Source organism: Carettochelys insculpta, chromosome 21 (genome assembly GCF_033958435.1).
Source record: "Carettochelys insculpta isolate YL-2023 chromosome 21, ASM3395843v1, whole genome shotgun sequence".
Classification (NCBI taxonomy): domain Eukaryota; kingdom Metazoa; phylum Chordata; order Testudines; family Carettochelyidae; genus Carettochelys; species Carettochelys insculpta.
The window spans coordinates 2,391,665-2,871,078 of record NC_134157.1 but is presented as its reverse complement, the minus strand read 5'-3'; the positions used below and the strand labels follow the sequence as shown (position 1 = coordinate 2,871,078).

General features: G+C 51.7%; 15 protein-coding genes and 1 non-coding gene across 39 annotated transcripts; 6 read left to right on the top strand and 10 right to left on the bottom strand.

Annotated features, from left to right (window-relative positions):
* Positions 1-8,284: 8,284 nt before the first annotated feature.
* Positions 8,285-13,087, bottom strand: RPL12 (ribosomal protein L12). The gene is made up of 7 exons (XM_075015350.1): positions 12,959-13,087; positions 12,631-12,704; positions 11,389-11,487; positions 10,413-10,494; positions 9,615-9,701; positions 8,454-8,566; positions 8,285-8,367 (listed from the first exon to the last, which is right to left on the bottom strand). The coding sequence occupies exons 1-7, from the start codon at positions 12,993-12,995 to the stop codon at positions 8,362-8,364; spliced, it is 498 nt and encodes a 165-aa protein (XP_074871451.1). The 5' UTR covers positions 12,996-13,087; the 3' UTR covers positions 8,285-8,361.
* Positions 9,852-9,979, bottom strand: LOC142024143 (small nucleolar RNA SNORA65). The gene has a single exon (XR_012648422.1). It is a non-coding gene; the product is annotated as a small nucleolar RNA SNORA65 (small nucleolar RNA).
* A 460-nt stretch (positions 13,088-13,547) lies between the features above and the next one.
* LRSAM1 (leucine rich repeat and sterile alpha motif containing 1) lies at positions 13,548-64,938 on the top strand. 4 transcript variants are annotated; one of them, XM_075015489.1, is made up of 25 exons: positions 13,548-13,608; positions 18,977-19,170; positions 22,743-22,799; positions 24,077-24,121; positions 31,241-31,318; positions 32,073-32,141; positions 35,162-35,246; positions 38,648-38,772; positions 39,185-39,275; positions 40,820-40,950; positions 42,706-42,735; positions 44,043-44,165; positions 44,707-44,846; positions 47,011-47,055; positions 47,811-47,881; positions 48,419-48,518; positions 53,071-53,158; positions 53,786-53,860; positions 55,955-56,035; positions 58,441-58,536; positions 59,146-59,244; positions 60,095-60,226; positions 60,765-60,846; positions 61,061-61,197; positions 61,808-64,938. In XM_075015489.1, the coding sequence occupies exons 2-25, from the start codon at positions 19,099-19,101 to the stop codon at positions 61,931-61,933; spliced, it is 2,178 nt and encodes a 725-aa protein (XP_074871590.1). In that variant the 5' UTR covers positions 13,548-13,608; positions 18,977-19,098; the 3' UTR covers positions 61,934-64,938. The 4 variants fall into 4 exon arrangements, with proteins under 4 accessions (XP_074871590.1, XP_074871589.1, XP_074871592.1 ...); XM_075015488.1 differs by lacking the exon at positions 13,548-13,608 and adding an exon at positions 13,681-14,022; XM_075015491.1 differs by lacking the exon at positions 13,548-13,608 and adding an exon at positions 17,008-17,098.
* A 2,552-nt stretch (positions 64,939-67,490) lies between these two features.
* Positions 67,491-70,871, bottom strand: LOC142023934 (uncharacterized). The gene has a single exon (XM_075015399.1). It carries the CDS (start codon positions 68,665-68,667, stop codon positions 67,993-67,995), a length of 675 nt encoding a protein of 224 aa, XP_074871500.1. The 5' UTR covers positions 68,668-70,871; the 3' UTR covers positions 67,491-67,992.
* An 848-nt stretch (positions 70,872-71,719) lies between these two features.
* FKBP15 (FKBP prolyl isomerase family member 15) lies at positions 71,720-131,101 on the bottom strand. Of its 7 annotated transcripts, none has more exons than XM_075015763.1 (29): positions 130,760-131,101; positions 124,763-124,872; positions 122,515-122,605; positions 120,948-121,017; positions 116,097-116,171; positions 114,164-114,262; positions 113,113-113,262; positions 111,501-111,569; positions 111,072-111,215; positions 110,497-110,639; positions 109,467-109,515; positions 107,881-108,000; positions 107,428-107,530; positions 104,883-104,986; positions 100,753-100,843; positions 98,769-98,878; positions 98,030-98,140; positions 97,745-97,839; positions 94,570-94,672; positions 89,168-89,339; positions 87,149-87,285; positions 86,730-86,885; positions 84,519-84,671; positions 81,591-81,683; positions 81,209-81,334; positions 79,948-80,055; positions 77,221-77,939; positions 75,948-76,047; positions 71,720-74,051 (listed from the first exon to the last, which is right to left on the bottom strand). In XM_075015763.1, the coding sequence occupies exons 1-29, from the start codon at positions 130,813-130,815 to the stop codon at positions 73,977-73,979; spliced, it is 3,732 nt and encodes a 1,243-aa protein (XP_074871864.1). In that variant the 5' UTR covers positions 130,816-131,101; the 3' UTR covers positions 71,720-73,976. The 7 variants fall into 7 exon arrangements, with proteins under 7 accessions (XP_074871864.1, XP_074871867.1, XP_074871863.1 ...); XM_075015766.1 differs by having other exon boundaries at positions 122,515-122,602; XM_075015762.1 differs by having other exon boundaries at positions 124,763-124,875; positions 130,760-130,856.
* A 28-nt stretch (positions 131,102-131,129) lies between these two features.
* On the top strand, positions 131,130-170,003 carry SLC31A1 (solute carrier family 31 member 1). 2 transcript variants are annotated; one of them, XM_075015761.1, is made up of 7 exons: positions 131,132-131,183; positions 158,223-158,283; positions 159,099-159,221; positions 162,850-163,029; positions 164,341-164,413; positions 164,779-164,947; positions 166,165-170,003. In XM_075015761.1, the coding sequence occupies exons 4-7, from the start codon at positions 162,895-162,897 to the stop codon at positions 166,364-166,366; spliced, it is 579 nt and encodes a 192-aa protein (XP_074871862.1). In that variant the 5' UTR covers positions 131,132-131,183; positions 158,223-158,283; positions 159,099-159,221; positions 162,850-162,894; the 3' UTR covers positions 166,367-170,003. The 2 variants fall into 2 exon arrangements, with proteins under 2 accessions (XP_074871861.1, XP_074871862.1); XM_075015760.1 differs by lacking the exons at positions 158,223-158,283; positions 159,099-159,221 and having other exon boundaries at positions 131,130-131,183.
* Positions 170,004-170,130: 127 nt separating this feature from the next.
* CDC26 (cell division cycle 26) lies at positions 170,131-176,355 on the bottom strand. 2 transcript variants are annotated; one of them, XM_075015302.1, is made up of 3 exons: positions 176,302-176,355; positions 175,692-175,800; positions 170,131-172,208 (listed from the first exon to the last, which is right to left on the bottom strand). In XM_075015302.1, exons 2-3 carry the CDS (start codon positions 175,770-175,772, stop codon positions 172,032-172,034), a joined length of 258 nt encoding a protein of 85 aa, XP_074871403.1. In that variant the 5' UTR covers positions 175,773-175,800; positions 176,302-176,355; the 3' UTR covers positions 170,131-172,031. The 2 variants fall into 2 exon arrangements, with proteins under 2 accessions (XP_074871403.1, XP_074871402.1); XM_075015301.1 differs by lacking the exon at positions 176,302-176,355 and having other exon boundaries at positions 170,132-172,208; positions 175,692-176,284.
* Positions 176,356-176,462: 107 nt separating this feature from the next.
* On the top strand, positions 176,463-192,542 carry PRPF4 (pre-mRNA splicing tri-snRNP complex factor PRPF4). The gene is made up of 14 exons (XM_075015145.1): positions 176,463-176,592; positions 179,860-180,037; positions 181,300-181,486; positions 181,709-181,796; positions 182,685-182,764; positions 183,057-183,150; positions 184,105-184,199; positions 185,973-186,031; positions 187,071-187,194; positions 188,775-188,864; positions 190,168-190,290; positions 190,427-190,534; positions 190,625-190,743; positions 190,939-192,542. Exons 1-14 carry the CDS (start codon positions 176,509-176,511, stop codon positions 191,130-191,132), a joined length of 1,623 nt encoding a protein of 540 aa, XP_074871246.1. The 5' UTR covers positions 176,463-176,508; the 3' UTR covers positions 191,133-192,542.
* A 1,836-nt stretch (positions 192,543-194,378) lies between these two features.
* Positions 194,379-194,954, bottom strand: RNF183 (ring finger protein 183). Its single transcript, XM_075015838.1, has one exon. It carries the CDS (start codon positions 194,952-194,954, stop codon positions 194,379-194,381), a length of 576 nt encoding a protein of 191 aa, XP_074871939.1.
* A 3,902-nt stretch (positions 194,955-198,856) lies between these two features.
* WDR31 (WD repeat domain 31) lies at positions 198,857-230,505 on the bottom strand. The gene is made up of 11 exons (XM_075015423.1): positions 230,441-230,505; positions 222,020-222,124; positions 221,409-221,555; positions 218,450-218,576; positions 209,519-209,593; positions 207,586-207,730; positions 207,406-207,506; positions 206,038-206,105; positions 203,248-203,389; positions 202,146-202,308; positions 198,857-200,476 (listed from the first exon to the last, which is right to left on the bottom strand). Exons 3-11 carry the CDS (start codon positions 221,498-221,500, stop codon positions 200,316-200,318), a joined length of 1,074 nt encoding a protein of 357 aa, XP_074871524.1. The 5' UTR covers positions 221,501-221,555; positions 222,020-222,124; positions 230,441-230,505; the 3' UTR covers positions 198,857-200,315.
* A 3,623-nt stretch (positions 230,506-234,128) lies between these two features.
* On the top strand, positions 234,129-247,125 carry BSPRY (B-box and SPRY domain containing). Its single transcript, XM_075015293.1, has 6 exons — positions 234,129-234,411; positions 235,807-235,905; positions 237,525-237,755; positions 240,626-240,651; positions 242,872-242,996; positions 244,736-247,125. Exons 1-6 carry the CDS (start codon positions 234,184-234,186, stop codon positions 245,260-245,262), a joined length of 1,236 nt encoding a protein of 411 aa, XP_074871394.1. The 5' UTR covers positions 234,129-234,183; the 3' UTR covers positions 245,263-247,125.
* Positions 247,126-248,727: 1,602 nt separating this feature from the next.
* Positions 248,728-251,997, bottom strand: HDHD3 (haloacid dehalogenase like hydrolase domain containing 3). 2 transcript variants are annotated; one of them, XM_075015296.1, is made up of 2 exons: positions 251,953-251,997; positions 248,728-249,664 (listed from the first exon to the last, which is right to left on the bottom strand). In XM_075015296.1, exon 2 carries the CDS (start codon positions 249,631-249,633, stop codon positions 248,911-248,913), a length of 723 nt encoding a protein of 240 aa, XP_074871397.1. In that variant the 5' UTR covers positions 249,634-249,664; positions 251,953-251,997; the 3' UTR covers positions 248,728-248,910. The 2 variants fall into 2 exon arrangements, with proteins under 2 accessions (XP_074871397.1, XP_074871396.1); XM_075015295.1 differs by lacking the exon at positions 251,953-251,997 and adding an exon at positions 251,438-251,929.
* A 1,604-nt stretch (positions 251,998-253,601) lies between these two features.
* ALAD (aminolevulinate dehydratase) lies at positions 253,602-269,152 on the bottom strand. 2 transcript variants are annotated; one of them, XM_075015346.1, is made up of 12 exons: positions 269,046-269,152; positions 265,602-265,749; positions 264,251-264,301; positions 262,736-262,832; positions 262,030-262,165; positions 261,354-261,437; positions 260,944-261,032; positions 260,567-260,622; positions 258,805-258,892; positions 257,689-257,778; positions 257,014-257,143; positions 253,602-256,334 (listed from the first exon to the last, which is right to left on the bottom strand). In XM_075015346.1, the coding sequence occupies exons 2-12, from the start codon at positions 265,712-265,714 to the stop codon at positions 256,267-256,269; spliced, it is 1,002 nt and encodes a 333-aa protein (XP_074871447.1). In that variant the 5' UTR covers positions 265,715-265,749; positions 269,046-269,152; the 3' UTR covers positions 253,602-256,266. The 2 variants fall into 2 exon arrangements, with proteins under 2 accessions (XP_074871447.1, XP_074871449.1); XM_075015348.1 differs by having other exon boundaries at positions 253,603-256,334; positions 257,689-257,775.
* Positions 269,153-275,535: 6,383 nt separating this feature from the next.
* POLE3 (DNA polymerase epsilon 3, accessory subunit) lies at positions 275,536-280,396 on the bottom strand. Of its 3 annotated transcripts, none has more exons than XM_075015532.1 (5): positions 280,360-280,396; positions 279,728-279,809; positions 277,773-277,858; positions 276,257-276,375; positions 275,536-275,768 (listed from the first exon to the last, which is right to left on the bottom strand). In XM_075015532.1, the coding sequence occupies exons 2-5, from the start codon at positions 279,791-279,793 to the stop codon at positions 275,605-275,607; spliced, it is 435 nt and encodes a 144-aa protein (XP_074871633.1). In that variant the 5' UTR covers positions 279,794-279,809; positions 280,360-280,396; the 3' UTR covers positions 275,536-275,604. The 3 variants fall into 3 exon arrangements, with proteins under 3 accessions (XP_074871633.1, XP_074871634.1, XP_074871635.1); XM_075015533.1 differs by lacking the exon at positions 280,360-280,396 and adding an exon at positions 280,007-280,208; XM_075015534.1 differs by lacking the exon at positions 280,360-280,396 and adding an exon at positions 280,047-280,203.
* Positions 280,160-320,858, top strand: C21H9orf43 (chromosome 21 C9orf43 homolog). The gene is made up of 13 exons (XM_075015850.1): positions 280,160-280,228; positions 280,422-280,565; positions 282,217-282,442; positions 292,549-292,723; positions 295,143-295,242; positions 300,697-300,830; positions 308,459-308,555; positions 310,438-310,562; positions 312,884-313,067; positions 315,519-315,594; positions 317,561-317,718; positions 318,927-319,050; positions 320,196-320,858. Exons 1-13 carry the CDS (start codon positions 280,160-280,162, stop codon positions 320,516-320,518), a joined length of 1,935 nt encoding a protein of 644 aa, XP_074871951.1. The 3' UTR covers positions 320,519-320,858.
* A 3,081-nt stretch (positions 320,859-323,939) lies between these two features.
* RGS3 (regulator of G protein signaling 3) lies at positions 323,940-465,053 on the top strand. 9 transcript variants are annotated; one of them, XM_075015579.1, is made up of 25 exons: positions 323,967-323,992; positions 336,608-336,714; positions 337,138-337,286; positions 348,490-348,540; positions 352,191-352,249; positions 353,201-353,295; positions 355,047-355,115; positions 356,492-356,552; positions 359,666-359,756; positions 364,176-364,222; positions 369,806-369,887; positions 373,914-374,019; positions 374,599-374,938; positions 376,038-376,077; positions 383,205-383,395; positions 388,335-388,418; positions 395,646-395,757; positions 406,550-406,593; positions 430,855-430,977; positions 450,590-451,225; positions 455,193-455,266; positions 460,358-460,459; positions 461,609-461,670; positions 462,894-463,060; positions 463,801-465,053. In XM_075015579.1, the coding sequence occupies exons 2-25, from the start codon at positions 336,653-336,655 to the stop codon at positions 463,984-463,986; spliced, it is 3,033 nt and encodes a 1,010-aa protein (XP_074871680.1). In that variant the 5' UTR covers positions 323,967-323,992; positions 336,608-336,652; the 3' UTR covers positions 463,987-465,053. The 9 variants fall into 9 exon arrangements, with proteins under 9 accessions (XP_074871682.1, XP_074871680.1, XP_074871679.1 ...); XM_075015578.1 differs by having other exon boundaries at positions 450,587-451,225; XM_075015581.1 differs by lacking the exon at positions 336,608-336,714 and having other exon boundaries at positions 323,940-323,992; positions 450,587-451,225.
* The last annotated feature ends 14,361 nt before the right edge of the window (positions 465,054-479,414 follow it).

Genomic DNA, 479,414 nt, shown 5'->3' with positions numbered 1-479,414 from the left:
GTGGTGGATGCTGGCTTCAGCACCATACCTAAATACACACCTTGCCCATGCTGTGCGTCACAGGGCAGCTTCCCCAGGGAGGGCTCAGCACTGCCCAGCCCTGTGGGGAGAGACTCAGGCTCAGCGCATTCCTTGTTTGCAGGGGTCGCCAGAACAGAGGAGGCAGCACGCTTCTGTTCCCACACATCAAAGGCCTGAAGGGCAACAGTAAGTACAAGTGGCTCCGCCAGCCTGGCTCAGCTCGGGGAATTCTGCCGGGAGTGGGGCTGGGAATCCTCTGCAGCATGTGCTTTCCCAGGAGTCCCTCCAGTGAAAAGCTTTACACTCGGGCCAGCAACCCCACATTTGTATTTATTAACCAGTGGTGGTAGCAGGAAAGCAGGCGCCTCCTTGCCCTCAGCCAAGCCAACAAAAGCCCCCATCCAGCAGGTTCCCACTGAGGAGCAGCACTTGGTAGTGCACAGGAGCAAGGGAGAGAGGGAGGCAGCATTGCAGCCAGGCTCCTCATTTGCATGCTTGTTTCTGAGGCCTTGGTCCCAGGAAGAAGCCCAGCTAGCTTCCTAATGCCTGGTCAGATGAGCCAGTTCATGTGTGGAGAGGAGCTCCCCAGGTGGGCCCAAGGCAATGGCCTCCCAGCTGCAGGCTGGGGCTCATCCACAGTCACACACCACAGAAGAGTTCCTGTTGAGCACAGGACCCACACCCCAGAGAGGAAAAGAGTCAGAATGGGGCAGGCCCCAGTGGTTTGGGTCCCAGGCCCAGTGGCCTAGCTCAGCAGGCAGCACTTACCTCAGGTGACCCCTGGTTGGTGGTGCAACTGGGCTAGGAGAAGCTCCCTGGCTTCACATGGCTCCCAGAAGTGACCAGCATGTCTGATTCCTAGGCAGAGGGACCAAACTGCCCATGCCCCCTGCACTGTCCCCACAGCTCCCATTGACCATGGTTCCTGACCAATGGGAGCTGCAGAGCCAGTGCTGGGGGCAAGAGCAGTGCAGGATTTCACTGATCGCCCCTAGAGCTAGGGGCAGCAGGGACGTGTCAGCCACTTTGGACTTTTAATAACCAGGTCAGCACTGTTACCAAGTTCCCTTTTCAGCTGGGCTTGGGCCTTAGGGATTCCTTGCTAGGCTGTTCCAGCCTCTCTCTTCCTGGCCCAGCTCCTGCTGTTCTTCATGACCTGTCCAGCTTCCTCTCCTCACAGAGACCCTCTTCTCACTGAACCTCCTCCCACGCCTCTCTCCTCTTCTGTCCTCCTACACTGTGCTCCAAAAGCTTTCTGCTCTCACTCTCTTCCCCACTCCACTGGGACAGGTTGTAGTTCTGGATATCTACCAGCCAGTGGGATCCAAGTTCTCCAAGACAGTGGCAGGACTGGCCTCCTCTTTTCCAACCCAACGGAGCACTGCTCCCAAGTCCAGTAGAGAGGCAGCTGGCAGTGGAGGGGCTCTGGGGCTCCTGTGTAGGCATAGCCAGGAGCAGTTTTATTGACACAGGAAGACACTGCGATGTAACTGATGTGCCAGGGCACTGGTTTGGGCAAAAACAGCCCAGGGGCCTGACTGCTAGAATCAGGGACTGTACAAAGCAACTGCACATCCCCTGAAAGCCCAGCCAGGTCCACAGTAGCCTGAAAACATATAACTCATGGGCAAAGCATGGACCACGCAGCCTGCCCTTTACCACGAGTCTGGCTCCTTCACTGTGTCACGCTGTTTGCCTAGGCTACAGAGAGGCAATGGAGAGCCGGCCCCCACTGGTCTTCAACGTGGATAGCCCTGGGCCAGCTGCCTACTCGCCCCCCACCGTGAGCTACAGGGAGAGCAGTGCTCCAGCCTACACCTTTGGGAGGAAGACGCCCCCTCGAGGTATTCAGTAGCACAACCTGCTTTCAGTCACTGAGCAGCATCTCCCATCCAACGTGGCCTGCAGCTGCCATTTCTGGAGCTGCCCGACACACAGCAGTTTCAAAGGCTGCTCTGCAGAAAGCAGTGTTAACTCATTTCTACAGGACGGGTCTTGGGAGCGGAATAACTAAGATGATCCCTTTGTTAACACACTGGTTTCGTCCACCACCCTTCTGCCCTCCTTGGGCCCCTCCTCTCCTGCTAGCTGAGAACTGGCTTGGATCCCCAGTGGAGCACATCACCCCCATCCTGTCTCTGCCAAAAGGGATGCTCCTTTCTTCTCCCATAGTACTTTTACCCCATTGCACTAAAGCCACAACTAGAATGACCACCTGTGCTGCACTTCGAAGACATCTGCTATGAGATACCCAGTGAGCCAGAGCCAGTCAGAAACTCAGGTTCCGATGAGAGTCTGCGTCTAAGAAGTCATTTATGCACGCCCTCCCTGTGAGAGACACCTGCAGGAGTGTGGGGTGTCCCTGGTGGTTGTCCTTTATTGCCTCTCCCACTGTAAGCGAGGCTAGCACATCAGGGCAGCAGCTGTAGCTTTGTTTTGTGTGAGGCAGCACCTAGCACAATTGTGTTCTAGTCCAGAACTGGGCCTCCCAGGCCCTACTCCAATATCAGAAACAGTGGCAAATTTAACTTTGCACAGTGGGGGTGAGAGCAGTGAATTATTCAGCTGTGGCATTTCAGGAGGCTGTTGGGGTAGGTTTGTTATTTCATTCAGCTCTCTCACACCCCTACCAAGCACCCACACAGCTGGAGCAAAGGGCTGCTAGGCCCAGGCAACTTACTCCTTGCCATGTTTTCTCCAGAGGGTGGAGGCCGCAGATCCTGGCAGAAATCCTGGTTCCAGAGCAAAAGTCCCTTCACCAGGAAGGCAGATTTTAACACTGAGAGTAACGTAGGTGATGCTCCTTTCTTTCTCCGGGGTTGAATCTTTACACACTCCTCCTGCTCCCACAGCTTACAGTGGGGGGGAAAAAAGTTATTTTTCCAAGCGCTGCTCTCCATCAGCTCTGTCCAACTGGGATGTTAGAACAAGCCTCTGTTCCTCAGCCCCTGGGTGCAAAGTCCCCGTTGTGGGGAAAAGAGGCAATGTGAGGGTATTTTATTGCTGTGATTACACTGTCTCTGCCATTTACTCCCCAAGCTATTCTCCCCTGCCGTGCCTGTCACGCTGTGTACGACCCCACTTACCTTTGCTGACCCAGCTGGATTGAGCCCACCCACTGCCCTGCACCTTGGGCAGCCATTCACCGCAGATGCTGTGCAAAATGCTTGCCCTTGGCAGCTGGTAGTTTTTTATACCCACTCAGCCTGTTCCACACTCCTATGAACGGCTGCCCAAGGTGCAGAGAATGGATGGACTGGGCCGACTCTTGCTGAGCCTGTGGACACACAGCATGACACAGGCACATAGGGAGGCCATCTCAAGCACTGTGGGGAGCAGATGGGAGACACAATGCAGTCACAGCATGCGACGGCTACATAACCAAGCAGAATTGGAGCCACCTGGAGCCTCAGCTTAAGAACATCAGCGGAGCTCTGGAGGCTGCTGCCCCTCTGCACATCTACCCCGGTTGTACTTCAGCCGCTCAAGTGTGCCTGTTCTGGAAACACAGGGGTAATCGAGCATTTTAAAGCCTTTTTCCCCTGCAGCCCTAGTGAGACTTCTGCATTGTGAGGCTCCTGCTGTTGGAGCTGCCCTGCACAGTAACCTCTCACTTTACTTAGCTCTGTTTTGTAAGACTAACTCTTTTCTGGTAGTGGCCGTCTCCGTTCCACTACCAGCTGCCCTCGACGCTGGGCCCCCAGCAGGTCAGCAGACCAGGGTACCCAAGCTACAGCATTGGGAGAAAGGGGAATTTCAGCTTGGTCAGCAAAGGTAAGTGCTCTGCTCCCAGCCCAGAGCAGGGTGGGGTAAGCAGGACAGCCACACAGTAGGCTGCACAGACATGCTCATCCATGCTGGGTGCTAAAATGCCTAGTTACAGCTCTAACACCAACTACTCCATCCAAGTTCCAGGTGGTCTGTTAGCTCAGACCATCTGCCTCAGCACAGCTCTCTGGGCTACTGTCAGACTCAGGTGTACTCATTCTCATGGCAGCCAAAGGCCCACACTTCACTGCTAGGGGCCCCTTTCTTCTGGCTCAATTGATCTCAGTGCAACTCAGCCTAGAGTAGCCAGTTGTTCAAGTTTCCTTCTCATTACTGTCCTCTAATAATGTATACCCTGTATCAGAGAGTAGCTGAGTTAGTCTGTCTTTAAAAACAAGAAGTCCTGTGGCACCTTATAGACTAACATATTTTGGAGCAGATGCTTTGGTGCGCAAAGACCTGCTTCATCAGGTGCATCAGTGGGAGGTTCCAAAAGGTTTAAATATAGGGGCTTATGAAAAGGAGGGAGCCTCAGTGAAGGGAAGGGCCGGAGTTGACAAGGTCTGTTCAGTCACAGAGGACATGGCCCATTAACAGCACTTAATGGGGAGTTCTGATCACATCTACCCCATAATTCTCTAGCTATCCCCCCTGCACCCTGAGCTGAGCAGGCATTCCTCTCATAAAAGGAAATGATCAAAATACTCGTCATTGTTGCTCAGCTTTGTAAAATTTTGCCCAGAGCTAAAGGCACGGCTCAACCAGGCAGGTAACAGACCCAAAACTCCACTTGCTCTACCCCTTTGTAGCTTTGGGGGGGCGTCGGCCACACGGCAGGAAATGTCACACATGAGCTAAAGAGCAAAGCATACCCTTGCTTCTTTGCAATTTCTCCAGGTTGTGTATTAGGCCAGAGTTTGGGGTTATACTTCTCCCCCTTTTCCAGATGCTCCAGTTGATCCTGCACCAAATAAATATGACACAATCCCAGCCTATTTCCAGGTGTTGCAGACGTCACCATCTTATTCTATAAGAAACCGTCCCCGAGAGACTCACCAGGGCAGCACAGGTAAAAAAAAAAAAAAAAAGTCCTGTGAAATTAAATCTATTGATCTCTGGCTGCATACACACTTCACCATGCAAGCTGAGAAGCAATTCGATAGAGCACCTACACTCACTCCCTGCATTACTGCAGTTCTCTCCCCTATTCTTCTTGCCATACGTCATTTCTCTTCTCCCCTGGGATGTCGCAAGGGAAGAGATGGTTGCCCACTTGAGGTTAAAGGCAGTTGCCAGCTCAAAAAGTCTGAGAAACACTTGCTCAGTCTATACTTTGATGTATTATCAGTGTCTGCCCAGAACCACCCAAAACCAGAAGTCCTTCTCTCCATGGGCATTAGAATAGTGGCAAATGTCAAGTATTGATCTGGCCTTGGCTAGATTCAGAAACTGAATTTCCAGGTTTCTCTCCTCTTACCTCTGATTAGTCAGGTTTTTAGGATCACTCTTGGAAAAGTCATGACAGCAGCAGCCAAGATGGGAAGGAAGCAGGAGGGATAGCTCAGTGGTTTAAACATTGGCCTGCTAAACCCCAGGATGTGAGTTCAATTGGGGGGGGCATTTATGGATCTAGGGCAAATAATTAAAAAGGGGGGGGGGGCTCCTACCAAGAGGGCAGGGGACTAGACAATGACCTCCTGAGGTCCCTTCCAGCAGGGGGTGTGTGTGTATCTATCTCCCCATATTTAATTTCTCTCCTCAAAGTGGAACTGGACAAGAAAGGAAATAGGGACTGCTCTTTCCTACCCCCAGCTGTCAGCACCCAGGTTAAATAAATCACATGACCTCTGGCTCAATTTCCCCTTCTGAACTAGGAAGGTGAGCCCAGATGCACCAGTAACAGCTGCAAAGCATTTTGAACGTGAACAGCAAGACAGTGGACTATTCATATTTAGGACATGCATAGCACTGCACACAAGACAGTAACTCTGGCCTTCTGCCTATAGACTGTTTCAGCTCACTCATTACCCAGAAAAGGCTGGGCTTTTAATTTACACGTTGTAGCCTGGCTCAGACTACAGAACAGCCCTGATTGGAGTGGATGATACACAAGAGGAAACCAGGACAAAGACTAGGGGCAGAATCTAGTTTACACAGGGCTGAATTAGATGTTAGGAATAACACTCGTTTTCATGAATCTGGCACTGCCCAGCATGAGAACAACCCTCTGTTAAGTTGCAGTTGCACCATGCACATGCTCCTCTGCTATTCTTGAATTTGGCTATCGGCCTGAGCCATTACCTAGGGGAGCTCATGATGGCGATAGTAAGCTCTTCTGAGATTCAGCCCATGGAGTGCTCACTGTTAACATTTCTTTTCAGTGCATGGGCTCCTGGCCAAGACATCTTCATAGCTAAAATATTCACAAGCTACTGCAGCTGAACCTCGGGGGGGGCGGGGGGAGAGCTGTCCAAGTCTGAACAACCCTATCATGACATCACACATGGCAGCAGCCATGGAAATGGTTTTATTAAAGCCATAGGCAAAACCCTCAAGTCCACAGGCACCCTGTCACAGGTTAGTAACTAATTCATGGACACAGTACTGAAAAAACACCAGGGGGAGAGGAGGGGGCACACAGCACACCACTAACATCCAGCCCATGATATGCTGAGCAGATTCCTAGAGGGAGCCTTTTAATATCACACAAGGGCAGCTAATTTACAGGCTGCGGGATTCTCTTCCTTTCAGGGCACACACCAGGACCTGGCACATATGATGTTGAAAAGGGGTACACAGCTCATCTGCCCAGCTCCCCAAGTGTCATCATTCAGGGCATCAGGAGACCTAAGAGACACGAAACCGGGCCCTTCTCCACTCTCTGAAGAGGGGCTACAGAGAGCTGCTCAACTTCCCTCTGCTTGAGAGCAGCCGACATAGCACATTCATCTAGCCCCTCAACAGTTAACAGCTTAAGATTCATAGGGCCATGTATGCTCTTACCAAGTTACCTCTTGCACTGATTCTGATCTGAAATAACCTGTTTAAGAAACAGCAGAACAAGGCCAGTGCACCTCTGAAGACTGGAGCTGTACTGTAACAACAAGGAGCTTTTACTGCTAGCAATGGAGGGTAGTACCATTCTCTAGCCACTTTTACTATTAAAGGCCTGAAGATTGAATTCAACTAGGTGCATATTACCCATTATACCCGAGGAAGCGCATCACAGGAGCTCAGGCTGAGGAGTGCTCTCAGACTAACACAGCTACCTCTGGCACTTTTTAACCTGTTTTTGTCTGTATATTTAACACGGCTGGGCATTCAGCAGTAACTCTTCTAATTCAAGAAGGCAGAATCATGCTGTATCCATCACTACCACAGGTGAAAAATGCATAATTTAAAACAATGACACTTAAGCTTGCCACCCAAACAGCCTGCCTGCGGAGTGCATTACATTTTAAACCAAATCTGCCCTTCTCCATAGTCTACACAGGAAAACTTAGCAGCTGGAGGGCCTAAGGGTGATAGGTACACAAAGCAGCAAGCATAAGATATTCAGAACAATAAATATGTGCAAGCCTCCTACTGCTGGCATAGCAAATTGATTATGGTCTGTCATGTGGTACATGGGACCACGCTTAACCAATGCTAGCAAGAGCACAGCAAGGCTATGTTCCACATAGCACTAGTCACTATTACAATTGGAGGCAATTTCCACTTTTGCTTTCTGTAGCATTGCTTTAGCATCTTTTTCTCCATTCCAAAAGTCAGGGACTGGCAAACCACCAGTTACTGAACTAAATGCTATTAGCTGCACTACTTGATGAGGGGAGGGGGAAAAAAAAAAAAATCTAATCAGATTGCCTAGAACCACATTGAGTCTGTGTGACCCTGCAGCCAAAACAGCCAATGACATATAGGGATGAATTAGGAAAAGCATTTCCAGAAGATCTAGCTAAGTTATTATTCCCCTCTACTCAGCACTGATGAGACCTCATCTGGACTGCAGTATCCAGTTCTGGGCCCCTCAATATAGGAAGGGAATGGATGCATTGGAGAGTTCATCAGAGGGTGACAAAAATGATTAAGGGGCTGGAACACATGACTTGTGAGGAGAGGCTGAGGCATTTGGGTTTGTTTAGTTTGCAGAACAGAAAACTGAGGGGTGATTTCATAGCAACCTTCAACTTCCCAGAAGAGCTCTAAAGAGGATGGAGAGGTATAGGTTGGATAGTAGGAAAAACTATTTAACCTAGAGCGTAGTGAAGCCCTGGAACATGTTACTGAAAGAGGTGATGGAATCTCCACCCTTAGAGATTTAAGTCCCAGCTTGGATGATTTAGTTGGGGTTGATCATGCTTTAGGTACCAGGCTGGATTTAACCTCCTTGTGCTCCCTTCTGGCTCTGGGATTCTGTGAAATCATGTGTTCAGATTCCAGCATTTTGCACCTTCACAGGACAACCTGGATCCTGTATTTAAAAATACCAGACCACTCAGACAAATGTAGGTTTTAATTATTACAAAAGATCGTAACCAGCTTTTGTTTTGAGTGTTGTTCTTGCCTTCCATCTTAACTCTGTTGGAAAAAAAAAAACAAGCCTCCCATTAGTAACAATTATTCTGACCAACACTAGTCAATTTCAACTAAAGCTTGAGACTTACAGCTGGGCATTCTATTGCACCACTGTTGATGTCCTCGATGACATCATGAGGATGTCTGCCATCAATATTGCAGCCAACTGACTGAGCAGTCCCAAGAATCTCCTTTATGGTTCCTGTAACAGAGACATTGCATCTTAAAACCATCCATGACACAGACAAACCAGACTTGCTGCTAGAGTGTAGCTTTTTTCCATTAGTAGGGACACTCTTCTATGTATTCTAGTAGCAGTGATGTGCATGCCGTTGTAAGTCTCCCTCCTGGTGGAAAGCTGTTAAATACTGAGTGGTGGAAAGAGGACTAAAACATTTCAAACAGATGTACAGGAGCCTTTAGAAATCTAGCTGTATTATAAAGAATCTCAGAGACCTGAAAATTACAGGCTAAAAACCATTGCCCTATGCATTTTTCTATCTATAAGCATCATAACCTCCATCCCTAGAGGACTGCAATGTCCTTTAGTGGGATTCACAGCTGAGGACACGATGGGCACATCCTGGAAGTTAGGTCTCCTGCACAAATGCAGAGAATAAACATACCCACAACACAGAAAGGTCCCTGATGTTTCAGGACAGAGGGTAAGTAGTGGATGTCCTGAAAGGTCACACATACAAGTTCTCAGTATATAGTGCCTTCACTAAACTCCTCTGTATGACAGGCTTGTTACTAAGTGGATCTAGCTTGAAACTACTCAAGAATTTAGACAATGGGTGGGCAAAGTTTTTGGCTTAATAGCCACATTGACATAGGGAAATTATAGTGGGCCATGAAGGGATGGGGGAGGGGCTCAGGCTTCAGCTGAGCAGTATTTACCCCAGCAGCTCCTGGTCAGCAGCTAAGGCATCCCTTGTCCCCGTCTTGGCCCCTTGTCACCCCCAGCTGCAGCCAGCAGCCACTGCTGGCGACAGGGGCAGGCAGCTTTGAGAGCTGTCTGCAACTGCAGGGCATTGCCCCTCTTGGGAAATACCTTAAGTGGGAATATACAACATAGGCTAAGGCATTTGGCACAGAGAACAAAGCTGCACTCTAGGCCACCTTGTGGGTAAACAGGCAGAATGAGGGGGTCTGCAGCTGTTTGAGTACAGATGGGGATCTGGCTCAGGCACTCAAGACCAGCCTATGGCAGTCACATTAGTAGCCCCATAACAGCATACTCCTCTTACCAGAGAGCTCCCGGGCCAAGGACCTGTGCCTCATCTGGCGTGCAATGTTTATGATCTCATCAAAGCTGACGCTGCCACTGTGTTTAACTGTGAACAAAATCAAGCCACAAGTGAGTCCTCCGAAGACCATTAACCAAATCAGTTCAACATCTCAGCCACAGAATGCAGAAGGTAAACAGAGGAAGTAAGGGGCACTAAAGCAGCACAAACTTCTTTACAACACCTTGTTTCATCACCTCATGTTCCCAGACTTCGGCACAGAGTTATCCACAGAGAGAATAACCCTGTTTCCTAAGTTGGAGTTTGCTATCAGCTCACCACTGGATTGTACCAGTCATTTTATACTAGACAGGTACAGTGGCAGGTGGCTGCACTTTTAGACAAGACAGACATCCAGTTAGTCCAGGGTTCTCAAACCAAGGGTCATGACCCCTTGAGATCACAAGCAGTCAGTCCAAAACCCCATTTTTATCCCCAGCATTCGTAACAGTCTTATAAATTAAAGATTCATATTTAAGACTGAGTTACACTCAGAGGCTTGGTGTGTGAAAGGGTCACCACCACAAAAAAGCTTGAGAACCACTGAGCTACCTGTTTAAATACAATGAGCCCCACGCAGATGCAGGTTTGGAATCTTGAAATACTTCACAACATTAATGAAAGACGTATAAGGTTAGTAAATATTCCCCATTTTGCAGGAGTACCCTAGTGGCAGTGAGGTTAAATGGCAGCCAGCCAGGTTGGACTGCCCCAATTAGCAGCAGCAGTGATCAACTGAAGTTAAAGAGGGAAGCTTACTGTTCTTCTGCTTCTTCCTGTCACGAGGAGGCTCCTTGAGGGCTTTGATGATCAGGGCAGAGGCAGAAGGGACAACCTCGATCTGAATCGGGGGAAGAGACATGCTTTGTGTAGGAGATACTGAAGCCACAAAGAAAATCCAGAATCCTTGACAGACAAACCAGTCAGTCACAAAGTTAACTAAACATTCTCCCCATCTCAAGCACACAGAATTGTATTTAACAAAGGTATTGTATTCTCTGTGCATCTTTGACATGCCCGCCATTCTTCTCCATGGGAAGAGATGTGTGACCCCAAGTTCCCAGATTTTCTGCACAGAGCTCTCCACAATCAAAACAGCCCTGCTTCCTAAGCCTGAAATTCCTCTTAGCTCACCATGGGTGTAGTCACTTCTGCACAAAACAGGCATGGTGGTGTATAGCTACAAATAGACTAAAGACCAGTTGAAATATTACTATTTAAACAGTGTTCCCTTGATCTCAAAAGATCCCACATCTTAGAACCACGACACCACAATATGAGGTCACGCCTGCGAGACTGGTGAACCCATTTGTTCATCTTGGCTTTGTTATTTGTCTTGACAACCACATTAATGTGTGGTCCTGACTCAGACTCCATTAATCTCAGAATATAATTAAGCACACAGCACCCTCACAGGCCTGCATAGCCGTAAACTGTGCAACGAAATGCAGTGCCTCTGAACAGCTGGCTCAAAGCCACTCTGGCCTTGGATCTGCCCCAGCTCTTCTCAAGCATGCCAGAGGCTCTTCGGAGCCTACAAAGATGAGGACTTTGTTTTTAAGGTCTCATCCAGAAGACCCCCACGCAGTAAACTGCATGGAACTCATTTTATCTACCTCGGAAGGATGAAGGGCTGAGTCGACCCTGCCGGGATTGACACTTGGGGTTCCAGCAAACCCAGGTGTTTCAAACCTGGTGCTTCCACCACCAAGCCATCCCTTGCGGCATTTAGTACCTGAGCTTGCCTGTTCTGGATGGTGAGTTTCACTGTGATCCTCAGCCCCTTCCAGTCACCTGTTGCCTTGGCAATGTCATCACCAACCTTTTTGGGAGACTGAAGACAAAGAAAACACATTTATTTGTTTTCCCTTCCCCTTCTTCACAGTGACATTTTCCAACACACACACACTTTTCATGACCTACACCTAAGATTACTCTTATTGCTGAATTCCCTTATACAAGCAGCTATAAACCTCTCAGTGTTCCCCTGGAATCTGCCAGAGCGAGAAAGCAAGCCACTAAACACAGAAGCAGTGGCAGTGAGGACTGCAGGACACCCAAGGTAACTTTCTGTAGTACCTATCTGCACTCACCAACCATTTGCTCCAATCCACTCCCATCCTCAGTCATCTCTCATCCCCTATATGGGGCTTCATTTTGCTAATCCCCCCACCCTCCAAAATCAAATTTCAGTACCACAGCCCTGCCTCACACCCAAGGAGAAGAGCTAGGCACTACCACAGCCACACACCACACTCAATGAAATGTTCTTGTGACTTAAACAGATAAATGAGAAAGGGGACATGGCAAGGGACACCTATTTTAGCAGATCACCTGGTAATTATCATGAATGCAATTATGTAAAAATGCTAAATTCAATGTCTTGCCTATTTGCTCTCTGCCCAGCCAAAACTAAGTAGCAAACTCCTACCTAGGAAAAGCCCTCCACCATTTTACAAGAACCAGCTGTTTATAGTGAGCAATTTCCATGGCCAGAAACTAACTGAACACGCTATATATAAGCTATGAAGGCTGCAGACAGAGCCTCCAGCTAAAATGGACACAGTTAACACTGAACTGCTCTCATTAAAGAGGCAGCTGACTTCAGTACGCCTTAGGACTAATACACCATAGGGGGTGAAGGGCCGTTCCAGTCATTTGAGGACAAAAAGCACTATCTAGACCAGGGATCCACAAAAATAAGCTTCAAATAAATTGCAAAGTTGCAATCAATTACTTTAAATTCACTATCTTCTAATAATGTTATTAATTACTCTCCAAAAAGCCAGGTTTCCCTCTTCCCTTAATGAGGTGTACGTAGGTGCTAAAATGGGCTCTGATGGGGGTCCGCACTAGTCTAAGGATTGGGACCCACTACACTGAAGTGACTTAGAGGTCCCCCTGGGCTGGGGCCGGGCCGGGCCGACGGACGGCACCGGGCGCGGGACATGGAAAGCCCCGTCGCAGCAGCACTTACCAGTCCCAGCGGGCCGATCTTGGGCGCCAGAGCGGAAGTGGCGCCGACCTCCCCGCCGGTGCATCTCAGGAACACTGAGACGAAAGCGAACACGTCAGGCCGGTCACAGTCCCCGTCCCCCGCCGCACCCACTGGCCACCGCTCAAGCCCCGGCCGGCTCTGCTCCCAGAGACTACAACACAGCCGGGCCCAGGAGGGCGCTGCCAGAAGCGACGCCCGCCGCGCGGGCCGGACACCCGCCGCGGGAGCGCGCTCAGCTGCGGCCCCAAGCCCCCGGTCAGCCTATCCCCTCACGGACCGCCCCGGCGCCGCTCCCCCGCCCACGTACCGACTTTGATCTCATTGGGGTCGAACTTGGGCGGCATGGCGCGGGCGGCGGCGGCAGCCCCGAGGCGGATGGAGACAGATTCAGGCCGCAAAACGAAGGCAGCGCGGCAAGAGACCAGAACCGCCTTCGCTCGCGCAATTTATAGTCCCAGATCTCGCGAGACGTGTGCAAGCCACACCCCGGCTGCCATGTCAACTGTGGGCAAAGAGCTCCAAGGCGGGAGAGGACCGGCCGCCATGGTAGGTGTGGTCAAGAGCCCCAGGAGGACGAATCGGGGAAGACGGGATGAGGCCCCGACCACCATGTTAAATGTGGGCAAGACATCAGAGGAGGGAGCGCCCTACACGCCATGTTAGGTGTGGGCAAAGAGCTCCGGGGTCGCGCAGCTGGGCCCTAGTCTCGTTCCTGCCCTGAGTTTAGGCGCCGACTCTCCTCCGGACACTTGCAGATCATGTGTCCCCACCCCTGGGAATGCGGCTTGCCACGCGAGCACAGCCCTCAGCCGGCGGCCGGCGCGTGGGACGCTCTAGCTTCCCCTGTGACTCGTCTCTGGTGGCGCGGAAGTCACGTGACCCACCGGCGAGGGGGCGGGGACCCGGACGTGGGTTTCTGACAGCGCAGAGCGAGGGAGAGAGCTCGGGGCGCGGCGGGTGAGTGGGGGCCGGGCCGGGGGGCTGCCAAGGGGCGTTCCGCCGCCGCGCGGCTCCGGTGACCAGTCCGGCCCCGCTGTGCGGCCTGAGGGGAGGGAGTGGCCGGTGACCTGGGCATCGCCCCGCTGCAAACTGCCCGCCCGCCTCCCCTGTGCGTGCCGGGGGCCGGTGCACAGCCGAGCCGAGCGCCTGGCTCCGGCCGCGCGGGGTCTTCAGAGCCCGGCTGTCTCCGACAGGCCCGTCTGCACGCCCAGGTGCGCGGCAGAAGTGCCTCCCGAGGCTGCGCGTCGCAGCACGTCTCGCGGGGAGCCCTGCCCGTCTGTATCTGCAACGCGCCCAGGAGACCTGGGGCACCTCACGGCCTGGCAGCTTTGTTTGGGCACAAGCTTCCCTGGGTAACACCCACTTAGTCAGGTGCGTTGGAGTGGAAATTTGTGGTAATTCCCACGTTAGTGCATCTAACTTAGCATGGGCACAGGTGTGCTGTGCCCAAAGACACAGGAAAGGGTTACAGGCACATTATTAAGGTCGAGGAGCTCATGCAGGATGCAAACTTAGCACATGCTGTGTTCACACGGGAGATAAGGTGTAGGTGTCTGACAGTGAAAGTAGCTAATCATCAGAGGGTTTGCCAAGGGCTGCGGGGGATTCCTCGCTGATCATTTTGGAAAGAGGAGTGGCTATGTTTCTGAAAGATCTGCCGTAGGGGTAATTTTGGGGCAGATTATTGTTTGTAAACACAGTGATCCCCTCTGGTCTTGGAATGCTTGTGCACCCTTAATTCAGCCTCTTTGCATGGATCTTGATACAATCTATACTTAAATGGTCCATAGGCCCCAACTTCCTCTCTAGGCATGAAGGTGCTTGGCAACCCTTCTTGCAGATCCTGGCCCCACTTTCCCCATACTTCCTGCCCCTGCCCCACTCTTGCCACCATTCCACCCCTTACCGCCTAGTTCCCCCTGCCCCCCAGTTCAACCCATGCCCCCTTCTTCCTGGATTATGCTGTGTGCAGCAAAATAGTTGCTTGTGGCAAGTGGGAGATGCTGGGAGGGAGGGGGATGGAGAGGAGTTGGTCAGTGGTGTCACCAGTGGGCAGGCAGTGCTGGAAGGAAGGAAGGAGCTTGGCAGCTGGTGGGTGCTGAGCACCGAGTAACTTTTTTCCATGTATGCACCAGCCCTGGAGCCTATGGAGTTGACGTCTATGACATGGTTATATCCTCTTTGACATATTGATACCCACGTGTGTCATTGGCATAGTTGGAACCTTTAGCTCCACCACACAGAGCTTTGCCACTTGAGCTAATGGAGTAACTGATAGCATGTTGTGCACTGGAGGGAAATAAGAGTGTAAAAAGGCCATATTAAGTCAGATGAATGATCTGCATAGCCCAGTATCCTCTCTTCCAACAGTGGCCAATGCCAGGTGCTTCAGAGGGAATGGCTAGGCAATCACTGAGTGATCCATCCTTTTAGCTGAGTCTAGGAACACTCAGCACATAGGGTTACCTCCCTGACAATCCTGGCTAACAGCCATTGATTGACCTACACTCCATGAACTTACCGAATTATTTTTTTGAACCCTGTAGTAGTTTTGGTCTTCACGCCATCTTGGGCAACAAATTCCACTAGTTGACTGTGTGGTGCATGACATATTTTATTTTGTTTGTTTTAAATCTGCCACATGTTAATTTCATTGGCTGACCCCTGGTTCTTATGTGAAGGAGTAAGTAAGACTTTCCTCACACCAGTCAAGATTTTACAGACCTCTATTATATCCCCATTAGTCTCTTTTTTTCAAGATGAAAAGTCACAGTCTTTAATTTCTCTCAAATGGAAGCTGTGCCATATCCCCTACTTATTTTTCTTGGACTTCTCTATGCCCTTTGCCAATTCTAATATATTTTTTTCTGAGATGGGGCAACCAAATCTACCTACAGTATTCAGGATGTAAGCACACCATGGATTTGTATAGAGGCATTTTGATAGCTTTGGCTAATGCTTTTTTGTGCCAGCACCTCAGCAGCCCCAGCTGTGGGATTGGATCTGGGGAGGGGCAGGGAGCCAGCTGAGTACCAGCTCCTCTCTTTTTTTTTTTTTTCCCCCCCAAAAAAGGCACTGGTTTCTGCCTTTTCTCTCCTTTGCTAGTGATTCTTAACATTCTGTTTTGCTTTCTTGACTGCCGCTGCATATTGCAAGGACATTTTCAGAGAATTGTCCAAGTGACGCCAAGAGCTTTCTTGAATGGTAACAGCTAATTGAGACCCCATTATTTTGCATGGATTATGTTTTTTAATGTGAATAATTTTGCATTTATCAAACTGAATTTCATCTACCGTTTTGTTGCCAAGTCATTCAGTTCTGTGTGGTACCTTTGTAACTCTTCATAGTTGACTTTGGACTCAAATATCCTTGGTGATTTTGTATTGTCTGAAAATTTTCCTACGTTATTGTACATACCTTTTTCCAGATAATTTCTGAATATGTTGAACAGCAGTGGTCCTGGTACAGGCCTCTGGGGAATCCTGATAAATCCTGTTATTTACCGCTCTCTGTAGTAAAAAGTGGTCATTTATTCCTACCCTTTGTTTCCTATTTTTTAACCAGTTACTGATCCCAGAGAGGACTTTCCCACAACAGCTTCCTTTGCATAAGAGCCTTTGATGAGGGACTTTATCAAGGGCTTTCTGAAAGCCCAAATACACACTATCCACTAGATCATCCAAAGAATTCTGATAGATTGGTAAAGCGTGATTTCCTTTTATAAATGCACAATGACTGTTCCCCAACAAGCTGTATTCATCTGTGTGTGTGATCATTGTGTTCTTTACTGTAGTTTCAACCAATCTGCCTGGTACGGAGTTAGATTACTGGCCTGTAATTGCAGGGATTGCTTCTGGATCTTTTTTTTAAATTGGCCTCACATTGCTATTTGGTCCAGAGGCTGATTTCAGTGGTAGGTTAACACAGTTAGTGGTTCTCATGCAATCTGAGTGTTTCACTCTCCCCGCCAACTGGCTCCCAACTGTCTCACCCTGTTTTCTTCACTGACTCTCAGTTCCATTTTCCCGTCAATCCCCTGGCTCCCAGAGCCTGTCTCCTTGTGCACCCAGTTCAGCCTGCCCTCCTCTTCCTGGCTGGGCTCCTTACCCAACAAGCTTCCCTGCCCAACCAGTCCTAATCTCCCCTCCCTTCCTGATGCTCTGTCTAGCTCCTGGCCCAGCCAGTTCTAGGCTCGCCTTAACTATCTGTCACATCTGTTACCCACCCATCCCCAATCTCACCAGACTTCTTGCTCTTGTTGATTCCTTTTCCACTGTCATGATCCAGCTTTTGTCCCTTCCGTATTTGGATCAGGCAGTTTCCTCCTCCAAGTGGCCTGGGTGGCAGCAGGGAAGGGGCAAAGAGTCTGAGACACCATAGGAGAGAGAGGCTCCCTGCTCTCAGTTCCAGTGACGTGTTGCAGCCCAGTCTGGAGCAGTAATTACAGGTAAAGCCCCCACTTTTTGCAGGTAGCACTGAATTGGCATATGCTCAGTCACTTTATGAGGCTTGTCTAAGGGCAGTCTGGTCACACCTAGAGCATACCTGGCCTATGTGTACTGATATATTTCCAAAAGCTTATAACTCAGCCATGTTTGGGTGGGTTTTCATGCAGAAAGCAAAATGCCTTTGGGTCAGCAATGCGCCACCTTGGGTCGAGTGTCACCAGCTCCAAAGCACAAGGGCGCTAGAGCATGTTAAAAGAGCATCAATTTCAGAAGAAAACACCATGGAACAGAGATGTATTTTCCCTACCCGTGTCTTGGAAATGGCTGGAGCACTTTGGCTAAAATTTTCCAAAATAATTCAGTCTGAGGCAGACACCTGGCATGGAGAACTTGACCTTAAATGGTTAAATCTGCCAAAATTAAAAGCTGTTGAAAATACAGTGGAGTGTGTTCTGGCAACCTTAATAGGTAGTTAGGCTGGACAGACTAGAGCGGGGTGGCCAACCTTTTTTCGTGGGGGGCACATGGCAATCTTTTACATGTTCTGGGGGCCAAGCACAAAATACCCCCAAACCTTCCCCCCAGCAATCCTCAGGTTGAACCTCTCTCAGTTCCAAACTACCCCAAACTGACCCTCACCAAGCTTAACCCCTCTCGGCTCCAAATGACCCCCAACCCCAGGTTTAAACCCCTCTTAGCCCCAAACTGTTCCCCCATCCATAGGCTTAACCTTTCTCAGCTCCAACCACCCCCTCGCCGCTAGGCTTAACCCTTCTCAGCTTCCAACCATCCCCCCACCCCCAGGTTTAACCCCTCTCAGCCCCAAACGACCCCCAACCCCGGGTTTAAACCCCTCTCAGCCCCAAACCGCCTTCAGGCTTAGTCCCACTCAGCCCCAAACCGTTGCCCCACCCTCAGGCTTAACCCTTTTTAGCCCCCAACCCACTCCCCCATCACCAGGCTTAACCTTTCTCAGACCCCAACCATCCCCCCACACCCAGACTTAACCCCTCTCAGCCCCAAACTGCTCCCATACTTAACTCCTCTTAGCCCCAAGCTGACCCCCCAACCCCCAATTTTAACTCCTCATAGCCCCAAACCCAGGATTAATTTACCTCACACAGGAACTCCACATGAGGCCACCCCCTGCTGCACCTTCTCCAGGCTGCTGTCTCCTCCTCACCACAGCTCTGTGGCTCCCCTCAGCCCTCCTACTCCCTTCTCCCACATACAGTGCATGCGGCTCTCTGCCCTTCTGCACTGAAGTAACGGGACTTGATGTAATTGATTTAACGGTCGGATCCCTCCTGCCGGCCGTTAAACCGATTAAATTGAGTTCTACTCTTTCAGCAAGGCAGGGCAGGGAGCTGGAGGAGGAGTGAGTGGTGGCAGCGTCCAGTGCTGCAAATGACTCCTTAAAGAGCCACATGTGGCTCAGAGCCATGCAGCCGGCTTTCAGAATGGTGCTGCTACTGGCTCCACAGGCCAAATGAAAAGGCTTTGCAAGCCAGATTCTGGCCCACTGCTTGTGTGTTGGCCACCTCTGGATTAGAGCCATTAATGAATTTTTATGAGCCCTTATGTGCATATAGCATGTTTGTGATGTGATTTGTTATTGTTATTTTTAAATGAAAAATTTAGTATTTTATTGATGATTTCAAAAAATCCCAAAAATCCAATTTAAATTTAAAAAAACAATCAATTTTTAATCCACCCTGCTATAGTGACAGGCCCTGCCTAGATCCAGAATAAGACTCTATTGGACACTTGGATCCTTGTGCCTATATGGAGCCCCACTGACTTCAGGAGATTGTCTGCCAGAATCAGGGCCTAAATGAGAACAAATACAGAGATAATTTTCTCTTCTATTTACTTAGAGTACAATTCTGCAACCTGGCCTCCTGATCAACATCTGTTACATATGCTCTCTGCCTCTGCTGCCTTTGTTTACATTGATTGGTTTCTGCCACTGAGACGGATCTGGAGTGAAAAGTGAAAGATGCTGCTGTTCTTCCGTAAAAAGAAACCCAGTGAGGAGGCTCGCAAACGCCTTGAGTACCAAATGTGTCTGGTAAGTTTTGAGGTGCTGCTTCTCCCTTTTCTGTTTTCAGCTAGGGATGCTGATGCAGGTGGGGAGCGCTCCAGCACAGCCAAAGCAGCCCCAGTCCCTGGCATGCCGCGGCCAGGGATGCTCCAGAGGGGTAGAGCAGCTCTGGTCTCCAGCCTTTTGTGAGCCGGGGGGCACTCCACCCTTGCTGGAGCAGCCCCTGTCCACAGTAGGAGGGCCATTCCAACCACCACCCCTGTCCAGCCACCCTACCCCGCACCCCCAGCCATTGTGGATGGGAACCACTTCGTCCAGGCTGGAGCAACCCACAGCAAGCGAGGCTGCTGCAGCCCTTACTGGTTAATTATAACCAGTAAGCCTCATCTGTTTAGGTTAACCGGTTAACCATGAGCATACCTACAATCAGCTAATTGGGCTGACTTGGCAGTTACTGTTCTCTGTCCAGTTCCCCATAACAACGCCTTTATTCCTTTAACTTCATGTAAGATGCCTTTACTTCAGTAACAGAGAGGTAGCCGTGTTAGTCTGTACGCCAACAAAACAAGAGAAATGTAGCACTTTAAAGACTAACAAAATTATTTATTTGGGATGGGCTTTTGTGGGACAAACCCACTTCATCAGATCAATCTTTTTTCCAATACAGACTGACATTTACAAGCACAGAGGACCAAAAAAAAATTGCAACAGAAACAGACACAGGGGGATGAGGGGTGGGAGGATGTTAATTGTCCTGCCTGAGATAATTACCAACATCAAAGGAAGGGAAGCAGTCCTTGTAATGTGTGAGGTAATTGATGTCTCTGTTTATACCATGTGTTAATGTGTTGAATTTGAATGTGAATTCCAACTCATAAATTTCTCGCTCTAATCTGTTTTTAAATTCATTTTGCTCCAGGACACAAATTCTCAGGTCTTTAACAGAATGGCCCACTCTATTGAAGTGTTCACTGACCCACTTACATGTATTGATTTTCTTGATGTCTGCTGTGTGTCCATTTATTCTTTGGCGAAGGTTTTGCCCAGTCTGTCCAATGTACATAGTGGCAGGGCATTGCTGGCACATAATGGCATATATAATGTTGCTGGAAGTGCACAAGAATGTGCCTTTGGTATGTGCCTTTGGTCTTGTAACTAACATGGTTAGGTCCAGTTATGGTATCCCCAGAATAAATATGTGGACAAAGTTGGTAGCGAGGTTTGTTGCAAAGAAAAGTTCCAGGATTAGTATTACTGTGGTGTAGCCTGTGATCGCTGGTTTCTCAGGTTAGGAGGTTGCCTATAGGAAAGGACAGGCCTGTCACCTAGGGCCTTCTGGAGTATAGCATCGTGATCCAGAATAGGTTGTAGGTTTTTAATGATGTATTGCAGGGGCTTGAGTTGGGAGCTATAGGTGATGACAAGTGGTGTTCTGTTATTGATCTTTCAGGGTCTGTATTGAAGTAGTTGGTTTCTGGATATTCATCTGGCCCTGCCAATTTGTTTGTTTACGTCTCCTGATGCGTAATTAAGTTTTATGAATGCTTGGCAGAGGTCTTGTAGTTTTCAGTCTCTGTCAGTAGGATCAGAGCAGATGCGATTGTATCTAAGGGCTTGACTAGAAATGATGGATCGTGTGTTGTGTGCTGAATGGAAGCTGGAGGCACGCAGGTAAGTGTAGCAGTCCGTGGTTTCCAGTAGAGAATGGTGTCGATGTGGCCATCAGTGATTTGTACTGTGGTATCCAGGAAATGTATTTCTCGTGTGGAATAGTCAAGACTGAGGTTCATGGTAGGGTGCAGGTTGTTAAACTCTCTGTGGAATTCTTCCAGAGTCTCTTTACCATGGGTCCAAATGATAAAGATGTCATCAATGTAGCGTAGGTAAAGGAGAAGTAACAGGGCATAAGAGCTAAGGAATCATTGTTCTAAGTCAGCCATTAAAACGTTCTCATACTATGGGGTCACGTGAGTGTCCACAGTAGTGTTGCTAATTTGGAGGTATAAGTTGTCCCCAAATTGGACATAATTGTGGGTGAAAACAAAGTTACATATGTCAGCCACCAGATTTGCTGTGGTAACATCAGGGATGGTATTCCTGGTAGCTTGTAGTCCATCTTCATGGGAATATTGGTGTAGAGAGCCTCCACATCTATGGTGGCGAGGATGGAATTGTCAGGAAGGTTTCCAATGTTTTGTAATTTCCTCCGGAAGTCAGTGGTATCTCAGAGATAGCTAGGAGTGCTGGTGGCATAGGGTGTGAGGAGGGAGTCTACATAGGTGGACAGTCCAGTGGTAAGGGTGCCAATACCTGAAATGATAGGGCATCCTGGGTTTCCAGGTTTATAGATTTTAGGCAGTAAATAGAATAATTCAGGTCGAGGCTCAGGTGGTGTGTCTGAATGAATTTAGCCTTGAGTAGAGGCAGGGAGTTCTTTAAGTAAATGATGTAGTTTCTTTTGGAATTCCACAGTGGGATCTGAGGAAAGAGGTCTGTAAAATGTGGTGTTGAATAGTTGTCTACCTGCCTCACTTGTAGAATCTCATTATTGTTTTTAGTGATAGCAACAGATTTACACAAGGGCTACCAACTGGAACATAATAACTGCTTTATGGGAGACAATGAACTTTGGCTGCTCCTCTTGCAGCTGAGTTAGGCCTGTTGCAAGAGTAGAAAGCAGCAGCAATTACTTTTGTTCCCATAGATAATGGATCAGACTCTGAATGCATAAAGGGAGGAATGCACGAAAGGACAGTAGTCCCTTTCCAGTGTTGTAGAGCCTCACTCTCGTTGATGGTGTGATCTCTCTCTCTCTAGAGCTGATAATTATATGCGCTAAAACACTTCTGTATGCTTTCTGTGAAAATCTTCTTGCACAAGTAAATGATGGCTCTGTTGTTGATGCAGAAATTCTTTTTGCTACACAGTGTTTGTATTGTAGAATATAGTGTGTCAGGTTCAGGCCAGAGGGCTCCAGCAGAATAGGAAAAAAACAGCCCACAAGGGAGAAAGACCTTCTAAATATAAGCAGGGGCCAGCAGGGCAATTTCAAGCAGCTGGGAAGGGAGCTGACTAAGGCCGATTGGGGCCAGCAGACTCCACCGCTGGCTGGATGAAGGCCTTTAAAAGCCTTCCACAGTTGGAAGGTCGGGAGAGAGAGAGTGTGGATGGGAGAAGAGTTTTAGGAGAGAGAGAGCAAAAGCGTGAGAGGGAGTCAGACCAACTCCAGCTCAAGCCCAGGAGGGGAGTAAGTCCAAAGAAGAGTAGCTGGGCTTCCTACAACGGGGACACCTTGCAAAATCACAGCCCCTGGGGGAAAGGGGCAAGAGACTGATTGAATGGAGGCCTGAGGAAGAGGGGTCCTTGCCACCATAGTTTCTTGGTTGCATGAGCAATGCTGCAGGTATGGTTGTGGAATACACTTTGCATCTCCTGCAGATCCTTGATTGTGGTGACCAGAGCAAACGGCGGTGATTAAATTTCTAAAGAGACATCAGCAAGGTAGCTTAGCTAACTTGCAGCAAGGGGCCATTTGTCTCTGTTGGCATTCTAAAGCTGCAGCACAAATTTCATTGTCTCTCTCCCTCCTCTCTCTCTAGGCAAAAGAAGCTGGTGCTGATGACATTCTAGATATATCTAAATGTGAACTCTCGGAGGTATGTTCTCTATATGATTTGCAGAGTGAAAAGACCTATCCTCCTGTCTCATTTCTCACCTACTACTAAATTCTGGAGTTGTCATGACTCTTGAGTCTAGAGGCAGAGAGGAACCTTGTAATATCCATGCTACCCCTAATCCAGGCAGAATCATTCCTTCTTGGTTCAGTCTGGTACATCTCTTGAAGTATGAGGCTTCTGCCCCTTTCTTGGGAAGTCTTTTCTGAGGCCTAAGCCAGTAGTTTTACAACTTCCAGCAACATATATACGGGGACCACAGCAAGTTGGGAAGGGCAAGCTGGTCAAAACTCCTCAACACCTTGTTGTGAACCAAAGTTAAAAAGCCGTGGCTACATGTATCTCATTGTCAGGATATGTATTTGTGAAATGCTGAAGGTTGCTTTTGTTAACTTCATCCCTTTAGTGCTAGCCCTAGGAATCTTGCCACCAGCACTTATTTACTTATACAGGTAAGAATCCCTGGTTTCAATACACCTAGGCTGCTGCTTTAAGAGGAGAGAGAACCATAAGCCTGAGCAAGGCCCCTCTCCTAACTGTTTCTCCAAATCTAAGCTGACACACAAACTTGGAACAACCAGACGTCGAAAAGCAAGGACAGTGATAGTGAGTGAGGAATGGCCGGGCCCTTCAGAGAGACACATCTTTATGTTCTGCCTCCTGCCAGTCTGTGAGATGCAGACCCACTGATGTTTCACCTCTGTGTGAAAAGGACAGGTCAAAGCATGAGTGGTTCCATTCCCTGCAGCACTACACTGCACAACTGTGCCATGATGCTTGGTACGGGCTAGATGTGCATGCTGATCTCCATTTTCAGACTGTCCGCTACGTACAGTTGCCAACCTACATAAAGGCATCTATCTTTTCCCATTCAGTGTGGGTGTATGCCAAGGGCTACATAGACATGTCAGGCTCTGCATTTGTGTAGTGACTCATTTAGAATGTGCCTGGGCTTCGGAGGGACCTGCGTGCTGTCTCTTAAGCCACCAAAGTCCTGGCCTACTGCCCAGACTGAACAGTCTGTTCCCCTGTCGTGCTGCCCAGAGCCACTGGTTGCTGTTCACAGCAGTGCTGGCCATGCTGGGACCAGCTATTGCATTATGACAGAGACCTGTAAACTTCATATCATTAGAGCTTTTAATGAAAGCTGATTGTCCAGTCCTGTGGATGCATACTTCTGAGGAGCTTAGGAAGGTAATGGCATGACCATTGTTGTGACACCTTTATAATGTATTGGGCTACTTTGTGTTTGATTTTAGATTCCTTACGGGGCTTTTGCTACATGTAAAGTTTTGCAAAAAAAGGTAAGAGGAGACTACATACTAAGTATTATTACAGTTTCTGAAGGGCCTATGTAGCGTATATGGGCATTGACAAGGTGTTCCAAAGGAAGGCGAAATCTTTGTCCTTAATGTACCCCTGGGCCAAATGTGCAGTGCTATACATCGACAGTATTGTGATGCTCTTCTGGGGCATTCAGCATTCTGTTATTTTGTTACTCCCCTGCCTCACTGCATCTACACTATGAGATAAAATCGAATGTCAAGGCATTAGGTCGATATTAAAACGTGACTGTCTTCACACTTACTACTGTTAACTCAGTTTATTGAGCCGTAATACTGATTACAAAATATTGATATTACGGGGTGGGTATAGCGTCAAATTTGAATTTAAAATCCTGAATTAAGGCTAGTGTGGAAGCACCATGTCCTTAATTCGAATTTATTAGCCTCCAGAAGTGTCCTGTATGTATCCCACAAAGCTACGCGGTGACCCTCCAAGTATGGCCGCTTTGTTGTGTGCTGCTCTCAGGTGTGCAGGAAGAAGGTCAAAGTAAGCCTGCAAAGTTCTGATTGACTTTGAAGTGGAATTTGAACTGGAATTCAGCAGCGCCCAGCCCTGCCAATATAAAGGGTGTCCATTATGAGAAAATTCCTTTGCCCGTCGCGTCGCACTGCATAGGCAGCAATTTTCGGTAGCCCTGTGCTGTAATTATGAGCTTTCAGGCTAGTGCTCTGACTAGCACTTCTCAGGCTTGCAAGAGAGCCCCAACTTGGACCCACCAGGAGATTCTTGATCTTATTGCCATTTGGGGAGAGCAATCGGTGGTGAAGAGACTTCAGGTGGCCAAGAGAAACGTGGCAGTGTATGATCAGATGGCGTGCGAGGTGACCACCTGAGGTTATTCCCAGGACTCCGTACAATGCCAGGTGAAGGTGAAAGAACTCTGGCAGGCCTATCAAAAAGTCCGGGAAGACAAGCAGCGCTCAGGGGCGACTCCACGGACCTGCTGCTGTTATCAACAGCTGCACATGTTTATGGGGAGCGACCTCACCACGGAGCTCTGTTTGAATTATGACACTTGTGGAGGCCCAGGTATGGAATTTGGGCTGATCCCAGAGAAGCAGGGTGGCCCTGGAGGAAGAGAGCAGCGGAGAGGAGGAAAGGGGCAATGAGCAGGGGATAGAGGAAGTTGTTCCAGGCAGCCCGGAGCTCTTCAGCGTAGACATGGAACTGCTCCCTTCTACGGCAGGCCCCGAGTCCCCTGAAGCAAGCGGTTTGGGTGAGTATTTATTCTGCATGCTAGAAGCGGCTTGGGGCTGGGTATAGCTATAGGGCTCTGCATGGGTACACGTTTGCTAGCTATGGCTCTGTGCCCCTCAGAACAGCACATTAATGTTTCTTGGGCAGAGCACCTCTCCTTTTTGGAGATCTCCTTGACGGCCTCATCCAGCATTCTTATATTGTTTTCACGAGGTTCTTGGGAAGGCCTGACTTGTTGCGGCTTCCACACTAACACACCTTGCCACGCCAGGCAACCAGATAGTGATCTGGTGTCATGGCTCCATACAGCATTTTAGCAAATTTTCTAGGCTTTCAGTCACACAGCATGAGCAGGTCATCTTTGTCCATATCTCCTAGTTTTAGGAGGGTGATGTCTTCTTTGGCAACCTGCAGAAGCAGGGGAATTCGCATCTGTTTTTTAACATGCTTTCTACCCCATGGGTGCAGGTCTCTGCCGGGCTTTTCCCTTCCCATGTCCCTTTCCCCCAACGCTTCTTTTCCAGCATTTCTTTGCATATTTCAGGACTCCCCCACACCCTGCAGCTGCCAGGCTCTGCTGGCATTTCTCTTCCCGTGTCCCTTTCCCCCAGCACTTCATTTTCAGGACTCCCCCACAGCTGCCAGGCTCTGCTGGGCATTTCCCCTCCCATGTCCCTTTCCCTAGCATTTCTTTTGATTTTTTCCAGGACTCCCCAGCTCCACATGGCTTCCATGCTCTGCTGTGCATTTTCCCTCCCATGTCCCTTTCCAAGCACCATTTGTTTTCAGGAATCCCCTGCATCCCGCAGAGGCTTCCTCTGCTGTGCTTTTCTCCTCCCATGTCCCTTCACATCCAGCCTTTCTTTGGATTATTTTTTTTAACTTTCTTTACTTTTATTGTACATCAGCCCCCGCCCCATTCAGCCATCCACATCCATTTTTCACTGCCACAGGACACCCAGCCAGGACACCTGGTGGCTTCCCCTGCTTTGCAGACCTCCCGTTCCCCACAAAAGAGGAGAATTGCTTATAGCTTACCATGTCCACAAAGCAATGTGGTGGATAAGTGATGGCAAATGAGGTATTGTGAAATGCACGCTTACTATTCCACCCTTAATAATCCATGAGTGTCCTTCAAAAGTATACTTTCACTGATATTACACACAAACACCCATTCATTGCACTTCAGTGCACATTATGTGAATTGTATCTTAATTTTGACCTTAATTTTCCAGACCTAATGTCCACTGTTCCAGTGAAAAAACAGAGACACAAGAAATGCAAACAAGATTTGTCCTGCAGTATATGGAAAAGACTGAGACAGAGCACACCAAGCTGACAAAGGATGCTGCTCAGTGGCGTCACAGTCAAGCGAAGTTTAACGAGAGAATTCATGACCTCCAACAGCACCAAGTGGCAATGATGAGTGAGGTCGCGGCAAAGCTCGTAACGACCGTTACTGAGCAAACAGAGGTACTGCACTCCCTGCTGCAGCTGCAGAGGGACTCTGAACCCAGCAGTGCAGCAGCTGATACCTGCTGGCTGGAATCCCCTGAGGAGAGGCTGCCCACCTGCTGTTGTGGCTGTCCCCACCTGCAGGGTGGGCAAGGCTACCCCACCGCTCCAGCCCCAAGGGCCACTGCAAAAGGCTATTCAGGCACCCTTGGGAAGCCTTCTTTTCCCGGCCACTTAAATCTCTCCTCCCCCCCAAAATAAAATCATTCCTTTGAGCTCGGTGTGATTTCTTGTCATGCAGGAGTGACAGGGGGAAACACAAATCAAACTGGTTGGGTTGGGGGAGAGGGGCTGAAGGCACAGCTGCCCAGTGATGCTCCCTGGTCTGCAGCAGATGCACGGCTGAGGAACCAGGTGGGTTGGCGTGTGGGGCGCTGAAGGCACAGCAGGCTAGTGCTACTGGCTGGTCCTCAGCAGACATCTGGATGAGGGAACTGAGCAGGTTGTTGGTGGGGGGATGTGCTGAAGGCACAGCTGCCCAGTGATACTCCCTGGTCCACAGCAGACGCACAACTGAGGGAACCAGGTGGGTTTGAGGGGGGTGGGGCAGAAGGCACAGGTGCCCACCACATGAATTCTACTTACTGCAACTTCACTCCCTCCTACCATGTTAAAGCATTCATTCATTATGGCACAGTATGATGCATTAGCATTATAGCAGAGAAGTACATCAGTAGCATGTGTGTTACAGATCAGTCATGAAGCTGTTTTTCAAAGCATCCCTTATTGCTGCTGCCTGAGCGTGGCTCCTGGTGGATGGTTGTGTAGGCAGTTGTGAGTAAGCCCTGCCTATGGCCTCCGCTCCAGAATTCCAGATTGCTGGGAAAGTCTCATGCCTTGATTCACATATGTTGTGCAGAATAGCGCATGCTGTAATAACAGTGGGGACATTACCTTCAGAAAGGTCCAAACGTGTCAATAAACATCTGAACCTCGCTTTTAATGTCCAAAGGCACATTCCACCACCATTCTGCACCTGCTGAGTCTATGATTAACGTTTTCCTTGCTGGGGTCCAGGGCTCCTGTGTAGGGTTTCATAAGGCGGGGAAGCAGAGGGTAAGCAAGGTCACCCAATATAACAATGGGCATTTCCACATCACCAATCTTGATTTTCCAAACAGAGGAAAAAGTCCCATCCAGGAGCTTTCAGTGCAGTCCTGAATTTTGGAATATGTGCGTGTCATGAACCCTCCCTGACCACCCAACACTGATGTCAGTAAAACAGTCTTTGTGATCTACCAACCCCTGCGTCACCATGGAGAAGTACCTCTTTTGATTTAAATACTCCGACGCCAGATGGTCTGGGCCCATGATGGGGTATGCGTGTCATCTATTGCCCCACCACAGTTAGGAAAGCCCTGTGCAGCAAAGCCATCCACTATGGCCTGTACATCTCCCAGGGTCACAGTCTTCCTGAGGCGACAACGATAGATTGCATGGGCCACCTCCATCACCATGGACCTCTCCGTAGATCTGCCCACCCTGAACTGATTTGTCATTGACCAGTAACTTGGGCATTGCAAACTTCCACAGTGCACTTGCCACTTGCTTCTGAACCATTAAAGCTGGTCTCATTTTGAGGTTGCTGTGCTTCAGGGCAGACACCAGCACATCACAAAGTTCCATAAAAGTGGACTTGTGCATATGAAAATTCTGCACCCACTGCTGGTCATCCCAGGACTCCAAAAGGATGTGGTCCCCCTGGTGTGTGCTGGTCTCATGAGTCCAAAACTGCTGCTCCACTGCCAGCAATGCATTCATGGCAGCTGAGAGTTCTGGGGCTGCTTTTGGGAGATTGCTCTTCCAAACCGTCCTCATAATCATCATCAGTGGCACCATTTAAATAGCCAACCATCACTGAGCTTTGGAACTGAAGGACAAATTGTGCGACAGCCGCTGCGGTTGCCAGAATGATCTGTGCTGTGAGTTGGAGCGTTTGTGGATCCATGCTTGTGCTGGAATGCCGCAGCAGGAAATGGCATGATCTCCAGTTCTTTTTTGCGCAGTCACTGATGCTTGGAATTCTGGGATTCCAACATGAAACACCCACAAGCAGCTGGTGCTATGGCACTGTGGGATAGGTACCCACAATGCAGTGTGCATGCCGTCGAACTTGCATGGGGCGATGGGGATACAGCGGTTCAACATGGAAAAAAGGTGGGTCGAATTTCAAGTTTTGTAGATGCGTTATTCGAATTTATAATATTGAGGTTAAATATTCAAATTTAAATTTCAAATTTATCTCGTAGTGTAGATGCAGCCTCAGTACAAAAGAGACTTGCTGGTGCTAAATGTGGTATCAGCTGCCTGTCCTCTACTCTGGTAGCCACACAAACAATCCCATCAGAAGCTCTGCCAGCTTTGCTTTGCTTTGACTGTTAACTTCAGGTGCACTCCAGTCCCACTTCAAGGAGTTCCCTCTAGCAGTGTTCAGCTCCAATTCTTTCACTGGACACACGCAGAAATGACCAATTTCTCCATCTCCAGAGCGAGAGCGCACCTAACAGCCTGTTTGATTCAACTAAGGATTCACCCTGTGCTTAATGTTACAGCATGGAGATGTGCTTGTAATAAAACCAAGAGAAGTTTACTAACAACGATAGATTTAAGTGACATAAACATAACAGAATAGGTTAAAAATAAAATCAAAGTATAGCACATTCTAGACTAAACATCACTTTAGCTGGCTATAGTCCTTTGGCAAAAACAGTTTTTTTCACCGCCAAAGTTTGTCTACAGAGCTTGCTGGTTTTCAGACAAAACCACTTTCTTTAATGGTCATGAATCACTCCCCAATGCCCGATGTGTTCCTCAAAGACATGGAAAATAAAATGTCATTTTGCTTCTCTTTATATTTCCCTCAAAGGCCATGTCTACACTGGCCCAAATCTTCAAAATGGGCATGCAAATGGCCATTTCTAAGATTACTAATGAGGCACTGAAATACATATTCAGTGCCTCATTAGCATGCCACCGGCTGCAGGTCTTCGAAATTGCCACATTACACTGCCGTGGGCTCATCCAGACAGGGCAGCAGATAGGAATAAGGGGATTTTGAAGTTGACGGGGTCCTTTTGAAAAAGACCCCCGTCTGGACGAGCCGCATGGCAGCGAAACGTGGCAATTTCAAAGAGCGGCAGCCAGAGGCATGCTAATGAGGCACTGAATATGTATTTTACTGCCTCATTAGTAATCTTTGAAATGGCCATTTGCATGATTTGGGCTTGTGTAGACATAGCCAAAGTGTTGTTTTGATCCCAGAGACAAGACAACCGCCCATGATTTTAGTCTCTGGTTTTTTCTCAAGCTGAGTTCACCCTCCTTGCTTCCCCAGCGTGACTTTTCCTGTTGAATTTTGGCTGGGATAACTTAGTTGGGGTTGATCCTGCTTGAAACAGGGGGCTGGACTAGATAGCCTCCTGAGGTCCCTTCCAGCCCCATGATTCTGTAATTTTAAGTGCAGCTCCCATCAGGTTGACTTTTGCATTGCTTGAACTTTCCTGCTGAGGTCTCTGATGTGAACCACAATTCCTGGGTCTGGGACAATGTGTTCATCAGCCCCGCCTGGTTACGTGGTCGGAACAAATTTCTAGTACATGCATACCGATACATACATCTTGTGACACTTCTGATGACTTAATATAAGCTAGAGGTCTCCAGTGTATTGGGTGAACCCCTCTTGGAGAGGCAAGATGGGCCTCAGGCCAGCTCCCTTGGGGACAGGGAAGAAATGCTCCCCAGCTCCTCCCCACCCCTGCCTGTGCTCTGGTCCTGCTCACAGCTGTATCCTTGGTTCCCAGCGTTGCACCTGACCTGTCCCTGGCTTCAGCTCTGCTCCTGGCTCTGCACTAGACCCTAGCCTTGGCTGCTGGCTCTGGCTCCATTCCTGGCCCAAGGAGGAGGCAGGAGACAAGCTTGGAAGCAGAGGCACATCTGGCTGTGAGCCTGGCTACTGGTTCCCACCACAGCCTGGCTGTGGCTCTGCTCCTGCCCCCAGTTTTGGTCTCTGGCTTTGGCACCACTCCTGGTCCCAGGCTCACCCCCCAGGTGTGGCCCCAGCTCAGCCCTCTTACCCCATCCACGTGCCTCCTCCCAAGCTGTATCCCCACTGCTGCCCACTTTGGGGTCTCGCTGCCATAAGCTTTATCATCTCACGTGATTTTCTTTACAGACAAATACTACGACAGCAATATTTTAGGTGTGGTGAGTTTCTCAGGCCTGATAGCAGTTGCTGAGAGAAAGTAGTGAACCACCACTGGGCCTCTGTGTCACAAGAGAATTTGTGTAAGAATCCTTACTGAGCCTCGCTGGGAATTAACTTCTACTGAATCGTATCTCCTGCTGTCTTATTTTATTCTCTCCAGGTGCTGATTGTTCATACAAATAATCTAACATCTCTGGTTCCCAAGTCCTGCAGTCTCCTGAATCTCATAACTGTGAAGGTAACCTGTGACCCTGGAACGGTGTCCCTGTTCTGCATTTAGTCGGGGTAAATTGCAGAGTAAACCAATTAAATGCCCCCCATCAAACTGATTCTCACCCAGGGGACTGGCAATGAAATGGAAAGGCTTCCCTGAGCTCACTTTTTCATTGCCATCCATGGGTGGCGGTGCCAGAAGTCTGACAGCTTGGAGTTGTTGAGCTCCTGTCACCGGCACTCCCATGAATCCATTTGTTTGCAGAGGCTGGGCTTTTCTCAGAGTCATAGAAATGCAGAGCTGGAAGGGATTGGGAGAGTTCATCTAGTCCAGCCTCTTGCACTCAGGCAGGGCCCAATGTACCTTGGCCATCCTTTGTAGCTTTTTGTCCAGCCTGTTCTTAAAGGCCTCGAGTGATAAGGGGTCCCCTCAAGACTCCTGGGTGACCAGTTCCCGTGATTATCTGTAGAGTTAAGAAGCTTTTCCTCATGGCTAATGTAAATCTCTCTTGGTCCCATGTGAGTCCATTACTAATTGTCCTTCTTCTGCTGGACATACAAGACATTGAATCCCTGACAGGAGTTAGGTGCCCAGCTCCCAGGGGAGTCAAGAGGAGTTGGATGCACGATGTTCCTAAGGCCCTTGGAAGGTTGCAGACTGGTTTTCACTGCTGGGTAGCTCCTCTACTTGTGTGCTCGGGATGTGACACTTCTTCACAGGAGGACAGCATTCTGTGATCAAGCCTGGTTGCTAACAGAATCTTCTCCACTTGTCCAAGGTGTTAGATCTTCATGACAACCAGCTGACATCACTTCCTGATGATATTGGCCAGCTGACACATCTCCAGGTAAAGGGATGCAGCGTGTGTCGTGGGGGCCTGCTTTTAAGATCTTTTCTGGGACAGCATAATTGATTTGTATTGCTATTAAGTAGCTACTTAGTATTTTACATAATAGTTATCAGTGACTTGGAACCTCCTCACTGACTTGACTTTCCCCAAGAGCCAAGTTAAAAACAGTGGAACATTGCAGTGTGGGGCACAGCTGGTGCGTAGCATTCTTGGGCCCAAGTTTAACACTGCTCACTTGTAACTGGCCTTCAGGCTAGAGCAATGACTGGCAAACTGGCCAGCCACCAAGCACATGTCAGAGGCAGAGAGAGGCTGGAGTTGCCATCCTATTGCCTTTCTGAAGTACTCAGCTTCTGCAGCACCCGTTGATGTGAATGTGTTGTGAGCGAGTGTCCCAGTGCGCCACTTGTAACTCGGACGTCCAGCCGCCTCTGGAGAAAGAGAAGTGTTCTCCTCCCCGCTCACTGTCGCTCTAGGAAGTTACCAGACATTCCACGCTGGGAATCTGCTGGTGCACAGGGACCTTGTCTCCTGCGAATGAGAAGGAGCATTATAAGGGTTAAAGTATGTGTGTATTGTGTGTAATATGGATGTACTACTCGTGAGTGAGTGACCGCCAAGAGAGAGAGACATAATATGGAAGGGACAGGTGTCCTATGCAGCCTGTGAGAGTTCTGCCTTTAGCAATGGCTTTGGGAGCCCTGTTCCATAGACCCTGGGAAGCTGTGTGTTGTGGGGGAGGGCGATGGAATTCATGAGAAGGGCAGGATTGGACCATTATGTGAACAAACAAACTGAGGCCTCAGCAGCATGCACTGATCAGGTTATATGCTCTGTTGGGAAGGTGATGCTGGTGCGATGGAGGCTAGGAAAAAAATACATTACAGGTGGGGGAGTAATAAATCAGCACGTGCCAGTCTGAAGGGGTGGGGCTTTGTTCCATGTTTTGTAGTGGGGGGAAGGGGCCTAGATAAGAGCCTGCCCTAGTAAACACTGAGATCCCACAGCAGTCTCTGGCAGGAAATAATGAAAGCAATGTCTCCTGAAAGAAAGACTAAACCATGCCTAATTAATCTGTACATGTTAATGATGATAGACTGGAAGTTCTCAGCCTGGTATGTGGGATTAGTTCCATTATTGTGAGAGGCCAGATAAAATCTGACTAAACCAGTGCAATTAATTCTGATTACAACAGCTTTGGGTTTCATGCTCCTAGACCGGTGTAGTCAATAGGAGACCAGGGGCCAAATCCACACAATTTTCAGTGGACTGTAAAGGTCAAATGGGCCGGAGCCAGTAAGAGCATTATGTCTTCCCTCCAGCCAGAGAGGACCCAGTCAGCTAGGCCAGGCCTGCACTAGCCACCCTTCCACCGTGACAGGGAGCAACACTGCCTCTGCCCTTCGGAGCGAGGACCCTGGTGTCTTCTTCAGCAACCCCCAAATACCTCCTCCCATCACATGGACCCTCCAGAGACCCCTGCAGCACCCAGCATTCACACCCCTCTGCACTCCCACAAACCTGTTCCTAGTACACACACTCCAGCAACCCCAAATATCCCCTCCATTCACACACCCCCACACTTACCCCCCATCCACATCCAGCTGAACCCCCAGTTCCTGCTCCCCTTCCTCCAAAAAGAGAACACTGCATGGGAACTTGAAATATGGTAACATTAAGCTGGGTGGGGTCAATCGAGGGGTTGGGGAAGGGGCTGGATAAGGGGCAAGTGGGGTTCTAGGCCTATAATGATTTTATTAACAAAATAAGCAGTACAGGCCCTGGGGGTTTTACACACTTTGCGTTTGTTGAACAAGGGTACTTGTGCGAAAATGTTTCCCTGGCGTCCGGATGCTCCTGAGGGAATTCTGCACTGTTGTGTGCACACTGAAGTCATGTTCATGGAGAATGTTCTCCCCCTGCGGAAGTGCTGCAGTTCCAGCTTTCCTCCATGAGAGGCTGCTTGAAGGCAGGAACAGCTAGGGCAGAGCTCCCCGAGGAGCCTGGGACAGCCATGGGCAAAACAAAACAGCAGTTACGTAGCACGTTAGACTAACACAATGCAGCACTACAGCAGTGCTGATTTGTTTTGTTAGAATACAGACTAACACGGCTCCTCTGTTACTGTTCAGCCACAGGCAGTTAGGCTGAGGTCCCAGGAATCCCTGTACATCAGTATAGAGCAGCCATCTGATCATATTAGTGACACCACCTCCCCTCGGATTTGGGTGTGACTTCAGCTCTAAGATGTTATGTTTAGTTGGCTTGTTTTCTGGGCAAACACAGGGAAAAGATGGGCATTGGCCCCCAGCAGGAGGTCAGCCTGTTTGCTGCTTGCTGCACCTGGCCTCAGTTCTGTGTTCTGCTTTCCCCAATACATGGGAATCCCCATTGTTCTAAGTGACTGGACGTCCTCTGGATTGTGCTAGTAAAGCACAACTCTGCAGGGTCTCTTATTAGCAAAGCTGGACACTTAGGCGATGTCTACACTATAGCCTGTGTCAGCAAAATTTGTCACTCCAGAGTGTGAATATTCCACATGCCCCCTAGCAACATGAATTACCCTGACATGAGCTTGTGTGTGTGCAGTGCTCTCTCAATGAGAGCTTCTCCCAACCACAGAGCTTATGAAGCTAGTGGGAGTGATTTTATTTGCCAACGGGAGACCTCTCTCCCGTCATTGTAGAGTATCTTCACTGCAGCAGTACGGCTGCACCACTTCTCTGCCGTAGGTGTAGACATGGCTTTAGGGACTGCGAATTGACAAACCCTCTTAAAGTGACTCAGTAATGACTTTTCCCACTTAGGCCAAAACTCTGCTCTTGTCTTCTGGTCAGCTGCAGATTACGAGGCTTCCTGAGTGATTGGCCATTGGTTCTTTCCAAGAGCTTTGTTACCCGAACAGCAGTTCCTAAACCCATTGGACTTGTGGGCCCAACGGCACAGCATAAACAAGCATGGATTCTGAGGGTTATGGAATGAATTACTTGAATATATTCTCTGTCTTAACCTCCTAGGTCCTAAACATTGAAAGAAATCTCTTAAAATCTCTTCCACGGTCTATAGGAGATCTCGCCCAGCTCCAGACCCTCAATGTGAAAGGTAGGGTAAGCTTTCCCAAGGCTGGCCACCAGGAGAGCTGCAGTAACGATTTCTCAACAGCCTGAAGGCCATTCCTAATTTGCATGTAACTTATGTATTTAACAAAAACAAATAGAACTCACACCTACAATTCTTTCTTACATCTTCCTCCTTGGATGACCAGAATCTGTTGCTTGTCCAAGGTCTTCAGCAATTAAAAAAAAAATCATGGTCCTGTGCCTGCTCAGGCCAGTAGTAGTTAGCAATGGGTAACTGCATTTTAGACCTCCTAGGTCCGTATTTTGCCCTGAGGCTGCACTTCGGGCACTCTGGTTTAGATTATACAAGTCTCGAGTCTCCTGCGCATAGCAGGGAGGAGATCAGGGCAGCCTGCATCAGTGGAAGTACAGCCAGAGAACGAAAGGAGCTCTTTGTGCATGGAGACTTTGCCTGCTGCAGATGCCAGCAGAGCTGAGCCAGGGGAGAAGGTCCAGAGGGCAGGGGAGTGAGAATGTGGTATCTGCCGGGAGATGGACTATTGAGCGGTTGGAGGTAGTGTGGATCTCATGAGCTGTTTGTCTCCTGAACTGGTGTTTGCCTAGATTTTATGGGCTTGTTACTTACGTACAGAGCCCGTTAACACCGTATCTCTTTGTTAACGTTTGTGTAGAAGTTTCCTTTGAATAAACTCTGCTAAACAGTTGAATTTGGGAGAGCATGTAGTGACTGACACAGATGCCTGAGGTAACACAAGAAGTCAGGCACACAGATGATGACTTAAATATTTGTGTGCTGGGGTTGTTTCTCAAACAGGTTGATGCACCTCTTGTCCTTGATCGCCTGTGGTACCCCCCCCGTGCTGCACAAGGACAGTTTAGTTTTCTACTAGCCTGGTAGAGGGGGCAAGGAAGTAGGACTGGCAGATATGAAATACAACTCAGCTAAACTGGGGGTGACATTGCTGTTGGTGGTGTGTTGTGGGGGATGGGAAGAGCAGGATTCTGTGCTCTGAGATTGGTTCCTGGGAACAAGAGATGTGCAGGGCTGTTAACACAGAAGGCTCTCAGAAAACCTGTCTCCCACATTTCCTGTAGCACAGCATGAAGTGAGGGTAGGCAGCTGCGGAGGGAAGTCAGGACTTGTGACAAGCAGAAGCAGTAGTCTAGGCCTATGCTAGCCAAGCTCTAAGGTTGGCCCACTGGAATGCAGCAGCCAGAGAATCCTCCTGGATTTTCCAGGCCCCTATCTGAGCTTTGGTATTCTGCAGCCAGCCCTCCCTCCCTACAGGGCAGCATCCACTTAGGAGAACCCCTGAGAACACTCTGCTAAGGGGAACATTGCAAAGCAGGCAAGGGACTGGCGGATAGGAAAAGCTCAGGAGTTTCTGCATTGAGTTGAAACTCTGGTCTCTTGCCCCATAATCAGTATTGTTACCTCCTATCCTGCACCTTTCCGGTGGAGCTAAGATATTTCAGCCCTGTGTAGAGTCCTCTTAGGGTACATCTACAGAGCAGCCCCTGTACCTGGCAGTACCCAGGTCCCTCAACTTAGGCTGATGCTGCAGGGCTAAAGCTGACAGTGCAGATGTTCCCTCCTGGGCTGGAGATCCTCCCCTGTCCCCAGATGTCCCCACTGGCTCTGTCTCAGTAAGAGCAACTGAGGAAGGAGGTTCTGCATGTGCTGAACTGCCCTGCATTTTGGAGTGTTTAGAAATAGCTGATTTTGGTAAGTCTCAGGCACTTGGGACTGGCCCGCATGACCAGCTAAGGCGCATAACAAAGCACTAGCCATACCAGAGTGTGTGGGCAGTTTGTGCAGTTTAAAAAACAGGCTGGAACCAAGAGGCATGTGAGCTCAAAGACTCAGTCCCATCATGAACGAGACATCTGGAGGGTCACCCCTAGCGATTTGCTCAGATGGCCAAGAGCAGCAGTTTAGCTGTGCTAAAGGTCGTCTTCTCTCCCATCACAGCTCTTGGCAAGTCCTGGTGGCTATCCACAGTCTGTGCCCCAGCCTCTCCCCTGCTGTTACCCATGTGGTGACATTCTCTGTGCTCCAGCTCTTCCTCTGGCACCTCTGCATTCTGGACACTGCTGCCAAAATCCTTCCCCTGCCCCTGGCTGCTCAGCCCTGGGCACGTCCCCCTTCGGAATGCTTCAGCTAGCTTCCACTGCCCTGTTCTCCGCACCTGCCAGGCCCTGACCAGCTCCAGCCATTCCTCCAGCTCCCCTTTTGCCTCCTGACTTCCCTTTATGGGGTTTCACTTTTGTACCCTTCTTTTTTGTGCCTACCCTCAAGGCTGTGCTTGGGTATCAAACCCTGCCTCTCCACACAGCCCCTCCTGCTCAGTCTGCTAAGCCCTTCCTTAACCAAGAACAGCAGAGGTCTGGGTTTTAGCTCATCAGCTTCTCTGGCCAGGGGCAATCCTCCAATGTTTTTGTAAGGGGCTGGCTGGTCACATGGTGCCAGATTGCAGTTAGCCATTCCACTGGTAGCTTCCTAGGAAAGTGGCTGTTGCCGGGATGCCAGGGGTGGTAGGTGGTGCTGCTGGTGAGCAGTCTTGGCTGGGAGGGATGTGTCTATATGATGATATTTGTTCACTCATGCCAAGACTGCACCAAGTGTTGAGATTCCCGCATGTGCGGTATTGTGACAAGGTGCAACTCACCACTGCAGCGTCTCCTGCTGGCCAGATTCGTTCTGCTAGCCAATGCGCCCTCTTCTCAGGGCACCTTTCCACAGTCACTTGTGCTCCAGGACACACGTCACTCCAAGGGGGCAGCATCCTCTTTGGGACACAGACCAATGGCTGTGCTCTGTGCTCACCCCTGCTGAAGATAGTATTGCAGTCTGTTCTCCAGCTACTTTCCTCAGTGGTTATGCCCATCTGGCCACTTCTTCAATGGCAAGGTGGGCTGGGACTCAGGCCCACCCACTGCTCCAGGTCCCAGCTCATGGACCCCTGTAGATAGCAGCCATATGCTGCATCTCCCCACACCTCTCATTACCTGGGCTATTTCCCCCACAGCCTCAGCCTGCCAATCAACCTGGAGCTGTCTGTAGCACTGCTCTGTCCATGGTACTAGCATTCCTCCATTGCCTGATCTTCCTTCCTACAGCTCCCAGGAGCTACTGATCTCTGCTCTGCCCTGCCACCTTTCTTATGTAAGCCCACTAGGCCATGATTGGCTGATCATCTCAACCCCTTTCTTATTGGCTGCCTCTGGGCCAGCCTCCTTAAGCCTGCTTTTAACCCCTTTTCTGCCAGTGAGATAGATAACGAAGTGATTTTCACACACACACTAGCATAAACTTAAGTCAGTGTGTTGAAAATAGCTACCTAGCTGACAGCTGAGGCTGGGGCTTGCAGTTCAGAGGGATGAATTTGGGGGTGTACTAATCGGCATCCCTTTTCTCCCTAGCTAATAAGCTGAAGGAGCTGTCTGCTACCCTGGGTGGCTTGCGCAGCTTGCGCACCCTTGACATCAGTGAGAACCTGCAGCTGCGGGAGTTGCCCCAGGGTCTGGCTCACATCCGCACGCTGGAGGTATGCCACTCCCGCACACGTACCCATGGCAGCCTCAGGCCCTTGCCAGAAGCCCTGAGGCAGCGAAGAGGCCCCTGGTGTGGTGACTCAGTCACTTGTCCCCACTGACAAACACAGTTGCAGTGTAGCTGGAATACTTCCTAGCGGTGTGGATGGAGCCATTTTACTCCACAGAATGGCACCCCCCGTGCACAGTGCCCAGGAGATCCTGCTGGCTGGGGGTGATACTGCGCATGCAGAAATACTCCACCATTCAGTTACACTGGGGTGCAATGCAAGTCTGGCAGGTAAATCCCCAGGGTGAACCCCCCTCTCTGCCCCCTTTTTGCTCCCTTTGCCCCCAGCCAGCCTGTCTCTGCATCGTTAGTTTGGGAATGAAACCTGGAGCCCTGTGTGTTCTTTTGTTTTGGAGACTCTGACCCTGGATGCTTCGACCATGACGTACCCACCCTCTGGGGTTTGCAGTGCTGGCACAGAGTCTATCCAGCGGTTCCTATGCCAAGGTAAATGAGGGGGAGCAGCCAGGGATGGGGCAAGAGGTCAAAAGTACACGGGGCTAAAACAGTCAGGGCTGGGCCCAAGTTGCAGGAGGGTATCTGGGAAGGCGTGGTGTTCCAAAGGGGGTTGCTCTGGTTCATGGGACAGATCCATGGGAGCTGTAGCTGGCAGGCACACGGGTACAAAGCACCTGCTGGGTATTGGCACCTTACTGACTTCCTGAAAGTGACAACCAGTTTCTGAAGGGGACAAGAATTGCTTGGGATTAAAGCAAGGGAGAGGGAGTGGGATGCTGGGGTAGGTGGAGCCCACACTGGCCAGAAAAGGGTGAATGAGCATCTGTGGGTCCAGTCGGTCCTGCCCTGCTCCCGTAGGTGTCAGTCTTGAAGGAGAGTTGCCAGGGGACAAGCACAGCTCAGTGGAGCCTGACTGGGACAGAGACTAACCTTCCCACCCTCATGTGCCTGGACTGCTTGAGAGCTGGCTGGCTGCCAGGGCTTCCAGGGGAAGGTGGCCTGATGTGGAGCTGTTCTGATTTACTACTGGTGGATCCCCTGCAGTTGCAGAAGCAGGTGGCTGCAGATACTGCCCCACCCGAAGGGTGTGACAGCCCAATAAAACCCTTTTGGTTTTTACGCCTGCCCAAGGACTCTAGAGAGTTGTCCTGCGCTCAGGAAGGACCCAGGTATGGGGAGTCAGGAGAGCTGTTCCCAGCTGTGTCCCGGGCAAGCCCCAGGACTGTAACCATGGGCAGGCCAGGTCACCCCTCTGCACATTGGTGTTTCATCCAGAAAATGGGGACAATCTGATCTCTCTTCCCCACGGGAGGCTGTCAGGCTGATTTCACAAAGGGCTTGGAAGCCTTGGGAGGAGGACAAGGGGCTGGTATTACAACACAAATACAAAACCCTGCAAAAGGGGCAGGGCAGGGAGTGCTAATTGTGCCTGTAAGCTGTATCATCAGTGTGGGGGAGGGGCTGAAATGGAGGTATTGGGTCATCTCTGAAGCAGCCCCCCCAGCCACAACCAAGCACAGCTCTGAGTGAGAGCTGGAAGCCTGTTCTCTGTTGTTCAGGACCTGCTGAGCTCAGCTTGGCCCCTGGTAACTCTCAGCCAAACTGCCTGCAGTAAGAGCAATCAGAGTGAGAGTCGGGACAGTGATGCTACTGTAATTCCCTGAGAAATCACCCCTCAGCTGCTCCCCATGCAGCCCATCCAAGTGCATGCACCAGGAGAAGGAAGAATCTCTCCCCACAGAGCTTTCTTCATCCATAAGGAGAAGGTGCAAATGCACATCCCGGCCCAATGCTTGAGGCTGTGCCTCACAGCCACCATCCTTCTGGGTGAGAAGACAGCGCCAGCACTCCCTTCAGAGCCTGCCACTGCCAACCCCTGGCAGGCTCTGGGGAGCAACGTGCTCCTTCAGGCACTCATCTAGGGTAGGAGGGAGTGACCATGACTGTAAGCAGTCTCCCTGGGCCAGCCCTGCCCCACGTGTTGTGTAACAGGATGGCTCTGTGTGATTTGCCTTGGGTCTGGTGTCTTCCAGAGTCTGGGATCCAATACTGCCCTCCCTCCCAGTATCTGCTTCCGGTGCTGGAAAGTGATGGGGGAGAGACATCAGTGGACGGGGTCAACAGGGTCGTGCACAAATACGTGGAAGAAGAAAGCAAGTGGCAGGTGAGTATCTCGGCCACGCCCAGTGCGGAAATACCAGCACTTTGCACTTCTTCAGCGCTCGCTTACGAACCTTCTGAGCTCCCACCCTGGGAAGTATGGAGGGATCATCCTTCTGCCGTTGCCAAAGCAGTGTCCCCCGGGGAACAGCAAGTCAGTGGTGGAACCCTGATGCCCAGCCCACCAATCTGAGCCATGGAACACAGCCCCGGCTCTGCTGTGCAGAGGGTTCAAGCGCCCTGGAAGCCAGTTTCCCAGAGCACATTAGAGGTATTCATATCAGCATTTTCCTGTACTGCATTCATTTTAGGTCAGTATCTTACAAGCAAGGAGGCAGGATAGCTAATGGGCTGCACAGAGTGTAAAGAGCGCACAGTGCCAGGGAATTCTGAGTTATCCCCCAGCACATCAGTGGGAGCATTAAGGCTCCAGATGGGTACTTGTCCCGTTTGAGTTTGGACGTTAGAATGGAAAGTACAGCAGCTCTGCCCAGGAGGCATGGAGTCAGTTCCGGTAGGTCTCAGTCTGACACTGATTAGCTCCCAATGCCGCACGAGTGTGCTGAGTCAGTTGAGAATCCTTCTCCCATTAGCTGCACTCTGGTTTAGTGAACCCTTTCCTCACCTGGGACATTGTGTGCAAACCAGCACATCCTGCTGCTTGCTTGCACCTGAGGCCAGTGTGCCTAATTAAACTTCATTGACTTTCACCTAAATCTAGAATTACAACTTGTGACCAACAGATTCATGAGAGCAGAATCTGACCCATCGATGTCTGTCTGTAACATCTCAAACCCTTCCATGGGAACTAATTGGCACTGGCTTTAGATGGGTCACAGTACTGCAGCCAAGGACCCAGATTTCTACACAAGGTATAATAAGGCATTCAGGGTCCACCCTGTACAGGGCTGTGTGCAGAAGAGCTTTTCCATTGACCCAGCTTTAGCTATTCATATAGGGCTAGATAACTCTTCAGTTACAGGTTCTCTCTGGGAGCTTAGCTGGGAAACCTACTGTGTGAAAGCAGGAAGACCCCCCTTTGGGTTTATTTGTGTGTAAGAAATGACGTGATTTGGTTGTATCTGGGTTTTCCCTGACAACGTCTGCAATCCCAACATGGCATCCCTGTCCTAAGGCGCGAGAACCTGCGGGTGACTGGAAAGCCAGCTGAGTGCTCCACTGCAGGCTGTGCGCGTTGCTGTGGTGCCAAGCTCCCGCCTGTCCCCCTTGGGTTACGGTGCTCTTTGCAAAGTGGGTGAGCCTCCTTATCCCCAGTTTGGAGGTGAGGAGCTCTGCGTGTTCAAAGCCCCTGCCCACCCTTTCCATGGAGTAGGGCTGCTCTGGGGGACAGGGGCTGGGTTTCCTCCTTTGCACCACGTGGGACTGCTTACATGGCAGTGGAGTTACTCCTGACGTACATGAGGATGAGCAGAGAACCTGGCCCAGCTGTGCCAATGCAGCTATGCCACTACAAAATCTCCAGTGTAGCCACTGTCACGAATCCACCACCAAGCGGTGCTAGTGCTGTCAGTGAGAGAAGCCCTCCTGCCAACCTAGTCCTGTCCATACCTCGGTGTCACTAATGTCACTTGGGGGAGGGGTTACTCCCCCCACGAGAGGCGTATATTATGCTGCTGTAAGTGGTAGTGTAGACATAGCCTCAGCTGGGGAAAAGGGAACAGAGTGGCCTAATGTTACCTAGAGCATGTGGTTCCCCTGATTAAATACCTCCTGCCTAATGGTTTCATTTACTTTTCAGAACAAATTCTTGGACTACGAGAGGAGGAAGGTAAGGAGCAGGCCCGGCAGAGGTGTTTTTGGAGAGGCCTGAGTGTGCTCGCTTCTCTTTCTGTCTGGCTGAGAAAATCAGCCTGAATAGCTTGAAACTTGGAACTTTGCCAGCTCCTGCCCCCACAAGTGAGAGGGACATCAGGCCGCACCTGACTCCAGGAAGTACCTGAAAGGCATCTGACCAAGCGGGTCTTTGCCCATGAAAGCTCATGCTCCCAAATATCTGTTAGTCTATAAGGTGCCCCAGAACTTCTTGTTGGCTTTGGTAGGCATTAGCTGCTTTCCTTTCAAGTCAGTTTGTTTTGGCAACTCTGGAATGTTTTTACGTGGGAAGTCCCAGCTCAAGTTATACACATGTCCATGGCCAAGTGGAGGAAGCAAGACTGTTGTTAGTGCTTTCACATTCTTCCCTGGCACCCTGTAGCCCCTTTGGTCACATCTCAAAGCTTCAGGAGTTCTTGTCCCTCACTAGATGCAAACACAGCATATAAATATATCAGTGCCCAGCTCTGACTTGCTACTCACTTCCTGAGACCACTCTGCCGAGGTACCTCAGCACTGCCCCACATGGCTGATATTTCTGACCCTTCCCTCCCATTGTACAGCCCTTCGGGGGCGCCTCCAAGCTAGACCTGCTGCTGCAGTGAGAACTCTTGCTGTTGTACACCGAGACAGAGCGTCAGGGATCTTTTCTGCAAGCAGAATGTGATTTGCTGTCAGTGGTCACCGCAGGAGTCAGACTGGCATTACTGCCCCTCTGATTGAGTCTCTGGCTCTGGGACTCTTTCTCCTCAAGGCATGGACTGGCTGTATTTTCCCAGCCCCTCTCTCTAATCCCTGCCCATCCTTGCTGCTAAGCCATTCCATGACTGGTGTGTCAGCACCACTGACCTCTGACAGTTGTTCACGCTGTGTCCCCCTCAGCTCAGGCGCTGACTGGCTGGCTCTGCTGCAGGGTTTCTCTGCTGGCTTTCTGGACCTTCTGGGGATTTCCCTTGCCTTCAGCGGCTAACATTACCGGCAGCATCTCTCTATTCCCTGCAGTGAGACGTGGGGCCAGGGGAGTAGGGGGTTCACTGGGAGTGAAACGACTTCCTGCCCTTGCCGAAATGTCCAGGGTACAGCAGGTTTTGCTGATGCTATTCGGATTCCTGTGTAGGTCTCACTCCAGGCTGGTCTAGCCTGGACATACCATTGGGATTTCATTGCACTGATGCTGCTTTATCAGTCTGGGCCTTGGTTGGAACGGGACCAGCCTGCAGGCTGCAGATCCTGACCTTCGCTCTGGTCTCGCTCCTCTGCCAGGAAGAGAAGATGCTGGAGAAGCTGGAGTTCGAGCGTCGCCTGGACCTGGGGCAGAGGGAGCACGCACAGCTGGTGCAGCAGAGCAGCAGTCAGAAGGAGGAGATTTTGCAGACTGTGAAGAAGGTCCGTCAGACCTTGCTGCCCGGCCAGTGGCTGAGGAGTGCCTTTGGTCAGGGTTCTTCATCTGTCCTGCTCCGGATGGACTTGACCCTTGCCCACCTGCTCCCTTTCAGAACAGGCATTTCCTGTTTTGACATGTGGGCCCCACTCATGCAGAGGGGGCCCCAGAGGCAGCACTGACGGGTTTCTCCTCTCAGCTCTCTGCCATTTTTATGTCCCCTTTCTCCTCTCCTGGGTCCCTCAGGGACTGTGGGAACAGTCTGGCTCTGGCCTCTTGCGCTGCAGTAGAGCTAGTGAGAGACCCAGCTTCAGAGCTAGCGAGAGACCCAGCTTCAGAGCATTTCTCTGCTCTCTCTGGTGTCTCTGGCTTTCCTGGGATGCTCTGAGTGTCGGTGTAAGCTCTGGGTGGGCTCCCTGTCCACCCTCTTGGAACTGTTCAGCTCCTTGTAATGAAACAGCACCCTTGTTGAGTTTCCCTGTCTGTGGGCACGGCCCAGTGGAGGCGTTGTCACTTCTCTCTCCTGCTCGTTTCCCTGCGCCGCAGGAGCACGTGAGGCTGGAGAAGGGGCTGACGATGCACCAGCGCAACCTGGAGGGAGAGCGCCTGAAGCTGCTAGAGCAGCTGAAGCAAACGGAGCAGGGCATTGCCAGCCGAATCCAGAAGCTGCTGGAGGAGAATCAGAGGTTGGCCTCCCCCCGGATGCCTTGTATTCTGCTCTGGGCTCTTGTATGTCTGCTGAACGTGACCCCTCCGTTTCTCTGAGGTTCTCCCATAGTCAGACTCCCAAAGCAGCACAGAAATGTCCTGGCGGTGAGGGTGAATCCCTCTAATGCGATGGTATGGCAGGGTCAGCCTGGGGGGTAATTGCACAGTGAATCCCTGTTTTCAGGCGTCTTCCACCCCACAGCGTTCCTCACAGAGACTGTGGGTAAAACTGTCCAACGTGCCTAAGGCACAGCCGAGTTGTCTCAAGCCCATTGTGTGGCCAGTTACATAGATACCACTGTGCTGTGGACCCAGAGAGCTGCTTTGGGCTTAAGACACCCACTGGAGGGGAGCTGACCTTTGGGTTCGCTTCTCCCCAGGCCTTTGTGAAGTTTTTGGAGGTCAGGCTGGGTGATGGCAATGGCCCCGCCAGCTCACCTCTGAACTCAGTGAGTCCTGCCAGGGGTGACTCAGGCGCAGGCTGTGGTTGCCACCGGAGGGCAGTGGGAGCGCACAGGTGTAGCCAGGGTGGCACGAGACATTTTGCAAAACCTAAACTTTCAACCCACAGGTCTCAGCATGTCCCTTGTAACAAAACTGACTTGGACCAGAAGACTTTGGGCCCTGATGGGAGGTGCTGCACCCTGGGGTGTCGGGGGCTGTCAGCTTTCTAGTGGCACAAAATAGAGTACCCCTGCTTCCCCTCGGCCCTGCCCCGCTCTGCCCCATTTCCAGTGTCACACCACTGCTCACTTCGCTCCACCGCTGCATCACTCATTCTCCCCCACCTTCACACCCATTCACTGGACTAGGGCAGGGGACTGGGGGTGGGCGCTGGGATGTGGTGGGTGATCGGGGCTTGGGGGACAGGAGGGCTCTGGGCTGGGCTGGGGTGTTGGGACATGGGGAGAGGGGACTGAGCTCCTGCTGGAAGTAGGGGTCTGGGTGGAGCTGGGGATAAGTGTTCGGAGTCCAGGAGGGGACAGGCGTACAGGCTCTGCGCTGGGGCGTGTCTCTGGGCAGTGCCGGAAATGAGGGGTTCAGGGGGTTGCTCTGGGCTGGGGTAGGGTGCGTGGCAGTGGGGTTTTGGCTGGGGCTGCAGGCTCTGGGAATGAGGTGTTGGGGGTGCAGGAGGGGACTCAGGGCTGGGGATTGGGACTGGGGTGCAAGGTGTAGGGTCTGGGAGGGAGTTTGGATGTGGGAGGGGAACCCAGGCTGGGGCAGGGGGTTGGGGTATGGGAAGGGGTGGGGGTGTAGGGCCCTGGCAACAGTTACTACAGCACCCAGGATGTGGCGACCTGGAGCCTGTAACCCCAGCCATATGGTGGGTGGCCAGGGATGTTCCATACACTGCCCTCACATCTGCAGGCACTGCCCCTGCAGCTCCCATTGGTTGCAGTTCCCAGCCAGTGGGAGCCATGGGGGCATTACCCGAGGGCATGAGGCCAGTGTGTGGATCCTCCCTGGTTGCCCCTCCCTGGCTGCAGGAATCTGACGGACACTTCTGGGGACTGTGTGGAGCCAGAGCAGGAGGGAACCTGCCTTAGTGCCGGCCCCCTCTGTGCCACCCACCAGACTTGACGGTCTGCTTGGCAGCGTCAGCCAGAGCCGCCAGGCATTCTTTTCAGCCAGGGATTCGGGTTGAAAGCCACATGCCTGCCAATCCTCTGGGGATCTGCGCTTCCACTGTTGGCCAGAGCTGCTTGTAGCACACACTGTATGCCAGGAGCCATGTGGCCTCTTGCTTTGCCGGAGAGGGGGGCGCCAGTGTCTGTCTGTCTGTCTGTCTCTGCAACAAGGCTGCCAAGCTCCTCCACGCTCCCAGGAGTAAATCCTTGGGCCAGTGCCCAGCCCCATCAGATGGTGCAAGGAAGGCATCCCGTGCCCCTCCCCTCTCTCCCATCAGTGCTCTGCTTGGGGGCTGAGGATGGGAAGCTCTGCCAAGAGGCAGCGTCCCCACCCCTGGCCTTTTCCACTCCGGCTGCTGCTCCCGCACGTAATGGAACTGTGGCTAACTGGAGGCAGGGAGTGCCGGGGCGGGGTAATTGGCATGGGGCTTGCACAAGAAGGGCTCTGCTCCCTGGGGAGAAGGGTGCCCTGCTCTGCTGGAACACTTTCTGATCTTCTGCTTGGTTTTCCTAGGCAGAAACAAAGCTCAGAAATTTTGAAGTCCCTGGAGAATGAGAGGTAAGTGCCCTGCCTCGGGCAGGCTCCCCCAGGAGAGTGCAAGTGGTGGGAGGGAGGGCTGGGCTCCTTCACCTGTAAGTCCTGCCTCAGCATCCAGCTCAGGGCAGCAGGGACAAAAGCCGTTTGCATACGGCAGCCGGTGGGTGGCCTGTGTGCGGTGAGTTTGCAAGATCTCGGCTGGTTCCTGGTGCATCAGGAGTCCGCGCCACAAGCCCCAGCTCTGCAGTCAGCAGGAAATGGTCTGGCCACAGGCAGGCTCGGCAGAGCTCAGGGACACAGCGTGCTATGGACGGTGCTGCGGATAAGCAGCGCACCCCAGTTACCGCTAACAGCATGGGAAGGGAGAGGAAACGGAGTCAGGATCAGACCTATTGTAGGGCCTGATTATCCTCTGAGGCTCTGGGTGCTGCCAGAGACCAGATACCAGCTGGTCCTGCTTGATCCAGTCCTCTTCCTATGGGAGCTCTGTCCTTTCCTCTCCCCACTGGAAAGTTGTCGCCTGCAGTCTCCTGAAGCTCTGGCATTTGGCTCAGGGGTCTCCATTCAGAGGACCCAGCTACATCCCCTGGCTGCTGCAGGGCAGAGGGTTTCCAGGAAGGTGCCACACTGCTGGGTTGGGCACTTTGGGGCCATTGATCGCCACCAGCCTGTTGTTTATGCAGCACCACTGATGTGTGTAGTGTCTGGCTGGTGGGGTGTGTGTGAAATGTGCCTCTGATGGAAGCGCTGGCTGAATGGACCTGCTTCTGTCCTAGGATAAGGGTGGATCAGTTGATGGCGATAACCCAGGAAGAGACAGAGCAGCTCCGCAGAAGGGAGGTGGCCTGTAAGTCCAAGGGAAGGAGGCTGTGGTGGTCATCGGGGGGCTGACAGGGCCGTATCCCCTGGAGGTGGGGGGCCGAGAGATCTCTGTGCTGAAGTTGCCTCCGTCCCTATTTGTAGGTATTTCACACCTTCCGCAGTGACTTAAACCTGCCTTAGTGGGATGGCAAAGTTTTCACCCATCTCTCTATTTGCTGTCCTTCAGCAGCTAGGTGGAGACCCCAGGCTGCAGTGGGGAGCTCAGACTTGCAGCCTCTCCGACACTCCACCCCAGTTCACGCCGGTGGGGCTATAGCTCGGGGTGCTCCACAGAGACGGAGAGTGTGTTATTTGTGTGAGGCAGACTGCAGGGCTGCTTTGGGATGGCCTGTTGGGAGGGTGCAGCTGTCTGACACTTCACATGGAAACAGGGATGGACTGAAAATTGGAGAGAGGACCCCAGTACGAGTGAGCTCTTGTGGCTGAGCAGGGAGCAGGAGTGCTGCTTGACAGGGAGTTAACCTGCTGCTAAGCACTAACAGCTCCTCTTTGTGTCCCCCAGCTGCCATGCAGGAAATGCTGGCTGAGAGCTACAAGAACAAGATCCTTCACATGACCTATGAATCTCGTCGGCAAGACCTCGTCAACCAGGCCTGCTCCAGGTACTACTCCTGCCAAAGGGTTCCAGAACAGTTCTGAGACAGACATGCAGGGTACCTGCAGCTTCTCCTAGAGCAGCACACAGCAGCTATTCAGTAGCACACAGCAGTCCTAAAGACAGAATGCTCATGTTTAAACTTGACTAACCCTAGTCCCAGAGAGGTAGCTGTGTTAGTCTGTCTCGTCACAAAATGAAAAGCAGTCCTGTAGCACTTTAAAGCCTGTTTAATAAATCCCTTTGTTAGTCTTTATAGTGCTATAGGGCTGATTTTTTGTTTTGACTAATCTTAGTATTCCTAACGCTGTGGATTAGTAAAAACTGAAAGAATCATAGAACACGAGATCTGGACGTGACCTTGAGAGGCCTTCAAGTCTAGCCCCCTGCCCTCACAGTGGCTACGTCTACACGTGAAGCCAACATCGAAATAGCTTATTTCGACGTAGCAACATCGAAATAGGCTATTTCGATGAGTAACGTCTACACGTCCTCCAGGGCTGGCAACGTCGATGTTCAACTTCAATGTTGCGCGGCACCACATCGAAATAGGCGCTGCGAGGGAACGTCTACACGCCAAAGTAGCACACATCGAAATAAGGGTGCCAGGCACAGCTGCAGACAAGGTCACAGGGCGGACTCAACAGCAAGCCGCTCCCTTAAAGGGCCCCTTCCAGACACAGTTGCCCTAAACAACACAAGATACACAGAGCCGACAACTGGTTGCAGACCCCATGCCTGCAGCATGGATCCCCAGCTGCCGCAGCAGCAGCCAGAAGCCCTGGGCTAAGGGCTGCTGCCCACGGTGATCATAGAGCCCCGCAGGGGCTGGAGAGAGAGCATCTCTCAACCCCCCAGCTGATGGCTGCCATGGAGGACCCGGCAATTTCGACGTTGCGGGACGCGGATCGTCTACACGGTCCCTACTTCGACGTTGAACGTTGAAGTAGGGCGCTATTCCGATCCCCTCATGAGGTTAGCGACTTCGACGTCTTGCCGCCTAACGTCGAAGTTAACTTCGAAATAGTGCCTGACGCGTGTAGCCACGACGGGCGCTATTTCGAAGTTAGTGCCGCTACTTCGAAGTAGCGTGCACGTGTAGACACAGCTAGTAGGACCAAGCACCATGTAGAGACCATTCCTAACAGGTGTCCGTCTAACCTGCTCTTAAATATGTCCAGTGATGGAGATTCCACAGCCTCACCGGGCAATTTATTCCAGCGTTTAACCACCCTGACAGTTAGGAACTTTTTCCTCATGTCCAACCTAAACCTCCCTTGCTGCAGTTTAAGCCCATTGCTCCTTGTCCTGTCCTCAGAGGCCAAGGAGAACAATTTTTCTCCCTCCTCCTTGTTAACCCTCTTTTAGGTACTTGAAAACCACTATCATGTCCCCTCTCAGCCTTCTCTTTTCTAAACCAAACCAGCCCAGTTCTTTCAGTCTTCCCTCTTAGCTCATGTTCTCTAGACCATTCATCATTCTTGCTTTTCTCTGGACCTTCTCCAGTTTCTCCACGGCTTTCTTGAAATGTGCCCAGAACGGGACACAGTACTCCAACTGAGACCTAATTCGCGCTGAGTAGAGCAGAAGAATGACTTCTCGTGTCTCACCCTCAACGCTCCTGTTAATGTATCCCAGAATCATGTTTGCTTTTTTTCGCAACAGCGTCACACTGTTGACTCCTGTTTAGCTTGTGGTCCACTATGACCCTAAATCCCTTTCTGCCATGCTCCTTCTTAGACAGTCTCTTCCCATTCTGTATGGCCGTGTCTACACTAACCCAAAACTTCAAAATGGCCATGCAAATGACCATTTCAAAGTTTATTAAAGAAGCACTGAAATACATATTCAGCGCCTCATGAGCATGCCAGCAGCCACGGCACTTCGAAATTGCTGCGGCTCGCCACCACGCGGCTCCTTTTCGAAAGGACCCTGGCAACTTCGAAATCCCCTTATTCCTAACAGCAGTTAGGAATAAGGGGATTTCAAAGTTGCTGGGGTCCTTTCAAGAAGGAGCCCCGTTTGGATGAGCCGAGCGGCAGTGAGCTGCAGCAATTTCAAAGTGCCACAGCTGCCGGCATGCTCATGAGGCGCTGAATATGTATTTCAGCGCTTCATTAGTAAACTTTGAAATGGCCATTTGCATGGCCGTTTCAAAGTTTTGGGCTAGTGTAGACACAGCCAATGCATGAAAGTGATTGTTCCTTCCTACGTGGAGTACTTTGCATTTGTCCTTATTAAATGTCACCCTATTTACTGCAGACCGTTTCTCCACATGGCACATACCTGATTTATTCTTCACTGTTTACACAGATTTATTTTATTTTATTTTATTTCTTACATTTCCCTCGGCCGGAGGGTGAAATTAAGCCAGTCATTGTCACTTACATGCAACCCTACAGTGCTCTTTGGGATCCTCCACTACATGGGACACGTATGGGGCACTTTGAGGAGCGGAAAGGGATCAAAATGTTGGTTCTTGTCTCTTGAAGCAGCCAGAGCAGGTCTCTCATTGATCTTCACTGGGTTGCATATGGAGTGCAGTTCTGCTCTGGATCAGGGCAGCTGACTGAAGATCAGTGAGAGAACTGATCAATCGGTGACACTACAGATGATCTGCTGGATGTCTTGAGAACTGAGACCATTTCCTCTGCAATCCCTGGGGCAATACACTTCACTGGGCCAGCTGGACAAAGTCCCTGCTTTACACCCAGGGAATACAGTTCCCAGGCTTTGACTTTTTATGTTTGCTGGGCTTGGACACAGGGTCACTCGTGGCAGGTGTGCCAGTCAGTTTTGTGCCTGGCTTGGTTTCATTCCCCAGCCAGAGTTGGTTGGTGGGAAGGAGTTTGCATGCCTGCTGAGTGCCGGGCAGTGCCAGAGTGTGAGAGTTCTGGTTGGCCATGCTCAGTGATAAACTCTCCCGAGAATACTCAAGGAGCTGATAGAGGAGGTATCTGAGCCTTTATCTGTGATCTTTGGAAAATCATGGGAGACAGGAGAGATTCCAGAAGACTGGAAAAGGGCAAATATAGTGCCCATCTATAAAAAGGGGAATAAGAATAACCCAGGAAACTACAGGCCAGTCAGCTTAACTTCAGTGCCAGGAAAGATAATGGAGCAGGTAATTAAAGAAATCATCTGCAAGCACTTGGAAGGTGGTAAGGTGATAGGGAACAGCTAGCATGGGTTTGTAAGGAACAACTCATGTCAAACTAATCTGATAGCTTTCTTTGATAGGATAATGAGCCATGTGGATAGGGGAGAAGCAGTAGATGTGATATACCTAGACTCTAGTAAAGTATTTGATACGGTCTCGCATGATATTCTTCTCAGAAAACTAGGCAAATACAATTTAGATAAGGCTACTAGAAGGTGGGTGCATAACTGGCTGGATAACCGTACCCAGAGAGTAGTTCTTAATGGTTCTCAATCCTGCTGGAAAAGTATAACAAGTGGGGTTCCACAGTCGTCAGTGTTAGGACCGGTTCTGTTCAATATCTTCATTAACGATTTAGATATTGACATAGAAAGTACACTTATTAAGTTTGCAGATGATACCAAGCTGGGAGGGGTTGCAACTGCTTTGGAGAATAGGGTCATAATTCAGAATGATCTGGATAAATTGGAGAAATGGTCTGAGGTAAACAGGATGAAGTTTAATAAGGACAAATGCAAAGTGCTCCACTTGGGAAGGAATAATCCATTTCAAACATACAGAATGGGGAGAGACTGTCTAGGAATGACTACAGCAGAAAGGGATCTAGGGATTATAGTGGACTCCAAGCTAAATATGAGTCAACAGTGTGATGCTGTTGCAAAAAAAGCAAACATGATTCTGGGATGCATTAACAGGTGTGTTGTGAACAAGACACGAGAAGTCATTCTTCCGCTCTACTCTGCGCTGGTTAGGCCTCAGCTGGAGTATTGTGTCCAGTTCTGGGCTCCGCAGTTCAAGAAAGACGTGGAGAAACTAGAGAGGGTCCAGAAAAGAGCGACAAGAACGATTAAAGGTCTAGAGAATGTGATCTATGAAGAAAGGCTGAAAGAATTGGGCTTGTTTAGCTTGGAAAAGAGAAGACTGAGGGGGGGACATGACAGAGGTTTTCAGGTATGTAAAAGGGTGTCATAAGAAGGAGGGAGAAAACTTGCTCTTCTTGGCCTCTGAGGACAGAACAAGAGGCAATGGGCTTAAACTGCAGCAAGGGAGGTTTAGGTTGGACATTAGGAGAAAGTTCCTAACTGTCAGTGTGGTCAAACACTGGAATAAATTGCCCAGGGAGGTTGTGGAATCTCCATCACTGGAGATATTTAAGAACAGGTAGATAGATGTCTGTCAGGGATGGTTTAGATAGTACTTGGTCCTGCCATTGGGGCAGGGGGCTGGACTCTATGGCCTCTCAAGGTCCCTTCCAGTCCTAGTGTTCTATGATTCTATGATTTTAGGAAATCGCCATTCCTGGATTCTCTCCGGCTTCCTTTCCACGACCAGCTCGCCCTCGTACATGCATTGTAGTCTGAGATCTTCTCCTAATCCTCTGGCCACCTGTTTCTTGCAGCCTAGCAGAGATGGATCAGAAGTTCCAGCAAATCCTGGCATGGCAGCAGCTGGATCAGAACAAAGCCACTAGCCGGATCCTGCAGGAGGTAGGCTTGTGACCAGGGACGTGAAGTGCGTGTTGGTGGAGGAGGGGAGCAGAGTGGCCATGACAAGCACATGGACTGCTCGAAAGCCCTGTTCCAACTGGTCTGAAATCTCTGGGAAGCTGGAGAGTGGCACTGGCTAAAGAAAAGCTACGTAATGACTTCTTCTGTACCGAGAGAGCCAGCAGGAAACTGAGGCAGCTGTGAGAGGAGAGCAGGCGGTGGAGATCGTGGGGAGTATAGACAGGTGACCAAGGCAGGAGACCTGCCTTTGGGACTGGGGGACCTAGAATGAGCCAGAGGCCAGAGTTTGCAAGGATCCCACTAGCTCTGGGTGCTGGGTGAGATGGACCTGTCTTTCAGACGTGCTGAGCACAAATTGAGACGGGTGAGCTTACGTGCACAAAATCAAACCCTGGGTGTTGCTTTGAAAATGTATGATAATTCTCTGGGCCTTGGTTTACCAGCTGCAAAATGTGTCACTTGTGAGTTACCTTTTGGGATTGCAAGGAAGGATATGGATCCTGCAGGGTGAGTGCCCGGGAAGGGTTTGTAAATCAAATCGTTTCAGTGCGGTGAGATCTATGGGGCCTGGTTCCTGCGCCAAGCACAGCATGATCTGTTTTGCAGAGCGAAATGCAGAAGGCGGCCTTCGAAGCCCTTCAGGTGAAGAAGGATCTCTGGCACAGGCAGATCAGGAACCAGGTGAGCTGGCACCAGAAGAGCAGAAGCTACCAAAGATACAGCTTGTTCATCTGAGTGGTGAGACCACCGCCATGGAAGTTGTGGTGCTGCATACGCAGAACAGGGGCAAAGGAAAAGCAGACTCCCTCCTGCTCCTGTAGGGCAGTGTAACATGGAATCACGCTGCGCTGATTCAGCAGTCTGCCCTCAGAGCACTGCGCGACAATGATGTCTAATAAGTCCAAGGGAAAGGGTGGAATGAGTCATTTAACACTGGACTGGCCCAAGCCTGAGCGCCTGGGTTATACAGGGCAATCCAGCACTGGCTTCTCTGGACGAGCCAGAGGGAACCAGGCTGCACAGGGCGGGGTGCTGTCTCCACACAAATCCATTGCATCTCCATCCAGACCATTAGACTTGCACCTTGCCGCATGAGCTCTTTATTGTTTGTTTCTGTTGCCAGCCTGCTGTTTGAGCTCCATTGGGTTGAAGATGAAGCGTGTTAGTGTGGGTGGGTGGCAGAGACCATTCAGGAGAGCACAGCAACAGGACACCCCTCTGGTTAAAGGACAGAGGCCCTGGCCAGTTTCCCAGCAGAGTGCTCCAGACACCCCGCCGGCCCTGCCAGGAGATGGGGAGGAGAAGCTGAACAGTTTTGCTTTGGGATAACAAGTTAAATGAGGCCAGTCTTTGCAACTTTGGGGAAAGTCCACAGACTGCATCTGATCTGCGCGTACACAGGGCCGTCCTTAGCCATACACGCAATACGCAGCTGCATAGGGCACCCAGGAATGTGGGGCACCGCTGGGTCCCAATGTCCCTCCATCTGCCCCTTCCTATCCCTGTTCTGGGGCTCAGCTTCCTCCAGAGAGGATCTAGTTCACAGTGAGCAAAGCCTGCCAGACCCATCAGCGGAACACTGAGCCAGGGAAAGAGACAGTTAAGTGGTAGTGAAGCCATTTAACAGGCCTTTGCCAACCCCAGGGAGTTACCATGTTTCTGAATTTCCTGGGTTAGTCTACAGCACCGTTGTGTGAAATGGGCTCTGCAGCTATTTCATTAGCGCATTGCGGATGATTAGAAAATCACAGCTTGAAAAGCTCATCATCCCCATCCTGACCGCCATAGTAACCGTACTGCGTAGGGGCCCCTGCAGCCCAAGGACAGCCCTGCACATACCTATGGCCCTCAGCAGGGATCAGATCTCACCCTTGGGCTTTTTGCTTGAAGTTGTACCTTCCCTGCAAGGTTTTGGAGTTCACCAGTAACCAGAACCTTGCGCTTGATCAATTTGCTTTTCCTTGGTCTACAGCGCTGGGGAGACACGGGGACATGTCTGGTCCTCAGGCCTCGTAGCTGGGTGCCCCTCTATGAAACGCTTTGCTACTGGGCCTCCACTTCCCCTGCATTCCACTGGCATGCTCGGCACCCAAGGGAGGGGTTGGGTGCCCCTGGAGCATGCCAAGGGTGTCCTGCCTGGCTTGCCGTCGGGTTTGAGTACCAGCCTGAGCCACAGGCGATCTGAGCTATGTTCTTGGCTTTGCTGCTTACTTGCTGTTGGATTTTGGGCAAGTCACTTTGCCTCTCCGTGCCTCAGTTTCCCCATCTGGAAGAGCAGCTGTCATTTGTATTGCAGCAGCCCCTGGAAGCCAAGTGTTGGGTACATTCTACAGATGTGTCACAAAGAGCTGGGCCCTGCCCCGCCCCTCTTACACCTAAGGAGCTGCGTTAAGACAGTTCATGTGTCCCTGCTTTCCCTGCTGGCCAAGAGGCTTGGATGGACTGACTGCAAAACACTTCCAGACCATTGGGTGGCAGGTGCTTAGAGAAGGGCATGGAGAGCTCCTTCTGTCTGGGGGAGGGTATGGAAATTCATCGGCTACGTGTCAGGCCAGAGATTCAGCAGGAGTAGCTAGCAGCGCAGTCGTGCAGGCAGAGCAGGCAGCTTGGGGGTTGATTACTCAGCTCTGGAGAGCTGGCAGAACGAAGGGAGAAGCCAGGTTTCCTAAGGGCAGTCCAGCCCCTGTCTCCCCGAGGCAGTTAGGGCCAGCGCTACAGCAGCTAAAGAAAAGTCATTTCAAATGTCGGTAAAAAACTGTTTCGTCTTCTGTTTAGATTAAGTTAATAGAGACAGAGTTATTGCAGCTGACACAGCTGGAGTTAAAGAGGCAAGAACTGGACACAGAGGCACTGCAGGTATGTAGGGCTATGGAGCTGCCCCCCTTCACCCTGTACCTTTGCTCTGGGTCTCTGAGGCTCTGCTCCCTTCCTGTGCTCTTTCCAGCTTTGAGGTGGTTTCATGCTTAGTCAGAAGGGGGTGTTCCCCAAACTCCCCCGGCCGCCTGCTTCCTGCAAACATTGCTGCTGCTCTGGAAGCGCTTGAGTAATTTCCAGTTTGAAAAAGTAGCAGAAGCAGGCAGCTCCTTGGCTCATTGGGTGGGACAGGAGCTGCGCAGGGACTAGGACTTACGCATCCTCCAAGCATCTCATACTTTCTCGCATTGTTTTGTTTTGTTTTAATTTGAATTTGTTTAACTCTCCGCTGGGAACGAGCCACCCCGTCTCACCTTCCTTTCTAAGCTGTGTCGCCCAGGCCATGACAGCATCCCCTCTGCCAGGGCAGCCTCTCAGCCCAAGGCCCCTTTTCCTCCAGCTGCAGAGGGAGCTCAGCTTGGGTCAAAGCCGCCTAGCTCTGGTTTGCAGGAATTGTCTTCCTAGGTGAATTACCCCCCAGGGTGTGGCAGTTCAGGTCCCTGGTCCAGTCAGCCTGGGGCCCATCACCAGTAGCTGACGAGTCAGAGGAATATCATTTGCTTGGGGCTGCTGCAAGGGGTCGTGGGGAGTCGCATCACGGGCCCTGCACTTGCAGTTGACCCCCTGAGAGGAGATTCCATCGCCCCTTGCGATGAGTGTGGGACTGTAAATGCCGTTAGTGAGAAAACCACCCAGTAACTGAGCTCTGGCGGCAGGGAACCCTCCATGCTGGTTACACCTGGAGGAAGCAAGCCAGTTGTACATCTTCTCTGCAGGGTGGCTGCCAGAGGGCTCAGAGCGGCTTGTAAGAGCTGGATGCATAGCTGTGCGCCCTGGTACATGGACTGTGGATCGGGTGCAGCTAACTGGGTGGGAGCTAGAAGGATGGGCGGTTCTGGGGTCTAGCAGCCGAGCCAGGACTAGGCTGCCGGCGAGCTGTGGCAATGCCAGGAATGGCGGTAAAGGGCAGAGACGGTGTCTGGACCCTGATCGGGCAGCTGCTGTTGGCACTGCCTGCTTAGAAACTAGAAGGGAGTGATCCGCTGTCCCCTGGGTGTAACCCATTGGCCAGCCCACAGTGCAGCAGTTTCATGCGTCGACTTGAAGCCTTAAGGTGAGTCAGTGCTCAAAGGGGGCTGCGGCAGGCGCTCGCCTGCAGCCCGAGCGTTGCACCTGATGTGCGTGCAGGGGAGACAAAAGAAACCGAGAGTTACGAACAACCAGGAACCCAACAGTTCTGCGCCAGGGCAGCGTCTCCCCCCGGTGAGATCAGCCCCAGAATGGGGAGCTTTGTGGCTGGAGCCCAGCGCCCCTGCTTTAGGCCAGAGGAAATGGCGTATTTCACAGACCTTGGACATGCAGGACAGTCATCACCTGCCCACCTTTGCTCTGCAGTTTCCTGCTGCACCATCCAGGGTTAAGCGGCTGTCGTTAAATTCTCTGCTGAGAAATAACCCTCCAGAGTTACACGAGACAGCCTGGAGCGGAGCCTGCTCCTGGCCCTGCCTCAGGCGCGTGTCAGCAGCAATGCGGGCTGAACCCTGGGACGGCCACGGGCAGTGAGGGCGTCTCTCTGCTCCCCGGCCCTCTTCTAATAGCATCACTGGCCTCGGCGGCCCAGATTCAGTGCTCTGTTGGTTTCGCAATACGCCATGTTCCTCCGAGCTCGCGCAGCCGCCCTGTCGTGGCCTGCAGGAGGCGCTGTGCTTTGGAACATCCCGGGGTGTTCCGGCTTTTCAATGGCTGTCATCACTGAACCTTGATGACAGCAGATTACTGTGCTGACTGCACCTCTGTGGTATCCTCCCGTGCCAGGCCCAAGCTCCAGGCACCATACACTAGAACAAAGACAAAACCCCAGCCCCAGGATGGGCTGCTCCATCAAACCAAATAAGCCTGTTCCGGGGAGCCGGCTCTGACCTGGTACTCATGAGATCCCACAGAGGAGCTGTTGCCTAGGCCAGCCCACCCAGCTGGGTACCCGCAGGCTTGCCGAGCTCGCCCTGAGGAAGCAGAGAGCAGGCGTTGCAGTGGGCTGTGGGCAGAGGACTGCCTCGGTGAGCTTGGGCACTGCGCAGTGTGCGGCAGGACTGGGAGTTGGTGCTTGGGGGTAATGGGTGGGTGCAGGGCAGAGACTCCTGGCCCCCGGCAGAGATCGCCCCAAGAGTGGGCGTGGGCATCTGCCCAGCTTTGCCCTGGCTCAGAAATTTGGGGTGTTTCTTTGGGCAAAACAAGGGCCCTGCTCACCGGTGGGCCTGGCTGTGGCTGAGGGCCAGAGCTCTGCAGCTGCCCCGCTGCCGGAGCCTCCCACGTGGCGTGGAGACAGCGTGCTTCTCATTGCATTGCAGGAGGAGATCGCAGAGCAGCGCCGCGCCCTGAGCTACATGCTGCAGCAGCTGCTCAAGGAGAAGAAGCAAAGGGAGGAGGAACTACAACAACTCCTGGTACGCAGTGGGACTGGCCAACGGCTCTGTGGAGCCTGGAGCAGCAGGCAGCGCGGGGGGTGGCCCTTGACACGCTTGGCTACAGGGAGGAAAAGGCGCCGAGACGAGAGGGGTGACCTGCTGGGAGGGCCCGTTGGCCGGAGCTTTTTAGGTCCCTTAGGAGGGCTCTGCTCCAGGTTCTTCTGCCCCTTCTCCCCGCAGCCCCGGCCCAGTGTGGGGCTATGCTTGCCCGAGGCTGGCACATGTCCTCTGGCCTGCCAGAAGGTGGCAACCCTGGCGGTGGCTGTTTCAAGAGAAGAGATGGGGCAGGAGGGGAGCAAGGCCCTAGGGATAATATGCAGTATCCATGGCCTGTCATCATGTTTCGTCTTCTCAAGCCGGAGCCGCTGGCAGCCCCTTAGCACTGGGGACCCCAGTGTATGTGACCAGGGTGGAGAGGGAGATGGAGAATCCTGGCCCAAGAGGCTGTTTAGTTCGGACTGTGCCCAGGCCGGGCACTGCCATTGCTGGCTCTGAGCTTGGTTCCTGCTGCCAGGGTGGAGGGCTTCTCCTTTGTCTCTAATTCAAACTACCCTGGAGGGCAGGTTCCAAATCTCTTTTTTGTTGCAGCTGGAGATGGAGGCAAAAAGTGAAACAAAGCAGGAAAATTACTGGCTGATCCAGTACCAGCGTCTGCTGAACCAGAAGCCCCTCTCGCTGAAGCTCCAGGTCAGTGCTGGGTGATGCTGGGATTGCCGTTGTGCCCGGGGCCCGAGGTAGTAGGCGCTGCCCCAGATCTAAGCTGGTAACAAGCCCCATCCTTTGTCCTGCCCATGGGTTCAGCTGGACCTAGGGCTGGAGAGCCCCTGAAGTGCTGCCAGGTCTGCTTTTCTCTGATCCCCTCGCTCTAGTCCTCCTGGCCCTCCGCAGTGGTGTGGCTACGCAGCACCCAGCCAAAATCCCAGCTGCAGGAGGAGATGCTCTTCCCTTTGCGTCTGCAGGGAGCCAGTGGCTCCCCCTGCCATGGGGAGCACCGTGCTGCCGGAGGTACAGGCCTGAGCCTGAGGTCTTAGCACCTGCGGTTACTCTGGCTGTGTTTTAAGTACAGGACTTCTGGTCTTTGCCAAGCTGTTGCTAAGGTGGCTGCAATCAGCTTCCCACAATCCCCTACAATGTCAGTTGAATGCAGAAGTCTTACAGCTTTTGCACTGTGCTGTGCTCGGTGCCGTGGCTGCTGGAGTCGTCCAGGGTCAGTCTTGGCTGACTCGATCCTCTTGGCTGGCATGTCCACTGGGTCTGTAAAGCACTGGGAGGGCAGGGCCTGCCAGGCTGGGAGCTGTCCAACCCTGTGTTTCGCTTTTCCAGAAATGCACGCTTGGGTCGTAGCGTGTAAAATAGCAAAGGCGCAAAGCCTGCTTGGAGCAAACGTTCCCCTGCAGAGGCTTCTAGCCGCCTAGAGCAGAGGCTTGGTCTAGAGAGCCATTTGGGGGAAGCGGTACCTGTTCCCCTCACTCCAGCCTGGGCTGACCCTGCATGCCTCCTGCCTGGGCATGGTTGGGATTTGCCTTGTCTTTTGCAGGAGGAAGGCTTGGAAAAGCAGCTGATGAACCTGCTGATCGAGCTGTCGGCTGAACAGTACCTGCCGATCTTTGCCCATCATCGGCTGTCTCTGGAAGTGCTCAGCACCATGACCCATGGGGACCTGGAAAAGGTCTGACAGCAAACACCCCTGCTGTGCCACCCCCGCCTCTGCCCTGCATTTGGGGGGATCCTGCGTGGCCCTGGCGCTGGCCCTGGAAGCATGGGGAGGGACCCTGTTGGGTTTTGTGCCTACTGCTGTGCATGGGGGGCTGGAAGGAGTGCCTCATGCAGCCCTGTGTGCCTGCTCCACTTGGGTGCTCTTCCAAGGCCCATGTCCTGAGGCTGCTGCTGCACAGAAGCCAGCCCCATCAGCATGCACTGGGAGGAATCGGTACGGCTGACCTGGGCCCTTGTCTTCCCATGAGTGTGCTCTGGGCTTTGCTGGCCTCGCAGAGAACCGCTTGGCCATTGCTCCAGGGCCCAACTTAGTGGAGACACAGGAAGGTATCACGTGCTTCCCAGGCTTGGCAGCATGACGCTGGCAAGCTTGGCCCTGGCTTTGTGGCTGGGCTGGCTGTACCCTACTGGGGCTTCTCTCACTTTGCCTCCCTGGTGGCTCTGGTCTCAGTTGCCCCCCGAGAGCTAACTGGCCTCTCCTTGTGCTGCAGATGGGAATCACAGAAGCTGGCCTGCAGCGTGCGATCCTCAGGCGAGCCCAGGAGATCCTGGCTGTGGATAAATCAATTCCAGGTACCACCAGTTTGTTCCTCTCCTTGACTGCTGGCCAGGGGGACTCTAACCTGGACAGCTCAGGTGGCGAAAGGGGATGTGCAGGGGGAGGAGGAATGAGGCAGGCCAGGGAAGAGCTGCAGAGCCCGTTCAGATGGCAGAGCACCAGGCAGTGCTGCTTGGCCTGGGGGCCGAGATTAGGGCCAGCCCTCATGCTTTCTCCTGCTGACTGCAGAGCTGCTGACGAGTGCTGAAATCCAGGGCCCTGCCACCCGAGAGCCAAGCACCCCCCCAGAAGAAATCCTGCCTTCTGCCCCCTGGCAAGGGCTGGCGGAGAGGAAGTCGGAGTGCGTGGTCTGCATGGACCGGGAGGTGAGAGCCCAGAGCCGGCGAAGGGGTGGTTGGGTGGCGTACAGCAGGTAGCTCCCAGAGGCTGACCTGCTGTGGGCCAGCTGCCTAGCCTGGGGCTGGGCTCTCTCCTGCAAGGCACAGGGCACCCACCTACCAGCTCAACCCCGGCAGCTATAAAGAGCTACTGCTGTGGATCTGTGGCCCTTACATCCTCTTCAGGCCTGCAAGCCCAACGCTGGGCTGTGGAGGGGCAGGCTGGCTCCCCTGGGCACTGGCTCCTGCTGGTATCCCCAGGGGGCACCAACCAGCCGGGGGCAAGAGCAGGCCCAGTCACCTGGCAGGTGGGGAGTGGTTTGAATTTTCACCTAGGTTTGTCCCTGCTTCGAGGAAGGGCCCAGAGCTCAGGACGCCTGAGTTCTTGTCCCAGTTCTGCTGTGGACTCAGTAGGTGAGCTTGGGCCTGTCACAGCCCTGCTCTGCGCCTCAGTCTCCCGCTGAAAGAGGAGCAGGGCTGCTCCTCTGCCTGGAGGCTGCTCTCAGTGAGGCCTGGCGGGCCGCTGTGCACCAGGCTTTGCCCAACAGCCGGTGCAGGAGCAGCACGTCCCCATTTCCACTCTGCCTCCTTTCCGCAGGCCCAGATGATCTTCCTGACCTGTGGCCACGTGTGCTGCTGCCAGCCGTGCTGCGAGGCCCTGCACACCTGCCCCCTGTGCCGCAAGGACATTGTGCAGCGTGTCCGCATCTTCCACAGCAGCTAGCCCGGGGGGCGCTGCTGGGCCCCCGGTGCTGTGAGCGGGGAGGGCCTGCTGGCCGAGGCTCCGCAGAGGTCTGCTCGTCCCCACGTCACAGCCTGACAGCGCTCAGAGCCTGTGACTGAGAGGCTGCCTTGGGGAGGGCTGTGCTGAATGTGCGCCCCAGCTCCTGTAGGCATGGCTAGGACCACCCCACCCGTCACCCCAGCGCTGTGCAGGGACGGACTCTGGGCCGTCTCACCAGGATTTCTGCCTCCCTTGCCTTTGTGTGCGCCCAGGGCGTCGGGGCTGCAAGGCTGTCCCCACCTGGCTACCGTATTTATCAGCCTTCAGCCAGGTGACCTCCCTACGGTGTTCCCTGCGAGCCAGAGGAGACTGGTTCACTCAGTAGCTTCCGGTGGTGCTCTGCGTGGCTGCACAGCCCCGGCCCCTGGGAGACAGGGCTCCGTGGTGGGATGCTGTTGCTAGGAAAGGACGAGCACTTGGCAGCGAGCATGTGAGTCTCTGGGAACCCTGCCTGCCCCTCCCCCCTCGACTGCGCTGAGCTCTCACCTCTGCACCACGCACTGGAGGGTCTGACCCTGAGCAGGAGAGCCGGGATCCCTCCCCCACACACGCACACTGTAACCCAGCTCCCGAGGCAGCAGGGGCCAGCGGCTCTGCTGACAAGGAGCTGCCAGGTGGAATCTGCCATCTGCATGTGGAGGCGGCTGGTTCTGGATGTGAACAGTTGCTCAGCTCGGGCTGCAGCTGGCTAGGGTCAGGGCCCACGGCCATTGCTGGGACAAACCAGGCAGCATGTGGCAGGGCGGTAGGTGGGGAGCTTGCAGCTGAGCCTGCAGGGTGGGGCCCCCAGCTGCTCTGCCTGGGCCGACCTGCTGGAATTGAGGAGTCATTTGTGCAGCCCTGCCAGGGATCCCAGAGCTGAGGCTCTGATTGGCTCCTGAGCACCACGGACACCCCAAGCCAGTGAGGCTGGGCAGAGGAGCTGGCCAGGCATGGCGGCGGGGGGCGTCCCTGGTGGCAGCTTTGTGGAGGTAGCCAGGCACTTGGTTAATTACTTCTCCAGTGTAATTAGTAACAAGGTCAGAAAGTCCCCACTGGCTAGACCTTACCCTCCAAGCTGAGCCAGCCAGTCTCAGCCCCTTGTGACACTGGCCCTGGACACAGCTGATTTGCGCCAGTCACTGTTAAGACATGTTCTCTGGAGACCTGTGCGGGCCATTGCAGGCTGATTCGGGGAGTGCCGGCCTTTTGCCTCTGCAGGCCGAGATTCAAAGCCCACCTGGGTCCCCAGTGGCAGTGGGACTGCTGGGATCTCACTGGTATCCTTGACTGCCTTCAATGGTGAGGCCCAGCTCCTCCGGGCTGGAGCTGACCCCCTCCCTCCCAGACAGCAGAGGGGGGCGCCGCGGGCAGTGGCCATGCTGGGCGGGGGAAGGTGGGACATGGACTGGCATAGGAGGCTGCAGGACTCAGGTGCAGGGGATGGAAGATCTGCTGATGCCAGACCTGGCTCTCCAGAGCAACACTAGGCTGTTGCCTCCCTGGCCTGACCAGTGGGCCTGGCCATGGGCCTGCTTCTCAGGCCAGGCCTGGGCAGCGACAGGAAGCCGATAGGTGGGCGTGCCTGGGGCAGCAGCGTGAGCTCTGGGTGCCACAGCCAGCTGCTGTCACCAGCCTCCCTGTCGGAGGGGTCATTTCCTATCAGGAGGACCCCGCAGGGTTGGAAGAAGGGCTGTGTCAGCGGGTCCCAGGGGATTTTTTGAACACCAGGGGAACACGACCACCCACGGGCATGGAGAGCTACCTAATTAACGGACAGAAAGGGGGCAGAGGCTGGGGGGGGGTGGGGGCATCTCTCCCACCCACGTGTCCCATCCTCAGGGACTTTACTGCTGGGTCCTGATGCTTTTGCTGTCTGAGCCACCTTCGCCCCCATGGCCGCCAGTGCAGGTGGAGCAGCAGGATCAGGCCCTCCCTTCCTGACACAGGCTCAGCACAGGAAGAGCGGGTACGTGCTGGTGCGTCCTTTGGCTTCGTCCCCAGATGTCCAGTTCTCCCGAGGCTCCAGGCCCAGCATGGGAGGGGACGGTTCTAGGCTGGAGCTCTGAAGAGGTGGGGGCGGTTCTAGGCTGGAGCGCTGAAGAGGTGGGGGAGGTTCTAGGCTGGAGCTCTGAAGAGGTGGGGGAGGTTCTAGGCTGGAGCCCTGAAGAAGTGGGGGCGGTTCTAGGCTGGAGCGCTGAAGAGGAGGGGGCGGTTCTAGGCTGGAACGCTGAAGAGGTCCATCGTGGGACATCCATCCCTGGGGAAGGAGGTTTTGGCCATTCTCCAGGGCTCCCACTCCCAGAACCTTTGCTGTGTGGTGCAGGCGTCCAACGGGGCGGACAAGATCATGGCAACAGCACCTCACACGGCCTGGCGTGGGGGTGGGGGGGGGGCAGCGCTCTGTTCCCAGTGAGCTGGAGACTGTGCCCCACAATCCCCAGCCCCCGGGGGCTGACCCGGACGCCATGGTGGAGCCTGCGGGGGCGGGGGGGCGGTGGCAATGGTCCTGGGCCTTGTGAGTGCAGTAGATGGGTGCCCAGCCCCTGCATTAGCTGATTCCAGACTCATCCACCCCAGAAAGGCTTTTCCGTCCACACTCAGCCCAGGCTGCGAGCTGGGCCTTGCGTGAGCCACCCCACCCCATTCCCAGATGCACTGAGATGCCCAAAGCCCTTGGGAAGGCTAAGAGCACAGCATGGCTGTTGGATGGGTGTATTCGCTATGCAGCCTGTATGTGAATAAATGCTTTGAAGGGCAGAGCCTGGCGAGGGCTGGCTTGAATTTCCTGTCCCAGGCACTGAGGCACAGGAGGAAAGCAACTCTCTGACTCTCATGGGGTGGGGCTCTCGCAGGCTGTGAACTGGGCCAGGTAGGGCGGCTTCCAGTGAAGAGACGGGTCACCCAAACCCTCCTGGTCAGCCGTTGGTTGGCGACATGGCGGTGGCTGTAGGTGCTGCTCAGTGCTGTTGGGACAGGCCCATCTTCCATTGTGTTAGCCCCACGGCTGGGAAAGACACAGACAGGGCAAAGCCTGGCACATGGCACCGTGGCACTCCAGGTGTCCTAGTAATGCCAGACATGGTAACGAATGACCCACCCAAGCAGCAAGGTCCACAGTCTGCCCATAAATAAGCCCCCCCCACCCCAAGTGACAGGGGCTGGGAAAATACAGAGCCAGAAGGACCTTCCAGCCCCTGGTTGTAGCTGGGGGTAGTGCTGCTGGTGTGATCTGGCCAGGGTGGGGCGAGTGCTGGTGGTTCAGCTGTGTGTGTGTGGGGGGGGGGGGGGGGGGGGGCGGGCGGCGCCTGTCTTTTGTCAAAGACAAGATGGGCTCGTGGCACTGATGCGAAAGCAGCTGCTCTGCTAGCGCCCCCCGCGTCAGCTAAGCTGAGCCACTGATGCCCAACCTATGGCAATCCCATTCGGGGGACCCCTGGGCAGGGCTTGGCCGACCCATTCCCCTGCCCATTCCCAAAGGGCAACGCCCTCGCTGCAGTGCAGCCAGGTGAGCTGCAGTGGCCAGGGTGGGCTCCTGCAGGCCATGCCCCATGCACATACCCCTACTCTTGGTGTGCCCTGGTGGTAGCCCACAGAGCTGCACTGGGTGTGCTCGCCGCGGTCTTTCTGCAGGGCCTTCCTGCTGCCCTCATAGCACCAATGGTGGCTGTGGACACAGAGGGGGTGGCTGCAGAACCTGGCCTCATGAGAGGGGTTCCCATTTGGCTGTGCCGCCTGCCTGAGCTGACAAACCCTGGCTTGGGGGTGGGGGGCAGCCAGAGGGGGGGGGGGGCTCAGCGCTCAGGCTCGGAATGAGGCGCCGCCACCAGCCCTGTCCTTGCAATGCTGTTACAGTTACCCGCTATTATCAAGGGGGGGGGGGGGCAATGTGCCCCTTTAGAACACCCTCTTTTCAGTGCTGTAAATTTGCAACACCAGCGTTGGGGGGGCTGTTTCCTGTTTGCACGTGGTGGTGTGATGCTGAAGTCACAAGTACCTGTGACGCACGGCTGGTGCATGAGCAGCTGCCTAGCAAACGTGCAGGGGCTCAGATTCAACGGACTAGGGAGCGGTCTGCGAGCAAGTGAGAGCTGCAGCTGGTGCTTACAGCCCAGAGGAGGGGCAAGGCAGCCCCAGCACCTCCACTGGGCCTGTTGCAGATTTCCGACTGCTCAACTGGGCCCTCCCAGGGCCTTGGGCAGCAGCTGCTTGAAGCTGCCCAGTCCCTGGGGCACGGACGCTGAATTGTCCCAGCACCGCTGGCAGCTTGGCTGCAATGACTGATGAAGATGGTTCGGCACAGCCATTAACTCCGGGGGTAAGCTGAGGCCTGGGAGCGCCATGCTGGCCCCCTAGCCCAAGCCCTGTACGAGCTGCCACACGGATGGGTCATTGCAGACAAGCCTTAGGCGAAGAGCCCAGCTAGCAACAGCCTCCTGTCCATAGCTGCCAGGGAGGTGACTGGTGGGCGCAAACAGAGCCAGCAACCGTGTTTGCCCTCTGCAGCTCCTCAGCCAGGCAGAGGGGTGGGGGCATCACCCCGTGTCAGGGCCAGCCTGGGCAGACAGCTGGGGCATAATGCTCTGACTGCAGCTGTGGTGTGGGAGGGGGCCCCTTATGGCAGGCGTGATGCCTTCCAGTCTGTGTGACAGCACCTGCTGGGGTGGGTGCCTTGCTGAGCCCTGAGGCACTGGGGGGCAGGGCAGCACAGGGCTCCTGCAGGAGCTGAGCGGGGAAGGTGGAACGGGCCCAGCAGCTGCTTTGGGGCAATCCGAGTGTGAGCAGCTCCTCCTAGTGCTGCCCTGTGGCTCTGCCCTTTGTGCCAAGCATAGAAATGGGGAGGGGGGGGTACAGGGCTGCAGCTCAGGGCAGCACAGCCAGTGACAACCCCCCCACCCCCAGCACCAGGAAGCTGCTTCCTCTGCCCCTTGCTGCTGGCTGGGCTGAGTCTGTTCAGCAGCTGGGCACTGCAGGAAGGGCAGAGGCAGAAACAGGGCCCTGCCCCCCCACCCCCAACAGTGGGGACCTTGGCCTGTAGGTTCAGGGCTTCTGAGGTCTCCCAGCTGCCTGCATGTTCTGAGTGGGGGCAGAGGGACAGGACCTTGCAGCTCAGGCTGGGCCTGGAGAGCGGAACCAGCCCTGGGGCAGAACTGGTGCCTGGGGGGTTTCATGGAGGAGGCTGTGGGTTATGCCCCCCCCAGTGAAGGGGGAGGCAGCAGCCCAGGAAGCGGGGCGGGGAATCACCCTGGAGTTGATTGACTGGCTGTTTGCTCCACAGCTGTGCTTCTCTCAGCAATGGGGCCTTCACCCATCTCTGGCCACATCCTCTCAAGCTTTTCCCCTCATGGGTCCTGCCCCAGGGCCCTGCACCCAGGCAGGGAAGTGGGCAGCTTTCAGGCTGGGCCCAGGCTTTGCCGCTCCAGCTTCCTCTGCCCCAGTGGCTGGCCTGGCCTGGGCTCTTGGCTCCACCGTGGATCCCGTCCCAGGCACTGGCACTCCCAGAGACCAAGCAGGGGGGCAGGGTACACAGCTTTTATTCTTTGTGCAGACATCTCCCTTGCACTCCATGTACACAATCCCCATGCTGGGGCCCTGGGCAGTTTGCTGCAGGCCTGGGTGTCTCCCAGTGCCGACCTGACCCCACACTACACAGGGGCAGTGCTGGCCCCAGCCCCTCACTCCCAGGCATAGTCCTGCTGGGTGGCTGTAGTGGATCCCCAACTGCCACCCATCTCCCCTCCGCTGCTCACCCCAACCCATCCCACCTACACCATATCTCATGCCACTGCCGGCTGCCTTATGCCTGCTCCTCCACCAGCCTGTCGGCCCTGCTCTGCGCCCACAGCCCCCGTCCCTTGGGCCCCCCAAAGGGAAGATGCATTTGCTCTGGCTGCATAGGGCACCAGGAATGAGGCCCCTGTCCTAGGGGCAGCCTGGCCCTGAGGCCCACAGCTCCTGCGTCCAGTTCCATCCGCAGCCAGATCTGGCTGCCCTCAGGCTGCTCCCCCCCAGGTCCTGGCCTACTTCAGGAAGAGCAGCAGGAAGAAGATGGAGATGATGAGGATGAGAATGCCCATGGCGAAGCACAGGCGCAGGTTCTCCACGGAGGTGATGGGTGGCTGAACCTCGGGGGGTGCTGCTCGGCCCGGAAGCCCCACAACGAAGGCGTTTTGCACCTCTTGCATGTGAAGCCCGCCCCAGGGCCGGGGGCTCCCTGAGACGGACAAGCCGTAGGGGGCCACCATGCTGCTGATGGTGAAGATGGATGAATGGGTCACGTAGTTAAACTCCACATCCAGGGAGAGCGACGAGTCATGGGAAGAGCCCTCCACAGTGCTGGAGGCTGCTGCTGCTGCCGCCGCCACCGCCTCCTCCTCCTCCTCTCCCCCTGGGGCTGAGCCAGCCCCCGCCAGGCTGCTCTGGGCTGACGATTCCCGCAGAACATCTTCGTCATCCTGCAGGGCCTGCAGCCCCTGCTCGGGCACCAGGGTCACCATCCGGCAGAAGGGGCAGACCACAAAGGAGATGTCCTGGGTCTGGCACACCAGCTTCCTGAGGCAGGCAAGGCACAGCGAGTGGTGGCACAGCAGCAGCTTAGGCACTCGCCACGTGGAAGCAGCTTTGTAGGCTTCATAGCAGATCCCACACTCCCTGGTGCACACATCCACCAGGACATCAGGAGGAGTCTGCGCCATGTGGCCCAGGTGGGGTGGGGGCTGCTGCCTGGTGGCTTGGCCTGGGGACTCACGAGCTCCAGCTGTTACTGAGGGCCCAGCTGCAGGGCTGCAGCAGCAGGACTGGCTTTGGCCCCACCCCAGGGGTGAAATCAGCCAGTAAGAGTCCTGTCCTGGTGCCTGTCCTCAGCGCTTGTGCTGAGCTGGGCCTGGGCCTGGGCCTGGGCCTGGGCTGTGGTCAAGAGCCCTAGAGGCAAGCGGCACACGCAGCCTGAGCAGAACACAGCAAGTCTGCCTCTGTTCCTTGCTGTGACCCACCTGTGCTGTCCAGGGCCCTGGGCACCAGCAGCATCAAGCACAGAGTGGGGAAGACCTGCTTGGAGAAGCCCCAGAGCGCTCTGAGCCCAGCCAAAGAGCACAGCTGCTTTTGTAGCCTTCAGCTCTCCTAGTCACTGAGTAACAGGCGGCACTGAGGCGTGGGAGTCCCCAGGCAGAGCACTGTTTGCACTGAGATAAAGGCTGGGACAGAGTGGATGGTCACTGGCTCAGCCTGGCTGAACTTTAATCGCTAAGGGCTGATACACTAAAGGGCACGAGCTGGCATGTTCGGCTGGTCTCCCCTCCTTAGCAGGGCTCGGAAGGGCACAGCCAGGCCCAGCAGCACTCCAGAAGCAGGCACTGGTCAAACAAAAGTAATTAAATCAGCAGCCCGGGCAGTCAGGGCGCGGGTCCCAGTGGTAACACCCAGCAGCTGGGCTATTCCTCTCTCGAAAGGTCCTTCGCTCCAGTCAGGTCCTGCCCCAGTCTCAGAGCAAGAGGTATTTACCAGTAAGGTCTGTCCTTCCCCACTGCAGCTCCCCAAAGGCTGAGTCAGCACAAGGCCCAGGAATTCACGGTGCCCATAGTTAAAGAACAGGGCAGCCCCTGAGGATTCCTGCTCAGCCAGCAACTGCAAAGCAAAAGCGTTTGGGTAACTTCTCCTGTGCTGGGTAGAGGGGAGGCAGTAGCCATGGCTCTGCTGTGACAGGGGGCTGCTGCTCCCCGTGTGCCCCCAGTGGAGGAGGGGCAGAGTCTGGATGCAGAAGGGAGCATGGCACGGCCAGCATGTCCAGGACTGGGTTACAGGAGGGGGTGCGGGGTTTGGGAGGAGGAAGGGTAGGAATCTGGGGTGGTGGGCGTGCAGGATTGGGGGGGGGTTTGTGACCCGGGGCAGGGTCTGGGGGGAGGTAGGGTGCAGGGGGAGAGGTGCCAGAGGGCCCTTACCTGGATGGCTAATAGGCAGCAGTCCTGCCCCAAAGGTGCTCAGCCAGGCTCCCTGCAGAGCCGTCAGCCCCAGGCATGGGCAGCACTGAAGCTGCAAGCCCAGGGGCGGGAACAGAGGGGCTACTTTGCAGTGCTCGTCCTGCAAGCAGGCAGCTCCCCTGGGCTGGGGCGGGGGCAGTGCTCGCACACGCATGTGGCGTTGCACAGGACTCCTCCCAACAGCACACGGGGCAGAGGCTCTTGCTGCGCTGTTGGCCAGAGCGGGCAGCTTGATGAGCCACATCCAGCCCCCAGGCCATATTCTGCCTGCCCATTGTGGGAAAGCATCGAGTCTTAATGTAGACATTGCCGCTGGTGGAGAATCCACAGCTCTTGGGAAAGCGGGGGCGGGGGCGGGACGCCTGGGAAGGAGTAAGATTTGCATGGAACGTGAACCCCAAAACATGGCACAGGGAGGCCACAGTACTTCTGTGCCTGGAACGGGGGTCTAATCCCTGGAATGCTGGGGCCAGCTCTGCTCTCGGCCCTTTGAAGAAGCTCGAAAGGTTCAGAGAATAGCTGCGTAAAGGGTTAAAGACTTAGAAAACACCCTTCTGACGAACTAACAACAAAAAGGCAATAGGGATTTGACCAGAGTCTGAGCACTGACATGAGGACAATGTGCTCTTCCCTCTAGCAAAGATCTAACACAACCTGTGGCTGGACAGTTAAAGCTGGATGGACTCAGGTGGGGTAAGTAGCCCCTGGAACAGCTTACCTGGGGCTGCAGCAGATCCTCCATCCCTGGCAATGTTTAAAACCCAAGACTGGGTTTTCAGAAACATGCCAAGGTTCAGGTCGGCATTAGTTCAGGACAGGGCTTGGGCCTCGGTCACACAGGTCAGACGAGACAATTACAGGGGTCCCTCCTGACCTGGTGATTTATACCCCTGAGGTTATGTCCACCCCACAGAGGCAGGCTTGGTGCTGCAGCTATCTTCCTGTCCGTGATGCTGACTGTCCAGGGCTGGAGCACCCACAGGGAGAGGAAAAGAAAAGTCAGTGGGTGCTTAGCAGCGTTCCCTCTAACTTCTTCCCCAGCCATAGGAAGAATAAAGTTTGTTCTGTGCACCAAAGCACGTGCAGATGTGCACCACCATAGAAACAGGCTGCCAACTATGCGCACTCTGGCACTCGGCTGACCAGCACCTGAATCTCTCCTGGGCAGCCACCCAAGCGCTCCACTTATAGGGAACCCTGGTGCCTAGCACTCGGTGGTCAAGCTTCCTTCAGCACCCTGGATCAACTCCCCACCATTCCTTCCCAGCACCTCGGCTTGCAGAAGGCGCTGGAGAGGAGGGAGCAGGAAGAGGTGGGGTGGGACCAGGGTTCTGTGGGAAAGGGTGAAGGGGGTGGGGTCCAACCACCTCCCAGCTAAAAGGAAGTCTGTGCCTATGGTTAGACACTTGTTCCAGACATGGAAGTCGTCCCCCTTTGGTAACCCACTCTCTGGAACGGCGGCAGCCAGTTCAATGGAAGCTTTAACTTGGACTGTCAAGACAGGCAGCAGTTAAGCTGATCTCTGTGGAACTGTAATGCATGTTGTAGAAACAGAATTCTTTCCCGGTTCTGGGACTAAACTGCACGGGCTCTAGGCGCACTCTGGAGAGACCACCTGAAACCTGGGATCACCTCCACAGGAGCCCAGTTCCCCTTTCTGATCGGAACTGCAGGGAAATTAGACAGAATAAATACAATGAGGTGTTTGGATTTACAACTAGCTGAGTGAGCTCTGCAGGCAGGTCCATGAAAAGGCCCAGTGAGCCAGAAACAGATTTGTTTAATTGCACTTTTATTTTTCAGGTTCTCTCAAAACTGTCTGGGAGACGAGACGTGGCATGTGTTACACAGGTAGTGGACTTCCCAGTGGGGGACAGTTCCCCCACGCTGCAAAGCGCAGCCTTACACGACAGAGCCATGGACGCCATCGCAACAAAGGGGGCTCCTGGGAATCACTTTGCTCTGACACATTTATCCCCCACTTTGACTTCACACGGTTTCTGCTTGGGAGCAGAAGTGCTCCACCGCACGTGTTTGCACGTCGGCACACTGGCTGATTCGCGGCTGTTCTCTCCTCTTCTCTTCACTTCGGTTAAATTTGGCTATTTATCCCATTTTCATTCGACAGAGCAAAGCAGCCCTGGGTACAAGTCACTGCTGTCAATCAGGTCTGTACTTGGCACGGCACAAACTGAAACATGTTGGTCTGTGTTTAACGGGCCACTTTCCAATGGGGTAAAAGTGTTCCAGGACCTAGGACACATCATGCAAGTCTCCACCAGGCCGTTATAACTGATGGGGAAACGTTTATTTTTTTCAAAACAATTTGTTCCTTCCCCTCGTGTGCAGTATTTGCAACTCAAACACCGCACACTTATGCGAGAGAGCGCCTGGAAGTGACATGACTAGAAAATGAACAGAATACAATTGGAGTTTCCCCACTGAGTGAAAAACAGATGGAAGCCGAGCACAAAGAATGAAAATTTGATTGAAAAGTCCTGCTCCAGTGCAATGCCGGTAAGATATAAGCACCCTCAGTGATAGTGTAACTGTGGCCCTTTAATCAGAAGAGTTCTAGTTTATACTGTGACCCTGCCATTGTTAGCAGCAAAGAAGAAAGGCACAGTAGATTGGCCAGTGACTCCCCCCAAGTAACTCCCCTTCCTTGGTCTGGGCAGGGAGCCCCAGCACACCTTGTCTGGAGTGCTGTTATTGTGGGGTTCTTATTGCTAATGGCAAGGTGCAGTCTCCCAGGACCCAACCTGCCGCAGAGGTGGACCTATGGGATGTGAACTAAGTGAGGACATGGGCGTAAGCAGACTGTGCAGCGACACAGGTGGGGAGCACAGACACCGTAATTCGACCCTGTCAGACTGCAGTGAATGGAAGTGTTGTGCTGCAGGCGTTTATCTTACCAGAGCTGCAAAGTTAGGCAATGGTGGCTGCTAGTTTCTCGCCCTGTTTGCTGGGACCTGTGCTCTCAGGAAGGGATGGGCTGCCTCTTCTGCAGGCTAGGGGAACAGCTCGACGTAAGGGGGTGAAGGATCCCAATACAGACAGCTAGGAGAGAGGCAACTGGTCTCGCGCTTCGTCTGCCATGCGGCGAGCATGCTGCCTCCATTGGCAGGGATTGTGGCTGGTGCACATGACGAACATCATGGACACCTGTGAAGATACCGAAACCCTTCAGGCCGACTCGTTTGTAGAGAGGAGGTAAAAGGGATTTAACATCTCACAATGGGAAACACCAGAGGAGTCTTTGATAAAGCGCTTAGTAGAAGCCACACGTCTATAGTCAAGAGAGGACTCCTCTTCCTGGTGCCCTGGCCTCAGCCTGTCTGAACGCCACGGAGCTGTGGTACCTTCACAGCCTGTGCAGAGCAGCCCAGGGAGCACCATTTGTTTCTACACTCAGCCTACAATACCTCAACTTCTGTATCCGTAAGGTGTGGGCAGAAAAGACTCGAGTAGCAGACTTCCTAATAATGCATTTCATGTACTTTCCATTGGCACCTAGCTGCTTGGTGAGCACTCTTGGCTGGCTGCAAAGCCCCTACAAGCAGGCCCAGAAGTGGCTGTAATGGAGGGTCTCATCTTGCATCCCAGTGCTTTGAAATTCCACAGCTGTGAGTTTAGCAATGGCCTCAGCCCTGGTTTCGTCCCCGTGGCTGCCGCAGAACCCTGCCAGACTTACTGATTCCAGGGCGGCTTCCCAAGTTCCTACCTACGTATCCCAGCAGTTCCGATGAACAGAGCAGTGGCTCACACAGAAGGACGGTGACAGGAACATGCAGAACCAGTGGCCAGGTGCTTAAATGTGCCCACAAGCTGGGCGAGCTGACCAGGCCAGTGAGACTGGTTCCAACTGCCCAGCAGTGCAGCCACTTGCTTACAGCCTCAGTCAGCTTGGAGAGTCCCAAGTCGCTTCCATTTCCACCCCAAGGAAATGCAGCTGCTCAGTGTACAACAGGTGTGAGACGGGGCCAGGTGCCCAAAGGCGAGGCTCACAGGCTTGATCTTCCAGCTCTTCATCCCAGCCAATCCAGGTCATCGTCGTCGTCATCCCCAAAGAGAGGGGTCGGGGGAGGGTGCCCTTTCATGCTCTGAAAGCCCAATCAGAAAGCCAGGGGAGGGTATTAGAGTTCAGTCTCTGCACAGTCTGGAGGGGCACCGCACCAGGAAACCTCCCAGCTGACTGTCTTCCTCAGCCTAGAAAGGGGGCTCCAGCCTTGTAAATCAGGCCCAGCCGATGGCTATGGAGTCTGAACACACCTACACACCTCTTGTGTCATCACGGCAGCACATCTGCACTAACCCTGGGGACGTCTCCGCTTTCCTGCTTGTTGCCAGACCGGTGTTACTGGACACCGCCCCGTCATTCCCCGCAGCGAGGTCTCCCGGGTTCACCCGACAGCCTCTGGTTCCCACAAGCCCACCTCACGCGGGCTAACGGAGATGCCGGGTGCGTCAGCAGGGATGACATGAAGCTACTGGATGTCAGGCAAGAAGCGCCCCCACCTCTCAGGTTATTCCACAGCAAACTGTGGCTTGATGTCTCCATCACTTCCGAGGTGGCAAAGGCTGGCGAGGCCCCCGAAGGGACGGAGGTGTTGTCATGCTGAGGGGTCAGCACCTGCCCTTTGGAGAAAAACCCCCAGGAACACGGACCCACAAAGCTCAGCCAAGCTCTCCCGGGCCCTGTGCGACAACTGGGGGGAGAGGCACCTCAGAGCACAATCCACAGCAGTCAATGCACTAAGTGCGGGTGACTGATGCTAACTAAGAGATACTAAGCAGAGGGGTGGGTGCTGGCCCCAACCTCCGCTGCTGGTGACCCACGTATGGGACACCCCAGTGGGGACTCTGGGGGCTGAGGCTCTTTAGCTGCTGCTTGCAATGCGGAGGTGGGTGCTGCTCCACCTGCAGTGGTACTACCCACCTTGCCATTTGAGCCTGCTGGCTGCAGCACTGACCCAGGGTGTGGGAGATGCAGCTGCAGGTACCTGTCTGTCTGAGGGGCCTCTCCTTCTCCCCTTCAGGCCGGGACCTGCAGCTCCCTCAGCTTAGGACAGTGCTGTGACCACTGGGCTCTGGGATAACCGAATTCTAAGACCTGTCTCCTCTGCTGAAGCTGTTCCACTGGGAATAACTGATGAAAACAGCGATTGGAGCAGGGGGACTGGACCCAGGGTCTCCCACCTCCCAAGCTGGCGTCCTAATCACTGGACCCCCTGTACTGCCCACTGAGAACAGGCCATGAGAGACTGCGGTCCAGCAGTCAGTCCCATGAGGGACGAAGGCTGTTCCAGTTTCAGTCACTCCAGCCAGCACTGAGGGGTCCCACACAATGCAACCCACAGCTCACTGCTGAGAGCCCCCTCCTAGAGGCGGGGGTCCCTGGCCAAGCTGAGCCTCTGAGCATGCCTGCCGTAAGAGGCCTCAGGCCTGACTGAGGCAGCCAAACACTCATCTTCTCCAGCTTCAGTCAGGCAGCTGGATGCCAGAGCACACCGTGTGTCTAGCCAATGTCTCCAGTGGAAAGTCAGGTACCCCCGATATCAGGCAACAGCCAAGCAGGAGTCTCCCTTAACTTTTAGGCCCAACCTGATGGGAGCCCCAGAGGGTCAAGCTGTTCTCAAGCCAGACCCACCACTTAACCTGTTGGTCCCACGGCAGAGCCTTCCGCCTGCTGTGCCTCCTGCAACATGAGCAGCAACTTTCTTTGGCGTGCTACATGTCACGGTGTGCACAGCACAAGGCGAAGGGCAGGGGGGTCAGGGTTTGGGGCTGCCCTCACCCAGCCCCGCCACGTCGCCTCGCCCCAGGAGAGCCCGGCTGCTTTTGCACAGCCCAGACCTGACTGCCTAGTCACACCCGACTGGGCTGGGGTTGGAGTCTGGCTTTGTGGACTGCAGTGGTGCTGCGCACAGACACTTATGGGCCTAACTCTGGAGCTGAGGTTTCCCAGGTGCTTTGCGGATCACACCCTGAGTTCTTACCACCTCTTCCTCCTCCTCCTCGTCAGGCGGAACTGCCAGCGGCTTCAGTGCTTTACGGGTCCCAACTTTAAACAAGTCTCTGTCCTCCTCCTCAGCCAGGCTAGAAAAGGGCAGAATTAGCCTGGGCTCATTCTCGGAGGGGAAAGAAGGCAGGAGCCGCCTGCTGCCCTTTGGGAAGACGTGCTAGTCCCACCCCCTGGGGCTGTCCGGCAGTAACACATTGCTCACCGAGGTGTGACACTAGCTGGGCTTACACGGTAAATAAATAGCACAACTCCCCATCAGGCAGCCTGACGAGATCACAGGCCAGAATGGAACTTTACAGCAGCTGGCTCTTGGCCACTGCTCTGCAATGGAATCTACTGATTCAGCTAGAAACAAGGGACACTGACCCTCTGACTGCCCCGTTAGCAGAGCAGCGCTGCAGTCACTGGGGGACTTGCTCTGGGTCAGGACCACTGCCCCACAGATAAAGTCACTTGGGGCCACATGCAAGTGACACACAGCAAACCCCCAAACCTTTCACTGACCTGGCCCTCAAGTGAGGCAGAGCAGGGGTGAGGAACCAACACTCCTCCCGCAACTCCCTTTGTGCGCCTGCCCCATGAGCGGCTACTGAAGCGCAGGGCTTCCCCAGGGCCAGAGTAACTCTTCTGGGAGCCCCCAGGCTTTGGGGTGGGACCAAAAATGAGGGGGCTGCTGGTGGGGGTGCAAGATGGAGTGCGGGAGCAGGCGAGGAGTGTGAGGATTGGGGCACACACCTAGAACAGCTCTGTGCTTGCAGGCACCACCCCCACCACTCCTATTGGCTGAGTCCCAGACAATGGGAGTGGCAGGGGAAGAACTGGCTTCCCCACACTCATCTTTTCCCAGCCAGCTAGAGGGGGAATAGCAGCACGGAGCTGCCTGCTCCCCTGCCAGGCAGCACCGGCTACACACAGGCTTCTGCGCCAGCTACCCACTGCTTCCTCTGCCTCGTGGGTGGGATGAAGGGAGCTGGGCCCAGATCTGACCAGAGGCCAGAGGCTGCCCAGCCCCAACGTGCACTAGGTCCCAGCCACATGAGCCCTGCTTGACACTGGACACCTGCAGTGGCGGCTGAAAGGTTAGAAGCTGCAGAACTGGCCAGCAGCTCACTGAGCATGGTGCCCTGAACCAGCGGGGTAGGCACCAGCTGCCAGATGGCCGTCCCACACTACCCACCACCAGTGGCGGGGCAGCTGCACCTCAGTGGGAAATTGCACAGCCACAGCACTCTGCCCTCACCACTGACCTGGAAGCCTTCTGCTGGGGGCTAGCTGCCAGTGCTGCGGCCTCTGCAGGCTTGTCGGTGGCTGGACCCTTCTCTGCCATCTCAGATGTTAGGTCACAAATGCTGGAATCCGTTCCACAGCTGGGTGTATGCACAATTCCCAAATAAGTCCCCCCCTCTGCACTGTCTGGGGGCTCCAGTCCTGCAGTCTCCTCAGTCTTGTGCTCGGTGGCTGGGGTTTCTGAAGCTCTGGCCTCTTCCACTGCGCCCAGCTTCATGTCTACACCAGACGGCTCCAGAGCTCTGGCCTCAGCAGGTGCCGTTTTTGGTGAGCTGCCTTCACAGTGAGCAATCCCACTGGGAGCACTTGCCTGCCTTTGCTCAGCCTGTACACAGTCTACGTCCTCCACAGGGTTCACCAGCCCTTGGGCTGCCTTTCCCTCCTGACCCAGTTCGCAGAAGGTACGTCCTTCATGTAGCTCCTGGATCAGATTCACTTCTGCTGCTGCGGCATTCCCGGTGCTCTGCCCTTCCACCCGGGATGGGGGAGGTGTAGCAATACCAGCCGACTCAGTTGCTGGCTCAGTTGGGCACACAGCGCTTGGTGCTGGCCCGTGCTGGACATCACCTGTATGGGTCTCTGCCTTTGGTGGGCCCTCTTGGTTTTGATCTCCAGTTCCAGCTTCCTCCTCCTCCTCACTGTTGCTCTCTTGCCTGCTGAGCAGCTGCAGAGTCACAGTCTGGAAAACAAATGCCAAGAAGAAGGGAAGGGAGCGTTAACCGCTGGAGATACACAGAGCCACACCTGCTTGTACCAGCTACAGCAGCGGCAGCACTGGAGGAAGGGAAGTTTCTTGATGCTTCAGTATCAAAGCAGACATCCAGCCTGGGATGCCTGAAGGGTCATGGGATTAGCTGGGCCTTTGAGGCACTCCCAGATCAGACCTTCAGGTCCTTTAGTAGGCAACTATCTAGGGCAGAAATGCTCCTGCGCTTGGACTCAGATGATGGCACCGAACACCAGACAGGCATCAGGCAGCCCTGCTGCCCACAGAGGCAGCCACTCATGACCTGCAAAGGGGAACACCAAGCCCAGGCAGGCGGGACACAGGAAGACACTGATCCTGGACGTGAGGAAAGAGGAAATTAAAACTTCTTTCCTAACTGCCAGTGGGATGTTTCTAGCCAAGAGGAAACACCGTGTCCAGTTACAGCACAGGCTGCAGCACACAGTCCTCCCTGCCGCCCATGGGACTTGAAACCAACCCAGCTGCGCACGCTGGGGAGAGGAGACTGTCGAGCCTGCTGACAAAGCAGCTACAGAGTTGACGTGTCTGCCACCCACCTCCCACTACTCAAGCCCACCTGGGGACATGTTTGGGACCCTGGAGGTCAAAGGTTAGTTCTAAGTCAGGGCACCGGACGCACTTGTCCAGCTCACTTGCGGCTATATACAAGTTCCATTGCAGCCCCAAATCTAAGCTCACAATCTTCTGGCTGCCATGGGATTTTGGACAAAGTCTAATTAATAGAGAAAGCTGTTTCTGCCTTAACTGTTGAAATGAGGCTGCAGCTGTGAACTAAGCCCTACTCAGAGACTCTCTGGCTGAAGAAGCCTAAAACAAATCTAATCTAATCCCTGTCAGGGTGACCTGGAGGGAAGGAGCAAGTACAGGTGGCCGCTGGGGCTTGGGGAGGGCCACGGGTACTTTCTAAAGTGGCCTGGGAAGGGCAAGAGCAAACTTCTTAGATTCAAGTCAGCAAAACGCCCAGCAGGGACTCAGTCCCCTGGGCTGGGTACCCCACCTCCAGCGCCTACTTCCCCAACGGCACAAAGCTGAGCACGGCTGCACTGGAAAGTTTCTTCAGTGGCAAAAACCACCGAGTCTCATGCCCAGTTTTCCAAAATATTAAAATCAAACACAACTGCCCTTGGCTCATTCTGCCTGCCTCAAACAGCCCTCTTGCCCTATCCTCTATTGCAGGGACGGGGAACCCATGCCACGGCTTGCCTGGACCCGGCCCACAAGGCTTGTCCCCCCTGCTGCAGGGGGATGAGGCAAGGGGAGAGTCCCGAGCCTCAGAGGCTGGATCCAGGCAGGAGGGAAGTGGCAGCTCTGTCCCTGCACTCACTTGCAGGCTCCACCCCCTTGCTCCCACAGGCCAGGAATCATGGCCAATAGCAGCAGCTGGGGAGAGGCCTGCAAGTGCAGGGCCATGGACAGCCACCTGCACCATCCCCCGACTGCCCTGGGGCTGTGCCATGTAGGTGGCCCATCTCCAGCCCAGCCCACGCCCCCTCAGCCTGCTCCTGCATCCTACGTCCCCACCCAGACCCTGCACAACAACCCCAGCCTGCTGCTGGCAGCCTGCTCATTCTTCACCCCACCCAGAAGAGTTAATCCTCTGCAGCATCCCCATCCAGCTCCAAGGGAATAACGTGACTGTCTTCTTTGCCCGTCCTCAGTTGGGGGCCACGTCACTAAGGGTTTTTCTTGCGCTTGCTTCTCACCTGTGTGGGGTCCCCAATTGATTCTTCTGTGGGTCAGTGGAACCCTGACAAGCCAAGAAGGGTTCCTGACCCTGATCTATTGTTTTGGAAAGCTCAGCAAAGACACAACACGCGCCCCGCCCACGGTAGCTGATCACAGCTTCACTCTGTTCCAGGCCCAGACTAGAGGCAGGTGTGTTCTTTTGGTCCAACTCTCCTCCCCACCTTTGCTTGTTTGAAGCCCAGCAGTACCGTACCTTGATGGTGTTCATGACAACATGAAGAACTGTTCTGCCACTGTACGACTCCTCCAGCTCAAATTCCCCCCTCAGTGACTGAAATACCCCATTCATGATCTTCTTCACCTGAGAATGATGGAAAGAAGCACATAAATATGGCAACTGTGTAATCTGCAACATCAGAAGAAGAATCAGCCACCAGACCAACAGCACAAGAGTCACTCCAAGAGGGGCCACCGTTATGTTGATGAGAATGCACCTTTCCCCTCCAGCACTGCACGACTGAAGACCTCCAGAGCTGCACTGAATATGACGGATCACAGCACTGGCACTGCCAGGGCACATCACAAGTGGCTACTGGCACTTTCATTTTTTAAGAAGTGGAATTTGTATGGAGGGGTCAGACTTCACAGTAAGAATCACACTGCATCCTCCTCCAAGGTGCTCTAGGGAGACACATTGTAGAAAGGAATCTAGGCTTTATAGTGGACCACAAGCTGAGCATGTGTGATGCTGTTGCTAAAAAAGGAAACAGATTCTGGGATGCATTAATAGGAGCGCTGTAAGCAAGACACGAGGTCATTCTTCTGCTTACACTGATTAGGCCTCAACTGGAGTACTGTGTCTAGGTCTGGGCCCCACATTGTGGGAAAGATGGAGAAAGTCCAGAGAGAAGAGCAACTAAAATGATAAAAAGTCTGGAAAATATGACTTATGAGAGATTATAAAAACTGAGTTTGTTTTGTTTGGAAAAGAGAAAGCTGAGAGTGGACACGAACAGCTTTCAAGTACCTAAAAGGGTGTTACCAGGAGGAGGGAGAAAAATTATTCTCCTTAACCTTTGAAAGCAGGACAAGAAGCAATGGGCTTAAATTGCAGCAAGGAAGATTTAGAACAGACATTAGGAAACGCTTCCTGTCAGGGTGGTTAATTACTGGAATAAATTACCGAGGGTGGAACAGAATCTCCATCACTGGAGGTATTTAAGAACAGGTTAGATAAATATCTAACAGGGATGACACAGATGGTGCTTGGTCCTGCCATGAGGGCAGGGGACTGGACTTCATGACCTCTTGAGGACCCTTCCAGTTTTTCTATTATTTGATTCTATAGGAGCAGTAGAATTCACAGGAACAAGCTTCCCCCAGAGGAAAGGGCATGGTCAGGGTGTTTAATAAACGACTCTCCACCACCAAAGGGAATATTTCAGGGCAGACAGGGAGCAGATATGAGCTCTCCGATGAGGGTAAACCAGACTACATTGGTTGGGTTGTCTCACCTCTTCCGTTGAGTCCGCAGGTGGAGATCTTGCCTGATTCTCCAGCAGAGAGCCCCTCTCCAGCTCTCTGATGTGCTTCTCATAGCTAGCCTTCAGGGCAGCAACATGGGACTGCAGGGCTGAATACTGTCAAGGGAACACAGGAAGTCAGAGCAGCTCAACAGGTCTTCAGTGACATTTCACACCTTGCTCCTGGCTGGGCCAAGTTCAGGTTAGTGGCAGCAGCACATTTGTTCCCAGTGCCATAAAACTGCCCTTCCCTGTGCCCAGATCAGCCACTGAAAGCAGCACAAAGTTTTTCCCTTCTGCCAGATGACTAACAGCGGTGGCCTGAGGCAAGATAGAGTATCAGTGAGGGTTGGCCTCAGGGTTCACCCTTTACCTTCTCACGAATGGGTCCCAGTTGTTCCAGCTGCTCCTGAAACACAACGAGTTTTTGCTCCTCAGCACTTCTAGCGGATTTCAGAGCGGCGAGCTGAAAAAATGGAATCACAACCATGGCCATAAGGGGTCAGACTAACGGTCTACCTGGCTCAGTATCCTACCTTCCAACAGTGACCAGGGCCACATGCTTCAGAGGGACGGAACAGACCAGGTAATCAAGTGATCCATCCCCCCTCACACCATCCCTGCACATCTTGGCTTACAGCCATTGACGGACCTGGCGCTCAATGGATTTCTCTAGTTCTTTTTTGAACCATTATAGTCTTGGCCTTCACAGAATCCTCTGGTGAGGAATTCCCCAGGTTGACTGAGCACTGCGTGAAGAAACACATCCTTTTGTTTGTTTTAAGCATGTTTATTAATTTCATTTGGTGACCCTCTGGCTCTTGCGTTAAGAGATGGAGTAAATAACAGTTTCCCTATTTACTCTCTCTTCTACAACATTCCTGATTTTATAGGTCTCCATCATATCCCCACTACTCATCTCTTTTAGAAGCTGAAAAGTAACAGTCTTGTTAATGTCTCCTTAAAAGGGAAGCTGTTGCACCCCCCTACTCATTTTTGTTGTCCTTTTCTGAACCTTTCCCAATTCCAATAAACCTTTTTTGTGATGGGGAAACCACATTTGCATGTAGTATTCAAGATGTGGGAATACCAGGGATTTATATAGAGAGAGATGACATTTTCTGTCTTATTATCTATCCCTCTCAACAACCCCCAACGTTCTGTTTGCATTTTTGTATGCTGTTGCACATTGTGTGGATGTTTTCAGAGAACTTTCCACAACGATTCCAGTTCTCTTTTTTGAGTGGTGGAAATTAATTTAGACTCCATCACATTGTAGGTATAGTTAGGTCTTCCAACATACATTACTTTGCATTTATGAACACTGACCTTCATCTGCCATTTTGTTGCTCAGCCATGTAATTTTGAGAGATCCTTTTGTAGCTCTTTCCAGTCCGCCTGGAACTTAATTATCTTGATTAGCTTTGCATCATCCGCAAATGTTGCCACTCAGGCTGCACCAACACTACAGCAATCTTTTGAAAGAAGTCCTGCTGGAAGACCTCTTCCAAAAGAGCGAGTCCACACACAAAAAAGTGGATCAAAAGGGTGATCTGCTCTTTGAAAGACCAGTTAAGGGATTGGAAAAAGTCAGATGCCGTGAGGACTGCTCTTCCAAAACAAGGGCCTGTGGAGCATCTACATGCTTTTTCTTTGGGAAGAAGCTTTTCAAAGAAGGGCTCTTCCTGAAATGGGAGCAGAAGAGCATTTTCGAGAGCAGCGCCGCAGTTTATTTAATTTCAAAAGTATGTTTTTTGCGTGTAGATGCTCCACAGGATATTCAAACGAACTTGCTAGTGTAGAGCAGCCTCAATGTTTAACCCTTTCTCCAGATCATTCATGAATATACTTAATAGCACTGGTCCCAGAAGTGCCACTGAGGGACACAGCTATTTACTTCTTTCCTTTCTGAAAACTGACCATTTATGCCTACACCCTTTATTTCCTATCTTTAACCAGTTACTGACCCAGGAAAGGACCTTCCCTCTTATCCCATGACAGCTTACTTTACTTAAGAGCCTTTGGCAAGGGACTTTGTTAAAGTTTTTCTGCAAATCCAAGTACACTATAACCCCTGGATCAACCATGTCCTCATGCTTGTTGGCCCCATCAAACAATTCTTCTACAGTGTGAGGCATGATTGCCCTTTACAAAAGCCTTGTTGACTTTTCCCAAGAAATGCTGCTCATCTACATGGCTGATAATTCTGTTCCTTATATTTTCAACTGTTTTGCCTGGTACTGCAGATAGGCTTACCAGGCTGTAATTGATAGGATCGCCTCTGGAGCCTTTTTTAAAAAAAGTTTGTATCACAATAGCTATCCTTCAGCCCTAGGTACAGAATCTGACTTAAGTGATAGGTTACATACCACAATTCGCAGTTCTGCAATTTCACATTTGAGTTCCTTCAGAACTACGCGGTTCTGGTGACTGATTGGCATTTTGTTCATCAGTTTGTTGCAAAACCTCCTCTAACCAAACCTCAACCTAACACAGTTCTTCAGATTTGTCACCGAAGAAGAATGGATTAAGTTTGGCAATCCCCCTCACAATCTCAGCTGGGAAAACGGATGCAAAGAATTCATTACGTTTTTCTGCAAAGGCCTTATTTTTCAGTGCTCCTTTAGCATGTCTATCATCCAGTGGCTGCCTCGTTGTTTATCATACGTTCTGCTTTTAACGTCCTTAGAAGTTTTTTTTGCTATTACTTTGACTATCTGTTCAAATTCCTTGTTGGCCTTCTCCTCACTATATTTTTATACTTCCCTTGCTAGAGTTTATGCTCCTTTCTATTTTCCTCAATAGGATTTAACTTGCACTTTTTAAAGGATGAATTTTCTCTCTTTCTGCTTTTTTATTTTCTTATTTAGCCATGGAGGCATTTTTCGGGGTCTCTAGGCTTTTACATTTAATCAGCAGTGAGATGCATTTTAATATTTCCTTTCCACCACACCTTTCACTTAAAGGCTGACATGCTCAGCAGACACCAGCAGCAGCATCTCCTGTTCTTAGGTCAGTGCACCCCTTAACTGTCCCACACAGAACCCCTGCGGATACAAGAATTAATCCCGACCAACCAGGAGTTAGTGGGAGCTACATCCAGACATATCCTACAGCCAAGAGGGGCACTGTGATCTCCTCTGAAAAGTCACAATATTGAGACCACAAAGCACATCCAGGCAGCAGAGCACTGAGTGCAAGGGGCCCCACCACACCCCTCCCATTTGCTTACAACAGCATGCGGGACGAAGGTGGGGAAAGGAGTGCCGAGACAACTGGTTTGCAAGGGAGGGCTGTCTACCTTCTCCTCCAGCTGGGTGATGCGCTGCTGTTGGGAGTCCCTCTGCTCACACACATCCTGGTACTGCCGCAACTGCTGCTCCTTGGCAGAGGCCAGCATGCGCTCGCATTTTGCTTCCCACTGGGAGTCCAGCTCTGCCTGGATGAGCGACAGCTGCCCATGAAGTAACAGAAGTTATCAGCAAGAACTGCCCGTACCTGACAATTACAGCCATGCTCCAAGCAGAGAATTCTGGGGCAGGGCCTGAGTGAGGGAAACTCTTCCACTTTGTTCTGCCAGCTTGGGGTTGGTGCTCTAGTCCTGCAGCAAAGCATGATTCTATCTTCCCGGGGAGGAAATCTCTCTAATGCTGGCTCAGGTTGCAACCCTTTGCTTTACCAGTTGCTGTTGCTATTTGAAGAGTTCCTAATTGTGATGGAGCTGTTCACCCTCCCCTCTACCAACAACTCTACTGTTCCCTAACCCCACTCTGACTCCTTAAAAGCCAGCAACGTTCCTCGGCCATATACATTGGCCAAACTGGACAGTCTCTGTGTAAAAGAATAAATGGACACAAATCAGGTATCATCAATGGTAACATACAAAAACCTGTAGAACACTTCAATCTCCCTCGACATTCAGTGACAGATTTCAAAGTAGCTAGCCTGAAATAAACACACTTCAAAAACAGACTCCAAAGAGAAACTGCAGAGCTGCAATTCAATTGCATATTTCACACAAACAATCAAGGGCTGAATGGAGATGGAGTGACTGGCCAACTCCTCTCTTTGTGTTCACACCTCCACATTAACTGCTGGAAGTGGGCCACATCCTCCTTGACTGAACTGACGTTGTCAGCTCTGGCCTTCCTCTAGATTGGGACTCCCTCCCTTCTGTGAGCCTATATATTTAGAACTGCCTCTAGGATCTCCACTACATTGCATTTGACGAAGCGGGTCTTTGCCCACGAAAGCTTATGCTCCAAAATATCTGTGAGTCTATAAGGCGCCACAGGACTTCTCGTTGTTTTTGCAGATACAGACTAACACGGCGACCCAACTGACATTGTTCTCCTCCTGCTCTGCCGGCACCAGGGCAGACTCCCCCTGGTTACCTGCTGAACACTAAACCACTTGCTCTGCAAGAGTAAGCGGACAAGATGTGCACAAGATCGAGGCTGCTCCTGTTGCCTTAAAGCCACACGAGAGCTGGCTAGAGATCAAATTCAATTCATAGCCTGTTGTTTTGAGTTAAAAGCCTTTCTGTCTCCCCATCAGCATTCCCTCTCGCTTTTCCCCACCCCTTCAGGGAATGAATTTTGTACACGTAACACATTGCCCTCATATTGGTGCATGGAACAAAATTCACGTCACAGGGTGGAGGCCAAGGGGTTCCGAATGCAGCAGGGCTCAGGGCTGGATCACAGGGTTGGGGTGCAAGGGCTTCAGGCTGTGGCAGGGGGACTCTGGATTAGAGAGGCCTGGGCTGTGGTTGCATTGTGGCCAGGGGAGAGGTGCTGGGTTCAGGCCATCCCTTCCCTGACTCAGCAGGCTGGAGACCAGGCGCGGCTGGGTGGAGGCAGCCCTCCTCCCCAGCTTGGGCCAGTGCCTTGAGCACCTGTGTGGTGCTAACTAGGCTGCTGTGCAGCTGCACACCTCACAGGGACCGCAGCTCTCCAGCTGCCTGGGTCACTGCTTTCTTTGGAGTCATCAGTAAGAACCCGGCAGCTGGAGATAAGGCAAAGCAGAGGAGCAGCAGCACTGGAAACGTGGCCAGTTCTTCATTCTCTCACTCAGGCAACTGATGCAGCTTTATCCCATGTACATTTGGGCTGTGGCCACACTACCCGCTCCTGTCAGAGGGGGTATCCTAGTGAGGTGCTCCATGAATATGCAGTGCCTCATTAGCATAAAGGCTGATGGATGCGCTTCGAAAGTGCCAGATTCTTCCCATTTAGTTTTGGGAAAAAGGGGCTTTCAGAGTCAACGGGGGTTGTTTCAAAAGGCCCCTGGCTATATAGGCAGCGTGCGTTTCAAAACCGGCTCTTTTGAAGCGCTTGCGGCTGCTATTATGCTAATGAGGCACTGCATATTCACGGCAGTGCCTCATTAGCATCTGCTGAAGTGGCTCATTAGCATGTCCCCTCCAAAAGGAGCTGGTAGTGTGGCCACAGCTGTCTAGAATCCAGCTGGAACCCACACAAACCTCTCCAGCTGGAGGAGCTCCCCATACCTGCTCTGCTGCTGCTTGATCTGTTGAAGTCCGAGCCTTCTTCAGGAGCTGTCGAAGTTTGTCCAGTTCTTCTTGGTAGGACCGGCGAATCTCATCCATCTCCTCCTCAGCCTGGCTTCTCTCCAAAAGGGATTTCTTCTTCCTCTCAGCGAGGTTCTGGAGCACAGAGGGCAGGAAGTCTGAGCACAGGACCGGACTGAATCTCGTTCCCTAGGGCAGTGTGGGCAAGCTCATTTTCACTGCTATTCTATACTGCTATTAATGCACAAGGCACTTAAACTTCAGAAAGTGCAGGCCTGAACCAATGCTCCCAAAGGGCCTTGTCTGCGGAGAAAGAATTGCTAATCCGAAACCTGGCACAAGTGCAACATGCAGCTGGAATTGAGCATCAACCCTGAAATGCAGATGCCTGGGCCTACCTTTTCCAGATTCTCCTTCTCCACTTTCAGGTCCGCTACCTCTTCTTCCAGCGCCGTCACCTTCAGGTCCAGTTGCCTGCGGTTCTGCTTCTCAGCTCGGAATTTAGCTTGAGCATCTTCTGAGGATTGCTGGAGCTCTGCAAGAACACAGCTCTCTCTGGGTTTGCACACTTCGTATTTCAAATTAATCCGAGCGAGAGAAAACTTGCAGCCCGGAGCAAGATTGGAACACAGTGGTGTGTGACTTCAGCGGGGTCTGGGATCTGTGACATGTTATCAAAGCTCATATGTGGGTGTTACTGTCAAAAATCTAAACCGGGCCACCTGCTCTTCTCCCCTTCCATGGAAAGGCCTCAGCGCCAGCGATTACACTGACACCACTGTAAACGCTCTGTCCTTTTCCAAGAAGGCTCAAAAGATACAAGGCTGTGAAAAGCTGTCCTATGTTCTCCTCTTCAGCTGGCTTTTATGAAGGTGTCTGTCTGTCTGTCTTGGGATTGGGCCTGTTGACAGAGAGAGGCAAAGGGGGCAAATGCCCGAGGTCCTGAGCAATTTACAAGGGTCTTCTGCAGTGTCTGGGAGACGTGGTCCCTTTTAAAGTGCCTGGGCAGTCTGCAGGACTCCTGAAGTCCCAGGCACGTGCTCCCAAGTCTTGGTGCCTGCAGTGGACTGCAGAGACACTCCACTGGGCAGGTGGTGCCAGGGCAGGGTGGGCCCTGGGCAGCCAGACGGGGAGATGGGACAGCAGCTCCTGGCCACGCTGGGAAGGCAGAGCCAGCAGGAGGAGCTGGTCTGGCTGCGACAACAATCACCACAAGTTTGTAACCACGGAAGTGAGTGGGGAGGGTAGAGGCTGCTGGGAATGGAGGGAGGGAGCCAGGCTCCAGGGTAGAGCTGGGTACAGGGCTTGGGTGAGCAAGAAGCGGTGGAAGAACTGGGCTGGGAAGGGAAAAAAGAGTGGGGTGGGGGAGGGGGAGGTAGGGAGGAACAGATGGGAGAAAGAAGCCCAGTGTGTGGGGGGAAGGAGGGCCCCAGGACCACTGGGGCACAGAGGAGAAGGAGCTGGCAGGCAGAGGGAGAAGGAGCAGAGCTGGGCAAGGGACTGCTGGGGCCAGAGCTGGGCTGCAGAGGGTTAGAGGAAGAAGGAGCCGAGCTGGGCACAGGACCACTGGGGGCAGACTTGAGAATGGACTCAGGATGCAGCTTCTGCAGCAAAAAGTCACAGACAGCGCCTTCTGGGCGCCAGCTTGGTCGGGGGTCCACCAGGGAGAACGGCAGGGTGGGGGGTGCTGCTGACAGCACTGGCCTGGCAGGCAGGCTGTGTTAGAGGAGATGTTTATGTGGACTGGTGACTCTTTTCTGGGGCCATGTGGCTAATCTCAGGAGGGGATCACTGCTGGTGTTCAGGGCTGGTTTGGTGGGGAGGTGGGCTGGCACTGTACAGAGGGAACAGAGATGGAGTCTCACCAGAGAATGGGTTGTTACACCCTAGTTTCATTATGACTAACTGCTACCCCTGTGCTTATTTACTGACTTCTCTTCCACCATGGTTGTGTCCCACACGAGGGCTGATGCCAGGAATCTCTGAGATGGTGCTACAGGAAGAGGGATTAGTTGACCCAACTGCAATAGGGTCTTAGATACATGACCATTAAGGACTTCCATATTTTCTGGCACAGCCACCACCAGTCGGTGAAGCGGAACCACTATTGTATCAGTTCAAATTAGTCCAGCTCAGTAGAGACCAGACGCAGTCAGCTGATATCTAACAGGCTGGTATTCACAAAGGCCCTCCTAACAGGCTCTTTTGCTGGCAGTCTCCACAGGGAGGCTAGGCAAGAAGCAGAGCTTCCTCCAGCTCAAAGCTAAGACACGTTATGCTACACAGGCCCTTTTTAGCAATGATGGTGGCTGCCACTGAAGTACGAAGTTGAGTTCACCAAAACAGCTGACCTCGAGTTAGCAGAGAACTAGACCATGACCGAGGCAGTAGAGCTCACCCCCTGAATGACCCCTTACCTGATAGCTGTGCTTGCAGCTTGCTGAGATGGGCCCCATGCAGCTCTGCCTCCTGCAGGGCTGTGGTCAGCTGCGTGCGCAGGTCCATCTCCTTCTTCTGGTGAGCAGTCAGCTCCAACTGGAGACGGGAGACATGTGCTGTAGCAGCTGCCAGCTCCTCTGCAACTTTGACCTGTAGCACAAAACAGGGGGAAATATCAGAACTCCTCAGTACTCAGGTAGGGTTTCCAGAAGTTGGCTCACAGGCAATGCCAGAAGCCTGATTCCATGCTTGCTTTGCATGATGAGATGACAGACACCCTCCTCCATTAGAGAAAAAGCTTGGTGAAAGTTGCAGACCAAATATGATCCAGTGTATGCTGAGCTGAGGGGCCTGCTGCAGCAGAGCATGCTGGGATGGACCTCATCTCCCTACTAAAAATAAGGGTGTCTTTGGGGGCACACTGCAGAGCACTATGGGCTCTATTTAACCACACCCTCCATCTTAATTTACTCTAGCGGCTGGCAACCTCCTCATGTCCAGGACAGATCACATACATAAATTTTCCTGGAACAAAAAAAACTTTGAATAAGAAATTTGTTTCCTCGGTGGACTGTGCCATTCAGCCCTTTGGGACCACCAGCTGACCAGCATCAATGCCTAATCGCCCGCAAAAAGCCCAGCATGTTTGAGATGACAATGCTGCCCCAACCTTCTAGACTTGTCAAATGATTAGAAGTGATTGGATGATGTGTTCATGGGAAGTGTGTCATGTTTGGGCCGAGCAGGTGTCAGATGGGAGAGGACATGCAAACTATTTTCAGGCGAGTACCAGGGTCAGTTCGTAAAGACTAGCTGTGGAGAGGGAATTTCAGAGCAGGACGTGCACTCTGCATTCTCAAAACGGTTTGAGAGACACTAGTTTGCTGAGGTATTTTTCTGGCTTGCCAACTTTTAAGTGCACATATGTTATGCTTATAACAGTGATCCCTGTTCTATTGAGCTGTTACATTTGGATGTATTCAAGTCGGTGATTCACAAGAAGCTAGATACTAATAGGGGTTCTCACACACAACTTGTTAATGACATCTTATTAATAAAGAACTGAAAAGCACAAAGCTTCTCAAGGAAAAGGATACAAACTAGATCCAGCTCTAAGCCTTTCAGGACAGGGTCAAAATTCACGAAGAATATACTGTCAAGACAAGCTGCATTGTAACAGTGGGTACTTGAACAGCTCCTATTGTAGTTAAAACAGCAAGAAGCCTGGTGGGCACCTTAATGATAAACTTATTAAGGCCTAAGCTGTCCTGAGATACAACTCACGTCCTGAGCTGCTTGAAGTGAAAGGCAGGAATACAGAGATGGGAGTGTGACATCAACGCTAATTCAATCAGGGCAGATGTGACTCACCACCAGCAGCGTTGAGAAGGTTAGGGCACCTGAAGGGGAAATTACTTACTGTAATGAGAACCATTCTAGGCCTCTGTTCAGACCCAGTATGATGGGGTCTAATTTGCACATTAATTCCAGGTCAGCTGTTTCTTGTTGCAGTCACTTTTGACGTTCTTTCGCCCAAGAATGGCAACTTGCAACTCAGTATCTGTGTGTCCCGAGAGGTCAAAATGCTCTCTTCCCCCTGGGTTTTGTATGTTACCATTCTCTACATCCAATTTGTGCCCATGTATTCTTTTGCATAGACAGTCTGGTTTGTCCAATGTAAATGGCAAATGAGCACTGCTGGCACGTGATGGTATATACCATTTTAGTAGGTGTACATGTGTACAAGCCTTTGATGGTAGATCTGATGTTGTTTGGTCCTATGATGGTTTCACTAGGGTAGATGTGTAGACATAACAGCATTGGAGAAGGACAGAGTGGGATCAGATTAGAGATAGTGCACCAGCTGCACGATGGTCAGCCACACAGTGCAGGGCACCGGTCTGGCTCGATGTGGGACAGGGAGCTGCCTGATGAAAGAAGAGTAGAGGCCTGGGCTTTGGACACTGCTGCTGTAAGATGACCTGCAGCAGAAAGCTCTTGGAAAGATATGAAAAAAGGGGTGGCATGTGAGAGTCAACTGGAGAGGCATTGGATGAGGAAAGGGATGAGGTCACCCTTCCACTAAGTGGGGGAAGAGCCAGCGTGCTTCAGAGGAGTTCTGGGAACTACAAACTGTGGCCTGTTGAGAGAACTTCCTGGTCCCTGCCCAGATGTACTCTCTGCCTCCCACAGGGTTTCAGCAGCACACAGGCCGTGAGCTGAGAGGCAGCTGTGACCCATAACCTTATTCTATGCTCTTTACAGGTAGGCCCAAAAGACAGGCTTAGAGAGCACCCTGAGAGGGGTTTAACTGATACAAAGGGAGAACAGGGGCTTGTTTGCTGTGGGGTTTAGTTATTGTGGGAGTCAGAACATGTTTGGAAGTAGGGTTGAGTTATACAACGTAACATTTGCTCTCAGCGGGAGTCTCAGCACTGACTGCATGTAGGCCGCAGGCAGATTGGAGGCTGCTCGACTTTAATCCTTCCCTATGCTCTTGACAGATGAAATCCTGTTCCCGATGGTTGGACTGAGGGGGTCTGGTGTGAGGTGAACACACAGCTATGCAATGCAGAGCACACAACGGGGCCTCAGGCCTCGTCTCCCAAAGTTGTTTTTAAAAAAACCACAAGGCTTCTCGTCTGTTGCATAACCTCTGGGCTAGTGAGCAAGAGAGCTGCATTTTCAACACAGGACCCAAGCATCCAACTATGCCATCGGGGCTGATCCACCTCCACATCCACTAATATGATATATGTCATGTGCCAGCAAAGCCTCTCTGCCACAGACACTGGACAAACTGGCTACTTCTCTGACACTTGAGAGCCTTCTCCAAAAGTACTAGGCTGCCAATCACCCTTCTCCATGGGAGAAATTGTGTGATCAGTTCACTAATTAAACAACAAATTACAGCAAGTGTGAATGAGCATTCCTTGTGGAAGGGAAAATAAACAGTAAATTGAGTGTGTAAGTTGCAGGGCTTTTAATCTCAAGAGAGGCTGCCTCCAAAGGAGGTTCCATAAACTCAAAAGGAAAATAGAGATCCATTTCTTTTACCAAATCAGCCTGTGTCAAACAGTGGGGGGTTGTTTGTTTTCCCCCCATTAACTTCCGTATTCTATGCCATAGTATCTGAACTCCTTGGGTTGGTTTCATGCACTCAGTTGAAACAGTGCAAAGGATTGTCCTCACAATTCCTCCTACCCAGCTGCCTGTCAAGTAGTGCTGGTGGTGGTCTGTAAAGATGAATGAGGATCTTCAGTTCAGGAAAAGACATCATCAAAGCTAGAGGCACATGTGAACAGTAGGCTATGGGAGAGAAACCCCAAGGCTCTAGGAAGTCAGGGACACATTGTCTCACCTGGTCCCAGCCCCGATCCACTCGTAGCATGTGCTGGGAAAAGAAAGCAGTGACAGGAAACAGGAAGAGTTAAGAACACCAAGTAGAAAGGCAAAAGCATTAATGATTTAGAACAGCAGTTAAGTGTGGCACTGTAGGGGCCTGAAAGGTGACAAAAGACACATTCAACCTGTTCCTCCTCTGACACCTTCAAAAGCTCAAAGATAAAAAGAACAGCAGTGAAGCCATGTTTAAAAAGCAAGGGGCAAAAACGTCTCAAATGTTACTGTACGGAATCTGGATGGTCAAATGGACTATGCACTCAATGGGAAGTCAGGATTCCCTGCATTCTAATCTCTGTACTGCCAGTGACAGCAAATCATTTCACCATTCTGGAGAGGGCTGATACCACCAAGCTTGTAAGTACATGGCAAAGCTAAGTTACAGATCCATTGCTTCTCGCTGCCCTGGGTCCTGATACCTCGGCCACGCCAGGATAGCAAGCTACCCCCAGTTTGCATACCTAAGAGCAGAGATTCTCTCAGTCCTCCCTGGTTCTTTATTACTAAAGCTGTGTACATCAGGAATTTGCTTCTCCTGCAACAAGTGACATAGCTACACCAGAGCAAAATGCCAGAGATAGACGAGAAAAGCCAGAGAGTTTGCAGTGATACAGCTGACTGTTTGAAGCCAGGGTAAGCATCTTCAGCACAAATCATGGCTTTTCTAAGCTACAGGAATAAATGAGCCACCACATTTGACTGCTGGAGTTGGGTTAAGTTTCAGCACGCACAGGGCACAAGGATGGATACGATCTTACAAAGAAAATATTTTGAATGGTACTTTTCACATAAGTAAATTGCCGTGGTTGCCCCAGTGATGCTGTGTGCTCAGACACGAATGGAGGGTAATCACTGAACAGTTACCGCCTCTGTAATTTACCAAGGGCTGTTGCTGGAGAACATGCCCCAGCAAAGCACTTCTTGCCTCATGGTCTAGCAGCACCCACCATACATTCAGCCCCTCGCTGCTCTGTCACTTAACCAAGCAGGAAAGGCCGCTATTGTATCTTAGAAGGAACTGTGGTCTCCACCTCTGTAAAGTCCACCAATTCACTGTTCTCAAATGAGGAAGCAGAAGAAACACAAGCACTTGTGATTAATGGCAAACAGGAAATGTGGGGCATACCCCACACAGTAAGGGCAGCAGAGCAAGGTTCATACATTATTCTGGCAAGCACAAAAAGGGGCAGCAATTGGTAGCAGTACCTCCAAAGCCTTCTCTCATTAGTACATTAGAGTGTGCTACACTCTTCCCACTGCATCTGCACAGTCCCAACAAGCAACGCAGGGCTGTATTTACCAGGGCTTACACATAAGTAACTAAAGGCAGCAGGATGAAAAGAAACATCTGGCTCCTAATTGCCTTTTTCACGTGAAACTGACAGGCTACTCGAGAGACAAGGGGGGGGGCGCAATAAATGGTCCAATAAAAGATACTACAGTAGCTGAAAGCTGAGGTGTCACTGATTTTTCAAATTAAGGCATCTTAGCAGAGACTCCAACCAAGCAGGTAAGAAGATCATTATAAGGGTGTTTGGCTGTGTCCAAGTTCTACCAGCCATTTCACAGTGGGAGAGGAGCATTTCTGGGAATCTGACAGTATAGTAAAATATGCAAAAATGCATTTTGAAATAGTTATTAGGTTCTGCTAAGCCACACAGTAGCTTAGCCACAATTTGGCTATGAAAACAAAGTTAAGAGTAACTTTTGCACCCCAAATACCAATTGAAACAATGTCCAAGCTCAGACATCTTTAAGCTTCATGAAACAGAAGCGGAGGTACTGCAGTGCTGGGGCCTTGCAAACACCTAGACAGACAGCAAGGAAGATGAAGCTAATGGAGTTGGAAGCCATGACTGACAAACACAGGATCCTCATTTGGAGTTAGAATCTCCAGGGTCCGTCAGATACAAACTGCAAACCCCCTCTAGCCTCAGTCAGAGCTTTGTGCTGGTAGCCACTGCTCAGCTAGTTTTACCTTCTCCTGCTCTGCATGCAACACCCTGGCCTGAGTGTGTTCATTTGTTGTTTGCAAGGAGTTGTTTCTCTGCTCCATCAGCAGGTTGCTCTGTTCAACATACCTAGGAAAGGAGGGGAAGCACAGAGAGTGACTTGAGTGCAAACACCGAAGGGCACTTGAACAGCATTCCCATTAATATTTTCCACCCTTTTGTGCTGCTCATGTGCAACACCAATATTGAGGATGTGTACGGAGCTGCACCACCTGCACAAACAAAAAAATACAGACACAAATATTTTTAAATATTTCATAGGCACGGAAGAAGAAATAGTAAAACAAGGGATCATTAACAAGGAGAAATGCTTAAGAAGTTTATTTAAGATGCAATAAGAAAATTAAGTCTACCCTTCAAGTACATATATTAATCACACTAACAACCCAAGCTAGTAAACACACCAAAATGGGGCACCATGAGAACAGCGTGCCCCCCCGTATGTATGTATGTGTGTATACACACACACACACACACACACGACATGACTATTAAGTAAAAGCATAAAAACATGCACCAGAACCCCAATTTAACACCCTCCTCCCACAGATCACTAAAGCATCACACTAAATCTTCAGAATCTCTGCTAACACTGCTCTCAAAAAATTAAGCATCTGCCAAAACACCACCATGCTACAGATGTTGGCAGTTCATAAAACTATCCCTCCTGCATGCTTATTATCTGCACATAGCTCACCTTTAAGATGCTGAACAAACCTATGAGTCAACTAGAAATAGTCATGCTCTCCTTGCAAATGTTACTATGATATTTACTGACACGGGAAAGGAGAGTAAAAGACATTCACTCAGGCTTATACAGTTTCTCTGGGATGTCAACTGTGAATCTGATTAACAGAGCACAAACAGAACAGTGAAAATAAGTAATAAAACAACGCAGACAGCAAACAAAGCCACGAACAACTGAAAGCACTGAAAATATAAAGGGAAGTAAAACAACAGGTGGCTGGTCATGGGTATTTTAAATGAATGTTTGCAATCCACCCTATGCCAGTGAAACAGAGAGCTGTAAAAACAGATAAAAGTTCTCCTGGTTTGAAACCCTCACACTGCATGTGTCACCAACTCAAAGAACAGGAGCCCCAGAGCACATTAACACCTGGTTTCCAAGTTTGCAGACAGATCCTTGCTTCAAAGAACTTGCAAATAAGGTCTTCATCTTACAAAACACCTATCATCATACTTTGACCCGCTCTGATCTTCTGGTTTTGTTTCACGCATAGGGCTTTCTGGGGTCAACACTGACAGGGGAACTCCTTGAAGCAGTGAGGATTAAGGAAGGCCAAGGGGACCTTCTTCTGTGAGGACAGCCCGAGCAGTCAACTACTGATAAGTTGATTTTAGCTATGCAATTGGTGTAGCTAAAATTACATATCAGTGGTCAATTATTATGTCTAATATAGACATCGCCTAAGTGCTTGCTACTTCAGAGTACACCCATTGACCCATAAGAACCAGAAACATACCAGAGGAGGTAGCTGTGTAGTCTGTATCTTCACAAAACTAAGCAAGCAGTCCTGTAGCACCTTACAGGACTAAATTTTATTTATTAACTAATGAGCTGTCATGGAAAAGACCCACTCCAGAATCTGAAGAAGTGGGTCTTTCCCACAAAAGCTCATTACCTAATAAACAAAATTGTTAGTCTTTAAAGGTGCTACAGGACTGCTTGCTTAGTTTTGCAGAACTAAAGGCCCGATCTTTGCTATCTGCTAAATTAGGTTTCCAATACCCTTAGTAACACAGGATTTTAAAAGAAAAAAAAAAAAAGTTATACCAGAGATATCAGATAGCTATAACACCCCAAAAGAATTTTGTTAAAAGAATCCTCTTCTTTCTCACCTTAAGCCACTAACAGCTATGTAAGCTTGTTTGATGTGTAATGATGCAAGTGTCAGGACCTAGGCTTCTCTACATGCTTTCGCTTCAGTATTCATTCACTAAAGCCTGCATCCTTATCTACAAAAGCAGCCTAAATTCTTGATAATAAGAAAACACCAATAAAAGTGCAGTCTGATCCTCTAGTAAGATCTGCTAATGCAGAATCTCTCTGCCATCTTTACCACTCTGCTCTGGATCTGTCTCCCTCTGGTCAAAATAAATTTTAGCCCAGACTGTCTAACACCGCCACACAGACGGTCACCCACAACAAACTCACCAAACGCCAAAAGTAAGTTCTATCTTTCCCTGCTGATAATAGATGAAAAACATATTGGTCTAGAACTGCAGCGGGTTCACTGTTTTGTGTTTGCTCTTCAAGTCTAACAGTGGCAAATGGCAGTGTGCTATTATTCTGTCTCCCATCATATTTTTCCACACATAGTTCAAATGCTGTGATCATGTCACCAATCAGTTGATAATTAATACCAGTTCCTCCTCACTCCAGCCTCAACAAGAAAGGGGAAGATAGACCAAGCTCCCTCTGCTACATTAATGGGACAACAGAGTTTCTCCCACATACCCATATACCTACTATGCCCCAGCATAACCCACCTGAAACTTAGGCCTCCTGCCTCCCCCACTGGCCCCTATGCAGCCTGCTTGCCTTCCCTTCCCGACCCATGGAGAGAGTCCTGTGTCTCCCCCTCTGCACCAGCAGCTGCAGCCCAGCCAGGGCGCTATGCTGAGTGCAAGAGGGTCCAACTCTTGCAGCAGCCCAGATGGGAGTCAAGACGCCCCAAACAAACTCCTTACCTGCACCTCACTGGCCCCCAGCCCCTAATTTCCCACCTGACCCATGCAATCAGTCTTCCCACCCAGCTCAGCTTATGTCAGCAGGAGAGAGCACTGTGTTTCTCACAGGCAGCAGCAGATGCAGCCAAATCCAGCTGCTGTGATCAGAGATTAGATCTCTCCCCCTTCCCGGCTGCCGTCACAGCCTGAGATGCGCATTGAAGCACGTGCAGATTTCCACTACCTGAAGACACACAGGCTGCTGGCTGTGGCCACCTGAGATCTCTCCTGGGTGGCCACCCAAGTGCTCAGCTTACAAGGAACATTGGTCCTCTCCCTCTGAGGTCAGTGATCTTTGCTCCACTCTGCCGTGAAACGAAGACCACCTCACCAGGTAAAAGAAAAGTGCAGCTAAGTAGCCAGAAGATGGCTGTACCTCCCATTCCTCACCGTTGATTCCGCTCAATCAATTCGCTGATCTTCTCATTCTGTTCTTCAATCCGGCTGCTCTTCTCAAATATCTCCTGCTTCAACCTCTCATTCTCCTAAGGTGTAACCACAGGATATGAGCAGAGTCACCCTTTTTGGGGTGATAAGGAATGCCACCTACAGCTGATTTCATCATCAGAAGAAATGTAATAGTAATGCTGCTACTGCCGAGGCAGCTACAGAACACAATAGTAGCTTCCTCATTAAGCAGCCAACAAGGCTACCCAAGCACACAGTCACCCTCACCTGAATGATGCGCTGGATGTTGCTCATGAGCATGGTAGGCTCCATGGTAACTGAAGAGATGCCAGGTAACAGCAAATTGCTGCTGGTGTTTTGTTTCTGTAATTCCTCCACCTGTAAGGAGCAAACCATGGAAGCCAGACTTCAATAAGCTGCTCATGCGAACATTTAGCAGTGAACAGAAGTCAAGACTATACAAAGCTTCCATTCAAGCTGTCATAACTTCACCTGACACACACAAAGTAAGTGTAATAGTATCTTTTCTTGGACCAACTTTTGCTGGTGGATGATACAAGAGGCATGCAAATGAGGAAATTGAAAATTCAAATAAGATGCAGATTTATATATTTGGCACCTCAATTGCCTATTCTTTCAAAAGGGCTTCTTTTGAAAGAAGAAAAAGCAGTGTAAATGTGGCTCTTTCGAAAGTCAGCCCCATCTATGAAAGAACCCTTCCTCCCCCACTTTTTTTTTTTTGAGGGGGAAGAAGGGTTCTTTTGAAGATGGGGTTTACTTTCGAAAGAGTCGCATCTACACAGCTTTTCTCCTTTTGAAAAAATATGCAAATGAGACACAAGATACGTAAATATGTACCTCATTTGCATGCCTCTTTTGGAAGAGGAATGCTAGTCTAGACACAGCCTATATGTTTGATAAGGGCAAGAGGATTTATCCCCTTCAGAAAAGCCCCTCCCTCCCCTCATTAGGTCTCCCTCTTCTACCACCACCTCTATGTCTTTACCTTGGCAGCTAGGTGATCTACTTTATCGCCTACTTTGCTAACAGCCATTCGGATTTCAGTGTTATGTTGTCGAGCTTCCATCATCAGGAATGAAGTAACGTCACCAGGTCCTAGAATGGGAAGGAGAGAAATGACCACTGAGGCAAAAAGACCATCTCAGAAGCAGCAGTATTAGCACTGATCCGTATTCAAAGCGTGGCAGCTGTGGGGGCCACCATTAAAGGTGAGGTATGTTATTGCTTTAACTATAAGAAACCAAGTCTATGGTTCAAGAAATCAATGGATGTATTCACAGCAATTCATATATTTCAAGGCCAGAAGGATAATGTAGTCTAGGCAGTTGGGAGAGGAGGGGAGGGAATAGGGACAACACCTGCAAGCCACATCCCGCTCATGGGACCCTTCAGTCCAGTTCCTGACTCCCACTGGGCAGTGAGTCTGAGACAGCTTTGCCAGGAGTACCAACCCTAATCCCCTAAGCACCAGTCTCCTTGCTGTTCAGCCAGTCATCAGAGCTGGACCCTCCCAGTCTCCTATGGCCCCAGCCGCAGGACAGAGCCTTGAAACTGCCCTTATAAAACTCCCCTCCTGCTGCCTACCCCTTTCCAGGCTACAGCCCCCTAGGTAACATTCACATTCATGGCCCTCCATACAAGTTCCGCACCCAGATGTGGCCCTCAGGCCAAGAATTTTGTCTACCCCTGGTCTAGCCTGACCCCCCTATGCAACTCAGGCCAGAGAACTGCCCCAAACTAATCCCTGGAGCAGGGGTTCCCAACCTTCTTCTTTCTGAGCCTCTCGCCCACACCCACATGCTATAAAAGCTCCACAGCACACCTGTGCCATAACTTTTTTTCTGCCTATAAGAGCCAGAGCCTGCGTTAGATGGTAGCAAGCAAGGCACCTGTCTGAGGCCTCATAAGGCAGGAGGCCCCGCAATGCTAAGTTGATCAGGCTTCATCCTTAGTCCCGAGGGCCAGAGCTCAGACTCCAGACTTCAGCCACATGCAGCGCAGCTTCAACTTTCTGCCTTTGGACTCAGCAAGTCTAGGGTCAGCCCCGCTTGGCAGCCCCCTGAAACCTCTGCATGGCCCTGGAAACCTGTGTGAGAACCACTGGCCCTAAAGTATTTATCGGAAAACATCCAGTCTGTCATTTAGCAAAGTTTAAATGAAAAGAACCATGAGAGCCTTGGTAAATCATTCCAATGGTTAATTATTCTCACTGCTAAAACCATATGGCATTAGTTCCAATCTGAAATGATGTGGTGTTAGCTGCCAACTATTGGGACCATTACCCCAGTTTGTTAGATTGAAGAGCTCTTTGTAAATACTTGTCCCCCATGTAGGGATTTAAACATTTGGCAGCAACACTGATGATCTACAGATATACAGAACAGGAAAACCTATGCAGTGGCGTAATGAACAATTAATTTATAATGAAATTTAACAAGTGGCTATGTTAATGTTACTAGCTACGTGCACACTTGGGAACACGCCTGGGGACTTTTGTACTAAATGTAGTCTCTCCTCTGAGTGTGTGTTTGTGGGTAGGGGCAGAATTGGAATGATTAAGAATCATTTTGCTCTTATGAGTCATGAAAAAAATACATTTCCACCTTGCTGAATAGACCTTGTCAGCTCTGGCCCTCCCTTTTTCTGGGACCCCATTCTTTAAATACCCCATAAACCATGCCCCCCTCCACTCATGCATATGATGAAGTGGGTCTTTGCTCACGAAAACTTATGCTCCAAATCTGTGTTAGTCTATAAAGTGCCACAAGATTTCTTGTTGTTCTAAAAAAATAAAGTAGCACAACATAAAACTGGGCTGACAGATGGAAATACAGGGGCCAGCTCATGCTCTGAACAGGATGGGCATATGTCTGCTTCCAGTCCTGTGTGGATATTTATTACAAAACATAATTCACAATGCAACAGTGCCACTGAGAGATGGTATATGGCGCATAATTTACTTGATATACCTTGGAAAGGTGCCGGATACGTCTGCCCTACAGGCTGGAGCTGGGAAGCAGCAGCAGTTTGCGAATAGGGATATGCCATTCCTGCATACGGCTAAGGGAAGAAGACAACACTTCATTTCAACAGTTTCAGTGACATGCTACTCCCTATACTGCTGCGGATGAAGTTGGAGGAACAAGGTCAGAGTGGAACATCTGTACATTAAATAGTCTCAAAACAGCTGTTAAGAGAGCCAATGTCACTGCAGCCATTTTTAAAGCAGAACAAAACCCAGTCACTTCTGTCTTACCAAAGATGACCACCACAAAAATCTATGTTTTTCTCCCGACAAGCTTCCTTCACTCAAGGTATATGAACTGAAGCATTTGGGGGTCAAAAATGCTCTTAACTCAAAGAGTTTCCATTTAATACTAAACTACCAGGCTTGGCATTGGCTCAAAAGTAAATTATTTTTAGAAAGCCTGAGTAAAGGTCTGCTCAGCAGTGTCTGAAGTGGTTGAGAAACTTTTCCTGCCATAACCAAATATGACTCTTTACATGAAGTAATGAAGAACAGTTGAAATCTGGGAGGTGGAACTTTTCACATATTTAGTTCCGATTGTGGAACATTCTCCTGGCAAAGGAGACGTTGTTTGTGCCTGTGGAAGTTACAAAGAGATGTGTTTCGGTAAGTAGGCATGCTTAATAGATGTGTTTGTGTGCTGGGGCTTCACTGTGGAATTTTTCAAGTGAAACATTTTGACCTGGGTTTCATAGCCCCACAGTTGTAGCAAATGCAATTGCTCTAATTTATTTTCTCTAAGTAAAACAGAATCAGGGAAATTATACTCAAAATCAAGACCTGTGTTAAGTTTAAAAATTTAAAACATCCAAGTCAGAAAAATGACATTTTCTTCTGGTCACTTAGGACTAGATTTGCATACAAGGTAACAACATGAACCAAGTAGTCCAGTAGCACTTTAAAGACTAGCAAAATAATTTATTGGGTGAGTTTTCGTGGGAAAGACCCACTTTTTCAGACCATAGCCATACAAAACCAGACTCAATATTTAAGGTACAGAGAACCAAAAATAGTTATCAAGGCTGACAAATCAGAAGACAAGAGGGACAGCAGGAGCGGGGGGGCGGGGGGGGGGGGGGGAGAGGAAGAGAGAGTATCAAGAGTCAGATAAAACAAAGTATGAAAAAGAGTCCATATAATGGCCCAGGTAATTGGCATCCCAGTTCAAACCATGTGTTAACATATCGAATTTGAATGTAAGAGAGAGCTCGGCACTCTCTATTTGCAGGCGACTCTCAAAGTTCCTTTTCAGTAAAACACAGGTCATTAACAGAATGGCCCACTCCATTCAAGTGCTGGCTGACAGGCTTGTGAATTTTAACCAAGACACCAATTACCTGGGCCATTATATGGACTCTTCACATACTTTGTTTTATCTGACTCTTGACTTCTCACCTTCCTACTGCCCCTCTTCTCCACTGATTTGCCCACCTTGATTACAATTTTTCTGATTTGTCAACCTTGATAACTATTTTTGGTTCTCTGTACCTAAAATATGGAGTCTGTTCTGGTATGGCTATGATCGGAAGAAGTGGCTCTATCCCACGAAAGCTCAATGCCTAATAAAGTTATTTTGTTAATCTTTAAAGTGCTGCTGGACTGCTTGTTTGTTTTGATAGTATATAGACTAACACGGCCCTTTCTGTCACCATTCAACGTGAACCAAGGGTTCAAAAGAGCTCTTGAAAATTCTCCCCTTACGTGAGTGTCAGGTTACAATCCATTTCTGTGGAAAGGACTCTAGTACTGTGAACCCTCAAAATATGCAGCTTCACGTTGTGTGCAACTTGCTTTAATGTGAATTAAAAAGTAACAGAGAGGGAGCCGTGTTGTTCTGGTCTGGCTATGGTCTGAAGAAGTGGGTCTGTCCCCCAAAAGCTCACCTAATAAACTATTTTGCTAGTCTTCGAAGTGCTACTTGACTGCTTTTTGTTTTAATGTGAATTAAGTGCAACTTGAAGCTGCTCTGCAGCTGCAGGCAGCTAGGGAGGCTAAAAGCCCCTTCTCCCTGCATTCCCCCAGCAGTGCTGCTGAGCAAGGCAGGGAGAAGCAGCCAGGAAACTGTCCAGCTGGATCTGGCAAGCAGCAGGGAGCTGGGAAACAAGTCCCTGCCTGGCTCCCCTCCCCTTTCAGAGCTACAAAACTGACCAGGTAAGCAGCCCTTGTCACTTTCCTGGCTCCAGCCAGTGGAGGGTAGGGAACCAGGGGCAGCCTGGCTCCCCTCCACTCCTTGGAGCCAGAAAACTGACCAGGGTTGCTGCCCTGGTCAGTTTCCCAGCTCTTCATGGAAAGGGGAGCCAGGCTGCTGCTCATGTCTCTCTCCAAGTCCCCCTAGTTCCTGGCTCCCCACCACTTTGGGATCCAAGAAACTGACAAGCCCTGGTGGGCAGGTCAGTTTCCCAGCTCCTGCAGGCCCAGGGGAGCTGGGAACCAAGCTGCAGTCTGGTTCCCGTTTCCCCAGTCTTGCACAAAAATCTGAGTTACACTGCAGTTGCAGGAACTTGAGGGTTTACTGTACTGGAGATTTTAAAAAGTTCTGTCAGTGTTCCAGGGTTAATTAATTATTATTAAAAATGTGTGCCTTATTTCCAGAATGAATTTGTCTAGCTTTAGCAACCACCATTGGATTATTTTATACCATTCTCTGCTTGAAGAATACATTAGTAAATATTTGTTCCCCATGTAGAGTCTTATGACTGTATAATGACAAAGCAATTTACACCTTACCCATCTCTTTGTTAAACTGAAGTAATTCAATCTGTCTAGTTTATCAGAAGGCACATTTCCTAATTCTAGAAAACAAGGGAGTTATCTTGGTGAAGGAGCAATGAACACATGACCCTTGGCATGAGTTTGTTGTGTGCTTGCTCACTTGCAGTGTGCCTGGTCAAGGGAAGTTGATAGTGTGTTTTGTTGGGAGGGTGGAGGAAGGGAGGCTCTGTGATGGGTCTAGAAGCTTCCCAGGAAAGGCAGACAACTTCCTAAGAAGGATCAAGCTGATCATCCTTTGATCCCTAATCCTTTCAGGATACCTTGATAAGAGGTCAGGGATAACTAGGATTTTAAAAGCCAGTTGTAAGTGATCAGAGGCGCTAGTGAGCAGAAGCAGCAAACAGAAGCTGTACAAGCAAGATACATCTAGTGATGGTCTCTAAACAAATTAACCACACCCCACAAGCATAAACAGAGAACCCTGCAAGAATGCAAATAATGCAGGCACAAGCCCAGCACCAGAGCAGAGACTATCTAATTTATTGCACTGAATGCAGTATGTATTATTACCTGCCTTGTGCGCAGGTGGCATATAGCACTCAGAGCAAGGGCAGACTTGTGAGACTAGAGTGGTGGAATTGCAAGAGCTAAGGGAGACAGAGCATAGAGATGAGACTTTCGGGACACAGTACAGCAGTCCCATTCCCTATCTGACAGCCTCTGTGCTGCTGAGAAAGAAGGAAGTCTTTGGGAAGGAGAACCTCAAGGGAGAGTCAGGGGAACAACTGCGCAGTCAGAATCCTCCTTCCAGAGCATGTTATGGTGTCCTCCCACACACAGGACACCTCTCGGAGTGGGGGTGGAGAAAACCCATGTTCTCTCTTACCCTGTGACCACTTACACAGCTTAAGAGACGACCGGGGCAGGGGTGGGGGAAATAAGAGGTCTATAAAATCCCTATTCATGTCAACACACCATCTGAAAAAAGTGTTGCTTACCCCTTCACATAACACAAGGATCAGGAGTCACCCAATGAAGTTGATGGGCAGACACAGGAGCTAGGATGGGTGACAGCAGTCAGAGCATTTGCTGATTGCCTCTTCTGGGGAAACGGTGACAAGCACGTAGTACTGTGCACAGTGGGAATATACTGGGCTCCAGTGACCATTTGTCTAACCCGCAGCCATTCTTACGCTCTAATTATTTTTTGGGACTTTCCTCTGAACCCCATGCTTTTCCAACAGCCTTTTCTGGGTGGCTCCTCTGTTCTTGCTAAGGATCCCCTCTTGCCCACAATGAAGAAGAGCACATATCTAAACAAACACTGCCACCAGAGACCTCACGGTCTGACTGCAATACCTGAAAGCATTGCGCACTTCCAGGGAGAGTTGAATGGGGCTGGAGGGTTGCAGGCACTAGAGCAGCAGAGGGCGCTTGGAGTCCAGAAGCAGATGGCTGAGGTACTGAAAAGGAACCAGAGAAGACACCCAACACATCCTTTGCTGTTGACAGTCATTTTCAGTTGCCTAAATTATTTCACTTAAGTGTATAGGACCCTGCACAAGTCACATAACTACAGTCACTGATTAGACCAAGATTAATAGGACAAAATCCACAAATCTGCCTAAAAGAATCTGTTTGAGGAAGATCAAGGGGCTGTGCTCATTGTAAAGTAAGCAAGAGTTTGGTCCTAGCTTGGGTGCCCTCCACACACAAATACTTAAATGCACGTGGTTGTGCTTGAACTCAAATTGTCTGGCCTGCCCGGAGGTAAAGGTTAGAGCTTCAGTGAATGTAACTCAGCTGCTGTCACCACTCTGGCAGCATGGAAGCCAGCTAGCTCCACTTGAATGCTATGAGTCTGCCAATACCTTGCCACAATTCCCCTTCTCTCCTTCATGTACATGGCAAGGACAGAGACATTCTCCCACAATCTGCTGGGAAATAATTCCTAGAGAAGCTCAGCAAGCCACAGGATGTGTCCCCAGCAGTCTTAGTGACACAAACAAGTGCAATGCCAGCATGGACAAAAGCTGCTCAAATGTTACTTTGCAGATGCTTCCATTCAAGCTAGACTAACTCATGAGAGAACAAAGCAGCAGAAATGTAGCACTTTAAAGACTTACAAAATGATTTTTTCGGTTATGAGCTTTCATGGGACAGACCCACTTCATCAGATCAATTTCATTTCTAATACAGACTGACATTTATAAGTACAGAGGACCAAAAAATTGCAATGAAAACTGACAAATCAAATAGGATTGAAAAAGGGGGTGAGGTGGAGGGATGTTAATTGTTCTGTTTGAGATAATTATGAGCATCAAAGGAAAGTAAGCAGCCCTTGTAATGCGTGAGGTAGTTGATAACACAGGCGACACCACACTAATATTAATCCTGAAAATCTTCCTTGCAACAAACTCCACTGCCAACTTTGTCCACATATTTATTCTGGGGATACCATCACTGGACCTAACCATGGCCGCGTCTACAAGTGCACACTACTTCGAAGTAGCGGCGCCAACTTCGAAATAGCACCCGTCACGGCTACACGTATTGGGCGCTATTTCGAAGTTGAAATCGACATTAGGCGGCGAGACATCGAAGTCGCTAACACCATGAGGGGATGGGAATAGCGCCCTACTTCGAAGTTGAACATCAAAGTAGGGCACGTGTAGATGATCCGCGTCCCGCAACATCGAAATAGCGGGGTCCGCCATGGCGGCCATCAGCTGAGGGGTTGAGAGACGCTCTCTCTCCAGCCCCTGTGGGGCTCTATGGTCACCGTGTGCAGCAGCCCTTAGCTCAGGGCTTCTGGCTGCTGCTGCTGCAGCTGGGGAGCCATGCTGCATGCACAGGGTCTGCAACCAGTTGTCGGCTCTGTGGATCTTGTGTTGTTTAGTGCAACTGTGTCTGGGAGGGGCCCGTTAAGGGAGCAGCTTGTTGTTGAGTCCACCCTGTGACCCTGTCTGCAGCTGTTCCTGGCACCCTTATTTTGATGTGTGCTACTTTGGCGTGTAGACGTTCCCTCGCAGCGCCTATTTCGATGTGCTGCTGCGCAACATCGAAGTTGAACGTCGACGTTGCCAGCCCTGGAGGACGTGTAGACATTATTCATCGAAATCGCTACATCGAAATAAGCTATTTCGATGTAGCGTGCACGTGTAGACGTAGCCCATGTTAGTTACAAGATCAAAGGCACATTCTCGTGCACTTCCACCAACATTATATATACTATTATGTGCCAACAAAGCCATGCCACTATGTACATTGGACAGCCTGGGCAAAACCTTCGCCAAAGAATAAATGGACACAGAGCAGACATCAAGAAAATCAATACATATAAGTGGGTCAGTGAACACTTCAATAGAGTGGGCCATTCTGTTAAAGACCTAAGAATGTGTGTCCTAGAACACAAAGAATTTAACAACAGATTAGGGCAAGAGATTTGTGAATTAGAGTACATATTCAAATTTGACACATTAACAGGTGGTATGAACAGAGACATGAAATGAAGTTGATCTGAAGTGGGTCTGTCCCATGAAAGCTCATCACCGAATAAATCATTCTGTTAGTCTTTAAGGTGGTACATTTCTGCTGCTTTGTTCTGATGGAGTACACAGACTAACACGGCTACCTCTCTGTTACTATATAACTCATGAGAAGTAACTGCAGCGCAGATAACTAGAACTGACTCTGCAGTGAGCACATACCCTAAGTAACTCAGCCTCATTCATACAAGAAATAGTCCATCTGGACTGCTGCATGATGCAAGGGTCACTCACAAGTCACTTCCTCTTTTCAGCTCCTTATAAGAGCACACCATTCGTGCAGCAGGAAGTGCTTAAACACGCCAGTCCATGAGTGCAGTTTCTACTTATCAAACCCAGGCAAACTAATTCATTACCTTGTGTTGTCAACTGCGGCAATACTGCATGAGCTGGCTGTGAGAAAGGTCTCTTGGGGGATGAAGAGACAGGCTGTGCTGTTCCTCGTAATATATTTGGGTCCTAAAACATGCACAGGTTTCAGTCAGTATTAGTGAGCTAACAACTTAGCCAAAAGTTTGGATGCAAAGCCATTCCCAAGACCAGTTATTATTAACAGTAGTGAACCCATATACAGACATGGAATTTAAGTTTGACAGGAATGCTAGCCTCACATGGAACTGAACATCAAACAGCTCCAAGTTATACAAGGTATCCCAATGAGCTTCAAAAAGGTGAAAGCAAGACACTAACAGAGTAGTCACCATGCAGGAAGGTTGAGCAGACCCTGTGCACTCAGCAATAGGTCCCACATGGCCTGAAATTTATATCAAACCCTACATTTTAAGGACAATGAGTGTGTGGCGACATACCTCTATTTCTGAGTCACTGGAATCAAGCTGAGCGCCTGCTGTCCCTGCAAGGAAAGGTAGCATAGGCTGTCCCATTTTAGCCATCCGAGAAATGAGCTTTGCTTTTGCTACATCAGGATTCTGGAAGAAACATTTGCAATCTCTTAACCCATTTTGCAGTGTTGTCTTGATGCTAACCCCAACTACTGTGGCACTGTACCACCCTCCCCCACCCCCCAGAATCACACACAGACTTCATTGCACAAGCTTTGCTCAGTCTTTTTCCAGGTATCCAAAGAAGACAGTTTCTGTATTTAGAGAATTCCCGAGACCTTTAGGCCTTTTAGATAATACCTGAACAACAGAGAAGTAAGGAGTTAATATTCTGTTTTTACAGCCAGGAGTACTGTGTGGCTATTGATGGTATGAAAACATTAACAAGACAAAAAGACATATGGGCTAAGGTAAAAACTTTTATTGAACCAACTTCTGTTGATGGCTAGGACAAACTTCAGAGCTCCTCTCAAGGTCTGATTAAGGAAACCAAAACATCCAAGCTAAATACAAGCTGCAGTTCCCTGGTTCATCACTCTCTGGTCTGGCAGCATCAGGACCATGGATACTGCTGGACCAGAGAGGCCCAGAGTCCTGCCAGTGAGCTGGTGGCACGGAGCCCCACCAGAGGCAAGAAGATCGATGGGCTTGGCTCTGACTGGCTTGCACCTATTATTCTGGTCTTTGTGGCAGAAAGGTTCCTGCCTTGGGCATGACTAGTGCTTCCATTGCTGCTTCTGAGTCTTGAAAGGCCTTCCTTGGGTAGCCAGCATGTGCATCCCAAGACAGATTTCATGGTAGTCCTTGAGTCTGTCCGATCCAAGAACAAACCCATTCCCTTCAATGGGAGATCCTGCAAGGTGTCTGGGACCGGAAGAGGGTATCCAGAGGCCTGCAGCCTTGTGGATTGCTATGTAACCATCCCTGCAGTGAGGCTGCATGCAGCTGAGTCAGCTGAATCCAAAGAGGCTGGGAGCAGTCTTGGCCACTGCTTTTCCCCTCAAAGGAGGGTAGGAAGACACTCCTCACCATTAACGCGATGACAGATGCAACCTTTTTAAAACAATATGCCAAATGAGCAGGCAAAGGGAAGTGAAGGAGGTGTTTCCCTTTCCAAAGATCAGTAATGACAAAGCCTCTGAACACAGGGAATACAGTTGTTTCAGGCTCCTGTGCAGTTATTGGCTGTTCTAAAGAAATTATGAAAAAGCAGGGAGCTTGTATATTACAGACAGACAATGTTATCCAACTGGCTTTTTAACTATCATTTCAGCCTGAATACAAACACATATTCCATTAACAATCCAGGAAGCTTAGTTTTAAGTATAAAACTCCTGCTGTTAGCTCAAAAAACAAAGTTTCAGTTCTGAATGGACAGCACTCAGCCAAACAAGGCTTTGATCCCAAGTGAGGCTTCTGGGTAATAAAATAAGTAGTAACAAAAGAGTGCCTTGACTGCATACACTTCAGATACACCTCAGCATTATTTTAACAAGGTGGGAAAGCCTTAAACATTCCCGTATAAGTTTCAAATTAGCTAAAGCAACACTTACTGCTAGTTGTTCACTTATAGAGTTCGACTTGGCTCGAACAGCTGGCTCACTGCAGAAGAAACAGATACAAGCTGGGATTAACGTTAGGGGGGAAAAAAAACTCTGAAGAACTGAAGAATATACAAATCATTGAACACAGCTGTCAACTGCAGTCCCCTGAACAAAACGTCACTTTGCCATGATATTTTAACCCTTCATGTTTGGAAAGCTAATAGTAACCATACATAACAGCCTAGATTCTGGACCACTACTTTGTAACAAATTCCATGACTGTGGAACTTATGTGCTCAAATGAATACCCACTGTATAGATATACACCTCCAGACTTACATTTACTAACCTATTATGTTGTACTAAGAATTTGTACTTCTAAGACTTGGGCTGTTTCTCCAATAATGAGAAAATGTGATCTGTTAGAAATCTCTTACTGGTATTTATTACATGAACTAGACAGCTATTTTTGTGATGCAAACTGAACACTGCTTCACCACCGTCTGATGCTAACAGATGACCAGATCCCAATCTGAAACAGTCTTTCCTCAAAGAAAGTTACAACAGGAACAAAGCTGTTTTTCCAAACTTTGCATAACCACAGACACAAGTGGCTTCCATTTGGTGTGACAATAAACTGATCAAGAACTACAACACTGGTCATGTCAGACCTCAGTTGCATGCTGCAGGGCAAAGACTGATTTCATTGATCTTCTTCTCAGAGTCTGTCAAGTCCCAAGGCAAACCTTGTCCAAACGGCAGAAAGTGTTAACTTTTTTGAATAGCAAATGTTTATCTGTGGTACTGATCCTGCCAGGAGCTCAGCATGCAAGTCAGGGCCTAGGTTTGCCAAATACGGCATAGATTTATACAATTTTAGTAAATGTTCATCAGGTTTTAATGTAGCAACAAGCAGGGAGGATTCTTGCGTTACTTTTGATATCATGGGAATGCTGCCCTCAGTTTGGGTCTTATTGAGACTTTCACAAATATTAAGTTATTGGAGCTCAGAACTCATACTGCTTCCTTATTTTCTTACCCAGGCTTTGGAGGTATTGTAGAAGGAGGCACTCCAACAGTGTCTGTGGTGAAGCTGTCTGAATTGGGTACTGGGGAAGATACAGAAGAATCCCTAGAACCAATACTCTGCCCATCAGAGCCAGACTCCTTCACCAGCTTCACCTAAGAAAACCATGATGAAGATATTACACACAGATCTGTTTTTCTGGGTCCAGAAACAATAATTTAATGTTCTGCTTCATTCTGGCCAACATTTTGTTCACCACACTACCATTTGCACCAGAGTAAAAATTTGCATCTATTTAAGAATTATAGGTTTGGCGTTTCCCTTACCATCTCACTCTTCATAACTTAACAAAGGCTAGTGTTTTTCCGGAACATCTTACATACAACAGAAAGGTCTCTCAAATCAAAATGTAGCTTATTAACGCAGCTATATTTTCTGTACTTATCCCAATATTGTATTGGGTATATAGAAGCTTTTAACTGATGCAGAGGAGGGGGTGTTATTTCATAGGCAGAAGTTTCTAGAAGTGTTGCCGACCAACTACCCAAATCAGTTGTACAAAAATAAATTTGAAAGGAGATACTCACCCGCTTAACTTCCACCTCAAAAACCAATGTGGAATCGGGAGGAATGCGATTGGGTACTCCTTGGGACCCATAACCCCATGCTGGAGGAACAATGAGAAGTCGTCTTCCTCCTTTCTTCATCCCAATCATCCCTTCTTCCCAACCCTTTACATTTCAGAAACACACAAGAAAGCTGATTTGTAAGCAGCAGTCTGACTCAGTGACATTAAAGGATCTACAATCATTCTCATAAGGCTGTTCTAGGCCAGGCTAAAGGGCACAGTAGCCAACACTTGGACACCGCAAAAAGTAGCCTCTGGCAGTTTGTTCTGTATCAAATACAGTATAATTGATTATGGTTTGTTTGAATCCAGGCAGAACTTTCAGAAGTTCTTCAAGATCTATGAGATTTTAGTAGAGAAATGAAGGTAAAAAGGTCAGAAGTTCTACCTTAATGACTTTTCCAGAACCCAGCTTCAGACGCAACAGCTTGTCCTTGTTGACATTGGACTCAAACACCTATGGAATTGAAGGTTAAATGGTACAATCACTAGGCTTGCCTACCATGGAACTGATGAAGTTTGCGACTGTAAAGCTAGTAAACAATGTAAAATACAAAGACCCCAATGTCCTTTCATTTCATATTTAGTACTACTTATGTCTCCCGCAACTCTCAGAAAACCATCATCCAGCAGAATCCATCAAGCTTTCACATGGAACCCACAAAAGAGGAAGACCTCAGACAATGTGGATAAGGTCAACTGAGACAAAAGGACAACTGGGGCACTCCTGAAGCCACCTAGAAGTTTTGTCCCAAGACAGAGTGAGGTGGAGGAGACTTGTAGATGACCTATGCTCCATGCGGAGTACAAGGGTGAAGTAGTAGTAGTAGTAGTAGCAGCAGCACCACCACCTATGTCTCCCCCCATGTGGTAACCTTAAAAACAACACTAAGTGGGGACAGCAGAAGAGTGACACAGTATGTATAGAGTTTCTAACCACCTGTCAATTGACAGTCTGTAGGGATGCAGTAACCAGAGACTCAGGCTTAAAAAGCAACTTTAAGTTCGATAGCTTTGGGGAGAATGAATCACATTAAATGGGAATGTTGCATTATGCTGACATCCTAATGACTTGCTTCCCAAAGAATAAAAGAAGTCGCCTTATTGATTACGTACAAGGACTAACATTCTTCCGTCTTAGCACAAGGAGCTGGCTGAGAATAGGACACATGGAAGAGGCTGCCCTGTGTGTTTTATGGAGCTGACACACAGCTACAAGAACAGGTTTTTGTAGCAATACGATGCTCCCCATCTCCCTCAAAGCTTTCCTGTCCAACTAAGTACTAAATCAAGCACAACTTCAGACATTCCTAAGATTCAAGAGAAGAGAGGCTTTGATGGCAGAAGTTAAGTAATACCTGATGCCTGGTCAAGCCGCTTCAAAGCCAGGATGATTAGCTCTGTTTTCATGGATCTGTTTAATAACTATGTTGGATATTAAAAGTAAGTCAAAAACATTTTGATCATCTTTTCCCGAGTGCTTATGGAACCTATTATCATCTCCACTGCTCAATACTAAAAGGAATTTAGTCTTTCAAAAAAACCCTCACACAAATATCTTGTGTGTGCCTCAGTTCCTCCTATATTTAGCATTGCTGCCCTGTGGGAAGTGGGGGAAAAGGGGTATAAACCTGCTCTCTGGGCAGACTAAGATGTAAGTGCCTCTGAGGCTAGGTCCACACTACCTTACGTTGACCTGTGTCACACAATTCTACCTACATCAATAACAAGGAAAGTCAACTTATCGTGATGTCTACCTTATGCTTCAAGAGATCTGCTAAATCAAGCTCCAGTGGATCAACTACTGCAGCACTGATCTGCTGTTGGAGACAAGCCCTCAGTCACCAATCCTGTAGATCTGGGACACCCCATCACAGGGTAAGTTGTGATGGAAAGAATACTTTGCACATCCAATGATTTTGAGATTACAAGTCTCTTCCAACGCCTCAATTTGAGAATGTGTAATATTAACCCATTACTAGCAGTACAAGCCCTTTTACCTGTCCAAGCCCATGGTTCTGGAACAGCCAACCAGTATAGGCAATCTCCAGAGAGTCTCCTACTTCCAATCCCTGCCCCTCTCCAACAATGAGATCCTGGTACAGCGTCGAGTCCAGTGAAGCACTACTGTTGAATTTGGCAATGCAAAACTGTGAAGAAATTCTGAACATTAGCATCTTTTGTCTGTGGCCAGCTGCCGCAGCATAACAAACTCCTCAGACCAGGGGTTATCAAACTTCATTGCACCACAACCCACTGCTGACAATAAACATTATTACATGACCCTAGGATGGGGGAGAAGGGAAGAGACACAAAGGCCTGCCTTGGATAGGGGGCTAAAGCCAAAGCCCTTGGGCTTCATCTCCAGGCAAGGGACCACTGATCTGAGCCCCAGCACTCAGGGTGTAAGGTGAAGCATGAACCCTGGGTGGTGGGACTCTGGCTTTGGCCCTGAGTTCTGGCAAGTGCACTGCCAGCTTGGGCACCTCTGTTAAAAAAGTTGCAACTTGCTTCAGGATCCCACGCACAGTTTAAGAACCACTAACTTAAAACAGAAGACAAGCAATATCTAATTTTTTTCTCACTGTACCAGCAAGACACCAAGTGTTACAGACACACTTCATACATGAGGACATCACTCATGATTCAACTCCTTTTGCAGCACTTTCCTGACATGTCAAATGAGAATATCACTTACCTCACTACAGAGTGCTGACTGGTTTAACTAACATTTTAAAACACTAATATCTTTGGATGAAAGGGCTACAGAAGTCTGAAGTATAACAATCTGAGGCACGCTAAACTGTACTCAAGGGAGTCAAACAGAATGCCATTTCATCATAACTAAGCCAGAACTCAGCACATTCACAAATTTGCAACTTGCATTTTATGTTTCCGGTAGTGGGGAGAGGAGACTGAACTGGGCTTTGATTATGTATAAAGGTTAGCAAGCTGGGGGCAAACATGACTTATGTTTGATGGTCTGAACCCTACTCAACAACTTTGGTAGGGTTAGTGCAAGAGTGCAGCCTGCTGACTTGCAAAGATTACCTGTTTACTGAAATCCACGGCTGCCTTTTCTGACTCAAACATGATTGACCAGTTTTGCCTCTGATCATCATAAAATGTATTGTAGTTATTGGGCTGAACCTATGGAAAAGGAAATCAGTCACATATCAAAATTAGAAGGAGGTCTTCAGTTCAAGCACTCAGGTTTTAATTATGATAAAAATATACTGAAATGGAGATAGAGGAGTTTTATTGCTTAAAAACTAGCCAGGTTCAGGTACCAAAAGTTAGTCATCATTCCTCTGATCAGTAATGTGAAGAAAAATGCCTTAGAAATTTCTTAAATATACGATTTAAACAGTTCTTCACACAGGCCACAAATTCCTATAAAAGATGCCTAAAGTTAGGTTAGGAAATCCATATTTAGGCAGTTGAGTACAAGTGGCCTGATCTTCAGAGATGCAGAACATGTTTGGCTGCCAATCACTGGGACCTGGTCATCACTCAGCACTTATGAAAAATTTGCCCTTCATTGTGGGTCCATAACCATAAATGTAGGAGTCTAATTTTAGGAACCCAGGCATGACAGTTGGATTTAAAAAAAAAAAAAGAATCCTATCTGTTCTCCAGTCATACTTTGCATTGCTACCCAGTAAGGGTGAAAGTGTTACATGTGCTCTGAGAACAGAATAAGGTGTGCACAACACGTCTATAAAGCCAAGCTGGCTGAATGAATTGAATGGGTTGAAACTGACCCAACCCAAAAGGGTCCCAGGATGACAAAGAGACATGCAACCCACCTACCCCGACAACACTGGGTACATTAAAAGGGATGACTCCCAAGAGACTGGTTACAGGCTACAGCCTGTGGATTCGAGAGACCAGGTTTAGAAGTTTTGTCCACAGTTAATCAATGTTAAAAATAGGTCAGAATTTGGGCTAGAATTTCTGAGATTCCCATACCACCAGCATTCACAAAACATTTTCGCAAGATCATTGCTATGACTTTACGCTTATTTATAAGCGTCCGACTCTACCCAGAAGCTGAAACTGCTCTCTAGCAAAAACCCGATGAAAATGTATTATAGAACTAAAGGGCAAGAGGAGTTATTTTTAGATCAAATAAGGGGACAGAGGTGATAGCCATCAATAACTAGTGGCTAAAGATGACATTTTTCCTGCCTGTTCAGGATGCTGGTTTTCTCTGAAATTGGAGGAAAAGTGGAATGGAAACTTTCAGAAAGGCTGAAAATAACTTAGCAAAGTTTTACTGAGAAAGAAACCCACCACCAAATTTCATACAGAGCTTAGGCATTTTCTTGCCCTCTTACTCAAACGCCCTGCTTTCTTCCCTTCCTATGATCACTGAAGTACAGGCAAGGGCATATATGAATCTGTGTTTGTTTGATCCCATTGTAAGTGTACAAGAAAAGCAAAGTTGTCATCTGCTCTGTAAAATGGGGATGATATTCATCTCTACTGTACTGTGCTTTGAGTTCTACTGTTGAAAACCTGTAGAAGAAAGGATATACAATATTTACGGTGCATGAGTAAGCCACATGCCTTGTCTCAAAGGCTTCATAATCTGTAGTTAAGAGACCTAGGATAACATTTCAGAAGAGGGAAGGTCATAAGTCTTTGCTACGCAGAATACAGTGTACAAAATGTTTAGGGGTAGGTCTCCATTCAAAACACTGCAGTGACTTCAGTGAAGCTACTACTATGCAGTGGAAGATCTTCTCCTATTGGTGTAATTAATCCACCTCTTTGAGAGATGGTAGCTAGATTGATGGGCAAAGCCTATGTGTCAAGATACAATGAGGTGTAGGCCATGCTAACTGCTGCTCAGAGGTATGATTTTTCACACCCCTGAGCTACACAGTTATGTCAATATAAATCTGAAGCACAGACCAGGCATAAACAAAGACAGTACATCTGGCTACTGAAAAATAAAGATTTCTGAATGCATTCTTACCGTGAGCACAGATCCTGGATGGATCCTGGCAACTGTGACCTGCTGCTGCTGACTGATATAAAGAAGGATCTTGTACTTGATTCCACAAGGAGGACGGGAGGAGGGGAAAACAAAGAAGAAAAAGGCAAAACAAAACAAAAACACAAGAACAAAATTAACCTCCAGTCTGTGAAATTCTACAGTGCACTGTGAGAGAAACAGGAGCATCAGGGCCATCACTTGGCTGCTAAATGCACCAGGAGTATGTGTGCTTAAAACCATGACATTGGAGCTGCTGAAATGTAAACAACAGTTCGCACTGCACTCAGCATGAACCTATGCACTTCTGCACTACATCTTGTGTAGAATGTGTGTATACTGTCAACACCTTTCCATATAAACCAACTTGGCTTGAAGGCTCATGTCACAGCTTTTAAATATTCATGTGTTGAAACACCTTGCTTTGATTACTCCAAAGCAACTGTGAGTCTAATTCCACCACGAAGCCTCTAGGGGGAGTCCATGCCAGTCCCAAGCCTGGATAAAGGAGGAGGGTTGGTTAGATGAGCATCTAATGAGTGTTGATGTACTTAACGTGGAAACAATACGAATGAAATCTGATGTCAGTATGACTAATTAATAAAAGATACCAGCTCAGACATTGCCCTAATAAACAAGGTCTGTGGCACCAATCAAAAGATAGGGGCTGGATCGATAAGTTGGCTACCAAAAGAAAGTTACAAACACATATACCATCAATTGGAACATGGAATGTCTGAACAGTGTGGGCAATTGGAAAATTAGACCTGTTTGGGAAGGAGCTGGAGAGATACCCAGGCAATATATTTGGACTGGCAGAGATGGGTTGGATGGCATCGGGACAGATGTGTGGTTGCCATTTGGTCAAGGAATGAAATGAAGAATGAGGCAGGAGTCGGATTCCTTCTTAGCAAAAGAGCTAGAGAAGCATTGTTAGGATACCAACTAGTGAGTGCAAGAGTGATGGCAGCAAGATTTGAAGCAAAAGCATTCAACGTCTCGGTCATTCATGTGTATGCCTCCACATCGGACAGTATGGAGGAAAAGACTCAGCTATTCTATAAAGACTTGACAAAGACAATGGAGGAGATGCCGAAGAGAGATGCACTGATCATTGAAGGAGATTGGATTGTGAAGGTTGGGAGAGAGTCATGGTAAGGCTGGATATGGAGCAAGAAACTAATGAGGCGAGAAACTACTAGAGCACGAGATGGTGATCTGTAACATGACATTCCAACAAAAGGACTGTAGGAAGTGGACACGGCAATCGAATGACAGGAAGTCTAACAACATGACGGATGTGATCTAGATAAGAAGATGGGTAACATCAGTACAATAGTGCTGAACTTTCCAAGGAGAGGACATAGACTTGGACCACAGTCTAGTGATCACGACCATCAAGATGATTCCCAAGAGAAAGTGTAAGACGCAATTTAAGAAAAGAAGAGAGATGGAAAGGCTAGGTGAGGTGAGAAAGAAATAGGGAATGCATACAGAGCAGCACTCGAAGAGAAGATTAGGAATGAAGCCACAAAGAAAGACCTAGATAAGAGAGAGTCAAGGGATAGCCACAGCGATAGAAGAGGCAATTGAGCAGACGGCTCTGGAAGAAGAGAAAAATCAATAAGAAGAGAATTACACAGGAGACACTGAAGTTGGTCCAAAAAAAGAGAGTGTTGAAGATCAGAAGGGATGTCTCCAACAGGGCAGAAAAGCAATACAAGAGTGAAATGCAATGAGGTAAGGAAAGCGGCCAGAAAGGATAAGGCAAAGCGGTTAGAGGAGCACTGTGAAGATATTGCAGTGAGTGTAAGACTTGGGAGACGTATAGAAGAACATCTTATGGACAAGCAAGTGGGGTTCAGAAAGGTAGAAGTACCATATAGCAGATGTTGGCACTAAGTTTGATAGTGGAGAAAGGCTTAAGAACAAGAACATCGACACTTGCTTCGTCGATTTTCAGAAGACATTTGACAGCATAGATCAGGAAGTGATTTGGGCGGTTTTGGACTTGTATGGAGTGGATAGCAGACTGACACGGTTGTTGAATTTCAACAACAATGCAGAGGCACTGGTGAAAATGTGCAGAGAGTTAGGAAGCTGGTTTAAAACAAGTAGAGGTACAAGACAAGGAAATCGATATCGGCGAGTATCTTCATCATGCACCTACGAAGGACAAGGTAAAGAAGAGGTAGAAGGAATATCTGTGGATGAGAGGAGAGTGAACAACTTGAGGTTTGCGGATGATATAGATGTCATTGAAGAAGATGAAGAGAAGTTAGTGAGAACAGTGCAGGTGCTAAGTGAGGAAGGGAAGTTGTACAGACTGATTATGAACATCGATAAAACAATAACACTGGTATTTGGAAATAAGGAAATAGGAAGGAAGATCAGTGTAGACAGGATCAGACTAGATACCATAGAGAAGTTCCCGTATCTGGGAAGCAACATAACATGTGCTAGACTGTAAGAAGGAAATAGAGACTAAGAACAGCAAAAGTAAGAGTGAATTTGAAGGCGATGAAAAAGACCTAGAAAAGCAAAGCTATTAGCTTAGGAATGAAGCTGAGCATCTTGAAAATGTGTGTATTCAGCAGCATGTTGTATGGATGTGAGACACAGGTGATAATGAAAGATTCGAAGAGAAGAATCTTGGCATTCGAGAGTTTTTACAGAAAGATCCTGACAATAAAATGGATGCAGAAGCTCACCAATGACAAATTATATAGGAAGATACAGACGAAAGACAACCTCCTGCAGAAGGTTATACAAATGGAAGTTACAGCTATTCAGGCATATCTGCAGAATGAACGATGAATGAAAAATCAAGACCCTGGTATTTGGCATAATGGGAGCTTCGAATAGGAACAGCAGACCCTGCAGAGAATGGGCAGATGATATAGTAGATTGATGCAGAGCTAGTCTACAGAAACTAAGCCACTCTGCACGGGACAGGGAAAGATGTAAAGAAATAGTGAGGGAGGCATTCGACATCAGTGGGCATGGAGCCCATGATTGCTGTTGATAACAATGATGAACTTTGATTCTGGTTCTGTATTCTGTTTCCTCTTACCATACAGCTGTCGGGTGTCTGAGCAGTCTAAGGAGCTGTGTTCAGGAGACAATCTCCCTAGATATTATGCAACCTAGTAGATAGAGCACTGGAATGGAATTTAGGAGATCTGGGTTCTATTCCCAAGCCTATCACTGACCTGCTGTATGGCCATAGGCAAGTGATTTCACCTTCAGAAGTCAGACTAGATCAGGGTAATTATTTTTGTCAAGGTCCAAATTTCTTGGTCAAGGTATAGTCCAGGCTCAGACTCCAGAGAAAGGAAAAAGAAAAGTAAAGAAGATTTTGGGGTCCATTCACAAGTGTGTGGCAATCCAGATTTGGTCTGTAATCTGCTACTGACCATCCCTGGACAAGATGATCTCTGTATTCCCATCTGGCCTTAGAACATATGAACCCTTCATCACATCAGATTACTGCAATGCATATATGCAAGGGATACAGTAATGGAGAGGCATTTAACTCTAACTTTTAGATTTCTTGACTTCTGAAAGTTTAACCATGAAGCCATAGTTTAGTGTTAAGTCGGATATTAAATTTCCCGAGGTTTAGTTCACCGAAAGATGAAAAGATCTCAGTTCTCTGACAGATGACGTAGCAAAGGCCAGGAGCTATCTAGCAAGATTAAATATACAAGTCACCAGTTTACTAATCTAACAAAGATTAACAAGTGCAGACATAAGGCGTAGCTGTGCACATAAACTCCTTTATAAAGGCACAACTTAAAAGAGCCTTAAAGGTAATGGAAGCAGCTTCCATCAATACTTGGCCACCCTTACACTTCCCTGTTCACCCCAGATGTTTTTTTTTGCGGGGGCGGGAGCAGCAGCAGGGGTTTAAAAAACAAAATCCCAATGGTCTCAATCATTCTACTGTAAGGAGTACTTTAGGGAGACAACAGAAGCAGGGAGGCTGCATGTCAGTGGAATAGTTCATGGTAAGAGGCAGCAGATCAAGAGCAGATTGGATTTAGGTTATTTCTTTTAATACAGATTTCAAACACTACCCCCCCCCGGCAACTTCAAAGCATGAAACTTCAAAGTGCCAGCTTGCATGAGGAGTAAAGAGACTTAGAAGGGGTGCAGGCTCTTCGAAGTACTGGTGGCTGATCCACAACTACACGCAAGCCGGTGCTCCCAAGTTTCACACTTTGAAGTTGCCATGGGGGGAGATTTAGCCTAATGAAGTGCTGCATATGCCCTGTAGCACTTCAACAGTAATCTCCCCCCACTCTAATTACCATGCCCCCTTCGAAGTTGAGGGCTAGTCTAGACACAGCCTTAGAGTGGCAGATTGTTGGAAGTGTAGAACCACAATCAAGAACTGATTTTTTGTATAAAAAGATCAAAATAGAACATAATTAATATCAATTGGTTCATATGATCTCAATAATAAGGGAGATGCACATGTATTTGCTAGTGGACCTGAAATCAGGTTCACAATTTGACCCTCCAAATGAATACCAAAATAGCTTAATGCCAACTAGCTTAAATCCAAAAAAATAAAAAACAGGCATACCACCTTTTCTAATGCGCTTCAGTCTCAGGTGGGAAAATACCTTTACAATACTCTTGCTGAACGCTCAGAGAACTGGTGCAGCTGTAAAAGTAGCTAGTGGCTCAGCAAATAAACTGCAAGAGACCTAGCAGGGCTAGAAATCACCAAACAAGAATGACACTAAAAATAACTACAAAAAAGGCTTTGCAAAAGATTTGCTTTCAGTACAGGTATATGTTAAAGAGAAATGGAGCTTCTCTCACCTCTTTGGTAGAATGGTTCCCCACCACAGCTGCTCCATACTTGCCTTGCTTCACATACTGCCCATTTGTACTAAAAGGCAAAGTAAGACAGTCAGTTGCAAATCTATTCCTTCTTCACATTTCTTTGGTGTTCATTAGGAGCGTGTCACCTTAGTATCCAAGGGCCACTTCCTATAGGCTTCTGAGTTTGACTAACTTAGTAGAAGTAAATCTTTTTAGCTTGATGAAAGGCAATAGGGAACTTAAATTCTGGTTTTAAACTTGAGTGACCTGTCCACAGCAGAACACAGGCATTGTACATACAGAAAACCCAAACATACGCGCAACTGAGTCACCCGTGTCTCAGGTTAACATGATGGCTGCCCATGACTGGAGCAGTCTCCTGCTCCTGTCAGGGGTATCACCCACTCCTGTCAGTGGAAGAAGCGACAGTCAGGCTACCATCCCTGAAACGAGTGGGGAAACTGCTTCTGTCAGGGGTGGCAGCCTGACTCATGACTGCTGTCCCTGACAGCAGTGGTTTCCTGGTCCCAGGAGTAGCGGGGAGCTGGGAACCAGTTGGCGACCCAGCTCCCAGCTCCCCTCCACCTGCAGAGATGGGAAACTGACCAGGGCAGCAGCCCTGGATGGTTTCCTAGCTCCAAGGAATGGAGGCAACCCAGGAACTGGGAGCTGCTGACCTGGTCATCTTCCCACCTCTGCAAAGGAATGGGAGACAGGCTGCCGCCTGGTTCCCAGCTCTCCATTGCTTGCAAGACCTGGGAAACTGACCAGCTCATGGCAGGTCAAGATAAAAAGCTCATGGCTGTGTCAGTTTCCTGAGTTCTCCCCAAGTGGCGTGGAGCTGGGAAACAAGCAGCAGCCTGGGTCTTGGCTGTCCCCAGCTGTCAGGAACCAGGAAAGTGACCAGCCATGACCACATAGCTGGTCAATTTCCCAAGTCCCACAGTGGCACAGAGACAGGAACTAGGCTGTTCCCTGGTTCCTGGCTCCCTGCCACTCTGGAAGCCAGGAAACTGACCAGCCCTGGTTTCTGTCTCCTCCCTGACTTGCACGAAAATTTGAGTTACACGGGGGTTGCAGGAATGCAACCCCCCCCATGCAATTTGATGTTTTACTATAGTTTTGGTACTAGTTCCCTGCTCCTTTCTTCCAGGGTGTGAATTTAGCATTGATAAAGAGGATCTGACAGAGCTGGTCAGAAAACAGTAAGAGTGAAAAACCAGAATTGCCTTAGCAACGAAGGGTCCTGTGAATTGCCTTGTTACTCATCAATCAAAACATGCAACACCTTCCATTGTTCAAGTCCTGGACTGCTCAAACACATCTGACAGTAGACCACATTGTCCTATCTACACAGACCACACAGGCGTCCCATTCATAGGCTTTCTTGTCCCAAGAATTGTATCAAATTGTATGACATTTGTGTAATGTGAACACCATAAGAATCCCTTTCCTCCCCCAAAAATATCTCCTTCTTGTGACAAAATCTTACAATTGGAGTCTGAGTCGCTACCAATGAAAGGTCATTGCAGGACCCATTAGTTATGCCTACTATGGTACTTACTATCGAAAGGCATGAACTGCTGTAGCAATAAATACTGATGAGACTGATGAAGCCGCTGTTGTCGTAGGCATCTTCTGGGCTGGCTGACCTGCTTAAGAGTCAGATTGGGAAGTAACAGAGGAACTTTTTTCACAATTGGAATTAACCAACATGCTTCAAATACAGCAGCCTTAACTGCAATACTCCAAGTAATGAGTATTATGTACAATTTCCTAAATTAATAAAAATCAAGTTATGTAAAAAACTTTAAAAAAGCATACTCTCAGAGATGTTATAAACTGCTCTACTGAGCTGTAAATTAACATGTTTTATTGATCAGTTTTGCATAATTGTCTGAAGACATATGAACTATCACTGGGAAATCTGGTTTAAAATCAACAATTTTTGGGGAATATAAGTTGCCTTGTTTTATATGAATCCACTGAGATTTTAGTTCACTGGTTTCTGGCTCCACACCTTTCTGTCTTCCTACCTAGCATGAGTTTAACATAACTGAACTTTTTGTTTGGACTAATTCAGTCTCCTTTTCCCATCAATATCACTTCCCTCAGTTTATTGTGACCTTATGAAATCCTCCGTACAATTAAACTTGTAATTAGGATAAACCTGTGGGCCCAATTTCAGTGCTTAGATCCCACTGAAATCAACAGGAGTTACATATGTTTACATAACTGGCCCTTAGTATACTAATGGATGTTGGGACCAAATGTAAGTAATTTAAAACAAGAACATGCACTAATGAAAAACAGACCAGCTCCTCTACCATATTTCTGGTGGTCAGCCCACCAAACTGATGTGCTTGCGCACTGTATGCTCTACATTGGGATGGGCAATAAACAGCTCTCGGGCCAGATGCAGGTCACCAGAGTTGGCTCAAGCAGGCCACCAAACACTTAAATTTATCTGAGCGTCACAGCTCCCATTGGTCATGGGTTGTAAATATAGCACCTGGCAGGCCAATAGGAGCTAAGAATGGTGAACCACATTTGGCACGTGGGCCATTTATTGCCTATGCTTGCTCTAACGGTTCAACTGATCAGTGCTGAGTATTGAAATGTACCAGGAGGGAGTTTTCTGGACCTCAAAGAGAGGACCTCAGTTCAATACCCAGCCTAGTCAAAAGAACAAACATGACCTTCAGCATGTTCAGCACAAAGGCACATGTCTAGTAAAACAGGTGTACCTTTAATAACTGGACTATTTCAGGCACTTTTAACACCTCAAAATAGTCTACATTTTTACTAGCAGCTAGCCAGCAAACACAGGTAAACTAACAGAAACGGAGCTATCCACATTTGCTATTTGGTCCAGGAACAGTATATCCCAACAGCAAACTAACCAGAACTACAGATGCCTTTGTAAGGGAGGGTTTCCAATGGAGAATGTGACACAAAGGCTGGGTCTACACTTACCTTGAATATCAACAGTTGCTACACAAATTTTAGGTACGCCAATTGCATACCAAAAAAATCGATTTTGCAGCTGTCGATATTCGCACCCCTGTCTCACTGGAGAATGTCAATGGGAGAGCCTCTCCCATTCGCATTCCTTAATCCTTGTGGATCGCAAGGAGTTCCAGGGTCAACACTGACCCCAGAACATGCCGCTTCATGAAAGCGCCCCAGAAGATCAAAACAAAAGCATTCGATCTTCCGCGGCAAGTGCAGACGCAGCCAGAGTCAGAGTGCTGCACAGAGCCATGGACTCAGATCTAGGCCATTCTTAAGTAGCTCATTATCATCAGCTGACAGCAGCAATCGTAGATATTAGGTAGCATGAAGACAGTTCTCTGGCCTAGGCCTTCAATCTGCAGCAAGCAGACTTATATATGGACAATTCAGAACCATGCCACTTTGTCAAGAGAAGGTGCTGAAGTTTTTGGCTGTTACTATTTTTGGGACCTGAGGCAGTTCACGAGAAATACACAGATAAGGCTTGAATCTTGAAATGCAAGACTGTTTTCTCTAGCTCAACGCCTCTGCTGAACTTTCCTGAGAGCAAAGGCACATGGTAAATCTCCTTCCTTAGAGATGTCAGCTGCCTGGTGTGAATGTTTTGCACATTGGGGTTTCCATGGTATATTCTGGATTGTCCAGTCACACACGTAGACTTTATTTGGTTTGCTAACACCTCTTCCCTTCCCTCCACATGCACAGCATAGCACTGCAAAGCCCAGAGGCAAATCGAAGCACGCATGAGAATAATAAAATTTCCTAAAATTCCCACATTCTTCAAAACAGTTACTTACTCGCTGTCGCTTGGCCTTTTTTAGGCTGTTTTGGTGCTGTATATTGGAAGAACTCATTTCCATGGCCTGATACTGTCTGATCCAGTCCAAAGAGAGAGGCCAGTCTGGCACTGCTAAGAGAAAATAAATCATTAATTCTGTTTATTGGACAGATCTTTCCTGTTTTGTAAAGAATAGGGAAGTTGCCAACTTTAACTTGTACCAAGACGAAGCATCCCTTGTGGCTGTAGAGGCACAAAGTTGTACTGGAAATAGTCACTAGTACTGACTACTGATAACTAAATTTGGAAAAAAAAAGGAGGTGAAGCACAGCTCATTTTAACTATTTGAAGTATAGATTTTTATGCCTCTAACATACACACTCAAAAGTGCGTATTTGCCCATGAAAGCTTATGCTCCAAAATATCTGTTAGTCCATAAGGTGCCACAGGATTTGCTGTTGTTTTTGAAGATACAGAATAACTTGGCTACCCCTCTGATATTTAACAAAACTAATTGCTCCACACTAGCAAGGAGACACACTGGTATAACCCAAGGTTTCCAACTGCATGTTTACGGACAATGAAGATTCAGGAGTTAAGGATGTAAAGACTTTTTTAAATGCAAGTTCTTAAAGAAAGCAGAAAAGAATTAAGAACATTCCATTTGTTTGCTATAAACCCTAAGCGCAGCAAATTGGATCAAGTCACAAGCCTAGTTTAATTGTTTAAGTGGAGTGAAACAAAATGCCACAAGAGAAGAAATTAAATTAGACCTCATGTTTAGTTTTATTAGCTATCATTTTTAATTGTGTAGTATTTGTATCTTCTCAGTGTCCTTCTAGAAGGAGTCTCCAGAAAAACAAAAAAAACCTGGAAAAGAAAAGCCATTTGGTCACCAGCACAGATCACTGCCACAGATACCTGGCAGCTTTCAGTAGAGTATCTCTAAGACAAGAGTGACAGAAATGAATAGCCCCATTTTCATGTTAACGAAAGCCTACTTCCAAACAAAACTGGTGTGCAAGAAATACCTCCTTTACAATTAGATTTAATTAACATTAAAAAAAATTGTTTTTTCTTGATTGCATTACCACCATGGCTAGAGCCATCCTGCCCATAGGGCACACTGGTGTGGCTGCCCTAGGCCCTGGGTTTTTGAGGGCCCAGCAGCAGCCACCCCAAGAATCTTATGGATAGGAGGGGAGGGGCTTACCTGGGTCAGAAGGTTAGGTGGCAAAGACTGCAGGGTTGGGTTACCTTCCCTCCCATCTCACCACATGCCTGCCACATACCTTGCCAGGCCGCACCATCCTCCCAGCTCTCTGCGCCTCAGGGGTTCCCGCTGCCTTCTGCAAAGTGAGATGCAGCAAACCGGAAGGGTGGCATGGTGCAGCAGTGTGGAGCAGGCTACTGCTCCCACCATCTGCAGGTGGAGTGGTGGAGGGGAGAGGAAGGGGTAGAGACCCCTGCTGCCTCCGCCTTCTGACCCTCATACCCAGGTAACGCCTCCCTTGCCTGTACCCTGCTGATTGCGGGAGGTGGGCAAGGCCGAAGTGGGAGAGGAGCTGGGTCTGTAGCTTGGAAAGGTTGCCTCTGGGCCCGCATCCAGGCACTGGGGCAAGGGAAGGGTGATGCTTCAGGCCCTGCCTCCCACCCTTAAGGACAGCCCTGACCCCTCCCTTAGGGAATTAAGGATGCAAGAATGTGGAAGGAATTTACTTTGTATCTTTCATTCTAAGGGTTTACTTTCAAGTTTGCAACAGAACTGCTCTAGTCAGTTTCAGTACTACTTCTCTTCCACAATGCTGCTGAGGTTCAGGCTTGCAATGCTTCCTCCTATCAACCCCCAGCAGCTTTCACTAAGGCGATAGATAGATTGCTGAAGACTGTGGGCAAAAGATATGCACATGAGGCCAAAGGCAGGAAACTCCCCCTTCTGCTAAGACATCCCTTTGTCATTAAATGAGGATGACCAGGATGTTGGCAGAATGCTCCCGAAGCTGCAGAAGCTCCCAATAGAAGCCTTCAGACATAGCCTTAAAGGTTAACATCAGACATCTCCGTTATCTGAATGAAAGCCTTACATGTGTTAAAGCTGAATTCTTCCAGGAGAAGGCAACAGTCAAAGCAAAAAACACAGAAAGATGCTTACAGACTGCAAAAAGCTTTCTACTTATTAAGCTAAAACAAACTGAGAACTTGTGTATTACCAAGTCAAAAAGATTTGGATGACACTGTAACTTCATTTCATACTGAATTTTAGAAAGAAAATATATTGCTAGATTGCCTTCATTTTATTGAACTTCCATATGTTAAACAGAGAATACAAAGAAAGAGCTAATTAGCTTCTTATGAGCTGAGACACTCAAAATTTTCCTACTGACCAGCATCTGACAAAATGTCCTATTATGGCTGTGCTTCAGTTATAAGTACAGACTGTGAGATGTTAGCTACGACTACAAGAAGGACTATTAAATCAAACTACCTCTAGGGAACCATACTCACAGATTTCCTGCCAAAGATATGTCATGCTCCTGACAACATGCTCTGAAAACTCCTGTTTAGAACAGTAGTTTTCTAGCATTATTACAAATTTTGATAAGTACCAGAGAGATAGCCGTGTTAGTCTGTAGCTTCGAGAACAACAAGAAGTCTTGTGGCACCTTATAGACTAACAGGTAATAAGTTTTGATGTGAGTCATAGCTTTACTGAAGCTCTCTCTGAAATGTAGCACCTTAGCACACTTCCCCACAGGAACAGCAGCAGCAAAAACTGTTTTTAAACAGCACTCTTCCCTGTAGCAGTGATTTTCTGAAAGCACCTATGACCTTGTAAGCAGACTATTATAAACATCTGATTGCCATTTGTGCTTGAGGAGTTTGTGGAAAAAGGTGATTAGTGATCAGCTTTTCTTTTATTTCTGCTTTTTTTAAATCTACAAAAACTAAAAAGCAGAAGAGAAATTTAGATGAGTTACAGTCAACTTGTTGTTTGCAGACTCTCAATTAACCCTCATCACAAGATCATGAGTGTGTGACTCCATTTCCTTTTGAAAATAAGGAACCAGGAGCAAGTCTTCCAATATTTAAAAAAAAAAAAAAAAAACACGCACAGCAAGCACTGCAGATCCACCCCATGTAAGGGCTTCTACAGGACACAGGGAGAAGATTGTACCCCCAAAGAAAAGTAAATTATAAGACAGACTCAAATGACCTTTTGAATTAAAGAGACATGTGAGTGGCTACACATTTGTGAAATAAGATCATCAACCAGATTGTATTTGCTTTTGAGAGATCTATTACTAATCTCCCCTCCCCCTAGCCCCAGGAGCCAGTGCACTTTGGAATAAAAATAGATGTCATGATAGATGGAAATTCCCTTCCTCAGTCTAGTGTGTCTCTATTATACTTGTGTGGCTCTACCACTGTAATAATGGAGAACCTCAGTCATTTAGTGTTATTACCCTTACCTGCACCCATGTCTGTGAGATGAGAATAGTAGCACTCTCCTAGCTGACAGACTGGGAATAGAGACACACAGAAACTGAGCATATGACCATGCTGCAGTTGGGAGCACTCCTCCGTACCAGGTAGACAGACTCTCACTAGCGCCTCTTGCACTAGTGTGCTAAAATAGTGCAGTGGACATTATGGCATGGGCAATGGCTCAGGCTAGCCACACAAACCCAAGTGAACACATCCCAGCCTACCCACTGACCTCAAGTGGCTTGTCCAAGCCACCATCTGGAGCAGTGTTAGTGGAAATCTACCTGGGCTGGGGGCATGTTCCCAGCTGCAGAACTGAAGAAAACAAGGGGCAGCATAAAAGTCATAGCCACGTTGTCTCTCTGATATCCTGGGATCAATGTTGGTCAGGAAATGTCTTTTATTGGACCAAGTGCTGTTGATGAGAGAAGCTGTACACAGACCTGTAGAAAAACTCTGCATGGCTCCAAAGCTTGTATCTCTCACTAACACAAGGTGGTCCAGTGAAAGATACTATCTCACCTACCTTGCTCTCTACCTTTCAGCTGACAATTATTCTAAGCCACTGCCCATTTCTAACAGAAAGGGCCACTGCAGGTAATGAGATTTCTCTAGCATGGGATTTGAAATAAGAAAAGTATTTCACAAAGGCTTGGTCTACACTAGACTGGTAAGTCGATTTCAGATATGCAATTCGAGCCACAGCAACTGGGTGGCTAGAATCCATGTATCCAAAATTGACTTACTTGACTGATCTCACTGAGAATAGCAAGGAATACAGCGGTTGACAGATCCATTTCCTGTGTCTCCACCAGACACGCACAATCAAACTCCAGAGGACTGACCTTGACCGAGTCGATCTTCCTGGAAGTGTAGACATAGCCAAAGTCACGTTTGCAACTAGTTCTCTCTGCTCTGGAACAGTACTTGAATGATCCCTTCTGGCAACATCTGAGCCGACTTCCCACCAGCCCAGGTTAGACAAAGATCTAGCAGCATCAGCTCTCTTTGCTTCCTTTACATCCCTACTTATTAAATGTGGCCTTTCAGTAATGAGCCAGGGGGAGAACCCTGTTTTTATTTATTAACACACCCACTCTCTGAAGAGCACTTTTCCACTTAAAAAAGAAAACTCCAGGTAAAATTTTGTAATTTGCAATTTTATGTTAAACTCGGAACAACAAGTTACAGAAGTCTTAACTTATAGGCTTAAGGCCCTAATGCTCCTTGCAGATTTTAAAAAGCAGGGCATCACTACTACTGTTAGTTATATGTGCACTATCGCCATTCAGAACTACTATGAAGCAATATGGAAAGTCTTGGACTTTTTCAAGCAAAGATAAATGACTCCAGCGTGACTGCTAAAAGTATTAAGCTTCATGTTTGTTTGTTTTTTTAAAAAAGACAATGAAATCTTTTAAGTTTCTAAAAACAGGATTCTGCTACTCAGGTTTTTCTCTAGCACATTTTAAGAGATTTCTAGACAACAGCAGCCATAAACATGAGGCTGAAACAGATTACCACTTAAGAAACAACATAATGGATTTAATCAGCCACTTAAACAATTTTCTAGGTCAGTTGCTTAGCTGTAGTTTCAATTTTAAGAACTTTATAAAGGCCAGCACGAGCTGTCATTTCCTCCCCCAAATCAGGAATGTTAAAAGGTAACCGTCCAAAATACTCTTTCGATTACAGTATCTAGACTCGCATCTCCCTGGGAAACACAGTGGAACTGGCCAACAGCCTTTCACTCTGAAAACGTTTATAGTGAAGTCAAAAGTGAAACTGTCTTAACATTTCAAAGCACTGAAGCAGCGTGCATTGTACAATTTCATTTACAGCAAGCTTTCACTCAGGGCCTGCCTACGGTAGTCATTTCAGCTGGACTGTGGCTCTCCCTCATCAGTGTATTTGCAAGAAAGCTTAAAGAACAAAGATTTGTAAGCCCTCACTTCATTGTAAAAATTATCTCTGCCACCCTACCAAACACACGGCCAGTTCCCGGCCCCAAATTCACCCCTTCCTTCACTCCAATTTCAGGAGTCCTCCCACAGATTTTGGGTCCTTCAGGTCCCCGCCAGGCTTGTACCAGCGACTCATATCTGACAGCAGAGAACCAGGACCTGCATCCCTAACGGTGGCGAGGAGCCTTGAGAGTCCCGTCTGGCGCGGCCACGGGGCTGGTTTGACGGGCAGGCGCGGCAGCAGCCCCCGCGAAGGCCGAGAGCGACGCAGCGGCCAGCGCCAGAGCGCCCCGGGGCGGTGGAGCTGCCAGAGGAGGCCCGGCCGAGAGGCCCGCGAGGAGCTGCCAGGGCCGCGGAGCTGTCCCGCCGCCGTTCCACAGACAAAGGGAGGCGGGCGGCGGCCGCTGCGCGGGGAAGAGCCGGGCCGGGCCGGGCGGGGCCGGGCCAGCTCGCCCGGTGTGAGACGGAGAACCCAGCACAGCCCGCGGGTCACCTCAGGCCGGCCCGCCGGGGACGGAGCCCAGGAGCCGGGGCGGGCGCGAGCAGCCTGAGCCAGGGGCGCTCACCCGCCGGTGGGGGACAGGAAATCCGCGTCATCCTCCTCCGCCGCCGGCCCGAACATGCTGGCTCAGGCGGTCGCTGCAGCTGCTGTGCCGGGCTCCGCCCGCGCCGGAAGACGGACAGCGGCCAGGAGGGCTCCAGCTGCGGACGCGTCGCAAAACTGTCGCCCAGCAACCCGCCAAGACCGACTTACTTTCCAGCGGGGCCTGCGGGCGGAGGGAAGGCGCGTGACGCGCGGGCGGGACTTAGAAGCGCTTGACCAATAGCAGTCGGTCCTCCCGGGAACGGGCGTCGTTATCCAATGGAGCAGCTGCTTACCTGCAGGGGGCGTGTCGGAGCGCCGAGGCCACACCCCTGGGGGGGCGGGGCCGGCACTCTGACCAGGCCGGGGGAGACGGACGAGTCGGAGCCCGTGGCGGGTCCGGAGCGGTGAGTGGCGGGGGCCGGGCTGGGCAGCGCTTCCGGCGGAGGCTTTACCCGCCGTGTTTCCGGAGCGGCTGAAGCTCGCGGCGGCCCGTTCCCGAGCTGCCGGCGGGCGGCAGCGGCAGCGGCGGGGCCCGGGGCGGGCGGTGCGCGGGCGGGACGGCGGAGGCTGCCCTCACCCTGCCGTTGGCGTGGGGGCGGCCTGTGCCGCGCTTGGCGTCTGGCGGGACCTGGGCTGCTCCCTGGTAGGAGACACGCCCCTCCCCGCGGCTCTTCTTACACCCCGCAGCTCCCGGGCCCCGCGGGAGGGAGGCGACCCCCGGTCAGCTGCCGGCCTCGCGTCCCGCGGCGCTGCAGCACTTCCTACCTCTGCAGCGACCCGGCCGGTCCTTCCTCGCGGAGGGGTGCGGGTGAGCGGCACAGGCTGGAGGGGGCTGTGGGAGTTCGCGGGGTGCGACCCGTCACTAGTGCTCATCGGAACCCGGCTGCTGGCAGGCGTAGTAGTGTGTGCAAGTCGAGCTTTGCCGCTGGTAGTAGCATCTCTCCGTGCAGCCCCTCTGTGCAGAGGCTAGAGGGAGCCTGTGTGCAGGAGAGAAAGTGAATAAAGCATTGACACAGAATTCCAGCTCAGGCTTGGCTTCTCTTCTGAGCTATGCCGTCCCCTCCTGCCCCTTCCCGCTGAGCTGTCTAGCCTTGGAATCGGAGGTCAGGACTGTTGCAAGAAAGCTGCATGCTTTTTTTTTTTTGTGAAGAGATGGCAGTGGAGGCTTGAACTGCACAGACGACAACACACTTCTAAGTCTGTACTTTAATCCTGGTAATTGCAGCGTGAGTTTAGAGCTGATTCCTTTTGGAAGGTCAGCCACTCCTGTAGACCTCACCCTTGCAATTGATAGTGATTAAAAACCCAGTCCCCGTGAGAAGATTATTTACAATAAACTCTCCTTTACCCAGTATTCATTCAACCGGAACTTTCAGATAACCCACAAAAATGTGCCGTTTTCTGATCTAAGAGCAAAATTGATCATGGATGTAACACTTTGCTACAGGGCTGGCAGAGTTCCCCCCTGGGTCATCACTGCCAGTTTCCCTAGTCCCAACTCGCTCCCTGGGGTGGGCATTTCCCCTGCACTGGAGCTACTGGCGTTCTCCTGGCCCTGGAGCAGCTCCCTGGCCCCAGAACCGTGGGTGTTTCCCTGGTCTAGACTGGCTTCTTGGCCCTGGAGCTGTGGGGAATTGTGTGGCTTTGTCTCTCCCTAGCTGCCTGTGCCTCTCTGTTAACTGGTATATTTGCATATCTGGCAACCTCCTGGTCCCAGGGTTGCCAGATATGAAAGAGTTTAACTGTATGTTCCAGAGCGTATGTTTGACATTTTCTCTCCAAGTGCCCCTGCGTTCCTCCCTGGTAGTTGCCAGTCTACTCCATCCTCTGCTTAGGAAGGTCAGAGAGCAGTGTGTTCTCAAGGGATTTGGCATCTAGCACCATGTGTCAATAGGGCGCCAGTGATGTGGGGAATTTAAATGCTCTGTTCTCAAGCTGGCAGAAGCTGCATTGCTGCTTGGACTCTTGTGGAGACCAGCTTAGCTGATGAATTTCAAGGAGTTTGCAAATAAAGGTCCGTGTCCAATGAGGTTTGACTGACTGGGCAACATCCAAAGCAAATACCCTTCAAATTCCTAATAGAGGTGGCTCTGACATTCTTTCCACATGCTATGCAAGAGGAAGTGAGGGGTCTGTAAGACTTGTTTTTGCAAGGGCTTATAGTGCTCTCAAAACATGGTGCTGCGATGGCTGAATTATGGTACCAGCATACCTCATCGCCATGAAAGTGTGTGGTGATATGGGGGTTGCACAATGTCTCTCTCATGTGTTCAGGTCTCCACAGCTCTGAAGAGTGAATTATGCAGATCTTCCTAAGCCGTGGTGTTAAAAGATTTCTCACCTCGCATTCCATCTTGTTTGTGCATCTTATATTTGCATTGAGGACAGTTTTAGTTTTTGCCCTTTGCAAGTGTAGCAGTTTTTCTTCAGTTGTTTTTTCCTTTGGCCCAGCTGAGCTTGTTTATCTTCAAAAGCAAAATTAAGTGAATGTTTATAACAGCTGGAAATCTATTGTATTCCAGGGCTTGCAATATAAATGGAGTAGGAGAGAACTGTGTGAGCATGCATATGAAAATTAGATCTAGGCCTCAGTGCTCCCCTCTCCAAAAGCTTATATTCCCTTCCAAAAACTTGTGTTGTCACGTGGAAGCTGGAGTCTTGCTTTCAAGGAAACGGGGTTATAGCAGCAGTTTCCAGTCAAATACAGGTGCCTCTACCTGGTACTTGGGCATGGGAACATGCTGGCAATGTGCTGCTCCCTCCCTTCAGGGCTCCTCACCTCTGTGCTCACCATGTCTACAAGTGGAGGGGAAAAGGGTATCTCTGAGCTGTGACCCTTCCTCTCTGGCCACCTCACAGGCTGGTCCCCTGCTCTGTCTTAGTCCCTATTATATTTTCAAAGCCTGAGCTACTCATGCAGCTGGGAAGAAACACCTATGAACATACTAATGATGGGAGTTGTCAGAACTGTGCTGCTTCTGGAAGCATAGCATGCACCTGGAAAAGGGGTGACGGACCCCCACAAGGAGCGAAGAGGAGCCTCGTTCCAGCGGTCTTGCCTGCTTCATTGCCCACAGAGCTTCTGCTTTCACATGGCTGGCTAGGTCTGCAGTAGGCTGCCTCCTTGGAACCATTTCCGGGCCAGTAATAACAATGGCTCTTACACAGTACAAAGTCTTTGTTCCTTTTTCATTGAAAACATCAACGTTTTGTGGGAGGGATTATTTGATTCAGGATGGAATGGTGCTGAATCCCTCCTCTGTCCAGCCCTTACCATGATACCACACACCCAAAATATGCTGATAGTACCCTGTTCTCTCTGAATTTACTGGGACTAAATGTACCTGGTTTAGGATAGGCTGGAGTTAAAAGCACTAAGATGGCAGTAAAAGTGCTGAGAGTAGGAAAAGGTAGTAGTTAATTCTGAGCAGTAGTTAATAATTAGTCAAAGGGAGAGATAATAGATTTGGGTCTTGCTTGTCAGCAGTATGTGCAATTGCCCTTTTAAAACCCAATCTATCTCAGGAGTGTTGTGCTGGGGAAAACCAGTCTGGTGAGGACCGTGAATGGGGAAACCGGCTCTGGGAAAGTAAGTATCCAGCACAGCGTCTCTGGTCATGACTCTGGCTTCCTTTGGAGTATGTGAGGGATATTCCAAGCCTGTGCTGGATAATTCTCGTTTAGACCATGGAGGAAAGTGCTTTCTTGGTTTCTTGTTGCCCTTTATCCAGTGCTGTATATACCAATGATCAAGTGACTTGTTATAATATTCAAACTGTCTTACCTATCTACAGCACCTTTGCAAAAGGCATTTATTTCTTCCAGAGAGCTTTGTCATCTTCTTTTACCCCTCCCCTCCCCAGTCCTCACACAGGAGAAAATTGCTCTCTTGGTGAGTTGATGAAGATGGTAGGTTTTTGAGGAAGGTGTTAAAGATTCCATAAAGGCAAAAATATCGTAATGGTTTTGGCACACTCAGATGCACTGGATTGTGGGGAAGCACTCCCAGGTATCCTCCTGGCTCTCACCCATTGAATGGAAACAGGTTGTTTGTTGTACTTCCGTTGCCTTTTAATAAGGACAGATGGATGAGTCCAGTTGTGGTCTGTAGGTCAGCTGGTAAGAGCAGAAAAGTGCCTCTGGACATTGGGGGCCTTTAATGGCTTTACCTCTACTAGTCTGGCCTTACTTCTCTCTTTGAAACCAGCTTCGCACAAGTAGACCTCATGGCGTGCACCTGGTTGATGGGCATGCGTGCGTGAGAGTGGTTTCTGGCAATGCACCAAGGAACGGCTCAATTTTCAAGTGGCTGTGTTGCTCTCAGGTGGTGATTAGTCATGGAGGGGAAAGGTGGGGGTAAATGTTTGTTGGACCAGCATGCTGGAAGTTTAAAATCTGATGCAGTTTGTGACCACAAACTGCTGTCACATTAAAGGCTTTGCACGGGGTAAAGGTCTCAATCCATCTTCTTCTGACTGCATCCTTGGCATAGAAACTCCAAATTCCCACTTAAAGCTGGATGTTGTGGTATTGGCAGTGGAGAGGCCAAAGTCTGGCTAGCAGCCGTGTCTGTAGATTGACCCTGGGTGCTGAAACAGTCTCTTCCAAAAGACGATTGGAGGTGGAGGAAGAAGGGTGGAATACTATTTAGGATTGTTAGGCACATGAACCCTTTTTGAAAGTCTTACCTTCAGGAGCCTGTCACTTGGAGGCTATGAAAGTGTTATCCAACAGTGCTTGAGGGCAGCTGTGTGATGTGCACTGGGAATTTTGACAGTCGAGGTCCAGACATCCTAAGGGAACATCAGTGAGTTTGAGTGCTAAAGAATTCATTTGACTATATCATAAAAACATGTCAACTAAGGACTTCCAGATATGTAATGTTCTAATCGTAACCCTTTTGAGAGAGATGCTGGCTATGGATATGGATTTGTGTACTTGTGTATATTGAACAAGATGCTTGTTAAACTTTTGCTCCATTTGCATTAGGACAAATCAATCAGGGAGAGGCACCCCAGGGAGAAACAAAGATGGGCCATGAGAGCTAATGGAAAGACATTGAGACAGTTGAATAGTAACAGAGAGAAAGCCGTGCTAGTCTATATACTATCAAAACAAAAACGCAGTGAAGTAGCACTTTAAAGACTAACACAATAATTTATTAAGTGAGCTTTCGTGGGACAGACCCACTTCTTCAGACCATAGCCATACCAGAACAGACTCAATATTTAAGGCACAGAGAACTAAAAACAGTAATCAAGGTGGACAACTCAGGAAAAGAAAATTATCAAGGTGAGCAAATCAGAGAGTAGAGCAGCAGAAGGAGGTGGCGGGGGGATCAAGACTTAGATTAAGCCAAGTATGCAAACGAGCCCCTATAGTGACACAGAAAATTCCAATCTCGGTGTTGGCACATGATGGCATATGTGATGTTAGTTGAGGCACATTCTCATGTTCCTCAACTAACATCATATATGCCATCATGTGCCAAAAATGCCCAGATGCTTTGTATATTGGACAGACTTCAAACTCTCATAGACAAAGAGTTAATGGACGCAAAAAAGACATAAAAACACTCCTGATCCACAAACCTGTTAGTCGGCATTTTAATGGAGTGGGCCATTCTGTTAATGACTTATGAGTTTGTGTGTTACTGAAGAGAAATTTCACAACACCCTTCAATGAGAGGCTGCTGAACTCTTTTTTTTTTTTTATATTCACATTAGACACATTAACACGTGGTTTGAACCGTGATTGGAATTTTCTGGGTCACCATAGGGGCTCATTTGCATATTTGGCTTAATCTAATTCTTGACTCTTCCCCCCCCCCCCCCCCCCCCCCCCCCACTTCTGCCCTTCTACTCTCTGATTTGCTCACCTTGATTTTTTTTTTTCTGTTTTGTCCACCTTGATTACTGTTTTTGGGTCTCTGTGCCTTAAATATTGAGTCTGTTCTGGTATGGCTATGGTCTGAAGAAGTGGGTCTGTCCCACGAAAGCTCACCACCTAACAAATTATTTTGTTAGTCTTTGAAGTGCTACTTGACTGCTTTTTTGTTTTGAGAAAGTTGAGGATTTTCCTGCTTTGAATACCTATGGAGTTTGAAGTGAAAGGCCTCTAGAAACAGGGACAGCTTCTTGCAGACAGCTGTCTGGGGAACCCTTCAAAAGCCATAGGTAACTTGGATTAAAAAAGGGAACTTCTTTAACTTGACATGAGGTTGGGTATCTCGTTATTTCTGTGTAACTTGCATATCTTTGCCCTCCTGTACCAGTTCATCTTTGATTCATTGGTTTTTCTATTGAATAAATCCCTGGTCTCTGTGAAAAACTATGTGGAGTGTATGTGCCAATGTGATAACCAGTGGGGGTGGGGAGGCTGGTTTTACATATTCCTGGGGACTAAGCGGAGGGGGAAACAGTCTCTGCTAATTTAAAACTCTGGGTTGGTGGATTTGGGAAGCTCTGGGAGTGGGAAGGGCTGTTCGTTGTCACCCTTTAAGGAATAACAAGGCCAGTGGAAGCTTGGCTGAGATCTCATGCTTGTGGGAAGGCTCCTTGTGTCAGAGAGCTGAACCCTAACAGCATTGCATTATAAGGCACCCCAAGTTCAGAGGGTAGGTGGTGACAGAACCCCTTACTTGCATGGTGATTCCCAAAAGTCTCAGAGATGTGGTCAATGCGGGAGCTGTATCCCAATCCATGAACCTGGCCTCACTGATGGTAAACGCTTGCTAAATACACATTAGGAGATGGGAGGGGTGGGGTGAAGGAGCAAAGAACAAGAGTCTAGTTGATTATTTTTATTTAGTTTTGATTAAGGAAAACATAACAAGGAAAGGGGATGATGAACTGGTTAGTGTTTGGCCATTATGCTCAAAGGCGGCTTGGGAGCATATGTTTTTGAAATAAGATTTATCCCATAAAGTGAAATCACGGGGATAGAGAAAAATGCTCTATTTGCCTCAGGCTTCACAGGCAAGGTCTACTCCCAGACTGCTGCAATGGGCAGCACAGTGTGGGCAGGAGGTGGGCAGCCATCAGTAGTGAAAGAACAGATGAAGAACTACTTAAAAAAGATGGATGTGCACAAGTCCATAGGGCCAGATCAAATGCATCCAAGGATGCTGAGGGAGTTGGCTGGTGTGACTGCAGAGCCGTTGGCCATTATCTTTGAAAACTCCCGGTGATTGGAAGAGGTCCCACACAGTTGAAAAAAGACACATGTAATGCCCATCTTGCTAAAAATGGTAAGAAGGAGAATCCAGGGGATTACAGGGTGCTCAGCCTCATCTCAGTCCGTGGGGAAAAAATCATGGACCATGTCCTTGAGGAATCCATTGTGAAGCACTTGGAGGAGAGGAAGGTGATCAGAAACAGTCAGCTTGAATTCATCAAGAGCAAGTCATGTCTGACCAACCTAATTGCCTCCGACCAATGAGATTACTGGATCTGTGGATATCAGATAAAGTGGTGGAGGTGATATACCTTGGCTTTACAGAAGCTTATGGTCTCCTAAATACCACATTCTACAAGCCTCTGTCTGAGGATCCCACTGACGAATACACAAATAAACTACAGCATCTGCTCAAGATCCTCCCTATAAAAACACAAGAACAAATTTACACTGACACACCCCTTGAATCCAAACCAGGTTTATACCTGCTACCCAAGATCCATAAGCTTGGGAATCCCAGACGCCCCATCATCTCAGGCATTGGCACCCCCACCACAGGATTGTCTGGATATGTGGACTCTCTACTTAGACCCTATGCTACCAGCACCCCCAGCTTTCTTCGAGATACCACCGACTTCCTCAGGAAACTACAATCCATTGGTGACCTTCCTGAAAACACCATCCTGGCCACTATGGATGTAGAGGCCTTTTACACCAATATCCCACATGAAGATGGACTCCAAGCTGTTAGGAATACTATCCCTGATGACACTGTGGCAAAAATGGTGGCGGAGCTTTGTGACTTTGTCCTCACCCACAACTATTTCAGATTTGTGGACGAATTATATGTTCAAATCAGTGGCACTGCTGTGGGCACCCACGTGGCCCCACAATATGCCAACATTTTTGTGGCTGACCTGGAAGAATGCTTTCTCAGTTCTCGTCCCCTAGCGCCCCTCCTCTACCTGCGCTACAGTGATGACATCTTCATCATCAGGACCCATGGGAAGGAGGCTCTTGAAGAGTTCCACCGTGATTTCAACAGTTTCCACCCCACCGTCAACCTTAGCCTGGACCAGTCCACACAAGAGATCCACTTCCTAGATGCTACTGTGCAGATAAGCAATGGTCACATAAATACCACCCTATACTGAAAAACCATTAAGCTTATCTACACGCCTCCAGCTTCCATCCAGGGCACACTACACGATCCATTGTATACAGCCAGGCACCAAGGTACAACTGTATTTGCTCTGATCTGTCAGGCAGAGACAAACATCTACATGACCTTTACCGAGCTTTCCTCAAACTACAATACCCACCTAAGGAAGTGAGGAAACAGATTGATAGAGCCAGATGGGTACCCAGAAGCCACCTGCGACAAGACAGGCCTTGCAAGGAAAACAAGAGAACACCACTGACCATCACATACAGCCCCCACCTAAGGCCTCTCCAATGCATCATCAGCGATCTGCAACCCATCCTGAACAGTGATCTTTCAGTCCCGCAGACCTTGGGAGGCAGGCCTGTCTTCACCTACAGACAGCCTGCCAACCTCGAACAAATCCTCATCAGCCACTGGAGATCACAAAACAGTAACTCTAAGCCTGGAATCAATCCCTGCAACAAACCCCGCTGCCAACTCTGCTCACATATCTACACCGGTGATATCATCACAGGACCTAACATCAACCAGACTATCAGGGGCTCCTTACCTGCACACCTACTAATATAATATATGCCATCATGTGCAAGCAATGCCCCAGTGCAGTTTACATTGGCCATACTGGAGGGTCTCTATGTAAAAGAATAAATGGACATAAATCAGACATCAGGAACGGTAATGTACAGAAGCCTGTGGGAGAGCACTTCAATATCCCTGGACACTCAGTAGCACATTTAAGGGTGGCAGTCCTGAAACAAAGAAATTTCAAAAATCAAATGGAGAGAGAAATCTCCGTGCTGCAATTTATTTGCAAATTTGACTCCATTAACCAAGGATTAAACAGACTGGGAGTGGCTCACACCTGACAAAAGGAAGCGGTGCTAGTCTATACACTATCAAAACAAAAAGCAATCAAGTAGCACTTTAAAGACTAGCAAAATAGTTCCCTAATAAACTATTTTGCTAGTCTTTAAAGTGCTACTTGACTGCTTTTAGTTCTTACAAAAGGAGCTTCTCTGCCCTAGGTGTTAACATCTCCACATTAGACTGACAATGGGCCGTATTATCTGACCTGTTTTTTCCTCTCTTGATACATACTACTGATAATGGGCCTTTTCCACCCTGACTGAATAGACCTTGTCAGTTCTGGCCCTCCCTTTTACTGGGACCCCCCTCTTTTTAAATACCCTGATGAAACCCCCCCCGGCCCAACTCATGCATCTGAAGCGGGTCTTTGCCCACGAAATCTTATGCTCCAAAATATCTGATAGTCTATAAGGTACCACAGGATTTCTTGCTGTTCTCAAAGATACAGACTAACACGGCTCCCTCTCTTATACAGCATTCTGGTTATTGCCTAGATTGCCCACCCCAGTGGCCAGCAGAGACCAATGTCTAAACAAGAAGACAAGTGGCTTTCTAAGACTTCGTTCAGAAGGACTGTTGACGCCTCTGGAATGCTGTTTGTGTTGCGTAGATTCTCAAAATGTTTTGAATTACATTTTGGATGCTTCCTGCAATCCAAGTGGCGCGTTGTTTTGTGCCGTCTCCCTAAGTGAGAGTTGTATGAATGCTGAGTCCTCCCGGAAGGCACTCTGTGCCAAGAGACCCAAGGCTGAGATCGGAAAAGTAGGAACCTAATTCTAGACTCCTAAATCTATATTTTCATACCTAAACAACTGGCCTGATTATCAAAGGTGCTGAGCAGTCAGCGGTCCCCACTGATCTCTAGAAAGCACTGTGTGTTGCTTGGTACCTATGAAATTACAAGGCCATTTAGGTACTTGTTGTTGGGCTTCTGTTTCTGAAAGTCTTGAGCTCAGCTTTGATGAGAACCACTACTCAGCTGCCTCTGCTTCTCCGGGATCAGTTGGTGGAGAGGCTCTGTGTTTGGCTTCTCTTCAAAGCAGTAAGCTGATGAGCTATGTTGTCCTCACTTTCACTTGCTTCTCATTTTGTGATTTCTGGATGAGACTTGCTCCTCAACATAAGAGCTGGGTTATTGTTATCTCACTAGGGAGTGAGCTATTCCAGGCCAGCTACCATATGCAGGAGGGTATGATCAGTTACCTTAAGTTTTCTGCAAGTGGAAAGACTTTCTCCTCATTAATATGTTAGGGATAAATTGGCTGAATTTTCATTTAATTAGGCTGCTGCCTTACATTTTTTTCCCCTCAAAGCGTGATGGGAAATAGTCTGTGATGGAGTATTTATCAGGGGTCACACTTCTGATTTATTTTCATTTAGTCAAAAGCCTGAAATAATTCAACATAGTAGGCAGGAGGCAAATAGTGGATGCTTCCTGGAGGCTAGCCAAGCAAAGCACAGGATTTCTATAGCGAATGAGGTAAACATTCACCTTCTAAGGAACCTGTCCTCTGAGGGATTGAGGATAGCTGGCAGAACTTGCTGCTAGGGCTCACAGTGCTGGGTTTGGCTGGATCAGCTGTGGGAAAGTATTCCAGGGCCTGAATGAATAGTGCTGAGAGCGGAACCCTTCCACCCCTTTTCCCCACATTGGTGCATTGGTTAAGGCTTTAGCAAAGATGCTTAAACTCTCAAGCTGTGTCTATATTACAAAGTTTTGTCAACAGAAGAGGCCTTCTGTCAACAAAACTAGGGAGTGTCCATACTGCAAATATCAGAGAGGTAGCCCTGTTAGTCTGTAGCTTTGGAAACAACAAGAAGTCTTGTGGCACCTTACAGACTAACAGATATTTTGGAGCATAAGCTTTCGTGGGCAAAGACCCACTTCATCAGATGCATGGGGGGGCGTTCAGAGAGGTATGTAAAGAGTGGGGTTCCAGAAAAAGGGGCGGACCAGAGCTGACAAGGTCTATTCAGCAAGGGGGAAATGGCCCATTATCAATATTGATGAAGCGGTTCTTTGTCCATGAAAACTTGTGCTCCAAAATATCTGTTAGTCTATAAGGTGCCACAAGACTTCTTGTTGTTCTCATACTGCAAATGTGTTCTGTCGACAGAATGCAGCAGTTTTCTCAGCGGAGTTCAGTCTTGAAAGTTTGAGGCATAGCGCCTTTCTCGACAGAGTCTGTTGAAAAAAATTTTGGAGCCAGTGCTGGTCGTCCCGCTTGCCAGTCACCAGCTTGTCCCACCAGTCTGAGCTGGTGGTGTAGCGCTAGACATGCCCGCTGACACGGGGGCATGGGCGCCATCGCACCAAGGCAGCAGCGACAATGGCTTCCTTCTCAAGGGAGGGGTCAGGCTTGTCCCTTCTCTGGAGGAGGAGGAGGATGGCAGGGATGACAAGATGCAGAAGTGCAGTAACCATGAGTGTGGCCAGCACAACCCCCAGGCGCTGCTCTGGCAGCATAGCTAACTGGAAAGTGCTGAGTCTCTTTCAGTAAGCCTGGGAGCCCTGCACTATCTTTGCTCTCCCTCCAAGAAGCATGCAAGCCTCAGCATGGGCAGGGAACATGGGCTGGGCGAGGCCCTTTAAGGGCGAGCTGGGCTGTTGGTCCAGGAAGGGCTCAGCATCCATGCAATCCTGACCTCTGGGTCGTCAGAACCCACTCTGTTGACAGAGCAGTCAGGGTGTGTGGATGCCCTCTGTCGACAGAGGGAGCCTCTATTAGGTGTCAAGTATCAGAGGGGTAGTCGAGTTAGTCTGTATCTTCAAAAATAACAAGAAGTCTTGTGGCACCTTATAGGCTAACAGATATTTTGGAGCATAAGCTTATGCTGCAAAATATCTGTCAGCCTATAAGGTGCCACAGGGCTGCTTGTTGTATTAGGTGTGGACATGTTCTGTAGACAGAGGCCCTGTCAGGTGATATCTGTCAACGGTGACTTCTGTCGACAGAACTCTGTAGTGTAGACAGGTTCACAGTGTGGCTTGCATCTAACAAACAACATAAGAACAGCCACAGTGGGTCCCTCTAGCCCAGTGTCCTATCTTCTGCCAGAAGCTTCAGAGGGAATGTTCAGAATGTGTGATTATCAAGTGTCTGGCAGTTGGAGATTTAGGGACATGCAGAGCATCAGGTGGCACCCTGGCCAGCTTGGCTAATAGTTAAAGATGGATCCATTCTCTGTAATAACTCCAAAATGCTCTGAACACAAAGTAGCTTGTGACCTATCATTTTTAATGGTCTAACCTGCTGGATCTATAAAGCCTATTTTTGTGCATGTATCATTTTTGTTGTTGAAGTTACGAGTATTGTCTACATATTTGTGTTCCAAATGTTTGTCTCTGAAGCCCTCAAAAGGAGATGTGGCTACCTTATTGTGAGAGATGGGCTTGTGAAGGGATTGCAGTACTTAGCCACTTAGGAAGGTGTCAATCCACATCCCAGGAACTTGTCCCTGAATGTGCAATCCAGCGGACAGGCCATGGCTGATTGCCCAAAAGAATTTGGAGCCTGTCACATGAACAGGTCACCCATTCATCTTGGCATGTGTATATATACACAATGGGAACAATGGAATCCCTCCACAGGGCAAAGTAGTAAAGGGACCTTGAGCTTTCTCCATCTTTTGTCATCAGCTTGCCTTGGAAATTGACTGACATCCCTAAGGAAGTCAGAGACCTTTACTGGAGACCTAGGTCAGGATAAGATCATTTCTGACCTGAAGATTTCACCTGATACAAAAGCAACTGCTTAGGGTAAACTCTCACAAGTGACTACGTTTTTAGAGGAATAGAATTAGCTGTGTATTTTTCCCTCTCTTATTTGATTTGGTGACTCACTTTGATATGCTTGTCCTTATCTATAACCCTTAAACCCTACTGTTTATAGGAGAGAACTCTTTTTTGTTTATAATCACACTCAGTGTAAATGGTTAGGCACAGTGGGAGACCTCCCCAGGCAATATCTCCCTTTCATTGACAAAGCAGGATTACCTAATGAGCCCTCCCTTTGCAAATCTGTTGCATAGAGAGGGACAGATTTATCTGGGGTTTGATGGCTTCTGGAGGTTGATTACTGGATGCTGCGTGGTTAAACTGCATCAACCCAGAGCTGTGGTTAAAGTGTCTGCATTGCTCTGTGGGGAGCAGTAATGCCAACTCTAGGGGAGACCAGAGGATCTGGCTCAGCAGGACGGGATGGGTGGGGTGAGCACATCCAGGAGCATTCCAAGGGGTCCTCTGTGACTGGGCCCATCACACCCACATTCTTACTTTTAATTACACAACATCTCTGAGGCAACTGTAGCAGTTGTGGCTGTGGCTGAGTAACGTTGGGAAAGAGCTATTTTTCAACACCATTTGTCGTTTGTGGGAAGTTAATTACATGACTAGGAGGAAGAGGAGATTGTTGGCTGGCTGTCCTCCTCCAGTGGTGACAGGAGGTAGCCAGTCACTTTTGATTGACCAGCTCTCCCCACTTGGCCAGTGAGTGCTCTGTGGCTGTGAGCTGAAAGATCTGCAGAGACCCCCTTGGACTAGAAGCTTTGGGCACTCTTGCCCAGTAACAAAACCAGCTTTAATTAACTTGGATCTAAAACCAAGTTGGTGAATGTGAAGGGTGAGTGCAAGCCCAAAGGCTGATCGGCAGTCCAAGGACCACTGCTGCAGCAGGTTGCTGAAAGTATGAGCGTTGTTAGGGCCAAAGAGGCTTTCAGAGAATCTGACCTGACTTCAACACCAGCTCCGTGTTTGAAGACTTCTGCTGGAATTGCCATCTCATGTCTAAGTTTGAAGAGGGTATAAGCCCTGACCCACAGAAGCCCCTAGTGTAGACGCAGCTGTAAAACTGCACATGTACCAGTATAATTTATTTCACTTCAGCAGCATTGTTTCACTGCAGCGTGCAGGAGTGTGCTCCTTCACCAGTATAATAGCTGCTGTGCTCAAAGTGCTCTGCTGATGATATAGATCAAACTCTTGCAATGTCTTGAAGACTAACCAATAATCAACAAAAGACTCATGAAACTCCTCAAATAACAGGCAGATGGTCCTGTAGCACCTTAAAGGCTAACAAATGTATTAGCTTTTACAGATAAGACCTGAGCCTCTTTGTTAGTCTTTAAGGTGCTACAGGACTGCTTGTTTTTTGGGAAGCTACAGACTACCATGGCTTCCCCTCTGAGGCTAGGTCTACACTAGCCACAGAAGATCCAACACTTAGGTTCAGCCTTTCAGGAAACGATGCATTCCGGGATCAATGTCGAACCCAGAACTCCTTGCAAGCCTCAAGGACTAAGGAATGTCAGTGGGAGGAGCTCTCCTGTCGGCATTCTGCAGTGAGGATGGGGACCAATGTCAATGGCTGCAAAATCGATTTTAGGTACGCAACTGGCATACCTAAAATTGTGTAGCAGCCATTGACGCACCCAGTGAGTGTAAACGTAGCCCGAGTCATGAAACTTCTGTTATGCCGAAATAAGTTGCAATTTGCTACCATTATCAGTGTACTTGTGCCTGCCTTACTGTGCCCTGATGATGCTAGGGGGACAGTTCTATTGTGATCTCAGCTCCCTCAAGTCAACACCACAAAGTGACAAACTAATCATCTTTGGAGATTTCGGTGCCAGAGTAGGTAAAGCTTACTGCAACTGGCAAGATGCCATTGGGGACAATGGCAAAATGGTCTCCTACTCCTAAGCACGTCTGGGGAGCATAGCCTGATAATTACAAAGACCATTTCGGACAGGCAGACAAATACAAAACTGCATGGATACTTCTCAGATCCAGATCCAAAGAGTGGCATCTACTTGTCCAACAATGTGACAGAAGGGATGTCAGGCCATGCATGGAACAGAATGTTGGACAGATCATAGAATTATACTGAACCTACACATTGTACCCAACTGCCTGAAACTAATGCTTTTTTATGGGGGTGGGGGGAATGGGGCGTCGGGGGGTGTTTAAATCATTGATTTAAGTTGCCTTGACTTAAATCGATAGGCGCTGGATCCTGGTACAACAAAGAAATGACACAAGACTTCAAAAATGTCATTTAGTCCTTTATTTAAAAATAAAGACAGCGAAATGGTTTGTGATAACTGCCCTGGCAGCTCTCTTATCTGTCACTGGAAAAAAAAATCTTTGTGTCCTAAACCAAATGATTTCAGTCAGTCTCTGACGTCAATGTGCCTGAGTCTCTGTGGTTTCAAACCTGGTCATAGCATCATAGATCTGATTTTCAGTATCAGGCAAATACAAGAAAAATGTATTTAACAAAATATGGATCAGTTTAGTGTCCTCATTGAGCTGACAAAAGCATTTGATACAGGGAGCAGGGAAGGATTAGTGATGATCCTCAGCAAGCCTGTGTATGCACCAAAACCGGTGAAGACCGTTCATTTATTTCATGGGGAGGTGCAAGGTCAGGTATTCTTTTAATGGAGATCTCATTGATTCCTTTCCCATATCAAATGAAGTCGAATAAGGCTGCATCCTAGTTCCAGTGCCATTCAGCTTCTTCATCCAAGTTGTCAACTGTGCTACAAATGTGCTAAGGGGGAGGCTTATATGTCAGATACAGACACGATAGCTCAGTCTTCAATCTTCTGAGTCTTAAAGTAAAAACAGTAGTAACAGAATTACTAATATGGGAAGTACTCTTAGTGGGCGATTGTGTTCTCCTAGTGCTCACATAGACGGGGAGATGTCCTGTGCTTCACGGATTGCTTCACTGCTGCATCAAAATTGTTTGGCCTTATAATCAGGCTGGAAAAGTGCTCTTTGTTCACCCTGTGTCATATCCCCCAGCACCTCCCTCAGAGGAATCCACTAAAGCAAATGGACGAGTTTACCTATGTCGGAAGTAATACCACCCCGATGGATTTCTCTGCAAGATATCACAAACCTGGTACAGTAGGTTTCAGTCATTAGGAAAGCTGCATAACAAAGTCCTGAGATCCCACAAACTCATTTGAAAGTGGAAGGCGACTTGGGTGAAAGTGATTATCTACTGGGAGGGTTCATGATTCTGAGAACTAGGCGGGATGGATGTCAAGATGGCAGACTTTAACAAACTCAGGGAGTTGATAGAGTTGCCTCCTATGGGAGCTTACCTAAGAGGAAAGACAATTGAAGACAGTTGTCAGTTTTACTCAGATACATTAAGAGCAATCTTATTCCATTGTGTAGGAAAGATGGGCAGTACGGCAAGAGACTACCTTGCTTAACCAGTCTCAGAGGGGTAGCCGTGTTAGTCTGTAGCTTCACAAGTAACAGGCAGGCCTGTAACACCTTGAAGACTAACCAATCTATTAGGTCATGAGCTTTTGTGGGTAAGAGCCACTTTTTCAGATTTATGACCAGGAAATCTTGAATGTTCTAAAAATGAGAAAACAATTCTACAAAAGTGGGAACTAGGTCAAATTACAAAGGATGAATATAAACAACACAAGTATGTGGGGTCAAAGTTAGAAAGGCAGAGGCACAAAATTAGCTCAATCTAGCTAGAGACATAAAGAACAAGAAAACATTCTACAAATATATTAGAAGCAAGATGGAGGGACATGATCCATTTTCAAGTATCTAAATGGTTGTTACAAGGAGGGTGAAAAATTATTCTCCTTAACCTCTGATCTTAGGAAAAGAAGCAATGAGCTTCAACTGCAGCAAGGAAAGTTTAGGTTGGACATTAGGAAGCTCTTCCAAACCATCAGGGTGGTTAAGCAATGGAATAAATTGCCTAGTTAGGTTGTGGAGATTTTAGAGCTTGTTAGACAAATGCCTGTCAGGGATCTAGATGGTGCTTCGCCTTGCCATGCGGTCAAGTATTTGGACTTGATGTCCTCGAGAAGTTCCTTCCACCTTTGTGATTCTTATGCAAACTCCAGCCTCTCTAACAAGGCACGCTTGAGCTGATTGAAGTGACGACAAATGAAAACTTACAAACAGTGCAAAGGTCATAATTTTAGTTCACAGAAAGCTCAGGCCCATGCTGTTTCAGTGACTGTTAGCTTAATCCTTTTCTAATGGCAAATACCTTTAGAAGCTTTCAGATTATTAGGGACAGCTGTCAAACCAGTACAAGAGCAAAATGTGTGAGAACAGTTCATGGAAAAGGCTAACTCAGTAGTGTGCAGTTGGAGGAAAAACAGAATGAAACTGTTTTTCCTCTTAAGTAAGCTCCCATGGGAGGCAACTCTGTCAACTTTCTGAGTTCGTTAAAGTCTGCCTTCTTGAAATCCATTGTCTTTATTTTGCTATCTTCCCACCTAGTTCTTAGAATCATGAGCCCTCGCATTAGATAATCACTTTCACCCAAGCCGCCTTCCACTTTCAAATGAGGTTGTGGGATCTCAAGACTTTTTGCCCCAGAAAAGTTGCATTTGCTGTGTCCATGATTTAAGTGTTCCTGTGCCCAAGCAAGAGTAAAGGGAAAGTGTTCAATGACCAGACAGATCGCCAGCAGAGAATCTAACTTGGCACAAGGATTAGACTGATTGTCAGTGCTTAAACATCTCTGCTGTCCATACACAATGAAGAGTCTTCCTTCTCTGAAGAGCATCTCCTCTTAGGCTATGTCTACACTAGCCCCTGTCTTAGTGTCACAGGGATGCAGATGTTTGAAGACCATTGACATAGGAGCATGAGAAGCTAGAGAGCCAGTCTGATGCCTCCTAAAAGTATAGTGCCAGTGAGAAGAAGCAGAAGGAGGAGAATTCTAGAATGAGCCTATGCATGCCCTTGAGATTTGCCCTTCTCGGATGCAGGCAGATGCCTTTCCTCTGGGGCGCTCGCTGTTCTGTTTTAGCTGGGAACATCGCACATTTGTGGGTGCAGAGCTCACTGCATCTCCCCTCGTGCTTTCTCTTCATTTTATAGCGTGTTTCAGCACACAGCAGAGGTGCAGTTGAAAGGCTCTCATCAGACCCAGACTGTTAAAGGTGTCCTTCATGCATGCAGGGGCCATCACAAAGGATCTTCTAACTGGTGCCTGAGATCCATTCTGTTTGGGAACACATTAACTTCTACTTTTAATGGCATGTTATTGCTGAAGCTATCTTTAAATGGCTTGTTGGAGGTGTAAAATGCCTGGCATGGTCTAGTGGAGTACTTTACTCATTAAAATATCTTTAGTGACTAGTGGCAGAGTTGACAGTGAGTTCTCTAAGTCTGCTTAACATCTGTCTTTTTTATTTTTCCCCAGATATAGATGGGAGTTTAACACACCATTGCAGACAAACGGCTCCAGGTTGAAAGGATAATTGTTTCTTTCAAACGTGTTGTCTTGTCCAAATTGTTTTTCAGTCTCTCTATAAGTGCCCAAGACAGGTAGGGCCTAAGCTCCAATCTGATCACGACCAGGCTGCTCACTGCATTAATAAAATGTCTGCTATTGATCAGACAACTTTTATAAGCAAGCTGCTCCTAATTTTAATTCCCTACCAAGCTTATGATCACTCTGGCAAGTGGTAGATTCTTAAGGAAATAGATCTTATCAAATTGTCCCTGTGCCTCACCCTGCTGAGACAAAACCCTGTGCAATGCAAGAGTTGAGTAATACGCCTTTTGCTAGCAGTAACTCTGGCCTTGCTACTGATCCGCACCCACTGGTGGGGCTGCTGTGCGCCCACTGCATCTTTTGGGGTACGTTCTTCTTGAGGACCAGAGTCCAGATAAGAGTATATCCAAATCATTCATTTCAGGGGCCTCCTGATGGGGCCAGTGACTTTCTTTTGGAAACATTTTTCCTTTAAAATACATTAGCTGTGGTCAGGAGTAGGGTTTCTCAATCATTGGGTTGGGACCCAATTTTGGGTCACCAGAGTATTTCCGTAGGTTATGTGACATATCCTATGGCTCCTGTTTCACAGGACTGGCTGTGGTCACCTCCTGGCTCCAGGCACCAAGAAGGTTTGGCCCAGCCAGCATGATGATGGGAAGCCTGTGCAGGCCAAATTTGAGTGAGTGGCCCTGTGACTCCATGAACAAGCTCAGAGCTCCACTCTAATGGATCTGATCCAGGTTTGGGTGCGGAGACCCAATCCAGTGTGGAGAATCAGACCCAGCCAGCCTCACAGCACAGGAGCTGCCACTGTGGGCTGGTGCTGGGCAGGACCTCCCTGAAACCACCCAAGCTGGGTTGTGACAGGCCATAAATCTCTACAGATGGGTCTTTAGTCCAAAAAGATTAAGAACTGCTGGTTGAGGGCTTCATACTGACCTGTGGAGGGTGTGTATCTGTCACTGGCCTCTGCTGGATGGAAGCAGACCTCGTGTGTACAAGGTGCTGTGATGTTCAGGGAGAATCTCCTTTAGTTCAGGTGAGACAGGTTTCTGGTTCTGCAGCAGCAGGACCTGGGTTGTCTTTCAGTTTTTACATAGCACAAGGGAGTGAAATGGGGAAGAAAAACGTGCATCCTGCATGCCCCATCCCCCAGCACCACCTGTCCTGCCTTGGAAGGTGCCTCGGATGAGTTGTATGTGTGCACAGAGGAAAGTGTGGAGGTGGGATGAAGAATGTGGTGTATAGAATGAATGAGGAATGAGAGGGCAGTACAAGAGAGGAAGGGTGTAATGGAATGTAACCCTGTGCCCACACCCAGCACTATCAAAATAACCTGTATACGAAGTATGCCCCGTGACATATATCTTGAAAACTCATAATTTTTGGTCATTTTTATCTTTGTAAAATGTGCATCACGCTATTGCACGTGACGTTATAAGAATGCACTGAATGGTGTTTGCGCATGTTCCAAACCACAGCCCTACCCAAGCAGAAGCTGGCAAACGGGGCTGTCCCAAAGAATAATCTGCATGTGAGCACTAAACAGGATCGGCAAGCAGGAAGGGCAACAAAGGGCGTGCTAATAGAAAAGGAGAAAGCATCTGGAAATATGCTTCTGTATTGACTCTGTGTTGCCCAAGTCTCAGCTCAGTTTTTCAAGAGGGGAACGATACTATAAAAGGAAGGGACACACACACACACACACACACACACACACACACACACACACACACACACACACACACACACACACACACACACACACACACACACACACATTGGCATTCACAGCACCTGAAGCATCAAGACCAAAAAAGTGCTCATTGGATTCTAGGATGAAGAGGTCCTGATTTAAGTAGTGAAGCCAGTAAAGCTGCTGAGAGTAGGTGGTGCACAACTTTTGCTTGAAGTTTGGCATAGTTTGGTAAGTTAGGCACCAGGGGTGTTTTATCTTTTTTTTTTCTTGTAGCCATTTCTAACTTTTCCCCCCCCTCATAGCTTGTGGTCACTTAAAATCTCTCTTTGTAGTTAAACCTTTTTCTGTAATCCAGTATGTTCAAATGAAGTTTCCTAGACAATGCAATTTAGGGTGGCGAGTTATGTGCTTTAATAGAAATAAAGTGCAATGACAGACAATAAGCTTGTACACATTGCTTGGAGAAAATCTAAGAGTAGGGTTGTGTTGGAGCACCCATCAGCCGAACCAAGGATGCTAAGAGCCAGTGTTCCGTTGGCTGGAGCACATATTGCATTTCTGAGGATCTTGCATGCTGGAGGCTGTTTGTGAGCAGTCCAGACTGGCGGCTACAGCACCAAAGCCACATTCAGGGCACCCCAGGTCGGAGGCCAGGGTGACAGTTCTACTCGTTAGTCTGGATTGTATCCTGATAAATCACTGAGGGGATTAGGTGGCAGAGGCTGCATTATTACGTTAAACTGATCTTGGCCAGTCCTTCATCCCTCACTCACAAAAAAACAAAAGCCAGCCCTTTGGTCCTACTGCTCCAACCTCTGCCTTCACTGTGTATTCCTGTTAGGATTGCTAATCCTGGCTGGATGAAATCCTGGCGGCTGCATCACAAGACATAATCTTTAGTTGAAGATTAATTTCTGGAGCCTCCAAGAGTGGCAACCCTACGTTCCATGCAGCTCCTGGACTGCAGCAGTTTGTTGCACATCTAACTCTGGTAAAAGGAGGTCCTCACTCATGGGCACAACTCAGCTGGAGGCAGAACATTGATTCATGGGGCGCCTACACTTATGATGAGGGCTGTCTTGGCAGCTTGCCGGGAGCCTCAGAACTGCATCTAATTTGCATTTAAATTGATACTGCTCCTCCCTGCCATGTTGTTTGCTAAACTCCCCTGTGCACTCAGTGAGTGTCTGATTATCCTCTCGTTCCTGGAGCAGTGACAAGAGCCAAGTCATTGCCGGAGTTCCCCAGCACAAACAGCCACTAACACTCAGTCAGCCTGCTTGGTCCTGGCCCTGCACCTGTCATCCACAAACCAGCCCAGTTCTAAGGGGGAGAAGGATACGGGGCTTACTGGTGAAGGGGCTCTTATGGCTGGAAGCCTACAGGTGCACAGGGAGCAGCTGGCCTGAAAGTGGGCGTGTGGGAGTGGCTCCTGATTCGCTGCAGGGAGGCATGTGCCAAAGAGGCAACTGTGGAACCTGTACCTCTGATTCCAGGCCCTTCACACATGGTTTAGGTTTTTAGGGGAACTGCGTATCTAATTTCCTGGAGGGGAGCAGCCACGTTGGCTTTGTGGGAACAGAGTAGGGTGACAGAGAGGACCCCACCAGTCCAGGACACACCATTGCCAAATGTGGTTACTACCGCCCTGTAAAAAGTAGTGCACAGCCCTGTCGTTAAATATGTTCACCTGCAAGGAAGGGGTTTCGCTCTGCCGTCAGGAGAGCACTCCTGCTGATGAACAGCGTTCACCCATGCACTTGCCACGGCAAAATCTTATCTTTCACAGGGGATGGAGGGCACCAGCACTGCTGAGAAGGGTCTGGGACTGGTTCACAGCAACCTGAGCGTGAGTCAGCAATATGATGCAGTTGTAGGTTGCATTAGCAGAGCTCTAACGTGCAAGCCATGGGAGGTGATAGTATGGTATACTTGGCCCTGGGTAGATAGGCCTCAGCTGGAGTGGTGTGACCAGTACTGGTCACTGCTGCATAGAAAGGATGTAGTGAAACTGGAAAGGATCCAGAGGTGAGTGACAAAGATAATCAAAGGGGTGGAATGCAGCTACGTGGGCAAAGGCTGAAGGAACAGGGTACGTTTAGTTTGGAAATGAGGAGATTAAGGGCGGAGATGACAGCAGTGGTCAAATACTTGAAAGGCTGCCATAAAAAAGATGGAGATAAATTATTGTCACTGCTGAGGGCAGGTCAAGAGACAATGGGAGCAAATTACAGCAGAGCAATTTTAGATTAACTCTTGGGAAAAACTTCTGAACTGTAAGAACAGCCGCACAGTGGAACAGCCTGGAAACCTTCAGTGGAGGTTTTCAAAGGAGGCTGAATAGCCAACTCTTTAGCCACAACAGATCCTACATCTTGGTAGGGGGTTGGACTAGCTGATCCCTGTTACAAACCTATGATTGTTTCTTGGCCTCCCTGTACTTCCTCCTTGTCAAAGTATATCAACACCCTTTCCTGTGCCTCTCTGTTTCCCTTCCCCATGCTTGGTTCAGGGTGGAATGCTTTTGTCTGCTATCCAGTGTTGCACTCTGCTGTCCTGCTCCTAGTAAACTGTGCTCCGTGGCATAGTTGTAGGAAGGTAACATCCTTAATTCCCTATTTTGTCTCCGCTTGTTGAAAATGCTGAATTGTCCCCAAGTAATCAGAACAGGCTGGAAGATTAGGACTCGCCATTTATAGGGGAAGTAGATCAATTGAACCTTTTTTTTGGTATGTTATGGAAATAATCTTCATGAAGGAACGTGATCCTAATCATGTTAAGAGGAAGAGGGGCGGCCTTTCCTCCAGTGGTCAGGAGGCGGGATGAGAGCTAAGTTAGCTTCAGGGAGTGTCCAATAAAAGCCTGTTGGCAGCTCTGTCTCAGGGACAGAGGCAGAAAGTGGATGGTATAAATACGAGTTAAAGAAATAAAGCAGCAGAGGCCCTAAAAAGAGGAGATGCCCGCTGGCTGGTGTCAAATGTAAAAGGCAACATCACAACTACCCTGGTACCTACTGCATGTGGCCAGACACTCTGCAGATCTCTGTACACGCTGCCCAGTGACCCCTGGGGGCAAATCCTCCAGTCCCAGTGACTGCTGGCAGGGAGAGCGGACAGGTGCCGAAGGAGAGTGGAATCCTAAACTCCACCCTACAAACTGCATTTAAAAATGGAGGTGGGCCCATAGTTGGAAATCTCCGTTTCAGATGAGGGGGGTGATCTGTGCATGCTGCAGTTGGGGGAGGCAGGGTGAGCTCAGTGGCTTCAGCAGTGTTACTGATCATGCTCAGCACAAGCCCAGCAACAAATTGGAGGGGGGGTGGGTTTACCCTGCCCACTTTCTTCTCCCCCCCACCCCCACATACATCACTGCTTTCCAGGGGTTTCAAGACACTTGAAAACTCCTTTTGGCAGGTGACTTTGTAATTAGTTGGCAGGAGCTCTGCATCCTATATAAAAGAAAATGCAATAAACGTTAGACCTGCTCAGCCCTCCAACACTAACTTATTCTGACATATCAAAACAAAAAGCAGTCAAGCAGCACTTTAAAGACTAGCAAAATAGTTTATTAGGTGAGCTTTCGTGGGACAGACCCACTTCTTCAGACCAGAACAGACTCAATATTTAAGACACAGAGAACCAAAAACAGTAAGCAAGGAGGACAAATCAGCTCATACTTGGCTCAATATAATTCTTGACCTTCCCCCCCACCCCTCCACTCTCTGATTTGCTCACCTTGATTATCTTTTTCTGATTTGTCCTCCTTGCTTACTGTTTTTGGTTCTCTGTGTCTTAAATATTGAGTCTGTTCTGGTCTGGCTATGGTCTGAAGAAGTGGGTCTGTCCCACAAAAGCTCACCTAATAAACTATTTTGCTAGTCTTTAAAGTGCTACTTGACTGCTTTTTGTTTTGATAGTGTATAGACTAGCACGGCTTCCTCTCTGTTACTATTCTGACATCTTGAGCCCAGTCACTTAGGGACACTGGTTAGGCTTCAAATTTTAATGTATATTCCTTACTTCATTGCTCACTGCAGGGGGCGGGCGATGAGCAAGCCCAGGAGTCTTAACAGTCCATCTCAGCTTTGGGAGGGGAGTAGAGCCTCATGGGTTACATCAGGGGACAGATCCATCTGGGTTCCACATACGAATGTCAGACTGGCCATACCGGGCGCATGTAGCACAGCGTTCTGTCTTCCAACAGTGGCCAGTGCCAGGTGGTTCAGAGTAATGAACATAATTTGCGATCATTAAATGACCCCATCCCCTGTCGCCCATTCTCAGCTTCTGGCAAACAGAGGCCCAGAACACAAACTGTGCCCATCCTGGCTAATAGGCTTATCTTCCTTCAACTTACTGAATTCTTATTGGAGCCCTGTTATAGCTGGGTCCTTTCCACCACCCTTGGCAAAGAGTTCTACAAGTTGACCATGAAGAAATAATTTGGTTTAAATTTGCTGCCTGTCTATTTAATGGGTGACCCTGTGTTATATTAGTGAAGGAGTAAGTAACACTTCCTTATTCTGTTCTTTCCCCCCACATTCATGGTTTTCCAGATCAATGTGTCTTAAACTATGTTCCGCGGACACTGGTGTTCTATGAACAAGTTGCAGGTATGCTGCGAGCATCTGGCACTGTTTTAGTATGATACATGGAGGGTCTGTGTGTTCTGTTCTTAAAACCAAATACAATGTTACTTCTTCATTGCTGAGATATCTGATTAAATTACTTCATTTTGTTTTTACTGGATATATGTCTGTTTTTGTGGGTCGGGGGGGTGGGGGCGGTGTTGATGTTAGGCTTTGTTTTTGTTTTGTCTGACAACTCCTGCCTTGCCACTCTGTCATCTCCCTGCTAAACAGTCATCGGAGCTGCACTCTTCTCCTTTGAAATCCTGGAGACCCAGGGGGGAAGGATAGCTCAGTGGTTTAAGCGTTGGCCTGCTAAACCCAGGGTTGTGAGCTCAGTCCTTGAGTGATCCTAACTTGAGAGTTGCTGTGCAGAGTCTAGGCCTAGAATGAGCTTCCTCTGCTCAGCTGGAAACCCAAGAAATACAGCTTTAGAACCCAGGCTTAAGAAATACCAGTAGGTAGACTACGCAGTCAGTTTTGGAGTGTACCTTCAACTATCTCCTGGGGTTCCACAACGCCCACGAGACAAGCTCTCATTTTGGAGAGTAAGCAGTGGAAGCTGGTGAGGGTGTCAGGAAATGGAATTAACTTGGAGGCAGCTCTCTGGTCTCATGATGACTAGCTCTGACCATTCACTGCAGACCAGAGGTTGAGTGTGTACACAATACTGCAGTGTCTATGGACTCTCTCCTCCCCCTCCTGCTTCTGGTTGGCGAGTCTTCCTTTGAAAAGCTCTGTGCTCTACGGTAGCTGCTCAGAGAGACTCAGGAAGCTTGGGGAGTGCTGGCTGCCAGCTGAACTGCTGTAAGTAGACTGATGAGAACTGCCATATATTTCTTGTATGTATCACTTCTTAGCGTCATGCAGGACTGGCAGGGTTGCAGCTTGGGAATGGCACAGAATTGGTGTCTTTTGTGCTTGTGACTTCTGGACAGTTTAATTTCTTTCTCTAGGTTTGCTTTTGGGGTTTTCAGTGCAGTTTGGCAGCAGCTTTAAATCCTGAAACTTTCACTACCTGCTCAGGGGAACGTGGGGATTAGCTGTCTTGGTCTGTGGAACTCAAAAGGCTGTCCTTGCTATGAAATCAGCCCTGTCGGGAGACCCATTCACCAGACAGCAATCCCCCACCCCAGGAACACAAGATGTAACCACCTGGGGACTGATCGGGTAACTGCCCCCTTCCAACATGGCTAATCGCGTATTGTCACTAGAACCTCTGACAAAGAGAGTAAATAATCTTTGTACCATAGAAACCTGATAGGTGTTTTGCAACCTCACCCCATTCTTCTGGAGAGGGAAAGCTTTTATTTCTCTGAATAGCTGGTGTGTGAAAAGCAACACAACCCTACTGTGTTGGGGGTGTTTAAGTGCAGTGGGAGTTGGCTATTTTGGTTAGGGGTATTAATTTCACAGTGGGGCTCAGAGTGCTGGATTCCACTTAGATGTCTGCCTTGGCAGGTGGGGCTCCATTTGCTCACTAGGAGTCTTGGGGTTTGTCTGTGCTGCAGTTGGAGTGGTGATTGCAGGCGTGTAGACACTCCCCATCCAGCACTGGTACCAAGAGCAGTGAGATGTGGGCTGGACGGGCCTGCCAGGGATCCTTCAGTGGTTGGTCTGGGCTGAAGTCCTTGTGACTAGAGCTTCACTGCCCTTGGTGCTTGCACTAGCTAGGTCCAAGCGAGCTGTGTGCATCTGCATGGGCTGCAGTCACACATTTAGCGCTTAAGTGTAAGCAGACCCTTAGAGCAGGCTGGATACTGCTTCCTCTTCAGCATTTGTCTGGACGCCTCCTGCAGTCACAACCTGTAGCATCTCTCTGGGATGCATGAAGGATGGGGTGTCACCAGAGAGCTTAGCCCAGAAGGTCTGTGCAGGGCCTACCTGTTTCCAGGGAAGAGCACCAATAGAATGTCCTCTCCTTAGCATGTTGCCTCCTCAAAGCTCCTTTTTTTTCCCATATCTGGCCCTTGCAGATCCCCTTGAAAGCTGGGAGCATTAGCAGCCCTGTGGTACAACCAGTGCTTATCTCAGAGCAAGGTGAGAGGTGGCCACTTGCCCTGCAGTCACTCTCCATCATTCCCCATGAAATTCTGCTACTTTTGCCTCTTCTAGACTAAATGCTTGTTTGTCACTGGTGCCAGCTCAAGGCCTCCACAGAGGGGGGACCCCACCTGCACTTGCATTGTCTGAATATCCTGAGGATCAGTTCTGCTCATGGATGGGTGGACAGGAACGAGGGGTGTCTGGCCCAAAGTGATAGCAGGAGTTGGTGTCCAGAGTTGGGATTAGCACTTGAGATCTGGTTCCCATATCTTAGTCTGGTGTGTAAGTGCTGGTTTTCTCTGCTTCTCTTAGTGCCCTCCAAACAGAGGGCATTGTCCCTGTGTAGAGAACTTGTCTCAGAACTGATCTCTGATGTGAAGGGGGTGGGAAACAGGTGCTGAGGAAGTTTACCCCATAACCTATTCTGCCCTTCTCCATTTTTCTTCCTCACTCGCTAGTGTACTGTTGAGCACATTGGTGACCCCGTTACATGCCCTAGAAGCTCTGTGTAGTCTAGTGAACCTGCCCAGGTCTCTCATGATAGTCACTGTGGAATTTTATCACCCCCTCTGAATGCAGGAACAAGTGCTAGAGCCAGCAGCAGGGCAGTCCAGAGGGAGAACCTCCCATTCGCATGAAAGTACGTGCTGCGTAGTGCTTGGGCATGAGCTTGGCACGGAACCTATTTAAAGCTTTTACTGTAATAGGAGCTAGCGTCTCGTCCCATTTAGCCTCTGACTTTCTAAAAGCTGTAACCCTTGCAGAATACATAGCACCTCACCTGGCAGCTAGGTTGTTACTCTGGATTGCGCTTGCTGCCTTAAGACTTGTTGGAGACCCACACACCCACTAATTTTCTAGAGCAGCTACACCTAACCATATGTTCCCATTCTGAGCTGGAGAGAAAAAACATCCTTGATTGCAACTTCAGACAACTATTGCCCAGCACTCACTGTGCGGGGAGGCGATCCCTGTTCTCGAGGGGGGTGACTCTGATTTCCCCAGGTATTGATTCACTTTGCACAATAGCTTGGGCTGTCTTATCCACTCACATCATTACCTTGCTCTAAGGGCTGATAACATACCTTACTACACTTGGCAAATAGCTGTAGAGCTCTTAGGGGCCTGTGTGAAGCAGAGCTGTGGTCCTTGTTCCTTTGGCTTTGTGTGACCTTCACCCAGGGCAGTACTAACCTACACAGGTTTGGAAAAAACCAAAACCAAAAAAACCCTGCACAACACAACCACACCCCACCATCTGCTCCAGTACACAATTGTCGTGTTTTTAAGGTGGTTCACTTTTTATGAATCATCTTCTCACTGCTGACAGTCACCTGCATCCCAATCACCCTAGGCCACGGTTTCCTGAACTGGGGGGCATGTGCCCCCTCTGGGGGCGCATGAAGTAATTCCAGGGGGGATGACCCAGCCCCCCCCCATTCCCTCCATTCCAAGAAAGAGACGTCCCTCGCTTCTGACTCTCAGCCCCTGCCATTTCACATGGGCGACCCAGCGCAGCCACTATAAAAAGCCGGCAGCCGGGGAAGGCCCACGTGGAGCTACCTGCCTCCTGCAAAGGTGAGTGAGTGTGGTCTGGGGGGAGGTGGAGGATGGGGTTAGATGGGCAGCTGGGGGTGCCTGGCTTTTGGGGAGGGGCTTGGGCGGATGGCTCATGGGCAGCTGGCCCGTGGCTTGGGCAGGCGGCCCTGGCAGTGCGGGGCTCTGGCAGGCAGCCAGCTTGGGCTGCACCAGGCACCCAAAAGGTGGGACCTGTGCCATTAGCCTGGATGGTCCATAGCTTGTCTCCTAGGATTTCCCAACGTATGAAGAAAATGCAGTGTCATCTTTCACATTAAATACATTTGTTTCTGCTGTTTCTCATATTAAATTACGCTTTTATTAAATTTTTGGGCCAAGAAAAACTATTTGTGCTTATTTTTAATTTTAAATAACATTTTTATAACAAGATTTTGTTTATTTTAAATTACGAATTCAATTTTTCTTAAAAGCGGGGTTGGATGATGGCAAAGAAGAAGTGGGAGGGCAAGAGGGTTTCTCAAAAATCAAAAGGGGAACAAGATGCCGACAAATTTGGGAATCACTGCCCTAGGCTGAGACAGTAAATCATTATAGTGTAAAAAGGAATCCCTACCCCACACACAGCTGTTACCTGCAAAGGAATAAGCACAGAGACTCCCTGGAGTCTGCTATGTACTTGCTGCTGATTTTACAGGGTCCCGTATGCTAGAGAGATGGGTGGCAGTTTAAAGCCCTGAGATAAAACAAACAGTAGTTTAAGTTGGGTACATCCAGGGCTGAAGCCGTTAAAGACGTCAGTGGGGGAATGAAGAATTTTCTTTGGGTTCTTCTATATTATTCTGCAGTGGGGAGGCAGAATGCACAAAATCCCCGAACTCTGGAAATGTCACTGAATAATTTAGCTTAAGCCCTGAGCTCATGTCCCTAACTTCTGGGATAGCCGCGTTGTTTCCTGAACACCATTGTTCTGATACTGAGGACCTTTCCCCAGCTTTTCTGTACCAGTCTCTCCCTTCCCATTGTTTCCTGTATCTTGTGGCTTTCGGAGAGCTGAGGAGGGTTTTCATTTAGTTGGTTTGGATCATTTTGTTACTAGAATCCTGGGTGATCGTAAAGGACCACAGCTCTGTCTGTTGTATCGAGTACGGCTCCCTAGCGTATCTGTGTGTATGTGAGCAATGCTTTTCAGCTTGGTGAGACACTGTGAAAGCCTTCATGGCTGGGGCCAAGTGACTTAACCCAGGCTATGCAGCATGTTAGTGGCAGACCTGAGGAAAGTGCTTGCGTCTCCTGAGTCCTGATCTGTTTGAAGCACCTGTCTTCTGCTTAAGGCCCTGGTGGCTCTGTGGTGGCCATGCAGTGTGTGTCTCTTGCATGACCTGATACAGGGGGCTGTGGAGTTGTTTGCCCCTTTGCTTGGGCAGGAGAGATTTGAGACGTGAGGTTGTGTGGATGTGTCTTTGGGTGTTTCCTCCATTCTGATGCTTTGGCCTTGACTCACTGAAGATTTAACGGTTGCATGTGCATCTAGATGAGGCAATGAACGCACTTCCCATGCACTGAATAAATAACCCTCTTGGCCCACCTATAATGTGTGCTTGGACACCCAGCTCCGAGAGTGCTGAGGACACATTAGTGACTTGCTTTTGCTCTCTGCTATGGCCCTTAATATTCCCTTAATTTGCTCACATTCTGATCATACCTTTGTGGCCTCTGCACTCCCCTTGCCAAACCCTTGAGTTGAGCAGTAAACCGCAGGCAGGAATAGGGACAGACAGTCCCTTTCTCCTCCTCCCCTGCAGTCATTTACATTAGCTGTAACATTTGTGCCAGTGTTTGACATGGGGTATAAATTGTCCCCACCTGTGATGGTCTGGCTTCCCCAGATTCCCCTGCCTCTCCAGCACTCCAGCTCCTTTCTAAGGGCTTGTCTACACATTTTTTTCCCTCCAGAAAACCCCTTTTATCCAAGGGTGGGGAACCCACCTTGTATTCACACTGCAAAGCTGCTTGTTCTGGAATAACAGGACATTTAGCTTGAAATAGTAACTCCATCAAAACAAACAACTTTCGCCAACTCACCCCCCGCCCATATTCAGTTTCCAAATGTACTTGCCGTGTACTAAGCAGAGGTAACTGAGACTGAATTGGCTTGCAGGGTGGCATCCCATCTTTGCTCTTATTTCAAAAATTGGGTTCTCTGATGCAAACACTCAGTTTCAGCTTTAAACTGCCACCCACTCTTGCAGTGTGAATGCTTTTTTTCAGAAATACGTTATTTCGATGTTAGCATGGTGAAATAAGTTATTTCTGGAAAACCCTGCAGTGTAGACCTGCAGTGTAGCCTAAATCTCCTCTGAACCCCCCATCCCTTTCTGCCTTTGCTCTTTTACTCTGCAGAGCATTTTGAGACCAGCTCCTGTGACAAAAACAAGAAGTCCTGTGGCACCTTATAGACTAACAGATATTTTGGAGCATAAGCTTTCGTGGGCAAAGACCCACAAGAGCTTATGCTCCAAAATGTTAGTCTATAAGGTGCCACAGGACTTGTTGTTTTTGAAGATACAGACTAACACGGCTACCTCTCGGATACTCCTTTGACAGACACCTCACCCCTGGGAGGGGGAGAAACCCTGACAACCATTAACCAGTTATTTGCTCTCCCCTGGTTCCAGTGATTATCCAGGCCCCTTGCTTTGCAGTAAGCAGATTAAATGGGTTTGGACTTGCAGTCTTTTTGTCTGTTTCTCTCTCTCATTACATCTAAAGTAGCTAGAGGGGAAAGGTGACCAATGAAGGTTTGTGGAAATGAGCCTGGATTGCCTGGGGCTGCTTCAGACCTTTCCATCAGCAGTAGCTCTTGTCCCACACTAATGTGATTTTTGGATAGACCTGGTCCCAGTTAAATGCATGGCTGCCAATTAAGAGAATTATCCTGAGTCTGACCCTTTGGCAGATGCAAGTAAAAGGGGCTTGGGAGTAATTAGATTCTGAAGCAGCATATTTGCCTGTTTGATGTCTGGTGTTAAGAGGAGACTTTTTCACCTAATGAATTGAAAACTATCCTTTCTTCCCAACTGCCTGTTTTCTCAATTGCATTGCCAGCTCTTCAGGGTGGTGACTTTATGTGCCTATTGCCTGCTACAGAGTTGCAAATATATTAAAAACATTAACCTAAGGGAAACAAGAAGCAATGGGCTTAAATTGCAGAAAGGAAGGTTTAGATTGGACATCAGGAAATATTTCCTGTCAGGGTGGTTAATTACTGAGATAAATTGCCTAGGGAGGTTGTACCATCTCCGTCACTGGAGATAATTAAGAACAGGTTAGATAAATATCTAGCAGAGATGATATAGGTGATGCTTGGTCCTGCTGTAAGGGCAGGGGACTGGACTTGATCGTGTCTTGAGGTCCCTTCCAGTTCTAGTATTCAATGAAACACAGCTCATTGAAAACACAGAGTTTACTTTGAGCTCCATGTGGGCAACTTGAGGGAGATGGTGTGTCTCGGGTTGCAAGCCACATCGATAGGGCAGCGGTTCTCAGGGTCCGGCTTGTTGGAGGCCTGACTTCTTTGTAGACAATAGAAACTGCTCTCTCTTTGGGGGCGGGGGGTGTCTTTCCTGTGACTCTTGCCCTAACTCCCATTATTGCATCTTTCTTCAAGGTTCCCACTGTCCTGTGTGCCCTCACCGATACTTCTGCAGCAAAGATGTCTCACAATCACCAGGCACACCAAATGATGAACAGCTCCATGGCACCCACCTTTGAGCACCATAATCTGACCTCAGAACATCAACATGCTACAACATCGCCAGGGCACAATCATGCAGAAGGGATGATGATGGTAAGTGAAGTCTAGAAGAGTATGCATTGTCCAGAGCTTAATCTGAACTTGGTTCCTGAACTCCAGAAACTTTTGCCTTCTCAAGCAGCAAAGAGCCAGAATCATTTTTCAGAAATGCTTATTTATTAACATTTAACTGCCAGGAGGACGTGCCTTAATAGCACTAAGTCCATGCACCCGATAGCTGAGCGCACATCTTCAGGGGTCTTTTGCTGCTCTTTAAACCCTCTTAAGATTGCTGGTTGGCCCCAGTGTGCTGTTCTGTCTCCAATCCCAAGTGCTAACAGAAATGAAGATCTGTCCTGCCTTGGTTTGCGTGTCTGAGCTGGGAGAGGCAACAGAGGCGGGTTCCCCAGAAAACATTCTGCCCTATGAAATGTGTTCGAGAGTTGGGCTAGTTTTATTGCAAATGGTGCTCCCCTTGCAGAAAGCCAGGAAGCCTGCAGCTTGGTCCCATGTGGCCAGTTTTGGGCCCCACATTTTAGGAAAGATGTGGACAAATTGGAAAGGGTCCAGAGAAGAGCAACTAAAATGATGAAAGGTCTAGAAAGTATTACCTATGAGAGAAGATGAAAAAAATAGGGTTTGTTTAGTTTAGAAAAGAGAAGGCTGAGAGGGGACGTGATATTAGCTTTTAAGTACCTAAATGGGTGTTACAAGGAGGGAAAAAATTATCCTCCTTAGCCTTTCAAAAGAGGACAAGAAACAATAGGCTTAAACTGTAGGAAGAACAGTTTAGACAGAACAATAGGGAAAATTTTCTAACTGTTAGGGTAGTTAAACACTGGAATAAATTGCCTAGGATGGTTGTAGAGTCTCCATCATTGGAGATATTTAAGAACAGGTTAGATAAATATCTAACAGGGATGATCTAGATAGTGCTTGTTTCTGCCATGAGGGCAGGGAACTAGACTTGATGACCTCTTGAGGTCCCTTCCAGTTCTAATATTCTGTGATTGAAATTTACACATAGGCAAAATAATCAAATGCTGCTTAAGAAACGTTTAGATTAAAATCCAGTGACTTTTTAATTAAAATTGTTACCAATGGGCTAGCAAATAGTTCCAGCTGTAACTGTAATGTCCACAGCAATACCTTGCCAGTCTGTGTTCCTGCTACTCTAGCTTTGCTGTATAATGTTATTTCAACTATGTACTTAGTCACTGACCAGAATGGACTTTCTCCGAGGCTAATTCTAGTTAGAGCAGCATAAAGTCCTTGTGTTTAACTTCCTTAAAACCTGTCTGTGTGGTCTGTGAAGCTCTGTCTCCCTCTCTTGCTGAGGTTTCAAATGATCTTTCTCTTCATCAGGACATGACTTTCCACTTCAGCTACAAGAATGTGCCACTGCTGTTCTCGGGGCTGGTGATCAATACACCTGGAGGTTAGTAAAGCTGTGTTAGCAAAGCAGCTGGCTTGCTGCTCTCACTCGAACCCAAACCAATGGCTTAATACTGAGCAGTCTTATTTGAATGATCCCATTTCATGAGGTCAGATGTGCTGAGAGTGACAGGTGAGAGATGGTTAAAACGTTGGAAATTGGGCCCAGAGGCTGAGAGCAACTGAATGACATTCATGTCATGAGTGAAGCATCTGACGCATTTCACAGTTGGGGTTGGATGTCAACTCCCCGTGGCCAGTGCAGTGGGAGCTTCTTGTTGGGTGGGTAGGTGCTTTTCTCTATGTGCTTGAATGAGATGAGTGTGCAGAGTCCATAACCTTGTACTATTGTCCCTTCCTGTCTATCAGAAATGGCAGGTGCTTTTGTGGCAGTCTTCTTGCTAGCCATGTTTTATGAGGGCCTCAAAATAGCCCGGGAGAGTCTGCTCCGTAAATCACAGGTCAGCATTCGCTACAACTCCATGCCTGTCCCAGGACCAAATGGCACCACTTTGATGGAGACACACAAAACAGTGGGGTAAGAATCCACTTTCCTTCTAACTCGGACACTGCTCATCTCAGCAGAGAACAATGGGAAGACTGGAACGTAGCCAATTCTAGGCAGATCAAATACAGGTTAAAACTCCCAAATCTGGCATTCTAGTCCAGCAACAACAGACCACAGATCTTCCAGGACCAGAGAGTCCTGGGGCTGGGAGGAGGTGGGGCCAGCTATACCACCAGCAGGAGGCCAGGGCAGGACAGTCACAGCTAGGCTGGTGGCAAGGGGGGTGCCAACAGAAGCCAGGGAGCTCTGGCCAGGAGCGGCAGGAAGAGGACCTCATCCCAGGACCAGTGACCAGGGCTGAGAAGCTGGCAGCCCAACGTGGGAACAGGTAACTGGGGAGGGGTGGCTGGGGCCAGGAGCCAGTGACTACGGAGCCTGCAGTGGGGAAGGGAGGTGGTCAGGAAGCTGTGGGTGACATCAGGGAGGGAAGCCCAGGAGAAGGGGCTGAAGGCCAGCAGGTGGGCATTGGCCTCCCCTGATCTGGCAAGATCCCTGATCTAGCATCACTCAGTCCCCAAAGGTGCTGGAACCAGGGCGTTTGAACCTGTAATTCTCTGCAGTAAAACTAACTTGATGCTTGTACATGCTTCATCCTAAAGGAGCTTAAGGAATGAGCTATAAATACAGGGAATTGCACTTCTGTTTTGGGGAGGAAGGGAAGACAGCAGCTGCTCTGCACCAGCCATATGAGGAGGCCCTCCTAAAGAAAGGGAGACAAAACACAAAAGCAGGGGAAGCTGGTAGGGTGATGGGACACTGGTTTCAGATTGGAATTTGGCCAGCATGCTCGACTCTGTTGATTCTTGCAGAAAGCACCGAAGGATCTTTCTGCCACACGAGTGGTCGAGGCATCTGTTTGCAAACAGGAGAATCTGCTGCGTGTAGCTGACAGGGAGGGCCGGGTAGTGAAACGAGCAGGAAGGATTTTGAGCCTCAAACCTTTGCAGTTGTGATCACCCAGTGAATGTAATTATTCCTGACCCTGGTTCCTGATTCATAGAGGAAGCTGCAGTCACCTGTGACAAACACACACGACAGGAGATCTCAGCTCTTTCCTCTTCCCATCTCTTGGTGTTTCACAGCCCCCTTGGCATTCCCAGCCCACAGGTTATGTTCTCTCGGCAGGGATCCTGCATTCCCTGCCCTGTGGCCTTTGCTCACTGATTGGTCCTCCTCTCATTCCTCAGACAGCAGATGCTGAGTTTCCCTCACCTCCTACAGACAGTGCTGCATATCATACAGGTGGTGGTCAGCTACTTCCTCATGCTGATCTTTATGACTTACAATGCGTACCTCTGCATAGCTGTGGCAGCAGGCGCAGGCACCGGCTACTTCCTCTTCAGCTGGAAAAAGGCAGTCGTCGTGGATATCACGGAGCACTGCCATTAATGCTGGACACAGGGCGAGACCCTCTCTCTGCAGTCACCAAGAGGGTGGGGATTATTCCCAGTGGACTGAGAACCAAACTAAGATTAGTGTGTGTTCTAGTTGAGACAATGCCTGAGCAGCTCATGGGGATTCCTGTTGCCGGGGATTTCCCACCAAGCAGCCTGGCATCCATGCAAGACGGACCAGCTCCGGAGGTCACGCTGACCAGAGCCACCCTTGACCATGATGTCTGTTATATTTGTAGGTTGTACCCTGATGGAAATGATGTAGCAAGTAGAAATTTACAAGATTACTGAAATGTCCTTTTAAAATAATGTTGTTTTTAAAGAGAGAATAAATGCTCAGATCTGGAGATTTTATGAATGGTCAGTAAAGGCACCAGTATGTGACAATGGCTGTTTTAACTTTCTAAAAAATCTCTGCTCAGTGTATCAGCTGGGAGAAGGGGACCTGGCCTCAGAGGCAGCAGCAGTGCAACACACTGCTTGTAGAAATCTCTGTCCACAGCATTTGGTGTGCTGCTGGTAAATTGCTAGTGGCTGCATGGGCTCGGTTCTGCTCTGAGGAGCGTGCACTGTGTTGTGTGGTACATTGCTGGTTTTCTGCTGTCTCTTTGCTCTGCTCAGCTCTGAACAGCAGGAACACTTCCAACTGACCACGTTGTCGTACTTACCATGAAAGTGTATTTGCCAAGTGCAAATCAACAATCGCACTCTTAAGCTGCAGAAAGAGACTTTAAACAAACCATGGAAGCCCCATTCATTTCATCTCCATCTTCAGCCATTGCTCCTAGAGACTCAGATTTTTCATTCAGGAAGAATTGTCAGCAGGCAGCTCTGTTGGTCTGATGGTCAACAGTATTGTTCTGTCTATGTTCTTTGCTGGTAAACCAGGTGATCCCAAGAAAGCTGGTAATGGTTGATGTTTCTGTAGAGGGGAGTCCTGGGCTGGGAGGGAGGAAGACGTAGGAGTCGTAAAACTGTCTCCTCTTCTACAAGGGTTGGGAGATGAGAGAGTGTAGGGTCAGTAGAAAAAACTTCCAGCCCTATTATCACCAAATCTGCAACTTCTCCACATGGCTGTGCTGGAGTGCCAATGCCAGACCTGCCAGAGCAGTGCCAATGCCAGAGCTGGCTAGCAGCCTGTCAAGAGCATCCCGCCCTCTGGCCTGCTACCCTGGGCTATGAGCCCCACAGATTTCATGAGCAAGGCAGGGTGAAGTTCTGCGGGGACCTCAGCAGCAGTGAGGTGCTGTGGTCAGCAGGGCTCCCCCTTGGGACTGCAGGGCTCCCCCTGTCCTAGCCAGGGTCCCCACAGCTATGGAGCTATCGTTAGGGTTCCATGCCCCAGCCAGCTCCCTTCTGCAGGGCTGCTTTGGCCAGGATTCCCCTGGCTGCAGGGCTACAAGCCACAGCTGGGTTCTCCACTGGCTTCCCATCATGAGGCCTCATGGCAGGGTGCCTGACTGGGGCTGAGCTGCCCAGAGTGAGGCTCCCCAACCCCAGCCGGACTTCAGTAGTGGGGCTCCTTGACCTGGCTCCCTGCCACCAGCAGAGCTCTGCTGCACCCCACACAGTTGAAGCTGACTGGTCCAGGTGCTCTCTGATCCAGCAACATCCATTGTCCTGCCGGATGAGGGATGTTGCCAGACCAGAGAGTTTGAACCTGTAGCTACATCCCCTGAAGTCTGTGTAACTTCTGTGCTTTTTGGAGAAAACTAGAACAGCTGGTAATGGGGTCGGGTTTTTTATCCTCCTCCACATTGACCTCTGAGTTCAGTAGCATCGGCGCCTTCCACAGTTTAACTCCATGTGCCCCAGTCTCCTTCTATCAGTCTAGAGATGTTCATTTCTCTTGAAGTCCCTTGGTCTCTTCTGGGACTTGGTGCCTAGGAGGTTTGCGTGCTTTCCCGCAGTCTTGCGCATTCTGGCTCCTTCCAAACTTGACAACCCCGGCTGCTTAATCTTTTCTCCCCGTTACTATTCTAGGCACATTTGTGGCCCTCAGTTTCAGATTAGCAAAATAACCTGTGTCCATGAGGTTTCTAATCAACGTGTCATCCAGACATTGTGATACTTTCTGTGTAAGCCTGTGCTTGTTCTGATAGTTTTCTATCTGGGACATAGGTAAAATATCCAGGCAGAACAATCTCTTGTATACGTAAGCCCGTCATCGCTGCATGCCTCTCAACATACTGTTGACCAGGACCGTGCTGCTATCCCCACTTTACAGCTGGGGAACTCAGGCCTAGATCTGCAATGGTGTATACACTCCTAACTTCCACTGGAATCTGTAGAAGTTAGAAGCACAGAAACCTTTTTGAATTTGGGCCTGCGGAACTTGCTGAAGGTCACACATCTATGGCAGAATCAGATACTACTGACCTCACATCTCTGGTATCTCAAGCTAGTGCCCAGATCACTGGCCCGTTCTTTCTCTCACTATTTATGGAAAGGGTACCTTTGGAAGCCAGCTAGTTGAGTGCATAGTACATGGAAACTGGTTCCCCGTTAAGTCCCTGAGCACTGATCAAGATACAACTCCTGGGCTAAGGCTCCTTATTCTCATTCCTCCTCGGACTGCTCACTGAGTGAACTCAAAACTACTACTCTCTTTCCCTGTAGATGAACAGTGCCTCTGTGCCCTTTGCTGGCTGCAGCATCCTCAATGGGGTCTTGGCTTGAGGAGACCCTGGCTCTGTCTCCATACAGCCTGAGTCATAGCAAACTTGGGAAATGGTGAATAGTAACAGAGAGAAAGCCGTGTTAGTCTATATTCTATCAAAACAAAAAAGCAGTCCAGTAGCACTTAAGACTTAAAATAATTTATTAGGTGATGAGTTTTCATGGGACAGACCCACTTCTTCTAACCAGCCTGGTCTGGTCTTTGAAGTGCTACTGGACTGCTTTTTTGTTTTGGGAAAGAGTGAGTGGCCTGAGCCATATATTAGTCTTGAGACCCCTTCAACAGCGCCTGCCCGTTATCTCTAGGACCTTCATATGAGCCTTCAGGCTAGGGTCCAGCTTGGCTCTTTGGGGTTGACAATCCAGGGGTGTGTCTGTGGCCAGAGCAACATCCCATACCGTTACAATCTCCATATAAATCAATCTGAATTTCCCTGGACCGGGTTGGTCGATTTGCCAGCCTCGTGGAGTGCAGCTTCTGGTAGCACCTCTTTTTCTGCCTGCAGTCTTTTGGGGGATAGTTTATGGTAGACCACCTGCTGCTAATACTAGACTTCTGCTGAAAGAAAGCCCTCCTCCACTAACCACTGTTCTTAAACGATGCATGTAGGTTAATGTGGTTAAAGATAGTGTGTGATGAACTGTGTGCACGTGTTTTCATACAGCGCTTGCAACTCGGATGAATTACACTGTTCACTCATCTGCTAGGTGTCTTTCGTTCCTTTTTTTTTTTTTTATCTAAGTGCCTTTCGGAAGTAAGTGGGGGTAGTGCCTTTTCACTGAGCTAGAGCTAGTCCCAGCTATATCACAGGTCCCTGGTGTTGGGTATAGACCATGACTGTTTGAAATCTATTGTTCTGCAAACAACTTGTTTGAAATGTAAAGAGACTTGCTCCTGTACTGAATGAGTTAATAAAATGATTGCATTTTGCTGAGATGGAAGTGTCTTGGAAGGTACCTCCAACATGCACAAGGTAAAGCTGGGCCCTGAGCCAGAGCACATAGCGCCTGTCTCTGCAAGGAGCGACTGCCCAGCTGTGGGTGGCCTCTGGTGCCAGCACTGGCTTCCTCGACGTGGCCTTTGCCCCAGTCCCTCTCCAGCCAACCCACCTGCACAGGAAAAGTATGCAGCACAGGCTTGGACTTGCTGGGCTTTAGAATGGAAAGGAACAGCATCTGCTCGGGCACTTGAGTACGAATACAAGCATGTGAAAAGTCTCCAGAGTTTTTGCGATAGTCACAGGAGCTCACTGATGCATGACCTGCAGGGATAATTCTTCTTTCATTTCTGCTTAATAGTGAGGGGAGGAAGTTACATAAAGTAACAGTAGTTAAAACCATCTCCTCTGCATATCTGTTTTCCAAACACATCCTGGGCAGAGGCACCATAAAGCTCCAACTGTTTGAAGTAGGTGACCCAATATGCTGGAGAGGAGTTGAGTGTGATAAATGAGCTTCAAATTAGGAGTACCAGGACCAAATTAAGAAAGGGAGGATCTTCCCCTGGATCATACTTTGTCTCCCTCAGAAAAGGATGGTCACTATCACTTGGGCTACTTGGAACAAAAGTGGCCAATGCATCAACAAATGGTGCGGAAACAATCTTGGACAGAGAGAGTGACAAAGAATGTGGAAGGTAGAGCTGGAAAAACAGAGATGCTAACTCAGTCATCCATTCTGGGGGGCCTATTTCCTGCCTTCCTGTCCTCAGGCTCAGCCTGTTTGTCCGGGTGTTTGTCCAGCCTTGGTTGTGTGACTTAGTGCTCTTTTAGTCACTTACTTGTGGCTTGCACTCCATCCCTTCCACTACCCACGACCTCACTCAGGTCAAGGTGCTGGCCATGCAGCCAGTTAACCAGTGTACTGTTAACCTTTATCTCAAACCTGTGTATTTTATATCAGCCTCTGCCAGAAAACAATCCACACAGCGTATATTTTGCCTGTGACCTTACGGCAAGCAGCTGTGATTGGTTGCCTTTGCGCTCTACAGCCAACATCCCTCAGCATTCTAAAACTCCCTTCCAAGCAGCTCCCACCTGGTCCTTCTGCCCGAAATTTAATTATTTGCCATTTCTATTGTCCAAGCCAAACTTACGGACTGGAAACCACAGCAAATGAGTCATGCTTCAGAGCGCCCCATTTATGCTATTGCACAGGTTGAAGTGTTTGGAGGCTACTGGAGTTGGAAAGGGGTTTGCACCTTTCAGCTCTAAGGCACCAGCTCAGCTTGACAGTGGCTGTCTGACTGCAGCAACGAAATCATGTCTGTGAAATGCATTGAAGCCCGGTCCATTTCCTAGTAACCAAGCAATCCATAAACCAGCCACTGTACTTGGCTCCCTTTGCAGCACACTCGAGAGGCCAAGGAGTGGACAACTTGGAAGTCACCAGTAAAGCACTTGAGCTAATGCAGTGTCTAGGGAAGCTTGTCCTTCCTCACTCTTGTGTGGAGAAACTGAGGCTTTCAGGCACCAGTGCCCACAGTCCAGAATAACTCTGAGTGACACGCTTCTGAATTACTCCCTTGGGCTCAAATACCTGCATTGTTTGAGCTGGGCTTTCACACACACAGGATTGTTCTATGGGGACAGTGGCCGTGGTTGATTCCTGTTTCTCTCTCACACAAGCCAATGTTGCTGTTAATGTTTTCCATTCAGCTTTCGCTGCCCCCATGCAGTTTGATACATTAAGAGTTTTTCCCATTTTTTAAAAAAATATTTATTTAAAACAAAGGGGCTGGACACAGATGTCTCTGGAAGTACAGTAACAAGACAGGTTAAAAACACATCCTGCAAGGCTTCGGGAAAGGCAAACTTTCCCCTGTTGGAGCCCCAGACTCATTGGCAAACACAGGCCAGTCCTAGCCAACTCTCGAGCTACACGAACGACCTTTGAACATCTCTGCCTGGACTGTCTGGGATGAACATCATCAGACTCCAATACTCGGTTGCCCACAGAAGGTAGCAGAAGCCATCCAATCTCTAGAATTCAAAGCTTCCAAACTGGGAGGACCGGTTGTTGGGTTTGGGTTGAGGTTTGTAACCAATTCGATCATTTATCATTTGTTCTCGGCTCTTGTGGTCATTGCTCAGAGCGATGGCTCCTTCTCCTTCACTGGCTCTCACTCCATCCACCTCTTCACGCTGCTTCTTACGACTCTGGAAAAAAAGAGTGATAATTAAAATGAGAACAATGGAAAACGAATTCTTCCGTGGAAGGAAAGTTAGCACTGTCAAGGAGTCATCAATTTCAGCTCTAACCACTAACCTCAGGGACAGCCCTCAAACTGGGATGGCAGGAAAAACATTAACTAAGCTGATTTCATTCCAGGGAAACTGCTTATAGACTGAATAAAGTCACTGGATATTTTGGATAGCCACAGAGAAGAACGTAAGTTGTCCCATAAGAGTTAATATGCAAGTCACAGCATTGAGCTGCCACGCAAATGACTATCAAGTTGCAGAGGTGCATGGCAGTGTTGCTACAAATTAAGGGACTCAGTCAAGCCAAGTCTTACACTCTACTATAATGGAAACAAATGCTCAGGATCAGTGCTCCCAATAAGCTGTGGGCTTAGGGTGCCACCCAGGGCAATTCAGATGCTGTTCAGCGCATTAGCGGAGTGCCCACAGGCGGCAGCGTGCTTTTCAAATGGTGGTGCACATAAAATTTATTCTGCCAATAGGCAGGAAAAAATACAGCTTGAGATGTGTTTAGAGATAAAGTAACTCTAAAGAGGGGTGGAGAGGTTGGATGTGTGACAGGTTACCCCCCTTTAAGATGCCACTTGATGCACTGGGATACCAATGAGTCTGCCTATTCCGCAAGCCTGGGCACCTTCCATTTTGGTGGTGCTCAGCCAGGCTCTTAAAGCTCCTCCAGCAGCTGCAGAAAGACACACACTCTAAGATCAGTTTTAGGAAGACTCAGCTCAAGGAACTTGCCCCAGCACTCAGGCACCCACCTCCCTTGAAGTGTGGAGCCAAAGGTATGTAAGAAATCTACGCTCCCTCACTGTGGAGGAAGGTGTGCACTGCCTCTTACCCCTGGCCACCCATTGTGAATTGCACAAACTGGGTTTCAGAATGAAAAAAAACCAGGTTTATTAACCAGAAAGAGTAGCTTTTAAGTGACTGTGGCTATGTCTACACTAGCCCCAAACTTCAAAATGGCCACACAAATGGCCATTTTGAAGTTTACTAATGAAGCGCTGAAATGCATATTCAGTGCTTCATTAGCATGCGGGTGGCGCAGCACTTAGAAATTGGCGCGGCTCGTCCCAATGGGGCTCCTTTTCAAAAGGACCCCGCCTACTTCGAAGTCCCCTTATTCAAAAAGGAGCCCCATTGGGACGAGCTGCAAGGCGCGTCAATTTCAAAGTGCCGCGGCCGCCCGCATGCTAATGAACCGCTGAATATGCATTTCAGCGCTTCATTAGTAAACTTCGAAATGGCCATTTGCGTGGCCACTTTGAAGTTCGGGGCTAGTGTAGAGACAGCCCATAAGGGATAGCAAAGAGAACAAAAATTACCATGCAAATAAAACACAGACTAAACTCAACACACTAAAGAAAGTGGCCACAAATAGAATTCCTCACCCTAAATGTTGTTTCAGGCAGATTGCAAAGATTCTTGAAAGCCAGTTATAGCTTGAATCTTCAGGTACTATTACTCACAGGCTAGTCACCCTTCCAGCCTGGGCTCTGTTCTTCTCCCCCAAGGTTAGTCCTTGTGTCCAAGTATCTCTCGGGGTCTCGTTGGGCAGGGAGGCAGAGGAGAACCACAGTGATATCCCTCCCTGCCTTATTTAGCTTTTGTTTGTGACAGGAACCCTTTGTCTTGCAATGGAGAAACACTGGCACTCCAAGGTGATGTCCAGTACCAGGTGACTTATTGACATATCTCTGCACGGTCCTACCAGCCATTACTCACAGGCTGGTTGAAGCATCCACAGGAAAACTAAGCTTTTCCACAGTCCATTGTCTCTGGTGATGGCCCATCAACCCTGTCTGACTCTTCACTGTTGTACAAGAGGGGTGGGTGTCACTCAGAGTAACACATTTGAAATACAGCTACATGCATACACACTAGATTATTATATCCAGTAGATCTCACATGAACAACACTGTTTCTCTGGTCTTTCTTCTAGGGCACTTTTTCCTGTGAGTCCTGTTCCTTGCTTAACTGCAATTCCTGGCAAGCAGAAACCTGGACAGTCTTCCTACTGTCAGGCAAAACATTCCCATCCCCTGAGAGACTGGCCACTGGAGAGGAGCTGGTTTAAACCACTACCACACGTGGTAGTAACCTGCATTGCACAGCTTCAGAGAAATTAGAGAGACACTCCCATTTCCTTAGCAATTTCTGTAGGTTTAGTCTTTCCCACGGGGGCTTCAACATAAGAGTCTTCCTTACTCTTAACAGACCTCTGGATAGCCTGAACCACACCGAAACTGTCAATACCCACAAGAATTTGTGTAGGATTATGATGGACAACTACAACTCTGCTTGCAAACCCTCAGTTTCTAAGTGCACTTTAGCCAAAGGCACAAGGATTTCGTGACCTATTAACTAAAGCTCTGCTGTCTGCCCTGGCAGGATGTCTCCTCCTTTACCAGGTCACTCCTGACCACAGAAATTTCTGCACTGCATCTCCCCAGGCAAAGAGTATTTTGCCAATTACTTTACCAATTTTCATGTGCTTCTTTCCAGCGCTGCAGTGGCAAACTTTACGCACCCATTGTGATAAGTGGCAATTGCCTGAGATGCTTTGTGCTCTGGGTAGCACCATTTCCATGAGTTGCCTGTTGTCTCTTCCCACTCAACATAGGACATTTAGTGCTTAGATGCTCAGAAGAATTACAGCAAAGCACCTCCAGAACAGAGTTGGGAGGAGAACTGGATGAATGAACTTGGGTGGGTGAGCGTCCAGCCTCCCATCCACTTTCCTTCTTCCCCGGGGCAAAAAGGGTAGCCTGTAATGTAAATATTGCACTTGTCCTAATGGCTGCAGGTGCATAAATACAAATATAGTTCACACAGCGATAAACCTACATTAACACCAATGCTCCTCTGCACCCCCAACCCTACCAAAAATGGATGTAGGCCCTCTCCACTCATCCATCCCCTCAGAAGTAGCCTGAGCAGACAGGCAGACATTGCAAGATGTCCTGGGGATCACACCATTAGGGTCCCAAGGAAACAAGTTCCAACATTAATGCTCTCCACTAACAATGACAGGATCCCAGAGATACCAATTTAGGGACTGCCAAATCAGGACTCCAAGCTTCACTTGACTGTTTAGGGGAGGAGAAAAGCAGATGTTTAAGATAAATAGCCGAACCATCAAACACTTGAACTGCAGCCTGATGTTAGCTGGAGACTGCACAGACCATAGAGCAGAGACATAAGACAGTTTGTATGTGAACCGTCATTAAAGGAAAAGTCTGCTGCTCTACACTAGCCGAAGTTTCCTATCAGTTTTGAGAGGTACCTGCGTACTGGTACGCTACTACAGTGACTGGACTAAAGGCTGCAAAACAACGCTTGATTTTCAGAGAAGCTCCGTTGTGCACAAGTCAATTAACAGGGGTTCAATCGCCTGGATTCCATACGGGGCATCTCCAGAAGTTTAACTCTCACCTCAAGATCCTTTCTAATGCTCTCAAACTCTTCTATATCATCGAGTTTCAGCTCCAGGCGGGTTGGTTTCCGACGCAGCATGTCGAATGCTTCTCAGCCCACCTGGTTCCTGTTTGAAGTTTTAAACAGAGTCAGTGGGCTGTCCCTCAGCCCAGCAGAACCTGGCAGTCTCGCCCCAGACAAATGCCTGGAGGCCGCCAATTAGCCAGGGACGAAGCGCGCTGCAGCAGAGTCCTCGGCTCGTTGGGCTGGTCAGTGCAGGCTGGGTGAGTAGGCTGGAGTGCTGCACGACGGGCGAGCGAGTAAGGAGGTCTGAGAGCAGGGCCGGGGGAGGCAGGGCGGGCGCGCAATCGGCCCCTGCCGCAATTTACTACTGAGCCTTTGCAACCTGGCAGCGCCCGGCAGCTGCGCTCCGGCCAGGCCCGTGCGCCCGGCGGGGACCACGGGAGACGGACTGCAGAGCCGGGCGGGCTGTACGGCCTGTGCCTGCGGTTTCCCCCACAGGGCTGCCCCCCGAGGCCTTCAGCTTGGCCCCGCCTCTGGCCAGGCGCCCCGAGCACAGCCGCGCCCGCGCCCGCGCCCGCGCCCGGCAGCCCGCCAAGCCCCTGACCTGACCAGCGTCGCCGGCGCGCGCGAGCGAGCCCCCACCTCCCAGCATGCCCCGCGCCACCCGGCGCACCGGTCGGCACCGCCCAGCTCACCTCGTGACCCGGAAGCACAAGCGCACACGCTCCGCCTTGCGACCCGGAAGTGGAAGTGAAGACTCAGCCCGGTCCGTCTGTTGCGCTGGCCGGGTATCCCGCCCCTCAGGAGCGGCATGGCTGCCTCGCGAGCTCCTGCCGGGCGCGCCGCCCCGGGGCGGGCGGTGCTTGCGCAGCCGGGCCCGGCTCCATCCCCGCGGGTAGGGTCGGGGTGGGGATGGGGGCGCTCCCGGCGCGCTGTGTTGGGCCTCCCGGCCATAGCGCTGAGGTGCCCGCCCGCCGAGCGGCAGCGGGGCCGTCCCGGGGCCAAGCGCTCGGAGGCCAGGCTGTGGGAGCCGCTGGGGCCGGCCGTTTGCGCGTAGCGGGCGGGCCCCGGGCGAGCCTGTGCGGTGTCGGGGTCTCGGGCAGGGTTAGGGTTAAGGTTAAGGCGTTTCTCTCATTTGTGTTCTCCCTGGTTTCCAGAAGGGCGAGTCTTTTGGAGGGAACCCGCCAGAACCAGCAGCCTCGCGTCTCCGTCAGGGAGGGTCCTGGGCAGTGCGCGTGTTACTGTGTGAGCAGGGAGAGAAACTTGGTGTTCGGAGTTAGTGATCTGTTCGGACGTTGTGGGTAACGTAGATGGGCCGTTGAGACGGGGCTTTGGCTGGGTAACCGCGATCGTTCCTGGCGCTTGTGTTATGTTTTCCGTCAGCAATTTCAAAGTAATTTAGCCTCCTTGTGCAAATGGGAGAACTGAGGCTTAGAGGGCTGGGAGCTTTTGAAGGGATTCTACGTATTCATGTGCAGCATTGGAGACTCAGAGGTGTGGAGAGTCCCTTTGAGCTCGCTGTGATGATTGCCCCATAGAGATGTATAGAGAACATAGAAACAGTCACAGTGCATAAGATTAAAGGTCCATGTAGACCTAGATCCTGTCTCCTGATAGTGACCAGTGCCATTTGTCCAAGAGACAATGGACAGAACAGGTAATCACCAAGTGACCCATCCCCGGTGCTCATTTGCAACCTGCAACAATAGCTCTGAAATTGCAAACTGCTCCCTTCCACTGAGGCAATGGTTCTCAACTGGCAATGCAGTCTAATTAGCATGCAGCTCTGGCTCGGTTCAACTGTGGGCTTAAAGCTGTCCCTTCACTGTGAGAGTTCACAGCTCTTCACCTCATCTCAGCAATGTGTTCTTTGTGCATGTTCCCAGCATGCCTTTGCTCATTTTCCCACCTAGAAGTGCAGTGCATCACTAGATGCCAGCTCACATGGAGGGCGGGAAGAGAGGCTCGGAGTCCTTCAGAGTGAAGAAAGCACGTCAGATCCCAGCTGTCATGGTTAGAGCAGGGTGAGGGGGCATGGGCTCAGACATCCCCAAAGAAGTGGGGTGGGGCCCCCAATCCCTGCACGCATAAGAGGAAAGAAAATGGGACTGACAAGCTATCCACTGTCCTAGTCTCTTCCTCACTTTTCCATATCATCCATCCCTTATGACCCATGCCCATTTGTTCCCCTGCACTTAATCCTTTCCGCCTTTGGGCCAGTTCTAAACCCCTTGCCTCCACTGCTACTCTATCCCATGAGGCACTTGTTTGTTTTACTTGTTTTCTTTTAAAAAATAGTATGAGCAACTTCTGTATTTTCTGCTGTGCTCAGATTGGATTTCCACAAAATGGAAAAACAAAACAGCCCTTGACATAGACAGCTTGTACCCACATTCTTCCATTTCATTTTCAGCTTTCTACACATGGTTGGGTTTGAATTTCCAGTGCCTGGGAGCTGCTCAGGTTCAATGGCTATAATATTTCCTCTTGACTCACTCAGATCCTGCAATTACTGGTTGGTTAGCAAACCCTTTAGGCACATACTCAGCATTATCCATTCAGTGTGTGTTAGTCTCTTGCCCATTTGTAGGCTTCTAATGCTTTCAAAAAACATTTTCAGTTTTGTTCCACCACAGTCTTAATGACAGCCGTACAATAACCGGGTAAAATACCAAGTAATTCAGACCACTTAGTGCACTCTTCTTCTAGAATAAGAGCAGCCATACATGCAGTTATGTGAGAGATGTTATAACATCATTGGAAATGGAGTCTTTGTATAAAGAACAGGATGTTATAATGTGGTTCAGAAAACTCTCGAGATATGCATAACTGAGTTGCATGTGTCTTGGTTTAAAGCGACTGCTGCCCTGACAGGAGTGGGGAAACTGCTTCTGTCAGGGATGGTAGTTGGACTCTTGGCTCCCGTCACTGACAGGAGTGGTTTCCTGGTTCTTGGAGTGGTGGGGAGCTGGGAACCAGGTAGCAGCCCAGCTCCTCTCCCCTTGCAGAGCCAGGAAACTCACCAGGGCAGCAGCCTTGCTCAGTTTCCTGGCTCCATGTAGTGGAGGGGAGCCAGGAGCCAGGCTGCCCCTAATTCCCCTCCTCTCCACTGGCTGGAGCCAGGAAACTGACCAAGGCTGCTGTCCTGGTCAGTTTCCCAGATTTGTGAGGGGAGCCAGGCTGCTGCCTAGTTCCCAGTTTGCTGCCGAAGCTGGGCTGGGAAGCTGACCATCTCCCCAGGTCCAAGCACTGGGGAGCTGAGAACCAAGCGGTAGCCTAGTTCCCAGCTTCCCTGTGCTAGTGGGAACTGGAAAACTGACCAGCCATGAGCTGGTCAGTTTCCTGGGTCCTGGAAGCAGAGGGGGAATGGGGAAGGCGAGGTGGGAACCAGGCTGCCCCCTGGTTCTCCACTTTGGGAGCCAGGTAACTGACCAGCCCTAGTGGGTCAGTTTCCCAGCGCCTGCAACCCCAGGGGAGCATCTCCCCTCCACTTGCTCAAAAATTTTAGTTACTCAGTGGTGTACTGTAACTGGGTGGCTTGACCTTTTAGAAAATTTTTGGAAAAACTGGGGAGTGTAGTAGGGTAGGGTGTCAGTGAAATAGGTTATGGAGTGGGTGGAATTTGCTGAATCTCTTGGCTTCACAGCCAAGAGTCTGGGTCCTTCTGGTCTTAATTATTGGTAAGGAGTGTGATTTTTTGTTATGTATTTTAGCTGGACTTCATGGAAGAAAGTTGTCAGTCTTAATGGTGATCTGCATACAGGCTTGTGCCCTTTTTGATTTTGTCCAATGGATAAAAAGGGGTAGAAAGGGTGGGATTCTAAGTTTTTTTTCCTGCTTGTTTTTGACATGAGAAACAGAGACTGTCTAGACTAGAAGATTCTCTGATGCAGAACTTGTGAAAGTGCTGGTGTGATCGATGACATAAGATCAAAGAAAATTGAGCTGTTAAATGGAGAGGGGATTACTGTTTAAAAGTTTTACATTTAGTAAAAACCTATTTAGCTTTGAAAGGCTAAGTAATGTTTTGAATAGTGAAATTGCTTGTGAAAGATTCGGATCCTTTCTCCTTTCAGTGAGTGTTAAGAACTTGCCGAATGGCTGTTTTGAAGCCAAATAAATATCAAACGAGTCTTTTGAAAATCCTGCCTTTATTCTCCAGGCAACAAAAACCAAGCAGTCAGAGGATGGCGATGCCCCCCTACCCAAGAGATCCCATATCTTCTATGGCAGTTTGGAGGAGAAGGAAAGAGAGCGTCTAGCCAAAGGCGAACTGGGGCTGCTGGGAAAAGACAGAGTGAAAGCTGCTTTTGAGGCAGGCAATATTAATATAACTAGTGGTAAGTGTGCACTCTGCATAACGCCCTCGTCTTGTGTAGGGCCCTGTGAAGTCTGTGTTAACGACAACGTGAACAGAATCTAAACATTAACGTGGAATCCTGTTTTCCGTGGCACTAGGGCTGCAGCAGCAAGTGGTCAGGGAGGGCTGCACAGCAAAGTTAAGTGCAGCTACAGTTAAGAGAGTCAAGCTGCTCCTAATTGGGAGCCTCCTGATTTGCTGTGTTGTGTATGCAGGTGGGGGTGGGGTACAACAGGTTATACCCTTCTCCCTGCTGGTGTACCCAGTCCAGCTTGGGGGCTGAGGGGGAACGCAATGGACAGAAGAGTATCTGTCTTGCACCAGCCTCTTATTAAGCTGGCTACTGTGTGAACAAGTTTCAGACTGGTGAGTGTGCTGCTTAAAAAAGCAGCATACAGACGTATTCCCCCAACACATACATGTTCTTGTTCATGTCTCGAACACGCACACGCATACCTGCTTACTTCTTTCTGTGGACTTACATTACTCTTCAGCAATGCCAGTTTGCTCATACTACCAAGTGCTACTTTAAGAGTGATGTAAAATGTGTCATTTTTACCATGTACGGTATATTTGCACAATGTTTTGTGTAAACTGTAGGAATTTCTTTCTGTAAAATCTGTTTTTCCTATTGTAATCTGCTTAATATTTTTATAGTGAAGCTACTTAATTATTGACAGTGCATCTGATAGTTTTGATTAAGCATATCTCCGCAGACACTGACTTAGAGATGTTTATAAGGATAATGAGTCTTTGGTTAGGTTTGAATATTGGCCAAGTAGGTGCACACGTCTGGCCCAAATGAAAGGCATAGAGTGCCAATGAGACCACAGAGGGAATTGTCACATTCCGTCTTGCTCCCTGACCATGGCCCCAAGGCTGGAGAAGAATTAATTCATTTTTTAAAAATAAATTCCCAAATCCACCAAAAAAAAAAAATCGTATAACCTTAGGCTTGCTGACAGGCTGCCAGAAGCCTGAGAGCTGCGCTAGATCGGCTGCTGTACTTTAATAGAGAGGTAGGGGCTGCAGAGACTTCAGTTCCTCATCCAGTGCTCCATCTTGTTAGCACGGTGTCTGGGGAAACATGGCTGCTGTTGTCACCAGATACCCCTGCCTTAAAGGGTCGTGAGATTCATTTTTTCTTTATGCATAGCATTTAATGGTAAGAATTGTAAAAGTTCTTGATGCTTTACTTTCATTTGTTCTTCCTTAAATCTGATGGCTCTGTTTCTGGTGTAGGTGAGGTTTTTGATCTTGAAGATCACATAAGTGAGCGTCAGGCAGAAGTTTTGGCTGAGTTTGAGCGCAGGAAGCGTGCCAGGCAGATCAATGTTTCCACTGATGACTCTGAAGTCAAGGCTTGCCTACGAGCACTTGGGGAGCCCATCACGCTCTTTGGAGAGGGGCCTGCAGAACGGCGAGAAAGGTGCTGTGCCTAGCTCTCGGTGTGACTGATAGTGGTAACTACCTCCACCCTTCTCATATTTTCTATCAGATTCCTGAGATGCTGAGTCCAGCAAATATTGTTGCCCACATGGGGATGGAGGAGGTGCTGAGGGGAGGAGACAGTGGAAGAAGCTCTCTCTCTCTCCTGGCCATCTCTCGGTCAAGATAATTTATTTATTACCTTGGATGCATCTCGTTACAGATTGAGAAATATTCTCTCGGTGGTTGGCACAGATGCTCTAAAAAAGACCAAGAAAGATGATGAAAAATCTAAGAAATCGAAAGAAGAGGTAAAATCTCCCATTTCTGGTGTGTCTGACTTTTAATGCGGAGAGGAAGAGGTTGCTTGACAAACTTCATTTGGCAGCCTCTATTGTTTCCAGGCCTCTTGTTTCAATAGAGGGTCTGATGCTACGAATTGACTGAATACATACCCTGTCATTGCTGCCTATCTGGAAAAGTCTGCTGCTTCTACTTTTATAACCTATTTCTGAAATTGGGGTGTCAAGCTCATTGTGCAGTGAAGACTGCATTCTACTTCTTGCCCATGTGCTAGAAGTGTGTGTATATGTGCCTCTGTCCTTCCCCAGCAGAACACCCACTGCTGGCAATGAGAGGACTGCATGAAATGCTGTTAATCTTTTAGTTACAGCCACATTCAGTGTTTCTTAGTGGGCCAGTATCCCCTTGTCCCTCCTGCTTTAAGCCACCACACTGCTGTTTCTGCCTTCGCCACCCACTTTCTTTCCATCTCATTTTGTTTTGCTTTGTTCTTCTTTCTGCCTTTTCTTCCTTGTAGTAACTCTGACTTCCCATCCTCTGGACTTCTTTCTTCCTCCTTCGACCTGCTACGATAATCAGCAATCCAGTGTTTAAATGAAAAGCTGAGGCTGTGATCTAAACACGGCCTCTGCACTGTGTAAACGTATCAGACAAACCAAATCTGATCCATGAGACACGTGTGACACATGTGCCTTAAACTCTCTTCCAGGGATAGTAAAGTCACACCCATCTGCACTCTTTGCAAACCCCCTGAAAAGAGTGCTTCCCATTCTCAGCATAGATTTGCCAGCAGGTGCTGCAGTGGCATTCTGGTGCCATGGTGATGGATGCAGTGTAGGGCGCCAAATAAGATAGCGACCCCACTCAAATTGCTTCTGGGCTTGTTTGTTTTTCAGTATCAGCAAACTTGGTACCATGAAGGGCCCAACAGCCTGAAAACCGCTAGGTTGTGGATCGCCAACTATTCACTCCCCAGGTAAGGAACCAGGTTAGAAACTGAGAACAGGAGAGAAGAAGTGAGCTGTTTGAAGGAGGAGCAGACTTGTTAAAGCTAAGGATTGTCCTGTGGTAGGCAGAGCTGGTGGCTTGAGAACAGGGAGCTTGCAGCTGTGGTTGGAGCCAAGCAGAAGGGACTCCTGGGTGGTATTCTTAATGACTAGCATTGGCAACCAACCAATTTGGGATGAGGAAGGAAATCACAGGACCTGTGCCAGCCCTTAGGCAGGGGAATGCGAGGTGTAATCACTCTAAATTTGCTTGTGCCACAGGGCAACAAAGCGGCTGGAAGAAGCCCGTCTTTATAAAGAAATTCCAGAGGCAACAAGGACATCCCAGAAGCAAGAACTGCACAAATCCTTGAGGGTAAGGTATGGCTTTAACTCTGTTCAGTGGTGATCAGCAGGCTTTACTCTGGAAGAGCCACGTCTCTCAGGCCTAGAGTGACTTCCCAGCTTCATGTTACTTTCCAGCCCTGCCTAGCTTGCTCTGCCCCTTCTCTGATTATGTGCCCAGGCTGGGCCTTGGACCTAAAATAACCCTATCACATCAGCAAGTCAGAGAGCAAAGCTTGGTTTTAGTCCTTGATCTGCAGAACAAAGGGATGGAGACGTATGTGTGCGTTTCTACATGAGTACCCTACGGTGATAAAGAAACTGACGGGGATTGTCACTGGCTTATTCAGTAGGGAAGAGGGATCATGTTTGTTTAACGATTGTTCTCTCACCTGCTTCCTTGGCACCTGGGAGTCTTAAACTTATTGAAAAAAACAAGACAGTAACAGTTGTTTCTGAGTCAACGAATCCCCCTCTTTCCTGGTATTAAAATGGAGCCAAAGTAAGTTGCTACTGTGTTGATTTAATAATTCCACTGCTGTGAGAGGCCTCGTGTGTAGGTCAGTGTAATTAGTGATCCAAAGTCCATGTACACACTGTTGCTTACATCACCCGTTGGCACTCAGTCCTGCCCTGCACAGGACTCTCAGCTGTCAGCCCCCCCAGATGTCTGAGTGGAAGTGCTCATGGTGAAGACATACAGCCCCAACGAAAGGAGCCGTGTGGATGTGAAACACCCCTTTATTATGCAGTGGCTGTAGAGCTACATAAGTCGACTTCATTATGTAATCTAGACCTGCCCTTAGAGTAGAATGGGTCTGCTACATGGCGGCAGCCTGGAGCTTGGGGCAGTTCACCTCTTTGCAGAGTGACTTGGTGAAGGCCTCTGCTCTCTTTGCTTGGGAGAATCACTTGAGTGACCTCAGGAAGAGGCTCTTGCTGCGTCGTGCTGTTATAAGTCAGAGTTATCTTTTTGTCTTTGCAGTCCTTGAATAATTTCTGCAGTCAGATTGGGGATGACCGCCCGATATCTTACTGCCATTTCAGTCCCAATTCCAAACTCCTGGCTACAGCCTGCTGGTCAGTTTCCTTTTCTTATCCTTTAGGCGCGGACGGTAAGGGTGAGATGTGGCAAAGTCGTGGGGAATTCTGTGCCAAAAATATTAAATATTCTGTTTGTAATGTTTTAAAATTCTGCATTGTTCTGCAGATTTTATTTGTTAAAATAACATAGTATAATCAAGCCATTTTCAATTATTTTGGTTATTTTAAAATACCTATCAGTGTCTATAACAATACAGGCAACCAAAAAGATTCAGAACATGTGTTTTGATAACTAGTAGGCATATTAGTAAAGAACTTTGATTCCTATAAACTTTCAATGTGGAAGCATACTTTCCACGCTTTCAATAGCAGTTCAGAGGCTTGGAGGAGTCGGGGGTAAGCAAAACTGAGCGAGAGAAGTAATTGCTGGGAAGCAGCTTGGGTGTGAACCTGGAGAGTAGGTGGGTATTGATGGAAGAAGTAGAGGGCAGGATTTTTGGTAGGAGGAAGGGGACAGGAAGCAGAGGGTGTTGAAGAGCAACAGGCAGACCTTGGCTGACCCCCAGCATCTCCCATTCAATCAAGTACATCTGCCGTACTCCCCTTTGTCCATTCACACCAACTTTCCATTCACCCCCCGTATCTGCACATGTCCCTATATGGCCCTGCAGCTTCACTTAGCCAGCCATAGCTGCCCCTCTTCCCATGAGTTCTTGCACCCCCACTCCCTATTCAGCCAAGCGTAGCTTCTCCTACCCTGCGAGCCTCTCCACTCTTCTACTTCCTGTACCCCAGCTCAGTCCCTGCCTAAATGTCACCCCTCTACCACCTGTGCCCTGGCCCACTCTGCCTTCTCCATTAGCCCTTCTGATCCCCATTGGGTGTGACTCCCTCAGCAGCCCCATGAGCCTTGCTCTCTCTTTTCCCCACATCTCATGCAGGGTAGGGCACTGTGAGGAAGGTAGCGTCTGCTGACTCCCCGCTCCTGTGACTGGCTGTTCCAGCCAGTGAGTCTATTGCCCTCTATTCTGTGAGCACATCAGCCCCTGATGGGTGAAAAGTTAACTGCAGTGGGACCCCTCTCAGCTTCCCCTCAACACCTCATCAGAGTCACTTATTCCCTGCAGGGGACATTAATTCTGTGCTTTCACAGTGGTGCAAAATTCCCTCGGGAGCAGGGATTTGAGAGCTCAGTAAAGCTTCTGCCTGCTTTTCTAAAGCCTGCCTTCCCCGCATTCTGGTTCTTAGCAAGGGTTTGGAGCATCACTTCCCCTTACAGCAAGGTCACAAAGCATTCCCAGCAACTTCACTTTACCTTTTTACCCTCCAAGCTCTCTCCCCTCTGTCCAGATCTTCAGTGTGTGGCTTGGGGGATCAGGCCATGCTCTAGTGGCTGTACCACAAAGAGGCTCTGAGCCGCCAGTTTAGACACAGACACGCACCCCACTGAGTGCCACGTTCCAGTTTGGTATTGGAGGTGTCTCTTCTTGCAGTGACTAAAAGGTGCTGCAGAGCAGCAGGAAATGTCCCCCCTTCTAGTGGTTGAGCCGTTCATATGCAATCACTCCTGAAGGGAGGAGACTTCTCCTGTTCAGTGGGCAGCCTGCCAAAACCCCCTCAAGCCCTTCAGAGATCAGTCTTGTTGGAGTGAGGTCAGCGTTTACCAGTTTTTTAGTCACGGCAGTAGCTCCACATGCTGTTTTCCTAGTTGGTTTTTGAGCTGTGCTCTTGGAGTTTACACTCCTTCCTGTGCTGTGTTTACACTCCTTCCTACACTGAGACTCTAACCCTGTTTCTTGTGTTCAACAGGAGTGGCCTGTGCAAACTCTGGTCTGTGCCTGACTGCAATCTTGTTCATACTTTACGAGGTAGAGCCGCTTTTGCTGAAGCATGTTCTTTAAGTGCCCTTGTTCTCTTGGGGGTCTTGTTGCAATGTTAACCATTGGTATTTGGCTAAAGATGCTCTGGGAACAGGATTCTTTGTGGGTGACTCTCTACAGAGTACACTTACAGAGCTGGTGGATGGGAGAGTTTGCAAGTGCTTTGGAGGATCAGATTATAATTCAAAATGATCTGGATAAACTGGAGAAATGATCTGAGGTAAATAGGATGAAATTCGACACGGACAAATGCAAAGAACTCCACTTAGGAAAGCACGTACAGTTTCACACATGCAAAATGGGAAGTGGCTGTCAAGGTAGCGGTACTGCAGAAAGGGAGCTAGGGGTCAGAGTGGACTACAAGTGAAATATGAGTCAACAGTGTGACACTGTGGCAAAAAAAACCCAAACAAACATCATTCAAGGATATATGAATAGGTGTGTTGTAAGCAAGAGACAAGAAGTCCTCCTTAATAAGGCCTCAGCTGCGGTATTGTGTCCAGTTCTGGGTGCTCCATTTCAGGAAGGGTGTGAACAAATTCTAGAAGGTCCAAAGAACAACAAAAATTATTAAAATCCTAGAAAATATAGTCTATGAGAGATGATTGAAAGAATTAAGTTTGTTTAATCTGAAAAAGGGAAGACGGGGCCGTAATAGCTTTCAAGTACCTGAAAGGCCATTACAATGAGGAGGGATAAAAATTATTCTCCTAAACCTCTGATGATAGTATAGGAAGCAATGGGCTTAAATTACAGCAAGGGAGGTTTAGGTTGGATATTAGGAAGAACTTCCCAATTTTCAGGGTGGTAAAGCCCTAATAAACTTCCTAGAGGGATTGTAGACTCAATACCACTGAGGATTTCTAAGAGCATTTTGAAGAAACATCTGTCAGGTGCTTGGTCCTGCCATGACTACAGGGGACTGGATTTGATGACCTCTTGAGGTCTGTTCCAGTTCTCTGATTCTGTGGTCACCCAGCAGACACACTGTTTGTTAACCTTCTCTCTCGTTCCCACTCCTGCCAAGGGCACAACACTAATGTAGGAGCAATAGTGTTCCATCCCCAAGCCACTGTCTCCCTGGACAAGAAGGACGTCAACCTGGCCTCTTGTGCAGCTGATGGCTCTGTCAAGCTCTGGAGTCTGGAAAGGTCAGAGTGATGCTGGACAGTAGCAATATTGTTGATTTTGCTGTGTTGGGTACTTAGCACCTTTCTGCCAACGTGTCCTGGTCTTCCTCGTGCTTGGCAGCTGGATATGAGTAATTCAGCAGTGTCCATGGAATCTCTTTTGTTGTCCTGCCCCACACCTTTCAGTGGGGCCGACAGCCCGTGGACCCCAGTGCAAAGTGTAAGGTGGGGGGTTGGCTCTGCACCCCTAGAAGGGGAAGAACCAGAAGAATCAGTCCTCAGTCCACCCTGATGGCAGCGACCTCCTCCACCCCTGCGCTCAGAGCTGCATGGGTCGCCCAGCACAGCACTCCAACAATTCAGCTGCGATTCGATGAGGCCTGGGGCTCTGGCCACTGCCGTGGTAGCAGTGGCTGGGAGTTGTGGGTCCCTTTGCCTCCCCTCATTGGTGGCCCTGCTCCCACTTGTCTTGGTATGACCTGGGGCATGGCAGGGGAATCCTCTGCTAAGGATCAGAAAAGTCTGTCCGCTAGCTTGCTGCTCGACAGGAGCCCAGCTGTGGGCGATAGACTGTTCTAAGGTCTTTTGAGGTTGGAAATCCCTGAGGGAGTTAAGTGTTTGACTGTAGCCTTCTGCCAGGAGCCAGCTCCCTCCCACAGGTGCTAAGGGTTACATTTTTCACATTGCTTGGGCTCTCAGCACCAGGATCCAGAGAGGGAGGGGCCAAACATAGCACCTTGCTACCAAAGAGGCATTTGCCAAGGTCTGGAACAGCAGCTGAACACCATTGCGTGGAGTTAGCTGCTCTCTGGCTTGTTTCTCTGCAAGAGGAGGTGGATTTGAGGCCCCCAGCTTCTTCTCATTAGCTCTGAGGGATTGTTTTTAATTGCCTCTGGCCTGGTAGCAGTAAATATGTGCCAGGGGAGATTGGCTTGTTCGTCCCTGGTGGACACGGAGACGGTTCTCTCCCTAATTGTCCTGTTTGGATGTTTTTCTTTGATATTCTTTCAAATCTCTTAGCGGTTGCTGGGCTGAGGTGTGTAGTTCTGCACTCAGCCCATTCCCGACCACCATGTGGCCCCTCCTGCCTGGCTGGTGTCATGTTGTCCCCGCACTGTGCTTGTTCTGGGTGACTGGGCTGGGAAGAACTGCTGCTCCCTTCTGCTGTGTCCAGGTTTTGTGTCCACTCTTTATTATTCTGTGTGCCGCTGTAGCATCTAGGAGCCCAGCCCTGGCCCAGGCCCCTGGGTTCCTGGGCCTGTACAGTCCCAGACAGAAGATAGTCCCTGTTCCAGGGAGCTCAGTCCTTAACAGTGTTGTTTATGTTGCTGCTATTTTAATTACGAAACGCCTGAAAAAAATAGGAGTGTCTAATTAATTCTCCCGCGGGCAAGCCGCCTGTTGGGCGTTCCCAGCCCCGGACATGCGGCCATGTGCATATATGTTGTTCTCTAGTTGGAAGCTTTATCCGTGTGAAAGAGGGGCAGGAGCTGGGAGCCCCAATTTTCCTGTCAGGCCTGTGTATTAATAGCTGCAACAGTGCAGGTGGGGCCTGTCCTCCCTGGAGAGCACAAGTGACAGGGTTGGTTTGTTTCTTACAGTGATGAGCCAGTGGCAGATATCGAAGGCCACACCATGAGAGTGGCGCGAGTGACGTGGCATCCCTCCGGGAGGTTCCTTGGGACCACCTGGTATGTAGCTTTGATTTAACAAGCTTTAGCTGATACATCAGCTCCTATTCCTTCATATAATGCATGCTTGCAGAGTGGGGTTGGCAAACTGATTGTCAAAGAAAGGTGGCACATCTCACCTCAGATGTCCAACAGGGTCACACCCAGCCATCTCTGGCAATAAAAGCCACAGGCCGCAGGCAGACCTGTGAGCAGGCCTTCCACGGAGACCCCATTGGACTCCAAGTGAATATGAAATACAAGCAGTCAGAACAATATTTATCCCTGTGGAAATACTGACTAGTGGAGTAACCACTTCCAGCCCTTTGGGTCAGGCCAGCCGCTAAAGTCTTGTTGTAAGGCCATGGCTTCACTGCCTGCTCACTGCTGCCCATGGTCAATGCCAATTTTGGTGATTAGCAAACTCAGCAAATAAGCATGGGAATGGAAGTTCTCCTGCTTAATGGGCTTCGAATAGGAAGTGGATTCTGGAACAGATCCTTGAGTCATTGTCAAGACTTGGCTCCTCATCAGGGCAGAAGGTCTGATCTACCTTGGAACACGGTACCGCATGTACTGTCTGAATATATCTGACATGCTGGCTCCAGAAGGCACAGACCCTGCTGCACAGTGAAAGCTCTGAGAGATACCCCCAGGGAGTTCCAGGGCTTCTCCAGCCTCCTTTCTGTGCTGTATGCCTTGCATGTGTCACTGGTAGGGTACAACATCATTTCCTGGGTCCTTAACTGCTTCCTTGACTCTGTGTTATTGTGGGGGCTCACCCTCCCCAGCCCTCCAGCTGTGCACAGGTGTCGCTCTCCCAACACCCTCTGCTGATCTTCCCAGAGTATTGGGTGCCAAAGCTCTGTGGGAGTCTGCTAGTCCGTTCTTCCTGGGACAAAAAGGAAGCGACCTGGCAGCCGGTCCCTCTGGCTGACCTAGAGAGAGACATTTTCACTCGGGTGTCATCACTTTCATTTTAGAGCCCCCTGCTAGGAGATGGGCAGGAGAGCGACTGACAGCAGGGGGCCAATGCAGGTCTCCACGTGTGGCCTGTGAACATGCGCCGTGGCTCATGCCTCTTCCCCAGCCCATTGCAGGTTACAGTGCAGGACTTCTCAGGGTCAGCAGAGAGGGGAAGATCCTCAGTGTCCCATGCTGTGCAGCAAAATGAGTTTCTGGCTGGTGAGCAGTGGTGTGGTGACAAAGCAGTTTACACGTGTGTGTTCCTAACGGGATCTGAACCCCGCATATGCTGCAGTCTGGGCCAGGGTTAGACATGTGAAAAATACATTGAACTGGGTATGTGGCTTTGTGTCTCCAGCTACGATCACTCCTGGCGCCTGTGGGACCTGCAAGCTCAAGAGGAGATTCTCCATCAGGAGGGACACAGCAAGGGGGTCTACGACATTGCTTTCCACATTGACGGTTCTCTCGCCGGGACTGGGTAAGGTTGACATTGAATGCCACCGAGGTCATTGCTCAGGATCAGGTCCGCTCTTGCTGGGTGGGGTGTGCTGCCGAGGGGCTGGGGACGGCTCTTGTGTGTTTAAAGGGTGTGACTAATGAGCTCTCTTCCCTAGTGGCATGGATGCCTTTGGTCGGGTGTGGGATCTGCGAACCGGGCGCTGTATCATGTTCCTGGAGGGCCACCTGAAGGAAATCTATGGGATTAACTTTTCCCCCAATGGGTAAGAAGTCACCAGCCACGGTGCAGCTGGGGGTTCAGGGAGCATGAACTCCAGCTGAGACCAGCATGCTCTTCCTTCTCCCCATGGCAGGTATCACATAGCCACGGGCAGCGGGGACAACACATGCAAGGTGTGGGACCTCCGCCAGAGGAAGTGCATCTACACCATCCCTGCCCACCAGAACCTGGTGACTGGAGTGAAGTATGAACGTAAGTCTGTCCCCTCCCACACCCTGGTTTGCTGCACACTTCCCTCGGTGGCTGGGCTTGGGGTGGCTGAAAGTGCAGCAAAACTGCAGAACGGTCTGTGCTGTCAGCAGCCAGAAATCCCAAAGCTCAGCTGGCTCCTGTCTAGAATCATCCGTTCGCCATGTGAACCTCACCTCTTACGCTCTTTTGCTGCAGCGACACATGGTAATTTCCTGCTCACCGGTGCTTATGACAATACAGCCAAGATCTGGACTCACCCAGGCTGGTCCCCTCTGAAAACGCTGGCTGGCCACGAGGGGAAAGTAATGGGACTGGATATCTCCTTGGATGGGCAGCTAATAGCAACCTGCTCATATGACCGGACCTTCAAGCTGTGGATGGCAGAGTAGCTCCCAGCTGCCAGTAACCTGGGATTCGGAATACCACAGACTGGGCTGTCCTGGCATTTTTGTATTAAAAAAAAATCAACTGTTTCACCAACTGGCGATGGGGCTGGAGTTGCTGTTTGGTCCTGAGTGCGCCCTGGGTGCCAGAGCTGGCCAGTCAGACTTGAGCTGAACTGCTGGAGTGACTCTGCAACCTCACCTTGTATGATTTGCTTTGTATAACCTCTATCCCTAGCCTCGGGGGAGAAATCCCAGTGTGAGCCCTCTGCTCCACCTCCCCTCCCCTCCCCTCCCCTCCCCTGCTGTCCCTCCTGGGCTTTGCTCTTTCTCACAGGCCTCCGTAGATCCACATGCCCGTCAGATGCCCTGGGCTGGAACGCTCATCGGATGGTAACACTATGAGCTAGTTTTGTGAGAGCCTTTCTCCAGCTCTGGATCCTGAATGAGCTTTGTTACTGTTGGGCATCTGCTGTGGGTGAATTTTAACAGGGGGAGCTCGGGGGTTTCTCCTCCTCATGCAAAGTCAGGCCTGCATTTTGTTTGCTGCACTAACCAGATCCTCATGCCGAAGGCGATAGAGGGTTTCGGACACATACAAATAGCCATGCAGCATGGACCAGCTGATCTCCTTGGGCAGCTGTCTCTGAAAAGTGCCCCCAGCAAGGTAGAAGCAGCTTCATCTCCCATTCCCCTCAAGGATAGCTGTGTCTGTCTCCAGCAGAGGCTCCTTCCCACCAGCCATCCCCTGGGGGCAGGGGGAGGGATCACGGATAAAGGAAAAGAATGGAAGGGGCCCCTGCTGGCTGAGGAAGTGGGTGTCCTCCTGGCCTCTCCTGCTGCCTGTACACAGAACATCTGGTCTCACCTGCTTTTTGCCCCATCACCTCAGTTCATTGGTGGGAGGCTTTGCACTGTGGAAGCAGCGGCAGCTGACCAGTGGGTATTCTGCTAGGAGTGGCCATCTTTCCACCGCAGCAGTTTACGCCAAAAGTGTAGCACAGCCTTCACGTATAGGCCCCAAACAAACCCTGCGAAAAATCCCAGCCTCTACAGAGACCTGCACTAGAGACCCCACCTCCAGCCTCTCCTGTTCTGCAGACACCACTTAGTGTGCTCTGAGCTATCCAGTGCAAATTACTTGCTCTTTTAAGATTGATATCTACTAAGCAAGCACAGTTTGGTCTTCTGGAGAGTACTGTAAGCCAGGGCCCACGGTATCTTACAGGCAAATAAAAATCACTCGATTGAGCATGGCAGCAATACATCATTTGGCTGAGTTCCTTGCAGCTGCCCAGCTCTGTGCCCCCATTTTGGGTTGCACAAGCTGCAGTGACCTTGGCAGAGGCAGAAGAGACAGCAGAACAAGCAGGGGCCTGGCTGGACTCTCATTTAGCAGCACTTGCTTAAATAAACAGGTGTAGCCACTTGTCTGCTGAGGGTCTGGGATTTATTGCACAGAAGCCCATGACAGCTCTGACAACTGGATCCAGAGCAGCAGCAATCTCCAGTGAGACGCGTCTGAACCCATCAAATTTCCTTCATGCCTCCAGGTTGCCCCATTGTCCCCTCCTCCTCCTGGCCTCAGCCCATCCATCGAGCTGTCCTTCCCAGGCTGCAGCAGAAGGGAAGTGGGGTTAATCTGCTCAGAGGAGTGATGGGTCCCATCACCATTACCTGCCCATGGTCTCACTAGCAGGAAGTGCCTATTGTGAAGGAGACTTGAGCCACCAATGGGGCTCCTCAGGAGAAAGGAAGCTACACCCTCTGCTCCATGACGGTGCCTGTGGCCTTTTCTGATGGCTGAACAAATTCTGCTAACAGAGTCCCTTTCCCCGTCCGGCTGTGGCAGTTGAATTCCAGCATTGCTGTAAATGTGTCTGCCTCTTGGATTGCTGCTCCTGCTACTCAAATGCAGCCAGCTCTGGGGTGAAACACACCTGCACAACAGCCCCAGTAGCTCTCCCCTGCAGCCTGGGGAAGGACGTGAGGCCAAACTTAAAACATGGCCAGTGGCTGCCACCCTACCTGCTCTTTACAGCCTGCCTGAGGCTGAGGTGCAGACGGCATCCTCAGAACACTGGTTGCATCCTGCTGCAAAGGGAAGAAACCCCTGACTGGCTCATGGCTATTGCTTCCTTGGAGGTCTCCATCCCCCTGGGTGCTCAGGGCACAGCTTCCGATGGGCTGACAGAGCAAGTGTTGATGAAACCAGGTGGCTTGGGCTGCAGAGCTGCTGAGCACTCCTGGGTCTAACACAGATTTCTCCCACTGAGCGCACCAGGCCCCACCTGCCAGCCAGAGCCATGGCAGGAAATGCCCATTGCAACTGGCCTGTCTTGGTGCACAGCAGGCTGGGCCATGGAAAAGCCTTGGCAGTACGACCTTGGGCAGTTAGAAGAGCTGGCCCCATGCTGCCCCTTCAGTGCAGCTGCTGCTTTCTGAGCCCACGGACCTGATCCAGAGGCAGGGCAAACACTGGTGCTTTCTGTTAGGAACAGGTGGTCCCCATCTGCCCTGGAATGGGCACTGTCTGATTGTTCTTGCCTCTGGGAAAGACGGGGGCGGGGGTGAGAGCAGAGCTCCTGCGAGGGGCTGATTGGGTTTGAGTGTAAACAGGGCAAAAATGTCCAACAGTGAGTTCAAAGACAGAGATGAAATTGCTTCCAGGTCGTCGGTGAGTCAGAGTGCTGCTTGAGCAGCAGAGGGACCCAGCACCGCCCCAGGGAGCTTTGGCCCAACAGCCGGTGTCTGTCTGTGGTGTGTGTGTGTGCACGCTCCTCCTTGGCACCCAGGGCCATGGCATTATCCCAGGGGAGCCAAGCGGCAGCGCTGAGCTGCTGGAAATCTTCACTGCTGACCCTAAGGTTCTAGTTCATTCCTCCTGGCCTGGGCGTTGCAGCATCGCCGCCTCTTGGGTCACAGCCAGCCAGCATAAAGGCCTTGTCGCCTGCTAGTGTCACGGGTATTACCATAGCGTCTTGGAGCTCCTGGTGGGACCCCCAGCCGGGCAGTAGAGAGCTTTGGCTGATGGGGCAGCTCCAGCCCCCTGACCACGCTGTGCTGCAGGTGGTGACAATGCCCAGCTTAAGAGGCTGGCTGTGCCACTGAGATGCGACCAGGAACAAGCTCATTGGCCAGAGACTGCAGGCGTAGGCAGGAGGGGCCAAGGGCTCTCCCCTCCCAGAGCAGATGCCAAGTGGCTGCAGTGGATGCCCAAGAAGATGCTGAGCTCTGGTGCCCAGCAGGCCCTCAGCCTACGCCCCATGGGAACTGCTTGGCCCAAAAGAGGGAGAACAACAGCAGCAGCAGCATGCCGAGGATGACACCCATGAGGTAGGCGAAGACGCGGACCTGGGGGTTGCGGAGGCGCTGCTGGAGGGCCGACCGGCTGGGGTCCGAGCTCGGCCTGGAGGGAGCCTGGGAGCTGCTCAGCTCCGTTCCCAGGTTGAGGGTGTAAACCCTGGGCTGGCGCAGGCAGTACCGGGCTTTCCGCTCGTGCTTTAGGTACAGCTGCCGCCCCTCCAGGATGATGTGGTTGGGCTCCAGTTTGAGCCAGCGCAGGACAGCCGTGTTGGTGGGCAGCTCCGTGACAGGCTTGCTGGAGGGCAGGACGGTGGGGTGGCGGCAGAGTGGGCATTGCAGCCGGTTGCGGGTGGGGGACACCAGGCTGAGGTGCGCCAAGCACTCGATGCAGAAGGAGTGGCGGCACTCCAGCAGCTTAGGGGTGCGGAAGGTGTTGTTGAAGGGGTTCCAGCACACCGGGCAGTCTGCCTCGGGCTGCCTGCTCCGCCTGTCTGCCAGGGGCTCAGTGGGACATTGTGCCATCTGCTGCTGGGGAGGTTGCAGGGAAGGTGATCTCACCACCTGCCTGGAACAACACACAAGGCCTGTGACAATGCATCCCTTTGCACCTCAGTGAGCTGCAGATCTCCCCAAGCGCAGGATGGGACAGCTGCACCGGGCAGTAACTGATCCAGCTGCACGCTGCTAGAGCCCTGGAAGTGGGAGCTTCAGTGCCATGACCAGGTCAGTCCTACCAGCAGCCAAGTCCCTGGAGAGGAGGAACCGTCACCCTGGCAGGGTGGGTGGGACAGAGACCAGCCACGAAACCCAGGCTCCTCTAGGTCTGGTACAAGAGGCAGCAGAGGGAGGGGTGCTGCCTTGCAGATCTGCTGGGCTTTTGGGCTGCCAGGAGCAGAGCGTTCCCCCGGCCTTCCTCCCAGTGACTTCAGCAAATCCCTGGTGCCTGTAACGCTGATCCCTGGCCAGTCCGGGTGGCATTACAGCTGCCTCTGCAGAGGGGCCTTACGGGGGGCCTGCAGCTGCCCCTGCTCCAGAACGTGCTGGGGACCCCTGAGTGCCGGCCTGATGCGTTCAATCACCCTGGGCCAGCGCAGCCCGGGCGCTCGGTGGTGTGTGCAGAGGCCAGGCAGGAGCATGCTCAAGCAGTCTACCCCAGGAACAGCAGCACCAGGCAGGCTCAGACCCTGTGCAAAGAGACCAGGTCTGACCTGACCCCAAAGAGCTACTGCCCTCACGCCAGAGCAACACCCCCACCCTGGAGCCAGTTCAAGGCTGGCCCGTTGCACAGCAGCTTGGTGGAGAAGGCAGCGGGAGGCGCTGGTCAGCAGCTCACCACCCATGCAGGTCAGGGTCATGCCCTGGGCCCTTCCCATGGCAGGAGAGGCTCAGGCAGGAGGCCTGAGGCTGCAGTTCTGCCTGATAGACCCTTGGAGGCGGCTCCCCAGGTCTGGTCAGTGCACCTAGCTAGAGGCTGAGGACAGTGCAGAAGGCAGCCCTGGGAGCAGCACAAAGCCTGCTGCGATGGGGCCCTGCCTGCCAAGATGCAGCACCCCCCTCCGTGCCCCCTGGCACTGCAAGGAGCTGCACCTGCCTGCCCTAAGGAGCTGCAGGCTGCTGGGGATGCTCACGGTCCCAAAGGGGGCCTGGTACCAGTGCTGCCAGTGTGGCGGAGCAGCAGCAGCAGCCCCTGGCAGGGTGTCCCTTAAACACAGCTGGGGCAATGAGCCTTGTCCTTCATCCCCCAGGCAGTGCCAGTGCCTGGCTCCCAGCCACACCCAGCCTTAGCAGGGGGCAGCCCCAGCAGTGGCCTCTGCAAGCGGGGAGGGGGCGGCCGCAGGGCCAGGAGCGAGCTGCTGACCTGTGAGGGTCCCAAGCCAGTCGGAACACGGCACCTCTCCCTGCCGGCTGCGTCTCTGGGAGTGGCTACAGGCGCTGAGCTCCCAGGGCTGGCAGCGGCTGCTGTTTACATAGCGCACCTGGCACCAGAGAGCGGCTGGGGCAGGGGAGGGGATAAAAATACCAACAGGTGCGAACTAGGCCTTGTACATCAGCTCTCCCCCCGACCTCCAATGCCAGCTCACAGGCAGCTCTATGGATGGCAGCTTGCGGGGGCTGTAAGCCCTCGGGCCAGCTCCCAGTGTGTGGGGGGGCACTGAGAGGCCAGTGCAAACGTGGGTGTGATTGGGGGGGCTCAGTGCTGGTAAGCGTGTTTAAAAGCACACACCCACCCGTGCCTCATGCAGGAAGCCTGCAGCAGCCCCAGCGTCACAGGGAGGCCAGGAGCAGCGCAGGGTGTAGTAAGTGTCACCCCCTTCTTCCTCCCTGGGTGCCAGGCCTGGGTTGCCGGCACTGGGCTCCCTGGCTACTTCAAGCCTCAGCTCTCAGTTCCATTGCCTAGGGAACACCCAGGGCCAGGCCAGGGCTCAGTGTTTCCCTGGGGTAGGAGCTGCCTGTAAGGGGCCCAGGAGGGTTTGCCACTGGGCCTAGCAGCCACCGCAGGACAGGTGCCCCTGAGCAGCTAAGCCACCTGTTAGCTCCTCAGAGGGGGGCTGAGCACGTCTGTCCCACCCCCCGTTGCTCTGCATGTCCATGGCTGCCTCCCTCCCTCTGCTGTGTCCGAGCCAGCTGGCCGTGTGTGTGCAGAGCCACGTTGCTATGTGGGGAGGGGGCTGCCCTGACCCTGGTGCAGCACACGTTAGCGCTTGATGGTGGTTACTAAGCAAAGGAGCTCACACCGGCTGGGCTCTGCAGCCGGCGCAGCACTGGCCTTTTGCATGTTGGGGTGGGCGCATGAGCCACAGATCCAGCCCAGGACACGCAGCAAAACACAGCACGCTAGCAGGAAGCACTTCGCTTGTGGGTGAGGGCACTGATGAAACATACCTGGCTCTGCTGCCCTGAGAATCCGCCTTCGGGTTAGACAGCACCGGGCTGCTGCCACTGAGGACAGACTCTGGTTATGGCCCATTGCCCTAACCAGCCTTAGCCACAAGCTGCCCGACCAGACCATCGTCTTCCGGAGGCCCTGAGGGCTGTGCACACACCCCTTCTGCCTGGCACGGCTCTGCAGCTGCGTGACCAGCCCAGACCTTCCCCGCCCCTCTCTGCAGGACCCTGGTGCTCGTCCCGGATGGAAGGATCCCCAGACGCCCACCCAACATGGACGTGGTGTCCTGGTTCCCTTGCTGGCTGCAGCCCCTGCAGGATGGCTGGATCGACAGACGCCAGCTGTGCTGGATCAAGCAGCCAGCCTGACCCGGTCAAGTGAGTGCCAGGGAAGGAGTCTAGAGATGCTGGTTACAGGGGGGGTTATTCTACAACCCCCACCCGTCCACGTGCAGGGCGCTTTGGCAGGTCCCATGGGTGCAGCGGCTGGCTGTGCTCTGGAGCGCTGTCTTGCTGCTGGTCGTCTTCACCTTACCCAGCCTCTTTGCGTTGTACCTGAGCCAGGCTCCAGCAGGGCAGCACCACCCTGGGGCCCTGCCCACAGCTGAGGCCCCAGGCAGCAGCTGTGCAGATCCCAGAGCTGGACGGCCATGGGAGCGAGCGAGCGCCTGCTGCAGCTCTGCTCCTCCCTGGGGCGAGGGCGGATGGAGAGCGCCAGGGCTGGGGCTGGCCCATTGCTATGGGCCCAGCCTGGACAGGCCTGGCCTCAGCTGCTGTGTGCCAGAGGGCCTTGCTCTGGTCCAGCTTGGGAAGGTTTCCAAGGCTCTAATCTAGGCCTCCTGTAAACAGGGCGGATGCTCTTCTGGGGCGGAGCACGGTGCCAAGCCTGGGTCTGTGCTGGGGTAAGGGTAGGCTCGGCCCGTGCAGATCAGCCCCGTGGCTCAAGGGAGGCCGGGACAGGGTGCTTAGAGAACAGGGGCCTGGTCGGTTCTGGGCAGGGTGGGGGAAGAGCTGCAGCCAGGCCACTAGCAAGAGCCTTTAATGGAGATTTCGAGCCGCTGCCGGCCGTGCCCCTTGCCTCTGCCAAATGCAACAGGTGATGCCACCTGCCCAGGCCCTGAGCCTGCCCTCGCAGCATGACCAGCTGCACCAGCCCACTACTGAAATGCCCGTGGAGAGGCCAGGCAGCCTGCTGGCTTTCCAGAGGGGTCATGCAGCAGCTGCCAACCCCACCCCCTCCAAAATAAGCAGCAACTGCTTCTATTTGATGGGGGCAGCTGGTACCAAAATCCAGGCAGAGTGGCTGCTGGAAGATTGCTAGTAGAGAGCAGAGGGCATGAGCATGGCTAAAGCAGAGCTGGGAGTCAGGATCTGGGTTCTTGGTTTGGCTGTGCCATGGCCTGCCTGAGACTGCCACGTGCCAAGCCCACAGCCCAACCTCTGGGGCGGGGGGTTATAGTCACACACAACCCTCCTTTCAGGTGAGACTAAGCGGTATCATGGCAGATGCCACACTCCCTGCTAGGCACATTTATTAGCCTGATGGCCGATGAGCATCATCTCCATCCCAGACACAGTCTGGCCTTTGGGAAACAGGTCAAAAAAGAGCAGGCCCAAGCACAGCGCAGCAGCACCTTGTCCTTTACAAACCAGCTCAGCAGACTGCAGCCACTTTTCCCTTCTGTGCAGCCCCCCTAGAAGCCACACACACAAGTGAGGAAATGTGTCTTCCGCCTGAGTCAAACACCCATGCTAGTTCAGCGCACAGGGGTGGAGGTTGGCAAACATCCCTAGACAGACTCGGCTCCCCATCCGAGGCTCCCAGGAAGCATAACACAGGGAAGTGGCACGTACCAAAGCTAGAGAGACAATAAAGCTGAGCTCAACAGGCACTGAGTGCCAACAGCCAGGACAGGCACTCCAGCTCCAGAGGCAGCACATGCAACGTGCCCTTCCTCACGGGGTGCCGGTGCAGGGCTGGAGCTCGGCAAGCACCCTGGGGGGCTAATGCAGGAAGGACGCCAGGAGCTCCCAGAGCTAGAACACAGGGTGGGCAGACCCCAGCGCAAAGCTGTTGCCTCGGAGAGCACAGCGCTCAGCAGCCCAGAATGCTCTGCCCACCCCCCCAGGTGCACATACAGCCGCTCTGCCACAGAACAGGCATCTGTTCCCCTCCCCTCCACGCTGACCCTGGGCCGAGCTCCTCTGACCCAGCCCCTTGGCACTGCTGTCCAGTCAGTCCCCAGTCCCTGGGTGTTCCAGAACATGCCGCTCGTTCCAAAGGCCGGGGGCTTCAAGGAGGTTTGCTTCACGGCACAGCATTCGGCTTCTCCCCAGAGGTAACAGAAAAGTCCCCTTTGTTTCTCAGCAGGGTAACCTGGGCTGCTCGGTGAGCCAGCTCTGCTCTGGTGGCAGGCCCTCGGCCTTAACAAGGGAACAGTGGGCAGGGGAGAGGTACAAGGAGTCACAGTTTTCCCTTATTCCTGCTGAGGAGCAACCAGGCTTTTGTGTGTGCTCGCAGGAAGAAAAGCTGCAGCAAAGGAAAGACTAGAGCTTGCCTGTGACAGGCTGGAGGTCCCCAACCACTGTCAGCAGGTTGCTTCCAGAAACACCCTTCCTCCACTGGCTGCCTGCTTCAGTGGAGGCTCTGCTTACCCGTCCCATCTGAGCGAGCCTCAGTCAAAACTATTTTGCTTGTGATTCTGTGCATCAAATGGACAAGGCTCATTTCAAGCTAAAATTTGGCCTAAATGCATCTCTGACTTGGCAGCAGAAGAGGATGCAGCTAGTTTCCATAACCATAACCTCAGACAACGAAGCTGACAATGCTGCTGGTGCTGTACCTGTGCTTTGGGACTAGGGATGTTACAGGTTCCTGGCCATGGAACCGAGTCAGCTGGGAAACGAGTCCCAGCAACTGGAGGCCTCTGGGAGCAGAGGGGCACCTCCAGCTTGAATTTTGCCCCAGCAGTCTGGGGGAGAGAGCGCCACTGAGAGTCAGAACATGGCCACCTCCTGCAGCTCCAGCCCTTTCATGCTCTTGACCCTGAGTATGTGAATTCCCGAGTTGAAGCTGGCACAGAGAAGCGTGGAGCTGTCACCGACAGCCAGGGAAGCCAGGGGTCCGGCTCCACCAAGGCACAGGGTGGCCAGGCAAGCTGTGGAGAGAGCAGGGAAGTGGTCCGTTAGGGGAGTTCTTCCTCTCTGCAGTCCAGTGTGTCTCGCTGTCATCGTCACAACCAACCTACGCAAGACGGGGCTTTTCGAGGTGGGGGCAGTTTCCACTGCTCCACAGCCCCATGACAGACCGTCCCCATGTCCCCCGCTTTGTCCTCCCACTCCCTGTGCTATGGCAGGCATGAGCAGGGAGTAAGGGCGAGAACAAGCAGCTACAGACCTAGCCTCAGATGCCAACATAGCCCTAAGAAACCCACACGCTGGGCCCCAGAGTCAGCCCTAACAGGCCCAGATGCCGGACGGAGACAGGAATGGGGCAGGCACAGTTTGAGACGGTTCTGAGGGCCCCATAACACAAGGGTGGTGAGGAACTATACGTGCTCCTCCTCACAGGTGACTCCAGCTGCGCTGTGCTGCTGGTGGTGGCAGCAGGGCACCAAGGCCGTTTTAAATTGCCCAAGGGTGGCTGATGGGGCTGGGGGAGAGAGTCAGCCCAGACCTTTGGTGGTGCCAGGCCCCTGCACCAGAAATATTCCTGGGCCCATAAACCAACATGATGGAGGTTTCTATTTTCAACAGAGACGAGAACATCCGACATTTGAGCCTACCCCTGGAGACACACAGTCACTCATCCACTCGGCCTTCGTCGGAGCTCCTCCCAGACCTGGGCCACCGGCAGAGACTGGCACAGGGCATTTGCAAAATGCAAAAACAGAATCAAAGTCTCCCAGGGTCTGTTTGTATTTGCACGGCCCATGGCTGCTGGCTCCCAGACTGGGGCTGTTAGCCTCTCCCGTAACACAAATCGATCGTGCGTATTTACAGTTCAGCTGCGATTATGGCACCTGCAGATGCTGACGGCTGGTTGAGACGGAGGCTGATGAACCAGGAAGGCCATTCAATGCCCTGCCTCATGCAGCAGGACGAAGGCCGCTTAGTGGTGCGTAACTAACGTCACGCTGGCTTAGGCGCCCAGAACAGCACGTAGAATACAGCTAAAATCCCAGCAGTGGTTCTGGCTTTCACAGGCCACAGAAGAGCCATTTCTGTCAGAGACCCACAGGCTGGATCGGGGTCAGTGACCCCCGGGATAAAACAGAGGTCCCCAAACAGTGGAGCATGTCCCTCGAGGGCGGTGTGGAGGAAGGCCCAGGGGCTGCAGCAGGTCCAGGCTAGTCCCCATGGGAAGTGGGGAGGGAGTGCCACCCAGCCCCTACCTGCTCGTGGCTCCAGGCCCCACACTGAGCCCTGTCCCAAGGCCCAGCCCAGCTTTACATCCTGCTGGCCCCCTTCATGGCCCAGCCTCGTTCTGGCCACGGCTTCATTCCTGCCTCAGGCCAAAGCTGGGAACAGAGCTGCACCTGGCCAAGGGCTCTGCTGCCAGCTTCCACCACAGCCCTGCTCCTGGCACCAGACCCATGCCCCGCTGTGGCCACAGCCTCAGCCCCCTTAGCCCTGTGTGCCCCCATCTCCGCTGCCAGCCCCAAGGAGAGAAGGGGCGGCCAGGAGCAGGACTGCGACCCTCCACAGGTTGGAGCCCACTGGAGTAACAACTCAGCAGCCCCTCACGAACTGCCAGAGAGGAGCAAAGAGGAAAGTTTTCAGACCCTGTCAAGAGGCCGTTCCCCCTGTGTCACTGCTAGGCCATACCTCCACTGTCCTGGTTCCAGACCTTCACCATGCTGTCATGTGAGGAAGTGGCAATGCTGGGGGTCTGAGCCAGCCCTGCAGGGAGGAAGACACAGGAGGCAATGGTCTGGAAATGTCCTTTGTACTCCCGCACTCGGCTTCTCGTCTGCCGGAGGTCCCACAGCTGCAAGGGAACAGAGACAGCGCACAGCCTGAAGGCCACCTCACCACTGGTCACTCTCCCTTCGCCACGTCTGGCTGCTTTACAAGGACAAACCCATCATCACGTCTCCCAGGAACCTCCCTGCCTTCCTCACTCAGCACCTGCCACCAGGCTGATGTGGCCAGGTGATGCGGGATGGCATGTGCCACGTTCCCAGAGCTGCAGGGGTACAGCCATGCAACCCCCAGGGCAGTGCAGGAAGCCGGCCCCAGGCAGGTTTGGTGTAAATGGGGTCAGACTCTAGACTGACCGAACACCACGGGAGTTCGGCAGCAGGCTTTGGCAGGGGCCAGCATTTGGTCCTTGAGGAGTCAGGCCCCAGCAGGATGACTTGTCTCCTTGTTAATCAGCATCTCGAGCATTAGGCAGGTTTAACACAGGCACTACAATCACTGCATCTGGTCCAGCAGCCAGGTAATTCTCCGTGTCCCCTCGTTGCTCTTTCCTGGCATCTCTTAACAGCCAAACGTCTTGCAAAAGCCAATGGTCAGGCCTCTGTCCTGCAAGACCTTACACACGCCGCGTCCCACGGGGGCCCGGGGGTTACACAGGTGCAGTGACATGCACACCAAAGAGGTGGTGGGCACTTAGATTGTAAATTCCCCGGGGCAGAGAGCTTGCATTTTCTGTAAGCACCTTGCAGGCATCTGCACTGCACAGGAGCTGCGATCCCAGGGCTGTGAGGAAGGCAGAGCATTCGTTGTCACAAACGGAAGCTTTTTAAAAGCCTTAAAGAGATGTGGGGAGTGAGCACAGCAGTAACACCAAGGCTAATGCCAATCCAACATGCAGGCTGCACTTCCTGGTACCGAGCCCTGCTGCCCACGAGACAGGCCTGGAGGTAACGATTTCTGCAGGGGACTAGGGCAAACAGCACTTTGTGTCCAGCTGGTAACTCACTGTGGCTTCACAGCCCTCCCCACCAAAGCCATTGCTGCTGCTGATGCAGTACCGCCCGTCCTGGCTCACATCACAGTAGGTCTGAATATACTGCTTTGCTGGGAACATATGGGCCACCTGCAGCTCCCGGCTATCCCAGATCCTGGCAGGCAAGAGAGAGGAGAGCAAGCAAAGCAGAGTTAACAGAGCCATCAGATCCCAGGGGCATCAGGCAAGGGACGGGAGAGATGCTGCCAAAGAGAGCACCAAGCAGCCAGTCTGATTCATACTCGTGGCAAGTCCAGCCTGGGTCTCTGCTCCTCCACTTCAAGGGCAGCTGAGCTCCATGACACTGGGCTGTGCTCTGGCCCAGACCTGTCCATTCTCTAGTCCAGGGAAAAACCAGGAGCAGTCCTGTGGCACCTTCCAGACTACAGGATATTTTGGAGCATGAGCTTTCGTGGGCAAAGACCGGCTTTGCCAGATGCAATATCACGAAAGCTCATGCTCCAAAACGTCGGTTAGTCTATGAGTTGGCACAGGACTTCTCCTTGTTTCTGCGGATACAAACTAATACAGCTCCTCTCTGATTCTAGTCCAGGGGTCTCACGCTCACGGCCCGGGGGCCACCAGCAGCCTGAGCTGCTCCACCTCCGGCCCGCACACAGCTGTTGGCACCCAAGTCCCTATGGCCCCATCATTCTGCTTCACTGCGAGGGGTGGGGTGAGAGATGGCTGCTGAGTGGAGCAGGCTGCCAGGCCCACCCAGGGCCCACAGGCTCTCCTGGGGGCGGGGACAGACACACCCCATCTATAAGGCAGTTGTAGCAGCTAACGTGGGACCCCCAAAGCACAAGGCCCAGAGCGGATGCACTGAACTGTGCTAAGGACGGGACGGCTCTGCACAGACTTCCCAAGCCACAGGGAGCTGCTGGCAGTTGCACAGAGCTACCGGCCAAAGCCGCTCTAGCCCTGCTGCGCCACCAGTGGGGGGGGGCAGGGGCCCCTGGAGGGGGTGTTAAATTGCCTGGGGGCAGCAGGTGGGGCCAGGGTCACACAGGGAGGAGCGTGTGGGCCAGCAGGCAGGGCTGGGGGACACATGGGGTGGAGGGGTGAGCTTACAGGCTGGCAGCAGGGCAGGGGATGCACAGGGAGCGGGGGCACATGGACACCCCTCCAGAGCCCTGCTGGATGGGGTGCCCGCTGGCCTGCTAGGAGGATTTGGGGTCTGTCGTTGGCCACAAGATAACCTGAGTGGAGATCTCTGCTGTAGTCCCTGGAGCTGGAAGTCTCCTTCCCTCCGCCCAAGCTAGAGCTCCCTGGAGCTCCAGGCTCCAGGCCTGCAAGCGCCGGGGGCCCAGGTGACAGTGCCTCGCTCAACAGGCCCTTGCCCTGCCTGGCGGTGAGGAGACACCACCACAACGCTCATGTTACACAAGAGCAAAGCTCCCTGCTCCCTCCAGCCCCATCCGCGTAGCTCAGCTGCAGGGGAATCCGCACCTTGGCCACTCTGAAGTGCCGGCGCACTTGGGTGCAGCCCTCCAGCAAGACGCCAGATGGTGGGGCGCCGGGCTGGAGGGAGAGGAGTGGGGCGCTCCCAGCCTGGCTCCTGGCTTCCTGCAGCCAGGCAGGTTCAAGGGGCTGGCTGGGGGTGCCCCCTGGGACTCCCCCCTGCCATTTCAGGGGAGTGGGGGCTGCAGCCGCACACACCTGTCCTGTGTTGCTTCCTGTTTGCTGCAAGGAGGCAACGAGGGAAAACTTAGGGCAGCCATAAGGGGGAGGAACACCCGGGCGTCTTCCCTTTCACCTCCCCTCCTCACAGCAAACGGGACCTGTATGTGTGGCTGTGGCCTGACCCCGACCCTGAGCCGTTCTCCTACACCTGCCCTGGGCCCCTCCTAAACCCCAGACCTGGGACTTCTGCATCCCTGTCCCCAGTCCTCACTCTGCACCTCTCCGCACCCCTCAACCTCTGCGCTAAGCCCCCCCGCACACTACGCCACACTTGAATTTCTTACAGGTACTCTTGTATCCCCACCCCCTTTGGGTTGTAATAGAGCGGTACCTGTAAAAAATGTGAGTTATTTCACCCCTGCTGGCAGTCCCTTCTGCCAGGGACAGGGCTGGGCAGCCCTGGACAGTTCCTCCCTCAGCTCGTCCCACCCTTCTCTGCTGTGTGCCACACACGCTGCCTGCAACCTTTTCTGCAGCAACGGTAACAACCCCGAGTGGAGAAGACAAAGCCGTGCCAAGTCCAGTGGCAAGCGGTTTTCTCACAGCCCTGGGTGTGCCCTCCCCGGCTGGAGATGGACCTCTTGGAGAGGACAAAGGGTCGCACAATGTTCGAGCAACAGAGCCTGGGAGACAACATCACCAGCATGCAAAGCTGCTCCCTGCCACAGCCCTTCAGACGCCCAACAAGACGTCTCCCTATCGGCCCAGGTCGAGTGGTGGTACCAGAATAACTGGGGAAGTTCTCCCTGGACGGGGCTACTTCCCCAGCAGGACCGGAGGTTCCTGGCCTGCAGAAAGACAGGAGGGGGAAGAACAGCTGCCACTGCTGCCCACCCAATGAAGGAGAAAGGCACCAGACAGCCACAGTGTGCTGGTCTGGAGGTGCCTGGGCACCCTGCCTGGACTACAGTGAGCAGCTCTGCAGTCCAATGCCATTAGCAAATGCTAGCCTGCCCACAGGCCTAAGCACCCCGCACTGTCCCTGGGCTGGGTTACAAAGCTCTGGGACCTTTCGTTGGGGTTCTACTATGCACACCAAGTCTCACCTCTGCAACTGGTCCCCACACTAGGCTTTACCTGATCGTTTTATCCTCCGATGTTTGAATGACATACGGCTCTGCAGGAACCCAGCACAGGTGTGTTACCTGTTGAAGGGAAAAAAGTACCAGAAACCTACCACTAACAGCACACACGTACACCGTCTCAGCACCCAGCCGCTGGAGTCAGCAGGGCTGGGAGCAGCTATCTCTGGATCCCACCAGTGCGGTCTCTTCCCTAGCTGGAGTTCCACCTGCCGTGCAATGGAGGAGGAGGGGCACTAGTTCAGTAGGTCTGTGGTTTTCAAACAGCTATGCTGTGACAGTGCTGTGCCAGGAGAACTGTCTAAGTGTGCCCTGAAATTTCATCCATTTCCCCCATCAGGGCTCTTTGCGGAGCTACTGCGAGGGGGAACTGAGGACCCCGTGCTAGCTGGGGCTCAATCAGCAAGGCTGCCTGAGTCCCAGCTGGGGAGAGGTTTGTCAATTTCCTGCACGGAGCCACCAGGGCCAGAAATTGACAACACCGCGCCAGCCAGGGCTCCGGCAGCAAAGTTCTTTGCAGAGCTGCCACAAGGGGAAACGAGGACCCCGAAGAGGCCCGGTCGCACCTGGAGGCAGCTGAAACTTTGCTACTCGGCCCAAACGGGCAGTTGGGGAGGGAAGTCTGCTCTCTGGGGCTGCCTCTTCCCCCCCGCCCTTCCCCCTTCAGGAAGTAACTGAGTAACTGCTGACATTTTCAGCATCTACTTGAATACTCAACATGCTTAGCATGGCACGCGTTCACTTGCCCGCCTTTTCTGACCCATCGAAAACACTGTATTCTGTGGGGATTTGAAACCTGAATACGTTTGATCCTTGTTTCACTCATTGGATGTACTACTATGTCGCACACCTCTGTAGTAAGACCGTAACCATAGTAAACGTAAGTAAACGGGATGTTCACGAGCAATCTTTTCATCTGTAAAAAGCGGGTGTGCCGTGGAATCGTTTGTTTCATTGAAACGTGCCCTGGTACTGAAAAGGTTGGGAACTGCTGCTGTAGGGTTCTGGCCCCAGCGTTATCTGGAGGGGCAAAGGATGCGCCCACACATCACCGGCCTCCTTGCAGAGATTGCAAGACTGCTTTCAAATATGCCAATCAGTGCAAACGGCCCCACCGCTCACTCACCAGGGTCCCCGAAAAGCCATCCATTAACAACTATTGCCCTGGCCTGCCTGAGCTCAGGGCATTAAGGAAACATGCAAATGCAGTTTGGCAGGGGAGGGCAAGTCGTTCTCAAGCCTGACTCCCGACACGCCCAAAGAGAGCAGCAGCAATAGTTTCCTCTTTGCACAGACTCATGTGCACAGGAGCCAGTGCAGAGGGAACTGCCATTCCAAAGCTGGCTGGGCCTTCTGCTCCTACCAGATTCCTGGAGATCGCCGCTCTGCGCAGACACTCCCCGGTCGCTATGTCCCACTGGCATACGGTGTTGTCCCGTGAACCTGTGCACAGCTGTGAAGAGTCTACGAACACAATGACTTTTGGTAAGAAAGGGCAAAGAAAGCAGCATTACTGCAGCCACCAGCATCAGCTGGGCCTCACCTGGGCTCACTGCCAGTCCAGTTACAACCAAGTCATGCCCTGGGAAGTGCTGGCTTGGCTCCGAGTCCCGGTGTAGCTCCCACATCATGACTGTCTTATCACGGGAGGCACTGAAAAAACGGTTTGATTCAAAGGCACAGGCCACCTGCACAGCACAAAACGAGAGACACAAGATCCATTTCTCAGCTCAGGTAAAACCCAGCAAATCTGCAATCTCTTCTGAGCCCTGCTCTCTGCTGCAGCCACTGTCCTACCCGCCAGGCCCAGGAAACACAGCACTGACAGGTATCAGAGCGAGCCGTGTTAGTCTCGATCTTCGAGAACAACAACTCAGATCACTGCAACGAATTATTAAAGACCTACAACCTATCCTTAATCAGGATGCTACACTCCAGAAGGCCCTGGGTGACATGCCTGTTCTCTCCTACAGACAACCTCCCAACCTCATGAGGATCCTCACTAACAGCCACAGTCTATACCCCAGGAACACCAGTCCTGGAACCTTTCCCTGCAACAAAGCCCACTGCCAGCTTTGTCCACATATCTTCTCTGGAAATACCATCACTGGACCTAACCAGGTTACTCACAGAATCACGGGCACTTTCTCATGCTCCTCTACTAACATCATAAATGCCATCATGTGCCAACAATGCCCAGATGCTTTGTATATTGGACCGACTTCTAACTCCCTTAGACAAAGGGTCAATGGGCACAAAACAGACATCAAAACACTCCAGATCCACAAACCAGTTAGTCAACATTTTAATGGCATGGGGCATTCTGTCAATGACCTAAAGGTATGTGTGTTACTGAAGAAGAATTATCGCACCGTTCTGGAAAGGGAAGCAGCTGAGCTGGCTTTTATATTCAAATTCGACACATTGACACATGGTTTAAATCGTGATGGGAACTTTCTGAGTCACTATAGGGGCTTGTCTGCATACTTGGCTCAGTCTAATTCTTGACCTTCCCACCCACCCCTCCGCTCTCTGATTTGGTCACCTTGATTATCTTTTTCTGATTTGTCCTCCTTGCTTACTGTTTTTGGTTCTCTCTGTCTTAAATATTGAGTCTGTTCTGGTCTGGCTATGGTCTGAAGAAGTGGGTCTGTCCCACGAAAGCTCATCACCTAATAAACTATTTTGCTAGTCTTTAAAGTGCTACTTGACTGCCTTTTGTTTTGATAGTGTATAGACTAGCACGGCTTCCTCTCTGTTACTATTCAACAAGAAGCCTTGTGGCACTTTATATTGCATCTGACGAAGCGGGCCTTTGCCCATGAAAGCTCATGCTCCAAAATATCTGTTAGTCTCTAAGGTGCCACAGGACTTCATGTTGTTCTTTGAGCGCTAACAGGGGTATTTTGAGTTACAAATTCCACTTTGTACTCACAGGAAGATAATTCCACGCCCCGCAATTCCACATCGGGGCAATTACTGCTGCTCAGTGAATTCATGTGGCTGGCTGCAGAGCCTTACAGCGCCCCTCATAGTTAAACTAGTCCACAGACACACTTCCCTAAACTTCTGTGGAAGATGCAATGCCTACCCCATGCTTTAAGAGAACTGGTTTATGAATACAAATATGCATAACTCAAAGATACTTTAAAAAAATACCTTGGGTAACCCATCAATGGTAACGCTACCATCTGCTGAATCGGTTTTTCAGGCTGGACGCAGCCAGTGCTGTTTGGGTGATGTCATTTGTGTATTGCCTCTAGGGAGCAGAAACTCACTCTTTCGAGTCATGAAAAATCAACGTGCATTGTGCAGCAAGGGGCTCTCTCATAAGGCATCGTACAGGTTCTGGGGCCTGCTGCGTGCCTTCCTTAAAGTCACACAGGCTGTGGATGCTGACCAGCCACTGCCCCTTGCTACAACTGTCAGGATCCGTGTAAGACTCACCCTGCACTTTCCTCAAGTCTGATATTTACCTTAGTCACTTCTCGCTGATGTCCCGTGAACTTCTTCAGCATCGCTCCTGATCGCCAGTTATAGACGACCGCAGTCTGAGGAGAGAAATGTGCCTGTGAATTCAGCCTGCACATCCGGGCGCGAGAACTGATGTCACCCAGACTTGTCTGTGGGCTGGCAAAGTCTATTTTTTTTCCAAATAGTTTTTCCTGTTCTAGAGGGGAGGGCTGTGGTAACACGCTTTTGGCAAGAACATGCACCAAGTAAGAGCATCAGGAAGCCATAGTCCTTGTTACATGGAAACCTAAACGTCTATTGAAATAAAAGAAACATCTTCTAGAGCAAAAAGCCCTGACCTGCACACCACTTCTGTCAGGGTGGACAACACAAACCATGTCAATGAGCACAACAAGGAATCCTGGGGCACCTTGTCAGGGATTCTCCCCCACTCTGACACTCCGAGTGCGGAAAGTGAGGTCCTGCAAAATCCTTAAAGCACCCTTCCTATAGAGGGGCTTTACTTTAAAACTTCCCAGGGTCACAGATCCCCTGGACCCTGGAGGATATTGCTGCCACCACCCCAGTCCTTGGAGACCCCTTTAACTCAGGCAGGCACACTGGAATTCTCCTTCTGGGGAAAACTCCAGCCCCGTTCTCCCCTTCTGTGAGCCAATGCCCAGGTGCCAGCTAAAGGTCTGGTGGGGCAAAGGGGGTGATGCCGCACCAGCAGCTACGCTAAGCAGCCAGGGCAGGCTGGGTTCTTTGTTTTGCGTTTAGTTCGGGTACAGCAGCAAGAGGAAAATTACACTTATTAGAGGGTTTAACAATTACCTTTTATTTATACAAAGATAGAAACAATTTAACTTAAGAAAAGTTTTAGACAAACTAGCTAGCTTAAACTAATACAAGTAATGTGTACACAAGAAAGGCACGTTGCAGGTGTGATTTTCACCCCTGCCTCTTAAACCTGGTGGAACCAGAGTCTTTCCCTCAATTCCTATAGGAAAGAAGTGTAATACAGGTGTAATTCTTACCCCTGCCTCATAGATCCGGTGTGATCCAGAATCTCTCTCTCTCAATCCCTCGGGAAGAAGTAGATACAAGCCAGGCGTCCCCAGTCTCGGGAGTCAATACTGGACCTGGCCAGCAGGTGTAGGTGATCGGAGCTCAAAGGGGGTGCTGCCAAACCCCTCTTTATACCCCTTTGGTCACATAGGCTTCTTCCTGGTCTCAAGTGGCCAATCGGGGAGGAATGTGTTTGAACCCCAGGTTTCCCAGGGAAGGTGCAAGGCTCAATTTGCACCTGTGAATTGTGGACAATTGGGCACCTTTGGAGGTGATGGGTGGGGGTTCCCCATTCTTCCTAGGGCAGTGGTCAGGCGTGTCAATTACTGATATCAGCCAGAAGGGCGGCCATTAGCTAGCCCATTCACTGTCTGGTTTCTGTGTATGGTAGAGAGTCTGGGTGAGACAGCACACCTGTGTTCCCAGGGCATCAAAGGCTGCCTGTCTCCCTCTCTGTCTCCCTCTCTGTCTCTCCCAGTTGGGGGGAGAAGAAAAGGCCAAATGGGGGGTTCATGTCTGGCTACACCTTCCCTGAGGGCTTGATAGCTATATGGCTGATGGACACAGACCGACGTTTCTTAGGACATGGGATCAGCTCAATTGCTTGAAAACAGTGATTTATTCACAAAACAAGAGGAAAGTAAAGCAGGGGTTGCACACAGAGGAAGATATTTCCAGGGGTTCATCTTAAAAGTTACAGGGGGAAAATCTCAAGTCAAACAATGACACAAAAGAGAAGAATAGAGTAGCCAGTCCAACCAAATTCAAAATAACCATAACCTCATCGCATCTAACTATACATTTCCCTTTCAGTTACACCTCGATGGCTGGTTTGGAGACATCTTCTCCCACCTGACTTTCTCTCTGCTGTTCCACAGACAAAAGCCGACAAAAGCTGCAACTCTTCTCAGTTTAAACAAAGTTACTTCACTCCCATTGGCTCCCCTGTACTCAAGTTACATCAGGAGAGATTAACCCCTTCCCTGCACTCATTCATGACGTGCTCCTCAAATTACAATAGCGGGAAGGCATCCACTGGTTGTAATTTCTTTCAGGAGGCATAGGAAAGCATAATTAATGAGATACATGCACACTTGGACATTACTATGAATTACATGAAGAACCCACAAAACACTTACATTTGTGTAGTGGCAATGCCTGTTATACAGAAGGTGGTCTAAGTAGCTGAATTTGGAAACCCCTCATGAGACAGCGCATCAGCTACTTTGTTAGAAGCTCCTGAAATGTGTTCAGTGTCAAAGCTGAAGTCTTGGAGAGCCAAACTCCATCAAAGGAGCTTTTTGTTAGACTCTTTGGCTGCATGAAGCCACTTTAGTGCAGCATAGTCGGTCTGTAGATGGAAGCGTCATCCCCACGTATATGGTCGTACTTTCTCTCGCACATACACAATAACATAACATTCCTTCTCAGTGATAGACCAGTGGCTCTCCGTCTCAGAGAGGTTTTGCTATGTAGCCTAATAGGGTGAAATTGTTGATCTGGACCTTTATATATTAGAACTGCCCCCACACCACGCTCCAACATGTCTGTGGTGATGACAAAAGGCTTGCCATAGTCTGGGGCCCTTAGCACAGGGTCGGACGTCAGGACAGCCTTAAGCTGCTGAAAGCTTTCTGGCACCGGTCAGTCCACTTGACTGCATTTTTCTTTTTGGTCAGGTCAGTTAGTGGAGCAGTGATCTGACTGTAGTGGGGGACAAACCACCTGTAGTACCTGGCCAAGCCTAGGAAGGATCAGACCAGTTTCTTTGATTTTGGTATCCCTGTAGAGGGTTGATAGTTCTTTGACCCACCTGGAGTCCAAGGTAAGTCTCCCTGTTGAGGCCAATTTGACATTTTTAAGCCTTCACCATCAGCCCTGCCTCCTTTATGCACTGAAGACAGCTTGGAGATGCTCTGGGTGTTCTGCCCATGAGTCAGAGAACACAGCCACATCATCCAAATAGGCTATGGCAAATTCACCAAATCCCACGAGCAGACTGCCTACAAGTCTTTGGAAGGTTGTTGAGCATTGCATAGCCCAAAAGAAAGAACATTGAATCCATACAGCCCTGCGTGGGTAATGAAGGCTGATTCATCCAGAGGTACTTGCCAGTATCCCTTAGTTAAGTCTAAGATGCAGGTGAACTGGGCATGTCCCAGTTTCTCCAATAGCTCATCTGTACATGGCATTGGATAATTGTCTGGGTGAGTTATAGCATTCAGCATATGGTAATCCACCCACAAGCGGATTTCCCCATTTGGTTTGGGAACTAGAACTACTGAAGATGCCCAGGCATTGTCAGAGGGGCAGATTACACCCATCCCTAGCATATCCTTGATATCCATCTTTATAGCCGCTTTGTCTGCAAGTGCCATTCAGTAGGTCTGGGCTCTGACTGGGTGAGCATCATCGGTGTTAATGGAGTAAACCACACTTTCTGTTCTTCCCAGGGTGGCTGAGAACATCAGGGTGTACCTGGTGCACAGTTCCACGATCTGCCATCTCTGCTCTGGGCAAAGGTTCATGGAAAAGGTTACTTCTTCTGCTCCACCCTTGTTCTTCCCATTGTAGTGGGTTCCTTCCAGTTGTTCAGCAAGATCCCTGTCCTGGGTGGTGAACCGAAGAACCTTGACTTCTTGGGAATAAAAGGACTTCAGAGAGTTAACATATGTATCTCAGGTTTAAGATTAGGATCAGGGAAAGTGATGAGGTAATTAACTACACTTTGGTGGCTCTTGGACTGTGAACGGCCCATCCCAGGAGGCTTCCATCTTGTTGGTCTCATGCCTTCAAGACCACAACCTATTCCCCTACTCTGAAGGATGGCTCCCTGGCATGTCAATCATATCATGCCTTTTGCTCTTGCTGACCCTTCTGCAAATTTTCATGAACCAGCTTTAGAGAGCCTCTGAGGGTATTTTGAACATGGTTACAAAATCCAAAATGAGCAGCCCCCTCCCAGACTGGAATGTGGGACGTCTCTATAGGCAAACAGTAGCTGTTGTGACCCATAGTCCCAATCATTGGAGCATTCAGTCACAAATTTACATATCATGGCTCACAACATTCCACTGGATCTCTGCACCAGGCCATTGGTTTGATGGTGGTAGGGAGCGGCAACAAGGTGTTTCACCTCATGAGCTTCCCAGAGACACTTCATAGCCTCGGCTAGGAAATTAGTCCTGGAATCCACGAGGCTCTCTGAGGGCCAACCTGCCCTGGCAAAAATATCGGTGAGTGCCTGGCACACATTCTTGGCCATAATGCTCCCTAAAGTGACTGCTTCAGGCCATCGTATGGCAAAATCCACAAGAGTCAGTATGAACTGTTTCCCTCTTGAGGTCTTTTTAGGGAAAGGACCCATAATATCCACAGCGACATGCTGAAATGGGACCTCTATGATGGGGAGTGGCTGGAGAGGTGCCTTCACCTGGTCTTGGGGCTTCCCCATCCGCTGGCCCACCTCACAAAGACCGGACATAGCTGGACACATCCTTGCCCATCCCCTCCCAGTGGAACAACTTTCCCAGTTGTTCTTGTTCTGTTTCCCAGTTGAACTTGCTTCTGTTCACCCCAGCATGGCCACTAGGGTGATCGTTGGCTAAGCTCAAGAGCTTTTCCCTTTACTTAGTTGGAACTACCAACTGTGTCTGAGGATACCAGTGCCCACCAGAAAGTCTCCTTGTATAGAAGCCCTCTTTCTATCACAAACCTGCACCTGTTAGAAGAGCTGAGTGGCAGTGGGTTGCTCCGAGCTGCCGCCCAAGCTCCCTTCAGGCTCTCATCAGCTTTCTGTTCTGCCTGAAACTGCTCTTGTTGCCGGACATTTCAGCTCCCCATTGAGTTGTGGGCTTGAGCTGGACCCCTCTGGAAGCGATGCAGGTGAGGTAGGTACCTTGAGTAGTTGGGAACCACTTTTCGCTGGTGCGCTGGAGTTCCTTGCAGGTTCCAGTGGGGCCTCCTCCACAGGTTCAGTTGCTGCTGAAGGCTCCCTGGTGCCCTCTGCTGCCAACTCCAATGCTGGCATGAGCTGGTTCACCGACTCCAGATCTGGACTTTGTTCCTTCTGGATTTCAGGAACTGGAGTCGTTGTAGTTGGAGGTTCTGGTCTGGTGTCCAGTTCTGTCACCTCTGCCTGGGTCTCTGATCCCAGGGTGTCTGGGGACACAGACTGGTCCCTAGTAGGAGGCTCGGGAACTGGGTGAGGTGTGGAGGCCTGCTTAGCCCTGCTACGGGTGACCACTTCTGCCCTCTGGGCTTGTATCACATGGTTCACTAGGTCTCCTAGCAACATAGGAATTAGACGGTCATCACAGACTGCAAAAGTCCAAGCTCCTGACCAGGCCTCGTATTTAACTGGCCACTTTGCTCTAGATAAGTCAAAAGAATCCGCCTTGGAAGGTCCAACAGTTGCTTGAGCCTAGGGGTCAATGAGTTCAGGATACACTAGGTACTGGTGGATCGCAGACAACAGTGCTCCTGTGTCTCTCCACGCAACAATCTTCCTCCCGCCCACACTCACAGTTTCTCTCTGCTCTGGGGAATATTTGGGAGGCATCTGGGCCTGAGGACTCTGGGTGTGACCCCGGTGCAACAAACTGCACTCTGTTGGTGTTCTTGGAACAGTTGGCCTTCGCATGCCCTGGCTCACAACGCCCAACTGGCAAATCACTGGAACAAGGTGGGGGGTTGGAGGATGGAGGGGCAGGATGAGAGAGCGGCTGTGGCGTCCCTTGGGGTGGGCAGGGTCCTTCCTTGTGAGGTGGGTTCCTGGATTGCCCCCCTAAACTGCTAGGAACTTTGTTTGGATGGTGTATTTCCACCCAGTTGGTGCCAGTTTCCCGCTTCATCTATGGCTAGGGATCTTTGTCTAGGATGTACATTTGGATCTCAGAAGGAACACCCTCTAACAGCTGTTCCATTGTCACCAGGAAAAATAGCTCTTCCCAAGTGATAGCCTTTGCTCCTTTTACCAAGGCCTCTGTGGTTGTGTCGATATCGTAGGCATGTTGGGCAAAGGGCAGGTCTGCTCTCTATTTTAGGGCTCTGAACTGGAGAACAGCCTCATTGGGGTTGAGCCCCATTCAAATTTTGGCCTCCTATTTAAAGAGATTATAATCGTTCATGCTTCCGCTAGACATTTTAGTGGCTACTCCCTTTAAGGGCCCAGTGGTTTGGGATCTTATCTGGAACACATACTGGGCAGGGAAATATCATGCTCTTGATAGGTCTCTCAAAATTCATGAGGAATTCATATATATTCTCTCCCACCTGGTACCTGGGGAGTTTTCTAGGGTGTTGAACCATAATAGGAGTTGAGGCAAGTGGTGTACCTGGAGCATTCTGTACCTTAGGATTTTCCAGTTCAATTTCTGCCTGCCTCACTTTGAGTTCCAGCTCTGCACCCTTCACACACTTCTCCTCTGTCTCTACTTGGGTGCAATTAATCTCTGCTTCTGCTCGCCTCATCTCTAGGAAGAGCTCTGTGTCCTCCTTAGTGAGCTGACAGCCTGTCTGCAAGGCAGCCTCCCATCCTGAGGCCCCTGGTGAGCCAGGGGTAGGGTAGTTCCCCCTGTTCTCTGCCTCCATTAGGCTACTTCCCACTGCCCCTTCCGAGCCAAAGCCCAGTCCGTCCTTCCTGGATTGGGACATTTGCCTCAGTGTCTGGTTGGTGGTCGGTTTCAAGTGGAGTGTCCCAAGGATCAGTTCTAGGGCTAGTACTGTTCAATATTTTTATTAATGACCTGCATGAGGGGATGGATTGTATCCTCAGCAAATCTGCAACTGTCACTAAGCTAGGGGAGAGGCAGCTATATTGGAGGGTAGGGACAGGGTCCAGAGTGACCTAGACAAATTGGAGGATTGGGACAAAAGAAATTTGATGAGATTCAACAAGGAGAAGTGCAGAGTCCTGCACTTGGGACAGAAGAATCCCAAGTACTGTTATGGGCTGGGGACTGACTGGCTAAGTAGCAGTGCAGCAGAAAAGGACCTGGGGATTGTGGTGGATGAGAGGCTGGATAGGAGTCAACAGTGTGTCCTTGTAGCCAAGAAGGCTAACGGCATATTGGGGTGCATTAGGAGGAATATTTCCAGCAGATCTAGAGAAGTTATTAGTCCCCTCTACTCAGTACTGGTGAGGCCATATCTGGAGTATTGCATCCAGTTTTGACCCCCACCCCCCAGTATAGAAAGGGTGCGGATGCATTAGAGAGGGTTCAGCGGAGGGCAATGAAAATGACGAGGGGCTGGAGCACATGACCTGTCTATCAGGAGAGGCAGAGGTCTCTGGGCATGTTTAGTTTGCAGAAGAGAAGAGTGAGGGGCAATTTGATAGCAGCGTTCAACTTCCTGAAGGGGGCTCTAAAGAGGATGGAGAGAAACTGTTCTCAGAAGTGACGATGGCAGAACAAGGAGCAATGGCCTGATGTTACAGAGGGGGAGGGGTAGGTTGGATATTAGGAAAAACTACTTCCCGGGGAGGACGGTGAAGCACTGGAATGCGTTACCAAGATAGGTGGTGGAATCTCCATCCCTAGAGGTTTTTAAGTCCCAGCTTGAGAAAGTCCTGGCTGGGCTGGTTTAGTCGGGGTTGATCCTGCTTTAGGCAGGGGGCTGGACTAGATGACCCCTTGAGGTCCCTTCCAGCCCTAGAATTCTGCGATTCTATATCCGGGATTGTTCTTGCCTTTGGGAAGATCAGTTGCTCTAGGGCTATTTTGCCCAAATCCGAATGCATGCACCAGGCTGTTTCCTGCCCTATTCTACCCTAGCTGTCCCGTTGCTCCAGCAGCTAGGGGGGAAAAAAAAAGCTGTTTGCTATGTACTCTCTGGCCTTGCAGCTGAGACCTCTATGTGCCTCTTCCCCCTTAGGCAACAACAGAAAACAAAGAAAGGGAGGGAAAAAAAGAAAAAAAATTCCAAAGCTTCCAAACAGCAAAAGGAATAGAAAACCAAAAACCTGTCCTTTTAAAATCCTGAGGTCTGTGTTCCTGGTTCAAAAATGATCCCACCACTCTGCCCCACGTCAGGGATCCTCCCCTACTCTGGCATTCCAAGAGCAGAAAGCGAGGTCCCGCAAAATCTTTAAAACACCTTGCCTATATACAGGCTTTACTTTAACCCTTCTCAGGGTCATGGATCCCCTGGAGGGTATCGCTGCCACCACCCCAGGCCTTGGAGACCCCTTTAACCCAGGCATGCACACTGGGGAATTCCCCCTGTGGGAAAAACTCCAGCCCCATTCTCCCCTTCCCTGAGGGCTTGATAGCTATATGGCTGATGGATGCAGAGAGACCTTTCTTAGGACACGGGATCAGATCAATTGCTTAAAACCAGTGATTTATTCACAAAACAAGAGGAAAGTAAAGCAGGGGTTGCACACAGAGAAAGATATTCCCTGGGATTCAGTTTACAAGTTACAGGGGGAAAATCTCAAGTCTAACTACGACATAAAAGAGAAAAACAGAGCAGCCAGTCCAACCAAATTCAAAATAACCATAACCTGATTGCATCTAACTATACATTTCCCTTGTGCTTACACCTCGATGGCTGATTGGGAGACATCTTCGACCCCTCGCCCCAGACTTGCTCTCTGCTGTTCCACAGACAAAAGCCCCCAAAAGCTGCAACTCTTCTCAGTTTAAACAAAGTTACTTCACTCCTACTGGCTCATCTGTACTCAAGTTGCATCAGGAGAGATTAACCCCTTCCCTGCACTCATTCATGACGCACCTTAAAGACTAAGAGATTTATTTGAGCACAACTCCTGTTGTTTGAATCTTACCAGCTCATTTGCCCTTCTCTCTGGCAGGGAATTCCAGACACGCTCGATTCTCTTGTACCCATTTTCATTTTGTTCCTGTGCACTTAACCCGCCCTACCTTGTCCTTCCCTCCTGACACAGAGAGCTCTGGCGTGAGAGCAGCCACAGAAGTCACGGCATCAGTGTGAGCGCGGCTGTACTGCTGAACAGCTTGCACAGGACTGGTCTCTTCTACATACTCATGCCTGCCAAAGAGGGGGAGACACACAGTAGCAGGAACATCAGTGCACATTACAGAGAAGTCATCGTACGCCATAGATCACTCCTCCCACTTCTCAAACCACCTGGCGTCAGCTCCAATTAGACAACATTAAGGGCAGCAGCACCTTGTTTTAAGATGAAATGCTGCAAGTTGAGATGCTGGAGAAAAGCAAGCCAATGCACCTGCTCTGCTCAATGCAGAGATCAGCTCTCCGGGGATGTAAATGTGTTTACTAGATGTGACGTAATGGCTATGTCTACACGAGCCAAAACCTTCGAAATGGCCATGCAAATGGCCATTTCAAAGTTTACTAATGAAGAGCTGAAATACATACTCAGTGCCTCATTAGCATGCGGGCAGCCGCGGCACTTCGAAATTGACACAGCTCACCGCCGCGCGGCTCGTCCAGATGGGGCTCCTTTTCGAAAGGACCCCGGCTACTTCAAAGTCCCCTTATTCCTATCTGCTCATGGGAATAGGGGGACTTCGAAGTAGGCAGGGTCCTTTCAAAAAGGAGCCCCGTCTGGACGAGCCGCATCAATTTCGAAGTGCAGCGGCCGCCCGCATGCTAATGAGGCATTGAATATGTATTTCAGCGCTTCATTAGTAAACTTTGAAATGGCCATTGGCATGGCGATTTCAAAGTTTCTGGCTAGTGTAGACATGGCCAATAGGTCTTTTCCACCTACAGGACAGTTACGCACAGCCACTATGGTGCACAGGACTGACCTCAACAGAGGTTCACCAGATTGTGTCCGACTCACCTGTTGTACCAACAGTTCAGACAGTTTTTCCTCTCTCAAATCTATCTTCCCCGCTTCCATCCTGTTGTAGGTTTCAAAGGACTGGCTACACTGCGCTTCTCTGTGTAGGATCTGAGTTATACATTTAGCTTGTAATTAGAACAAAATAAGTTCAAGGAACATAGGTCCATCAGTGGCTATTAGCAGGGATGGGCAGGGATGCTGTCCCTAGCCTCTGTTTGCTGGAAGCTGGGAATGACCAACAGAGGGATGGATCATGACAATTGCCTCTTCTGCCGATTCCTTTGGGAGCACCTGGCATTGGCCGCTGATAGAAGACAGGATAACCAGCTAGCTGGGCCATTGGTCTGACCTCGGGTGGCTGTTTTGATATTATTATATAGAACCTAAATGTATCTGCCTCTCTGATGTAACCCACGAGACCCTAGTCCCCTCCCAGAGCTGAGATAGAGCCCAGGCGTCCTAACAGTCTCCCTCTCGCAGAGTTAGTAACAAAGTAAGGATATATATTAAAATCTCGACAAGTATCAGGGGGTAGCTGTGTTAGCCTGTATCCGCAAAAACAGCAAGTCCTGTGGCACCTTATAGACTAACAGATATTTTGGAGCATAAGCTTTCGTATGCAAAGACCCACTTTGTCAGTTGCAATGTAGTGGAGATTCCAGAGGTCTAATTATACAGGCTCATGAAAAGGAGGGAGTCCAGAGCTGATGAGGTCAATTCGGTCAGGGAGGATCTGGCCCACTTCCAGCAGCTAATGTGGATGTGTGACCACCAAGAAAGGTGCTAACGTCTGGTAGCCTATAAGGTGCCACAGAACTTCTCGTTTTTATTAAAATCTTAAGGCTAACTAGTGCCCCTTAAGTGACTGGCTGCAAGATGTCAGAGTTATTATTAGAGCTGAGGCGGTTTAATGTTTATTTAATTCTCTTTCTTTTATACGGGCATTAGAACTAGACAAACACAGGGCTCCTGTCAGCTAATTGCTAAGCTACCTGCCAAAACCCACGAGTTTGCCAGTGCCTCAGTAGCGCCTGGAAAGAGGTGATGTGCCCCCACTCCCATGGGGCTGCCCCTCCCCCCCAGTTTGCTTGATGCTAGGTTTGTAGTGAGCATGCTCAGTAACACTGCTGAAGCCCCTGTACTCAATTTGCCCCCCAGGTCCTCCTACCCCACCCCACCACACTCTGAAATGGCACCCCTGGATGGCCCAGGGCGCAGGCCTAGCAGAACAATATCCCCCTTTGTGAAGGGGAGCTATTTTCCACCCAGGCCCTTGCACCCTTGGCTAAGAACTGTCCAGCTGGGTGTCCACGTATGACTCTGGAGGGAGTCTAGATTCAACTGAGTTTTCTGCCAAGGTACTTCTGAATGGTCCATGCTACAAGCAAATGTTGAGTGGGGTCTGGTTGCATTTAGCCGCAGCGTCACGGCCATGCTGAGATCTAGGCCAGACAGAGACAGGTATTTTAGATCAGTGTTTCTTAAACTTTTTGAGACCACAGAACACCAAACAAAAATATTTTTTTCTGCAGAACACCTATGAAAATATTCTTGAAAAAGCTGCTGTCGGACCAACAAAATCCCCAAACAGCATGCACTGCACGTCATTGCTTGTTGCTATGCTGCCATACAGACAGGAGAAGATTAGAGCAGTGGGGAGGTTAGCACAACGTTCACCAACCTGGCTGTGTTGACAGACTACCACCACTCTTGTGAGCTGTAGAAATAAAATGATGTTTCAGTATTTTCCATTCCTGTTATCATCATAACGTGGTTATTTGTTGTACAACCTTGCATTATTTTTCCAAACGCTCCCAGCACACCTGTGAGTTGTTAAGGGAACACCAGTGCTTGCCGGAACATAGTTTAAGAAACCCTGCTTAAGACCACTGAGAAGTTAAGCAACCTTTAGAATCAATAAGCAAAAGGAAAAGTTGCAGTTCATAAAGCCCAGATGATTACATATGATCTCACTCACCTCCCTGCCATAGCTGGGGGAGAAGGATAGTAACTCGCCATGGGGCTGGCAGTCCCAGGACATGGCTTACCTGCATTTGGACGTGCTGAACTTGATTTTACTTTGCAGTTTCCCCATGATTTTGCACATGAGCCAAGGTGAGCAGCTCTGTCTACACAGCATGTGGCACACAGCATTGAAACCTCAGCCTCTCAGGCAGCCTCTGGGAGGAGGGGAGCTGGGGGATTAGGAGAGAGAGAACACATTACGGGGTATTTATAAATCATTGATGATCTTTATACCCGTTGGATCCAATGCTGGTAAAGCAGCACTTTCATTACAGCCCCAGTCATTAACGTCCCTGCATTTCCCTTGCTCCTCTTTCCCCCCACCCACACCCAGCACTTCTGACAACATATGCTGGCTACTGCTTACTGGAGGCGTGGCTTGGGGATGCTGCTTCATGGGCAACTCCACCGGCACCTTATTAGGAAACAGCCCAGGGGAGAAGGCCTGTAGCACTCTCTGAAAGGAGAGTGCCTTTTCCTGCATCTGTTGCCTGGTGTTTGCTATTGTTGTGTTGTTGTTCTTTGTGACTGGCTGTTGTAATGAACTAATGTTGTGCTGGAGCCAGGCTGACAGATCCCTCCAGCCACAGAACAGGTGGTGCACAGGAAGCGTCCCCCACAATCTCAGCCTTACCCAGTCGATATGGCCACTCAGTGTTTGATCTTCATGATGCCCATTTCTGGCAGGTCTTACGATGTGGACAACCATCAACTCACGGGTCTGAAGCTCTTCAGCTGCCTATGTGAAGGACAGTGGGAGAGAGATAGCCATCAGTCTGTATTCCATCAAACAAAAAAGCAGTCATGCAGCACTTTAAAGACTAACATACTAACTAACTATTCAACATGCAAGGCACTACATTCAGCCGTTTGGAGTGGAGATCCATCAGCTACGTGAAAAAACTCACCCAGATCCAGACAGACATCATCTTTCTCTCCAAATGCAAGAAAATGGACATCGTACCCAAGGGACTGACAGTGAAAACCCCATTACAATCAATGTACTACACTGAGTACAGCAAGAATCTGTGCCACACACTCTCTAAGAAACTGAGGAACCACTTGATCAAAATCCTTTACAATGAACAAAAGATGATTAAAAATGAATTCTCTGAACTTGAAACTCTCTTCAGTAATCAGGCATCCACGCAAGACCCCACAGAACGAGACTTTACCTATACTAGACAAGAAATCTTTATTTTGTTAGCCTTTGAAGTGTTACATGACTGCTTTTTCACATTAAGGATGACACTGGGCACTGCAAGACTAGAGATAAGCCAAAGACTACGTCTCTGTGTCCCATCACCAGGCCCTACAGAGCACCACACTAACACCCAGAGGGTCCAACTCATGCTGAGACCACCTGGCCCTGTGTCATCCAGCACCCCCGGACAGCACCAGCAGTGCAGGGAAAGGCTATGCTGATGTGCACATACTAAGCCATTCGCGAGTAAAATCTCCAGTCACTCCACTGCCTCACCAGCACTAAATCATTAACAGCATTAAATCTGTCTGGAAATGAGAAGCGCAGCTGTCCACAGGGTGGTTTCAATGGCAGTGAATTACCAGGTACAGTAATCACATTCTTCATAGCTGGGAGTGCTCTAACTGGATTGACTTCAGTCTCACCTAGCTGTACATTAAAGCTCCTGTCTTCTGGGTTAGTAGGAGGTGGCTGAAAATTCGCCAGCAGCATTTACCTGTTTGTCTCAACAAACCAATCAAGATGAGCCCAGAAGCCTGAAGCACATATGCAGCAGGTCAGTAAGCAGTTTTCTGGCAGACAATCCTGTTCTAATTTTACCCTGCTGTCCTTTGCAATTAGCACTTTGTAAGACCTAGTTAAGCTCTGCTTGTTCAATCCAGATGTTAATGCAGCCAAGAGGTTTAAAAGGTAACCAATCTCACAGGTCAGGGAGTGTATTATTTGGGTAACTGACTTGCAGTCAGAACAAGACTGAGTGTGCAAACTATTTCAATGTCCTGGGAATAGAGTGGGTTTTTCTTTTGTTCTGTGGCACCAGGAAGAAACTGGAAACTGTCTACAAAATAAAATAGAGAATTTAACTTTGATTATTTACTTGCTTTTTAATGGAACTGATGTTGCAAATATTAAACATTAATTGCATGAAAAGTTGAGGTGGCAGAGAAACAGCAAAATGACAACAGCGCTCTTCCTGGGTTTGGGGCTTTGATTGCATCTGCAAAATTCTTTGAAGATGAGTAGAGTTATGTGTCCATTATAATACCTATTACAATGATTCCCGAGTTGGTGTTAAAAAAAATATAATGGTAATAGTGCTAAGTGTTGCTAATAAAGAGACTGGGAAGTCCAGCATATTTATAAGATGTACAGTAACAAACTCGCTAGCAATCTACTAGTAACAGACATTCACACCCACTTTGCAGACCAGTTATCCAGAGGAGCTAGTTAATTTTTTCTCATTGATAATTATTCCTCATTACATGCAAACAAGACAATTTTTCCATTCATAAACACCTTCCAATTTTTATTTGCACTGAAAAAGCAAAGCAGATAGCGCTCTGAAGAAAGGAAGACTCAAGAAATAAAAATACAAATTGCCAGTGGTTTTTTTGTGCCAGTACTGAGAACCGACACCTTGGAAACCCTAGCTGTGGGATTGTCTGAAGCGGCAGGGAGTCGGCTGAGTAATGGCTCTTTTTCTTTTACACAAAAAGCACTGCAAATTGCATTTTGTGTCTTGAGAATGCTTCCCTGAAATTGAATCACTACAGCAAAAATCTGCAGTGCTCTCCGCAACTTTCAACATTTAATAAAAATGCCAACTACCAGCATCTTGTTGCATTTTGAGCAAGTCCTCTGACAAGATGTCACTATTTGGCAGACTTTACAAAGTAAATGTATCACCCTCCTGCATGCACACCAGTCATTATTGTGACTGTTAGACTGAAGTTCTATTCTCAGGGTTCCCATGGTGTGGCATTACGTGATGATAATATGACCAAAGAAACCACTGTTGATACCACTGTGTTAACAGTTGCTACAAATCTTGTGCCACATAGGCCACAGGGCCAGAAAGGTTTAAAAAATCCCAGGCCAAATGACCCAGCGTTGACATGTAGAGAGGCCTTGTGAAAAAATATGTAAAAGGTACTTAATCTGTATTGTTGAAAATTGTAGTTTATATGAATTATATGTGTTAACTTACACCTTACAGATGCTACCCATGTAGAGAGACAGATTCTGTCACTGCAACTGTTGATTCAGAGAATAAAAAGGAATATTAATATTGAGATAACTCTGTGGCAAAATAATGTCATTGTCAAGATGTCCCTCTAAAGTTTGTGATAAACTGTAAATCACTTTAGGTTATGATATTTGGCAAACAGGAGGGTACATGAAAAGCAGTTATTTGCCCAGAACTATCTAAAAGGTCCTTGTGTCCTGATCCTGTTGGTCTCCAACATGCTGGAAGTTTCTTTCAGGGGAAACCTAAGCCATCAGGATTGAGATCCCAGTCATTAGCTGGAATCACCCCAAATATGGACATTGGACTATAGCTTATGGACTGTTTCCAAAAGATGTCTTCGCAATTACAAGATCACCATATCTATGATGTATCTAAACCTCAAGAACTGAACTCATGTCAGTCTGCATATGGACCTTTTAACCAACACTTGCTCGCTTTCCTTTTAAATAAACGTTAGCCTGGTTAGAAAGAATTGGCTATAAGTGTGTACTTGAGATAAGGTCTGAAATACTTATTGCCCTGGAAGGTAATGTGCCCAGTCCTTTGGGACTGGTAGAACTGAATCTGAGTTGGGTGGGTAAGTGGAAGCCTAAAGCTGGATGCTCTGCAGGAATTGGACATCTGATTAGCTAATAAGGAGATACAGAAGGTGTTTTGTGCTGGCTTGGTAACCTAGTGACAGATGATGTAAGAAAAGCTGAAGTACTCAATGTTTTTTTTTTTTTGCCTCAGTCTTCATGGACAAAGTTAACTCCCACACTGTGGTCCTAGACAATTCAGTATGGGAAGGTGGAGGGCAGCCATTTGAGGGGAAGGAACAAGTTCTGAGCTATCTAGAAAAACTAGATGTACACAAATCCATGCCACTGCCAAAACTTTGGCCATTATCTCTGAAGACTCTTGGAGGTTGGGAGATCCCAGATGACTAGAAAAAGGCAAACATAGTGCCCATCTTCAAAAAAGGAAAGAAGGACAATCCAGGGAACTACAGACCAGTCAGCCTTACCTCAATCCCTGGGAAAATAATGGAGGGGATCCTCAAGGAATCCATTTTGGACCACTTGGAAGAGGGCATGGAAAGTGATCAAAAGTAGCCAACATGGATGCACCAGGGGCAAGTCCTGCCTGACCAATTTGGTTAGCTTCTATGATGAGGTAACAGGCTGTGTGGACATGAAGAAGTCAATGGATGTGATATACCTTGACTTCAGCAAAGCTTTTGATACACTCTCCCACAGCATTCTTGCCCATAAATTAAGGAAATATGATTGGATCCTTGGACTATAAGATGGATAGAAAGCTGGCTTGATGGTCAGGCCCAACGGGTAACGGTCAATGGCTCAATATCTGGATGGCGGTCAGTTTTAAGTGGCGTGCCGCAAGGCTCGGTTCTGGGGCCGGTTTTATTCAACATCTTTATTGATGACCTGGATGAGGGACTGGATTGCATCCACAGCAAGTCTGCAGATGACACAAAACTAGGGGGAGAGGTAGATACATTGGAGGGTAGAGAGAGAATCCACAGTGACCTGGATAAATTGGAGGACTGGGCCAAAAGAAATCTGATGTGGTTCAACAAGGAGAAGTGTAGAGTCCTGCACCTGGGCCGGAAGAATCTCAAGCATTGTTACAGGCTGGGGACTGACCGGCTAAGCAGCAGTACAGCAGAAAGGGACTTAGGGGTTGTGGTGGATGAAAGGCTGGGTATGAGTCAACAGTGTGCCCTTGTAGCCAAGAAGGCTAACAGCATACTAGGGTGCATTAGGAGGAGCATTTCAAACAGATCTAGAGAAGTGGTTGCTCCCCTCTATTCAGCACTGGTGAGGCCACATCTGGAACATTGTGTCCAGTTTTGGGCCCCCCAGTATAAAAAGGATGTGGATTTGCTGGAGCAGGTTCAGCAGAGGGCAACAAAAATGATTAAGAGGCTGGAGCACAAGACCGATGAGGAGAGGCTGAGGGATTTGGGCTTGCTTAGTTTACAGAAGAGAAGACTTAGGGGTGATTTAATAGCAGCCTTCAACTTCCTGGAGGGGAGCTCTAAAGAGGAAGGTGAGAAACTGTTCTCAGTGGTGACAGATGGCAGAACAAGGAGCAACGATCTGAAGTTACAGAGGGAGAGGAGTAGGTTGGATATTAGGAAAAACTACTTCCCCAGGATGGAGGTGAAGCATTGGAATGTGTTGCCTAGAAAGTTGGTGGAATCTCCATTCCTAGAGGTTTTTAAGTGCCATCTTGACAAAGTCCTGTCTGGGATGACTTAGATGGGGTTGATCCTGCTTGAAGCAGGGGGCTGGCCTACATGACCACCTGAGGTCCCTTCCAGCCCTATGATTCTATGATTGGTAAACACAAATATTGGAATAACCACCAGTTTTGGGGACTGGCTACCCCATTTCTTGCACTGCACCTTAATTGAGTTACCCTCAGCTGGCTCCTGGGGGACCCCTGGTTATCACACCTGATCACTGTATGACACCTAGGCTATGGTTTAAAACAAGTGCAATTCATTGTCGGTATGGATTTTCTAAAAACGTGCATTGCTTTTTAGCAACCTAGTCCCAGCAGCAGAAAGCAGTTGCATCAGGGCCAGCCCTAGGGCAGTGCAGGGCCTGGGGCAACCCCCTTACCCTCCACCTCTTCCAGCACTTGCTTCACATCCACTCCACCCCTTGTCCAAGACCTACCCCTGCTCCAACTCTCCCTGCCCCAGGTCCTCCTGCCCCCTTGTACTCCTTTCCCGAAGGCACCTCCCCAGAGCTCCATAACACATAGGCTGGGGAAAGGTGGGGCCAGGGCACCCTGCTTCCTGCCACTGTGATGGAGTGGAGTGACGAAGCTGGGAGATTGTAGCAGAGTGGCTGGGCTTTCACTGCCATAGTGCCTGTGAGGGGGCCAACCCCTGCTGCAGCCCTGTGCCAGCCTGTCTCCCTCCAGCCCAGGAACACCATGGCAGACTATCAATGTTCCTTTGGGCAGCCACCCACAAGAGAATCAGCTGGCGACATTTGAATAGCAGAGCACCCACAGCCGGCACCATGTGTGTCTGTTGGTGGTGCACTTCTGCACACACCTTGGTGCTCCTCACAAAATTTATTCTGTGCACACATGGAAAAATTAGAGGGAACATTGGAGGCCATCCTGGCCATAGGATGGTTCAGCCAGCTGCTGCAGAGCCCCCCAAAGCACAAAGTCTGGGGTGGCGTCCCTGAACTGTCCTATGGATGGGATGGCTCTGATTTGCATTTAAACAAGCTTTAATTGCCTCAGCCTATTGTGATGCAGCAGTGAGCTCCCCATGATGGCTTTGGGAGCAAAAGCAATATCCCTAATAGCCCACAGTGACTGTATAAAACACAGATGTGAAACCAACAGCCAGGATCAAATCCAAAAATTTGATTGCCAGGTTCTGATCCTGCAGTCACCACAGCAGCCACAACCACCTCCAGCCACGTACTAAGCAATGACTAGTATCTGTCAGCTGCAACTCTTCCCAAGGAGAGCTTTTCCCCCAGTGGGGTGTTTTGATGGGTTTGCTGGGGTGAGGTTTTAATACCCGTATGCACTGAGGTTACGGTTACACTGTGGTTTCTATTCTGGGATACACCTGTACCCGAAATAGAAACCCTGTGGCTAAACACCACGCTCGAAAGAGCAGGGATATTTCAAATGCAGCATTTCCTTTCCACTACCCCTTGTAATGAGATGTCTGGAGATATGGCTACAGGGTAGCCCTAGCCTGAGTATGCTAGGTCAGGTGAGACAAGGTGCTGGGCCATTGAGATCTCTTTGCGGTTTATTTCCAAACACTGTTGATGGGACTTACCTATGATTATGAAGGGGATTTTAAACAAAAAATAAAGAGAATCCTGCATGTGACTGAAAGAAAAGACACTCTGTATAAGCTAATAAATAGGGTTTTGCTTTCCTCTCTCTAGGCAGAGCCCTAGCACCCTTTACAAAGCCAATAAATTATCTGAAGATTTGGGGAAACCCCCAAGTCAGTTCTCTGGGATTCTGAAAGGGCACCTTTGACTCATTTTACAATGTTCCTGGTTAGCAGAACCCAGGATTTTGCTATGTCCCAGCAAACGCACTGCACTATTAAAGCCTTGTTAACATATTACAGCATTTTAAGACATCCAACCGGGCACTTTAAAGACATTGTCAGTGGTTCCATACATTATTTAGACACAGAAGATTGGGATTTTTCAAATACCCCTGAAATCTGGGCACTGACCCTTCTCGAAGCACTTGGGAAACTCCAGCAAAATTAAAAGCCTCTGTGTTGAAGTTAAGTCACATTGGTTTGGCATTTCCCCTTAAGCAGCTAGGTCGAAGTCTCCACTGCAACAAAAGGGGCTTTTTAGCTATGGCACAGTAAGATCCTAGAGGACATAAGACAGTGTCACTTTTATTGCAAGATAAGCAAGGTCAATCCCATGAGAAAGCACAGTGCTGATCTTGCCTAGCTACCTCGTAACAAACAAAATCACGGAGATTTTGCCACAGGAGAACAAACACACATTCATTATCTCCTGGTAAAGACACACTGGTTTCAAAGACTAAAACAAAGCCTAGAAGTTTGATTCCTGCTTTTTTCTTTTCAGTCCTTGTTTTATTATCACGGTCTTCCCTTGACACCCTGCGAAAGCATACGGGGGATTGTGAATGGTGCTACCTAGGTATTAGCCACTTGTTACTTAGCTGACCTTAGTTTTGTTAAAGGGAATGTTACCTCTGCTCAGATACACATTGTTTTCCAGAAAAGTGGACAATATATTCCCCTAGCCTCCAATCCAGATGCTCCATATCAATAACCTTTGCAGAGGAGCAACTACGCTATCAAATACAGGGCCACAATTCACCCTTTCCAGGTACCTTATGCAGCTGATTCACCAAACTGAGCCCATGTGAAATACCAGCCTGGCAGAATTGTACTACTTTGCACAAGTGCCAAACACTCCCCCACATACACGGCAGCAGTCGGGTCTTGTCTACCCATGTGGTGCTGCGACAGCATTTAGTGAAGCCAGGAGGGACCCTCCCAGCCACGTGGGAACCGCCCTGAGCCACAGAGTGGTACGGGTGTCCCTGGGAGAGGCTCTCTTGGCGCCGAGCACTGTCTGTACCCCGGCATTGCTTAGGGTGTATTTCCACACAGCTGCAAGTCTGAAGCCCACCCAGCTGCACTCAGGTGGATAACTGTGCTGAGAGCAGCATCTCTCGGGGTTGGAGAGTGGGCTCCAGACCCAGGCAGACTGGCCAGGATATCACAACCAGCGCCCCAGGCTCACTCTGGGCCCGTACCACACACCAGGCACACCACCAGGCACCCTCTCTCCCCCACAGCTCAGGCTCATGAATCTTCAGAGCCAGGACTACTGGGCACTGGTATTGCCCTGCAGGGCCTTATTCCCCACCTGTGCCCCGTTGGGGGGGAGGGGGTCAGATGCTATTTTGGGGGCAGGGGGCACCGGCTCTATTCCGGAGGCAGGGGCAGAAGGAGAGTCGGGCTCTATTCCATGGGAGGAAGAGCGATGGGCTCTGCTGGGAGGGAAGCCAGGATCTGTTCTGGGGGGAGCTGGTAGGGAGCCAGGCTCTATTCAGGGAGCGGGAGAGAAGAGAGCCAGGCTCTATGGGGAGGGGAGCCGGGCAGGTAGATTCTATGGGGGAGGCAGGTTGTGTGGGGGTGGGGGAGCCAGGCTTTACTCCGGGGGGTGGGATAGAAGAGGGCTGTCTCTGGGGCGGGGGGAGCCCGGTTCTGTTGGGGGTCGGCCGTGCCGGGTGCTAAGCAGCTGCCTGAGCCCCGCCCCACTCACCTGCACCGCCGCCCTGCCCGCCCCACTCCGCAGCCACCAGCGCCGGAGTCAGGGGCGGGGCCGCGCCAGCCGCCAGCTCCGCCCTTGATCCCGATTGGGCAGCTCCGGCCACGCCCCTCCCGGGTGGCTCCGCCCCCAAGACCGCTCCCGGTGCGGCTCCACTCCTGCTCCCCAATTGCCTCCCGCCCCCCCTGCACTGCTCCCCCCGCTATTGCCAGCTTGGCACCCCGCGCCGCCCCTTGACCTCAGCACCCTGCTGTGCAGGGCAGCGTCTTCCCTGCCCCCCCCTGCCCCGGCTTCACCCCGCTGCTCCCACCCACGGGCACTTCTCCCGCAGCCCTCAGTGCAGCCCCGTCCTGCCCCTGCTTCCGCCCCCTCCTCCCCAGCCCCTCCCCCACACTGTGTGTCTGCACCCTTGCTGCTCTCTTCAATCAGACGGCACTTCTCTGGGTCTCCGCCTGGGGCTGAGCGTTGTGTTGGGACCCCAGCATGGGGCCCTACCAAGGTCAAGGTCCATTGTAGTGAATTTCATGGTCACTGGATCTTGCAAATATAAATTTCGTGACTTCAGCTATTTAAATCTGAAATTATAAATGGAGGGGTCCTGACCCAGAAAGGCTTCTGCCGGGGAGGTCCTTCCGCACTGCTGCTGGCTGGGAGCCCAGCTCTGAGGGCAGAGCTGCCACCAGCAGCAGCAGCAGCAGCAGCAGAAGTAAGGATAGCTTGGTGTGGCATTGCCACCTTTATTGCTGTGCTGCTGCCTGCAGAGCTTGTTCCCAACTAACAGCCCCTGCTTTCCAGCTGCCCAGGTCCAGGGAAAGTACAGAAGTAAGGGAGGCTGAACTACCAACCCCTAAAATACACTTGTGACTCCACACAGCTCTCTTGGGTCAGGATCAGTGTTCTTTGTAAGTTGTGTACTCAGACGGCCACACAGGAAAGCTCAAATGCCACCCAGCTGACTAGCAGAGCACCTACAGGTGTGCACAGCCAGCAGCCTGTGTTTTACTGGTGGTGAACATCTGCACATGGCTTGATGCACATAAAATTTATTTCACACATGCATGGAAAAACTGAGAGGGTACCCCTGGTCAGGATCACCATCTGAGAGCTGTTGGGCTTCCCCCATGAGATCTGCCTAGCAAGAGGCCAAAACTCACAAACCCCCAGATTTCAGAGAAGACCAGACTTCACCATGGATTATGGTTTTGTGATGCAAGACCAGGGCAAGTGGGAGCCCCTACCCACCCCTTCTACCTGCAGTCCACCCCTGCTTCCCTCAGCATGCCTGCGCTCTGCCCCCCACCCCGCCACTCCTGCTGGGGAGTGGGACTGGGGAGTATGGGCTTGCCCCACTCCATCTACCGCTCCTGGGCATGTGCTAGGGTGCAGAGTGCCCATTTTCCAGGTCTGGCCAGAACTGGCCCACACCCTTGGGCACAGGCTCCTTTGGCTCAATGGCAAATCCACCACTGGGCTGCCACTCCCACAGCTGAGCCTTACAGCTCAGTAGCAGGTGCAGGAAGATGAAGTTCACTGCTTGTAGAACAGGGAGCACAGTAATTTATTGTGTGTGTGATCACCATAGCAACAGGCATGTTTATGAAATGTCGCTGTATGTCTATGTCAAAATACGTTCCCAAAGCTTTTAGGTGGAAGGACGGGTTTTACCCCTAAGTAAGGCATTGATTTTGGTGGAGGGCACTGTTACAACTAGTTCACCAAATAGAAGCAAAGGAAGGGAAACTCATTTGTCCAGCTCTTGGGAAGCAAAGGGGGGTTGTCCCTTTAGGAACGATAAGAAGTCCCGTGGCACTTTATAGACTAACAGATATTTTGAAACATAAGCTTTTGTGGACTACTGATAATGGGCCACATCCCCCCTGACTGAACCGACTTGATTCCTCCTCTCCTGATGTTCAAAACTCCCCATTAACTGCTGCTAATGGGCCACATCCACCCTAACTGAATAGACTTTGTCACCTCTAGCCCTCCCCTGGACTGAGACTCCCTCTTTAAACCCTCCTCTGAAACCCCACTACCCATGCACCTGATGAAGCAGATCTCTGCCCATGAAAGCTTATGCTCTGTTAGTCTATAAGGTGCCTCGTTGTTTCTGAAGATACAGACTAATTTGGCTACTTCTCTGATACCTGTCCCTTTCAGGGTTCTCTTCAATGTGGGGGTGAAGGAGGGAAGGTGATGGTAGTAAGGACAGGAAGACAGTGGGTTCCGGTTAACCAGTAGGTTGGAGCCTGGTGTGGGGAGGGGATTGTTCCAGCCCCACAGGGCTGCTGAAAGTGTGGGGCTCTCCAGCATGGCTGGAGCAGCCCCCCTGCTGTGGATGAGAGCTTCTCTGGCCAGGCTGGAGCACCCCTGCCTGCAGCACACTGGGCTTTGGGACTGTTCTGTTCTCCTCCACTCATGGCACACGGAGGGTACCAGGAACCAGGGATGCTCTGGACCGGATGGAGCATCCCTCCCCATGGCATGCTGGGGACCGGGGCTGCTCCAGCCATGCTGAAGTGTCCCCCACCTACAGCAGTGCCACAGGAAGGGTAGCTCCAGCGGGGCCAGAGCAGCCCTGATCCCTGGTGCACTGTGGATGTGTGTGTCGTGGGGGGAGCTGGGAGGCTACTCCAGCAGCCTCCCCAGCCACCCCCCTTAATTGGCTAACTGGTTAAATGTCAGGTTTCACCCCCCTTTAATTGGTTAACCAGTTAAATGGCAGATTTAACCTGCTGTTTAAGGGGTACAGGTGAGGGGCCTGCTAATTGCAGGGACAAAAACTGGGGCCCAATATAAAAAGTTTGCTCATCCCTGTTCTAGACTAAAGTCATCTGTAACCCAACAGCAGTCAAAGCTGATCACTGGGCGTTACCCCATACCTATCTGCCAGATATGCAGAGTAGCATGGTTCGTGTCAATACAGGTTATGCCTTAAGTTTCTCCCCTCTCCAATGGATAAGAACACAGCTCTGAGTACAGGTGGTGCCCGGCTGGGACAGCTCACAGGGAAGCCAGAGAAGAGTGAAAGGAACCAGCTGAGTCTGCCTAGGGCCCTGGTTCTCAAAGGTGGGCTGCCAGGACTACTTGAATAGGGACGTGCAGGCTTGGACTCTCTGGCTATTTGGCAAAGGCTGGCCGGCCTCTTGGCAGACTGCCAAAGCTCTGTGGGCACCTAACCATGCAGGGAAGTCCCTCTGAAAATTCCACCGGGCATCTCTCATGCATCTTTGAAAATCTGGCCCTCGGGTACTTAGGAGGCTAAGGCTTATTGAAAGTCCATGGGGATTAGGTTTTCAAGTGCCTAAATCACTTTTGACTATGGGACTTGTGTGTACAAGGGGATCTGTGTGTACAGGGCCGTGAGTGCAGCTGTCCATGCCTAGGGGTAGGTCTGCAGAGCGTTGTGTGTCGGCGTGTGCAGGAAGCTGTGTGTGTGTGGCAGTGTTTGTGTGCAGCCTGTGTGCTCACGCTGGGCCATGAGAGCCAGTAGGTACGTAGGGCAGAGAGTGTGTGCACACGGGGCAGTGAAAGTGAGTGCGTGTGCAGAGCAGGCGTGTACCTGTCCGCAGGGCAGCGTGCACGTGGGTGCGGTGTCTGCCAGCAGGGCTGTGCGCGTGCCCGGCAGTGAGCGCGCGGGTTCGCTCGGACTTTACCTTGCTCCGCCCACCTGCCACTTGCTCGCACCTGAGACAGGTGCCGCCCGCTCCCAGCCTGCCCGGCGGCGAGCGCGGCCCATGGCGCAGGTGGGGACTGGGCTGCCGCCCTCGGGCGCGGAGCAAGGAAGCCGGAGCCAGGCGGGGGCTGAGCCCGGGCCGGCTGGGGAGCGCTGCCCGGAGCACGGGCTGGAACTGGGCTGGTTCTGCGCCACGCACGACCGGCTGGTCTGCGCCCAGTGCGCCCGGCTGGGCGGCTGCCGCGGGCACCCCCTGACGGCGCTGGAGGAGAAGGCGGCGGAGCTGCGGGTAGGCGCGGGGCCGGGAGGCCGGGGACTGGACCAGGCTGCCTGGGGGAGTGGGGGCGCCCCACGCCACAATCGCCCCGGGCCCGGAGCCCTGGGGGAGCCTCCCCTGCCTCCAGCCAGGCCGCGCCGCTCATCCGGAGAGACCGGCGGTGGCCTGAGCACATCGGCGCCGCAGGGGTCTCAATGGAGACACCGCCCAGCCCGGCCCTGGCTGCTGGTGCGTCTCACTGCGGCGCAGAGCCCCCGGCTGAGCCCAGGCCGGTGTGTGCCCGGCGCTGCGCACCGCCCGGTTCCTGCGAGCTCGGCACTGCTGCGTGGGCCGGGCCGGCTGGTGCACGGCCCCCGCCCCGCGGAGCGCACCCTCCTGGTGCGGTGCCGGCCCTGCTCGGCGCCCCCCCGGCCCGCCTGAGATCCGGGAAGAGGCTGGGTGCCCCCGTCTTGTTTAAAAAACTTTCAGCCGTCCAATCAGAGAGCGGGAACAGTATTGCGTCACGTCGGTGACCAATCACACGGCTGCCCGAGTGAGCTGGTGGCGGGAAGGGCGCTGGCAAGGGCCCGGGCTGGTCCTGCTGCCAGGGCCAGGCGCCTCCCAGAGCCCAGCGCACGGGGCTGTCAGCTGGGCCGGGCTCCGGAGGGAGCTCTTCGCAGTGTCCCGGTAATGCTGGGTCAGGGTAATACCCGGCAGGAGTAAATGGCTCCTAGTTCCTGTGTGTCAGCGGGGTTTTCCCTGGAACCTAACTCACAGATCTAGGCCCCGCTGAGCGTGCAGGAATCCCCCTATTGCCAAGGGAGAGGACAGACTGCAAAGGCAAAACTATGGTTCAGTCTGTTCTGGCTGAACTGTGCTCATTGCAGGAGGGGGCCCAGGCTGCAGAATGCTCCAGAGCTGGGCTGTGCAGGAACTGCATACGTTAGAGCAGCCCAAAGACTGCTCCAAGTTATGATTTACTGCAGCAGCTCTGCCTGGGGGATAGTAGCGGGGGATATTTCCACTGAGGTCATCACAATGGCATAAAGGAAACAGAATGCGAGGGAGATTCTGGCCCAGGTGCTCCTGAGTGCAGATTCTAGTGCTGGTGATCAGGAGTCCAGGACAGGCCTCACCCAGGTGGATGATTAACGCACACCAGCTTGTGGCCCCCTTTGGTCCTGTGTCCAAGGAGGATCAAGTTTTATTACAGCTTAGGGGTTTACTTCTTCATGTAAAGCTGGGGAGTGTTTGCCAATAATTGCAAAGGGACTGAGAGCTGGAAGCTCCCTGGGGCCTCGTGGAGCCCTTGCTCTAGTGAAAGGCTGCTGGGTGACAAGCTACCAAAAGATGAGTACCCGCAGTGTCAGCGGGCGGAGGTTGCCCTATGACAGTCCGAGTATGTGGAGCTCGGCTTCTGTATTTCAGAATAAGCTGGTGGATCAGTGTGAGAAGCTCCAGTTGCAGAGCGCTGCCATCACCAGATACGTGGCTGAGGTGCTGCCAGGGAAGAACCAAAGGGCTCTGGTAATTCTGTTTTCTTTCCCTGGCATGGCAGCATGGGCCTGGGCTTGGGAGAGCAGCTGGCAGCTCACAGGCCAGCATCCCCCACAAGCAGGGTTCTGCTGGCTGTCCTGGGCTGTGAGAGGGATTTTCTCTTAGGCCACTGACATTTTAGGCCCCCTCTCTCACCCCCCACCCCCAGAACAACACACAGGTTTGCTTGGTCTCCTGCAGTATTAACCCAGACTTCTCCACACGGCAGACAGCTGAGTGTAAGCCCTGTACACAGTGCTCTGCGCCCTTTCACTGCCCCATTCTCACGGAGATGGCCTAGGCTTGGCTTCCAGTGGTGGGCTCTGGAGTCAGACCCTGCCATTTGCTCTTGAATTAGCTCCTCTCTCCTACTGCTCCCCATACCTCCCACAGGCGGCATTTGCCAGTAAAGCGACCGTGTCAAGATACCACTACCAGGCCTACATCTCTCTAGCACCGAGGCCATGTTACACCACTTTGGCAGCATCCGTTTCACCCTACACTGATTTTAAAGCCCCTTTGCACTTGAGAGCAGGGGACAGTGGCTGTAATATAGGGGAGAATCAGGCCAGCTATTTCTGGGTAATACTCAGCGGCTACAGCTCTGCCTGTAATGCTACAGTGTAGTTATTAATACCTGTGCTAGCAGGAGGGCTTCTCCCATTGGCCTGGGTTATGCACCTGCCCATGAATTCTTCCAGCGACCCAACATTGAGTACACAGCACGCCCCTCGGGGGTGGATTTTTCAGACCTCGGAGTGATGTAGTTATGCTCGCCTAATTTTCTAGCGTAGGTCAGGCCCATGTTATAGCAAACTTGGCTGGGAACACTTCAGTGATCCTAGAATCACAAAATCCCAGGGCTGGAAGAGACCTCAGGAGGTCATTGAGTCCAGGCCCCTGCCCAAAGCAGGACCAATCCTTTCTAAACCATCCCCGCCAGGACTTCTCAAGCTGGGACATAAAGACCCCAAGGGATGGAGATTCCACACCTCTCTAGGTAAAAGTTAGATCATAACTTCTCCTGGTTCCCTCCTGGTGCCTGAGATTCCATAAAAGGCTAGTGAGTTTAATTTTTGTTTCTAGTCCGTTTCCAACTTCTTCTGCCCTCCTGCAGTGGCTGGGATGCAACCACTGCCCAGAAGTGCATCTGTCGGACAGTTGCTAGTGAACAGGAACAGTGGGGGTCAGCAGCTGCCGGGTCTAATTCTGCAAGACATTTGTAGTAGGAGTTGGCTCCAGTGGGACTGCTGCAGGGAGCCAGGGCTGCTTTCCAGTGCCAGAGATTGCAGGCAGGGCCTTGGCTCGCCTGCGTGGCCTCGTTTCTCTACTCTTAGATGGAGTAAAGCTCATTTTTATACAAAGCTGAAATGTTGGGGCTTCCTGAGTCTTAAGTTGGCATGTAGTATCCATGGCAACACCACAAGGGGTTATAGAAACACAGTAGCTGGGTAGGTGGAGCAAGTGGCGTCTGCTGTCTCGCTGGCTGACGCCACTTTGCTCCCAGTGATTTCAGAGGGGTTAGCTCGGTGGTGGGGAGCACTGAAAGCCAGCTGCTGAGCCCAGACAGGGTCACCTGCCCCCTCCCTCCCATGTCATTGCTGTGGCAGAGTGCGGCCAGCGGGGCCCGCGAAGCGGTGGTCCAGAGACTGACCTTTGTGAGAAGTGTGTGCGAGAACGAAGAGCAGCGACTGCTGGAGAAGGTCCATGTGGAAGAGGAACGGGCTCACCACAGCATCCTGACCCAGCGAGTTTACTGGACTGAGTCCCTGCAGAGACTGGATGCCCTCCGGACCTACCTGGTGGACCAGATCACCAACCTGGATGACCATGGCCTGGTGGTAGGTACCATAGTCCTGTGCCTAGGCACTGGTCTTGCCTGCAGTCAGGTTTCTCTTGCTGTTGCTCGAGTGCAGCATTGGCAGCCTACTGCACTGATACCAATGCCAGAGGTCAAGAGGGACTCGTTTGCATTCCTGGATCAGCCAAGTGCCCCCACTGCTCCTGAGGAGCAGCTGTGGCTAACCAGGGAGTCCCCTAGCAGGGAACTTGGCTATTTACTCTGAGCTCACAACAGATGAGGGAGCTTCTGAAGTGTTGCTGCTGGTCTCCCATGTACTGTGGGCACCAGGAGACTATCAGAAGTGTCTCCCAAGCCCAGAGGTGCACCATTGTTGGGATGCTGGACTAGCGCATGGGTGGAATAAACTTTGCGGACCAAGGAATGTGCACATGTGCACCGCCAGCAGAAATGCAAGCTGCCAGCCGTGGGCACTCTGCTCATCAGCTGGGCAGCCCCTGAGCCTCTTCTGCGCAGCTGCCCAAGTGCTCACCTACCAGGAAATGCTGGGGGAGGGATTCTTAGCTACCTGTGTCATGAACTAGTTCAGTTCACCTGCTTCAGGCTTTGCCAATGGCACAGGCGCAGTCCCCAGGAGGCATCTGTGGGCATTTTCAGGGAGCGCGAAGGGCTTGTTGTTTGCTGTGATGCTGACATCCAGCCCCCACCACCACGAGACCTGTGCACAAGCTGCCGAGGAGGATTTCATTGTGTGAGAACAATGACAATCAATGGCTTCCAATAACACCAGGCTCCGAAGTGTAGACACTTAGGGTGGGATGAGACCTTGGGAGCTCATCAAGTCCAGCCCCCTTCTCAAGGCAGGACCAGCCCAACTCAACCAATAAATTGATGTGCCAGGTGAGACTTGAACTCACAGCCCTAGCATTGCTCCACAACATACTGCATGCTAACCAGGGGGGCTAGGGGAGCACCTTCAGCTGGGGAATGACAGGGTAGGTCTCACTCTGTGGGAAAGCATAGAGCCAAATACAGTAATCCCTCCAAACGCGCGATTTCGGGTTGCGCTTAATTGCCTTCATGTGAGTTAAGCACAACTCAAAATCCTGCTTCTCCCCAGCCCTGGCTCAACCCCCACCCCGCACCCCAAGTGGCCCTGGTTCAACGCTCCTACGTGTGGCCCTGGTTCAAACACCCCTGTGGTACCAGTTCACATCCCCCTGCATGGCTTTGGCTCACCCCCACCCCATGCCCAGACCCCTGCCCCTCCCCTGCATGGCTCTGGCTCTGTCTCATCCCCACCCCATGCGGCTCCGTCTCAACTCCTGGCAAGGCCGCATGCCCCTGGCTCACCGCTCCCCACCCCCTGCAGCCCTAACCCACCCCAGGCTTAACCTCCTGTCCCACTCCCGCAGTCCCAACCCACCGCCAAGCTTAACCCTCCCCAGCTGCCCCCCCAACCCCAGGATTTACCTTTCCAAAGGCGCTCCAGGTGCATTCTGCTGGGGAAAAAGCCCGACTCCCTGACCTATGTGGAATTTGAGTTACGCAAGGATGCACGGGAACACAACCCGCGCATAACTCGAGGGACTACTGTATAGTAAACCTCAAAATGGCTCCAAATCTCAGGCTTGACTGATAAGATATACAGCTGCAGGAATGGGCTAGATGGCTGTGTCTACATTTAGGAAAAACTTTGAAATGGCCATGCTAATGGCCAAACTGGAGAATACTAAAGAGGCGCCGAAATGAATATTCAGTGCCTCATTAGCATAATGCCGGCTGTGGCACTTTGAAAGTCCCACGTTTCGCTCACGCACGGCTTGGCTACACAGGGGTCCATGCAATAAGTGGCACACAGATGGTGTTTACTGGGCTAGTAAAGAAAGTTTTAGGCCCTGAGGTTTGCTGCTAATCACCAGCAGTGCTTTATTGCTGAGGTTTGGAAATGTGCTCCCATCAGGCTTCCAGGAAATGCTAAGAAGCATTTTAATTAGAACTCCCTGTAAGGGACACTCAAAGCACCCAACAAAGGACAGCCCAGTTTCAATCCTGGTAAAATGCAAGAGGAAAATCATCACCTCCCGCCCCGATGCAATTCAAGCCAGGGTCACCTTCTTGGGAGCAGTGACAGGCACAGAGCAGCGGGTGCTTGGTGCCGGACCAGTGCTGCCTCAGTCTGCGCCTTGGCTGTCGGTTGACTAAGGAGGCTGCTGGAAGGCAGTGTCCCTTACAGGGAGTTCTAATTATAATGTTGCATTGGGGTGGCAGGTGATAATTTCCCACGCATCCTCACATAGGTCAGCTGATAGGAATAAGGGGATTTCCATTTTTGCAGGGTCCTTTCGAAAAGGACCCCGTGTAGACAAGCCACACGCCAGCAAAATGGGCACTTTTGAAGTGTCATGGCTGGCAGCATGCTAATGAGGCACTGAATATTCATTTCAGTGCCTCTTCAGTATTCTCTGATTTGGCCATTAGCATGGCCATTTCAAAGTTTTTCCTAAGTGTAGACATGGCCTATATATTTAACACTTTTTCCCATGGCACAAGAACTAGGTGTCACGCAGTGACATTCATAGGCAGCAGGTTTAAAGAACAAAAGGAAGGATTTCTTTACACAACGCACAGTCGTTTTGTGGAACTCCTTGCCAGGCCAAAAATCCCAATGGACAGGTCCCTCAAGGGCTATTTGCAAAGATGGTCAGAGATGCAGTCCTCTGTTCTGGGCATCCCCTGCCTCTGCCTGCCAGAACTGGACAACAGGGGAGGGACCACTCAGCGATTGCCTGCTCTGGTCATAGCCTCTAGCGGCAGCTGCTGTTGGCCGACAGGACACTGGGCTGATGGTCGTGCTAATGTTTTTACGAGAATGTCAGCCTTTCTGATTGTCTCTCTTCTTGTCCCCAGCACGTGGAACAGGAGCTCTTCGAAAGGTGAGTGACCACATGTTCCGGGCCCCTCCTGGATCTGCCTCCCCATTCTACGAAGAGCAGCATGGCATTACCAGGGAGCAGGCCGCACGGATCTTTTCCTGGCTGGTGCTACTTTGGGCAGGGCAGAGCACCCAGGGGCCAAGAAGCTGCATGCACAGAGATGTCGCTTGCCCAGAATGTCTCGGTGTGGCTTTGCTTCCTATGCTGCTCTATGGCTCAGACACGGGGACCTCAATTCTTCTGTTTGGCACCTAGGAATCCTGTTGGCCAGGGCATACCTGGCAGGTATCTAGGTGGAGCAAAGCTGATTTAGGCAGATGTGCTCACATACAGGTGTTACACACACAGGCTCAACCACTTTCTCTTCCAGAAGACGGACTTGCTTACTTGGGCTTTATCTAGTTCCCACCAGAGCCTAGAGGAAAACTCCCCTTACCTCCTGTAGATGAGTCCTGGGGACTGCCTGTCCCACAGAGCATGCAGACTGCCCAGCCTGCAGACAGGTCCAGTGTGGAATTCCACAGAGGGATAACAATTTAAAGTTGTCTTCAGACTGCCTTGTTCAACGCTAGCCTCTGCCTTCCAGCAACCTCCTTATTAGACAGAGAGCTGAGGTGCAGACTGAGGCAGCATTGCCCTGGCACCTAGCTGCCCCAGCTCTGTACCTGACACTGCTCCCAAGATGGTGACCCTGGCGTGAATTGCATGGGGGCGGCAGGTGATGATTTTCCACTTGCGTTTTACTAGCATTGAAACTGGGCTGTCCTTTGTTGGGTGCTCTGAGTGTCCCTTGCAGGGATTTCTAATTATAATACATCTTAGCACTTCCTGGAAGCCTGACTGGTGCACATTTCCAAACCTCAGCAATAAAGCACTGCTGGTGATTAGCAACAAACCTCAGGGCCTCAAACTTTCCTTACGAGCCCAGTAAACTCCATGTGTGTGCCACTTACTGCATGGACCCACCTTCTTCCCAGGCTCTGTCAGAGCCTTCAGGCATCTCAGCATGTTGCTGTGCTGACTGTTCCTACCCCATAGCAATGGGGCTTTGCCTGTTGAAAGGCCTACGTGGAAATCTGACTGGCCCACATTAGCACATTCATTCTGTGGAGCTGTTCCAGGTCGGCGTGCTGGTGCTGCGCGAAGCTGAAAGGTTCATGATGTCTGTTTGTAAGTGCCTGGACTCGAACCTGCTGGGGGTTCTAGAGCTCATAAACATCACATTTGCTTACATTTACTCTGGTTACAGTCTTACTAGAGAGGTTTGCAACATAGAAGTGCATGCAATGAGCTAAACAAGGATCAAATGCATTAATGTTTCCAAGCCACCACAAAATACAGCATCTTAGACAGAGTGCACAGACCTATTTTCGCAATCTGCTCAGCGCCATGCTAGTGATGTTGCATAAACAAGCAGGCTCCCCTCCCCGCCAACCCTTGGCTGTTAGCAAGGGTTACGGTATGGTGCCCCTAGCCTTTTGTCAAAGGCGGGAGGTGGATGGCAGGAGACAAATCGCTTGATCACTGTCTTCGGTTCACCTCCTCTGGGGCACCTGGCACTGGTTACTGTCGGCAGACAGGATACTGGGCTAGATGGACCTTTGGTCTGACCCAGCATGGCTGTTCTTATGTTCTAACCCGTTGGAACAAGCATGCAGCATTTAAACCTTGTCCCAGCTCCAAAAGGCTCCTGCCCTCACTCCCCCTTGCCACAGCAGGGATTGGGGGTGGTCTCCCTGCCAGCTCGTTTGGGCCAGGAAGCAGCATTTCAGCTGTCTCCCGGTATGAACGGTTCCTGCAGGGTTGGCATTTCCCCTCATGCAGAACCATGATGGGGCGGGGGAGGGGAGGGGGGGAACTGATGAACCCGCACCAGCTGGGATTCAGGCAGCCTTGCAGCTTGAGCCTCAACTGGTGCGGGGTTGTCAATTTCCCCCCTGCAGCGGCTCTGCAAAGAGGGAGGGGAAATGGACAGAAATGCACTGCACGCTTGGATGGTTCTTACAGCTCACCCGTGTGTTGCAGCACGCTGGTTGAAAACCACTGTTCTAGATGAAGAGACACCTCATCACTGGTGTAATTTTACTGCATCCAGTCCTACCCCTGGGACGAACCTGGCTCGTTGCTGGAGTTCCTCATGACTCTGGTTTGTGTGTCTATCTCTAGCACCCGGCACAACATCAATCCATTTCCACATATGCCTTTTGTGTCACTTCCTAGGATGGAGGCAGCGGAGGGAATCCTGGAGCCGCAGGCATCTGAGCAGTTAAACTTCAATCCGAAATGTGTTCAGAGTCCATTACTGCGCCAACTGTGGGTCTCTGCTGTCATCAGCTCTGCCACAGGTCAGTGTGTCACTCACAGCTGCCCATTCCTCTGGGGACTCCTGGCAAGGTGATTTATTCTGTGCCTAGGCAAACATCCTGGCTGCCTGACATCACCGCTTCCCAGGTTTGTGTGTGTGAATGCAAGGGTGCATTCAGAGCAGCTTCAAAGTGGGCTGCGGATTCTCCATGTGCACCAGTGCACATTAGGCCAGAGAGATGTTTGTTAGTGGGAATTCCTGCCCTGCCAGCTCATGATTCGCTCCATAGTAGCCATCACTAAAGAAAACAGAGCTGATGCTTGCTTGCTTCCGCAGGGAGAAATGACCTCAAGTCATTTACTCAGCACTGGCAAGGCCACCTCTGGAATACTGTGTCCAGTTCTGGGCCTCCCAGTATAGAAAGGATGTGGATGCATTGGAGAGGACCCAGAAGAGGACAACAAAAATGATTAGGGGTCTGGAGCAAATGACCTGTGAGGAGAGGCTGAGAGATTTGGGCTTATTTAGTTTGCAGAAGAGTGAGAGGTGATTTGATGTAAAGCTCCTTGAAGAGGGGTTCTAAAGAGGATGAAGCGAGGCTGTTCTCAGGAGGGACAGAACAAGGAGCAACGGTCTCAAGTGACAGAGGGGGAGGGGTAGGTTGGATATTAGGAAAAGCTATTTCATCAGGAGGGTGGTGAAGCACTGGAATGTGTTACCTAGAGAGGTGGTGGGATCTGCATTCCTAGAGGTTTGTAAGTCCCAGTTTGACAAAGCCCTGGCTGGGATGACTTAGTGGTGGTTGATTCTGCTTTAGGCAGGGGCTGGACTCGACGACCTCCTGAGGTCCCTTCCAGCCCTAGGATGCAATGATTCTATGACTGAAGTACAAAAGTGAACCCATCTCCTTGGAGCAGCGCGGTCCCAGAATGGAGGCGCCTGGCCTAGCTTTTAACAAGGCCACATGTTGAAAGCCACGTTGTCAGATCTCACTGCATTGCAAAGCTTGTGGATAGCAGCTGTTTTACTTCAAAACCCAGCTCCTGCAGACTACTGATTGCCACAACTCAGCTTTCAGTGCAAAGTAAATTCGTTTCAAGCCCCACTGGTTGGAGAAAGAAGCTTCAAAATGGGACCCGAATGCCCGTAAAAGCACAGAACCCAGAAGGCCAGACCCAAAGCCTGAATTTGACTGTTTAGGAGTCACAATGTTTTTAAGGCTAATCTCCTGATGTGGAGGTTGAGTGGAGGATTTGTGCATGTTGGGGGTTGGTAAAGCTGTACCGTGGCCTCCAGAACATACTGCCTGAGCACAGGTTTTGGACAGATTTGAGTCATCCCTGTAGGATTTGCAGCCCAGAGACTGCAGCCTTGGGGTAGTGAAGCAGAGATGGAAATGGGCTAAAAAAGCTCTCTGCCGCTAGCTCCGAAGGGCTTGGCCATGAGTGTTATGCAGGAAGAAGGTTGATTGGCTGGCAGCTGTGGCTGGGCAAGGGAACGAGGCAAGCTCCCCCGGCCAGTCCACCTCAGGAACTGTAGGGTGCAGAATCCAGTCTGAGCTCAGTCCCCTTCCCTAGGAGCTGACCCACTGGCCCTGGAAGGTGCTGATGAGCACTAGAGGAAGCTGCACAAGGCTACTCCCTAGAGAGGCCTATAAAAAGGGGAAACATGGATGTGATCCCAGGTCCCGCCCTGGCCCAGAGCTGCTGGGGGAGATGGGCTGTTCCTGGCCAGGGCCACACGGCTCAGCCTGCCCTGATTGTTTGGCTTCCCTCGCAGGTTTTGAAGATGTCCGTGTAGATGAAAAAACCGTCAGCCCCCAGCTGTCCCTGTCAGAAGACAAGAGAACGTTGGTGTTCAACTCCAAGAAAGCCAAGCCCTGTCCGGATTGCCCGGAGCGCTTCGAGTGCTGGCCCAATGCCTTGGGCGCCGAGGCCTTCTGCAGGGGGACTCACGCCTGGAGGGTCAGCGTGGACAAGAGCTCCACCTACAAACTGGGCATTGCGTACAGCTCACTGGAGCGCAAAGGGCCTGGCAGCGCAGCACGGCTGGGCTACAACCCTGCCTCCTGGGTGTTCTTGCACTGCGACAGGGAGTTCTGCTTCTTGCACAACAGCCACCGTCAGGTGGTGGAGCTAGTCAAGCGCCCCGCAGAGGTGTGTGTGGTGCTTGACATGGATGGAGGGGAGGTGCTGTTCTATGACCCTACTGCCTGCGTTATCCTCCACTCGCACCGTGAAGTCTTCACTGCCCCCATCTACCCTGCATTTGCTGTGTCTGACCAGAGCATCTCAGTCGTACAGTGAGGGCCACCTGGCACGGGGGCAGCAGCTCACCCACCAGCTCTAGGGGAAAAGGGGGCGCTTGCAACAGAAATGCACACATTGGCACGTCGCCTGATGCATCTTCAGTCACTCCAAGCAGCCAGGATGTGGCTGGCAGCCTGAATGCACTGGTACCTCGCCGTAAAGGTCCTGGGGGCAGGGGCGGTGAGGCGCACAGAACTTGCACAGTACAGGCAAACGGCAAAGAGTGGGGCAGACAATCCCCCAGGCTGGAGATCATTTCTAATGCAGGTTGAGCCTCTCTAATCCGGAACACTCTCATCCAGCAACATCCGTAATCCGGCATTTGGCCTAGTTTCCTGTGGTCCCATGAACTTTGTTTGCAGTCACCAGTCCTGGCTCTCAGTGTTCTATGCTGTTGTTTAGCTGTTATTTAGCTGTAATTTACCCCTAAGTGTCGTCTAAGAGTCCAGTAAGCAGTGGAAGTGTTGGTAATGCTGCTGGACAATACTGACCTCCAGTGCCAGATGAGAGAGGTTCAACCTGTAATTAGATTCACCAATCCAGTGATAAACCACCTTCTAAAATATCTTACTGGCTACCTAGATGCCAAAATCACACTTCCTTTAAAATAATCCAGCCTTGGGCTTCCACCCAGACAGCCAAGTCAAATATGATGAGGATCACTGAAAAACTTATTCATCATATAAAGTCTACCAGTCCCCCAGGATTGGACACATTACCCACCAGGTCAATGAATAGCTCAGCTCTTACCCAAATACATGCTTACAGCCAATGCTTGTTAACTAAACCAAGATTTATAAAAGAACAAGAGAGAGACTCTTGGTTAGAAGATTATTATATTTCAATCCTGAATAAAGTTCTTAAGTCAGTCTCAAGGCAGAGTTTGAGAATTTCAGTGTTCTTTCAGAATTGGCCCCCGAACAATGTCCAATCTCAGTGTGATCCAGATTGGGGCTGGGTAGGATATGGCAACATTTACCATTCAGCTAAGCGCTCACAGCTCCTTTTGCTGTCTGACTTTACAGACTGCAGAGAGAGACTGGAACCATTTGGTTACATTTTCAGTCCCTGACACTATTAATGTAAATTGCACACACATACAAACATCGCAGCGGAGGGAAGCAGGGTTGGTATGTCCGCTGGCTTTGGCTCAGTGAACTAGGTCCTGGCTACAGCCCAGCTGCTGCTCTGAGCTTGTTTTGTAACAGCGGCAGCCCCTTAGAATTCTTTGCAGTCAATTGCTTACACTGGACTTGCCCTGCAGGCTGGCTCACTGGCCCATCGTGGGGCGTAGCCAACCCCTGAAATGTCATGTGGAACCTGCCCATAATGCATCTAGCCAACTGCACTCAGATGGAACTAATCCAGCCTGCCTGAAGCAATCAGTTTGTGCCCTGAAGCAAGAGAGCTGACCTCGTTCCTAGCCTGCCAAACTGCTGATGTTTATGGCTCATGGAGCTACGCAATTCTTTACCAATTCCGGATTTGCCCTGCTGTCTGAACTGCATTACCTTTTGCTTTGGTCTCACACCTTTGACACACAGTGATGCTGTGTCGGCTATGCGTGCGGTCTCGGCACGCTGCACCAGACCTAGACTGGTCCTTGATGCAGCACACCTCAAGCATACTGCCCAAGACCACCACAGACTTGGTTTAGTGGGAAAGGCACTTGGCCAAGTTAATGAAGCACGGGGCCCAGGAGACTCTGTGGGGACACTAACGCTTCTATGCCCATTGTCATGGAGTCTGCTCAGTGAGTTGGCCAGATAAAACACTCCTGCAAACGCTCTTCTCTTCCGGGCTACAAACAAGTTACACCTTGCCCCTCTCAGGTGGTTAGTTCCCACCCTTTGCCTTGCACCTGCGGGTTCCAACAAACCATTTCCATTTCTCAGCCTCACCTAACCCACTGTCCTTGTTTCATTTGCGGTTGGTGTTCTCCTGGGGCAGCTCCCAGCATTGTGTTTATGTTAGGGCAGGTGTGGGAACCTTTTCCGGGTCGGGGGCCACTGATCCACAGGCAAATCGGTGGAGGGGAGGTGGAGGAACACAAGGGAGAAGCAAAACAAAAGCCAAAAACCCCTCACTGATAGGGTCCCAGACTCAGGGGAGTGCCCTTTTTTCCCCATTCTCCTCTCCCTTCCTCCCACACCCCAAATCCCCAGCCAACACCTGCACCCCCCTGACCCTACATCCCAAGCCCACTTCCTGGAAGCTCCCCCCCCACACTGAACACCTCATTTTGGCCCCACCCTAGAGCTTGGGGGGGGGCCCACAAAATGTACTAGCCTTGCCCCTGCCACATGTGGGTGTGCGCCACATGGGAGTAGAGATGAGGGACCCTAGCCTGGGCTGGGTTCTCCTTGTTTTAAATGCAAATATTTTGATTTTTCACCCCCACATGCTGTGCACTCTGGCTTGTCTAGATAAGCAGCGTGTGGCAAGCTGTGCTGTACATTGAGGTTGCTAGGCCCTAAGGTGCACTTGGAACTGCTCCTAGATCTGCCTGGCCAGTCAGCGTGTGGCAGGCCAAGGCAGGGTAAACTTAACAGCCCCGCTGGCTGCACATTAACCAATGCTCCTGACAAGCCCATAGGTGGCTTTTCCTAGCACTGTGCTCAGGCAGTGCATTCCAGGCACTGGGAGCGGTGCAGTGATCATGCTGCACCGTACTCGGAAATGACACCTGCTCAAGGCCAGGCAGCGAAAGGGCCTCTGACTACGCCAGCCAAGCTCCCCTCAGCCCCTGGTCGGCAGCGAGGCCCTGAGCATGGGGCTGCTTTGCTTCCTGTGCTGAACGCCAGCAGGCTGGCAGGGCTCTGCTAAAATCCTCACTTGGAGCAGAGTCGTCAGCACCCTCAGGCCCCATCTGTGCAAAGCCCAGGGGCTCTTCTGCCTGCAGCAGAGCAGAGACACTAACCACCCCAAGTGATATGTCAGCTTGCCTGAGAGCAGACTGTGGCAGAGGCCCCAGGCTGAGAGGGGCCGCAGGGATGCTCAATGGCTGCCTCACCAGGCACACCAATCCCAGGAGGGGCTGGTGGTGTCTGGGAAAAGGCAACTGTCAGGTTGAGGGGCTTCACACAAGTCAGTACACCATCAGCGTTCCTCCCTGGCAGAGCCTTGCAGACAGCCGGCCCACCCTGGCAGGCAAGCTAGGCCACTTGCCCGTACCACTGTGGGGAGCAAACTTGGCCCAAGAGAGGGATTTCTGCTTCTGGCTTTGTCTGCTCATTCACATGCGGAAGAAAGGCTCTTTCCTCCCCTTAGGAGCCGTCAGTGCACAGGCTCTGGAGATGCACAGTCTGGCCTCTGTGCTGGGTGGCCTTTGCTGTTATCTCCCTGTCTCAGTCCTCCCCACCCCCTGCAGAATGCTAAGGGCACTTGTCCTCCGTTAGGTGCTTCAAAGCTATGGAAGAAAGGGGCAGAGAAGTGCTGAGTATCGTAGCAGTTTATTGCAAGTACTCCTCCCGAGCTCAGAGGGGGTTGCTGGTGCCTCCTCTCTCTAGCAGGACATACAGATACTCTTCAGAACCTGATTCACCTCCTGGGAAACCAAATCCCCATTCCCTCCCAGCAGCACAACCGATGGCTCTTTTTCACGATCAGGACTGCTTTGGCCCTGGAGAGGCAAGGGATTCACCATTAACCCTTCTTGATAAGGGACAGCAAGTGGGCAAGTGAAGGCAGGGTGTGCTCCTTTGGCACCTCTAGCTCGCCATCGTTTGCGTGCTCAGCCTTTGTGAGCAGGAAGCTGTGCATGCCCACGTCTCTGGCTGCCCTATAATCCTTCACGTAATTGTCCCCCACATGAGCCGCCTGCTGTGGGGCCACCCCAGACATGCGCAGCGCCTTCTGAAAGATCCGCTGGTCTGGCTTGGCAAAGCCTGTCTCCTCTGAGGTCAAGACAAACTCAAAATGGTGCCTGAGGTTGCAGTGAGACAGAATCTTCTCCAGCCTGGTGTCAAAGTTGGAGATTACAGCCATACGGATGCCCAGTTGGTGGCACTGCCCTAGCGTCTCCCTAGCACCAGGTAACACCTCCCAGGTCCGGGCACTGCAGAACTCCTGATAGAGGCTTTCCGCAATGGGGGTCAGCAGCCTGTCCTCATCAACACCAGCGAGTCTGAAAGTCTGTTTGACAACATCTGCCCACCACTGCTTGGAGCTCAGCCCCTTGCTCAGGCCGTAGTTGGGGAAGTGCTTGCTCTGGGCTTTGTATGCCTGATGGAAGGACTTACTGAGAGCCTCAGGCTGCACCTGAACTCCGTGAACTCGTGCCACAGCAGAGTAATCCTCCCCAACTGGGTGCCGGAGCCGGAGCAGCGTGTCCTTCACGTCCCAAGTTAAGAGCCGGAGCCGAAGCATTGCTTGATTGAGGCTGAGGAGCAAGAAGACTCTACAACAGGCAATAGAAGGGTAAGGGTCAGCCAAGCGGCAGATTGACTGTCCCCCTGCCCAGGTCCAGTGCTGACAGAGTGCTTAGCATGGCAGGGGGAGAGCGACTCAAGCAACTGATAGCACTGGACCTTTGCAACCTCACAGCAGTCATGGGTTCAGTTTTTTCCCAGGCCTGCTGTGAAGGAAAATGGCTGCTAATTGATGGCTGCTCTGTAGCTTGTTTGAAGTGAATGGCTGGGTCTCAGGCCTGTTCCTGGCTGATGTGTATCCATGGTACAAACCCACTTTAGGACTGACTGCCCCTCTGGTGAGAAGCTAGGTCCATGGAAACTGAGTTCCCCTCTTAGCCACAGAAGATGGAGAAGCCCTCACTGCTGCTGCACTACGGGCATCAGTCCATCAGTAATTCAAAACCCATACAAACCTGAAGCCTCGCCCCTCGTGTCTAAAATGATTTACTTCACACCAGATATAGTTTGTCAGTGAAGACCCTGCAGATCCCAGAAAGCAGGACTTCGCACCTCTGTTTTGCTTCTCAAACAGCTGACAGCATTGGTATTTGACTTTAACTTCTGTTTCTAACCTAAAATGAAAGCTGCCTGGCTTTCATGAAACGAAGGCAAGGAAACTAAACAGGGAGTCTTAGTTTAGCGTTTCAGACCACTAGCCTTCTGGAATGAATACCTTAAATAGGTTACAATTCAGCTTCACTCCCAGGAGAATTCTGTGCAAAAACATACTAAATTCTTCATAAAAAAATTAAAAATTCAGTGTACAAAATTCTGCAAAAATATTCACATAATCTGCAATTACACCAGTTTACATTACTTTTGTCATTTTTGTTTAAACTGCAATACAGGGGATTGAGAATGAGCATGGGTAGCATTGGCAAGAATCCCCAAACCCGTGTTGCATAGTAACGTGGCTAGTATCGACCCTTTACTTCTCATTACTAGTCAATAAATATATGCAGCTATATGCTCAGTGTTAAATCATAGGCAACCAACGAGCAAGTGAGAGCTGGGAATTCAAACTCACTGTTTGTGTGGGCTACTGGCTATCTCCAGAAAGGTCAGAGGTAACAAGTTCATGAAACACATTGTGATAGAACAAGAAGTCCTGTGGTACCTTTTAGACTAATAGATGTTTTGGAGCATAAGCTTTCGTGGACAAAGACCCGCTTTGTCAGATTCGCTCATGTACCTGACACAGCCGGTCTTTGTCCACGAAAGCTTCTGCTCCAAAATATCGGTTAATCTATAAGATGCAACAGGACTTCTTGTTGTTATGAAGATACAGACGAACAAGGCTTCCCCTCTGCTAACTGATAGGAAAGATTTTTTGGTCCAAAAATAGAAACTAGTTTTAATCACTGGAACACCGTTAAGCCTTTATAAGCCATCCTGTCCTTTACGTTAAAGACTAGCAAAATGGTTTATTAGGTGAGCTTTCGTGGGACAGACCCACTTCTTCAGACCATGGCTGTGGTCTGAAGAAGTGGGTCTGTCCCACGAAAGCTCACCTAATAAACCATTTTGCTAGTCTTTAAAGTGCTACCTGACTGCTTTTTGTTTTGATAGTGTATAGACTAGCACGGCTTCCTCTCTGTTACTGTCCTTTACATGAGTGAGACAACGTAAAGGAGCCTTGACTCTTTCACATCCGCTTGGCGCTCTTGGGGGAATTCATTAGGGTGCCAGGAACAATTCCCCGAGCAGGGAGGCTGCACGCTCTGCTCTACCTGAGGGGACAGAGCCTGACCCGTGCCTACCTCCTCAGCCGCACCCTGAAGCTGTGCCCTTCCAGCAGGGCGTCCTGCGCCGGCAAGCGCGAGGCACGCCCAGCTCCCGAGCAATTCAGGGCACCGCCAGCTTCCCCACTGGCCTGGCAGACACTGGGGCGCGACGCTGTTCCCGAGGGACGCAGAAGAGTCGGCAGCAGCCGGTGGCGCAGAACGACCCGGGAGCAAGGCCTGCACGCGCGCAGGGCGGACGGCGCAGCGAGCAGCGAGGGGTTCCTGCAACGCCGGCAGGCGGGCCCAGCAGCGAACCCAGCCGGACTGTGCAGCCGGGCGCGGCCGCACGGGGGCCTGGGGCTCTGCGCTGGGGGCCGCCTAGGCCTCAGGGCGGCGTCGCACACGCGGGGCGCAGGGAGCAGCGCGGGGCCCGGGCCAGCCGCGTCTCCCCGGCTCAGGCCGTTCCCAGCGGGCGCCTCGTGCCTCGCCCCCGGGCCGCGCGGGGGCAGCCGCGGGCCCGGAGCGCTCCGGAGGAGCCGCCTGCCACCTACCTGCCTTGTGGCGCCGGGCGGAGTCGCGCCTCGCCCGCCCCCGCTCGATAGTCATGCTCCGCGCAGAGGCTCAGCTCGCTGGAGGCAGCAGCACTGGGCAAGCAGTGACTCGGGAGCAAGACCCTCACCCAGAGCTCATCAGTCACCTGCAACCTCTTTTACCCCAACATCCCCTACCCTTGGGTACCGGGCCTCACACAGGGCTGGTCTCGGCTTGCCAGGGCAGCCCTCCTCCCAGCACAGCACAGCCCCAGCGCCACCTGGGCTCCCCTGCCCTTTAGCAGTTATTCTGCAGCCCTGTGTTGTATACACCCCCAGTTGTGTTAAAGGTGACCAGAACAGCTCCCCAAAATTCAGGCCTAATGGGGACTTCATTCCCAACACCCCCAACCCAGAGGGTACAGCTCCCTCCCCCTCACATGCCCACACAAGCTGTGGGGCCTGGGGGGAGGTTGGTCTGCCGCAGCAGACGTAACAGACACCCATCATTCTTAGAAAACATAATCCTCCCTGAATTCACCCAAACCACCCTGGGGCACCTGTGCGACAGGAATGGCACCTTCTTTCCCAGGTCTCCGCTTTCAGTCCAAATAAGCCCTCTTGTCCAGAGCACACTGCTCTTGCCCCTTTCCCTCCTTCCTAGCGCTACAGAGAGGGTTGGCATAGTCTTCCTCCAGTAGCTCAGTGGTGCAAATCATCACGGGGAAGAGGGGCTCCGAAGGCAAGTGACACGAAATCTTTGGTGTCTGTAAGCTCAGCAGAGGACAGGCCTGGCCTTTTCTTGGAAAGGATACAACCCATTGGTCTAAGAGGATAAGGGCTGACAGCCATGCTTTGTGAGCTGGAGGAACAGGGAAATGCAGCTGGTGTGGCTGGATCTCCAAGGAAGGTGCACTCCTACTAGCACAGCTTCTACAGATGGTTCAAGACATTCAACTATTTCCCATCCTCAAAATGATGGCAATGGAGAGTGAAACTAAATCCCTCTGTCACCCAAAGGAGAGTGCCTGCTGCTTCCAGAAGTTGCAGTGGCCTTCCCTCCATCCGGTTCCTTATCAGCAGGTTGTTCTGCTTGTAGGCTTGTTTTTGTAAAAGGTTTAGCTGAGCTCACTCCAGGTCACAGAACATTGGACACTGCTCCTGCTACGACTAACAAAGCCAAGCAGCTCTAGCACCATGGTGTCCAACAAGCTAGCCTCTAGGTTTGTCATTTCAGCGTCTCTAGTTTGCATGAAGAATGTTTTCAGAATAACGTGGTTAGTTCGCTACAGTACCACCACCATATACAGGGATGCAGAACATGGGATCAGGGTTCCCCACCCCGAAATATAGCCACTAGAGTGCCTACTGCTTCAGAACTGACTGGTCACTACAGATCTATATCAGGGTTTCTTAAACTACATTCCACCAAATACTCATGTTCCTTGAACAACTAACAACAATAATTTATATATTTTCTGTTACTAAAGCCAGATACAATGTTAGCTCCCCGTTGCTATGATACCTGATTAAATTACTTCATTTTGTTTTTTGCTGTATATGTTGCTGTTTGGTTTTTTGGTCTGATTTTTTTTTTTATTTAAAGAAAATGTTCATAGGTGTCCTGCATAAAAAATATTGTGTGGGGTTCTGTAGTCTCAAAAAGTTGAAGAAACATTGATCTGAACCATCTGTCTTCATTTAATAGCATGACCAAGTTAGGAACTGTAGTTTAAATTAAAATTTTCAGCTATATTAACAACACCTCAGACTGTTAGGATGAAGTAACTTTAAAAGTGCTCACTGAATACCTAGTGCTGCTGCGGCAGTGCCGCTGGAGACACGCACAGGAACAAGCAGGGGCTTAAAACCCTGGTTATCTTTGGCATTTTAAAAACAAGGAAACATTTCTAGTGCTCTTGGTTTTTAGAGAAAGATGATTTGGACAATATTTCGGTGGCAGGTGACAGCGTCTATTCAGGCAGCCAAAGGCCAGAGCCAATGTGAGCACAAGGAGCCGGGCCTCTGGGTGCTGGGGAGCCCCTAACAATGTTAGATACTGTGACCATCCCCAACTAGGACACTTGTGAAGCCCTGGAGGTCACTGCCTAGCTCCACATGGCCTGTTCCTAAATCACAGAACACTAGGACTGGAAGGGACCTCGAGAGGCCATTGAGTCCAGCCCCCTGCCCCAATGGCAGGACCAAGTACTGTCTAAACCATCCCTGACAGACATCTATCTAACCTGTTCTCAAATATCTCCAGCGATGGAGATTCCACAACCTCCCTTGGCAATTTATTCCACTGTTTGACCACCCTGACAGTTAGCAACTTTTTCCTAATGTCCAACCTAAACCTCCCTTGCTGCAGTTTAAGCCCATTGCCTCTTGTTCTATCCTCAGAGGCCAAGAAGAACAAGTTTTCTTCCTCCTCCTTATGACACCCTTTTAGGTACCTGAAAACCTCTGTCATGTCCCCCCCTCAGTCTTCTCTTTTGCAAACTAAACAAGCCCAGTTCTTTCAACCTTTTTTCATAGGTCACATTCTCTAGACCTTTAATCGTTCTTGTCGCACTTTTCTGGACCCTCTCTAGTTTCTCCACATCTTTCTTGAACTGCAGTGCCAAGAACTGGACACAATACTCCAGCTGAGGCCTAACCAGCGCAGAGTAGAGCGGAAGAATGACTTCTCGTGTCTTGTTCACAACACACCTGTTAATGCATCCCAGAATCATGTTTGCTTTTTTTTGCAACAGCATCACACTGTTGACTCATATATTTAGCTTGTGGTCCACTATAACCCCTAGACCCCTTTCTGCTGTAGTCATTCCCACACAGTCGCTCCCCATTCTGTATGTGTGAAACTGATTGTTCCTTCCCAAGTGGAGCACTTTGCATTTGTCCTTATTAAACTTCATCCTGGTTACCTCAGACCATTTCTCCAATTTATCCAGATCATTCTGAATTATGACCCTATTCTCCAAAGCAGTTGCAAGCCCTCCCAGCTTGGTATCATCTGCAAACTTAACAAGCGCACTTTCTATGCCAATATCTAAATCATTGATGAAGACATTGAACAGAACCGGTCCTAACACAGACCCCTGCGGAACCCCACTTGTTATACTTTTCCACTGGTTCTCAACCCATGGGCTGCAAGTGGCCCAATCTGCGATGTGCTAACAGGTGGTGGGGTCCAGGGTGCGGCTGTCATAGGGCAGGGTCTAGGATCAGGGCTGCTCCCTGGCCCCACACACCAGTATCCGGGATCAGGGCTACCAGTTGGCCCTGCACGTTAGGGGTCAGGGTTGGGTCAGGGCTAGTGCTCAATCCCACACAATAGGGCCCACGGTCCCTGCTGCTCAGTCCTGCTCCCATCCCCACTCAGTGGAGGGGTCTCTGGGCTAGGGGTGCTGGCCGTAGCACGAGGGGATTGGAGGGTGCTGTGGTTCTCAGCTTGCAGCCCAGTTAAAACACCACAGGCCACGTAAGTGGACCATGCTGTTAACAGGTTGAGAATCACTGTCATACAGATGGCAGAGCCACAGCGTAGAACCAGGTCAACCCCCTCTATTCCATGTAATGGCAACAGGTTTAAGGCGTGTGGAATGGGGCCCCAAAAGCATTTTGGGGGTATTTCTCCATATTAACAGGTCTGAACCAGCAACACATTCCTAAGGGGGAAGCGTTTGTGGCAGTGCAGAGAAGTCTTGCTTCCCTCTGGCCATCCACTGCTGCTTCCACGTTTGCGAACAAGACAGTGGCTTTACGCAGAAAGCCAGAGCAGGCGAGAGCAGAGCTCTGCTGTGAGCAGTAGCAAAGAAATGATCTCATCAGTGCACTGCACCAACATCTTGAGATAACCCCGATGAATCTGCACACCCATGAACAGCGGTGTAGAACTCCCCGACGTCACACCCTTCTGTTCCCAACACCATGGCGAGACAGAGAAAGACATTGGGGTAGAGGAGTGGGTGAGAATGGGTGCCTCCTTTATAAAAAATCTCATAAGAATCGCCCAGCTGGTGTCATCGCATTAAAATACACCATCACTTTAAGGTGCCTCTCCAAGGTGGGTTGCTGGAGAGATCAGTCCTGGTCCTACAGCATTTTTATGCCATGGGAGGGTCTCAGCATTAAGCCAAGAAACAAAAACACTTTAAAAATTGCTGGCCTTTGGCTTCTTCAGGCTAAAGTCAGCTCTGGTTGTAGGTGGGTGCAGCACCTCTGCCATCAGTGGTGCTGAGACCAGCCCTACATCTCTAAGGCCCCATAAAAATCCTCATTTTGCATTTCAGTCCTTGCCCGTCCTCACAGGTTTCCCTCACTCGGGCCCCTTCACGCCTGTTCCTCCTTCAGCCACTTCAGGAGCTGGGGTACGTAGTAGGTAATGATGATATCAGCCCCTGGAATGCAGCAAGGAGTGTGTGAAGAGCTGCAAAGCCGGGTTCTCAAGCCCACAGTCCCATGCTCCTCGAAAGGAGGCAGTCCCATTCCACGTCAAGGAGCTGCCAACCCTGCAGTCCCACCTCCCCTTCTGTTATAGCCTGTTGGCTGGGTCAGACCATAAGCCCCTGTTAAGATTCCTGTGTAGCCCCTTCCACCCAATGAGCTCCCCGCACTTCATCCCTGGGGGAGCCTCCCCACAGTCCAGGGAAGGGGGCAATCCCTCTGCTCAATGAGAAGCCAGGAACTGACATTTCGCAGGAAATAGCGGAGCTGGAGAAGAACCCAGGAGTCCGGGCTCCCCAGGCCCCTCCGTAATCACACTTCATGTTTCCTAAGAAGCTGGAAAGAACTCTGGTTGGGCTGCTACAGAGCTCTCTGGAAACACTCAGGCTGGGTGGGGCAGTGCTCCTGTGCTTTCGCACAGGTGTTTGTTAAAGGGTGAAGGGGTTCAGAGTGCACTGGGCCCATTACAGGCACAGCCATGGCTGCTGGTCCTGTGTGCTTGGGTGACTCCCAAGGTCCAGGCTGCCACAACGCTGCAGTGGGCCTAGAGGGGCAGAGATTCCAGGCTTCCAGTTCTCCCAGCAGCTTGGGGACCAGCCAGTCATGATGCTGACTCTCCCCAGCCTCACTCACCTGCTCGCCTGAACCCAGTCATCACCTCCATGACAGCAGCCTTCAGGTTAAAGGCCCCTGCCTGGGCTCCGTGCCACAGCATGGCAAACTCCCCTGACACATGGTACACAGCCAGCGGGTGGGTGGGATGCTGAAAAGAGCAGCAGGAAAGTTAGTGAGACAACCCTGTTCCCTGAGCTGCATGGCCTGGCCCAGCTCTGCAATGCCGGCAGCACAGCGAAGCTCTACACTGCCCATGCATGGCCTTGGGAGCCAGAGAGAGCAGTGTCTGAGTGTGCCCTGAGCAGCCCCTCTCACTAGGCCAGGCCCTTTGGGGGAAACAGGTCCCAGAGGGGCATGAGAACATGGCAGGAGCCTAAGCAGCCCACCATTCTCCTAGCCAGAGCAAGCTGCTCCCCAGCCCCACTGCAGTGGTGGGAGCTACAGCACTGTGCCCATGGGTAGCGCAGTGCCAAGGAGTCTCCCCAGACCAACTGGATGGGGCCCAGGGTCCAGGCCTGCGCTGCCGTTTTTGCACATGGCTGCACTCCTGGCTCTGGGCCTTTTTTGCTCTCTGTTAGGCCCAAGGACTGTCTCTCCTTTGGGTTCAGCCTCCTGGACGAGTCCACTGCCCACTCCACAGCCACCCACTCGGTGCCCCATTTCCAGGGATGGGCTCTGCCAAACAGGGCTCACTTTGGCCTTGACTTCTCTCACAAGGTCCAGGTAGGGCATTCCCGGCTTCACCATCAGCACGTCTGCTCCCTCTTGCACATCCCGGTCCTGCTGGGACAGAACAGGGAGGGGGCGTGTGAGAACAGCACAAGGACTGGAAGACCTGGTGGTCTGCTGCAGCCTAGGCCCTGGCCCCAGTGCGAGCAGAGCCCCTTCCAGGGGAGGGTCGGACCTGAACGAGCTGCCCTGCACTCACGCGGCCCCGGCAGTAAACAGGGCACAGGCGCGGGCTGGCTACACGGAGCCATCCTGTACTCAGCCCCAACTCCCACACAGGAAGGGAGCTGCGCGGGGAGCAGTCAATCCTAGTGTGAGAAAGAGGAAGGAAGGACACCAGCTGTGCCATTCAAAGGAGGGAGAGCACGAGGGGGACAGCGCAGACCAGCCTCGAGAGACTGAGGCCCCTTCATGCTAGATTCAAGCCCAACAAACCGGTGCAGAGTCTGTGTGACTGGCAGACTGGAGCCACCGCACACTGGATCAGAGGGGCTGAAGGGCTGGGCAGGCTCTGGGATGGCCGGGTGGGAGCTGCAGAAGCCAGGCTAGAGCGCGGGTTTGCTGAGAAGGATGGAGATGCGTGAAGGCCATGGCTGTGGCAGAGCAGCGCAGATGTGACAGGAAGCAGATTTGTGCCCAAATCAACAGACCCTGACAGCACCCTCTGCTGAGCTGAATCCTCAGGCCCAAATGACATGAAGGGTCCAGGCACTTAGCTCCCCAGGGGTTAGCAGTCCCTAGTCCACCGCGGGAGATCGGCAGCTGTTCCACCTCACAGCACAGTGGGACTGCTTCTCCACTCTCCAGGCAACATGAGGTCTAATCAGTGGGACATGGTTGCTCTGCCGCTGCCTGGGTTGTCCCAGGGAACAGCTGCAAGGAGCTGCTGCATGATGCCCGTTCCTGTCTCAGGGAGGGCAGACCCACGTCCCCACTCAGCCCCAGACCAGCACTGAGATGCTGGCTTCTGGCAGCCAGCTGGGCTGGGATTCCCTTTGCTGCAGGACACCTCAGAGATGTCAGTGCCTACTGCAGGGGGAGGCTGGGCCGTGGGTCCCTGGTATGGGCGAGTGCACTCACCACAGCTCGCAGGGCCAGGCCCCGGGCGCCTGGGGGTAGCTGGTAACATCGTCTGTCTCCAAAGGCGGGTTTTGACAGCGCAGCATCTCTGGTGATAGGAAGGAGACACCAGGCAGTAAAACAGCAGATAGGAGCCAGTGCCCAGCTCCCAGGAGAGCCCAGGCACCAGGAGACCAGGGGAAGGAGGTATCCTAGTAGCATCCCATCCATCTCCCCATCCAGGAGGCAGTGCTCGCTTGACTGCCCCCTGAGAGCCACATGAGCCCCCTGAACCCCCGCATGGCCCGACAGACTGTGACTGGGAATTTCTGGAAGATTTTTATGATGCTTGTCCATGCCTCAGTTTCCCTCCTAGTTTGCACAGCAGCCCAGGTTGTGCCAGGAGAGCTGTGTGTGTTCTTAGGACAGGCTAAAACACATCAGGGGAGATGACTTATGCACACATCAGCTGTCATGCAGGCCACAACTACACAACTTCTGTTGCTGAGGGGTGTGAAAAGCTCCCCCCCAACCCCGAGTGACATGAGCACTTGTGTGCAGAGGCTGTGTTGGTGGGAGAGAGTCCCCCGACATTGCTTCCGTTGGTGTAATGTGGCTACTTCAGCAGAGTTGCACTGACCCAGCTGTGCTGCTCCCGGTTTGTAAGTGTGGCTGTGGCCTCCATGAAGCCCTAAGCCAGGCTGGGTCACTAACAAGGACAAGAGCAAATCCAGTAACTAACACTGGCTCCTCGTAGGCAGGTTGGGCTCCGAGAACAAAGGGCTGGGGAAGGGAGCGGTGGGGGCGAGGGCTGGCGGCCGGAAAGCGGGACATTGTGGAGAGAAGGGCCCAGGGCTCTCACATGGGGGGTGACCAATCTGGGCTGATGGAGCTAGACAGCTGGAGCAGTGGGGTTCACTACTACGCAGCAGTGCTCAGAGCTCTCACCTTCCTTTTGCTCTGCCAAGCTCAGCCCCTCCCATGCTGTGCTGCAGCTGGCCACCAAACTGCTCCACGTGGCTGCGCCGTGAGGGGTCTGTCTACACCTCGGACTGGTCCTGCTCCACCTGAGCCCTCTCCCCACTGAGCGATGCAGCAGGCAGCACTACCATGGGGGCACTGGCTTCGGCCTCCAGGGGAGTTGGGCTAACGAAGTCCGGGGCCAATTGCATCGCTCCCCATCTGCTGACAGCACTGGAGCAGCGCAGCTGCAGCTGCTCAAGTGTGGACCTGCCCTGTCCCTGCCGACGCTTGCGGAGGCGCAGTAATCCCTGCCACGAGCCCGCCTCGGCTGGAATGAGCTGTGGCTGTGCCGCAGGGGCCCCGCGGGCTGGTGGGAGGAGAAGGTGAAGCCACATGGCGAGCCCTGGAGGAGGGGGCGCCCTAGTGGGAACAGCACACTGCAGAGGTTCCCAACACTTCCAAACTGGGGTACTGTATGATCCTGGGGAGCTGTGACAAAGCTCCACCCCAGGGAGCTCGGGGCAGCAGTGACACAGCTGGACACCCCCAGCTCCCTGCCCCAGGCCAGTGGTCCCCACACCTTTCACTCTAGGGTCTGGAAGAAATATAAACCCCATCCCCCCCACTCTTCTGACACAGTACCCAGATGTGCAATGGACCTGCCAGCCCAATGACCTGGGACCACCCCTGGTACTCTCCGGGCAGCTCCCCAGCAGCTCCAATCAACCCCACGCTTCTCCTGCCCAAAGGCTTCTGCTGGCCAAGCACGGTCCCTCTGGGGTCAGACGCGGACTCGCACTCGCCCCTGGAAGACGCTCACCTGAAAGGGCCGTAGAAACAGGAAGCAAACTTGGCGCTGTAGCTCATCACGGTCACCTGCAGAGAGTGGGAGAGATGTGGTAGGGAGGTCACAGGTGCGTCCTGGCCCAGCTGGGAAGAGGGGAGACATGCTCCGCAATCCCCTTGTACTCTCTTTTCCCACCCCGCCCTTGGCCTCACTGCTCCTCCCCAGCCACAGGCGCATCCTTCCACCCACACCGGCTGCAGCTTGGAATTCTCCCCCGCACCCCAGGCTGCCACTGTGGAAAGCAGGGAACAACCTTCCCCGGAGGCCCTGTTCCACCCTCCATCCTCTCCTTCACGCCCACAGCCCTGTACAGAGCCTGGACAAAGCACAGCACGTGCTGACTTGCCCACCTTATTGCCCATGTCATTGGCAATCAGCGCCTCCTTCATGGATGCTACACGTCCGTCCATCATGTCCGAGGGGGCCACAATGTGGCAGCCTGCAATAGAGTGCGCGGGTGCTGAGGAGCTGCAAAGAGCCATCCCTGCCACTGGAGGCACTCACGGCCTGGGAGGGTAACTCAAAATTAACATCCCAGTGGCCCCGGAGCTGCTGCTCAGCCTGGCTGGGGACAGCCGGCCAGACCCTGCTGCAGGAGAGCAACTGGTTCAGACCCCCTAGTGCCCCCAAGCTGCAGGCAGAGCCTGGGGAGATGGGAGGGGCCTGCAGCACTCCAAGGATTGACTAGGGACTGCTGCCCCCCTCAACACTGTGGATGTGCATTCCTGGCGGACAGCCAGCAAGAACCTCCCCCTCTCACCTGCCTTGGCATAGGCTAGAGCCACTTCCGCCAACCGCTGGCAGCTGGCCTCGTTCTGGATTGTGCCATCCTTCCGCAGGATACCTGTGAGGCAAGCCTAGGGTGAGACGGAGAGCAGAGCTACAGCCCGCACCAGCTGCAACCGCCCAGAGCGAGCAGCAAGAGGTCTGGAGAGGGGGCGGCCGGCACGCCACACCTAGCTCTGCAGGCGAGTGGGCAGGTGGAGCAGGTTCAGACCTGGAGAAGTCTGAAATCAGGTGGAGGGTCTGGGACAGGCTGGGTGAGGGGCAAAGAAGCCAGCTAGAGGACCATGGGCCAGTTGGAGATGGCAGGTGCATCCCAGCCACTGAGGGCGCAGGGGCAGGCTGGGCAGCTGCCCTGGTTGTGTGGGGGAGGAGAGGTCCTGCCAGGCAGAGCCCACAGAACTAACTGTCTCAGCTGGCTGCAGGCGCTCGTGTGGAGCACGAGGAGCTGTGCATTGCTCCTTCCCTAACTGCCTGCAGTCCAGGGCCCCGAGCCATGCAGGACGCTGCTGTCCCATGCTCACAGCCCCACACATCACCGAAGTCACGGGCGGACGGGGAGAGGGGCAGGGCACAGCCCTGGACACCCCAGCAAGGAGGCCACTGGCATCGATCAATGCTGCACGTGCGTGGCTGCCCACGCTGGAGCTCACCGCAGTGCCCATGAGAGGTGTAGGGACACAGGCACACGTCACAGGCAACCAGCAGCTCTGGGAAGGAGGCGCGGATCTTCTTTATAGCCTGGATGGCAGGCGTGCCCTCAGAGTCGGCAGCCGAGCCCCTTTCGTCCTGGGGGGAAGAGACGTTCCCTCAGACACCCACAGGCCCCCAGGGCGCCCTGCAGCCCCTCGCCTCTCCATGCAGTCTCCTGCCCAGCACTGACAGACTGACCCCACAGGGGCAGGACAGGGCAGCTGCCCCGCACACAGCTGAGGTGCTGGGGGAGGGTCCCACTCACCCCAGTGGCAGCAGGTCCCTCAGCCCTTTCAGGGCTCAGCGGTGACTGCCCACTGAGCCACCCCCTGCTCCCCACAGCACAGTGCCGTCCCCCAGTGCCACGCTGGGGTCATGCTGCCTGAGGTGCGCACCCCCTCCCCAGTCACCTGCATCCCTCCCTGCCGGGCTGGGCGCAGGGGTCAGCGCTGCCCAAGGCCAGAGTGCGCCAGCTGCCCAGCTCACGCAGGATGGGCCATGGGGGTCGCTCACCCAGGCTGTCCTCTCGCCACCCTGCTTAGCTGGCCAGCCCGAGTCCCAGGGGCCAGAACACGGGAGAACGCAGCTGAAGGACCAGGGCAGCGACTATGAAAGCCCCAGTCTGCCTGCGCCACCGGAGACCCTGCACCCGCTCCCCCCACTGACCTTGGGGATGGCAGTGGGGACCCCGAAGATGAGCACACACTTCAGCCCCTCGTCTACCAGGGGGCGGAGCATCCCCTCCAGCTTGTTGATGCCGTACCTAGAAGAGCACAGGTGTGGGGGTGGGGTGGGAGCATCAACCCCAGTGCCCCTCCTCCACACAGATCAGTGCACCCAGCCTGCTGCCAGCAGGGCACTGCTGCACAGGCCAGGCCAAGGCACCTAGGCCCTCGGCAGGCCAGGCATTGCTGGGCAGGCTGGTTACCCAGGGCAGCCCCGGTGCCAGCCCATCATCCCTGAGCAGTGCTGTGCTGGGGCAGTGCAGTTGCCAAGCGGGAAGGATCCCCACAAAGCAGCCCCTGCACAGCCCAAGGGGCTGAGACTAGCTGGAAATGGCTCTGCCCATCATAACCCTCCACAGTGCCAAGGGCAAGTCCCTGCTCTCCCGGGAGGGCCTGTGTAGGAAGCCCTCAGGCACTGCAGGGGACTGGGCCTCCCACCATACCACCCACTAGGGACCTCCAGTCACCCACAGCCAGGCTGGCCTCGCCCCCCGCCTGTGGAGACCAGCGTGTCTCCCCTCCCTGCCACCAGGCCCCACGTAGGCTCCAGAGCAGCAGAGGGCACTGCAGGCAGCTCGGCGCTGCCTCTCTCATTCCCCTCCTCCACCCCAGGAGGAGTCACCCCTTTCATTGCTACAGCCGCCACTGCCTTGGCCAGTGGCTTTGGGGTCCTGCTGGGTGCCAGGTGAATGCACCATCCCCCAACCTCCCTGGCCAGGGGACAAGGGCAGCACTCAGTGACTTCCCAGCTCTTTGCTTGGCCCAAGTTTTGGGCCCAGTCAGTGATGGTTTTGCAGGCAGCCAAAGCTGACAATTTTGGAAGGAGCAGCTGAGAGCCTTATCTGGGTCTGCAGGCAGCAGGGGGCAAGGCTGGGTGGTGGTCTATCTGTAGAGACAAGCCCAAGGTCCCTGATGGGCTGATCCCAGCCCAGGCCCCTCGGCAGGGTGAGGACCCAGTCCCTGCCTTTGGATGCTCCATTATCTCAGCCATCAATAAGAGGCCCTGCTGCCCAGCCTCCTGCCTGCAGCTCAGCTCAGCTCTGCACAGCTTCAGTTCTGGAGGCAGGCACAAAGGTGCTGGCAAACGTGTTGAGGGCCCATGTGGGAGGGACTGCAAAGGCCACCCTCTGCCCTGACAGTGCTCATGTGACAAAATCCCCAGCCGGCAGCCAAGCAGCCCCAGAGCACAGCTGCCAGCAGGCCTGTGAGAGCCACGGCCTGGCCAGGGCGAGTCCTTCAAGGGAACGCTTGCTCCAGCTGGGATTTGCTGGTGCATTATGGGAATTCCTGGAAAGCATCCCAGGGTGACGCAGCAGGAGCTCACGCCTGGATGCACGGTCTCCATTCATCCTCCCCTGAGTCCAAGGGCAGCTCTGGAGGTGGGCGGTCCCAGCCCTGTCCCACAAGAGAGGCACACGGCAGGAAGCACTGTCTGGCCAGCCCCGCTGACTCCTACCTGGCCTGTCCAGGGAGGCTGGCGATGGGCTCCACTGCGTCGGGGCTGTCGCTGGGAGTCAAACAAGACAGAGATCCTGTGAGTTCTGCTCCCCACACAGGGAGAGCCCAGGGAAGGATACAGCGGCTGTGCATGCAGCTCGACAGCCCAGCCAGACATCAGGCACAGCTGTTTACCCCTCCTCCCTGGCAGAGAGCAAAAGCAGGAGCAGGCCTTCCGCCCCCTTGCCACTCCCCAGGCCCCAGCGCAGGAGCTCTGCAAGGAGCCCCAGGAACAGCAGCTTAGACCTGGGGACTGCAAGTCGCCAGAGCTTCCCAGAGAGCAGAACAAGCCCCACGCAGTGGCAGGGCCATGGCTGGTTACACAGGACACTCTCTGGCTCTCTGGGGGTGAAGGTCTCAGCCTCCTGGGCCTGATGTGCAGGGCTGCATGCTCTTCCTGGGGGGGGGCGGAGGCGGGGAGAAGGGGGCACCCAAGACCCAGTCTCTCTCACTGCATTTCCCTCGTGGCTGCGACGGGCCAGAGATCTTCATCCAAGGTGCCACCCTGAGTGCTACCGCAGTGGGCAGAGCTCAGGGTGGCCAGTCTGGTCCCCTGCCCCCAGGGCTAACTACAGAGGACAAGCCACATCGGCTCTTGCCACCAGAGGCACAGAACATCCCTGCCCAGGAAGGCCCAGCCCAGAGAGCAAGAGGCCACATCTCCCTCAGCCCCAGGGCCTCTGGCAGGTGCCAGCGGTGGAGGGAGGGAGGGTCTCAGAATGAAGCAAGTCCAGAGCCCAAGGACCCATCCAAGAGCAGATTCCACAGGGCTCACAGACTCATTCAAACACAGCATGCCAAGGAGCGGGGTACAACGCCAGACCTGCCAGCCCACAGGCCGCACCAGAGACGTGGGAGGGCCTCAGAAACCTCCCCAGCCAGGCAGCACAAACTGGCTCTCCTGCCCCAGGACGGACACCTCAGCTCAGCAGCCCTGGCACTTCCAGCAGGGTTAACAAACAGCCCCAGGGAAGTGCCAGGCTGGTCACAGGCGACAAGCTGATTCAGGGGCAGAGGAGGGCAGCAGCAGGTGACTGAGAGACGACAGGCCTCTGAGCGTTTCTGCAGCAAAGGGAATTCAGGGCAGCGAGGCAGGGAGGCGCTGCTACGACGGCACTGCTTGCTCCTGCGATGTGCCGGCATCTGAGGCTGGTGCACAGGGACCGTGGCTCTGAGCAGGTGGCAGCTCCTGCCTCCCTGGGTAGACTCAGGTGTTGCACACCAGCTGGGAGCCACCGCCCCTTGGTATCACTTCCTACAGAGGACAGCCCCCCTCTGCAGCCGGCCCCACAGCGCCAGCCCCCACTCACGTGACGAAGATGGGGTAGATGAGGTTCGAGGCATCGAAGGCCGTGGCTGAGGTCTGCCAGGTGCGCAGCACCGGGTGGAAGTAGCCACTGTGGAGCAGAGACTGGGCCTGCATCCTGGCAGCTCAGCAAGAAGCGGTGGAATGAGAACCTGAAACACATGGAGACCCAGAAGTTTGGAGACCACCCATCAGGGAGCATCGCTGGGGCTGGCACCTTGAGCCTGGCTCCAGACAGGCTCTGACACGCAGCGCCCCAAGAGATGCACAAGTGTAGCAAGTGCGGAAGCCAAGTGTTCCTGCGAGATGCTGTGTGAACAGGGCATTGGGCTGGGAGCCCCCTCCAGCTCCAACCTCCCCACACAGCAGAGCACGCAGCTGCGTTCAAAGGGCCTCCTGCTGCCCAGTTGCGCAATCCCTGCTGGCTGGGCCGGGCACACTGCCTCCAGCACATGGGGGAAACCAGAACCTTGGCTAAGTGCTGGGAGCAGAATGACTGAGCTTGTTAAAGAAAGCGGAGCCCAGCCAGTAACAGAACAACACAGATGCGAAATCAGAGACCCAGACTCGGACAGTGAAATCCTTCTCCCCTGCCACTCCTCCTGAGCATCTCCAAGAGCCTTCCCTGTAAGTTCAACAGCACCCAGCAGTTCCACTCCCAGGGCTGAGATCTGCTTCAGGCAGAGATTTTGTTTCTGAAATAAGAGTGAGAAAAGACCAGCATGGCCCTGCCGGGAGCACACAAGGTTATGCCCTTCACCAAGGATTTCGTCAGTCCCAACAGCACTATGGCCTCCCAAGTTTCACAGCCATGCAAAATGCGCCACAGACCGTGAAATCTGGTATGCTGCCAGGAAATCCGGCCTTTTGTGTGCTTTTACCCAATACGATACAGATTTCACAGGGGAGACCAGCATTTCTCAAGCTGGCAGTCCTAATTCAAAAGGGAATGACCAGGGATCACAAGGTTATTTTCAGAGGGTTGTGGTACACTTCCGTGCTGCCTTCACAACTGGGCAACAAGACAGCAGTGGCTGCTGTGCTGGCTGGCTGGCCAGCTCTGAAGGCAGCACCGCTGCCAATAGATAGCAGTGCTACAACCCCTCTACAATAACCCTGCGACCCTCACCCCCACAGCTCCTTTAGTGGGTCAGGACCCCTACAACTACAACATGGTGACATTCCAGATGTAAACACCTGAAATCGTGACCTTTGCCACTTTCAACATCCAGTGCCATGAACTATACCAGAGCGCACCCTGAATCCGGGAGGGCCCTGTGTATAATAGAGGGAGGAGTAAGATATTGCTTTGCTATGGGCAATCTATGCAAAGATGTTTGGTGACAGTGCAAACTCATGTAACCTTCCCCCACAGATAACCACCCTCCATCCTGCACACTTGTGCTGGGAGAAGTCAGATGGAGGGAACTGGCTGGGCCATCCCAAGAACAGATGTCTTTATCTGCAGCAGAGACACCAACTGCCTGAGATAGCAAGTTAAGCCAAGAAGCAGCCAGTTTCCCTGGGCCATGAGGCAGCTGCTGGTGCCTGGGAAGGACAGGGTTAACGTTGTAATCTCCTCACCTGCCCATGTAAAAATGATTTAATGCTCACTCAGCACACCACAGGGTGTCCCATCACATCACATCACATCACCAGCCCCCACAGGAGAAACAGCCTCTGTTCCCAGACACTGGGTCAGAACTCCTGAAAGCACATAACCAGCAGCTCACCCCAGTCATTCTAAAGTGCGTGTGCGTGCACACACACCCGCCTGCCCCCACACTGAACCCCTCATTTCCCTCATACACTAGCCCCAGAGCTAAAGGGACCTACAAACTGTACTAGCCCTGATGTCTGGGGCTGGTGTGCGAGGGGGGTATGGTTTTACAGCTGGGGGCCACAGCACTGAGGGGGTGTGCTGCTGTTTTTTGCTTTTCACTTATGTGGACCCCAACTGATCTGCCTCTGGGACAGTGAGTCCCTGCCCCTAAAAGCTTCTTCACCCCTGTGCTAACCCATGGGATAAGGAAGAGAGGGACAAGGGCAGCTTGACTGGGGGTGGGGGCAGACGGGTGGCAGATAGGACACAGTCAGGAGACCAGGGCTGGTTTCAACTGAACTGACCCCCAGAGATGGGCCTCCAGCTGAACATGCTGCAGAACTCCAAAGCCAGGCAAGGAACAGGGCGTCCTCACACCTCTGCATTCCTCGCCGGCTTAGCAGGGCCGCAGGCAGCTGAATACTTACAAGGAAAACCGCAGCCTCCCCGGACTGCCCCACACACCCCGAGCCACCTGCCGTCCACGGCGCTCTGCCAGCTCAGCAGCAACGAGGGGAAATTCTGCTGTTGAGACCCAGACTCTGACCCACACGAACCCCCACAGGTTTTCAGGAGGTGGCTGGACGCAGCGCCTGGGTGTTTGCACTCAACACCTGGACTGGCAGCACCAGGAGTTCTGTATGTGGGTACCAGCCCAGCGTGGCTCAGCCCGCCCGGCTGGGGGGGGGCCAGCGGGGGAAGGGTACTGGCACCAGGGGGAGGGGGGGCGTTGGTACAGGCCCAGCATGGCTCAGCCCGCCCTGCCAGGGGGAAGGTGGGGTTGCTACCGGCCCAGAGGGACTCAGCGTGGAGGAGGCGTTGGTACAGGCCCAGGGGGCTCACACCGTCCTGCCGGGGGGTGGGGGGAGTTGGTACCGGCCCGGGGGGGCTCAGACTAGCCGGGGAAGGGGAACGATAATGGCCCAGGGTGGAGGGTTGGTACAGGGCCCAGCAGGGCTCAGACCACCCTGCGGGGGAGGTAGGGGGATACTGGCCTGGGGGGTTGGTACCGGCCTGGGGGGCTCAGACCGCCCTGTGGGAGGAGAGGGGTTGGTACAGGCCCGGGGGGCTCACACTGCCCTGCGGGGGGGGGGGGAATACTGGCCTGGGGGTTTAGACCGCGCTGCAGGGGGGGAGGGGTTGGTTCTGGCCCAGGGTGGGGGGTTGGTACCGGCCATGGGGGGCTCAGACCGCCCTGCAGGGGGGGAGGGGGATACTGGCCCGGGGGGCTCAGACCGCCCTGCGGGGGGGGAGGGGGATACTGGCCCGGGGGGCTCAGACCGCCCTGCGGGGGGGCAGCGCGCTGGGGTCCCCGCTCCGAAGCGGGGTGCTGACTTCTCCCGCGCGCCCCGGAACTCTGGGGGCAGAGAGCGGGAGACTCTGGAGTTGGGGTCCCACCCCCAGAACCCCCAAGGAACAAGCAGGCGTCGGCCGGCGAGGCGAGGCGAGGCGAGGCCCGGCCCGGCCCTCCCTGGAGCAGGGGCCGCGCTGCTCCGAGCCGCCGCAAGACCCAGTGCCCAGCAGAGCCCGGCGCGGCGGGCAGAGCGTCCGCGGCCAGGAGCCGCCCCAGCTCCACCACCCGGGGCCGGGCTGCACTCACGCCACCCCCGGCCCGGCCCGGCTCACCTGGGCCTCGCTCGCCGCCGCGCGCTCTGCAGACTCCAGCGCTGCCCGGCCCGGCCTGGCCCGGCCCGGCCCCTAACCGCCCCGCCCCCCGGGACTGGCACCTCCCAGCAGCGTCCTGTGTCCGGGTCTACAGCGCCCGCCGGGGTCCTGCCAGCCGCAGCTGTCCGCCTCCCCAAGAACGTCGTGTCCCCCGGTCACCCCCACCCTGCTCCTGCACCACCAGGGCCGGCCCACCACGGACCCCTTGTCCCCCGGTCACCCCCACGGATTCCTGTGTCTCACAATTCCCCCCTCGGCTCCTGCACGCACCAGGGCCGGCCCACCCTGGAACCCCTTGTCCCCCGGTCACCCCCACACCCTGCTCCTGCACCACCAGGGCTGCCCCCCATGGACCCCTTGTCCCCCAGTCACCCCCACACCCTGCTCCTGCACCACCAGGGCTGCCCCCCATGGACCCCTTGTCCCCCAGTCACCCACACACCCTGCTCCTGCACCACCAGGGCTGCCCCCATGGACCCCTCGTCCCCCGGTCACCCCCACCCTGCTCCTGCACCACCAGGGCTGCCCCCATGGACCCCTCGTCCCCCGGTCACCCCCACACCCTGCTCCTGCACCACCAGGGCTGCCCCCCATGGACCCCTCGTCCCCCAGTCACCCCCACACCCTGCTCCTGCACCACCAGGGCTGCCCCCCATGGACCCCTCGTCCCCCGGTCACCCCCACACCCTGCTCCTGCACCACCAGGGCTGCCCCCCATGGACCCCTCGTCCCCCGGTCACCCCCACCCTGCTCCTGCACCACCAGGGCTGCCCCCCATGGACCCCTCGTCCCCCGGTCACCCCCACACCCTGCTCCTGCACCACCAGGGCTGCCCCCCATGGACCCTTTGTCCCCCAGTCACCCCCACACCCTGCTCCTGCCCCACCAGGGCTGCCCCACCATGGACCTCTTGTCCCCCGGTCACCCCCACCCTGCTCCTGCACCACCAGGGCTGCCCCACCATGGAATCCTGTGTCTCACAATTCCCCCCTCGGCTCCTGCCCAGACCCTGCACCTCACAGGTGCATTCCTCCACCCCTCAGATAACATTTAAAGGACAGGCCACATTCTCGGCTTGCAGATCCCAATGTTCCTGCATCCTCCCCCACCACTTTCCCCAACATAGATCCCCCCACTTTGCCTGGGTGCTGAGCTGTTTGCCCTTGTGTCCTGGACTCCCTTCAGCACAGCCAGTGACTCTGAGGGAGAGCACAGAAGGTGGCCCTTCATTGCAGCAGCCAGGCCCCTGAGAGCACAGTGACACAAGATAGGAGAACTCTCCCAAGGGATCCTGCAGCCAAACGTATCAGTGAGCTGGGTTCTTCAGTGCTGCACACCCATAAGAAAGTGACCAGGTGGGGATGGGGCTCTTACCCTCACCCCTTTCCCTGTCCCGGAGATGGGACCCTAGTCACGTAGGGCTGGCAGTTGGGAGCCCAGACACGGTGCTGGGAGCCTGCAGTTGCTGCAGCCCCCCCCAGCACTCCTAGTTCCACACTTACAGAAGCTGCCTTTGCAGCTCCTGTTTGGCAGAGAACATAGCAGCTAAAATTGAATTAGTGCACACTGGAAAACATAATCCCAATGATATGTATGAAGTTATGGGGACTAAATTAGCTGTTGCCACTGACGAGAGAGATCTTGGAGTCATTGTGGATAGTTCTGTGAAAAGATCCACTGAATGGGCAGCAGAAGTAAGAATAAAAGCAAAACATTGTTACAAAACCATTAAGAAAGGGACAGAGAAGATCTTACTACCGCTATATAAACCCATTATGTATCCCAATCTTGAAAACTGTGTGCAGATGTAGTTGCCTCAATTAAAAAAAACTGGCATTTGAAAAAGCTCAGCAAAGGTCAACACAAATCACTAAAGCCGTGTCTACACGTGCACGCTACTTCGAAGTAGCGGCACTAACTCCGAAATAGCACCCATCACAGCTACACATGTTGGGCATTATTTCGATGTTAACATCGACGTTAGGCAGCGAGACGTCGAAGCCACTAACCCCATGAGGGGATGGGAATAGCGCCCTACTTCGAAGTTGAACATCGAAGTAGGGCACATGTAGCTGATCTGCGTCCTGCAACATTGAAATAGCGGGGTCCGCCATGGTGGCCATCAGCTGAGAGGTTGAGAGACGCTCTCTCTCCAGCCCCTGCGGGGCTCTATGATCACCGTGTGCAGCAGCCCTAAGCCCAGGGCTTCTGGCTGCTGCTCCTGCTGCAGCTGGGGATCCATGCTGCATGCACAGGGTCTGCAACCAGTTGTCGGCTCTGTGGATCTTGTGTTATTTAGTGCAACTGTGTCTGGGAGGGGCCCTTTAAGGGAGCGGCTTGCTGTTGAGTCTGCCCTGTGACCCTGTCTGCAGCTGTGCCTGGCACCCTTATTTCGATGCGTGCTACTTTGGCGTGTAGACGTTCCCTCGCAGCACCTATTTCGATGTGGTGCTGCGCAACGTCGATGTTGAACGTCGACATTGCCAGCCCTGGAGGACGTGTAGACGTTATTCATCGAAATAGCCTATTTCGATGTCGCTACATCGAAATAAGCTACTTCAATGTAGGCTTCATGTGTAGACGTAGCTTAAGTCAGCAAAGGTCAACAAAAGTCAGTAAGGGCTTGGAACTGCTGCCATATGAGGAGAGATTAAGACTGGAACTTTTCAGTTTAGAAAAGAGACAAATAACGGGGCAGGATACGACAGAGGTCTATAAAAGCATGTCTGGTGTGGAAAAAGTGAATAAAGAAGAGTTATTTATTCCTTCCCTTAACAAAAGAACTAGGGGGTACTGAAAGAAATTAATAGGTATCATGTTTAAAACAAACAAAAGGAAATATTCTTCGCACATCAGTCAACCTGTGGAGCTCCTTGCCAGAGGATGTCGTGAAGTCCCAGACTAAAACAGGATTCAAAAAAAAAAAAAAAAAAGCTAGATAAATTCTTGGATAGATCCAACAATTACTATTAGCCAGGAGGGGTTGGGTGTCCCTAACCTCTTTGTCAGAAGCTGAGAGCAGCCAGCAGGGGATGGATCACCTACTGATTCCCTGTTCTGTTCATTCTCTCTGTGGCCCCAGAAATTGTCCATGGTAGAAGACAGGATACTGAGTGAGACAGACCTTTTGTCTGACCCAGTATGGCTGTTCTTAGGTTCTAGACAAGTTAGGATTAGTGGAAGGACAGAAACTCTACAACACATGTAGAAAAATCCAGCTCCTGGATGCAATCCACTGGACAGTCCCCAGAGAAGCAACCTGCCAGCTTTTGGCAGTGTGCACTATCTTCTAACAAGTCCAGGAACGAGCCCTTTCCGTACAGGTCTTACCAACCTGCACAGGCTGTTACAAAATAGGCTGTTTCAAAGTATGCCTTACTCCTCCTGCACCCAGAACTAGAGGGAGGCTGAAAGAGCACATCCTGTATTTTGGAAAAATATTTTGAAATAATGGGTGTGTTTCAAAGACAGAGTTGCTATTTCATGATACTGAGGTCCTCAAATAGCTCTGCTGTGTAGACACAGCCTCAGAAACAGCACCTGCATTTGGCTTGGAAAGGTTCTGCATAGATCTCACCTCTAGCAGGAGGAACTAACAGTTCAGAATGAGCCAGCCAAGCAGGACCTATCTCCTACAGAGACATGTTTCACCCTTGCCGTAACATTGTGCTAACGGAGCAGTTAGCGAGCACACACAGTCCCAAGCATGACATAGTATCTTTAGATATCTTCCAATCATATCATGAAAGTTTTTAAAATAGGGATCAAGACCTTGAATGCAGTGCAGGATTCTATGGGATGCCAGCACAGCAAGCGAAGGGAAAGAATGATGTGCTTCTAGTATCCTGTGTTGCGGAGCACACACTGACATCTCTTGCATGTTGAATAGTAACAGAGAGTAAGCCATGCTAGTCTATACACTGTCAAAACAAAAAGCAGTCAAGCAGGACTTTAAAGACTAGCAAAATAGTTTATTAGGTGAGCTTTCGTGGGACAGACCCACTTCTTCAGACCATAGCCAGACCAGAACCTAAACTATTTTGCTAGTCTTTAAAGTGCTACTTGACTGCTTTTTGTTTTGATACTGACATCTCTTGTACCAGATGGTGGTATCTAAGCGCTCATACTTTCAAGCCCACAAGTCTGTATTGCTATCGACCATCCAGCTGGATGGCTAAGGACCAATTAGACTGGCAGCCTGCACCCTGCCTGGGTCCAGCCCATGAGGCTCGGGGCTCTCTCACCTCCAACACCATCAGGGAGCCTGTGCTGGTGCTCCAGACCCATGGCTCCTCCCCTCTCACCCACACATGGCTGGAGCACCAGTGCCAGCTCCCCACTGCAGGGGCTGGAGGGGAGGTAAGTCCCAAGCCTTGGGGGTTGGATTTGGCTCACAAACTCTGCCTGGTGATGAGAGGAAGCAGCTCTGCACTCTGCTGCTACCCCTCCCCCAGCCTGATGAACAGCTGCCCAGGGAAATGCTCCCCTGGAAGCCTTTAACCCCACTGCTCCTGTTGGCCAGAATTGTGGTCAGTGGTAGCAGGGGAACAGTGCCTGGGTGCAGCAGGAGACAAGAAGCCATGTGCATCCCCAGTGAGCTGCACCAAGGAAGCACCCCACCTCATTACCCTCACGTACCCCCTCTTCAGCCCAGACCAGCATCCCCAGCCCAATCCTGCACACTCCCTCCGGCCAGTCCTCCCAGTCTTGCACACTACCTCCCATTCGGCTCCTGAACCCCCATCCTGCTCCCCAGAAGTCCCTTCCCACACACCAAACCCCTCATTTTGGTCCCACCTCAGAGCCTAGATGGTCCCCTAAAATCTGCTAGCTCCAGGTAACCAGAAGAGTTAATACAGCCTGGGGAAATCCCTTTGTGGATTCAAGCCCCTCTAACTGGATGACAGCAGAAGTCTGATGAAATGGCCAGTTAATACAATTCTTCTGTTATCTACTCCTTCAGCAATTTTATGTGCCTGGCTCCATGGGCAGCTCACGGTCATGTAACAGACAATAGCTTATATTACTGTCTGGAAGAAGCAAGCATGCCTCTATTTCCGTAGAGAACTTGACTTTCATTTAAATAAAATAAAACACTGTTCCTTTCCAAGAGGACATGGAGCTGAAGTATGTACTAAAACAGAAAACCAGTGGTGCAAGGAAAGTCTCTTTGTATAACTGAACACTTCTAGAGACCCATGGTCACATCCTCAATTGGTTTAAATGTGTAGTCCTGCAACAACTAAGTAATAGGCCTTTGCTGAGTGTTAGATAGCGACTTCCTTCATCTGGGACCTCCATGGAGGAATTAACTAAGCTGTACCAATATGAAGACAACACAGCTCCTGCAATGTTTTGCGTTACTCTGTGCTATTTCATACAAGTGCTCACTCATGTTTTTACTAGCGTATCTACAGAACTGGTGAATTTTTAACAAGTTTAAACTTATTTCAAGTTTTTCCAACTTTCCTTTGTCAGCTTTTAGTAGAGGTCAAATAGCACTATGAAGCTCTTCTTTAAATACTGCACAGAACTAGGTTATTATAATAGAACTCCTCAGAGTAAGTATCTTCTCCAAGTGTGGAAGGTGAAACTGTTCAGGAGCAAGACCTCACGTACTAAAAGATCAAACACTACTACAAATATGAAAACAATTATACTGAGATAACACTTCCTGTGAACTTTTGCAGGCCTGATCCATCTCACCTTGGAAAATAGCTGGCCAACAACTCAATCCAACCCTTCCCGCAGTGTCACACTTGGGACACTGTCGAGATTTCTTAGCAGTTAGTTTTCTTTCAGGTACTTTTATAAAAACGCTGCCAGTCTCTTAGTATTTTTAGAAAAGAAAAATAAGCACGTTTGATATGGTTATAGAAGCACCATACGGCTCTTTGACTTTGACTGATCCCAGGCAGAAGAGTTAGTCCTGTGCAGAGCCAGTCCTTGTACAGTAGTATTGGTCAAAACCAAACAGGGTGGGACTGTCAGTAACTTTGGAAAGAAAAGGCACAATCAGAATGAAAGGATCCAGCTAAGACAACTTCAATCCCAGCACAAAAACTTCACGTGCACAGCTTTTAAAACCATTATGGCACTTTTTAACATACTATGTTCAAGTAAATGCTTATTAAATTCAAACTCATACCTACTAAGCTAAAACAAACTTATTCAATACTTTTCTGCAGATTCTCCTGTACAGCTTTCCCTGTGGGAATCTCTGAAATTCCATTTTGTGGCACAGAACAAATCCAATATTAAAGAGCAGTCACTTATATCAGTGGCTTTTCACAGTCTGAAGAGAGAGAGAGCGAGAGCCAAATGCCACATGCGACGGGGAAGCTGTGATCTTTTTGCTACAGAAGCTGTGTCAGTCTCAGAGTACCCACTTATACCAGAGGAGTAGCACAGAGCTTTGCTGGAAACCAGAAAGCAAGAGGACACGACAAAGTTGATTTACAATATTTATATCGCTAGGAAGGCAGCCCAGCCCATCTGCATGTGTCTCTCTGCAGGAAGCTCAGTTATCCACATCTTCATCATCATTTTGTTCCTCCTCCTCCATCCGGTCATCATCATCATCCTCATTCTCCTCCTCCCTGCTCTTGTCTTGTTCCTCAGAATCTGCCTTCTTGTCTTTGTCTTTCCTTGCTTCTTTCTTGCCTTTTTGCTCACGTCTGTAAACTAACAGAACAAAAGAACTACAAATGGAGATACATGTGTTATTGTAACCATCATAGACCATTTGGAGGCATCCCCGCTTCTTGAGACTCAGGGTCTCCCCTGGCTTTCTGGATTTACAACAAATAGAGCACTGAATCTCTTTATAGTAGCTACTCATCCAGAAGAAGTTGTGTTAAGTGTTGGTCAGCAGAATAGATGGGAAGGATACAGGAGCACTTGTGCATCATGCAGAAGACTCCCTCTACACAGAAGTGATGAGGCGACAGATGAGTCACGAAGATGCATCCTGAGCACTCCGTTTTCATATAATATCATATCAGTTCTATTAAACTGTATGTTCAAATGTTCCCATTAAAATTGCAATGGAAAAGTCTAGCATAAAAAAGGAGATAATTTAGGGAACATAAGGAGTTGGATGTCCAACCTTCACGTAAATAGGACTCAGCGCTATTGTGACTAATTTAACATACATTTAGAGAACATGTTACCTTCTAATGATTCCTTTAAAGGAGCTATGAATCGCTGGAACTCCATTTCTTCCATGGCTGAGAGAACATCTCCAGCATTCAGTGTTTTCCTCTTCCCCTTCACTGCAAAGTTATTTGCGCTAGTTAAAGTGAGGGAAAGAATGAATATCAAACAGCAAATCAACCCCAAATACTAGCTGGTCAAAGGGGCAGAGCCAACTTAAAAACCATTACAGCTCCTTGAAATATTCAATCGCTAATGTAACTGTAACAGAGTAAAGAAAAAACACACCTTTGTTTACAGTGTGCAATTATGTTTATTGCTATTTCCCTGTGTAGTCAGAGGTTTCCATGCATGTGGGACTTTCACATATGTAATACGAAAAAAATGTTTGAATGTGGTTGTAAAACTATAAAATGGCAGGATGATTCAAGGACACTGTAGCAAATTTATGCTTACAACAAGTATAGTTTAATTAAATTTTCAAAAGTTGACTACTATTCAATTTGATGGCATATCTTTTAATTTTAAAGAGACGTTTGAATTTCAAATGCTATAGATTTAATCAGAGAATTTAGGTGCAGGAGGAAGCTATAAGCTACAGACCTGAATGTGTAATTTAACACACGCTATGAAACATGCCTATTTAGTTACCATACTACTTAGGTTAACACTCAGAAGGGAAGTCATATATTTACAATGGGTTCACCTATCACAAGGACAAGGAGCCTATAGGCAAATTAGCGTTTGCTATAAAACCACTCTATAATTTTATGACCAGTGTTTTCTGAAACATGATCGAGTATACTGATAAAGGTAAATCAAAGGTGATGATTCAGGTCACAAGGTCATCACTGAAGGGGAAAGTGATAACCCACATCCACCTCCATAGGCTCCCTGGATGTACATACTGGGCAAGAAACTGAGAGCGTTATGAAGCACTAGCACAGAAGCAAACATCTGCTCTGTTGATTTACATGTTGAACCTCTCTAGTTCAGCACCTTTGGGACTAAATGATGTCAAATGAGAAAATTTGCTGGGCCACAGGAGGTCAATATTGTCGAGCAGCATTACCAACACTTCCACTGCTTACTGGGTTCTTAGAAGATATTGAGGGGTAAATTAGAGCTAAATAACTGCACAGAACACTGACAGCCAGGACTGGTGGCTGCAAACAAACTTTACAGGACTGTGGGAAACTTGGCTACGCCCATGGTAAGTGGGCACCTGGCTAACTAAAATCACGCAAGATTACAGCTGTTGCCGGATGAGAGAGTGCTGAATTAGAGGTTTAACCTGTACCACCAGCCCCTCTTAGAAAGTTACCCTCTCAAAATGATACTTAAACTAATTTTGAACATAAGATTATATTATATAAAGGTCAATTACAAACTAAAGCCACATAAAGCTTTATAATGACTTCTGTACTTGAATGATAAACGTACCTTTCATTATAGCTACTGCAAAAGTTATTTTAAAGACAGCCAGCAAAAAGATTGAATGGTCCATCAGACCAGGTTACCAGTAACACTTACCATGACGTTGCATACAACACAAACACACTTGCAGCTCGAGATATTGCACTCCGAGCTTCTTTGGAAACGTTCACACCGTCAGGAAGCTGCGAAAAAAGAAATGCCATTTTATTAGATGAAATTCAAGTCACATGGATCTGGAGGCTATCAAGTCCTGCCTTAAAGGACTGAAAGCCACCTGTTCAGTCAAGCCTCTCAGTGTCTGCATAAGAGAGAAAATGAATTTGCTGTGGCATTTTAGTGAATCTTAACGTATGTCTCATTTTCTCTCTGCATCTGCATTAAAACCCAGTGAAGGGAAAAGTGTTACATCAGGACAGTGCAGAAGATCAGATGTGGGGGTCACCTTCTGTATGGGCTACAGCAAATAGGGTTGCAAAATCTGGAACCTGCACAAGGCCCCTCCATGTTCATACAACACCCAAAAAAGAGACACTGGAAAGGCCACAATGACCAAACAATGACACACGTTACCTAGCAGCTCTGTGTTCTTGGGAAACTAGGACTGAGTACTCCTGGAAGACCCCCGCTTCCTCCACCCCAGCTTCTACCAAAGCCAATACAAAAAGCAATGAAAGGCAGGAGAAGACACAAACATCTAAGTACAATAAACAGCTGATAATTTCTGTAGTAGTAATGGACTTGGCCTCTGCCTCTATTTTAATCCATTTAATTGTTGTCAAACTCAATCTAAAAGGGTATTTTCATAACTAATGTTCCCTCTCATTTTTCTTGCATCCATATTTGGATGGAGTTTCATTATGTGCACCAAATTATTGAAGTAATGTGAGAATTTGTGCCATCAGTAGAAACCAAAACCCCAGATATAATATATATTAATTACCGTAGTGATACCTAATTCAGCCAGGACAGGTTAGGCATTTTAGAGTTCTCTACTCACAGAATTAAGTTTAAGCACAAGAGAAATAAAAATTATGACATGCATAGTGAAAAAACTCAAATAATGGCACTTTGAAAGAATAGAATTACAGAGAATGTGTATGCATTTGCAGGAAATATCAAGAAGTAACAACAACAATATAATTATGTGTTCGGAAGCAAGTTTGAAATAGGCTGTCTGTGAGAGACACATACAAACAGTGCAAGTGTATGTGTTTGAGAGAGACATATGTTGTTCCTTTAAGTACATTCAGTCTGGCTGGACTTCCCACTGGACTACAGCTGCCCATGGGCATCCTTCAGGTAAGCAGCAATGCTAACTCTCAGAGTACATGGTGCTTTTCCTTAGCAACCCAGCATATACACAGGCACAAAAGCGTGATACAGAGGAAGAAGTGCATATACACAGCATTCACTTTAGTCCAGAGAGAAGCAAGATGGTTTCTTCCCATTCTGATTTCTAGTCAGGGATTAAAATGTAAAGTATCCTTATGCCAAAAATGTAGAGTCTTGCTAACAGCTCCGACATGGAGTTGCACCAACAGAGAAAACACTGTCTAGTCCCTGGCAACATGGATCCAGGCTAGGGTAGGAGAACATCTCCCAGACTGCATTCCTCACTGAAAGGGGCCCCCTCATTCTACAGATGACTGAGTTCTCTCTTTCCATCAGAGGCTGCTCTGTGGCGGTTACTGTCAACATCAATTAACAATATTATGATTCTATAATTCACAATGGAAAAAGATAAAAACTCAGGGACTGTTTTAATTAAAGAGCAAAATTAGAGATGATAGCAAAATACAGCCCTTATGGTGGAGACTCACTAAAATCCTAAGCACTACAGCAGAATCAGTGCATCTTTTCAGTAAATGATTAGATTTCAAGTTGACAACTTTCCTATTGGACTGTTTTATCACCTACAACACAAAAGATTTAAAAAAAATTACACAGCATATGACCCGGTTTCTGTATAACAGACACATTTTCCATTTCTGAGGTTCTGAGTCTTTCACTTCTATCTTCTTGAACACTTTCATATCCCTGATAATACTCACTGCTTCTTTGATTATCCGAGTGATGACAGCATTGGGCAGATTCAAGTCCTCTGGTCTTTCTGCCATCTTTGAACACCTAGAACTAAAATTAAATTTTTTTCCGTTATGAACGGTTCTGCTCAGAAAACACCCGTCTCCCCATTACAGTAGTTATGGGCAGTTCTCCTAGATAAAGTGTCCATATAACAGCGGCACCATCTTCTCAGCAGCTGTACCCCATGAGAAAATGTCTCCACTGCGCTTTGTTCCTGTGACCGCTCCCAAGCCAGCAGAACTAACCCCGACTCCCTGCAGGCCCTTTTCTTATCTTCCCGCGCACCGTCAGCGCCGACGGTGAATTAATTCCCATCAGCTACCCCGGAGAAAAGCCGCCACCGCCGCTGCGGGGCCGCCAGCCAGGCCAGGCCAGGCCAGGCGCTGCGGCTGGCGGAGATGAAGGGCAGGGTGGGCGCAGTCGGCAGGCTGGCCGGGCAGCTGAGAGCCGCCGGGGCCGGGCAGCAGGTGAGCTCTGGCCGTTGTAACACCCCTCCCAGCCAGCGCCACCGGCCCCGCCCGCGGGCCGCAGCCGCACGGCCGCTCGCTGTGAGAACGGACGGGGGACGCAGTCCGGCCAAGGCCCGCCCCGCACTCACGGGGAGCAGCACCGGGAACCGAACCGCGCGCCCACACCCTGACCTCTCACCCTTCCCAGCAGGCAGTGCGCGGCCCCCTTCCCAGCGTGCACCGCAGCCGCTCCCTCCTCCGGGCTGTGCCGTTGCCTGGTAACGCCCTAGCGGGGCTGAGCGGGAGGGGAGCGGGGCCTGGGCAGGGCCGGCGTGCGGGGCGAGGCCGGCTGCAGGTGAGGGGGTCACGTGAGTTAGGCCTGGGGGAGGCCTTAGGAGGTCACCGACTCCAACGCCCCGTGGAAGCAGCATCCACTGCCACGCGGCCCTCCCAGCCGGGGCTTTGCCGAGCCCGGCCTTAAACAGCTCCGGGCGGGGGATCCCTCCCGGCCCCAGGTAACCCACTGGAGACCGTCGCCACCCTCCTGGGGAAAGAGCTTTTCCCGAGAGCCCGCCTACGCCTCCCGCACTGCAACCTGCGGCCACCGCTCCTTGTTCCGCCGCCGGCCCCCGCTGGGAGCAGCCTCTCTCCGGCCCCCTGGGAGCCCCCTTCAGGCCGCTGCCCGCTCGCCCCTCGCTCTTCTCCGGGCTCGTTAGGCCCAGCTCCCCCCGCCTTCGTTCGTTCAGTCGTGTCCCACCCCCGTCATCTTTGTTGCCCTCCGCTGGACTCGCCTCAGTTTGTCCCCGTGCTTTCCGGGGGCGAGGAAATGGAGGCAGTGTTAGCTCGATGGCTTTGGTTACTGCCTATGTAAATATGCTCAGTGTCCTGTAACGGGGAGGGCGCCGTGCTAGTCTGTACACTGTCAGAACAAGGCCAGTCAAGTAGCACTTCGAAGACTAGCAAAATGGTTTGTTAGGTGATGAGCTTTCGTGGGACAGACCCACTTCTTCGGACCGCTTGAGTATAAAAGCCAGATCCCTTGAGGTCATTGACGGAATGCCCCGTTCCGTTAAAATGTTGACTAACTGGTTTGTGGATCTGGAGTGTTTTGATGTCCGTTGACCTAAAGGTGTGTGTGTTACCGAAAAAAACACTTTCACACCCTTATTCAAATAGAAGCAGCCGAGCTGGCTTTTGTAGTCAAATTCGGCACATTATCGCGTGGTTTAAACTGGGATGGGAACTTTCTGAGTCACTATAGGGGCTCGTCTGCATACTTGGCTTAATCTAATTCTTGACCTCCCCTACCCCCGCCACCCCTCCACTCTCTGATTTGCTCACCTTGATCATTTTTTTCTGATTTGTCCTCCTTGATTACTGTTTTTGGTTCTCTGTGCCTCAAATATTGAGTCTGTTCTGGTCTGGCTATGGTCTGAAGAAGTGGGTCTGTCCCACAAAAGCTCACCTAATAAACTACTTTGCTAGTATTTAAAGTGCTATTTGACTGCTTTTTTTCAGTGTCTTGTGTTTGTAATCAAGCTGCTCATACAGGTCAATGCAGGTTCCTTTGTCTAGGGCAGGCAGATTTTATGCACTGCCTCCCAAATGCATTTTCATACTATATTTCTAGTGCAGGCATAGAATTCTTCGTACACAAACCATTTGTGCACCATGCAGTGACATCAGGGACCAGCGTGTTACCAGTTTTCATGTGATGTCTTACACTATACCATTTAGATACATACTGTGACGAGGTGTGTTGGGGGCAATGAGCGTGTCAGATGTTGAGGTGAGTTGAAGTATGTTGAGCCCTTTGCCAATAGGCACTGAGGGGCTCCCAGAGTCCCAGTCACCAGACTGGCCTAATCAGTCCCTGAAGTGCATGCATGTGAAGACAATCCAGGATATAAGCAGGAAATTCTGGCTACATCTAGTGCTGTTATTTTATGGCAATCTATGATTCTGGTTAACATTTCTCACAGTGCTTAATTCTTCTGTTTTGACAGAGTATTCAGATATACAGTACTGCCAGTTTACTGCTATTCATTAATGTCTGGATGGTTGCAAAGACAGTGACTGCATTTGTCAGCCAGTGGGATGAAACCATTTGTGACATGGCAGTTTGCCAACACCCACAGTGCTGGGACACTATCAGGAGGATCGAACAGGGACATCCTCGGGTCCGTTTAAGGGACTTTGACTCACTCTGCAGAATTTCTTCAGAAAGCGAAGGTAAAACCAGTGACCAATGGCCTGTCTTTTCTAGGAAGAAAAAGGTCTATTCTCAGCTTGAGTTAGCCAACTTCAGGGACAGTGCAGTTTGTAAGTTTTTACACAAGTTAACAGGTTAAGTTAAAGATGTTTTGTTGCCTTTTTTTTTAACGATAAAAAGAGCCATTAGGTCATCTGCTGCATAACACATACCATAAAACTTCAGCATGTTTAACCCAATAACTTGTTTGACTAGTGTATATTTTCCAGAAAGGCATTTAAGTCTTGATTTGACACTTTCAAATTAGGCACACATATTAAACATTAAGGGTGATTGGTACAAACTGCCGAAAAAAGTGGTGGGTTCTCAAACATTGTGCAGTATTAGATATCTTTGAATTTATCCAATTTAAATTTACAGTCATTGGTGCTTGTTATGCTTTTCTCTGCTAGACTAAAGACTCCTCCAGAACAGGAGCTCACAAAATGTGGGGCATGCCCCCAGGGCACGTAAGGAGGCCCACTGGGGGATCCTGGTGCCTCTGGAGGTGGAAAACACATGGGGCTCATGCAACCATTGGAAGTTTGGGGAGTACTGCTTTAGTACCTGGTATTTTTTGTTTATGAAGTTATTTATTCATTGTGATTGTCACCTCTCAATCATCTTATTGGTAAACTAAAAAAATTGAGGTAATTATGTTTTTTACTGCAAGGCACTTTTCCATCTCTTATATCATTTTGTGGCTCTTTTCTCCCCTCCAGGTTTTTCAGAATCCTTTTAAATATATGTATACTAGAACTGGACATGGCATTCCAGTATCAGTGTCCCCAGTACCGTACACAAAAGTAAAATCACCTCCCTGCTTCTACTCCCCATTTATACATCTGAGGATCCCATTATCCACTTTTTACCTCAGCCTCACATTCGGTGGTTATGTGAGTTTTATTTGCACTGACCGTAGATCCTTTTCATAATCAATCCAATGCAGGACAGCCCCAATTGTACAGGTCTGGTCTGCCTTCTTTTTACATATAAGACCTTTGAGTGAGCCCATCTTACTAAGCAAACCAGATTGCTCTATATGACTGCTCTGTTCTCTTCATATTTATCATTATGCCAATATTTTGTCATCTGCAAATTTTACAGAGGGAGCTCAATGTTTAACTGTACCTGCTAACTGAGGTAGGGTCTACTAACGGCCTTCTTGTCACTAGGATTTCACCTCAAGTTAGCTAATAAGTTAAGAATACACATTTGTCCTAAAGAAGGCACCTTCCAAGAGACTCAAGCTTTGTCTGCACTAGGAGATAAAATCAAATTTAAAGGAGTTGGCTTGATATTGAAACATCACCGTCTTCACTGTAAATACCATTAGTTTGATTTATTGAGCCCTAGTACTGATAACAAATTGTTGATATTGCAGGATAGTGATAGCATCAATTTCTAATTTAAAATTTTGAATAAAGACTAGTGTGGAAGCACCATGTCCTTAATTCAAATTTATTAGCCTCCAGAAGTGTCCTATATGTATCCAACAAAGCTGTGTGGTGACTCTCCATGTATGGCCTCTTCCTTCTCTGCTGCTCTCCATCAGGAGTGCAGGAAGAAGTTTACAGGAAGCCCATGAGTTTTTGATTGAATTAGAATTGGATTCAGAAACTGAATTTGAACTCAGCAGCACCCAGGCCTGCAAATATAAAGGGTACCCACAATGACAAAATTATTTTGCCCATCGCATGACACTTCATCGCTAGCCATCGCACTGCATTGGTAGCAATTGCATTGGTAGCAATCTGCTACAATCATGAACACTCAAGGTAGTGATGTGCCTTGTACTTCTCAGGCTCACAAGAGAGCCGCAGCGTGGACCCAGCAGAAGATTTTGGATCTTCTTGGCTATGTCTACACTAGCCCAAAATTTCGAAATGGCCACGCAAATGGCCATTTCGAAGTTTACTAATGAAGTGCTGAAATACATATTCAGCGCCTCATTAGAATGCTGGCAGCCGCAGCACTTCAAAATTGACGCGGCTCGCTGCCGCACGGCTCGTCCAGGTGGGGCGCCTTTTTGAAAGGACCCTGGCAACTTCGAAATCCCCTTATTCCTAACAGCAGACGAGCTGTGTGGCAGTGAGCCGTGTCAATTTCGAAGTGCCACGTCTGCCTGCATTCTAATGAGGTGCTGAATATGTATTTCAGCGCTTCAGTAGTAAACTTCGAAATGTCCATTTGCATGGCCATTTCAAAGTTTTGGCATAGTATAGACACAGCCCTTGTGTTCTGGGGAGACCAATTGGTGGCGAAGAGACTTCGGGTGGTCAAGAGAAACGTGGCAATATATGATTAGATGTTGTGTGAGATGACTACCAGAGGTTACTCCTGAAACTCTACGCACTGCTGGGTGAAGGTGAAAGAACTCTGGCAGGCCTATCAGAAAATCCGGGAAGCCAGCCAGCAGTCAGGGGCAGCTCCACAGACCTGCAGCTATTATGAACAGCTGCACATGCTTATGGGAAACAACCCCACCACAGAGCCTGGTCTTAATTATGACATTTGTGGAGGCCCTGCTCTGGAGTTCAGGGTGTGCTGAGAGGAGCTGGGTGCCCTGGAGGAAGAGGCCAGTGGAGGAGAGGAAGGGAGCAATGAGCAGGGGACCGAGGAAGTTGTTCCTGACAGCCTGGAGCTCTTCACCGTAGACCTGGAACCAGACCACTCCATGCCAGTCCTCTCCACACTGTTCCCCATGCTGTTCAGGTGAGTATTTATTCTGCATGCTAGAAGCGGGTTGTGGGTGGGTACAAGTATAGGGTTGGGTATGGGTACAGGTTTGCTATGTACCCCTGTGCCCCTCAGAACAGCATGTTAATGTTTCTTGGGAGAGAGTGCCTCTCCTGTTTGGAGACCTCCTCAAAGGCCTCATCCAGCTCTCCTGTATTTTTTCATGTATTTCTTGGGTAGGCGTGACTTCTTGCAGCTTCCGCCGTAGCACATCTTGCCATGCCAGGCAGCCAGATAGCGATTTGGTGTCACTGTGCCACCCAGCATTTTAGCAGATTCTCCAGGTCTTCTCTGTCCATATCTGTTAGTTTTAGGAGGGTGATATCTTCTTTGGCAACTTACAGAAGCATGGGAATTTGCATCAGATTTTTTTTTACTGTACTCCCTGCCCTTTTACATTTCCCTTCAGCATCTGGCGGATAGTCCGTTCCCCACCCCCCAACATGGTTTGTAGGCTCCGCGGTGCTTCTCCCCTCCTATGTCCTTTTCCACCCCAGCATTTCTTTTTATTTTATAGGAATCCAACACATCATGCAGGTGCTGGGCTGTGCTGAGCATCTCCTCTCCTATGTTCCTTTCCACCTAGCATTTCTTTTCATTTTACATTAATCCAACGTGCCAAGTGACTGCTCGGCTCTTCAGGGTATCTCCCCCCACATGTCCCTTTCCACCCAGCATTTTTTTATTTTTTATTCTTTTTATTTTACAGTGATCCCTAAGCAGCCGTCCATGCAGCTGTAATCGAACCCTTTCCCAGCGTTCCCTCTTGGCATGCGGCTTGCTCATCAGGGAGGATTACTCCAGAAACAACCAAAACTTTTTTTTCCCCTGCCCCAGGACACCATCAGGACACTCGACAGCTTCCTCTGCTTTGCAGCCATCTCCTTCCCCTGAAAAGCAGACAGTTGCTTATAGCTTACCATGTCCACAAAGAAATGTGCTGTATAAGTGATGGTAAATGGTGGTGTATTGTGAAACGCATGCTTAGAATCCTATCCTCAATAAGCCTTTAGGGGCCTTTAGAAAAGAACATTTCCCTGGTAGTAGACACAGAGACCCATTCATTCCATTGGAAACCACGTTCTGTGAATTGAATCTTAATTTTGACTTTCACTTTCCAGATGCCATGCCCAGTGGAGGAGAGAGGTTCAGAAAGAAAGAGGTGCTAGCAGGGTGTCACCCTGCAGCACATGGAGCGGAATGAAGCAGAACACACTAAGCTGACAAAGGGCACTGCTCAGTGGCATCATAATACAGCTCAGTAGCATCAGAGTCAAGCTGAGTTGCAGCAGAGAACGCTTGACTTCCAGCAATAGCAAGTGGCAAAACAGAGTGAGGCCGCGACAAAGCTCGCAACGGCAGTTATGGTGCAAACAGGGGTCCTGCACTCCCTGCAGCTGCAGGGGGGACTCCCAACACAGCACTGCGGGAGCCAATACCAGCTGCCCAGAGTCCCCTGAAAAGAGGTTGCCCATGTCCCCATCATGCAGTCCCTGAAAGTGGGGAGGAAGAGCAAGGATAGCCTGCCTCTCTAGCCCTAAGAGCCACTGCAAAAAGCTATTCAAGCACCCTTGACAATGCTTCTTTTCCATGCCACTTAAACCTCTCCTGCCCACAAAATAAAATCACTTCTTTGAGCACAGTGTGATTTTGTGGCTTGCAGGAGTGGTAGGGAACACACATCATTGTGGAGGTTTGGGGGAGGGCTTAAAGCACAGCTGCCCGCTGCTGTGCCCAGGTCTGCAGTGGACACCCGGCTGATGGAACTGGGCAGGTTGTGGGAGGGCAGAAGGTACAGCTGCCCACTACATGCATTCTGCATGATACAACTTAACCCTCTTCTCCCAAGTAAAAACATTCACTCATTAAGATGGTATGATTTACTGGTATTACATTTAAAGCATCCCTTATTGTTGCTGCCTCTATGGTTACTGGTGGATGGTTGTGTAGGTGGCTGCAAGTGGGCCCTGCCAATGGCCTCAGCAGCGGAATTCCAGATGGGTGGAAAAGTCTCCCACCTGGATTCACCAATGTTGTGCAAAATAACAGATGCTATAATCAGTGTGGGGACATTAGTTTCAGAAAGGTCCAAATTGGTCAACAGGCATCTGAATCTCTCTTTTAAATGACAAAAGGCACATTCATCCACCTGCTGAGTCTGCGACTGACATTTTCCTTGCTGGGGTCCAGGGCTCCTGCGTAGGCTTCATAAGGCAAGGGAGCAGAGGGTAAGCAAAGTCACCCAGTATTATAATAGGCATTTCCACATTGCCAATCACAATTTTCTGGTCTGTGAAAAAAGTCCCATCCAGGAGCTTTCTGTACAGCCCAAAATTTCGGAAGATGTGTGCATCTTGAACCCTCCCTGACCAGCCAACACTGATGTCAGTGAAATGATTCTTGTGATTTACCACGCCTGCAACACTATTGAGAAATATTGTTTTTGGGTTATATACTCAGAGTCCAGGTGGTCTGAGCCCATGATGGAGATGTGTGTGTCATCTATTACACCACTGTACTTAGGAAACCCCTGGGCAGCAAAGCCATCCACTATTGCCTATGCATCTTCCAGGGTCATGGTCTTCCTGAGGAGATGCTGACCGATTGCAAGGGCCACCTGCATCACCACCGACCCCACAGTAGATCTGCGCATCCCAAATTGGTTTGCCAATGACTGGTAACTGTTGGGCATTGCAGACTCCTACACTGCGATGGCCACTTGCTTCTGAACTGTTAAAGGCAGCCTCATTTTTGTGGTGCTGCACTTAAGTGCAGGGGCTGGCACATCACAAAGTTCTATAAAAGTGGACTCACACGTGTGAAAATTCTGCACCCACTGCTGGTTGTCACAGGACTCCAAAAGGATGTGGTCCCCCCAGTGTGTCCTGGTCTCACGAGTCCAAAACCACTGCTCCACTGTCAGTAGTACATCCAGGGCAGCCAGCAGCTGTGAGTTCTTGGGCCACAGTGGTGAGATTTGCTCTTCAAAACCATTGTCATCATCATTATGATACTGAACTGTGACAGAGCTTTGTAATTGAAGGCAAAATTGCACAACAGCCAGTGTGGTTGCCAAAACGATGCGTGCTGTGAGTTGAAGCATTTGGGGATCCATGCTTGCGCTGACGGAGAAAATGCCACAGGAAATGGTGCGATCTTCAGTTCCTTTTTACGCAGTTACTGGGTGGTCTGAATTCTGGGACTGTTTTGCATTCTGGGATTCAAATATGAAACACCAACAAGCAACCGAGTCTAAGGCACTGTGGGATAGGTACCCCCAGTGCACTGCTTATGCTGTTGAACTTGCATAGTGCAATGGGGATGTGGAAACTTGACATGGAAAAATGGTGGGTTGCATTTCAAGAAGATTTGTGGACACTTAAATTCGAAGTCATAAGAATGAGTTAAAAATTAAATGTATTAAAAATCAAATTTATCTCGTAGTGTAGACACAGCCTTAGGCTATCAACACAAAAGGAAAAGCATGCAGCTCTTCTATCTTTCCTTACATTGTCTGTCATTTTAAATATGTATATGAAATATATTCATCCTTAGGACATATTAGCTGTGTCTACACGTGCGTGCTACTTCGAAGTAGCGGCACTAACTTTGAAATAGCGCCCGTCGTGGCTACACGCGTCGGGCGCTATTTCGAAGTTAACTTCGACGTTAGGCAGCGAGACGTCGAAGTCGCTAACCTCATGAGGGGATCGGAATAGTGCCCTACTTCGACGTTCAACGTCAAAGTAGGGACCGTGTAGACGATCCGCGTCCTGCAACGTCGAAATTGTGGGGTCCTCCATGGCAGCCATCAGCTGGGGGGTTGAGAGACGCTGTCTCTCCAGCCCGTGCGGGGCTCTATGGTCACCGTGTGCAGCAGCCCTTAGCCCAGGGCTTCTGGCTGCTGCTGCTGCAGCGGGGGATTCATGCTGCATGCACAGGGTCTGCAACTCGTTGTCGGCTCTGTGGATCTTGTGGTGTTTAGTGCAAGTGTGTCTGGGAGGGGCCCTTTAAGGGAGCAGCTGGCTGTTGAGTCCGCCCTGTGACCCTGTCTGCAGCTGTGCCTGGCACCCTTATTTCGATGTGTGCTACTGTGGCGTGTAGACGTTCCCTCGCAGCGCCTATTTCGATGTGGTGCTGCGCAACGTCGATGTTGAACATCGACGTTGCCAGCCCTGGAGGACGTGTAGACGTTATTCATCGAAATAGCCTATTTCGATGTCGCCACATCGAAATAGGCTACTTTGATGTAGGCTTCACGTGTAGACGTAGCCATTATGAATATATCAACTTCACTGCCCCTGCATCTCATGTATAACTCACTTATTGTCCCTTCCCCCGGCTTTCTCCCAGTTGGCTACGCTGAGGTAAAATATACCTCTGCTTTCTGTCTGCTAAGATTTTGTACAGGTTGAACCTCTCTAGTCTAGCACTCTCTCATCTGGCAACATCCATAATCTGGCACGATTTTAGTTAGCTGGATGACCACATATCATGGGTGGGGCCAAGTTTCCTGCGGTCTCATAAAGTTTGTTTGCAGCCACCCGTCCTGGCTCTCAGTGCTCTGTGCTGTTATTTAGCTGTAATTTAATCCTAAATGCTTTATAAGAGCCTAACAGTAACAGAGGTAGCTGTGTTAGTCTGTATTCTAACAAAACAAACAAGCAGTCAAGTAGCACTTTGAAGACTTACCACAGAATGTATTAAGTGATGAATTTTTGTGGGGCAGATCCACTTCCTCTCCAGATCTGATTTAGTGGGTCTGTTCCATGAAAGCTCATCACCTAATAAATTATTTTTTTTCATCTTTAAAGTGCTACTTGACTGCTTGTTCATTTTATAAGAGCCCAGTGAGCAGTTAAAGTGTGAGTAATGCTGCTAGACAATATTGACTTCCTATTATCTGGCAAATATTCTTGTTCAGTATTGGTCAGGTCCCAAAGGTGCTGGGCTAGAGAGGATAGCTATCAGGATAGCTATTTTGATGCAGAAACCTATATTGTTTTTACAACAAAGTCACAAAGGCCAAATTCGTGTTTGTCATAACGAGTCAGGACCTGCTATGGTGCTGTCACCTGATGTACTGAGACCCCACTGAGCCTGTTCTCCCTGCCAGCTTGGGCCCTTAGTATCCTGTCTTGTTGAGTCAGACATGCTAGTCTGCTGCAACACAGACAGAGTGGCTGGGCCACACTCCACCAAAGCTACAGACCTTAACTGAAAACAGCACAGCGAGATATTGGTCTCCAGCTCTCTGATACCAAGCCCCTCTGGGAGGTGAACCCTAGATAAATCCATGTTATGCTATACAGAGATCTGTACAGAATAAGTTTGTGAAATTCGCCCTCTTTCTTGATGTAATGAGAGAGAGGCACAGATTCCTCTTCCCCTGAGGTAACAATTTTTTGCATTGGATTTATTAATAAAAAAGTGATTTAAGTATGAAAAGGTAGTATTTAAGTTATCATAAGAGACACACATGGAACAATGTATGTTACTAAGTGAGATAAAACAGAAGACCCAAGCTAAGCTTAATACAAGAAGAAACTAGTTACATTTAATATCTTACCCTCAAAGTTGTTCTAATAAGCTTCTTTTGCAGACCAGCCCCGATACTGCCCAAATTCAGTCTTAGATGTTTCCAGCAGTCTTCTTGGGTGGGATCCCCGGGGACAACTGACAACCTCTGTTATATCACTTCCCACCCTTCAAAGGACTTGCCTAAATTGGGAGTCCTTTGTTTCAGTTTGACCCCTCCCAGCTTCTCATGAAAAAGTACATGGTTTAAGATGATTTCCAGTGTCAGGTGACAGGGTCACATGTCTCTACAAGGTCCATAGGTCTCCATACTTCAAGGGCTGACTCCCTAGTCCGCAGGAACATTAAAGCTCCATTGTCTCTTCGCTAATGGGCCGCTATAGCCCTTATGTGAAAACACCAGATGTGCTGTTACAGAAGCACAGTTCGGTATTCTTAGCTTGATCCTTAAAAATGATACATGCATACAAGTGGGAAAATTATCTTCAGTAGATTACAGCTTTTCCAGTGATACCTCACATAATGGATTTCACATAAAGCGTATTCCAGTTATATCATATTTATATTGACAAGTATATTCCCATAAAGAATATGGAATGCCCCATCACAGAGTTTAAAAGCATGCTGGTTAAAATATGTTGGCTATCGTATTTTCTGACAGATTGCATGTTCCAAATTAAATAAGGCTGGGTAAGAGAGCTAAGAAAGCTCGAAGTGCAGTAGGAAGTGTTTTTGGATTTAGTGTTGATGTTTTTCCCTGAAGAGTCAGTACTGAGCCAGTGCCCCACTATTATGACTTTTTTGATTGCTATAATAATGTCTTTCACATGAGAGGTAAAACTCAGATCTTGACCAGTTATGGTTATTAAATATGCCCTCACTTTCTGTGTAAGAAGAAGATGCAATTGTCCCTTGAGTTACGCGAGGGTTGCATTCCCATGCATCCTTGCATAAGTCAAATCTTGCATAAGTCGGGGTGGGGGCATGGGGCAGCATTTTTCCCTGGCAGAACCCACATTCTGCAGCTGGGGAATCATCAGGAGCACCTAGAGCTCCTTTTGAAAGGTAAGTCCTGGGGTTGGGGAGGGCAGTTGGGGAGGGTTAAGCCTGGGGTGGGTTAGGGCTGCAGCGGGGGGTGGGGAGATGGAGTTGAGCCGGGGCCACGCAGCCCTGTGGCGGGGGTTGAGCTGGAGCTGTGTGCGGGGGTGGTGAATTGAAGCTGTGCATGGGGTGGTGAGCTGGAGCTGCATGGGGGAATAGAGCCAGAGCCATGTGGAGAGAGGGAGCTTGAGCCAGGGCCGGGGAAGAGTGATTTTGAATTGCGCTTAACTAGCATTAGTGCTAGTTAAGCACAACTCAAAATTGTGCATTTCTAGGGATTAATGTATTAAACTTGGCATCTCAGCCAATTCCAGTGAGGCAATGAAATTCATCCTTCCTAAAAGTTCCCCCTGCAATTAGAGTTGTGTTATTCTCCCTATGCTCTCAAACTATTGTGTAGTTTTGCTCTGTGCTGTTAAATAGCTGAAGAGGTGGCCACACTTAGGTGTTATTATAAGCTGGTTTGGGAGTTGAGGTTATGAAGCTTAATTAGCTATTGATTGTAATGTGTTTTGAGATCCTCTGATAAAAAGCAGAGGATTAATTACCTTGTAATTATTACAATTAAGTGGGCTAACAGGACACTGGCAAAGCTGTAATAGTATTTAAAATGGACAACATATAATTAGAGCTAAATGATCACTTTAACTATAGAATCATGTGACATCAGATTGTCCGTGTTCACAGTGCCTTTGCTTTGAATTTTTAGATGAATTGCCAACACTGAAGATTATGAATTTCCCCAGCAATTGGTCTCCCCAAAGAAGGATCAGATGTTCCAATTGTAACAGAACTATTTCCACCTTCACTGCACTTGAGACCTCTTTCTCTCCTCTGTATGAAACTTCAGTCTGTGACTTCTCTGACAGTAATTCGGAAGTCAGGTGAATTGCTGCTGACCTCCAATCTCTGCATGACTTATGAAAGTTGTCTGTATTTCCAGGAGTAACAATCTGTAGCAGAATGGTGACATCCTTGATTTTCTGGTGTACTGACAAGTATATTGTGTTAGAGATGGTATTTGCTATGGGACATGTTTCTCTCTGTGTTTTATACATCACGGAGCAAACTGTTAGCATGTATGGTCTGCATTTTGCTAATAATTACATATGGGCTGAAATTCAATCATGAAAGTGGATCTGTTGATTTCAATGTTAAGTGCATTCTTCAGTTTGTACAATCAGGGCTTAAAAATAAATTGATTGAAAAAAAATCAGATTGTTCTTCTAGCAAACAGGATACATCATATGTATAATTTTTGCTGTGTCTGTCCAGGCAAGGTTCTACCATGTTTCCCCCTACTCCTGTCTGCACAGTGCCAGCCCCTTTCCCAGCCGGCATGGGGCCCAGCCCAGCCCCCCACAACAGAGCCCCCCCGCCCACCACACCAGCCCCAACCATACCCCACACCTAGCCCAGCCCCCAGTGGAGTTCCTCCCTTGCTCCCTTTGGATGTGTATTACAAGAAGTTTCTGTCTAGAAATTTCTTCCAGCCCAACTTCCACTTGCAAGTGGATCTGCATCGAGGCTTCTAGTTGTTATTAAATATTCATATTGTTCAAATTAGTACCAGGTCCCCATTGTACTAGACATCTCACAAATCCATAGAAAGACAGTCCCTATCACAAAGAGCTTACACTTCAGACCAAAAAAGCAAATTGAAAGGTGTGGAAAAGGGATACATGTACAATACGAGCTCTTGATCTGTACGTGCTTAACTTTATGTACTGAGAGTAGTTGTCCTTGACTTCAGTAGGACTACTTGACTGTGTCAAGTTAAGCATATGAGTAATTACTAAAAGGGCCAGTGCCCATGATCCAATTCTATCTCCTTTCCCCGTGGTGAGTAGTACCTTACTCCACCAGGAGTATCAGTAGAGTAAGGTATCACTTTACGTGTGTTGCTGCCATCTGTGATCACGTTAAGTGATCCTGGGCATGGAGTCTCATTATTTCCATGTTGTGTATATAACCTGATGCCCCCTAGATAGTTTGTTGGCAGCAGAATCAAACCTCTTGATCTAAAATCCCAACCTCCTGATGTGTGAGCTAAAGAGTCAAGTGTGCCAACTCAAAGGTAGTAGTGGCAAACTCCTAAGTCCCTCTGACTGACCCAGCCACTTGAGGGGAACGGAGCCGGTAAGTATGGGTTACCTGCTGTTGGTGATTTGTTAGTGGTATGAAAACACAAGGCAAAACTAAACATCCTCCCCCGACAACCTGGAAACCAAGGCCTCGTCTTTGCCATTCTGCTTTGTTCAACTTAGTTGTTGCTCTTCCCCCTTTTCAAATTGCAGATAGGTAAGATTTGTTTAAACTTGGTGACATCGCTTTTAAAATAGGAATTTTCACCCTTTCCTTGGACTTTTCTATATTGTGAATGCTTCCCGCCTTCCTGCTCAGGACAAAGTTAGCCCTTATTTTCCATCAAAACAAAAAGCAGTCAAGTAGCACTTTAAAGGCTAGCAAAATAGTTTATTTTTGCTCTCTCTGTTCTTATTTTCCATGAGTTTCCTTTTTCCCTTTTAGTAAGGAGAAAAAACACGCAGGAAGGAAGATAATTTCCAGTGTAATCTTGTATGTGTTTTGATCTGGAATGTGTTGGCTTGGTCCATCCACCTTAACTGAGGCCTTCTAAACTCAGTCCAACTGTGGCCAAGCTTTTTCAGAATCAGTTTACATTACTTTAGCCATCCAGAGTTTATATTAATCCAAAGCTTTAGGGCTTCTGAGATCATCATGGCAAACTGCTCTGTTTGTAGGGAGGGAATGAAAAACCCTGAAATTCTACTGTGTGGATGGAATTTCCCATGTGATATACCAAAGAGAACACAAGCCAGCTGCAGCAAGACACAGTGTTAAAGAGGAGCTGCCCACAGTAAATGCAAGAATATCTTGAGTGCTTGCGTGCTGTTGCCATTTCATTAAAGGTAGTTGTGTTAACTGTGCTTAGAAATTGCTTTGAATGAGGAAAGCTCTGTTTAATAGATTCTATGGCCAGAATGGACCATTATGATTACCTACTTTGACCTCCTATGTAACACAGACAATACAGCTTCTCTAGACTAACTCCAAGATCAGATCTTTTAGAAAACATCCAATCTTGATTTAAAAATTGTCAACAATGGCAAATCTACCACTTGAGCCCGACAGATAAGCTTTGTATCCATGGCCCATGTTTGCAGACCGCATGCAATACAAATTCAGTATCTGTGCAGGACTCTATCTACAATAACCTTAATAGTATTGCATGCTGTTAGTTTGTATTGGTCTCACTGTGATTTTGGTTTGTGCCTGTTTCAGTTCCGCAAGAACTCATTTCCCAGGACTGAACTCAGTGGTAGAGTCACGCATGATCCCACAGAGAGAGATAAACTTCACCTTCTTGAATAAAGTTGGAAATGTGAGTGATTTGAATGTGGGGGAAGATGAGTGGTTGAAAGGATCTCCTTTTTACAGAACTTGGGTAAACTTTCAGCTTTTGGTAAATTACCAAAGGTCCCTCAATGGGACACTATTTGGGTATTCTTGTGTTATGACACAAATTAAAGCAGCATCTCTCAGTGTGGCTGATATCTAGATATATGTCTATAAGCACCGATTTCACCACACACACACAAAGGGAAAAAATATTTCCATCAATATTAATTGAAGTTTACAGAAAAGGAAAGAAAGAAAATGCTGCTTGAGAACTTAGTTTGGTTTAAGGATATTTATATTGTGTATGTTGATATATGATGTTGACACTTTGGTCATGTCTACACTAGCAATTTATTTAGAAAATAATTTCGAAATAAGGCCCCCTTTTGAAAAGCACCATGGAGCGTCTATACATGTTATCCGCTACTTCGAAATAGGGATCGAAGTAACGGGGCTGCATTTCGAAGTCGTTCTTCCATTCTCATATGGGGAATAGCACCCTATTTCAAAGTGTAACTTTGACATAGGACGTATATAGACATTCCACAGTCAGCTCTTACAAAATAGTGGGTCGGCCATGGCAGCAGCCCATCGGAGCATGGAGACCCTCTGGCTGCCCCAGGCGGGGCTCTATGGTCACTGCCAGCCTTGTTTAAGGAAATACACACCCAGCAACCCATGGCAGGAAGCTGAGGTTGTGCTAGCAGCAGGGGGAGCATGAGCTCTTAGCTACACACCCTCCCACCATGACAGGCCAGAGATTGCCACACCCCCGCACCAATGGCAAATAAGCAGGAGCCCCATGCCCCCCACTGGTCCTCTGGTAAGTCTGCCCAGGGTTCCCAGGAGCCAAGCCAGTGGTGAGCCAGAAGGGGCCCTTCCTGGTCTGAGGAGGAGCTCAACGACTGGCAAATAGCCCTCAGGAGGGGGCCTATGCAACTGTCTCTCTGGTGCTGCTAGAGGAGAACCACAAGCAGCACGGCCAGCAGGCTGGCCGTGGTCCAGATGAACTCCCCCTTGGGAAGCTGCTGGAGAGGTCTGGTGGCCCTGGTGGAGCTCAGGTACCTGCACAGGGTCTGCAGTGCTGTGGTAAGCCTTGCAGCCTGGAGCACATGCAGGGAGCAGCTGTCTGCAGGCTCTGGAAGGGCTTGAGAGCCATGTGACCCTGTCCATGGCATTTCCTGGGCCGTTATTTCAAAATAGTGGTGGTGGCTGTGTAGACGCTCCCTTTCGAAATGCTGGGCCACTCTTTCAGAATAGGGGATTGTGGCTTTGTGCGTGTCAAAGTGCAGTTTGAAGGTCGTTCTTTTGAGAAGTGCATAGTGTAGATGTAGCTTTTGTGTTTTAACAGTTATAAAGCTGAAATTTATAATGCCTGTCCGTAAATAATTTTCTCGACCCCCCCACATAATTTTCTGGAAAAGTGAACATTTAAATCAATAAAAATATATTTTTCTTAAGCCCCATTATTTTATGTAGCTCTGAAAATTAAAATGAATAAAATGCTTAAATACCCATTGATGTAATTCATTATAATTTAAAAAAAAACCAAAATCTGCCAACCCTGCTGCTATTCATTCCAGTAATGGAAACTGATTTCATGATTTTTTTTTTTTGGTTGAGAAGTGGATTGGTGCAGTCTTTGTTGTTCTTTTCTTTGCAATTGTGCTCTGGGAAATCCATAGAATCATAGAACACAGGACTGGAAGGGGCCTCGAGAGGCCATCGAGTCCAGTCCCCTGCCCCAACGGCAGGACCGACCACTATCTACACCATCCCTGATAGACATCTATCTAATCTGTTCTTAAATATCTCCAGTGAGGGAGATTCCACAACCTCCCTTGGCAACTTATTCCAGTACTTGACCACCCTGACAGTTAGGAACTTTTTCCTGATGTCCAACCTAAACTTCCCTTGCTGCAGCTTAAGTCCATTGCCTCTTGTTCTCTCCTCAGAGGCCAAGAAGAACAAGTTTGCTCCCTCCTCCTTACGACACCCTTTAAGATATCTGAAAACCGCTATCATGTCCCCCCTCAATCTTCTTTCTTCCAAGCTAAACAAGCCCAATTCTTTCAGCCTTTCTTCATAAGTCATGTTCTCCAGACCTTTTATCATTCTAGTTGCTCTTCTCTGGACCTTCTCTAATTTCTCCACATCTTTGTTGAATTGGGGTGCCCAGAACTGGACACAATATTCCAGCTGAGGCCTAACCAGCGCAGAGTAGAGCGGTAGAATGATTTCTTGTGTCTTGTTCACAACTACTCTGCTAATGCATCCCAGAATCATGTTTGCTTTTTTTGCAACAGCATCACACTGTTGACTCATATTTAACTTGTGATCTACTACAACCCCTAGATCCCTTTCTGCTGTACTCCTTCCTAGACAGTCTTTTCCCATTCTGTATGTGTGAAACAGATTATTCCTTCCTAAGTGCAGCACCTTACATTTATCTTTATTAAACTTCATCCTGTTTACTTCAGACCATTTCTCCAATTTATCTAGATCATTCTGAATTATGACCCTATCCTCCAAGGTAGTTGCAACCCCTCCCAGCTTGGTATCATCTGCAAACTTAATAAGCGTACTATCTATGCCAATATCCAAATCATTAATGAAGATATTGAACAGAACTGGTCCCAAAACAGACCCCTGCGGAACCCCACTAGTTATGCTTTTCCAGCAGGATTGAGCACCATTAACAACCACTCTCTGGGTACGATCAGCCAGCCAGTTATGCACCCACCTTATTGCAGCCCCATTTAAGTTGGGCTTGCCTAGTTTGTCAATAAGAATATTATGCGAGACCGTATCAAATGCTATACTAAAGTCTAGGTATACCACATCCACTTCTTCTCCCTTATCTACGAGTCTCGTTATCGTGTCAAAAAAAGCCATCAGGTTGGTTTGACATGATTTGTTTTTTTACAAAACCATGCTGGCTGTTCCCTATCACTGTACTACCTTCCAAGTGCTTGCAGATGACTTCCTTAACTACCTGCTCCATTACCTTTCCTGGCACAGAAGTTAAGCTGACTGGCCTGTAATTTCCTGGGTTGTTCTGATTCCTCGTTTTGTAGATGGGCACTATATTTGCCCTCTTCCAGTCTTCTGGAATCTCTCCTGTCTCCTATGACTTTCCAAAAATGAGAGCTAACGGCTCAGCTACCTCTTCTGTCAGCTCCTTGAGGATTCTAGGATGCATTTCATCAGGTCCTGGTGACCTGCAGACATCTAATTTTTCCAAATGGTTTTTAACTTGTTCTTTTTTTATTTCAAAAACTAACTCTACCCCATTTCCACCAGCATTCACTGCGTCAGGCATTCCTTCAGACTTCTCTGTGAAGACCGAAACAAAGATGTCATTAAGCATCTCTGCCATTTCCAAGTTCCCCATTACTGTTTCTCCCTCCTCACTGAGCAATGGCCCTACCCTGTCCTTGGTCTTCCTCTTGTTTCTAATATATTTGTAAAAGGCCTTCTTGTTACCCTTTATGCCTGAAGCTAGTTGGAGCTCATTTTGTGCCTTAGCCTTTCTAATTTTACTCCTGCATTCCTGTGTTATTTGCCTATGTTCATTCTTTGTAATTTGTCCTAGTTTCCATTTTTACAGGATTCCTTTTTTAGTTTAAGATCATGCAGGATCTCCTTGTTAAGCCAAGGCGGTCTTTGCCCGTATTTACTATCTTTCCTACACAGGGGAATAGCTTGTTTTTGGGCCCTTAATAATGTCTCTTTGAAAAACTGCCAACTCTCCTCAGTTGTTTTTCCCCTCAGTTTTTCCTCCCATGGGATCTTACCTACCAGCTCTTTGAGTTTACCAAAATCTGCCTTCCTGAAATCCATCATCTCTATTTTGCTATTTTCCCTCCTACCAGTCCTTAGAATTGTGAATTCTATGGTTTCATGATCACTTTCACCCAAGCAGCCTCCCACATTCAAATTCTCAACCAAGTCCTCCTTATTTGTTAAAATCAAATCCAGAACAGTTTCTCCCCTGGTGGTTTTTTCAACTTTTTGGAATAAAAAATTGTCTCCAATGCAGTCTAAGAACTTATTGGATAGTCTGTGCCCCGCTGTATTAGTGTCCCAGCATATATCTGGATAGTTAAAGTCCCCCATCACCACCAAATCCTGGGCTCTGGATGATTTTGTTAGTTGTTTAAAAAAAGCATCATCCACCTCTTCGACCTGGTTAGGTGGCCTGTAGTAGACTCCTAACAGGACATCACCCTTGTTTTTTACCCCTCTTAAACTAACCCACAGACTCTCAACACGTCCATCTCCTATGTCCATCTCCACCTCAGTCCAAGTGTGTACATTTTTTATATATAAGGCAACACCTCCCCACTTTTTTCCCTGTCTATCTTTCCTAACCAGGCTGTAGCCTTCAATACTAACATTCCAATCATGTGTATTATCCCACCAAGTTTCTGTGATGCCAATGATATCATAGTTGTATTTATTTATTAGCACTTCCAGTTCTTCCTGCTTATTACCCATACTTCTTGCATTGGTATATAGGCATCTTAGATATTGATTTGAACTTTCCCCCCAGTTTTTTCCTGGCCCTCTTTTTCTCTGACATTGTTGCCCATGCTCCCTCCTACTTCCGACCCATCTCCCAGGTTTCCATGTTCTCCACTTACCTGCGGGCTTTGCTCCCCTGTCCCCGGCAAACCTAGTTTAAAGCCCTCCTCACCAGGTTAGCAAGTCTGTGTCCGAATATGGTCTTTCCCCTCCTCGAAAGGTGAACGCCATCTCTGCCTAGCAGTCCTTCCTGAAATAGCATCCCGTGGTCGAAGAAACCGAAGCCTTCCCGGCGACACCATCCACGCAGCCAGGCTTTCACCTCTAGGATGCACCTGTCTCTGCCCGGGCCCCCACCCGCAACATAATGCAACCTAGGCCTCTTCTACCATGAGATTCAGTAATTCAAAGAGTCCTTTCAAAATTCAATCTGAACTCTTACCTGGGCACATCTTCCAACTCCACCATTGTAACGACGGAAAGGAACACACTGCTTTTTTAAGGTTACATCCTTTAAGTACTTAGTGGCTTTCCGGATATGCATGCCTTTGATAGCTTGGGCTGTCTCACGAGTGTTATTTTGTGGGGTTCCAGCAAAGCAAACTCTCTTCCTCTTAAACAGCTCTGAACATTGAATTTTTAAGGCAGCAAGATATGATTATTTACCTTAGACTTTGACTAGGCCACTAAGATTAATGTTCTGTCTACTGTGGCCCGTGCCACAGAATCTTTAATGATCACAAGTGATTTGGGCACTTTTTATAGTTATCTCATATGAAAGAAATCAGCAGTGTAACACTTAGCACCTGCAGTAGTCCCGTGACCCCGCAGCAGCCTTGGCAGTGGCTCACTATGGTCTCAGGGAACAGTACCTCTAAAAGTGACTGATCTTACCATGTTTCTGTTGTAGCTCCAAGTGGTGGATCTCAGTCAGGCTGCTGCTCCCAAGCGGGAATATTGGCCAGACAGTGGAAATTTGATTGTTAAATGGGTCCCAAATATACACAGAAAATCTCAGAGGCCTAAGGTGCAAGCAGTAACAGAGTAAGTACCAATATGATGTAAATGCAACATAGGCTGAACTCTCTGCTTCTACTCAGGACCAAATTTACACAGACACACCTTCTGAGCCCCAACCAGGACTATTCTATTTGCTTCCCAAAACCCATAAACCAGGAAACCTGGACGCCCTATCATTTCAGGTACTGGCACCCTTACTACCAGACTATCCAGCTACATAGGCTCCCTCCTCAAACCCTACACCACCAGCACTCCTAGCTCTCATCCTTGCCAACACCATACTTGCCACCGTGGATGTAGAAGCTTTCTACCCCAATATTCCACATGAAGATGGACTACAAGTGATTAGGAACACTATCCCTGAAGTTACCATGGCAAATCTGGTGTCTAACCTATGTAACTTTGTTCTCACCACAATTATTTCCAATTTGGGGACAACTGATACCTCCAGATCAGTAGCACTGCTACTGGCACCCACATGGCCCCACAGTTTACTAACCTTTTTATGGATGACTTAGAACGTTTCCTCAGCTCTTGTCCCTTATTGCCCCTCCTTATTTACACTACATCGATGACATCTTTATCATTTGAACCCATGGTAAAAAAGACTCTGGAAGAATTTCACAGAGAGTTTAACAATCTGCACCCCACCATCAGTCTCAGCCTTGACCATTCCACATGAGAGATCCATATCCTGGACACTAAAGTACAAATCACCGATGGCCAGATCAATACCACTCTTTACTGGAAACCCACTGACCACTACACTTACCTACATGCCTCCATCTTGCATCCAGCACATACTACGTAATCCATTGTTTGTAGTCAAGCCCTTAGATACAATTGCATCTGCTCTGATACTACTGACAGAGACCGAAAACTTAAAGCTCTCCACCAGGTATTCGTAAAACTTAATTACCCAACTGGGAGAAGTAAAAAAAAAACAGATTGACACGGTCTGCCGAGTACCCAGAAACCAATTACTTCAAGATAGGCCCAAGAAGGTCAATAACAGGACACCACTTGTCATTACCTGTAGCCCCCAGATCAAACCCCTGAAGGTCACCACCTCTACAACCTGTACTGGAACATGATTCTACACTCCGAGAGGCTCTAGGTCAGAGGCCTGTTCTCTCCTACAGACAACCACCTAACCTCAGGAAAATTCTCACTAATAACCACAGGCCATACATACCACAGTAATGCTAATCCTGGAGGTTTTCCTTGCAACAAACCCTGTTGCCAACTTTGTCCACTTATTTATTCTAGGGAAACTACACCTGGACCTAATCATGTTAATTACCAGATTAGGGGTGTGATGGGGTTCTGGGGTCCCCCAGGCTCTGCACCCCGTCCGCAGGCAGGAGTGACTCTCACTCAGCAGGAGAACAGCGGGTTTATTAGCCGACAGGACACAGCATCGTACAGAGGAGTCAGTACAGCAGGCAGAGACAGCCAGTCCAATTCATGTTGGGGAGAGGAGGCCCCGAGGGGCCCCCAGAGCTGGGGCCTTGCCCCCTCCTTGGTCTCTCTCTCCCTCAGCCCAGACTAACTGCTTCCCAACTCCCAGTTCCAATTCAAACCCCTCAGGCTCCACCTCCTTCTTTGTCTGCAGCCCAGAGGTGTTACCTGGTCGTCAAGGTTACCCTCAGCAGGAGCCCCACACCCTCTGTGAGCCACACACACACACACACAGGTATCCCCCACTCCATCACATCTCTCCCCGCTTCCAGACCGAACTGAGCGGGGTCACTCAGCCAGTGACCTGGGGAAGTTTGGGGCCCTCCCCTCGTGATTGGGCATCGGCTGCACCCGCAGTGCTCCCCTTCATGTGCACCACCTCCATGTCATAATCCTGCTGGGGGAGGCTCCAACTCAGGAGCTTGGTATTGGCCCTTTTCATGTGATGCAGCCGGGCAAGTCCCTTTAGTTCCCTCAGGTTGGTCGGTCTCCCTGCTTCTGTCTCTGGTCCATCAGCCACGTTCTCAAGTCGGGCAGGCAGAGCCCATACAGATGCTGCAGCACCAACAGATCAAATAGTTCTTTTCTGGTCTGGGCCCTCCCATGTCTGCCCACCAGTCCATACAGCTGCTCCAGCCAATGTTTGGGATTCAGTTACAGTCCAGTAAAGGAAGGTACAAATGCTTCCACCCTTGGCATTTAGCCAGACCACCAAAATGGTTGTGTGCCTCAGTTTCCCCTTCCATGCCACACAATAGGTTTGGAATGTTCCTCCTCATGTGAGAGGTTGCAAGACTAGTTACAGGGAACAATGGTGACATTTCAGAGTTACAGACTCCTTCAACATACAATTCATGCTTCTACATCAATGTCATCATGTCACATGGCTCTTTTCAAACATTCAGTGCATGGTACAATTCTACAGCTTTTGGTAGCAGCACCCCTTGGTTACAGCAGTCAGCGTGAGTAACAGAACAAACCCATTGCAACTGTACATTTACGTTGCTCTTTGGTAGACCACAACCTTTGTGCAACATCCTTGAGAATCCAGTATTTTGGGGATAAATGGCTGAGGCCTTTCTTAGCACCATCAAGTTCTAATCTTCTCTCTTGCCCCCTGGGGTGGAAATTTGATCTCTCTGGCTGTGCCCTCCCTTCTAACAAGAGCTGGGCCATTGATGATCTCAGGGAGATGGCCCCCTCCCTACCAGTCTGGAAATTTGCAAACCAAACTGCTTTCTGAGAGTTGTTTTGTGAGTCCCAGACGCAGAATCCACATGAAGAAATCCCTGTTTATCCCTTACTGGCCCACCAGGCCCACAGCTCCTTTGCCCTTTTACCTCCAACTTCTGCCTCCCCGTGGAATCAGAATTGGAGTCCAGTGTGAGAATATAAGTGTTTCTAGCATCTGGAGATGGGGAATTGCTGAACCTCTCCTGCATTCTACAGAGACTGGCTGTGCAGCTGTTTTACTTGGTTCTCACAGGGCTGCTCACACTCCCTGATAGTTTTCACTTTACTTGCATCAACTTCCAATTCCTGAGAAACTTTTACCCTGCCTGCTTTGGACCCTTGCAGAGCACAGCCAGTGGTTTCACACTTAGGCAGGTCCTGGCCATCAGGAGCTGAAACAAACTTCTCCCCAGGCAAAGGGCTGCTCTGGCTCTTACAGACATGCACCTTTCCTGTTTACTCTCCTTCACCTCACTCCCATTTTCTGCAGTCCCCACAGACGGGTCAGGAAAAGTTTCAGGGACATTCTCTTCCTCAAGAGCTTCCCCAAACAATAACTCACCCCTGTCTGCCTCCATGAGGGCACTGCTCCCTTGAGCCACAACCAGCTCCTGGGTTTCACCTACGCCCAGGATCACTTCTGGCCCATTAGGCAGATTCCCACGTAATCCCCCTCCAGGCAGACAGCCAGTACCACCGGACAGAAGGTTAGGGTCCCTTTCCTCCCTTCTGCTACCAGCTCCTTTATCTTCATCAGTCAGCGTAACTCCATTGCCCATCTGTTCTTGTGTCCTGGCGAGAGGATGACTCTGGTAGGACAGAGTCCTCTCACCCCCTCCCAGTAACACCTCAGCATCAGGCAAAGAACAAGTACCAGAATCGTCTGGTCTCTGGGATTCCCTGATGATACTAACTGGATTAGACCAAGTTCAAGCATCATCCCCCCTGAGAGACACAGAGGTAGGCCCACTTCCCATCTGGGCTTCAGCTGCACCCAGATCCAGCTCTGGGATCTTGGCTCCATCTTGAGCCCCCACAGGCTCAGGCAAAGGATTCACTTCCCCAGAAGCAGAAGCACATTTCTTGCACCAAGGACCAGTGTCCTTAGCAGGGATACCACTGCCCATCCCGAAGCCATTTCCTGTGCTCCAGCCCCCACGGCTGGATTCAGAGACACACCTGGAATGCTCTTTTCTGGTGGATCCTTCTCCAGCCACCCTAGGCTGAGGAATCCTCCTCAGACAATGGGCTAGTTTCCTCATTGGCACCTTTTCCAAACGCAGGCTCTGCTCTCTCCCCAGGCTGCTGCTGCTGTTCAACACAGACAGACAATGGGAGACACTCTCTCCTTTGTCCCAGCCCCCTGGCTGGTCTCCACACACACACACAGAAGGTGGAGCAGCTTCTCTCAGAGACAACTTGCCATTCCCAGTGGACAAGCTGCTTTTCTGCACAGAGACACAGGCACCTTCCTCGGCCCAGGCCTGGAAAACTCTTTGCAGGTCTGTCTTGGCCACTAGTAGATGATGGGTTGGAATCGCTCCTTCCCTCCTTGAGCTGTGGCAGGCCACTCGGTTCAGAGCTCCAGGCAGTCCAGGGTTCCCTGCCCCGATCCGGGCTCACCTTTGCAGGATTTTTCTTAACCCTCACCTCTGCCACTGCACATCCACGCTGCCTTGTCCAGCTTCTTTAATCTCGATTCGGTTTCCAGGTGCTGCCACTTCACAGCGGAGTTGCTCAGCGTGGTTGCAGGCTCTCAGGCTGATGCCCTCTGCACCCCACGATTCCTGGAAGAATCCCTTCAGTGTGCCAGGCTCCTTGCGGGTCACAAGCTGCCCGGGATTAGGCCGTAGGCCCCTCTGCCCTCTGGGACCGACTCCAACAGACTCCCAGCGGAACCCCTTCTTCAGTGTGACACCCGCTCTCAGGGACCATGAGCACCCTGTCTTGGGAAGGACTCATTCAGCGTCAGTCTCCTCAGGGGTCGCTTGTTCCTGGGGGTTGGGCTCTCGGCCCCTCCACCTTCTGGGACCGACTCCAACAGATTCCCAGGAGTAACCCCTCCTCGGGTGTGACACCCCCTCTCGAGGACCACAACCGCAGTTGCTTGGGTTCGGCCGCAGGCCCCTCCGCCTTGGGGAACTGCACCTCACTGCCCTTCAGCACACCTGGGTCTCGCAGGCCCCACTTCTTCCGGGGCCCCGGTCACTTACTGCTGGATGCTCCATCCTCGGGGTGCAGAACATCCCACTCCTGACACCAGTGTGATGGGGTTCTGGGGTCCCCCAGGCTCTGCACCCCGTCCGCAGGCAGGAGTGACTCTCACTCAGCAGGAGAACAGTGGGTTTATTAGCCGACAGGACACAGCATCGTACAGAGGAGGCAGTACAGCAGGCAGAGACAGCCAGTCCAATTCATGTTGGGGAGAGGAGGCCCCGAGGGGCCCCCAGAGCCGGGGCCTTGCCCCCTCCTTGGTCTCTCTCTCCCTCAGCCCAGACTAACTGCTTCCCAACTCCCAGTTCCAATTCAAACCCCTCAGGCTCCACCTCCTTCTTTGTCTGCAGCCCAGAGGTGTTACCTGGTCGTCAAGGTTACCCTCAGCAGGAGCCCCACACCCTCTGTGAGCCACACACACACACACAGGTATCCCCCACTCCATCACAAGGGGCTCATACTCTTGTATCTCAGCCAATGTTATATATAACATCACATGCCAGCAATGCCCCTCTACTACGTATATTGGACAGACTTGACAATCACTTCACCAAAGAATGAATGGACACAGAGTAGACATTAGGAATCTGAATACACTTAAACCTGTCGATGAATATTTCAGTGGAGTGGGCTATTCTGTTAAAGAGGTGAGAATATGCATCCTACAACAAAGGGACTTTAACAGCAGATTACAAAGGGAAACATGTGAACTGCAATTTAGGCTCAAATTCAATACTTTGAAACTTGGCCTTAACAGAGATAGCAATTGCCTTCATGCATTACAAAGAGTGCGTCCCTGTCTTAGATATTCATCGTGATCTCAGGAAGGACGCTTACAGTTAGTAATTCTCTCCCCTCCTCTCCACCCTTCATGCCCCCTGTCCTTCTGTCCTATGTATCTGATTTGTCAGATTTTATTTAGTTTTTTTGGGCTCTCTGTGTTATAAAATCGTCATGCCATGTCTAGTACAGCATTATCTCCAGATCTGAAGAAGTGGGTCTGCCCCACGACAGCTCATCACCTACTAAATTATTTTGTTAGCCTTCAAAGTGCTACATGACTGCTTGTTTTGTTTTGGTAGTCTTAGGGGGTAGCTATGTCAATCTGTACCGTCACAAAAACCAAGAAGTCCTGAGACAGTCCATCTCCTAAGAATGGTTGGCTGAAGATCAAAGAGTTGCTCCTATTTTTCAGAAAACAGAACACATGCCAGGCACCCTTACATGGAGATGTGGCTTGCAAAAGCTCCACATCCCTGTTGTGATAAGAGTAGCATTCTGCTTAGCTCAAGATTGAGCATGTAGTCTTTGCTGGTCATGCCTCTGGATTAAAGCTGTAGTGCTCGGGAGCTGTATTGTAGTTTAGATGCGGTACTTGGAGTTTCCAGCCCAGAGATTAGCAAAATCATGTAATTTGCATCAAAATAATGGGATTATCAGGTTTTAGTGGTAATCCAACATCAGTTGTGTTGTAGTTTACAAACTTTGGCAGCAGCCTGCGAACCTGGCAACAGCATCAGCTGGGAAACTGATGGCATTTGTGTGAACTGTGAAGAAAATGGGACAGAATTATGTTAAAAATGAGTTTTGAGTCTTACTAATGGCAAAGGAAGCTGGATATTAGGTGTCGGAGGAGCAGGGAAGAGCCGCTAGTCACACACTATATATGAGTGCCACCTTCTGGCTTTCGTTTGTACTCCATCCTGCTCCAGGAGTAAGTTTACGTGTGAGTCTAGTGACTAATGTCTAATATCTCATGCTTTTAGCCTCAATCACTTTTCCTCACTTTCAGGCCAGTTTTTGTCTTAACAGAGAGGGTTAGGATCTAGCATGCAAAGGCTGAATTTTCATAACTGCATAGGGGATTTGGATGCCAATTTCTCACTAAGTTTTAATGAGGAGTGGGCATCTAAAGCTTTTAGGTGGTCTGGAAAATCTCAGTCACACACTCTAGTCAAGAGCCTAGGCTACACTCTGATATCAGCTATTGACCTCAGTGGTGTGAGGTTAGAGTCTGGCCTCAGTCTTCAGGAGCTACTTTTTAGAGTCATTTCTAGTGGATTAATAATTATATTCTTACTACTCTCCTAGTCTCAGAGGAGTATCTGTGTTAGTCTATATCTTCTCAAAACGAAGCAAGCAGTCTGTAGCACCTTAAAGACTAACAATATTTTTTATAAAAAGCAGTCAAGTAGCACTTTAAAGACTAGCAAAATAGTTTGTTAGGTGAGCTTTCGTGGGACAGACCCACTTCTTCAGACCATAGCCAGACCAGAACAGCCTGTTCTGTGCTGTTCTGGTCTGGCTATGGTCTGAAGAAGTGGGTCTGTCCCACGAAAGCTCACCTAATAAACTATTTTGCTAGTCTTTAAATGCTACTTGACTGCTTTTTGTTTTGATAGTGTGTAGACTAGCACGGCTTCCTCTCTGTTAATATTATTTATAAGGTGGAAAAGACCCACTTCTTAAGATTAACTGAATTAACTGGTAACTTTTATGAGCTCCATTTGTAGCAATCCTGGCTCAAGCAGCATGGCACTGCTCCAGGAGGACGACTGGGAATTCAGTACAGAATTCCAGTAAAGGCACTGCTGAGCATTAGGGCCTTTGGCTATGCAAGTGTTGCTCTGGGTTTAGTTTTATTATCTTTTAGGTCAGCTGGGAGCTGAAGTGTCTGGTAAAGGGTTATGGCATGAGTAACTCTACTTCTGTGATTAATTGGATGACTTGTGCTTTTATTTTAGACTAAAGCCTTTACGAAGAGTATGCGTGAAAGACCTTGTCTCTGAAAATCTCTCCTCCCTCAAGGAACTGCAGAACAAAAGAGGAAATCTTGACCCTGTGAGCCTCTTGAAGGTTTACTGGTGGACTGTGTGCCCAGCCAAGTGTTATACTGCCATCTAGGGATGGCAAACAGGCCACTGTAAAATGGGCAAGTGCTTTACCCTAGTGCCGTGTTTGTTTCCCAGACTTAAAACTTTCGCGTACCCCTTTCAGGACGTCAGGCTTATCAGCGCACCCCCGCTGCCAGTGCTATCCCAGTGCTCATCTCCTGATTTTTAGTCATTTATTTTCTGCTGCATGCCCCTTGGAATCTTTTCACGTACCACCGGTGGTACGCATACCACACTCTGGGAAATGCTGCTCTAGTGCATGGATGTTAGACAGTTTCTGCCTTGTATCTTCTAAGAGGGAGTGGGGCTAAGGACTTTGCTTGCAGGGATAGTGCACAAATGCCTCGGAGAATGTAATCCCCAACTCATGTATGGACAGACAGCGGTTCCCAACCTTTTCGAGATGGGCCCGTTTTGATGATTTAGGAAGACTTCATGACTCAAGGCAATTCTACCGGAGGGTGCAGGGGGAGGAGGTTCTCCCTTGTGAAAAATGCACTCCCCTCACCCCCCTGGCTTAAATCCCTCTCAGCTTGTCCCCCTCCCCCATCCCCCCACCCCCAGGCTTAAACCCCTCTCAGCTAGGGTTAGCAGATTTTTGGGAAACTTCTGCAGAACAGGCAGCCCCACCCATGGGATCCCCAGCCATGACTGCCTGTCTCGCATAAGATTTCCAAAAACCAGGGTGGGGTGCAGGCCCCTGGCAGCCGTGTATCTGGGAGCCAGCTGGGGTTCAGAGGCCTGGCCAGCAGCACCAACTGCAGGATCCCTGTCCAGGGGCATGGGGGGAACCCTGCAGCCCCATGGCTGAGAGCTGCCTGGGGTGTAGAGCCCTGGCTGGCTCTCAGCTCCTTCCCTGCCCCTGTCCCTGGGCTTAAACCACTCTGACCACCCAGCCCCGGTAACTACCTCACACAAGTTCTGGATGCTGCTGCTGCTGCCTCCTGCTGCTCCTTTGCTGGGCTGCCACTGCCACCTCTTCTGTGCAGTTCCCCACAGCCCTCCGATTTCCTTCCACCACCTGCAGTACAGGTAATTCCCGGCCCTGCCACACTGAAATGAGTCTCAGTTTAGTTGGTTTAGCAGTCAGATCCCTTCTGCTGGCCATTAAACCAATTACACTGAGTTTCATTTCAGCGCCGCAGGGCAGAGCAGGGACTGGGAGCTGGAGGAGTGAGCAGTGGCAGAGCCGCAAGTGGCTCCTTTAAGAGCCACATGAGGCTTAGAGCCACCCATCCAGTGACCCTTACCAAATCTAATCGTGACCCATAGGTTAGGAATCCCTTGGATAGATGGTTATGGAGATAGGGTGCTCACTCAGACACAGTAAAAGAGGTATTGCTTCATTTTGGTCCAGAGCAAATGACCAAACAGCAGCACTGCTGCTTTCCAAAGATGTCCCATCCCGCTGAAATGAGGCCATGAACAGGGACAGGGTTAAAGACAGGTTAGCGGGTGATGCAAGAAATCCCCACGAACCCACTATGTCTCCTCAGCTCTCTTTCTTGCATACAGTGGTATTTAACAGGCAGCTTGCTTTTTAAAACACATGCATTCAGCACTAGTTCCCTTTGGGGAGACGTCGTCTTCACTTGGTGGTACTTAAGTCACATTCCTGGTTGGATCACATGAGCATTATACCATCCTCTTACCTGATGGAGGTAACTGCCTCTTCTGTTGATTTAGGCCTTGTCTCCTGGCTTCTCCCACTGGGAAATGTTTCTATGGGAGGGAGGGCAGGAAGGGGTTTTAAACATGCCAGGAAAAAGGGCATCAGATAGCGTTTTTCTCCTGGGTCTGTATTTCATTGTAACTGTGCTGTTCCCCAGAAGAGAAAGAAGTCCAAGAAGGTCCCTTCAGGAGGCCAGCCCTATCAGCTACGTACAAAGAGAAGCCAGAAAATTAACTGGATGACCAAAAAAATAAAATCAGTCTCAAGCCACCGAGGTGACAGGTAAGTCTTCCAGATTTGACCACAAAGCCAGCCCCCAGGACACACTCTCTCTGCAGTTGGGCCTGCACCCAGATTTACAGAGTCTGCCACTGGCATGGCATCCAGAAGGGCAGAATGGTTGGAGGCTAAGGATTGCTTAAAGTGGGAACAAAGGCAGCTTTGGAGGACTGGGCCAAAAGTAATCTGATGAAGTTCAGCGAGGACAAGTGCAGAGTCCTGCACTTGGGACAGAAGAATCCCAAGCATTGTTACAGGCTGCAGACCAACTGGTTAAGTAGTAGTACAACAGAAAAGGACCTGGAGATTACAGTGGATGAGAGGATGGATATGAGTCAACAGTGTGCCCTTTTAGCCAAGAAGGCTAATGGCATATTGGGGTGCATTAGGAGGAGCACTTCTGGCAGATCTAGAGAAGTTATTGTTCCTCTATATTCGGCACTGGTTGAGGCCACATCTGGAGTATTGAGTCCTGATTCTGGGCCCCTCAGTATAAAAGGATGTGGATGCATTGGAGCAGGTTCAGCGGACGGCAGTGAAACTGATGAGGGGCTGGAGCACATGACCTATGAGGAGAAGCTGAGAGATTTGGACTTATTTAGTTTGTAGAAGAGAAGAGTGAGGGGTGATTTGACAGCAGCCTTCAACTTCCTGAAGAGGGGTTCTGAAGAGGATGGAGAGAGGCTGTTCTCAGTAGTGATGGATGGCAGAATAAGGAGCAGTGGTCTGAAGTTACAGAGGGGAAGGTGTAGGTTGGATATTAGGAAAAACTGTTTCACCAGGAGGGTATTGAAGCACTGGAAGGTGTTTCTGAGAGAGGTGGTGGAATCTCCATCCCTAGAGGTTTTTCAGTCCTGTCTTGACATGGTCCTGGCTTGGGATGATTTAGTTGGGGTTGATCCTGCTTTAGGTAGGGGGCTGGCCTACATGACCTCCTGAGGTCCCTTCCAGCCCTAGAATTCTATGATTCTGTGATTCTAGCACTGTAACTCCCAAGGTATCCACACTGGCAAGGCACTTAGTGCACACTAGCTCCACAGTGGCTGCATTGTAGGTAAACCACCTCAGCAAAAGCAGTAGGATTTTCTGCACTCTGGATGCAGCGTGGGCATGCTACTGTGGACCCCATGGTGTTCTACCCTGCTGTGCCTGGCTTCCACTATCTGTTCTACAATGCCTTCCTCTTGCCCCATTGGTCATCGGTTTGAACTCTACCACATTCCCCTCAGGTGGGCAACCCTCAGGCTCACGCTTTGCATTCCTGTGGAATTTTGAAAGTCCTCTTCCTGCTTGCTCGTGGACACATGGTGTGCTCTCAGTGCATCTTTCCAGATGACCATGCCTGCTCCACACAGCAGTCTGTCTCCTTCTTGGAGCCATGCTCAGGTGCAGGCCCTCACCAGGCTTTAGGGAGAGGAGGCTGTCTAGTCCCAGCTGTACCCAGCTGCAGGAATTATGATACATATGGGCAGATCTCAAGATGGACAACTAAAAGAGACCATGATTGGGACACTCTGCAGTGCGGGTCAAAGTGAAGGAGCTACAGAACATCTGTCAGTGTAGAGAAAGCCTTACACACTGGCTCTCTGTTCTAGCTGCAAGATCTTTGTTTTGTCTTGGGTATGGCCAGCTCAGAAGAGGCCTGGAGTGGGGCAGGAGGGACCTCAAAGCTGCACATGAAGAGTTGGCCATTCCCGCTCCTCCTCAAATGAATATTTATATAAAAACAAAGAGAATTCCTGTGGTACCTCATAGACTAATAGATATATTGGAGCATAAGCCCATGAAAGCTTACGCTCCAATACATCTATTAGTCTGTAAGGTGCCACAGGACTTCTCATTGTTTTTGCAGATACAGACTAACACAGCGAACCCTCTGATACTGGTCAGACATTTATATGACTCTGTTGCTTTAATTTAGTACAAATATAGTTTTAGCTTTAACAAGTTGCAGACTTTCCCCTTTTGGGCTCATCTACACTTGCTCCCAATTTGAAGGGGGCATGTTAGTCGGGGTGACAGAAGTTAACTAATGAAGTGCTGAGGTGAATATACAGCGCTTCATTAGGCTAATTCTGCCCTGCAGCAACTTCAAAGCATCATGCGTGCCAGCCCTTCAAAGTTTGATGCTTCGAAGTTGCTGCAGGGGAGAATTAGCCTAATGGAGTGCTGCATATTCACTGCAGCACTTTATTAGTAATCTCCCATCACCCTGATTAGCATGCCCCCTTCAAAGCTGGGGGCAAGTGTAGACCCAGTCTTTGATGCTCTGCTCCTCGAAATGAGGCAATATTGACCCCTTTCCTTGTTTTCTTTATCTTTAGTTCTGCAGCCAAAGAAGGAAAAGTGAACACTAGTCAGATAAAAGAGAGACGTTCTTCCCCCAGACAGCTCCAGACGGCTGCAATAGTGGAGTTGCAAAATAAGGATGCCCTGCACCTGCGAAATCTGAGAGGGAATATACCTGAAGCTACAGAAAAGCACTTGCATCCTTTGCTTGTGCAGAAGGTATCTATACAAACTAACTGACTCAGTGAAAACCTTGCTGGCCCTAAGGCCAGTGTAGAACAGAAAGCTGCAGTAGCTGGTTTTCATGATGAGCCCTTCTTTGGTAACAAAAGATGGGAAATATTGCTGGAATGCCCCCTCCACCTCTAGAAGGCATCTTGCATAGGTTGCTCCCTCCAGCGGAGCTCCTGGCTTGTCTGACATGGCCTTCTCTTACAGAGGTCTCTGCTTCTTCTCCACTCCCTGCCACGGATCAGACTGGTGGGATGCTGACCTTCTCTCTTGGTCTTGCTGCTTCCAACCCTTCTCAACTTTCTCCTCTTGAACATTACTGCATCTGACTTTCCACACACCCTCAGCACCCAGCTGCTCCTGCTGCGCCTTCCTCTCTGGTTTCCACTGCTGGCTCTTCTCACAGTTTCACAAGTTCTTTTGTGCTTGGTGACTTTCATTTGTATGCTTATGACCAAGCTGCACTTGTAGGTGCACATTTCCTAACCTCTACATTTGACCGGCAACCCTGGTTCAGCTTTCATCTGTCAAAAGGGGCTGCTCACTTGACGTGGGGTTCAGCAAACACAGCTCTCTCTGTTGTGATGTTCCTCCTTTCAGACCATCCCCTGGTACCATTCAGCATCACCGGTTAGTCTCCTCTGCCCCACAATGCCATTGGCCTTTCTGTGATTGTTTTCTTATACCACACTAGATTCCATGGCTGGGTTGCCACACTATTGTTGTAATGCCAATTACTAATTGTTAATATTACTAATTTAGAATTGTTTCCTCCAGTATCTGTGTCTAAAAGTTCTTTACACAGGGGCAAAACTGGACTGCTGTGGCTTTGACAGTTGGCCAGTGAGTCTTCCTATGTTTCAGTGACTCCTCAGCCTGGTTAGCTAAAGGGCAAATACTATTGTATTAATTTGGCATTTGGTAATGTATAGCTCATGTGCTGTGCAGTTCTGAGTAGGTGCTGTAGAGGTTTGAACTGGAAGGAAGGAAGATTGGATTTTGAGACATAAGGCCATTTTCAACAGCCCACTTTTAACATCGAGTGTCACCTCCCATAGGCTGTGTCTACACTAGCCAAAAACTTCAAAATTGCCATGCAAATGGCCATTTCAAAGTTTACTAATGAAGAGCTGAAGTACATATTCAGCGCCTCATTAGCATGTAGGCGGCTGCGGCACTTTGAAATTGACGCGGCTCATCCAGACAGGGCTCCTTTTCGAAAGGACCCCGGCTACTTTGAAGTCCCCTTATTCCCATCTGCTCATAGGAATAAGGGGACTTCAAAGTAGTAGGGGTCCTTTCAAAAAGGAGCCCCGTCTGGACGGGCTGCGCGGTGGCAAGCCGCGTCAATTTCGAAGTGCCGCGGCCACCTGCATGCTAATGAGGCGCTGAATATGTATTTCAGCGCTTCATTAGTAAACTTCGAAATGGCCATTTGCATGGCCATTTCGAAGTTTTTGGCTAGTGTAGACGTAGCCATAGAGGCAAAGGGGTTCCTGCTTTTTCAATGAAGGGACCCCCCCCCGGGCACCACAGAAAATTAGATCATGGCTGTGATGTCACCCATCAGCTAATCAGAGCACTGCTTGGATGATGAGCGTCCCCAGCTGTACTCTAATGGGAAAGACTTCCCTGGCCACCTGGTATTTAAAGCTGTAGAACTGGTTACAGCCGCCCCAGCGTTTAGAGTCTAAGGCAGGCGTGTTCAACCCGCGGCCCACGGGCCGCATGAGGCCCTGGACAGCTAGTAATGCGGCCCCACAAGATCGTAAACTTTTAACATTATTATGTGATTTATATACATTAACTATATTATATATTTTATATGCGTCCCGAGACAATTCCTCTTCACTCAATGAAGCCCAGGCAAGTCAAAAGGTTGGACAGCCATGGTCTAAGGGCTTGTCTACACTTAACACACTGCCATTGTACTGCTGCAGCACTTCAGTGACATCACTACCTGCACTAACAGCAGGGGTTCTCACAACAAAGTAGGCACGCCATCTTCCTGAGAGGCGGGAGGTAGGCCCGTGGCAGTGGGGTGTGAATTGTTCCCCCCATGAGCTACCTACTTATAACACCGTGATTTCCTCAGGTGGACCAGGCTTTACAGTTTTTTTCCCAGTCTCCCCATACTACACTGTGCACCTGCACTGCTGGAGAGAAGCGGATATTGCCCCAAGCAGTTTAATTAACTGCCAGAGCTTTAAAGCCACTAACATCCCTCCCCATGCACACTTTGGCTTCCTTGCCCACTGACACGCACACTTTCTAGTCAAATGAGGCAATAAACCCTGCCTGGCTATGAAGGTTAAAAGGGGCAGAGGTGGGAGGGGGAGGAGCCCCTGTTGGGTAGGAAGGCTGAATAAACTGATTTCGTATGAAAAATGCGCTTGACGCTTCCAGGTTTAAGCTGTGATATTTGTACTGTTTCCTTAGATTCCAGTCATGAGTTTGAAAGAACAAGGCCTGGAAAGAATCAGCAACAGACCTTATCTGAGGAAACCATTTGAAGGTGAAACTGGCTTGCCCTTAAACCCATCCGTGGTGCATTTCCCCACTCTGCGGGGGTTCACTCATCATTTGTGCAGCCTCCTTCTTGCAGCTGAGAATCTGACACGTCCTTCTCTCAGTTCTCTGCCCTGGGTTCTCCCTCTTTCTGTAGGACTCGGGGTGCCCCTTCTTCTTGACTCCCCCTTTTGGCCAGGTCACTAGAGTTCTCCCTTGCTGGGATACAAAAGTCTCACTGGATCAGTGACCTGCTAACCATTCCAGTCAGCCTTCTGATCCAAGGTCCAGTCCAGTGCCACTTTCCTAGCAGCTGGGAGGGAAACCTGGCCTGGCCCACTGCTCTGGGCTCCAGTCCAGCAACTGTAGTTCCCAGACTTCTGTTGCTATGTCCCTGTTCTTCTTCCTACCTCCCTGTCTCTCTGTCTTCTGGACCTAGTCTGAATATGTGAGTGTGAACTCCCTCCTTCCAGGGAGTAACTGTGTACTACTCCTGCTCTGGTTTCTTGTCTGTCTCGGTAGTCCCAACAAATCACATTCCTGGGAGCATCTTCAGGCTGCTTTCCCTACGGCCCTGTTCTGTCTTAGCTTGCTGGCTTTATACAGGCTGCCTTCCCCTGTGCACTCAGTGTTTAAGACTCCTGCTCTCTCCCATGTACTCCTGCTCTCATAACAACCTGTGGCGCCTTGGGTGGTGGAGACAACCCATGATACACTCCTTTGCATAGTTAGATGTCTTTGACATGGAAACTTACCTCTGAATTGACTGGGTTTGTTAAGTTTGGTTTGGAGGATAATTACATGATCCTGTAGTGGCTTTAACTCCACAGTTACCTATTAAGTGTTCTCAACATCACCATGTTAATATCGTATTTTTCTCTCGGAATTTTCCTTGTTTTAATGCGTAGACTCATAGAATAATAGCAGTGGAAGGGGCCTCAAGAAGTCATCAAGTCCAGTCCCCTGCCCTCACCGCAGGACCGAGCACCATCTAGATCAGTGGTGGGCAACGTGTGGCCTGCGGGCCACGTGCAGGCAACTGGGCCTCCACATGTGGCCCATGAACCCCTTGGTTGCCCCTTCCCCGAGGTGCCTCTTGTGCACTAGAGCACCGAAGCCCTACATGTTCTTGGTCTTCCCCTTCCCTCCCTGCTCTCCGGCCTTTTTATTATGACCTACTTTCCACTTCTTAGAAGACTCCTTTTTGTTTTTAGATACAAGCCTCTTTCACCTCACTGCCTTAACTGGATTTCCAGATCTTCATATGTGTGGATTTTTTCAATGTAACTGTAACTCTCTTTCCTTTACTTATTATGTTTGTTTGTGGATAATCGTAACAACAATTAACTCTCTAATGACTGATATTTATTCCAAGCCTGAACTTGATTTTACCATATATTATTTTGTGGGGCTCTTAAGTCCTATGGTGAGGCTGCTGGAATAATGCACAGGAGATGTGTACCATACCCATTTTAGGGCTCAGCTGTAGCTGACTGACACAGATGTGGGTTGGCATGCCCTGGTGAGAGCACAGTGAGGATAGTCCCTTCCAGAGTACAGGCTGTTGTGCCCTTTCCAGGGATGCAGAATGCACTTGTGTCCAGCCCGCACTGCTGCTGTGTGGCATGGAGGCTGGAATGGAACCAACCTGCACCTCCTGCCCATCCCCTTAGGGCAGGTTAGTGCACAGAGGGGTAGCGGGAGGAAGAAATGTTTGTGCTTGGGAAGCCTGGAAACTGCCATGATGCTTGGCTCCTGTACGGGGTGCAGATCCTCTTGTGGTCTCCAGAGGCAGCAGCTGCTGGGGCATCTTCTGGACCCTAACTCACAGGTTACGTTTAAGACTGTGCTGCATTCAAGCCTGTGCACTTGTCTCTTTCTCTCCAGTTTCTCCAGGCTGAGAGCTCTGCCAGGCCTGTCTTCCAGATGATTTTGTAGAAACGCTATGTTGTCTGCTCTGTACCCTACTATAGGCTCCTTAGGCCTGAGGGGCCATGTGACCAAATTAGAACAGAAGCTTGGTTATTCTGAAGCAGGGCCATTTGTACTCACCACCCAGTCCCTGGAGTCCTGCATGCTAGATGGCACAGAGGAAGCTTCTGCAACCAAAAACCAGCTGTCACTAAAACCAGTAAGTGTGAGTAAAACAATGTCTAGCAATGGGGCAGAAAGACTAGGTAGGCTTCCCTGCACTGTGATTAACACCAGTCATCACCTCAGCTCTGCGCTGGATGTACCACAGCTCTCATGTCTGGGTGCCTATACCGTGCCAAGTGAGAACAGCCCCATCACCACCACCAATTTAGCCATATACAAACCCTCCTTCCTTGCTGTCTGCATGCGAGTCCTCTGGCTATGTTCACTGCCTGCTCTCCCTGAGGTCCCAGTCCCCTCCTTAGGTTACATTCTCTGTGCTGGGGAAGTTGGTAGGGTGGCACTGGTTAGCTGCCAAGCAAAACCTTTTGTTTATCCCCGCAGTGCATACCAGCGAAGGGGCATCGTGTTTTTCTTTCCACTAATCAGCACAGAAGACAAGTCTCAGAGGGGTAGCAGTGTTAGTCTGTATCTGCCAAAACTATGAGGAGTCCTATGGCACCTTCAAGATTAACAGATTTCTTTGAGCATAAGCTTTGCTCCAGCACAAAGGAACTCTTCTCCAAGGGGCACTTGTGCAACAGACCCCGGAGAACAGCTCTGTGGCTTCAGCATTCATCAGTGCACAGTCACAGGTTTGAGGAGCCCAAAACCAGGCATGTGGATTGTCCATGCTCCCTTTGCTCTGAGAATCACATCATGCTGCACACAGGAGGCTGCTGGCAGTGGGCGATCTATGATGTTTCATTTGTCACTGTCTTGATCACTTGCGTGCTCAACAGTTACTCAGTAGTGTTGTAGAGATGCAAAGATGGACATTAAGTTATCATTGGACTTCACCTGGTGAAGTGATGGTGAAAGAGACAGCACTGTGACTTTGCAGAGGGAAACTTGGGTTGTGGATCAGCCTTGACATGCTCTGCCCAATAAGGAGCTTACATGTAAAAGACTTGGTGGTCTTAAGAGTAGGGTTAGTTTAAGCTACCCTAGGAGTTCTGGCTGGCTATAGGGATACTCCATGTGCAGTAACAAAAGGGAAATTAAAACTGATTCTCCTGCTGATGGACATAATGTGAGATCCTGCTTCACTGAGCCAAGAGCCTATTACTATAGGCCCTTGGCTGCTGTTGAGTGAGTGGGAAGCAGAATTGTTTTCAGATGCTGAGACAAAAGTATGAGCGGCTCCAGAGTCTTTTCTTTTTGATATCCTCCTAACCCATCTGCATTGTCTGTGACCCTCTTTAGCCTGCAGAGCTGGAACTCCAGGCACATGAAGGCCCCAGGAAGCAACATGTGGGACTAGGGAAGAGAAGGTTGTTGGGGATGTATGTGCCATACAGGACCAGCACAGCAAGCTTGGTTCGTGAGGGTGAGTGATGAGAGTGTCTCCACTGTACTGCAGTGACAGTGCATTAGCCAGTTCTTTGCAGTCTTGTGCATTAAGCATGTCAGAATAGCGTGGGTGTGTGTGGGTGGGTAGGTACTTTATTAAAGTTAAAGCCAAAGGCACTGTCCTGTTGCTGATTAGTTGCATTCCAGTTGGCTTAGTGAGACGAGTGTTGTAGTTAGGACTGTAAGAGTTGCCACAGCACCTCAGACCGTTGGACCATCTAGGCTGATGTCCACCTCTGGAAATGGCCATGCTAGATGCACCTGAGGGAAGCGAACACACTAAACTCCTACCAGTATAGGAGGCGTAGCCATGCTAGTCTGTATCTGCAAAAACAACAAGAAGTCCTGTGGCACCTTATAGACTAACAGATTTTTTGGAGCATAAACTTTTGTGGACAAAGACCCACTTCATCAGATGTACCTGACGAAGTGGGTTTTTGCCCATGAAAGCTTATGCTCCATAAACTCCTACAAATAATCAATTGTTTGCAAACTCACTTCAGAGGCTTGTTTTAAGAGACCCCTGAAAATGGTGGACCTTGAATGAATGTCGCTCTCTGAATGAAGTTGGGGAAGGCTTGTCTTGAAAATCTGTGGGGAAAGCCACAGGAGATGACTCAGTTCTTACCTGTCTAATACCCTGCAGCATCGTGTTGGTTATCACAACATTCCAATGAGGAACATATCATTTCAGAAAAATAAAACACCCAAAAAACAAATATTTAAACAGCTTTTTAATGTCTGAAAGATCAGCTGCAGCTGGTGAGCACCAGACACAGGTGGAATAAGAATGTAACATTTATTCTGCTCGATGGCAGTTAGGTGTTAGCATGTGAGAGACAGTAACAGAGTGCTGTGGAATTGGAACTGGGAGCCATCACCACAGGATAGACAGTTCTGTCACATATGGCCAAACCCACCATTCTTGACTCAATCAAAATACCTGTAGACTTCAGTGAGCATTTTGCCTGAAGAAGGGACAGTGAGATTTGTCCTATGGTGTTTTGCTTTGGAATTTATTCTCCAGAGACCTGTTCCTGGTCCCTGTCTGTCAGAATCTGATGGGGAGAACCAAAATGCAGAGAAATACTAGTACATCCTCATTTCTCCCTCTCTGCTCAGGTGTTGGAGAAAATGGCCACCTGCCGCCACATCCAGAATCACAGTATGAAATGTACTGCAAGCACCTAGCAAGCAGGAAGGAAGCGGCACAGGCACTAGGCTATCGTCAGGGAGGGAGCAGCTGGCTGCAGCCAAGCCCAGCTGCTCCTACACCAGAGAGTGATAAACAAGAAGACGACTCTTACCCTAACCCTCCTCCCCCTCCCCCTTCTCCTTCCACACTGAGGAATGATGGCATACTTTCCACAGATACGGAGTCCCCTCTCTTCAGGGAGGACAGCACCCAAAGGTTGTCCATTGAGCAAGGCCACCGTTCTGTTTAACTCTTCACTAGACAGATGCCATAGGAACGTGACCCTGTAATGTGTGGGGATTGTAAATGAGTATGGGAATTCGGACACAACATGATTGATGCCAGGTGCTCACCAAGGGTGCCTGCTCTTGTGTCGCCACCTGAGCAAAGAGATCAGGAAGGAAGGTGAGTGTCCCAGGGACCTTGGAATGTGCAGACAGGTTGAATGCTCTGTGCTTGTAATTAAAACCACCTCTTTCCATCCTCCTGCCTGGGTGTCTGTCTGTCCTGGCTAGTGTCTCCAGAAGATGAGCCAATTTGGAGGGAGCTCTGTGTTGTAGCACCTCCCTACAGCTCCTGTGACCGTCTGTGTTCCCAACGAAATGGTTAAAATAAGGAATAAAACCAAACTGAATTATTTACAGTTCTGGCCTCCAGAGTGGTCCTAGATCATTTAATGTAGTGGAGGACTATAAATAACAAGGTGAGTAATACAATTAAAGCCTTTATTTCATAGGAAAGACTGAAACAAACACGCATTGCACTATAACCTACACTGGCTTGATATTTACTCTGTAAGATGAAATGATACATTTAGGGATGATCAGTCCCTAAATGAGAAGGTGGGTATAAACTGTCCCAATGACTTCTTGTGAGTACATGGCTCCGCCTAATCTAAAATTAGTTGACTACCCTTTTAGAATCAAGTATAATTAACATTAATTTAATCAACATTAAATCCCTCTCTTACCATTGCTATATTTCCACAACCATAATTGATTCCACAACCATAATAGAATATTTTCTTCCATATTCAAGATTAAACATCTTTCTCGTTAACATTTGCATAAGTGTTCTGTTAATAGCTGTCAATACAGACAGCATATTCCAAAACATTTGTAAGAACCAGGTAGGACTAGAGCATGTTTACTACATGGGTTCTCTCCTAACTTATCTTCAACTTGCCTTTGAATTGTCATTGTGCTATTTTCTGGACCACATGTGACTCTTGTTAGGAATTAGATTTTGGCGCTATTTCCATGTCAAACCTTTTCTATATAAACAGAAGGAAACCTCATATTTATGGGCCGTGCTCCTTATGGCACTCCTGCTCCTGCCAGGCTAGGGCCCAGCTGTTGGAAAGGGAAGCTTTAGCCATCAGCATTTGCCATCTGCTTGGTGCTTGACTGCGAATTCTCGTGAGAGGCAGTGGTGTTGCCATCCACATTGCCAGGACAGTGGGGCTGGTCTAGATTAAAGCTCAGGAGAGCTCTTTACTATGAAAAACATTAACAGACTCTGAGCTGTTATACCCATTCAGGGAAATACTGCCCCAAAGTCATCTATAAAGACTGTTACTGACCTGGTGTTCCCTGCCACCTGAGGGAGCCACAGTGCAACCCATCCCATCATTAATGAAGACGTTGAACAAAACCTGCCCCGGGACCCACTCCGTGGGGCACTCTGCTTGATACCGGCTGCTAATAGACATCAAGCTGTTGACCACTACCCACTGAGCTGTTTATCCACCTTATTGTCCATTCAGCCAATCCATATTTCTTTAACTTGCTGGCACAAATACTGGGAGACTGTATCAAAAGCTTTGCTAAATTCAGTGTATATCACATCACCACTTTTCCTACATCCACCGAGCCAGTTATCTTATCATAGAATGCAATCATGTTGATCAGGCATCATTTGTCCGTGGTGAATTCATGTTGGCTATTCCTGATCACCCTCCTCTCCTCGAAGTGTTTCAAACTGGATTCCCTGAGGACCTGCTTCATGATTTTTCCAGGGACTGAGGTGAGGCTGACAGGTCTGTAGTTCCTTGGATTCTCCTTTTCCTCTTTTTAAAAACATTTGCCTTTTTTCAGGTGTCCAGGACCTTCCACATTCACCAGGAGTTTTCCAAGGTAACGGTCAATGTCTCTGCAATCACAACGGCATGCTCAGTTGCAGGAGATCCGGAGCCGCAGACTTGTGCATTCCCAATTTTTCTAAATAGTCCTTAATGTGTTCTTTCACCCAGGGCCATCCCTGTGGAGGTGCAGAGCCTGGGGCAACCTTCTCCTCTACCCCAGGCCCTGCCCCCACTCTACCTGCCTCTGCACACCCAGTCCACCCCACTTCACCCCTTCCACATGCCCCTGCCCTTGCTCTGCCCCCACCCACTGGGAGACCCAACACTGGCAGTGCTGGGAAGTCGCACGACCCAGCTCCAGCCTGCTCCACTGTACTGGTTCCCAGCAGCATTGCTCTGCTTTCCACCACTGGCGAGTGTGGGGGTGGTGGTGGTGGTGGGGCTTCCATACCTTCTCCTACATCTCCCACCTGCCATTGCACTGGGGAGCTGGGAGAGCAGAGTGGGCTGGGACTGGGCTGCTCCTCCTCCTGCTGCCACCGTGAGCATGGCACAGAGTGCTGGGCCCCCTGCTAACCTCTCATGCTGCCCTAGGAGTTGCAGCCACTGGAGGGAGGCAGAGCCATTAATCAGATTTGAATTGGTTTTAAATTTGGGGGTGGCTCTTGCTGGCCCCTCCAGGAGCCTCTCCTGCCCTTGGGCCCCCGGATAATTCCCCACTGGGGCTGCTCACCCCCTCCCCATACCAGGCTGTCCAGTGCAACAGTCTGGGAGCTGACCTTGTCTGTGAAGACCAAGTCAGATAAAGCATTGAGTACTTCAGCTTTTTCTGTGTTGTCTGTCACCAGGGTACCTCCCCCATTCAGAGGGTCCCACATCCTTCCTGCCGTATTCGTTGCTAGTAAGCCTGTACAAACCCTTCTTGTTACCCCCACATCCTTTGCTAGCTGCAGGTTCAGTTCAGCTGCATTTTGGCCTTCCAGGTTATACCCTGGAGTGCTCAAGCCATGTTTTTAAACTCCTCCCTCATCGCCTGTCCAAGCTCCCCTTTAGGTAAGCTTCCTCTTCGTGTTTAAGCTCATGGAAGATTTCTCTGTGCAGATGGGATTGACCTGTGCTCCTGCAGGTTTGAACCCCCATTTCCAGTGGGGCTGAAGCCCCAATCCTTGTGTGGCCCGGGGCCTGCTGAAAAGCCTCTGGCAGTCCCGATTTGGGCTGTGAGCAGCTATTGATCACCACTGGCTCAGGCTCTTGGTAGCTAGGTTAGTTCAGGGGTTTATCAAGTGCTTGGGAGACAGCTAGATATGTGCAGGCTCTGAAACAGGACCATGGATTTGTTACTCCCTGGCGTTCCCCTGCTAGTGCTCTTAAGCCTGTGGCAAAGGATGGGGTCCCCCACTTTCGCAGCAGGACTGAGTTGTTAAATTGGAAACCATTCAGCTCTGTCTCCCCTGCCTGCTGCAGAGGGGACACTAGGTGCCTTTATCCACAGAGAGCTGGGCACAGGAGTGCAAACAGCTCCTTTTCATTTGCAGAGAAAGGTGTCCTGTACCTTTAAGGCTGGACGAGTTCTGGCCAAGCATTCCTAGGCGAGCCCACAGAGACTCTGAGCTGCCTGGGGTGTGGAGCTGCTGCTTGCAGGTGAGCTCCATGCTTTACCATTGAATTGCGCTGGGGGGGGGCGGTTATTGCACCTCCCACTCTGGGGACTGTTTGGACTCTTGCTGCTGTTTTTTAAAGAGATTTGTTGGCCCCCTCCTGCCTCAGTTAAGGGTGGAAGGAGGGACCAGTGCAGAGTGGCAGAACTGGGAAGGCACTGGGAGCCTGAGGTGTGATAGCTGGGGGGGAAATGTAACTGGCTCTGCTTGGGACCCTGCAGTAGGGAGGCTAGTGTTATACCTTCTGTTAGCAGCAGCAGCAGCAGCAGCAAATCACTAGGCATCTGCAAGCCCAACATCCATGCTAGTTTAAATCCCATCCCTAGAGCCAGCAGTATTCAGGGGCTGAGACTTGGGAGGTGTAGGGGCTGCTAGGAAGATGCCCTCTGATGCCCAGGGTGTGGTACAGCAGCAGCAGGTGGAATCTGGCTGGCATGCAGCTTGTGGCTGTGCCATGCCGTGCCGTGCGGCTACGGCTGTGGGACCGTTTGGGTCTGGGGTCCATTGTAGATGTGTAAAGTTTCCATGGCCCAGTCTGTGATGAGCTAGAGCCGGGGCACTGGGGGTAACTCTTTTGGAAAGAAAGGGCGGTGTGTGTGTTGCATGACTGAGGCTGGCCTCTCCCCTCCTCCCCTTTGTTGTGGTTGGAGATGCCTGGGCCACTGGCCCATTTGGGGCTGAGCCTGGAGTCCTGGCCGGATCGTGGCCGAGAGGTCAGTGGCTGTGATTCTAAATGACCAGGTGGGGCCAAAGCCACCCCTGGTGCCAGTTGTGGTGTTATACACATTTCCCTGATAGAGGAGACGCCTCAGTGGTGCTGCCCTTCATCAGAGCTTCCATCAGGAGCTATTTCTCCAAGGCTGGGGGGCCTGAGGACCCCCACTGGTGCAGTGGTTGAGAAGAGGGACTCCGTGTGCTCATTTCCACTGTGCTCTTGCTGGGTGGTGGACCTGTGCCAGGGTCTACGCTAGTAGAGGGAACATCACAGACCTTTGGCTTCAGGGGCTCGGGTAGCTCTTGGGTCAAGCTGACTCATCTCGTAGCTGTGTCCTGCTTTGTGCCTGAAGTTCAGTGCTTGCTGTGTCAGCTAAGGTGCCAGACAGAGCACCTCCCTCTGCTGAGGGGCTTACACCTGCAGTGAGATTGGCCCAGTGTTGCTGTTCCATGCTGAATGCCTTCACTTATAGACTTGATTTGATTATAAAAGTAGAATGATACCAGATAAGCATGGCACACATTCAGTGAATACAAACTGGATAACTGATGGGATGTCACTTACATTTTGAGACCTGTCAGTTCTTGGCCCTCTGCTGTTTAACATTTTGAGCAATGACTCAGAAGAAAACTTATAAAATTATGACAGATAATGTTTGCAGAGGTCACAAACTTTGGAGGAGTTGTAAATGGTGAGGAGGCCAGCTCAGACACACAGCTGCCAGGATCAGAGCCCGGCAGTAAGACCAGGGTCCCCTCAGCCCCATAGGTCTCACAGCCATAACAGCAGCAATGGGTGAATCCACCTTGCTGTGGGTGGGTGTGGAAATTTGAGGGAAAACACTAAGCCCCTCATTGCTTTGTCCTGGATAGAATTTCAGCAATGTCAAGCCAGTTTTTCTTTTAAATTTAAGCCAGGGATGGAAAGAGATGTGGTGTCTGTTATAACAGGCCTTGAAGTATCTTCATGTGGTCTAAGCTATATTTGTTTTATTCATTTAGTAGTAAAATTGAGTGAGTTGCATGTCCCTACATGACGTATTGACTGTTTTTTGTGGGTGGGGTGGTAGAATGGAGTGGGGGGGGTCTGTCTCTGGAGATTTGTGGCATTGAAGTTTTTCGTGGCTGGGAGTGGGAGGGTGTCCTGCTGTGAGTGTGGAAGTTTCTGTGACCCCGCATAGATTGTGTAATTGAGGCTCTCTGGAAAGCTCTGGAAAGAAGAATCAAAGCCACTCTCTGCATCTAGAAATCCCTTTTCATTTGGAACACTGGATGATTTCTCCACTCAGGTGATCAGTTATCATAGTCAGGTTTTGTTTCTAGTCATGGCAAACTTCCAAAGCCTATTTTAGCTTGGCGGACTCTTGCACACTGAGTAACCAGCCTAACTGAGCTCGTGTTTAAGTATTCCAACCAAAGCAAGGAATACCTACTGCAGGGAAACTGCAGAATTTACTGCACAAACTATGTAGATAACCACTTTTTAATCTCAAAGGAAACTTATTAACCCACAGGCTGAGGAGTGGAATGTGCAGGTCACTGGAGAAGTTAATGTGAAGTGAAGGTTAATTGCAGTTCTCAGGGGATTAAATTATACACATGGAGTCTCCTGGGAGCAGGAAGCACTTTGTCCTTTCCCTGCATTGGGGACTTTACTGTCTCTGGAAGTGGCAGCAGACTGCAGGGACTCCTCAGTCAGAGGCTCTGGGCAGCTAAATCAGGACATGATTGCAAATTCCTAGTGGTGGAAGTCTTCACGCTATTTTTCTTTTCTTTCCCTGCATCCCCTTGTGGAGCCTGTGCTAATGGGGAACACTCCTGGGTAGGAGCTGTAGAGCAGACGTCACACGAGAGAGTTAAAGTGAGGAAGTGCAGAGTTCTGTGGTCTGATTTCTCTAGTTAGTCTGGGTGGCTTTCGGTGCTAAAGTCCACATGGACAAGAGCGGTACAGGCTCCTCTAGCTAATGCTGTGACTAGGCTGCTCCCTTCTGGCTGTTTCCTGTGCCTTAGGAACCCTCTTTGCTGCTAGTGGAAAAGTGGCAAATACCCAGCGAGTGGCTGGTGTGCCGCATTGACTCTCCAGCTGGACTCCTGGTTAATGATTATTGTGCCCAGTTAGTTCCATAGATTTCAAAATTCATGGTGTTTGGGGCAAGAGAGCGCAGTGGGGAGGCGCTTAACGCAGAGTAGAACTGGACGTGACACAGTCTGGTTTCAGGTTTCTTCCCTAGCATTTTGTGCTGCCTGGCTGTGTGGTCCTGATCCTGCCTGGTAGCAGCAGACAATTTAGGAAAGGGCTGCTGAGTTCCTGGGTACTGCATTGCAGACACCTGGGACTTGACTTTCAAAGGCGCTGAGCACCCATAACTCCCGCTGAGATGAGGGTGCTTAGGACCGAGCTGGTTTGATTTTGTTTCCTTGGCATTTCTACCATAACTTCAGCAATCTCCTGACTTATGTGTTGGGTTGGTCGGGCAGGGGACTCCCTGGGATTTAGACCCCCCCCACCTTCAAATGCTGCTGGCAGGCTGGTATAAAGAGACAAGGCCCTTTTGTGACTGTCCCATCTCTCCTCTGGGGGGAGGATGGAATATTTGTTGTGGTAAGTGGAGTGAGGAAGAGGAGTTTCTAGGATACTGATGGTGGCATGTGAGGCAAATATCATCTGCTCTTTTGGGTGTAATGTGGTGTGCGGGGGGGCGGGGGGGGGCTGCTGCCTCACCAAACCATGCAGATTTGACAAAGCCAGGACAAGGAAGGGATGTTGTGAACCCCACCGTGGTGAAACAGTCCAGGTGAGCTGCAAAGCCTGGGGCCTGTTGTCTGGCTAAGCAGTCTCTTCCGACTGCAGCTTTGCCTTCAGCTGATGGAACTTCTTTTCTCTTTCCCTCCCCACTGTTCCAAGACAGGGCTGATCAGGCTCCAGGGAAGTAACTCCCAGAGCTAAAATCACGGATAATCAGGTATAGGCCTGCACCCTGTCTTCCAGCTGTGGCCAAGGCTGGGCGCTGCAGAGCGGACGAACAGAACAGGCGACAGCCAGGTGATCCCTCAAGGCCCTGCTTCTGACAAACAGAGGCAGAGGCAACTGGTGCGAGGATTGCAAGGGGGTGGGCACTGGTCACATGCCCCTGCCCAGCCCCTTCCCTGCCCGTTACTTACAGTGTAAGCAGGGCAATCCCCACTTCCCTGGAGCGCACAGCTGAGGAGGCTGCTCTCACGCTGCACCACTTCTCACTGGAAGCAGTGGGGTGCTGGTTGTGAGTGTGGATGGGGTGATGCTGGCGGGTGCGTGTGGCCCCTGTACACACAGGCGGCACACAATGTTCAAGATGTGACCATACCATGGACTTGCATAGCAGCTTTATGGTATTTTCTGTCTGATTGATCCTGTTCCTGATGGTTCTCCCTATCCTGTTTGCTTTTCTGACTTCTGCTGCAAGCTGAGCGGCTATTTTCAAAGAAACCGTCCCCAGTGACTCCAACCTCTTTCCTGAGTGGCAACAGCTAATTTGGAACCTGACATTTTTTTGTGTACTTGAGATTATATTTTCTGATGTACATTTCTTTGTGTCTATTATACAGGCACCTGCAGTCTCACCCTGATTAGCTCTGAGATGTCTGCTGTAAATTCTAACGTGTCCCCTAATTTCAGTTGCGGGGGAAATGCTGTGTCCCACAATGCCTGCTCTCCCCTCTCTCGTCATCAGTTTGAACTCTTCTGCTCTGTCTAGGGGTGACCAGCCCTCAGACCCGGCCTTTACATTCCTTGGGACTTTTGAAAGTCCTCTTCCTGCTTGCTTATGGCCTCAAGGTGCGCTCTCAGCGCATCTTTCCCACTGACCGTGCCTGCCCCCCCCCCCCCCTTGGAGCCGTGCTGAGATGCTGGACCTCATTAGCATATGGAGGAAAGGAGGCTGTCCAGTCCCAGCGGTGTGCAGAGGGACACACAGACGTGCTGGGTCCCTGGGCAAGGAGGGGGCATGGCTCCAGGCTCAAGGAGAGGGCAGGGCTGAGGGCAGCCAGGCTGCTGCACTGCTCCCCGCCATCCCTCAGAGCTGCCCAGAGTGCACCACCTGGCGCTTTGGCAGTGAATTAAAGGCCCCGGCAGCGAGGCCAACAGCCACCACAGGCCCCTGGCAGGGTAGTTGGGGGCCTGGCTCCCTGCCCCTCCCATGCTCCCTCAGAGCTGTGTGTGGAGCGGCGGCCGAGCGCTCTGCGCTGTTTCCAAGGGGCCCGGACTCCGGCCACTGCCACTGCTATTTTGGCAGCAGCTGCATTTGGAGCTCTGGGCCCCTTTGAAATGCTGGGCCATGGGACAACACCCCCTTTGTCACTCCCACCCCCCTCGGCAGTCCAGCACCCGGGGCTCCCTGCCGCTGCTGCTGCAACACCAGGGCCTGGTACAGTTGGTTTGCCCCGTCCCCAGCTGCCATGGGGCCTGGCTGCACCCCAGCGGTAGGAGTTCTGACACATACGGGCAGATATCCAAATGCAGGACTGAGGGGCCATGACTGGGACAGGGTCAAAGTGGGGGATCTGCAAAGTGACTTCCACAAGGCGTGGGAGACACCCCCCCCCGACCCCGAGGCTGCTCCCACGACCAGCCGGTTCTCCAAAGAACTGGATGACATACCTGGTGGGACACCACCTCCACTCTGAAGACTCCTGTGGATACGTCTGGGCTTCAGGGCTCCCCAGAGTGAACCAAGCTAGAAATCATGGACAAGGGTGCTGAGGGATCCAGAACCAGAGGGTGACTTTGCACTCCTAGATGCACGCCATCAGGAGCTATTTTGTGCCCGAGAGGAGGCTAGTCAGTCACAGGAGCTGGAAGAGGGGAAGCACAAACAGCAGAGGATTTGCCTTGGGTCTGTGTGTGGCTAGTACTGACACAGGGCGAGTCAGATGCAGAACGGGGCATTGAAGGGCTTTCTCACGTCACAGTAATCAGCCTCACAGATCTCCTGGAAAGTCTTCTGCAGATTCTGGGCAACCTGCATTCAGAGGGTCCATGGCAGAACTGCCATATTCATTGGTGCAGGAATATCACAATTAATGGCATACTGTGCTGTAAGGAGGGCGGGGCCAGGGGGTAACCATAGATGCACACAGGCAAGCTTCATAAGGACCAGGACAGAAGCTATAGTCTTGCAGCATATCCTCCCTTGAGAAGTTGCTTTCCTTCTCACCCTCAGCCAGAAAATACCCAGCGGGATGAACTCAGCCTGATAGGTATGTGAACAGGGCTGGTGCTTAAAATGGATCATGTCAGTGCTCAGTCTAGTCTGAACAATGGTTACATTTTGGCTTCTCAGAGTTCACTTTGCGGTCCCAGCCTTCCTTGGGTATTGCCATCTGAACAGCTGCACGGGGCATAGAATCATAGAATACTAGGACTGGAAGGGACCTCGAGAGGCCATTGAGTCCAGCCCCCTGCCCTCATGGCAGGACTAAGTACTGTCTAAACCATCCCTGATAGACATTTATCTAACCTGTTCTTAAATATCTCCAGAGATGGAGATTCCACCACCTCCCTTGGCAATTTATGCCACTGTTTGACCACCCTGACAGTTAGGACCTTTTTCCTAATGTCCAACCTAAACCTCCCTTGCTGCAGTTTAAGTCCATTGCCTCTTGTTCTATCCTCAGAGGCCAAAAAGAACAAGCTTTCTCCTTCCTCCTTATGACACCCTTCTACATACCTGAAAACCTCTGTCATGTCCCCACTCAATCTTCTCTTTTCCAAATGAAACAAGCCCGATTCTTTCAGCTTTTCTTCATAGGTCACATTCTCTAGACCTTTAATCATTCTTGTTGCTCTTTTCTGGACCCTTTGTAATTTCTCCACGTCTTTCTTGAACTGCGGTGCCCAGAACTGGACACAATATTCCAACTGAGGCTTAACCAGCACAGAATAGAGCAGAAGAATGACTTCTCATGTCTTGTTCACAACACAGCTGTTAATGCATCCCAGAATCATGTTTGCTTTTTTTTGCAACAGCATCACACTGTTGACTCATATTTAACTTGTGGTCCACTATAACCCCTAGATCCTTTTCTGCTGTAGTTATTCCTAGACAGTCTCTTCCCATTCTGTATGTGTGAAACTGATTGTTCCTTCCCAAGTAGAGCACTTTGCATTTGTCCTTATTAAACTTCATCCTGTTTACCTCAGACCATTTCTCCAGTTTATCCAGATCACTTTGAATTATGACCCTGTCCTCCAAAGCAGTTGCAACCCCTCCCAGCTGGGTATCATCTGCAAACTTAATAAGCATACTCTCTATGCAGACCCCTGCAGAACCCCACTTGTTCTACTTTTCCAGCAGGATTGAGAACCAATAACAACTACACTCTGAGTACAGTTATCCAGCCAGTTATGCATCCACCTCATAGTAGCCTCATCTAAGTTATATTTGGCTAGTTTATTGATTGAGAGTATCATGCGAGACTGTATCAAATGCTTTACTAAAGTCTAGGTATACCACATCCACCGCTTCTCCCCTATCCACAAGGCTTGTTATCCTATCAGAGAACGCTATCAGATTGGTTTGACATGATTTGTTCTTTGCCAATCCATGCTGGCTGTTTCCTATCACCTTATTACCTTCCAAGTGCTTGCAGATGATTTCATGGAAGTGGCCTCAAAAGTAAAGAGACCTGTTGTATAATGTGGTGTGGGCTGCTACTAGAAAGGTAGGGCTGTGGGAGTGGAGGGACAATGAGAGGAGGGGACAGAAGGAGAATGCTGAGCTGGAACAAAGCCATGGAGCAGCTTTTAAGCATTATGGAGTACCAAGCTGGTACCGTCCACAGCTATTGGCATCGGGATGCGATCACTGGCCAAGTTCAGCTTCCCATGCAAACATCAGTGGGCTTTTAGATGGCCAAAAGCACACTGAATGGTCGTTCTGCACCTGCTCAGCCTGTTGTTGAGCTGCTTCTTGCTGCTCTCAAGGCTTCCTGGGTATGGCTTCATGAGCCATGGCATTAAGAAGCAGGCTGGGTTTCCAAGGGTTGCAGTGGGCATTTCAAATTTCCCCACAGTGATCTTGTGGTCCAGGAAGAAAGTCCTTGGTTGCAGCTTCCTGAACAGGACAGTGTTGCGAAAGAAGCATGCGTCATGCACCTTTCAGGACCAGCCTGTGTTAATGTCTGTGAAACACGCATGGTGGTCCACAAGCACCAGGAGAAGCCTGGAGAAATACCCTTCTCATTAATGTACTCAGAGGCTAGATGGTCTGGTGTCGGAATGGAAATATGTGTGCCATGTATCGCCTCTCCACTGTTGGGGAAACCTCTCTGTGCAAAGTCAGCCACAATTTCCTGCATGTTGCCCCAAGTCATGTTTCTTTGAAGCAGGGTGCCTGGCAGGATCAGTGTCTGACTCATTGTCACATTGCAGCTTAAGGAATAACTCGGCTGCCATTCATGATGTGTTAGTGAGACCCGTCAGCATCTTCTTAACAGTTTGGGATCCATTCCCACAGACGGAGGCAGAGGGCACAGCACAAAAGCCATTGAAAGATGGCACCAACTGCAGATAGAAGCACAGGATTGGTGGGATGCAAAGCAATGCAGCACAGGGCATCGGGACAGGACCCAGGATGCTCTGCAGGTCCCTCCCTTCTGCCTTCCCACAAGCCTCAGCATCAGGAGAGGAAGGGGTGCTCTGTGGAATAGATCGTTCCGAATGCTCCTGCAAGTGCTGCAGGTGCGGTCATGCTACTGTGCTGGCAGCTGACAACGTGGACACGGTCCAGCGGTTTCACTGCTGTGCTCTGTGAGCAGTGCTGCAACTGCCAGTGTTTTACCTCTGCCAGTGCAGAGAAAGCCTTGGTTTCCCAGTCACTTGTATTTGCTGGCTTGGGGTGCTTTTTACTGGGGGTGGAAGGATCTCCAGAAAGGTTCCCTTCTGGGCAGACAGGCTTTGTACATCTGACTAAGGGCTGGCGTGATGGGGCCCCTCTTGGGCAGACAGCATCTCCAAATCGCTAGCTCTCATCCACTGGTCTAAGCGGCCGGTGCTGGCAGTTCAGGGTATGTGCCCAGCCAGCCGTGAGCGCGCTAACCAGGTGGGTCCAGCCGGTCTGGGCCAGCACAGCCCCAACCTTAGGGTTTGCTGAGGGTCCTTTTTCCCAACAGGGCTGCGATTTGGCCAGCTGTAGCCCAGGATAGTTCTTCGCACACAAGTGAAGTTCATCAAAGTCCTGCTCTAATGGCTCCGGTTCCAGAGGCCTGAGTGCTTTCCTTGGAATACTTTTGCTTTCTGTGAGGAAAAAAAATAACTTCTGGACCCAGCAGCCTGGGCAGCCCAGCCAGCCCTCTGTGTCCAAAATTACCTGGGAATTGACCAACAGTAATCGGTGCAGTGTGCCATCAGATGGCACTATTACAAATTGCCTCAAAAGTCAACTTCTTCCTGGAGTCCCCACTAAACCATCTTTCTGACCAAACCCGCCCTGAGTGCAGCGGCTGCTTTCTCTGGGTTGCCCAAGCAAGGTTACGATTACGTCATGCTGCGATATTACTGCACCTCCCGGGCAGCCTTGGATCTAACGGAGGGTGCAAACTCTCCCAGGACGAGAGCTTTTGCTTGTCACATGTGCATAGATGTAAAAACAAAAAACAGTCAAGTAGCACTTTAAAGACTAGCAAAATGGTTTATTAGGTGAGCTTTCGTGGGACAGACCCACTTCTTCAGACCATAGCCAGACCAGAACAGACTCAGTATTTAAGGCTCAGAGAACCAAAAGCAGTAAGCAAGGAGGACAAATCAGAAAAAGATAATCAAGGTGAGCAAATCAGAGAGTGGAGGGGTGGGGGGGAAGGTCAAGAATTAGATTGAGCCAAGTATGCAGACGAGCCCCTATAGTGACTCAGTCACTATAGACCTTCCCCCCCACCCCTCCACTCTCTGATTTGCTCACCTTGATTATCTTTTTCTGATTTGTCCTCCTTGCTTACTGTTTTTGGTTCTCTGAGCCTTAAATATTGAGTCTGTTCTGGTCTGGCTATGGTCTGAAGAAGTGGGTCTGTCCCACGAAAGCTCACCTAATAAACCATTTTGCTAGTCTTTAAAGTGCTACTTGACTGCTTTTTGTTTTGATAGTGTATAGACTAGCGTGGCTTCCTCTCTGTTACTATTCAACGTGCATAGATGTAGTTAGTCTTGGTGATCACGTGGGAGCTGCTTAAAAAAAGGGCTTTTCTACCGGGGCTCCGGAACGGTTTTTATAGTGGGGCTGCTGAGAGCTGTTGAACTCAACTGCAAACCCTGTCTAGAATGGAAACCACTTCAGGCCAGGGGATGCTGCAGCACCCTGTGCTTCCCTAAAAACTGCCAAGGAGGGCTCTCCAGCAGTCTGATTTTTTTTCCCCCCGGGTCCTGTAGCCATTCCTGCCTTTTTAAAAAAGTTGTTGTTGATTGTTTACACACTGCAATTTATTTCCAGTCTGGGCTCCCAAGCCCCTCGGTCACTAAATGAAGAAGCAGCAATTAAAGAACTAAAAAGGCCTTTGTCAAGGTCTCCCTCCCCTCCCTTTGCTCTGCCTCTCTGTCTGTCACTGGCAGGAGAGGTCCTGATTAATCAGGACAGAGTTTGACAGAGGCCAAGCTCCGTTCATTCCCAATATAATGCCATGGGAGCTACGCCAGGCCTGGCGCTGACCTGCTGTTTCCAGCCTGCTCACCCTGCCCATTCACTGGACAAGCAGTGGAGCTGTCTCCTGGTCTTCAGTGTCATGTTCAGGTGGAGCAGCTCAGCCATGGGCTCAGGACAGATGAGAACTGCTCTGGCAAATAGGAAAATGACTCTTGAATGCAGGGCCATGTGGAAGAGGAGTGGAACCAGGGCAGCCTCCCCCTGTCCCAGGCGCAGGGACCTGGGCAACCTCCCCTATGTGCATTCCCCACTCCACCTCTGATCCTTCCCCAACCCAGGATTACTTGGGGCAGGGTTTGGCAGTGGGCGGTGACAGCAGGGGGCCGCTCTCTCTCCTGTGCTCACTATGGCGTGAGGGGCAGCCTGCTTCTCTGCTACGCCCTCCTGAGCCCCACTTCTCCATGAGGGGTCGGGAGCAGAGGCTGTTTCCTGCTGCCGGGGAGAAGTGGGACTCAGTGGGCTGGGAGGCCCTGGCGGAGCAGAGCAGGCTGCTGCTTGAGCCATCCGCATGGTGAGTTGGGGGATGGGGTGTGAGGGGAGGGGAAGCAACACCCTGCTGCAGCTCAGGCCTCTCCCAGGTAATCCTCCCATCCATAGTGTAAGTGGGGCAGCTGCCGCGGGGCCCCCAAAAGCGCAGGACCTGGAGTGGCCACCCCATCTCGTCCTGTGGACGGGACGGCCCTGCCTGAACAGACCGGGAGCCTGGCCTCGAGCTTGAATTGCTTCTACCCTGTTGTGAGGAGGAGCAAACGTCCTAGTCCTTGTGCTTAGCTAGGGGGTTCCCCCCTTTCTTTGTGTGCCTGGGAGGAGAGAAGAGGAAATGGGGAATCGAGGACCCTTTTGAACGAGGACCAGTGTCCCCGGCACATTCAGCAGAGTGCTGTGTCCCTCACTATCTCCAGCAGCACGTACCCTAACTGAGAGCCCCACTGGGTTGCCCGGCTACCTCCTCGCCCCCCTGCTGCTCCCCTGCAGCTGAGTGAGGCAGGAGGGAGCCAGGCCAAAAGAAGCAGAGCTCTTTGTTCAGGGGCCAGTGCAGAATAATGGGTCAGTGTCTGTAGCTGTCTGGGCTGCCCACGCTGCGGGCTGTGATTTACAGCAGCAGTACAATAGCCAGCCGTTGGGGCCTGTTAATTAGGCTGCCCACGGAGGGAGTGTCTCTCCTGCTCTCCCATGCTGGGGACTTGGCACCTGCTCCTCTGCTGGTTTCCAGCGCTGGGAGCAGACCCCGTTTCCAGGGCTAGCATGTGAAAATGCAGCTGGGTTGAGAAGGAGCTAACGCCAGCTTCCAACAGGCCAGCCAGACTCCTGGGGAAAGGCCCCTTTACTACACAGAATGACATCCCTTCCCCGCTGCTGCTGGGGGCAGCTCTCAGCCTGCGCAGCCCTGTCCGCCTGGTGCGGGACAAGGGGACCCATCTCGTGGCAGAGCCTCCGGGCTCCAGTCAGAGACAGGGCCCCCTGTGCGAGGTGCTGCACACAGGCAGCTGCATGCACACCTGCACACAGGAGCACACTTACACAGGGGTGCACACAGACACATATTTAGTCTCACACACACACAGGCAAACACAGGCGTACAGACACGCAACCATGCACACATACAACCATACACACACACACAGGAGCACACCCTACACGGGTGCACACAGACATATTCAGTCACACACAGGCGCACACTTACACACGGAGTGCACACACACAGACACACACACAGGCATACACACGTACATATACAGAGACACAGGAGCATGCTCCCGGGAGACACTCCCATGTTACCCACGTGCACACAGGTGTATGTCCCCCATCATAGAGGCGCGCACAGGTGCACACATGTGTTGCTCTGCTCTCCCCAAACTGCCTTGCAGGGTGTTTCCTTAGAGAGGCTTAGGAAGAAGTAAGGGCCAAGTGGGGGTGGGGGATGTGCCTGGACACACGAGTGCGGCCTCAGAGTGGTGTGCAGGACTAGGGCGCGGTGAGACCTGCTTATGCCAAGTCCCCTGGTGACAAGCAGGACGGTCCATGCAGGTGACGTGCGGGGCAGCCCCACCCCGGCGCTGAGAGGCTACAGGGTGGGGCACCCGTTCGGACGCAGTGCTGGCTAAGCACGCGCCAGCCTGGCTGCGGAGCAGGTGGGTTGTGACATCGCTAACAGCTGCTGTCTCAGCGTGGAACTCTGGCAAGTGCTCTCAGTTGGCCTGCGCCTGCTTCCACAGACGGCTGCTGATGCCCTTGAGCAGACAAGCCTGTGCTGAGCACCGATGAAAATCCCCTGGGGAGCACGGCAGACTTTGCTTTCTACACTGGAGGCAGCTGAGGCTCGGTGGGTTTGTGTGTGAATGTTGTGTCCCCCTCTGTCTAGTTGGAATGATTCCCTCTCTGTGTGGCAAATCTGGGCCTACACCCTTGCTCTGTTCCCAGGTGGGCACCTGGCTGTGGTTCACGGAGCTGCCGCTGCTTGCTGCTCTGACCCCACCCAGGTGTGTGCGCACGGTGAGCTGCTTCTCTGCTCCTGGGCTCGGCGGGTTGCTGGAGAGCCCCGTGTCCGTGATGCAGCCAGAGGAGGAGTATCGCTGCTGAGTCCCAGCGTGGGAGTCCAACAAGGCTGCACTGGGAGAACGATTGCACATGGAGAAGGGGAGGCAGAGGGAGCTTCGTGGCCTGATGTGCACCATGTGGCCACCTCGCTGTCTGTGCCGTGTGCTGGATGAGGCTGTTCTCAGCTGGGTCGTCTTCTCTCTGGCAGGGGTGGATCGGCATCTTGGACCATGGAGCTGGCACGTGCACTGTCCCCCGAGCTGAAGGTTGCTGCAGTCCATTCCCTGGTGAGGAAGCAGAGAGGGGCACGTGTGAGCAGGCGGAGGAAGATCAGCCATGCCACCGTGAAAGGAAAGGGTAGGTGGCTGCGTGAGGTCCCTGCCCAGGGCAAAGAGGGCACTGAGCACCGCAGGGAGCGTGGGGGTCAGAGACGCATGGTGAGTATGGGGCCGCGTGGGCAGAGCAGTATGGCATGGTGCCAGGGGAGCATGCAGCAACCGCCAGTTGACAGTAGCGCCCCGTTGGCACTGGTGCTCCTGAACCTCGTGAGGAGTAAGAAGAGTCGACGGGGCGTTCACTCCTGTTGACCCCCTGCAGTGGAAACCAAGTGGAAATGCAAAGTAAGACACGTTGACTCCAGCGACATAATTAATGTAGCTAATGAACATAGCTGGAGTTGTGTATCTTAATTTGACCTTCCTCTTTAGCACCAACCTGGCCTGAGCACCCCCCTTTGATGTTAGGCCGTGTGCCTTTACCTCGGCCTGCGTAGCGCTAGGCCTTGCCCTGCAGGATTCGGCGCCTGTGGCCAGTGGCGAGCCGCGTGAGCAGGCAGCCTGCTGACTCAGGCAGGGCTGGCTGTGGAGTAGGAGCAGAGCACCAGAGAAAATGGATTTTAAAACTACTGCACCCCTCCCCCAGCGCGTGCCTGGCCTACAGCCCTGCCACATCCCATGAGGTCCGATAGCGCTGACGTAGCCTCTTGGCGCTCACGGTGTGCTGCGAGGTGGCTTATCTTGAGTCATTATTTTCCTTCCCAAGGGCCCCCAGTAAGCGAGATCTGTCTGTGCCCACGGTAACGGCCCTGTCACCAGCCCCACAGGCAGCGTCCCTCAGTTAGCCTGGATCAGCTCCAGCTCTGTCGGTCGCACAAGCCCTGTAGCATTGTTTGGAGGCCGAGCTGCGGCGTGACCCGTGTGCCCAGCAGAGGGAGCGCGCGGGCTTCTCTGCGCACCGTGGGCCTTGGGGCTGGCATCCGCTCACTGCCCAGAGCTGTATGGGGGGCATCCCAGCCTGCTGGGAGTGCTTGTCCTGCCCTGGTCCCGGAGCCCTGCCCATGGGATCCCAGCCCTCACTGAACCCAGGGCTTCTGTCCACATGCTCCAGTGGGGGAGGTCTAGGTTGGATATTAGGAAAACCTACTGCATTAGGAGGGGGTGAAGCACTGGATGGGTTTCCTCGGAGGGCGGTGTAAAGGCCCAGCGTGACAAAGCCCTGACAGTTGAGAGGTAGTTGGAGATGGCCCTGCTTGAGCAGGGGTTGGACGAGATTACTTGATCAGGTCTCTTCCCACCCTGATCTTCTGTGGTCCTGGGACTAGGGAGAAGGGGTTGGTGTCAGTCAGTGACAGCTCATTTATCAGAGGATCAGTGTGTGTGAAAGTGTGTCGGAGTGTGTGTGTGTGAGTGTGTCGGAGTGTGTGTGTGTCTGTGCCCATATCCCTCTGTGTGTAGATCGGAGTCGGGTCTGCTGACAGCAGTTCCCGGCCCAGGGCAGACCCATCAGTGCCCTGCACTCTGCACCTGTGTGCGCACCGTCTGACTCACATTGGGGCTGTGCTGTGCCTGCCCTTCCACCCGACCACCCTGCCAGCTAAGTGTGCTGTGGCCCCACCCCCTGCCCCGCCTCTTTCCCGAGGCCCCGCCCCACCCCACCCTTCTCCAAGGTCCCGCTCACTCCACCCCCTGCTTCCATCACTGGCTGCCCCCACCTGCGCAGACTTTCACCAGGCGAGGGTGGGGGTTGGGGTGCAGTGAGAGGTTGGGATCCGGGAGGGAGTTTGGTTGGGGGCAGTGGTGTGGGCTGTAGGCTTTGGGACACAGTTTGCGTGTGGGCTCTGGGCTGGGGCAGGGGGTTGAGGTGCAGGAGGGGGTGAGGGGACAGTGCTTATCTTGGGCAGCTCCTGACAGTAAACACCCCCCCCCCCCACTTATTTAGCAACTCCTTGGCCAGGCCCCTCGGGGGGGGGGGTCTCCACGTGCCACTGCCCACAGATGCTGCCCCTGCAGCTCCCATTGCTGCAGTTCCTGGCCAAAGGGAGGTGTGGAGTCGGCAAGCGGAGGCGCCCTGGCCGCCCTGCCCCAGGGCCCTGGGAATGGTGGTCTGCTTCTGGAAGCAGCACAGAGCAAGGAAGCCGGTCCTCGCCCCACTGTGCCAAAGGCCTCCGGGATCTTTTAAATCTTCCCAGGCCCCTGGGCAGCTGCCCCCTTTGCCCCTCCTGTCAACGGCCTGCTCCAAGTTTGTGGGTGGTGTCAGAGTGTGTATGTGTGTCAGAGTGTCTCCGTGTGTAGATCAGAATACCAGCATGTTCATGTCAGTGTGCGTGTCAGCGTGTGGGTGTTGCTGTCTATGGAAGTGTCTCTGGGCATATTGGGATGTAAGTGTGTGTAAGAGAATTTGGGTGCATATCAGAGCCTGTGTGTGTAGCACAGTTTGTGTATATGTCAGTTGGTCTGTGTGTGTGTGTGTGTGTGTGTGTGTGTGTGTGTGTGTGTGTGTGTGTGAGAGAGAGAGAGACAGGGTCTGTGTGGGTATCAGTTTGTGGAGGAATTGTCAGTGTATGTATAGCTGTGTGTGACAATATCAGTGTCTGTGTAGCATCAGTTTGTGTGTATCTGTGTGTGTGTGTGCATATCAGAGTATCTATGTCTGTGTGTGTTTGCGTGTGAGTATCCATGTCAGTGATTATCAGTGTGTGCCTATTTGTATCAGAATATTTGTTTGTACATGTGTCTGTATATATGTATCAGTGTATTAGTGTGTGTGTGTGTGTGTGTGAATCAGTGTGTGTAGGAGAGTCATTGTGTGTGTATTCATCACTGGGTGTATGTATCAGATTGTGTGTATGTCAGAGGATCAGCATGTGTATTGCTGTGTGGGTATCACAGTTTGTGTATATGAGAGCATCACTTTGTGTGTGTGTGTGTGTGTGTGTGTATCTGTGTCTGTGTGCATATCCAAATGTGCACCCAGGGTTGTGTACTGGTTTGTCTGTGTTTGTGACTCAAAAGGTCTGTGTGTATCAGAGGGTATGTGTGTGTGCTGTGTAACAGTGTTAGTGTGCATTGTATAACAGTGTGTCTGTATTAAAGGATCTGTGTATCAGAGTGTGTGTTGTATATGGCTGTGTGCATTGTATAAGCATATGTCAGTGTGTGTATTGGAGTGTCTTGCTGTATCAGGATCGGTGGGTGTATCAGGGTATGTGTGTGTGCATTGTGTAATGGTGTACCTGTCTCTGTGTATCAGAATATGTAAGTGTGCTGTGTAACAGTGTGTTCATCAGTGTACCTTTCTCAGTGTGTGCTCATTGTGTAATGGTGTGTTTGTGTGTTGTGTAACAGTGTGTTAATCATATAACAGTGTGTTAGTGCATGTATCAGAAGGTCTCTGAGTGTATGACAGTGTATGTGCATTGTGTAACAGTGTGCTAGTGTGTGTATCAGAGAGTGTGCACTGCATAACAATGTGGCATTTTATGTCTCTTAGAGGGCCTCTGTGTGTGTGTGTGTGTGTGTAACTGCCCACAAGCAGACTCAAACCTGGGACCTCTAGAACTTAGTGCAGGAGCCTCTGCAGCTTGAGTGAAAAGCCAGCACGTGCTCAGCTAAGGCTGTAGCAGAGGAGACTCATTCTTTCTGTGTAGGTGGTCTAGGTGCCACTCCATGGGACAGTGAACCTCATCTAGGTGTGTGTGTTACCTGTGGATTGTACAACAGTATGTCAGCATGGTAAGAGTGTGAATTGCACAGTCTGTGTGTGGATCAGTGTGTGCATTGTCTAATGGTGTGTCACTGTGTGTAACAGCGTGTTTGTGTGTGTATCAGAGAATCTGTACATTGTCAGTGTGCCGATACGTGTATCAGAGGGCCTGTGTGTGTTCATGTTGTGTAATGGCATGTCACTGTGTTTATCAGAGTTTGTGTGTCGTGTTTATCTTGTATAATGGTGTGTGAGTGCATATCAGAGGGTCTGCGTATCAGTGTGTTGTGTAATGGAGTCTCATTGTGTGTCACAGTGTTCATAGAATCACAAGGCTGGAAGGGACCTCAAGAGGTCATCGAGTCCAGCCCCCTGTTTCAAGCAGGATCAACCCCCACTAAGTGATCCCAGCCAGGACTACGTCAAGCCGGGATTTAAAACCCTCCAGGGATGGAGATTCCACCACCTCTCTGGGTAACACATTCCAGTGCTTCACCACCCTCCTGGTGAAGAAGTTTTTCCTAATATCCAACCTACCCCTCTCCGTCTGCAACTTCAGACCATTGCTTCTTGCGCTGCTATCTGACATCACTGAAAACAGTTTATCTCCATCCTCTTCAGAGCTCCCTTTCAGGAAGTTGAAGGCTGCTATTAAATCTCCCCTCAGTCTTCTCTTCTGAAAACTAAACAAGCCCAAATCCTTCAGCCTCTCCTCATGGTCATGTGCTCCAGCTCCCTAATCATTTTCGTTGCCCTCTGTGGGACCTGCTCTAGCACATCCACATCTGTTTTATACTGGGGGACCCAGAACTGGACACAATACTACAGATATGGCCTCGCCAGTGCTGAACAGAGGGGAACTACAACTTCTCTAGATCTGCTTGAAATGTTCCTCCTAATGCACCCCAGTATGCTGTTGGCCTTCTTGGCTACAAGGGCACACTGTTTTTCTCATATCCATCCTTTCATCCACCATTATACGTAGGTCCCTTTCCGCTGTACTGCTGCTTAGCCAGCCGGTCACCAGCCTATAATAATGCTTGGGATTCTGCCATCCCAAGTGCAGGACTCTACACTTCTCCTTGCTGAACCACGTCAGATTTCTTTTGGCCCAATTGTCCAATTTACCCAGATCCCTCTGGATCCTATCTCTACCCTCCAATACATCTACCTCTCCCCCTTGCTTGGTTTCATCCCACAAACTTGCTGAGGGTGCAGTCTAGTCCCTCACCAGGTCATTAATAAAGATTTGGCCCCAGACCCAAGCCTTGGGGCACTCCACTTGGAACCAACGGCCATCCAGGTATTGAGCCACTGACCACTACCTGTTGGGCCCGACTGTCAAGCCAGCTTTCTCTTCATCTTATAGTCCATGGATCCAGTCTATTCTTCCTCAACTTAGGAGCAAGAAAGTTGTGGGAGACTGTATCAAAAACTTTGCTGAAGTCAAGGTATATCACATCCACTGACTTCCCCATGTCCACAGAGTGAGTTACTTATAGAAGCTAATCAGATTGGTCAGTAACAACTTGCCCTTGGTGAATCCATGTTGACTATTTTGATCACTTTCCCCTCTTCCAAGTGCTCCAAAATTGATTCCTTGAGGATCCCTTCCAATATTTCCCCAGGTACTGAGGTAAGACTGACTGGCCTATAGTTCCCTGGATTGTCCTCCTTTCCTTCTTTAAAGATGGGCCCTACATTTGCCTTTTTCCAATCATCTGGAATCACTCCCAATCTCTGTGAGTTTTCAAAGATAATAGCCAAAGGTTCAGCGATAACATCTGCCAATTCCCTCAGTACCCTTGGATGCATTAAATCCAGACCCATGGATCTGTGTACATCTAGTTTTTCTAAGTAGCTCTTAACTTGTTCCTTCTCCACCAAGGGCTGCCCACCTCCTGCCCATACTGCATTGTCTAGTACCATAATGTGGGAGTTGTCCTTGTCTGTGAAGACTGAGGCAAAAAAAAAATTGAGTACTTCAGCTCTTCTTACATCATCTGTCTCTAGGTTACCTCCCTCATGCAGTAATGGCCCCACATCCTCCCTGATAACCCTCCTATTGTTAACATGCCTGTAGAAACCCTTCTTGTTACCTTTCACATCTCTTGCTAGCTACAGTTCCAATTGTGCCTTTGCTGTCATGATTTTCCAGCCTGGCATTTTCCAGCCGTATGTTTATACTCCTCCTTAGTCGTCTGTCCAAGTTTCCACTTCTTGTACACATCCTTTTTGAGTTTAACCTGACCAAAGATTTCCCAGTTAAGCTAAACTGGTTGCCTAACATATTTGCATTTCTTACTATGCAGCAGGATTGTTTCCTCCTGTGCCTTCAGCAAGACTTCTTTAAAATACTGCCAGTTCTCTCAAACTCTTTCCCCTTCATCTGTTTCCCAAGGGATCCTGCCCATCAGTTCTCTCAGGGAGTCGAAGGCTGCTCTTTTGAAATCAAGGGTCTGTATATTACTGCTCACCCTTCTTCCTTTTTCCACGATCCTGAAATCTACCACCCCATGATCACTGCAGCCCAGGTTGTCACATGCTTCTATTTCTCCTACTAGTTCTTCCTTTTTATGAGCAGCAGGTCAAGTTGTGCACGGCCCCGGTAGGTTCCTTCAGCGCTTGTTCCAAGAAGTTATCCCCAACATTCCCCAAAAACTTCCTAGATTGTCTGTGTGCTGCTGTATTGGTCTCCCAACGAATGTCCGGATGATTAAAGTCTCCCATGAGAACCAGGGCCTGTGATTAGCTGTCTGAAGAAATCCTCATCTATCTCATCTCCCTGATCTGATAGTCTATAGCAGACACCAGCTACAACATCACTCTATTGCTTCCGCCTCTAAGCTTAACCCAAAGACACTCGACTGGCTTTTCTCTGTCCTTATACTGGAGCTCTGAGCAATCACACTGCTCCCTCACATAGAGCAAGTGTTGTGTAATTGCGTGTCACTGTGTGTATCAGTGCATTGTGTGTGTCAGTGTATGTATTAGAGTGCGGCATGTTGTGCAAGGGTGTGTCAATTTGTGTGTATCAGAAGGCTGGTGTGAGTATCAGTGTGTGTGCATTGTGTGTCAGAGTGTATGTGGATTGTCAGTGTGTGTTTGTATAACGTGTGTCTGTCAGAGGGCCTTTGTATGTATCAGTGTTTGTGCATTGTGTACCCGTGTCACTGTGTGTATTAGAGGATCTGTGTGTGTACCAGTGTGTTGTGTAGTGGTGTGCCAGTGTGTGTAGCAGTGTCTGCGCATCTGTGCGTGTATCAGAGCGTGTGTGAGTTGTGTAACAATGTGTCAGTGTGTGTTTGTCAGAGGGCCTGTGTGTGTAACATTGTGTCAGTGTAATGGTGTGTGCATCAGAGTATGTGAGAGTTGTATCAGAGTGTCAGTGCATGTGCCTATCAGAGGCTCTACGTGTGTCTGTGTCAGGCCAGGCCCTGTTTGTTCTGGCAGGTGCAGTTCCCATTCAAAGCGGCCTGGCCAATGGGCTGCCAGAGCCCTTTGTGCTCTTCAAACGGCTGGCGGGAGGGCTGGCGGGCAGGCGGTTGGAAGCCCGGCTCATGCAGGCTGCACTGCCTGTGGGAACCGGCTGCTGCAGCTCCTGCCAGGCCCCCCTTCCCCCCGCCCCACAGGCTGGGCCCGGAGGCCATGGAGCATGGCGACGTCCGCAGAGTCTCACTCTGTGCCAGCCAGGCTGCCCCGCTGGACTCCTCCTTCTACCTCACAACCTTTGGTGAGTGCTGAGGCCAGGGGCCAGACTGGGCCTGTGGAGCAGAGTCCAGGAAGTCGGTCGGGCTGGGCCCAGCGCGGGGGACCCCTGGGCTGTGCAGTGGGGCTGTCACTGGGGCATGGACAGGTGCTGGCCGACCGCCTGCAAACTCCAGGCTGGGACAGCAGTTGCTTCCAGGGAAATGTGGGACTGCAGACTTCTCCCCCTCAAGTGTGACGTGCGGCCCACACCTAGCAGCAGTGCTTTCCCCTCGGCTTCGCCGGGCTGGAACAGGGAGCGCCCTGAAACCCACATCACTGCAGGCCAGCTCTTCTGAGGCTAGTTTTCCTCTGGTATTGCTGTATAGACTCGGCTGGGTCAGCCAGGGCAGGGTGAGATCCCAGCTGTCATGCTGTGAGTGCAGGGACTGCCGGGGTCTGTTGTGCAGATACCTGCTTGGGGCTGGAGCCTGCTGCAAGGGGAAGAGTCCTGGTGGTGGATGAGGAAGTCACCCTGCCAGCAACTTGCCTGCTTCCTGCTTTGGTCTCTGCTCACCTGCTTGCCCAGAGGAGCTTAGTTCCTGGGTGGATGGACCATCCCAGCAGCAGTGACAGTGGATCCCTGGTGTTTGTTTGGAGAAGGTCTAACAGACCTACAGCTGCGATTTCTAGGGGTTCTGACGTCTCCTTGGCCTGTGGTGCTTTGTCACCCGGGGCCCTTTGCTCTCGTCTGAGTGCTGATTTCATGCGTGCAGGTAGGGGTTTGTGCACCAGTAAAAGACACTTGCGCTTGGTGTGTCTTGTGAGCCTAGTGCAATTGGTGGCTATGGGGCTGCAATGGGAGTGGGGCGTGCAGGCCTCTTGCATGCAATTTGATCGGGAATTTGGGACTTTACTGGTTAGCTGCGTGCATGCAGTGCTAAGGGTCTGGCAATGTTCAGTGCATGGCCACGGAGGCGCTGAGAAGGCTCTGTATGATGACGGCAGTTTGAGGGGCTGGTTTCCTTTAGAGGTTACTACCGGGCTGAGTTCTGCTTGGTGGGGGACGTCTCACCTTTCCACGTGTCAGGTGGCTGGTCCCTTTTACGCCACCTTTGCTCTGGGCTCCCTGGGTTTCAGGGGTGACTCAGGGCAGAGGAACGACACCTCAGGCTGGGATCTGGTAAGCTTCCTATATTGTCACTGCAGTGCACGATGCGCAGTGGCGTCCACAAGGCTCTTGGCCCAAGTGCCCTGCAGGTTGCAGTCCCGTGCTCGGCGTTGCGCTGCAGTTCACAGCAGCTGTTTGGGGCCCATGTGGCGAAGGAGTTTTGCCCTTGGTCGTTGGAGCTCCCTGTGCCTGTTTCGGGTGGAAACAGAAGGTCCTTTTGGAAAAGACTTGGCCAGGAACACAAGGCATTGCTGTGATTTCCTTGAAGTCCCAGGTACCCAGTGGCTGAGCCTGGCACTTACCTAGTCAGTGCATTGCCAGTGCACTGCTTTTGTGAAGGGCTCTGAGACGCAGGAACCTCCGCTTCCAGGACGTGGGTTGGATGGTGCACCTGGCAGGTCATGGTTTATGGCTCTTACCACCAGGGTGCTGTGTGATGGCATCTGCCCAGCACTTGGCATCTGCCAGAATTAAATACACAAACTAATATTGTCTGTGTCCCTCTGCCTCCAGCCAGCTCCTCCAACTTGCTTGGGCCTTGGGGCAGCAATTTCCTCATCCACAGTGTGCCTCTGCCTCCAGCCAACCCCTATGTACAACCTATTTAAGTGCCAGCAATCTGGTCTTATTTTGGTTTTGGTGACTCACATCCTTCATGTCTAGGCTCCCCCTTTCCCAAAAGGTTCCTCAGGTCTTAAAAATCTCCCTCAATCATTGGTCTCATCCACCCATTGAGTCCAACTTCGCTGGGACAGGCTCAGTTCCTGTGCTGGGACAAACCTTAGGAAACTTGCCTGGTTTCTGGCCAATCTGCTTTTCTGTGAGTGAATCGGAGAGATGAGGTAAAGGTTGGTTTACACAGAAATTTAGCTCCAGCCATAAGTAGCCTGAGAGGATGAAAAGTCCGTCGGGTTACAGCAGAACACTCCTCCAGTCAGGGGCCCTGAGCGCCGGCTGCCATTGCTACCAAAGGCTCACTGGTGCCTGCTCCCCCATGCCGGTGGGCCTGGGCAGCCCAGCCCATTTTGGTTGGCTCCATCTTGCAATGTGTGATGGATTAAATGGAGAACTTTTAACTGCTGCAGTGCTGTGTGTTCATAGCCCGGACGTGCAGTGGCCACGTGTATTTTACCAGGCCAGCAATGTTCAGTGCATTATGACTTCTCAGCTGATATCTCGCAAAACATGTTGGCTGTGTCTGCACTAGCCCCTACCTTTCGCAAGGGCGATGCTAATGAGACACTTTGGGATATGCTAATGAGGCACTGCAATGAATATGCAGCACCTCATTAGCATAATGGCAGCCCCGGCGATTCGCAAGTGCTGCTTTTGAATTGTGCGCTGCCCATGTAGACGGGGTCCTTTCGAAAGGACTGCCCCCACTCTTTGGAAGCCCCTTATTCCTATTTGGTTTTACGAATAAGGGGCTTTCGAAGTCTGGGGAGTCCTTTCAAAAGGACCCCGTCTACATGGGCAGCACGTGATTGAAAGCGGCACTTTCGAATTGCTGTGGCTGTCATTATGCTAATGAGGTGCTGCATATTCATGACAACACCTTATTAGCATATCCTGAAGTATCTCATTAGCATTCCCCCTTTCAAAAGGTAGGGGCTAGTGTTGACATAGCCATTTGGTAGAAAATTTATCATCCTCTTGTAAAAAGGGTGAATACAAACCGGAGCTGAAGTTTTTAAAGTCATTTCCCTTTCAACCCAGGTGTTTTTTGTGCTTCTGATAGAGATGGTGGAGTTATCTGGGTCCTTCTCTATGTCCGTTCTGGTCAGGATCAGGATGACAAAGGCTGTGGGGTCCCAGGAGAGAATAGGCAGGGTTACCGTATTTGACCTTTGAAAAAAGAGGACACCCCTGAAAGGGAGTGTATCTATATCCGTATCTACCCACTCATGTGGTATTAACATACTGTATGTAACACATTAACACAGCGTGAGTGGTTAGATACGGATACAGGTACACTTCCTCTCAGGGGTGTCCTCTTTTTGTATGGTAACCCTAAGAGCGTGGTTGATTGGTTGCCCTGGTGGTGAAGCTTGTCCCAGTAGCCAGTTTTAGTCCCATAGTCTCTTTCTGTAAGGACCCCAGAGGGGAGCTGTCCCCCCATTATTTTGTTCACCAATTTGGTCTGTGTAGTTTCTGACCCATCACTGTTGGTTTGCTGAGAGTTGCTCCCACACTGCTGCTGTTTACTAGACATGATCTTAATGAAGCCCTTGAGTTTCATTCCAGGCCTCTCTGTTTGGATTAGTTCAGCCTTTCTGCCTCTTGTACCTTTTCCTACCACGATTTGTTGGGTCAGACTATAGCGGCATGTTAGAAGCTGCCACTTGTTAGAGCTGAATTCCCATCAGAGCTCATTCGAGATCCCACCCAGTGATCACACCAGGCTTCAGGAGTCGCCCATGCTCCGTGGCCACACATCTGTCAGCCTCTGGGTCGTGTTCAGATGGGACAATTCCTTCCCAGGCTCTGGGAACCTTTGGGCAACATCTTACAGAGCAGCAGCCCCTGGAATGCTGTTAGAGCAGGACAGGCAGCCAGGGCAGTTAGTGGCTGGAGTGAAGCTGGCAGTAGGGAGAGCCATGGATTCTGAGGGGTCCTTATGCACCTAGCTGGGCTGGCTCTTGGGGCCTGGTTGGCAGGGGATCTCCTTGGATGAGTTCTGCACCAGCTGCTCATCTTCTCTTTCTCCTGTTGTTTGCCCAGGTCAGCTGAAACTGTCCATCGACATGCAGGACAGGCTCCTTGTGCTGCACAGTAAGTATTGCCAGCAGGGCGCGCTGGGATCCAGTCTACATCATCACCAGGAGAGCAGGGGCAGCTCAGGAGAAGGTCACTAGGCCTGATGCTTGTTCTAGGGTTCTGTGCCAGGTCACAGTGCTGTCTCCAGGGTTGGCAGGAGGCTGGCTCAGCAGTCAATGTTGAACATGCTAGGTCAGCCCAAAGGTCCAGCCAACCAGTATCCCATCTGCTGACCCTGGCCAATGCCTGGTGCCCCAGAGGGAGCGAACAGAACAGGGACTCTCCAAGTGATCCCCCCTGTCGTCCATTCCCAGTTCTGGCAAACAGAACCTGGGGCTCCTGGAGCCATCAGGGCTGGTGTGCACAGAGCAGGCTGTGCTTGGGTCCCAGCCATGAGAGATGGGAGCAGAGCACCTCACTGCACCACGTGGACTGGCTTGCAGTGCAAAGGGGGCTTGTGGGGGGCTCTTGCCTGAGGTGCTGGTGCCCCTGCCCTGACGAGGCCCAGCCAGAGGGAGAGCAGGGCTTGGCGCTGCCTTCCATGACCTGGCTGCACGCAGGCCTCTTAAACTCCAGCAGCGGCTCTCAGCCTCACTCCTCCTGTGGTGTCCTTGTGCGAGTCAACAGCAAAGCTGCCACAAGGTGTGTCCAGCATAGCCTCTGCTTTGGGCAGCCCGGCCCATCACAACTGGGCAGGGCCGCACTATGCAGGCCGTGCCGTGCCCAGCCCCTGAGCAGGCGCAGAACGAGAGCTGCTCCGTTGTTACGTTAACGAGCGACCCAGGGCTGGCTCCTGCACGCAGCAGGGGAGCTCCTTCCCTCCTCCCTCCAGGGGCCAGACTCATGGACTAGCATTGCTGGGGCTGACTTCCCACAATGCAGCATGGGAGCCTGCAGGGCCCGTGGAACCCTTGTAATCACAGAGCCATGGCAGCAGCCGCTGCAGTGGTGCAAAGCGCCATGGGCCAGACAGCTTTCAGTGGGAGGGAGATGCCTCCTGCATGGGCACCTTGGGCAAATCCAGCAGGCACCAATCTGTACCACAGATCTCAGGGGGGGAGAGACCAGGACTTCAACAGGGTTCCAAAAGGAACTAGCTGCATTCATTGAGGACAGGGCCATCGGTGGCTGTTAGCCAGGCTGGGTGGAGGTAGCGTCCCTAGCCTGTCTGCCAGAGGCTGGAAATGGATGACAGGAGAGGGATCACTCACAGTGCTACCTGTTCTTCTGTTCACTCCCTCTGGGGCATCTGGCATTGCCTCTGTCAGAAGACAGGACACTGGGCTAGATGGACCTCTCGTCTGACCCAGTCTGGCTGTTCTTATGTTCTTACACAGTTCAGTAGTTTAGTAAGGAGGGTCCTATTGAATTAAATGCACCATGCACCCCTTCCCAGTGACTGAGAGATGGGTGAGTCGGGATCTCTGCAATGGTGTGAGCTCACCTGGCATGCCTGGCCAGTATTTCCACTGGATACGTGTTCCAGAATGAGCTGCCTCATGTTGTCCGGGCAAGCAGCTGGCCCAACAAGCCTGGGGCCAAGGGCATGCTGCTGCAGAACCTTAAAGGTGACCTGCCACATGCAAGGCTTGTGTCTTTGGTGCTTCATTAAGCAGCATAAAGGAGGACACAGGGACTTGTCACACATGGGCTTTTTACCTTTGCAGTGTCAGGAGGGGTCTGTGGAGGTTTCGGAGAGGTACACTGGGAACTTGGGTCACCACCTCACCCCATTTTCCCTCTGTGGAGCCCCACAGTGTGGTTTCTGGGAGAGATGAAGCTTGAGTGTCTTGTCTGACAGCTGATGCATTGAGTGACTGCAGCGAGTGCCAGGCTCCATGTGACTCAGAAGCAGCCAAAAGTCATGTTTTGGCCTAATTTATCTCCTTGGGCCTGCTTCATTCCTGGAACGAGTGTGGCCTTGAGCATTGGTCCCCTGGCATGGTGATTCAGTTCACTGTTCTGTGTAATTTTGGGAGAGCTGAGGAGAACAACGAAGAGCTCAGGGAAAGGAACAGGGACCCAACCTCGCTTCTAGCCATGATGCTAATGGTGGCCTTCGGCTCCTGCACAGAGCCATTGGGGGAGGTACTAGGGAAGTTAACCGCACACCTGGACACGTTCCTGATTGTCGGAACACAAGCAGAGCGAACCTGGGAGGAGGGCCGGAGGCACATTGGAACATGGAGCGATCCTGAGAGCAACCAGGAGGGCAGAGGGTCTAGTGGCAAAGGGGCTGGTTTGGGTCTCTGGGCAATGGACTCAGAGTTTTTCATGCCATGGACTCACAGTGCTGGGGCTGAGCTATGCAGCAGTCTGACCGGTAGCACCTGGAGCCAGGAAAACACCCACATGTTCTGCAGAAGGGACCTCTGAGTCCAGCGAGGGAGACACTCTGCCCAAGGAGAGACTGCCTTAGACAGCAGGCCGAGTAGGGGAGCTGGGAAGCAGCGCTTGGGAACCCCAGAGCCAGTAGTGAACAATAAGATCCCTGCATGCGGTGGGCCAAGCTGTGCAGGGGAATCCCAGGGCCAGACAAGTGTAGGCTGGGTACCAGCCAGTGTGAGATGTATCTGTTAGCAGAGCTGGCTCCCCAAGGGGCCTGGACAGAGCTCCATTGCTTCTAGCTGGTGCTGACTACAGCAAAGGAGCTGCGTGTTCCAGCTCATGGGGTGGCCTGGGTCAGTGCTCCGCAGCCTTCCAATCCAGCATCCTTCCAAGGGCAGAGTTAGGGCTTGCAGCAGCAGCAGCAAACGGTTGGCTTGGATTTGTTCTGACTGCCGGAGTCTGCCATAAGGTCTGGTCTGAAGTGAGTCTCCTACCGAGGCAATTTAACCTGCCCCAGACCCTTGAAAGGCCCCCTCAAGGGCTGAGCTCACAACCCTGGGTTTACAAGGCCAATGCTCTAGCCACTGAGCTATCCCCTCTCCCCAGACAATCCCTTCTGGCTTTGGCCTCTGGGACGGGGCAGCCCCAGGTATTGTAGGCCTGACCACTGACAGAGGGTGTTTTGCTGCCAGCTCTGGGCTCCAGTGGTGTCTGTGACGGTCTGATCCTGACCTCCACTCGAAGCTCCTGCTGCGTGCTGGCAGTCCGTGTTCTGAGCAGCAGCTCTGGGCTGCTTGCAGCATTGCCAGCACATGGCGTACAGAACAGCCTCTTAGCATCTCTGCACGCTGGGGCCAGATTCTCCTTGCACTCCCCTGGCTGGACGGAACGGTGCCTAGCCACAGCCGTCGGGGAGTGCAGGGAGGCTGCTTCGCACGGCAGAGCAGAGAGGAAGCTCGTCTGCCTTTGCTGTTTAACTCAATGATACATTTGGCCTGGGGCTTATCGCCCTCAGCCCCTGTGTGGTGTGAAGTCAGGCGGATGAAATGCAGTTTGTCAGCTGGATGTCAGCTCTGAGCACCTCTGCAGACACATGCGTTCGCTGGACGGGTTTCCTTCCAAATACATCCTGCGTCCAATGCCCTGTGTGCCCAGCGAGCCCACAGTGGCAGGACACTGCACACGGAGGGTCCTGCCAGGCACGGAGGCTGCCAGCCTGCATCCTGTGCGCCAGCTCTGGGTTAACCCTGAAGAGGAAGGGCCCAGCTCTCAGAGCCTGGCATTATGGGAGGATGCCCTGCTTGTCTCCTTTCCAGCACATTTCCTTTTTGTTCCAGTCATGGAAGCAAAAGGCCTGATGGGAAAAGAGTACCGGACATGTGACTCCTATGTGAAGGTGGGTTCTCCTGCTACCCCAGGGCTTTGGGTGCAGCATGGGATGAGGATGTGATCTCTTTGTAACCCTTCCGGGCTGGGCTGAATTCCTCCAGGCATGCAACTGGCTTCTGTCTCCTCCCTGTCCCTCTGCTGCCACCACAGAAATGGAGGCAGGGCCTTTGCATTGTGCATGCCCCTTGGTCCTGACTACAACCCCTTCCCCTCCTGGTATTTACTGGCTGCTGAGTAACTCTCCTGCGCCAGGCGAGCTAAGACAGCCCGTCCCTGCAAGGGGATGAATGCTTCACTGCACTGTCTGCTCCTGTGGCGTATGGCACGTGCTGAAGGAGAATTTGTTGTCACCGCACCAGTACCAGCAGAGAATGTGGGAGCCAGAGAAGAAAGCTCTGGCTGTGGCTGTCGGCACTTGTCCTTTTCTGCGAGCCAAAGCCATCATGCAGAGCAAGGAAAGGGCTGAGAATGGGCAGGCAGTACTGGAGAAACTCCAGGAACTGCAGTGGAGGGCTCAGCACAGCTGTGGTTGAGTTGACAGCACCTTGGTAGATCATTTCTATCTGTATTTCCTCTGATTGTGACCGAAAGCACACAGCCCTGTATGAGGCCCTGGACTGACTGGTCTCCCACTGGGGGTCTCAGACCCCTGCAGTGGCGGGGAGGTTGTCTTTACATGGCGAGAGACTGACTAGGAGTGTTTCTACAAATCAGACGCTGGGTTCTCTGAATTGTTGAGTTTCTTTTTTTCACTTTGCCCTAAAAATCTTCATAATGTGGCTCGACCAGTTCTCTGCAAAGAGATCTAAAAACCTGGCTAGCACAGACGAGATCTTTAATATTTAGCAGCCTCTAAAGCTGACTGGTGGGTCTTCTGATGGTCTTAGCATTAGGCAATCACTGTGTCTCTGGTGAGTTTGCGTTTCCCAAAATGTACTGCTTGTCTCTCTCTATCAAGGTGGCCGTAATACCAGATACTGATCGGAAATGCAGGCAAAAAACCAAGACTGTTCCGGACAGCAAAAATCCCATCTTCCACGAGCATTTTCTCTTGTGAGTACACACGGTCCGAGGCGGCCCCATCCTGTCCTTCCCAAACGGGGCGTGTGTTCAGAAGGCAGCTGGAAGAGACTCTGAACTGTGGCAAATGCTGTCTTAGCCTCTCCTGGCCAAAATCCCCCCTTTACCCTTCATGCTTAGCTTCAAGAAGTGTGCCCCGTGCATGAGGAGGTTTTGTGCTGAAATGAGGAGTGACAGGCCTTTTGCTAAAACAGAGAGAAATCCTGTGGCACCTTACAGACTAGCAGGTATTTTGGAGTGCAAAGACCCCCAATTTGCTGTTTCTTGTAGCTGAGGCGCCTTGAACTTTTGAGCAGCGCTTGGTTGAGACTCTCAGTGCTGTGACTACGTAGCAAAACAGCAGTTCTGCACATTTGGAGTTTCTTATCTGACAGCTCCTGTGCATTTGTGTGGAGTCAGGGAAAACATCCCACTTCCTAGACCCTGAGCCTGCCACTGTCGGGAGGATCAGCGTGAACAAGGAAGGTAAAAAGACTCCCCTGAGCTGTAGGACGGCCTTGCATGGGAAGGCTGCTGGCAGCATTTCGGTGGCATTTGTTATTTCGTGCAGACCTGCCTTTGCTGGAGCTCTGTACTCCGTGTGACAAAGTCCGCCTTGTTCCTGGGCTTCTGACCTCTACTCAATCCACTGGTCTCACTTAAAGGCCCAGTTGCCCTCGCTGGAGTGAGGGGTGGTCTGGGGGGACCCCGGTCCCCAGCCACTCATGCCAGGTTCCAGCCCTGGGGCCCTATGCAGCTCCTGCTGGGAAGGGCTGACTCCCTTAGCCCTTGGCACGGCAGCTCTTCTCCCTGGGCCACTTCCCCAGACGATTCCCCAGGTGCCTTCTCCAGGCTGCAGCAGCAGCGAGTCCCCCCTCTGGATCTGCTGAAGCTCCTCACCCTCCCTCTGTGGTTCCTGGTGCTCCTGATCCTCTCCTGCCCTCTCCCCCTCCTCTGGTCTCCTCACCTCTCACACTCTCCCCCCGCCTTTCCCACCTGGAAGGGCTTTTGAAGGCCTCGTTACCCCAGTCACAGAGTCAGCTGGTCCCAGTTAGGCCGAGCCGCAGGCCCTTCTGCTTGTCTGGGCTCCCTCCCAGGGGCCCTCGGCCCTGGCCCTGCCGCATCGTGAAATGGTCAGTCCGGCGCAGTGATCATGTAGGAGCAGGAATGATCGTGGTTTTCTGGCTGAGTTGTTTCGATGGTTGCCCTGTGGCTGTCCCTACCCCTCGGAACAACCCGGGCTGTGTTTCAGAACCTGCCCGGCGAGTTCCCCTCCCCTTGCCACAGCTTGTCAATAGCAAACGTCTCCTTGGTCACCATGCAAGCGCCTCGGATGCTTCGTTAGGTAATAACGTGGCTTGGTGTTTGCAGCCTTGTTCCTCTTAGTAAATTAGTGCACAGTGGCTCACGCGTGATGCTTGCCATGTGTGGCCGTTGCTGGGAAGGTCCCTGGCAATGGGGCAGGGCGTGGGGTCCGAGGCCCAGGTGGACCTTTCTCTCTCTATTTCCTCTGGTGGCTGGCTAGGAGTATTCCTGCAAACCAAATGCTGGGTTCTCTGAGTTGCTCAGAAAGAATTTCTCCTTTCCACTTTGCTCTAAGGAGCTTCATAGTGTGGCTAAATCAGGTCACTGCAAAGAGACCTAAAAGCCTGGCTAGCACAGCTGTCACTGAAGTCCACTCAGCCAGCCATGGGTGGGTGCCCCTTGTGGTGCTCTCATCCTGCCCTTTCTGGCTTCTCTTGCAGCCCAGTGCAAGAAGAAGATGAACAAAAGCGACTTCTGGTCACAGTTTGGAACCGAGAGAGAAAATCCAGGTGAGACGCAGCTGGAGGCAGGGGTTGGGCTGCTGTCGAGCCGTCTCTTTAAGAAGGTTTGGGAAGGCTGGTGAAGAGCTATCAATACCACCTGGCCAGGGGCGTTCCCCCGGTGCCATCAGCAGGTAGAGGTAGTGCTTGGTCACGTCAGCACTTCCAGCCTCACTTCTCCACCGGGGGCACACGCTCTGCCCAGGCGGCTCTTTCTTGCAGGTGGGAAGGGTCACTGGGGATCCGAGCTGCTCTGCTTTCTCCTCCTTACCTCATCTGATTTGGCAGGCTGGGGCAGTCCCAAGGGCAGCCTCAGCTGGGGCCAGCTGTTCTGCACAGGCTGGTGGGGAGTGCTGCAGAGAGGCCAGGTTAGCGGAGGGGAGGCCTGGAGGCGTGTGCTCACATGGCTGCTGGGTGGTAGCCGAAGGCTCACTGCCCACCTGGGCTGCTACACGCGGCCTCACATGCATGGCACAGGGGCAGCCTGTTTCCACTTGTGCTGGCCGTGGGAGCTGCCAGTCCAGGGATGCAGCATGCCCCCATGGCCCACTGCATGGTGTCCTCCACCAGCATCACGTTGGGTGCTGTTGGCACAAAGGGGCAGGATTGGCCATGGTGTTGGGAGCAGCAAGTGCTAGGCCAGTGCTAAGGCCATGGCAGCTCAGGAGCCTGCACATTCTGCTCACATGCAGACGTTGTGTAGAACCTCCAGGTATCCCAGAAATTCAAGAACCAAAGTTCTGTTGGATCATTGGCGTCCTCCCCGCTCTCAGGCCCTGCACAGCAGCCGTCAGCAAATGCCAGTGCTGAAAAGGGCTGGGAGAGCTGCACTCTCAAAGCAAATCCATTCAGTACCAAAGCCCGTCTTCCGGGACGGCTCTCCGGGGCTCCCTGCTGTGCAGGGCGGGCTGCCCAGGCACGCAGAGCTACCTCCATCAGGCAGCAATGCTGGCACAGCGGTACAGCCTGGCAGCAGGGGGTTGTTGGCTTTTTTCACTATCTAACCTCCGGGTCCCTGAGCTCTGTGCTGGTCTCGTGGCAGACACAGCTGTGGGGAGTGGGAAGCCAGCCACCGCCATCCTTGGCATGGCACTGCCATTGCAGTGGTGCAAACACAGAAGGGGCTGGACCATGGTGCAGAGTGACCTGGAGAGATCAGCACAGTGGGGGCTTCTGGTGGCAACCAAGCCCTGCCCCAGGTGTAGGAGAGAAAGCCCAGTGCGTGGGCAGGCGGGTGGCCTGTGCATAGCTCTGGGTCTCCTTAGTCCTGTGGTAACCTCGCTCTGGAGGAGCCAGGCTCTGCTGGGAGAGGGCAGGGCTGTGCGGGTGGGGATGGAAGGACAGTTTAAAGGGGGACTCTCACCCTGCTCTCTGAATCTCTGCAGGCAGAGCCAGCTAATCGGCTGCATGAGCTTTGGCATGAAGTCGCTCCTGACCCTGGACAAGGTAGAGCTCCTTGTGGGTATGGGGTTGGGGCCCAGTAGGAAGGAGGTGATGTCCTCCTGTCCCAGGCGCAGAGCCCCCTGGGTGAAAAGCTCTGCGACCGGGCATGAGGGTGCCAGGACGCTGGCAGGAGAGCTGCGTGGAAGTGATGGCCGGGGGCTGGTTTCCAGTGGGGAGAGTGCAGGCCCTGCAGGGCCGGGGTGAGGCCGTCAGGGTGACTTTCTCAGCCAGTGGCACACGCTCCCATTGGAAGCAGAGGCTGTTGGCTGACAGGGACCTGCTGAGCACAGCCTGCCCTGGCCAAACACCAGCCCAGGCTCGAGGCTGCCCAGCATGTGGGACTCCCGCTTAGATGACCCCGCTGTCTCGGTCTGTGCACTCTGGCCTGCAGGCGGAGGTGCAAGATGTGCTCTTCTACCCAGAACGGGGCTGTGTGCAGCATCCAGGGAGGGGCTGCTTTGATTTCCCTGCCTGTGCACCCCAGCCCTGGGCTCCTCACTGCTAGGGCCGGCCTGGGCACCCTGCTCTCCGTGTGCTTCCCGGGAGGGCCGAAGTTCCCACCTGGGCTGCATCTTAGCAACACTGTTCACCCTGGCTAGAGCTGCCCTACTCCAGTAGCTGTCTCCCACCTGCTGGAGTCCATGGGATGCTGTGGCTGGCCCCTGAGGTCAGGCCTTTCCCTCGCTCAGCTGGTGAAAGCTCTTTCCCAGCCCTCTGCTGAGGCTGCAGTCTGGGAGCCTCGTCCCAGGTGTTCCAGAAGGGCAGTGTCTCTCATGCTACCTGGACGTCCCCATCCCTGCAGCCAATGCCCAACCATGGTTCAGCCCCGGGTGTAGCCCGGACGTGATGCTTGGGAGTCAACCACCATTTCTGGGCAGTGGCCACAGCTCAGTGGCCAATGGCTGTCGCTCCCACCAGCCTGGGGCCCTGCAGGCTGCGTGCAGCTGTTGGGCAGACAGAGGTAGGTGTATTTCAGTGGCTCCCAGCATGGCAAGACAGGGGAACTGCGGAGCAGAGCACGGCCAGGCAGGGAGCAGCGGAGCAGAGCGTGGCCAGGCGGGGGAGCTGTGGAGTGGAGCGGAGGCAGATGGGGAGCTGCACAGCGAGCATGGCTAGGCAGGGAGATGTGGTGCCTGGCCAGGCGGGGGGCTGCAGAGCAGTGCATGGCCAGGTGGGGAGATGTGGACAGGCAGAAGGGGACACTGGGAGAAGCTGATGAGCCTGAGTTAGGAGTGAGAGCCGCCCAGAGTAACCGCAGCGTCTGTGTCAGCTGCTTGGCATCTCGAGGCCAGTCTTGCTGAGGGCATCCGGCTTTGGAAGTCCCAGCTGGGGCAGGAGGCTGCAGCCCGCTTGTGCTGTGGCACACACCGTTGTGGAGCACGCTGCCCTGCTCCTAGCCCTGGCTGCGGCCGTGTGTCCAGACAAAGGCATTGGCTTCAACCTCACAGGAACGCTTCCTCTGGGCTCTGCGGAGGTCAGGGTGGTGAGCTCGCAGCCTGCGGAGCCCCGGTTAATGGGCAGGGGGAAGTCCGAGTCTGGGTGGGACTGGTCTGCGGTGCCCAGCTGGGGGGCAGAGGGGATGCTGCATGGTAGCTAGTCGCAGGGGGGCCTCCAGTGCTTGAGGGCGGCTCTGAGCAGCGAGATGCTTACAGCAGGGCAGGCAGGTGTGGGACGGGGCTTCTGGACCCCCACTGAGGGGGCAGCATTGGACAGACTGGAGAGGAGAGGTAGCAGCTCTGTGGGGCAGGCGCTCCAGCTAGGAGCCCCAGCTCTAGCTACCAGGTAATGCGTGAGGAGGAGTACTGGCACAAGGGGGAGAAGCCTCCTGTTTCTGGGCTAACCCAGTTCCTAACAGAGGCCAGGCTGCCACCTTCCCTCTGCTGCTGTGGGACAGGGCCTTGGGCTAGTCTGGCTCCAGCTGTGAGTCGTTCCTGTGTTCGAAACCCTAGCTTGTCCCCTCCGACTCCCTGTCCCTGGCTGACCTGCTGTTAGCAGGTCCCCATGCCTGGCGGTAAATGGAGACCTGCATGGCTGCAGTGGGGTGGGGACCACAGAGTTACTGTGGCAGTAGCCCACCCATTCCTGGCGGCGATGCCCTCCCCAGCGTTGGCGCCTGCTGGGAATTCCCTCATGCTAACCCTGGCCCCAGGGTGGGGAAACGTCTGCTGCCTTCGTGCAGCTGCTGTAGTTTGTTGTTCTGTGTCTTGCAGAAGGCACAAGAATGGCTGGGTAGGTACCTGCCTGTCCCGTCATGGCCCACTCCATGCCTAAGGGCGCAGGCCAGGGGCCTGCAACCGAAACAGCGAGAAGAGCCATTTTTTCAAACGTCTCAAATCTAAAGCTTGTGTTTGCTGTGACTCTGGAGACTTTTATCCACACCAGTGAATCTTGCTAAGCTGTGGCAGTGAGTGCAGCCCTGCCCCAAGCTCAGCATGGCCAGATCCCCTCATGAGCCTCCTCTGAGCTGTTCTGCGCCCCCAGAGCCCAGGAGTCAGTGGGGAAGGCCTGTCTCCGTGAGGGAACCCTGCGTGAGTTACAGCCAGTGGGTCCCCATCTTGGGCTTGCTGTGATAGTACCAGCGTGTCCTTTTCTGCCTAATGGCAGGAGCCCCACAAATGGCTGAGCACAAGTACTGGGTCTGTTCCCAAGTCAGAGCAGGTGGGACATTGGCTTGTCCTGTCCCCATCTGGGCCAGCAACCACCCGGCTGGCGAGGACCAGCCGGGGAAATGGCCCCCAGTGAGGAGGTGGGTGTGGAGCTCTGCTGTGCTCTCTGCTGGGCTGCTGCCTGTGTCTGGCTCCCACTGCCGGGTAAGGAACCTCTCCTCACAGGCTCTCTTCCCCTGTGCACCGGGCAGGGACCTCCCTTCTGGGCAGCGCTGGGCTCACATGCCCCCCCAGCTCAGGCCCCAGCTGTGAGGTGAACCCTGCAGGGCCCTAGGGCCCCCAGCTGTGCTGCCAGGGGCTATCTGGTGTAGATGGGGCCTGTCATCTCCACACTGTACTCCCCTGCGGCGGGCACCTCTCAGCCAGCACCCTGCACTGATGGCCCTACACTGACACTCTTGCCTGAGGGGCCAGAGTGCAGCCCTGCAGCTCTCTCTCTCTCTGCCCCAGGAGGTCAGCGGCTGGTACTACCTCCTTGGTGAGGACTTGGGCAGGACCAAGCACCTGAAGGTGGCCACGCGGCGTCTGAAGCAGAGCAGAGGTGAGTCCCTTTGGGGAGTGGGATGTCCCCAGAGTGGGCAGAGCAGGGGAAGGCCAGGGGTTCTCAGGCCCTGCCTGCTCCCCACTGGCACGGCCATGCAGCCAGGCTCCAGTGGAGACCAGATTAGCAGAGGCCATGTCCAATGCAGGCCTTGGGGGGGATACTCGCCTAGGAGCTCAGTGGCCTGGTGGCATCACAGAGCATCCCTGCCTGTGCTGCTTGGAGCTGGGCCTGGGTGGTACCCAACACGTGCTGCCAGTTCAGTGTGACTCAGCCAAAGGCTCGGTGGCTCCCAGACAACCTGGTCTGCGGCTCCCCCCACCTGCCACCCCGGTGCCCTCTCCCCCCCGCCGGCAGCCCTGGGGCCAGAGCTTTGTTCTCTTGCACCCAGGGCCCATGCTGACACTCCCTCCTGTGGCAGAAGGGCAGCCTTTCCCGTGTGCACGGTGCTGCAGAGTCCCAGGGTTAACCCTGGGCTGCAAGCCCACAGCAGGCCAGCCCCGGGCTCTGAGGTCACACCAAACCCAAGAAACCTGTAGAGGTGCTGAATACTCCACCATGTGCTGAGCTCGCCCTGCTGGCCTCGGCTGCTGCTGGACGTGTCACTCAGGTGGGGCCTTCTTTGGTACCCCAAGGAGATCATCAGGTGCTCTGACCCAGCTTAGCTCTGGGCGTGTCTGTGCTCGGGCTGCAGCTCACCTGGCAGACAGCTGGCGGGACGTTTGTAGTGAAGGGAAGGAAACAACTGCACCTTTCCCGTGCTCTGAAAGGGCCCTGGAGCGTCAGTGGGAGACTGGTTGGGTCCCAGTAAAGACAGGCTGGATGGAGGCTGGAGCCATCGCACCCCGAGCCCATCCTGCAGGGTTTCATGCAGGTTGTCACCCTGCTGTCCTGTATCATGAGATATTGGAGACACTGACCCTAATCAGCTTCTGAGCCAGCCCGGTGGGTGAGCTCTGCTGGCCCAAGATCCAGCATTGGCCTCCTCCAGGAAAGCGGGATGGAAGTGTCTCCCCGGCGTGAGCTGAGGCACAACGTGCCACTGGAGGAGCTCTGACGCGCTGAGCCGAGGATCTGGGATGGGGCTGCCCGCAGTGGCTCTGGCTCTCTTCCCTGCACAGTAACCTCGCAGCCCCAGGACCGCACTCGGGTGCCAGCCTTGCACTGTGAGGTCAGCTCCTGCACTCAGAAATCTGCCTTGACTCCACCTCCAGCAGAACGACCAGAACCGAGCCACAAACTAACTCAGAGCCCACAGCGGCTGTACCCTGCGTAAGTCCCTCAGCAGCCTCAGACAGGGCTCACAGGCAGTCAGTCCCCTTGGGTGACAGTCTGGTGCCCTTCAGGGCTAGCCCAGGCCAAGCAGAATCCAAGCAGCAAAGCTGCAGTCAGGTTCTTGTGTCCCCCTCCTCCACATGCTCCAGAGTAACTCACTTTCATGGCTCTTCTTCAGAGCGGGGAGGGGCACAGAGCTGAACAACTGAGACTTTTGTCCTCTTTATCACCCCTGCAGTGACGTCCCTGTCTGGTGGTGGTGGACATGGCCCATTGGGAAGGACGTAAACCCTTCTGTGGGAGATTGGCCCTTCCCACTGGCTCATTTCTCTCCCCAGCTGGTGATTTCCACACTGCAAAGGCTCACACAGCGCCTTCCGCGAAGAGACACCGATGCCATAAATGAGATTAATGTTGGCAACGACTCACGTGTATCTGGTAAAGTCTAAACACTAAACACACGTTCGTGTACTCCTAATACAGGTTGGACCTCTCTTGTCCAGCACCCTCAGGACCTGAGCGGTGCCAAACCAGATAATTTGCCGGATCACAGGAGGTCAATATTGTCCAGGAGCATTCCCAACCCTTCAGCTGCTCACTGGGCTCTTAGACGACATTCAGGGGTAAATTACAGCTAAATACCAGCACAGAGCACTGAGAGCCAGGGCTGGTGACTGCAAACAAACTTTATAGGATGGCAAGAAACTTGGCCACACCCACAATGAGTGGGTGCCTGGCTAACTAAAGTTATGCCAGACCACAGATGTTGCCAGATGAGAGAGGTTCAACCTGTACCTGTTTGAACAGCGCTAACACCCCAGTGAGCCAGACGGATTCCTGCCAGGTGTTTGGCAGTGTTCATTGGTGGCACAGGGAGCGTGGCATGAGCTGGCACCTGGCCCTCCAGCGTCACACTCGTCATTAGTGCCTGGCTGGGAGGCAGAAGAAAGCCCTGGGGACCAGGGAGGTGCTGCATGGTTTGCTGTGGTGGAGGACAGTGCTAAGGTTCGCAGCTAGAGCAGGGGTTAGCTCCGTAGAGAGGTACAACAGTGGCTCAGCTCTGGCTGTAGCTGCAAAGCTTCGCACTGTCCTTACTCTGAGGGGGCAGATTAGGATAGTCTGGACCGTCCAGGGTAAATCTGCTGAGGGGAGGTAGATGCTTTCCTTTGCTCTGTCCCCTGTGGAGCCCTGAAGACACAGGCCGGCATAAGCCAGCAAGCATGCTGTGTGACATGGCTCCTCCGAGCTGCTTCCCTGGCTGCCTGGGGAGCCAGTGCTTGGTGCATGCCACTACGTGTAGGGCGGCTGAGGGCATGAGTGGGAAGCACTGTCTCTGCTCAGCTGGGCCTGGGGAGCACACAGGAGAGGAGGTTCTCGCTTTCATGCTTCCCATGGGCTAAGCAAGGGGAGAATACAGCTCCTCCTCCCCTCCATCTGGGACAACCCCACCCCACCAGCCCCCTATTCTCCTCCTGCAGGAAGGCAGAGGAACTGATCACACCTCAGCTGGTTCCCACCTCGCCCATGGCAAATTCAGACCTCCAACCCAGGACCACTGCAGGGAAGGAGGGGGGCTTGGTCTGGTAGCCATGTTGTGTTTACACAGCCTGGATTTCCCACCCCAGCCAACATCAGACATTGTGGTAATAGGGCCATGAGATCACTTACACAGGAGAGATCCTGGCCAAGTCTAAAGGGGGTGACCCATAGCAAGGGGACCTCCTCCTGCTCCTTGGAGACAAGCTCCCCTTTTCCACTCGCTGTGCTAAGCTAGTGGGACACATAGATACGTAGGGTCCAGAGTGACCTGGATAAATCGGAGGCGTGGGCCAAAAGAAATCTGATGAGAGTCAACAAGTAGAAGTGCAGTCCTGCACTTGGGACGGAAGAATCCCAAGGACTGTTACAGGCTGGGGACTGACTGGCTAAGCAGCAGTGCAGCAGAAAAGGACCTGGGGATTGTGGTGGAGGAGAGTCTGGATATGAGTCAACAGTGCACCCTTATTGCCAAGAGGGCTAACGACATATTGGGGTGTATTAGGAGAAGCATTTCCAGCAGATCTAGAGAAGTTGCTCTTTCCCTCTATTCAGCACATCTAGAGTATTGTGTGCAGTTCTGAGCCTGCCAGTATAGAAAGGATGTGGATGCACTGGAGAAGGTTCAGCAGAGGGCAGTGAAAATGATGAGGGGGCTGGAGCACATGACCTATGAGGAGAGGCTGAGAGATTTGGGATTATTTAGTTTGCAGAAGAGAAGACTGAAGGGAGATTAGACAGCAGCCTTCAGCTTTCTGAAAGGGGGCTCTAAAGAGGATGGAGAGAGAGATGGCAGAACAAGGAGCAATGGTCTGAACTCACAGAGGGAGAGGTGTAGTTTGGATATTAGGAAAAAGTATTTCACCGGGAGGGTGGTGAAGCACTGGAATGTGTTACCCAGACAGGTGGTCTGAAGAAGTGGGTCTGTCCCACGAAAGCTCACCCAATAAACTATTTTGCTAGTCTTTAAAGTGCTACTTGACTGCTTTTTGTCCAGACAGGTGGTGGAATCTCCATCCCTAGAGGTTTTTAAGTCCCAGCTTGATAAGGTCCTGGCTGGGATGACTTAGTGGGGGTTGATCCTTGCTTCAGGCAGGGGCTGGACTAGATGATCTCCTGAGGTCCCTTCCAGCCTTAGGATTCTGTGATCACCACACTCTGCTTCTGCATCTCACAGGCTCCCTGGAACTGGGCCAGCAGCCGCCAGCCTCAGCAGCACTGAAATCAGTGGATTGTCTCCAATGAGGTTTGGATGAGGCCTTGGGTGATTTCTCCCTCCTGCTGGCTCTGAGCCCTGGGGCTGCCCCTTGTCTGCAGGAGGAGAGCAGGCCCAGGAGATATGCTACACGGGCGCCCTGCACAGAGGGGGTCTAGCCTGGGACACAGTTGCAGGGCAGTGAGCGTGAAGGGCCCTGGCAGCTGCCCATCATGGATTAAACCAGGAATTTCAGTGTCCTCAGATGCCCACAGGAAACACCACCATGGTCCAGTCTGGAGCAGGTGCCCCCATGGATTTGCCCGTGCTGGACCTCTGTGCGGAGGGAGAAGCTGTGTTGGCGCAGTGCCTGAGAGCAGCCTATGTGACGTGTTCTTTCTGTTGCCTTCCAGAGCCACCGCTGGGGAACCCGGAGGCTGAGAACATGGAGCAGCTCGAGGTAGGTGTGTTGGGTGTGCCCGGGCTGAGCTGAGACCCTGCTGCGGCGCAGCATGAACGACTCCGGCAGCAGTCAGTGACTCGCAACGCTGGGCCCGTAGCTTGGACCATGGCAGCTGCAGGCTGGGCTGCCCCCTGGCTCTCTTCTGGCATCTGAGTCAAGACTCTGTCGTTGTGCTTTGATCTGGAGCTCTGGCCATGCTGGCTGGTCGTCCTCCCTCAACTCCTTGTGCAGTAGGATGGCCCCGGTGCCCTGCCCCACAGACTGTTACTGCTGCTCTGTGCCCATCTCCTGGGCACTCTGCCCCCTGTTGGGGCTTTATGGGGTGGGTGCCCACATTTCCCAGAATGCACTGGTGCCTAGGTGCACAAGCCACGCCCGAGAGGCGCAAAGCCCCGTATGGACTCTGCACCCGCCCCTTTCACCAAGTCGGATAAGACCTACTTAGAAAGCCCTGGATTGGGCCTCACCTTCAGGCCCCTGGGAAACAGGCCACGAGCGACGCCCCGCACCCAGGGGAAAGCGAACCGATGGCGCGGGTTCTGCCTGTTGTCCCCAGCACACGGGTAGGCGCGGTGCCGCCGGGCTGCAGCCCACAGCGGAGCCTCGCTGTGTTCAGGGAGGGGCGGCTGAGGCCTAGGAGTGCTTCGTACCACAGACTTCAAAAGAGCCAGAGCTGTGCGTCTAGACCTACACTGCACTGAGGGGCCCTTCCTGCGGACGCCTGCTGATTGGTCTGAGCACACTCCATTTTGCAGCGGCTGTTGCCTTAAATCCTTCACTGTCTGAATGGGGCACCTGAGACTGAGCCCTCTGATTTGTAGGAGAGGGAAGATGGGAAACACCAACACAAACACAGGGCCTATGTCAGAAACTGGGCTTATCCTACCAGCCGAAGGATTTATCTCGCCCAGTTCCGCTACGCTTCCTCCCTTGGCTGCATTCTCAGTGGTGTGTTTCAAACTGCAGGGCTGAGCTAAACAAACCAACCCAGCACCTCCTGCTGGCCGTCCTCCTGCATGGCAGGGCGGGCCAGATCGGAGCTCCCGCCAGTAGAGATCTTCAGCACCCTCAAGCGTTTGAGTGTGGGGTAGGGGCCTTGGGGAAATGCTCCATAAGAATTCAAGCCCTGTGCACAGTCACTACGGTGCCTGACAGATGGCATACCAGGGGAGGAGACAGAATGGCAGCTGAGCACACCCCCAGGCTGGCAGGGCTGGACACGGCAGAGCCTGTTTAGATAGTGGCTTCAGACCAAGCCCTTTGTGTTAGTGCAGAGCTGTGCTGCTCTCTGCTAGTTCAAACCCCTCTCGCCCACTTGTGTTTGGATTTCCGTGGCTGCCACTGGGCCCTGCTGCAGAGACAGTAACTCCACGGACTCGGCTTGGGGGTTAGAAGCACTGCCTCATTTCTGCCCAGCGGAGGAATCTGGAAAGAGCTTTGTTTAGCTGCATTCAAACAGGGTTCCCTGTGAGTTGGGCATTCCTGGGAGCTGCTGGCACAATGCAAAACGCGGTCAGGTCAGGCAGTCCAGCTTCGCACTGTGTGGCTGACTTGATTCAGAGTTTTCAGCTGTGCCTTTAATTCTGAAAAGTCTGTGGTAGTCCGCCTCTGTAAAAACAAAGAGGAGTCCTGGAGCACCCTGGGATTTATTAGGGCACAAGCTTTTGTGGTAACGCCCACTTCATCCGATGGGCTGGAGTGCAAATATAAAGGCAGGTAAATAAGTCAGAAAATGGCTGGAAAAAAAGTCACTCTCTGCTGTAAATCTGGGTGCTCAGTCCGGATGATTGTGGCCATTCAGTGTAGCTGATGTGGAGATGTGAATGTCCTTGGAGGGGAAGTTGCCTCTGTAGAACAGTTAACCAATTGTACATATACAGTTAGGTCTTGATAAGGATCTTAATTGGTCAACGCTCTACAGAGGCAGCTTCCCCTGGAGGGAGATCCAGATCTGCCCCTCAGCTACACTGAATGGCCACAATCTCCCTGACTTACAATGGAGTGTAACCTTTTTTCCCAGGCGTTTTCTTACATAACGACCTGCCTTCGCTCCGGTCTGTCTGAGGAAGTGGGCTTTACCCACAAGAGCTTCTGCCCTAATAAATCCATTAGTCTCTAAGGTACTACTGCAGTCCTCCTTGTTGTCAGCCCTAAAGTTAAACCCCGACTGCCACTGACCTCCCACCTTGGGTCACACATTCCCCACCGCTGTAAACACAAAGCAGCATTGTGCGGCGTATTCAGTGCACACAAGTTCTGGCCTGGTTTCCTAACGCAGATTCACTTGGTCCCCTGTATCTCTGAACATACCCAAGGATTCTTTTTAATGGAGGGAAGCTTGTACGGCTGGGGGCCGTGAACGGCTGCTCACACGTCCTCCGAGTGTTTGTGAGAACGTTGCAATAACAAAGTGCTCCGTGCCGCTGAAGAATGCAGCGGGAACAAAAGCCACATCAACAGAGAAGGGACTAGGGAATACTGAATAGTTGACAGGAATTTTAATATCAAACTCTCTCTTCCTTGTCGCTTGGCGTTTTCAGGAAGCCCTCTGGCTTATCGGAAAGCGGCATACAGCCTAGACAGGGGCTGGGGAGGTGAAAGGTGGCTTCCTGCCATTCTTCTCTGGAGCTGGGTTCCCATGGGCGGTTATGCCAGGTTCACTGTGGCGTGTTCCATGCTGTTAGGCTACAAGGAGACCAGGATTCCTGCTCCTTTGAAGGATTTAATTTCCATGGGCTAGCAGCGAGTTTAGAGCCTGCCATCATGAATCGCTTCAATGGACTCTGCAAGGTGTGCTCGGAGCGGAGGTACAGACAGGTCTGTGGAACTGAGTGCTGTTAATTGGAATGCAAAGTGAATCCACTGGGGTGGGGGGGCACGTCTATTGCAAAGTCTGAGTTCAGCATTCCTGCTTGTGTGTGTCCCCCCACCCCCCGCTGCTCTGGCTGTAGTGTCAGCTCATTTCCAGTGCGTTAGGTTGGCTGGGTTGTTTGCAAATGGCACTGTAGCAGAGATTGTGCAATATGCAGCAGGTCTGTGTCCATGATAAATGATCTCTCTCTGCGTACCGGCAGGCTGGGAGCAAGCGTTCAGCTTGTGCTAATGGCCTGAGTGGCTGTGCTTTATGACTCCCTGTTCCAGGAGTGAGAGGTAGTGTTCACCATTCATTAGTGGAAGGGAGGGCACTGCAGGCTGTTAAGCAGCTCCTTCCTTGGGTTCGTCAGGCGTGCATTATGGAAACGAGCAAGTCACCTTTGGCGTTGACAGCTGCTAGGAAGAAGTTCTGCTGAGCGGTGTAAAGAAAACTTCCAAGCTTTGTCTCATTTGTCCATGGCGCTGGCTGTCAGGTGTAATCGTGGCTCTACAGGTGCAGCAGCCTTAGCGTGTCTGACACCAGCTCCCCATTGTTCTGCAGTGGTGTTCATGCCTTGCTCCCAGGCAGGCTGAGAGATCCCCAGCCCCTCTTCTGAGCTCTCCTGTTTAATTGAGTTCTGATGTGAGGGCCATAATTGGGGGATATATGGCACTGTACTCCCTTCAGGGCAACTAATTACTTTCACACGCTGGGTAGGAGGACAGAGCAGAAGGAGGCTTGTGCTCACGAAAGCTCACGCTCAAAACTTTTCTGTTAGTCTATAAGGTGCCACAGGACCTTTCGTTGCTGGCTTAAACAGTTTGCATCCAGTATCTGGGCTGGATACAGGGTGTCACACAGCCATGTCCACTGTGCTCTACCTGTGGCAGTGGTTTATGGTGACTCATGTCCTGGGCCATGTTAATTCTTGGTCTCCCAGAACCGCTGAAATCTCCTCTGGCTCCTTCTGCCACACCATGGGTGTAGAGTTCTGGTATCTTGGTGCCCTCTAGGGTCCTGGAGTCCCACGCCTTCTCGGAACCCATCGTCCCTGACTGCTCACACTTCCCTGCCCTTGTCTGCAGCGTAGGCACAGTGCTCCTCGTCCCATTCTGGTGGCAGCAGTGGTGCAGCCGGGGAGCTCTAGTCCAGAATGACTGCAAGTGTTTTGCCCACTACATTTCTTTTTTCAGTAAAGAAGCATCTGCGGTCAGCTGCTGGTTCTCTGGAGGCTACCTGGGCAGACTCGATGTGGCTGACCCTCTGGCTCTTCAGAGCTGGGTCTGTGCCAGGGAAACTCGCACTTCTGATGTGTAGAGGCCCAGGGCAGAGTAAGATAGTGCTGTTTTCACCCTGTCCCTTTGTGTCTCCCTCCCCGCATTTGAGTGGTCTAGGAGGGTTGCTGGGACCTTTCAAGGAACTGCTTGCAGAGCTCTTGTCAGGAATCGCAGGCCTAGAAATCCTCCTCTAGCCTGTCCTGTGTTCAAGCTAAATGCAGGGAAGGTTCCAAGATGAAGAACATGTTTTCAATCCACCAAACCCCAAGGCAGAGGACTGGGCCTGTTCCTGATGCTAAAGGGAGTTTGGCTTTGGACGTCCACTGCCATGGTAGGGAAATGCCGGGAGACAGAGCACATGGCTGGAGACAGAGCAGCTGGACACTATTGTGATTTCACCTCCTCTTTATTAGACCAAAAGCTGTAAAGAGGCTTGGGTTAAGTTCTCCTCAGGCAGGACCTCTGTCTGTTTATCCTGGGTCCCTCAATGGGCTCCATCTGTCTGTTTGTTTATTTCCAGAAATTGTGGGCCAGTTGATTCTCCCCACACCCAGTTAACAGGAAATATGACAGACTTTCTGAAATAACATTTACAGAAGCTGTTTATCTGAGCTTGTGCTGGACGCCATCTTTCGTCAAATGTACTTCACTCTGTTAGTGAGAGTTCACAGCTTCCAGATTCAGCATGCTGAGGGGAGTACATAACTTGTTTCCTGAATGCTGAGGGAAACCCCCCATTAATGCTCCTTCCCTTCCATTCAGAACGTTTGTATCTTTTGGTATCTCACCTTTTACCCATTCACTAGTTACTGAACATAGATTAGCACAAAATAATGTAGGAGGATTTCAGGGGGGCTTCATCCCGAGGGTTTTACACATATTAATGTACTAAGTCTTGCCACAACCCTGCAAGGTAGGGAAAGGGCATTATTTACGTAGCACGGAAGGGGAACTTTTAAAAGTCTTGCTCAAAGAAGTCTGATTGGCAGTCTTTGTCAAAGCCAGGAATAAAATCTCACCTCACGATTCCCAGGCTCAAACCTTAACTCACCTTTCGTCCTGCCTCTAGAAGACTCTTTTTGTTATCAAGAGCAATTCAGGGCACTTGTTATCTCCCTCTGCAGTACAGTGCACACAGCTCCCCAGCTCACAGATGGCAATGCCAAATGTTGTGTGATTTGTAAACACTTTTTTATGGCCTTGGCTGCAGTCCAGCATCAGGTAGGTTAGCAGTGTCCTGGCCTTCCACGCTTGTCTCTGTTCTGCCAAGCGGGGACTTGTATACGGACGGTTGTCTCTGAACATCCCTCTCCAAATGGCCGTACAGACGCTCTTTTAACATAGGCATAAAAATCCTGGGGCTGTGTCTGAACAAAGTGCTAGTTCTTACTGGTCATGTACAGTAGCTGCCTTCCTGTTTAACAGGATGACTCTGATGTCTGTTTTCAGATTACAATCCCTCGAGGAAGGGATGGGTTTGGCTTCACAATCTGCTGCGACTCTCCCGTCCGTGTGCAGGCTGTAGACTCTGGTAAGAGAACAACCCATTTTATGCATCATTTAGTGTTGGACTGGCTTGAAAGGGACCTCCCATCTCCTTTGGCTTTCTGTGCTTGATCCTGTCCGACCTCCCAGCATTTTCTTGTTTGAGACAAAAATGGTGACAACTAGTGTTTTTCATAACCGCTCTTTTGAGTGAGTAAAATTTGATTATGTAACGAGTACTCCACATAGCCTGGGCCCGTGGACATCACTAGGAGTCTTTCTGGTGACTTCAGTTGCTTTTGTATCAATCCCTTAATTTCGACAGCAAAAGTCAAGAAATGCCACCATTGGAAAACCACCTCAACTCTGTCCCTTGTGCTCAGACCTCAGAATACAGTCTTTAATGGGAGGATTATGTACAGTTTCTCAAACTGGACAATACACCGTTTGTGCTAAACCCACAGATCAGTGTGTGTAGGTCTGTGTGGTGTTCTGCAGTGTTTTGTTGCCAGTCTAATTTTAGGTCTAATTCTGGCTGAGTATGGCTTTTTCCCCCTTAAAACATTCAGACAAAAACTATTTTATATGTTTTAGTTGACCTATTTTGACAGAATTTTTCATTTTTTTTTGGCAGAATTAAACCTGCAAACAAACCCATGAAAACTGAAATTTTGTTTGGTTTTCAACGACTGGCAAGTTTCAGTGGGCCAGACTGAATGTTTTGGCTTTACTTGAAATGATTGCAAACAAGCCAAAATATGTCAGGTTTCAGTTGTCCAAAACTGACATTTCACAAACCTGAAGATTTTAAAATGGATGCATTTTGGTTCTTTTTATTTTCAATCTCATTCTTAAGCATTTATGGGATATATTTTTAAGCTTTTCTCCAAAATCATAAGGATGAGAAACGTACAGGTTGACGGTCTCTAATGTGGAACTCTCTTGTCTGGGAACATCTGTAATTTGGCATGATTTTAGTTAGCCAGATGATCGCTTGTCATGGGTGTGGCCATGTTTCCTGTGGTCCCATAAAGTTTGCTTCCAGAAACCAGTCCTGGCTCTCACTGTTCTGGGCTGTTATTTAGCTCTAATTTACCCTTAAATGTCTTCTAAGAGCCCCATAAGCAGCTGAAGTGTTGGTAACGCTGCTAGACATATCGATCTCCCATGGTCCGGCAGAGTCTCTTGTCTGGCACTGGTCAGGTCCTGAGGGCGCCGTATGACAGCGGTTCAACCTGTACTTGTCTTGCCCGGGAAACTGACGAGAAGTCTAGTTTGCGATCCACTAAGTGTCTGCCAGGATACCTGGCACATCAGATCTCACCAGCTTTTCCCATGTGAATAACTGGGTCCTGGGTAGGTCTGAGATTGTGAACATGCGTCACTGCCCCAGTCCCAGGCCAGGCCACAAGGAAGATGGACAGGCTCCTGCAGCTGAGGTGCAGCTTGCATGTCCTCTGTGACATGGCTTGGCATGGGGGCTGCAGGAGGACCTGTGTCAGTCCAGAACCTGTGCTGTGCTCCCTGCTGCCTGCTGGTCTCAGCTGGCTGGATGTGGAGATTCCCTCCCTAGAGCCCTGGGAGTTCAGAGGCACCCCAGTGAGCATTTTGCCTGTGGTCCCCACTTGGTGCTGAGGGTTTGCTGCTGGCCCTCGCAAACACGGGGGAGCCCCCGCCCACCGAGCACTGTGAGAAGAGCCATGACTGTCCCAGCTGGGGAAAGCTGGGGAAAAACGACTACTGCATGTGGTGAAAGTAACTAGCACCTGCTGGTGAGAATCTGACCTGCAGCTCACTCTGTGGAATGCCATAGATAGGAAGCCATCTGCCCACCTACAACCACCCTTCCTCAGTAAAGTAATTGAGAAACTGGCAGCAGCCCCATTTCAACAGCAAGTGGCATCTGCTGCTTTGTTGTTGGGCAGCAGAGCAGGGACAGACTCTCTGGTACTAGAGAGAGGCTGGTCTCCTGCCATGTAGGCCACAGCTTGGTGCTTCCATGTCATAACTTCACTGCAGCTTTCGAAGCAGTTATGACAATGGCCCAGTTGGAGTGGGGTGGAAGGAGTATTAGCGTTCAGGGCAGAGTTTAAGAAAGAGCTGGATACATTCCTGGAGGTTAGGTCCATATTAGCCAAGGGTAGGAATGGTGTCCCTAGCCTCTGATTGTCGGAGGCTGGAGATGGATGGCGGGAGACAAATCATTGCCTTTGGTCCAACCCCTCTGGGGCACCTGGCACTGGCCACTGTCGGCAGACAGGCTACTGGGCTGGATGGACCTTTGGTCTGACCCAGTATGGCTGTTCTTATGTTCTTACCTGGTAGAGTTCTGGCTGGTGAATATTAATATTTGCATGGAGAGTATATGACTATTTCTAGCTGACTCATAGATTTGTGTAGCATCTTGAAGCTGTGCTATGTGTGGATAACACCCATGCAAGAGGGATAGTTTTGTGAACTGCAAAATTCTGGGGCATGCTGGCGTTCTGGCAGATGCTTCAGTTTTTGAGAGCAGAGCTAGCAGTGGAGATGATGAAGAGTTTGTTGTGTTTGGGAGTAGGTGACGCTGGGGTTCTGGTGCGTAGTTTTTATGCTCAAAAAACCACAAGAAGGCCTGTGGCACCTTATAGACTAACAGATATTTTGGATCATAAGCTTTTGTGGACAAAGACCCGCCTGGTCAAATGCATGAGTTTTTATGCTGTTACTTAATGGCCATGTCTTTGATTTATTTATATAGCTGTTCTCGGTATATCCCACTTTGGTGTGTTTGAAAGGATGACAATACATGTACTCCAAAGGGAGTGTTTAATTTTATTTTTATTTGATTCATAGTAAATAAACATCTTAACCATTGCTCCTTGTTAGTTTTCCCATGTTTGAACTGAAGTGTTTAGAATATATATTTATATCTAGATTTTTCTTTTGTACTGGTGGTCGTGCCAGCCACACGTGACCTCAACACTGATGCTGCACAAAAGAAATTTCAGCCTGCCCAAGTATAGAAAATGCTAGAGGGAGAGAATGCTGTCCAGGGGGTTGCGGGGGGCGGGGTGCGGAAGAGTAGGGAGGGCCAGGATGGGGTGAATATGGGGTCTGGGGGAGTAGGGATGGCTGGGATGGGGTGAGTATGGGGTCTGGGGGAGTAGGGAGGGCCGGGATGGGGTGAGTGTGGCGTCTGGGGGAGTAGGGAGGTCCGGGATGGGGTGAGTATGGCATCTGTGGGAGTAGGGAGGGCCGGGATGGGGGTAGTAGGGAGGGCCAGGATGGGGTGAGTGTGGCGTCTGGGGGAGTAGGGAGGGCCGGGACGGGGTGAGTATGGGGTCCAGGGAGTAGGGAGGGCCGGGACGGGGTGAGTGTGGCGTCTGGGGAAGTAGGGAGGGCCGGGACGGGGTGAGTATGGGGTCCAGGGAGTAGGGAGGGCCGGGACGGGGTGAGTGTGGCGTCTGGGGGAGTAGGGAGGGCCGGGACGGGGTGAGTGTGGCATCTGGGGGAGTAGGGAGGGCCGGGACGGGGTGAGTGTGGCGTCTGGGGGAGGAGGGAGGGCCGGGACGGGGTGAGTGTGGCGTCTGGGGGAGGAGGGAGGGCCGGGACGGGGTGAGTGTGGCGTCTGGGGGAGTAGGGAGGGCCGGGACGGGGTGAGTGTGGCATCTGGGGGAGTAGGGAGGGCCGGGACGGGGTGAGTGTGGCGTCTGGGGAAGTAGGGAGGGCCGGGACGGGGTGAGTGTGGCATCTGGGGGAGTAGGGAGGGCCGGGACGGGGTGAGTGTGGCATCTGGGGGAGTAGGGAGGGCCGCGATGGGGTGAGTGTGGCATCTGGGGGAGTAGGGAGGGCCGCGATGGGGTGAGTGTGGCGTCTGGGGGAGTAGGGAGGGCCGGGATAGGTGAGTACGGAAACTGGGTGGAGGGGAGGGACAGGACAGGGTCTGTCGAGGGTCTGAGCAGTTGGGAGAGGTTCTGGGATGAAGGGGAAATGCTCCAGCTGTAAGGCTGGCCTGGCTCCATTGTGCACATGCCATGCCATGCCCTAGCCCTTCCTGGGGCAGGCTGGGAACATGTCCTCTCTCCGTTAGGTGGCCCAGCAGAGAAGGCCGGCCTGCAGCAGCTGGACACAGTGGTGCAGCTGAACCAGCAGCCCGTGGAGCACTGGAAATGCGTGGAGCTGGCCCATGAAATCCGGTGACTGTTCACACTCCAGGGTTGTGGGGGCAGCCACAAGGGGCACACGCACACCAGGCCCTGCAGCTCACTCCTGAGCCCGGAGAGCTGGCCAGCTGCTCAAGCCGCTTTCCCAGCACTGCTTCCCTGGGTGGGCGTTCCAGAGACACCCTGAGCATGTGGGTGCCCCGCACTGGGCTGAGGCAGGAGCCCTGGTCCAGGGCGTGTGCTGCAGCTCGGGGGGCCTGCCTGGGGTGGGGGGCACCAGTGTGCCTGTGTGGGGCAGGGCTCGGGGGATGGTGGGAGGGGAGTGGAGGATGCAGAGCCTCAGAGGGGCACAGAGGTTCGGGTAGAAGCCTCTTGGAGGAGGCAGGGAGAGAGAGTCCATTGGGCAGCGAAGCGGGAGGGGAGAGAGTGTCCTTGGGCGGGGGGGAGGGCGGGGCGGCCTCAGGAGGAGGGTGGGAGAGGGAGTCGGGGGCGGCGGGGGCTCCCAGTTGCGTGGCTCAGTGTCAATGTGGCCCACCCCTACTTCCTGGAACCTGGGGGCCTGGCTCCTCCTGGCTGCATGCGTCTGACGTTCCTCCCTGGCGTCTCCCTCAGGAACTGCCCTGGAGAGATCACCCTGCTGGTGTGGAGGATCGTGCCGCAGATGAAGCCAGGTCTCGAAGGTGTGATACGGAGGTCGTCCTGCAAATCTTCCTATGACCTCCAGTCGCCTCCCAACAAGCGCGAGAAAAACAGCAGGATGCCCTCACTCCCCGAGCAGCGCCAGAGCTGCCACGTCCTTTACGATGGGAGTGACAGGCTGGTGCTGAACAACTGGGCGCGTTACACGGAGGTTGGGAAGCGGAGCCAGCACACTATGCCACCGCTGTCCCGGGCATCCTCCGATGGGGACAAGAACTACATCCTCCTCGCACCTCTGAATCCCGGGAGCCAGGTATGGCCGCCCCCCAGCACTCCTTGGCCGGGCATGACCTGTGTGGCAGTCTGACAGGGCCACGTCTCAACTAGCTCTCCAGCCAGCCGTGCCTCCTAAGGCCAGCTGGCACCCGACGGGCGATCAGCCAGGCCACTTGTGCAGGGCTGCATTGCCCCCGAGAGCCAGGGACGCGCTCTGGCCTTCTGGCCCCACTGGGCTTGCAGTGGCACTGCAGATCTTCAGGAGTAGCCACCTCGAGCTCACCTGAGTCCCACAGGTCACCCTGCATAGCTCCAGGGGGTGGCATGGAGCTCTTGAGGCCAGCAGCCTGGGCTCTGACACCCCACAGACCCAGCTGGGATCCTGCCTCCAGCTTCAGCTTCTCTGAAACTCCTAGGCAGGCGCTGCCCTCTCCCCAGCCTGCACCGGCAGAGGCTGTCCCTGCGAGGAGCTGACACTGCTCCTCGCTGTGGCGTGATGTCTGGAGACGGTCTGGCGCTGGCTGTTTGCAAGGAGCAGGCGGTCATCTCCCAGCTGGGGGGTGCCTGGCTCCTGGTCCTGTGCACCAAGGAACGTCCTAGTGGCATGAAGCAGACCCACTGCAAGAGCCCCTTCCCAGGGTGACTGTTTGGGGGGGCCTGGTTAGCTGGAGGGGAAGGGAACCGTGTGGCCCAGTGGGATGAGTCTGGGCTGCTGCCTGCCTTAGTGACTGCCTCCCCCGCCCGCCCAGCCACAGCGGAAGGGAGGCCTTTGTGGTCTTTGCTTATTTTTAGCAGAGTAAATTTGGCTTCCACGCTGGTGCTCTGTCCCCTTTGCACCCCCAGCAGCACTCCCTGCTGTACTGGGCACACCGTATTGCGGTGCTAAGGCACAGGATGGCTGGCTGTCCTGAAAGCACTTGTCTGCGGGGCTGGGCCAAGCACTGCGGGGAACTGGGAGGCTTTCCAGTGGGTAGGTCACTGCCTCTCAAAGTCCCCATCCGTGCAGTTTGGGGTGGTGACCCTGCCCCTCTGAGAAGGGCTTTGGGATCTCTGGAGGTCAGGTGTTAAAGATTGCTGGAGTGTGTCCTTCTGGAAACCGCAGGGAGTAACCCTGCACTGCCTGTTCTCTCTTCCAGCTGCTGAGGCCTGTGTACCAGGAGCAGAATGCCCTTGCAGGTAAGTGGCCCTTCCTAGCACAGCTGGGCAGGCTAGAGAGTCACGGCCGTCACACAGCTGTGTTCCCACTGCTGCAAACTCTGGCGTGACCTTGTGCAGTGACAGCCCCATGGCTGAGCTGGACAGGCCCTGCCTAACGGGGCTGGCCTCAGGCCCCCAGTAGAAAGCTGCTGCTTCCATTAAACGGGGCCATCTGGCTTTGTGCTTTGCGAGCCTTGAAGAGTCACTGCGAGGCCTGGAGGAGACAGGCAGCAGCTGCCCTCCCAGGGCAGGAGGTGGGCCCAGAGACACCCTCCTCTCACTTGTTACGCATACTGGATGGTTCCTCCTTAGGGTTATCCTGGAGATTCTCCTCTCTGGCCTGTGCCGTGTCCTCAGGCCAGGCCTGTGCCCATCACCTGCTGTCTGTGAGTGGAAACAGGTGTTGTCAGGCCCAGGCAGGCAGCGGGTTCTCGGGCCTCCCCTCAAACGTCCTCTCTGGGGCTGGGACTGGGGCCGACCGTTCTGCTGCTTGCGGCTGCCCTGCAGTACCCCAGCATTGCCAGAGCAGCGGCTACAAGAGAACTCCACTCCACTCCACTCCCCAGCAAAGCGTAGGGGCGGGGAGCCATGCACTCTGCTCCTCCTCCAACCAGGTGTGGTGAGGGACAGGCCATGCCGTTCCATTGGACGGACAGGCTGGGCTTGTCATGCTGCCTGCCCGCCCCTGCACCGCACACCAGCCAACTCCTCCCTAGAATAGAAACCCCCCAAACCCACAAGCCAAGGAAGATTCCCTCCCCCACTGAGCCCCTCCCAGCAGTCAGAGGAGACCAGACCATCTGGGGAAACAAAGGGGTCTGTCCTGCCACCGACTGTGAGCCTGCACCAGTATCCAGCCCAGCCCCCCATGGCCAAAGGGCTGCAGACAGCCCACTTCTCCCACAGCTTCTCTGTGGGCAGACCCCTCGAGAGGCTGCTGGAGGGGTGGGTGTGTCAGGGCAGATGGCTCTGGAGAGGGCAGTGTGGAGGGGTTGGTGAGGGTTATGTGAGGAGGTGACAGAGTTCCTGGGTTACCTGTTTGTACGAAGGGGAGCGAGCCATGCCAGGAGTGTTCTGCCTGTAGCTCTTTGAGAGAGCTCTTATTCAAACTGGGGAGTACATCACTGCACTTCTCCCTCCTCCAGCAGCGTGCCTCAGTGTCCCCATCTCGAAAATGGGGATAATGCTCTTGGCCTTGCTTTTGCAAAGCGCTCTGCGATCCTGGGATATATGCAGCGTGGGGGCATTCTGACAGGTCTCTGAATATGTCTGTGGGGCTGTCTGCTGGCCAATGCATTGCTGGGGCTGCCCTTCTCAGGCTCAGGGAAGGGAGTTCCCTAGGTGGCTAGCACTGCTCCGGTGGGTTCGTTTTGTTGCTGAGCAATTGGAACTGACCCTGGCTGGGGTTTCTGCAGGCGTTAGTGCAGTTGAAGCTGTGTGCTCAGGGAGTCTCTGGCCATTTGAGGTCACTGCAGACTCTGTGCTGGGTTTCCCTGAACTCCCATTGACTTGCTCAGGCCTCCAGATCTGTGGGGTCTCTTAGCTGTGGGGTGCGGAGGTAGAACGATAGCGTCATGTACGGCCCATTGGAGCTGTGGGGCTGGTACCCATCTGGCACCAGAGAAGCGTGTACGTCTGGTACCCCTGCTGCGGGCATGGCTTCTCCATGACTCAGCATCTCCTCTGGGGAAAGAGAGGCAGTTTCTGTGCACAGAGGGCTCCGGAGAAGCTGCGTGATCGGGGGGGGATCCTGTGGTGAAGTGCTGCCTCCTGTGCAGGGCAGCCAGCTGCAGAGTTGCGCTCTGTCGGTGGCTTGCTGCAGGGTAAGGGGCTAAGTGCAGGGCAGGGGGCGCTCGGTGACAAGCCGTGGCTGGCATTTCGAGGGTTAGCCGAAGTCGGGCTCTCAGACGAGCCATTTTGCCCTGGGTGCCCGTCTGCGTGTGGGACGTTTGTTTAAAATCAGCCTTTCTGGGGCAGTGGGAGGCATGCAGAGGCTGGGCCCTGGGCTCAGGAGAGGATTGCGTGACTCACTGTTATGGTAGTGCCCCCAGCCTCCTCCTAAATGCAAAACCACCTGTAGCCCCAGCTCAGTGCTTGAGCCACTGGGGCAGCGGCAGCTCGCAGCTTGCGCATGGTTTGCACTAGGGATGTTCTGCTAGGGTGTGGGTTTGTCAGAGGCCGTTAGAGTCTTATCAGCTTCTTAGCAATCAGTCCTGCAGGCCTGGTGCGTTTGGTTGGTGGTTTGTTTTGCAGCCCCAAGTTCCCCTTTGCGTCTGTAGTGCAGAGGCCAAGGACTTGCTCACCAGTGGACCTGTGCGAGGTCTGTGCCCCCCCCGCCCCCACACTTTGCCTGTTCCCTCTGGAGGGTCTGTGCGTCTCAGAGCCGGAGGATGTTCATATAAAACGGAGCCGGTATGGGAAGAGTCTGGCGTGGCGAGAGGCACTGGGCTGACAAATGATCCCTCTGCCTGTCCGGTGTCCATGGGTTTGAGGCTTCTCTGCAGGTTTGGTCTATTTGATACCCCAGGAGGCCAAGCTACTGTCCAATTGGCACTGCTGAGTGCTTGGGCTCTGGAGAGAGCACAGTTGACGTTAGAGCAGCTGCACACAATGCCCCCAACCCGTGCAGAAAGGGAACCCATGCCCAGAGATGCAGGCTTTATTCTGCCCCCTAAGGAGCCCAGATGCGGCCATGGGCTGCCAGCTGCTGCAGGGGTTGTGAGAAGGCGACTAATGGTCCCTGACTGCAGGGGTGAGGTGTACGCCAAGGACTTGGCTTGGGGGCTCAGACCTGCTGACCCAGCTTGCCCCGGTTGAGCAAAGCCAGACTAGCAGTTCTAGCTCCAGGCGCTGTTGGCACCGGCTTCATGCTTGAATCCTCCTGGTCTGGCAGCTCTTGGATTAGTTGCTGTTTTACTTGCCCAGACCCAGCAGCTTCAGCTGCTCCCACAGGTCACCCTCTGAGCTGGGAGCTGCCAGCCAGAGGGGTTAGCTGTGTGCATGGGTACTTCCTGCTGTGCTCCAAAGTCCTGCACAGCAAGGGGAGGCCCACTGGCAAGAGCCCTCTGGCCTGGGGAACAGGAGGTCTGGAGCCCCACCTGTGTAGGGGGCTGGGGTCGTCTTGACAATCCGTGTGGATGAGCACAGCTGTGTTTCTGAGCTAGAGAGAGTTTCTTCTGAGCTTGCTGAGCTGAAATGGCCAATGTCAAAGGGAGACTCGGGACAGGGGTGCTAGACACAGAGCAGTCCCAGGTGTGTGTGTTTCAGACTGAGCCCAGCACAGGTGAGAACTGGTGGTGCGCAGCAGGGTGCAGGCTGGATGCTGGAAACTACCATTTTAGCTCAGGAAACCTCGCACGGATACCATTGCTGGGAAGCAGCAGGCCTCGCACTCTGGCTTCTCCCAGTAGTCTCTGCAGGTGGCACCTGGATGGACAGAGGGGCTCTTGTCTGGCTCCAGGAGAGCTGGAGGTCTCTGCTCTGGGGATTGGGGAGCCTCTGTTCCAGACATGGGCTAGGACAAGAAGTTCTTTATGCTTCTCTAATTGAACGGCCTCCTCCTGGCACTGGGGCCATTCCCAGCCGTAAAATTTTGTACTGAATGTAGTTACTGGCTCTTAGTGTGGCAGCTGGAGAGCTCAGCGGTGGAAAAGCTGAGTGACGCCGTTGGAGTCTTCAGTGTGGGTCCAAGTTTCCAAGGCCCTGTGTGTGCTCCCCAAAGCCCTGGATTCCTTCCGAGGGGAGAATTTTCCCGAGCTCAAACCTGGGCAGGTAGCAGACACTTCTGTGTTGTGGCCTAGTCAACATTCAGACACTGCTAATCCTGTGACGAGAGCAAGCAGTTCTGGGGCACCTTAGGGAGGAACACAGTTATTAGGTCAGGGGCTTTCGTGAGTAAAACCTGCTTCTTCATCACTCCTCTCACATGAGCTCTACTCGTGAGAGCTAGTACCTTTGTCAATCTGCAAGGTGCCAGGGGACTGCTTCTTGTTCTTAAAGTTCCAGACCATCGCAGCTCCCCCTCTGACCTGTGAGGAGTGTACCCTTGCCATTGGGCCTCCCTACTGCAACAGGAGTGTGGTTAGCAGGGGAGAACCAGGATTTTCCCCAGAGTGTTTATTTTTAATTAGCCGCTGCCATTAGTTTGGCGTGTTCTCTCTCATACTTGCTAGTTATCTGAACAGTGATCAAAGACACGAACGCTGGAGCTGTCAGTTCGTATTGCAATGGAAACGTGGCTTCGCACAAGTTGGCTGCCTCCCCAGATCAGGCCAGAGAAAATTAGGAAACTCCTTTCAATAGGTGAGGAATATTTGAAGGGAAATGAGGACATTTAGGCATAATGGGGCAAAATCCAGCTGCCAGCCTGGCTGGCCTTTAGTGCCGGGCCACGAGCCCATCTCTCATCATTTGGTTTTCTCTGGCAGTCGTTTAGCAAAGGGAACATGGAGCAGATTACAAAGTTGCTGCAGTTGGAGCTGGAAACCACCTGGGAGGTAACGGAGGCTCCCACAGGAGGGTAGCCGGAAGGAAGAGCTGTAAACTCCCTATTAACGCGGAGGGAGGGGTGATGTAGGCTGGCTTCTTGATCACTTTAACCCCCTCACTGTGCAGGGCAGGTCTCTTGCCTCTCTGCCCCCAGGCCTTCCCGCTTGGCTGTGGGGGAAAAGGCTGCCAGCAATTTGATATCTCTCAACTATGCCCTTTGTGAGGGAAGAGGAGGTTGATACCCAAGCAAAGTGACCCCCTAATCATCCTCTGGCACAAGCAGGGATTGTCCTGACAGGAGGCCGGCATGGAACCCTGGCACATTGCTCTTCTGGTGTTTAGAACCAGCTCCTGGAGCGAGGGCAATGGCCTGACAGGCCACGTGCTGTCTCCAGCTGGAATCTTGACAGTATCGCCCCTTGAAACAGCTGCCAGGCGTGGAAACCCCTGTGCGTATGCAGAGTTAAGCACTCACTGTGCTTAGGCCCTGCAGCTGCAAAGACAGCAATGGTGTAATTCCGTTTTCTGGATGAGGATAATGGTTTTCTGCAGAGGAAGGGGCTGGAATGGAACCCTGGCTGGCTAGATTTCTGGTGTGAGAAGGCGAAATACAGTGCTTAAAACCAAAACCGTATGCTGGGTGCTGCCACCCGTACTCCTCCGGAGTCATCGCTGAAATATACACACACCATGGCTAAGCAGCTGGAAGAGGCATGTGATTGGTCTGGAGACACCTGGGGTCAGTCAGATACTTATGAGTGTATTTACAGCTCCATCATTCTGATATTTATTCTGGCTTCACCTGCCCGGAGCAGCTGCTTAGAGCTGCGGTGAAAAAGTTTATCTGCCTGTGAATATTTTCTTATCCTCCCCATCGTGTGAATTCTGCTCCCTGGGCCCCAAATGCCCTAGGATTGGGCAAGATTCAGTTCTGGACCAGGGACTGTATTTCTGCATGGATAAAATGTTACAGCGTTACGATCCCAGCATGTGTCTGTCTTGCCGGGCTAGGCCTGGTAGCTTCTGGGTTTTTTTTTTTACCTTCTTCCTCTGAAGCATCAGGGATGGTGCTAGCTGGAGACGGGACCTTGGACGGGGTGAGCTGGTGCTCTGGGATAGCACTGAAGATCCTTTCTCGGAGGGGCTTGGCTAGTGGGTTCTTGTTCACAGGCTTAAGCCTAAGTGATCACCGTCCCTCAGGGAGACAGTGACCTGAGGGGGTTTGGCTTCCTCTGCAGCGTGTGGGGTGGGTGTCTTGCCAGGACTGTCTGAAAAAATCTTTCTTAGTCTTTTCCCTCCCACTGCGAGGGCTCTGGCCCTGGTGCACATCAGCCTCTTATTCTCTGTCTGTGGAGTCTCCCGTGGGTAGTGATGCTTTGGGCTCAGTTAGGTTGTTGGGTTGAGCCTGCGGGAGGGAACTGGGTGGTGTGGGTCGCCTGGGATATCCAGGAGATCAGATTGCGTGGTCCCATGGTCCCTTCTGGCCTTGAACTCTATGGTGAAAGGGAGAGTCCATGTGTAGCAATGGGAATGAGGACCCAAGGCGCGGGACGCAGACAAGGTTAGAGCTGTTTTGCATTTGTTGGTTTTTACGAGTTCTGCCTGTGGCACTGAAGTCTAGTCTCCCATGGGCAGTGATACTTTGGTCTCAACTCCCTGCGCTGTTGGACGCATACAACGAATACTGCCAATTGCATCCTTTAAAACGCTCAATCGGTTGCAAGACATTTTTGATGCCATATCGTGTGTGCAAAATACGAGATGGGTGTTTGGCTGTTTGCTGGGCTTTATTGGCACGTAGTTGGGATTTTGCACTTCACAGGTAGTGTGACCATTTCGCATCAGTGCTCACAAACCCCTTGTACCAAACCCCCCACTGTGCTCTGGGTGTGGGTATAAGTCCATAGAGCCAAATGCTCAGCTGGTGTAAATATGGTTATGCCAGGCATAGGTGCCGACTTCTCCTCTAGCCAGGGTGTACTAAATCCCCTGCTCTGCCCAAGGCCCTGCCCTCACTCCTCCTCTTCCTCTAAGTCCTGTCCCTGCCACGCTCCCATTGCACCCCTTCTTCTAAGCCTCCACACCACCTCCACTCACTCCAGCTCTACCACACCCCTGCTCCAGCCCTGCCCCCATTCATCCTACACCCCACATGCCCCTACCTCTTACTGCCATGCCTCCTCCTCTGAGCAGGCCCCATCCCTGCTCCTCTCCTGCCCTCCCAGAGCTCCTGAGAGTGGCAAATCAGCTGATTGTGGTGTTAGGAGAGCAGAGAAGAAGTAGGTGAGGGGAGTGGGGCCAGGGGGAAGCTTGGTGCTGGTGGATGCTCTGCACCCAGTAATTCTCCCCTGTGGGTGCTCCAGCCCCAGAGCACCCATGGAATCGTATTTATGATGCCAGGTGAGGATGTGGCCCCCTTTGGTTACACAAAGCTTGGCTCACTCAGCAGTAGTGCAGCTCCCCGCACAGTAATGCGGAGTGGTTATAACAGCAAAGCGACGGAGTCCCTGCAGTTCCTCTCCCTTGGTGAGCAGCGGGGTCAGGAATCTGATGGATTCCCTGCCGTTCTCTCTCTCTCTCTCTCCCCCTGGTTTTCTTTTGCTTTTTCGTGGTCCCAGGAAATGCAGGGAAAGGCAAATCCCACACAGGATCTGGGCGGAAATCCAGGCTGATGAAGACGGTGCAGAATATGAAGAGCTATGGGAACTACCAGAACTGCACGATTGTGAGGCCACGTGCCACGCACTCCAGCTACGGCACCTATGTGACACTGGCCCCCAAAGTGCTCGTGTTCCCTGTGTTTGTACAGGTAAGCGGCACATCTGGAACCAGGCTGTATGGGCCAGGGGAACTGGCTAAAATCAGGGTGGTTTAAATCCCCAAGTGCAAAGACGAGCTGGAAGGGATCGATTTTAGTCGACCTCTCCAGTTATGTTCTAAAGAAAGGGGTGTCCTGCTTCAGTCCCAGTTGGGCGCACATGTGCTGCGGGTAGGGCTGGCAGAAAGTTTTTCCATAGCAACCACCCAGCTGGTCAGCTGTGGAGCCCCGTGGAGTGGTGACCATATGGCGCTCTGTATGTTCCCCTGCCGACCCCTCACCCCGTTCCGTCTTTCCACCAGTGGCACTTGTTGGATCGGTGGCTCTCGTGCATCACAAATGTGCCATGTTTCCCGAGTGTTCTCTACTGCGACCAGCTTGTTCCTTGCAGTTATCAGTAGTTGGTAGTTAGTTGAGGGTTCGTTTTTAGCGGGTGCCCACCCTCCCACTGGGTCATGGGCTGCCTGTGCTGGGTGGGGGTGGGGGACAGAAAAGCTGAAGGCCACTTGTGCTCAGTGGGGAGAAACGGGAGGGAGGCGGCTGCAGCTGGGACACTCCTCCAAATTTCTCTATTTTTTCCCCTTTTCTGTAAGTTGATTGAGAAGCAAACTGGTTCCAGGTTCATCCTGTTTTTCTGGCTCATCTTGCATCAGTCTCTTTCAGCATTTGCTCAGTGATATCAGTTTTGAGGAATGTACTTGATTTGGTGATTCTGTCTCCTCTGTTTGGCTCCAGGAGGTGCAGTCCCATACCAGGCACATCCTGTTTTCCTTGCACAAGAGGAATCAGCATATCAAATTTGTTGATCTTAGCTCTTACCGTGTAGGAGGAATTCTTGATCAAACAGACAGACAAATTCTTAAAATACACACAGGTTGAACCTCTCTAATCCAGCAACATCCGTCGTCCGGCACAATTTTAATTAGCCAGATGTCCTCTTATTTTGAGTGTGGTCAAGTTTCCCATGGTCCCATAAGGTTTGTTTGCAGACACCAGCCCTGGCTGTCAGTGTTCTGTGCTGTTATTTAGCTCTAATTTACCCCAAGTGTCTTCTGAGAGCCCAGTAAGCGGTGAAAGTGTTGGTAATGTACTAGATCATGGTGGCATCCTGGGGAGGGTGTGAAGAAATTCCAGGGGGGGCGCAAGGCAACCCAGCTCCCCCCCATCATTCCCCCACCTGAAGAAAGAACTGTCCTTTTGCTTCTGGTGCTCAGCCCCTGCCATTTTACCTGGGTGACTCCGTGCAGCCACTATAAAAAGCAGGCAGATAGCAAAGACCCACGTGAAGTCAGCTGTCTTCTGCAAAGATGCGTGAGTGTGGGTTGGGTGGGGGGAGGAAGAGAATGGGGTTCAACTGGGGGCTGTGGGTGTCTGGCTCAGAGGATGGGGATGAGGTAAGAACAGGGGGGCTGGTGGTGCCTGGCTTTGTGGGATGGGAGGGGCTTGGGTGGGCAGCTTGCCAGGCTTAGGCAGCCGACCGGCTTGTGGGACTTGTGGTGCTTGAGCAGCTGGCCCCAGCTTTGCAGGGTTCAGGCAGCTCAGGCTGGCATCTGGCCCCAGCAGCATGGGGCTCAGGTGGCTTGGGCTGGAGGCAGGTGGCGGGGCCCAGCAACGTGGGGCTTGGGTGTCTGGCCCTGGCAGTGTGAGATTTGGGCATCTCAGGATGGCAGACGGGCAGCTGGCCCTGGCAGCGTGGGGCTTGGGTGGGCAGCTGGGGCGGGGTTGGGGCAGCTGGCGGGCAGGCAGGCGGGCAGCTGGCCCTGGCAACATGGGGCTCAGGTGGATGGTTTTAGCAGCGCAGGTCTCAGGCAGGCGGGTGGCAGTCGCGGTCAGTTCTGGCAACTGGCACGGGGCTCAGGTAGCTGCCAGCTGGGGCTTCACCGGGCATCTTCCAGGGAGCAATAAAAATTATTTGTGCTTATTTTTAATTTTAAATAACATTTTTATATCAAGTTTTTGTGTTTTATTTTAAATTACAAATTGAATTTTTTGTTCAAAGGGGGTTGGCTGATGGTAAAGGAGAGGTGGGGGGCGTGAGGGTTTCTCAAAAATCAAAAGCAGGGTGTGATGCCAAACAGTTTGGGAACCACTGTGCTCGATGATATTGACCTTCCATCTGGCAAATTTTCTTGTTTGTCACCAGTCAGGTCCCAGGGGTGCTGGACTAGAGAGGTTCAACCCATAGCATATTAACTTCTGGCTCGTGATTTGTGCCAAGCAGGATTAGGATGATAACAGGCATTTAATTAAACACACACAACTGCATACAACGTTTATTTTGATTAAACAAAACAGTCTTAATTATGTTGGATACCTGAACTTATCATAACCCATTTCACGTTGACAACCAAGTTCTAGTAAGTTCAGGCCTTTGGTCTATTTTGCATAACATTCATAGTTCCTTTTCAACAGAATTATTTTTAAAATAAATCTTATTATAAATAACTAAATAAGAAAATTGAATTTTTCCATGTTTGTCCAGCCTGGCGTACCCAAGGGCAGTCAGTCTGTGCACCACTGACACTCCTCTGCACATGCTACCTTCAAGTGCTCTTAACAAATTGCCACGGTGCCTCCCCTCTGCACCCTGTCGTGGGAAATACTTTTTCTTTAAGATCTCCATTTAGTCTTGTGCCTCAGACCCACTTCCTGAGGCCCAAGGTTTTGCGTGTCTCTCTAGAGTGCTGTGTCTCGCCCTTGTGAGGGGTTAGACTTGCTGCTCCAGGGGATTCTCCTTCTCTAGTTTCTGGGGTTGGCATTGTAAAAGACCAGCTTTCCACATTTGGCTCTTTGCTGCTTGGGCCATTTGGGGGAATCCTGACCAGTCAAGCTCGGGCTTCGACTGCTGAGTTCTCGTTACTGAAATTTCTGAGCTACAACGTAGCTCCTGCTTGTGACTGCAAGGTGCACTTGTACAGCTAGGGATGAAACCAGGAATTGCATGTAGTTTTGTCACTTGGCAGCCCTAAAATCGAGACACATCAAGACCCACATCATGTTATAGACATGGTAGGGTGGAGGGGCTCTAACTTCCCAATGAACAAACTTTGATATTGCAGTTTTTGGCTCCGAATTTGGTGGTAAGGCTTCCACCTCCTGGTTTTGTGCACGGCTAGCTTTTCGGAACTGAAAAGTCCTGGCTTTGGCCCCAGAAAACCTAAGGGAATCCTGTTGTGACGTCCCATCAGGAAGTTCAGGACCAGGACTCATCTTGTTTGTTCCCCGCACTGCAGAAAGAGATGGACTTGCTGGAGCTAAACTGTGCATCGTCTGCCTGACACCATCTGTTTGTCCCCACACAAGTGCCATAAAAGCTCTGGCAGCCTCTACTTTACCCTTCCGGTGACCCTCATGTGCGCGCCTGTCCCCCAACTTCTTTAACAAGCAGCGCATCACCCAGCACCTGCCCCCACTCCCAGCACGCTCCCAGTACTTCTGCCTCTTGGATCAGCTGGGGAGTCACCCTTCAGTATACGGCACTGAGTAAAAGCAAGAGGCACTGTAGTAAAAGGACCAGAGCTAGAAGTGATGCCAAGTGGAGATAACAGAAATGGTTATAAATAAAACATGAAGAGCCTGCATTCTGGTGGCCAGAACTCAACAGATGACCGTCCTTGGCCAAGACAGTTTCTCAGCTCAGTGTCACCAACCCACGTGGTACCCACTGTGGCTACAACAGTGTGGCCTTCCATGTTCCCTCTCTGATTGAAAACAACAACCTCTTATAGTTCCGTAAATCTCCCGGGTGTTTATTCTCCAGGTGGCTAGTGCCACACTGTGTTCATTCAACCCAGCTTTTCCTGGTGCCTGGCGCACACATACAGCTGCCCTTGGGGTCAGGCTTTTGCAGGGCTTGAGGTACATCAGAGACGTTGGCAGACGCTTGTTCTTCAGCCTGCCTGGTTACGTGGTCTGCATGTGGGTTTAGCACAAACGTGCAGGTCTTGGCGTAACACTTGTACACACTTCACACTCAGTGCCAGATTCGAGTCATCCAAACGAGCTACCTTTCCTGTCCCTGCCTTCCACAGCACTACTGTGCATGTATTGCATGTGTTGGCTGAACTCTCCAAGCCCCAGCAATGATCACATTTGTGGTTTGTCTTTAAGTAAGAACACAATTGGGGCTTTGTTACTGTCCTAATTTCTTTCCAAGTCAGTCACTCTTGGTTTCGCTGTGAAATGTCCTACACTTTAAATGTCCTACACTCAGCCTTTGCCTCTCTGCTCTGCAGTATCCTCTAGGCTTTGCAGAGCAGTGTCCCGCACACAGCAGCAGTTACACCATTCCAGATGCTCCTCTCCATGGTATTGTCTCAGAAGCTGGTTTTGTTGGCATCGTGTAGGAATTGGAGCAACTGATTTTTGTTTGAGTTTTTGGTTTACCCAGTGTCAAAGCAAGTTGCCCCTGTAAGTTGGCTGCGTAGCCCAAAGCCCAGTGCAGCGCAGAAGGAGAGACAGCGCCCTGCCCAGTGTCTCTTCATCTTCCTAAGGAAGTTAATTAAAAAGCTGCAGCTGCCCATATTTGTATTGTAGCAAAATGAGATTGGGGTGGGCTACTGCTGTGGTTGTGCTTCCTGCTCTCCGAGCTGCCACAGGCAAGCCCACGCTCTGCAAAGAAGTAACGTACACAGAAGCAGAAGCTACTGATAATCTTTTTATAGCGCCACATGACGTAGGTGTTAAATGCTAGAGTTTTTCCCCCCTCCTTCTATCACTTAGCTGGACTGCAGAGTTTCCATCCTTGAGAGATGTGCTGTGACAGGACAGCACATGGCTGCTTCACTTTGAGTGGTTCTCAACTTAATCTAACACCAAAGAGGTTCGGGGTGGTGGTGGTGGAGAATTAAGCCAGTTTTGTGGCACACTTTTGCATTTCAAGTTGACTTTCTGGATATTTTTTTATTTATTTTATTTTTTTAACGTTTAGCCTCTGGACCTTTGCAACCCAGTCCGGACTCTCCTTCTGTCAGAGGAGCTGCTGCTTCATGAAGGCAGAAGCAAGTCTGTAAAGGTGAGAATTTCAGTCGCTCCTAAGATGATGATTGTGTTCATGCTTTTTAGACACAGTCCTATGCATCTAATGTGTTAGATCGAAAAGGTAAATGGCTGACATTTAAAATGCTCCTTTCCAGGGGATTCAAAACCAGGTGTAGCCAGTTCAGGCTGAGAGAACGCCATACATGGCAAACACATGCCAGTCACTTGCCTATTGGCTGAGCACCTGATCATGGGGATAGAGTTAGGAATGTTTGTGCACTCTGGAAGCTCCCAAAACAGGAGAAACCCAACAAGTTGCGAGGGAGGCCGTGCTCTGATTTCACCGAGCGTTGGTTTCTGGGAAGCGTATATTCTGAAGGGCGAAATGTGCCTCTTCCTCGCTTGCCTTATAGTGCTTTGTGTGCCAGCAGCGTTATCGGGAGAGGCGTATGGAGCCCTGGCAGACTAGCACCGGGGACTCTGGTGATTGCAGCTGAGTTCTGCTTTGGCTTCATTTGGATCCAGAAATGCGGGGGGCTGCAAACCTCAAGTATTTGAAGCCAAAGAAGAGGTTTGTCTAAGCTTTGCTGAGATCTAATAACCTGTCTTTGCCTGACCTAAAAGCCTGGGGCTAAGTGTAGTTTGTCCTGGATGATTTGCTTGAAAGACCCTGTCGTGCAGAGCCACCACCCTTTGCCTGACCAATTGTCATAGTGTCTAGCGCTGGGAGAAAGGTTTCAGTCAAAATTGTTGATGGCCAAAAATGCAGATTTGGGTTAACTGAAGCATTTTACCAATTTGGGTCAGTTTTGGGGAATTGTTTTGGTTGAAATGAAAATTATAGCTGTAATTAAAATGATAGAACATAAATTCACATTGGAAGGGCTGAAATGAACCATTCTGATGTTAACAGCACATCTCATTTCAACTGCAGGAGCTAGATTTCTACACCTGTGCCCCAAGGAAGAGAAACCTTGGTGTCCCCACTCCCTACCTTTCAGCTCAGTGCTTAGAGCACGCCTCTGGTGCCTGGAGGCCTGACATGGACCCTTGTCCCTGCTTCCACATTGTGAGTGCCCTCAGCAGTGGCTCTGAGCCCATATGGAAGCAGGCCTTTGCCTGTCTCGCCTGCTGAAGCTGTTTTTTGTAAAAATACCCCCGACGTAGGGATGGACCCAAACCGAGCCCCTTACTTACCAAATCAGAATCCTCTCATGCTCTGTCTCCTGCCAGCAGCTAGTTCCGCTTTTCTGCAAGGCGGGACAGCCTCAGTAGGATAGAATGAGACCCCCTCCCCACAGGACTCAGCAACGCAGGGATTGAGGTGCTCGTCTGACAGGAGTTCAGCCCAAACTCAAAGTATATATTTTTTCCTCCTGCACGGGCAATCCATGAGTGGTCACTTAGAGGCTCTGTGATGTGATTGGCTGTGTGGCATTCTGTGTCGTGTCCATGCATCCATGGCAGGACTCTTTTATTTACTATTCTGACCCTTTTGTGTTGCCTGTTGCTGGCTGAAGAGTCTCAGAAAACCACTGACCAGTCGCACACAGAGCCCCCCATGTAAGTGCAGGTGTATGCAACTTAGCTGTGTGAGTGCAGCTCCTTAGGCTTGTGGGAGCGCTGCAGGAACATTTACTGCACCCCACCCCTGGTTTAGTACAGCCCTGGTGCCCACTGGGGCTTGATTGGCATTGCCTGTCTCTGCTTCCACTTCAGAGGTCTGCAAGAGCAGCCACCCATTAGCTGGGCCTGTGTCGTTGAGCTGCCATTTCTAGCTCGTGAAGGTGAGTGGGGCAGGAAGCTGAAGCAGATGGGAACGTGGAGAAGGTCACATGTGCTGTCCTGTTACTGTAGCCAAGCGGTCTCAGTGGGGTAGCCGGGTTAGTCTGTAGCTTCACAAAAAACCCCAAAACACAAGCAACCCTGGAGCATCTTAAAGGCTAATGACAAAGACTAATGAGCTTTCGTGGGTGAGACCCACTCCATCAGATTCTGCAGGGTGAAGCCATGGGCGCTGTGCCAAACGCAGCAGCTCAGTCTTGTTGCTCTTTGTGGGAACTTCTCCAATTTCTCCGCGTATTTCTTGAAATGTGGTGCCCAGAACTGGACACAATATTAAACCTGAGTCCTGATCAGTGCTGAGTAGAGCAGAAGAATGACTTTTTGGGTCTTCCTCACAACACTCCTGTTAATGCATCCCACAGTCAGGTTTGCCTTTTTTGCAGTGGTGTCACTCTGTTGACTCATGTTTAGCTTGTGGTCCACTATGACCTATAGATCCCTTTCCGCAGTACCCCTCGTTTGACAGTCACTTTCCATTTTGTATGTGTGAAACTTCTACATTTTGCAATTTTAATGTCTCTCCCTACTTACTTACAACGGATTGTTTAAGGCTCCTCCAACCAGCCAATGCATCACCTCTCGACTCCTTTTCTCTCTGCCATTCTTAAACCAACAGCAGGAGAAACAAGTAAAGGAGTTGCTGATGTGTAGCCCCTGGCTGGCTGCTGCACGGGCCTGATGGAAGAGCTTTTTAAAAAGTTTTCATGGGCTGGACTGGGGAGGTTCTGGGGCAGCAGAAGGTGGTGGGCTGGGACTTTCAGAGCCTTGCTTTTTGTCTCCCATCTTCTATAGGAAAGACTCTATCTCCATCTCTGGAGCACTGCCACTGACTCTGTCCTTTCCCAAGCCCTTCCTCTGGTGCAGTACTTACTCATGACTTAATCACATCCTGTCTAGACTATATTGCAATTCCGCTTTTATGGTCTTCTGAAGTCCCCCCAACAAGCCTCCAGCCTAGAGTCTTCAGAATGCTGAAGGCAGCCCGTCATGCAGAGGAGCCACGATGTACTTTGCCTTTCTGTGGCCCATCCCTAGTGGGCCTGAAGGCAGCCATTCCACACTGCCGGCTTGAGCTCCTCGGCTTTGCTAGTCACAGCAGTGACTGCCATCTGGGAGAGACATGTATCTTTTCTTTTGGTTCCCTCTTGAGGGGCCATGCAGGAGCACACGGGTAGCTCTTCTGTTGACCCACCTTGTGGGCAGTTAGAACCCTACATGCAACTGCTGAGTCAGTAAGAGAAGGTTGCAGTGTTTGTTTGGTTTGTAAGCTAAAGTGGGGCTCATAGTACTGCACTCCTGAGTGCCTCACAAAAACAGATGTCTGCAGGAAGGAGAGCTTACTGTAGATGGGACGCTGATTTCAGCCTCAGAGCCAAACATTGCCATGACATGCTGGGTTCTGGGAGAACCTGAAATCTGTAAACCGTGATTGAGTCAGTGCCTCATGTGTTTGGTTTTATCACAGAAATTCCCTTGGGTTGTCTTCTGGTGTGCTGATCGAGCCACTAACATCTGCCTTCCTGCCCCTTGGGGCTCCCCACCACTCTGTCTTGCTGGGTCAGAAGCTCTAGTTTCCCCTAGCCAAAGCCAAGTTGGAGTTACCGTTCCCTGCGTCCCCTGCAGAACAACACAGACACTGAACCAACTCAGCTCTGGGAAGACTCATCTATAAGTCTGTTGGCAGCACCCAGCAACACAGACCCCAAAGAGGACCAAGCGCCAAATAAGTCCATCTTACTCTGTGGAAAGCTCAAAAGGTCAGGTCAGCTCTTTTCATCAGTGAGAAGCACAGTGGTTGCCCCCAGGAACCAATTATTTGCTCTGGTCTTCTTGATTAATAAAGTGTTGTTATTAAGTATGAAAAGTAGGATTCCAAGAGGTTGCAAGTGAAAACAGTAAGTTACTAAGAGAAAATTTAACAAAAACTCCAGCTAATTCTAATATACTAAGAAACTTGTTACATACAAGTTCTTATGCGAAACAGTTGATCTAAACATCTCTTTCACAAGCTTAGAAACCTTCCTTCTTCAATCATGGATGTTTCCAGCAGGTATTTCAGGTGGTTAGTGGTGGGGTCTCCTGGCATCTGACAATTGCCCATAATATCTTGTTCACCCCATCTTATATCCCTTAATCCTTTGTGCTTAGTTTAAACTTTTCTCCCCTTGAATGGAAAAGCACTGGGTCCAAAATAGCTTTCAGCATCAGTTGGCCTGGCCACATATCTTTCTGGGACCAATCGCAGTTTGGTCTTACAGGACAAACAAGACTGTTTCCTAGGTTATTGAGCCATTAAGTTTCACAAGCATCAGTAATGGACCTCATTAACATATTTAGAATTATAAACAGATCCATGCTTCATATTTCTAACTTCACTTACAAGAACAACACATGCACAAAAAAGGACATACAGATTCAGCAGATTGCAGCTTTAAAATTGACATGTTACATGATGCATTTTGCACGAAGCATCTTCAGGTTATGCGGCATAAAGCATGGGGTGGGGCATGATGCCTTGGATGAAGGGTGATCCAGGGAGTGATGGAGGTGGGAAGCCAGCAAGGGGATTTTTTGCTGGAACCTTAGCAAACAGCATTGAATATTTAAATTTTCTGCTTTTGGAAATACATTGCTAGAAGTTTGGCCTCAAAAACCTTGTCACAGTTGCTCAGCATCATTCAGCGGCAGTCTCTCCCATTGACAACACTCCCCTAGGCACTGGACAGCTGTTGGCACTTAGCTGGAGTGCGATCAGGGAGAGCGGCAGTGGGTTGGCTCTCTCCTGTTCCTCCTGTTGGCTGTTTATGGAAACACTCACTTTTAGAAGAGAAGGAAATTCAAAATGTTCCCAAGGGTCTGGCCGTTCCCCTTTGCAGTCTAGGTTTGGATGTATGCTGCAGGCACCTGGCCGCCCCTTGGGCAAGCGTGGAGTCCAGCTAAGTAGAGCATCGCTTTGCACAGACTTGACTTATGCGTTTTCGTATTAACGCGAGTTGAGTCCAGGGTGACCCTACTTTCCTGTATCCCGCCTCTCCACTACCTCTGCACTGCTGGCCGGCTCCGGGGCAAATAGCAGGCAAAAGTGGGTGAAAGTACTAGTCACAGCACCTGCAGAGCTTGCTCCAGCTGCGTCCTGGAGAGTAGTACTCGTGAGTGGCTTGTGGCAGTGTGGGGTGGGCTGGACCCGAAACACAACAGGTGAGACCCAGCCGCCCGCTTGCACCTACCTCTGGGGCCGCCGCCAGTCCGGACCTGAGGCGGGGATGCGAGGAGCTTACCTGTGCAGACGGTAGAAAAGCCTCCCAGTGCTGCTGCTGCTCCCTGGCTGCGGATCCGCGCGCTGCCCCTGCCTCCAAGCCTGGGCACTGGAGAGGGGCAAGATCCACCTGCCGCAGGTGGGAGAACACTGGCCAGGTGGGGGACAAGGCCGCCACTCCCCAGGAAATGCCTCCCAGGCCGCCACCTGGCTGGGCAGGTCCGGGCGTGCCTGCCTTCAATCTGCCCGCAGCAGCGCCTTCTCTCCCCGCTGCGGCTAGCTCCCAGCAAAGTTCCCACTGGCAGGCGGGCCCTGGGGTGCTCCAATGTGGGGTGCGCTGCAGCAAGCCCCCCAGGATGGAGAAGGGATGGGGGCACTTACTGGAGACCGGGGCCCTGGGAAAAGAGCCCCCTCCCCTGGAGCAGGCGGCACTTGGACCAAAGTGGGTGGACATTTACCTTCCTCTCCTGGGCCCAGCTGCCATGGGCTCAGGCTCCTCCTTCCCTGGAGCTGCCTAGGGCTTCAGCGCCATGGCTAGAGCTGCAGCCCTGGGACTAAGCTGTGCCATGGCTGCGGGGGGTAGCAGGGGGGCCATGGCTGCTCCACATGGCTGGTGGCTGGAGCAGGAGGCGCCCTGCTCCACCCCTAATCCAGCCCCGCCAGCAGGGGGAGCCAGAGCCACCGGCTGGAGCAGAGGCTCCAGCTGCCCGCTTCCTCCAGCCGGGGGGATCTCCCCAGCCCCCTCCCAATTAATGCAAAGTTTGATTTATGCAGAGGTTGCCCAGGATGCAACCTCTGTGTAAATCAAAGGTTTACTGTAGTGCCTTTTTGTAAACAAGCCAACCCATAGACTAGCTGTCGGGACAGAGATGCTAATATCTGAGTTGTGGAGTCCCATGTGGTGGATAAGTTGATTCTTTTGCTTATTTATTATCATTTATTATTGCAGGAGCATGTAAGAACCCTAGTCAAAGATCAGGGTCATGCTGTGCTAGGAGCTGTACAAACACAGAAGAAAATTTGCCTTCCATTTCAATAGCTAATGTTATAGGTGTATAGTAAGATCCTCACCCGAGTTTCAGGGGCGTTAAGTCACAAAAGCCCTTTTGCTGTTTGTGTTCCAGCTGCAGCCAAAATAATAATTTTGAGCATCAGTTAGGGCTGTCCATTAGTCACTCATGCGATTAACTCAAAATTAATCTCAATTTATAAAATTAATTGTGATTAATCATAGTTTTAATTGCAGTCTTAAACAATAGGATATCAAATGAAATTTATTAAATATTTATTATTTATCTCCCATAAATGTGACCAAGCTTTTTTGTGCTTATGATTGGCTGACCAAGAAAAATGACTGAGTGGACTTGTTGGCTCTAAAGTTTTACACTATTTTATGTTTTGAGTGCAGTTATTTTTGTACATTAGCCTACATTTGTAAGTTCAACTTTCATGCTAAAGAAATTACACTACAGTACTTGTATCAAGTGAATTGGAAAATGCTATTTTATTTTCACAGTGCACATATTTATAATAAAAATAAATGGAGCATTGTATGCTTTGCATTCCATGTTCTAATTAAAAGCAATATGTTTGAAAATATGAAAACATCCGGTGGTGTTTATATAAATGGTATTTGATTATTGTTTGTGTGATTAATTTCTATTATTTTTTTAATTGCTTGATAGACCTAGTATCAGTGTTTGTGCCCATTAAGTGCCTAGAAACATTCTCCTTTAGCTTCGCTCCTTCATTGCCAATGTGTTGTTTACTTGAGGGCAGAAGGGCAGGGAGAGATGGCTTAAAACAGTCAGAGCCCCTTAGCCTCACAGAGTGGAACTTGAACAGCCCAGATCCTTTCCTGCCCTTCATCCTGGGGTATGAAAACCTTGGAAGGGGGGGCTGAGGGGCCGTACACGTGGGCACAACGGCCACATCTGTTACACTCTGGACACACTGGATGCCCGAAGTCCCCGGTAAGTACCAGACTGCAGGGTGCTCTCCATTCCCTGTGTGTCCCCAGGAGCCTGGACAGGGCCGGGAAGCAGGCCCTGGCCGTCCCTGCTAACTCTTGGACCTGGCGACTCTCTAAGCTGGAAGGAGGCTCTTTGGCAGTGAAGTTGGCTATACAAAGGGAAGAACTGACACCTTCTTGTCCTGCAGGTGACTGTCTTTGTCTACTCCGACTTGCTGCTCTTCACGAAGGAGGACGAGCCTGGCCGCTGCAATGTGCTGAGGAACCCTCTCTATCTGCAGAGCCTCACGCTCCAAGCGGGTGAGTGCAGCTGGTGGCAGCGCCTGTGCGCCTGGGCACGTGTCCTGGCTGTGGTCTTCAGCTGCTCACCAAGACTGCTGGCCTGTTGAGGCACAGCGGCCAGGGAGGGGGGCAGGCAGCCGGGACAGGGTGCTGTCACCCCCATGAATCTTGGTGCTGCCGGGTTATAGAAGTACACAGTTACCCCTCCCGCTTGTAGTGCTGCATTCACATGCCATAGGAGGCACTCAGGACAGACTTCAAACCTTCCCTCCCAGCTCCCCTTCTCTGGGGAGCCAGCTGGGCCATCCTCTCCTCACCTAATGCACCAGCCTTTTCATATGGTGGGGGCCCAGGGGAAGAGCTCTGGCTGGCAGGGAACTGCAGGCCTCCTGCAGACACAGCACCCTGCTGTTGTGAGGGGACCTGGCTTTTCTCCTGGGACCACAGGCCGAGTTTTCCAAGGCTCCCATGCGCTGAGTAGTTGCAATGCGGCACCATCCCACTGGTGCCATACTGTTTGCAGTGGTGGCTAGCTGAGACCTGAGGGAAATGAACGTTTAAGGTTTCCCCTCTGGTGCTCAGACAGAACAGCAGCGTCTCTAATTAAGCTCTAGTGACCTTTGCTTACCCCACTTCCTCCTTCGACTGCCTACAGCTTCCCTCCACAGCCATCTGGGGCGGCTTCACCCGGCCTCGCGTGACATGCCGACGCCGGCTGGCTCGGGCTGGGAGCCTTCCTCTCACACTGACGGCCTGGCCTGTGGGTGGGCAGGCTGCAGCGGAGACAGCTCTGGCGGTGCAGAGAGATCTGAAGCAATGGGGTGCTGGGAGCGAGTGAGGAGGCAGCCCCCAGTTTTGGCTGTTCAGAAAGAAATAAGGAACACTTCCTAATATCCAACCTAGACCTTCCCCCACAGTAATTTGAGACCATTGCTTCTTGTTCTTGTTCTGCCATCCGTCACTACTTAGAATAGCCTCTCTCCATCCTCTTTAGAACCTCCCTTCAGGAAGCTGAAGGCTGCTATCAAATCACCCCTCACTCTTCTTTTCTGCAAACTAAGTAAGACCAAATCCCTCAGCCTCTCCTCATAGGTCATGTGCTCCAGCTCCCTAACCATTTTTGTTGCCCTCTGCTGGACACTCTCCAGTTTATCCACAACTTTTCTATACTGGGGGCCTAGGACTGAACTCGGTACTCCAGATGCATCCTCACCAGTGCCAAGTAGAGGGGAATAATAACTTCTCTAGATCTGCCGAAAATGCTCCTCCCAGATGCTGTTAGCCTTCTTGGCTACCAGGGCACACTGTTGACCAGTATACTGCCGCTCATTCACTGCAACCCCCAGGTCCTTTTTCTGCTATATCTATTGCTGAGAGCGTGTTCTCTAGAGTAAGGCTGTTGTTCGTAAGTAATAATTCACCGGGTGACCTTTGCCTCTTCCTGTTTGTGAATTTCCCATGGCTGGGTTGTGATTTTCTCAAGCTGATTTCAAATCTCTGGGACAGAATCTTGGCGGTCAGGTCTTTCCAGTTCATTGTGAGTTCTGGTTAGTAAATATTTGCTGTATTTTGGGGACACAGGTCACTTGGTATGTTTGTTTCTTTTTCACTGATCACTCAGCATTGCCTTTTCCAGGATCTTTCTGCCAGTGAGCTGGTTCACTAAACCATAAGGGGAGAGCAGACACAATGCAGGATGACACAGAAAAGCAAATTCCTTTAGAAACAAGATTGCATGTGCGTGAGGATGATTTTTGGCATGCCTCCCCCTCCTGTTGGTTGTTGCTAGAGAATGGACGCAGAAATGTTATCCCTTAGAGTATGTTGGCACTTGGAGCTGGTACAGAAAAATCCTTGTCTGAGCACAAGCTCTCCTGGAGCTCACATGCTAAGGAGAGAGAGTATTTTAGGGCTGGCAGCCCCTGGGTCAGCTCCCTCACATCAGCACCTTGCCAAGGCTGCACTCTGGGTGTACCCCTCTAGCTGATGACAGGGTAAGCATTCCCCTGGAGCTGCGAATCACAGCCCCGCTGGGGTGTTGCCTTAGTGGAGTACATTGGGTGAAAGCCCAGAAGGGTACATACTTGATTTCCCAGCTGGGCCCTCTGGCTGTTGGAATAAGCACAGCTGTCAGGCGGTCGCTGTCTCCTGCTCTTGAGCAGGAGCTTGAAGAAGTTGGCTTTGGTCCTGGCTGTCGCTCAGGCACTAAAGCTCTGTGTGCTCGTCCTGAACTGGAATGTGCCTTTTGCTCTCCTTCAGGCCATCTGGACTTTTCCAGGAACTGTCAGTTGTTCGTTGCCTTAAAGTCAGAGAATCACAGAATTCTAGGTCTGGAAAGGACCTCAGGAGGTCATCTAGTGCAGCCCCCTGCCTAAAGCAGGATTGACCCCAACTAAGTCATCCCAGCCAGGACTATGTCAAGCTGGGACATAAAAACCTCTAGGACTGGAGATTCCACCACCTCTGTAGGCAACACATTCCAGTGCTTCACCACTCTGCCGGTGGAACAGTTTTTCCTAATATCCAACGTACACCTCTCAGTCTGTGAGTTCAGACCTTTGCTTCTTGTTCTGCCATCTGTCACCATTGAGAACAGTCTCCATCCTCTTTACAGCCCCTTTTCAGAAAGTTGAAGGCTGCTATTAAATTGCCCCTCACTCTTCTCTTCTGCAAACTAAATAAGACCAAATCCCTCAGCCTCTCCTCGTAGGTCATGTGCTTCAGACCTCTAATCATTTTTGTTGCTCTCCACTAAACCTTCACCAATGTGTCCACATCCTTTCTATACTGGGGGCCCCAGAACTAGATGCAATACTACAGATGAGGCCTCTAGGTCTGCTGCAAATGCTTCTCCTAATGCACCCTAATATGCCATTAGCCTTCTTGGCTACAAAGGCACACTGTTGACTCATATCCAGCCTCTCATCCACTGTCATCTCCAAGTCCTTTTCTGCTGCACTGCTACTTAGCCAGTTGGTCCCCAGCCTGTAACAATGCTTGCGATTCTTCCATCCCAAGTGCAGGACTTTGCACTTGTCCTTATTGAACCTCATCAAAATTTTTTGGCCCAATCCTCCAATCTATCTAGGTCACTCTGGTCCCTATGTCTACCCTCCTATGTATCTACCTGACCCCCTAGCTTAGTGTCATCTGCAGATTTACTGTGGGTGCAATCCATCCCTTCATCCAGGTCATTAATAAAGATGTTGAACAGTACAGGCTGTACAGGCTGTAGAACTGATCCTTGGGGCACTCCACTTGAAACTGACCACCAACCAGACTCTGAGCCATTGACCACTACTCGTTGGGCCCATCTGTCAAGCGTGTTTTCTATCCATTTTACAGTCCATGTATCCAATCCATACTTCCTTAACTTTTGGGCAAGAATGTTGTGGGAGACTGTATCAAAAGCTTTGCTAAAGTCACGGTATATCACATCCATGGACTTCCCCTTGTCCACAGAGCCAGTTACCTCATCATAGAAGCAAATCAGATTGGTCAGGCAGGACTTGCCCTTGGTGAATCCATGTTAAGTACATCACTTTCCCCTCTTTTAAGTGCTCCAAAATGGATTCCTTGAGGATTGCCTCCTTAATTTTTCTGGGGTCTGAGGTGAGGTTGACCCATCTATAGTTCCCCAGTTTATCCTTCTTTCCTTTCCTCCCAATCTCCATGAGCTTTCAAAGATAATGGCCAAAGGCTCAGTGATAACATCTGCCAATTCCCTCAGTACCCTTGGATGCATTAAATCTGGACCCGGGGATTTGTGTGCATTTAGCTTTTCTAGATTTCTCTTAATCTGTTCTTTTCCCACTGAGGGCTGCCCACCTCCTTCCCATATTGCATTGCCTAGTGCAGTAGTTGGGGAGCCAACCTTGTCCAAGAAGACTGAGGCAAAAAAAGTACTGAGTACTTCAGTCTTTCCCACATAATCTGTCACCAGGTTACCTCCCTCATCCAGTAAAGGCCCCACACACTCCATGGTAACCCTTTGACTGTCAACATACCTGTAGAAGCCCGTCTTGTTGCCCTTCACATTCCTTGCTGGCTGCAATTCCGATTGTGCTTTCACTTTCCTGGTTACTGCCCAGCATTCTCCAGCCATATAGTTATACTCCTCCTTACTCATCTGTGCAAGTTTCTATTTCTTGTATGTACCCTTTTTGAGTTTAAGTTCACCAAGGATTTTCCTGGTAAGCCAAGCTGGTTCCCTACCATATTTGCTTTTCTTACTGTGCATCAGGATGGTTTGTTTCTGTGCCTTCCATAAGGCCTCTTTAAAATACTGCCAGTTCTCCTGAACTCCTTTCCCCTATTATTATTTATTATTTATTATTTATTAGCTTCCCAGGGGATCCTGCCCATCAGTTCTCTCAGGAAGTCGAAGTCTGTGCTTCTGAGATCAAGGGTCTGTATTTTAGTGCTCACGTTTCTTCCTTTTGTCAGGATCCTGAAATCTACCATCTCATGATCACTGCAGCCCAGGTCTCCACCCACTTCTGTTTCTCCCACTGGTTCTTCCTTGTTTGTGAGCAGCAGGTCAAGCTGTGCACGGCCCCTGGTCAGTTCCTTCAGCACTTGTACCAGGAAGTTATCCCCAACATTCTCCAAAAACTTCCTGGATTGTCTGTGTGCTGCTGTATTGGTCTCCCAACAAATGTCTGGGTGATTAAAGACTCCCACGAGAACCAGGACCTGTGATTTAGAAGCTTCTCTTAATTGTCTGAAGAAATTCTCATCTACCTCATCTCCCTGATCTGGTGGCCTATAGCAGACACCAAATATAACATCACATCCATTGCTTCCACCTGTAAGCTTAACCCAAAGACACTCTCTGTCTCTTCTCCCTCCATATGCTGGAGCTCTGAGCAATCATACTGCTCTCTCACGTAAATCGCAACTCGTCCTCCTCTTCTCCCCAGCCTGTCCTTCCTGAACAGTTTATGCCCTTCCATGCCCGTGCTCCAGTTATGCGAGTCATCCCCCCAAGTCTCCCTTATTCCAATCACCTCACACTGCATTGGCTGTGCCAGGGCCTCTAATTCCTCCTGGCTCCGTCAGAATTCTGGCAGTTTGTGAGCAAGCACAGGGAGCCCCTTCAGTATGGCTGCCTCCACAAGCTCACCTGCTTATCGACTGCACAAGTCTGGTGCAAAAAGGAGACGCAAAGCTGAGGCCATCAGTCGCTCTTGGCAGTGCCTGGCTGCTGCTCTCCTAAAGAACTGACTGACCCGTTAGTCGGAACAGGCGTGTTGCTGACTATAACAATCAGGACGTCTCCGGTACACTGAAGACCATTGTGATGTTTCCTGTTTCTGCTGCTTGCTGCCCTGTGCTAAAGCAAATCAGTATAATCAGCTTCACGATGCATGGTCTTCCTGCTTTAGAGCTCGGCATGGCCCAGGAGCATCACGCCTGTCAATGTGTCCAGTGTACAGCCACCAGCACTAGCCAGGGATGAATAAAACAGTCTGTCAAACACCATCCCAGCTCCTCTGAGCCACAGGCTGTTATGAGCCACGCTCAGGGACATGCCACACCAGCGACCGCAGTGCAAAAAGCCAAGCGCCACGTGTTTCAGATTCTTCACAGGATACCCCGTGTGCCCACTGTACAGGGACACGCTGGCAGTGCTGGGGCTGTGCAGGAGTGTCGCTGGTAGATACAGTGGGACTTTCCATCCTGAAGTTACTGGCTTGCAGCCCTAATGGGCAGGGAGGAGCCCAAGCAGGAATGGGAAGGGGTAACAATTCGTAAGGGACATGGAATGATTACTTCTGTGCCCCCGGTGTGTGCGAATATGCACCACCCGTAAAGCAAAACACCCGGCTGTGGGCGCTCTGCAGTCCCTCCAGAGAGGCCGCACACATGCCCAGCTTACGGGGAACCCTGGTGATAGCCCACAGCTGGGTTTCTGCTGTGAGATCTGTCTCTGCAGTGGTCATTGCCCGCCCCATGCCCAGCGCACTCCTGAGTAGTAGCAGAGACTTCTCCACTTGTATCCTGCTCTGCTGTCCTGTGCTCAGCGCACTGGGGAGGCACCCTGCTTAGAGAAGCCTCTTGTAGGGTCCTTAGCCTCAGGGTTGCTACAGCGTCCCCCGGGCTCGGCAGCCTGCCATCCTGCTGCTCCTGTTCACCTGGCCGGGCCTGTCCCATCTTGCAGATACTGGCTGGAGCCACAGTGGCTGTTGGCCGCTACTCTGGACTTTGAACTGGGCCTTTGGCAATGCTGTGAGCCTTTGCCCTCTGTTTGGACGTGCACCCAGAGTCTAGCCTACGTGTAGGTCTTCTCTGGGACACCTGCTTGTCTCCTTGCCTCAGTTTCCCTCGCGGGCAACTCAAAGGAGTTCCCTTTGGGTTCTTACCTCTGGGGGCCAGCTGATCATGTGCACGAGCTTGCTGGAGTCTCTACTGCTGCTCTGTCAGGGGCAGCCTGGCCCTTCCTAGGAGAAACTACTCCAGCCTTTCTGTTGGGCACAGCCCTCCCTCCCCTAGGCTGCTCGCTGCTCACTAGGATTCAGCTCTCCAGCAAAGAGATGGTCGGGTGGGTCTACCCCTCTGCTGCTCCCCAGCCTTCAGCCTCCTCTGGCCCCAGGCTCTGAGTCTCCACCCCTTTGCTGCTTCTCTAGCCTTGTCCCTTTCCTGCCCCTCCCTCTTTCTGCACTCCCGCCTTCAGTCTTCCCCAGGGCCTGCCGCCTGTCCCTGGCAGCTCCCTTCTCCTGTCCTCCTGGCTGGCCTTCCGTAGCCCTGGCTGCTGCCCCACTTTAACTGGCCCACCCTGACCTGCACCAGGAGGGCTGAGCCCTGTGCCACATAATGGGCCAGCTACCCATTCCCCTTGCTCTGCAGCTACTGCAGTTGTTGCGGTACTCTGCCAGCGCACCCCCTTTCCCATTGCACTGGCCTGCCAGCACCTCCCAGAGTGGCACTAGCTGGGACCTCCCAAGCAGGAGGGTGGAGGGCCAGGTTGGGAGGTCTGAACAGCTGCTGCTTATGGGGGCCCACGTTCCATACAGTCATTCCCTCCTTCTGCGTGTGGGGCTGTGGGACATGGCTGCCTGCAGATCGTTTGTTCCCCTCATGTGCCTGGCAGGTCAGAGAGGAGCACCGCCAGGTTGGAGTCTTACTGAGCCATTCCTGCTTTATGTGCTGATACCCTATGAAGAATCTCAAACATGTGGCACGTGGCTTTTCGCGCTGCGGTAGCTGGCATGGCTTGTCCCTGAGTGTGGCTGATAACAGCCTGTGGCTCAGCGGAGCTGGGATGGCATTTGACAGACTGTTTTATTTATCACTGGCTAGTGTTCGGGCTGCCCGAGAGGGCAGCATGGTGGGCCCGCAGGGGTGGAGGGGCACAAGCCCTCTGCCTCCTCTGGCACTTTATTCCTGCCTTGTAGCTTGTCCCCTCTGTTGGTTTGTTTTTCGACCCATTTGGCTCCAGAAGCGAGTCCCTATCCTCCCCGCACTCTGCGGCTGGGAGGGACGTGGGAGGTCACCTCCCCTCTTCCTCACAAAGGACTCAACAGCAATCCAAGGGGCTTGGAGACAAGCCATGGGAATGACTGGGGAGATGAAGAGACGCCCCAGACCCCAAGGGACTGGAACGCTTAGGAGTGCACCTTAGGAAGGAGATGAAAAAGGCAAATGTAGTGCCCATCTTTAAAAAAGGAAAGAAGGACAATCCAGGGAACTCTACGCCGGTCAGCCTCACCTCAGTTCCTTAACTCAGCCTCACCTCAGCCCCTGGGAAAGTCATGGAGGGGATCCTCTAAGAATCCATTTTGGACCACTTGGAAGAGGGGAAGTGATCAAGAGTAATCAAAATGGATTCACCAAGGGCAAGTCATGCCTGACCAATCTGATTAGCTTCTATGACGATGTAACAGGCTCTGTGAACACGGGGAAGTCAGTGGATATACCTTGACTTTAGCAAAGCTTTTGGTACAGTCTCCCATAACATTCTTGCCCGTAAATTAAGGAATTATGGATTGGATATGTGGACTGTGAAGTGGACATAAAGCTGGCTTGAAAGATGGGCCCAGTGAGTAGTGGTCAATGGCTCAATGTCTGGTTGCTGGTCGGTTTCAAGTGGTGTGCCCCAGGGATCAGTTCTAGGGCTGGTATTGTTTAACCTCTTTATTAATGACCTGGATGAGCGGATGGATTGCACCCTCAGCAAATTTGTGAATGACACTAAGCTAGGAGAGGTAGATAGGTAGTTGGAAGGTAGGGACAGGGTCCAGAGTGACCTAGATAAATTGGAGGATTGGGTCAAAAGAAATCTGATGAGATTCAACAAGGACGAGTGCAGAGTCCTGCACTTGGGATGGAAGAATCCCAAACATTGTTACAGGCTGGGTGCTGACTGGCTAAGTAGCAGTGCAGCAGAAAAGGACCTGAAGATTGTGGTGGATGAGAGGCTGAATATGAGTCAGTAGTGTGCCCTTGTAACCAAGAAGGCTAACAGCATATTGGGGTGTATTAGGAGAAGCATTTCCAGCAGATCTAGAGATGTTATTTTTCCTTTCTATTTGGCAGTGGTGAGGTCACATCTGGAGTACTGAATCCAGTTCTGGGCCCACCAGTATAGAAAGAATGTGTGTGTATTGGAATGGGTTCAGCAGAGGATAATAATAATGATTAGGGGGCTGGAGCACATGACCTATGAGGAGAAGCTGAGGGATTTGGTCCTATTTAGTTTGCAGAAGAGAAGACTGAGGGGTGATATGATAGCAGCCTTCAACTTCCTGAAGGGGAGCTCCAAAAAGGATGGAGAGAGACTGTTCTCAGTGGTGACAGATGGCAGAACAAGGAACAAAGGTCTAAAGTTAGAGGGGGAGGTCTAGGTTGGATATCAGGAAAAACTGTTTTACCAGGATGGTGGTGAAGCACTGGAACACTCTACTTAGAGAGATGGTGGAATCTCCATCCCTAGAGGTGTTTTAAGTCCTGGCTTGACAAAGTCCTGGCGGGGATGACTTAGACCCTGCTGGTTGATCCTGCTTTAGGCAGTGGGCTGGACTCGATGACCTCCTGAGGTCCCTTCTAGCCCTGTGATTCTGTTATAACAGAATAGGGAGTCATGTATGCATGGAGCAGGCATTTCGCAACCCTTTGTTCAGCCTGTTTTACCACGCAAGGAAGGGAATGTTCAGAAAAACGGAAAAGCAGCAACTTCAGAATCGGTACAAAGAAACGCTTTTTTGCCCTGGGTGTTTTTAGGCTGTGGAGCTCCCTGTCACGTGAAGTTATTGAGAACGTGGGTACGTCTACACTAGCACACTACATCGAAGTAGCCTATTTCAACATAAGAACATCGAAATAGGCTACTTCGACGCATATTGTCTACATGTCCTCCAGGGCTGGTGCCGTCGACGTTCAACGTCGAAGTAGCGATGGAGAACGTCAAAAGGAGCCGCCCCGGAAGGAAATGTGGAGCGTCCACACACACAAGTGCTCCCTGTCGAAATAAGAGGCCAGCAAAGTCCCAAGCCACTCCCTTAAAGGGCTGCTCCCAGACGCACTTGCCCTGCACAGCACAAGATCCACAGAGCCAACAAACAGTTGCAGACTCTGTGAATGCAGCATGGACCCCCAGCTGCAGCAGCAGCAGCCAGAAGCCCTGGGCTAAGGGCTGCTGTGAGCGGTGACCTTAGAGCCCCACAGCTGATGGCCGCCATGGAGGGCCCCGCTATTTCGAAGTAGCAGGACGCAGATCACCTACACATGCCCTACTTTGACGTTGAATGTCGAAGTAGGGCGCTATTCCCATCTTCGGATGGGAATAGCGATTTCGATGTCTAGCCGCCTAATGTCGATTTCAACATCGAAATAGCACACAGCACGTGTAGATGCGACGCGTGCTATTTCGATGTTGTGCCGGCTACTTCGAAGTAGCTGGCTAGTGTAGATGCACCCCAAGAGTTTAGAAGGGCTCAGAATGAGGTTGGATATTTCTATCAATAGCGAGAGCATTTGGAGTTACAGTAGTAAGAGCCAAGAGTTACTTCTAGTTCTTGTGTGTCAGACAGAGTGAGGAACGGTCTCTGGGTCAGATTATCCCACTGTTGCCTCCCTCCACCTGTTTCCTGCACCCCCAACCTCCTGAGGTAGCCGGTGCAGATGACTGCCAGAGACAGAGCACTGGGGTAGATGGATCTTGGGTCTCTGATCCAGTTTGGCAATTCCTGTGTCCCGATGTGAATTTAGGAGATTCCTTCCTTTGGACAGAGAGATGTTCAGTGATTAGCAGAGGCAAGGGGTGAGTGAGTGTGTCTGTATGTTATGGCAATTGTCTGTCTGTCCTAGCTGCAGCCTTCTAATTCAGAGACCTGGGTCTGCAGCCAGCTCTGAGTTACAGGGGCACTGTCCCAGCCATGTGCTGCATAGCTCCCAATGCAGGAGGGCCCTAAGGAGTTTCAGCCTCTTGCTTTGCTTCTAAATCAGGCTGGCCTTCTCTGCACAGTGCATTGGCCAACTCCACCAGGGCAGAGCTGTGACAGAAAGAGAGAACCCTTTATCAGAGAAATGAGCCTGGAGAAAAAGCCCTAATTGCTCAGCGAGCAAATGGTAAGCACTCCGCTCCCCAGACCAGCCTGGGTTCGCCTGCTGCATTAGCCTGATCCATTCACTTGGAAGCCAGCCTCAGCAGACCTCACTCTCTGCAGACAGCCTGTGAAGGCAGAACTGCAACCTTTGCTCATTAAACGCAACCCCACAGTTAATTCCTCTGACAGTGCCGCAGATCTTTGCAGGGCGAGGCACAAATGCAGTCAAAGACTGATTTGGGCCTTGTTTTTTTCCCTTACAGGTTCTTCCGAAGATCTGAAATTCTGCCTCCTCTACCTTGCAGAGGTGAGTGTAGCGTTTTGAGATTAAACTCCACCAAACCTAAAAGGTACCTCACACTAACCAATTCTTTGTACTGGGGGCAGAGGGCAGACAGTGGATCGATTTCACTTCTCTTCTGAATTAGTGTGTAAGTTGTCGGGAAAGGAAACATGCAACGGCTACAGCGAGCGTACGAGAAGCTGTTAAGTAGAATTTATGACTCAGGAGACAATGAAGCACTGCTGTCTGTATGCTTCTTTCCTCCCATCCCTGCAACTGAGGGGCTGTCTTTTCCGCACTGCCCTGAGTTTTGATTGGTATCTTTAGCCCATTGATGGATTTATTTACCAGTTTATTTTAATTTGGCTTCACAGGTGGCTTTCTGTTCTTGTCTTTAAAATCTCAGACTTTCCAACAATCAAACAGGGCCAACCAAGGCCAGTGCATGGTAAATTATTATTTATCCAAATAGCCCTGGGCCAGATGGAACTGTGGGATAACTGGGTGCTGGTTGGAGAAAAGTGCTATTTTGAGCTGGATGTAATTCTGCCACATTTCTTTTACTGCTGGAATAGGATTAGGACTCTGTGGCTGCAGGTAACTGCTCAGAACAAGTAGTGTCCAACCAGTAGCCACTAACCACGTGTGGCTGTCTCAAAAATCGTTGCATTCAAGAAACATGGTGATTTCTGTTTGTTAAAACCAATGTTGACGTGTTCCGTTGGAGAGTCTCGCAAATTATTTACGTTTTCAGAATGATGTGGTTGGTTCTCTGTAGCAGTGGCCATGGGTGGCCCGAGCAGGCAGGGAGTGTTAAGAGGCTAATTGAGAAGTTATTAGCTGCTGATTCACTAACATAAAGTTTTAGGGAGGACACATGGTGGATTCAGATAAGAAGGGTTTTCAGATATAGGGCCTTTGCATAAATGGGTTCGCACTGTACAAGACTGCTTCATAGAAACACAGCTCTAAAAGAGCACACGGATGGGACATAACTGAGTGTCATCTGCATATTTATAATCATTTGGATTTTAGTCGCATCTCCTTTGCCAGAAATGAGTTGAAAGCTGCAGGGCTTGTTCTTTGTGAATTGAACCTGTTCAGTCACTGGATAGTTCGGCTCCTTTGTGTTTTTTGTGTTTTGCAAGTAACTCCTGGTTGTTTCTGATTTTAGGGCCTGGTGTTTGGAGGGCAGGAGTTTGGATCTAGAACTTGCTTCCCCCCCTCTTTGCCCTCCTACTCTTTGTTTGTCTTGACTATTGTAATTATAAGAGCTGTGGAGCAGGAACACTCCCTTCGCTATGTGCAGCACTGAGAACAACAGGGCCCCAAGCTAAGTTGGAACCTCTTGACTTTGCCATAATACAAATAACTAACAATTCCATGACCCTAAGGTACAGCTTTTTGCCCAGTTGTCAGTCCCCCCTGGAAGTAGAGGGCAATGTGGATTTTCACATCAGTGGGAAAGTGCAATCCTTGTCCATAGGCACAACCAGGAGCCACAGCTTGACTTAACATAAGTTACGTCACTCTAAGGTGTGATTTAACCACCCTCCTAGTGACATGACTTGCAATAGCATCCTAGGAGAGAAGGGTTGGAAGAGATGGCAGGATATCCAGCCCCTTGCTCAGAGCAGGTCTGACCTTACCTAAATCTTTCCAGCCAGGGCTCTTTGTCAAGTCCGGCCTTAAAAACCTCAAGGGATGGAGATTCTACCACCTCCCGGGTAACCGATTCCAGTGCTTCATCACCCTCCTAGTGAAATCATTTTTCCTGATAAACAACCTAGACTTCCCCCCACTTCAACTTGAGGCCATTGCTCTTTGTTCTGTCACCTGTCCCCACTGAGAACAGCCTCTCTTCAGCCTCTTTGGAACCACCCTTCAGGTAGTTGAAGGCTGCTATCAAATTCTGCAGACTAAGTAAGTCCATTTCCTCAGCCTCTCCTCATAAGTCATGTGCTCCAGCCCACAAATCCTTTTGGTTGTCTTCTTCTGGATTCTTTCTAATTTTCCCTTTCTGTAGTGGGGAGCCCAAAGCTGGACATAATACTCCAGCTGAGGCTTCACCAGTGCCGCATAGAGGGGAATAATCACTTCCCTTGATCTGCTGGCAGTGCTCCTGCTAATGCAGCCCAGTACGCTGTTAGCATTTTTGGCTACGAGGGCGCACTGTTGACTCATATCCAGCTTCTTATCCACAGTAATCTGCAGAACTGCCACGTAGCCAGTTGGGCGGCAGCATTTACCAGTTCATGGGATTCTTCTGTCCTAAGTGCAGGACTCTGCACTTCTCCTTGTTGAATCTCATCAGATTTCTTTTGGCCCAATCCTCGAATTTGTCTAGGTCACACTGGGCCCTATCCATACCCTTCAATATATCTACCTGTCCCCCCAGCTTTGTCTCTTCTGCAAACTTGCAGAGGGTGCAATCCATCCCCTCATCCAGATCATAATGAAGATGTGGAACAGAAAATGGTCCCAGGACTGACCCCTGGGTTCTTTGCTTGTTACAGGCTGCCAGCTAGACATCGAGCCGTTGATCACTATCCAGGACCCTGACGATCTGGCCATCTTTCTGTCCACGTTATAGTCTGTTCATCCAAGCCATACTTCTTCGAGTGTCCCCGTGGGTGCTCCACAATAGGTGTCGGGCTCGCCCGGCACCGCAGATCGGATCTTCCAAGCAGTTTCTGCCGGACCGCGCATGCGCCGGTGCGCGCCGCTCCCTTGCGCGCTCCTGGCCACGTGCGCGATCCGGTTCCCGCCAGTTCCTCTTAACCGCCGTCGGCTGCAGACGGAATCCGACTAGGCTATGGCCAAGTTAGCGTATTCAATGGTTTTAACTGTTTTTTCTTTAAAGTTTTCAAGTTCTTAGGCTACTGTTAAGTTAGCCAGTTGTTATTTTCAAAAAAAAAAAGAAAAAGAATCAACAAGTGGGACGGCATTCAGTCCAGTCCTAGTAACAAGCGGAGCACCGGAGGCCAGGGGCCTAGGGCCATTAGCCCTCCTGCCGCGGCAGGCTATCAGAGAGGGGGAAAAACAGCACAGACAAGGTGCTAAGTACCCATTAACAACTGAAAGACTCACCAATAATGTCCTCTTCAGGATTCAAGAAATGTGAGTCCTGCCGAGAGGCAATGCCAGCGTCTGATGGGCACAGTCTCTGCATAAGGTGCCTGGGGGAGTCCCATGTCACGCAGAAATGCTCCTTCTGTGCAAAACTAACAGCCAGAGCAAGGAAGGACAGGGAGATGCGGCTTAAAATGCTGCTCTTCGACAAGGCCCTCCAGCCAGACGTGCCGGAGCGGCCGCAGCAGGAGGGACCCTCCGGGGCCCATAAAAGGAAAGCCGCCTCCCTCACCCCATCAGCGCAAAAACGGAGGAAAGCCTCCCCAGCCCGATCCCTGCCGGCAGCAACAGAAAGCGGGACGGGAGGAGCACACAGCCCCCAGCTGCAGCAACAGCTGATCGGCGGCGGCACGGAGAGCCACATGGAGGCGGCTCAGCCTCCGATCATCAAACAGCTGCCCTGCACCACAGGCAGGGCGGCGGCTAAACAAGCGCCGGTACCGGTGGCACCGCAGGCAGCGGCACCGACCCCCGGGGAACCGGCGGTGCAGAGCGCGCAGGCACGCAGCCTGCAGGCACCAGAGGACACCGCCCGTGTGGCACCGCCCATGAGCGTGCTGAACACGGCACGGACGGGGCCGAGATCCCCTACACGTCAGGGGGCGGAGCTACCTGCTCAAGGGAGGGGGAAGGCTGCACACAAAACAAGGCACCGCAGCCCCTCTCCAGACAGGGCTGCAGAGTTGCTTTCTCTCAGCCCTCCGCTTATGCTGCAGACTCCAACCAGAAGGCAGGGGTCCCCCCTAGCCTACCCGGAGCCCCTGTCTCCATTTTTACAACCAGCCTCGCCCTGGCTGGGACCACCTTCACCCTTCCTGGGGTTTGAGCCGCTGGAGTACTATCACAAATCGCTCTCTCCAGTGTCCCAGGTCTCTCGACGATCTCGCTCCCCCAGACGCAGAGGGTATGCACCAAGGGAGTGGTCTAGGTCACCCTCCCAAGAACAGTGCCCATGCTGCCATGGTCGCCCCTATCACGCGGGGCATAGACACCACCGGCAATCTACCAGGGAAAGATCCCCACAGACGGTCCCGTATCCCCGAGGGCAATCGCGAACGGGGACAGAGACTCAAGTACCTCAGGGGGAACTGGTTATGGAACCCCGAGATTTTTCCCTTGCAAGCTTCCAGTGAGAGGATGTACCATCACCAACAGGAACCGGAAGGGTCCAGAGAGGCGTACCCTAGTGGTTCCTCGCTCTCCTCCCCGGACGAGGCTACGGCCCCGGGGGACGTCCATCCTCCGGACGATCTCAAACAGTTTCAAGAGCTGTTTAAGAGGGTGGCCTTCACGCAAGGCATCCAGACAGCAGAGGTGCAAGAGAAACACCATAAGCTCCTCAAAAATCTGAGACCTCCGGCCTCCTCCAAAATAGCAATACCACTTGATGAAGCAATCTTGGAGTCCACCACTATGATATGGCAGACCCCTGCGACTATTCCGCCTGTCCACAAGAGAGTGGATAAGAAATACTTCGTGCCGGCGAAGGGCATGGAGTTCCTGTTCAGCCACCCACAACCAAATTCTTTGGTGGTGGAGTCGTCGCAACAAAGATCAAAGACATCTCAATTCAAGACAGGGGGAACAGACAAAGATGCCAAGAAGCTAGAGCTGTTCGGCAGAAAGGTCTACTCCTCCTCCGCTCTACTGTTGCGAATGGCAAATTACGCAGCGCATTTAGCGAACCATAATTTCGACAGCTACACTAGGTTAACCTCCCTCATGGACTCGCTTCCAGAGGACAAGAAACCGGTGCTCAAGGCCATCGTGCAAGAAGGCTACGCGGCCTCGAGGACGGGAATTCAGATCGCCCTGGATGTTGCGGACACAGCAGCACGCTCCACAGCTACGGCAGTGGTGATGCGAAGGGAGTCCTGGCTCCAGACTTTGGGTATACCGAGGGATCTGCAGGCAAAGATAGTCGATCTTCCCTTCGACTCGCAGAAGCTGTTTGCTGAATCAACTGACTCGGTCCTTCATTCCAGTAAAGATTCAAGAGCCACACTTAGGACCCTGGGGATTTACACCCCTCCATACAGAAAGAAAAAGTACTTCCCTCAACAAAGACGGTACCAGTACCAGCAACAGCGTCCCCAGTACCACAGGGGTTACGAGCAAGGGCGACATCAACAGCACCAGCAGTACAGAACTCCCAGGCGACGTTCCCAACAGAGCCGTGCGTCCTTGGGGCAGGGTCAAAGGCCACAAGTTTGACACGCAGATCCAGGGCTGCACCATCACTACCATCGCACAAGGTCATCCGAAGCGGCTATTCCACCATCGCCTCCGACCATTCTACGACCAGTGGCAAAGGATCACCACAGACAAATGGGTGCTGGAGATCATAGCCACGGGGTACGCCATCCCCTTCCAGTCGCTCCCACAGCCATGACCTCCACCCAGGCCCCACCTCCAGGAGGCCTCCCACGTAGCGAGGCTCAAGCAGGAGGCAGACCATCTCATGTTCATAGGGGCAGTGGAAAGAGTGCCGGAGCAACTGCAAGGAAAAGGGTTCTACTCGAGGTACTTCCTCACGGAGAAAAAGACAGGAGGCTGGAGGCCCATCTTAGATCTTCGAGGCCTCAACCGGTACCTGCGCAAGCAACGCTTTCAGATGATCACAATTGCCTCCATCCTTACGGCACTGGATGATGGAGATTGGTTCGCAGCCCTCGACTTACAAGACGCGTATTTTCACATAACTATCCATCCGGCTCACCGGCAATTCCTCCGGTTCATGGTAGGCAAAGAACATTTTCAATACAAGGTCCTACCGTTTGGCCTCTCCTCGGCCCCCAGAGTCTTCACCAAGACCTTGGCAGTGGTGTCAGCCTACCTGCACAGACGGGGGTATTTATATTCCCGTATCTGGACGACTGCCTACTCAAGGGGGCCTCGAAGGAGGCGGTACTACGCATGATATGCGTCACAGCAGGCACGTTCTCTTCGCTCGGCCTGGTTATCAATCTGGCAAAATCAAAGATAGACCCCCCACAGGACATAGAGTTCATAGGGGCACGCATAAATTCTATTACAGCGAGAATGTATCTACCAGAGACTCGCTTTCGAGCCATCGGCTCCCTCGTGCAGGTCATCACCTTCAGCCCTACGGTGCCGGTCCTGACATGCTTACAGCTGCTGGGCCACATGGCAGCGGCGACGTTCGTAGTACAGAACACCAGGTTTCACATGCGCAGCATGCAGCACTGGCTGGCGAGCGTATACAAACTGGCAACACACACCGTTCACAGGGTGGTGTCGCCCACAGCGGAGGTGCGCAAATCCCTGCAATGGTGGGTAAACCCCAAGAACTTGCTAACAGGGGTACCCTTCCACCAACCACAAATATCGGTTTTTCTTACCACAGATGCCTCCCTCATAGGGTGGGGAGCACACATGGGCGAAGAGGTGACTCAAGGGCTGTGGTCCTCCACGGAGCAGTCACTGCACATAAATATACTGTAGCTCAGAGCAGTGTTCAACGCCTGCAGACACTTTCGAGACCACATACAAGGCAAAGTTGTCGGGATCAGTACAGACAATACCTCCACCATGTTTTATATAAATCGACAAGGAGGAGCTCGGTCCCGTGCCTTATGTGCATAAGCAGTCCGGTTATGGAACTGGTGCATCGCCAACAATATAATCTTGAAAGCCTCGTACTTACCAGGCGCTCACAATGTGAAGGCAGACCAGCTGAGCAGGCGTTTTGCACTCACGCACGAGTGGCAGATCCGTCCCGATCTGCTACGACTTATTTTTCACGCATGGGGTTTTCCCCAGATAGACCTGTTTGCCACTCAACATAACAAGAAGTGCCCACGATTCTGCTCCAGGGCAGGACTGGGACGGGGGTCCCTGGGGGACGCGTTCGCGATCTCGTGGAGGGGCCCCCTGCTTTACGCTTTTCCTTCCACAGTGCTGATCCACAAAGTCTTGCAGAAAGCCAGGAGGAAAGGAGCCCGAATGATCCTGATAGTCCCAACGTGGGATCGACAGCAATGGTTCCCCCTACTCCTGCGCATGTCGGACCGTCCACCGATGCCCCTTCCGGTGGCGCCGGATCTGCTCACGCAAGCCCAGGGGTCCATAGTGCATCCGCACCCCCAAGGCCTGCGACTACAAGTGTGGTTAATCCATGGCTCAGCTCCCTAGAGAGCACGTGTACGGAGGAAATGCAGCAAGTCCTAGAAAGTAGCAGAAGGACTTCCACCAGGAAGACCTACAAGCAGAAATGGACTCGCTTCACAGCAAGGTGTTCTACCAAACAGCTAGCCCCCCTTTCGGTGCTTATACCTGTGATATTAGAGTATTTACTGGACCTCAAGAGAGGAGGACTCTCACTATCCTCGTTAAAGGTCCACCTTGCCGCCATTTCGGCATTCAGACACTAAGAGGAAGGGCACACGGTGTTTGCCCATCCCGTGTGTAACCCTTCTGTTAATGCCAGATGCCTGCCAGAAGGGCCGGGTTCAACTCTTGTGGGGTTTTCCTATCAAGGATACAACCAACCGGCTCGAGCCCCCACCCAGTGGCCTGGGACAATTTCACCCCCGTGCTGGGTGCCTGTAAGGCGGTTCTCCCCCCCGACTCGCAAGCACAGAGTCTGAGATAGAAATGGCTTGTTTAATGACCATAACCTACCCCAAGGTTACAGCGACAGATGCAGTATATCTCAGCACAGAAGAGACAAAACCCCTTTTACCCAGATACCATCCCCATATGCAGTAGAACCCAGTCTCTTGCTGGGGCTCTTGGCCCTTTTCCACACACACACAGTTACAGGGTGTGCCCTCTGCGGTGCAGTCCCAAACTCAAAGCCCACAGATACATCACCAGGGTAATACTAGCTGTCCACTTGTCTGTAGCCTCCCCTTGCTGTCACCAGCCGTCTGCCAGTCACTGTCGTCCGCCGCCGCTCCTACCGGCCGCCCGCCGGTCACTGTCATCCGCCGCTGCTCCTACCGGCCACCCGCCGTCATCTACTGCCGCCGCCGCTCCTACCGGCCGCCCAGCGGTCGCCGCCACTCCTACCAGCCACCCGCTGGTCCTGCTGTTGTCCGCCGGTCCTAACCCCTCTGCTTGGGACTGCCCTAAGGCAGAACCCAGTGATTTCAGCTCTGTGTGGCCTCAGCTGCCACTCTGTGATTTCAGCTCTTGGTTTCTCTAGTATGGGGTTTCACAAACACCCTAGTATCCAGCTCTATCTTTCAACAGGTGGGGAGGGTTAGTCAAGCCAGGCTTATAGCTATATGTCCAAGGCATAGGCAGGGCCATGGCACTCAGCAAGCTGGCTCAACCCGTACCCCTCCCCTTCTCCCTCACAATGCTTTAAACCAGGGAGCCCTGTGTAATCAATGTCTTACACAGCTAAGGCGACTGCCCTGTCCCCCACAACAACCCAGAGCATTGGTGAGATCTCACAACTCCCGCTTTAAGTGTCAGCTTAAATTGTGATTTTACAACTACATGTTTACAATAGACCAAATCTCATGGTTTACTTGCTACCCATTAGGCTTTGCCTGAAAAGGTATCACACATGCACACCTTTTGCATTCTCATGCAGATGACCTCTGGGAGACTCATTCCTCCCAGCCTTCAGCAGCACTGCATTCCTTCTGCCACATTCCCTACACATGGTTACCAGGTTCCTCAAAGGGTTGGTAAACCTATACCCCCCTCGGAAACCGCTTCCACCTTAGTGGAACTTGGACCTGGTGCTTAATGTGCTAACGGGACCACCGTTCGAGCCCTTGGCCACGGTTTCCCTCCGCCTCCTTACGATAAAGATGACCTTTCTGCTCGCAATCACGTCAGCTCGCAGGGTGAGCGAACTTGCGGCAGTTATGGCAACGCCACCCTGCACTGTTTTTTCCCAGGAGGTGGTAACCATACGGCTGCATCCAGCCTTTGTTCCCAAAGTTTCTTCTGAGTTTCACATTAATGAACCTATTGTTTTACCCTCGTTTTATCCAAAGCCTCATAACTCTAACAAAGAGGCGCGCCTACACCTCCTGGACGTGAGGAGGGCGCTAGCCTTCTATATAGACAGGACCAAGTCCTTCTGGAAAACGGATAGACTCCTAGTCTCTCTCACTCCCAAATCGAAAGGAAAAGGTCTCTCTTCGCAGAGAATCTCAAAGCACATCGTATCCTGCATAAAAATGTGCTACGAACTCAAAAAGACTCCTTTACTGGCCACTCCCAGGGCTCATTCCACTAGGGCGGTGGCGGCATCAACAGCCTTTTTCAAGGGCGTTGCGCTAAAAGACATTTGCAGAGCGGCAGCCTGGTCATCCTATGACACCTTCGCCAAGCACTACGCCCTTCACAGGGTATTCCAAGAGGATACCCGTCTCTCGATAGCGGTCCTCTCGGGGACAAGCTGCACATAATCCGATTACCCACCTCCTATCTTGGGTTACTGCTGGGTAGTCACCTATTGTGGAGCACCCACGGGGACACGCGAAGAAGAAAGAAAGGTTACTCACCGTAGTAACGGTGGTTCTTCGAGATGTGTCCCCGTGGGTGCTCCACTACCCGCCCATCCTCCCCGCTTCGGATCTCTGTTAGTGTTTTGCAGGAGCATCCGAGGCGGTTGGTCAAGGAACTGGCGGGGACCGGATCGCGCACGTGGTCAGGAGCGCGCAAGGGAGCGGCGCGCGCCGGCGCATGCGCGGTCCGGCAGAAACTGCTTGGAAGATGCGATCTGCGGCGCCGGGCGAGCCTGACACCTATTGTGGAGCACCCACGGGGACACATCTCGAAGAACCACCGTTACTACGGTGAGTAACCTTTCTTTAACTTGCTGGCCAGAATGCTGTGGGAGACTAAAAGCTTTGCTAGAGTCAAGGTCTATCATGCCCAGTGCTTTCCCCATACCCACAGAGCCAGTTATCTCATCATGGAAGGCAATCAGGTTGGTCAGGCAAGATGTTCCTGATCACCTTCTCCTCCAAGTGTTTCAAAATGGATTCCTTGAAGACCCCCTCCATGATTTTTCCAGGGATTAAGGTGAGGCTGACTGGTCTGTAGTTTCCTGGATCGACCCTTTCCCCTATTTTAAAGATTTACCTTCTGTTCAGTTGTCTGTGACTTCTCCCAGTTCCCACGAGTTCTCAGAGATCATGGCCAGTGACTCTGCAATCACATCGAGCAATCCCCTCAGCACCTTGGATGCATTAGATCCAGGCTATGAATCTGTGTGCATCCAGCTTTTCTAAATAGTCCTTAACCTGCTTTTTCTCCACCGAGGGCTGCCCACCTCCCTCCTCTACTGTGCTGCCCCGTGCAGCACTCTGGGAGTCGACCTGGTCTGTGAAGACAGAGGCAAATAAAGCATTGAGCACTTCAGCTTTTTCCACATCATCTGTCCACAGGTTTCCTTCCCCCTTCACTTCAGCAAGGGTTTCACACTTTCGCTGACCACCGTCATGTTGCTAACATACCTGTAGGAACCCTTCTTCTTGTCCTTTACTTCCCTGGCTAGCTGCAACCCCAGTTGCGCTTTGACCTTCCCAGTCACCCCCCTGCCTGCTCAAGCCATGTTTTCATACTCTCCCCCGGTCCAAGTTCCCTCGTCTGTTAAGCTTCCTTTTTGTGTTTAAGTGCATCAGAGATTTCTCTGCTAAGCCAGGCTGGTCACCTGCTGTATTTGCTGTGCCAGCTTAGCACTGTCCACATGGGCGCTTATGTCCGTGGGAGAGCGTTTCCTGCTGACGTAGCTACTGCTGCTCTGGTGGGGCTGGAGTAATGCAGCCAGTAGGAGAGCTCTCTCCTCTTTGGCTTAGAGTGGCTACACGGAAAGCTTATCCAGGTTGCACCTCCCAAAACTGGGACTCTTTGATGTGGCGACATCCCTGGTCCGGCAGGAGCACAGATGTTCCCAGACCAGAGAGCTCCAGGGCCAGGAGCCCAGTGAGAGGAGGGCTGGCAACTGGGAGCCTAGTGGCTGGGGTGCCAGGAACCCAGCAGGGTCGGTGTTTGCAGGATTGGGGCCAGCATCCACCAGCTCATCCCCGGCTGGAGTTGGCATTTGCAGGGCTGGGGATGGATCTGGAATCCACAGGGCCAGAGCTGGGATCTGTTGGTGCCAGGTACGGCATCTGGCAGGCATCCTTGAGTCTGGGGCCAGTGACTGCATGGCTGGGGTCAGTGTCTGGCAGCTTGACTGGGCTAGATCTGGCGTTCATGGGGCTGGGGCCAGAGCTGGCATCAGCAGAGCCAGCATCTGGCAGTCTGGCCAGGCCAGGCCAGAGCTGGAATCTGTGAAGGTGGCATTGGGTAGCCTACCCAGGGCTCCTGTCTGGGGCTGACCTCCAGGGCTGGCGTCCATGGGGTTGGAGCCTGTGTCTGGTAGCCCAGCTGGGGCTGGAGCCAGTTTCTGTGGGGCTGGCAACAGACAGCAGAGGCCAGTGGCTGGGGCTAGTGGCCGCTTATCTGGGCCAGCGGAAGTAGGGCCAATGAGGGCTAGAGGTTTGGGGGCAGAGGCAAGGGGCCAGCTGGGGCAGAGGTGGAGCCAGCAACAGGGAGGGGTGGCAGGCCAGAGGAAGGGGACCTACCCTGGTCTGACAAATTCTCTTGTTCAGGACCGATCAGGTCCCCAAGGTGCCAGACCAGGGATCGACTTATAGGGGCTTTCCAGTATCAGGAATGGCAGAAGCTCCCTCAGAGTGTGGGGGGCCCCCGCTCCCTCCCGGGCCTGGTTCCTGCTCCTTTCTCTCTGCCCGCTGTCCCCTGTCGCTCACCATCACAGCTGGTAACAAGCAGGAGGGCTGAGCCCCTGGCCCCCTGTTCCAGTGCCCCTGATGTCTCAAGGAGCCCTAGGCTAAGATGCCTCTTGATCCCAGCATGTCATTTTTGGAGGCTTTGATCCTGGAAATAGAAATGTTTGAAGGCAGAAGCAGCAACATTTCTCAGGAGTTTTTTTGTGCAGTTTCGTTCTCGCCAAGTGGTACTGAAATGCCAAGCTCTGTCCTTGAACGTCACTGGGAATCTGTCCCACAGCTCTGCTCCCTGGTAGCCCCAACACAACCAGCACCATCCACTGCTTGCTCTTCCCTGGCATTAATTTCTGCTGCCTGGGGCTGGGGGCTGTAGCTCTGGAGGGTAGGCAGGGGTAGGTCATTGACGCAGGAGTTAGGAAGCCACTGCTGTATGGTCTGTCTCGCCCAGGGAATGGTTTCAACAGCGCTCAGTGGCTGAGCATCCAGCAGGGGGTGCTCACGCTAAAGGTGGCCTCACCCTATGAATGTAAGAGAGGGAGCCGCGTTCCTCTGTATCTTAACACTGGAGCACTTTTATATTTTGTTAGTCTTGAAAGCGCTCCAGGACTGCTTGTTTGTTCTATTGCCCTAAGAGCATATCTCATCTCCGCTGGGAAGAGCACAGGGCCTTCGTGCCTGGTCCGGGCAGTGCAGAACAAGGGTAGATTCTCTGCCCCTCGTGGAGTGAGATGTGATTTAGGGTGTCCGAGGGACCTGTACGAATAGCAGCCTTGCCTGGAAATGCTAGGCCTGCCTCGTCTCTGTGGGGACGGGAACTGGCAGAGGGAAGGGGAAATGTTCTGACTCAGTTTTTTCAGTCTGCTGTCTTTGTGTTTCCCACCCGCTGTGTATAAAGCCAGCGTTACTCCCCGCCCGCCCAGTCAGGCAGCTGTGCCTGCTTTGGGAGGGGCAGGCCTGCATGCAGCGCCAGGGAGAGATGGCCGGGTTTAAAACCCAAGACGATGGGATTGTGAGTAATAGGAACAGGCAAGCTCAGGGGGGGTGGCTGAGGGGAGAGTTATAATGACTAACCTTCCTTCAGCAAAGCTCAGTGAGTTTGAGATTTGTCCTTCCTGCTGTACAGAGGGGACACTGAGGCACAGAGAGAGGAAATGACTTGCCCAACATCATCCCTAAGGCCTACCAAATTCACTGTCCATTTTCATAAACATCCTGATCCTACCATTTCAAAATCTTGAATTTAATGAAACGAAAAAGCAGTCCAAAATAATTTATTTGTTAGTTGAAGTGCCAACGGAGGGCTTTTTTGTTTTGATGGTATAGAGACTAGCACAGCTATCTCTCAGTTACTATTGAATTTAATGGTTTTAGATATTTAAAAGAATCAGAGACTCCCAGGGCTGGATGGGACCTTAGGAGGGTATCTAGTCAAGCCCCCTTTCTGAAGCAGGATCACCCCCAACTAAATCATCCCAGCCAGGACTATGTCAAGCCAGGACTTAAAAACCTCTAGGGATGGAGATTCCACCACCTCTCTCAGTAACACATTCCAGTGCTTCACCACCCTCCCGGTAAAATAATTCTTCTAATATCCAACCTACACCTACCGCTCTGTAACTTCAGACCATTGCTCCTTGTTCTGCCATTCGTCACTACTGACAACAGCCTCTCTCCATCTTCTTTACAGCCCCCAGTCAGGAAGGTTGAAGGTTGCTATCAAATCTTCTCTTCTGCAAACTAAATAAGCCCAAGTCCTTCAGTGTCTCCTCATCAGTCATGTGCTTCAGCCCCCTAATCATTTTCATTGCCCTCTGCTGAGCCAACTCCAATGCATTCACATCCTTTCTGTGAGGAGGGGCCCAGAACTGGACACAATACTCCAGACATGGCCTCACCAGAGCCAAGTAGAGGGGAATAAAAACTTCTCTAGATCTGCTGGAAATCCTTCTCCTAACGCACCCCAATATTCTGTTAACCTTCTTGGCTACAAGGGCACACTCCTAGCTAGCCTTGCATCCACCATAATCCCCAGGTCCTGTTTGTTGCACTGCTACTTAGCCAGTCAGCACCCAGCCTGTAACAGTGCTTGGGATTCCTCTGTCCCAAGTGGAGGACTCTGCACTTGTTCTTGTTGAACCTTATCAGATTTCTTTTGACCCAATCCTCCAATTTATCTAGGTCACTTTGGACCCTATCCCTACCCTCCAGTGTATCTACCTCTCCCACTAGCTTAGTGTCATCTGCAGATTTGCTGAGGGTGCAATCCATCCCCTCATCCAGGTCATTAATAAAGATGTTAAACAATACCAGCCCTAGAATCGATCCCTGGGGCACACCACTTGAAACCGACCAACAACCAGACATTGAACCATTGACCACTACCCTTTGGGCCCATCCATCAAGCCAGCTTTCTATCCATCTTACAGCCCATGTATCCGATCCTTACTTCCTTAACTTATGGGCAAGAATGCTGTGGGAGACTGTATCAAAAGCTTTGCTAAAGTCACGGTATATCACATCCATTGACTTCCCCATGTGCAAAGAGCCAGTTACCTCCTCATAGAAGCTAATCAGATTGGTCAGGCATGACTTGCCCTTGGTGGATCCATGTTGAAAACTCTTGATCACTTCCCCTCTTCCAAGTGCTCCAAATTGGATTTCTTGAGGATCCCTCTCTATGATTTTTCTGAGGACTGAGGTACGGCTGACCGGTCTGTAGTTCCCTGGATTGTCCTCCTCTCCTTTTTTTAACCATGGGCACTACATTTGCCTTTTTCCAAGACCAGGTTTAAGGGGGAAACCAGATTCCATGGTCTGTGATGCATTTTTTTTCATGGCCTTGAATTAGGTAGAGCCCTAATTGTACCCATGAGTCAGTTCAGAGACAGAAATAGAGTTTGTGAGTCCTGGTTCAGTCATGAGTTCCCAGCCAACATGGTGTGTCACCGTAATGACAAAGAGGTTATTTTCCTGGAATCTAAGGAGGTCAGTGCAGCTGTGGGCAGTGCTAAATTAAGGCAAGAAGGATGGACTGGTGGATAAATGACAGGCCTGGGAGAGAGAAGAGCTGGGCTTCACTCTTAGCTCTGCTATTGACTTTTCTGGTGACCTTGAGCAAGTCACATAAACGTGTGGTACAGTGTCATTGGGGTGGGGTCCTGACAGGTATCTGTCTTGTCAAATGCTGAGAACCATTTGCTCACATGTATGTGCTCCCCCTGCATGCTGCCCTGGCTCAGCACAGATAGCCAGCACAGCAGACCCTGAGGATCACACAGATACTGTGTGAAAGCCCCAGGCCAGGTTTATTGTTAACCAGGCACAGTGCTAGTTCTATTGCTCAATGGTTACAGGTACACTAACATATGTTGGCCTGTTGCAATTAAGTGGCAAGATCTTCCACTGCTCCCTGGGCCAGACGAGGACAGCCCCTTGAAGGTACATTTGTGTACACAGGTACAAACAAGTTACACATCACTCCTGACCTACCAGGGTGCCACCCTCTGACATACCTGGGTGCCTCTTGTACTTTGTATATGGTGGTCCGACTAACACGTCGCTATCCATCACGTTGCAATGCTGAACCCTGTCCTGAATCTGGGTCAGTGTGCCCTGCTAATTGTAGGGAGTGTGTAAGTACCACAATGTTTCCTAATGCTGTTCTGGTACCACCCTTCTGGAATTTGGTCGCATGACTTATGGCTCGTAACTCTTAGGTATGTGTCTTTCTGCAATATCAGCCTGTTCTTGGCAGATTCTGTGAGCAGGACCTGCCTCTGGCTCACAGCTGAACTTTGCCTTATGTTAGCAAAGTCTTGGTCACTCTTGCCTAATGTGTCAGGCCCTTTTCTTAATCCAAAACTTACTGTGCATTACCGGGGCACCTGCCATCTGCAATGGAGTGGGGTTCTGGGACTGAATTCATTGTCTGCTGAGTACTTGAGGATCCATAGCTGCACAGTGCTATCAAAAGGCAAAGTGCTGCTGTTAGCAGAAAAGAGGGTGTGTGAGAACTCTAGGGGTCAGTTTGTGGTGGTGGGGGGATCAGATCCCTCCAGTTTTCCCCATAAAACCAGCTGTGTCCACTCAAGATGGCAGGAGGAGGCTGTGACTTTTGTGTGAGTTTGTGAAGATCATCACAGTCCCCTCCACCCTCTTCTGCGTACACTGATCACCAGTGAAATCTCAGCTCAGCTTTGCTATGTGGTAAGATAATTCTTCATCATTTTGTAAGCACTGCGAGGACAGTGGAGTTATAAGGAATAGGCAACGTGGACTTGTTATGCAGTAAACCCTTGATTATTACGGACCCCGATTTAGTGGACATCGGGAACAATGGACGTCCGCCAGCCTCGCCATTGTTCCCGGAGCCCGCTTAATTGGGGCCTGTAAAACCCTAAAGGCCGATCTCCACCCTCTCCCAAAAGTAAGGGACTTACCAGGGTGTTGCTCCCAGCCGCCGCAGGCTGCCATGGCTGAGCCCTCCATGGCAGCCTGGATGGCCATGGCCTGGAGCGCTGCGGCAGACGGCCCTCACATATGCACCCCACCCCGGCTGGGAGGAGCACGTGGGGTCTCTGGCAGCGGCCGAGGCTCGTCCAAGCCACACGCGGCGGAAAAGCTGCAGCCGTGTGGTGGAAAAGGGCCGGTCTCATGCAGCAGAGTCCCAGCTCACGGCAGGGTCCAGCAGCTCCTCCAGCAGCGGTGGTCTGGTGAGTCCCCCACTCGAACTGGGGCTGGGGGAGCCTGGCAGGGGCAGTATGAGGGCAGTAAACCCTCACATTGAGCTGACTTTCGGGTTTAACGGGTACCCCTCCTCCCATTAAAGGGAGGTTTCACTGTAGACAGATTTTGTGCCAAACCAACCTACTCACCTTAATAGGAACTGAGACCAGAGTACTGCCAGTGGTCGCAAGGGAGCCCAGGACTCCTTCTGAGCCTTTATTCCTGAGGTAGAAGCATCCTCAAGAAAACCTACGATGCCAACAGAAGCTCCTGTCAGCACTGGTGGGTTCAGCCGTTCCGAGCCTTCCAGAGGATGGAGTCCTGGCTCTGTTCTGGGTCAGAACAAAGGCACTGAGTCGGATTGAACTCTGGCTTTTTATCCGCTGTACATGTCTTTGCAGGTGTCTGGAAATCCAGGGTGAACCAGTATGCAGGAGCCTCCGCAGGAGGCGGGGCCTCTCTGGGGGTTCAGCGTGGCTGGATTTGCCTTAACCCCATCTCTGTTTGTAGCTCCCGGAGAAGCTGTGCAACCCTCCCCCACAGAGCAGGACACAATCATATAGAAGCCATTCATTGTACACAGACGGTCTAGGTGTTCCCTTGTCCTTCGCAGGCACGGGGTGGGGAGGGCTGCTGCACTTCGGAGCACAGAATTAGAATCAAAATAGCCTTAAAAGAATTACATGGTTGGCCTGAAATGAACGAGGTGAAGTTCAGTGAAAACAAGTTCAGAACACTACCCTCCGCGCCGCTCCGGGAAGTGGCCAGCACATCCCTGCGGTCCCTGGAGGGCAGATGTCTCCATGTGCCACCCTTGCCCTGAGCCGCTGCCAGAGGGCTGTGCAGGTTGCTTTTGGGAGCTGGCATTACCCAAGGTAGCACTGATCCCCCGGCCTCCCTCGTGCATCCCAATCCCCTGCCAAATCCCAGAGCCTGAGTCCTTGTCCCCCACACCCGAACTCCCTCCCAGATCCTGCACCTGCTCCAGCACCCCAGCCTCCTGCCCTAGCCCACAGCCCACACCCAGCACCCAAACTCCCTCCCAGAGTCTTTGGCAAGTGTGGTGGGGACTGGACTTGGACCCATCCTGGGCACCAGCAGAATTCCCCAAACCTGCTGCTAGTGAAGACTTGGTCTGTTGTAAGTGAAAGCTGCAATTTTGGAGTGTGGGATGGCAGCTTGAGAGAGAGAATTCCCAGGGCCTGTGCATCCCAGAGGGGCCGTCCTGGTCATCCTGATGAACGTGCTGTTGAGTCTGGGTGACAGCTATGTAACTTCCCTTTGTGCCTGGGCCCGAAGCTCAGACCTTCCTGCGAGGCTGTGGGAGCAGAGCTTGCTCCCTGTCTCTAAACAGCTTTCCAGCTGAGCAGAGCTAGCGCTGGGCAGGAGCCAGGTGAGGGAGGCTCGGACAGCCAGGGCCTATGGCCAGGGACATGTGCTTGCTCAGAGCCTCAGTGGGAGCAAGACTTCTGTGAGGAGCTTTAATCCCTTTAAACCTGTTTCATTCACCTGGAGAATGTCACAAAGAGCAAAGAGAACAATTCGCTGCGGGCAGGCTTATATGTTCCGCTCTGCCTGACTGCACTGAGCCTGTCCCTTGTCTAAATTCTCAGCAGTGCCCCAGAGCCATGTCCCTCCGTGCTGCGCATGCTGCAGTAGTTACTGAGGGACCAACTGTCTGTCTTTCACATGCACAGACTGTTCAGCCTTCCTCCCCAGTGGAGATTTATATCTCTAATGGCTTCCCTGGGTGCCCAGACTGATGAGCCTGAGTCATTTTTCTGTGGGAAAGCAAAGAAATCTGCAGGGAACTTGAATTTGGTGCATGCACAGTGCTACAAATTCCCTCCAGAAGTGTCCTCTGTCCTGACCTAAGATGGCTAAAGAAAGGTGGGAGTTTGTCTTCTGTTTGCTGGGCTGGGTGGGAAAGGTCTGCCCCGTTAGAGAAGGAAGCCTCCAGTGCTGTGCAGCATTGGTCGGGAATCTTATTCCCAGAGGCAGCAGGCCAGCCACTAGCAGTAGTTATACTTGGAAGTGTATTCAGGTTGGTGGTGGAGACTTTTGCTGTTGTGTTCATTTACAGCATGCCCACCCCCATGGCTTTTGGGAGGAGAGACCCCAGGCCTAATGGCTGCTGTGTTGGTTTTATGTGATTGAGGCAGTTGCAGGCGGAAGCTCTCATCTCATTATTTGTTATCTGCGTGTCATCTCTAATGAGACCTTTAATTTCTGTAATGGCTTAGTAAGTCGAGAGGGATTCCATCATGCCCAGCATGCTTGCTCTCACTCTGAGAAGAGCATTTCTCCATAGACAGTGGCTCTCCAGGGACCTGATATTCCATCTTCCTTTGGATGGTTTATGAATAAATATGGACTTTTTCCAGTAATGGAGGCATCTTAGTAATAGCATCAAGGGTGCTGGATACTGAAATACTTTTAACTGCCTATCGTTGCTGTATTTGTTCTCAACAGAGTGGAGATTTCAAACTCCAATGGTTTCTGCTGTGTAACAGAAAAGCTATGATTAGTCATTGCTCAAATTACTCACAGAGAGATCATTCAACATAGGTTGAAAGGTCTCCTGGCTATAATGGTTATTTACAGTCAAATAGCCAACAGCTGGATCCAGGTTGACTGTGAGATCCAGGTGGTTTGCAAGCTCTACAGACACAAACTGCATCTTCCCAGGTGCTTGTACTAGGCCTCGCCCAAAGGGGTCCCAGGGCATGTGGAACTCCTTGCCAGAGGAGACTGTGAAGGCTAGGACTGTAGTAGAAGTTGAGAAAGAGCTAGGTAAATTCCTGGAGGTTAGGTCCATAAAAGGCTGTTAGCCAAGGGTAGGAATGGTGTCCCTGGCCTCTGGTTGTCAGAGGCTGGAGATGGATGGCAGGAGACAAATCATTGTCTTCGGTCCACCCTGCCAGGGCACCTGCACTGGCCACTGTCAGCAGACAGGCTACTGGGCTAGATGGACCTTTTCGTCTGACCCAGTATGGCCATTCTTATGTTCTTAAGTCTGCACTACAATAGAAATTCCACCTAAGATACATAACGCCACTACGAGAATTGCATAGCTGGAGTCAATGTAGCTGAAATCAGATTTCTGGCGTGGCTTCTCAGTGGGTGGTCGACAGGAGTGCTCTGGGGTCAGCTTAGTGCATTCCTACTGGGCACACTAAATCCAATCTTCTGCTTAGTGTAGCAAGGCCCTAGTCAGACTGGAGCCTGGAAGGGCAGGCTGCAATCTCTCTGGTAACTCTCGCTCTGCACTGCAGGGTGCACGGAATGACGGGTGGACTTTGCAGAGCATTCGTGGGGTTTTTAATTCTTCCATAAAGCGCTTTAATGTTAGAATCCCTTCACTGAGCATGTGACAAATCAGACATTCCTGCTACACCACACAGCACATCCCAGCTTGACCAAGCGTTCACCGGAATGCCAATGCCTGAGTCCTGGACTAGACATTGCACTGGAGCACCTGCTGCCTGCATCAGGAAAATGGCTCCTGTCATTATTCAGGCTAATCCTGCAATTGGCCCTGCATCAGTGGATTCCTAAGCCCATGCAGAAGCCCACTAGGCAGAAGGCTTCATACAGTGCATTCAGTTGTAAGATCAAGACCTTATGCAAAGAGGATCCCCTTGTCTCCTGGCTGCAGGCATAAATCCCCATGAACCTCAGAAGTGTTCCTTTGGATTGACACCAACCTCACCAAGGTCAGCGTTTGGCTTGTATGGCACGTGAAAGACATGTTTGACAGTTAATTTGACTCTACTCTTGTTTCCCAGACATTGAGTTAAGTCCTCTAGTGCTCGGTCTTTAACCCAGGCATTCATGATGGGTCAATGCCCTTTTCTCTCTGGGGCAAAGGAACAGGAAAGCTGTTGGGTAAGTTTTACTATCAAACACAGCTTTGGGGTGACTGCTGCTTAATTGGTAGCTAAAGGCATTGAAAATTAGAACCCGAGCTGATATGAGTCAGCCTAGCTCCATAGGCTCTGTGGACATATGCCATCTTATGCCAGCTGAGGATATGGTCCCAGAGTATCTCATACTCTTTGCAAGATGAAATGTTCTTAATCTACTGCCTTGATGAGAGTGGCATTGCCACATTAGGCCTCAGTTGGAGTATTGTGTCCAGTTCTGGGCCCCATATTTTAGGAAAGATGTGGAGAAATTGGAAAGGGGCCAGAGAAGAGCAACTAAAATGACTAAAGGTCTGGAGAACAAGAGCTGTGAGAGAAGATTAAAATAATTGGCTTTGTTTAGTTTGGAACAGAGAAGGCTGAGAGGGGACATGATAGCAGCTTTCAAGTATCTAAAAGGGGGTTACAAGGAGGAGGGAGAAAAATTATTCTCCTTAGCCTCTGAAAATAGGACGAGGAGCAATGGGCTTAAATTGCAGCAAGGGAGGTTTAGGTTGGACATTTGGAAAAATTTCCTGTCAGGGTGGTTAAACACCCGAGTAAATTGCCCAGGGGGGTTGTACAATCTCCAGGTTGAACAGGTTAAAGAGATATCGAACAGGGCTGATCTAAGTGGTGCTTGGTCCTGCTGTGAAGGCAGGGGGCTGGACTCGATGACCTCTCGAGGTCCCTTCCAGTTTTAGCGTTCTGTGATTCCCTCCTGTATACTGAGTCTGGGGAGGAGCAGAGATTGATGAGTTCTGTTTTCTCCGAAGGGCTGAGGTACTCTCCCCTGAAGGATGACTGAAAAGAGCGGGATTGTTTGCTGTAGAGGAGACGGGCAAGAGGGGACATGTTAAAAGCCGTAAACCTATTGAACAGTCTAGAAAAGGCAAATTGTGGAAAATTCACAACAGTGGAAGGAAACATATTTTCACACTGTGTGTAATTAGACTGTGGAACTCACAGCACCTGACCTTGTTGAAGGGAAGGACTCAGTGAGTTTCATGGAGAGCTGGGTGGTCGTGTGGATAGCAAGAATAGCAGAACGTCAGGGCTCACTAATGGTTTGGGAGGTGTGCCGAGACCTCATGCTTCAGCACTTAAATGAGTCTGACTATGAGAGTTCAGGATGAAACCTAATGTGGGGCAGGCTGCTCACTGCTGGCACATGGGGTTCTTCCACCTGCCCCTGGGATAGCAAACCGCGGTTTCTCTTTGCAGACGTTGGTGGGGAGGGAACAGCAGCCGCTGAATGGAAACAGCACAGAAAGGTGGCTGCCTCTGCCGTGTGCTTGTCTGGGTTGCATTTCAGTGCAGAGGGGAGCCAGGATTCGCTGGCTTCACTGTATTCTGCCAGCCCTGTACATCTGAGGGTCCCAGACTCGGGGTTCTGGGGTTCCAGATCCCTCGCAGGCAGCTGTGGACTATGAGTTGGTAGCCCTGGAGGAGGCTGCCCCCGGGGTCCAGCTGCCTGAGGAATGTTCTCACTGCAAGGGCAGCTGGGAGGAACTGCATTGCTGTCATTTGAGTGGACGCTGCCTGTGCACCTGCCCCTGTTTTGCACCGAGTACTGGCTAGCTGGGCCATGAGGCTTGGCCCGGTCTGGCAATGCTCATGGGCCTCAACGCACAGGCAGGGAACCAACCTGAGGGGACGCATGCCGAATGAGAGACGAACCCACAGGCAGCCCGAGGGGATGCTAACCCCTCCTGTACCTGCACTGTGCTGGGGGTTGTTGACCCCGCTCTAGAGTGATGTGAGCTAGAGGTGATGGTTCATCAGATGGTGATGAATATGCTTCTTCAGGCAGGAAACACTTAACCTGAATATTGTGTATTCTGCCAGGGACCTTTTTACAGCCTGAACAAAACAAAACACTAATCATGAGCAAAATGTGAACAAGGAGATTTCAGAGCCTCCCAGGGAGGTTCTCTCTCTCTCTCCAAGAAAACACATGCAGCAGGGGTGCAAGTGAAGGTACTAAGGGCAGGAACTGTATCTGGGGTTCAGCGGGACACTCAGTCAGCCTGCGGCCAGGGGACAAGCCGGCAGCTGATTGTCTGATGGACGAGGGCTCCCAGCTGGTCTGGGTGATGGCTCTGGGGGACCTAACCTTTCTGAGAGAGGAGAATGGCTCATTAGTTAAGTTCAGGCTCTAGGAAGCTCTTACAGTTTTAGTTCGTATGTGGCCTTTGTTTCCACTAATTCTACTTGCTTCTTCTTGAACCTCTGTTCCCTGTGGCTGTGGTGTGTTTTCCCTGAAGTGTCCCTACGTGCAGGGAGCTGAGTGGGATGGGATCCTGAGGCAGACCTCGGAAGCTGCCCCTTGGGAACAGTGGCTCTGTGGATTCTGTGTCTCCAGCAGAGCTGTGGATGGGTGGTGTGCTGGGGAAGGGCAGCATATGCCGAGAGGGCCGGGCTTGTGTTGTCTGTGGCTGGTGGAGTTGGGAGGCTGTCCCCAGGCAGGCACAGATAAGACTTCTCCATGCTGAGAAGCCTCACTGCCCATCTCTCCTGCTTATGGTGCTCAATCACAGATACCATGCACAAAGCTGTCCCTAGCATGGCTGGTGCCCTGTGCAGCCCGAACACCTGCAGGAGCTGGGGGAGGATGGGACAGGCCCAAAGCTGTGGGGTGCAGGAGCAGAGCAGTGGGGCAGCAGGGGGCAGCTGCCTGCCCCAGGCCCTCCTCACCCTCAAGGGCGGCAGCAGGAATGTGCCCACAGTGCGCCCCCAGCTGTCAGCCATGTCACTGGGGGAGGTGCTAGGATGTCCCCTGCACTCACCAGCGCAAGCGACTGGAGCCGTGTGGCTGGGAGCAGGTGCTGCAGAGCAGGCTGGGCTGGGTTGTTCTGCTTCCTGCTGCTGCTGGTGAGTACAAGTGGGCCCAGTCCCAGCTGCTGCCTCCAGGGCCCCGGTGACTCTCCAGACCTCATTGCTTGGGGGCTGGGGGAGAGGGTGCATGGCAGAGCCAGGAAAAGGCAGGGCGGTGCAGAGCGGTGACAGGAAGAGGTTGTGGGGAGCTTGTCCCATGCCCTGCAGCCCCCTAGGGATGGGCCTCTGGGTGCAGCTTGCGGGGGTGGCAGAGTGGGCCCATCTCTGGACTTGGTGCCACTGCACACGCAGCTGCCTCGGGGACCATGAAATTTGGGGCGGTTGGGTGCCCTATGTCTCGCGGGGCCCTGCGTGTCTGTGTACTTGGCGTGTTGGCAAGGACGGCCCCGCCAGCCCACAGGCTGCACACACCGGCCGCCCCAGGCAGCTGCGGAACAGGGAGATATTTGTGTGTCACCCGGGGCCCTCTGTGCGTGTCCAGTGGTTTCAGCTTCTCCGTAGCGTGGCCTTTGCCGGGCACAGCCTCGGCCTGGCTGCCTCAGTGCCGCGCTGGAGCTGCGTGTCGATTGCACCCAGCAAGGAGCAATTTCCACCCTCTGAACGAGCTCCGTAGCCACGTTTCCGTTGTGGGCTCTCGGGCTGCACCGTTGCTGCCCTTGCATGCAGCTCTCGCCACTCGGCTCCACTCACCGGGAACGCAAACCCACTGCTCCGCGGCACGGCCGGCCTCTCGAGCCGCTCGCCAGTGCCACTCCAGAGCTGAGTCTACCCTGTGTGCAGCTCGTTCCTGGCTCCATAGTGCCTGTGTGAGGGGCGCTTGCTCAGAGCATGGTCTCCACTTGCACTCCTGTTCATCGGCACTGGGGCGGGCGGGAGGGGGTCTGGCACTTTGCAAACACAGCTGGGCCCACTGACACGCTGTTACTGACCCCGCTCTGCCTGTGCTTCCTTTACGTCAGAAGTCGGAGTGCTTATTGCGTTTGGAGGCTTACTCCCAGGAGCAGAAGGAGAGGCTCTGCTGGTGTCTGGCTGAGAACATCGGTAAACAGCAACACCCGGCAGCCGCTCCTGCTGAGAACAAGGTAAGGAGCCGGACGGCTGGGCAGTCGGGGCAGCCTCCCTCATGCATCGGTGGGGCTAGGTCCTTCCCTGTCACAGGGGCTTTAATCAGCTCACGCGCCTGCCAGGATCCACCTTTGGCCAGGGGAGCTGCGAGCTCTCATCGAGGGGCTGCCACGTCCACAGCTTCCCAGGCTGCTCTAGAGAGCACGAGACTGGCTTTACATCCATTGACCCAAACTTTGGCAAATAGGCCCCGGGTATCTGTCTGGGCAGCTAGGGCCGGTTACTGTCCTAGAGTCGCTGCAGGGCAGGGAGGTCACAGAGGGGAGGCAGAGCCTTGCAACGCACACCAGATCCAGGCTCTGAATTCTGGATCTTAATTGGAAGGCCTGTGCCAGGGGGGTGGGTGCTGGGGGCTGTGTAGCTGCACTGCTGGGACTGTGCCTCCTCCCAGAGCAGGATAGCTCCAGGCTGGCCCCAGTGCCTGATGTAGTAGCACAGAGAGGCCCAGGTTAGTCTACACATTGAGGTGCTGCACCAGCTCCCCTGCAGGAAAGAGGCCGGCGTGCTGCGTAGAGATGGGGCAGAGTATGGGAGGCCTCCCAGCCTGGGCTGCGAACATATGTGTGCAGACCCCTTAACATGAACGGAGAACTTGGTATTCCTGGGCACCGCTGATTCTGCCCTCCAAGGACCTGTCAGTGTCAGGGGACTTCTCTGCTGGGCCCCGGCTTCCTTCGGGAGCTGGGCTCACTCCCCGGGTTCAGTGGGAAGAGAGAGGGCTGCGGACCCCCCACATTGTCTGGTATTTCTGCTTTCCTGGATGGCTCTGGGGGCTCGCAACCACCCTTGCAGCCTGCTGAGGACTGGTGGCCGTGGGCATCGTGAGTGGCTCAGTTTAAACCCCTAGAGATGCTGTGGAACACCTGGGTCTTGTCTCTATTAGTAAGTCCCCGTGGCTCTGCTGGTGGAAACGCAGCCGGAGGCTCTCATTCTTGCTGTGCTTGCAGACGCAAGGCGGGTCCTAAGGGACAGAAGTTTCCTTTACGCCTGATTTATGTGCACAGACAACGTAGCGTTTGCTTTGCAGCATCCCAAACTGGGTCAGCACAAACTGGCTCTGCAGGAGACTGAGCTTCTAGAAGCCTCTCCCGCCGATTTCAGAGGAGCTAGAATAGCTCTGACAGGCAGCGACAAATAAGTCTGAGACGCCAAATGGGTAACTAACAGCCCCCCCCGGGAAATGCAAATAACCTGAGGTCAGGTAATACCCTCCCCCTGCTCCCCTGTCGTGTGACAAGGCTCTGTATCCATCCACCCCATGGGGAGTCAGCGAAGTCCCGCAGCAGGGCGAGGCGTGCCTCGGGGGTGTGACAGTGCAGCCAGGGCGGCGTCGGATGAGAGCAGCCTGACTGGGGTGTCAGCAGGGGGAAGCTCTGGAGGATTCGTGGGGCTCACTAAGTCCTTGGTCTTTTTCCTCCTCCTGTTTTCAAATGTCATGTCCGTGGCAGGGGGAGGTGAGCTCTGGGACCTCCCCTCGTCCCACATGCGCCCTGGGGCTGCTGTAGAGCACAGCCCGAGGGTAGAAGGATGTGCCTGTGTAAGCGGCGTCCCTAGGGACGCTTTCCCATCGTGGCTGTGCACAGGTTGATGTTTGCATCCTTCCCAGGTCTCATTCCTTATCCCAGGGTTAGAGTGAGGCTCAGTCTGCAAGGGAAGGGCTCTGCTGGGGCTGGAGCAGGCGCTCTCCCTGGCCGTGGGGTAGAAGAAATTACCTGAGAGTCTCAGTGCCCAAAGGGCCCACCCCAGTGAAGTGCCGGTGGGTTATGTACCTCTGTGAGGCGGGATCTGACAGCCGCTCAGACAATGTGAATTGGCTCACTGATTTCAGCCAAGCTGTGAGCGTTTGCTGTGCTTTATTTCCCTGATGCACAGGGGCCCGGTCAGCAGTTGGAGCTGCACTGTTCACTTCCATCTAGCAGCTCTGCCTGGTCTGGCTTGGCTGTAAGACCCATCATGGGATTCCTCCAGCGTCAGCGTTTGCAGGTCGAGGTGCTGGGATATCAGAGGAGTGGTGTGGCCTGTGTGGTCTGAGAACGGCCCAATCCCAAGGAGCCTCGTCACTGTGTCTGATCAGCGGGGAAGCTGCCAGGGTTCAGTCTCTGCCATGTACCATGCAGGGCTGGGGCAGGCGCAGGAGGTGGGATTGTGGCCTGGTTGTCTCGGATGGCTTTGCAGTTGGTGGGGCACTGAATGCCCAGTGACCCTCTCCTAGCCCATTGGCAGACGCACATGCCAGCCGGGGCAAGGAGCCAGGTCAGCAGGGGTGGTCTCTGCCGCAGGGCTGTGCGTTGTCCCCACTGGCTCGGCGGCAGGGGAGGAGGAGGGAGGGATGTGACTGTTGCGGCTGAAGACACCGTTGGTGCTGGCCCGGCAGGGTGAGGTGGTGACTACGAGCTCAGATTCTGAGACCGACTCCAGGGCAGTCACTGCTCCAGCTCATGTTAGAGTAGCCTGGGGTTCCTCTGGCCTCCCTGGCTGTCGCTAGCCTGTGGGCCCAGAGTACCAGGCTGGACTGAGCAGAGTAACTGACGGGCCTTAGTGCTTTGGCTACCCTCTTCCTGCCCTGCCATGATGACACATCCAGGTGGCAGTGGCAGCTGGGGAGGAGGGTGGGGTGGCAGCTGGGGAGATGTAGAACAAAGAGGAGATTCTAGGCAGTATCTGCAAGCCCTACACCTCACCCCACCCTTCTTCCTCCCTCGCTGCAGCCACTGGTGTTGGGCGTTGGTCTCTGACTCCTGGTGCTCCCGGATCCCAGTCCTTCCTTTTGTTTGGGGTGAATCTAGTTTGCTTCCTGAGTAGCGTCGGCTCCCAGGTGTGTGTGGACTCTGATATTTCACAGCACGTCCACAGGAGTAGTGGAAATCATGTGCTGTGCTGATAGAAAGCCTGTCAGTAGGGCACAGCTGGGGTTGGCTCCTCCTGTGCTGAGCACCAGAGGTTCCTGATCCATTACACCAGCTGTGGCCGCTTCCCCAGGGAAGGTTTGGCAGGAGATACTCTGCTTGAGTATGACTCCTTGTTTACACTTACATTTTGAAACCAATCGGCTAGACGGTTTTTAATCCATGTCGTGTGTTATGTTGATTTTGTATTATTCTAGCTTCTTAATCAAAATGTTGTGTGGTACCAGAATAAGTCAGTTATATCAACACTATGATGTCATTCAACCAATTTTGTAATCTGGTAAAAATCTCAGGTTAGCTTCACAGGAGCTGTTCTCCACAAAACCGTGTGATTGGCATTATCTCCCTTTAAATTTTTATCAAGTCCCATACCAGAAGCTCCATTATTTTTCCTTAAATCAGTTTCTGGCAAACAGGCCTATAACTACCCAGTTCATTCTGTTTTCCCTGTTTAAACATTGGCACATTCACTTTCTTCCAGTTACTCGCAATCAACATTCATAGTTCAGCAGGCTCTGTGGCCAGCTCTTGTAAAACTCTTGGATCTATCCAGATTTGCTGCTTTAAAAATGTCTAAATTTAGTAGTGACGAGGTGGGCAAAGTAAGAGCTTTTATTGAATGAACGTATGCTCCTGCCATGAGTGCAGGGGGCTGGACTAGAGGTCCTCTTGAGGTTCCCTTCAGTTCTGTGATTCTTTGTTGGTGAAAGAGACAAGCTTATGCACAAAGCTGTTCTCTCTCACCAACAGAAGTTTATCCAATAAAAGGTATTGCCACACCCACCTTACCTTTTTAATATCATGGGACCAACACAGTGACAGCAACACTGCGTATAGCTTCAGTAGCTACTGTTTAGCATCCTCCTCAGTAACAGCTGGGATGGAAAAGTATTTGATTATAGTACAACATGGCGTGGTTGTTTTCCCCCAGATGCAGAGCAGAAATAGTTAGTGAACACTTGGTTTTTTTTCTCCTTTTCCATCTAGCAATAGACCAAGACCGATTCTTTTTGATCCTAAAATGCTTAAATAACGCCTTCTTATTGTCCTTAAATTTGCTGGCCAGAGAGTTTTCTCCTTGTGTCCTTCTGCTTCCATTATAAGTTTTCTATAATTCTACCATCTGATTTGTGTTTATTGCTATCAGTTCTTCTCCAGGAGATTGCTCATGTCCATTCAGTGTAGGCATGTGTGCTTGCTACATGCAAAGGTGCACCTGGTGTACCTGGTGCCCCTCCACAGAAATGACAGAGTTACACGTGGTTCACAGGGCGTGCGTTAGATTGTCCGCCTTCATCTTGCAGGTAGAGCGGTCTGGGTCTTCATGGACAATACAGCCATGATGTTTTATGTCAGCCACCAAGGGGGAGCTCAGTCCAGAATGCTCCATCAGGAGGCCATCCACCTCTGAGACTTCTGCATCCAGCGTGGCGTTCACTGGCAAGCCTGCCATCTCCCAGGTGCTAGGAGTTTCTTGGCTGACCAGCTGGCGGACAGTTCTTCTGGAATTGGGGTGTTCTCTCTATGTTAACCTCTTTCCCAGGGAGCAGAACATGAAGTGCTGCAGCTTCTGCTCCAGACAAGACACGAACACAGGGTTCCTAGCGGATGCTTTCCTCATCCCACAGTTGACCAGCCTATTCCCCTAATTCTCCTCATCACCAACCTCCTGGTAAAGGTCAGATTGGACAGGGCCAAGGTCATTCCCACCATGCCGTTGTGGCCCCGCCAGTGCTGGTTTGCCACTCTAATGAGCCTCCCGGTGCTTCCTGTTTGGCCCTTGCCTCTCCACCCAGACCTGCTCTCTCAGGGACACCAATGCCTCCTCCATCTCCATTGCTCCACCTCAGTGAATGGCTGCTCCACGGCTGAATACAGAGGATCATTCATGCTCATTAGTGGTTCACTAGGTGCTCCCGGGAAGCTTCCAGCTCTCTACTAAGCAGACGTGTTGTGAATGAGGTTGTCAGTGCAGGCCAAGCAGAGAGGTTTCACCCCAGCAGAGGCTTCTAGTCAGACCATCCTTGATCTTTAACTCTGCTTGAATTTTACATCCCGGTGTCCAAGGGATGGTGTTGACTTTGACAGTACTGCCTGCCCCATGTTTGGTACCATGGTGTTTTGGATCAGTGAGGTCCTTGTTGTTTTCCCAGATTTTGCTCTTAAGAGGCTAATAATGGTGGTCACCTCCTTCCAGGAGCTCAGACCCCCAGTTCCCCCACTTGAAACCTGAATGAGAGATGGGCATCTTGGGTTACAGATGCGGACCCAGCACTCTTCCCCAAGGCTTCCCTGCAGAAGGCAGGGAAACACTCCTGCACTCTCCCCTGCTGAGCCATCTGTCCCTATTCTGCTGTAGGCATATGGCTCCCAGCTGCAGCAGAACCCTCCCCAGTAAGCCCTGTGTTCATCTCCTCCTTTAAACTGAGGTGGCCACCAAGTCTCAGGCCCTTGAATTCCTCAGCTCCCTCAGTGTCCTCCTGCACACCACCTTTTCCTGAAGGCCTTCCTCGAAAACACCTGTCTCCATGCCCCCCAGGGCTATACCTGTTTCCTGCTGCTCTGCCCTTCCCTGGCATTTTACAGCTTGTACAGACCCTCTAGCACTAGGCAACAACTCAAGAATAGAGCTGGCTTCCTCCAGCCTCCACCCCGCTTGTTGCAAATTGCCTAGCACTCCTGGGGAGAGAAGTTACTTCTTTTACTTCCTCACCACTCCAGGGCTACGTCTACACGTGAAGCCAACATCGAAATAGCTTATTTCGATGTAGCAACATCGAAATAGGCTATTTCGATGAGTAACATCTACACGTCCTCCAGGGCTGGCAACGTCGATGTTCAACTTCGACGTTGCGCGGCACCACATTGAAATAGGCGCTGCGAGGGAACGTCTACACGCCACAGTAGCACGCATCGAAATAAGGGTGCCAGGCACAGCTGCAGACAGGGTCACAGGGCGGACTCAACAGCAAGCCGCTCCCTTAAAGGGCCCCTCCCAGACACAGTTGCACTAAACAACACAAGATACACAGAGCCGACAACTGGTTGCAGACTCTGTGCCTGCAGCATGGATCCCCAGCTGCCGCAGCAGCAGCCAGAAGCCCTGGGCTAAGGGCTGCTGCCCACGGTGACCATAGAGCCCTGCAGGGGCTGGAGAGAGAGCATCTCTCAACCCCTCAGCTGATGGCCGCCATGGCGGACCCCGCTATTTCGAAGTTGTAGGACGCGCAACGACTACACGGTCCCTACTTCGACGTTGAACGTCGAAGTAGGGCGCTATTCCTATCCCCCCATGGGGTTAGCGACTTCAATGTCTCGCCACCTAACGTCGAAGTTAACTTCGAAATAGCGCCCGGCGCATGTAGCCGTGACGGGCGCTATTTCGAAGTTAGTGCCGCTACTTCGAAGTAGCGTGCACGTGTAGACACGGCTCAGGAGGCTTTACAAAAAAGTCATTTTCCAAAATCAATGGTATGGAATTCTGCGACTCAGCAGCAACAGCAGCATTTAACTCAGCCTTTTTTCCCCTGTGTGAACCTGTACCTGGGCCCAAGGTGCAAGGATCTTATGTCCACCAACCAATTCTAATTCAGCCAAGTCCCCAAGAGGTATATGTGGTTCATTCTTTAAGTCCTTTTGGACTATAGAAATTTCTGCCAGGGTCCCTCCACACAGGGAGGGTTTGGCCGTTCACCCTCACAGTCTCCCTGTGTTTACTGCCCAGCTGGGAATTAGCCAGTTTTACAAATCCTGGATAATAAGTGGCCACTATTTGGGAACATCATGTGTGTGAGTTACTTGCCATTTGCTTCCACTCAACATTGGGCATTTGCTTCTCGGGCGCTCAGTGGTATTGCAGTGAAAGTACCTTTTAGACTCCTCTGTCTGTACAGGAGACTTGGGACAAGTAACATAGGAGTGAACTTGGGGAGAACCTCAAACCCCTCCCCTCCACCCTCCTTCCCAGGGTATAGCTGGGGCCATGCCTCCTGTCAAACTTAAACCCTTCTGCTTGTGATTTCCCGCAAGAGCTCCTGCTGATTCCGTCACTTTGTCCCACAAACACTGTTTAAATCATCATTCCCCATGTTCAGGAACTGTTCCTGAACAACCAAACCACACATGCCTTTAAAGCGTGAAACGAGGAAGTCAGGGATGTCGGCAGAATGCTCCAGACGTGGCAGACTTCTGCCAAGAGACCTCCAGTCTCCTGACAGAAGCCTGCCATTTAGATATAGCATTAGGTTGAAGAAGGACACTTCAAAAGCCAGCTGAAAATTATCATGGATTGCATCCCGTTGCTTAAACAGAATTTCCTCATAGTGGTATGTCTTGGTTACCTTCTCCTCATCCAAAGGGAAAAATACCAAATTCAAGATGGATTCCAGCAGTAGGTGACATAGTCACATGGCTTTACAGGGCCAGCCTCAGTTTGGGCTTGCAGGACGAACAAAACCATGTACAGGTCATTGTCTTGAGCACTGGGCCATTAAGTTCCTTAAGTACCACTAATGACTCTCACTAGAAATTCTAGATCAATAAGAATGCTTACACTTAATATTTCTAACTTTGCATACTAGAATGATACATACACACAAAATATGTACATTCAGAGCCTCTTGAATGATAGCTTACTTGACCTGTTTTGCATAAAGCATATTTGAACTATACATAATGGTATTCAAAAACATATTTCCATAAAGTATGCAGGCAAAGTGTCTCAAGAGTTGCATCACATCGAAGTGTTACATTGGCGGGACCAACATTTTAGCCTAAATGTTGTCCAGAGTTAGACCAGCATAAGCTGCCATGCATCAACCAACCTCTCTAGTCTGGAGAAGGTCCCAGTCACAGAGGTTTACCATGTAAATGTCCCTATGATTCCCTTGCAAGAGGGGATGCAGGTGATAGAAGTGAGATTAAAGTGGGCAGCAACTCACGAGCATTCCATAAAATCTCAGTCCTAATCACACTCTCACGGTTCTTCTACCTGTTTTAACAACCCTCGTGTAGTGGAGAGCCAGTCGGGTTCCAGCGAGGCGTTTGTCAGGGAGACCTGGGTGTGAGCTAGCACCTGATCGGCCAGCACCACTGTGTCCTTTCACCTCTTATAGGTTGTGAGACTTGGTCCCTGTCAGTAGAAATGACCCTGAAATGAGCACGTAGGACCAGAGTATCTTGCTGTCCAGAGTAGCTTGGGACACTGCAGCACAGCCTGAGCCCAGGAGTCCCCCTGCCAGTGGCTCACAAGGAGCCGGGGTAGTTCATGGCCAGCTCGCCTCTGTGAATGGAAGCAGCTCCCATGAGCTGCAGCCAGACTTCAGACTCGCTTGGGCCTCAGCATCGGGACCACGGGGCCAGATTGGACTCTCAGCCTGGGCCTGGCCGATATCAGGGAGTGTGTGTCAGGAGCTGTCTGTGCCGGCTGGCAGAGACCGGACCTACTGAGCTAACACGATTGCCTGTTGGTAACAAGAGGGAGCCAGGGCTCCTTGTGAGGTGCTGGCCCAGGAGTGGCAGTGAGGTATTTTTGGACCCTGCTCTGCCCTTGACGTGCTCCCTCTTTTCGGGCGGGGTGGGAGGGGGGAGGCGTTGTAAGTTCTGGCTGATGTCTGTGTACTGAGCTGAGGCTCAAGCACGCCCAGCTCGGTCCTTTGCCAAGGCTGGAAATGTATTTACATTCCAGTCTGGCTTAATGATAGCTGAGCACACTGTGTAAGCAGTTCAGCCAGGGAGGAGCAAAGAGCTAATGGTAATGCTGATGGCTCTTGTGCAGAGTGCTGGGTAAACAGCTGAAGTGGAGTGGCCGGTTGATAAGCTGTGCTGTCAGTCCACAGCCTTCGGGACAATTTTTCTCTCCACATCGATGAAACACAGTGCTGGAGCAGGCAGGTTTAGCAGAAACATCTGAAATTTGACCTTGTTGTTGTTGACCAAACCCAAAGACCACTTACAAGGCAGGTGGGGGGCAGCTCTTCAGAGGAAGGATGCTGCTCAGCCAGCTATCTCCGACTGCTGCCCCCTAGGACAAGCAGTCCTGGGGCACCTGAGAGACTAACACATTTATTATGCCATGCGCTTCCATGGGTAGAACCCACTTCCCCAGATGAATGGAGTGTTAAGAACCGAATCCAGGGCCTGTATGGCTGGGGGGAGCGGAAGGGGAGAAGTTACTCGTCACCAGCAGGACCAGTTTCATGAAGCAGATTAAGGTGGATGTGTCCTATTCCTGCAAATATCAACGGTGGGGAAACTGCCTATGTAATGCATGCGCTAGCTCGGATCTCTGCTCAGGCCCAGGTGAAGTGAGTCCCATTCAGAGGCCTCCCTCTGTCGTCTTGTGGTAAAACCCTTTGGTAGAAAAACAGCGACTTTGAAATCCATTATGGAGCATCCAGGGAGGTTGAAGTGGTCCCCTGTGGGTTTGTCTGTATTCCAGGATGTCAGATTTGTGTCCATACATCCTCTGGTGCAGCTCCAATGCATTACACGGACAGCTTCCCCTCCTTTGATATTTGTAGGGATGGGACACCTCCAAGCTGGTTTGCTTCATTAACTAGTCATACTAGTGACAGGTAACTCCTGCCCCGCCCAGCTCCCTGGGTTCTGTTTTCCACTCTGTTCATCTGAGCAAGTGGCTTTGACCTAATACATTTGTTAAGAGTCTATGGAGCTACAGGACCATTTGTGCTTTCTCTCCCCGCACAGCCAGGCAGAGGCAGAAGAAGAGCAAAGCCAGACAGGAATAACGGAAATGCAGAAGGCTCTGGAGGTGCATTAGTGAATTGAAAGAGTCGGCAAGGTGCCAATACACAGAGCCAGTGCCACACCCTGCACTTGTGCCTTGGGACTGGCGTGCACATGCCAGGGCGTGCGTGGGAGTGGGTGGAATAGAAGGGGACTGGGCTGTGCCTGCAGGAGGAAAACAAGCACCATGTGGGATTCTCCAGGGGGCGTGTTTTGCTGTTTGTGGCCCTGGGGGCACATTTCCAGCCATAGACAGTGCTAACTTACTCAGCCCTGCATCTCCTCTCTCCCTTTATAGCTGCTTGATTCCTTTAGCCTGGTGCTGGCTCTAGGGAGACTGGAGTGAAGAATTTTGAGCCTGGTGGCAGTTGCACAGTGCAGGGACTGCTGGGGTTAAGGACCTTCCGTCCGAGAGACATTACACATTTTCCAGTCGAAGGCTGCTGGCAAACAGCAGCTGAGTTTCTATTTGCAGGACGCGCTAAAACTGTTCTCTTGCTCGTGTCGCCCGAGGGCAGGGAAGAGCTGCTGCACGGAGTTTAAATATGTTCTATAGATGTGCCTCGTGACAGCGGTCATCCGCCACCCTTTTCTCAGCAGGTAATGGGGCCTCTGGGGAGCGCCAGCACAGCCCTCAGTAGAACAATGGGCACAAAGGAGCGGGCTGGCTGGGGCGAGGCTGGGGCATCTTCAGCTAGCGGTTTTCATGGATGTAATAGCTGCAGAAGCAGAAGCGGACTGCTCTGAATCCCAGTGAAGCTCTGATGTGGACGTATATAGGGCACGGCCGCTTCTAGTTCTCAGAGCTGCAGGTTGGGCGTTGCTTCAGGTAGATGTGGATCTGCTAACTGGGATTCAGCTCCTCGCTGAGAACGGATGTGGTATGTGTTGCACTCAAACTTTGTACCCGGTGCTTTGTGCCTTTGACGTGTTGTGAACTGGCTGGGGCTTGAAGCCACCAAAGAGGCAACGTGTTCCCAGAGTTCGGAGCAGCGATGCTTTAAATCAAAAGGGAGGCTCTTCAGTTTTCAGGTCTGTTTCCTTGTTTCTGCTCTGGTTCTGGTTCTGATCTCCGAGGGACGAGCCCGGTTCATGCCTGGTAGCCTTGCAAACTGAGCTGAATGTTCCCTCCTTCCGCAGGATTGGGGGAAAAAAAGGTGACCCAGTCGAGGGGGAAGCAGGCCGGGGTTCTCAGGGAGTGCAGTGGGCTCTTAGGAGAAACCATCCTGTTCCAAAAGCAGCATTTACAACGTGAGCTGCGAACAATGCTGCTCAGAAAGGGCAGACGTGGGTGTGATTTAGCAGCCAGCTTTAAACTGACCAGTTCGGCTAACTCCCCCCGGGAACAGAGCGGCGGGCGTCTGCTTTACTCATTCAGCTGGGAGCGAAGTGGGGGTGAGGAAGCTGGCTGCAGCAGGGCTCCATTTCCTGGGCTAGTGTGTAATGGCACATGGGGGGATTTCTTGCTCCCAGCTCCTGGTATGTGTCTGTGATTGCCAGGAATGTGCTGCCTGCTGTCAAAACTCTGCCTGTTGGTGCTGAGATGGTGTGTTGTCTGCTTGGGTGAATTCCTTTGCTTTGGGGTTTCCAGCTCCTGTTGGCCCAGCATACCGCCCTGTGAAATCCACCACCCTGACCTCCCAGTCTGTGAAAGTGGGGTGTGAGTCTCTGAGAGGGTTTCATAGCTCTTGGACGCTTGCTGCTTGGTTCAGTGGTATCTGGGACGCTCCATCTCCTGGGCTGCAGATGGGTTTGCCAGTCAGGGAGGTGAGGGAGTCATGGGCTGTGTCTCATGCGCTGGTCTAGGCTGGGATGCGCTGCCCTTGCGATCCTCTCGACCTGTAGGTCAGTGCGGTGGGAGCACAGGTGATGGGCACTCAGCCGTAGGGCTTGGAGCCTGGCTTCTCTCAGGGCACGGGCGCCAGGTGAGGGGTGGAGATAGTTCCCAGATTAAAACCAGTCACCGTGGTCACTGAAGAGTAAAGCGAAGCTGAAAGGAAATGGCTGAGAGATGGAGCGGGGTGGCCTGAGTGGTGTAATGTCTGCCTGTCGCCCAGCAAAGGGCATTAGCAAACTGATCTGGCTTGTTTGCATCGAGCCGTTTGCATTATTCCATTCCATCAGCAATGCCTCTCCTGATGGGACAGCATTTGCATGGGACCCCGGCCTTTCAGGACAGGTGGGTGGCAGCGCTGGGCGCAAGGGCTGTCCCCGTTCTCCTCGTGGCTCTGCTCTCTCTCAGGTTGAGGAACATACAGGATCTACCCAGGAAAATCAAAGGCAGGGCCCTCTTCCTCAGGGCTCGGGGAATGTCTGTTGTTGCTGCTTGGTTGCCACCATCTCCAAGATGCCATGGCTATGGGAAAGCATGTTATCCTGGAGGCGAGCAACCAACCCGGTTTGCAGATCATTTCTAGAGGGCGCGGAGCCTGGTCCTTTTTGCAGACATGCTGCAGTGAGGGCTGTGTGATGCCCTGTTAAGACTTAAGCTTTCCAGAGCTATCAATTGGGAATGACAGTAACAAAGTAATGGGATTACTCCAGGCTGCTGCCATAGGATAATTTCCTCTGGGGAATGCCTCTGTCTCTTTCCAGGGCTTGGAGACGTTTCAGGCGGGGCTGGCTTTTGGTTGCATTTGTTTCTGAGGATCCAGATGGTTACAATAGCAGGTGCTCTCATCACGTACGCATGCCCCTAGAGCGCCCTCCCAGCTGGGTGGACAGTCCGCAGGTGCCAATTGTAGGGCCCAGCTGGTGCTGCTCTTACGTTTATTGTCCTTCACCAGGTCAGGAGGTAGAGTGTTGTGTCGATTCAATAGCTGAGCTGCAGGAGGCTCTGAGACCCCCTGTGAATGGAGCTGGTGCCTCACACTGGCCTGTGCAGAGGCGAGTCTGCTATTGTGGCCCTGCACAGGAGCCGCCCCTCAGCTCTCCCAGTGGAATCCAGCGCCGGGCGGCTCCGGATGAGCAGCCCAAGGGGCTCCAAGGCATCCATTTTCCTTCACCCCTGTCATGCCCATCACCACAGTGGAGGCCCTCCATGGCCTGGGCTGTCCCAGTCAGTCAGTGCTCCGTGCACAGAATGAGGCGGGTTGCAGGAGGAGGAGCGGCCACACATGGGAATTTATTGCAGAGTTCGGTAGGTACTAGATGCTGCGTTGGCCTAATTCATATGGGGGTTCCAGGTGGGGGCCAAGTGCTTCCCTGGCCTGGACTGGGGGGGGTGGGGCAGGTGCTTGTGTCGGCCTGCGCAGCTCCAGCAGGGTTCTGCAGCAAAAGTCGCATGCCCAGTCCATCCCTGTGGCTGCTGGGGGTACTTCCCAGCCCCAAGAGGATAGGGTAGTCTGGGTGGCAAGGCCTCCCCTCTGAATCACAGCTCTAGATAACTTGCACCCAAGTGGTGCAGTGCTGTGAGGCCCTGGGGAAGAGCCGGAGGATGGGAAGAAAGCAAACGTGCCTTTTGTGTGACCCTGCTGGCAGCAGAGCCAGCCGCAGCCAGAGCCAGGTTCAGTATTTAGGGGCATCGACACAACACAGAACCAGCCTGAGCCCCCACTCAGTAACATATGAATTCACACACCGCACACCACTTCTGGTGACACTTCCCCACTCGCAAGCTCCGAGTCTAGGCATTGAAAAGAAGCTCTCCGTAAAAGGAGGGACGTAACTGGGCATTAATTTGGGAAAACGCTGCAAACAGGGCTCGTAAATGATGTGTAAGGTAGGCTGGGCAGCGTCCTTTCCCCTTTTAGGCTTTTAAGTCTTTACAACTTCAATGTCCTTTTCATGAGTCTTTTCTGCACCCGACTCCCAGTTGCTGTCTGGTCAGCGCAGACCCAGAGTCCAGTGGTGAATCTGCAGCCTTCACCTTGGACCTGGGTGGTGGTGGGAGGGGTAAAGAGGTACCTCACTCACTCCCCTGCGTGGGCACTTCCCCTTTCTGCCAGCCACCCTGCTGGCCACCTGCTCACCACTCCCGCTGCACCTCTCTCTCAGCTGCCCTGCTTGCCGTCCTTCTCACCTCGCCACACCTCTCCACCGGCTGCTCTCCTCACCACTCCTCATGCTCCCCGTGCCTCTCCAGCAGCTCCTTTACTGGCTCTGTCACCTTCTGCTGCCACCAACCTCAGTGTTGTGACCCCTGCACATCAGCCTCGAGGCCATTTCCAGCCCTTTGCAGGCTAGGCAGAACACTATCCCAGCTCAAGCATTTATAGCAGACAAGGGGGGCTCAGGGCGGGGTGTGGGGGGTGCAGGAGATAGGGTTGGGGGTGTGGAAAGGCTCAGGGCAGTGCGTTGGTGTGTGGGAGGTGCAGGAGTCAGGGCTGGGGCGGAGGAGGGGCTCGGGGCAGGAGTCAGGGCTGGGGCGGAGGAGGGGCTCGGGGCAGGAGTCAGGGCTGGGGCGGAGGAGGGGCTCGGGGCAGGAGTGAGGGCTGGGGCGGAGGAGGGGCTCGGGGCAGGAGTGAGGGCTGGGGCGGAGGAGGGGCTCGGGGCAGGAGTCAGGGCTTGGGCGGAGGAAGGGCTCGGGGCAGGAGTCAGGGCTGGGGCGGAGGAGGGGCTCGGGGCAGGAGTCAGGGCTGGGGCGGAGGAGGGGCTCGGGGCAGGAGTCAGGGCTGGGGCGGAGGAGGGGCTCGGGGCAGGAGTCAGGGCTGGGGCGGAGGAGGGGCTCGGGGCAGGAGTCAGGGCTGGGGCGGAGGAGGGGCTCGGGGCAGGAGTCAGGGCTGGGGCGGAGGAAGGGCTCGGGGCAGGAGTCAGGGCTGGGGCGGAGGAGGGGCTCGGGGCAGGAGTCAGGGCTGGGGCGGAGGAGGGGCTCGGGGCAGGAGTCAGGGCTGGGGCGGAGGAGGGGCTCGGGGCAGGAGTCAGGGCTGCGGGGGAGGAGGGGCTCGGGGCAGGAGTCAGGGCTGGGGCGGAGGAGGGGCTCGGGGCAGGAGTCAGGGCTGCGGGGGAGGACGGGCTCCTGGCAGAGGGCTCTGAGGCGGGGTAGGGCTTGCAGGTTTTGAAAACTACACTCATTTAAATAAGGCGTGATGCTTTCCTTTTATTTTCCAAGCCCTGACCCCACCTCTTCGCTGGCTTAAGGAACACCTTACTGAGCAAGGCCAGTACCTCTGCTGGTAAAGAGTTTAAAGGGGGGAACAGGACAGCTTGAGGAAATGGGGCTCATCTGTCCCGTTCCAGCCCAGGTGCTGGCAGCTGGGCCAATGAAGAGGGTGGGGCAGCATGTGGGGGACGAGAGGGGGCTAGGGGAGATCCTGGGGTTCCGTCAGGAAGAGCAGAGAGAAGATGGTTCCCAGGAGAGGGAGGAGGGCAGGAGAGCAGCAAGCGGGGTTCTGACTGGAGACACCAGGCCAGAGCGCTGCAGCTGGAGGGCCAGAGAGGGCTGCAAGAAGGCAGCTGCAGAGGGGCTGACCCACTGGTGTCTCCATGACACAGCTGTGTAGCAGAGGACGTATGAGAGGCACCCTGCAGAGATCCATGGGTGCTGTGGCGGGGGAGCGCCAGGTTGTGCCCCACAAGAAAAGGTGTGCGAGTGTGCTGGGTGGGTCAGAAGGCAACTGTTGGAGTCCATGTCTGGCAGAAGACCCCCGAATGGTGGGAGCAGAGCCAGGGGTTTAAAGGTCACTTGCACAGAGTTGATGTGGACACTTGTGGCACAGTTGGTTTGGGACTTTTGTGCTGTGTTTTGGCTCATAAATTCTTGATGAGCAGAAAATCTGCTCATGTGAACTTGCAGGGCTGCCGCAAGGAGCCCCCTGCGAGGAGGCGGCTTGTTTGCAGCGGGTAATGTAATTAATACCAGTCAACGTGATTTATGGAAGAATGGATCATGTCAGACTAACTTGTCATCCTGTTTTGTGATGTGCTGGGTGATCAAAGTAATGTAGGTGTAATAGACTTAAACTTCTGTAAGGCGCTGGACTTGGTACTGTGTGACAGGATTGGAATGATCTCACATTCACATATTAAATGGATTACAAATGGTCTAACTAATGGGTCTCAAAATGTAATTATAAACAGGGACTCATCACTGAGTGGGTGTGTTCCCAGTGGGCCCTAGGAGGGATCAGTTCCTGGCCCCATGCTAATTTACATTTTTATCAATGACCTGGAATAGAGTATAACATTATCCCTGAGAAAGTCTGCAGGAGACGCAAAAATTGGCGGCACAGTGAGTAATGGAGAGAGTGGGTGACTGATGCAGAGCGATCTGGATCCCTTGACACACTGGAAGTAAGCAAACAACAACCCTTGTAATGCAGCTAGATGTGGATGTAGCAAACTCGGAACAGGGGACATCAGCCATACTTGCAGAGCTGGGGGCTCTTCTGGGAAAAAGTGACTCTGAAAAAGATTTGGGCAAAATGGTGAATAATCAGCTCCCAGTGTGGTGGTGTGGCCAGACAGGCTAACCAGTCCTGGGGTGCACCCCCAGGGAATCTTGAGTAGGAGTCAAGACAGTTTTTTGACCATCAGTAGAGTTCTGTGTCCAGTTCCTCTGGGGCTTACCTCCAGCCCTACAGGGAACACTAGGGCTGGGGTTGAGATTTAACCCTCTGATGGATGTTTCCAGCTTGATATGGAAAACCTGCCATGTGGTGCTGGGGGCAGGCAAGGTCTGTTCATATCCTGTTCGCAGCAGACCCTTTGATTGAATTTGCACAGAAATTTAATTTAATCCAAAAATGTTTCTTGACTTAAAGGAGCTTGTTCATTTCCTGTTGGCCCTTATCTGATGCAGGCATCCAACAGTATTAAATGCAGGAACTGATCAAACAGACAGCCTTCAGGTGCAAGCAGAGCCTGGAATGGGGCTTGATAAGAATCAAGACATAAGTCACCTGCATAGGTTTCCCGTCATTATTTCATGAAGCGACAATACTAATGAATCGATACAAAGGCTTGAGCTGGCACAATTGCTGGAGGAGAGCAGGGGAACTACACAGTCAGTTTGGAAGCATCAAACATTTGTACAAGAAATTGCCCTGGAGCTTCTGGAAATGAGTGTCTGGAGCATTTTAGCTCCAGGTCTCTGGTTTTACACCAGTACTATTCAAAACTTAATATGGTGACACTTGTCTGGGGTGTTCCAGAGAACACCTGCACAATTGACTCTCTGGGCTTGTCTGTAGAGTATTTGAAGGTGTAGACAGACTCCAGATGGTGTTGATCTCACGAGTGTGAATAACAAGAGTAGTGAAGCCACAGCTGGAGCACTGGTGGTGGCCACTCAGATGTTTTGTGAAGGTGGCGTTAGCATGGTCCTGCTGCCTCACTGTGGTTGTTACTTGAGCTGACTTTGATCTAGTTCTGTCTGCATGTGCTGCAGTGTAGACACACCTTGTGTTCGCCAGCTGCAGCAGAGAGGCCAGGGAGTGGCCAGGTGTGTCCGCTCAGTTCCCCAGGCTGTCCTTGGTCTGGAGAGAAGCAGGCTAGCAGTGTACCTCCTCTGGATAAAGAGGATTTCAGGCCAGTCCATCAGTAACTGCCCTTCCTTTCTCACAAAAGCAAGGCCTTTGATCAGCTTGTTGCAGGTAGTTACCAGAGCAGCAGTAACACTGCTTGAGAGACTCCAGCGTGGGAGCGCCAACCTTCGAGCAGACTGGCAGGAACTAGGCCACAACCCTCCCATTGGTTGTGAGTGTTACACTGAGATTTCACCAACCAATTATCCTCAGGCACCAGACCAGCCTAAACCTGGGCTCCCAGACGGCCCCCTTGGGCACCACCCAACTCAGCCTGCTGGGGTGAGAGATGGTCCTTACATCACTAATCGCAGCAGTATTCTGGTAACTCTCAGTACCAAAGGACCAGTCACTTATCCCAGGTTGCACCTCATGTTGAACCAAAGACAAGGCTCGTAGCCAACCCTATAACAACCTACCCAACGATAATGAACTAGGAAAGGGGCACGCGAGAGTTATTTGCAGAGGTGCACAAGGGAGTTGCAATCTTCAGTTTCAAAGGGTAATAAAAATTTCTGCAGCCGGCAAGCTCTAGATGTCCTTTGGCAGGAATCCAGGCTAGGCAGCTGGGGATCTCTCACTTTTGCCTAGAAGCATTTTGCTTTCCAGAGTCTCTCTGGGAGCTGGGCCATGACTTCTGCGGGAGGGCTGGGCCCTAAGCAGTCCTGGCCTGCTCGGCATTGGTCTGTCCCATGTTCCCTGTGTCCCAGGCATTGCTGCGATCCCCTTCTAGGGGGCAACCATCCTAGAGCCAGCTGGGGACTTGTGCAGGTAGGTGCCATTTTGGTTTACCTCTCGCTGTGGAGCTGATGAAGCAGCCACAAAGTGCTTCTTCTGCCCACAGATCCCGTCTGCGTGGGTAGATCATCGCTCACCATCAGATTTCTTATTCAACAGTCAAACTGCTGCCAGGACCGGGCAAACCCAGGGTTGTTTAGGGACGCTGGCCACTCTTCTGCAAGATGTCTGAGGGGTGCACTGAGGCTAGCCTGTGGGTGCATGAGAGGGCCCCAAATGTTCTCAAAACCCGGGCGCTTCTAGGACAGTGCCTGCAGTCTGCGCAGAGGCCAGGGCCCCAGGGGCATTGCCCAGCCCGGGCAGCAGTTTCATTGTGGCGTGTGAAATCCGACAGTGAGCGATAATCCATACAAATTGGATCTGTGGGCAGAAGGCACACTCAGCGGGTGGTCTCTTAGCACCGCAGGGAGGTTAAGAATTCCCCAGGGCTGGGAGAGCCTGTGCCCAGGGAACTGCTGCTGCTCCCTGTCACTTTCACCACTGCCTTTTTTTTTTTGACTTCCTGAAGAAAACAGAGCCACGTAGTAGCAGCACGGCCGCAGGGGGAGACTCGGAGCCCCAGGAGAGCGGCAGGCCGTGCCCGCCCAGGCTGGTTGAGCCTCGGGAGCCAGCACTTCCCGTTTGCGTTTTGTTCCTGTGGCACAGGAGGGGCAGGAAGCCGGACGAGTGTGTCTGGTTTCACTGCCGGCTTTGGCTGGCTGCAGCCAGGCTCCTGGTGCACAGAGCTGGGCCCAGCTCCCCAGGATTTGCACAGCGGGGCTGGAATGCTGTGCGGAGTAAGGAAGATGCCCTTGGGATCAGGCTCTGGCTGAGTCCTTGTGTGCCTGGAATCTGTGCCGCGTGCCTGGAGCCACACTGCACTGAGGCGGCCTGGCCTGGCCTGGCCATCTGCGCTCGCCAGGGCCGCTGCCTCCTCGGTACCACAGGCTGCTGGAGTGTGCAGCTCTCTGCATGGGGCTGCAGTGCCCTGGGCTCCCTGAGTGACAAGTGCTCCTGGGGCTGGTGTCTGTCTGGTCCCCTGGCACTTTGTGGGGAACTGTCGCAGGGCTCTGGGTCAGGTGGACCCTGCCCGGAGACATGAGCCCATGGGACAGACTGGAGCTGGTGGGAGGCCCTGGGTTCTAGGTGGGTTCAGCAGCGGCCCCTCCAGAACCCCATTTCCAGGCGGGCTACCGGCCCATGCAGGCTGCCAGTAGGGGTCCCTGGCTCGCTTGAGGGCTCACACCAGCCATCGTCTGCTCCTCCTCCTTCACACTGCTTGTCTCTCCCTCACCCAGGAGGGAGATAGCTCAGTGGTTTGCATGTGGGCTGTGAAAACCCAGGGTTGTGAGCTCAACCCTTGAGAGGGCTGGCTGGGGCAAATAGACTTTTTTCTTTTTTTTTTTTTTAAAAAAAAAACAAACCTGCCAGGGATGGTGCTTGGTCCAGCCATGAGGGCAGGGGTCTGGACTTGATGACCTCTCAAGGTTCCTTCTCCCCAGCAGGGGTGGTGTTGGGGTTCCAGCTGGGATGAGGATGACAAAGCAGCGTGCACTGGTGATCGAGACTGGAAGGACATTGCTCCTAACTCCCCTTGACGCAGAGCCTGCTGGGGGATGTTTTTGTCCTCTCCTTGCTTATTGTTGTCCTCGTTTTGTCCTGTCTTTCCCTAGCAGATGCTCGAGACGGACTCTGAGGAGCCGAGGGTGATGCCCTCTGAAGAGAAGGTGGCAGAGGGTGATGCTCCCCCGTCCCAAGGAGGGGCGGCAAAGGGGCTGGTGAAGAAGGCCATCCCAGCTGCCCTGCTGGAGGAGAAGGAGGTGGGGGTTGTGTCCGAGTGTGTGGAGGAACAGCCTGACTCCAGCCCGGCCTTTGTGATCCCGGAACTGCGGCTGGACGGCTGCAGCCAGAGCACGGTGAGCGTGGCCGACAGCCTGAGCAATGGGGACGAGGAGGAGGAGGAGGACGACGAGGACGAGGAGGAGGAGGAGGAGGAGGAAGAGAACAGTGACCAGCACTTCCTGGAGGGCAGCGAGTTCAAACGTTGCAGCATGGTGGAGCCATCGCATTGTGCCCAGGCCTACACCCTGAGCGTGCAGGGCTCCCTGCGACGCCGCACGCACAGTGAGGGCAGCCTGCTGCAGGAGGCCAAGGGCCACTGCTTCACCTCTGACACTACCCTCAACTGCCTGGACAGCCCAGGCTCCCCGACCCGCTGGGCGCTGCCCTCGCCCCGCACCCTCAAGAAGGAGCTCACTAAGAATGGGGGCTCCATCCACCAGCTCAGCCTCCTCTTCTCCGGGCACAGGAAGGTATGTGAGCTCTCATTCCCACCCTGGGCCGGAGCTGCCATTCCTCGCCACGGGTGGGCTTGGCTGGAGGTTCACCTCCACTCCCTTGAGCCAGAGCGAGAAGCAGGAAGACCCATCTTCTCTGCCCCACACTTCAGTGCTCCCACTGCCTCTGCCAGGCTGGTGGTGACCCCTCTCCTAGCTACGGGAAACCAGAGGGCCCAGCCTGGAGCCCTGTTTCCCCAGCGGGTGGGGCGTGCCCGGCACAGGAAGGGCGACGGTGGCACCAGCTGATCATAGAGTCATACACTCCTAAGGCTGGAAGGGACCTCAGGAGGTCATCTAGTCCAGCCCCCTGCTCAAAGCAGGATCAACCCCAACTAAATCATCCCAGCCAGGGCTTTGTCAAGCTGGGACTTAAAAACCTCTAGGGATGGAGATTGCACCACCTCTCTAGGCAACGCATTCCAGTGCTTCCCCACCCTCCTGGGGAAGTCGTTTTTCCTAATATCCAACCTACACCTCCCTCTGTAACTCCGTGTTCTGCCATCTGACACCACTGAGAACAGTTTCTCACCCTCCTCTTCAGAGCTCCCCTTCAGGAAGCTGAAGGCTGCTATCAAATCACCCCTCAGTCTTCTCTTCTGTAAACTAAACAAGCCCCTCCCCTCAATGGCTTCCTCCCCAGCTGGGTGTCTAGTGTTCAGCCCTGCGCTCACAGTGATGGGGGAAGGGGCCACCCTCTGGGCGCATCCAGCCAGTGCTCTGCTCCGTGCTGCTTGAATGGGCACTTCGTGGGGGCTGCACAGCAGCAACCGGGGCCCTGGCAGAGCTGTGTGGGGAACCCAGGGCAAGGATAGTGGGGTCTGAGTCCAGCATCAGCAACCCCCATCGCACACTTGCCCAGTCCCTGGCAATGCACTGCAGACCCCAGCACAGGAGCCTGGGACATCCCATCCTGCCAGCCCTCTGTGAGGCTCAGGGGGGTCACGTGGGGTGCGGCTAGTGAGTGGAGTACAGTCGAGGGGAGATGCGGGGAAGTGACATTCGGGCTACGGAGTTACATGCCTGGCCTGGGGAACAGCTGCTGCACAGCCTGCAGTAGCCCCATGCTTCCTGTGGGACCTGCGGGGGCTCTGGCCGGCTCCCCAAGCTGCTAGCTTGACACTCTCCCGTTGGCACAGAGAATTCAGCAGTGGGTGAGGCCCATCTCCAGCTGGGATGTTGGCCAGAGACTGACTCTTGCTCCCCACTGGGGGAGCCACCCTTCTGAGCGGGGTCTGACTAAGCCGGGGCTCAGCCAGAACGCTGCTGCTGGAGGGAGTCGCGTGCCTTGTGTTAGGGGAAGTGCATACAGGTGTTACAAAGGCGGAGAGACACCCAGAGCCCTCGTAGCCACTTGCTGGGGGATATCTCCTGCCCCCTGCAGCAAACGTGCCTGGGGGGTGTGAGTGACTCGAAAGCTCGTGTAAGCTGCGCATGGCCTGCCCTCCAGTGGTAATCCTGCTCACAGTACTACTTCGGACAGAAGTGCCTCTTGGACTACACTATCCAGAATCCTCTGCTGTGGGAGGGTGGCTGAGTCTCTGGCTGCCCCTTGCTCCCCAAAACCACAATGTGCTCTCTTCCTCCAGCTCTCTCCAGGCACAGGGCCCAGGTCCCTTTGAACCCTCGTGTGTGGCTGGCGTCCCCTCGCACTCGCGCTCCCTCCTTCCCGGTGCTTGTTGGGTGGGAGCTGTGAGACACATGGGGCTGAGATTCGGCTGCCGGCTGCCTTTTGTCTCCCTGCGGAAGCCGAGGCTTTCTGACAATGGAAGGAAACGCTCCCCGGGCTGCATTCGCCAGCCGGGCCGTAGCAGAGGGCGGCATTGTTCCAGGCTGATAAACGCCGGAAGCGCGGAGCTTAGAATGGAAGGAAGTCTGGGGCTGCTGGGCTAGGGAGCAGGTTCCCACGGCAGGGCCGGGTGATGGGTTCCTGAAAAACTGGGGCCACGGGCCCTGCTCCGAGGGGGCAGCTCCTGGGGCGCAGCCTCCATGGCACAGCCGTCCTTTTCGTCAGTGCAGACCTGGGAGTCGCAGAGGTTTGCAGTTTTCTGCAGACAGCCCCTCCCACACACCACCCACCCCAGCTTGGAACCCCCTCCTTCACCATAAACCCCATCTTTAGCCCCGTGCAGCCGTGCCCCTCCCATACCCCAGCCCCTGCCCCAGCCGGCTGAAAGGGGCCAACCGGGGGGGTGAACATGACTGGGGGTGGATCGTGTGAGTGGGCGGCGGGGCCTCGGAGAAGAGGGACGGGGGGTGTGGGGACAGAGGCCTGTTGCCGGGGAGAGATCTGGTAAGTGGTGACTGATGGCAGAATAAGGAGCAATGGTCTGAACTCACAGAGGGAGAGGAATAGGTTGGACATTAGGAAAAACTGTTTCCCCAGGCGGGTGGTGAAGCACTGGAATGTGTTACTGAGAGAGGTGGTGGAATCTCCATCCCTGGAGGTTTTCAAGTCCCAGCTTGACAAGGTCCTGGCTGGGATGACTTAGTTGGGGTTGGTCCTGCTTGGGGCAGGGGGCTGGGCTAGACGACCTCCTGAGGTCCCTTTTAGCCCTAGGAGTCTATGATTGTGTGATAAGGTTGCCAACTTCCTAATTGCAGAAAACCAAACCCTCTTGCCCTGCTCCCCTTCTCTGAGTCCCCGCCACGCACTGACTGTCTGCCCTCAGTCATGCTCATCCACCGTGGGCCAGGCTTGGGCCCACCAGGCTGGAGCAGGGCTTTGGGTACCGGTGGGGTGAGGGTTCCGTGGGGCCACGGCCGAGGGGTTTGGTGTGCAAAGGTTGGAGTATGAGAAGTGTGTGGGCTGGGCTGAGGGGTTTATACTGCAGGGGATTCTAGGCCGGCAGCAGGGTTGGGGTGCAGGAGGTTCTAGGCTGTGGCAGAGGGATTTGATGCAGGGGGTTCTAGGCTGTGGTGGAGGGGTTGGGTGCAGGTGTTCTAGGCTGTGTCATAGGGGTTTGGGTGCAGGGGGTTCTAGGCTGTGGCAGAGGGATTTGATGCAGGGGGTTCTAGGCTGTGTCATAGGGGTTGGGGTGCAGGGGTTCTAGGCTGTGTCAGGGGTTGGGGTGCAGGGGGTTCTAGGCTGTGGTGGAGGGGTTGGGGTGCAGGGGCTCTGAGCTGGGGCAGCGGTTGGGGTGTGACTGGGAGGGAATGGAGGCTCTGGGTGGCACGTGCCTCAGGCAGCTCCGGAGAACCAGCTACACGTCTCGTCAGCTCCTGGGCGCAGGCATGGTCAGGGACTCTGGGCTGCACATGTGCCATCACACACAGCTGCTGCCCCCACAGCTCCCCTTAATGGCAGTTCCCAGCCAATGGGTGCTAAGGAGCTGGTGCTCCCAGCAGGGGCAGTGGGCAGAGTTCCTGTGGCTGCCCCATACTAGAGCCAGAGCAATGTGTTGCCACTTCCCTGGGAGCCTGGCTGTGCTGCCAGCCGGACTCGTCGTGGTGCTGTCTGGAGCTGCCAGGGTCCCTTTTCAGCTGGGTCTTCCGGTGGGAGATCAGACACCCAGCAAGCCCAGGGTCTGGGGGGCAGAGGCCAGTGCAGGGGGGGGCAGGGGAGCCCTCATTCTGGGCCGGCAGGGGCAGCTGCCATCCTTTGCTGAGTGTGTGCCCCTCCCCAGAGCAGTCAGGCGGGGGCAGGAGACTGGCATCCCACCCACTCACCATCTCGGGACAGCTGCTGCCCTGGCAGCCTACACTGTGCATTCGACCTGCTCCCTCCTGCAGCCCAGAATCTGGCCCTTGTCTCAGTGGGCCAGTCTGCCCATAACTCCTGCCTGCCTCCCCAGCTAGTCTGGCCCCATGTCTGCTGGCCAGGCCCCTTCCTCTGCCTGGCGAGAGGAGCCTGGCGGTGGGGCGGGCGGCACATGGTACTGCTCAGGGACGCAGCACACACTGGCACCATTACTCAGACAGTATTTTTGTGTTCCCCCTGCAGCTCAGCGGAGCAGACCAGGAGTGCACCTGTGAGGAGGGGGACGAGGCTTCCTGCAAGAAAAGGAGCAAAAACTTGTAAGTGGCGTGTGAGGGGAGGGTCAGAGTGTGCGTGGCTGCCCTGCCCTGTCCCGCCCCGGGAGATGGGGACCTGCCTCCGCACAGGGCTGCGCTGGGATGGGGAAGGGGAAGGGAGGCTGCTCTGTCTGAAGTAACAAGACTGCACTCTGCAGAGGCAGGCTCCTGGCTGGGCCAGCCAGAGCTCACCCTCGAGAACATGGGCCCAGTGGAGTGGTAAGGACTCATGGACCACTAGGGTAGGAAGCCCAGTCCCTTCCAGTCCAGCCCCACCAAGGAAGCTACACACCCCCTGTCCTGGAGGGCTTGGGAGTGTGTGCCACCCTCAGCCGGGGTAGGAATGGAAGAGGGGAAGGGCTCGTTTCTTTCTTGAGGGGTCTCTCACGGGCCCTTTCTTGCTCCCGGGCCTGTGCAAAACTGCATTCCCTGGGCTGCCAGAGGAGGTCACAGAGGACATCTCTGCTGGTGGGTGAAACTGGAGCTGGGGCCTCCTTCCCGTGGGGCCCCTGGAGAGGGAGGGGCAGGAGCGCTCGCAGCAGGTGCCGTTGAGTATCCCTGGGAGGGAAGAGCTGCTAAGGGCTTCCGGCAGTGAGGGCTCTGACACACAGCAGAGTGAGGCCAGGAGGGAGCAAAGTAGGATGGTCCTTTCCACCTGCTCAGGCTGCGTCTGTGCTGACCTTTGGCTGAGTCGAGCTGAAACCCCAGCCCTTTTCTTGTCAGCTGTGCAGCCCCTGTGCAAGGCAGACTGTTAGTGTTACACATCCCTTGGTCACACGTCTAGTTCTGACGTGCACAGCCTGCAATGGGGAGAGAAGCCGAGGTGGCAATGGGCAACCGAGGCTAGTGAGCAGGCTGCAGGAGTGGCCTCTGGCATCTCCGTGAGCCACAAGATTGTCACAACAGGATGGTCTCCCAGGATGGCGCAGTTCTGCTCGCTGCACTGGCTCCCCGAGAATTTGCGGGCTGTGCCGACCGAACCGTGGCTGTGCTGTGAGCGGCTGCAGAGGGAGCACACGGATCTCTCAAACCAATCAGCACGCCCCTCCCTTCGGGCACGCTCGCTTTACATGCGTGTTACAGGCGAGACCCACCCGGACGGACACCCAGGGAATCTGCCAGCCCAGCGTGTGGGCAATAACGCCACGTCTGGTGGCCTGCACGCAGAACCCCTGTGTGCAGCCCGGGGACGCCTAAGGCCCTCGCCCGACAGGTCGGCTCTGGGAAAACTGCTCCACAGTTAATAGCAGAGGTGTGGCTGGAAGGCCATGTTGTAACAGCGGGCCTGGCAAGTGGGTTCTGGCTCCCTTCAGCATCCCCTGCAGCAGCCGCAGAAACCCAGGGGGTGTTTATTGCTGTAGAAAACAGGTGCAGCGTGTGGCGCGAGTGGAGAGCTGCTGTGGTGCGCAGCCGCCGGGGGCAGTCGTGTGCCTGGTTAGAGGATGTACGTGCCTCGAGGGACGGACACGGCCCTGGGGGGCGATTTCACTGGGCAGTGCTTTATCCCTGGGTGCTCATTTCCTGCGCACCCCCCTTACTCTCCTGCGGGCTGGCACCTGAAGAACGTGCCCAGTGGGTCGCGTGAGTGCCAGTAGGGGGCAGTGTCGCCCCACGCGGTGGTGAGAAGCCGCTGGTGTCCGCAGTGCCCGAAGGGTTCAGGGTTTGCATTTCCTCCTGGCGGTTTCATTTAGAGACAGTCCCCTGCAGTCTGCCTCTCCACATGCCGCTCTGCTCCCTGCTCCGCCGCTTGGCCCGGGCTGGGGCAGCGTGTAGCTAGCGGTGCCGCGGAATCAGGCTGAGAAGGAGGAAGAGGGTTTGACCAGTGAAGCTTCTCATTTGGGATCCGTCCCGGGGACAGCTGCAGAGCTGCGGGTCTGTTCCTCACCTTGGGCAATAGGAGGCGGCGGCAGCTTCACTGAGGGGCCTCCCAGCGCTCTGCTCTCCTGCTGTTGGCTGAGCGGCTTGTTTGCCGTCAGTCCATGTGGAGGGTTTGTGGTGCCTGCAGCCGAGAGCTGGCACGCTGCTCCCTTCGCCGGACGGCGCACACCTCCTGCACGCTTGGCCCCTGTACCACACCATGGTGGACTTTTCAGAAAAGTACCTGGAAAGGTAGGAGTTCTTGGTGGCCCAGAGCCCAGGAGGGCAGCGGAGCTGCTGTGATGCTGTGGCTGTGGTGTTGCTGGAGGTAGCATTTCTGCAGCGTTGGGTTTCCTGGCCCTGAGAAATGGGGTGATGGGGTGCTGTGAAGTGCTTTTCCTTGCTCTCTTCTCCTGTGATGGATTTCAGATTCATCCTTGCAGGACTGTGCTAAACCAGCCTATCTAGGGCGTGGCTGCTTCTAGGCCCTTGGGTTTTGGAAAAGAATTGCTAGCGCCAAAGTCAAAGAGAAAAGAGTTTTCTTACAAGCTGTTACTTTTGCTGCTATGTGCCATGAGGCAGGTTCCCCACTGGGGACCGGGTAGGTCAGGTCTGTGGAGCTCTCTAGCTGGTGCAGCCTCAGTGAAGTTTCTGTAGTTTGGCTGTGATTATGAGCAAGGAAGACAAAAGGACAGTTGTCTCTGGCAGTAAGTGAATGTGGATCCTGGCCGTTGGGTCTTGTTTCTTTGCATGGGATCACTGGAAAGTCATCTGGGTCTGTCTCCTGCACAGTCTCAGGCAGGAGCTGCAGAGCTGCTTATAGCCCGAGATTTGCTCTGTGCTGACCTGCAGGTATTCGGGGCGTGTGGTTCTGGTCACACGCTCCCTCTCACTCACACACAGTGCTTGTAAATACCGGAGTGCTTGTAGCCCTCTCGGGCCCACTGCTGGTACAAGCCGCAGGGAGTGATTTTGCAGAGGAATAACCGCTGAGTTGCTAAGTTAAGAACATGGTGGCTATTGCAGGGTTGAGCTGTTCAGGGCTGTGTGGCTCTGCCTTGGCAAACAGCACTCAGGCATTAGCATTCCTGGCTACGCTGTAAGAGGAGACAGATGGCCGCTGAGGGCTGGATTCCTTGTCTGGACCCTGGTTTCCCACGTTGCTTTCTGACTGATACTTGGCAATTGACAGCCAGTGTCCGAGTTGCTGCCCAGCTGCGTCCTTGACGGACTCCATTCAGCAAGGCACCGGGCTCAAACCTCAATCCAGCAAAGTGTTTAAACGTGCACCTGACCTTGGGTGCACGGTGAGGCCCTGTAAGGGCGAGGGAACATCGCAGGAGCTTAAGGCTAAGGATATGCATTTGTCTGGCTGGGCTGGGGTCTGAGCGCAGCACCTTGCAGGGCTGTGTGTTAAACAACCTGTTAAGGTACAAGAGCCCTAGGAGAGCCTCTTCTCTGTGGGTTGGGTGCTCCATGGTCCCCTGAGCAGGCGGTTCTCTCCGCCATGGCCTAGCTGCTTTCCACAGTGACTGGGCAGATGTGCTGCTGCATAGGGCTACCGTCCAGCCCTGGTTCCACTGAGACTCCCCTAGCTGCCCTCTGCACCGCAGGCAGAGACGGTGCACTAGGCGAGTGGGGGGCGGCGCTGCTGGGGGCTGTGCAGAGCCCTTGGGCAGAGCCCCAGCCCTGGCTCCAGCTGCTCCCTTACTCGCCTTTTCTGATCTTCATGGGAAAAGACACCTTGTGCCTGGTCACCAGGGTGGGCTGGTGGAGCAGGTGCCACAAGGCCTGGATCTCCCCCGCTGGCAGGGACGGCCCTTGGTCCTACTCAGCTGCCTCCACGCCTCAGACAGACCAGATGTCAGCCTCGTGCCTGGGGTCTGCACATGTGCCATCACTCCTCTTCCCACACCCTGCCTTCCCCAAACGGCTGGCTGGCCTGGCTAATGCCCGGGCCGCTCAAGCATCAGAGCGGGAGCTGCGCTGGTCCGGGTCTTCAAAAACAAGAAGGCTGGTGGCAGCTTCTAGACTAACCGATATTTGGAGCGTCGGCTTTCGTGGGCAAAGACCGGCTCCCCCAGATGCAGGGCGGCCGAGGCCCGAGCTCAGAAACTGTCACGCAATGCGCTGGTGTGAACGGCTGCCGAGGTCCTCTCCGGCCTCACCCGGAGGACGCAGCTCCCGGGGCCTGCCAGCGCTGCAGCTTTCTCCGGTGCTCTCCCTGGGTGCTGACATGCAGGGAGCAGCAGGGAGGGTCAGGCAAAGCCAGCGGCTCTGCCGCATGGCGAGCTGCCCTTGGCTGCCCCCTCACCTGTCTGACTCAGGCAAGTCAAGGCCTGGAGAAGGGCAGGCCGTGCCCCAGGGACCCAGCTGCGACACCGCCCTGTGGGGCTCTCAGTGGGGCAGCACCAGTCTGCACCCCGGTCTCTGCCTGCTCTGCTGCAGGGTCCTGTGCCCCTGCGCCGGCTCAGCCAGCCCCCCACATTGCAGCCTGCGGGGGCCTGGCTGCGCTATAAATAGCTCCTCGTAAATCCCGGCCGCCTGCCTTTTCCCTTGCTCCCGCCAGCCGGCCGGGGCTGGGATTTTTCCACCGTCCTTGGGTTGCCGCAGCAACCGGCGGTGGAGCTGTCCTGAGGCGCTGCAGCCCGTGTGCAGGGCTGCGCACAGCTGGAGCACAGCCGTGCTGGCGCTGACACCGCCCTGACTCACACATGCCTCAGTCGCTCCGTGGAGCGATCGCAGCCCCTCAGCCCAGGCCCTCCTACTTCCTGACTCGCTGGCCCGAGCGCGGCGCAGCGCAGAGCTGGGAGGCAGAGCTCCTGCAGCCTCTGGCCAGGCTGCTCGCCCGCCCGCCCTAGGGTCCCCCGGGGGCTCCCTGCCTGGAGCAGGGGACGCTGCCGGGCCGCCATGCCCTTCTTCCGAGACCTTGCCAAGGCCCAGCCCCTGGAGTTCCACGCGGACGTGCTGCTGGGCGTGCCATGGCCCCGCAGTGGGACCCTGCAGCGCAGGCACACCATGAAAGAGTAGGTGTTGTAGCGACGCAGCCTGCCCCGGGCTGTGCCGCCCTCCCCTGCCCCCGGCTCTCTCCCTGTGCCCTGACGCTCAGGTCCTGGATCCACCTGCCCTCTGGCCGCTGATTCCAGAGGCGACAGCCCTGAGTGAGAGCCAGGGGCTCTGCCCAGCTCCACCACCGAGCAGCTCACCCCGGGACTAACCCCCTGCTCCTCTCTCCAGGGCCAAGGACATGAAGAACCGGCTGGGGATATTCCGACGGCGAAACGAGTCTCCGGGAGCCAACCCCGTCAGCAAGCTGGACAAGGCCGTGAAATCCCTGAGGTGGGTGTTGGCGCTGGGCTGCCCGGGCTGCTGCGCTGGGCCCTGTCTGGGCTGGGCGAGGCGTGTGCACCCCAGCGCAGGGGGGCGTCAGTACAGCCGGACGCCCAGCCAGGCCTCAGTCGACCTCGAGGGCCGGCTGTTAAACTTCCTGTTGTGCTGTGAGTGAAGCCACCAGGGCAGGCTGCCAGGGCCAGGTGGGGGCTGCTCCCCCCCACCAGCAGGGGCAGGCAGGCTGCCTTGGCTAGCGAAAAGCTGCAGCTGTGACACCCCAAGTGGACCACTGTGACCGTCCGGCCTGTGCTCTTGCCTCACAGGCTGGGAACCTCCCCGGTGCATCCTGCTCCAAGCCCCACAGCACGAGGCTGAGCTACCGTGCAGCCTTCAGAAAGGCGCCAGGGTCACACGGCAAACCCCTGCACTACTGTCCTCCTGGATTCTGACCCACCTGTCAGAAGCCGCTGACTTACCCCCAGGGACGTGACAGCCGGGCTGTGTGAAAGTCCTTTCCGGCTGTCCCCCACAGCCAGAGAGCAGCCCTGGCCCGGAGAGCCCCCTGGGCTTCCCCACAGCCCTGCAGGGGCCCACCCTGGCCCAGAGCTCAGGGCATGACGCAGGTCTGGCTGCTGTAGTCTGAGGGCCCCCCGCACTTGTCCTCTCTGGGGGCTCCTTGGAGAGCTGCTCCTCCTTGGGCCCCCTTCCCTCTCTGCGGGGCTCACCGGGAGAGGCTGTACCCAAAGGCCTGGCTCCAGAGAGCAGCCCCTGCGATCCTGGGTTCAGAGCCACAGCTGGGAGCTGGTTCAGCTGCTGCTGACATCGGGAGCTGGCTCCGTCACACGTGCTCAGACCCTCGGGGGGACCCGACTATCCGCGGAGCACTGCCTGTGTCTGCTGTTCTCCTGCCCGCCCGGGGCAGCCAGAGCTTCTCCCCAGCAGCCCTTTGTCTGAGCCGCAGGCTGGGCAGAGACAGGCTGGAGGGAGGCTGCTCAGCTCTCACCCCCTCCCAACCCACAGGGGCTGCCATTCTTGGGGGTGCCCTGGGGGGAGTGTCTGAAGGCTGGGGGGCCAAGGGGGGCAGCAGAGACATTGGCTCAGCTGGCTGGGAGCCCAGAGCATGGTTTACCCTTCCAACGACTGGCCCTTGGATTGCAGGCCGACCCCAGAGGAAGCACTCAAGTGGGGGGAGTCTCTGGAGAAATTGCTGCTGCACAAATGTAAGTGTTTGCTGCCCCCTCCCCCAGTGCTGGGGGATCATGCACCAGCCCTGAGCTCCCCACTGGCAGAGCAGGATCGTCTCTCTCTGCTTTCAGGCCTCATGTGTGATGCCCTCTGGGGCCTCCTGAGCCAGGTGGTTAGCCCGGGGCTGAGGCTCGCTCCTTCCCTCCAGTCCCATGGGGCTGGGAGCAGGGCTTTGCCCTGCATGGTGCCCTCTTCTCCAGGGTCACGGCTCCAGTTCTGGCTGAACGATTGGAGTAGTTCTGTGAGTCTTCCTCTCTGGAGAAATAGCCGGGCCGGAAATCCCACCTCCTCCGCTCCTAGGCCAATTGGCTGGGCCCCGGGCAGGAGCTCGGCTGGAGGGAGATGGGTTTTGCTGGACAGCTCGGCAACTTGGCCTTGGGAACTGCAGGGTCTGTGGGTCCCAACCCTGTCCCCTCCATACTGGGTCTCGGGTTGCCCCCTAATGGGAGCCAGGGGTATCTCCCCACGGCTGTCAGAGTCAGGAAGGGAGCCTCTGAGGTGCGTAAAGCACTCTGAGATGCTTGGCTGGGAGGTGCTCTAGAAACGCAGATTTCTGCTGTGGTGTCACGGCCACGGAACAATCCCCGCTTTCCACCCCAGAGGTGGCTGCATTTCCGCATAGGCCCGCCTACAGACAGAGCTGCAGAGTGGGGGCAGGGGTACTCAGGCACTGGAGAACGGAAGAGGCCCCTCCCTCTCTGGGCTTTGAGGTGCTTCTTGCAATGCCAGGCCTTTGCGTTCTGGCTGCTCAGTCTGTGTCAGCTGGCTGGAGGTGTCCATTGAGCATGGGCCCAGTTAAGGATTCTGTGCATGGCCCAGCTCCCTGTAGACAGGGAGTGGATCAGGCTTCTGCCCTGACCTGTCTGTGCTTCTCTGCACTGGGATGAGGTGTGCGCCCGCCTGCAGAAGGGCAGCCTGGTCGCTTCCGAGCGCTCCTGGCCCTGCAGAACTCGGAGCAGCCACGGCCTTCCTGTCCCCAGCAGCACTTCACGGGGGCAGGAGACATTACAGCTGGGTCCTCGCTCTTCCCTCCAGCTCCTGGTTGCCGAGGGGAGGGACTGAAACAGCGTCTCCCCAGGGGTCTGTCTCCTGGCCGGGAGGGAGCTGGAGGAAGTGTCCTGTAAGCAAGCCCCTCTCTCTCAGGGTGCCTCTTGGAGGCTGGGGCCCGGCAGTAGCCCTGTCTCTCTGCTCCCCACAGATGGGCTGGCTGCCTTTCGGGCCTTCTTGCGGACGGAGTTCAGCGAGGAGAACTTGGAGTTCTGGCTGGCATGCGAGGAGTACAAGAAGATCAAATCCCAGTCCAAGATGGTGTCCAAGGCCAAGAAGATCTTTGCCGAGTACATTGCTATCCAGTCCTGCAAAGAGGTAAGGGGAGAGTGGGCTGCACAGCCTCTGCACCCAGGCAGGGCGCTTCCCTGCTCTGTATTCCGGGCACCGCGGATGTTGCTTGAGGCCCTGGCGTGTCTCACTGCTGCGCTGGGGCCCAGGATGCCCGAGGGCAGAGCAAGGGGACCCTGCTGCTGGCAGCACTACCGCGTGCTGGGGAGAGGAGAGGCCGGTTGGCGCCTGCCCTGGAGATACCGTCCAGTGTTCCTTAGTGGGCGCGAGGCCCTGGGGGCAGGAAATGGGCATTTGTGCAGGGAGGCTGGTCGCTGGCTTCGGGGTGGACTTCAGTTCCCAGGGACCGTCGGTTTGCCAGTACCTCCCCACACTGTCCAGCGCGTCTCTCCAGAAACGTCTCTGGCCTGAGCCAGCTCTGGGGGCTGCCAATCACCCCTCGTGTTGGCCGCACCTTGTTACGCTGTAAAGTGCTGGTGGTGGCGTCTCCTTGGAGCTCTCTTTGGCCTGGCCTGGCCTGGCCTGGCCTGCCTTGTGCTGAAAGGTGCCTTTGTGAAGCCCATGAAACGATTCCTGCCTGGTTCCCTGGTCTGGGCCAGGGTCTGTCCCCGCCACAGCCTTTTGCAAGTGGGTGACAGTGCCGCGTGGAATGCAGAATGGGTGACGTAGGCCAGGCCGCAGCACCTGCTGTGGCTCTCCCTTGGGAGCCAGGTGTCTGCCGTGCATGGCTGTATGGGGATGGAGCTGACGGGGAGTGTCCTCTCTAGGTGAACCTGGACTCCTACACACGGGAGCACACCAAAGAGAACTTGCAGGCTGTCACCCGGAGCTGCTTCGACCTTGCTCAGAAGCGGATCTACGGGCTCATGGAGAAGGACTCCTACCCCCGCTTCCTCCGCTCTGAGTTGTACTTAGACATAATCAACCAGAAGAAAGCCAGCCCCCTGCTGTAGATCCCGGGGCTCTGCTGGGATGGACTAGGAGCTGAATGTTTACATGGAATCGACTGGGGATGGTCTTCCGGGAGCTGGTGGAGGGGGAGGCGCCTTTCTGCAGCCCAGGGAAGCCTGAGCTCTGTGGTGATCGGACATGTGAAGAGACAGAGGCAGAGCGCTAGAGGCCGTGGAGGCTGGCGAGCCAAGCGGTTGGGTACTGTTCCTCAGGGTCTCACCAGCTCACTGGTACGATGCCCTTGGCTGTGGCTCAGGTGTGAGTTTTGGCTGGAGGGAAGCTCCCGTGAGGCTACTGTGAATTACTGGCCTGAGCTCTGTCTTTGGTTCTGAGGGGCAACAAGTGACCCTGAACTGGGGAGCAGTGGAGCTTTGGGGCGAAGGGAAACCATCAAGAACCTGCTTCTTACCTCAACAAGAGACACAGAACTGGATGAAGCCTCTTGCAGCGGGGCTTGTGTGCTCTCCCGGCCCTGTGAACTCGCACTGGCAAAGCCCTGAGGGTGGGAGAGAACAGCGCTTCCTTGGCTTGTCTGGGGCAATGCACCCCTTGAGCAGCAGGAGCCAGTCCCACCTTCCCCAGCCCACCAGGCGCCTCTCCATTTATTTATTGGCCTCCCGTGTCATCACTGTACAGTAGGAACTCCTTGCACCCTTTCCTAATCGGTCTTAATCTACAAGTGCAATATTCCACGTGTCTTGGGGAGGCCCGCAGTGGAACAGACAGCCACTGCTTCTCCGAGCGTGTACAGCGCTTCGAACGCTGCAGGTCTTAGCTGCCAAACTCTGTGCTCCTGGCAGCAGGCCGCCAGGAGCCTGGGGTGTATGTAGCGTTCCGTGACGATGGAGGGTTTGAGTGTGTAGATGAACAACCGTGTGAATCAGACACTCCTACTACTCTGAATAAACATATCATGGCCTGGGAAATATGGCTGAGTGCTGGATCGGACTAGACAGAGCGTCTTGGGTCTAAGTGCCCGGTTTACATTGCAAAGCATCTCTGCAGCTACCACGAACATGTTGATGTCACTGTGGTTATAGTAGAAATAAAAGGAGAATATAATTTCTTGTACCTGTCTTTTCTTCATGAGTTGCTTCTTTAAATGGCTGGCCAGTGTCGTATGGATTGGGATGACCATCCCCAGGCTAGCCTGACCTCATTGTCCAAACAATGGCTCCAAAGCCAGAAGGGCTGGGCTTCTTCAAGCGTGAAGCTCCTCTGGGAAGGACCCAGGAGTGTTTCCACCCAGAGAAAGGTCATCAACAGCTCTTGTTTCACAAGACTTGGCCTTTTTTCCATGGGTATGAAAGTAAACCACACTGAACCCCACTTCTACTTGGCTGTGGTCTGAACAGACCAACTGACCATTGCTGGGGTCTGGCCGATGGGACTAACCTGGTTCTTGATGTAGCTCTTAGAAAAATACCATCTGTTCCTTCCAAACTCCAGGAGCAGTAAGGCCCTTTACACACTCCTCCTGGTCAGCGTTTGTAACACAAGGATTGCGGCACTGGTCCAGGACCTGAGACTGGAAAGCAGAAACAATCAGAGGCTCAAGGGGTTTGGCATGTTTCATTACCCAGTGGAAAAACTAGGCGAGACCAAGCAGCACCAGCAGTGACAGGGACATGCAGCTGGTTTGCAGTCGCCTGCCGTGCTCGTCTGAGTTTGGTTTTTAACCGCAGTTTTCCTTTGGTCTCAGCTGGTCCCTTATAAGCCTTGTGTCTGAAGGTCTTACAACCAGAGCGCTCTGCAGATCATTCCCTCACTGGGAGGGTTTAATTCAACATGTCTCTGTCTCAAACGCACGGCCCACACTCCATCCACCACCTGAGCAGTTTCACAATCCAGCCAGGAATCCCTGCAGCCCACACGGGGTGAGGTCGGGGGATCTGCCCCTGTACTCCAAGCCCTGCTCCTTCCTGCCCTTGCCCCATTCCCTCCCCCACTGCACTCCTTGAGAACTCATTGAGTCCAGCTCCTTCACTCACCGAAGGAGCGAGTGTCACCTAGACCATCCCTGTTGAGTATTTGTCTAACGTGCTTGACAGTCTCCGGCAATGCAAATTCCACAGCCTCCCTAGGGAATTTATTCCAGTGCCTAACTATTGTGAATTAGTACCAGAGGGAGCCGTGTTAGTCTGTATCTTCGAGAACAAGAAGTCCTGTGACACCTTATAGACTAGCAGATATTTTGGAGCATAAGCTTTCGTGAGCAAAGACCCGCTTCGTCAGATGCATGAGTGGCAGGAGGGGTTTCCAGAGGGGTATTTAAAGAGTGGGGTCCCAGTAAGAGGGAGGGCCAGAGCTGACAAGGTCTATTCAGCAAGGTGGAAATGGCCCGTTATCAGTAGTATGTCTCAAAAGGGGAAAAAACAAGTCAGATCAGACAGGGGCACATGGCCCATTGTCAGAGTCTAACGGGGAGATACTAACACCCAGGGCAGAGAAGCTGCTTTTGTAAGGGGCCGGCCACTCCCAGTCTCTGTTTAATCCTCGGTTGATGGAGTCAAAGTTGCAAATAAATTGCAGCTCAGAGATTTCTCTGATTTTCTTTGATTTTGATCAAAAGGAGAGAGAAATCTCTGAGCTGCAATTTATTTGCAACTTTGACTCCATCAACCGAGGATTAAACAGAGACTGGGAGTGGCCGGCCCCTTACAAAAGCAGCTTCTCTGCCCTGGGTGTTAGTATCTCCCCGTTAGACTCTGACAATGGGCCATGTGCCCCTGTCTGATCTGACTTGTTTTTTCCCCTTTTGAGACATACTACTGATAACGGGCCATTTCCACCTTGCTGAATAGACCTTGTCAGCTCTGGCCCTCCCTCTTACTGGGACCCCACTCTTTAAATACCCCTCTCGAACCCCGCCCCCACACTCATGCATCTGATGAAGCGGGTCTTTGCCCACAAAAGCTCAAGTTCCAAAATATCAGTTAGTCTATAAGGTGCCACAGGACTTCTTGCTGTGAATTAGGGCATTTCTCCTAATGTCCATCCTAAAGCTCCCTTGCTGCAGTTTAAGCCCATTGCTCCTTGTCCCGTCATCAGAGGTCAATTGATAATACCCCCTTCCTCCTCCTCCCTGTAACAACCTTTTATGTATTTGAAACCTGTTCTCATACCCCCACCGTCTTCCCTTTTCCAGACGAAACAAACCCCGCTGGTTCGTGCTCCCTTCACAGGTCACAGTTCCCAGACTTTTAATCACTGTTCCGGCTCTTCTCTGGCCTTTCTCTGGTTTGTCCATGGGGCAGGTGAAATGACAGTTGGGCCCTGCCCTGGGGGAGCACTGGGACTGTGGAGCCAACAGCTGCGGCAGGTAGCAGCCACTTAGGGCCCAGGGTCGGTATAAATAGGGGTTCCTAGAGTGGCAAACATACTGTGGGTCCAGCTGTGGAGTGGTGGGGCCCAGGCTGCTTGGGAAGCTACAGCAGGCACCTGAGACAGCAGTGCTGGGGAGAGGCAGGTGGAGCTGGGGAGATCTGGCCCGACCCACGTTCCAGGCTGAGGAGTACGAGGGCTGCAGAGAGGCCAGCCAGGGCAGGAGAAGGCAGCAGGTCCACCGCGGCCTCCCCAGCGATGAGTGGTCATTTCTGACTGCAGTTTACGGGCGCTAGGTGAGGACTGGCAGAGGGGCACAGGCGAGGTGCGTACAGGGCAGCGGTTCCCAACCTTGTCAGTACCACGCGCTTCAGTGAGGCAATTCCGTGACACACCCGCTTTTCTCAGGTGGCTCGTTGGATCGTAAACATCACACTTGGAGTGACATTTACAGTCTTACCTGGGAAGTTTTCAACACAGCAGCGCATCCAGCCAGCTAAACAAGGCTCAACTGCGTCAGTGTCTCCAGCCCACCCCAGAACACCCTGGCTTAGGCAGTGAGGACAGACACATTTTCAAAATCTGCTCAGTGCCCTGCTAGGGATGCTGAGTAACTCCTGAAAGCAGCTCCCCTCCCCGCCAGCCTGCTGGAGCCAGGACGTGGGATTTAATCTGTGTCCCAGCTCCAGCCAGCTCCCCCGTATGTCAGCTGCTTCCTGGTGTAAACGGGGTCCTGTAGAGTTGGTATTCCCCTGATGGTGGCCTTTGCTGCTTGAGCCGCAGCTCACGTGAGGTCCTCAGCTCCCCACTCAGTGGCTCTGCAAAGGGGAAATTGATGAAATTTCATGGCACACTTGGCCAGTTCTCATGGCACACCAGTGTGCCGCAGCCCATTGGTTGAAAACTGCTGCTCTAGATAAAGGCCAAGGGCTGGGATGTTTAGCAGGGCTAGCATCTAGCTTCTTGTTATTCAGTCAAGGTGTCTCATGGAAGCTGTTTTGTTATTGACTTGGAGAATCTAATTATAGACTAAATCCTGTCCCTTGCAGGTTGCTCTGGCTGTAGCATTTTCAGTGTGGCTTCCCCAGGCACCTGCTCGCACCCCGGGTTTGCAAGAATGAGAGCTTAACTAGGCTGCCATGGTGAAGGTTGTTTCTGTGGTTCCTTTCCTGAGCGCCAACGGTCCTGGAGGAGTGCAGCAGTGTGCTGCTGTGTTCACAAGAGCGCCGTTCACCAGCTCCATTTTTGTTCACAGCGTTTAGCTTGGCCACGGAAAGTTCAGCAGTGCCTGGTTAGGTTTCCTCGCGTTGTGTTTGTAAAGGAACAAAGGACTTTGTTTTACCAGCATCCCCACGATGTAGCTACTGATTCACAGCCCGTCTTTTTCTACTAAATGGTTAAAACCTGCTGTCCTGGGATTAGCCGAGAGTTGACAGAGGGCCCTGGGTCTCCTTACATTGACAAGTGGACAGGAGAGCATCGGCGTGAAAGGAGCGGGGGAGTTCCCATGCTAACGTCCAATACAAGGTGAGCCTCTCTAGTCCAGCACTCTCTGGTCCGGGATTTTAGTTAGCCAGAGGAGCACTTATCAGGGGTGTGGCCAAACTTCTCATGGTCCTATAAAGTTTATTTCCAGCCACTAGTCCTGGATCTCCATGCTCTGGGCTGTTTTTACCTGTAATTTACCCCAGATGTCTTCAAGAGACCAGTAAGCAGGGGAAGTGCTGGTAATGGGCTAGACGATATTGACCTCCCCTGGTCCGGCACCAGTCAGGTCCCGAGGGTGCCAGATTAGAGAGGTCCGACCTGTAGGTAGCTCTTAGGAATGTAGCAGAATAGTGTCTGAGGCAGGCGCATTCAGCAGAGCCCTACGAGGCTCCTGTTTGCTGCAGGCAGCTCTAGGCCAGCGCGTGCCAGTACAGCAGCAAATGACAAGGGCTGAGTAGCACTTAGAGTCATTTTCAACCCGTTTGTTACCCGTGTAACGAGCACAAGCAGCAAACCTGGCGCTGTGCAGTGGGGGCCAAGTCAGGTACCTCCCCACACTGCACATGTCCTGGAGGAGGCCAGGCGCCAGCCTGCTACAAACAAGCACTATTGCCCCAGCATTAGGTGAAGTGAACCTGGGACCTCCCTGGTCACCATGGCAGCACAGGCGCAGTCCTGCCTAGCGCTCAGCCGCCTGGACAATCTCCCCTCAGGCTCTGCACCTGCAGCCCAGGCCAGGCCTCGCAAGGGAGCAGGTCCACTGTGTTCTCCCTGCGGGCGGGGACCTGGCCCTGCCAGGGAGGCACTCACAGGGGAAGAGGGGTTCCTCCCAGCTGCTCGGGTGTGTGGCTGTGAGGGTGGGGGTACGGCCAGACATTGCAGCCGGGGCCAGGTAAGCTTTGCCCACCACGCCGCAGGCAGCCCCTCGTTCCTGGCACGGGTGTGGGGTGGGCGCTCCCTCTAGGAGTCTGCATGGCCCTTAAGGGGCACAGGCCTCGGTGAAGGCGGGTTGCCAGCTCAGCCTGAAGCTCTTCTGGGAGATTCTTCTCTCCCAACTGTTTTGTGTCACTCTCTGAAGTGACTCAGGCCTTGGAATTCAGCTGCTTGTTCCCCCTGAGCTCAGGGGCTCTCAGCCCTAGCCCCCACCCAACCTGCTCAGCCCCTCTTTCAGCCTAGCAGCACTGCCCGACTGGCAGCACAGGGCCAGGGACACACCGGCAGGTGTGCATGCCTATGGGAGCTGGGACAGGAGTGCTGTAGGATGTGCTGCCAGCGAGCTGCACGCTTGTTTGCTGACAGCAAAGGAGTTGAGAGACGGCCAAGCCGTGGGTTCTGTTCCCGACTCGAGCGGGCTCAGACTTTTCCCTCTTCCTCCAAAAGTTTGACCTTTACTGCCCCATCCCCTCCCTAGCCACCCTCACAGCCTCCCCCAGACTATCTCCCTCTGGGTCACGGAGTTGGGGGGGGTCACAGGCCCTGCCCCCCAGATGCAGTCAGACGTGACTCTCATTCAGCATGTAAAACATGGGCATCAGGCCACAGGGATGCAGCGGAGAGCAGATTTGTCAGCACAGGAACTAGAAGCCGTCAGGACGATCCATTCTAGGGAAAGGGGACCCCCTCTGATCCTCTAAGCCAGGGCCCTGGCCCTCTGTCCTCCCTCTCCAGCCAGACCAGACTGCCGCACTCCCCAGCTGCCCAGGTCCAATTCCAACCAGCCAGGCCCCTGCTGGGTCCCATTTCCCAGGGAAGAAAGGTGGTCACCTGGTTGCCTAGGTTACGAAGGCCATGGAGGTCCATTGTGTGTATGTGGAAGACATCACACCAGAGCTCCCCCCCTCCTATTCACTGATGCTGTGCCTAGGGAAACTGAGGCACCCACCTGGTGTTACTGCAGGACGGTACGAAACACATGCAACCAAACCAGGGGAATAAAATCCTCACACTCCACTGCCTCACACCAACCATTCCACACCGGTGTCCGAGCTCTGGCCACTTCTCAGCCACGCTGGGCCCCCATCCAGCCCCTCTTCTGCCAGCAGCTGCCTGTCTCCCTCCCCTGGCTTTGTGTCCCTATCTCCTTGAGAGCAAGTCCCAAGTCTCCCTCCATAGCCTGAGTCCCCTTTCCCGCCGCCCCGGTTCCTGGGGAGCTGGTGCATTGGTCTGATGCTGTGTAATGGGCTCAGCCTTGTGCATGGCCAGAGACCAGCACTTTGGCCCCCGAGCCGGCCCAGAGACCCTGGTAAAGTTTGTATTTCACCAAGCGGCTGAGCCCTGGGCAAGCCAAAACGGTCATCAGTGCTGTAGTGCCTGCCTGCTCCTGGCTGGCAAGGGAGTGCTGGGGGGCAGATTTCTCCTGGCTGCTTTGGGGGTAGTGATACTCCCCGCCTCCTGCCCTGCATCACTTGCACCCCTCTCAGGGCAGAGAGAGGAGCAACACCGAGCAGGTCACTTTCCCCGGCTGGGCTGGGCTGGGCTGGGCTGGGCGACAACAGGAGCTGCTGCTCTCCAGAGAAAGGGACCTGGGGGCAGGGAGCCCCAGTGTTGCTCCTTGCTTCCTGCCCCCCCATTGCAGCCTCTGGGGCTGCAGGGAGGAGTGAGCAGCAATGCCAGCTGCTCTGTGCATCAGGTCAGTGTCCCTGTGTGGGTGCAGGGTGGGGTGGGTCGGGTGCAGGGCTTCAGAGAAGGGGGCACAGTGCGGGGGGGGGGGGCTGTGGAGAGCTTGGGGAGCCATGGAGGCCAGAGGATCAGTTTGTCCGAAGCCAGTCCTGTCCCTGAACCCAGGGCCCACAGGGAGCAGGGGAAGGGGTTGGTCCCAGAAGCGAGGGACCGGTGGGGAAGTCAGGGCACAGTGGGATGGGCAGGACCCCCCCCATCGCAGATCCAGTCCCTGCCTCTACCCAAGACTTGCAGAAAAATGGGCTGAATATTGAGCCATTAAGTTCTATGAGTACTGCTAACGGCCCTCGCTTTGCAAGCCTGCATTCATAGCAAGGGACTTATCATTCACATTTCTACCTGCAGATCAGGAACAATACATGCCTGCAAATGGGGCAATCAGATTATAACAACGCCAGCGATACGGCACATGACGTACCTCATATAAAGCACAGTGCCCAGATCTGCTAGTCGCATTCATGTTGTTTTGGTTTGAGTGCAGTTAGGTAAAAAGAACCATTCCATGCTTGGGAACTGCCCTTCCCTGCTGAAGAGATTGAACTGCGGTGCCCGTATATTATCTTTTTACAGTGCAAATATTTGTAAGCAAACCCCAGACTCTCCAGTGAGCGCTGGACACTTAGTATTCGGTGTTGTAACTGAAATCAGCATATCTGTAAATGTAGAAAAACATCTCCAAATATTTATAATCTGTAATGGGGATTCTGTTACTCACAGTGTGATTAAAACTGTGAATAATTACTTGCAATTACTTGACAGCCCTGTTAATAGCACTTCCATCTGCTGACAGAGCTCTGCTCAGAGCCTCTTACTCTACTGGCCAAGCCAACCTTGGCAGGGGAGGGACTGAACTAAGAGCAAGGCAGGACAGTTACATTTGGGACCCAATTTTCCAAAGACTGGCCGGGCTTTAGAAATTGAGCCTGTCGCAGAGTGTAAGGATTTGAAAGATGGTGGGCGGAAGTCCCTGAAAGGCTTTTGAAGCCCAGAGGTGCACACCTAGTTAGAGTTTCAGAAGATTAATCGCAGGGTATGACTACGCTGTGGAAAGGACGGTTTGGTCGTCTCATGGGGTAACTAACCTGCAGTAGCTGACTTGGGTTAACACTGTGAGGAAGATGCAGCATCGCGCTCTTGACTTGGGTTAACCAACAGGTTAGTAGCTTAAGGTAAAGTCGACTGGGGAGTCAACTTGGAGTCCGGCTGCTGACTTGAGTTAACAGCCGTGTTACTCTGCCTGGGGTGCTACTGTAATGTCATGGTGCCAGGGGGAGGCTAGCTGAGAACACACCTTTTTGCTGCTGTGCAGGATGCCCTTGGTGCAGCCAGGGAATGAATGGGGTGGGCGACTGAATGACCTTACCCTCTTCCAGGCCAGGGCTGAAGCAGCTGTTAGGTTGAACTGTTCTGCACCAGCTAGTACGCATGTCAGTCAGCTGCCTGTCCCTGTGGCTAGACAGGCCAATGCGCATACCGTGTGAAAAGGAAATTTACAGTCTTGCTGAGCCATGGCCATGGTCAGCTTTGAATCAGCCCTGCTATTGCTTCACCAAGGAGATTACCCAGACTGGCTCATCTACCAGGCGTTTGTCCCACCTGGGTAATAATGCTCTGAGTTACACAGACCCTTTGGAGGTTACAATCTTGGTGAAACCATGCTGTTGCTATTTGAAATGGTCAGTAACCACTTCCCTAAAACTCTGCAGCACATCTCTGGGATTAGCTGGTGAAACAGCAAGAGCGTTTCTCACAGGGCTGTATTTCTGGTAACCACTGCAGTTATTTTAGGCGTTCAGAGCCACAAGAACATGTGTGATTTCATGGCCTGGGATGATGCCTGAAGAATAGTCATCCTCCTCAAAAATGCTGGAAAATGGGCTTTGATTGGCTGGTTTTCCACCCTTTGGAGGCTCTTCAGGGTTTTCTAAGAGCGACTGGGCAGGACTTCGCATGCTGTCCTGCAGCGCCAGGAAAGCTAAAAGTGGAAAATGTAGAGGAGGGTTCCAAAAGCCGCAGCTGGAAATAACTGACTGCAGTACCAGCTTTATCCCATGTCCCCAGCCAAACCGAGCTCTGGGCCTGATTGTTCCAGTGCCTCCCACGCTGCTGCGAAACAAATTCCTATTCTCCTGCCTGTGTGGCCAGGCCGGGGCAGCTTGGCAGGAGATATATTCCCCTTTCATCAGCTCCTTCCATCCAAAGGGCTTCAGCATCTGACGAACACTAATTAATGAATGAACCCGGCTGTCCAATCTGTGAAAGAAGCTTATCAGAATAACTCTCTGGTTGCAGTGTGACACGCAGGTTCTTACCAGCATTAAGCTTAGCACTGTGTTCCCTTTCAGTTCGTTTAGTGGCCTGTCCGCTGCCTTTTACAACCACTTCAGCCCTCCCTTTTATACCTAAACTTTGGTTTATTCATAAACCCAGCGTAAGTCGTTGTTCCTGGTGGGGGCAGGGGGGAGGCAGTTCTGTGTCTGGCCCACTACCCTGCAAAAGAGGGTGAATTTCTACGCTAGTTTAGCCGGAGCACGACGGATTTCCCTGGGGCTCAGGTCCCATTAAGGCCCCGCATTTGGGTATTGAGGTGCAGCCCTGTGGCTGAGCTGATCTCAGGGTCTGTGTCACGCTGCACAGGGCTGCGAGCCCCTCGCTGGGTCGCTGCTGGAGGGCGGCCGGAGGGCTTGGCGCAGCCGGACAGAGCTGGGGGTGCCCAGGAGGATGGGACGGCAAGTGCTGTGATAGTTCAGCACAGTCACAAAGGGCCCCTGTGACCAAATCCATCCCACACAGTTCCCTGCTGCCACGGTGCTGAGGTGTCATCACACACACAAGCCCAGGCCCCTCCAGGGACAGAAGATGGTCCCTGGCAACTGTGCGCGGGGCAGCGGGAGCCCATGCAGGCTGGGGGCGCAGTGGGGGCGTGTTCATGCCTGCTGGACCCGGCAGGACTTTCAGGCATGGGAGGTCACAGGCCAGCAGTAAGGGACGCACTGACCACACCCCACCCCTTGCTGGGTCTCCATGGACCAGGCCTGAATCCCACCTTTCCTGAGCAGCCAGCTGCCCTCCATGCCCAGCCCCACCTCAGCTTCTGGACCGCTGGCTGCAAAGACGCTGCGAGTCGGACACTGGCGTGGGACTCGCTCTCCCCCACAGGGCCTGGCCGTCCCTCCCAGGAGCCAGCCACATTCTCTGTCCCCGGGAGCCGCCAGGGATGCCTGGCTCTGGGCCGCAGACCGGCCCGAGGCTGCCTCAGGCAGAGCCCTCCCCTGTCTGCCCCTTGCCTCTGCTGGCAGGTGTGGGAGCTATGGCCGTGTGACGTGCTCCTGTCATGCTGGCGCTGCTACAACCCCAGGCAAATGGCCAACCGCCCAGCACTGCAGCCCCGGGCCCAGCTCTGGGTGTCGCACCTCCCCGGCCGAGGCTACAGTAGCCCCAGCACACCCGGCCCCTGGACGTGCTGCCTGCTGAGTCACTCGTGAACCCGAGCCCCCGTGCGGCGCCGTCCGTCTGCTGCCAGCGGGGTGTGCCCAGTGAGATGCCTGAGGGCCTCTCCTCTTGGAGTCAGGAGAGCTCTGGGTTGTGCCGGCCATTCCCAAGCTGGACGTTTCAGCCCCGACCTCGTTTCTGCTGCCGCAGCAGCGAGAACTGGGCTGCCTGGGAGCCGGGCAGCCTGGAGCGGCGGAGGGGAGCCTGCGCAGACGTGCGGTAATGCGGCCAACGGTAGGTGTTATCCCAATGCTCCCTTCGGCACAGGCATTGGGCGCCTCGGGTGCCTTCGGCTTGATGCGGATACAGCCGGATTCAGGCCAGGAGCCAGGGAGAACGCTGCAAACCGCCCGCCACTTCCTGGCTTCGGTGACACTCTAGTAGCCCTGGGGTCCTCAGTAGCCGGCCCAGCACCTGCTCTAATTTGCATAACTAGGAACTAATTAGCTCAGCCCACGGCTTTCCATCCAGCAGCACCTTGTGGCAGAGAACCTCCTTGTGCCCAGTGCGCAGCTGTGGGGCGTTGTGCAGTCGCTGGGGGTTGTGCAGTTGAAGGCATTGTTCAGTTGCTGTGTGTTGTGCAGTTGTGGGGTGTTGTGCAGTCGCTGTGTGTTGTGCAGTTGAGGGCGTTGTGCAGTCGCTGTGTGTTGTGCAGTTGAGAGTGTTCTGCAGTCGCTGTGTGTTGTGCAGTTGTGGGGCATTGTGCAGTCACTGTGTGTTGTGCATCCCATTCATGACCTTATCAGGGCTCCGTCTCCACCCAGGCTCAGCATGTTCTATCCTGGCTCCTTCAGCCTCCCTTGGCTGGCCAGCCGGCAGAGTCCAAGGGCATCGTGCACAGGCTCAGGCGGGCTGGGGAGCTGGCTACCAGCTCCCTCCCTGCCCACTAGTAATCTCCTGGCGGCGGCAGGGCACGGCACGGCACAAGCACCGGCTCCACAGAACATGCCCGGGGCTTATTCCCGGCTCCGTGGCTCCGCCAGACACAGCTCTTTCTTCCGCGCCTCCTCCTGCCTCGCCCTGCACAGATCCAGCAGCCGGGGCTGTGACTTGGCCCAGCCGCAGCTGAAGCCCTTAGTGCGCTGCCTTGAACCTGTGTACCTGGGCTGGGAGCGAGGCTGCCAGCTGTACCCCAACATGCCGGGGCGCGCGCGTGGGTGCCCGTTCTGGCCAGTTCAAGGGGCAGCCCCTTTCTGCTCCTTGCTCCTTTCATGGGCCTTGCCCCTCAGCAGCCAGGAGGAGGCAGTCCCGGCTTAGAGCCTTGGCCTCCTCATCGCAGCTCTGCCCACCCCAAACACTCACAATGCAGCGTCAGGTCCCACAATGCGGCCAAGCAGGTCGCAAGTCTTGGTTTTAAAAATTGAGCTCACGTTATTGTTGTTCTCGACCTGGCGGCCGGGGAGCTGAGGGGGGGGCTCCCCCCAGTCTGAGCTCTGTTCTGGTGCAGTGGTCGAGGGTGGGGGGTGCGTCTCCTATGTCCCCTCCCTGCACACCCAGCTGCTTGGGACCAAGCCCGGCTCTTGCAGGAGCAGTTCCCTGGGGGAGGTCTGGTTCCACCCAGGCTCCTGGCTTCGAAACGTCCCCGAGCGCCCAGCGCTTGTCACCCGCCTGTTCCGTCCTGCAGGCAGTGCAACCGCTGTGACCAGCCCCCCCCAGCTGCAGACCGCAGTGAAGCAACGTGGGAGCACGTTGGGGGCTGGAGCCTGGCAGAGGCCCAAGCTGTGGCCTGCGGTGCAGGGCGCTGCAAGTCCCTGGAGAGCAGCGTGGCTGGGTCGGCTCAGCACCAGCTGATTGCCAGGGAGGCCCCTTGCCCACACGGCCGGGGAGGGGGTGGCTGGTGCTCGCGCCAGCAGCGCTACCTGGGGCGCTTCTAGTGCTGCTTTCCAGGGAGTGACCGGACCTTTGCAAAGCTCTGGCAGGAGCCGCTGGGAGCTGGTGCCACAAAGGGGCCTGTTGTGCAGTGCGGCTCGGCGGGGCAGGGCCGGGCTCGGGCAGACTGCTGGGCTGGGGTGATGGCAGAAGAGACCTTTCAGCGTGCAGGTGAAGGGAACCTCCTGGGCTGTCCCCCCGGAGAGGCTCCCTCGCCCCCAGCTAGGGGCCAGGGGAAGTAGCACATGGGCTCGGCTTGGGCAGCCTGCGGGACGAGCGTAAGGTGTTTCCTGCAGGTGTGGCTGGGCCACCCAGCCCAGGAGAGGAGGGGATGGGGGATGTGGTAGGACAGTACCGGCAGTGCAGGAAATGTAGGTCTGGGCTGGAAAGAGAGAGGAGGTGCTCAGGGTGGGGGTATATGGGGGTGCAGGGGATGGGTTGAGGAGGGCTCAGGGCGAGGTAATGGGGGGGTGCAGGGGTCGGGGTGAGGAGGGCTAAGGGTGGGATATGGGGGTGCAGGGGATGGCTTGAGGAGGGCTCAGGGTGAGGTAATGGGGGGTGCAGGGGTCAGGGTGAAGAGGGCTCAGGACGGGATATGGGGGTGCAGGGGTCGGGGTGAAGAGGGCTCAGGGCAGGGCGCTGGGGGGGTGCAGGTGTCGGGGTGAAGAGGGCTCGGGGCAGGGCGCTGGGGGGTGCAGGGGTTGGGGTGAGGAGGGCTCAGGGCGGGATCTGGGGGTGCAGGGGTCGGGGTGAAGAGGGCTCAGGGCAGGGCGCTGGGGGGGTGCAGGTGTCGGGGTGAAGAGGGCTCGGGGCAGGGCGCTGGGGGGTGCAGGGGTTGGGGTGAGGAGGGCTCAGGGCGGGATCTGGGGGTGCAGGGGTCGGGGTGAAGAGGGCTCAGGGCAGGGCGCTGGGGGGGTGCAGGTGTCGGGGTGAAGAGGGCTCGGGGCAGGGCGCTGGGGGGTGCAGGGGTTGGGGTGAGGAGGGCTCAGGGCGGGATCTGGGGGTGCAGGGGTCGGGGTGAAGAGGGCTCAGGGCAGGGCGCTGGGGGGGTGCAGGTGTCGGGGTGAAGAGGGCTCGGGGCAGGGCGCTGGGGGGTGCAGGGGTTGCGGTGAGGAGGGCTCAGGGCGGGATCTGGGGGTGCAGGGGTCGGGGTGAAGAGGGCTCAGGGCAGGGCGCTGGGGGGGTGCAGGGGTTGGGGTGAGGAGGGCTCAGGGCGGGATCTGGGGGTGCAGGGGTCGGGGCGCAGGGCCGGCTGTGTACACGGTGACCGTGGGACCCTTTCAGGGGGGCGGGGGGCTGCAGCTGCACATGGCAGGACCCTGCTACTGCTGTGTGGCTCAGGGAGCGAGGGGGAAGTGCCGAGTGTGTGACGAGCTGCTCTGCCCCGCCCCCTGAAGCCGGCAGTGAGAGCAATGCCGCCAGTGGTGCACTTTCCCCTTGCTCCCTGACAGGCAGGGGACTGGGAAGAGCAGCTGCAGCCCCCTCTGCTCCCCCTCCCCAGCACTGGGGCAGGCTGGGCTCCAGGCAATCCCAGCCCTGGGGGGCGGGGGGGGGCACTTCAGCAGCTCCATTCACCCTCCTGGCTGCCTTGTGCTTAGCCACTCAGCCTGCAGGAGAGCCCCGGGAGCCTGTCTCGAGTGGCCAAGCCTCCTCCTCCTGCCGCCCAGGGCCCCCCGGCCAGCCGGCTTCTTGCAGGACTGACGCACCACCTCACTTTCCCCTCTGGGTGGACCTGGTCCCAGCCCCAGGCTAATGGGCTCCTTGCTCCAGGACTGTGCACGGAGGAGTGTTGCTTGCCCCAGAGGCAACAAACTGGCCTGTCCTACAATCCATGCACGCAGCCTCCCGCACACGAGTTGCGAGGCCCTCGCCCCGGGGAAGGCCCAGAGGAGCCTTTGTTAATCAAGGGGGTTTGCAGGGAGCTGCTAGCCAGACTCTGCTGCTGGGCTCCCAGGCTTGGCCGCTGCCTCTGAACCGAGGGAGCTCTGTCCAGCTGAGCCATAAAAACTGAAAGTCCCTAATCGCAGCTGGCAGCCTGGCTGGACTCAAGCGAGAGTGGTGCAGCGCCCCCAAGGCCCAGCACGCCCCAGACGACTGACTGCTGGAGCACCTGATTATCCCATGCACCCAGGACCAGGGTGTGCCATGGCCAAGTGCCAGCAGGTCTGGGCATCACAGGCCCCCGCCCCCCGACGGTGCTGCAAAGCCAAACAGAGAGGCGGTGCTTAGCCTGGCCATGTGCGCGCCCGCTGCTGACCCTGCTCTGGGACGATCCCGCAGCCCAACTCCGGCACTGGGCATCGTGCTTCACCCTGCGCTCTGGGCTCCCGCGCTGGAAAGCCCGACGCCTCGTGCACGCAGCACATGGAGATACGCTCCGGCCCCTTTCCCCACACCAAGCCGCAGGGCGGCTCTTAGAAACGTTCCCTGCGAGGCAGGAGACAAGCAGCGCTGGGCGGCGCAGGGATTGTGCCAGTGTGGCCACCCCCAGGCCTGCCCTTGACAAATTACAAGGGGCTTGGCACTGGGTCTCAGCCTGGAGCGCTCCTGCAGTGGCAGCAGGCACGGCCGCAGGGCC

Excerpts from the sequence above, each read along its gene's own strand:
- PRPF4 (XM_075015145.1), top strand. The coding sequence starts at position 176,509 with ATGGCTGCCTCGCGAGCTCCTGCCGGGCGCGCCGCCCCGGGGCGGGCG. Across the intron at positions 180,038-181,299 it reads CAATATTAATATAACTAGTG|GTGAGGTTTTTGATCTTGAA; the intron begins GTAAGTGTGCAC and ends TTTCTGGTGTAG. Across the intron at positions 182,765-183,056 it reads GCCAACTATTCACTCCCCAG|GGCAACAAAGCGGCTGGAAG; the intron begins GTAAGGAACCAG and ends CTTGTGCCACAG.
- CDC26 (XM_075015302.1), bottom strand. The coding sequence starts at position 175,772 with ATGCTGCGTCGGAAACCAACCCGCCTGGAGCTGAAACTCGATGATATA. Across the intron at positions 172,209-175,691 it reads GCATTAGAAAGGATCTTGAG|AGTCGTAAGAAGCAGCGTGA; the intron begins GTGAGAGTTAAA and ends CTTTTTTTCCAG.
- BSPRY (XM_075015293.1), top strand. The coding sequence starts at position 234,184 with ATGGCGCAGGTGGGGACTGGGCTGCCGCCCTCGGGCGCGGAGCAAGGA. Across the intron at positions 234,412-235,806 it reads AGAAGGCGGCGGAGCTGCGG|AATAAGCTGGTGGATCAGTG; the intron begins GTAGGCGCGGGG and ends TCTGTATTTCAG. Across the intron at positions 240,652-242,871 it reads GAACAGGAGCTCTTCGAAAG|GATGGAGGCAGCGGAGGGAA; the intron begins GTGAGTGACCAC and ends GTCACTTCCTAG.
- LOC142023934 (XM_075015399.1), bottom strand. The coding sequence starts at position 68,667 with ATGGCGCAGACTCCTCCTGATGTCCTGGTGGATGTGTGCACCAGGGAG.
- RNF183 (XM_075015838.1), bottom strand. The coding sequence starts at position 194,954 with ATGGCACAATGTCCCACTGAGCCCCTGGCAGACAGGCGGAGCAGGCAG.
- SLC31A1 (XM_075015760.1), top strand. The coding sequence starts at position 162,895 with ATGTCTCACAATCACCAGGCACACCAAATGATGAACAGCTCCATGGCA. Across the intron at positions 163,030-164,340 it reads ATGCAGAAGGGATGATGATG|GACATGACTTTCCACTTCAG; the intron begins GTAAGTGAAGTC and ends TCTCTTCATCAG. Across the intron at positions 164,948-166,164 it reads GAGACACACAAAACAGTGGG|ACAGCAGATGCTGAGTTTCC; the intron begins GTAAGAATCCAC and ends CTCATTCCTCAG.
- RGS3 (XM_075015578.1), top strand. The coding sequence starts at position 336,653 with ATGAAAATCCCCTGGGGAGCACGGCAGACTTTGCTTTCTACACTGGAG. Across the intron at positions 353,296-355,046 it reads TTCCACGAGCATTTTCTCTT|CCCAGTGCAAGAAGAAGATG; the intron begins GTGAGTACACAC and ends CTTCTCTTGCAG. Across the intron at positions 369,888-373,913 it reads TGTGCAGGCTGTAGACTCTG|GTGGCCCAGCAGAGAAGGCC; the intron begins GTAAGAGAACAA and ends TCTCTCCGTTAG.
- FKBP15 (XM_075015762.1), bottom strand. The coding sequence starts at position 130,815 with ATGTTCGGGCCGGCGGCGGAGGAGGATGACGCGGATTTCCTGTCCCCC. Across the intron at positions 122,606-124,762 it reads AAAAGGCCAAGCGACAGCGA|CAGGTCAGCCAGCCCAGAAG; the intron begins GTAAGTAACTGT and ends CTGACTCTTAAG. Across the intron at positions 89,340-94,569 it reads TGCATGCAGAGCAGGAGAAG|GTCAAAGTTGCAGAGGAGCT; the intron begins GTAAAACTAGCT and ends TTTGTGCTACAG.
- RPL12 (XM_075015350.1), bottom strand. The coding sequence starts at position 12,995 with ATGCCGCCCAAGTTCGACCCCAATGAGATCAAAGTCG. Across the intron at positions 11,488-12,630 it reads AGATCGGCCCGCTGGGACTG|TCTCCCAAAAAGGTTGGTGA; the intron begins GTAAGTGCTGCT and ends CTTTGTCTTCAG. Across the intron at positions 9,702-10,412 it reads CAGGAAGAAGCAGAAGAACA|TTAAACACAGTGGCAGCGTC; the intron begins GTAAGCTTCCCT and ends TTTTGTTCACAG.
- HDHD3 (XM_075015296.1), bottom strand. The coding sequence starts at position 249,633 with ATGCTTCGGCTCCGGCTCTTAACTTGGGACGTGAAGGACACGCTGCTC.
- POLE3 (XM_075015532.1), bottom strand. The coding sequence starts at position 279,793 with ATGGCAGAAAGACCAGAGGACTTGAATCTGCCCAATGCTGTCATCACT. Across the intron at positions 276,376-277,772 it reads GTGTTGTATGCAACGTCATG|CGCAAATAACTTTGCAGTGA; the intron begins GTAAGTGTTACT and ends CACTTTAACTAG. Across the intron at positions 275,769-276,256 it reads TTTAAAGGAATCATTAGAAG|TTTACAGACGTGAGCAAAAA; the intron begins GTAACATGTTCT and ends TTGTTCTGTTAG.
- LRSAM1 (XM_075015489.1), top strand. The coding sequence starts at position 19,099 with ATGCTGCTGTTCTTCCGTAAAAAGAAACCCAGTGAGGAGGCTCGCAAA. Across the intron at positions 22,800-24,076 it reads CTAAATGTGAACTCTCGGAG|ATTCCTTACGGGGCTTTTGC; the intron begins GTATGTTCTCTA and ends GTTTGATTTTAG. Across the intron at positions 48,519-53,070 it reads GTCAACCAGGCCTGCTCCAG|CCTAGCAGAGATGGATCAGA; the intron begins GTACTACTCCTG and ends TGTTTCTTGCAG.
- WDR31 (XM_075015423.1), bottom strand. The coding sequence starts at position 221,500 with ATGCTGTGTAGACAGAGCTGCTCACCTTGGCTCATGTGCAAAATCATG. Across the intron at positions 207,507-207,585 it reads TGGACTGGCAGTGAGCCCAG|ACTCTTCACAGCTGTGCACA; the intron begins GTGAGGCCCAGC and ends TTGTGTTCGTAG. Across the intron at positions 202,309-203,247 it reads GGGAGGGCTGTGAAGCCACA|CTGTGGGACCTCCGGCAGAC; the intron begins GTGAGTTACCAG and ends GTTCCCTTGCAG.
- C21H9orf43 (XM_075015850.1), top strand. The coding sequence starts at position 280,160 with ATGAAGGGCAGGGTGGGCGCAGTCGGCAGGCTGGCCGGGCAGCTGAGA. Across the intron at positions 310,563-312,883 it reads TCAAGCCACCGAGGTGACAG|TTCTGCAGCCAAAGAAGGAA; the intron begins GTAAGTCTTCCA and ends CTTTATCTTTAG. Across the intron at positions 315,595-317,560 it reads TCTGAGGAAACCATTTGAAG|GCTCCTTAGGCCTGAGGGGC; the intron begins GTGAAACTGGCT and ends ACCCTACTATAG.
- ALAD (XM_075015346.1), bottom strand. The coding sequence starts at position 265,714 with ATGCAGGCCCAGTCTCTGCTCCACAGTGGCTACTTCCACCCGGTGCTG. Across the intron at positions 262,166-262,735 it reads TCCCCACTGCCATCCCCAAG|GACGAAAGGGGCTCGGCTGC; the intron begins GTCAGTGGGGGG and ends TCTTCCCCCCAG. Across the intron at positions 260,623-260,943 it reads CCAATGACATGGGCAATAAG|GTGACCGTGATGAGCTACAG; the intron begins GTGGGCAAGTCA and ends CACTCTCTGCAG.